Source organism: Homo sapiens, chromosome 15 (assembly GCF_000001405.40).
Source record: "Homo sapiens chromosome 15, GRCh38.p14 Primary Assembly".
Taxonomy (NCBI): Eukaryota; Metazoa; Chordata; class Mammalia; order Primates; family Hominidae; genus Homo; species Homo sapiens.
Window position 1 is genome coordinate 67,533,506 of NC_000015.10, and position 450,611 is coordinate 67,984,116.

General features: G+C 41.9%; 3 protein-coding genes, 4 long non-coding RNA genes, 1 other non-coding gene and 2 pseudogenes across 16 annotated transcripts, besides 42 other annotated features; 5 read left to right on the forward strand and 5 right to left on the reverse strand.

Moving 5' to 3' along the window:
- Positions 6,015–6,104: an enhancer, noted in NCBI's record as "active region_9631". NCBI's record gives its function as "activates an Ori minimal core promoter by ATAC-STARR-seq in GM12878 lymphoblastoid cells {active_cell/tissue: GM12878}" and the evidence as "EXISTENCE:reporter gene assay evidence [ECO:0000049][PMID:35858748]".
- On the reverse strand, positions 7,563–9,125 carry MAP2K5-DT (MAP2K5 divergent transcript). Its single transcript, NR_186334.1, has one exon. It is a non-coding gene; the product is annotated as an MAP2K5 divergent transcript (long non-coding RNA).
- Positions 8,138–8,638: an enhancer, noted in NCBI's record as "H3K4me1 hESC enhancer chr15:67833981-67834481 (GRCh37/hg19 assembly coordinates)". NCBI's record gives its function as "activates a minimal SCP1, AML or CMV promoter by ChIP-STARR-seq in naive H9 embryonic stem cells {active_cell/tissue: H9 hESC(naive)}" and the evidence as "EXISTENCE:reporter gene assay evidence [ECO:0000049][PMID:30033119]".
- Positions 8,291–8,340: an enhancer, noted in NCBI's record as "active region_9632". NCBI's record gives its function as "activates an Ori minimal core promoter by ATAC-STARR-seq in GM12878 lymphoblastoid cells {active_cell/tissue: GM12878}" and the evidence as "EXISTENCE:reporter gene assay evidence [ECO:0000049][PMID:35858748]".
- Positions 9,198–273,609, forward strand: MAP2K5 (mitogen-activated protein kinase kinase 5). Of its 8 annotated transcripts, none has more exons than NM_145160.3 (22): positions 9,198–9,965; positions 16,529–16,577; positions 29,778–29,845; positions 47,249–47,318; positions 52,385–52,425; positions 53,341–53,408; positions 59,421–59,469; positions 67,180–67,244; positions 97,383–97,422; positions 112,726–112,794; positions 112,883–112,964; positions 125,048–125,109; positions 131,092–131,140; positions 158,974–159,047; positions 160,013–160,063; positions 169,832–169,903; positions 194,411–194,440; positions 214,726–214,752; positions 215,064–215,096; positions 236,097–236,158; positions 239,202–239,247; positions 273,141–273,609. In NM_145160.3, the coding sequence occupies exons 1-22, from the start codon at positions 9,831–9,833 to the stop codon at positions 273,243–273,245; spliced, it is 1,347 nt and encodes a 448-aa protein (NP_660143.1). In that variant the 5' UTR covers positions 9,198–9,830; the 3' UTR covers positions 273,246–273,609. The 8 variants fall into 8 exon arrangements, 7 of the variants coding, with proteins under 7 accessions (NP_660143.1, NP_002748.1, XP_011520090.1 ...); NM_001206804.2 differs by lacking the exon at positions 9,198–9,965 and adding an exon at positions 15,589–15,702; NM_002757.4 differs by lacking the exon at positions 194,411–194,440.
- Positions 9,214–9,333: a silencer, noted in NCBI's record as "silent region_6579". NCBI's record gives its function as "represses an Ori minimal core promoter by ATAC-STARR-seq in GM12878 lymphoblastoid cells {active_cell/tissue: GM12878}" and the evidence as "EXISTENCE:reporter gene assay evidence [ECO:0000049][PMID:35858748]".
- Positions 14,302–14,803: an enhancer, noted in NCBI's record as "NANOG hESC enhancer chr15:67840145-67840646 (GRCh37/hg19 assembly coordinates)". NCBI's record gives its function as "activates a minimal SCP1, AML or CMV promoter by ChIP-STARR-seq in naive H9 embryonic stem cells {active_cell/tissue: H9 hESC(naive)}" and the evidence as "EXISTENCE:reporter gene assay evidence [ECO:0000049][PMID:30033119]".
- Positions 23,783–23,862: a silencer, noted in NCBI's record as "silent region_6580". NCBI's record gives its function as "represses an Ori minimal core promoter by ATAC-STARR-seq in GM12878 lymphoblastoid cells {active_cell/tissue: GM12878}" and the evidence as "EXISTENCE:reporter gene assay evidence [ECO:0000049][PMID:35858748]".
- On the forward strand, positions 75,529–87,924 carry LOC124903512 (uncharacterized). Of its 2 annotated transcripts, none has more exons than XR_007064687.1 (2): positions 75,529–76,135; positions 76,166–87,924. It is a non-coding gene; the product is annotated as an uncharacterized LOC124903512 (long non-coding RNA). The 2 variants fall into 2 exon arrangements; XR_007064688.1 differs by having other exon boundaries at positions 75,529–76,015.
- Positions 94,276–95,964, forward strand: HNRNPA1P5 (heterogeneous nuclear ribonucleoprotein A1 pseudogene 5; annotated as a pseudogene).
- Positions 155,922–156,091: an enhancer, noted in NCBI's record as "experimental_40692 CRE fragment used in MPRA reporter constructs". NCBI's record gives its function as "activates a minimal promoter by MPRAs in K562 erythroleukemia cells, with activity observed for both the introgressed and non-introgressed 15:67981850 variant alleles {active_cell/tissue: K562}" and the evidence as "EXISTENCE:reporter gene assay evidence [ECO:0000049][PMID:34662402]".
- Positions 157,952–158,511: an enhancer, noted in NCBI's record as "OCT4-NANOG hESC enhancer chr15:67983795-67984354 (GRCh37/hg19 assembly coordinates)". NCBI's record gives its function as "activates a minimal SCP1, AML or CMV promoter by ChIP-STARR-seq in naive H9 embryonic stem cells {active_cell/tissue: H9 hESC(naive)}" and the evidence as "EXISTENCE:reporter gene assay evidence [ECO:0000049][PMID:30033119]".
- Positions 217,176–217,677: an enhancer, noted in NCBI's record as "H3K27ac hESC enhancer chr15:68043019-68043520 (GRCh37/hg19 assembly coordinates)". NCBI's record gives its function as "activates a minimal SCP1, AML or CMV promoter by ChIP-STARR-seq in primed H9 embryonic stem cells {active_cell/tissue: H9 hESC(primed)}" and the evidence as "EXISTENCE:reporter gene assay evidence [ECO:0000049][PMID:30033119]".
- Positions 229,352–229,431: a silencer, noted in NCBI's record as "silent region_6581". NCBI's record gives its function as "represses an Ori minimal core promoter by ATAC-STARR-seq in GM12878 lymphoblastoid cells {active_cell/tissue: GM12878}" and the evidence as "EXISTENCE:reporter gene assay evidence [ECO:0000049][PMID:35858748]".
- Positions 229,582–229,641: an enhancer, noted in NCBI's record as "active region_9633". NCBI's record gives its function as "activates an Ori minimal core promoter by ATAC-STARR-seq in GM12878 lymphoblastoid cells {active_cell/tissue: GM12878}" and the evidence as "EXISTENCE:reporter gene assay evidence [ECO:0000049][PMID:35858748]".
- Positions 229,712–229,761: an enhancer, noted in NCBI's record as "active region_9634". NCBI's record gives its function as "activates an Ori minimal core promoter by ATAC-STARR-seq in GM12878 lymphoblastoid cells {active_cell/tissue: GM12878}" and the evidence as "EXISTENCE:reporter gene assay evidence [ECO:0000049][PMID:35858748]".
- Positions 238,002–238,277: an enhancer, noted in NCBI's record as "heart enhancer 7". NCBI's record gives its function as "activates a minimal c-fos promoter by transgenic reporter assays in zebrafish embryonic heart {active_cell/tissue: heart(embryonic)}" and the evidence as "EXISTENCE:transgenic organism evidence [ECO:0001131][PMID:20075146]".
- Positions 248,412–249,247: an enhancer, noted in NCBI's record as "NANOG-H3K4me1 hESC enhancer chr15:68074255-68075090 (GRCh37/hg19 assembly coordinates)". NCBI's record gives its function as "activates a minimal SCP1, AML or CMV promoter by ChIP-STARR-seq in naive H9 embryonic stem cells {active_cell/tissue: H9 hESC(naive)}" and the evidence as "EXISTENCE:reporter gene assay evidence [ECO:0000049][PMID:30033119]".
- Positions 257,349–258,218: an enhancer, noted in NCBI's record as "OCT4-NANOG hESC enhancer chr15:68083192-68084061 (GRCh37/hg19 assembly coordinates)". NCBI's record gives its function as "activates a minimal SCP1, AML or CMV promoter by ChIP-STARR-seq in naive H9 embryonic stem cells {active_cell/tissue: H9 hESC(naive)}" and the evidence as "EXISTENCE:reporter gene assay evidence [ECO:0000049][PMID:30033119]".
- Positions 270,279–271,141: an enhancer, noted in NCBI's record as "OCT4-NANOG-H3K4me1 hESC enhancer chr15:68096122-68096984 (GRCh37/hg19 assembly coordinates)". NCBI's record gives its function as "activates a minimal SCP1, AML or CMV promoter by ChIP-STARR-seq in naive and primed H9 embryonic stem cells {active_cell/tissue: H9 hESC(naive and primed)}" and the evidence as "EXISTENCE:reporter gene assay evidence [ECO:0000049][PMID:30033119]".
- Positions 271,142–272,002: an enhancer, noted in NCBI's record as "OCT4-NANOG-H3K27ac-H3K4me1 hESC enhancer chr15:68096985-68097845 (GRCh37/hg19 assembly coordinates)". NCBI's record gives its function as "activates a minimal SCP1, AML or CMV promoter by ChIP-STARR-seq in naive H9 embryonic stem cells {active_cell/tissue: H9 hESC(naive)}" and the evidence as "EXISTENCE:reporter gene assay evidence [ECO:0000049][PMID:30033119]".
- Positions 286,353–286,951: an enhancer, noted in NCBI's record as "H3K4me1 hESC enhancer chr15:68112196-68112794 (GRCh37/hg19 assembly coordinates)". NCBI's record gives its function as "activates a minimal SCP1, AML or CMV promoter by ChIP-STARR-seq in naive H9 embryonic stem cells {active_cell/tissue: H9 hESC(naive)}" and the evidence as "EXISTENCE:reporter gene assay evidence [ECO:0000049][PMID:30033119]".
- Positions 289,872–292,079, forward strand: LOC124903570 (uncharacterized). Its single transcript, XM_047433429.1, has 4 exons — positions 289,872–289,934; positions 290,454–290,538; positions 291,134–291,897; positions 292,008–292,079. The coding sequence occupies exons 1-4, from the start codon at positions 289,872–289,874 to the stop codon at positions 292,077–292,079; spliced, it is 984 nt and encodes a 327-aa protein (XP_047289385.1).
- On the forward strand, positions 292,004–301,077 carry SKOR1 (SKI family transcriptional corepressor 1). Its single transcript, NM_001365915.1, has 9 exons — positions 292,004–292,204; positions 292,431–294,639; positions 295,674–295,764; positions 296,686–296,793; positions 297,313–297,384; positions 298,769–298,843; positions 299,102–299,176; positions 299,687–299,752; positions 300,237–301,077. The coding sequence occupies exons 1-9, from the start codon at positions 292,098–292,100 to the stop codon at positions 300,329–300,331; spliced, it is 2,898 nt and encodes a 965-aa protein (NP_001352844.1). The 5' UTR covers positions 292,004–292,097; the 3' UTR covers positions 300,332–301,077.
- Positions 293,272–293,910: an enhancer, noted in NCBI's record as "H3K27ac-H3K4me1 hESC enhancer chr15:68119115-68119753 (GRCh37/hg19 assembly coordinates)". NCBI's record gives its function as "activates a minimal SCP1, AML or CMV promoter by ChIP-STARR-seq in naive H9 embryonic stem cells {active_cell/tissue: H9 hESC(naive)}" and the evidence as "EXISTENCE:reporter gene assay evidence [ECO:0000049][PMID:30033119]".
- Positions 293,911–294,548: an enhancer, noted in NCBI's record as "H3K27ac-H3K4me1 hESC enhancer chr15:68119754-68120391 (GRCh37/hg19 assembly coordinates)". NCBI's record gives its function as "activates a minimal SCP1, AML or CMV promoter by ChIP-STARR-seq in naive H9 embryonic stem cells {active_cell/tissue: H9 hESC(naive)}" and the evidence as "EXISTENCE:reporter gene assay evidence [ECO:0000049][PMID:30033119]".
- On the reverse strand, positions 296,693–299,092 carry LOC105370870 (uncharacterized). The gene is made up of 4 exons (XR_932395.3): positions 298,911–299,092; positions 298,235–298,298; positions 297,329–297,374; positions 296,693–296,775 (listed from the first exon to the last, which is right to left on the reverse strand). It is a non-coding gene; the product is annotated as an uncharacterized LOC105370870 (long non-coding RNA).
- Positions 299,990–300,826: an enhancer, noted in NCBI's record as "H3K4me1 hESC enhancer chr15:68125833-68126669 (GRCh37/hg19 assembly coordinates)". NCBI's record gives its function as "activates a minimal SCP1, AML or CMV promoter by ChIP-STARR-seq in naive H9 embryonic stem cells {active_cell/tissue: H9 hESC(naive)}" and the evidence as "EXISTENCE:reporter gene assay evidence [ECO:0000049][PMID:30033119]".
- Positions 300,403–300,552: a silencer, noted in NCBI's record as "silent region_6582". NCBI's record gives its function as "represses an Ori minimal core promoter by ATAC-STARR-seq in GM12878 lymphoblastoid cells {active_cell/tissue: GM12878}" and the evidence as "EXISTENCE:reporter gene assay evidence [ECO:0000049][PMID:35858748]".
- SKOR1-AS1 (SKOR1 antisense RNA 1) lies at positions 300,803–305,374 on the reverse strand. The gene is made up of 3 exons (NR_120345.1): positions 305,205–305,374; positions 303,585–303,928; positions 300,803–302,276 (listed from the first exon to the last, which is right to left on the reverse strand). It is a non-coding gene; the product is annotated as an SKOR1 antisense RNA 1 (long non-coding RNA).
- Positions 303,324–303,854: an enhancer, noted in NCBI's record as "NANOG hESC enhancer chr15:68129167-68129697 (GRCh37/hg19 assembly coordinates)". NCBI's record gives its function as "activates a minimal SCP1, AML or CMV promoter by ChIP-STARR-seq in naive H9 embryonic stem cells {active_cell/tissue: H9 hESC(naive)}" and the evidence as "EXISTENCE:reporter gene assay evidence [ECO:0000049][PMID:30033119]".
- Positions 306,434–306,540, reverse strand: RNU6-1 (RNA, U6 small nuclear 1). The gene has a single exon (NR_004394.2). It is a non-coding gene; the product is annotated as an RNA, U6 small nuclear 1 (small nuclear RNA).
- Positions 306,478–307,430: an enhancer, noted in NCBI's record as "H3K27ac-H3K4me1 hESC enhancer chr15:68132321-68133273 (GRCh37/hg19 assembly coordinates)". NCBI's record gives its function as "activates a minimal SCP1, AML or CMV promoter by ChIP-STARR-seq in naive H9 embryonic stem cells {active_cell/tissue: H9 hESC(naive)}" and the evidence as "EXISTENCE:reporter gene assay evidence [ECO:0000049][PMID:30033119]".
- Positions 306,886–306,935: an enhancer, noted in NCBI's record as "active region_9635". NCBI's record gives its function as "activates an Ori minimal core promoter by ATAC-STARR-seq in GM12878 lymphoblastoid cells {active_cell/tissue: GM12878}" and the evidence as "EXISTENCE:reporter gene assay evidence [ECO:0000049][PMID:35858748]".
- Positions 307,431–308,382: an enhancer, noted in NCBI's record as "H3K27ac-H3K4me1 hESC enhancer chr15:68133274-68134225 (GRCh37/hg19 assembly coordinates)". NCBI's record gives its function as "activates a minimal SCP1, AML or CMV promoter by ChIP-STARR-seq in naive H9 embryonic stem cells {active_cell/tissue: H9 hESC(naive)}" and the evidence as "EXISTENCE:reporter gene assay evidence [ECO:0000049][PMID:30033119]".
- Positions 312,181–312,681: an enhancer, noted in NCBI's record as "H3K4me1 hESC enhancer chr15:68138024-68138524 (GRCh37/hg19 assembly coordinates)". NCBI's record gives its function as "activates a minimal SCP1, AML or CMV promoter by ChIP-STARR-seq in primed H9 embryonic stem cells {active_cell/tissue: H9 hESC(primed)}" and the evidence as "EXISTENCE:reporter gene assay evidence [ECO:0000049][PMID:30033119]".
- Positions 312,682–313,182: an enhancer, noted in NCBI's record as "H3K4me1 hESC enhancer chr15:68138525-68139025 (GRCh37/hg19 assembly coordinates)". NCBI's record gives its function as "activates a minimal SCP1, AML or CMV promoter by ChIP-STARR-seq in primed H9 embryonic stem cells {active_cell/tissue: H9 hESC(primed)}" and the evidence as "EXISTENCE:reporter gene assay evidence [ECO:0000049][PMID:30033119]".
- Positions 319,334–319,891: an enhancer, noted in NCBI's record as "H3K27ac hESC enhancer chr15:68145177-68145734 (GRCh37/hg19 assembly coordinates)". NCBI's record gives its function as "activates a minimal SCP1, AML or CMV promoter by ChIP-STARR-seq in primed H9 embryonic stem cells {active_cell/tissue: H9 hESC(primed)}" and the evidence as "EXISTENCE:reporter gene assay evidence [ECO:0000049][PMID:30033119]".
- Positions 319,892–320,447: an enhancer, noted in NCBI's record as "OCT4-H3K27ac hESC enhancer chr15:68145735-68146290 (GRCh37/hg19 assembly coordinates)". NCBI's record gives its function as "activates a minimal SCP1, AML or CMV promoter by ChIP-STARR-seq in primed H9 embryonic stem cells {active_cell/tissue: H9 hESC(primed)}" and the evidence as "EXISTENCE:reporter gene assay evidence [ECO:0000049][PMID:30033119]".
- Positions 322,545–322,624: an enhancer, noted in NCBI's record as "active region_9636". NCBI's record gives its function as "activates an Ori minimal core promoter by ATAC-STARR-seq in GM12878 lymphoblastoid cells {active_cell/tissue: GM12878}" and the evidence as "EXISTENCE:reporter gene assay evidence [ECO:0000049][PMID:35858748]".
- Positions 326,217–326,717: an enhancer, noted in NCBI's record as "H3K4me1 hESC enhancer chr15:68152060-68152560 (GRCh37/hg19 assembly coordinates)". NCBI's record gives its function as "activates a minimal SCP1, AML or CMV promoter by ChIP-STARR-seq in naive H9 embryonic stem cells {active_cell/tissue: H9 hESC(naive)}" and the evidence as "EXISTENCE:reporter gene assay evidence [ECO:0000049][PMID:30033119]".
- Positions 326,773–326,862: an enhancer, noted in NCBI's record as "active region_9637". NCBI's record gives its function as "activates an Ori minimal core promoter by ATAC-STARR-seq in GM12878 lymphoblastoid cells {active_cell/tissue: GM12878}" and the evidence as "EXISTENCE:reporter gene assay evidence [ECO:0000049][PMID:35858748]".
- Positions 329,212–329,301: an enhancer, noted in NCBI's record as "active region_9638". NCBI's record gives its function as "activates an Ori minimal core promoter by ATAC-STARR-seq in GM12878 lymphoblastoid cells {active_cell/tissue: GM12878}" and the evidence as "EXISTENCE:reporter gene assay evidence [ECO:0000049][PMID:35858748]".
- Positions 348,816–349,316: a transcriptional cis regulatory region, noted in NCBI's record as "candidate enhancer chr15.1880 targeted for multiplex CRISPR interference". NCBI's record gives its function as "positively regulates FEM1B gene expression in K562 cells {active_cell/tissue: K562}" and the evidence as "EXISTENCE:mutant phenotype evidence [ECO:0000015][PMID:30612741]".
- Positions 384,923–385,509: an enhancer, noted in NCBI's record as "H3K27ac-H3K4me1 hESC enhancer chr15:68210766-68211352 (GRCh37/hg19 assembly coordinates)". NCBI's record gives its function as "activates a minimal SCP1, AML or CMV promoter by ChIP-STARR-seq in naive H9 embryonic stem cells {active_cell/tissue: H9 hESC(naive)}" and the evidence as "EXISTENCE:reporter gene assay evidence [ECO:0000049][PMID:30033119]".
- Positions 403,787–403,956: an enhancer, noted in NCBI's record as "experimental_40776 CRE fragment used in MPRA reporter constructs". NCBI's record gives its function as "activates a minimal promoter by MPRAs in K562 erythroleukemia cells, with activity observed for both the introgressed and non-introgressed 15:68229715 variant alleles {active_cell/tissue: K562}" and the evidence as "EXISTENCE:reporter gene assay evidence [ECO:0000049][PMID:34662402]".
- Positions 412,715–413,914: an enhancer, noted in NCBI's record as "BRD4-independent group 4 enhancer chr15:68238558-68239757 (GRCh37/hg19 assembly coordinates)". NCBI's record gives its function as "activates an origin of replication core promoter dependent on BRD2, P300/CBP, MED14 and CDK7 cofactors, and independent of BRD4, by STARR-seq in HCT116 cells {active_cell/tissue: HCT116}" and the evidence as "EXISTENCE:reporter gene assay evidence [ECO:0000049][PMID:35650434]".
- Positions 421,544–421,623: an enhancer, noted in NCBI's record as "active region_9639". NCBI's record gives its function as "activates an Ori minimal core promoter by ATAC-STARR-seq in GM12878 lymphoblastoid cells {active_cell/tissue: GM12878}" and the evidence as "EXISTENCE:reporter gene assay evidence [ECO:0000049][PMID:35858748]".
- Positions 428,221–428,270: an enhancer, noted in NCBI's record as "active region_9640". NCBI's record gives its function as "activates an Ori minimal core promoter by ATAC-STARR-seq in GM12878 lymphoblastoid cells {active_cell/tissue: GM12878}" and the evidence as "EXISTENCE:reporter gene assay evidence [ECO:0000049][PMID:35858748]".
- Positions 429,472–429,641: an enhancer, noted in NCBI's record as "experimental_40781 CRE fragment used in MPRA reporter constructs". NCBI's record gives its function as "activates a minimal promoter by MPRAs in K562 erythroleukemia cells, with activity observed for both the introgressed and non-introgressed 15:68255400 variant alleles {active_cell/tissue: K562}" and the evidence as "EXISTENCE:reporter gene assay evidence [ECO:0000049][PMID:34662402]".
- Positions 434,988–435,904: an enhancer, noted in NCBI's record as "H3K4me1 hESC enhancer chr15:68260831-68261747 (GRCh37/hg19 assembly coordinates)". NCBI's record gives its function as "activates a minimal SCP1, AML or CMV promoter by ChIP-STARR-seq in primed H9 embryonic stem cells {active_cell/tissue: H9 hESC(primed)}" and the evidence as "EXISTENCE:reporter gene assay evidence [ECO:0000049][PMID:30033119]".
- On the reverse strand, positions 440,253–441,131 carry LOC100286942 (ribosomal protein S15a pseudogene; annotated as a pseudogene).

A 450,611-nucleotide genomic window follows, 5' to 3' on the forward strand; every position in this document is an offset into this window, starting at 1 on the left:
ACTTATTTGACATAACCTTTACTGCTTCTGCAAGAATATATCAGTAATTTTATAACAATCTGTCTGTAAACAGAACATTGAATTTATTAACCACAAAGTGATTCATTTTACTCTATTTTCATATTAGTTCATAATTTAAAATCAGACTTAAAAAGTTGTCTACTCAAACCCTAACGGAAGAATAAAAATATACAAAATAAAAAATTAATACTCTAGCAAATAGATATAAATGTAAAACTCCACTTAAAGTGGATATTTTTATTTCAGAAGATATAGATGTGTAAGAACGAGATGAAAATAGATACCTTTGTTACCTTTTTACACATTGTATCAAGACCCTTGCTATGAGATGACCACCAAAATTTTAGTTTCTTATGTTTTCAAATCTCTAAATTTACAAAATGAAGGAAGCAAGAATTTGAAAGTTTGAATAAAAATCTAGTGTCACTTAATTTTAGATCACATTTCAAAATCAACAGTCATTTATTCATCCAAGAAATACTTTTGCCTTGACGGTGTTGAAGGCACTTGTCAATGTTCCCTTGACAGTGTGGAAATCCTAGTAACTTTCCCTGCCAACAAAATCTAGCAGTTCTAAATCTATTTACAGAGTCCATTCAAGCCATACTGAAAAGACTGCTGTCCACAACTGGGTGAGAAACATGTGTTATGAAGTTTTCTTTCCAGCACTTGTCATATAATAAAGGCTCAATGTTTAATAAATATGTGATGATTCAAAATTAAAAGGAAAACTTGCCTTTGTTTTTAATAGCTTTTTAGAAAACAGGATACTTTAATTGGAGATCATATGGATTCTTTACAAGAACAGCAATAAGTTTTGAAATATTATCTCAGATGTAATGAATTAACTATGTATGCTGAAAGATAAGAGATTGTAATCTTGTTGAATTTCCTTTTGAGGTATTTCAAATGGTGCCACCTGTTTTCTCATACAATAATTTTGCTATTTTAAAATCAAATTTAGAATGATGTGTAGAAGTAAATGAAGTGAAACATGAAACAGAAAGTCCTAGAATCAGTTAGACTTACTCTTTTAAAACAGAACTAGAAGTAATGTGTTAGTAACTAGAAGACAAAAAGAGTGTTTTAATCCTCAGAAAATGGAATGGGTTACCTCCTGAGACAGTGAGTCTTCTGTTGTTGGAGCTGTTCAGAAGCTACATGTCAATTCCTTAGTGAGATGGGTAGGGGGCGGGTAAAATTCTTGAATGGGAAGGGGATTAGATTGGTGATTTTTTAAGTCCACTTTAACTCAGAAATTTTATAATCATTGCTGCATGTCTATGTCTGGTTCCCAACCATGCTATTTAGTTTGGTACTTACCGCTTTTCCAGTATATGTGGAATACAAAGAACCCTGCTTTGAAGAGAAAAGATATGGTTTCAGTTCTTGCTCTACCACTGCTGGTAGAGTAACTTTGAGAAAACTTAGAGCTTTCTAAGTCTTAATGTCTTCATATATACAATAAGAAATGTATCTAACACTTACACAGCATTTACTTGTGCCAGGTCCTCATCTAAGGACCTGGCACATATGAACTCACTTAATCCTCTCATAACGACCCCATGAATTAGGTACGGTTTTTATGTTTATTTTTCAGTTGTGGAAACCAAAGGGTCTTGCCCAAGGCCACGCATGGTAAGTGTTCTTCCCATCTGTCTACAGAGTCCACATTCTCAGCCTCTCCTCTACACTTGTCGTAAGATGCACAAGATAATTTTGTCAGACAATGGATGCGGAAGTGCTTTGTTATTATGATTAGGACTACATATAAAGAAAGTAATATAGATAAGTTTAAACAACAAGAAGAGAGAAAAAATAAAGTTTAAGTGATTTGTAGGAACACCAGTCTACTCTACTGAAAGAAAAACGTGCGGCCGGGCGCAGTGGCTCACGCCTGTAATCCCAACACTTTGGGAGGCCGAGGTGGGCGGATTACGAGGTTAGGAGATCGAGACCATCCTGGCTAACACGGTGAAACCCCGTCTCTACTAAAAAATACAAAAAAATTAGCTGGGCATGGTGGTGACGGGCGCCTGTAGTCCCAGCTACTTGGGAGGCTGAGGCAGGAGAATGGCGTGAACCCGGGAGGCAGAGCTTGCAGTGAGCCTAGATCCCGCCACTGCACGCCAGCCTGGGCGACAGAGCAAGACTCCATCTCAAAAAAAAAAAAAAAGAAGAAGAAGAAAGAAAAATGTGTTATGTAGAAATTATGTCTAATAAAATTTTAAATTAATAAATTAATTCATTTTCGAGTATTTAAAATCCACAGGCTTAGCATATAGTGGTGGTCCATGAATGACCTGTGGAACTGTAATTTCTGCCTCTGTGTGAGTGTACTTTCATTTCCATTCCTGCCGAAACAGAACAGGGCAACTCTCCTGTTACACTTTTGGGAGTTTGTGTTCATTTTTTGTCTGTCTCTTCATAGCCTTTAAAAAAAATTAAAAGGGCTGGGGGCAGTGGCTGACTCCTGTAATCCCAGCACTTTGGGAGGCCGAGGCAGGCAGATCACTTGAAGTCAGGAGTTCCAGACCAGCCTGGCCAATATGGTAAAAACCCATCTCTACTAAAAATACAAAAATTAGCCAGACGTGATGGTGTATGCCTGTAATCCCAGCTACTCAGGAGGCTGAGGCACAAGAATCACTTGAACCTGTGAGCCGGAGGTTGCAGTGAGCGGAGATTGTGCCACTGCATTCCATCTTGGATGACAGAGTGAGACTCCATCTCAAAATTAATAGATATCACGCAACATGAGAATAATTATGTTTATTGTTTTGTTATTGCTATTATACATTATTTTTTCAATCAAAATTTCAAAGACATTGCTGGTGTGTAGAAGGGCAACTTTTTTTTTTTTTGAGACAGGGTGTCACTCTGTCACCCAGGCTGGAGTGCAGTAGTGCAATCATAGCTCACCGTAACCTTGACCTCCCAGGCTCAGGCAGTCCTCCCACCTCACCCTCCTGAGTAGCTGAGACTACAGGCATGTGCCACCATGCCTGGGTAATTTTTGTTTTTTTTGTAGAGACAGGGTTTCACCATGTTGCCCAGGCTGGTCTCGAACCTCTAGGCTTAAGCGATTGGTCTGCCTCGGCCTCCCAAAGTGCTGGGATTACAGGTGTGAGTCACTGCACCTGGCCTATATTCTTTTAAATCAAGATTAATCGACATATATTGGAGTGTCATCTGCAAGGGCCCATACTGGGTGCTGAAGGAGACAGGTGAATTTCCTCTTTTTTTTTTTTTTTTTTTTGAGATGTAGTCTCGCTCTGTTGCCCAGGCTGGAGTGCAGTGGCATGATTTCGGCTTACTGCAATGTCCGCCTCCCGGGTTCAAGTGATTCTCATGCCTCAGCCTCCCGAGTAGCTGGGACTACAGTTGCATGCCACCACGCCTGGCAAATTTTTTGTATTTTTAGTAGAGATGGGGTTTTACCATGTTAGCCAGGATGGTTTCGATCTCCTGACCTTGTGATCCACCTGCCTTGCCCTCCCAAAGTGCTGGGATTACAGGCGTGAGCCACCATGACCGGCCAGGTGAATTTCTTAAACATAGGAGGCAATCAATATTTTAAATAAAATGTACTGTTTAATGGGAGTCTATAATTGTTACTGTGGCAGTCTTGGTAGTGGTGGTGGTGGAAAGGCAAGGGGGCAAGTGATTGATGTTCAAGGCAGGCAGGGGATGCAACATGCAATGGAAGTTGCATTCCTATTACTCAACCTACTCTGCGTTCAAAACTCCCTGTTCAGTCAGCAAATATTATTAAAGTGCCCACTACGTTCCAGATACTCTCTTAGGTACTAGGGATATGGAAGTGAATAAAACACACAATTTCATCCCTTCATGAGTAAAACATGTGGTATGTTAAATAGTGATAAATGGGCAGGGTGTAGTGGTTCACGCCTGTAATCCCAGCACTTTGAGAGACATGCAGATCACTTGAGCCCAGGAATTCAAGACCAACTTGGCCAACATGGTGAAACCCCGTCTCTACTAAGAATACAAAAAAAACAAAAATAGCTGGGCATGGTGGTGCACGCCTGTGGTCCTAGCTACTCAGGGAGTTGAGGTAGGAGGATCGCTTGAGCCCAGGTGGTGGAGGTTGCATTGAGCTGAGATCACACCACTGCACTCCAGCCTGGGTGACAGAGCCAGACCCTGTCTCAAAAACAGAAAGAAAAAAAAAATAGCAATAAGTGCCAGGAGAAAAACACTAGGGAAGAGGATTAGGAATTGTGCATGCCTTCATGCTTGTATCTATGGGTTTGAGGATGGCCTGCAATCTCAATAATGTGCCAAGGGAGAGCCTCAGCAAGAAGGTGACCTTTGAGTCAAGACCTACAGAATGTGAGGTAATGACCCATGCAGATATCTAGGTTAAGAGCAATCCAAGCAGAGGAAATGGCAAATGCAAAGGCCCTGAGGTGGGATGCGGGACATGTTCAAGGCACAGTGAGGAGGAGGCTGGTAGGAGTGAGGGAGATTAGTAGGAAATGAAGTTTGAGAGTTTAGATGGGATGAGGGGCAGAATGTGTAGAGTTTTGTAGGCCAAGAAAAGGATTTTGGCCTTTTTCCTGCACAAGATAAGAAGCTGTTTGGAGAGTTTTAGTCAAACAAGTGACTTGATCTAACTGTGGCAACTGGGTAGATAATACTGTTGGTAGTAGGGGCAAGGGCGAAAACAGAAGATGAAAGAATAGTTTGGACTGGGGTAGTAGCAGTGAAGGTGGTGAGAAAGGCTCAGATTCTGGATTAAGGATTCGATACTGGGATCAGGGTAATAAGAGATGAAAGAAAACCTCTCTGAATTTATAACAGCAAAATGTAATTTTTCTCCTTAAAAAAATAAATCACAACAACAAAATAACCCTATTAAAATGGGCAAAAAAAAAAAAAAAAAAAGCCAGGTGCGGTGGCTTATGCCTGTAATCCCAGCACTTTGGGAGGCCGAGGTGGGCAGATCGCCTGAGGTCAGGAGTTCGAGACCAGCTTGGCCAACATGGTGAAACCCCATCTTTACTAAAAATACAAAAATTAGCTGGGTGTGGTAGTGCACGTCTGTAGTCCCAGCTACTCGAGAGGCTGAGGGAGGAGAATCCCTTGAACCTGGGAGGCGGACGTTGCAGTGAGCTGAGATTGTGCCTCTGTACTCCAGTTTGGGAGATAGAGCAAGACTCTGTCTCAAAAATAAATAAATAAATACACAAAATGGGCAAAAAACTTCAATAGGTATTTCTCCAAAGAAGATATACAAATGAGCAACAAGAATAGGTAAAGATGTTCAACATCACTAATCATTAGAGAAATACAAATTAAAACTACAGTAAGATATCACATTATACCCAACAGGATAGCTACTATAAACAAATATAGAAAATAACCAGTGGTGGTGAAAACATGGAGAAATTGGAACTCTTATGCACTTTTGGTGAGAATGTAAAATGGTACAGCCACTCTGGAAAACAGTATGGTGATTCCTCAAAAAATTAAACATAGAAAATATGATCCAGCAATTCCACTTTTGAGTATACATCCCAAAAAGTCGAAAGGAGAGACAGGAACAGATATTTGTACCCCCATGTTCATATCAGCATTATTCACAATAGCCAAAAGGTGGAAACAACTTAAATGTTCATTGATAGATGAATGGATACACACAATGTGTTATATACACACAACAGAATTTTGTTCAGCTTTGAAAAGGAAGGAAATGGCCAGGGGTGGTGGCTCATGCCTGTAACCCCAGCACTTTGGGAGGCCAAGGTGGGTGGATCACCTGAGGTCAGGAGTTCGAGACCAATCTGGCCAACATGGTGAAACCCTGTCTCTACTAAAAATACAAAAATTAGCCTTGTGTGGTGGTGGGCACCTGTAATCCCAGCTACTTGGGAGGCTGAAGTGGGAGAATTGCTTGAACCCAGGAGGTGGAGCCTAGATCATGCCACTACACTCCAGTGTTGATGACACAGCAAGAGTACATCTTAAAAAAAAAAAAAAAAGTAAGGAAATGCTGACACATGTTACAACATGATGGACCCTGAAGGCATTATACCAAGTGAAATAAGCCAGTCACAAAAAGGCAGATACTGGATGATTCTATTTATATGAGGTATCTAGAGTAGTCAAATTCATAGAAATAGAAAGTTGATTGGTGGTTGCCAGGGGCTGGAGGGAAGGGGAAGTGGGCAGTTGTTTAATGAATATAGAGTTTCAGTTTTGCAAGATGAAAATCTGGAGATTGGCTGTACAACAGGATGAATGAATGTATGTAACACTACTGATCTGCACACTTCAAAATGAGTACAATGGTAAATTTTATGTGTATTTTATCACAAGGAAAAAAATCACTAGACATCTAACTTTTCAGTAATGTGTCTATTTTCAGTTAAATTTGCCAGTTAACTGAAGCCAATATAGGCCAGTTTTCATATTCCTTAGTGTTATCACACTGGTGCACTTACTGTTTTACCATTTTCCCTTCTGATTTCATTTTTCTGTTAGCATTTACTACTATCTAACATATATTTTACTCATTTGTCTGTGTTCCCCATCAGAATATAACTTCATGAGGGGAGGGATTTTCTATTACACTTAGTGAAAAGTAAATCCCTCAAGTAGGAACACTACAAGTAAGCACAGTTTTTTTTTTACAGTAAGTTTGCTTAATGGCTAGTAAACTATCTCAGCCAGTACCTGAGTGACTATTCTGACTTGTATCATTTAACAAGAAAAAAGGCCTGGCGCGCTGTCTCACGCCTGTATTCCTAGCACTTTGGGAGGCCGAGACGGGTGGATCACTTGAGGTCAGGAGTTCCAGACCAGCCTGGCCAACATGGTGAAACCTCGTCTCTACTAAAAGTACAACAATTAGCTGGGCGTGGTGGCACATACCTATAGTCCTAGTTACTTGGGAGGCTGAGGCAGGAGAATCGCTTGAACCTGGGAGGTGGAGGTTGCAATGAGCCGAGACTGCGCCAGTGCACTACAGTCTGGGTGACAGAGTAAGACTCCGTCTCAAAATAAATAAATAAAATAAAATAAAATGAAAAAAAGTACTAAATGCAAACTTCTTAAGATCACATGCAACTTCGATGTTAAATACTAAATATTCCTTAAATTTAGACAGTATTCAATTTGGTAAAGATCAGAAAGTTATATTTTGTCATTTATGATATCAAGTGGAATGTATTATCAGTGATTATGATGCTTCTCGCAATGAGAGTTATAACTTTCTGGAAAAATCCTTGCTCAAATCATCAAAGTTAAGATTTCTTACTACATAAAGGCTATGAAGAGCTGACGTGTAATTATATTGGCTCTGCAAATATTGGAACAGAAATATGAGTTTGCCATTAGTGTAAGAAAAGCTTCAGAATATGTATGCAAATTTGGCAAATTGAGTTGGTTTTCCCCACGGTACTTCGAATAAAAGAGACATTTTAACAAATCACAGGTTCATAGAAAATCTCTAGTTTCGTGGTCTATTTTCTAAAATAATAGGAAATGAACTTTTAATAAAAGTACATGAGGACTTTTGATGAACGGTTTATTTTTCACAGAAGTGAAGTGCAGGTGAAAAGGGGAAATTCCTAGAATATCTGAAGGATCTGACTAAATGAATTTCTACCTAAGCTATTGATTTACAGTAACTTAAAATGTGATAATTTATCTCCTACAATGGCCTTTCAAATTAAATATAAAAGTAACTCAGAGTAAAGTATGCAGAAAAAATTTTGGTATTGTAACTGAAAATGACCAACATTAATTTTTTTCTCTCACATTAATCAAGCACCTTACTGTTAGAAGGGAAACTGACAAGCCTCCTCAACCGAGTTTATACAAAATTCAACCCCAGAAAGTAAAGCCAATTCGTGCACCTTCATAAGAAAGAAATAAAGGACGAACCTACACATTACAATTTGTAAAGAAACTTCTGTAGAGGCACCATCGTTCTACAACCTTATGCACTTTAAAATCTGAGGTAACAAGGCATTTGAAGATAACCAAGGTTGGCCGGGCGCGGTGGCTCACACCTGTAATCCCCCCAGCACTTTGGGAGGCTGAGGTGGGCGGATCACGAGGTCAGGAGTTTGAGACCAGCCTGGCCAACATAGTGAAACCCAGTCTCTACTGAAAATACAAAAATGAGCGGGCACGGATGGCGCACGCCTGTAGTCCCAGTTACTCGGCAGGGGTTGGGGGCTGGTGGGGGTGGTAGTGCTGAGGCAGGAGAATCGCTTGAATCCGGGAGGCTGAGGTTGTGGTGAGTAGAGGTCGCGCCGTTGCACTCCAGCCTGGGCGACGGAGCGAGACTCCGTCTCAAAAAAAAAAAAAAAAAAGATAACCAAGGTTTATTGCTACTTCCGTGATATCACCATATCACCAACTGCGTAAGCAGTGCTATTTAGTTGAAAATACATGGACTAGACCGAATATTTCTGCAACAGTTTAATAAGAGACGATGATGCGACTACTGCAGCTGTCCCCAGGCAATTAAACTCTTCGGCGAATTTCTTTACTATTGCTTTTGAACAGGGAACTGTTTGCTATTTTAGGGCACTCGTGCGGTAAAGAACTTCACTGAAAAATGCAAATATGTTTTGCTAATGTGGGAGAAAGATGATGATCCTCTGAACCTGTGACTTGGAAGGGGGGATAAAAAAGAACTATTTCTTGAATTCTTGCCTTGCTCTTGCTGATTCGATGCACACAACCCCACGAACATTCAGATTCATGGCTTGACAAAGTGGGGATAACCGGGAGCTGCAGCCCCGTCTTTGAAGCTTTTGTAAAGACAAACGGTCTGCAATGTTAAGCCTTAAATTGGCTTTTGGCGGACTCCAGCCTTTTACCCTTCGTTTGGTAGATGTTTTCACCTCGCTGTCATTAAGCAGGGTCAGGAAATGGAAGGGCCGTGACCGGGTCGCCGCGGGCGCTCTGTGGGCGATGAGGGTCTCCTGAGCGAGCAAGACCAGTCTCTCCCCGACTCGCCACGCGCCACGCGCCGCGCGCCGCGCGCCGGTTCCTCGGCTTCCCACGCCGGGGGCGCATCCTCCCGGGAGCTGCTGCCCTTTTCCAACATGGCGCCGCGGGAGGCGGGTCCCGCTCGTCGGCTCCCGGGGTTCCGGCGCCGCGCGTTTTGGTTCCGGAGTAACAGTGTCGCCGCCGCCTTCCTCCTCCTCCTCTCGCCGCTACCGCCGTCGCCGCCGCCGCAGCCGCCGCCAGTCCGCGCGGCCTCGGGTGGCCGGAGCTCAGCCTGCGCGCGCCGCGCCCTGTGTCTCCGGGTGGGGCAGAAGACTCGCCCCTTGAACCTCCCGCGGGGACTCTCCGTGGTGTGGCGGCCCTGGGGCTCTTTCTTAATAGCCCCGGACTGAGTCCCCTCCAGTCGAGGACCCTCTCCTAGTCCACTGACGAGCGGTGGACACCTGCCGCTGTATCTCCCCCAAACCGAGTCCTTGCCCTGCTGCCTCCTCATACCCACACGGCGGCAGAGACCTTCACCATAGCGTTCGCTCAACTCCAGAACCTTCCGACCTCCGCTAGTTCCTGCGGGCCTTTGCCCGCTTCCCGGTGCACCCTCCCCGGGAGACACCTCAGACCCCCGACAGCCTGGGCAGGCTCGGTGCCTGCGGGTGCGTTCCTGATCACCCCTCCCCTCTTCCCTCCCCCTCATCCTCCATTCCCTTGTTTTCACCCTCTGTCCTCTGCCCGTCACTCCCCTTGTCACCTCTTGGAGCCCCCTCCTAACCAGCGGCCAGTGGGTTTCCCATACCCCAGGATGTGAGCCTCTTTAACCTGTAATGCTGTGGCTAGCCCTTGGCCCCTTTCCTGCCATGGAGAACCAGGTGCTGGTAATTCGCATCAAGATCCCAAATAGTGGCGCGGTGGACTGGACAGTGCACTCCGGGCCGCAGTTACTCTTCAGGGATGTGCTGGTGAGTGGTAATCTCAGTGTCCGGATGCCAGCAAGGGGGACTCAGGGACTTGAGTAGTCAGCACCTTGACCACTGGTGACCTGAGCCAGTGGCAATGGCTACTGCTGGCTTCCTGTGGAGGCAGTTTTATTGCTTCAGGCACAGCATTGATAAATTGCAACCACTAAAACCTGGCAAATGTCTAGGACCCTGGGGAGATAGATCAATCTGACTGAACCCCTGCCCTCAGAGAGCTCATGGCCCGGGCTGGGACACACATATAGACACAACCACGCAAATGCAAACTGCTGAATCTAGAAGAGAGGTTTTTTCCCCCCAAGTGTTTCGGGGAATGTCCTTGGACAGATTCCAGCCTTGTTTTTCTACTGAGTTCTCTGAACTTGGTGACCAGCTGAGAAAGGGAAAAAGGACAACTTTAACTTACCATGTTTGAGCACACTGTTTCATTAATTTATTTTGAGACAGGGCCTCACTCTGTCGCTCAGGCTGCAGTGCTGTGGCACGATCTCGGCTCACTGCAGCCTCTGCCTCCTGGGCTCAAGCGATTCTCCTACCTCAGCCTCCCAAGTAGCTGGCACATGCCATCACACCTGGATAATTTTTGTATCTTGTAGAGACGAGGTATTGCCATGTTGCCCAGGCTGGTCTTGAACTCCTGCGATTTGCTTGCCTCGGCCTTCCCAAAGTGCTGAGATTACAGGTGTGAGTTACTGTGCCCAGCCTGAGCAAACTTAAAGCATCATTGAATGTAAGACATTTTACTTAGAAAAAAATGCTAACCATGACAGTATGACACATCATCCGTTATTAAAATGAGTCCAGTTTCAGAGACGGTAAAAGTAAGGGAAAATGTGCATCTTAGAATTGGTGATATTTTACATTCAGATTTTTCAGAATATATTTCAAATAAAATGATGGAATTTTAGAGCAGAGTGTAACACTGTAGGTGGCCTGTTCAGCTGATGTTTCTTTTTTGCAGATAGTTACTGAGGAGCAGTGAGGTGAAATGGCTTTTCCAAAGCTGTGAGCTCCTGAGTGGGAGAGTCAGTACCAGAACTAAAATTTTGTTTCATTGACTTAGTAGGTTTCTTTCCCTACATGTTGCAGCCGCTTCTAATCTTTCTGGTATTCATTTGAGATAGACAGGGTGCCTTGTGCCCATTCTACATGCAGAATAACTGAGGCATGGAAGACAGAAGCGGACATTCCGAAAAGCACATCACTACCTGCAAGTTAAGAGTGGGCAAGGTGGCAGGATCTTGGGAAGAGGAAGATTTGTGATGTGATTTTTCATTGTCTTGGGTAACTTAATCAAAATTTGATTTCTATAACTTCATTTTGAGTTCTAGATGTTACTGACTGCCCAGGCCATGCAGATTTTTGGGTGCCTTGACCAGGAGCTTTCCATATTGTGCATCAAATGCCATCCTTCTCTTTGTATCCGGAGTTCTCCACACAGTCATGCACATACAGATTTCCCCTCATGATAAGGCCCAGGCTCCTTCATGTGGTCCTCTGGGCACATCTGGATTGGCCCCTGTCTGCCTGGCACCTGTGTCATCTCTCTTCACGGCCCCATAAACTTCTGTGCCTCACTTACATAGGTTGATTTTCATTTCTCCCAGGTGTCCAGGCTGTCTGCACTCTGCTCTTCACCGGTCAATTCCCACCTGTCCTTCCAAGCCAAGTTGTGCTTTTTCTCTGTGTCATTCTTGGTTATGTGCCCCACCTCTGTGTCGTCACAGCTTTGTGTGGGTCCCCCAGCAAAGCACATGTTTGATCATGATTCTTTGTCTCCTCCACTAGATGGTAAACTTCTGGAGGAGATAGATATGTTTGTTTTTGTTTCTTCATAGGACCCCAAAATACTTGTTTAAGAAGGGAGCTTAAAAGAGGATGCATGCAATTATGGTTCTGTGGACAGAACACTAGGTTTAGAGTCAAGGAATTTGGGTTTAATTGCAAGCTGTCCCACTGACTAGGCAAGTCAGTCTACCTCTCTGAGCCTTAGTTTCCTTATTTGTAAAACAGGGAAACTTGTACCTTCCTCAAAGACTTGGAAAGATTATGTGAGATTGTGACTGTGATGAGAAAGATGGGTTTTCTCTTACTCATTTAAAACAATGGAAGGTTGATTATTATGTGATTATATTATTTGGTTATGTGATTATTTCAAGAATAGCCCAGTGTTTAAGACCACAAACTCTGGAGCCAGGTTGTTTAACTTGCAAGTTGTACTACTGGGGCAAGTATCTTCTGTATCTCAGTTTCTTTATTTGTGAAAAAAAAGTTGGGGAGGGGTGAAAGTAATGCCTACCTCCTAGAGTTCTGAGGACTCCTTGAGTTGATACATGTAAAGCACTCAGAACAACTTAGCACATAGTAAGCGCTCCATTAGTGTTGTTATTATTGATGGGATTGTTATTATAAGGGATTGGACTTGGGTCTTCTGTTTCTTGAGCATCTCTAAGTTGTACCTGGCTCAAGGCTGACTGGCTTAACAGGAAACACGAGTGGCCCCACCACTAGAGCTCAGCATGCCAGGTGTCTGCACACTTTTGGCTAGGTAAGCCCAGGTGGAGCATGTTTTGTCAGAAAGGCCTGACGAAGGACCTGTGGCAGTGGGTGTTCAGTGCTATCTCCTAGTGCTCCATTTTAGCAAATGTTCAAGCCCAGATCATGGCAGACTCCTGTGATCTGTTCTCCAGGTTTACTTCATCTCTTCATCAAGAAAAGGCAAGAACCAAGAGACACGTCAGCATCTCTGGCTTGGAACCTTAAACTTTAAAGTCACGTGGAACCTGGAAGAATCCCCTCATCTAATTCAGACTCATTTCGAATGAAGAGGCATGAACCCCACAGGGGGAAAATACCTTGCTAAAGCCACCCAGCTAATTTTTGGCAGAACCTGACACAGATGCCAGAAGCAGGTTGTAGTCACCGAGTCAGCCATAACTGAGTGTCTCGGACCTGAAGTCAGCAGTTGAGGGCTCCAGTCACTGTGCATCAAATAGCTGGGAGACCCTGGGCAAGTCAGTCGGTCTCTCTGGGCCTTGTCTTTTGTCTGAATCATCAGGGACTGGCTGAACTATGGAGGCTGACCTGACCCTCAAAGGTAGAGACATTTGGGTCTTCTGTTTTGCAGCTTTCTGTGTTTCTCTTTTTCCCTGGAGACTGAGTTCCTAGTTTTGGGAAAACTATACAAGAGGTCTGGTTAGTGTGTGATGAGAGAGAATGCCCAACCCTCTCCCCTCTTCTTTTTGTATTCTGTGGTCTCCAAGCTCAGATTTCCCCTCATCTATAAGACTTCTGGGCCAGGAGTGGTGGCTTAGGCCTGTAATGCCAACACTTTGGGAGGCCGAGGTGGGTAGATCGCTTAAACTCAGGAGTTCGAGACCAGCCTGGGCAACATGGCAAAACCCCATCTCTACAAAAAATGCAAAAATTAGTGGGGGCTTGGTGACACTCACCTGTGGTCCCAGCTATTAGGGAGGCTGAGGTGGGAGAATCTCTTGAACCTAGAGGTCGAGGCTATAGGGAGCTGTGATTGCACCACTGCACTCTAGCTTGGGTCACAGAGCGAGACCCTATCTCAAAAAAGAAGAAAACACACACACACACACACACACACACACACAGATTTCTGTCTAAACTGAGTCTGTGATTTTTTCCTTTCTCCTGAGTTACCAAATACTATTGGCTGTTTATGTCTTTTGTTTGGTGCTTATACTCTTAAGTGTTTTATATTACTAGTCTTTCAGGTTTGTCTTTATCTCTGTAACCAGTTTATAATCTTCCTAAAGTCAAGGATCAAGTTTTATTGTCCTGTAGCCTACAGCTTTGTGATCTTTATGCTCGTGGCATGTTGTAGATGCTCAATGATGTTTTGGATCTGTCAGATATTTGTCTGATTTATTGAAAGGAAGAAGAAAAGTATCAAAAAATGGTCATCATCAAAATATGTAAACTTCGGTTTTCTTTTTTCTTTTTTTTTTTTTTTTTTGAGACAGAGTCTCGCTTTGTTGCCCAGGCTGGAATGCAGTGGCGTGATCTCGGCTCACTGCAACCTCTGCCTCCCAGGTTCAGGTGATTCTCCTGCTTTAGCCTCCTGAGCAGCTGGGATTACAGATACACACCACACATCCAGCTAATTTTGTTGTATTTTTAGTAGAGACAGGGTTTCACCATGTTGGCCAGGCTGGTCTTGAACTCCTGACCTCAAGTGATCCACCCACTTCGGCCCCCCAAAGTGCTGGGATTATAGGTGTGAGCCACTGCGCCCATCCCGGTTTTCTTTTGAAACCTTCTTTAGGTTAGTTAGGTACATGTTATATTGTCAAGAGCAGAAGAAGGCCGCTTGGAAATAAGTCACTTTAGCTGGAAAATGTATATAAAATCATCAAATGTACCCTGCTTTAAAATGACTAGTAGATATTACTGATGTTTAAACTTCTTACCTCTTTGTCATTATGATTGCCCCACTTTATTTGCTTTAAAGAACAAAATGGTTGGTTGTGTTCACATGATTCTCTCACTCAAGTTTGCTTTGTTCTTTCTCCCTTTTCCTCGTATCAGGTGAGGAGCATGTGCAGTGCCTTGTTTATGTCGATGGGCTAAGGCATGCCATTGCCACTGAGCAGGTTTTCAGTTGGTTGTTAGAACTCTGCACTTTGATGGGGTCTGCTATTCCTAAGTAGGAAGGAGCCTAAATTAATTTGCTAACACTATAGAGGTACAGTTCACATCTCAAGATCGGAGTTTCCTGGAAATAACTGGTGATAACCTAGACTTAGAGAGTTGGGGATGAAGCAGTTGTTTTCCCCTCGTTTTTTTAAACCTACACTGGCTAGAATGAGTGTTCAATAAGTACTGCTGAAGGATGAAGTCAGTGAGTGAATCACCATCCTCCACTGATTGTAGGGTGCTGGAATTTCAAAGTTTATTACGAAGTAAGCTTTGTAATATTCCAGTTATTGGTGTTTTGTTTTATTTATTTGACACTAATATGGCACTTGCCATGTGCTAGACACTCTTCTGAGTACTTTACAAATACTAACTCATTTGTTAGGTACAGCTAAGATCTGATATTACACATGAGGAAAGTGAGGCACAGAGAGATTTTGTGCACTCAGCTGTGCCAGAGAGCTAGCATCCAGCTGTAGCTGTTTGGCTGCAATTTCATGTTTTCAGGCTTTCCACTGGATTGCCTGTGTGCTTTATTCTGTACTCCCTTTACAGTTTCCTGTCAATAAATACTTTCTAACTATGAGAGTGTAGAAATAATTTTTTAACACTAAAATCTTTTATAGATGCTTCCTCAAAAAGTTGATGTTTCATTTGTGAGGACTAGACTCAGAAAAAAAAATCTCTTTTGGCTGTAATGAGCAAGGACTGCCTAAGATAGTCCTCTTTGATCAGTTTTATATGCACAGATTTATTTTTGAAAAAAAAAAAAAGCACTATAGAGGCAAGACTATTATGCAAATTGCCACTGCAGCAAAAGCTTCTAAAGAATTGCCTTTAGAAGGAAGTTGCAGCCACTCTGCTAAGTGCCCTGCTTGGAAAGGCTGTGGGCTCCCTGCTGAGAAATACTGCGAGCGGCTTTGTCAGCCGGCTGCCTGGTGCCAGTTCTGCTGCAGCCTGGGAGGGACACTGTGGCAGAGCTCCTGGAGAGAAATGAGGTTTGCAGGCCATTGGAGTTGGACTGGACATGATGGAGGGTCACTTTCCCCAGAGCGTAGGTGTTCTATGCTTATTCAATTAAGCTGTCTCAGTATACTAATTTTCATGTGTTTTCAACTTTATAGATTTATTTAAGCATTGATGTCAGATTATATACCCTTTTTAGATTTTTGTTGTAGGCTAGATTAACTTTATTTCGGTGTCATTAAGTATGTTTTCTGTTGCTTAAGAGTAAAGGTTGATAAGAACTGTTTGTGTTAAATGTGGCATAATGGGTTTATATCGTCATGGAAACTTGGGTGTCGAACTCCTACCATGATGAGTGCGAGGCACAGTGTTGCTTGTTGTATATCAGGAACTACATTTGTTGAATGTCTTCAATGTGCTAGGTCTAAGTTTATGTTTATTAGATTAATTTTTAAGCTACATCTATAAGTATTACCAGACCCATTTTGGAGGGTAATCAAATTGAAGCTCAGAGAGGTTAGGTGATTTTTTTCCCAGAGATTCAGACCTACGTCAGTCTGACTCTCAAAACCCCTCTCTCTTTCAACTGTAGTATATTCCACAGCCTCCCATAGAAGAAACCAAGTTTTTGTAAATACATGACGGTTTATTTGTATATAGACTGTTGAACTGAGAATAAAATATGTTATTAATAAAATGTGGAAAAGTTTCCTTAAATATTTTTCTTCCTGGAATAGAGCTTTAAACTCTGGGTTTACGTTGCTGGGCTAAGTGTGATTATGAGCTAATGTTTTTATAGTTTATGCTAACGTTTCAAAAATCTTTCCCAGGTTCTCATATTTCCTGTAGGATTTGCCACATGTTAGCAATAAAGAAGATGGCTAATTGTGTTTCTTTATTCTTTCTTTGTTTAGGATGTGATAGGCCAGGTTCTGCCTGAAGCAACAACTACAGCATTTGAATGTAAGTCTGGCTTGTATACTTTCTTGACTATTCCTTTCTGCAGTCATTTTTTAAAGGGTTTATGGGTGGCATTACTTTAGAAACTGACAAAAACAGATTATTTATGACCATCATATGGTACATTTAAATATTTATAAATTGATATAAGTTTAATGATGATACTGAACTGAGTAATATTTTCTTATTTAATCATATCTTGGGTGAGCATATTTCTACAATATAGCTTTAATTACCAGCATGACCTTTATCTGCTCTTGCTCCTGATTGTGATAATATTGCAGGACAAAATGAAACGTGTAAACTACCTGTAGGCCAGTGATTATTGATTAAGAGATTTTAATCCATTGCTGCTTTAAAACATAGCAACAAAGTAGAGCTTTTACCATGAGCATTACATGGAATAATTCTGTTTTAGTGGGGCTTAGCAGGGATGCTAGATGGTGACAGGAACACTTCAGGTCTTTAGTCCTTCCTTTTTCCCCACAGTTGGCCTGGGGACAGGGCCAGGGTGACCTGGGGACTAGAAAACTGTTTTGTCATGAACCAGGTCATTGCAGAGGACATCATGGAATGAGTCATGCTACGATGAGATAGTCAGTAGCATAAGGGCCCGGATGCTGAGAGGGATGAAGTAAGAACTGTAGTTTTTTTTTTTTAAGATGAGGGCTACTTTTTTCTTTTCTTTTTCTTTTTTCTTTTTTTTTTTTGCCGCAGACTCTCACTGTGTTGCCCAGGCTGGAGGGCAGTGGTGCGATCTTAGCTCACTGCAACCTCTGCCTCCTGGGTTCAAGCAGTTCTCATGCCTCAGCCTCCTGAGTAGTTGAGATTACAGGTGTGCACCACCATGCCCAAGTAATCTTTGTATTTTTAGTAGAGACAGGGTTTTGCCATGTTGGCCAGGCTGGTCTTGAACTCCTGACCTCAAGTGATCCACCCACCTCAGCCTCCCAAAGTGCTGGGATTATAAGTGTGAGCCACTGCACCTGGCCAGAGGGTCACTTCTTAATGTAGAAAAATTTCAGTTTTTCCACAATAGGATACTTTTTTGTTTCTGTTTTTTATGAAGATGGTTACTTACAGAGAATACAATGAGTACTTCCTTTTTGGAGGATAATTAGGCATTTCTTATCAACATATAAAATGTGCAAAACCTTTGACTTAGCAGATCCACTGTCAGGAAGCAGTTCAACAGAAATAGCTACACATTTGTTGAATGCCCATCAAACAAAGTGTTCATTGTGAGATCATGATGATAATTATTGTTATTTTTAGAGACAGGATCTTGCCTTGGTGCCTAGACTGGAATGCTGTGGCATGATAGCTCACTGTAACCTTGAACTCCTGGGCTTACACAATCCTCCCACCTCAGCCTCCCAAGTAACTGGGACTACACGCATGCACCACTATGCTTGGCTAATTTTTAAATTTTATGTGGAGATGGGGTCTTGCTATGTTGTCCAGGCTAGTCTTGAACTCCTTGCCTCAAGTGAGCCTCCTGCCTTGACCTCCCTAAGTGTTGGGATTATAGATGTCAGCCACTGTGCCTGGCCCACTGTGGGATTATTTATTTATTTTGGAGATAGGGTCTCACTCTTTTGCCCAAGCTGGAGTGCAGTAGTGAGATCACAGCTTGCTGTAGCCTTGACCTCCTGGCTCAGGCTTGTGGGATTATTTTCAATAGCAAAAAATTAGAGGTAAACTAAATGCCTATTATAATGGATTAATAAATTACTATTTGTCTATAATTCAAAGCATTCAACAGTGACTAAAAAGAATGAGTTAGGATTTTTTACATTTGTACGGAAAGATATCTGTGAAATATTGTTGAATAAACAAATAATGCATATAGTATGATCCCATTTTGTAAAATATCCAACCACGCTTCCCCAACTTTATGTGTGTATTGAAAGATAGGATCTGAAGAGTGCCTACTACAGTACTTTCCAGTGACTTACCCTGTAAAGTGGACTTGGGGCCTGAGGCTTGGGTTGGTGGGGGCGGGAGGGGGTGGATGAATGATCACACTTTTTACTTTGTATGTTTCTCTATTGTTTGAACATTTTTCAACAATCATTGCCTGTTTTTAAAAGCTATAATGAGTAGAACTCAATGTAATTAGTATTTTATTAGTCACATTGAACTCTGTACTATAGAAAAATAGTACATCTGTCTGAAATACATACTAGTGTTGCAAGCTTTATTCAGACTCTTTGCAGTAACTCCTTGCAGGTTCCACGGGTTTCATGGACAGTCTGATAGTTAACATTCGGAGTACTTACTGTTGACAGATGCTTTGCTAAGAGCATTCCATGGGTTATCTTATTTCTTTTAACCATCACAAGATCCCCACGAAGTACTCGTTATTTTTTTGAGACAGAGTATTGCTCTGTTGCCCAGGCTGGAGTGCAGTGACATGATGATAGCTCACTGCAGCCTTAAACTCCTGGGCTCAAGTGATCTTCCTGCCTCAGCCTCCCGAGTAGCTGGGACTACAGGCACCCACCTCCACACCTAGCTAATTAAAAAAATTTTTTTGTAGAAACGGGGTCTTGCTGTGTTGCTCAGGCTGGTCTTGAACTCCTGGCCTCAAGTGATAGTCCCATCTTGGCCTTTCAAAGTGCTGGGATTACAGGTGTGAGCCACTGTACCCACGAAGTACTTAAAAGGACATTATTAGCTCTGTTTTTTGGTTGAGGAAAGGAAATCTTTAAGCAACTTGCTGAAAGTCTCTCAGCTGTTAAGTGGTAAAGTGGAATTTCTGGAGTAGTTTCCAGAGTGTATATTCTCAACCACTGTACTGGACTTGTTTTGAGAGTTGTCATAATTATTGAAATCATATATTCTGGTTGTTCTTAAGCATGGTAAAAAGAAGTTTACTTTGTACTTTTTACTTGCTTTTCGGATCCCCAAAGTGGCTTGATGTGCCTGTGCCTGCCTCATTGGCTTCCAGTTAGGGTTCATAATAATAATAATACTGATTATTTTAACTATCATTCATTGATAGCTTGCTCTGTGCCAGGCAGTGTACTAGATGACTTGCCTAAGTTGTTAGTAATCTTTATACTGAGTCTGTGAAATAGGAAAATTATACCTGTGAGGAAACGAAGCTTAGAGGCCTGAAATGATTGCTGAATGTGATTGCTTGGAACGGTGAAGCCCAGGTTCAAACACACATCTTTTTGACTATAAAACTTGCACTCTTTATCCCCAAGTGTGTCAAAAGCCTGTTAAGTGTAAATATAGATAAACCTCTACTACTCCAGGTTTACGTTCTGTGATATCATGCTCTTTCTTTTGCCCCATCAATGGCAGCAGCTCTGTGCCCATCTTCATGTGGGCCAGTTTTAAATGAAAAACAATAAATACAAAACATACCCACAGACAAAATAATGACAGTTCTTAGTTGTTTTGTGTTTGGATTATCATGTACTTTCCACTATAGACTTGAAATCCTAGGCTGGCTTTTTTCATGATTATTTTGTGGTGACTTTTTTTTCTGAACCAGAAATCCGAACCAATAAATGGAATCTATGTTTAAGAAATAGTTGAGGCCGGGCGTGGTGGCTCACGCCTGTAATCCCAGCACTTTGGGAGGCCGAGGCAGGTGGATCATGAGGTCAGGAGATCGAGACCATCCTGGCTAACAAGGTGAAACCCCGTCTCTACTAAAAATACAAAAAATTAGCCGGGCGCGGTGGCGGGCGCCTGTAGTCCCAGCTACTCGGGAGGCTGAGGCAGGAGAATGGCGTGAACCCGGGAAGCGGAGCTTGCAGTGAGCCGAGATTGCGCCACTGCAGTCCGCAGTCCGGCCTGGGCGACAGAGCGAGACTCCATCTCAAAAAAAAAAAAAAAAAAAAAAAGAAATAGTTGAGAAGATATAGCTTATAAGGAATTTTGGAAATATTTCAGTGGCTTATGGGTATAATGGAACAACCCTTGAATAAATACAACTTTAATAAAAGAAATACTTATAGTAATACATTTTTGGTTTTTTTGAAATGGTCTGGCTCTGTCACCCAGGCTGGAGAGTGCAGTGGTGCGATCTCAGCTCACTGCAACCTCTGCCTCCCAGACTCAAGCAATCCTCCCACCTCAGCCTCCTGAGTAGCTGGGACTACAGGTGCATGCCACTACACTGGCTAACTTTTGTATATTTTGTAGAGATGGGCTTTGGCCATGTTGCCCAACCTGGTCTTGAACTCCTGGGCTCAAGCAATCCATGCTCCTCAGCCTCTCAAAGTGTTGGGATTACAGGTGTGAGCCACCGCACCTGGCCTTATAGTAATACATTTAATACTGAAAATATACCTAACACTAATTGATATCTTATATAAAAGAAATGGTGTTATAGTTAGTGATATGAATTAAGCAACAAGAGATAGGGTAGCTGTCAAATGTACCTGTTTTGTATAAATGTAGAGAAAAAGAGTTGAGTGAGTGGAAAAGAGGGGAAAGGTCAGGTAATGTTACAGATTCTCCAGTTCTGAGAAATGGCGTCTCTTCAATGAAACCTCCGGTGATTCCAGATGGCATTAATCTCTCTGCACCTTTACTAGAGCAGGGAACCCCTTCAACCTGCCTTCTGGTGTGTGTGTGCATGTTAACTTCCCTCATTACATTTTGAGTCACTTAGTGATAGGTACGATGTTTTATTCCACTCTTTCTCTCTTCTTAGTAATGAGCTTGCTGCCTTAGAGGAACACACTTGTTGAATGAGTGGAACGTTATGTGTGTCCATATTCAAATGAAAATTATAAAATGTATATGGTCTAAATCTAAATGAGTAATTTGCGTTTTTGGATTATTTGTGTTATAGCCTGAGCATGGGATATAATTGGTTGGTGGTGGACAGTTCAGGCCTCCAAATCAAATTCCCACATTTGACTGACCCAAGGGGGTCAAACCTGAGGAGCTGTATTCTTTCTGATTTCTTTTTCTGGGTGTGGTGTTTCCAAGGGGAGTTAGGGCTGGATGAGGAGAGGGACATCTGTCTGCAGAACTCACCTTTTGGGCTGATGGTCCTAAACCTTGTTTTCTTATTAAAAGGACCTCTTTTAGGTCCTTATTCTCCATTACATCTAGAGCTCACAGTTCTACAGGCTGTACAAGCATGGCACTAGCATCTGCTTGCATTCTGCTGAGGAAGCTTTTACTTATGGCAGAAAGTGAAGGGGCAGCAGGCGTGTCACATGGCGAGAGAGAGTGGAGGAGGTGCCAGGCTCCTTCAACCAACCAGTTTCTCACATGAACCAACAGAGTGAGAACCCACTACCATAGAGAGGGCACTGAGTCATTCATGGGGGATCCACCCCCACGACAAAAACACCTCCTTCCAGGCCCCGCCTGCAACATTGGGGATCACTTTGGAGGGGACAAATATTCAAACCATATCATTGTGGAAATAAATTTGTAAGATAAATTCTTAGAGTTGGAACTACTGAGACAAAGAATACCCATATTTAAATTTCAATATCTATTACTGTGTTTGCTCACCAAAAGGTAGAACCAATCTACACTCACACCAACAAGGTATGAGAAGGCCCATTTCCCTCCAACCCCATCAACTCTGGATATTAGCAAACCTTTTAGTCAATGTCAGTTTGATAGGTGAAAATATTACTGTGTTACTGTTTTATTTTATATTTTTTAAATTGTAAATGAGCTTGAATATCTTCTCATTTGTATTTGGCTATTTGTATTTAATTTCCTTTTTTTTTTTGAGACGCAGTCTCACTCTGTCGCCCAGGCTGGAGTGCAGTGGTGTGATCTCGGCTCACTGCAACCTCCACCTCAGGGGTTCAAGCGATTCTCCTGCCTCAGCCTCCCAAGTAGCTAGGACTACAGGCATGCGCCACCACACCCGGCTAATTTTTTTGTATTTTTAGTAGATACGGGGTTTCACCATGTTGACCAGACTGGTCTCAAACTCCTGACCTCAGGTGATCTGCCTGTCTCAGCCTCCCAAAATGCTAGGATTACAGGCATGAGCCACCGTACCTGGCCAGCTATTTGTATTTCATTTCTATAAACTATTTGTCGTCTTTGCCTGTTTTTCTATTTGGTTATTTATCTTTTTCTAATTGATTTAAGGGTTTTCCAATATTAAGGTTGGCCCTTTGTCTTGTGTGTTACAAATGTTTTTGTTCAGCTTATTGCTCTTTTCGGTTTGTTCTGGTCTTCTTATTCTCTCTTCTTTTTTCCGTGGAGAAGTTTAAAATTTTTACATGGTCAAACTTACTTATTTTCCTTTGTAACTTCTGGGTTTATGTCATGCTTAGAAAGGTCTTCTACAGTCCAGGATATTGAAGAAACATTCATTGATATTCTTTTTTCCTTCTACTTTAATGAGGTTAGACACACACACACAGTTATTTATATAAATTTGTATGTGTCGTATTGTGGGTTTTTATAAAAAGCATGTATTTTTATTACAAAGTTCAGAATTTGTTTATTTTTCTTTTTCTTTTCTTTCTTTTTTTTTTTTTTTGAGATGGAGTCTTGCTCTGTCGCCTAGGCTGGAGTGCAATGGCATGATCTCAGCTCACTGCAACCTCCGCCCCCTGGATTCAAGTGATTCTTCTGCCTCAGCCTCCCTAGTAGCTGGGATTACAGGTGCCCACCACCATGCCCAGCTAATTTTTCTATTTTTTAGTAGAGACAGGGTTTCACCATGTTGGTCAGGCTGGTCTCGAACTCCTGACCTCAGGTAATCCACCTGCCTCGGCCTCCCAAAGTGCTGGCATTACAGGTATGAGCCACTGCTCCCAGCCCTTGTTTTTCTTAATTCTTGCACCATCTTCAGTTTATTTTGGTGAAATAAATCAGGTGGGGATCCAACTTTATTTTTCAAGCAGATAGTTGATTCCACACCAGTTATGGAATAGTTTTTCTTTTCCCAGATGTGAGAACCTTTCTGAGATGAAGGTAAATTCCATAACCATAAAAAATCCTGTGTGTTTGCATTTCTGGGTCCTACATATGCTGTAAGAGCTTGACATTCATATAGGCCCAGAGACCCCTGCTGATTTTCACAGTTTCATTAGCAGATTAATGAGTACACCAACACATGAGGTGATAAAAATCAACCGTGCCCACTAATGCATTTCCTGTGCATATCTGTTACTTGTGTTCCTCTGCCAGCATTTTCTCTAGAGAAGTAACTGCTATAAAATGACTGTTGGATTGGTGTTCGTGGACAGTAAAATCTCACTGGTGACTTGAAACATGCATTTTAAGTCCATGTAGACAAATGCTGTCTTAAACCTATAAAAACCATGTGGTTTCACTTTTCTATTACACTCATGTATTCTAATCTGTAGCTCTCAGAAGTATCTTCACACTTGTCAAACCGTGTGTCTGAGTTTGGTTCAGAAAACATGGTTATAGAATAAATATTTATTGAATTTGTGCCTTTCTTCAACCCCATTTTATACTCTCTCCTTATTGCACAGAATCATTTTCAGCTGTTTTATGAACTGCTGGAAGATTATTTTGTATTTAGGGTGGAAATCTTTAAACCAACACATTATGTCTCATTTTAAATTTGGCATAGTATGACCATTTAAAGCTAAATTGCAATTCTGGAAGTTGTAAATTCTCAGAGTATAGGAAACAACTATAGCTGATAACTGGAGTGACACCTGTAGGAGATACTCTTGTGTTCAGCTAGCCATGACAATCTTGTTAAGAATAGTTGGGTGGGAGCCTCTTTTTGCTTCAGAGAAGAGTCTAAATCATAAAATATTTGGAAGAAATGAAGTTTCATTTCCTTAAACTATTGTATATGTAAAAATATAAAGGGTCATTTTTAAGTAAAACTAGGTAAGTTAGTGAAAAATGGTCACAACAAACCTACACTGAGCCTGAAAATTATTTAACATGTAAGAGTTAATTATGCATCCTAGAATTTGGGGCAAAATAAGAGAGCTTTAATTTGTTGAAATTTTGGCTGGAAATATTACTGATGCAAAAAGTCCAAATCCCTTTTAGTCTTATGAGAGTAGTCATTTCTTATTAATAGTCTTGCTAATTTGTATGAAAATTAAGAAGTTTGAGTCCTTTACTCAAGCACCAGACTAGTTGTTCCTTAAGGTCAGTGGACAGTGCAGCTTATTTTTGAATCCCTACCATAATGGTACCTGGCACGTAATAGGCACTCTATGTGTGTTTCTGGAATGCATGGATGGTTGAAGAGTGAAGTAATAAGGATAAGCTTTCTATATCCCATTCATCAGCAAGTCCTGTTGGCTCTATCTTCAAATTTATCCAGCATGTGATGACTTCTTAAAACCTCAGCTTGGTTTAGGCCACCATCATCTCTCACCGGGATTAGGACAGTGGCCTCCAAACTGGTCTCCCTGTTCTACTTTTGCCTCTATACAGCCTCTTTTCCACATGGCAGCCAGAGTGATTCTTTTAGAAGTCAGGTGACACCACCACGCTCACAACCCTCCAGTGATTTCCATCTCACTCCAAAGTAAAAGACCAAGTCCTTAAAATGCCCTCCAAGGCTCTGCATTTTCGCATCTGGCCTCAACCTGTCCCACCATTGTTTCTCTGAACCCGTGTGTTTCTCCCCAAACCTCTCATTCTGTTCTAGCCACTCTGGCTTCCTTTCGGTCTGTCAAACATGCCAGGCATTCCTCTGACCCAGGGCCTTTGTATTAGCTGCTGCCTCTGCCTGGAACAGTCTTTCCCCAGATATCAGCAAGGCCCACTCCCTCACCTCCTTCAGTCTCTTTCCACTAGAGTGTATGTTCCATGAAGGCAGGATTTTGTTTGTTTTTTCTTTTTTCACTGTTACTGTCCCAGTGCCCAGAACAGTGCCCACCACATAGTGGGTACTTTTATTTGCTGGAAGGAGGAAGAAAGCAAAGAAGTAAGGAAGGAATCAGGAAGAGGGAAGCAAGAAGCTAAATTAAAACTCATGGATATGAAGATGTGGCCATGGAAAGTACGGCCTCTGGTCCTGCCCACGTCATTAACTCCGTGCCTGAGAAGGGCTTTAAACATGACATCTTTTCCGGTAGTTTCCTGTTGATGTCTTTCTAACTTCTATAATTATGTTTTCATTTCTTTTCTCTTACCTGGGAAAAGTGCCTTTGCAGTAGTTCTAATTGCCACCTGGCACAGAAGGAGTGTGACAAATGACATATAATATATTGCCTTAACTTTCTGTAGCTCTTTGTAGAAGCTAGATTGTTTCTCTTGAAAGCCTTCTTGAGCCCCTGTCACTGCAGTGGGTGCTGTTTGGCTGAGAGCTCCCTGGAGTCTGCTGTTTATCTGCTGTTTACTCAGTAGGCCATTGTGACCGCCCCTTACCTGAGGCTGCTTCTCCTCTCTATTGGGCCTTTATGTTTCTCTTCTTGGTTTTTCTTTTGGATTGCATGTTGCCTCAAATAAAATTGCTAACAACATATGGCCTGTTATGATTCTCTTTTCCCAAACTCTGCCATTTTGTATATTTGTGACACACTGCAGATTTTGTGAAGATTGCTTCATAATATTGGTTTACCATCTGCTGCACTCTATTTGGTATCTTGCTAGGATTTTTTCCTCCATTTTAAGTGACATTAACAAAATCTAGCCAGTACATAGGCTTTCTGGTTCTACTTTTGCTTCCCTAATGTGCTGGAAAATCATATTACTATGCTCCAGGCAACTAGAGAAGCCTGGAATTCTCATTGTGAACCAATGTATCAGATCTGTCTGCTCCCCTACCCCCACCCCTTTTGTTGGTCATATCCGGTAACGTTTTTTTGGTCAGATGGCAAAGAACCTCCATGTATAAGATAGAAAAAGCTCAAATTATTTTCTTGCTTCTTAGTACCACTACTTTCTAGTGTTGTTCTCTAACATATTTGTACCTCTGAAACTTTGTGGCAGTTTAGTAAGTTTTTATGATTTATGGTTCCAGCTAGTGTAATTTTTACAGCTTATCCAGCTTGATAGGCAGCTAGCCTGAATCTTGGCTAGATGGGCTGTATATATCCAAGTTTTTGTTCAGAAAAGTATTTTAGGCTACTGTCATAGTAATTTGCTTAGTATGTATTTCTGCTTTCTTACCCTTCACTAACTTTTCGTAGCTGTCAATTCACTGTCTTTAGAGAGAAGTGCATTTTTGCTTTACAGGTTAAGGTGAGTGGTTTGCTCTTGGGCTGCCATCAAGGGGTCAGAGACAGCTCAGCTTTTGCCTTTTGGCTGGAGCCACCAGTCTTCTCATGGGTATGGTTACTTTTCTAACTCAGTTTCCTCTTGGACAAAAACAAGGAGTCTTTAATAAAACGACTAAGCATAGATATTAAAGAGCAAATCAGACAGTCTCCCAAAGAGCAGTTTGTAAAGAAAACCAATACCTATATAAAGCTAGGTATCCTATTAACCCACAACAACTATTCATCAGTATGCCATATAAGCCTGATTTTATCCCCAGCCTTTATTAGAATGCCTCTTTCAACTTATCTGAAATCTTCTTTTGGAGTCAGACCCCCTAAGGGGAGAGTTCCAACATTTTATCACTGGGTTGATGTCAAAAGCTATTCTAACCTTTTGGCTTCAGTTTTCTGTCCACTTAAGCAAATGCTCTTGTAATGTTTCATAGCTACTTTTTATGCAACTTCTCTTCAAGAAATTATTCTGGTAGCTGACTTCTTTCACAGATCTTTTTCTTCTGAAATAATCCCTCAAGAGATTTCTTAGAAATTTAGAATTCCAAAATATTTTGGTTTAAGTAGCCTTAAAGGTTCAAGCTCTAGCTTTGAGAAGTTGAAGAACTCTCCTTTTGTTCTTGATTGTGATTTAAATGATTTTTATGTAATCGGTGCCCCCCCCTTTTTTTAAATAAATTATAAGAAGGGTTTTCACTCGTTTTACCAAAATATAAGCACTTGCCCATCCTATGTGAACAATACCTTATTCAGGTCTTGGGTATATTGAAATTCAAATATAAGCAGTCTCTTTTTAACCATAATCTCTATAGCTAGCTTAGTTGCAGAAATGAGATTTATTTTAAAAAAACTACTTTATTCAGGCTGGAATTTGTTTTTATGCCAAGTTCAGAACTTCATAAAGAACAAATCAGTTTAGCCTACATTTAAAGAGAATTTGACCTGGTTTTAAAGCAAAAATGTAAAGTGCTTTCATGTGTGGTGATATGTAACATTACATCATTTGTACTTTGTTTTTTCCTGTCTCCTGCATTTTTAAGAAAACTTTCGCCTTAACCTTGAAAATATTAGTTTCTAGAACTTATATATAGACAGACTCCTTTCTTCTCTCTCTACAGCTGGAATGGCATTTCTCCCCCAATTTGGCTCTAGAGATTCTATATCTAAAGCGAATGAAAGAATCTTTATGTGTGTAACATCTCTCAGGACTGTGCCTTCTTCATTACTGCAAGTGACCAGTGTATGCCTTTTACTCTGAAAACAGGCAACTCTTGATAGCAGAATACTGGTAGTGACTCTCCTAGATTTAGACAGTGTGATCTTGATGATACCGATTCACACTGAGTTGGGGAACTCTGCAGCAGTGAACCAGGATCCAGAAACAAGTGCTTGGAAAGAAAACAAGTGCTTGGAAAGAGTGAGAGCTATGGGTCACTGAACAGGACTGGTCCAAGTGCTGGTTTCGATCATGCTATCAGATTGCTGTTGGCCACTGAAGAGATAAAGGGAGAAAGTATTTTGCTTGAAATTAGGCTAATTGTGAAAGAACACAAGCTTCCTCCTAGGGTCCCCATAGCCTAGTCACCAAGCAGGGGGATATCCTTGGAACTACAGCCAGACAGGAGGGAAGACCCACTGACTTGTGGTAGGGGAAGATCCCTGTGTTGAACTGAACTCCCTCTGTACTTTCAGTAAGCATCCCCTGACCATGTTGGGCAAGCTTATTCTCTTCATGATGAGAGATTTGTCTGAGGTTCTCCAGGCTTGGGATCAGAACAGTCTTTCTATATGATCAAATCAGCAATTATATGCCCAAGAGTGAACAAAAATAATAATTCCGATTGTTAACACCAGAACTGAGGCATCCTGCTGAGAGCCTGCCCCTTCCAAGTTGTCCCCTTGGGAGGCTCTGTACGTTGCTCCAGACGTTTTTGGCATTTCTTTCAACTGTGCATTTACAGTCTACTACATAGGCTGTCCTCACTGTTGACAAATCTTTATAGAAGGATGAAGAGTTAACTATATATTTGGAAATAGCCATAAGTCATTCTTAGACATGCTTGGCAGATGATGTGGGTAAGTGATCAGGCCAACAATTTCATTTTGGGTTAAAAATGAGATTTAATATTCTCACATAGTCTATCTTCAGGTTTTTAAAGCAGTTTTGAAGAGATATTTCAAAAACTACTTTGAATAAGAGAAGTATCATGAAATAAATACATTATTTCTAGATGTGGCCTCTGATGATACTTACTCAAATTTACACATTCTGGTTATGTAGTTTGTGAAGTCTTGTCCTCCAGCCTTAAGACTTAAATTATTTCAAAATAGCATGAATAGCATTTGAAGCTTTCTATGGCTGGAGAGTATGCAAAACAAGTGAAACTGTTCGGAAAAAGAGCTGCTAAATAGAATGGGGGAGACCTGTATTAGAGCTGCTTTACAAGTTAACCTTGCACTAGGCCTAGGTTCTCCTGTGGAAAGAGAATAATAATAATGATGTTCATGTCGCAGGTTTGTTATGAGGTTTTCAAGGAGGTATTGCATATGAAGCATAGATCACAGTGCCTCATGTATTGTAGTGTTCAGTAAGTGTTAGCCATTTTTATCATGCTGTTGTGAGATGATAGATTGCCTGGGAGAGAGGAAGAATGGAGAAATCGGGGTATGGTGCTGTTTGGGAGATTTAAAAAGTGTGGATAGTAGAACAAGACTGGCCTCTCGTTGGTTTTTAGTTCCGCTAACCAAACCTGTTTTGTCATACTCCAGTTATATTTACTTTAACCTAGAGATATGTTGTGAATGACATGAGCAATATTTTAATTTTCTGCTATCCCTAAAAGAAAGTTTTATATTGAGATTCTGATCATATTCCAAATGGAAAACAAAACAACAAACTAATAATGTCAACATACCCCCAAAATGTGGTGTTGAGGGTTAGAATATCACATTGTAATAAACCGTTTATATTATGTTCCCTTTGTGCATTAAACAAATGCACACCTTATCATTTGCATTATGTGCTTTTAAACAGATGAAGATGAAGATGGTGATCGAATTACAGTGAGAAGTGATGAGGAAATGAAGGCAATGCTGTCATATGTAAGTATACGACAAATGAAGACTATTTTTTAAAATCTTAACGTGATTGAGGATGCTGTTTCTTGGGCATAGTGAAGACGAGTAAATAAATCACAGTTGTCATACATTTTTCTATATAATAGGTAAAGGTTTCAAGGATTTCCGTATGTGAAAGTTAAGGGCATTATTTTCAAAAGACACTTACTGATCATATCATAAACATTAAGAATAATGCATCTTAATGACTTTTGCATTAGGTATGATGCAGACTAAATGGACTATCAATTTCCTGTATTTTTTATGCAGTACTTAAAGTAACGGCTCATTAAAAATGAACCCCTGGGCTCTAAAAAATTTTTCAAAATCTACTTTCAACTGGAGATCTCTCTCACCCTTCCAGACTATAGTTTACAATGTAGCTGCAGGCTTAATATGGATACACGATTTAAAGATGTACTGTTGGTTATTTATGCACTACCCATAATACTCCCACCGAAAATGAACTACAGGGCTACTTACTGAATCAAAGTGATCTGAATATATTCTGAAACGACTTTTCTTTTGTGTTTAAAATTTTACTGAAAATCTGCGTTAACAGTTATCTGATACTGAAGTAAACAAGAGAAAAGGGCATATTTCTAAAGCTTCAATACTAAGCTTGAAAAATTCAGCTATCATGAGGAGACATAGGTTACCTGAGTCTTGATTTGTGCCTTCCTCTCAAGTTTTGTTTTGTTATATCTGAGTCTGTAATCTGTTTACAAAACCTTTTCCCGTGGCCTGGTAGAAAGAGCATTGGACTGGAAGTCAGGAGACCTTAGCTCTACTGTGGTTTCTTGGCCCTAGGCAAATCACTTAACCTTTCAGTGCTGTAGTTGCCTCATCTGTCAATTGTGGATAATAATACTTGTCCTTTATACTGCACAGGGCCATTGTAATGATCAAATAGAAGAATAGATGTGAAAGCCCTTTGAAAAGTTAAAAGTTCTATACAAATGCAAATGATGGAATCATTTGGAATCATGTGGAAATGATGGAATCAGGGCTCTTGCTTTTCACTGAGACCCTAATCTTAGTCAACAGTTAGGTTGTAGGTTTTTGATAGACTTCAGCTTCAGCCAGGATATTGTTTCATTGTAATGAAAACTGTAAACTGTCTGTATGGGTTTCTGCCAATAGTTTTAATTTAGGGTAGGAGAATAGAGAACAAGAAGGATAGGATGATTAACAGAGCATTGCATTCCAACCAGCACAGAATAGGAAAAGTCAATTTCCCATTGACTTCGCATTAACTTATGTGAGAGTCTTTGTGTACTGAGAATTTAGAGCTGGGCTCATCAGTACCTTGAAAGGCAGAGTAGGATTGTCTGCTGAAAAGGTCTACCACTGGTATTGATAGATTGGCTAACTCTCCTGAGAATGTGACATGCTTATTTTTAGAAAACCCACACACACAGATGGGTTCTAATTTTCTCACATATGTCCATTGCAGAGAACTGACATCAATATACTTTCATTATGTATTCAACTTAACCACATGCAAAAGATATGTACTTTTGGGTATGATCTTACAAATTGTGCTTTTTGAAAATGTTAGTGGGTGTGGTCACAGTGATAATGATGATTTCCATTTCTAAGTTACTGCTATATACAAAATGCTTGAGGTATTTAATTTTTTTAGTTTTAATAATCACTCTGTAAGACAGATATTATCATCCTTATTTTTTAGATGAGGAAGCTGTGGTTAAGAGATAAGCCCAAGGTCTTAGAGCTAGTATGAATGTGAATATGGAATTTAAGTTCAGTTTCTTTTCATGCCCAAGCTGTTGCTCATTTACTGTTTTACACTGTCTCTCCCCCACCTTCCTCTTTGCAGGATTTTTTTTATGTCATCACTGTTATTTATTTTTTTTTCTCCGAGATGGAGTCTTGCTCTGTCACCGAGGCTGGAGTGCAGTGGTGCCATCTTGGCTCACTGCAACCTCTGTCTCCCGGGTTTAAGCAATTCTCCTGCCTCAGCCTCCTGAGTAGCTGGGATTACAGGCACCCACCACCATGCCTGGCTAATTTTTGTATTTTTAGTAGAGACGGGGTTTCATCATGTTGGCCAGGCTGGTCTCAAACTCCTGACCCCGTGATCCACCCGCCTCGGCCTCCCAAAGTGCTGGGATTACAGGCATGAGCCACTGTGCCCGGCCTGTCATCATCATTATTAAATTCTGAATAATTTGGGTTTATATAATACCTTAGTTGTGATTTCTGCACCATGTATTCCTTACAGCATATGCTTATTTTCTCAAATTCAGTGTTTAATTATTTTTGTGTTGTAGGAAAATATGATTACATAATCTTACATTACATGTCCTTAGTTTAAAAGTTTCTGAGATTACTTGGGTCCACTTTTTTTTATCTGAATAGAAGTCATCTATCTCATTGATGAGATAATTTAAAAAAATTTTTTGTAGAGATAGGGTCTTGCTTTGTTGCCCAGGTTGGCCTCAAACTCCTGGCCTCAAGTGGTCCTCCTGCCTCAGCCTCCCAAGGTGCTGGAATTACAGGCGTGAGCCAAGGTGCCTGGCCAGGTTGGCTGTCATTTTGATCTGTCTTGGTTCTTATGATTGAAATTTAAGGAGAACCATTTGGACGTAACCTTACAGTAGGTTTTGATTGGTAGTCCTCATGATTACCAGCATGTTCCTACAAATTTGCATTGGTCTTTATTTTGTAGGTTCAATTTGGCTCTGAAGTTTGAGTCCAGGATTTCGTATAAAGGCATAGGGAAGATACTGACAGATTACCACATTTTTATTGTTTTTTGCAAAAAGCTGTTTTTTTCTTTTGTTTTTGGTCTTGTTTTGTTTTTGAGATGAAGTCTCATTCTGTTGCCTAGGGTGGAGTGCAGTAGCCTGATCTCGGCTCACTGCAACCTCCGCCTCCTGGGTTCAAGTGATTCTCATGCCTCAGCCTCCCGGGTAGCTGGGATTACAGGTGCCCGCCACCACGCACGGCTAATTTTTGTACTTTTTGGTAGAGATGGGATTTCTCGATATTGGCCAGGCTGGTCTCGAACTCCTGATCTCAAGTGATCCGCACACCTTGGCCTCCCAAAATGCTGGGATTACAGGCATGAGCCACCATACCCGGCCAAAAGAGCTTAGTTTTTCATATAGAATTCAGTACACCTGTGGTCATCTTAGTATTTCTTTAAAAGCCATATGTGGGAAAGCAAAAATAGAGGCACTTTTACCATTAGTCCTTTAATCATTCTTTTTCATTGATTACAAAGGTTAAGTAAATAAACAGCCTATATCTCTGCATAAGAATAAAAACAAATTTGCAACCTCTGAGTTGAAACTTGAAGAATTACTTTTTCCCCCTCTTGGATGCAGGCATTTTCTGGCTTTGGGCCAGTACAAGTGTACATTTTTATTAGTAATTTAAATAGATTTTTGTATTAGACCTGAAAATGTTGCCTTTTTAATTGAAAACTTATCAATTATTTAAATCACTAGCAGCCTGAGGCTGTTAATTTTATGAGTGCCATAATAATGGCATACAGTGGTTTTTGATACATGTGACACGTGGAATATTGTATTATGGTAAGGATTTGTCATGACAATAGGTTGTTGTGTGCTGTTAAATAATAACCAACATATTAAACCAAAGTCTGTTGTCACACATTAGTACCATTTTATGTAAGTTATTTAGAAGTTGTATTCTTTTCTTCATTAGAGATATTTTTAAGAGATAAAGAGAAGAAAACAAAGCTATAATAAATTGTCTTTTAAGAAAATGTAAAGTAATTTGGTCTCCAAGGAGATATTTAATGTATTGAAAGAATTCAGCAGCCAAGTGTTATTACAGCACCATTGTGATAGCTGCTCTGCATTTTGTTATGAGTTTGTGTTAATCAACAATCTGTTTTTATAGCATAGTTTCTTGTAAGTTATGTTGTTAGAATATTCCACTTCTGGGATCACGGCTTTTCCTCTGACACTATTGCATCTTTTTAATTCCTCCATAAAGTTTTTTTTTTTTTTTTTTTTGAGACAGAGTCTCGCTCTGTCGCCCAGGCCGGACTGCGGACTGCAGTGGCGCAATCTCGGCTCACTGCAAGCTCCGCTTCCCGGGTTCACGCCATTCTCCTGCCTCAGCCTCCCGAGTAGCTGGGACTACAGGCGCCCGCCACCGCGCCCGGCTAATTTTTTGTATTTTTAGTAGAGATGGGGTTTCACCTTGTTAGCCGGGATGGTCTCGATCTCCTGACCTCATGATCCACCCGCCTCGGCCTCCCAAAGTGCTGAGATTACAGGCGTGAGCCACCGCGCCCGGCCTAAAGTATTTTTTTAATTAGAATTTGAAATGCTTTATTAGAAAAAAAATACACACAACCTACATATTCTGAAAACTAAATACCTGATCATTGCTAATTAAATATTCCCTTAATGTAGTTTAAATTTTGTTGTTGTTGTTCTCATTTCCTCCTCTCATTTTCTAGAAAGATTGAAAATAGCGTGCTGCTTTTTTCCTTCCATTTTTTTGTGTTTGTTGTCTGGTAGTTCTATGGAGGCCCAGTTCTAGGAGGGGATTATTTTACTGTTAACCTCTTCTTTTGGGTGACCTTTCATTAAGAAATTCAGCCAATACATCTTGCTTTTGTAAGTAGATTTATATTTGTTTCTGCTAAATCCTGTGTCTAGGGATTTATTACACCTGGTTCTCTTAATATTGAGAGGCTTGTGTGAGTAGAACACAGTATTAACAAAAATAATTTTCATCATTTTGTCTATTCTCACTCTTTATATCATTTTTTCCCACATTGCCAGGAGAGTATGGCATACATTTTACTGTAGTGCCTCCCATTATGAGACCTTGTATTATATTTAGTACAAGAGTCCTTATATTTAAGTGAAGTGTAAGTATTCCCTTTGGTGTATTTGACCACAGTGTACCCTGTCAGACGTTGAGTACTATGAGGGAAAAATACTTTTTGACCTGTGGAGCACCTTATAAATTGGGATATGATTGGCTTTATCCTAATATACATAACTTGGACATTGCCTCTAAAATCATGCAGTTACTCAAGTAGAGTTGGAAGGTAACCACAGAGGTTTTGTTCAACTCTTTCATTTTACAAATAAGGACATTGAGGCCCACAGAGAATAGAAGATTCAGATATCAGTTGGAAGTCACATGGCTAATTAAAGGCAAGGCCTGGATACAGACTCTCAGTCTCTTTGCTCCTGGTTGTTTTAAATAAGGTTTTTGTTTTGCTCTCTATTATAGTCCTGCTCAGCTTTGCAAATACTGCTTTTTCCTGAGTGTAAAAAATAATACTTATTACCAAAATGTCACTGTACTTGAGTTTGTAGAGAAATGTAAAAAATACTCTGTTGGCTGGGCGCGGTGGCTCACTCCTGTAATCCCAGCACTTTGGGAGGCTGAGGCGGGCGGATCATGAGGTCAAGAGATCGTGACCATCCTGACTAACACTGTGAAACCCCATTTCTACTAAAAATACTAAAAATTAGCCGGGCGTGGTGGCATGCGCCTGTAGTCCCAGCTACTCGGGAGGCTGAGGCAGGAGAATTGCTTGAACCCGGGAGGCAGAGGTTGCAGTCAGCCGAGATCACACCACTGCACTCCAGCCTGGGCGACAGAGCAAGACTCCATCTCAAAAAAAAAAAAAACAAAAAAAAAAAACAAAACTCTGTGGGCGTCTGAAGGTTTAAAAGTTTTGTCCTTACCTACAAGGCTGTGTTTTACCTTGTTTACCAAATTCATTGTCCATTTAGAAGTTGAATATTTAATAGCATCAGGGCCTTAGCTATTAGGAAGTTTTCTTTAAAGAACAAAGAGGTTAGAAGCTCATTTTCCACATGGTGCTTTCAAATATGCCACATATTAAATAGGTTCTACTTTGAACTTAACTTTGCAGGTGGCAAAATCAGTTCAGCTTTCAATGAGTTGTTAGTCCCCTAATTCAATGCAATTTATCCAAACAACTGATTACACAGTATATTCTTCAGAGAAGGTGGAGAAACGGTGAAAAGAATGAGAAAGGGAAACTGAAGGAAATAAATTGTTTTGGGGATTTGTTTATTTACTCAAATAATGACATGCTGCAAGCTGTAAGTAAGGTTTTTGTTTTGTTTTCTTATCCTAGTCAAAAAAGAAAACTTTTTTCCAGAGACAGATTATTTTAATTCTCTTCTCTGTTTGGAACACTTGGATGCCTTTGAAATAGTGATAAAAGTGTAGTGACCCCTTTTAGCCCCTGTTGTGATCTATGTTGGAGCCTGTTTGGTAGCAAGGAGCAGAAGCATATTCAAGTTTGCATCAGAACGAGGGATTTATTATGTGGCTCTTGGAAGCAAAGGAAAAGATAAGCACGAGTAGGCCTCAGTCTTGGTGGCACCAGGGCACTCTGGGGACCACTGGAATAGGAGGTTTGGACCACCAACATTTTGTCATTTATATGGCTCTGCTCCCAGTTCAGTTCCATCTCTGTGGAGGGTTCCGCTTAGCCTATTTATAACAAAATGTCTCATTTGGCTTGCTGTCTGCATGGCCTGATAGTCCTGTTTTATTTAAGTGGCAGGTTCCCTGAAGCTGCTATTAAAACTTCTACTTTAAGAGGAATAGCAGAATTGCTACAGCCTAAAAATCAGGTGAAAGGTCAGTGTGGACACTACCCCAAGCTAACCAAGGTAATAACTCTGAAAGTTTCAGCTGAGAGGATCCCATAAATTTTGGGCCTGTTGCTGAATACAAATTTAAACTCCTTCTGCCAACACATATTACCTTAAACATAGCCAATTTGAATTTCATCTGCTATTGGCTGCCCAAACTTCTATGAAGGCCATCTGGGGCTCCTTAAAGTCCTTTATGGTTTTAACCAAATGGTGTTATCATTAAACTTGGCCAACTTGCTGTCATTTTCACTTTCAAGTCATTAATAAATACATCTGTCCAATAACATGAGCCTATAAATAGGGCCCAGAGTTGGTCCCTGTTGACCTTCACATTGTGATTTTCTTTCTCATCATCTAATCAATCTGTGACCATATGTGGACCCTCGGTCAAGTCTTTTAAGGAAAAGCTTGTACACATTGTAGTCTCCTCATGACAGGAGCAATGAGTTATTGAGGAGTCAGAGCCTGAAGCCAGGTAAGTAAATGTAGCTATTAATTTGATATTCAAAATAGATTGGCTTCATATGTTATTTTTGACCACTGGGGCAGTTGTGTGCTCTGTGAGAGGTCAGCATCATAAAGGAAAAGCCTCTTAATGTAAAGTATGAGAAATAATTGAAAGAAGGTGTAACTAATGACACATCTGAGTAGCGTTATAATTGAATTTGTAGCCATTTGATAGAGTTAAGATTGTTGAGTTCTTCACTGGGAAAACTAACAAATTAACTATGGACTGCAAATAGTTGGTTAGTTTATTGATTATTGCTGTAATTACTGACTGAGCTACATATAATAGGGTATGCTTGCAGTATTGACAACAGGAATTTGAAAATTTTATCATTAGTATGAAAAAAACAGCATGAGTATTCCTTATAAGTGAAATACTGTACCAATTATGTTGTCTGTTAGGCATGCTAAGGAGAGATTTGAGAAACTCTCCTGTTACAGATGTATGGAAGAATAATAAGTAGGCCTGGTATCTCCTCTGTACGTGAGACTTGCTGCTGAATAAGTTGGAAGGTATGACCAATGAGAGTCGTTACTATGTCTATATCAGTTCCTCTCTGGATTCTTCCTGTAAACATTTGTGCCCTGTCTGTAATGTGCTAGGCACTATATGGCAGTGATTTCTCAGGTTTTTGAAGGCATAGTCCTTTTTGAAAATCTGTAGGAAGTTGTTTATTTTTTTCCCCCAGAAAATTCACATAATGCAGCATTTCACCAGCTTCAAGGATCTCCTAAAGCCCATATAGATCCCAGGTTAATACCTCTGGCATAAGAGGAAATAAAATATACAAGGCATGGTTCCTGCCCTTGTTGAGCTTCCAAAAGAGAAACAGTGTTCCCCACAATACCTGTTTACTTTATTATTTATAGTACTGTAGTAATTGAGGGGAAGGGAGGGGATACTGACTCAACCTCAATAAACCAGTTAAATTCTACCACTGTACTTTGTCCAGATATCTCAGTCGCCTTGTTTTATGGTTTCTGTGTCACCCTATTGTTGCGAACATGTTTCTTCTATGTACTCTTACTTGGAAATGAGAGATTCAAGGCACCATTTCCTATTTCAAGATTTTTTTTTTCAAGTACTTTTTAAGAAGGTTTCCCATATACCAGCTCCTTTAATTTTGATCTTCTTAACATCTTTATAAGATCAGCAAGGCAGGTTTTTTCCCCATTTTTACAGCAGAGGATACAGAGGCATAAACAATTGTGTGCCTTTCTTGAGGTCACACAGCTAGTCAATAGAGAGCTGGGGCCTGAGGTCACTCACTCGCTGGTTTGTTTCCTCATTCATCCAATCAGTTTTTCATGCAGCAAATGTTTATTGGATAGCAGTTCTCTGGCCAAGCACTATGCAAGGTGGTGGGGGTGCAGTGAGCGTACAGTTCATGCCCTCCAGGAGCTCATGGTCCAGTCAGGGAGATTAACAAAAAAGGAAACAGAGTTCAGTGTGGGAAGACAAGAAAAACTCATAATTACCAAGCGGAGTGATAAATGATATAATACACCTAAGCATTAGGTGCTCCATGAGCACAAGAAGTGTCTAATCTAGCTTTGGGGACCAAAAAGGCTTCCTGAAGAGGGCAGTGTCCAGGTGGAGTAAGTTAGGACAAGGGGACTAGGAAGGATGTTTGGGGCAGAAAGAACAGTGTGTTTAAAGAATGCCTGGTGAGTCAGTAGGAGCTGCCTGTGATTCAGTCTGTATGGACAGTGACGGGGGAGAGGGTGGGAGATGGGGCTTGGAGGAAGGTGGGTTAGACCATGGAGGGCCTTAGCCCAGGGAAGTGACATGATCATATCTCATATTGTCAGAGGCATTTGAGCCATAGCAACTCTGTTAGTCTGTTTTCATACTGTTATCGGAAAGGGGTCCCAATCCAGACCCTAAGAGAGAGTTCTTGGATCTTGTGCAAGAAAGAATTCAGAGTGAGTCCACAGTGCAAAGTGAAAGTAAGTTTATTAAGAAAGTAAAGTGGTGAAAGAATAGCTACTCACTCCATAGAGTAGGACGTTCCCGAAAGTAGGAGGATGAATGTGCCCACCCTACGTATGATGTTTGTTTATGTATAGGATAAAAAAGGATCATGGGGAGATGTGCTCTGCTACAAGGGTTTGTGATAAAGGATTCATTTTCTTAATTACTATATTTTGCAAGAATTGATATTATTATTATTATTTTTTTTTTTGAGATGGAGTCTTGCTCTGTTGCCCAGGCTGGAGTGCAGTGGTTCGATCTTGGCTCACTGCAAACTCACCTCTCGGGTTCAAGTGATTCTCCTGCCTCAACCTCCTGAGTAGCTGGGACTACAGGCACCTGCTACCACGCCCAGCTAAGTTTTGTATTTTTAGTAGAGACGGGTTTTCACGTATTGGCCAGGCTGGTCTCAAACTCCTGACCTTGTGATCTGCCTGCCTCGGCCTGCCAAAGTGCTGGGATTACAGGCGTGAGCCACCGTGCCTGGCCTGATATTATTTTGTTTAAAGCAAAATTAGGAATGCTTCTGTTTTCAAGATATTAGGGTATCAGGACATTCCTGAACCTGGGTATGTTTAGTAAACGTTATCAATCTGTTCCCTTAATCATAAATAGCTAGAGCCTAGGAATACCTAACTTCCTGGGAATGTAGCCCGGGAAGTCCCAGCCTCATTTTTCCTAGCCCTCACTCAAGATGGAGTTGCTCTGGTTCAAATGCCTCTAACAACATTGCTATAAAGAGCTATTTGAGACTGGGTAATTTATAAAGAAAAGAGGTTTAATTGACACAGTTCTGCATGGCTGGGGAGGCCTCAGGAAACTTATAATCATGGCAGAAGACAAAGGGGAAGCAAGTACTTTCTTCACAGGGTGGCAGGAGAGACAGTTGGGTAGAGGGTGGGGCGGGAGTTGCCACACACTTTTAAACCATCAGATCTCGTGAGAATCCACTCACTATCATGAGAACAGCAAGGGGGAAATCCACCCCCATGATCCAGTCATCTCTCACAGGACCCCTCCTCCAATTAAACATGAGATTTGTGGGCGGGTACACAAATCCAAACCATATCAGACTCCATCTTGAATAGAAGCTGGGTAAAATGAGGCTGCGACCTGCTGGGCCGCAGCCCCAGGAAGTCAGGCATTCTTAGTTACAGGATGTTTAGAGTTAAGGGAACAGGTTAATAGCATTTACCAAACAGATTCAGGACTTAACAGACCAAGGAAATGTCCTGATGTCCTGATATCTTAAGAACAAAAGCATTCTGAGTTTTGCTTTAAAGATAATATCTTTAAATAATAATATCTTCTTGTGGAAGACAGTAGTTACACAAAGATGAATAATCCTGTGTCACCAGCCTTGTAGTGCAGCGCATCTCCTCCATATGGTTTTTTGCTTTGTTATTTTACATATAAACAAACATTGTACATAAGGTAGATGTGTTCCTCCTCTTGCTTTTGGGAACACCCAGCTCTGACTGGGTTTATTGGTGGAGCCATTCTTTTATTCCTTTACTTTCTTAATAAACTTGCTTTCACTTTACTCTGTAGAATTACCCCAAATTCTTTCTGGCACGACATCCAAGAACCATCTCTTGGGGTATGGATAAGGATCCCTTTCTGATAACAGTATTTCTCAAGAGTGGCTTGGGGTAGAGAATTTATGAAGCGTGGAAGCCACTTAGGGGGCTGTTCCTTGTGAAAGACAATGGTGGTCACTGGACTGGTGAGAAGTTAACAGATTTGAGAAGTGGGGAGGATGTCAAGTTAATAAAATTTAGTAGGCTGGGCATAGTGGTTCATGCCTGTAATCCCAGCACTTTGGGAGGCCAAGGTGGGTGGATCACGTGAGGTCAGGAGTTTGAGACCAGCTTGGCCAACATGGTGAAACCCCATCTCTACTAAAAATACAAAAATTAGCTGGGCATGGTGGTGGGCGCCTGTAGTATCAGCTACTCGGGAGGCTGAGGCAGGAGAATCACTTGAACCCAGGAGGCGGAAGTTGTATTGAGCCAGGATCGCACCATTGCACTCCAGCCTGGGTGACAGAGCAAGACTCCATCTCAAAAAAACAAAATAAGGCCAGGTGCTGTGGCTCACATCTGTAATCCCAGCACTTTGGGAGGCCGAGGTGGGCGAATCACGAAGTAAAGAGATCGAGACCATTCTGGCCAACATGGGGAAACCCCGTCTCTACTAAAAATACAAAAATTAGCTGGGCGTGGTGTCGGGCGCCTGTAGTCCCAGCTACTCAGGAGGCTGAGACAGGAGAATCATTTGAACCTGGGAGGCGGATGTTGCACTGAGCCGAGATCGTACCGCTGCACTCCAGCCTGGGCGACAGAGTGAGACTCCATCTCAAAAAATAATAATAAAAATAAAACAAAATAAAATAAAATTTAGTGGTTAAATACGGGGGAGAAGAGAAGAGAGATGGTTTGGATTACTTCCAGATTTCTGGTTTGGGAAACAGGGTCATAGTGATGGTATTTCCTGAGACCATAAACCCAGGCAGCAGAAGACAGGTCTAGGGTCTGATAGGGGATAGGAGAGGAAATCAGTTTTGGACCTGTTGAATTGGAGGAGGCTCTGCACAATCAACTGGTTATGTTTCAGAACTTAGGAGAGAAATCTGGGCTGGAAATAAAGATTTGTGATTCATCAGCTCCTAATTAGTCTCAGTGATTCCTCTGGTAGTTGAAACTTTGAAGTGGCTAAAGTAACTCAAGGAGAGTGTAAAATGAGAAGGCTAATGAAAAACAGTGGGGGAAATCCTGCATTTAAAGGAGAGATGGGGTAATAACCACTTACAGGAAACCGAATGGAGTGGTTGGAGAAGTAGGAAAACCCATGGAGGTGGCGGGGCGGGGGAGGGCAGTGGGGGAGTGGTTGTTGCCAAAGAAAGAGCCAGAGGTCACCTAGGTCACCCATCAGCACAGATGTCTTCACACTGCTTCGCCAGCCTCTGAAAGATCAGAGGATATAACCTAACCTGCACAGGGTGTGAGCGAAGCCACAGCTCTCCACCAGCTCAGCAGTCTACCAGGTAACCCTACCTATTTAGGTAAATGTTTTGAGGTATGAGAAATATGAGATAACCTACTTCTTAACTTGTAAGCAATAAATATACGTTTTATGCCCTGAGTGCATGGCATGGCCTAGAATGAAAGGAGTAATTTTTTTGTTTGTTTGTTTACTGATAAACCATTTGCTTCATCTGTTAAATAGAGGTGATGATACTTATAGAATAGGATAGGATTGTAAAAAACTAAGTGAATAAATGTAGATATGTAGTGCTGAGCCTAACACACATAGGTATCCAATGAGTGAGGGTTAGTTCTCTCCCTCTATCTCTATCTCTCTATCTCTGTCTCTGTTTTCTCTTCTTTTTTTCTTTCTTTCTTTCTTTCTTTTTTTTTTTTTTTTTTTTTAAGATGGAGTCTTGCTGTGTCGCCCAGGCTGGAGTGCAATGGCACGATCTCGGCTCACTGCAACCTCTGCCTCCTGGGTTCAAGCAATTCTGTCTCAGCCTCCTGAGTAGCTGGGATTACAGGTGCACACCACCACGCCTGGCTAATTTTTATATTTTTAGTAGAGACAGGATTTAACCATGTTGGCCAGGCTGGTCTTGAACTCCTGATCTCAGGTGATCTGCCTGCCTTGGCCTTCCAAAGTGCTGGGATTACAGGCATGAGCCACTGCTTCCATCCTTCTCTCTTTCTTAATAGAAAATTTGTGCCTCATAAACTTAAACTGTGCTGTTTTGGAACTCAAGTTTTTTAAAAAATATGGCAGATTTCCATGAAGAAAAAAATGTAATTATTGATTGAATTGTGCCATTAGCATTAGAATTAGATTTATAACAAATATGAACACTGTAGTAAACTTGCAAACAAAACAAAGCAAAAAATTGTACTTGTTATCCCCTTGTTGAATCTGGCCCTCTGTTTCAAATTAATTAGATTTTTGGTAACTATGCTAAACTTTGTCACATCCTTATTAAAATGACTGAAGAATTTTGAAGAACAGCTCAGAGGGACTCTGAAACTAATCTGAGTCTAGTACTGGAGATTCCATTAGCAATTGCAAAGCTGATTGATCTTTTACCCAGTTAGCTTATTGATTATCGCTGCAGTTACTGCATGTAACGGATTATGCAAGGGGTAACAGGAGAAAACATATTTTATAATTGCTGCTGATGTATTCAGTTTGGACACAATATTTCATACTCTATATAATTATTTCTGCATTTTTAAATGCTGCAACACTTCTAAGATAGAAAGTTTGCTTAATATTGTTTCAATATGAGGAGGTGTACTTTTAAATTTCTTAACTAATAATGCATTACAGTTTACCAAGTGCCTTCACTAATTTTATTGCTGCAGTTTAATTTTTGAGCCTCACAGTAACCCTATATATATATTTTTTTTTTTTTTTTTTGAGACGGAGTCTCGCTCTGTCGCCCAGGCCGGACTGCGGACTGCAGTGGCGCAATCTCGGCTCACTGCAAGCTCCGCTTCCCGGGTTCACGCCATTCTCCTGCCTCAGCCTCCCGAGTAGCTGGGACTACAGGCGCCCGCCACCGTGCCCGGCTAATTTTTTGTATTTTTAGTAGAGACGGGGTTTCACCTTGTTAGCCGGGATGGTCTCGATCTCCTGACCTCATGATCCACCCGCCTCGGCCTCCCAAAGTGCTGGGATTACAGGCGTGAGCCACCGTGCCCGGCCAGTAACCCTATATATTAGGGTAAATATTTTTATGCTCATTTGGAGGAAACTGATGTTTAATAAAGTTAAATGTCTTCCTGAAGGCTACACAAGTTAATGAGTGGCAGACTTAGAATTCAACCCCATTTCAATCAGTAAATGTTTATTAAACACCTACTATGTGCAGAGCTTTGTGTTAGGGCTAATAAATGCCAGGATAAGATTATAGACCTGAAGATGAAGTTATTTGGATAACTTGAAGTAATATTATGAAGGTTACTTTGTTACATTTCTGTCCAAGCTATTATGTTCAGTATCTTAGTGTACAAAGTTTAGGGGTGTTTTTTTGGTCGTTGCTGTTTGTTTCTTTGTTTTTTTCTTTTCTTTTGGTTTTGGTCATTTCTGCTTATTTTATCACTATTTAGAACAAAATTGGAGAGAATCCCTTTAAAGGAAGAGTATATAGAAATGACACTAATAGATCCAGATCTAAAAACAATTTGCTGGCCGTGTGCAGTGGCTCACGCCTGTAATCCCAGCACTTTGGGAGGCCAAGGCAGGTGGATCACCTGAGGTCAGGAGTTTGAGACCAGCCTGGCCAACATGGTGAAACCCCATCTCTACTAAAAATACAAAAATTAGCCGGGCCAGTGGTGGGTGCCTGTAATCCCAGCTACTTGGGAGGCTGAGGCAGGAGAATTGCTTGAACCTGGGAGGTGTAGGTTGCAGTGGGCCAAGATTGTGCCACTGTACTCTAGCCTGGGTGACAGAGCAAGACTCTGTCTCAAAAAAAAAGAAAACCCCAATTTGTTTTGCAGTTTATTACTTGCTGTCTTCTCTGTTTTCCCATGTGAGCCTCACAGCTATCCTCTGGGTAGAGCCCGTCTTGATTTTACAAATGAGTAACATGAGGCACAGTGAGCATTTTGTCATGGAGGTCACATGCTTGGAGACAACAGTTAGTGATGGAGCTCCTGGGTTTGAGCCCTCTGATTCATTCATGTGCCTTGCTCATCTCACTGAGCAGCATGGACCTGGTGGCCGGTCAGGACTGCTCTGTGCTAAGAGGTACCATGCATGGCCCTGCATTTTATCCTTATCCCATGGGGAATGCTCCGTAGGCAGTAGCCTGAGTTTCTAGGCCTAGTGCCTTGTTGGTGGCTGTTCCTCAGGGGCCAGTTGTGTAGGGCCCACACTGTGGTTTTGATTACCTCCCTTTACAGCATGTCCTTGATGGTGAATTACTTTGCTATGTGGAACATAAGCTTCTCTATTAATACAGACACAGATCAAATGCAGTAGTCCAGCAGGAGAAAATATACTTGGATTTAGAGGAAATATAAAAAACAAAAAACACAACCTAACTACTCGCTTTAGAGAAACTGTTAAGTGGCATACTTGATATCATTACTGTGACTGTGTTAGTCGTAGTACAGAGAGATGTTTATAGATGGCTTAAAAATTCTCACAATGATTATAAAAGTGTATATAGTTTGCCAGTTGATTTGGCACAGACCTAAAATGAAAGGAAAACCATTTTTATTTATTTATTCTGTGAGGTAAATAAATAAAGCTGGAAAACAGGTCAATTTCATGCATGCGAGGTTTTATAGTAGGAAAAAAAAGCATTGCACCTGTTCTGACCCTTTACATTTGAGGTTATTTGTTTTCAAACTTGACCCCAAGCACCAGTTTTAGACATCTCTATAATTAACTTGTTAGATAAAGCATAAGGATATTTTATTTGTCTTTATTTCTAGGATAATGGCAAAGTAGTAACTGAAATTACTAGCCTATTGTACATAGCAGTTAATTAAAGAAAAGCATTAACTATAGGAGAACACCACCACTGCTGTTGTCTTGTATCAGTACAAAAAGGCAGTAATTTTTTTGACAGCCACTGATTGGAAAGTTGCTTGCAGCCTTCCAGAAGCAAGGGGGTACATGCTGTGGATCAATAACCGGCAAATTTCCCATTAAAAAGAATACCTGAGCAATGTTCCAAATAGCCACTGGCATCTTAATTTTCCATGGAAACCTCAAATACTTGTGTGCCGAGGACAAGTCATTTTCGGACAATTTTTCCAGACTACTTGTTAACAGTTATTGCTGTCCCAAAAGGTTGACAGCCTACATGATTGATATTTCATTTACTTGTCATCACTGTTTGAGTAATGGCGAGTGCTGTATTTCTGTGGTTTTAAGGAACAGAATCTCCTGAAAGACATTTGCCTTAGTATGTATTCCAGAGAGTGTTTCACATGTTTATGCCGTATGTATATAAGTTTTTATGTCTGTAGAAGGAGAGAATCACTTTCTTTACAGTTTGAAACCCTTTGGAGAGCTGGGTACACTTTTATCAGTGTGTAGCTATCCAACATCCACCTTCACTTTATTTGTTATTAGTGCGAACAGCCTTAGATGTATTAACTTGTGATTCCCAAAATGATGTGGCATTTTATAGCTCCCCTTTATTTTCAAGAGGAAAAAAAAAACCCTTGCTCTTGTAATAATTTTAATGTACATAAAAGCAATAGGAAGATATATGTGATATCTTCTAAAAAAAAACTTTTAAAGAATGTCAGCAAACAATAGTAATCAAGGAGGGATTTCCTAAACATATCGTATTTAAATAATATGCACATGTTTTTAATATAGAAACAGTGAGGATGAAAAGGATGTTCTGCTCTTTGACAGCCCCTCAAAACATAAAATCAGCAGTTTTCATTGTGGATATTTTTCCACTAGGAGCATCACTTTGTTATTTGTCGAGCATTATAAGATGTGAGAGCACAGAAGCCATCTCCAAGTTAGGTGGACATATGCTTACAAATTAGCGGAGTGGTAATCAAACCACAGTACCACCTACTGAATAATTTGTGTTTACTAAGGAGTGTGAAAGCTTTTTCACTTAGAACTTTATTTTTTGTGTGCAGAATTTTACAGTGCAATTTGATCCGTACTAAAGTGTTTATAAGGCTAAAGCATAAAAGGTATGTTTGTTTGAAACTAGGCTACCTTTTTATCATGTTAATCCTGTCATCTTTGGATGGGTCATATTTTGTTTGCTATTTCCACAGTCTCTGTGATTTCGATTTCCATTATCTGTGCATTTTATACACAAATTGAATAATGTTTGATTAACTGGCATGTAGGTCCAAGCCCAATGTGAAGCTTCTTCATTTTGCTTTGCAAAATCCAGGGAAAAAGAGCAAGAGGCAATTTGGGAAATTCCACTAAAATGCTTTATGTGTCGTCTAAATATATATCATTTTCAAATATTTCTTAAATACTAATATAAAGTCTTAATCAACACTTTTACTCTTAAAGATAAATGCCAGGGTGAAGGCTAACACACTGGACTTTCAATCCTAAATATTCACTATAGTCATTTTGATGTGCCAGTAGGGGAAAAGTATTCTCAAGGCTGATATGTATATACCAGCAATTTACAAAAGTACTGTGAATTAAACAACCCATAAGTGTCTGTTCCAGTATTCATACATTACTGAGTGATCTCTTTCTATAATCTCTTTGCAGTATTATTCCACAGTAATGGAACAGCAAGTAAATGGACAGTTAATAGAGCCTCTGCAGATATTTCCAAGAGGTAATGTTGAGCAAATTCTAATCAACAATGATTATTTCAGTAAACTGTTTCATCAACAGTTATGTTTCCAAAGGTTTAAATGCACATAACATGATGTTTAGCTCTTAATTCGAAAAACAAAAGAAGTATTCATTATCGTGGGGATTGCAGGCTATATTATAGTTATGGCAGATAAAATATCTAATTTACTAGAGTAAATTAAACTAACTAGATTGTTTTTTGTTTTTGAAGTACATACTTACATTAGCTTAAAGAACTCTTTTGGGGGTCCACATGGTTTCTAAAGCAAGGCAAATGAATGACTTTAATTCTGGATATTTATAAATTGTGGCTCATGATGGTGGCCAAAGCTGCTATTGAGGAGAAAGCTTTCAGTTAGCACAGAAGCGAAGATTTACTGAGGTGTTAGGAGAGAAATTTTGGTGGAATGTTTGGTATCTGGTTTTTTGAGGAGGTATTTTCTAAATAATTGAAATTCTTCATAAATGGAAATTTGATTATCTCCAAAAATATGAGCTGATGAGAGTAAGTTTCAGTGAATCACTTGGTCAGATAATTTTCTTTTTCCCTTTTAGGTTTGGCAGTACTATCCTTGTATCAGATATGATTGTTCAACCGTGTATAAATGTTCCCTCAAAATTTGAATAATGGTGAACAAGAACAGTTTAATTATATAAACCATTAAGTCTTTCACCCGTTATACATTGCCCCACTTGGAATCCATGTTTTCTAACTAATGGAACAGATAAGGAAATTCTCTAAGTAACCCTTCTAGAAATAACTTAATTGAAATAATTAAAAGTTAAACTTACCTTCGTTAACTGATACTGTACAAATAATCATGGTATGAGTTTTCCAATTAAACATTCTAGACTTTCATTACCTGTAACTCTCTGAAGTTTGAATGGCTCAATTAACCAGTAGGCTCCTATTTGCACTGATAAAGTCTCCAAAGGCAGCTGTCTTGGCCAACCCACAAGAAGATCTGGGTTCAAGAATAATACTGCTCTTCCAGCATATGTGTGGGCAGCAGAATCAGGAGTGCTTAGTATATTACTAGTAACTTATTGAAGTGCTAAGTAAGTACAGTTGGGCTATTTAAGGCCAGTGATAGTCCAAAACAAGGATTGTGATTAATCCACTTCTGTTGTACTTGAAGATTAAGCACCAAAACAGAAAAAAAGAAATGTTGCTATTTCTGTTTATTAGTCCAATGATTAGGATGTAGATGATTTCTTTTTTTTTTTTTTTTTTTTCGAGACAGAGTCTCGCTCTGCCACCAGGCTGGAGTGCAGTGGTGCAATCTCAGCTCACCGCAACCTCTGACTCCCTGGTTCAAGTGATTCTCCTGCCTCAGCCTCCTGAGTAGCTGGGATTACAGGCTCGTGTCACCACACCCAGCTAATTTTTGTATTTTTAGCAGAGACAGGGTTTTACCATGTTGGCCAGGATGGTCTTGATCTCCTGACCTCATGATCCACTCCCCTCGGCCTCCCAAAGTGCTGGGATTACAGGCGTGAGCCACCACGCCCAGCCAGGAGGCAGATTATTTCTTAATGTTTGCAGTGACTGGAGAATTTGGGCAAGTTTCAAAATTCTTTCTTCACAAGGAGTAGTATTTTACAAACTGAAAATTTCCATTAATTTCTCTATTGACATTATAGCTCTGCCATAGAAAACCCTAATTGCAGTATCCTGGAGAAATATACTTCCAGGCAGGGCACAGTGGTTCATGCCTGTAATCTCAGCACTTTGGGAAGCTGAGGCAGGTGGATTGCTTGAGCTCAAGAGTTTGAGACCAGCTTGGGCAACATGTCAAAACCCTGTCTCTACCAAAAAAATACAAAAATTAGCCGGGCGTGGTGCACACTCCTGTTGTCCCAGCTACTTGGTGGGCTGAGGTGGGAGGATGGCTTGAGCCCAAGAGGTTGAGGCTACAGTGAGCCATGTTTGTGCCACTGTACTCCAGCCTGAGTGACAGAGCAATACATTGTCTCAAAACACACACACACACACACACACACACACACACTTCCAATGTTGTGGGTCTTCATTTGTCTCTAAAAAATTTTTTTTAGTTATCTTCATCCAAATTCTTTCAAGTTTTGTTTGTTTTCTTTCCTTTTGTGAGCAGTCCTGTCATTCTCACTGTTCATCGCATTATGCTTCTTCCCATGATAATCACAACCATTTTTAGATGTCTGCTCTGTTAAGGCATTAATATTGCTTTACGCATCATCATCTGTAATCCTCCTGATAGTTCTGCCTATTAGGTATTACTGTTTCCAATTTATAGATGAGAATATTGAGATTCAGAGAGGTTAAGTAACTTCAGAGTCACACAGCTTATAAGTGCTTACTATGCCCTTTGAGTAAGAATTTCATTTAAATTATAATATGATTAAAATGGAAAGGCATATATATTAAAATATAATTAGAGTGTGCATGGGAGTAGTTTGGAGGGCTTGTTTTGGAGTGGAGAGGAGTATGTTATGGGGAGAGGATACTTAAAGGAGGAAATTATATGAGATGTCATTGTCATATGTAGTCTTAGCATAAAACCCACTAGGCTGCAATAAATTGTTAAACATAGTCTTTCTAAGCCAAATTTAAATATTTCAGAATATGAGACTGTCTTTTTATTTCTGTGTTTTTTTAATATGCTATGGTGTAATTGTTTCTAGTTTTTGGTAGTCTTTTGCTTTTTGCTACCTGTCTACATCGAATGTACATTTTATCATATGTAGATAAGTGAAATTATGCAAATTTACATAATCGACATGTAGACATACTGGGTATATTTCCTGTGTCTACCTAGTTGGTTAGAGGCCCTCAGATCTTAAATTTTATGGTTAGGCCCCATGTTAAAAAGAATCTTTAGACTGAACAAGTAGGAAGGATAGGAGAAAATGATTGTTTCCTTATTTATTTATTTATTTATTTATTTTGGAGACAGAGTCTCACTCTATCACCCAGGCTGGAGTGCAGTGTGTGCTCACTGCAGCCTTTATGTCCCCAGGCTGGAGCAGTTCTCTCGCCTCAGCTCCTGAGTAGCTGGGGCTACAGGCATGTGCCACCACGCTGGGCATTTTTTTTTAATTTTTTAATAGCGACAAGGTATCACAGTGTTGCCCAGGCTGGTGTCAAACTCCTGAGCTCAAGCAATCCTCCCACCACCACTTCTCCAAGTGCTGGGATGAAAGGCATGAGCCACCATGCCTGGCCATAATTCTGATGTAATAACATGTTCTCCTCATTCCAAGTAGCACAGTTGCCTTGGATAGTAACTCCCAGGTCATGGCTAAGTCCTCTACATTGTTAAAAGATATGTTAAATATTAATAAGTGTGAACATTGACTAGCTTTATAGTAATTCCTGACCCGATAACTTTAGGAAATATGAGGTTACTGGGTTTTTTGACTGCTGTTTACATCTCCAGTTATAAAAGTTTGAGAAGTCAATTGAGGAGTGAGGCAGATGTTAAGGTTAGAGATAAGAGTTGATGTTTGTCTCTGATTCCTTGGCTAGCCACTTTGTTTAAATGAAATTTATGAATGCACTGCTTACTTCAGTGGAAATATTTTGAAGTGTTGTCTTAGGAAGTATTGATGGTCCCTCAAGGACCAGACGTCAAATGCATGTGACTGTAGTTCAAAAGGTTAATTTCCATTTTAAGGAAAGAAGATTTTGAGTCTTAATTTTAATGCATTTTAGAAAGGCAAGTAAAAACATTTTGTTATGGTTTAGATATATTTTCTAGGAAAAATAACATAATAAATTTGAGTATATTTGGAATATACAAAATGAAAGCAACTGCAGTGTTTTGTAATTATTACCCATATCTTCTCCTTTTTTTTTTTTTTTTTTTTTTTTGACACAGAGTCTCGCTCTGTCGCCCAGGCTGGAGTGCAGTGGCGTGATCTCAGCTCACTGCAAGCTCTGCCTCCTGGGTTCACAACATTCTCCTGCCTCACGACATTCTCCTGCCTCAGCCTCCCGAGTAGCTGGGACTACAGGCGCCCGCCACCATGCCCAGCTAATTTTTTGTATTTTAGGTAGAGACAGCGTTTCACCATATTGGCCAGGTTGGTCTTGATCTCTTGACCTCATGATCAGCCCACCTCAGCCTCCCAAAGTGCTGGGATTACAGGCTTGAGCCACTGCACCCAGTCATTACCCACATCTTATTATTAAACAGCTCTATTTCTTGTTGTCAGAAACAGGAAAACGACATGTACATCTGAGAGAGGAGCAAAAAAAAAAAAAAAAAAATCAAATTAATTCGTCCCCAAACAATCAATCAAAATTGATGGCCCCTTAACATACAATTTGTAGGGCACTATAGTTTTCAAATAGAAGCAGTCTATAACATGGGCAGGAGGCTTTTGTATTTTTAACATTTGTTGAAGAAGCATTTGCTGAATTGGAAAAGTACTAACCTGTAACTCAAGATGGTGTCAGGAAATTAATATTCTTTTTTCCTGGCACTGCCTTATCTCTAGGACTAAATCTTAGCATATGTCAAGATTTGCAAGAAATGTAATAAAATTAGTTATATATCTGTATTTTAATACATTTGACTGCTTATGGCTGTGCAAAGTAGTATTCAAACTAGAATGTTCCATCGTAGAATCCCTAGCAATCTTTTTGGCATTAAAACATCCTTTTCTCACCCCGCTTGCTCACAAAAAAATCCCTTAGCTCTTTTCAAAGTAGTTTAAGTGATAGCAGATATACAATGTAATAGAATGAGGACAGATTGCAGAAATTTGAATTATGAAAGGAATCTAATCATTTTAGCTCAGTTAACTTGATTTTTATATGTTTTAAGCAGAAATTGGAATTTATATGAGGTGGTGTCAGAAAGCTCTTTGCATTTATAAATGCTCACTCCTGCAAGTTAAAACCCTGGTTCATAATTCCCACTTTGGGTCTTGGGAGCCACTTTTCAATCATTTCTCTCTGCTAATTTTGGTGTCACCCTCATTTCTTTTTAAACGATTCATTTTGAGCAAATTTGTAAATGGCCCTGATGTGTTCTACAATTTAGTCAATTACTGTTTCAGCCTGCAAGCCTCCTGGGGAACGGAACATACATGGCCTGAAGGTACGAATTTCAATAATTGTTTCAGTAAAGTTAGATGGATTTGTAATGCTGTGTTCCACTTATTGAAATGTCAAATAAAACTGCACTTTCTCAAGCTCTGACAAGCGATCCTTTTATTTTTTTTAAATGGGAGGTGGAGGGGGATTCATCTGTAGTATTTGCTCAGTATGTGTATATATTTGCATACTGGGGGTTTGGTACTGTATTTTCAATTATTTGGAATTGTTTTGTTGGTCAGTGTCTTCAGGATAATCCTAGGTGCTGGTATCTACAAAGATTTTAGTAAGAATATAGACTTCATTTCAGTGATTAATTAAGCACATAAGCATATTGCACATGGAATACCCTCTCTTGACATATTTATGCTAGAAACATATATCTAGTTAATGTCTTTTCATTCTGTGTATTTTGAATTCTGGATTTCTGTTTAGGGCTTCACATCTGAAAGAAAAGCTGGCTTTTGTATTAGGCTCAAATATTTCATAATTAATTATTTGGACCTCATTTTTTAGTGAATAAGAAACATTCTACATACAGTGTTCTGCTTGGTTGCAGAGCTGGAAGGATATAACTTGAGGTTCACTACTAACCCCTGGGTATATTCTTAATGTACTTTTTGAACATACTGTTTTTATATGTATTCTAGACAGTGAGTTGGATTTTCACACTGTTTATGTCTCCTTTTTCATCACTGTTTAAGTATTTAATGGAATAATGACAGGAATAGAATATTATGTAATGTATGGGTTATACGGTTTTGTAACCTATATACTGAATAGACTCCAACTGTGGGTTTGTCTAGCAACAAGCTAATTAACCTTCATAGTGAAATGAGAAATTTGTGGCAAATTATAGGTTAATTAGAACTGTGTCCTCAGAACACAAGACTGATCAAGATTCTTTCTTTACTTATAGGTGAATACTCGGGCCGGACCCTCTCAACACAGCAGCCCAGCAGTCTCAGATTCACTTCCAAGCAATAGGTGCGAGCGAGCAAGTAAAGTGTGCCCTTGATGTGATTTATCTACAGAGTTGGGGTGGGGTGGGGAAGAAGCTAGAAAGAAATTTGACCAGTTAGATAACCTAGCTACGTATTGACCAAAGAGAAAGGACCTCATATGGAAAGATGAATGTTTAGATTTAGACTGGGTGCTGAGAAGGCTCTCTGGGGAGAGTGACGTTTCTGTTTTGACCTGAAGAAGCAGAGAAGGGCGTTTCAGACGGAGGGAAGAGGGTAGGTGAAGGCCCTGAGGTGGAGAAGGAGCTCAGCATGTTTGTGAGTAGGCCAGTTTGGCACAGGGAGGGGTGCTGGGTTGGGGAAGGGATTTGGAGAGAGGAGATGAGAGAGCAATAGGAGTGATAGGAGCTAAGGAGGTAGACAGGACTTATCATGCGGGGCCTCGTAGGCCCTGTAATGTTTGAATTTTCCTTTTGGTGCACTGGCTAGCAGTTAGAGGGCTTTTAGTAGGAGAGGGACATGGCCAGCCCTGTGTTTTTAAAAGATCCTCTGCCTGTGGTGTGGCGAATGAGCAGAAGCTCCCATCTAATCCTGCCCTCCTTTAATGTTTGACTTCCTACTCCTTGCCAAATGGTCATCAAATCTCTTACTGAACATCCCTGTCGGAGGAATGCACTTTATCAGCCAACGCAGCTCCTTCCCTTTTTTACTTGGCTACATCTCAGAAGGCTCTTTTTTGTGAGCTGAGATTTGTCTTTCTATAGCGCCCACTCATAACGTTTTAGTTAAGCCCTCAGAACGTGGTTGTTCCCTCTTCCAGGTCAACAGCTCTTCCAGTTGTCTTCCCTCCAAACACAGTTCTAGATTTTCTGTCTCAGTAAATTCTCCCACATCCAGTCCATTGCTAACTCCAGATAACTTGTCAGTCCTCCTTCACTGCTTCCTAGGCCTCCCTCAGTGCCACACCCTGTCAGTCCCCACACTTGTGGGTTCTACCTTCTGAGTAGCTCTGCGTCTTTCTACTCGCCAGCATCCCTGCTGCTGTGTGGGTGGTTCCAGCTCTCCAGATCACTGCCACAGCCTCCTGAGAGTCTACTCCCTCCGTTCTTGGCCCATTCAGCCCCTCCTCCACCCTGCAGCTGGAGCCATCTTGCCAGTGTACAGTCCTGAGCTGCAGTCATTCCCTGCTTTAAAACCTTCACTGCTCTTCATGCTTTCAAGATGAAGTGTAACCTCCATAGCAGGTGAGCAGTGAAGAGCCCTTCACATATGGGTGCTCTGTGTACTCCAGCTTGCTGGCCCACCTCTGTACCCCATCCCACCTGACATTCCAGCTTTGCTGATGAACACATAGTGCCCTGAATGGATCACTTTCTTCTCTCTACTGGGCCTGCACATTTTCCCGTTTTCCTGTTTCTTTTCATCCCCACCTTGACCTTCAGTCTGGCTAACCTTGGTTATCTTTGAGGACTAAATTATCTTCTGAGAACTGTCCCTGATTACTACCCATCCCCAGTGCACACCAGGGACCTCTCTAGGAATTCCTATGATACTCCCTTCTTCCTTGTATTGTAGTAGTGAGCACATTGTATTATAATCACCCCTGTCCTCCAGTAGATTCTATACTATTTGAGGGCAGTGACTGTAGCATATTCATTGACAAAGTTCCAATTCCCAGCATGATGCTTGCCACATAGATTATAGTCAATCATGTTTGAATGAATGAATGCATGAATGTATGTATGAATTACTTGTATTTCTTTTACATCTTACCTCTGGACTAAATTCTCCCAGCTCTTTCATCTTTTCTGATATGACATTATTTCTAGTCCCCTCATCCTTTTCTCTTCTTTGGATATCTCAGTGTCTCTCTTCAGGTGTTGTACTCAAGTTACAGTTGTAACACATTTAAATTTTAAAATGTTTTTATTTTATTACTTTTTTAGAGATGGGATCTCCCTCTGTTGTCCAAGTTAGAGTGCAGTGGCACAATCACAGCTCGCTGCAGCCTTGACCTCCTGGGCTCAAGTGGTCCTTCCACCTCAGCCTCCCAAGTAGCTGGGACTACAGGCTTGCACCACAATCCCTGATTAAGTGTTTTTTTTTTATTTTTTTAAATTTTTTTAATTTTTAGTTTGTAGAGACGGGGTCTCACTGTGCTGCCTAGGCTAGTCTCAAACTCCTGGCTCAAGCAATTTTCTCACTTTGGCCTCCCAAAGGGTTGTGATTACAGTCATGAACCACCACAGCTGGCCTTTAAATGTTTTTAAAAGTGATTTTTGGATAGCTTAGGTCACCGTGAACATGCAGATGAATGAAATATTGAGTAAAGTGAGTCACAGAGAAATTGCCAGGATACAATTTTTTCTTTTTTTTTTCTTTTTAACCAGACAAAGTTGATAGCCAGATACTAGCATAATGAATGAAACAGTATTTTCCTCTATTACTCTCAAAGCATGGGTTGTTTTTTCTTTTGCCTTAGGTGAATAACTGTTTATTAAACTGGGTTTACTAATGCACATGGTGTTCCTAGGCCATAATTACTGAATTCAAGTCCCATTGCCAAGGCAAGGCCTTTCCTAAACTACTTAGCTTTCTCCTTCTGTAAATTAGGATGATTAAACTTTCCATCTATCTACTGCTGGTGTTAGAAAGATTGATGAAGCTGTATTAGGAATCACGTTTTATTTCTTGGATGAAAGGCATTCTATAAATGCAATGAATCAAAATGTTATTAATTCAAGTTTATAACATAATGGAATATCTATGTAGAAACCTTGCCTGGGCTTTGTTTGGTTATTTGCATCTTTACAATAATTGGAACTATCAACTGGGAGTCATTTGTGGGAAAACTAGGATCTGAATGTTTCCCAGAAAAAAATGTGTGTGTGTGTATGTGTGTGTGTGTGTGTGTGTGTGTGTGTGTGTATAAGAGATAGATGGACTTCGAGCAAGATCTGTACCTTAGAGGTCTGTATTTTAGTATCCTTTATAAATTAGGGATAATAACTATACCTAAAGTATAGTTATTATAAGGATTAAATTAGGATAATAAGCATTTAGCACAATGCCTAGCACATGGTCATCACTTGATAAATAGCAGCTGCTATTATTATGTTAACTGGACTGATTTTAGGCAGCTGTGTATTTTTTCCATATATGTTTCAGCTTTCATCCTATTCTACAAAATTGTTAATTGCCACTTTAGTGCATCGATTCTTAGATGTGGTGGGACATTAAAGTCAAGAACCCTTGGATGAAGACATGCTTTATAAAATCTAGGAAAATAGGGACTCAGTCTCCATAGTTTACATTTGACCATAGCAAAAGTTTAAGATGTATTTAGAAAGAAGAGTAATTATAACTTGAAGTGGTAAAATGTGATCAAACTTGAAGTCTGAGATTCTCTCAAATGTAACCTATTAAAGGTGCCAAATGGAATATGTGTATTTCATATTAGGTCTTGAGTCCTTTCTCTTTTTTTCCTTTTCATTTCTTCCTTTCTTGCTCCTTCCTTCCTCCCTCTCTCCCTCCCTCCCTCTCTCTCTCCCTCCCTCCCTCTCTCTCTCTCTCTCTCTCTCTCTCTCTTTGTTTCTTTTTGAGACAGGGTCTCATTGCTGTCACCCCCCCATTCTGGAGTGCACAATTACGGGTCACCACAGCTTCGACCTCCTGGCCTCAAGTGACCCGAGTAGCTAGGATTACAGGCACATGCCGCCATGCCTGGCTAAGTTTTTAATTTTTTTTAGAGATGGGGCCCTACTATGTTGCCCAGGCTTGTTCTTGAACTCCTGGGCTCAAGCGATCCTCCTTCCTTGGCATCCCAAAGTGCTGGGATTACAGGCTTGAGACGCTGTGCTTGGCCCCTTTTGTTTTCTGATGTATTTATGATCTTAATGTCTTACTGCATTACTACTACTGCCACCACAGTATAATAATAACCAGAGCAGCGACCACCATTTATGGAACCCTTAGCATATGCCAAGTCATTGGGCTATATTTAAGGGTGAGAAGAGAGTGGAGTATATAGAATACGTAAGATGTGTCTGTGTTCTCAGGGAGCTCCCAGACTCTCCCCTGTTGGGGGAGGGTATGGTAGGAAGAAAGACATCTATACTGACAACTAGCATGGGTAGGTAGGTAAAGGGCTAAAGTGGATAGGTTAAGAATAGAGTTGGCTGGGTGTGGTGGCTCATGCCTGTAATCCCAGCACTTTGGGAGGCCAAGGTGGGCAGATCACGAGGTCAGGAGTTTGAGACCAGCCTGGCCAACATGGTGAAACCCTGTCTTCGCTAAAAATACAAAAATTAGCCAGGCGTGATGGCATGCACCTGTAGTCCCAGCTACTTGGGAGACTGAGGCAGAAGAATCGCTTGAACCCAGGAGGCGGAGGTTGCAGTGAGCTGAGCTCACACCACTGCACTCCAGCCTGGGTGACAAAGCGAGACTCTGTCTCAAAAAAAAAAAAGTAGAGTTAACAGGCTTTATTATTATTATTATTATTGAGATGGAGTCTCGCTCTGTAGCCCAGGCTGGTGTGCAGTGGTGCGATCTTGGCTCACTGCAAGCTCTGCCTCCTGGGTTCACACCATTCTCCTGCCCCAGCCTCCAGCTGGGACTACAGGCGCCGGCCACCACACCCGGCTAATTTTTTGTATTTTTAGTAGAGACAGGGTTTCACCGTGTTAGCCAGGATGGTCTCAATCTCCTGACCTCGTGATCCACCTGCACCAGCCTCCCAAAGTGCTGGGATTACAGGCATGAGCCACCGCGCCGGCCCCTTAACAGGCTTTAAATCTCAAATAGAACATTGCTGGGGGAAGGTGCTATTTTAAATGCTACTCTACTAGTCAGGTAGATATTCACGGGTATAACTCATTATAAAGCTAGATGACTTAAGAGCTCCCCTTGACTACCATTTTTCTTCAATAAGGACTTTCACGCCAGGGGTGGTGGCTCCCGCCTGTAATCCCAGCACTTTGGGAGGCCGAGGCGGGCAGATCACCTGAGGTCGGGAGTTTGAGACCAGCCTGACCAACATGGAGAAACCCCCAGCTTACTAAAAATACAAAATTAGCCAGGCATGGTGGCACATGCCTATAATCCCAGGTACTCTGGAGACTGAGGCAGGAGAATCGCTTGAACCTGGGAGGTGGAGGTTGTGGTGAGCCGAGATCGCACCATTGTACTTTGCACTCCAGTCTGGGCAACAAGAGTGAAACTATGTCTCAAAAAAAAAAAAAAAAAGGACTTTCACTAAATTCATCCATATGAGTGTTAACATAGTCATATATGTTCAGAAAACACTTTAATACTTCCTAAATAACTCTGGGAGCTGAGTCTCATACCCATAGGAAAGGAAAACCAGCTAAAATTTATTAATTTTATTTGTAAAAACACACCTGCTATGGACAAGACACAGTGCTAGATTTTTTGTAATATTTAATTTTTCTGGTTACCCTATAAAATTGGTATTTTCCCCATTTTACAGAAAGAGGAAATTGAGGTTCAGAGAGGATAAGTAACTTGTCCCAGATCACACAGCTAGTGAATACCAGGATTTATTTGTACTACATATTTGCTTCCCAGGAAGCTGAATTATAACTTTTAACTGTGTAAGAGACCAGGACTTAAATTATCTATTTTGTCTTTTGAAGTTCTATAATCTTTATTTGCTGTGAATATTAGTGCTTAGCAGATGACATTGTCCACATGAAATTGCCTCTGAAAGGCTATCTAAAGGCAGTAGAACTAATGACCATAAAAATGTCACTGAAGTAGTTCATAAGATATTGTAGCTTCATCTTGACTGTAGGCTTCTTTATTGCTTTTGATTACTAACAGGGTTTTAGTCTCTTTATTTGATACCTTTTGCATTTGGCCAGTTACTTTTGAAAAAAATTTACATTGGGAGAAGGATGTGAAGAATATGCTCAATCCCTATATGTAAAAGCAAAGGTGTATTTCAGTCTGGAATTTTCAGTGGTGTTCAGAGGTGTTGATGATCTTGCCACTAAAAATTATCTTTCCTTTTCAGCTTAAAGAAGTCTTCTGCTGAACTGAAAAAAATACTAGCCAATGGCCAGGTAGGTATTATTATATATTAAGATTTTCACATAATAATAACATATTACCGTCCAGTTTTTGTATCCATAAGCTTATTAAACAGATAAAGAGTCTGTGAGTTTCCTGTCATAAATGAATAACATGGCTTAATTTGATTGGCAGAACAATTTGCAGCCCGTTTTTCAAACTGTGCTAATGGGTTTCACTCCCAGCAGATTGAAGTACCATGCACACACCCTGCTGCCATCTCAGTTTTTAAAAAGTTAATCAGTTCTGAACAAGTGTGTCAACTCGTGGGCTGTTGAAATGGCCCTGCATTCTGAGGTGACTGTTTCTTTCATTATCTTTGGGGAGAAAAGGAAAAACCATTACTTTCTCACCTTAGCTCCTTCTTTTGTCCTGAAACTAACACTGGCTTTTTAGGGAGGCAGAGTGACAGCAGACCTTTGGCATATAAAATTCCTGGCCTTCAGGAGACCTTAGTTTGCCTAGTAGACTGGCCATCTAAAGCTGAATGACCTAACCCAGCCAGTGAGGGACAAACAAGCCTTCAGGCCAGTTATTTCTTACTAATTTTGATTCAAGTAAATGGACACATCTGAAATAGTAGAGTGCTTTTAAACATACACTGGTAAATTAAGCTACCTACAGGGTCCTCGATTCTTCAGTAGCAACATAAATGCGTTTTAATGTTTGTTATAGTGGAAGCCCTTTGATAGCCTTGGAGGCAGGCGCCTGTCCATTGCGATCAAGCCTGCCTATTAGGCTGTATTGACTGAGACATCTGTGTCACTGCAAATAAAAGACTCTTATTGATTTTCTTAACTGCTGTTCACTTCCCGTCCATGTTTCGAAGGCTGAAATCTTAATTATCTCAGATGCTTATTCAGTGCCTTCACACACTGACCTCTCCAAGCCTCACTGGCATTTCATGAATCAAGTACTTGTAGTGGAGCATGTCAAGAAGACAAAGCCAGGTCCTCATGCCTGTCCTTTAATATCACCTGTAACATTGTGGCCTAATAGATGTGCATGCCTTAAAACAGTGCTGTATGGTAGTGCTTCTGGAGGCCTTGCTTATTTAGCACACAATTCCTTGAATACAGTTAGAAGAAATGAAGTTGATCTGCTTCTGACATCTGATTGCCATCCAGAGTATGTGAATTCTAGTCCTTAAATATCCTATATACAGCTAAGGAGAATCTAGTGTGGTGTATGTATAATCTTTGTAGTCTCAACATTTTAGATAGTATTTATCGAATACCTTTAACTTTCAGCAGCCAAAGGTTTGTTTAGATTGAGGTCCACATCTGTATCACCTCAGTGCCTTATATTTTGTTAGAACCAGCATATATAAACAAAATCTGACTAAAAGCAAAAATATTGAGCCTAGGATATTTATGTATCTTCAACATGCTTGCATTCTAGTTACTAATTGTAATTTATGTATGAGTCACTGTGTTCTTCAGCTGGAAAATATATTTCAAAATTGACATAAATTAAGAAGCTTTAACTACATTTGTCCAGCCCAGACAATGGAAAATAACCTGTCATAGACTCTTCTTTCAAAAATGAAAAACAGTTTTTTCCACTGCAAAAAATAAGCATTTTCATAATGTTTTGACAAAAATAAGCAGTCTCATAATGTTTTGACAGTAAGCCTAGTACCATAGATATCTTAGTGGCTTCAGTTATGAGGTTCTCTATATGGTGGGAGGTTGTCCTGGCAAGGATTTTTGACACTTAAATGTTTATTGCTTTCCCTTGGGAATGTGATAACCTCATATTAAATAATATGGCTTTTTTTTTCTTTATAAGGATTAGCCTTTCTTACATTTACTTGCACTCAAAAAATTCCCTCAAAAACCAAAAAAACCCACCTTTGGAAGCTTTCAAAATGTCTCCTTCTAATTCCTTAATTCCTCAGTGCTATAGGATAACTAAACAGTGAGTGAAATTGCATTGCAGTGAGGTACTGTGCACAGTTGTAGGCATCAATAAATTTCTGGGCTGAACACTGACACCACTTGATAGGGAAGATAAAAGTCACATTTAATGATACTTTAACACTTGAGCATAGTTTTTTATTTTAGTGGTTTATGCTCTCAAGCATTAATAATGATTTGCCTTTCCACTAGCCTCCACTTAGATTTAATAAGGAATTCATATTAATCATTAAAAGAAAGGGACATGATTCTTCAAGATAATCAAATATTGACAAGTTAGAAATAGCTTTCTGCCTGGGTTCATTGATATAGGTTATGTGATATAAATATTTATTTCTTTTCTGTCACTCAGAGTAAATGCCACCAATTGATTCAGCATTGATATAGTGTCAACAGTTCATAAGAAACATTTGACTGGCCTGTGTTTTCCGATTAGTCTCTGCTCTATAAAGTGGGATTTACTAAATCTCTCCAATTGTCTGCTCATAGAGTGTGACTGCTTTCTGAAACCATTATTGCTTCGATTTGTGAAGCAAAGGTCTAGTGATGGGACTAGTTTCTGTCAGACCTTTACATATAAAATAAGGATTAATTGAGCATTTTTATTTTAATGATTTATAAGCGATAGGTACTGATTCTTCTTAACACAGACAATAAACAAAGAATATTTTCTGTGTTGATCCATAATTGAATTCCATTTCATTTTTTCCATTAATTTCATTAATATATTAAATCAAGCACTTTAAAAAAAGTTTAACACTTAGTCTTTGGAATGGAGACATTGTTTTCCTGTTATCACTTTATGTTGGAGTAATTCCATTTTTCCAGCTTAAAAAAATAAATCAGAAGATATTTTTGGCAAGTTTTATTGAGAGCTATAAATCAGTCTCACTGATGTGTTTTCTGGATTTGTTTTTCCTACTTCAGTTATAGTGTGGCATCATCTGTTTAACATTGGCCCTTGATTTGAAACTCATTAGAAATAGCCCAAAGTGTCAATTTGAAGAATTTAAAAAGTGCACAGTTACTCCAAAGATATGTGAGTTTGGCCTTTGCATCTCTAAAGTTATTTTTTCTTTTTTTTTTTTTGTTTTTTAGATTTTATAGGAGAGGGTGGCAGTATTTTCCTATTCCTGATAAATCAAGTATAAATCTACTCAGATCAGATCTAGAACTAATTCTGGTCCAGCTGCATCTTTTGGCTGTTATTTTGATAACTTCAAAAAGCCTCTAGAAAAACTTTTTGTATTTGGCTGGGCGTGGTGGCTCATGCCTGTAATCCCAGCACTTTAGGAGGCCCACTTGAGGCCAGGAGTTTGAGACCAGCCTGGCCAACATGGTGAAACCTCTTCTCTACTAAAAATACAAAAAATTTGCTGGGTGTGGCGGCCCATGCCCAGCTACTTAGGTGGCTGAGGCATAAGAATAGCTTGAACCCAGGAGGCAGAGGTTGCGGTGAGCCAAGACTGCACCACTGCACTCCAGCCTGGGCAACAGAGCAAGACTCTGTCTCAAAAAAAACTCAACAACAACAGGAAAACCTTTTTGTATATAGAAAAAAAAGGGAGGGGGAATATATATCTACTGTAAAATTTAAAAAGTTTAAAAACTGTATCATTACTAGTATATGTAACTCTTAGATTCTTACAGTTCATCTTGGATTGCATATGAAGAGTGAAACATAAATGAGGCTGTGTATGTAAGTCCAAACTACACAACAGCCCTCCTTTACCCACACAAACCCAACCTGACTCTGCCCATGGGTTGTTGCTGTCTCTGTTTCTTTTATGGCCCCTGCCTCTCTTTCAGCAGGAGCAGAGCTCAGTGCCAGTCATTTCTCTAAGGTCATTTGCTATCTTGGCAGTTGACATGTAATTGTAACTCCTGTGGCTTTTTCTTCCTCCTCCTTCACATCTATTATTCTGCCTTTTATTTACTTTTTTAGTCAAAACAAGGAACCTGGACTGTATTTAAAAACTACTTGGAATTGGCCGGGCATGGTGGCTCACGCCTGTAATCCCAGCACTTTGGGAGGCCGAGTCGGGCGGATCACGAGGTCAGGAGATCAAGACCATCCTGGCTAACATGGTGAAACCCCATCTCTATTAAAAAAATACAATTAGCTGGGCATGGTGGTGGGCGCCTGTAGTCCCAGCTACTCAGGAGGCTAAGGCAGGAGAATGGCGTGAACCCGGGAGGCGGAGCTTGCAGTGAGCCGAGATCACGTCACTGCACTCCAGCCTGGGCCACAGTGTGAGATCTGTCTCAAAAAAAGAAAAAAAAAAGAAAAAAAAAAACTACTTGGTATTGTTGTTGAATAAAAAGCTCTCCTTCACCTCTTTTCAATTTAAAGAGCTGTGTGATTTTAAAAACATTTTTCTTCTTAAAAACTAACATCGTAGCTAATGAAATTTCTTTTAACTTGTGTCTTTCAGTTGATTGTTTACCATCCTGTGGGCCAGTGGCCATTGATAGGAATGTCCCTCCATACTTAATACCGGAGACAAACTGCTGAGCTATGATGTTGAACTGGAGTATACTGAAAGACTGAGTTTTTGACTAGCTATGTAACTTAAGTAAAGTGGACTAAATGGTCTTAGAATGCTGTAAATTTCTGTGATTTTTTAAATGATACTTGATCCCAACTATAATATTTAAATACAATATTCCATAAGCTTCTAAATAGCACTTTCTTATATAATGAACACTCTTCCTATGCTTCATTTTGAAAAGTCGAATTAATATCCTTATCTAAATGAAAAAAGCAGAAATACTACTGGTTGATTGTAGATCCCTTTAATGATTTTTTCATAGTTAAGATCAATTAAATTAGCCCATTTGATAAGAGATATGAAGTTCTAAAAATATTTTTTGTAATCAATTCTTGGGCTCTGCTTTGTTTTTCCCATCCCCCCCAAATTTTTTTACATGAGGAGTATTTGTACAGCATATAAAAATTAGAAAATACAAATAAGCAAAAAGAAAAAGAATCTGATATTTTTTAATATTAAAACACAGTCAGGCCGGGCGTGGTCGCTCATGCTTGTAATCCTAGCACTTTTGGGAGGCTGAGGCAGGCTGATCACCTGAGGTCAGGAGTTCGAGACCAGCCCGGATATCATGGTGAAACCCCATCTCTACTAAAAGTACAAAAATTAGCCGGGCATGGTGGCGTGTGCCTGTAATCCCAGCTGCTCGGGAGGCTGAGGCAGGAGAATCATTTGAACTTGAGATGTGGAGTTTGCAGTGAGCCAAGTTCACACCACTATACTTCAGCCTGGGTGACAGAGTGAGACTTCATCTCCAAAAAAAAAAAACTAAAACTAAAACTAAAAAACTGTCAATCAGTTCACAGGCCAAAGGTTTGCATAACTTTAAAACATTGTAGAAAGACATTATAGGAACACGTTGCTCACTTTTTATAGATACTAAGTGACATGGTTCCAGAACTTGCTCTTCAAAACCATTTTTATCTTTATGAGACTCTTGCAATCCTCCTGGTTATCTGAAGGATTCCATATTTGTCTTGATTTTTTCCATTCTTGAATTTGTTTAGACAGTGTTAATTAATGCACATGCACATACACTTGAAATAAACATTCTCCCTCTCCCCTCCTCCTCCCTGCACTCCTTCCCCGCCTGTGCCCTGACAGTGTTGGATGCTTACTACTCCTTGTTAGGTTGGAGTGCTGGGAATGTGGATTGGGTAGCTTCTTCCCTTCTCTTTTCCCTGTAGTGGATGTAAGTGGTAAAAAGACTATGATGTCAGAATTATACCATTTGAACATGCTCAGAGACATGCCATACCTACCCCTTTGCCTATGAAGTGGTGGAGGGGATATGACTGCAGACTGTGGCCCCTCCAGAGTGTAGACTCTATCTACTACATAGCAACTTCCTGCTTACTCTTAAACCTTAGTGCCACAAATGCAGAATTTGTGTACTTGAGTGAGTGAAATGTCTCTCGTAGAAATTTATGTCAAGCCATGATGAGAGTGTAGCTTGTTAGTTAATAGTACAAATCAGGTTGTTACGGACATGTTTAGATTACTTAGAGAAATGTTCTAAGGGAATTAGCCCCAGTGGCCTATTTGTGCCCACCAATGGATACTGCTATTTACGTTTCCTTCATTGATCAAAGTAAACCAAACAGCAACTCTGCTAGTTTAGCATCTCGTCACTTTATGTGCTACTTTTCTTCATGCTGCTTTAAAATTTATCATTCGGTCCAGAATAATGAGATTTTATTTTGTTTATGCCACACCTTTTATACAGCTTAAAATATTTTTTTTCTGTATTAGTAGTATAAAGGTAGTGATGAACAGAATTCCCCTCAAATAGGAAAATAGTTGCCAATTGTTCTGGCATGTCTTTCATTACTTCACTGACCCTAAATATAATAATTAGCTGATTGTAAAGGGCATCAGTCTGGTTGTACTACAATTAAATTGGGTGCTGGATTGGCCTTTACACATTAATCTGTCAATATTCTTTTAAGGATTGGTAAAATGGCTTGGAAAAGAAGCTGTTTCTGTTACCTGCATTGTACTCCTAATTATCACAGCTCTCTGAAGCTTCAACTTCAGAAATGTGTAGAAGGAAAATATTTCCCTTGGTAAATGAACCCTTGCTTTATTCAATTGGTGGAAGTTTAGAGTAGAGCAAAATATTTAAAGCTTTGCTATACTGGTCTGAGAGCAAACTATTTTTTTTCCAAGTGATATTGAATTAAAAACTCCATCCATTTTCTGCCCATGCAAGGCAGTGCAATTCCCTGGAAATTGATTTTTTTTTTTTTCAGGGCTTGCAGTGGCTTTCCCCAAGCTTTAGCTATATGGAAAAGAACACCTTTATTAAATCCACTTAGTGAATAAAGTTGGCAGTTAATTTTTAAGCATCTGGACCAGTGTGTAGAAAATTACTGAATGCATCAAATAAAGTCTGACTAGTCTTAAAGTCATTTGATAAATAATTGTATAGGGAGCTCTCTAAACTCTAAAACATTATTTTATGGGCACCTACTATTCATAATACAAATGAGAGTAGTTATTTGTGGTATAATAGGTTTTATAGAACCTTGAAAAACATGCAAACTTATATATAAAGTTACGAAAATGACTTTAATAAAAATTACATGCCTATGTATTTTTCCTTTATGTATTATAATATTCGACTATATGTGCATCTTAAGTGCATTGATTTCGTGCTTTTCCATCTTCATAATATGATTTCTGCCTAATTATTGCTGTATACTAGTTTGTTATTTGCAAAGAAAAGCTATATCTACTCTAGGAAAATCATAAACATTATTTAGTTTGTTAAATGTTAATTATGGGGGTCATCTGAGGAGTTTTCTAGGGCTGATTTATTTACAGATCATGCATTAGATTACTGAGTGTGTGTGTGTATTGTCTTCCTAAGTTTGACTTTGGTTATGTGCAGTGCTCTTTGGCATTGGTTATATGCAGTACTGGAGACTGTTTTCTTATCAGTATCTCTGACCTGACCCTTTTGAGCTATGTTGTATCATTCCATTTTGACACCTTTTATCAAACTTTAATGAAATGACCCAGGCAAACAAATTGTCATTAAACTTTCCATCACTTCGTCCCTTGGTATCGTCTTTTATAAATTGGACAGCAAACGTTGTATTGATCTTCTCGTTTTTGCAGCTGAACTTGAAATGACCCAGACTGCTTGTTGTTTATGGCCCAGAGTTGCTTTTCCTTGACATTTCCATCCACAGCATGACACCCTTTTTGTTTTTCTTTCTTTCTTGTGGAGATGAATGAACAAGACATACGATATCGGGACACTCTTGGTCATGGCAACGGAGGCACAGTCTACAAGTGAGTAGTCAATTTTGTTTAAACTTTCTATCCGCTTTTCCAAATACTGAGTATCCAAGTTCTCTGTGGCAAAGATTTTTAAATGACCACTAACACTTAGATTTTATTTCCATATTTGACTCCAAAATTCTGCAAGACATCTATTTTCTCAAGAATTGCCTGGAAAGTGCATTTATATTGCCTTTTTAATATTTCCGAGTCTGCAACTCTCCTGGGTGTGTAGTTAATAGTCCACCATTAGTAAGTGTACCTTTAACTGGCCTGAAGTTTAATGCATTTTTTTCCTTTGCTTTTTAACACTATTATTATTATTTTTTAACTTGCTAGTACCCTACGCTAGTCCCCTGCCTGTTTACAGTTATGCCCAGTGGAAGCCAGACCTTATAAATACCATTGCTTTGCCCTGTGTCAACACTATAAGTTATTAAAAAGCCTTCTTCCTGTTGTATTTTCTTCTCTCCTCACCCTACTCCCCTGAGATAATTTCTACACATTGATGAATATGTTAAGTTATAAAGTTCTCCCAAATTCCAGTTGCAGTGATCTTACCCCAAAGGAATGTTCATTTTCATCTTAAAAAATGCTAGCCATAAAAAATAGTTCTCCGACAGGGAGGTCTTCTCATGCAGTAGTGCAAAGTTTAAACTACATAATGTAATATCTGGTACTTAATAGTCTGCAATGGTGTATGAAAAATATTCCACTAGGAATTAAAAAATCCATACTCTGTAAGAAAGCCCTGAGGGAATAATAAAACTTTCCTCCAGAGAGCTGGTTTTCCATGTATACACTAATCCTGCATCACATTATGGTTGTGATATTAGATCACAACCACAGATACTTTAACATTGATATTAATATGTATTTCCAGAGTTGTAAAATAATTAACTTATTTTCTAATTGGTTACCCATGTTCTTAGAATTTTAAGTTCTGACTAACCACATGAATACACATAAAAATTGCCCTATTCTATGACCATGAAGGTTCACATCCTAAAAATCCCAGAACATCCCCTACTCATTGATGCAGCCTTGGTATAGAATTTGATTTCTCAGGCTTAGAAGCTCTTTTGAAGTAATCTGATCCAGTCACCCATTCAGGGCTTCAGTGCCCTTTGCAGATACAGCCAAGATGTGAGTCCTTTCTCCTGAATATAGTCCTTTAAGAACTTATGTTCACATGTTTGGATTGTTTTTTCCTGCAGATGACTGAGTATTGTGAACAGTTGGTCTGAAAATGAAGTTCTTCCACTATGATAATTCAGAGAAATAAATAATAACATGTTTCTTACATGTTCCTTGGGCCTTGGGCCTGGCCCTTAAAATTGAGGTCCAATGTGTCTAATGATTTTTGCGGCTACTATTCTCTTTCCCTGGATCATACTAGCGTTCCTTCCCACGCAACCTCCACTATAAACGGTATCTTTTCATCTTAGTCTTCTCTTCCTTACGATCTGACTTAGATTTTTCCTGTGTTCTGAAGGTACTTAAGTTCAGGTACCCATAGAAAGGAAAGAGGAAGAAGGAACATGTATACTCTGATTTGCTTCTATTGAGTTCCCTGGAGGGAGCACTTTTCAAAGCTTGAACCTTTCTTCTTAATGCCTTTATGCTGATAGCCAAATATAATAAAACAGGAAAGATTTCTGGCAACTCTTTGTATTCCTTTTATTTGCTTCAAATGGAATTTAAAAATGTTTATTTAGACTCCTAACCTACTTATCTGTGTTATTTCACCAAACCTTTAGTTTTATATTAATTGAAGGTCTATTGTGAATTTATTTTCCTAGCTTATTTCTAGAAGGGAAGAAGCATAAGACCATGAAACCCCAGCAGAATTTTTACGAGACATAATATTCTAGATGTTGACATTTTAATCCTTTATTTTAAAACATAGGCTTGTTTGTTTGTTGGTTGGTTTGTTTATTTTGAGATGGAGTCTCGCTCTGTTGCCCAGGCTGGAGTGCAGTGGCACGATCTCAGCTCAGTGCAACCTCTGCCTCCCAGGATTCTCCTGCCTCAGCCTCCCAAGCAGTTGGGATTACAGGCGTACGCCACCATGCCCAGCTAATTTTTGTATTTTTAGTAGAGATGGGGTTTCACTATATTGGCCAGACTGGTCTCGAGCTCCTGACCTCGTGATTCACCTGCCTTGGCCTCCCAAAGTGCTGGGATTACAGGAGTGAGCCACCAGACCTGGCCAGGTTTATTTTTTAAAAGAGGGAGTATACAGAGAAGTGGAAAAAACATGCCCATCCCCCAAGGGAAAATTACAACATGAAATTATGTTAATGTTGTTTTTAAAATTGTTATTTTAAATTGTGGTGAAATACACATAACTCAAGTTAACATTTTAACCATATTTAAGTGTATAGTTAGTGGCATTAAGTACATTCACATTGTTGGCAACTGTTAACACCATTCATCCACAGAACTCTTCGTCTTGTGTAATCGAAACTCTGCACCCATTAAACAGTAACTCCCCCATCACTCTGTTAATGTTGTTTTTAGCTAAGAAGCATGGCTAGAACTTCTCCTTTAATTAGGGCTACTATGTCAAAGGGACCATTCTTCTATATGTCCTTGCCACAAGTTTTTTAATTTGCTAGAATGCTGTGTGTAACGTTAGGAATTTATCCTAAGAGCTCATTTAGCTACCGTTGCTAATGCTCACTGTGAGTGTTGTAAGATGTAATGTTTTTGACAGGATTGCTTATAGATGGTGAATGACAGTATCCTGATAATTTTCATTCTTATATAGTAGATTTCTTATAAAAAGAAATTTCATTTACCTTATTGCCTGTGTGATTCTTGAGAGGGGCGGTGAAGATACCAAATTGCATAACCGCTTGTCATTGATCATTGGGCATCATTTTTGCTCAGGCTTCAGCTTGTATTATTGTTCTTATATCCCTGGCTTTTAGTACAGTGCAAAGAAATGATATAATCATTGATAAATGAGGATCCACTTTACTAAAGTCTCTATAAAACTAAGTGTTTGATGTGTTATGATTGAGTTTCTTCTACACTAAGTTCACCTTAATGGTGTTGATGATAAAAAATATGGTTTTTCAAACAGCATGATTACATTATAGGCTATGCTACATAAACTAGATGAAGAAAATATTGGAAAATCCACTCATTGGTAACAAAACTGCCTAATAGGCTTATTCCATTTTTTTCTTTAAAGTGTAATAAAGCTAATAAGTGCAAAGCAAAAGTTTAATAATGCAGTCTTATTCACTTCACTTGATGGAATTTTGGGAATTTCAAGGGATATTATAATCGTGTAATTACAATGTATATGATTTAACAGTTGATACATTTTCCTCCTTTAAGTGTAGATATCCTTCACAGTTGTACAATATGAAATTCTGGCCCCAGACATTTAAACCAAATGGTAATGTGAATTCTGTGTGCTGTCTCCTGACGAGCTGTGCTCTATATTATGAGAGTGACTTAGGCAGGTAATTTTAAGTTGGTATTTCTTGGATTACTAATTTGGGCTACATGGAACATAAAGGAAATACCTTAAAGTATGGCCCAAGCCTAGGAAGAAGAAAAGTTTAGGAAAAGATAATGAATGTATTTTCCTTGTTGCCTCATTTCCTAAAGTGCTGCAAGTTGCTCCAAAAAAATAAATTCAGGAAAGACACATGTTCTATTTCCCTCTGAGAGATTCATAATGAATTTCAAAAACTTTGAGAAAGTAGAGAATAGTATGTGTTGTGGTTAAGTGTGAGGGCTCTAAGTTTGAATCCTGCCTCTGTCACTAATTAGCTACGTAACCTTTGGCAAGTTATATAATGTCTTATGCCTCAGTTTTCCCATCTGCAAGATGGGGATAATAATAGTATCTAGGTTGGGCGGGGTGCGGTGGCTCACGTCTGTAATCCCAGCACTTTGGGAGGCCGAGGCAGGTGGATCACGAGGTCAAGAGATTGAGACCATCCTGGCCAACATAGTGAAACCCCGACTCTACTAAAAATATAAAAATTAGCTGGGCATGGTGGTGGGCGCCTGTAGTCCCAGCTACTCGGGAGGCTGGGGCAGGAGAATAGCTTGAACCCGGGAGGTGGAGGTTGCAGTGAGCCGAGATTGTGGCACTGTACTCTAGCCTGGCAACAGAACAAGAAAAAAAAATTAATAGTATCTAGGTTGTTGTGAGGTTAAATGAGAAGATCCGTAAAAGGCTTAGCGCTATGACTGACACTTATTAAATGTTAACTACTGGTAATGGTAGTACTAATAATAGAAAAATTATTTACATTTTGTACTTCCTACCTTGACTTGGCCATGGGACTCTTTTCTTTTTTTTTTTTGAGACAGAGTCTCGCTCTGTCGCCAGGCTGGAGTGCAGTGGAAAGATCTCGTCTCACTGCAACCTCTGCCTCCCGGGTTCAAGTGATTCTCCTGCCTCAGCCTCCCTAGAGTAGCTGGGATTACAGGCATGTACCACCATGCCCAGCTAATTTTCTGTATTTTAGTAGGGATGGGGTTTCACCATGTTGGCCAGGATGGTCTGGATCTCCTGACGTCATGATCCACCTGCCTTGGCCTCCCAAAGTGCTGGGATTATAGGCGTGAATCACCACCCCCAGCCAGCCATGGGACTCTTTTTGATAAACATCTCACAGAATTATAGTTGTGTTGAACTAACTTTGAGAAATTCTGCCTTTATATTATACACATTATACTTCTGTATTTTCTTCTATTCTGTAGTTGCTTAATGAATCATGATATCTTATGTATTATCTTAAATACAATGATTTTTTAAAGTTTCAAAGTATTTTTAATCCTAATTTATTTTCAGATTGCTATAGGACAGCTGGGTTAAGCCCATTTTACCACTGAAAAAACTGGGGCTTATCATGTGGCCATTCAGCAGCAAAGCCAGATTTCTATACAGCATTTCTTTTCTTTTTGCTTGGTGTTCTTCCCCCAGGCAGTGTTGTCTCAAGGTCAAGCAGAGTCCATTTTGTTTTCTTGTGTTTTCTCATGTACCCAGCACAGTTTTAAGGATAAAATAGACCCTTGGTACGTCTTGGCTAAAATGAGAATGAGGCAAGTGGAGGTTTTAGTGGGGCTCTTTCATTGGATCTTCCTCATATCTAGCTACTTTGCGAGGCTGTACAATTGTTGTAGAACATTCACCTAGAAGAAAAAGAATATCCACACTGAGGAGATTGATATTCGAATGATTAACTTTCTTTAAAATGTTAAAACCTTCAGTGCTTAGTATCTGTTGACTCACTAGTTACTGTCTCTTTTTCTTGGGTAGTATGTCATATGGAAATAAAAGTAATTAACAGGCATAGTTACTTTGGAAACATTGTTTGATTCCAAAGCCAGTCTCTCAGACTCTGCTTCCTTGGCATATCATTTGATGGAGTCACTCAAACTTTGGATCTAGAAATGAAGTAATATTTAACTTTTAGGATTAAATCATAGTAAGTCAGTTAGCCAGCAATCACTGAAAGATTATCTTTTATATTATTTTTTCCTTAATGCCAGTTATTCAAGCCAAGACTCATATTTTCAGCTTTGGGGCCAGATAATCTAGTCTCAAGATGTTTGAAAACTGAATTTTCTATCTCCAGCTCCTTCCCACAGGATAGAGTAAGAGTCTGATCTGGACTTGAGGTAGAATTTTCTCAGTGATACAATGGGTAGTATATATACTGCCTTCATGGTGTTTTGAAGGTTGAATGTATACCATTACTTAGGAATTAATTTGAACCTATCTAGAGACAATAAGAGGAGGGAAGGAATTGTCATTCTCAAAGATGCTGGTCTCTCCTCCTTTCTGTTGCCTTATCTAAAAAGAGGTATTTGCTGGGCAGTGGGCTGGGGATGGTCCTTGGAGGTGGTAACTGAGATCCTGTGGCCTATTAGGTTGTGTTTTGCACTTGTGATTTGACTGTAGAGGCCAACTAAAACATTAAATTACTGTTTGGGAGCTGGAATCATATTAGCTCATTATAGTAATATGATTTATTTAATGAAAATTAGAAGGACTGATGGTCATTTGTATAAAATGAGAAAATACATAAATTGTCTAGTTAAATGCTATTTAGTAAACAGAATATTTCAAAACATGGAATTCCTTAGGGGAAACAGAATGAAAAGAGTCCTTGGTGGTGAAAATATTGGGAACCACATAGTACCCAGAAAACCTTGACTTCCTCTTTCACCAACCAACCTGAAGGTGTGAAACTTAAAGAGGGAGCAAGAGGTCTGGACCCAGCTTCGCTTGTGGCTGTGTTAGTGGCCCTACTCCTTTATATATTTTTGCATGATGTGTATCTTGTAAATTAAGAGTAGTTTTTAAATGGTTTTAAAATTGACCTGAGAGCTAGAATGATGGTTTGATTTATTTTGACTTTAAATTTCTAATCACTTAAGGAGTCTTTTCCTTGCAGCCAAGATCATATTTTAAAGAAGCAAACAAGACATCATCCTAATGCAAAATTAAATATTTGTATATGACTGGATTGCATTATAGTATCGTGACAAGCAAGGATATTAATGTTTTCAGAAAATCAATGAATATTTGTCAAATAAAATTAATTATGTATGTTTCCTTCTCTCCTTCTCTCAGCATTCATTGTTACAGGTTTGTTTCATACGATAATGTATATTTTATTGATTCGAATCTAAGGAATGAACCTGAGCTCATGGTTCTCTGTACCTTTCCCACCTTTGCTTTTCCCCACCTCTCCATGTTCCTGTAACTTCATACATGCTCATATCCATTATGGCAATGATGTATTATTGGCATCCAGCCAACATGACAGGATGTCACAGGTCGCTGAGCAGAGATTTTCAGACTCAGTTTCCACCCGAATTAACTATTATTGAAATAGTTTATTGAGATTGAAGTATTGATCATTTTCTGCTAACCTTGGCTTAAGGGAAGGAAGAAGAGGCAGTAGTGTTTTTGAAAGACACTAAATTTCATTTTTAAAAATCTCATTTATTTAGCCTTTTTTTCTTTCTGTTTTATAGCCTTTATTGTTTTATTGCTTGGAAAAGGGTATCTTGGTTTTATTTTTTATGATAGTATAATTATACTTCAGAAATGCACTTGATTACTATGGGTAACAAAATTGTTCTAGTATATTGGTTTGGCCAATATTGCTATACAAACAACTTTTCAGTCAATTGAGTCTGGTAAAAATCAATACGTTATGGTAATATTTCAAGTAAGAATTTGCTGAATCTAAGTGTTTCAACTTCATCTCCTCTCAGAGAAAAAAATAGTTTTGAAGTGGCAAGACTTCTTTCTAATATTTTAGTAACAATTTTTTATTTATAAAGACGTTTAAAGTCCCCAGCAAAAGTGGTTGTGATCAGGTAAACATTACATTAGCGCACTTCTGTGTTGTAGGGTGTAAGAGATCTAATTTCCATTTGAATCTATTCCCTGCCACACCAAGAAGGCATAACATCAGGGACTGACATAGTGTCTGTCACTTTTGGATTCTGGATTCCTGTATGTAGTTCTGGGTGCTGAGTTTACAGACATATGGACAGTTCAGAGAGCACCCAGAGGAGCAATGGAGAGAATAATGAGGGATTGGGGAATTGTGTCTGTTCAGTCCTCCTTCATTCATCTGTCCAGCAGCCAAGTTCTGAGCATGTGCTGTGTGGAGGGCGTGTCAGATGTTGGGGACAGCCTAGCCTCATAAAACTTGTGTCTGGATAGATGAGGAAGTTCTGTTCTCAGGTATGCACAGGACCCCACAGTCTGGGGCCACCTGTCTGTGTGTATGGTGCACAGATCTGGGGGGCTGAGGAAGAACTGATGGCTTTTAGCTTTTTCCTCAGGAAGGATCAGGAAAGGCCTCATGGAGGAACTGGCATTTGAGCTGAGAAGTGTTTGAAAGGAATTGGCTAACTTTTCTCTGAGAAAGAGAAGATTAAAGGGCTCCATGACAGCTGACTTAAAGTCTGAAGGGCATTTCTGTAGATGAGGAGCAGGTTTGCTTTGTGTTCTTCTGAATACTAGACACAAAGGGCCTGTCTTGAATGTCTCTGTGACAGTCGGCCTTTGGTTAGAGTGATTAATGTACTCTTTCTACTCTTGTTCCCACTGGGTTGTGTTCCCTGGAGGAGAGTCATGTCTAGGTTACCTTGGTGGGAGTCCTCACAGGGCCAGCACGGTGCCTTACCTACTGTAGGCACTTAGTGAGTGTTTCAGGAATTTACCTGCAGAGGCAGATTCTTCACAGCCTAAGGATGGACACAATGTGTTGTTCATTGCTGGGTGACTCTGGGAAGTGGTGAACTCCTCTACCTTAAGCAGAATGATGTGGCTGTTGTTCAGAACTGCTGAGAAAAGAATTCCCACTTTGACCTGGACATGAGATGACTGCACAGGTGTCTCCCAAGCCTAAAGTCCCAGAACTAAATTCAGCATTCAGTTACCATAAAAACCTTATGTCAGGTGTTGCTTGGTTTTGTTTAGTCTATATTCATTTTTCACTGAACATCCTGTCACTGTGCCAAGGACTATTCCAAGCATGTACAGTCCAGTTGTGAACAAGATAGGCAAGGTCCCTATCCAGAACTCACACTAGTGGGGCAAACAATAATCAAGACAATAAACACTGAAGTAAGATTATAGAATCTATAGGTCTATAGATTCTATAGACCTATTCTATAGACCTATTCTATAGGTCTATAGATTCTGTAGACCTATTCTATAGGTCTATAGATTCTGTAGACCTATTCTATAGGTCTATAGATTCTGTAGACCTATTCTATAGGTCTGTAGATTCTGTAGACCTATTCTATAGGTCTGTAGATTCTGTAGACCTATTCTATAGGTCTGTAGATTCTGTAGACCTATTCTATAGGTCTGTAGATTCTGTAGACCTATTCTATAGGTCTGTAGATTCTGTAGACCTATTCTATAGGTCTGTAGATTCTGTAGACCTATTCTATAGGTCTATAGAATAGACTTTGCATATTCTATAAAAAATGTAGAAGAGGTGCTCAGGAAGACCTATCTGAGGAGGTGCTGTTTGAGCTGAGACCTAAAGACAGGATGGAATCAGTATGGGAAAATCTGGGAGAAGAACCTTATAGGCAGAAGTAACCACTCAGGCGGAAGCCCTAAGATTAAGATAGGCATGAACTTGTGTAATTGGAGTAGAATAAGCTCTGGGGAAGGTGTAGAGATGGACAGGGCTTGATCATGCTGGGTCTTTTAGTCCTTAGTAAATCCTTGCTAAGAAGGTATGTTACCCTCTTTTTACTTATGAGAAAGATAACGTTTGGAAGGGCTAAGTGGCATGCCCAAGATCAAGTCAAGAATAAAACTTAGGTCTTCTGACACCTGCTTCCCAAGCCAAGGTTTTTCTGTTTGCCATTCACTCTCTGAATTTCCTAACTATTAACCCAAGTTATTTTTGGATGTAAGATATAAAATTAGTGTATAAATTTGAAAGTCAATGATGTATCATCTCTAGGTGTTAATTTTAGAGGCTTTTTAGTAGATGTTAAAACGTCCACTTCTTGGCTGACAGTTATGACAACATAACTTGTTATTTGGTCTACCCTTTGGGTGTCCTTATTTACCAAAAACTTATAATTTAATAATTGAATCCCTGGATTAAATGTATGGTTGTGCTAGCAGGGGTGGTCTATTTCTTGATTTATAAGACACGTTTCTTTTTTATAGCTATTTTACAGTATTTGATGTGTTCGAAAATCGTAGTCTCTTGGTTGGCATATTGCACAAGCAAATATTTGTGTACCATAGCATCTAGGGTATTTACTTAAATTGCTTTTTTGGAAAATAATTCACTGGAAAGTCCAAAAGGCATTTACCGCGTATAACTTTCTGCCACAGTTTTTTTTTCTTTGCTCTGTCATTGGTTACTTTGATGTAGGGGACCATGTTTCTGTTAAATTGCTGTCTTACTAGAGTGAAATATGTTTAGGTTCTGATTTGTACACTAACGTTGAATTGGAGGAGCAGTTTGCAAAATTTGAGGGGGAATAGCAGTAGAGATTTAGGTTGTGGGTATTAAGCATTAAATTTTTTTAAAAAAACATTAATTTGCTTTTTAAATGTGACTTTATATCATGTTGTCTTCTTGACCCTAAAATTTCCTTACTTTTCCTTGTCAGTATGGCAAAAAGAAAGAGAGAGTACAGTGGTATTGCTGAAAGCAGTTAATGGTTTTTGTCTTGTGAATTTAAATAATAAAATGAAAAATGTTCACACAAAATTAGAACTTGCTTTAGGGCACAATCAATATAGCATTTTAACAAGCTTAATGTATTTGGAAGATATGTATTGTGTGAGGTTCTCAAACATACTGATTCTATTACGACGGTTAACTGTAGCAGCAAAATGTATCAATATACTTAGCCAATAAACATAAAACTTATTAAATCATAATTAAATTTTCAGAAAAGTTATCTAAAAATTATGAATAAAATATATTTTACATGGCCTCAGCAACAAAATATATAGCCAATGAAACTTTATAAGTGGTGGGGTAAAATACATGGGATAAAATTATAGAATGAATTTTTACCATAGACACATGTACCGAGTTAAGTTTGTGTACACCATTTGTTTCTCCTCTCTTTTAACTTCTTTTGGAGGTAATTCTTAGTGAGTATTTGCAGAGCACAACAGCTGGGGTAACTGACCGAAGGGGCAAATGAGAAGTTTCCCTGCTCCTTTGGAGTCTCAAGTGAAATGTTTCAAAGCCCTACCTGCCCTTATACGTGGAAGATGCCAAGAGGTACTCAGAGTCACTGTGGTTGCATTTACATTTCTACAGTGGGCGCCAATCACAAGCTTCATGTTATGGCCCCAGCTGTGTGGGAATGTAGCTGAGCACACTAGGTATCGTCATCCTCATTTGATTTATGAAGAAATGGAAACACAGATAAATGAATGGATTTCCCTGAGGATTCAGACCAAGTCAAGGATAAGATCACCACTGAAACCCAGGCTTTTTTAATTCTTAGTCCTTTCCCAATGCCATTCCTGGTAAATAATTACATTTTGGCTCTAAGAGGAGCTAGAATAAACAGAATATATGCAAACCTAAGAATTTCTGCCAGCAATCTCTAGCAGATATACTTCAGCTGTACTTTGAATTTTTATTTTGTGCACCAGGCACATGTATCTTGTAGATGACCAATATGAACAAACAGCTGTCTCCCTTCCTCCCTCCTTCCTTGGAACGTGTAATCTCTGAATAACTGATTAGCTCAATGTCAGAAATGTTTGTGCTGATCTCTGAACCTCAGTCAGTTCAACACATGACTCCCTGGAAATTTTATCTTTGGTTTTCTTTTTTTTTTTTTTTTTTCACTGCCATGATTTTGTGAGTTAGTTTATGAGTGTATTTAAATCATTTCTGGAATCTAAATATTTTGGACTTGCTGGTCTTTATAAGGAAGTTAGTTTCCCTCCTCTCACATAGACCTCTTTCTGCTTTCTCCTATCTATCATATTTTAAGAGTATATGTGACACCGTTAAGTTTTAATCTTCTAAATGGATTGGAGAATAACACCTTCCCTTGACTAACCTCAAAGGATTTTTAAAAACAGAATGTTGCCTAATTTTTGAGGGAGAATGTTCTAACACAGTTTATATATTTTTGTAACTCAACAAAGGTATCTCATAAAGAACATTGGTGGAATTGGGTTTTAAAGTCCAAATACTTTCCTTCTGTTGTCCAGAACATAGCTCCTCAACCTAGAGGCATAGTGTCATGTGCAGTGAAGTCACTCAAATTCCTTCTTATTATTGGTTTGAAGATGACTGTCCCTGGATGGTATAAGATATGATGGTAGTTTGTGTCGTTCAGTTTTTACGTTAAAGGAAAAAGTCTCTCCTGGTTTCTTTTGACCCTAGTCATGATATGCCCATTTCATGAAGTCTTTTATGCACAAAAGTGCACAAAATGAAGATAAAGTGCCTCTCTCCAGCCTGACAAAAGCCATTTCTTTGCAGAATGGTAGCTGCAGCGAAAGTAAATAAATGAATGGACAGCAATCACAGCCTAGTTGATGAAACTGTTCAATTAAAGCACAGGCATTTACATGGTGTAATTTCCCTAAATTGCCAATGAGCCCCTTTAGACACAACCAGTGTTCAAATTGATTTCAGCATTGATTTTGGCTGAAGCTGATAAATTTCTGCTTGTTAGTTAAAGTAATTTTGCAGAAGACTTTGTACTGCAGTATTGAAGTGTTCATTTAGCTGATAGTTAAAAGAGGAGTTATTTACAGAGGCCTCTACTGTTGTTCTGAGATGGGACAATTCCCCAATCATCTTTTACTTTTAATTTTTCAGGCTTCAGTATACCAATCAATAGGTGATTGAAACTGATTAAAACTTATCCAACCAGCTGCCTATGGCAGTTTAATTAGAAGCTGGATGATTCTTAAATTAAAGTTGTCTTATTTTCATTGCAAAGCCATCTTCCAGAAGAGTAAGGCAAGAACAGTGCAGAAAACTTAAAAGACTGGCTTTGCTAAGGTATCTTGCAAATGTTAAATCACTCAATAGCTATTCCTAAGACAATTCAAAAATGTATCAGAGAGTTTGCTTTTATGGAGATTAGAAGTAATAACATGCTTACTTGCCAGCCAAGGAATGTTTGTTTCATTCGGTCAGAGAGATTACCTATTGTATAATGATACATGTGAAAGACCAGCTGTTTGGGATATATCTATTATCTCATAAGCAAGATGAATGCTTGAGCTTAGTTTTAAACACTGTAATGCAGGATGAAACTAGCCATGATGATATCCTCTGCATCTGCCCCCTGGAAACCATCAGCTTTGAATTTATATTTTTATTCTGTTTTGAGGTCTTGATTAAAATAAATCTCCATTGAATGAAAAACAAATATTTTTATATAAGTTCATGTTGACTTGTCAACAGTATTGTGGGCAGGATTATAGAAGAGAGATTTTTGCTCCTCTTCAGCTCCCTAGGGAAGCTTCTCCATACTCATTTTATCTAGTGTGGACAATTTCTTGAGTTTTTAATGGAAACGGGTTAATATTTTTGTCATAGGGGACATATTACATCTGATATTACGGGGAAGAAGGGAAGAAATGGCTCACTTTTCAGAGGTGCATTTACTCTTTGACCCACTAGGGTACTATTTAGTGTTCTAGAAGAGGTAATTTAGTAAATTGTACCCCAGTGGCCTGAAAAAGTTAATGCAACTCTGAAAAGTGAGCCATTCAATCGATTTTCCCTATTGCTTTTAAAAAATCAACACTGACCATATCCAGAGAATGTTGAAGACAACTGAAATTAGAGGATCTAGAAGCAACCAGTTTATTTTCACACAAAGCTTGTTGGGACATGCACTGGATTTGGCTTCAGAGGACCCAGATCTACTTCCCACTCCAGTACTTACAGATAGGAATCGTGAAGCATTCAGTAACCTCACCAAGCCTTGGTTTCCTTGTCTATAAAGTGGTGATAATAATAATATTTACCTCACAAATTTTTGTGGAAATCAAATAGCTTTACTATATGTAAAATGTTTTATAAACTATAAAGCACAATAGAATATTAATTATTAGAATAAGGAGGTTTTCTGAAGTAGCCATTTATGTATCTGATTTTGGAAAGTAATTTATTGTTAGTTTTCCCAGAAACTGTGAGCAAAGATTAGATGGTTATCACGTTGTTTCAAGAGAGAGTTTCCTAGCTAGTCAATCCTCAGGGTATTTCTATTTTCCCCCACATATATTGCCTAACAATTCCAGTTCTTTCATTCCTTCTCATCATTAGGCTTTATATCTCTTGCTTCTCTGTTTGCCCACTACATTATTTCAGAATCCTTGATCAAGAGATCAGAATGACTGTAGTTTCCTTGATCTCAGAGGTATTTAGACCATATATTAAAAGACATTACTCTAGTTGATGTGGAGAGTGTTAAAAGCTTGAATCAGGCCACATCAACTTGTGGAAGAAATATGGAGGTAGTGATGACCACATTAACTCTGAGGCAGGTATGGGAGTAAAAAGGGGTATATAGCCGGAGTAAACAGAAAGAAGAAATGGCAAATGTAGAGTTACAGTAGCTTTCTCTTATTGAAAATCTTTCTAATCTAGCCAAGTTCCCTATATCATTCATTAGGTTGATTTATGAGCCCTATGTACAATCAGTTATCTTGAAATTAATATCTGTGACCTCATAACATATTTGACTTGAGACCTAAACAGTATGAGGGGCTCTGTTTTTTTTTCTTTCTTTCTTTCTGAGACAGAGTTTTGCTCTTGTTGCCCAGGCTGGAGTGCAATGGTGTGATCTTGGCTCACTGTAACCTCTGCCTGCCTGGTTCAAGTGATTCTCCTGCCTCAGCCTCCTGAGTACCTGGGATTACAGGCACGTGCCACCACGCCCTGCTAATTTTTGTATTTTTAGTAGAAACAGGGTTTCACCATGTTGGCCAGGCTAATCTCGAACTCCTGACCTCAGGTAATCTGCCCGCATCGGCCTCCCAAAGTGCTGGAATTATAGGTGTGAGCCACTGTGCCCGGCCTGTTTCTTAACCACAAATTATTTTGTAATCAGTAGTCAAGCATCTGTAATAGGTTTTTAGGCAGAAAGAAGGTTGGCAAAGACTGCTATTTGAACTAGTATAGTTTACATAAAAGCTTCTTTTTACAACTGCTGTTTACTTTGGATTTCCTGTTTTAACAGCTAGAGCCTGGCTAATGTGTTTATCTATTATGGAAGGCAACAACTGTCAGTGTTGATTTCCCTGAAACTATTTGAAGTATTTCTGTGGATGGCTACTTTAGTATGTGACAGAATACTAAAATTTCGAAGCTTGGCCATTAGTCCTAAACGTGTTAATAAAATCTACCTTCAAATAAACCTAAAAAGACCAAGAAATTAGAGGATTAAATTTTAATTTAAAAATTTAAATTTATTTAATTTAAAATTTAAAAATTATATTTTTCATTAGCTGAACCACAGCTGGTTTACATTTAGTTACTGAAACCATATCATTGCATTAAAAGGTGACATCTAGAGGGTTTTAAAATTAATCTCGCAAGGTACTAAAAGATTTTTGTTTGTGTCAGTATTTGTGTACTCATGAGCTTTATACAGCAGAGAAGCGTTCTGCATGTTTTGTATTGGCTTCAGAGTTGTTCAGCCTTATAATCTTTTGGGAAAATGTAATACAATCAACTCTCAGATTCCTTGTTTTAAGTAGGAGACTTATAGTCTCATGTGGGTATCTCCTAATAGTTTAACCCCCTCGATTTCTACCATCTTCTTTCTTTTTGTTTTAGTTTTCCTTTGTGCCAATGCTATAAAGTCTTTGAAATGGAAACTTCTAAGTTGAGGAAAGACTTGTATCTTGTTATTCTAAATTTACATAAAAGCAGGGGCTTTTTTGGTTAATAAATAAAATGTCACACAGAGCAAAGAAGCATCATCTGTAAGAATAGAAGCATCATCTGTAAGTATAGAAACTGATGATCCTACAGTATATTAGCTTTAACCAATGCCATGTTTTAATAAGGAAGTAGATTTAATAATTGAACCTGAGTGAGACCAACTCTTAACTTTCTGTGCCAATGAGGAGAATTAAGAATTGCGTTTTAGACAATGATTTATTTGTCTTGTCTCGATCAAACTTTTTCATAATGAATCAGATCTCAGAGAGCTTTCTTTTCCTTTGTCTTTTTACCTCTGCCATGTCTCTGATGGACGTCCTATAAATCCCTAGGGCATTCAGAGAATAGAGAATCAGGGAATACAGGATATCTCACAAGCTGTGAAATCTTTGCATGGAAAACAAAGAACTGATGTTATTATTTGAGAGAGTGAACTATCTCTGCAATGAGCTAATAACAAATACATTTGTAACTTTTATTTATTTTAAAATAGCCTTTGTTCACCGTTTTTCTTGTCTTCTACCTGTTCTCTGAGAGACATAGGGAGCAAAATAACCATCACTTTCTTTCTTGCTTACCTAGAATAAGACCATCTCTTTTTAATTACTGGTTATTTCTTGAGCCAAATCCTAACCATTGCTTTCACTATTTTAGTGACTGGATTATTTTCTTAGGTTTCCTATCCATTTGGAGAACCTTTCAACAATTGATAACACTCTATAAATAATTCACAGAGTAATTGTGTCCCTCTTTTCACTAACCTTCTTTGAAGTACGTTATGTGAGAAGTAGAATTTAAGTCAGTAGCATTTAGTTCATGTGGTTAATGAAGGAAGTGCCCTGTGTCCTTCATAGAACAGTGGCAATACTATCATTTCAGTGTCCCTGTGTTGCCATTATGAATAAAAGTCATTATACATGCAATTACGCTCCAGGTCTTTTCTCCAAGAGGCAAAAAAGGGGTATTTCCGTGCTCATTTTGATAACTATTTTGCTAATAAATTGACATTTATGACATAGGATATTGTCAGTTATGCTGAAATCTGAAATATTTATAGTAAGATTATAGGCCAGCCTCCCCCATTCTTTCTTTAATTATATCCTACCTCACAATCACTAGGAAAGCACATATGCTCCCTATTATAAATTCTTTCTGCTCATAATTTAAAATAATTTGATTGGAATATGTTTAGAACTTAATATGCAGAATAGTACCATAGAAAATAGATGCCTACTTTAATTGTATGAGATTGTACCAGCTTTATCAGAAAATGTATGATCAGCTCTAGGTTATTTATTTTGTGAACAAGAGTCAGCTGGGATGATTCATATTTTTTGGTTCTCCTAGAATTTGAAATTCTAGGCATAAATAATTTTAGTAAACATGGTAAAATCCAGATGCAGTTGATCTTATGCATGGCATAAATTTGTGTGGGAGTCCAGATGTTGGAATGTGAACACAGGTTGTTTCTCCCTTCTGTCTTGTGTGGACTTTTTAACATGTTATTTTCACATATTTATTTTCCTTACTTTTATTTATTTTTTGATACAGGGCCTCACTCTGTCACCTAGGCTGGAGTGCAGTGATACGATCATGGCTTACTGTAGCATCAACCTCCCAGGCTCAAGTGATCCTCTCACCTCACGTCCCAAGTAGCTGGGACCACAGGCATGTGCCACCATGCCCAGCTAATTTTTTTAAATTTTTTGTTGAGATGAGGTATCATCTATGTTGCCCAGGCTGGTCTTGAACTCTTGGACTCAAGCAATCCTCCCACCTCAGCCTCCCAAAGTGTTGGGATTACAGGTGTGAGCCACTGTGCCCTGCCTATTTTCCTTACCTTTAAAGATTATTCTAGAAATTCAGTTTATTCTTTGTAATGATGTATCTTTTAATAAATTCGCATTAACAGTTTAGATGAAGGTGAGCACACCTCTAACCTTTTATGTATTGTACTAGACTCATCTTTAACATTTCAAGGAGTAAATAATATAATCAGTTGGATTTATCCCTAAGTATTGCTTTTGAAATCAGTCACATGTTTTCTGAACACTTTGTGCAAAGTACTTCGCTTGGCAGTGGGGGAGATATAACATCAACTTTCATGGCCTCAGGGACCCCATTCTTTGGGGTCTGTTGTTAGCTTACTGTTTGTACCTTCTCGTCTCCTTTACTGTTTTCTTCTCATCTTTCTGACCTCTGAATTTAGAGAGCCTCAGTTCCAGTCCTTACACCTCTTCTCTGTTTAATTCACTTCCTAAGTGAGCGTGTGTAGTTCCATGGCTTTACATATCATCTGTATGCTGAGGAAGTCCAGATGTATGTCTGTAGCCCTGGCCTGTGTCCTGAACTTCAGACTCATATCTGATTACCAGTTGGATGTCCTCTAGGCATTTCAAAATTATCTAAAACCGAGCTCTTTATTTCTTTGGAAACCTGCTTCATTTACAGCTTCTCCCATCTCCGTAATTGGAAACTCTATTCTATAGGATGCTAAGGACAAAAACTTTGCAGTCTTTCTTCCTCCTTCTTTTTCTCTCAGATTATGTATACCTTTACCCACAAATCTTGTGGGTTCTTCCTCAAAAATATTTCAAGAAGCTGACCACCTTTCATCACTGTTTTCTTGCTACCCTATTCAAAACCACTATTACTGCTTGCTAGGATTTTACTGCAAAAGCCTCCCAACTAGCCTCCCAGTTTCTATCCTTGCTTTCCTGTAATGTGTTCTCTTCACTCAGCAGCCAAAGTGATCTTTCTGAAATATTAGGTCTCCCCCTCTGCTCATGACCTCTTATATCACTTGGAATAAAAGTCAGAGTCCTCACCATGGCCTAAATGGTGCTACACAGTCTGTTTTCCTTACCTCTCTGACCTCATCTCCCCCAGCTAGCCCTCTTGCTTATTCTACTTCTGCATACATGTCAAGCACACATTTCCACCTTGGGCTTTTGAACTTGCTGTTTCCTCTACCTGGAATCCCCTTCCCCTAGATGTCCGAATGGTGTGCCCCCATACTGCTCACATGTAACCTGAAAAGAGAGGCATTTCCTGACTTCCTCCCCAACCCTAATATCAAATAGCATGTCCCTAATGTTGATCAGTCTCTATATCCTTACCTTTATTTTTTTCAATGCACTTACCCCCACCTCACATATTGTATATTTATTTGATTATTGTCAGTCAGCCCCTATTAGAAGGTAAACTTCACAAGGGCAGGGACTTGGTCTCATTTGTTCTCTGCTGTATCCACACTGCCTAGCTTATTGCCTGGCAATCAGAGACATGCATTAAGTATTAAATATAAAAAGAGGATCTAGGAGGAGAATATATCATATACTGTGGAAGAGGTCAAGCATATAGTAATGAACAAAATGGACCCTGACCTTCCCCTTGAAACTTACAATAAAGTAGAACATAACATAGACCCTATATTAAGAATTTACAGCATAGTTAGGTAATTAGAGTCTACAATATAGTTAAATAAAGTGAACACCATTTCTGTAATCCCAGCACTTTGGGAGGCCAAGGCAGGAGGATCACTTGAGGCCAGGAGTTCAAGACCAGCCTGGGCAACATAGTGAGAACCTTGTTCTACAAAAAATAAAAATAAAAATTAGCCAGCCATGGCGGTACTCTCCTGTAGTCTCAACTACTCAGGAGGCTGAGGCAGGAGGATCATTTGAGGCCAGGAGTTCAAGACCAGCCTGGGCAACATAGTGAGACCTCCGTTCTGCAAAAAATAAAAGTAAAATTTAGCTAGGCATGGTGGTTCGCTCCTGTAGACTCAACTACTCAGGAAGCTGAAGCAGGAGGATCACTTGAGCCCAAGAGTTCAAGTCTGCATCGAGCTATGATTGTCACACTGTACTCCAGCCTGAGTGATAGAGTAAGACCCTGTTGCTTAAAAAAAATATACTAGTAGGCCATGTGCAGCGGCTAACGCCTGTAATCCCGCACTTTGGGAGGTTGAGGCGGGTAGATCACCTGAGGTCAGGAGTTCGAGACCAGCTTGACCAACATGGTCAAATGCCATCTCTACTAAAAATACAAAAATTAGCCAGGTGTGATGGTGGGCACCTGTAGACCCAGCTATTCGGGAGGCTGAGGCAGGAGAATCGCTTGAACCTGGGAGGCAGAGGTTTCATTGAGCCGAGACTGCACCACTGCACTCTAGCCTGGGTGACAGAGCGAGACTCTGTCTCAGAACAGAAACAAAAACAAAAAACCACTACTGATAAAGTATATACCTGTGAATTTAAATAACTGTTGAAGAGAAATAGTAATTTATAACACGAACATATAAGGCAATAGAGTAGTTGATGCCAATAGATAAATGAAACCACAGGGTAGGAAATCTAGTAGGTAGGGAAGTAAGTAGAAATAAAAGAATGGAATCCAATTGAATTCAGGAAGGAATAACATGAAAGAAGAAATGGTGACCATTTAAGTAAATCTGACTGTATAAGACAACGATAGTAATAATTCAAAATGAAGTTAAAAAGACTGGAGAAAATAATATGTTAAGATGAGAAGGGCTTGATTGAAGTTAAAACATTCTAAGATTTTTATATTGTTTAGGAGAAGGATATAGATAACAATTAACTTTATGTTTTGTTAAGTCAGGTATGATTGTTAAAAATTATACGGGTAACTAAAACAGTGAATAGAATGTGTAACTTCAAAACAAATAGATGGAATAAAGGGAGAATAATTCAGTATAATAGAGGAAGAGAAGTCGATAGGTGTAAAGTAAATGAATTAGGTGGTAGAAATAAATCCAAATATATCAATAATTACAAAAAATATAAGTAGAGTAATATTAGCAGCTAATAGGTTAGGTTGCATTTTTTAAAATACAGTTATGTGCTATTTTAGACTGTATTGGGAGAAAATTTAAAATACCAAGACACAGCAAAATTGAAAGGAAAAGGGTAGGGGAAGATACCTGGCAAAAACTAATCAAAAGAATGCTGCTACTGTGGTTATATTAACATAAGACAAAATAGACTTTAAGGCAAAAAGTATTACTAGAGAAATGTTATGAAAATACAAATATTTACAACTGAACCACAAATACCATGTATTAATATGAAAACTCCTGAGATGCACCAAAGTAATTCTTAAAGGATAGGTTTATATACACACCTTAGTAAAGAATAACTGGGTATGATATGCTTAGAATCTAACTCAAGAAAATCAAGAAGGTGGGACAGGGAATAAACCCAAAGAAAGTGGAAGGAAAGAAATACTAATGAACAAAAGTTTGAAAAAAAAAAAAAAAGAACAAAAGTTAATTAAGTGAAAATTCAAGAAACAATTCAACAAAACCAAAAGCTGGTTCTTTGGAAAAACTTAATAAAATATAGCAGTGAGAAGCAGAAATAACAAAATTAGGAATAAAAAGGGAACATAATTCTATACATAACAGTGATTTTAAAAATAATAGGATCCAGTGAATAACTTTATGACAATAAATTTGAAAACACAAAATGGCCAGTTTCTTAGAAAAACTTAATGAAATTGTCTTAAAAATAAAAACCAAAATAGACCTAGAGCAATCAAATGATTATTTGTAAAATGTGCCTGATGTAGTTTTAGGCACTGGAAATAATAGCAGTGAACAAAAAAAACGAAAGTGTGTGTTTTCATGGAGCTTCCTTTGTTGTGGAGGGAGACATAATAAATTAATAAATTTTATCAGGTGTTGCTAACTCTGTGAAGAATAAAGAAAGTGGCCGGGTGCGGTGGCTTACGCCTGTAATCCCAGCATTTTGGGAGGCCAAGGTGGGTGGATCACCTGAGATCAGGAGTTCGAGATCAGCCTGGACAACATGGTGAAACACCGCCTCTACTAAAAATACAAAAATTAGCCGGGCATGGTGGCACACACCTGTAATCCCTGCTACCCAGAGGTGGCAGTGAGCCGAGATCACGCCACTGCACTCCAGCCTGGGCAACAGAGTGAGGCTCCATCTCAAAAAAAAAAAAAAAAAAAAGAAGATGAAGGGAGAATGTGCTGAAGGGAGAATGTGCTGTTTTATGTAGGAAAGTCAAAGAAACAATATAGGACCTGAAGGAAGCAATGGAGCAAACCAGGTATATATTGGAGAAAGTGGCCCAGCCCTCAGGAGTAGGTGCAAAGGCCCCGAGGCAGGAGCACGTTTGATGGAACAGAGTTGAGTATTGTGCATAAGGGAGACTGGAAGAAGCAGAGATCAGTGAGGTAACTAACCAGGGCCCAGATGTTGAAATCCTTATAAAGACTTTTAATTCAGCAGTTAGAAATCTACCCATGAAATGGAGATGAGTATAATAACTTCTACTCATAAGATTATGAAGTTAATGAATTAAATGCATGTGGATTTTTTTTTTTGTAAAACACTATCCAGGTGATTATTTTTTTCATCCAGAAGTAGTAATTTGTCAAACATTTATGAAGTGAGGAGCACCTACCATGGGCCAGGACATGTGCTAAGCATAAAGAATAGAAAGATGATTAAAACATGGCAGCGCTCACTGCCCAGTACTGGGGACAGACACATAAATACTTTTCTGTAGTGTGCCAAGGGCAATAATAGAGCATGTAACATTTGAAGAGTAGGAGAAGCATCAAAGTTTAACTTTATAGCGTTTATAAGAAAGTGTATGGGCTGGGCGTGGTGGCTTACGCCTGTAATCCCAGCACTTTGGGAGGTCGAGGCAGGTGGATCATGAGGTCAGGAGATTGAGACCATCCTGGCTAACACAGTGAAAGCCCATCTCTACTAAAAATACAAAAACAAAATTAGCCGGGCATGGTGGTGGGCGCCTGTAGTCCCAGCTACTCGGGAGGCTGAGGTGGGAGTATGGCGTGAACCCGGGATTTGGAGCTTGCAGTGAGCCAAGATCATGCCACTGCACTCCAGCCTGGGCGACAGAGCGAGACTCCGTCTCAAAAAAAAAGAAAGCATATTAAAGGGAGGTATATAGGTATTTTTAGGGTAGCTTATGCCTCATATTTTCCTGTTAACCCAAGGAGAATGAAAACTTGGCCTTCTCATGATTGTTTAGTGACGTTTCTGCTGAGATTAACACCTGAATGGCGTACTTACCACACCTATCTGTAGTGTGAATAAACTTATAGTAGTGGGCAAGAGATAAACATGGTAAGAAATCTAGAAGTTGGAACATGGTATATCCATACCAGATGGCTCTTTTAATTGTCTCCAAAGTTGGTTCAACATGAAGTAATACTACGTGTTTAAGTTTTTCTTAACAATAAATGATATATTGCAAACTTTTGCCAGTTCTTTGTTGTTAAAGCTTTATTAGAGGGTCATTTGTAGAGCATATAGTCTAACTAGCACGTAGAGACACTACTGCTCTTTAAGTCTGTTTTGGCAGCTTTCATTCTGAAATCACTCAGCCAGTTTGAAAACTTACTATCTTCCTTTTTTTTTTTTTTAGACGGAGTTTTGCTCTTGTTGTCCAGGAGGCTAGAGTGCAATGGTGTGATCTCGGCTCATCGTAACCTCCACCTCCTGGGTTCAAATGATTCTCCTGTCTCAGCCTCCTGAGTAGCTGGGATTACAGGCACCCACCACCACACTGGGCTAATTTTGTATTTTTAATAGAGACGGGGTTTCTCCATGTTGGTCAGGCTGGTCTCGAACTCCCAACCTCAGGTGATACGCCCACCTGGGCCTCCCAAAGTGCTGGGATTACAGGTGTGAGCCACCGCCCCCGGCTACTTCCTACCTTCCTAACATTTAATTCATTAGTCTTATCTCATTGGATCCTCACAACTCTATAAGGGAGAGACTGCTTTCCCTATTCCAGACTAGAGATAACTGAGACTTGGTGGGGCTTACTGACAGTCAGGTTCACATGTTTAAGACGTGGGAGAGCTAGGCCGGGCGCAGTGGCTCACACCTGTAATCCCAGCACTTTGGGAGGCCAAGGAGGGCTGATCACAAGGTCAGGAGATCGAGACCATCCTGGCTAACACAGTGAAACCCCGTCTCTACTAAAAATACAAAATATTAGCCAGGCGTGCTGGCGGGTACCTGTAGTCTTAGCTACTCGGGAGGCTGAGGCAGGAGAATGGTGTGAACCCGGGAAGCGGAGCTGGCAGTGAGCCGAGATCGCGCTGCTGCACTCCAGCCTGGGCGACAGAGCAAGACTCCGTCTCAAAAAAAAAAAAAAAAAAAAAGAAGTGGCACAGCTGGGATTTGAGCTGGCAGTGACTTCAGAGCCTGTCCCATTTGCTCTTCTGCCTCCCAGGATAGATTGGCACTGATTGCAGAATGCTTCCTTGCCTGGAGCAATTTGGATATAATGGTCTTTGGCCTGATTGAAATAGGTCAGTACCTTTGTAAGTTTTGAATTATATGTTTCCCTGCCCTAGAATACAGGTAAAAAAATTAAACATCACGATCTCTTTGTGTGTGTGTGTGTGTGTGTGTGTGTGTGTGTGTGTGTGTGTGTGTGTGAGTGTGTTTGACGGAGTTTCGCTCTTGTTTCCCAGGCTGGAGTGCAGTGGTGCAATCTCAGCTCATTGCACCGTCTGCCTCCTGGGTTCAAGCAATTCTCCTGCCTCAGCCTCCCGAGTAGCTGGGATTACAGGCATCCGCCACCAGGCCTGGTTAATTTTTTGTATTTTTAGTAGAGATGGGGTTTCACTATGTTGGCCAGGCTGGTCTTGAACTCCTGACCTCAGGTGATCCACCTGGCTTGGCCTCCCAAAGTGCTGGGATTACAGGCACGAGCCACTGTGCCCAGCCAAACATCACCATCTATTTCCTTTAGGTCCTAAAATATGCATATTCTGTCGCGGCTCGTCTTGGCTTTGCCACTGACTGTGTGAGCTTGGATAAGTTATTTAACCTGGCTTTTGGGTGCTTCTGCTGTGAAAGAAGGGGATTAGGTTAAATAATTTTCTCTGTTTTCTACTAGCTCAATAAATTATCTGATTCTGTACCAAGATTACAAGTTAAGACCAACTTCTTTGTCTGGTCATCTATAACCTATTGTTACAAATGAAATAAGAAAGTATGGATAGAAAGTATTCGCTTGCACTGGGCTCTTTGTTATTTTAAATATTTGAAAAACTTACACCAGGCGACTAACTTTTGCCATGGTAAAGTGTATGTGTGTGTGCTCAATTTTAAGGGCTGAGACTGTTCCCAGAAGGCCTGTGCTGGTCACAAACAAAATGGAACACTCAAGGACCAAGCACTAAAAATATCTCATAAAAATGCTTCCTCCATGCAGTCATTGAATCAGGTAATTACTGTGGCAACAACAAACTAATTTGAAGTGTTAGCTGTTAATTAAAACATTGCAGAGGTGTATAGTTGTCTTTTGGTGTAAGCAGAGCCTCCATTCAAACTTCATTAATCACTTTACAATTAATGTGTTGAGGAAGGTCAAGACAATTGAGATGTAGTATCTGTTGAAAGTAAACAAATTCCTTTTCTCTAAGTAAATACCATTTGGAAAGTTAAGGGACACACTCGACTCATGCCTGGCATTGCCTTTGTCATCCAGTTCTCCTTGATGATTAAATGTTAAATTGGTACTGTCATTGCACTGTAAACCAAACCACATAGCATCTTTATTCCTCGAAATCGAACCCAAACTTCCACGGATGAATTAGCGTGCATCATAATTAAATTATCAAGCCTCTCCTTTTAATTCACTTGGAAATAGGACACCTTTCTTTTAGAAAAGAGATCAGCTTTCTTGACAAGCTAATTAAGTTGCCAAACTGTCCAGTATGGTATGTATATTAGACTATCTGCTAATCATTTTCTTATCGCTGCTGCTGGTCTCAAACGTCCAGGTGTTGCTTATTCGAAGTAACAACACTGATCTTTTTACAACTTTTGAATCCTGTGTATATATTTAATTATTTGTCTTTATATTTCAGTTCTTGATTAGTGATTCGAATATATAATATTTTTAAAAGTTGGAATTGGAAGAATCTGTGATGTGGAGGGGGAAAAATAATATATCACAAAGTCTTACGTATTATGTTACTTGGATTTACGTGGAATAAACTTACTAATTTCCTTTAAATCACATTTCAGGCCAAGTGTGGTGGCTCACACCTGTAGTAGTCTCAGCAGTTTGGGAGGCCGAGGCTGGTAGATCACTTGAGGTCAGAAGTTTGAGACCAGCCTGGCCAACATGGTGAAACCTTGTCTCTATGAAAAATACAAAAAAAAATTAGCCAGGTGTGGTGGTGGGCTCCTGTAATCCCAGCTCCTTGGGAGGCTGAGGCAGGAGAATTGCTTGAACCTGGGTTTCGGAGGATGCAGTGAGCCGAGATTGTGCCACTGCACTCTAGTCTGGGCGACAGAGCAAGGCTCCATCTTAAACAAGCAAACAAACAAAAAACATAATATAGGGGATAGGGTTCCACTTATAAAATGTGTATCACTTTGTACAAAGTATAAAAAATTATTTTGCTGGCACAGTGGCTCATACCTGTAATCCCAGTGCTTTGGGAGGTCAAGGTGGGAGGATCGCTTGAGGCTTGGAGTTTGAGACCAACTTGGGCAACATGGCAAGACTTCATCTCTTAAAAACTTAAAAAAAATTAGCCAGGCATGGTGGTATACTCCTGTAGTACCAGCGGTTTGGGAGGCTGAGGTGGGAGGATCGCTTGAGCCCGGGAGTTCAAGGTCACAATGAACTAATAAGATCACAGCAGTGCACTCCAGCCTGGGAGACAGAATGAGACCTGTCTCTGAAGAAAATAATAATTGATTAAGTTTTATTATTATTTTCTATATCTTTGAGACAGAGTCTCGCTCTGTCACCCGGGCTGTAGTGGAGTGGTGAGATCATAGCTCACTGCAGCCTGACCTCCTGGACTCAAGCGACCCTCTTGCCTCAGCCTCCCTGTAGTCCCTACAGGGGGACTATAGAGGACTACAGGCACGCACCACGATGCCAGGTAATTATTTTATTTTTTTTAAAAGACAGTGTCTCCCTATGTTGCCCAGGCTGGTCTTGATCTCCTGGGTTCAAGTGATCCTCCTGCGTTGGCTTCCCAAAGTGCTGAGATTACAGGAATGAGCCACTGTGCCCAACCTGATTAAAGTTTTATAAGTAGTATTTAGAAATAACCAATGAGGTTGTTATTTGAGAATATCTTTAGACACTTTCAAAGGTTAAATAATTCTTTGGTAAAGTAAACAGTTGTCACCCGGTTTTTGTAATCTTGCTTTTTCTTTAAATGAAATATACTTGAATTTCTGTATAATTAATTGATATAATAAAAGTTAAGTTTACCTTCCATGACTGGCTTGACCTTTGTCCACTCAAGTAGGAAAAGCAAAATGAGTAAGTTCTTATAACACTCATATATTTGGATAAGTATATACATATGCTTTATATATGTAGTTTCCTAGTCTTGCCTGAATTTGTAACATTTTACTTGTAAACGATATTACAAATACCTATATGCTCTTAATAACTAAATCATTTCTATAAGTCAGTCACCTTCAAAAAACTCTTGTCAGTGATTGTTCAACTCTGTAAATTTACTAAAAAGTAGAATGTACCCTTAAAACAAGTGAATGTTATCATATGTAAATTATATCTCAATAAAGCTGTTAAAAAATTTTGTCAGTCCTTTCTGCTCGTGGACGCCACAGAGGAAACATCATTAAAGTCTCTGTTCTCCCTGCTGTCATGTCTAAGTCAGAGTCTCCTAAAGAGCCTGAACAGCTGAGGAAGCTCTTCATTGGAGGGCTGAACTTTGAAACAACCGATGAGAGCCTGAGGAGCCATTTTAAGCAATGGGGAACACTCACAGACTGTGGTAATGAGAGATCCAAGCACCAAGTGCTCCTGGGGCTTTGGGTTTGTCACATATGCCCCTGTGGAGGCAGTGGATGCAGCCATGAATGCAAGGCCACGCAAGGTGGACGGAAGAGCTGTGGGAACAAAGAGAGCTGTCTCAAGAGGAGATTCTCAAAGACCCGGTGCCCACTTAACTGTGAAAAAGATATTTGTTGGTGGCATTAAAGAAGATACTGAAGGCTGGGTGCAGTGGCCCATGCCTGTAATCCCAACACTTTGGGAGGCTGAGGTGGGCAGATCACGAGGTCAGGGATTTGAGACCAGCCTGGCCAACATGGTGAAACCCCGTCTCTACTAAAAATACAAAAATTAGCTGGTCGTGGTGGCAGGCACCTGTAATCCCAGCTACTCGGGAGGCTGAGGCAGGAGCATTGCTTGAACCCAGGAGGCAGTGGCTGTGGTGAGCCAAGATCGTGCCACTGCTCTCCAGCCTGGGCGACAGAGCGAGACTCCATCTAAAAAAAAATAAAAATAAAAAATAAAAAAAAGACACTGAGGAATATCACCTAAGAGATTATTTTGAATAATATGGAAAAATTGAAGTGATTGAAATCATGACTGACCAAGGCAGTGGCAAGAAAAGGGGCTTTGCCTTTATAACCTTTGACGACCATGACTCTGTGGATAAGACTGTCATTCAGAAATAACCATACTGTGAATGGCCACAACGGTGAAGTTAGGAAAGCCCTGTTAAAGCAAGAGATGGCTAATGCTTCAGCCAGCCAAAGAGGTCGAAGTGGCTCTGGAAACTTTGGTGGTGGTTGTGGAGGTGTTTTTAGTGGGAATGACAATTTTGGTCATGGACGAAACTTCAGTGGTCATGGTGGCTTTGATGGCAGCCGTGGTGATGGTGGATATGGCGGCAGTGGGGATGGATGGCTATAATGGATTTAGTAATAATGGAAGCAATTTTGGAGGTGGTGGAAGCTACAATGATTTTGGCAATTTCAACAATCAGTCTTCAAATTTCAGACCCGTGAAGGGAGGAAACTTTGGAGGCAGAAGCTCTGGCCCCTATGGTGGTGGAGGCCAATACTTTGCCAAACCATGAAACCAAGGTGGCCATGGCGGTTCCAGTAGCAGCAGTAGCTACGGCAGTGGCAGAAGATTTTAATTATTGCCAGGAAACAAAGCGTAGCAAAAGAGGAGAGCTAGAGAAGTGACGGGGAAGCTACAGGTTACAACAGATTTGTGAACTCAGCCAAGCACGGTGGTGGCAGGGCCTAGCTGCTACAAAGAAGACATGTTTTAGACAAATACTCATGTGAATGGGCAAAAACTTGAGGACTGTATTTGTCTAATTGTATAACAGGTTATTTTAGTTCCTGTTCCATGGAAAGTTTAAAGCATTCCAACAAAGTGATCTAATGTAGATTTTTTTTTTTGCACCATGCTGTTGATTGCTAAATGCAATAGTCTGATCATGATGCTGAATAAATGTCTTTTTTAAAAAAATATTTGTCAGAGCAACCAAATTTTCTGCTAAACAGCAGAAAATGATGTTTCCATGTTGGCAGTAGTGGATTATGTAAATTTTGGTTTTATTTTTGTTTTAAGAAAGGGGAAGTTTAGGGGCTCATTAAATATGTTTTACAACTGGGCAGGTGAAGATGAGGAATTCCTGAGGCACTGACTTCTGTTCCCCATTTTCCCTATGCCATTCCTATCCTAACACTTACCAGATGAGAGGAAGAGCCGTCTGATCTTAGCTAGTGTATAAAATCCTCTATAGGGCAAGATTTTTAGTTCTTCGAAACTTACTTACTTCCTTATATTAATATTTTTATGGGCTTGCAATAACAATGCTTGTTTATGTTATGTGGTTTATTTTGAAATTTTTATTGTATAAAAATGTGTTGCAGATTGCTTCTAAATAATGTTCAGAATATCTAGTCCCCACAGTATATGTGTAAAGGCCACATTTCATTTAAACATAAAAGGTACGGTGGCTCACTCCTGTAATCCTAGCACTTTCGTAGACTGAGGTGGGAGCATCACTTGAGGCCAGCAGTTCCAGGCCAGCCTGAGCAACATCCAGAGACCCTGTCTCTACAAAAAAAAGTAAAAAGTAGCATGGTGGCATGTGCCTATAGTCCTAGCTACTCAGGAGGCTGAAGTGAGAGGATCGCTTGAGCTGAGGAGTTTGAGGCTGCAGTGATCTGTGATTATGCCACTGTGTTCCAGCCTAGGTGTCAGAGAGAGCCCCTGTCTGAATCAGTCAGTCACTCAATCAGATAAACACAAAAGGTCTTGATGGATAGTAATGGTATTTCATTTCTGTAAACCCTATTCTCATTCTTTTTCATAAATGGATACATTTATATTTATTGATTTAAGTTGTAGTTATTTCACTATATCTGTTACTTTGAGCTTGTTTTGATGAACTGTTATGATATAGTTTATCTGCATGTGTAATTAAAAAAATAAGCAAAAAAAATGGGAAAAAAAAAGCAAAATGGCTCTGTACACTGCTTAACATAGAGCTATAGAGAACCCACATGCACAGTGACAGTCATAAGGGATCTGGAGCCAAAAGACCTAGGTTTGAGGTCTCATTCTGCTGCTAGTTACTTTGTGCCATTGGGCAAACTGTTTAACTTCTCTGTGCTTCAGAATTCTCATCTATAAAAGGAGGATAATAATGTATCAGTATTACCTCAGATAGTTATTTTAAGGTAATGTATAGTAAATCACTTTGTAAACCATTAAGCTCCATATAAATGTAAATTACTAATGTTGTTAGTGTTCTTTGAAAGTACCATGTATCCCACTGCTGCAGAAATGTTTGGATTTACATTTATGTCCTTAACCATTTTGTAGGTTGTTTAGTGATCCCAAATGATTTTGTTTTTTTTTCTTCCCATAGAGCATATCATGTCCCGAGTGGGAAAATATTAGCTGTAAAGGTAAGTACTGGATACATTTTATGAAATTCTTGATGTTCACCTCTTTCCTTTCCTCTGTTAGCTTGAGTCACAGATATTGTCAAAGAGGAGATGAAATGGCTTAAGGTTTAGATGGTAGGTAGGGGAAGCTGTGGCTCTCTGGTGACATTCAGACACCTGAAGATCTTTTAAGTATGCCTTAAAATAGTCAGTTGTAAGCTCCGTGTATTGTGATTCTTCTTGCCAAGAAGAGAAAATTTCTTTCTGTGTCCCCTGCTAAGTGGCATCACCATCTTCCTTGTCATGCAGCTCAAAACCTTACTGGTAATGTATTCCTTTTCCTTCTTTAAATATGCCACATCCTGTGAATTGCTGTATCCCGTTAGAATTTTTCCCTGAAATATATCCATTTGCTACTTTCTTTCTATTCCCATCCCCATTGCCATGGTCTTGGATCGGGCTCACATTACCTCCTACCTGGACTTTTGAAATAACTTCCTCACTGTACTTTCGGTCTTTTCTTTTCCTATGCACCTTTTACTCTGCCACAGATTTGAGAAGTCAAATCACAGATCTGACCGTGTCTTGCTGACTGCCTTCCTCAATCATGTACAACGTAAAGCCTAAGATGTCTGCTTTGCTTCTGACTCCCTCGGCATACTGAAATACCCAAGCACAACACCTGCCAATAGAGTCAGGCTACACACAACTCAGGGATGTTCCAGGCAGTTACCTAGGATGCTCCTCACTTGTTCCCATGCAATTCATAATTCATACTTCATCTCTGCCAAACTCCAGCATCCCAGTCCTGCCATGCCACTTTGGATTTAATCTCTGCCACTGCTGGCGCTTGATCTTCCCATCATCTTAAATCTCAGATTTCCTTAATGGACTCTGTCTTGAATTGCGCTTCTGACTGAACCCTTTGCTAATTAAGTCCTAACCCCACAGAACCCCATTTCCAATTTTGGGCTCTTAGCTAACAAACTGGTCAGGCTTGCCTTGCCCCCAACCTTCCCCACAAATTGTTCAGACCCTCTACATATTGGCCCCCACCTACCTTTATAAACATGCACTCTGCTTTACCAATCTGTTACTTCCCGTCATGCCCTTTATCTCCAGTCTCCTGGCCTTTAGTAATGAAAGTTCTTATTTTTTGAGTGACTACTATATGCCAAGTATTATGCTAGATTTTTTTTTTTTTTTTGATTGAGACAGGGTCTTGCTCTGTCATCCAGGCTGGAGTGCAGTGGCGTGATCTAGGCTCACTACAGCCTCCACCTCACAGGTCCAAGAGATCCTCCTACTTCAGCCCCTTGAGTGGTTGGACCAGAGGTGTGCATCACCATGCCTTGCTAATTTTCTTTATTTTTTGTAGAGACAGGGTTTCACTATGTTTCCCAAGCTGGTCATGAACTCCTGGGCTTAAGCGATCCTCCTGTCTCAGCCACCCGAAGTCCTGGGATTATAGGCATGAGCCACCACGCCCAGCTATGCTAGATGTTTTATAACTATTATATTTAATCCTTAAAATTACATAGTAAGCCTGTCTACTTTAGATTAGGAGACTGAAACTCAGAAAGCTGAATTGTCAAAGATCACAGAGTTGGAAGGGGTAAGGCCAGGATGTGAAATGTTCATCTGCCTCCAAAGCTCATCTCCTCTGTTACACCATGCAGCTTTTATACAACTTACTAACATTGCTCATCCCTCTGATCTTCATCTATCTTTTCATGGTTCATCTCCAATATGCCTTTTTAGCTATCCACAGTGAGAAATTGATCTCTTTCTCTAACAGTTGCATAGTATATATTTCTGCATCTTTTTTCTCATCTAGAAAACTAAGAATCAGAGCAATTACATTAGAATTGCTTATACCTTTTAGTAAGTTGAAACCAAAACTAAGGCTCAGATCCTCTGACTGCTAATGAAATCCAGAGTTCTTCTTCCATATCACATCTAGTACAGCACCTAGAATGTGTTACGTGGCATTATCAAGTTTAGTTTTAATAAGTTAAATAGCTTGTGAGGGGGTACAACAGAGCTTCCTTTGAGATATTTTCTTTGACAGTTCAGCCATTTAGGGTCCATAGAATTGTAGAACTGGAAGAGACCTTGGAGATCACCTGTTACAGCCCCCACATTTTACAGAGGCACTGAGCTCACTGAATGCAGCTGTGTCATACCACCTTGGTGCTCACCGAGCGCGGCCCAGTCGTACCACCTTGGTTCTCACTGAGTGTGGCTCTGTTGTACACCTTGGCATTGGTTTAACCTTTCTGTACCTCCTGAGCTCCCTTTTCACTAAGAGAAAACTTCCACTAAAACTTGAGCACTATTTTCCCATCCATTGAGTTACTTTTTTGTTCCTTTTATGTCAGAAGTCTTAGATTGTTGCTGATGATATATTTAAAGATAGCCAACTCTAGGTTATTTACTCCAGGAGAGGGGAACACTGTTATAAATCGTCTAGAAATCTATGATTATTTGGCCTTGCAAAGTACATTATACATTTTTCGTAATTTCATACATTTTGAATTATGTTTATATAGACTAATATTAAAAGTATTGTGCATTAGTTGGGTGTGGCAAGGGGCCAACAGCTTTTTCTGGAAAAGAGTAAAAGCAATTTTAAAGAAAGGACATATTTACAGAATAGCTGTTAGGAAAGTAGAGACTGTCAGTAAATGAAAATAGTTGGGATTTACAAATATACTGTTCACTAGACCTGATCATTAAACTGGGCTTTACAACAAGAACTGTACTGTATTCACTTTGTATCTCTAGATTCTATAAAATATAGTAGATACTCACACTGAATTGAATGAATGGATGATTTAAGAGCAGATATGATTATTGTGATTAAACATTTGTGTAGCCCTGAGCTTGTTGGTAGTTTAGGCAAAAACCATGTAACTTGTATAATAGTCATAATCTAAGAAAAATTTACCATTTCTTCAAAACAGGCAGAATTTTTAATTCTTAGAAGTGTGTTATTTAGTTTCCAAATATTTGGAGATTTTCCATCTTTCTATTACTGATTTCTGATTTAATTCCATTGTGGTTCCAGAACACCCTTCCTATAACTTAAATTGTTTTAAATTTGTTGAGACTTATATTATGGCTCAGAATATGACCTATTTTGGTAAACAGTCCTTGTACACATGAAAAGAATGTATAGCCTGCTTGTGCCTGTAATCCCAGCACTTTGGGAGGCTGAGGTAGGTGGATGACTTGAGCTCAGGAGTACGAGACCAGCCTGGGAAACGTGGCAAAACCCTGTCTCTACAAAAAATAAAAAATAAAAAATAAATTAGCTGGGCATGGTGGTGTGTGCCTGTAGTCCCAGCTACTTGGGAGGCTAAGGTGGGAGGATCGCTGAGCTGAGGAAGTTGAGACTTCAGTGAGCCATGATTGCACCACTGCATTCTAGTCTGGGTGACAGAGTAAGACCTCATCTCAAAAAAAAAAAAAAAAAAAAAAAAAAAAAAAAAAAAAAAAAAGAATGTATAATCCACTGTATAGGGTATTGTATAATGTCAATTAGATCAAGTTGGCTGATAGTGTTATTCAGATATTTGTTATTAGATATTTGATTTTTATCTAGTACTATCAATTACTGAAAGAGGGGTGTTGAAATACTCAACAATAATTGTGGCCTACAGTTCTGTTATTTTTTACTTAATGTTTTTTGAAGATATATTCTTAGGTGCATTTATGTTTGTTATGTCCTCTTGATAAATCGGCCTCATTGACATTATGAAGTAACCTTCTTTGTCTGTGATCATATTCTTTGCTCTGAAATTTATAGTCTGATATTAAATTCTAGGCTTCATTTTGACAAGTGTTAGCATGATATTTTTTTTTTTACTTTTAACCTATTGTGTCATTATTTTTGAAATGTATTTCATGTAGGCAGCATACAGTTGGGTCTTATTTTTTAATCCAGTTGGATGATCTCTGCTTTTTAAGTGAGAGTATTGAGACTATTTACATTTCATATGATTATTGATATGTTTGGATTCAAATCTGTCATTTTGCTCTTTGTTTTCTATTTGTTCTGCCTGTATGCCCCCTTTTTTAAGTGATTGCTTTAGAATTCATAACTTAACATAGTCTTCCTATGTAAATAGTATTGTACCACTTTATAGTCTACAAATCTTACAGTGGTGTATTTTCATTTCCCTCATCCCAGCCTTTGTTTTATTATCATCCATTTTACATCATCATATGCGATAAACCCCAAAATGCATTGTCACTACTTTTGCTTTAGATATTTATCTTTTTTTTTTTTTTTGAGACAGAGTCTCGCTCTGTCGCCTAGGCTGGAGTGCAGTGGTGCGATCTCGGCTCCGCCTCCTGGGTTCACACCATTCTTCTGCCTCAGCCTCCCGAGTAGCTGGGACTACAGGCGCCTGCCACCACGCCCGGCTAATTTTTTTCTACTTTTAGTAGAGATGGGGTTTCACCATGTTAGGCAGGATGGTCTCGAACTCCTGACCTTGTGATCTGCCCACCTCGGCCTCCCAAAGTGCAGGGATTACAGGTGTGAGTCACCGTGCCCGGCCTGGAAATATTTATCTTTTAAAGACATTTAAAAAGTAAGAAAAATAGTATTCTATTTTTATTCCTGTATTTACCAATGCCAGTGCTCTTCATTCCTTTGTGTGGTTCAGATTTCCATCTAGTAGTATTTTCCTTCTGTCTGAATGACTTCTTCCTTTACATTTCATATAGTGTGGGTCTTTTGGTATTCTTTCAGCTTTTGTATGTCTAAAAATGTATATTTCACTTTCATTTTTGGGAGGCATTTTAATTTTTGCTAAATGTAGAATTCTAGGTTGGCTGCTGTTTTCTTTCAGTTTTTTAAAGATTTTGTTTCACTGTTTTCTTTCTTTCCAGTGAGAAGTTTACTGTCATTTTAAATCTTTGTTCCTCTGTATATTAGAATTGGCTTCATTCTGGCTGCTTTCAAGACTTTTTCTTTATCACTGGTATTGAGCTGGTGTTTACATCTTTAATGTCTCTACTTAACATGTTTAAAACTTCCTCTGCTTTCTTTTTTTTTGTTTTTATAAATAAAGATGGGGTTTTGCCACATTGTCCAGGCTTGTCTTGAATTCATGGGCTCAAGCAATCCACCCGCCTCCACCTATCAAAGTGCTGGGATTACAGGTGTGAGCCAGGGCACCTGGCCTCCTCTGCTTTCTTGAAAGTATGAAATGACCGGGCGCCGTGGCTCATGCCTGTAATCCCAGCACTTTGAAAGGCTGAGGTGGGCGGATCATGAGGTCAGGAGATCGAGACCATCCTAACACGGTGAAACCCCATTTCTACTAAAAATACAAAAAATTAGCTGGCCGTGGTGTCGGGCGCTTGTAGTCCCAGCTACTCAGGAGGCTGAAGCAGGAGAATGGCGTGAACCTGGGAAGTGGAGCTTGCAGTGAGCCAAGATTGCGCCACTGCACTCCAGCCTGGGCAACAGAATAAGACTCCGTCTCAAAAAAAAAAAAAAAGTATGAAATATAGTTATAATAACTGAATTAGTGGCCTTATCTATTTATTCCATCATATGTGTCATATCTGGATCAGTTTTGACTGATTCCTCTTCTCCTCACTTTGGGTTGTATTTTTCACTTTTTTTTCATATCTTATAATTTTTTTTAAGTGAAAAGCAAGTTTATTAAGAAAGTAAAGGAATAAGAGAATAGCTACTCTGCTTGAGCAGAGCAGCTATGCCTTATAATTTTTTATTGGATACCAGACATGTGGCATGGGTGCTATTTTTGCTCTGCTATAAATATTTTTGAACTTTATTCTGAGATTGTGGTGGGTAATATTGAGTGTTAACTCGATTGGGTTGAAGGATGCAAAGTATTGTTTCGGGGTGTGTCTGTGAAGGTGTTAATATTCAGAGAGATTAACATTTGAGTTAATGTTAACGTAAGAGATTAACATTTGAGTCAGTGGGCTGGGAGAGGCAGACCCACCTGCAATCTGGGTGGGCACCATCTAATCAGCTGCCAGTGTGGCTAGGATAAAAGCAGGCAGAAGTTGGAAGGACTTGACTTGCTGAGTCTTCCCGCCTTCATCTTTCTTCCATGCTGGATGCTTCCTGACCTTGAACATCAGACTCCAAGTTCTTCAGCTTTTGGACTCTTGGACCTACACCAGTGATTTGCCGGGGGCTTTCAGGCCTTCAGCTACAGACTGAAGGCTGCACTGTTGGCTTCCCTACTTTTGAGGTTTTCAGACTTGGACTGGCTTCCTTGCTCCTCAGCTTGCAGATGGCCTATTGTGGGACTTCACCTTGTCATCCTGTGAGTCAATACTCCTTAATAAATTCCCCTTCATATATACATCTATCCTATTAGTTCTGTCCCTCTAGAGAACCCTGACTAATACAGAGATGGTATTTAGTTACTTTTGAATAATTTGATTCTTTCAAGGCTTGCTTTTAAGTTTTATTAGACAGTACCAGCCCAGTGGTTAGTCTAGAACTAATTTTCCCCGTGCAGCAGAGGTAGTACTCTTCTGAGTACTCTACCTGGTGCCTTGCAAATTGCAAGGTTTTTCCACACTGACTGGTGGGAATACAAACTTTTCTTGCCCAGTATTAATCTGGAGATCGTTTCTTCTGAGCCTTTCTAGTGGTTCTCTCCCTGGCCTCAGGTGATCTCCTGACATCTATGTACAGATCATTCATTACTCAGCTGAAGACTCCAGGACCCCCTCGGCAGACCTCTGGAGCTCTCTCCCTCAGGTCCTCTGCCAGCTCTCTGCCCTCTGCTTCTCTAGCTTCCTTGGCCTCCTCAGACTCTCAGTTTTGTCTTCTCATCTTAGGGAGATGGCTTATCTCTGCCTGGTTTCCCCTCCCTGCACTGAGGCCTGGGAACTCTCTGGTCAGCAAGCTGGGCAATCATAGGGCTCATCTCATTTGTTTTCCATCTTTCAGGGATCACTGCCCCATTCTGGCTAATGTCCAATGTCTGGAAGCCTGTTGATGTGTGTGTGAGTGTGTGTGTATGTGTGTTTTAGTACCTCTTCCTTTCTTTTTTTTAATTTAACTTTTAACTTTTTTAACTTTTAATTTAACTTTTTTTAACTTTTTTTTACTTTTAATTTTTTAAAAATTAAAAAAGTTAATTTTTTTAACTTTTAATTTAACTTTTTTAATTTAACTTTTAAGGGGTACATGTGCAGGTTTGTTATATAAGTATACTTGTGCCATGGGGGTTTGTTGTACAGATTATTTTGTCACCCAGGTATTAAGCCTAGTACCTATTAGTTATTTTTCCTGATCATCTCCCCACTTCACCCTCCACCTTCTGATAGGCCACAGTGTGTGGTGTTTCCCTCTATGTGTCCATGTGTTCTCATAAGTTAGCTCCCACTTATAAGTGAGAACATGTGGTATTCGGTTTCCTGTTCTTGTGTTAGTTTGCTAAAGATGATGACCTCCAGCTCCATCCATGTTCCTGCAGAGGACATGATCTCATTGTTTTTTATGACTGCATAGTATTCCATGGTGTGTATGTACCACATTTTCTTTATCCAGTCTACCAGTGATGGGCATTTAGGTTGATTCCATGTCTTTGCTATTGCGAATAGTGCTGCAATGACCATTTGCATGCGTGTGTCTTTATAATAGAATGCTTTATATTCATTTGGGTATATACCCAGTAATGGGATTGCTGGGTCAAATGGTATTTCTGTTTTTAGGACTTTGAGGAATCACTGCACTGTCTTCCACAATGGTTGAACTAATTTACACTCCTTCCAACAGTATATAAGCATTCCTTTTTCTCCACAACCTTGCCAGCATCTGTTATTTTTTGACTTTTTAGTAATAGCCATTCTGACTGATGTGAGATGGTATCTCATTGTGGTTTTGATTTACGTTTCTCAAATGATCAGTGATGTTGAGCGTTTTTCCATAGGATTGTTGGCCTCGTGTATATCTTCTTTTGAGAAGTGTCTGTTCGTGTCCTTTGCCCACTTTTTAATGGGGTTGTCTTTTTCTTACAAATTTGTATAGACCCCTTCCTTATACCCCTTTACTGCAAAAATTAACTCAAAATTAAAGACTTAAATGTAAAACCCAAAGTACAAAAACCCTGGAAGGCAACCTAGGAAATACCATTCTGGACATAGGAGTGGGATAAAGATTTCATGATGAAGACACCAAAAGCGATTGCAACAAAAGCAAAAATTGACAAATGGGATCTAATTAAACTAAAGAGCTGCACAGCAAAGGAAATTATCAACAGGGTGAACAGACAGCCTACAGAATGGGAGAAAAATTTTGCGAACTATGCATCTGACAGAGTTCTAATATCCCTTTCTTTTCCTTACACCACTCTAATCCAGATGCTTGGCTTCTTTCTTGTCAGACATGTATACCAGCTTTTGAATTGTTCTCAGTAAATAGAAGCTACCATTTATTGATGATTTATACAATGCTAAGCATTTTGCATGCATTTTTTAAATTAATGCTCACAACATTTTGTAACTCTTACTGATTCCTGTTTTACAAAAGCTGAGGCACAGAGAAGTTAAATAACTTGCCCAAGGTCCCACAACTGATAAGTAGTGGAGCCAGGATTTAAACATAGGTAGTCTTGTTCTAAGTGCCGGTGACCCCCCTGCCGGCGCTGCTCACTGCTCTCAGATTTGGCTTGCCAAGGGTCATCCTGGTCACATTTATTTCCCTCTCAAAAGTCTTCAGAGGCTTCACGTCACTTCCCAGATAAACTAAAGACTTTAGAGGATGGAATTCAAGATCCTCCACGACATGTCGTCAGTCTGCTTTTATAGCATTATCTTACATGTTTGAATCCTGTGTGTCTTTTAAGTTGAACTCGTTGCCTTATCTGAACTCAGGCACTTTCTCACTTCAACACTTTGATTCACGTATTCCTCTCTAATTAGAATGCTTTCACCCGTTATCTCTACCTATCAAAATCTTTAACACCTTTCAAGGATCAGCTGAAAAGCCTGCTCCTTCATTGAACTTTTCTGGATAAGCCCTGTCACATATGGTCTATCTCTCACTCACTCATTTTCTTCTTTGAACCTCTCTAGAATTCCCTGTATATGTCTTTTAAGGGTGTTATCACCAACTGCCTTGTATTTTGCTGTTAGTATACCTGTACATTTCCCATATTATATTGAAAACTCTGTAAGTGGGGAACAGATCTTATTTATCTTCTTGCCTTACTCCGTGATTCCTGCAGATCCTTGCATATAGGGTATAGTACAAAGCATTACACATAACGAGTAAGTGTTCAATACATAATTTGTTGAGTGACTGAGTGAATAAATTTTTGTTCTTCTGTTTGTTCTTTAGTTCATTCATCTTTTAAAGTAACATCTTGAAAGCAGGTTCAGCTCACATACAAAATATCTCATAGCGTTCTTTATATGGACCATTGCTCTCACCCAGAATATTTCTTAGCTTTTTTTATATTAAAGGGTGAAATGGAAGGTTAAGAGTTAGAAGCGTATTTGATCTTTTCCTGACCCTCTCCTGACTTTTGTGTGACTTCAAGCATGTCACTTGAACCTCCCAGTGACCTCAGCTGTGAAACGGGGCTGCCTGATGTCACAGAGGATTGTGAAGAGCAGCAAATCACAGTCCTTGTCCAAACTGAATCACCTGCAGGGTCTGACGCCTGCATGGAATGATGAGGGAAATTTAATTTTCCAAGCAAAGTGGTCAGTTGGACCCACACTTTGAATGTCTATGGGCACAATTAGATGAGTCCTTGAAAATCTGTTGCTTTTCCTACTCAAAATGTTTCTCATGTTATGCTTCTAAATGTTCTTATTTTTTAGACAAAAAAGCATATTGTAAATGTTTCCCTTTTTAGACTTCTGAGGTAGGAATATATTACAAGATATTTTTAAAAGAAGTTGAATTTTGGAAAGAATAATGTACCATGAATTTCTATTTTATACTATTGAATTTAGAAAATGTTCTGCCTCAAAGAGAACATTTTGAAAATGATGCTAATCACATTTTAAAGATAACTATTTCATAATGACCATGTGTAATTCATGAAACGTGTTTCTACCTTTTTGTCTGTTTGTTTGGTGCAGGTAGTCAAGACAATTGCAGATAAGTAGAGCAGAAAACAAATAAAAATACTGTTAGCCATCTTGTAAACAGAACCTTTTTATACCATTAATGTATTCTATAAAATCTTTCAAGTAGTAATGCTTGGAGGATTTAATAGATTTCCCACTATTGTTTGTTTTCTAAGTGGGAAAAATCCATCTAACAGGAAATTTCTTAGCATTGTATATTGCATGTGCCAATTATCATTCTTTGACTGCTTTGGGTTTCTGCTGCTTTTAAACTAGCATTTAAATGGACCATTTGATTAATCATTTGTATACTGACTATAATCCTCCCAAATTTCCTTTCTGAGTTGTACATACTGTAAAAGACAATTATGTCGCCATAGATTAAATAAGTGAATTAAAACAGAATAGCAGCTTAATTTGACCTGTGATTTTGCTCTCTTTCCCTTTAGTGAAGTGTGTGCCACTCCAGCAAATAAACGAAGTCATCCATGACAGCTTGTGATGAATTGCCGTATTTATACTGTATATTTTAATAGCCTCACACTAATTTAAATTGAGCACAGAGTAAATTATAATTCAGTCACTTGACTGCTTATATTTAACTTGACAACTCATCCTTATTTGTCCTGGAGGTGTAGTGGAGAGCAGTGGAAATGCACCAAGGTATTTCAGTTTCTCACTTAACCCTTTCTCCATGGAATGCTTCATATTCAAATTCTTTCCAGTTTGAAACATTTAGCACTTCCTAAGGAGAAAAAAATAATGAAGAATCAGGGAGTCCGTACTTTCCTTGGACTCCAAAAAGAAAATTAGTCTTTGCCATGCTTTTTGCCATTGCCTTCAAATAAGGAATTGGATTTGTTTATTTTTAGCAGTTTTAAAGCTCACTCACAAGAATACACAGGGGAAGGAGAATTAACCTTCCACCCAGAGTGCCAAGTCTCCCAGAAAATAGAGAGCATTTGAATAGAGTTATTTTAAGGTGGGTTCTACTTTCCCTCTCAAGTTCTCAGAAATTACTTTATTTGTTTTTTCCATCATTTTGGAATCTCCTCTATTCTAGACTAAAGCAAATACCAACAATGATCAAAACGAATTAGAGTACAGCAGATTAGCTCCACAAATACAGTATTCCTTACTACATTTTAGGTCAGTGTGGCATTTTTATTTGTTTGGTGGTGTACATTTTTAGTTTTAAATTCAGTTTAAAATCAAGCAATCTATTTCTTCTGTCTAGAAACAGTTTCTTATAAAGAGGATTATAGTTGTAAAGACTTGAGTTAAATCCTACATCACTTACTAGGCACTACTGTGAGTTAGACCCTGTGTGGAGTGCTGGGGGGGATAGAAAAATGTACAAGACTCAGCCCTTGCCCTTGAGAGGCGCATAGCCACTCTAATCTTGAGGCTTCTGTTTTTAGGAGATGAGGGATGCATGCTCAAGGCAGAATGTACATATTGAGGGCCAGAGCTAGAGATGAATTTTGATGGAGGACTTTGAGGTGAGCTTCATGGAGACAATGGTGGCATTCAAGCTGGGTCTAAAAGATAGAACAGGTTTTTTCAATCAGTGCCTGGAGAAGAGAGAGGAAGCACACCCCAAGTACAGGAAACAGCAGGAGCAAAGGCTGTAAGTAGGGAAAGCACAGGATATGTGTGTACACCAGGAAATGTCATCTGATTTCACATGAAGGGTGGGTTTGTGGTGGGAGTAGTGGGAAGAGGAGTTAGAATAAGTTGTCTATATTGTGGAAGAATTCCTTGAATGTCATGCTAGAGTTTTAACTTTATTGTAGGCGATGGGAACACATTAAGGTTCTTGATCAAGGGAATGATATATTCACAGCCAGTAGTTTGGGGTTAATTCCAGGAGGGTGGCTAGCAATGTGGAATCATGTCATTTCTGGGTTGTTGGTGGCCTGGAGATGCAATATATCTTAATAGTCATATATCTTAGCACTGAATAAATGGCTTTTGAAACCTTAAATAAGTGATTCTCAACCTTACTTTGGGTTAGGAATTACCTGGGGAGCTTTACAAAATAACAAAGATGTGGGCCCAACCCAAGGGATTCTCATTCCATTGTTTTGGGGTAAAGCCTGCACCTTGGGATTTTTTTCAAGTGCCCTAGGTATTACGATATGAGGCCAGGGTTGAGAACCATTGATTTAAGGTTAATAATAACTTCATTCCTTTTATCAGACTTTTTTAGAGTGAGAGATTCCTGGTACTTGTCATCATAGTAGGAATAGCTGTAGTATTTTATGCTATAGGATTGAACTGATGCTAGATGAATTAATTTTGTTGGTAAGTTTTACACAAAAACAAAAATGTAAGTGAATATTGTTGGCAAGTGACTATTGATCAGGAGAAGTGTTTAAATGTTTCTTGGCAGTTTTGTATTACACTTACAGTCTAGTTTACTGAGATCTTATAAATAACCCCAAAGCAAACTCTTTTATTTTTTTTGAGACAGAGTCTCGCTCTGTTGCCCAGACTGGTGTGCAGTGGCGTGATCTCAGCTCACTGGAAGCTCCGCCTCCTGGGTTCACGCCATTCTTCTGCCTTAGCCTCCCAAGTAGCTGGGACTACAGGTGCCCGCCACCACACCTGGCTAATTTTTTGTATTTTTAGTAGAGATGGGGTTTCACCGTGTTAGCCAGGATGGTCTCGATCTCCTGACCTCGTGATCTGCCCGCCTCAGCCTCCTCCCAAAGTGCTGGGATTACAGGCGTGAGCCACCGCGCCCAGCTGCAAACTCTTGATAGAAACCACCTATGCCTTTTTTTTCCCCACCTTCCGCTTCCCCAAATCAACGCCTGGCCAATGTCAGGACTATAAAATGTACTTTAGAATTGTCCTTTTCTTTCCTTGCTCTATTAGCAGTTTATAATGCATAACTTATGCTTTTTTCTTCAGTATGATTGTATATATATTCTTCAGTTGTAATACAAAATGTAATTCAAAGTTGAATGCTACATAACTACACTATCATAGTAATTCTGAATGTTAAGTTTTTATCTAGAAATGTCTAGAGCCAGAAACTCTGCCACAAATCATAAAAATTGTTTTCCACCTATTCTATTCTCATCACTGCCTTTTAAAAGTAAAAAACAAGCTGGGCACGGTGGCTCACGCCTGTAATCCCAGCACTTTGGGAGGCTGAGGCAGGTGGATCACCTGAGGTCAGGAATTCGAGACCAGCCTGGCCAACATGGTGAAACCCTGTCTGCGCTAAAAATAGAAAAATCAACCGGGTGTGGTGGCAGGTGCCTGTAATCCCAGCTACTTGGGAGGCTGAGGCAGGAGAATGGCTTGAACCCGGGAGGCGGAGGTTGCAGTGAGCCAAGATCGCGCCACTACACTCCAGCCTGGGTGACAGGGCAGGACTCCATCTCTAAATAAATAAATAAATAAATAAAACAATTACTCTTGAATTAGTTTCACTGACATGCTTAGTAGAATTTGAACAGTATGGTCTTCTTTCTTAAAAAAATATGTGTTTGAAATAAACTAGAATTTATTCTAGATAAGTTTATAAATATTTTATATTTATGGGTTATAAATCACTGTGGGTAATATCACTCAGTGATTGATATTTTAAATAAACCATAAAGTACTGAAAAGCCCATGAGACTGAGTCCAGAGGAGGGGGTCCTACCATTCCCAGGCTCTGTGGCTCCCAGGAGGGAAACGTGGTTTCCTCCTCACTCAAAAGAAGGGAGTTAATGAAATAAGATTTCTTCAAGCTTTAACTTTCTGTAACAGGATTAGCAAAGAACATTACCTGACTGGAAAAAAAAAAGATGATATATTTTTAAAATTCCTTATTTCTCTCATAACTAAAAACCCCACTTAAAATGTTATTTTTGGCTGGGCATGGTGGCTTACGCTTGTAATCCCAGAACTTTGGGAGGCTGAGGTGAGCGGATCATTGAGGTCAGGAGTTCAAGACCAGCCTGGCCAACATGGTGAAACCCCATCTCTACTAAAAATACAAAAATTAGCCAGGTGTGGTGGCAGACACCTGTAATCCCAGCTACTCAGGAGGCTGAGACACGAGAATCGCTTGAGCCCATGAGACAGAGGTTGCTTGAACCCAGGAGACAGAGGTTGCAGTAAGCCGAGATCATGCCACTGCACTCCAGCCTGGGTAACAGAGCAAGACTCTGTCTCAAGAAAAGAAAAAAGTTATTTTTTGGCCAGTTGTGATGGCTCATGCCTGTAATCCCAGTGCTTTGGGAGGCTGAGGTGGGCAGATTGCTTGAGCTCAGGAGTTCGAGACCAGCCTGAGCAACATAGTGAAACCCCCATCTCTACCAAAAATGCAAAAAATTAGCTGGGTATGGTGGCACACCTGTGGTCCCAGCTACTTGGGTGGCTGAGGTGGGAGGTTTGTTTAAGTCTGGGAGGCAGAGATTGCAGTGAACCAAGATCGCCCCACTGCACTCCAGCCTGGGTGACAGCATGAGACTGTGTCTCTAAATAAATAAATAAAATGTCATTTTTATTCATCATCCTCTCTGCTTATTGCCTAGTGTCTGATCACAAACCACAAGATAGTTCTTTTTTTTAAGAGACAGGATTTCTCTCTTTCACCCAGGTGGGAGTGCAGAGGTGCAGTCATGGCTCACTTCAGCCTCAAATTCCTGAGCTCAAGTGATCCTCCCACCTCAGCCTCCCAAGTAGATTGGGACCACCCGATCATACTACACACAGGTAATTTTTTTTTTTTTTTGTAGAGATGGGTTCTCGCTATGGTGCTTAGACTGGCCATATACCCCTGGCCTTCAGGTACCCTTCCACCTCAGCCTCCCTTCCAGAGTGCTGGGATTACAGGTGTGTGCCACTGCACGTAGCCAACATAATTCTTTTATATTGGTTTGAGGGTCATTCCTATGCTCCTCTTTTGAAAATAGCCAATGTGGCTAAAATAGAGTGCATAAATTAAGAGTGTTATAACTTAACTGACTTTTAAAGCCATTACTATTGACCTTTGAGACCTGGCTTTTTTCTTTGGTCCCATCAATCACTTCTGTACCACCTCCCCCAGTATAGAAGGACAAAAGGTTAGACAGATGCAGATACAGCTTGTATTACTGGGAATTATAGTGGTAAGAAGAAGGAGGTGGGGAAGAATAAAGGAACTACCATGTTTTTAGTTCTTATATTTCATAGTGATTATAACTAATATAATTAGAAGATTAAAAAATATTAATACCTTTCTATATTTAGGTCATACTACTAGATATTACACTGGAACTTCAGAAGCAAATTATGTCTGAATTGGAAATTCTTTATAAGGTAATTTTTTCATAATTTTTATTTGTAAAGCATGCCTATGGTATTGACTTGCAGGTTTATAACTACTTTTGTCTTATTTTTGTTACAGTGCGATTCATCATATATCATTGGATTTTATGGAGCATTTTTTGTAGAAAACAGGATTTCAATATGTACAGAATTCATGGATGGTGAGTTTTCCCTTTTATAATACTTTTAAAATGATTTTTAGAGTATATAGTGCTTTAAAACCTGGTTTTGATATAGATATCAAATAGAATTAAAGATAATAAAATATGCTAATAATTACCTCATTTATACTCTAAGATTATTTCAGTGTTAGGGGTTCCTGGGGTTAAATATTTATAGCCGAACTGTAATTTTAAGAATTGAACTTCACTTTTATTGAAAATTTAAATAGAACAGATTAAATGCTAGTCTAATTGGTGGTTTGATATTTGATTCTTTTGCACAATCTGTCTTTACTTGCAAAACAGATGTTCTGTTCTTTTAATGTTTCAATAGCCAAAACAGATTTTCTTTTAAAGAAATCTATTAACCCAATGTCCTGTGTCTTTCAGAAAGAAATCGGTTCTTAATTGCAAGATAAGAAATTGTTTTTCAACACAGCTGTTTAGCCAAGATGTGTTTAATTTTCTTTGGACTTTAGCCCTTTCCTTCCCTCTCTATTTTTTTATTCATTTCTATTTTGGTAGTTCTTTCTTGACCTGAATATTACGGCAAAATACAGATTTCTAGGGACATATCAGTGAAATGATGTCATCATTATTATTATTTACCAATTTTAAATCTAAGCAGTCTTTAAATTTTACATATTCAGTTTTCCATAGTCTAGTCCATTAAAACACAACTTAAGAAAATATTGTTAGTTCCTTGTGGAGATTCTCAGTACATTACTAAAGCAATTAGTTTGTGCCCTGCAAAACTTTAATGAGCCAACATTGGTACCTTGATACTGTCATAAGGTGTACAACATGCTCTAAATTAGTTATAGTAGAATGTCAAAAATTAAAAATCTTACAGCCATATAGGTAAGTATGGTAACTGTGGAGACTGACCAGAAAAAGTGGATTCATTGAGCCAGTACATGTTACTGTGTTGTAACTTTTATCATTCTTTCTTTGAAGTCTTCAATTTTTCAGTTCTACTCAAACATTTTTGTTGAAACAGGGCACGGTGGTTCACGCATGTAATCCCAGCACTTTGGGAGACTAAGGTGGGAAGATTGCTTGAGCCCAGGAGTTTGAGACCAGCATAAGCAATATAGTGAGATCTCATCTTTACAAAAAAATTTTTAAAAATATGGCCGGGCACGGTGGCTTACTCCTGTAATCCTAGCACTTTGGGAGGCCGAGGCAAGCGGAGTTTGAGACCAGCCTAACCAACATGGCGAAAACCCGTCTCTATAGAAAATACAAAAATTAGCCAGGTGTGGTAGCGCATACCTGTAGTCTCAGCTACTTGGGAGGCTGAGACTGAGAATTGCTTGAACCTGGGAGGTGGAGGTTGCAGTGAACCAAGATCGCGCCACTGCACTCCACCCTGGGTGACAAAGTGAGACTCTGTCTTAAAAAAAATAAAAAAAGGAAAATTAGCTAAGCATGGTGGTACGGGCCTGTAGTCTCAGTTACTCTGGGGGCTGAGGTGGGAGGATTGCTTGAGCCCAGGAGATTAAGCCTGTAGTGAGCTGTGATCGTGCCACTGCACTCCAGTCTAGGCAACAGAGTGAGACCCTGTATCAAAAAACAAATAAATTAAAATTTTTTATTGAAATATAACTCAGATACCATAAAATTCACCCTTTAAAAGTGTACAATTCCATGGTTTTTGATATACTCACAAGGTTGTGTAGTCATCACCACTGTATAATTCCAAAACACTTTTTACCACCCCCAGAAAGAGACTTCCTACCTATTAGTACTCACTCTCTACTTTCTCTTTCCTCAAGTCCTTGGCAACCACTGATTTATCTTCTGTCTCTATGGATTTACCTATTCTGGACATTCCATATAAATGGAATCTGATAATATATGGCCTTTGTGTCTGGCTTCCTTTACTTAGTATAATGTTTTCAGTGTTCATCCATACTATTGCATATATGAGAACTTCATTCCTTTTTATTGCTGAATAACATTTCGTTGTATGGCTATACTACATTTTGTTTATTCTTTCATTAGTTGATGGACATTTGGGATAGTTCTACTTTATGCATAATTATGAATAATGCTACTCTATATATTTGTGTACAAGTTTTTGTGTGGACATACGTTTTCAGTTCTTTTTTTTTTTTTGAAACAGAGTCTCGCTCTGTCGCCTAGGCTGGAGTGCAGTGGGGTGATCTCGGCTCACTGCAACCTCCACTGCAACCTCCACCTCCTGGGTTCAAGCGATTCTCCTGCCTCAGCCTCCCGAGTAGCTGGGACTACAGGCGCGTGCCACCATGCCCAGCTAAGTTTTGTATTTTCAGTAGAGACAGAGTTTCACTGTGTTAGGATGGTCTCGATCTCCTGACCTCGTGATCTCCCCGCCTTGGCCTCCCGAGGTGCTGGGATTACAGGTGTGAGCCACTGCACCCGGTCAGTGTTTTCAGTTCTTTTGGGTATATACCTAGGAGTAAAGTTGCTAGGTCATATGGTAGCTTTATGTTTAACTTTTTAATAAACTACCAAACTTTTCCAATCTGTTTTACACCACTTTGCATTCATACCAGCACTGTATAAGGTTCCATTTTCTTCATATTTTTGCCAATACTTGTCATTTTGTGTCTTTTTAAAATTGTGGGCTTGTAGTGTGACATGGTATCCCATTTTGGTTTTGATTTAGGTTTCTCTAATGACTAATGATGTTGAGCATCTTTTCATGTGCTTATTGGCCATTTGTATACCTTCTTTTGAGAAATATGTTTTCAAATCCTTTGTCTATTTTTTAAATGAGTTATTGGGCTTTTATTGTTGAGTTGTGAGAATTCTTTATGTATTCTAATACTTGGCTCTTATCAGATATGGGATTTCCAAATATTTTCACTTATTGTTTATCTTTTCACTTTCTTTTTTCTTTTCTTTTCCTTTTTTTGAGCTGCGGTCTCATTATGTTGCCCAGGCTAGTTTTGAACTCCTGGGCTCAAGTGATCCTCCCACCTCAGCCTCAAGTTTTATTGTTTTAGCTTTTATATTTAAGCCTTTGATTTATTTTTGAGTTAATTTTTATATATGGTATGAGATAGGGGTCCAAATTTATTCGTTTGCATGTAGATATACATTTGTTCCAGTACCGTTTGTTAAAGACTGTTTTTCCCATTGAATTTTCTTGTTATACTTGTTGAAAATTGACCATAACATATATTTCTGTACTTTCAGATCAATGCGTATACATCTCGCATTGATCTAGTTGTCTATCTTTGTACCAGTACCACACCATATTTGATTACTTGTACTTGAAAACTCTGGATTATTATAGTTTTTAAGTTTCAAATCGAGAAGTGTAAGTGCTCCAACTTTGTTCTTTTCAAGATTGTTTTGGCCATTTTGAATACCTAGCATTTTCATTTGAATTTTAGAATCAGCTTGGCAATTTCTCCAAAAAAATCCAGCTGGGATTTTGATAAGAATTGAATTGAATTTTTAGATCAACTTGGGGAATATTGCTGTCTTAACATTATTTAATCTTCCACTCCGTGAACACAGATGTCTTTCAACTTACTTAGGTCTTCTTTAATTGTTTTTCAATGATTTAAAAATAATTTTTAGGGTATAAGTGGTAACTATTTGTTAAATTTGCTTCTAAGTTTTTTTAATGCTGTTTTTCTTAATTTCATTTTTGGATTGTTCATTGCCAGTGTATAGAACTGTAATTGATTTTTGTATATTGATCTTGTATTCTGCAACCTTGCTGAACTTGTTTACTAATGTTAATAGCTTTTTGTGGATTCCTTAGGGTTCTCTATATACAAGATAATGCCATCTGCAAATAGAGGTAGTTTTAGTGCTTTCTTTTCAATTCTGAATGTCTTTTATTTCCTTTTCTTGCTTAATTACCCTGGCTAGAACCTTCAGTACAATGTTGAATAGACTGATGAGAGCAGACATCCTTCTCTTGTTCCTGACCTTAGAGGGAGAGCTTTCAGTCTTTCACCATTAAATATGATGTTAGCCATGGGTTTGGAATAGTTGTCCTTTGTCAGGTTGAGGAAATTCCTTTCTATTTCTAGTTTGTTGAGTTTTTTTTTTTTTTAATTATGAAAGGGTATTAAATTTTGTCAAATGCCTGTTTTATATCTATTGAAATAATCGTGCATATTTGGTCCTTTATTCTATTAATATATGGTATACTATATTAATTGATTTTTGCAAAATGAACCAGTCTTGCAGTGTTGGAATTATTCCACTTAGTCATGATGTGTAATTCTTTTTATATGTTCCTGGGTTCAGTTTGCTAGTATTTTCTTGATGATTTTTGTATTCATATTTATGAGGGACATTGGTCTAGTTTTCTTTTTTTGTGATGTCAGTGTCTGATTTTGGTATCAGGATAATTCTGGCCTTATAGAATGAGTTTGGAAGTGTTGCCACCTCTTCCATTTTTTGAAAGAGTTTATGAAGGATTCATGTTAATTCTTTTTTTAAAACATTTTAGGGGCTGGACAGGGTGGCTCACGCCTGTAATCCCAGCATTTTGGAAGGCCAAGGCAGGTGGATCACTGGAGGTCAGGAGTTCAAGACCAGCCTGGCCAACATGGTGAAACCCCATCTCTACTAAAAGTACCAAAAAAATTAGCTGGGCATGGTGGCACATGCCTGTAATCCCAGCTACTTGAGAGGCTGAGGCAGGAGAATCACTTGAACCTGGAAGCTGGAGGTTGCAGTGAGCCAAGATCATGCCACTGCACTCCAGCCTGGGTGACAGAGACTCTGTCTCAAAATAAATAAATCAATCAAAATTTTTATGGATCCATAATATTGTACATATTTATGGAGTACATGCATAATAATATTTTGACACAAGCATACAATGTGTAGTAATCAACTCAAAGTAATGGAGATATGTATGACCACAAACATTTATCATTTCTTTGTGTTAGGAGCATTGCAATTCCACTTGTGTAGTTATTTTGAAATATACAATAAATTATTAATTGTGATCACTCTGTTGTGGTGCCAAACACTGGATCTTATTCTTTCTATCTGACTGTACTTTTTTACCCATTAACCAACCCCTCTTTGTCCTTCCTTTCTCACTACCCTTCTCAGTCTCTGGTAATCATCACTCTACTATGTCTCCATAATCATTTGTTTTTGGCTCCCACATGTGAGTGAGAACATATATGTCTTTCTGTGTCCAGATTATTTCATTTAAAATAATATCCACCCATATTCTTGCAAATAATAGGATTTCATTCTTTTTATGGCTGAATAATATTTCATTGTGTTTATGTACCACATTTTCTTTATCTTTATTTTTTCTTCGATGGACACTCAGATTGATTTCATATCTTGGCTATTGTGAATAGTGCTGCAGTAAACATTAGAGTGCACATATCTCTTCAATTTACTGATTTCCTTTCTTTTGGATATATACCCAATGGTGAAATTACTGGATCATAATAAGGTAGTTCTATTTTTAGTTTTTTTGAGGAATTTCCATACTGTTTTCCATGGTAGCTGTACTAGTTTACATTCCCATCAATAGTGTATGAAGGTTCCCCTTTCTCCACATCCTTGCCAGCATCTATTATTCCCTGTCTTTTTGATAAAAGCCATTTCAGCTGGAGTGAGAGGATATCTCACTGTGGTTTTGATTTGCATTTCCCTGGTGATTAGTGATGTCAAACATTTTTTCAAATGCCTTACGTTGATTCTTCTTTAAACATTTGATAGAATTCACCAGTGAAATCATCTGGTTCTGAGGTTTTCGGGGTGTGTCATTAGTGCGTGTTTTTTTTAAATTATGATATAATACTCATACAAAAATTTTAACCTTATTAGCCATGATATTAGTCCATCTTGTGTTGCTATAAAGGAATACCTGAGACTGGGTAATTTATAAAGAAAAGTGGTTTATTTGGCTTATTATTTTGCAGGCTGTATAAGAAACATGGTGCCCAGCACCTGTTTCTGGTCTGGGTCTCAGGAAGCTTCCATTCGTGGAGCAAGAGAGAGAGGAGGGAGGTCCCAGACACTTTTTAACAACCAAATCTTGCAGGAACTTAGAGTGAGAGTTCACTTAATTTTGTGAGAATGACACCAAGTCTTTCATGAGGGATCCACTCCTTTGACCCAAACACCTCTCACGAGGCCCCATCTTCAACATTGGGAGTGAGATTTCAACATGAGTTTTGAAGGGGACAAATATTCAAACTGTATCAGCCATTTTAAGTATATAATTCAGCAGCATGAAGTACATTAACATGGTTGTGCAACTGTCACCACCATCCATCTGCAGAACTCTTTTTGTCTTGCAAAACTGAAACTCTATACCTATTAAATAAGAACTCCTCATTCACCCCCGCTCCCAGCCCCTGGCAAACAGCATTATACTCTGTCTCTATGTGACTACTCTAGGTACCTCATATAATTGGAATCACACAGTATTTGTCTTATTGTGTCTGGCTTATTTCATTTTGCATTATGTCCTTAAGAGTCATCCATGTTGTAGCATGTGTCAGAATTTTCTTCCTTTTAAAAGCTGAATAATATTTGTGATTAGTTTTTTTATTACCAACTCAATCTCTTTATATACTGGTTTAGTCAGATTTTTTATTTTTTCTTGAGTCAGTTTTGGTAGTTTGTGTTTTTCTCAGAATTAATCTGTTTCATCTAGGTTATCTAATTTATTGATACACAGTTCTGAAAAATCTCTTATAATCCTTTTTATTTCTGCAAAGTTGGTAGTAATGTTCCCTCTTCCATTCCAGATTTTAGTTACTTGAGTCTCCTCACTTATTTTCTTGGTCAGTGTAGCTAAAAGTTTGTCAGTTTCTCTGTTTAAAATATTTTTTTTTTTTTTTGAGACGGAGTTCTGCTCTTGTTGCCCAGGCTAGAGTACAATGGCACAATGTCAGCTCACAGCAACCTCTGCCTCCTGGGTTCAAGCCGTTCTCCTGCCTCAGCCTCCAGAGTAGCTGGGATTACAAGCACCCAGCTACTCTGTGCCACCATGCCCTGCTAATTTTGTATTTTTAGTAGAGACAGGGTTTCTCCATGTTGGTCAGGCTGGTCTCGAACTCCTGACCTCAGGTGATCCACCCACCTTGGCCTCCCAAAGTGCTGGGATTACAGGTGTGAGCCACCACACCCAGCTAAAAAAAATTTTTTCATTTAAAATGAAACCGACTTTTGGTTTCTTTGATTTTCTCTATTTTTTTTTCTATTCTCTGTTTTGTTTATTTCTGCTTAAATTTTATTATTTTCTTTTTTTCTGCTTTCTTTGAGTTTAGTTTTAGCTTGATGTTCTCCTTCTGTTTAAGGTAGCAAGTTAGGATATTGATTTGAGATCTTTCTTCTTATTTAATGTAGGTTATAAATTTTCCTCTAAGCACGGCTTTAGTTGCATCCTAGAAGTTTTGGTATGTTGTGTTTTTATTTTCATTAATCTCAAAGTATTTTCCATTTTTCTATGATAGAAATCTCTTGCGATTTCTTTTTGACCCATTTTTATTTAGGTATGTGCTGTTTAATTTCCACATATGCGTACTTGAGAAGAATATATTCTACTGTGGTTAAGTGAAGTATCCTTTACATGTCAGTTAATTCTGATTGGTTTATAATACTGTTCAGTATTTTCTTATTAATCTTCTGTATAGTTTTGTCCATTTTTGAAAGTGAGATATTGAAGTCTCAAAAACTAATATTTTTGAGTTGTCTATTTCTCCTTTCAGTTCTTTCAGTTTATGTTTCATATATTTTGGCACTCCGTTGTTAGGTCCATGCATGTTTATAATTGTTATATCTTCTTGGTTGATTGATCCTTTTATCATTAGAAAATGTCTTTGTCTCTAGTAACAATATTTAACAATAGTTATCTAAAAGTCTATTTTTTCCACTAGTATAGTCACTGCAGCTCCCTTTTGATTACTATTTGAATAGTATATCTTTTTTCACCATTTTTCAACCTGTTGGTGTCTTTAAATATAAAATACCTTTGTTGTAGACAGCATATAGTTGGATCATTTTTTTAAAAATCAATTCTGCCAATCTCTTATTTAATTAGAGTGCTTAAACCTTTTACATTAATTACTAACAAGGTGAGATGTATCTATCCCATTCTATTTGTTTTCTATAAGTCATGTCTTTCATGTTCTGTTGTTGCTTTCTTTTATATCAAGTAGATATTTTCAAAGGTACCATTTAAATTCCCCATGGTTGCTTTTACTCTGTGTTTTTGAGTTATATTCTTAATGTTGCTCTAGGGATTACAATTAACTTCTTAACTTATAACAATTTAGTTCAGATTAACACTGACTTTATTTTAATAGTATACAAAAGGCCAGGCATGGTGGCTCACACCTGTAATCCCAGCACTTTGGGAGGCCGAGGTGCGCGGATCACCTGAGGTCAGGAGTTCAAGATTAGCCTGGCCGAGTTGGTGAAACCTCGTCTCTCCTAAAAAAAAATACAAAAATTAGCTGGACTCAGTGGTGCATGCCTGTAATCCCAGCTACTCGGGAGGCTGAGGCTGGAGAATAGCTTGAATCCAGGAGGCAGAGGTTGCAGTGAGCCGAGATTGTGCCACTGCACTCCAGACTGGGTGACAGAGTGAGACTCCATCTCAAAAAAAAAAAAAAATAGTATACAAAAACTTTGCTTCTGTATAGCTCAATTTCTTCTCATCTTTTTTATGCTATTATTGTCATATAAGTTACATTCCTATACATTGTGTGTCCAACACAAATTTAAAATTATGCCATTGTCTCTTAAGTCATAGAACAAAAGAGATACAAACAAAACATACATTTATCCTGTCTTTTATATTTGCCTATGCAGTTACCTTTACCAGTGTTCCTTATTTCTTCATGTGGATCTGAGTTACTGTCTTTTAACTTCAATCTAAAGTTCTTTCAGTCTGAAAGACTGTATTTTATTTCTTGTAGGGTAGGTTAACTAATGATTAATTCTCAGTATTCTGAGATAAATTTCCCAGTTTATTTGAGAGTATCTTAATTTCTCCTTCAGTTTCGTAGAATAGTTTTTGCTGGATATAGAATTTTTGGTTTATAATCTTTTTCTTTCATGTTCAAATGTCATTCCCCTGCCTCTGACCTCTGGTTTCTGATGAGTAATCAGCTCTTGTTCTTTTGAGGATTATTTGTAATTGAAATGTCACTTCTCTTGCTGCTTTCAAGATTTTCTTTTTGTCTTTGGCTATGGATAGTTTGATAATAATGTGTATAGATGTAGATCTCTTTGAGTTTATCCTATATGAAGTATACTGAACTTCTTGGATGTGTAGATTCACTTTTTAAAATCAAATTTAGGAAGTTTGGGGTCATTGTTTTCTGAAATATTCTTTCCACTCCTTACCTTTTCTCCTCTCTTTCTGATCTCCCATTAAGCATATGTCCGTATGCTGGATGGTATTTTACAGGTCTCCGAGAATGTGTTCATTTTTCTTCATTTTCTTTTCTTTTCATCATTACACTGGATAATTTCCATTGACCTATCTTTACCTCCCTTGATTCTTTCTTCTGCTGTCTCAAATATGCTGTTGATCCTCTCCAAAAATTTTCATTTCAGTTATTATACTTTTCAACTTCAGAATTTCTATTTGGTTACATATGACTTCAGGGAACAAAGAAAAGTGACAGATCACAGAGAACAAACCAGTAACTTTGGAATCACGAGCAAAAAGTTCAAACCTACCGAGCCACAGATGAATGAGTTTCTAAATGCCTTGGATACCACCATCTCAGCTAAAATTAAATTCTGTCAATTTGCATCATAGTAGTATCACATTGCATGAGACTTTTTAAACTGCAAAAAGTTCACATGTGATTCTCAAGCCATATATGTCACGTCATGGGGAAACCTTTTAATTTTTTTTTTTTTTTTGAGACAGGGTCTTACTCTGTCACCCAGGATGTAGTGCAGTGGCGCAGTCTCTGCTCACTGCAACCTTCACCTCCCGGGTTCAAGCAATTCTCCTGCCTCAGCCTCCTGAGTAGCCGGGACTACAGAGTAGTGTACACCACTTTGCCCATCTAATTTTTATATTTTTGGTAGAGATGGGGTTTTGCCGTGTCTCCTAGGCTGGTCTCAAACTCCTGACCTCAAGTGATCCTCCCTCCTTGGCCTCCCAAAGTGCTGGGATTACAGGTGTGAGCCATCGTGCCTGGCCACCTTTTAAATCTTTAACTTCTGAAACTTCAAAGGTTCAGGTCCTCTCTGAGCTCTGCCATCAGCTGACTCATGGCTTTAGCTAGAACATTCACATCACTGGGACTGTTTTTCCCACCTGTCAAGTAAAGTTGCTGGACTGATCTTTAATGTCCTTTCCTGCCCTAATGTTTGATAGGTCTAACAGTTGCCATTTTTGATAGATCTGTAGAATAGAAATGATAATAAAAGAGAAAAATTAAACCAACCCCTTCTGCCATTTTTAACCTGATAAGAATTACTGAATTGCAGAAAAAGAACTCATCAAACTTAACAGGAACTCTTAATCCTGAGTGGATCTGCTACATCATTTTTTCACCTATGACGTTTATCTCTAACGGACATGAAAAGGACAAAATGAATCAGTGATGGCACAGAGCCAGCTGTGTAAAGATTTAGCCATATGGATAGTTAAGGAAAGCGGGTCTAACTGAGGTTAAAAACCAGTGAACCACCTCAAAATTAGATTCCTTTTTGGCTTCTTCTACTGATAATGGTGGTAAGGTAATCTTTGTTTTTTAGGTTTAGCTTGTTGAAACCATTGTCCATTTAGTTAATTAGGCCCTGATTTATATCCTTGGTAAAAGTAAATCTCCTCTTAGAAGTTGTTACTGGTACATGTGGATGGGTTTTCACCTCCTAGTTTTGAGTCATTCAGGTCATTCACTTCATAAGGGATTGGTCCAGTAAGCTGCATTTGTCAGTCTTCCAAATACCAGCATGTAAAGCTTGATCTTTTTTATTCTGTTTATCCTTGGTACTGCCAATTTATCTGAAAGATCAATGAGAACATAAAACGTTTTTCTGCTGTATTCTCACTTTTATTACATCTATAATAAAAATGTAATTTTGGTAAATAAGGGTGGTTCAGTTCATATCAGAAGTGTCTTTTTTTCATTATCTTCCCAGTAGCACCGAGAGCCAAAGTGTAATGTTTAGTTACACAGTGGTTTCCCAGTTTCTTGTTCCAATCTGCAAACTACAAGCAAAGTTTAACTAAGAGTGATCATTTTTCTCTATCTGCTTTAAATGGGATAAATATAAAGCCAGTAGCCATATATATATATATATGCATGTGTCTATATGCATATATATGTATACTTGCATACATATGTTTGTATATGAATACACGATTTTTTTACAGATAAAAATATTTTCTCTGATGTTTAGCTTTATGAAAATTTGACATATGAAAATATTCACATTTGCATTTCGGAAGAATGACATACTTCATGTTTAGTACCTTATGAGGCATACTTATGAATCATCCAGTAATAAAGCATTAAATAAGAATTTTTAGCCTCTGATAGGAAAAAATATTTGTCAAATACTCTGGAATACAATTTTTTTATAGAACTGAAAGACTATATACCTCAATTTGACTCTTAAAGAAAGGTTATTACATATTGTTAAAATAGATCTCATAATCATATCATTAATGAGCAACGTAGTGGTTCTCTGCATATATTCCAGCTTTTGTTGGATTAATGTGAAAATTCTAAGATATTACCCTGGTTTACATTTGAGAAAAGCTGTTACAAAAGACAGGCAACTAAATGTTTAATAGTCATATTGATCTTTATAATTTTGTGTATGTATTTAAGTTTACATAAAGTATAGTTTCTTAGCTTGCCCTTGACTAGTTTCTTTCAGTTTTTCATGTATGTGACTATACACTTCAGAATAAAATGGAAATATCTAGTTATACTTCATCAGGAAGTATGATTATGTTTTAGATAACATTGGACTAAAAAGTTTTATACTACACATCCAATGCATGCTGTAGGAAGTGTAAAAATGTATTCTCACAGTGAACACACAGGAGAAGCCCAGTGCATTGTTCTGGTAATTTCATTTGTAGTAACATGGCATGTTTATCTCTACAGGGGGATCTTTGGATGTATATAGGAAAATGCCAGAACATGTCCTTGGAAGAATTGCAGTAGCAGTAAGTATATGGCTTCAGTGTTAGGAAATTTGAGTGATTTAATCCTTCTAATCAAGCTCATTCTTCTTATATTCTCAATGTTTTTTCTTGTTCTTCAATCCCAGTTGGCTCCTAAGACCTTCTTGATTTTCTCCTGTTTTGTTCTTCTTTTCATAGACCAGCCCACCCAACATCACAACATAGTCACACGCTTATGTGCTCCAACCTGTTCTAGTTTCATGTGTTTGCAGGGACCTTGGTATTCTTGTTGACTCGTAAAATTTCCAACTTCTTCTGAAAAAAAAATGCTGTTTTTTGTTTTGTTTTTACATTTTGTAGTTATGATTAGCATATGATTAGCAAATACTTAAAAAGTCTGAGTTGTTAAAGCAGTCTATGAGAAAATATTAATTTATTAAGAACAAAGTAGTATTAGTAAAGATTTTTTGCAGTCTTTTTATGTTCTTGGTTTTTAATTTTTTCATCAACTACATCTAGAAATTTATTCCCTTTGTGATTTAAAGCAGTTTTCCCATATTCTTGTATTTTCTATATGCACTAATATACTGATGAAATATATAAACTAAACTAACATTACTATAATGTTCTCATAAGTTCCATATTTCACATTTATAATAATGTAGGTTAAACAGTGTCTAAGAGAAGTCATGGGGTGGTGTGATAGTAAACAATTGCTAAACTAAAGGCACGATGATAACTTCAGTGGTTTAATGCAGAACAAAGTGATTGTACCATGTACCATTTAATTAAATGGCTGATTTTCACATTCATTATACATCAAACTGACAACTCAAATTCTTTAATCGAACATGGACACTTATTTAGTCTTAGTTCATTGTAATTCACAGCTTTCCTTTTTTCTTTCTAATTATTAGTGTGAAGTGCCCTGGGTGATGAGAACTTTCTTTTCTGATGCTATTGCTCCTAAGTAGCTTCTCATCTACATGTGCAGGTAGATTAGTATGAAATTTGAGTACTTAAATCACTATTTTAGATGAAAATAAAAATGTTTCATTTCCTGTTCTAATCCCAGGAGAGAATGAATGCTTTGTGGCTTTTGGCAGTTCTTGGCTGTAAAGTTTAATAACATGTATAATAAAGGGCAAAAAAAGGCAAGGATACCAATTGAAAAAGAAAAAAGTATACAACTTCTATATATTCAGTTATCTATGGAACTTGGCAAAAATAGAAATCTGCCATCTTCAGTAGAGAAGCATGTTCTTCCTGAACTTCATAAATCTTACTTCCCTCTTGTTTAGGGCATCCACACAAGGCCACCTATCTTTTCAGTTCTACTGGAGTAGGAAGACTGTTGAAGTGAATAGAGTCAGCAGAAAAAATAATTCAGCATCAAATACAGGGCTTGCCTATTAAGTGAATGAAAATGTGACACAAATTATTTTAGTGAAAGGCATTAAAGTAAGAGCTACTCTGAAGGATTGTTTATATTTGCCTTTACATTTTTTTTAATTAGGGGTTTTCCCCCCTAAATATGTGTCCAATTTTTCCAGCTTTTATGGCTCATCAGGTCATAGTAATGAAAACTACTTACAGCTGGAGTAGAAGAAATGTTTTTTAATAATTTTGCTCTTTGTCTGCCACGGAAATGATCACCTCCATGCTAAATTCTGCAGGAGCCTGGGTTTGTATAATGCCTCCAAAATGTAGTGTTTTTTTTGTATGTTTCCTGAGTAGGCTACAAATTTGGATTATCATTTGTTGCAGCTGACAAACACCAGATTGGCCCATGGCTAATACCTGGCACCAGGAGGGTTGTACTAGTCAAAATAAGACTAGCAAATTGATGGGCTGTGGGCTGTGGTGTGTAAACTAAATATTCCCATAGTCTGATTGTGATCCCAGTATCCTTGGTCATTTCTCTGAAAGTGTACTGAAGATGGCATCAACATCTTTCCCTTGAGTTCCCTCATGGAGGCCAAGAAAACACAAGGGTGCCATTGCCAAGTCAAAAGCAACAGAATCAGAAACAGAGAGTAGGGAAATAGGTGTATATTGAATACTTCCTGTGCCAATCACTGTTGCATGCTTTCTATACAAATATTATGTCATTTAGCCTTTACAGCCACCTTGTAAAGTGTGGATTATTGAACATACTCTGTGCACATGCAAGATGAGGTTTGGAAAAGTTAACCAGCTTGCCCAGAGTTATCATCTAATTAGTCAGTACAAATTTGAACACAGGGCTGTCTGACACCAGACCTCTTGCTTTCTCAGTGTGTTTTCCTAACAGAATGAGAAAAAAAAAAAATAGAGGCAGGAGTGGAAGAAAGAGCTAGGCTAAAAAATAAAAAGAGAGACTTATGAATGAGAGAATAGTGGAGCAACACAATTGCTTCAGATTCTTTTCATGTCTTTAGGTATCTCTCTTTTCCCAAATTAACTTTATTTTCCAGGGTCTAATAATCTGGCCATGCAAGGCAGGTTCATAGGTCCAAGGTTCATTACAGCATGGACCTCTGTTGACCTCTGTGATATGTTATTCAAATTTTTTCTTGTAAAATGTATGGCAAGAGAGTTTTTTTTTTCCCCCAAAGGAATTTATATATACCTGATTTCAGCCTTCCAGCTTACTCAGTGGCTCAGTGGTTTTTCTCTACTATCCATTTGAATCTGGTCTTCTATAAAGAGGAATGCCTTTCTGCCTTTCCCTGCCACCTAACACATTCTATTTTTCTTCTCATTTCTGAAGCAGTGACATTGTGTACTGTATTTTGAGTGCTAATGTTGATTGAAGTTGTCCCTGAAAGGAGGTGCACTTGACATGTCAAGGAGCGAGTGATTGACAACAGATATAAGTACTTTTAGTGTCAAGGCTTTGTCAAGTCATCGTTGTGAAACCCAGCCTACTGAATACCAATAATATCCTTTAGATTTTCAGTTCACAGATTTCTAGCTCCTTTTTCACCAGAATTTACATGTTTCTAAAGGAAAATGTAGTGTATTTTGACAAAGAATAAGAATATTTTCTTTTTAAATCTCTAACAAAATGAATAATTTTAGCAAATATTATAAAATCAGTATTTGTTTTACTTTTTTCTACCTAACTATCAGAATATATTGGATTGCCTTCCCCTACATGTTTTCTGAAAATTCATTTTGTATGGAACCAATTTTTAGTGGTGAGCTATCTTTAATGGATAGTTTTTATAACATGCAGCTAAGCTTCTAAGTTGAAAATTTTAACCCTTCTTCCTCAGAATGGAGATGATCACCTCCATGCTAAATAAGATGACCTCCTCCTATTACTCAAAGAGAAAATTGTTATCGTTATGGATGTTAATTTTTATAAACATTTAAAGAAATATTTTTGTTATATTTCCTTCTGTGATAAACTTATCATTATTAATATTTTGATATTTTCTTTCTGTATTGTCTTCCTGTCCAGAATACATGTGTTTTATTGTAATGCCAGTTATTTCCAAACTGTGGAACAAGTCATTTGCTATAAAAATGTATGCTGTTCTCTTAGAATAGACAAACATATACTAGAATTGATGAATCTATGTTAGCAAATCTTTCAGGAGCACATTGCACCCTTTGAGAACAATTAAAATATGTTAACTTCTGCTCAGTATTAATTGATATAGATTTTGTCTTCTAGATCTTTAGTATTTGGGAATTGGCTTTCTCCCATTGCATTTCTTATTTCACAGTTGCTCTTAGGCTTCCTTGATCAACTAGAATTCTTGCATATTTAGCCCCTAACCTTTTCTTACCATTTTCAAGATATGTAAACGACTCATTTACTTCTCATGGGTAATGATAGGTTTTCTTGTTCTTATAGTCCTGACTTACCCAGAATTCTCTATAGTGATGAATACTTGTAAATCTTACAGTAAATTTTGACCAATAGTGATTTGTTCAGTGTATCTGGTGTCTAATTATGAATAGTCAACCTTGAAATTGGTAAGTTCACGCTCATGTGCATATAGGATCAGTGGTTATGAATAAAACATGTACATTTCCTTTTATAGCAATTTATACATAAAGATTTTTTAAGTTTTTAATGGTGACCACTGATTAAATTTTCCACATAGAAGGTAGTACTTGTCACCCATATACTTAGGGTCATGGAAACATCTTTTTTTCAGTATCTCATTCAACTAATTACTCTTAACTCAGGCTATGAGAGTGAAAAATGCAAATCTAATTCAGATGTTTGTATTTTCTCATTTTATTTCCTTGACCTGCCCTTTTAATACCTTGCCTTGTCAACATATATGCTTTGCACCAGCCAGACTGGCTTATGAGGACCATCTTGATATACTTCATTCTTTCCTGCCCCAATATACTTTATAAATTTGGGGGGAGCTTTTTATTTTGAGATTATTTTAAACTTACAGAAAAGTTGTGAGACTAATGCAAAAAATTCCCACAGATGCTTCACCCATATTCCCCAGTTGTTAAAAGTTTACCATATTGGGTTAAAAATCTATAAACATGTTTTTTCCTGAAACATTTGAGAATAAGTTACAGATATCACAGCCTTTATCCCCAAATATGTTAGGTATCTATTTCCTAAGAACAAACACATTATCTTACATAATCACTGATTAAAATCAGGAAACTAGTATCGATACAATACTGTTATCTACTCAACAGCCCTTATTCAAATTTCACCAATTGTCCAATAATACCCTGTATAGACAAAAGAAAAAAAATTCTGGTCCTACTCCAGTCTAGGATTATTCATTGCATTTGGTTGTCATGTCTCTCTAATGCCTCAGTGTTTGTCTTTCCTTACTTTGATATTTTGGAAGAGTACATTGCCCAGTACTTTGATTATATATTTTTACCTTGACCTAAACACTTCCTTTTCTTTTTTTCATTCAAGTTAAATCCGTTACTCAAGATGTAACACCTTAGTAAGCCTTTCTGACTCCTGATGGGAAAAGCAGTTTCTATTCTACCCACTGCCTTATTTCATTAGTTAACTTTTTAAAAATGTCTCTCCAGGCCAGGCATGGTGACTCCCACCTGTAGTCCCAGGGATTTGGGAGGCCGAGGCAGGAGGATCCCTTGAGGTCAGGAGTTCAAGACCAGCCTTGACAACAAAACAAGATCACATCTCTACAAAAAATATTTTAAAATTAGCAGGGTATGGTGGTGTGCACCTGTAGTCCCACCTACTCAGGAGGCTGAGGTGGGAGGATTGTTTGATCCCAGGAATTTGAGGTTACAGTGTGCTATGATTGCACCACTGCACTCCAGCCTGGGCAACAGAGTGAGATCCTGTCTCAGAAGAAAAGTTTCTCCTTGGTCATAAGTGTCATGACTTCAAAAAAAGTTTTACACACAGAAGTATAGAAAATTAAGAAAGCCATTTTCCCTTTTTCCTGTGTCTCTCCTTCCCTGGCTTAGCATCATTATGAATTCAGCATAGGTACTTCCAGATTATTTTATATACACATGCACTTATTTCTTTCATTTGGAGTACCTTATCTTCAGAAGATTATAAGCTCATTAAAGGTAGGAACCTGTGGCTTTTGCATTTGGTTTTCCCACAAAGCCTCACACAGAAATGGGAGGTGTTCAGTAAATGCTTATTGATTGACAGAGTTTTAAGGGAAGAGTTAGGCCAGGTGTGGTGGCTTACGCCTGTAATCCTAGCACTTTGGGAGGCTGAGGCAGGAGGATCACTTAAGCCCAGGACTTCAAGACCAGCTTAGGCAACATTAGTGAGATCCCTGTTTCTACCAAAAAAAAAAAAAAAAAAAAAGCTAGGCATGATGGTGCACACCTGTGGTCCCAGCTACTCAGGCAGCTGAGGTGGAAGGATTGCTTGAGCCCAGGAGGTCAAGGCTACAGTGAGCAGTGATTGTACCCCACAGCACTTCAGCCTAGGTGACAGGGTGACACCCTGTCTCAAAAAAAAAAAAATGTTGAATGTATTTAAATATGGAAAGTTCCTTTTAAAAACCATAATTGATAATTGTACTGTTTTCTTTTTCCTAAATTTAGGTTGTTAAAGGCCTTACTTATTTGTGGAGTTTAAAGATTTTACATAGAGGTATGTGCTGGGCTTATAAGCTTGGATTTAATTTGGGGTGGGGTTGGGTCTCTCCAGATACCTTGATTTTTAAAGTAAGTGTTCTGACATTTAAGCCAGCTGATACATCTGGTACTCAAAAAGATGGCTGCTCTATAAATGTTATTTTTCTTGTTTTCTCCATCAACTTCTCTCATTTAGATTATAAACTTGGTAGTGTGTTTTTGTGAATCACCTTTGTCAAACTTGTAAAAAGATATTTCATAGTATTTGAAAATAACAGGATCTTGTTTGTCTTACTTAACTATTGTTAATGCAAAACCTTTGCTTTCTGTACAATTACATCCTTCCTTCTATTAACATTTCAGATAGCATCACACACTGTTCCTTAAGAGATTGCTTCACATACTGGAAAGAAAAACTTTATTTTTAATTTTTTTAAAGATGGGGTCTTGCTCTGTTGGCCAGGTTGTTGTTAAACCCCTAGCCTCAAGCAGTCCTCCTACCTTGGCCTCCCAGAGTGCTAGGATTCAGGCGGGAGCCACCGCGCCTGGCCAAAAGTAAAACTTTAAATAAGTTATTGGTGAAAGCATCAGGAATAGTCCCCTTGTCTAGTAACAGAACACATGAGAGAATAATCAGATGAGTGTTGAATATTGCAAAAGGAATCTCCTTTTGTTTTTTTAATGTTCCCAAAATATCTGAATTCATTTGGAGCAAATTATTAAGTGAGAAAGAGACTATAACAAAGCAACTTCAAGGCCTAGTGTTACTAACAGTGCTGTTTAATTTTACACATCTGCTCATCTTAGCTGTATGTACATTTGGGGAATGGAACAGCATACACATTAGATGTGACTAAAGGAAAGTTTTTTCTTTTAAGGATATAAACTGTGAGATGGAGAAAACAACTGATATTTTCAACTGTGATGTCATATCTGTCACTAAGGGTTGTTTTCTTTTGTGGTGGTTTTAATATCCTAGTGATTCCACATTTCTTCTGAAATCCTCCTTTTTAATGAGGGTATCTAGATTTTGACAAATCAAATAGTCAGGTTTTTGAAGGTATTTAACTGACTAAATGGAATCATAAACTAGATTTATTTTTAAAGCCAGTCCACTCCATTTCTAGAGTATAGTTGGTGCGAAAGGTAGGTGTAGGGAGAGTGAGTTTTGTTAGTGTTACTTTCTCTGAGTATAAATAAGTGTGTAAACAAATTTGGTGGATGAAAAAAAATTGAACATTTTTGACTACCAAGAGTAAGAGATAACAGTATTCAACATGATATAACTTATATTGTTTCTATTCCCTGTACTCCTACCTCCGCACACCCAGCTACCGGTAAAGTGGTGATAGCCATTTTAATAAGAATTAACCCAATGGTCAGTTCTCAAAATTTTATTGATTCTTTAAAAAATGGACATCTATCCATTTGACAAAAGAACTAAAGGAAAAACATCCATTCTTAATAGTAAAGCTTTCTTTAAAAGGGCAGTGCCATGGAAATTCGAGTGTTGTTAGAAAGTGAGTGTTAGGATCATCCTGTCTCTGGGCATACAGGTTAATTCTGGCTTGTAATGAAATCCCTCTCTAGCTATAACTTTGTGCAAGGAATCTTAGTAGCACAAAGAACTATAGTGGATAGGGAAATATGTTTTAGTTATTCTGCCATTATCTTGATTTTTCTTCTTTAAAATTAGAAATCATGCTGATAAGTTGATGTACCTTTTGTATTCCTGTATCTAAATTTTTTTATTTTAATTTTTACTCTGGGTTTGGGAGAAATAACTAAATTTTTCATTTGAAATGGGATCTTGATAGACATGTTTCAGATGGATTTGTCTGGATCTAAAAATAATGTCTAGGGTCAGATTCTCACTATAAACCACTTCATGATCACTGTGGCCAAGCTTGGTTGACCAGAGACTCTCAGAAGCCAGTAGGTCCTTCTTTTCATCCCTGGTTGCAACTTGGGCTAAGAAAGGGCTTTTTCGTTAGTGACGGACAAGGGCTGCAGTGGTTTGACTGATGGAGAGCATAGAGGTTTCAAGAGGGAATCCTGGGCCTGTACTTACTTTTTCAGTTGGTGCTGGCCAGCCCAATTCCTACAGAGAGTAGCCTGCTATAAAATGCCACCTGTTGTGAGAAGAAGATATCTGTTGGGGACACAGTAGGAACAGTGGTAGAGGGCTGACAAGTCCTTTCAAGGAATTTCAGTGAATGAGTGTGCACCTACATCTGTCTCAATGGAAAGACTAACGAATTGCAGTGCAGATGAACAGTTATGTCCCAGTAGTTATGGCCACTCAACTACAGAAATAAATATCCTGTGGTAATACACCTCATTAAATATATTCATATTTAGCTTTTGAGTTTCCCAGCTATTCATGGAAACTTTTACCTTCTGGACTTAAAAGCATGTGTTTTTACTGAAGCGTCAAAGAAGCCAGGTGTCCCTGAAGACTTTTGTAAAGCATTGTAATGAGAAATTTACCTTAGATTGAGTAGTTGTTAACTTAATATTTTAGAGGTTTTGTCCATATTTAATAACTTGGATTCCATAAAAATAAGATTAAAGATGCCTTTTTATTTACCAAAAAGCTATTTAATTTTCTTCTTGATTAAAAAATTGTAGCTTTTTAGATCAGTTCAATCAGGCAATTAAAGATCAGAGCTTTTAAGTTCAGCTAAGGCAATTAAATAGGTAATATACTTGTTTATGCACTTTTGCTATATAAGCTCATTGCTGTTCCTTCTTAAAAGCACATGTACTCATTTTTGCTTTCTCTAAATGAATGATGATGGGAATTCTAGCTGAACATGTGTCACATTGTCAAATCAAAAACAGGGGTCCTTCTGCAGGGGCTGGGGGAGCCTGGTTTAGGCATTGTGAGAGGACAGTGAAAAGAAGATGGTGAAAGAGAAATACTAATGAGTGATCTATACCTCTTCCTCCTTTGTCTTGGTCTAAGTACCTGTGTTGTCCTCTGATCATCATTTTCTAATGCCGTTCTTAAAAACCAGAGTAAAAAAAAAAAGAAATTGCTTTGTACTTATGGGCACAAATTTCAAAAGATTAAGAAATGGAGATGTGTTCAGTATCTAATGAGAAAAGAGAACAAACTATTTCTCGCATTTATATGGCTTCCTTGGAATACGGTGGTCCAGATTTTAGCTATAGAAAGTGTATAAATAAGTAGTATATTACAGAATTTATTAAACGTAGTTAATGGCTTCCAAACAAACTCTTGAAAACCTGGAGTCTCTCCCGTAGTTTATATCCAGTGAGGACTGTAGAGTAGAATGAAATCTGAGCAATAAGCAGCGGCAAACCACTCATCCCATGAGGCTTGTTAGTCTGGTAAAAGTTAGTTTATTTGATAGTATATTATGTTAACTGGAAATTGTTTTGGAAATTGAAGCACAGCAGTTGCTATTCATAATGGATCATCAAATGTTATATTCAGTCAGGTGTTACTATTGTTTATTTTGCTCTTTTTAAGATTTGGTTGAGATATATGTGCAGGGACTTTATAAACTATTGAATGCTAAGAATGTGGCATGTTTTTATTATAACCATGAATTAATCACTTTATTCAGTTAATAAGAATACACCACTCCAAAACCAAGCCAGGGAGAGAGTTTATTATACTTTATATTACTGAGTCAAAAATTATGAAAATCTTTTCTCTAAAATAAACCAAACGTGTGATAATTCCACATGAGGACATAATCATTAAAAATGTTTGAAATGCCCACCAAATTAACTACTGTGGAAAAGTTGTCTTTATTAAAAGGCATATGTGAGAGCACTATAAGCATAGCATGTGCTGACTATGGGTAAAAACAAAGAAAATGAACAGTGAGAAAATCTGTTAGGCCAGATCCGACATTACAGGAAACATCGCAGCTTCACTTCAAAACATACATCGCCACTAATGAGGTGAGAGCCCTGCATATTAATAAACCTACAGCTCCAGTCATAGCCATCATTACCCACATCAAACATAAATACAAGATTAACACCTATGCCATTTCTTGGGAAGATGTGAGAATGCCCTGGTAGTAACTGCTGTCTCTTTCCCTGAGGATAAAAAATAGAAATGCAAGGGTAATGAGAATAGAATTTAGATTAAGAAAATAAAATTGGCAATCATTCTGGGGCCATCTTACACAGATGCAGAAGTTTATAGAAGAAAAAAAAAACCTATATAGTTGGTGTGCCAGGAGTTTTTTTGTATATATGAACCTGGTTAGTTTCATTTACTTTCTCCAATAGGAGAACTTTTTAAAAATACGTTTTTGCAGAAATTCTGTAGGAAAATGCTGGCCAGATAGATTTGTGTTTAAAGAAACTAAGCCTTGTAGTTTCAGTATACATGTTACAAATTTTATTTTCTACCCTTGGCTTTTCTCTTTTATAAATCTGGCCTCACACAGACTTTCCAATTAGTGCTACCTTAGATACCAAAGCCAGTGTTAGTTTGATCATTGAGCAACTATTTATTTTATACCTACTACGTTCTAGGCGCTTTCACAGTACTTGAAACACATCAATATGTGAAACAAAAGATTTCTATGATCATAGAACTCATATTCTAGCAGTGATAGAGTGGGTTAGGAAACATTTCTTAAACAATAACATACATAATAAGTAAGTAAAATACGGAGTGTGTTAGAGGGTTGTTAATAATAGAAAAGAAAAAGTAGATTGAGGTTAGGGGAAGCAAAGGGTAGGTTGCGTATTAATCAAAGAAACCTCATAGGGAAGATGAGTTTGGGAGGAAGGCTTGAAAGGGGAGAGTTACTAGTCAAGTAGATATATGAGAAACAGTTAGAGTAGACACCACAGGATGTGCCCGGAGTGTTAGTGGAACAGCAAAGAGGCCAGTGTGTCTGTATCTGAGTGTGGGAGACAAGAGTAGAATCAGCTGTTAGGAAAATGTTTTGGTAATTCAGGTAAGTTTCAGGGGCCCAGATCAGGGAGATAGTTATAAAGATGGGGAGAAGTGGTGATTCTGGATATATTTTAAATGTATAGTTGATAGAATTTGCTGATGGATTGCTTGTGACTTTTAAGAGAAAGGCGTCAAGGTTGCTTAAATTGTTAACAGTTTAGTATGCTAAAAATACTTCTTGCTACTTTCTTTCCCTGAAAAGAGATAACAACAAAAAACCTGATAATATGAAGTGCTGACTAGAATACAGAGCAATTAGAATTCTCATACATTGCTGGTAGAAATATAAAATGGTACAGCTGCTTTGAAAAATAGTTTGACAATTTCTTGCAACATGATTCAGCAATCCCCTTCCTAGATATTTACCTAAGAGAAAGGAAAACATATGTCCACACAAAAACTTTAGGCAACTCTTTATAGTGGCTTTATTCATAATAGCTCCAAACTGGAAACAACCCAAGTGTCTTTCAGCTGGTAAATGGAAAAACAGACTGTAATACATCCACAGAGTGGAATATTACTCAGCAATAAAACAAGCTACTGTTACATGTAACAACATGGGTGAATATCAGATACTTCATGTTAAATGAAGGAGGTGACTCAAAGGGTTACCAGCTGTGTGATTCCACTTATATGACATTCTGGAAAAGGCAGAATACATACATGGAAAAAGCAAAATACAATTTTCCATCCTATGGGATGGAACATCAGCATCACTGGTTGACAAACAGTGGAGGAGGAGTTGACTGTAAAGGCATGAAGGAACATTTTGGTATGTTGGAAATGTTCTGTAGCTTGATTTTTGTGGTAGTTACATGGTTATATGTGTTTTTTAGCAAACAAAGACCTGTGCACCTGAAAAGGGTGAGTGAATTTTACTGTGTATAAATTATGCCTCAGTAAACCAAATTTTAAAATTAAAAAGTAAACCAGATTTACAGAGAAAAGCTCTTCTTACATCTTAGCAGTGCAGTAGACACTCTAGAAAGAAGTTTTCCCTGCCAAAAGGACAAACCATTCTTTCAAAGGGTCTTGGTGATTCTGTTATTGTTTCTGTATCTTCATGGTTCCTGACAAATCCTACCTAGGTTTGATCTAGTAACTCAGTAGCTTAAAAAACAGCCAGCCAACCCCCCCACCCCAAGAAAAAAAACCAACCCTTGTGATTTAAAGGATATCTACAATGCCAGAAAGAGAGAGACAGGGTCAGGGAAGGAAGGATAGTGGGAAGAGAAACAGAAACTTAGAAGTTGCTGTTATCATTGGCACAATTTGAAACATCTGGAAATTGGACAGTTCTTTCTGTAGTTAAGCCGATTTTTTTCCCCAGAGATATTACCAAGAACTGCGTATCTGCAGAGCTGACTTAACCTGTTGGACAATTTTAAAAGCTCAGTTTCTAAGAAGGAATAAGGCTTTATCTGACATTCCCAATTCAGTCCTACTGACTGACTGCCTCACTGGGTGACCCCAGAAAGGCAGATCACTCCTGTTCTCTTTGCCTCTGTTCCCTCATGTATACTATGAAAGAGTAGCTGGATGATCACTCAGATTTCTTCAAGAGCTAAGGTTCTGGGTTCTGTGATTTCCTGACTGAAGGAAGTGTGACCTGTTGATAAGGTGGGGAACAAAGAAAATCAGAGAGACATAAAAGAAAAGAAAGAGAAAAGGGAGGGGAGAATTTCCAAGAGTAGATTTTGTGATGAAAATAATAACAATAATGACTATTAAGCATGTACTCTGTACCAGGCACTGTTCTAGGTGCTTAATGTATATAAATTATTTAAGGTATTCCTTCAAAGTGGGAAATTCTAGGAAATATGAAATGTTTTAAAACTGAAGATAAGAGACTAAAGTATAAAACAAATAATTGAAAATTAAAGCTGTGTGCCTTAGCTAAGAAAATGTTGCTTTCTAAACCAGACTCATGTTATCAAATCAAAAGGCATCTTTAAGGGAAACTGTTTTTAAAGTATCAGGGACACTGAAAATGAAGTATTATAATTAATAAGGAATTATAATAAGGACATGTAAAGTCACAACTTGGATGGAAAGCAAGAACACGTTTTTTTTTCTTTTATTTTTATTATCATTATACTTTAAGTTTTAGGGTACGTGTGCACAATGTGCAGGTTAGTTGCATATGTATACATGTGCCATGCTGGTGTGCTGCACCCATTAACTCGTCATTTAGCATTAGGTATATCTCCTAATGCTATCCCTCCCCCCTCCCCCCACCCCACAACAGTCCCCAGAGTGTGATGTTCCCCTTCCTGTGTCCATGTGTTCTCATTGTTCAGTTCCCACCTATGAGTGAAAACATGTGGTGTTTGGTTTTTTGTCCTCATGATAGTTTACTGAGAATGATGATTTCCAGTTTCATCCATGTCCCTACAAAGGACATGAACTCATCATTTTGTATGGCTGCATAGTATTCCATGGTATATATGTGCCACATTTTCTTAATCCAGTCTGTCATTGTTGGACATTTGGGTTGGTTCCAAGTCTTTGCTATTGTGAATAGTGCTGCAATAAACATATGTGTGCATGTGTCTTTATAGCAGCATGATTTATAGTCCTTTGGGTATATACCCAGTAATGGGATGGCTGGGTCAAATGGTATTTCTAGTTCTAGATCCCTGAGGAATCGCCACACTGACTTCCACAATGGTTGAACTAGTTTACAGTCCCACCAACAGTGTAAAAGTGTTCCTATTTCTCTACATCCTCTCCAGCACCTGTTGTTTCCTGACTTTTTAATGATCGCCATTCTAACTGGTGTGAGATGGTATCTCATTGTGGTTTTGATTTGCATTTCTCTGATGGCCAGTGATGATGAGCATTTTTTCATGTTTTTTGGCTGCATAAATGTCTTCTTTTGAGAAGTGTCTGTTCATGTCCTTCGCCCACTTTTTGATGGGGTTGTTTGTTTTTTTCTTGTAAATTTGTTTGAGTTCATTGTAGATTCTGGATATTAGCCCTTTGTCAGATGAGTAGGTTGTGAAAATTTTCTCACATTTTGTAGGTTGCCTGTTCACTCTGATGGTAGTTTCTTTTGCTGTGCAGAAGCTCTTTAGTTTAATTAGATCCCATTTGTCAATTTTGGCTTTTGTTGCCATTGCTTTTGGTGTTTTAGACATGAAGTCCTTGCCCATGCCTATGTCCTGAATGGTAATGCCTAGGTTTTCTTCTAGGGTTTTTATGGTTTTAAGTCTAACGTTTAAGTCTTTAATCCATCTTGAATTAATTTTTGTATAAGGTGTAAGGAAGGGATCCAGTTTCAGTTTTCTACATATGGCTAGCCAGTTTTCCCAGCACCATTTATTAAATAGGGAATCCTTTCCCTATTGCTTGTTTTTGTCAGGTTTGTCAAAGATCAGATAGTTGTAGATATGCGGTGTTATTTCTGAGGGCTCTGTTCTGTTCCATTGATCTATATCTCTGTTTTGGTACCAGTACCATGCTGTTTTGTTTACTGTAGCCTTGTAGTATAGTTTGAAGTCAGGTAGCATGATTCCTCCAGCTTTGTTCTTTTGGCTTAGGATTGACTTGGCAATGCGGTCTCTTTTTTGGTTCCATATGAACTTTAAAGTAGTTTTTTCCAATTCTGGAACACTTTTTTTTTTAATCTTTTTGTTGTGAAACAATGGTAGATCCACCGGAAGTTGCAAAAAAATGCACAAGACAGTCCCATCTAAGGGCATCCTTTTTAAGGAAGGAATTTTGAAGAAAATGGGAAGGTGAGAGGGTAACAGTTCAAAATAGTGTAGGCAGGTAAATGTTATATATTTGATATTGTCCTTTAAGTGAAATCAGTATAAATTTTAAGATTAAAAATGTTATAAGAATATTTGTATTATATTCCAAAATTATTTTGTTATATTTATTAAATGGGAAAAGAGAAATGGTTTGGTAGAGGTAAAACGTTTGAATTCCTTAGGAAAGAAATTTTGATGTCAAGGTGGTAGTTAAAATAGTATGTTAGTGTGTGTAAAAGTTGGGATTTGGGGCAAAAATAAATTAGGGAATGATTATTTTCTGGATAAAGTGATTCTTAAACAAAAGAATTCTTGGAAAGTATTGCTATCAATAGAAAACTAACCTGATTAATTTTTAATGATTTATTAAAAGATAATTTGCATAAAGCTTTGTAACAATCTGTTTTTTTGCAGAGATCTACATAGTTTGTGATTAACTATATACATTATAGTGAATTTTTAAATAACCTATGACATATTTTTGCTTTCTGGAGGATCAGTTTTTGTTTGTTTGTTTATTTTTTTGAAACAGAGTCTCACTCTGCCGCCCAGGCTGGAGTGCAGTGGCACAATCTCGGCTCACTGCAACCTCCACCTCCCAGGTTCAAACGATTCTCCTGCCCCAGCCTTCCAAGTAGCTGGGAGTACACACACGTGCCTCCATGCCCGGCTAATTTTTGTATTTTTAGTAGAGACAGGGTTTCACCATGTTAGCCAGGCTGGTCTCGATCTCCTGACCTTGTGATCCACCCGTCTCGGCCTCCCAAAGTGCTGAGATTACAGGCATGAGCCACCGTGCCCGGCCCCAAACACTTTTTTAAAAGAACTGGTTAGTGCTTGAGTAACCCAAGTAAATTTAAAAGGAGTCATTCCCAGTAGGTTTTATGTTGCCATGTGTAATGATGAGAGAGCTAGTATGTGCGTTCTTCCTTCCCTGAGCTCTCAGGCTGTTTAATCAGATGGGTCTGGAAGGAGGCATTTATGTTATACAAGTGCTAGTGTTGAGAGCACAGTTAACATCCTATCTCCTGTGTAAAAATCATTTCCATATTGTCCTTTAAATATAATAAATATTAATCACATCCAGCGCTATAGTAGATTATAACTTGTGAATGTGTATGTTTTTGAAAAGAAAAAAAAAGACTTAGCCCATTAACAGGGTAAACAAACTCTGACTCTAGGTTGTTGGTTTTTCTCCAGCTCTGACACTATCCACACAAATGAACATCTCGAGAAATTAAGCCTCTTTCCCCATATTGGTCATTCATTCTATTTACCTTGGGTGATCACAGGGTATTTCTGTATTTGCAGTATGTTGTGATTTTCAAGAGATCAGAAACGCTACATGTCTTAAAAGTATTCTTTTAAAAGAATATGTGCCTAGAATATATAAAGAACTCTCAAAACTCAATGGTAGAAAAACAAACAATCCAATTAGAAAATGGGCAAAGACATGAAGAGACATTCCACTGAAGAGTATACACAGATGGCAAATAAGCACATGAAAAAGATGTTCAATATCATTAGGCTTTAGGGAAATGCAAATTAAAACCACCATGAGATATTACTATATACCTATCAGAATGGCTAAAATAAAAAATAGTAACAATAGCAAATGAGGATGCAGAAAATTGGATCACTAATACATTGCTGGTAGGAATGTAAAATGATACAGCCCCACTGCTGACATTTAAAAAAAAGAGAAAGAAAGCTAGACATGCCACTACCGTATGACCCAGCAATTGCATTCCTGGGCATTTATCCCAGAGAAATGAAGACTTCTGTTCACACAAAAACCTGTACGCAAGTGTTTATTGCAGCTCTATTCATCATAGCCAAAAACTGGAAACAACTCAGATGTCCTTCAACAGGTGAATGGTTAAGCAAGCTGTGGGCATTCATACCATGGATTACTGCTCAGCAATAGAAAGGAGCGAACTGTTGATGCCCACAACCTAGATGAACCTCCAGATCATTATACTGAGTGAAAAAGCCAGTCACAAAGGTTACATAGTGTATGATTCCATTTGTATAATATTCTTGAGATGACAAAATTATAGAAATGGAGAGAGCACATTAGTGGTTACCAGGGGCTGAGAGGATGGGAGACAGAGGGAATGTTTACAATGGAGCAAGATGAGGAATCCTCATGGTGATGGAAATGTTCTCCATCTTGACTATCAGTGTCAATACCCTGGTTGTGATACTATACTACAGTTTTATAAGATGTTACCATTAGGGGAAACTGGGTGGAGTGTACACAGGATGTCTCTGTATTATTTCTTACCATTGTAAATGTAAACTTTGAGATAACTGTGTAAATCTATAGTTATCTCAAAATTAAAAGCTTAATGTAAACAACAAAAAAAGAATATATCATCTTTCTGTAGTTACCTGTATTCAGAAGGTCAGCTTAATCAGAGAAGGTTGTCCTGGACTTAGTTTTTCTCTCTCCCATGCTTCTGTGGTAGGATTTGATCATAGGCAGAGTCATCCCTTTTAGGAAATCAGTAAGAGGGAAATTACCCTCTTCCATTCTGAAAATGAGTATCAATGGAAGCCTTAGAGGAGAAATAAGGAAAGACGTCGTGTGTCATTCAAGGAACAAATGCAAATGGAAGAGGATAGTTATTTCCCCAGTCCCCACCTCTAAAAGCCTTCTGACTTGCAGGGGATTGGGATTTGAAGCAGACTGTGTGATCGTTGTGTGTTTTGGCTCACCAGTCTCTATAGTATCCATTAGGGTAAGCTTCTATCCAACCACCCAGCAAGATGCCCCCAGTGTGTGGATGAGTGTTTGATTCACCAAGCCCCGCAGTTAGCTCTGATCATTGCTTTGTCTCTGACACAAACCTGAAGTTTAGGAGCTTATCAGAGGGAGAGAGAGAGCACCTGTATGATGAATGACAGGGTCATTTCTGTTGGTAGAGGAGTTTATGGCATTGATTGTATGCCAGTGGATATTTGTTGGATGAATACATTGAATCATAATTTTCTGAGGGCAGTGTTTTTCTCCTGGAACTTTTTATAATGTGGCTAAATTGGAAGTCATCTTTTGTTCCCCTTTCTCGTATTAAAGTAAGAGATTTATCCTTGGGACATTTTGCCAAGCAGAATGGACAGACAGCTTTAGCAGTTGGAAGAGCTCTCCATGTCTCTTCCTTTCTCTAAAGGCATGGTTGAAGGTGATCAGCACCATGGAAATCAAATCTACTCTTTTGCTGGTGGAAGATTAAGTTCCTTCTGGATTGGGTACAATCATAATGATAACAATATTAATCATTTTCCTAATATCATTTATTGAGTACCTTGTATGTGCTACAGTGTTAGCTCTCTTGTATGTATAATTTTATTTAATTGTTATAATAACCTTGTGAGGAGGTATCATTGTATCTCCATTCTTAGGTGAAGCAATCAAGGCTCAAGCAGCCTAAAAAACTTGCTTAGTTATAGGAAAAGTCATAGGAAAAAGTCATAGGAAAGTGGTTGGTGGCCTAATGGAAAAGCTCTAGTATGAGGGTCAGACCCAGGTTTAAGTTCTGGTTCTTCCTCTTAATTCATCTTAGCTATGTGACCTTGGGTCAGCTTCTTAACTTCTTTGAGGTCATAGCATTGTACCTGGCATATAACAGCTATTATTATGTCAAATAATTATTTCTCAAGAAAAGAAGCAAGAGGTTAAATGAGAGGGAATAGTTAGAACGTTCCTCACACTTTCCTGTTAACATCTCCTTTTCTTAGAAAATTAGCCTGTGAGTATAAAGAACTTAAAACATCTGGGCTATTTTCTTTGTGAACTTCCCAAGATCACCCAACTATTCACTGCCAAAGCTGGGATAATCCATCCTATTAGTTCCAATAAGATTTAGCTCATAAATATAATGCAGTTTGTTAAGGCTTAAGAGCTTTACTAGTCGAAGCCTCTAGTTTTGTGTCCTTGGGCAAGTAATTTCATTAATTTGAACCTCAATTTCCTCCTCTGTAAAATGGGGTTAATAATAGTACCTATCTCAAGGGTTACAATGAGAATTAAATGAGGTAATGCATATGATAATAATGCACTTAGCCCAGTTCCTGGTATATATTAAGTGCCAAGTAAGTGTTATCTACCATAATTTTTTGTTATTTCTTTAAAACAAATTACCAGGATTAGTCTTCGGGACACACCGCTCCAAGTCAAGTCTGCTGTCTTACATCTTATTTATGCATATAATGTGGTATTCCTTTGTTTTCTTTCCTTTTTCCCCAAAAATGTTTTATAGTCAAGAGGAGTCTTAACAGTCAGTGGTATCTTAGACTTGGGGAAGTAGGTTGTGCAGGAACACATTCCTCCAGACCTGGCTTTTCCTAAACACTGACCAGAATATGTACACATCACAGGTAGGAATCTAAGATTCACCACTTTAGAAGGAAATCTCTTTTACTTACTATGAAAGGATTAAGAGAGGGAGAATTGAGAAGCTCAGGCCTTTTTGCCCTTGTTATTAATCTTGTAAGTGTCCCAGGTACCCTGCCTTTATTGAAGAAGGAAAGGGCACGTTTGTTGCCTCCATTCTGAACCGAATCATGAGACTCCAGGCAATAACTGCCATTGAGGATGGCTAATTATGCTGTTTAATTTTATTTAAGGCCTTTGCAAGAATATTTGGATGACCTACCCTTTCTTATGTGATGGAGTCATTAGAATAACTTTTATATTGCAATGTGGTTTTCTCTTAAGTATGTTCCCGTTGTGCACAGATGAATTTGTAATGCAGAACGTCAGCATAGTCTATACTTAATTGTACCTGCTGTTCTCATTCATTAGAATGCAGTCCCCAATAAATAACTAGATAGATATATTGTTTTTTTTCTTTTCATAAGACAATTAAACATAATGAAAGAGCATTGCTGAAGATCCCAGGCACAGTGCTAGGAGAGGTTGCTAGGAGTGGAGACCGGCTAATGTGCCCTCTGGCTCCTGGTAAACTGAGAGTGGCTTCCTGGTATTCACACAGTGTAATTGCTTTATAGGGGGAAAAAGTTGAAGAGAAGTTTATTTCTGCCTCCATTGTCATCCCACAACAGCCACATGCCACATTTAAAAATGTTTCTGTAACAATTGTACCATGCCTGTTTCTAAGAGCATTCAGTGAGACATGTAAAAGTTCAGAGCAAATTAAATGTTTAAATATGAAACAAAGACCAAAAGGAAGTAGAAGTTGGAGATACCAACAGCACCTGATGTGAATAGGTCACAACAAAAAGGGAATCCTCAATTGGTATGGTTTTTCTTTTCTGGCAAAAGAAAGCATATAGCTGATACAAAAATCACAATTTTCTTTAGAACTGATCTTACCAGACACCGGGCACAGTGGCTCACGCCTGTAATCCCAACACTTTGGGAAGCCGAGGCGGTAGGATCATGAGGTCAGTAGTTTGAGACCAGCCTGGCCAATATGGAGAAACCCCATCTCTACTAAAAATACAAAAATTAGCGGGGCATGGTGGTGAGCACCTGTAGTCCCAGCTACTCAGGAGGCTGAGGCAGGAGAATTGCTTGCACCTGAGAGTCGGAGGTTGCAGTGAGGTGAGATCGTGCCACTGCACTCCAGCCTGGCAACCGAGTGACACTGCATCTCAAAAAAAAAAAAAAAAAAGAACTAATCTTACAAGGAAATTACCGTTTGGGTCCCTATACAAAGCACATTAAGTAACTCCAACTGTAGTTTTGTGAAGGAGCTTTTATTTGTTTTGAACAGCCCCCTCGGCACCCAGCCAGATCCTAGCCAAGGGTAACCTCCCACCCTGACCCCTGATTGTGCTGGGGGCAGGGGCTGGGCAGTGGGCGGAGGAGCCCTTTTGTGAAGATGTTGGGAAAGCACATGCTCTTGAGGCTCTGGCCTTTATTAGCAAGCTTCTGCTTGATGCTGTTTATGTGGATTGTTTAATGGCTAATTGATGCAGAATGTGTAAAGATACAGTTTCCTGCGTGAGGCAGTTATGGGTGGCAACATGGGTTGTCTCAACACGATACCAATTTCCACAGTCAATTTGGCCAATTCAGTGGGGGGAAAAAATCAGTCCAGCCTGAAAATCAGAGCAGCTACTTGCGGTTATTGAGGCAACTATGGTTGGTGGACCAAATTTTTCATGTTTGAATCAGTTGTTTTTACATTTTATAGACATAGCCTTACTCATTTCTTGAAATAATCTTAAATACACAAAAGTAACATTTTAAAATTAATATCTTTCTTTAAATATTTGTAATTGCGGTTTATCAGGCCTAGAGCATATCAGTTCTAAGAGGAAATAACCATTTTACCATTGATATATAGTATATGTAATTAACTGATCTTTCATACTTTGTTATAGGGTAAGAGAGTGACCACAGTGACCACAAAAGCACCTGCAGAAACTATGGATTATCAATTTATTTATTAGTAATTAGTCATGGTAATGAGAAATCAAGTTGTGTTTTGAGGTTGATTTTTTAAAACAGCTTTATTGATATATAATTTGCATGCCATAAAATTCATCTACTCAATTCAGTGATTTTTAGTAAGTTTATAAAGTTGTGCAACCATAACCATAATCCAGTTTTAGAACATTTTCATCACCCCAAAAAAGTGTCCTCATGTTCATTGGCAATCACTCCCTGCTCCTGTCCTCAGCCCCAGGGAACCACTGATTTACTTTCTGACTTTTACAGATTTGCCTTTTCTGGACATTTTATATAAGCAGAAACATACCACATGAAATCTTTGTGCCTGACTTCTTTCACTTAGCATGATGTTTTTGAGATGTGTCTGTATTATAGCATGTGTCTATAGTTCATTCCTTTTTATTGTTGAATAGTATTCCATTGTATGGATATATCACATTTTGTCTGCTTATTTACTAGTAGAGGGATATTTGGCATTGTATCCACTTTGGGACGATTATGAATAATACTACTTTTCATACACAAGTCTTTATGTGGTTCTGTATTTTCATTTCTCTTGAGTAAATACCTAGGAGTGGAATTGGTATATTTCTTTAGATATTTGTAAATCATAGTTTATCAGGCCATCTAGCACATATCAGATTTGAGAAGAAATAATTATTTTACCATTGGTATATATTATATGATTAGTATAATGAACCAATGTTTCATACTTTGTTAAAGAGTGACCACATAGTGACTACAAAGGTCATATGATAGCTTTATGTTTAAGTTTTAAAGACACTTTGAGGCTGATTTTTATTTACCTAAAACCACCTACTATTATCCTTAGCATGACAGAAGGCTCTTTTAGTAAACTCTTCCATTCTTTCTGCTCACTGATATTTTTCTAATAATCTTCTAAGCATTTCAAGTTATTGGATGGAACTGCATCATAACCACCTATTATCTACTTGGGCTGTCACTGCTGCAACTCAAAGATTTATTGCATCATCGTTAAAAAGCCCAGCTTACTGTGAAATCTCACTGAAGGAGTGAGACAGTATTGTGACAGGAGACACATGTTGTGATTGGATAATGTTAACTCGTCTGTGATCCCAGCTGAACACACTTGCTACCCTAGAAGAAGCCTGCCTTCAGGTGGAGCTGGTATAATGAAAGTTAACCTCATTTAGCATTTGGATATGAGCCAATGTATTAAATGATCCACATCCTGATTTCCTAGAGTGGAAGTCATCATTACTGATTCTACAAAGCAGTAGCTTTATAGTATATTTGGTACATTCAAGTTTACAAAATGTTTTTCCCATTCATCTGATTCATTCAACATTTCACTGACCTCTAGCTCTGTGCCAGCAGTGCTAAGCACACAGGCCCACTTCATTCTCTTAACAGCCTTGTCAATGTAGGAAGATCAGATATCAAGATATCAGATATCAGGATATCATATACAGGATATGATGTACAAGATCAGGGATGATATCTGATCTTCCAACACTGGCAAGGTTGTCAGTGAGAATTCAGGATTGTTATGAGAATTAAGTGAAATTGTGTGCTCAACACTGAGCATGTGAGTGTTGTGAGTACACACACCCACACGTACATGTATGCTCAGAGAGGTTTAAATGATTCGTCCAGTCTCACAGTCAGTATGCAGCGGCACCTTCCAGGGCATCACTCTGCTTCCTTTAAGGGAATCTGACCCACAGGAATCTATTTTGATGCCTATAAAAGCCTACTGCATAAAATGACTAAATCTTTTAAAATGAAAAAAGGAGTATTGGATATTAAAAATGAGCCACTTTACATTGTGCCTTTATCTTACTATTTCCAAAATGATAGTCATCTCTTGGCCAAGATAGCTTAAACCCAAACCTTAAATTAGGAAACACCTAAACTTGATATTTTTAATGCAAAAGGAGAATAAGTTAGTTTGCTTTTTCACTAAAGGTTTATGTGTTGCGGTAGAAGAAACTTATTTCTCTTTAGTGGTATGAAAAGGACCCATAATTCCAGGCTTCAACACACCTCATTTGTATTTTCTTTGAGAAAATGTCTCAGTTAAAATCAATGCCCTAGTATTCATTTGAGCTCCCTTGCCTTCAATAAAACTAATTGATAAACCCTAATAATTAATGCCCTGATTAAACCAAAATGACTTACATCTGCCCTGATGATTGCCATTTATAATCAATCACTTTAATGACTCATCTTTTCTGTGCTTTGCTTACAGAAGAAAGGCTGTGATGTTTTTAAGTGAACTGAATGAAAAGCTGTATGCCTTCAATTGCTGTTTGTTTTCCATAACTTGATATTGCATTAAAATAAGCATAAATATAACTACCTCCTTAAAAGTAATCTTTCTGCCTAATCTGTTGTGCTGTTGTCTATGGCTTCGAGTGAAGCTGAAAACAAACAAGAAAAAAAAATCAAATCATTTCAGTGTTTCTAGAGCTATTTTTTTTTTTTTAAGATAGAGTCTTGTTCTATTGCCACAATGGAGTGCAGTGGTGTGATCTCAGCTCACTGCAACCTCCGCCTCCTGGGTTCAAGCGATTCTCCTGCCTCAGCCCTCAGCCTCCCAAGTAGCTGGGACTACAGGCACACGCCACCACACCCAGCTAATTTTTTGTATTTTTAGTAAAGACAGGGTTTTGCCACGTTGGCCAGGCTCATTTCGATCTCCTGATCTCATGTTTCACCCGCCTTGGCCTCCCAAAGTGCTGGGATTACAGGTGTGAGCCACTGCGCCTGGCCCCTGGAGCTATTCTTAAGAGCTGTAGGTTGGCTGGATGTGGTGGCTTACACCTGTAATCCCAGCACTTTGGGAGGCCAAGGCAGGCAGATCATGAGGTCAGGAGATCAAGACCATCCTGGCTAATATGGTGAAACCCCATCTCTACTAAAAATACAAAAAATTAGCCGGGCATGGTGGCAGGTGCCTGTAGTCCCAGCTACTTGGGAGGCTGAGGTAGGAGAATGGTGTGAACCCAGGAGGCAGAGCTTGCAGTGAGGTGAGATCCCACCACTGCACTCCAGCCTGGGTGACAGAGCAAGACTCCATCTCAAAAAATAAAAAAAAAAGAGTTGTAGGCTGGGTGCAGTGGCTCATGCTTATAATCCCAGCACTTTGGGAGGCTGAGGCAGGTGGATCACCTGAGGTCAGGAGTTCGAGACCAGCCTGGCCAACACAGCAAAACCCCATCTCTACTAAAAATAACAAAAACTAGCTGGGCATGGTGGCAGTCTCCTGTAATCTCAGAGACTCGGGAGGCTGAGGAAGGAGAATCGCTTGAACCCGGGAGGCGGAGGTTGCAGTGCGCTGAGATTGGGCCATTGCACTCCAGCCTGGGCAACAAGAGCAAAAACTCTGTCTCAAAAAAAAAAAGTTGTAGAACTTGCATGTTTTAAATGAAACCTTGAAGTAATAAGTTCAGTGGCTATATACTAGGATTGTTGATACTTTGGATATAAGGTAGAATATTTTATGCAAGAGATAACAAAATTTAAATTAGGGGAGCTGTCCTTAACCCAAGATTTAAAGGGATTCTATTTGCTTCAAATTCTGCCACATGAATTCAGATTTAACCTAGTTTAATAAAGTCCTAAGATTATTTATATCTACATTACCTTAAAAAAGGATTCAAGGTGGTTTATGATATAAGGTCAATACAATGAACAAAAGACAAAAGCAAACATTTTAAAAGAAAGGGAGGCGGGGTGTGGTGGCTCATGCCTGTAGTCCCAGCACTTTGGGAGGCTGAGGCAGGTAGATCACTTGAGGTCAGGAGTTCGAGACCAGCTTGGCCAACATGGCGAAACCCCATCACTACTAAAAGTACAAAAATTAACTGGGCTTGTTGGTGGGCGCCTGTAATCCTAGCTACTCAGGAGGCTGAGGCAGGAGAAGCTTGAACCTGGGCATTGGAGGTGGCAGTGAGCCGAGATCGCGCCATTGCACTTTAGCCTGGGTGACATGAGCAAGACTCTGTCTCAAAAACAAAACAAAACAAACAAACAAACAGATACTTCTACTTCTGCCCATGGAGTCACTGCTGTGGGATTTGCCCTCCACCAAAAATAATTAGGAAACTGGACAAAATAGTGAAACAGTTATCTTCAAACTTTAGACAACAGGCAATGTGAGACAGTGATCCCTGAGAGAACAGAAACAAATGAAGTAAGTCCTACTATCACCCAAGCTGTCTGCACAGAAACCCAAACAAAGCTCAAAGGTCTTACTGAGCTGAAAAGACAGAATTTGGAGTTCAAGGAGACCAAAATGGCTAGAATTCACAGAACAGAGTCCTAGAAAGGCAAGAACATGCAGAGAAAGAGCTCTAGAAATTGCATAGGAGTTCCCTTGCGTCTGGCCTAACATCAGCCTCTGCATTTATAGAGTGAAATCCTACAAAGCTAGACAACCAACTACTGTTTAGAAAAGAAAATTTCTGGGGAACTATAAGCCAAACAATTCCCAAAACTTATACAAAGTTGGGAATATTTTAAATTCCAATAATCCAGTGTAGAGAGGCCTCATTAAACACATTGGAGAATTCAAGAAAGAGATTAGAAGGATTATGCTTTAGCAGTGGGGCTAAACTAGCCCTGTAGTAGTGGTTACTCTCAACTCTCCTAAAATAAAAGGTCTAAAATCAGCCTCAAAATGATTCAGCTATCAGTGTTCAGCAGATATATTACTTGCCAGTATCAAGTCCAACACTCTGGATTACAATAAAATCCAGCATTCAACGACACAAGATTCACAATGTTGACAATCCAAATAAAAAGTTGACAAGCAAAGAATTTTTCTTCTGATTATGGATGAAAGACTATAACCGGGAAAAAATCAATCTGTAGAAATAGATGCCCCCCTCCCACACACACACCAGAAATAATGTACTTTGCAGACAGGACTTTAGAATAGTTATTATAAAAACTATATATGTCCAAGGAATTCATAGGAAACATGAGCATAATGAGAGAAATGGAAGACAAACAAGTTGAACATTTATTTTTCAATTATGAAAAATATCTGAAATAAAAATTTCATTGATGGAATTAACTGAATTAGACACTACAGAAGAAATTGTGATATTGAGGTTAAAGATCTGGAAATTATCCAAAATTACTCATTTCTACTACTAGAAAAAATATTTTTTTAAATGAGCACAACCTTAATGATCTTTGAGACACTATCAAGAAGTCTAAGATATATGTGTTAAGTGGAGTCTCAAAAGAAGAGGAAAGAGAAAAGGAAACAAAAAATAATTTGAAGAAATAATGGCTGAAAACTTTCCAAATTTGGTGAAGCCTGTAAGTCCACAGATCTAAGAACTCAATGAACCCTAACCAGGATGAACACAGAGCCACACCAAAGCACATCAAAATAAAAATTTTGATAACCAGTGAGTAAAAAGAAAATCTTAAAAATATTCACAGAAAACAGAGCACATTAAGTAGAGAAACAAAGATAAGATTGACAGCCGACTTCATGTCACAAGCTATGCAAGCCAGAAGATAATGGAAAGACGTCTTTAAAATGTTGAAAGAAAGAAATTATTCCAGAATTCTGTGCCCAGCAAATACATTTTCCAAAAATAAACAGCTAAATAAAGACTTTTTCAGATGAATATGAGAGAATTCATTGCCAGTAGACCAGCATTACAAAAAAATGTTAAGCTATTTAGGATGAAGGAAACTGATGATGGATGGTTAGATCTACACAAAGGAATAAATAGTTTCACAAATCGTGGATAAATAAAAAGATGTTTTCTCACTTCTAAATGTCTTTAAAATATAATTATTTAAAGGAAAAATAAAGACATTATATTATGGAGCTTATAGTGTACATAGAAGAAAGATGTATGAAAATAAAAGATGAGAAGAAGAAAATGGAAATATATTATTGTAAGGTTTGTACATTATAAATGAAATACCCTAATATTACTTGAAGGTAGACTGTAAGAAATTAAAGCAGCATATTGTAAATTCTAGAACAGCCATAAATAAATAAAGCTTCAAACAGACTGGCAAAATTCAACCCATGGGCAAAAATTGGGCCTTCGCCTGTTTTTACAAACACAATGGAATTGGAACACAGTCATGGCCGTTCATTTACATGTGGCCTATCATTGCATTTGCACTACATCAGCAGAATTTGAGTAGTTACAACAAAAAGCTTATAGCTCTCAAAGCCTGAGATATCCACTTATGACTCTTTACAGGAAAAGTTTGCCAACCTCTGGCTTAGAAGCAAATAGTAGAGATTAGTGGAATGCTAAGAACTAGCCCAGCTAACCCAAAAGAAAGCAGGAAAAGAAGAGAAAAAGGAACAAAGGACAGATGGGGCAAATAGATGGTAGAGTTGAACCCAGCCATATCAATAATTACGTTAAGTGTGAATGGTCTAAACAGTCCAATTAAAAGCACAAATGTCAAACTGTATAAAAGAACAAGACACAACTGTACAGTGTTTGCAGGACACCTATTTCAATTATAATGACAGATATATCATCCAACAATAATCAGCAGATTGTTTAAAGAAAAATAATTACATGGCCAGGCGCGATGGCTCACACCTGTAATCCCAGCACTTTGGGAGGCCAAGGCAAGCAGATCACGTGAGTTCAGGAGTTCGAGACCAGCCTGGGCAACATGGTGAAACCCCCGTCTCACTAAAAATACAAAAACTAGCTGGGGGTGGTGGCAGGCGCCTGTAATCCTGGCTACTCAGGAGGCTGAAGAGAATCACTTGAACCCAGGAGGCAGAGGTTGCAGTGAGCCAAGATCACATCACTGCACTCCAGCCTGGGCAACAGAGTGAGACTGTGTCTCAAATAATAATAATAATAATAATAATAATAATAATAATAATAACATGTTGTAGGGTTTATAATTTATGAGAAGAAGCAAAACTAATGTATAATGACAAAACCACTCAGTGATTTACCAAAGGCTGGGGGTCAGGGTAGAACTGACTGTAAAGTTTTTAAACTTTTACACAGCAAACTTTTTGGATGAGTTTAAAAACTTTGAGGTGAGCTTAAAAACTTTAAAGTTTAAAGGTTTCTAAACCTGGGGGTAGGAGGGAGATGGTGAAAACAGAATGAACAAAGGTTTAATGATTTTTTTTTGAGACAGTGGTTAAAACAGTCCAGGTGGAATGCAAAGATTGGTTTGAGGATGACTGGATGTCTAGTACTTTAAAGTTTTTAAACTTTAAACACAGCAAACTTTTGAGGTGATGGAAATGTTCTGTATCTTGATCATGGTGTGGTTGCATGGATGTAGACATTCATCAGACTCATCAAACTACATTCAAAATGGCTGCAGTAAAATTGATTTTTTTAATGAGATTTATTTCAAAAAGTAAAGTGAAATGAGAAGAAATTTCTCTTCAGATATTCTGAACTTTTTAGAAGTTAAATCAGAGGGAAATGCAGTAAGTTATGTTGGTCTTTTAAATGCTGGCCTGAAAACCAGGCTGTATTGGATTGGTTTCTGGTTCAATAAGTCTGGAGTAGAACACAAAAAGCTGTATTTTTTAAATATGCACAGCCAAGCTTAGGAGCTATTTATTTGCATAACTTTCATTGTCTTTATTAAAAGAAACATCCCTATTGTTCAGAAAGAAACCCCCACTTAGAATATACATAAACAACATTGTTATCCTAAAATCGCATGAACAGTATTTTTGTTCAGAGAATATACCAAACTGCTTCTTGGTCTACATGCTCCTGGAGGCCAGAGACAGGGTCTTACTCATGTTTCTCTCCACAGCACCTAGTACCATATCTGGCACATGGTAAGGTGTCAGTAAATATTTGTGAGTGAGTACTTTTAAATGACTATGGATTCTTCTCAGAATGAAGTGTCATTTTGAAATGTATTCATTCTGAACTGTAGTCCATTAAATGGGAAAAGATGGAGCTCCTTCTCAGGCCAAATTCATGCTCTTCTGGATCGGCATGTTAGTTCACCTGTTTAGTAGAGACACCATTTATTCACCATTTGCTCAACAAATATTGTTTCCTGTATGTACCAGACACCATTCTAGATGTGGTAGTGAACAAAACAGACCAAGTATGCATTCATGGAGCTTCCCTTGAAGAGGGGAGTACTGAGAATTAACAGATCTATGTGTAGAAATGGAGCGTGTTGATGGAGGTAAATGTTAAGAAGAACACTGAAGCAGAAGAAAAGGGAAAGGAAGTATCTGAGCTGGGGGGTATTGCTACTGCATACTACGTGGTTAGGAAAGGCTTCCCCTAAAAAGGTAAGAATCTAAAGCAAAGGAGAAAAATTCAGGCAAAAATCTAAAGCAAAGGAGCAAGCCAGGGACAATTTGTGGAAGCATAGTAGTATTCCAGGGACACAGAGCCACAGCGCAAGAGCATACCTGGCAGGTAGGCCAGTGAGCTGAAGCAGAGTGGGCATGGAAAAGAGTGGCAAGGTGAGAGTATGGGGCAGCTCACAAGGGCCTTGGGGACCTCTGGGAGGACTTTCCATTTTTGCACTGAGTTGGAAAGGCTTTGGAGGTTTTAGGCAAAGAAGTGACGTGGTCTGACTTAGGTTTTAAAGGGATCATTTTAGCTGCTGTGTTGAACACAAACTATAATAGAGCAAGTGTAAAACTAGGGAAACCAGCTTAGTAGCATTGTTGAGGAAGGGGTGCATATAGTCTGGCAAAAATGTTTCCTTGTAAACATCACATTGGTTTTACAGTCCTACTTACTGAGCTTTGGAAATTATTTTCTTTGAGCTAGTATTTTACCCAAATACAGCTTTAATTGCCACAGTAGCAATAGAAATTATTTTCTAAATATAATGAAATATACAACTTTTTCTAGCTTGGTTGATTACCAATTGATAATGATAATACACTTAAAGAATGTTGGACAGTTTAAAAAGCAATTTTACATTCATTATCTCATCTAATCCTCACAGTTCTCTAATATTGACAAGGTAACTGTTATCTCCCTACAGAGTTGGAAACTAAAACATCACATGCCAAGGCCAAAGTCATGTGCCAAATTTGTGACAGGATCAAAAAGACTAAAACCCAGGTCATATGTCTCCTAGCCCAGATTCATTGACTTTGTTAAAGGGGGTTGTTAGGTTCAAATTATGTCTCAAGGTTGCTGGTAAAGGGGACATTTATATTAGCAAATTTAATGTATCATTTAAAAAGCTATCAACCAGTGAGCAAGATACTGTGCTCGGAAGGGATACATTTAAAGATGTATAAAGTATACTCCTACCCTATGAACTTATTTCTTTTGGTGATGATACTGATAACAGCAAAAACATTAAGTAACTCTTAGTATAAAATGTCGTTAAAGCTGAGTGCAGTGGCAAACATCTGTAGTCCCTTTGACTCGGGAGGCTGAGGCAGAAGGATCACTTGAGCCCAAAAGTTTGAGGTCAGCCTGGGCAACATAGCAAGACCCTGTCTCTGAAATACATACATGCATACATACATTACATACATAAATCATATGCTTTGTCCCATATGTTACATACATAAATCATATGCTTTGTCCCAAACAAATGGTACAGACAGATGCTACAGAAATTCAAAGAAGATAGTGACTTTGATGGCCTGAGATTAAGGATGGGCAGGATTCAGATAGTTGGAAAATATGGAGGAAAGGTTTCTAAACCTGGGGGTGGGAAGGAGATAATGAAAACAGAATGAACAAAGCCTTAATGATGAGGTTTTTTTTTCTTTTGAGACAGTGATTAAAACAGTCTTGTTGGAATGCAAAGATTGATTTGAGGATGACTGGATGTCTACTACTTTCACACATAAAGTACTTCTGAAAACCAGATTGAGGGGAGAATATGGAAAAGTCATACAGTAGGCTTACATATATGTTAAAAAGATGTTGGAAAGCTGGAAAAATGCAGTCAGGTTCTTATTTACACCTTGTCTTTTGGAATATAGTTTAGCAGTTTTGTTGTTTTATTATTTTGTCTTTCCATTGATCCACTTAAGTCAGATGTATCTGATTGAAACTAAAGATTTGCTGCTTTTAGCATACCTCTTAATTTCCAGGCAGCACCTTCTTCCAGGAGTTCAAAATATTTGTTCATTAACTGTCTCCATCTGATATGGTAGCTTAAGAATGGTTTAGGGCAAACTTGTCCAACCCATGCTCCACGGGCCACATGAGCCACAGGACGGCTTTGAGTAGTGCAGCCCAGCGCAAATTTGTAAACTTTGTTAAAACATTATGGGATTTTTGTGTGTGTGCCATTTTTTTTAAATCTCTTCAGCTATTGTTAGTGTATTTTATATGTGGTCCAAGACAGTTCTTCTTCCAATGTGGCCCAGGGAAGCCAAAAGATTGTACACCCCTAGTTTAGGACATCAATATGTAAAAGAACAAATTGTCCAAAAGAAAAATATTTAAAACTGAGGGCCCATGATAAGAACTAGATTTGAAAAATAAGACCAAACTATGTAGAATCTAACATTTGTTTCAGTTCAGCAAACATTTAAGTGTCTACTGTGGCTATGATGTGTTGTGCTAACTACTGGGGCACACTTGAAAGCACAACCCTGTTCTTAAGGAATTCATGTTCTGGTTGGTGGGGGGCATGTCAGAGAATACTTAACCTCCTCCTTAAGGAGACAAGTGATGTAGTGAAAGTGGTATATTTAAGGTTTAATATGATGATGGTATAAGAATTATGTTGAAAAATTAGAGAAAACTAGACGCCAAGAGACCAGGGACTTGCTGGTAAAGGGGACATTTGTCTTAGCAATTTTTTTTTTTTTTGAGACAAGTCTCGCTCTGATACCCAGGCTACAGTGCAGTGGCACCATCTCAGCTCACTGCAACCTCTGTTTCCCAGGTTGAAGCAATTCTCCTCCCTCAGCCTCCCGAGTAGCTGAGATTACAGGTGTCCGCCACCACGCCCGGCTAATTTTTGTATTTTTAGTAGAGATGAGGTTTTGCCATGTTGGCCAGGCTGGTCTTGAACTCCTGACCCCCAGTGATCTGCCTGCCTCAGCCTCCCAAAGTGTTGGGATTACATGCGTGAGCCACTGCTCCCGGCCATGTATTAGTAAATTTAATGTATCATATAAAAAGCCATTAATCAGTGAGCAAGATACTGTGCTTGGAAGGGATACATTTAAAGATGTTTTAAGTATGCTCCTACCCTGTGAACTTATTTATTTCTTGGGGCGATGATACCGATAAAAAGAGCTTACACCTGCCTGTGCATACCAACTTGAATTCATAGAGCCTCCCAATAGAGGTTATAGTGTGTGGTATCTGAAGGGCTTGCTACAGAGACAGGCTCTACAGTTCACCCCTCATCACTGAAACAGAATCATCAACCACAATGTGTACTTGTGGTTTCCATTCTTTATTCACTCATCCATTCAACAAATGTTTATCGAGCACTTGAAATATATCTGGCACTCTTTCAGGGGCTGGGAGTACAGTAGTCAAGAAAAGAGACAAAGTCCTTGCCTTCATGGAATTTACATTCAAATGTCAGTTATCAGGCTAACTGAGGCTGATAATATTTAGCAGGCTAAATGAGCTAATGTATAAGAAAATGCCAAGCACATTGCCTGTCACATAAGTATGATTCAGTAATAGTTACTGTGTGTGAACTTGAAATTTGAATTAAGTATCTACTCTTGGCAAGATACTTTGTTGTGGTACCCTTTTGCCGGATGGAAGGTCAGGAGAAGATTAACCCATTTACAGTTTTTAAAAAAATGTTACACCAAAAAATTGAGTCTCCTGTTCAGTGTCAGTGTAGTTGAGATTATATGCTGTTTTAAATATAACCAGTTGTCTCTGCTGGACTACACTTTTGCCATAAAAGACGCATTGAAGCAGATGCTGCTCTATACCATCAAAAGTGGTATGCTCTTGTCCTCCTTGGGTGGCTTTTTTGGGCTCCCTGAATTCCTGAAAAGGCTCATTGTTGTCACTGACGATGCTTCACAGAAATCCTTTGTGTCATTACTTAGCGACTGACTGCTTTGGTGAAATCTATGTCAATTCTTTTGTTAACTATAACAGCAGCCAAAAATAATGTAAGGGAAGAGAAGGATAAATGAAACAAAGACTAATAAGCACATGCATGTACACATATATACACATCTTTTAGATAAATTTCTAAGTATTATCTGAAGTAGCATTTGCCTTGTAAAACATGTGAAATAGCAGTACTACATTAATTTCCTCATCGGTTTCATTCAAATATGACCTGTTACCCGTAGCATATGAATGCTTTTTCCTTGTTGCCTCCCTTTGGCATTACTATTACTTAGATAGGAGGACTAGCTTGATAATTACACATATAGAGCAAAACTCATCCTTTTTGTGCAAATTCTTTGCAAGAAGATTACATTTTCTTATCTACCTACTTTTCCTGAAAAACTAGGGATAGGATGATGGGTGTATTTACTGTTGTTGTAAGCCAAGGTTTGATTTCACTGTCACTTAAAATAAACTCTTTCTTCTGTAGAAACCAGAAATCGTTGAACGTGGAGGAGTTAAGACCTTACATTTTACCTTCGGTTAAAAAAAAATGCTTTTCATTAAATTTGTGATTTGAATTTCGGATTGAGCAGATGATGTCATTTCTGCAACTTGGTGTGGTGTGCATGTGTGCTTTTAAAGAACAAACGCTGTAGATACATGGAATTAGTTACATGGCCTTTTCTGGTCCCTTTTTAGACGTGAAGCCCTCCAATATGCTAGTAAACACAAGAGGACAGGTTAAGCTGTGTGATTTTGGAGTTAGCACTCAGGTATGTCTCTTTTCCTCCCAGTGTACTGTTTTCTCTGCAACAACCCCTTTATATTTTCATTCTGTTCTCTGGATTGAAAAATCACCTAGCTGCCAGACAAACAGAAACTCTGCATCTTTTCCTCATCTGGGAGTGTGTTATTCATTTTTAATCTCTGAGCGAGTTTCCTTCATCAGAATATGATTGTTCATTGTTTAATGACAGTAAAAACTGCTGATATTGTAATTACTACTTACGAATAGCAAACTTCATTGATATGCAGCTTTGATATGAAAGCGTTTTGGCCAGACAAAAGGGAGGGCAGAGTGGGAGCTGTGCCTGGGGAGCCCAACTGGCCCACAATAAAAATTAATATTGGGAGCAACAATGGTGGAGGGCCATTACAATGTGCAGCACAAATTTTAATTAATTTCCATTTTGGACCTCCCCTGAGAAACCCAGTGATAGTGACCCATGAGCATGCTGTGATGTTGATTTGAATTGCAGCCACCTTTACTCCCAGCCAAACACGAAGACCAAAGCGAAGGTCATCGTTGTATTATGAGTTGTCAAAGTCTGTTATCCCTCCAGCGTATTTAGTGTTCATTTCATTCTAGTAATGCATGGGGCTTCATTCACATCTTGAGCCATCTGACTAAAAATTGAGTGTGTTCAAATTCTGCTTTAAATTGACTTTTTATATCAGGCGGGTTTGGGATACTAAAGCGATAAGTATCCTGCTTAAGTGAATTGTTTAAGGTTATCTGCTATAAACTGTAATGCTGTGCTTGTTTAAACTGGAAATCACATTCAAAAGAAAAGAGAGATTTAATCATTTTTATTGCCTTTGTAGATAAATTTGTTCCCTTTTACATAATTTTTAGTTGATTTATATGAATGATGATTGTAGGTTAAATGAGGAATAATTGCCCATTTTATTTCCACATTATCTTTATATTGTTCTAACAGACTGTTTTGTCTCATAGCTGGTGAATTCTATAGCCAAGACGTATGTTGGAACAAATGCTTATATGGCGGTAAGTAAACTTATGCAAAAATAATGTTTAAAACCAACATCTTTATCTTTATGTACTTGGTAATGTATAATTCTTGAATTAATTCCACAGCTTTAGCCTAGCAGATCATAAATTGCAAAGTCAATCTAGTCATGATCTGATTTTTAAATCTTTCTAAAAGACATTAGAGTTTTTACAGGAGCTATCAACTTATCTGACTTTGTTGACTTAACTGGTTGGTTCAAGTGTGAAATCGCTGAGTTTCGAAGTTTAATCCTACAGAGAGATTTCACCTTGTAGCATACTGGCCACTTTTCCACATTTCTTATTTAATTAACCCTCAAGTATCCCCAAATGTCAGTCAATAAAATTGTTTTTTTTTTTTCTTGGAATATGAACATGCTTTGTCACCAGATCAAAATTAAATTACTGTGTAGCCAAATTTTATTTATGGATCTCTGAATGTAAAGGTTTAGGGGGCAGTTTTCTATAGAACTTGTACCTCTATATTTTGTTTAGTTGTTATTCATGCCTATTGTAAGATTATTTAGTTGCACTGAAATAAACTTACCAACAATAACAAGTAGAATCATAAGGCTGTTTCAAAGACCAGTGCAGACTTGGCTTTTGAGTAAGGGAAGTTATTTGTTTTCATAAAAATACTTTAGTTTATGGGTTTTCATAATCACCTTGAGAGTCAAAGGGAAAAAAAATTAAACAGGAAACTTATCTAGTATTAATTTTGGAGCAAAGTTTTGTCTTCCTCTAACAAAGATAATTTTTTATAATGAAAGCTCTAAATTTATTTAGGTAGTCCCTTTCATCTCTAATAGCCTTTGTTAATATGTCATGAAATTAAATGATGTTAGTATGGATAAAACCGTGGGTCTTAGTCTCAGTATTCTTTCTGTATATATTATCTTGATTAAAGATTTAGGGATGGAAAAAACACATGAAAAAATGCTCATCATCACTGGCCACCAGAGAAATACAAATCAAAACCACAATGAGATACCATCTCACACCAGTTAGAATGGCGATCATTAAAAAGTCAGGAAACAACAGGTGCTGGAGAGGATGTAGAGAAATAGGAACACTTTTACACTGTTGGTGGGACTGTAAACTAGTTCAACCATTGTGGAAGTCAGTGTGGCGATTCCTCAGGGATCTACAACTAGAAATACCATTTGACCCAGCCATCCCATTACCAGGTATATACCCAAAGGATTATAAATCATGCTGCTATAAAGACACATGCACACGTATGTTTATTGTGGCATTATTCACAATAGCAAAGACTTGGAACCAACCCAAATGTCCAACAATGATAGACAGGATTAAAAAAATGTGGCACATATACACCATGGAATACTATGCAGCCATACAAAATGATGAGTTCATGTCCTTTGTAGGGACATGGATGAAATTGGAAATCATCATTCTCAGTAAACTATTGCAAGAACAAAAAACCAAACACCACATATTCTCACTCATAGGTGGGAATTGAACAATGAGAACACATGGACACAGGAATGGGAACATCACACTCTGGGGACTGTTGTGGGTTGGGGGGAGGGGGGAGGGATGGCATTGGGAGATATACCTAATGCTAGATGACGAGTTAGTGGGTGCAGTGCACCAGCATGGCACATGTATACATATGCAACTAACCTGTACATTGTGCACATGTACCCTAAAACTTAAAGTATAATGATAATAAATTTAAAAAAAAAAGATTTAGGGATGGAACCTTATTCTAAACCTAATTCTAAACCTAAACCTTCTTCTCAGAACAATACAAAACATTTTGTTTTCATTCAGATACCAGAATAGCTCATTTTTGTCTTGCATGGTTTTTAAAGAAAGTTTATACTTTCTTGTATAATAATAGGAAAAATAATAAATTAACCTCTGAAGTCTTCATATCTGTTTTTATAAAATGTAATTACCTTCCTTCCTCTACCAAGTTAGGTGAGATTGGTGAGCCACCTTTATAGCCTTGCTGAATGCTAAGGTTTAAGTCTTTGAAAGAATATGAAACACTGTAATTTTTTAAAAGTTGGGGGGACATGACTATAAATGAAACAATTGCTCAACTACCCAGCATGTTCTTAGTAGCTTTAAATTCCTCTGATAATTAAATTGCATTATATTTGAATGTACAAATCCAGATTACAGTTGTCTTTCCCAGGTGTACATTAAAGAAATTAGTTTTTTATTTTTGTTTATGGATGAATGTGATGCATCCATCTGTTAATTGAAAATGTGAGGATTAAAATTATGAAATGTTAGCTTGGATTGACAAAACTAAAATTGCTTTGCTTCTTAGGTGAGTGAATTCTAGTCGTCAGCTTTGTAGTTCAAGCTATAAAAAGCATAAGATACCTAGAAAAGGAGCAATGATAGCTTGAGAGTGAGTGCTTTGCTCAGGTCAGTAGGAGGCTCTTATTGGCCAAGTGCTCACCTACATGGTGTAAGGTTGGGGGTGGGGGGAGGTGGAAATAACCTATATTATTATAGTACAGGTATGAATCCCTGACTTTTATCTGCTGACAGTCTCTTGAGAGAAAAGAGCTGAGCTTTTTTTTTTTTTTTTTTAACCACAACTAGTTCTCATTTTAGCTGTTATATTTTATAATTTTGAGTTCTACATGAGCCCTATGCCAAATATCCATGAACTACAGTTCTCAGGCCAAATTCAATTTACTGGAACAATGTACTGATCACTCTTCCAAGCTCTTACTGCCTATTTTTGTAAATAAAGTTTTATTGGAACATGACCACACCCATTTGCTTATATATTATGCATGGCCCCTTTAGCACTACAGTGGCAGAGTTGAGTAGTTGTGACATTTGCAGCAGAAAGTATATGGCTCATAACATGAAAAATATTTACTAGCTGACCCTTTACCGAAAAAGTTTGCCAGCCCCTGATCTATGCCAGTGAAAGTTGTATCTGAAACTGAGCACCTTCAATAATCAACCAGCATTTACTGAGCATCTTCTATGCTGTTAGGTACAGTGGAACCACTCTATAATGTAGATAAGACTTGGGTGAAACAGGGAACACGACATTATATGTAGCAGCATTATGTGTGACATAATAAAGACTTAAGTTGTACCAAACATACATTTAGAAAATAAGACAGGCCAGGCACAGTGGCTCATGCCTGTAATCCCAGCACTTTGGGAGGCCAAGGCAGGCAGATCACCTGAGGTCAGGAGTTTGAGACCAGGCTGACCAACATGGAGAAACCCCATCTCTACTAAAAATACAAAAAATCAGCTGGGCGTGGTGGTGCATGCCTGTAATCCCAGCTACTCAGGAGGCTGAGGCAGGAGAATCACTTGAACCCGGGAGGCGGAGGTTGCGGTGAGCTGAGATCGCACCATTGCACTCCAGCCTGGGCAACAAGAGTGAAACTCAGTCTCAAAAAGAAAAAAGAAAAGAAAATGAGACTTACAGTGTACAAACTTGATGATTCAAACAGTATGTGAAAAGGATGCTTGCATAAGAGAAAGATCACTGTGAATGGATGAGCAAATACTCAGAAATAGAAGGCATGGGTGAGGGTGAAGAAGTGGGGAAGAGGACAAATAAAAAATTGCAGGAATACATAATTAGAAGTCATTTGATACCCTCATTTTATGTATTTCCCTCACTTTATATTCATGCATACTTCTGTATAGTGATAATAACATCAGTAATAATAATAGCTTACACTTAGGTAGCTTTATGTGCCAATCACTCTTCTTACATATATTAACTTTTAAATCCTCACAACACTATGACATAGGTAATATTATTATTCTCATTTTAGAGATAAAGAAACTGAAGCAAGAGAAGCTAAGTGACTTACCCAAGTTCACAAAGCTCATAAGTGTCAATCAGAACTCAAAATTAAGTGATCTGCCTTCAGAGACTAAATTCTTAATTGCTGTGCCTCTCATTATACCCATATTATTTATGCATCTCCCCCAATCTAGATTATGACTTTCACAGTGGCAAGATTTATTCTGCTCACTCTATATATCCAGTACCTCACACAGTGCCAGATGAATGAATTAGTTCACGAAAGCTGCATTCCAAAAGTGTCTTGTTCTCTAATTATAAGCACAGCATTTAACTTTTCGTATTAAGAATCTTGCTTGTGTTTCAAGGTATAGACAGCCCAAAATTACCCAAATACAGCCAGCTAAGCTACTCAAATATGAAAAAGAAAATATATCAGAATGAAATAGCCCTGTATATGTGAATAATCTCACTTAATCTGTAATCGAAAGCGTAAAATATAGAAAAGATAATTAGGAAAAAGACAGGGAGGTTTTTGTAACATCATTAGTCATTTAGAAAAACCAAGTATGGGCACATTAAGCAGCAATGTGCTTGTAGGAGACTTGAAAAGTCATCTTGATCCAACCTCCCCATTGACCAGTGAGGAGACTGAGACCTGGAAAAGTGAAGTGTCATGCTCAAGGAAATACTGTTTTTTAGGGGCAGATAATTAATAGGTTCAATAGATACCTTCATCCAAACCATGAAAGATTTTCAACCACATTTTGATAGGATTTTATCCATAAGAATTATAAAAGGGGTCTGGAAACTTGGAGCTTATATTAAATTAACCATTTTTCAGAAATTCTTTATTTTTTTTTTCTTGAGATGAAGTCTCACCCTGTCCCCCAGGCTGGAGTGCAGTGGCGATTGCAGCTCACCGCAACCTCTGTCCCCTGGGTTCAAGCGATTCTCCTGCCTCAGCCTCCAGAGTAGCTGGGATTACAGGCGTGCACCACCACGCCCGGCTAATTTTTGTATTTTTAGTAGAGATGGGGGGTTGCGCCATGTTGGCCATGCTGGTCTCGAACTCCTGGCCTCAAGTGATCCACCCTCCTTGGCCTCCCAAAGTGCTGGGATTACAGGTGTGAGCCACCACGCTCAGCCCAGAAATTCTAATTACTAAAAATTTTATTATGTTTTTAAGATAGAAGTTCCTAAAACTTTAACCAACTATTCAGTCTTCCTGGCTTACTATCATTTTAAAAATCAAATATAAAAATTGACACTATTGCTATGATTAACTGAAGTTTTAAAATGAAAAAATCTTACTCAAATACTTGGGATCAGAAAGTCAATCTAAATAACCATTCTTATCTCTAGAACATTTTTTTCTGCCCAAGCTATTCCAGTTCTTGGTAATTGTCTTTACTCGGAATAAAACACATACACATTGCATGATCCAACTCAATTGGCTATGCTCATGCGATGGTAGTAATGGTAGTGGTGGTGACTGGAAGGAGGCTAACATTAACTGAGCATTCCCATGTGGCACGTACTGAAGCACATTACGGGATTCATTTAATCTTCACACAACCCCAGGAGGTATACGTATTACTACTATTATTTATTATTACTCTCTTCATTTTACAGATGAGGAAACCAAAGGTAAAAATATCTTTAACCCAAGGTCTCAGAGTTGGCACATAGTAAAAGGCAATTTAATGAGGACATCAGCTTCTAGTTTCTGCTAATAGCAGACTAAGTTATTTAGATCAACTCTTCTGTTTAAATATGCTAGCTAAGTTTTTTTTTTTTTTTAAACCATCTCAAATGCACCGAAGAGCTAAAAAGACAGTGGGCTACTCCCAGGACAATTTTTGAATGAAATCCTACCACAGAGAGGAAAGTAGAATGGGAGCCCCATCACTGCTTATTCCTGAGGGCATTTGCCTGAATCACAGTCAGGCAAGAGGGGCAGCAGCCAAGCTTCAGGGCCCACCTAAGTCAGAAGGTCTCAGAGGAGATTTTCTGTTCCCTGCTAGAAGCCTAAATGGCTAACCTCAGTGTAAGAGTAAACTAGATCTAAAACTGCTCCTCTTCCCCCAGTCCCGGGAAACTGAAGAGGAGGCATCTGGAACTAAGCAGAGAAGCAGAAGAAATAGGAAAAGTGGAACAAACTATGACCATAGCCTAGCCCTAGTATAGATTTACACCCTGGGTATATGCATACGTGTCCTAGGTTGGACAAGGCACATCATGCTGAGAAGTGGTTTGAGGTGGTCTCCACCTTAGGCCTCAGAGAACCTCTCCAAAATTTTTCTTTCAAGGGGAAAAACTAGCAAGCAAAGAGAACCAGGCACACAAGAAAACAAAGCCACCTGAACAAGATCAGCAGGAACAGCAGGCAGCAGAATCAGATGCATACAGACTTAAGATCACACATTTTTTAAGTGACATAGTAGATTTTTAAAGTCCTAAACAAAACTTCTAGATTAAAATTTAAAACTCACTGTATTTGACAGCATATTGGACACAGCAGAAGAGAGAATTGGTGAACTGGAAGACAGATCTGAATTCAAGCAGTCTAACTCCAGAGCCCTGTTTAACCAGTGTTCTGTCTGCCTACACAGGGATCTTGCCAATGTAAAAAAAAAAAAAAAAAATCCTCATCACTTGTGATACATATTTTGACTATACACTAGCCTGAAGTTTTCTTGCCTACTTTGTTAATTTTCTAGGTAGCCTGAGTCTGAACAGAAATTCCTTTTTTGGAAGAGATAAGGGATATACCTTGGTATCTTCCTGCTTTTGACAAATATCGTTGTAAACAGACGGTTCTGGAGTTAGTTAACTAAATGTGGATTCTTGTCAAGGCTGAGTCACAGAGGGCATCTGGAGGGAGTATAGTGTGGGTGCCAGAAGGACTGCCCTTTAAGATCTTCCATAAATTCTACTTATTAGATCATCACTACTCTTTACTGTTCTTATTAAGAACAGGTCAGGGTTTTTTGTTTCATTTTGTTTGCTTGTCATTTAACCTCACTACAAAGATGTTTTAGACAAGAGTCATGTTTTTCCTATTATTTAGCTTTTCACACTGATGACAGCTGTCATGTGAGAGAGTAACCTCAGTTTTAGCTTTTTAACTGCTAAATATCCATCATAGATATTCTGTCAACAACATGGTACCTGGTAGTTGGTTTTGTTTTGTTTTGTTTTTCAGGGGAGAGGACAGGGCAGGCCACCTTGGCTTCAAGTGTGAGAACAGCTTTGAATTGTGCAGCCTTGGGCCATCAAATCCTGGCTCCATAAATTCAGAATGTTTTGCTGCTCATCTTGTGTCTAAATCACTTCCAGGGGCCTGAGCACATTTCCCAATCCCTATCCACCTTAAGAGTTGTTTAGGATAGACACGTGGAGCTTGCTGTTGGCTTTTGCTGAAAATTTTTGCTCAAACACTGCATCACAGCAGTAATCTTGTTTCATTAGCTTATTGCAAGAATAATTTCCCCAACAAGAGGTCATCAGAATCTGACCCTTAAAAGAGTTCTCTTATTTGCCATCTAGTATCTGTGAACATTATCACTTTTTCTATTTTTTCTTCTTAAATTTAATTTAATTTTTCTATGCTTTATTATCAGCTTACAGTTTGCATTTGTTTTGATATTTCAGTGGGCAAATGTAATAAGTGTGTTTAACCTCCTTTTTGATCCTGCCCAAATATTTTGTATGTGGGTTCCACTTTTGTGTGTGTGCGTGTTTTTTCTGTATTCTGGGTGAAATACTTGGTACCTGTTAATCAGTAGAATGAAGAAATGGAGAGAGGAAGGAAAAAAGGACAGGGGTTAGGGCAGCATTTAGTTATTTCTTTAATAATTCTAGAGGATTTTAGGATTTTCATGTTTGTTAGAAGTTCTTGACAGACATGAATAGCAATGTATGAGGAAGTTATATAAGAACTCTCTAAGGAACTTATTTGTTCATGCAGTAAACATGTATTACATTCCTTCAGTCAGCATGCATTGACTGCATACCTGTTATGTGTCAGGTAAGGTATTAGGTATGTCTGCCTAGTACTCTCTTTGCCTCTTAGGAAAAATAGACTAGAAAACAGATGATTTTACAACACAGTGTGATAAATAATAAGATATGAACAGCATTTTAATGAAGTACAGAAGCAGGAATTTATAATTCTGCTGTAGGAGTAGAGAAAGGTTTCACCCTCAAACAGGATCTGTGTGAGACATGGTCATTAAGCAGAGAAGAGGAAGGCAGGGAGATGTAAAAGGTCATTGTCTCTCCAGGGAACATGGAAATATTTAGTGACTGGAGCTAAGTGTACCAAAGAATCACCCAGAGAAATTATTTTTTAAGTGAGGATCTCTAGCCCCACCCCTAGAGATTCTTATTCTGGAGGTTCATTTGTATTAACAGTGAGCACCTCAGGCAGTTCTGCGATGGCTGCTCCAAAAACTGCACATTGAGAAATACTGACCAGCTCAAGGCTGTGCTTGGCTCTTCTGACTTCTAGTTGTGGGGTCAGTTTGACTCACTGGAAAGAACTCTAATTTTGCAGTCAGACATAACTGGCTTTGAATCCTGGCTCCGCTCCTGGACAGTGCATTTAATGCTAACCCATAGCTCTAGACTTTGAACAAGTCACTTACTAAGCCTCAGTTTTTACATTTGTAAACTGAGGGCAATAATACCTACTTTTGCAAAATCATTATGAAGTAGAAGACCCAAAGTACCTAGCCCAGTGTCTGACACTAGTAAGTGGTCATTAAATGATAGCTATTACTATCCTTCTTTTATAGTGGATACAGCACTCATAATGGTTAGTAATGTAAACTACTCTGTGCCTCATTTTCCTCATCTGTTAAATGGTGATGATAAAATAGTACCAATATTACATGGATGTTTATGAATCTGAAATGAGATATGCATGAAAAACACTAAAACAAGGCCTGGTGTATAGAAATTCTTTAATAAATGCACACATAATTGTGTTGTTGATGATAGTAATGATGGTGACAATAATGTTATTCCTGTAGCCGGCTAGCCAGTTCCATATGAATACATCCTGGTATCTATTGAATTGGATATTGGGGTGTAAGTTATGATCTCAGCCTTGCCATGATTAGCCTGTAACCTTTAGCAATCATTCCACCTTTGTGAGACCTCCGTTTCTCTTATTCATTTGTTCACGTGTTCATTCCAAAGCCATCTATGAAGTACTGTACTGAATGCTAAATCCTAGAGGGATAGATAGATCAGGAAGCATCCACTCAGTATGAAATTATTCCTTTTGAAGTTGAGAGTGTTTATGTAGCCTCTTTTAGACCGGGTATTTGCTATACATCTTGAGTGGAGGACCAAGAGTCCCAAATGGACCTTTCAGACTGTTCCTTGGTTCATATACAAAGAAACTCTGATCAATGGAATGAAATGTTGAACAGCAGATGAATCTGGGTAAAGGAAATAGGAATGTGTATTGCTCTGATCTCATTTTTTCAAATTTCCTATAAGTTTGAAATTATTTTCAAATAAAAAATTAAAAGAAACCCTCCTGTTCCAGACCAATCTATCAAAATGCAAATAAGTGATAATATCATATAATGTTGTGTAATTTGTTACTCCACAACAAAGACCACTGGATTTGGAGGGAGAGGATCTGGGTTCAAGTCTCAGCTCATTCACTACTTAGGACCTGGCCTAAATTACCTCACTACTCTGAGCCTCCATTTTCTTCATCTGTGAAATGACTTCCAAAGTCTTCCTCACAGGGACTTGGTGAGGATTCAGTAAGAATATATCTATATATAATTTCTATAGATCATCTATATACTGTATGCACAAATACATATATACACACATGTAAAATTGTTTTGTCATCCGTAAAATACTATGCAGATGTTGGTGGCTCCTCACCTTAGCTGAGCTTATTTTGGTGTATGTGTTTTCCTGAGTAGCATCCGTCCACTCACAGGCTCCCTTCTGATTTCTTGCAGCCTGAAAGGATTTCAGGGGAGCAGTATGGAATTCATTCTGATGTCTGGAGCTTAGGAATCTCTTTTATGGAGGTACGTTGTTTGCACATAGACGCTTCTGTGCATATCTGTACTAATATATTCAATCAGGAAAAGTGAAGATTTTGAAAGAATAAGCTAAAATAAACCTTCAGCATGTTATATAGATGTATACAGAGTTTGACCATAAAGTCTTTGATTCCTTGTGTGGCTTGTGAACTGACTCTGGAGGTTATTTTAAAGCACTGTTTATTACAGATCACCTGTGTAAGACCTGCCTGGAGCGCTTGTTAAAAATACAGATTCTTCAACCCCGTTCAAGACCAATTAAATCCACACCTCTAAGAATCTGCATTGTTAACCTGTTCCCTGGGTGATTCTTATACATACTAAATCTGGAGAACCCGTGATGTAAAATAGGGACTCCAGAAAAATTCTGTGCCCTGTTGGAATGCATATGTAACTTCCAACGGTGATTAGTTTAAAAGATACAGCACTACTCATTTAGATATATAAGTTATATATGTTTGTTTTAAAAGAAAAAAAAATCACCTCATTCCAGTATAGTCTTATCACATGTGTATGTGGGTTAAGGGGTGGTGTGATATGATGGAGAGGGAAGGGGGAAGAGGATGTATGTATTTAGCACAATTGCAATATCAACTCTTTATAGCTGTATTTAGAATGGACTTTATGTTAGTGTTCTAGATGTAGCTCCATTAGAACTCTATGCTATGTTTTTTTTAATAAAATGATGATTGATCTACAAAAAAATGCATGTAACTTATATTAGAAGGACATATGGCTCAGTTTGAATTATGGTAGTATAGAACCTGTATACTGACCAGTGCTTCAAAAATTCTCATTTAAATTGATTCAGATAAAGAAGGACTTGTATTTTCTTTATTTTTTCTTAATAGAGATAGGGTCTTGCCATATTGCCTGGGCTGGTCTTGAACTCTTGGGCTCAAGCAGTCCTCCTGCCTGGACTTCCCAAAGTGCTGGGATTGTAGGCAGGAGCCACTGTGCCTGGCCAGGACTTTTTATAATAGAAAAGTAGAAAGGACTCTTTAAATAATATCATAGATAGAGTTGCAATCATGATTTTGTAACCTTTTTTTTTAGTCAAATACTTTTTCTGTGAGTTTTGTAATGCATGAATGCAATTGTATTTGTAAGGAAATAATCTTCAAACTCAATTCACCTGCACAGTAGAAAGAAAGCAAAAATAAAGTGTTGAACGTTTATTAAATCATATTCTTCTGCTTCTTCTTAAAAGGGAATCTAAGAGGAAATACAATATGTATGCATCAGCTGAGAGGTTAGCGATAATGGTGGTCAGATCTCAGAACTGAGTCTCCCAACAGAATCCACAAGGGCTTATTCTATTAGCCTGTTTCAGGGGAAACTAGTGTTTTTGATTTGTGGGACTCAGTATTGCTGTTATACAATTTCCTTTTGCATATTTTAAATTGTTATCATTTATTTTATAAATGACTGGATATAGTGTAAGACAATTGAGAAGTTACATGGTGTAGAGATAAGAATCCTAGATTGGGAATGGAAGACCTGGATTACAGTTCCAGGTTTGCTACTAGTTTTTTAGGTGACCCTGTGGAAGCCACTGTTCTTCACTGGGCCTCAGTTTCTTCATTTGTAAAATATTGATCTCTAAGCCCCTTTCCAGACTAACATTCTATGACTGTGCTACTGCTCATGGTGTTGTTTTCTTTCCTTAGCTTTCACACAGCAACTCTAGAGTTGTGTGACTGAGACAGTGATAAAATGACATAAAATGCAGAGGCATGGCACTACTATAAGAGAGCATAACTATTAGATTTAAGATTTAGAGCACATATAAATGTTCACTATTCATCCTTTCTACATTCATTTATGCATTCATGTGTTGAACTCCTGCTATGCCTGCTGTATAGGCAATGGGGATAGAGTAAGGAAAAGACACTCAAGTCTTGGCTGTCATGGAGTTCCATTTGGCAAGGGCTGGGGCATGAGGGGAAGGACAGAGAACAAAGGGATAACTAAATATGTAATTTGTCAGGTGGGGATAAGTCCCATGGAGGAAAAAAAAAGCAGACTAGGCTGGGCTCAGTGGCTCATGCCCATAATCCCAACACTTTGGGAGGCTGAGGTGGGCAGATCACCTGAAGTCAGGAGTTCGAGACAAGCCTGACCAACATGGAGAAACCCTGTCTCAACTAAAAATACAAACAATTAGCTGGGTGTGGTGGTGTACACCTGTAATCCCAGCTACTCGGGAGGCTGAGGCAGGAGAATCACTTGAACCCAGGAGGCGGAGGTTGTGGTGAGCCAAGATCGTGCCATTGTGCTCCAGCCTGTGTAACAAGAGCGAAACTCCATCTCAAAAAAAAAAAGAAAGAAAGCAGACTAGACTAGTCCTCTCTGGTAAAGTACCACTTGAGCAGATACTTGAATGCTGTGAGAGAAGGAAGCCACCTGATAACAAGCTCAAAGGCACCAAGATAGAGTACACTCTCAGCGTATTTAAGGAAGAGAGAGACCAGTGTGACTTGACTGGAGTTAACAAGGGGAAAAGTGGGAAAAAATAAATTTAGAGAGGTAGCCAGGGGCCAGGGCAAATATAGCCTTGTAGGCCATGCTAAGGACTTTAGGTATTACTCTTAGAAGAAATGATCTGACTTAAATTTTCACAGTATCACTGAGTGCTCTGTGGAGCATGACTATAGACAGGCAGGTGTGGAAACAGGGAGATCCGTTTAAGTAGGTAGGAGGACAGGTGCTCAATAAATATATTTATGTTGCATATTGAAATATGTGTCTGTCTGCCAGTATTTTGCTGGGTGCTAGGGGTACAAAGATTAATAAAAAGAGACTCTTTGTAGTGTAAGGAAGGAGATTGCCATTGATATATTTGGGTTCTGTTGATGATATTCATTTATCCTGGAGATAAACTATTGAATATTCTGTGGAGGACTGAAGAAAACAGACTCATTGAATTTTCAGGATCGAAGAGGATTAGGTATAGAGAACTCTGTGAAAAAGTGTCAGCATTGAGTGTGGGACACCTGAATGCTGTAAGGACTGTGTTGGCTCGTGTGGTAGAGAGCAGATAACCAGATGGTCAGGAGTGAGGGCCAGGAAGAGCTAGGCCTTTTGATGCTCCTTGTATTTTAAAATGGATGGTAAGGAGCCGGGTGTTACAGCAGGAGGAAGAGATGTTGTTAGAGGTTGTAAAGAGGAATCAGATTATGATCATCAGAGAGGGTTGTTGAGCACCTCTGTACATGATGCTTAACTAAATGCCTTCAGAAGGAACTATAGGATTGTAGCCCCTGACCTCTAGGGGCTTATTACCCCCACACAACATGTTACCAACACAAGTAATAGACCAGTAAGTCATTAGAGAATAGTGTAAGGCCCCTGGCATGTTTTATATACCTAATCTATTTGGGGTCCAGGGTAAAGAAAAATATGTGATAGGGAAGAGAAGTAGGAGGTTATGAGTCCATACATGAGAAATTGTGGGGATTCAGTAGTGAAGGTTACAAGAGAAACCCAAGGTTCTTGTGTTTTCTTTTTGAGACGGAGTCTTGCTCTGTCGCCCAGGCTGCAGTGCAGTGGCACAATCTCGGCTCACTGCAACCTCCGCCTCCCAGGTTCAAGTGATTCTCCTGCCTCAGCCTCCCGAGTAGCTGGGACTACAAGCGCGTGCCACCATGCCCGGATAATTTTTTGTATTTTTAGTAGAGACAGGGTTTCACCATGTTAGCCAGGATGGCCTCGATCTCCTGACCTTGTGATCTGCCCGTCTTGGCCTCCCAAAGTGCTGGGATTACAGGCGTGAGCCACCATGACCAGCTGGTTCTTGTTTTTTCTTAAGGGTCAATATAATGAGAACATTACCTGAAGGGATTAGGAAGTTAGTCCAAAAGAAGTACTTGAAGACCAAGATTCTTATTTGTTTTTACCGTAGTATGTTAGGAATAGATGTAGCAAATCCAATTTAAAATCACTATAGACAGAAGTGTGAATCTCAATAGCATTTTAGAATCTGAGGAACAAAGTGCATTCTGTAACATAGTCAACACTTTCTAAGAATTACTCCTCTTCTGTTTATTCTCACTTGTAAAAACAAAATTCTCTTTCTAGTAGAAACTTTCCTTTCTTCAATAATTCTTACTTAAGCACTTGCCCTGTGCCAGGCCCTGGAGAGTGGGGCACACAGAGCTGAGGAGAGCCCACCTCTGGTAGAAAAGAAAGATACCCAAAGCCCAGAATGGTGTGATGAGTCTTCAGTAGAGATGTTTACAAAGGACTCTGAGCCACAAGGGGAAGGGGGTGGGGTTTCACACAAAGGAATTGACATTTAAGGGAGATTGGTCTTGAACAGACTTTGCCACTAGGAGAAAGAGGGAAAAGATAGAGGATCTCTTCCCCATTTCCCAGCACACTCTAAGGTATGGATCCCTGTAAACACTTAAGGAGAGATCAAATGTCAAAGTATGCAAGGTCTCCCCTGGTGTAGTTTCACTACTTTTTTGTGTGCATGCCTTCTTCAAAGTATTTTAAGTTAACCAGTTTATTCTCCTAGGGTACCTGTGGTAAAGAAAAAAAAACTGATAAAAATGTAGGAAACCGAGCAAAGGAATTTCCCTGAAATTACACAGGAATCAAATACAGGCTAGGCCTGGCGGCTCATTCCTGTAATACCAGCACTTTGAGAGGCTGAGGCAGGAGGATTGCTTGAGGCCAGGAGTTCAACACTAGTCTGGGCAACATAGCAAGACTCCATCTCTAAAAAAACAATTTTTTTTTTCATTTAGCCAGGAATGGTGGTGTGTGCCTATAGTCCTTGCTATGTGGCAGGCTGAGGCAGGAAAATTGCTAGAGCCTAGGAGTTTGAGGCTGCAGTGAGCTATGATTGCACCACCACACTCCAGCCTAGTCAACAGAGCAAGATGCTGTCTTAAAAAAAAAAAAAATCAGATAGAGACAAAATGGGCATGAGAGTTTTCTGTCTCCTTTACATCTCCCTAGCACCCTTTCCTCCAGTTCCATAAACTGTCATCTCTGAGGTTTGGTGATGCCAGAAGCAGAAAGTTCAATTTACAGCTGTCAGACTTGAAGCCTGCCCCCTGCCTCCCACTTTTTTTTTCTAGAGACGTGGTCTTGATATGTTGCCCAGTGTTGCCTCGAATTCCTGGGGTCAAGTGATCCTCCTGCCTCAGCCTCTTGAGTAGCTAGGACTACAGGTGTACCACTGCACCTGGCTGAACGCCTTCATTGTTTTAAACCCCTGAAGTGACAGGGTTCCTCCTTGCCTGCCTTCTTCCTCCTGCCCATTGCCTTGTTAATATGCTGTCACAGCCCCCATGGGGAGTCATAAAAAGGCCTCTTGCCACACTCTTTCATAAAAGATGATGCTACATGCTGCTAAAATGTGCCATTAAAAAAAAAAACTCACTGACAGGTACATTTATGCCTTAAGCAAAGAAACTTTAATATCAGACTATCTTTTATCCAGGGACAGAATCGCTTCTCTCTCCTTTCAGTACAGTATCCCTCTGTTGGTGGGGTAAAGGACATCTCTTCCAGGTTTTTGTCAACTGAATGTAGTATTTGGAGTTGGCAGATGTAACAAAAAGATGGAAGTTATCCTTAGGAAGGGAAAAAAAGATTATTCACCTTGACTGATGTATGGCAGTTTGACTTGATGGGAAGAATTTGGCCTGTTTCTCCATTGTTTGTTTGTGGTTTTTAACTCACATCTTTAAATGTGTTGTAGTTCCCCTCCTGTGGATTAGTTATGGAATCATTAAAGGTCATTGCCACATATGGGATTTGTGTGGGCTCACTCTGTATTGGGGAAGAGAACCCGTGTGGAACTGTAGTTCTTTCTCCTTGAAACTTTGTTAGCAAGAATCAATGTGGAAATGCAAAAAGAAAATAAAAAAGAAGTGAGACCCACTAACAAGGTTGTAAAATTCCTGAACTAGGACAAACTAGGAGGGTAATCCTTCCCTGGAATATTTGTTTACCTCTTCTAGAAAGCTCATACTGATTCAGTTGCCTAGGAGATTTTTAGGATTATTAACCTTGTAGTCTCTGTTCAAGACTTCAGGGCAAAAAAAAAAAAAAAACTACAGGGCTAAACTTTAAAATGAAAATGAGTTTGTTATATAATAAGGGCTTTACCAAGTTTGATAGTTTTATTAGGGGTGGCTAAAACATTTTAGAGCATAATTTCTGAATTTCACAGGCAGTTCAGTGCTTATCTCTTCTAAAGAATGGCTTAAGGAGAAAGTCCCACTCTCATTTTTTACTAAGTAATTATTCCATTTATATTCTTGTGTCATTTGAGTTCACAACATAAATCTGTAGTTGGGAAGTAAACAGTCATATCTGCAAAAGTGAATTTTAAGTGGGTCCTTCTTGAGTCAAAAAATAAGTCAACATACATTCTCCGCTAGCCTTGCAATTTGCAGTATTTAGGATGATGCATCTACATTAAAAAGGCACCAAGCCAGTCCTGTAATATTCTTATTTTCACTGAGTATGCTGTACAAATACATGTTCTGGTTTGGGATTCTATGTGGTGGGTTATTATAAACTTTATTAAGGTTGATGGTGAATAATCTGACAGACTTTTCTATAGGAGTCAGACTGAAAGCCTGCCCCCCACCCTTTTTTAGAGGCAGAGTCTTGCTAGGTTGCCCAGGCTTGCCTTGAATTCCTGGGTTCAAGCGATCCTCCCTCCTCAGCCTCCTGAGTAGCTAGGACTACAGGTGCACCACCGCACCCATCTGAAAGCCCCATCTTTAGCATATGCATAGCATACGCATTTTGCTCTTTTCACTTGGATCTTCATTCTTTCTGCCTGTTTGCCACCCCTCTAACCAGTCTCCTGAGTCTGAGGCATAGAACAGTCTGGCTCAATGTGCTTGGTTAATTGGTGCGTCATCTAGTCCTCGGAGACCCCTCTTCATCATGACCAGTGTTTTATTGAAGTGGTTTGAATGATGTGCTGAATGATGAAAGCAAGGACCATGGCTTAGAAAAATGTCTCAACATAGGTAAAGAACATAGTCAGAGAACAACACAAGGTCATTGTCACTGTCATCCAAGTAACATCATCTTCTGAAGTTTTTTTTTTTTTTTTTTTTTTTTGAGATAGAGTCTCGCTCTGTCACCCAGGCTGGAGTGCAGTGGCACAGTCTTAACTCATTGCAACCTCCGCCTCCCAGGTTCAAGCAATTCTCCTGTCTTAGCCTCCTGAGTAGCTGGGATCACAGGCATGCGCCACCACGCCCGGCTGATTTTTGTATTTTTAGTAGAGATGGGGTTTCGCCATGTTGGCCAGGCTGGTCTTGAACTCCTGACCTCAGGTGATCCACCCGCCTTGGCCTCCCAAAGTGCTGGGATTACAGGCATGAGCCACGGCACCTGGCCATCTTCTGAAGATTTTTTGGGCTCTATTATTTTGACAAAAAGAATTGTGAGTTTTAGAATTACCTTTACCAAGTTAAAAATAAACCCATGGAATAATAAATACGCTGTTCTCTGTACATGTAATATCATTTTTCTTCATCTCCCCAAGATACAGTTTAAATAACCATCCTTCATGATACCAACTCTGATATCTCCAGCTGAAGGTAATATCTTCTTCTTCTGACCTTCACCTGCATCTTCCTTGTGGCATGTAAATTGTCCACTTTGTATTACAGTAATTTATAGGCATGTCATAGTTCCTTATGACAGGATTCAAATATGATTCTCTCATAATCTTCTATGCTGTTTAGTACAATTCCATTGCCCTAGTGGGCACTCAGTAAATCTTTTTGACTCAAATTTTTCCTACTTTTGTAATGGTTTTTTTAAAGCAGTTTCAGAAAATAAAGATCAGAGTTTAAAGTGTGATGGAGTCTTTAATATAAATGCCCGTAAGTGTTTGGAGAATAGATCACAGTGTTGTGCTTGTGAAGAAGAGCTTTCAGTTTACCAAGGTATCAGATCCAGATTTGAATTCCACTTCAGCCAGCCTAAGCTATAGAACCTTCGGTAAATTACTTAACTTCTCTGAGCCTCAGTTTCCTCCTCTTTAGATGGGAGATCTATTTCAGAGCTTTTGGACAAAGTTCACAAGGGAAAAAAGCCATTATCCCCTCTCTTTAAAAGGAATTACCGTTTGAAATGTTTACATTTGAATCAGACTGCTAATTTGGTTAAAGATGGTGCAAGCTTTAGCTTACAGTTTCACCTCAACCTCCACTAAAAATAGCCATAACGTGATTTACACACGCACACACAGGCGTGCACGCACACACACACACACACACACAAAAGGATAATACCATAAAGAGAAAGGGAAAAGAGACAACAGCACTCAAGTTTTGAATATGAGACAACAGTAAACAACTGAGCAGGGCTGAGAATACAAGCAAGCAGGCAATCTGATATATTGTAAACACCCAAAGGGTCAGGAATTGGTGGGACGAGATATGTGGAGCCAGGAGTCAAGGTGGGACCAAGAGAGGAGAATTGCTTTAAAGTCAGTTTGACAATTATGATAAGACTAGTTAATCTTTCATTTATTACAAACTAATATGAATTGCTCATGAAAACCCAATAGAAAACAATTGTTAATGTACTGGAGTAAACACCATGGGTGGACACTCAATCTAACAAAACTGAGTGGAGCGTTTTCTGGAGCAAATAAAATAAGTGATACCTGGCACCATAGAAGTCTGGGTCCCATTACTACGTTCAGAGGCATTAAGTGAAGGTTTAGATTCTGAATGTTGAGACCTCCCACCCTGTTCCTAGGACACTCGTGATTACTTTACACTCAAAGATTACTTTTCAGGCAGGAGATAGCAGAGACTTTCTCTAGGGAAATCTGACTAGGAAGACTTAAAGATCCAGACGTTTGGAGTTCCCCCAAGGAAACAGCCTAGCTAAATCATGCTCCCAGGAGAGCCCTTAGTCTACAAGCCCCATCCATGAGCACAGTTTCCAGTGAGATTTTCAGTGCCTTACTCTTACAGAGACATTTGAGAAAGGCCTTTAGGGTCAGAACAGAGGCCTACAACAACTAAAAAGAAAAGCAATTTGGATGGCCAGAAAACTGTGCAGAGGGTAAAAAGTTCAAATAAACTACCAGTTGTATCCTCAGAGGACTAAAGAGAAAATAGTGCACTCAGAATATAAGAACAGGCTGCTGTAACAAAAGGAACTTTCAGAGAACAGCAAGAAATAGGAGAGAAATGAAAAAAGAACCAAGTCGGCCAGGTGCAGTGGCTCAAGCCTGTAATCCCAACACTTTAGGAGGCCGAGGCAGGCGGATCACGAGGTCAGGAGATCAAGACCATCCTGGTTAACATGGTGAAACTCCATCTCTACTAAAAATACAAAAAATTAGCTGGGTGTGGTGGCAGGTGTCTGTAGTCCCAGCTACTCAGGAGGCTGAGGCAGGAGAATGGTGTGAATCTGGGAGGCAGAGCTTGCAGTGAGCTGAGATCATGCCATTGCACTCCGCCTGGGCGACAGAGCAGGCTGTCTCAAAAAAAAAAAAAGAACCAAGTCATGAAGTTCATGACAACTTCTCATTAAAGAACCAAGTCAAGAAGTAACATGAAAAATAGAAGTTCCAGGAAGAAAGAACAGAGGAAACAAAGGGGAAGAAATCATCAAAGAAAAATTTTAAATTTTAATGTTATAACATGGGAAAAATATATGTTTGTACAAGATTGCCCTTCTCTTAGTATTCCTATAGAAAAAAAATCATTTTTTTTCCCCAAATGACATATGGCAGTGTTTTTTCTCAGAAAAAGTGAGTTTTTGTTGAGGATTAGTAATAGAAATTTTCCCAAGGAAAATTTACTATAAAAAATACAAATAATTGGATATAACTACCTTTTGTCTCATTGGAATGTACAAGCTTAACACATCTAATTTTTACATACACATATTGTTTAATGGATGCCAGATAAGACTCATTAGATATCAAGAAAATGAATTGTGATCTTCTATACGTATAAGTAAACACATAAACCATGTAGAGCTGTGTAAATGTAAATAAAAGTATTTAAAAGGTGGCATGGGCCATGTGTGGTAGCTCACACCTGTAATCCCAGCACTTTGGAAGGCCGAGGCGGGTTGATCACCTGAGGTCGGGAGTTTGAGACCAGCCTGGCCAACATGGCAAAACCCCGTCTCTACTAAAAATACAAAAATTAGCTGGGCATGGTGGCAGGCGCCTGTAATCCCAGTTACTTGGGAGGCTGAGGCAGGACAATTGCTTGAACCCAGGAGGCAGAGGTTGCAGTGAGCCGAGATCACGCCACTGCACTCCAGCCTGGGTGACAGAGTGAGACTCCGTCTCAAAAAAAAAAAAAAGTGGCATGGATCACCCAGCCCAGTACCCTTGACAGAAGCTTCTGGAGAAATTTGATGGCGAGTTTGTCATTTTGTCATTTTCTTTCCAATATCATTTTTAGATTCAAGGGCTGTTATCCTAATTTTTGAACTGTTAAAGAGCTTAGACTGGATTAACCAGAATTCAGTTCACATATTGGCACCAACACTTATAATCAGTGTGATCTTAGCCAGTTCAGTTTGTCACTCCAAGTGTCAGTTTCTTATGTATAAGTTGAAGGTAACATTAGAATTCATTCATTCCTTAAATATTTATTGAACACCTTTTACATGTCAAACACGTTATTAAGTGCTGGGATACATTGGCAAACAAAATAGGCATATTCCCTTTCCTTGTTGAGCCTACAATGTATTAAGGGAGGCAGAAGATAAACAATAATAAACACTTATGTTTTTTGAAAGGAAGATTAGAAATATATTCAATATTCTAGGCTTTTTCATGAACACTTTTATTTAACATTAGCAACCACATAAAGTTACTTGAAGAAGTAAGCCTTTTGAAATAGCATCTTATATGTATTGAGTGCTTACCAAGTAATAAGAATTATGAAACATTATCTAGCCTTGGCTCTTGCCTCTAAATATACAGAACTCATTTTCCCCCCACCCCTACCCAGCTGCCAGGGAAAAAAAAAAAAAAAAAAAAAAAAAAAAAAAAAAAAAAAAACCACCACCCTGACACAGCTGTTTCTAATGGGTGTGTGGTTGTGGCTTTGTTTGCTTTTCTAGCCCTTGGTGATTGTGAACTGGTCCGAGGGGTGACGGATGGCTCTGTATGCTCTGTAAGCAGCTGCCGTCAACTTTTCCACACCATAAAAATTTGCCATTTGGTGTGTTTCACTCAAATACTGATATTTTCTCTTCTTCTTTTTAAATATTTAGTTTCAAGAATGTGAGTGAAATCTTACTACATGTTGAATATTCCTAACCTGAAAGCCCAAAATTTGAAGTACTCCCAAATTCGAAATTTTTTGAGCACTAACTTGAACCTCAAAGGTCACACTAATGGGAGCATTTAGGATTTCAGGTTTTTGGATTGGGGATGCTGGTAAGTATAATGCAAACATTTCAAAATCCGAAAAAGGCCAATATCTGAAATATTTCTGGTCCCAGGTAGTTCAGATAAAGTATACACTCAACGTGGATCATGTTCAGTCTCCTGATCCAACTAGTGAAACATTTTACCTGTTGACCAAAGTTTTTGCTGAGGACCATCAAAAGGTGAAAGGATCTGAAGGGCCCAAAGACAAAGGAAATTTCCATGGAAGATTTTATAGGAAAGTGGGGAGGATGTAATTCTGGAATCCTTGTCATGGGTCCTCCCCTCCCACTGAAGGATGCTGAGGAAAAGAACATGTAACAGTTTCTGTCACTCATTCCCCTGCTCTTACTCCCTTTTCTGTAATTCTGTCTTGATTTTTTTCCACTGTCTTTTTTTTGGGCGGGGAGGGGGGGGGTCTAAAATTGTGTGTAACTTAATGCAAAAGGAGCTGTTAAAATGACCTTTGGCAGATGATGGATTGACTAGTTCAGTCCTTTGCAAGGTCTGTGAAGGGATCCAGCTGTCTCATATTACCATGCCTAAATGTGCATTTTCCAAGGTTGTCAGTGATTGTAGTGAATGTGAAACTGGCAGACAAAGTGAAGTGTTTCCCACTGAATAAAGCATTGTTGAGTTTGCTTTGTGTTCAGAGCTGTCGGGAACAACCATGAGATTGACAAAACAAGATGGAACAGGTGCTAGCAGTCCCAGCTAAGCATTTTGTTATTTTGATGGATTTCAGACTGATTTTAAAGTTTTTCCAACAGCACATACTCATATCATGTATACACACAAATACACAGAATTTGAAATTTAAAAAAAAGCAAAGTCTTGATATGAAGAATAAAGAAAGACAAAGCAGGCATTTGACAACCCATTTTCAGATGTTTGAAGGATTGTCAGTGGAGAAGCAGCAAGCTGATCTTTTATGACAAGAAGGCTGAACCTCCTGAAGCTAAAACAAAAGCCAAAAAAATAATAAACTCCCATGACTTTCTATTCAGTATAAAGAAGGATTTTCTGATGGATAGAACTCTACACTTTCCTCCTCAACAGTGAAATCATTTGCCTTTAGAGGTAAAAATGTCCCATCCCTGGGGACACATAAGTAGGGACTGAAGGACTGTTTGTCTCAGATTTTTTTCTGTAGAAGACACAGATATAAGGTTAGACAAGATGCAGTCATATATTCATTTGGTCACTCAGCAAATATTTTTTTGAGTGCCTAGTATGTGGCAGGCCCTGTGCTAGTCACTGGGGACACTGCTGAGAACAAAACTGACAAAATCCCTGCTTTAATGGAGCCTACATTTTAAAAAAGAATACTTGATCATTGTACCTTTTTAGACAAATAAGCGAGTTAAGCTGCACATGGTGACGCACACCAGTAGTCCCAGCTACTCGGGAGGCTGAGGCAGGAGGATCCCTTGAGCCCAGGAGTTTGAGGCTGCAGTAAGCTATGATCATGCCATTGCACTCCAGCAACCGAGCAAGACTCTGACTCTAAAAATAAAAAAGAAAATAAATAAACAAACAGGATGATATGCTAGGAGTAACTGAGTGGTATTGGATTACTTTTGAGTTGAGATCTGAAAGATAAGAAGGAACCAGTCTTCTGGTGACATGTCTCAACACTAAAATTCTGAGTCTATGATAATTTTGGGAACCATGTCTGCCAACTTTGAGATATCCAGTGGTAAAAACCACTGCTCCTAGAAAATTCTCTTATATGCCTTATGTTGTATTTAGAAACTAGAATTTTTTTTAACCTAAAGGGAGACTTTAACTTAAAGAGAGACTTCAGAGCTTGTTAAATCAGACCACTTCTCTTAGCAGTGAGGAAGCTGGTCTCCAGGGAACTGTGCAGAAGAGGACTGGAATCTGGGTCTTCTGATGTGAAATGTAGTGCTCTTTCCTCTCTTCCAAGCTCTTGACATCCTCTTGCTCAGTGTCATTCTAACAAGAAGGGTGACAACATCACACTTTTTTTTAATGTAACACTTAACAAAGCTATTTGGTATTCATTATCTCTTTCAAGCTTCTCCCCACTCTGAAAAATCAGCAACTTGAGGCACCAAATATTGTTTCACTTTATAAGCATCAAAGTTCCCATTTTGCAAATGAGGAAACTTAGATCCAGATAAGTTAAAGGACTTTTCTAGAAAGGTTAAGTGAATAGCTCAGGCAGCAGCAGTCAAGTATTCTGACTCATGGATTCAAGTCTGCTTCTTCCATTATGCTTTAGGAAAGTAGATCAAGTAGTTTGAAAAAAGAAGAGATGAATGGTAAATGGAACTGAGCAGGAAATCAGATAAAGGAAAAGACAGGTTAACTGTGACTCTGCTGGTCAGTTAAGACTGCTTTTCATAGGATTATACCTTACACTATCCCTGTAGCTGGTTTAGTTTCACCATATTTCAAAATGTGCTAGTTACCTTTCAGAAACTAAGGCCTAGTTTATTTATTAAAAAGAAACACAAATATTAACCTAATCTCCAGTATGTCTACTGTAATAGGAAGTAGGTAGGTAAGGATCTCATCTAATTAGTAAATATTTATCAAGTACTACCCAGTGTTGGCAGTAAGGGTACATACTTTGCCCTCAGTGACTCCTTGACTAATAGGTAGAAAGAAAAGTAAAAGTGCAATGGAAACATGTAGAACTGGGCACATGAGAGTGTGGGCTGACATGAGTGTCAGAGAAAGCATTTCAGTTATTGATTACTGCTTAATAACCTACCCAAAATTAGTGGCTTAAAATAACCATTTATTTACTCAGGATTCTGTGGGTCAGGAATCCTAGCAAGGCCCAGCCATTCTATGTAGCATCAAAAGCCTCTCATGAGGTTGCAGTTGGGTAGTGGTTAAGGATGGAAGATCCAAGATGACTTCATATGCGTGTATGATGCTTTGGTGGGGATGGCCAGGAGTGGCTGGGACCCTCCTCTCCCATCTCCCCTTCATGGCTAGCTTAGACTTCCTTTGTGGTGCCTGGTGTTCTAAGCTGTGATTGCAAAAGCTACAGATCTGTTAAGGCCCAACCTCAGAAATTACACAGGATTGTTCCTGCCACATTCTGTTGATCACAGTGTAGGTTCTTGATGATGAAACAACAGGGTCACATTCCAAAAGAGCATCTTGGGCTGTAGATTCTTTTAAGGCCATCACTGGAAGCACGGCACATTTCAGAAAGCTTCCTAGAAGTGCTGGTATCTAAGTTAAGTTTTGATGAATGGGTTAGATTTGGAGGGCAGTGTTCCAACAGGAGCAGCAGCATGTACAGAGGCCAGAAGTATGAGAATATCAGCTGTTTATGACTCCCTTGACTTTGAAATGTCTAGAAATAGAAATGTGAGTGAAGTTGAGCTCAATAGACTAGACCCCAGCCCTGATGTTTTCTCAAATACCCACAGCTGCATGATTTCAGAGAATGGTTTAGAACTGGAAGCCCCCAAAGCTAGGTCTCTAAGAGACCATTGTCATGATTAGGGGTGCCTGCTGTCAGAGGACACAGGTCAGCGTTACACAAACTTTTTAAAAGGGTGTTATTTCTTAATTCTTATTATGAGGATTCAAATGGCTGTTGAAGTAAACACGTGAGATGGGGTTTGGGGCAGTTAACTCTAATCATTTTTAAAAAATTTTTATGGGGGCTGGGTGCAGTGTCTCATGCCTGTAATCCCAGCACTTTGGGAGGCTGAGGTGGGTGGATCACTTGAAGTCAGGAGTTTGAGACCAGCCTGGCCAACATGATGAATCCCCGTCTCTACTAAAAATACAAAAATTAGCCAGGCGTGGTGGTATGCACCTGTAATCCAAGCTACTTGGGAGGCTGAGGCAGGAGAATCGCTTGAACCTGAGAGGTGGAGGTTGCAGTGAGCCGAGATCATGCTACTGCACTCCAGCTTGGGTGACAGAGCGAGACTCCATCTCAAAAAATATTTTTTATGGGTACATAGTAAGTGTACATGTGTATGGGGTACATGAGATATTTTGATACAGGCATACAATGTGTAATAATCACATCAGGGTAAATGGGGTATTCACCTCAAGCATTTATCATTTCTTTTTGTTACAAACATTCCAATTATACTTTTAGTTATTTTTAAATGTACAGTAAATTTTTGTTGACTGTAATCACCTGTTGTGCCATGAATTACTAGAATTTTATTCATTCTAACTTTATTTTTGTACCCATTAATCATCCCCACTCTTCTCCTTGCCAACTACCCTTCCCAGCCTCTGGTAACCATCATTCTACTGTCTATCTCCATGAGTTCAATTCATTTAATTCTAATCTTTTTCTTCCTTGGCAACCTTTTAATCTTTAATAAGAAATAAGTCATCTAAATTCATCATAATGGTTAAATATGTGAAAATGGTAGCTACTGATCAGTCTAAGCAGTGATACGTAAGAGGGCCTTGTCGGTTAAGACCATCAGATCCTAATACTAAAGAGTTTGTGTACCATGTTCATTAAGGTACTGTGGCATAGAAACAAGCAAACCAGGCACCTCCAGGTTGACCAGTCTCCAGGAGAGATCAGCATCAGGGGATATATCATAATCAACAAATGCTTATTGTCAACCTACTGCAAAATGCTATTTCTGATGTCATGGAGAACATAAAAGTTTATGATTTATACTTTGCCCTTAAACAAGTTAAAATTTATAAGGCACTAGAAACACAGGAAGATGTAGAACACTGGGAACTGTCACCAGGAAGGATGTGATACACACTGCCCAGTGAAGGGTATGGGCAGAGAGTGGTATGAAGTTTGTCTACAAAATTGTGGGTAGAGTCTTCTAGGATTAACTCCTGACAGAAGAGGAGAAAAGGAGGAACAATTTGAATCAAGTCCTGAAAGAATAGGTAGGCTGGAAATCTATCTACTCATCTGTTGCAACATCTCAGATTCCAGATAGGAAAACTGCCCTCAGTGTTGCATTTTGAGCTATGCAAACATTTGAAGAACATTCATTTTTCAATTAGAAAAGTAAAATGGTTGCTCTCATTAATCATGACTAAACTTTATGTCTCTTTAACTCAGAGTCTCTCACGAATTTCCTCTCAGTGCACAGAATACCATGGAAAAAGACCTTTGCCATTGTTTTTAACTGACTTTTAGAGATTTAGTTATATACCCAGATATTTTCATTAGTATTCTGTGAGTAGAGCTGTTGATGGAAATCAACATGGAACGGTTAAAGTGTCTGTAAAGCTACAAAAGTGGGCATTTTTAAATTGAGGGTTTTTTCCCCTTTTTTATTTATCAATTAGCTGCCTTATACTTACTATGGCCTAGTTAAAATTGTATATTCCATTTAAACACAGTATCTAACCAAAAAGTTACTCAGCTAGGGTTTTTGGTTTAATGTAGTATAGACAGATTAATATACACATACACAAACATAAACACACGCATATATATACACACACATATGCTTATATATACATAAGTATACACATACATACACACACATATGCTTATACATACATAAGTATATACATATATATCTATATATATACACACTTACACACACACAAGGAAAAAAAGAAAATGATGTAAGTGAAATAGCGTATGGGAGAGGAAGGAGAATTATGTGTTTTGGGACAGCAGGGTTAGAAAGACCAAGAAACATTTAAAGATTCAAAACAATAGCATTTAGCCTGAAATCTACTTTTTATCATCTTTACCCAGCCATCAGAATGAAGAAAGACAGTGTCCAGCTGTAGCAGTAGTTTGGTAGCAGGAGAATTAGACGTAAAGGTACTAATGCCTGAGGGGTGGGTCATGAATTAATAATTGCTATGTGGCGGATGAGCCCCGTCAGAAGAGCTGAAAATGAGGAAGTTGCCTTGCAGAGCGCTATCAATCACTCAGTGACCATAACTTCCAGTAATTAGTGTATTTTATGGGCCTTTGCTTCAGTGGCTCGAAAGCACATATGCTCCAGTCACAGCTAAACTTTGCTGGAGTAATATTCCAGGATGATTTATCCTCCTGCTGCACTGGGATATAACCCTATATTAGGTGAAGATTGTGAACTAAGCTGCAATAAAGTGTAAGTTTAGGTACAGTTTGCCCAGGTTGAGACCTCAATGTATCACGCTTTTCAGCATTCATGGTTAGGCTATAGCAGGCAATCATTTTTAACAGTGAAACAAATAAAGCAATTAAAGGAACAGCATTAGGATATTGTACTTGTGAATTACTGTTGCCCTCTTCCTGTTTAAGTGTCTACTGTAATAAGCCCATTTCTTTTTATTTTTTTAAAAACGTACTCTGTTAGAAACATTTGTTCGTTTTTTGTTTTTTTTAAGTTCCAGGGTACATGTGCAGGATGTGCAGGTTTGTTAAGAAGTATTTATCTGTAATGCTGTCTTTTCTCCCTTATTATTAATAATCTGGGACAGAATGCAGAACCTTCTGAATGGTAGATAAGTGCTTGATTTATTTATTTGTGCTACTGTTTGGGCTCCTTAAGTAAGTTTATATCAGTGGACTTTGGTGAGGACAAGTAGTTGTTGTTTTTTGTTTTGGTTTTAATATTGGCACCCGTTAAGGCGCACTCCTGATGGGACCCTCACATTTAGGCTCTTTCTACACAAAGAAAAAACATTAGTTACAAGCTCTCAGACTACTTGGCACTTTTCGTATAGGCATAATGAGTTATTTGCTGTGGCTCACCCACTGCACTAGAAGTCTATGAGGTCTTTGCAGACAGGGTCCTTTGCCATTGCCAAAACATTTGTAGAGCCCAGTGTTCCTAGGCTCTTAACAAGCTTTGCCACCAACTTACAGTATGACCTTGAGCAAATTAATTAAGCTGCTGGTGCCTCCATTGGGCCATAATTCTGTTTGCGCTGAAGAAATCCTTAGAGTTTGTAGGAAAGAGTTTGTGAAAATAAGCATAAATTGAAATAGGAAAAAATACGTGTGGGTTCACTATATTCTCTTGAGAGTAAAGTATTTCTTCATCACTTTTAATGATGGTGTCTTTGAATTTCCTTAAATAGACACCAGTGATAAGCTAATTTCACAAATGTAGATGGAAGGGTGTACACAGTTTGATGCTTTCGTTACATTTATTATCCCATCTTTAATTTGCAGTGTATTATGATATCATACAAGTTAATAATAATAAAACAAACTAATTGTCTTTAATTAAAGTGAATTAGATTTTGATTTTAATATATTTGCTGTAGTGAGTACTGATAATGTGGAGGGTCCCAAAGGTTATTAGGGCATGTTTCTGTTAGGCCTGATGGTGTTAGTAATAATCCTCTTCCTCATAGTTCTAGACATGAACAAATATGTCACTTCATCAGTCTCTGTTACTCGCACTTATGCCCCTCCACAGGGGTTGCAGATTCCACAAGTTATCAGCTAATGGCGTTATACATTAAAAATTGAAGCTTTCCTCACTCTGAGGCCTTTCAAGGCTTTGTTCTTAAGCCCCAGACACTTTGGAGTGCAGCTGCAAACTATAGGCAGAAGATTAAATTAATTTGTAACTCTTTTTTTTTTTTTTTGGTCCTGCATTACTAAATCCTCCACATTTAATTGAAACCCTACTTCAAGACGCTTTGTGTTTCTGTGTTCTTTGTTGTCAGTTTAACCTCCAAAGCACTTTAACACCGGTAAATTGCTGTTATATCCTTTGGATTGTTTTTAAACCATTCAGTAAGAGAACAGTGAAATTGATACATGGGGAAAAAAGTAAAATCTTAGAGTAGATTTTGAGGTATTTAATATTTATTATGGTTCTTCACCAGCATAGTTTCAGATGATTTAAACTCTTTCTCTAGGACTGTGTAAATTGGTCTTGGGATGAAATCTCACCTAGGGAATTTTATGTAATCCAGTAGTTAAGTCTGATTTTTTAAAGTTTCCCTGTGTCTGAGTGTTCCAAAGTGGCTGCTGCATTTCTATAAAATGAAGATTTAACTGCAGCGCACAATCTAAATGCAAAATCCTTAGATGGAAATTTAATTGTGTAAAATGTACACAAGGTAATTAAGAACAAATTTTAGAACATTTCAGACTATAAAGTTGTCATTCAGCTAGATCACTGGCTATATTGAAAATGCTTATTTTCAATTTGTAGTTATGCCGAGAAACATAGAATATGTCTAAATTAAGAATAAAAAAATCCAGTGCTCTTCAGTAGAACTGTAAATTTAAAACTACTCCCACAACATAGTTGATATTCTGAGTAGGAGACTTGATTACTAAAAACATGTCTTGAATTTGTGTCCTGCACTTGTTTTCTGGCTACAATGTTTGTTTTCTCTTTATCATTTATGATTCTATGACAATAATTATTTTTATTATCAACAAAAGCCATTCTGTTGCTTTGTCAATAAATAACTTCTTTTTGTTAAAATACAAAGATTTTTATCGTGTTATATATTTGGCAATTGTTATGATCTCTCTTTCACGCACAGGCACACATACAAATATATTTGTTATTTAAATTATAAAATCCAACATATTCAAATGCTGCTAACTGAAGAGCATTTTATAGATTGTGGTTGGCCAAGTCAAAGGTCAATAAGATGACACTAAGGAACGTCCTGTTTTTAGAGTGAGATGTTAGTTGTTTACTGCTATTTAAGTGTATCCCCAACTGGTAACACTTCAGACCATTCTTTTTCAGCCTTTTACATAATAAACGTCCCGCAAGAGAGTCTTCAGCAGTTTGCTAAATCTTAAGTATTTGGAATTAAAGTGTACTTTTTAATTTAACATTAAATAGAATCCCTTATCTCTACCTCCACCCCCTGGCCCCAAATAAATAAAGCTTTTCCAAATCTTTTACGATGTGAGCTGCTCCCCTCCTGGGAATGAAAAGGATATGAGACCCATTTGATGAATTGCTGGCACTTATATGTGTCTACATTTTTCAGTACACTTTTTAAAAAAAAAAACTAGACTTAAGCTGCCTATATTACATGCTTCTTTTGTAAAGATGATAAAGAGAGCAAAGATTTCTATTGGCATAGGCCTAATCTATTTGCTTTGTTGTGATTCTTTTTTTTTCTTTCCTTTAACTGTTAACCTATTTATAAATCTAAATCTACATACAAAGGTCATTGGTTGGCTGAACTTAAACCATTTTACTCAGTAAATTTAATTAAGAAAATACAGTGCAACTCATAAGCAAATGAGTTTTTTCCTAGTTTTAAACCAAACCACCCTCTTGAGTGCTGATTGCCTTGCCCGACCCCTAGTGATACAGAAACAGGCAAAATTAAAAAGGACATTAAAGCTTCATTAAATCTGAAACACATTTAGTACAGTGACATATCTGCAGGCCATTTCAGAGAAGATTACATACTCTCTTTTGTAAGTTTCCTAATTTATAATACCTTGACAATAAAAACTAGGGAAATGCAAGTAGATTAATAGACCAGTAGGGGTAAAAGATACAGAATGGCCCCAGGTCTGCCTGTGTGTGAAATATTCACTTGGAGCATATGTGCTCCTTCTTCCCCATAAGGGTCCCATGTTTATTTTGACTTTTGACAGCCTCGTGGAGAACTCGTTCTTTTTTATTTATTTATTTATTTATTTTTTGAGTTAGGGTCTCACTCTTGCTCAGTCTGGAATGCAATGGCATGGTCAAGGCTCACTGCAGTCTCTACCTCCCCGGGCTCAGGTGATCCTCCCACACTAGCCTCCCAAGCAGCTGTGACTACAGACACGTGCCACCACACGCCTCTCATTTTTGTAGAGAACTCGTTCTTCATGCAGCCATATCTACTAAGAAACCATTTTCTTTTTTACCTCCTCCCAATAGAACTTGATAAAAAGAGTTCTAGAGCCTGGCTATATGTTTCCTTCTACTTTTCTATAAGACAAATAGTGTGGAACATAAACACTGTAGCTGCATTAGACCTAGAGGGATAGAGGCATACATAGAAGGCAGCGGTCCTCTCCTGGGGCCTTAAAATGACTGCTTTCAGTGCCAGCCTAATAGTGCACTTGCCAGTTTTCACTGGCATAGATTCCCAAGTCTTTCAACAGCCCAGTGGTGACACTCTGTAAGAGAGGAAGTGATTGTCATCATGCTGCAATTGCAGCGGTACCTACTAGTTAAGATCAAAGAACCATTCTCTGTCTTCTAACTCTAAAGAGGTCAGACCTGCAAGATGTCTTACAAGCAGTCCTCCCAGGAACATAGTTAAAAGGTAGGACTGAGGTTCCACAAGATGTCAGGAAATAACACTGAAAGCAAAGCCAGACCCATGAATGATGAGTTCACCAGTTCAAGCACTGGCACCTGTTCCCAAGCAGACTGGTACAGAGAGGCTCCCAGCTGACCAAACTGCACTAAATTTTCTCTCTGTTGTCTTGCATGGCATTGTCTTACAGAGCAAACAAATAACATCAGCCATCCTTTTTTACCTTGTACAGTCATGACAGAGAGGGCCAAGTAGATGAATGCACATTCCCAAGTTGGCTGGAGCCTGGCCTCTCTGTAGAACCATGACCACTTGCAACCGGAAGCTTTGTGTTGAATCGGGAAGAATTCACATTTTTTGCTGTATCTCACTCCGTTTTAAGCCGTCCATTTACCATTGCTTAATTCTTTAAATTGCAAGAACCAATGGTCAGTGTTGGCACCTGCCAGCTAGTTTAGATCTTGACTATATGTGTGGTGGGCAAGTTTCCTCTGTCTTTAAGCCATGTGAACAGAATTATTCCATGGTCCCTGATGACATGCTGAGCATATACCCAAGTGAATGGCGCAATGCCTGTGGAAGGTCTTGAGCTAGAATGTTCTAAGTGCTTTGTAGTAGTTATTAAGCTATTAGCTTTTTTAGGTGTGAGACTCTCCTCTTGCTGGTTTTCTAACTCCAAATGGAAGTATATGCAAAAGTCATAATCCACAGATCACTGTGATACCTGTTAAGACACTGCAGACTGTTGCAAATGCCTAGTTCACCCACCACAGTAGACCATAGTAATTCCTCCTGAATCAGTGTGCACACTCTGATTGGCCAGAAACAAACTATTTTCAAAATGTAGGGCAAACCTACGAACCTGTATTGAAAGGAGGTGGGGTGGGGACAGAGGATGGGAGAACTGAGTCTCTCCCTTTTCCCTCCCCGTACATAGACAACAAACATAATCACACAAAACTTCGAAAGGGAGTTTGGCAAACATCTACACTCTCTTTCTTTCACCCCATCTTGTGATGTTTTTGTTATGTACAGTGGAAGAGATTAATGATATCCATCAAATGAAATGATGATAGTATACCTATATCTTGAAAATCCATACACATATCAGTGTATATTTTGTGTACAAGATATGAGTACAAGGTAATGAAACTAGGTATTCTAAGACATACATATATACACATACACACAAGCATATGTGCAAATGAGTGTGGGCCTTTTCAAAGTAGTCACTTTACGAGGTCATAATGTTTATTCCTGTTACATGGCTATTGTTCATATTGGTTTTAGAACTTTGATAACTTCAGCATATTCATGTCTAAGCAACAAAATATTTAGTTTTTGTATGTGGCTTTGGGTTTTGGTAATATCCATAGGCTATTCAAACCTTAGTCTACAAATAATTTACATGATGAACAAGCTGAGGGGTATAATTTTAAATCCAAGATAAGGTGCATACTAATAAAATGAAATAGGTATTCTGTTAATTGAAATAATTCTAAAACAATTACAAAAGGAGAATTCAGAAATGTTTGAGCAGTGTCAGTGTCTTTGAAATAAGCGCAGAACTTCTCAAGATCTAGAAAGGCAGTTTCATATGCAGGAAGGAACACTGGATTAAGTTGCAAATCTTAGGGTCAGTTCCTAGGCTTCCACTTATTAACTGTTTGGGAGCTACTTCAGTGGGACTCTGGGTTTTAATCTTTGAAGTGGGTTGATGCTCTCTTAGATCCATTAGCGTTAAAGTCCCTGATGTTGCGATTCTGCTTTGAAAGTAATTACAAATACATGTAAATGATGTCAGGACTGAGGATTGGCCACATTATAAAATTGCAAAGTTTTGCCACTATTTTCTTTAAATAGGTTTTTGTATGTTTGTTAAATTTTATCTTTTTGGCCAGGTTCAATGGCTTAGCCCTGTAATCCCAGCACTTTGGGAGGCCAAGCCAGGCAGATCACTTGAGGTCAGGAGCTCAAGACCAGCCTGGCCAACATGGTGAAACCCCATCTCTACTAAAAATACAAAAATTAGCTGGGCATGATGGTGTGCGCCTGTAATCCCAGCTACCTTGGGAGGCTGAGACAAGAGAATCACTTGAACCCAGGAGGCAGAGGTTGCAGTGAGCCGAGATCACGCCACTGCACTCCAGTCTGGGTGACAGAGCAAGACTCTGGCTCAAAAAACAGTTTATATCTTTTTGCTTTATATCAAGCCTATTCCTGGTTGGATCATTTTGTTTTTACAGGTGAGGATTCAAGGATCAAAATTAAGTGACTGGCTCAGAAACAGAGCAGTTTACAAATCAAGTTAGATTGGAAGCTTTCAGACTTAGACCTACAGTTCTGACTTCACAACCTTGAAATGGCCATTTTTCCCACTAGTGGGTAGAAAATGGATGAAAAAACTTTAACAAATGGATGAAAATAATGGCGCAGTTTTCAATTTCATAATAATGTCCATTCCCCACTTCCTACTACCCTCCATTTATACTTGTAACTGAAAATTTTGTGGGTTAGTAACAATTAGATGTTCCCATTTTACAAGACTAAAAGCAAAGAGTTTTTACATCTCTGTCTAGAAGAAACTGTCACACACACGTAAATGTGAATAATGCCCATATAGCTGAGAATATTACTAAGGGAAACCACATAAGGATAATGTTTTGTTATTAAAATTAAAATATTTTATCAGGGGTGCAACATCGTCCATTGAAAATGTCCATTCTAAATACAGCTCTTAATGTAATTACAGCAATAATTTAGTTTGTACATTCAAGGTTGTGAACTTTTTTATATTTGCTGGATGCAGTTCTGAAATTTAGTACTTGTCTGTCTTAAGGAGATCTGCCCTGCATGCAAATCTATAACTAGACAAATATTATTTCCTTTCCCAGCTTGCTCTTGGGAGGTTTCCATATCCTCAGGTAAGATTGTTCATTACTGCTGTTTGCCACTGTGACATTCATTCCTATGTATGAAGGTGCAGGGAGCAATTGTGAACATTTGAGCCACATACAAATAAATCTGTCCTGTTAAATTGAAAAGTGGTATCTTAAAGGGTTCATTTAGAAATCTCTATTGATTTTTGATTTTTTTAAACTCCTGATTTTTTCTTCTTGTTAAAGGTTGAGAGTGATCATTGTGCTTTTCCTTTGTGTGACATTCGGGATTGTTTTTTTTCCTGGTCCAATACCATGTACTCATTTTGAGGTTGGAGGAGAGAGCCAGCTTTTTCTTGATACACTTTTTAAGCTCTTAAATTCACTTAAAATTTTTTGAGTTAAAAGATTAAGACAAAGGGTGAAAGCATCTAATCTAGGTCATTATTTTTGCTAGGCAAATATATAGGCCCCCAATTTTATGAGTGTAATTTTGAACATATTATTTAAAAATATTTTGCTCCCTCCTGTCTACATTTGTAAGGAAACAAAACAGTCCATTATAGTAGCATTGCTGACTCTAATCTTTATTAAAATTTCTTTAAGATTTTTATTATAGAAGGGTACCAGCACTAAAATAGAAAGCTATTTTGTGGTTTGAAAATGATTCCCCAGTTTGTGGGGGAAATAAGTGAAATGTCTAGAGGGATGAAAAATGAATGGTTTGACTGTTTTCCTCTGGTTGATGTTCACTGTTTTTCTGGCATCTTGGTCTGTACAGGCCAAAGTGCCTAGAGGCATGTCTGATTTAAAGGTGGTGTTGGTCTCTGCTCTTTAAGCATCTATTAACTTGCTATTATTATGCAAATAAGTGTTGTATTACACATACTAATTTATGCATGGTTAGATTATGCAGATGCATCACAAACATGGTTATTGAATAATAGGATGGGGCTCATTCTCTCTACCATCTTTATAAGCAGTTTTAAGCAAATTCTCCTGGTACCAATGTGGACATTTAAAGACCCTTTACTCAATGAAATGTCTCTTTCGTATTCTTTTGCTTTCATAGTTAAAGCCATCAGATAAGTGGAAGAGAAATCGTCCAAGTTGTTAGGTTCAAGAGTGTTAGTCTCACTTTTCAAATTCATAGACTTTTTTGTTTAAATGTAATCTTTTCCTTATAGAGAAAATCTAAAATGCAGTTGCTTGGCATGAATGCTGGCATTTAGTGAGATTTTAGTGTATATAGCCTTGCTGCTTAGCTCTAGGTAACCCATCAAATTAAAATTACATTTTCAGGATTTATAGCTCATTAGAATATTTATCTTGGTAAGCTTCTTATTCTGTCAGTAATTTCTAAACAATTCAGCTTGGCCAATTTGTGAAATCCCCTAAAATTTTGAAAGTGAACTCACAAGCCCTATGCAGTATATTTCTCAAACAAATCTTAGTAGAAAACTTATAAGCCATCCAGTAAAAATTCCAAAGGTTGAGAATGTAGCAATATTCTTGAGATTCCTAATGTCTAGAGTAGTTAATCAGTGAGATTTGATGGGTGATGAGTCTAAGAAATGGATTTTGCCATGGCCAGGTGCAGTGGCTTACGCCTGTAATCCCAGCACTTTGGGAGGCCGAGGTGGGCGGATCACGAGGTCAGGAGATTGAGACCATCCTGGCTAACATGGTGAAACCCCGTCTCTACTAAAAATACAAAAAAAAAAAATTAGCCGGGCGTGGTGGCGGGCACCTGTAGTCCCTGCTGAGGCAGGAGAATGGCTTGAACCCGGGAGGTGGAGCTTGCAGTGAGCCGAGATCACGCCACTGCACTCCAGCCTGGGCAACAGAGCAAGATTCCGTCTCAAAAACAAAAAAAAGAAATGGATTACTGCCACATTTGACAAGTGAAGCACATGAAAGCTGTGGTCAAATTTGAGAAGAGGCTATTTACCTTTGCAGTATGGTTTTCCTGAATGTCTAAATATATCTTTACTTGATCAGTCAAGTGGAAGTTGGAAAATTCTAATACTATGCTGAACTCCCTAGTTAGCAACAACCTTTATACCAGAGTTGGGGCGGGAAACAACTGTATTCCTTGAATCATGATAGAATGTTGTCACCAAATTGTTACTTCTATCTGAAATAATAGAAGCAGCTTTGATGCCGTTAGGCCTATTTCCTAAGTTTTTCAACAGAAGTTGGGGTGCGTCGTTGCTAGAACCACTAATGACTTTTGGTGGAGTTGGCATTTATTTTACAGGCTTTGTACTATAAGCTGAAGATTGGGAAAGGATACTTTATAAATGCCTTTCCTACCCCTCCCTTATGCCCTCAAAAAAAGCACATGAAGAAAAATGTGTATTTTTATAGTGTCACTGAGGCTGAGTTATGGAATAACACCTTCTCTTTGGCCCACGTTATGTCATTTGAACTCCTACCACTCTGTGAAATAGCCTCCCCTCATAAATTGGACAAACAGAATGGCTGATTTGCTCACTGTTAAAACTGTGACTGGTTTGGTTTCTTTGAATCCCAAGTGCAGTAGGCAGGAGTGAATCATAGACTCTTAGAGTTGGAAGGGATCTTAGACATCATCAAATCAAACTTCTCTACAATGTCTCTGAAAAGCAAACATCCACACTGCTTGAACACTTCCAGTGACAAGAAACTCACTATCTTACAAAGCATCCACAGGGTCAAAGCAGTGTTCTATTTATCAAGCTGAGAACTATCTCATCCTAAGTGTCACTCACTAGTCTGATCCTAGAACACATGAGAGCCTTTCATATATCCTTAAGATCACATTGGTTTGATTGTTCCTAGGACTAGGGACAGTGCCAGGGAATTGCTGCTGTGAACCTAAAGTCTAATCAGGGCACCAGACCTGAGTTGTCTTCACTAGTGGCAAATTGAGAGGAGTGGCCTATTGGAAGGAGCCCTGGACCATGAGCCAGAGTATTAGAATTAGAATTAGGTGCTACCACAGTCTCACTGCAGGTCTTAATTGTTGCTTTGTAACTCTGAGGTGTCAGTTTCCTCATCTCTAAAATGAGGATTCTAATGCCTACCTCTTCTATCTGATTAAAGGAGGTATGCTGATCAAATGAGACTATGGATATGAAACCACTCTGAAAAGTACAAAGGGCCACCCATCTGGATCAGATGTTGGGCTGCAGCACAAAACAGAATTTCCCAGCTATCAATCATAGGTTGTAAAAGGATGTTCTTAGCAACATGCCAGCCACAATTGGAGCAGAGTATAAAATGAGCAGAGGGTAAAGTGGGGAGGAGGGGCCGGCTTCAAGACTTGTCTTTCCCCCAGCTCAGTGTCAGTGCTGCTGACAGCATCATTAGCAGCCCCTCTTCCTGCTGGTGACACAGTGTGTACCCAGTGAGGTCGCAGAGAGGGAGGAGTGTTGGGAAGATACTAGGGACAGTCAGTGCCCTGGGAGCAACATAAAGGTTAAAGGGCTGGGTTTTTGTTGAGATAGCCATTCTGTATGAGTTTCATTGTTTTGTGGGTTGGGTCTTTGTTATTTGAAAGCACTGTTTTAGTTTCCTTTAGGCCTTTGGGTTGCATAACTTCCTTGGCATGCAGTTTAGGGTTCTAAAGAAAAAAAACATGAGGAGCACAGTCTTATTACTACTGCCTATAACAGGAAAAACAATAGTGTCTTGGCTTCACCTGGCACCTTTCCCACATAGGGTTCCAGTCTCAGGCTGTTACCTGACTCAGGCTGTGCATTCTACCTGCAGGGACTTATTTCCAGCCTCTAGGTGAGCCAACTCAGGCTCAGAGAGGCAAAGTACCTTGCTTTAGGCAGGAATGGGTACAGTTAGGTCTAGGACTTGCAGACAAATAAGCCAACTCCCTGGCTCTTTAACTTCTTAATTCGTTTGGCTATTCATACCCCTGTTCTCCTTTCCACTCTGCCCCACAACCCTTCTTCTAGTTTGCCCTCTCTGCCCTAGGGAGGCCTCTTGTATAGATGAGAAATGCTGAGCATTGGAGGGTTGTGCCATTGTGGATGGTGACAAGACCATTCCCCAGATCCCACTTGCTTTTCTTACCATGTATTTAGCAGAGTAACGGGAGATCCAGAGGGACCCAGAGCCCTCACTGACCCCAGTGCCATTAAATTCTGGGTGCTTGTGAAGCATATTCTGCAATAGGATAATGAAAAATTGCATTTTTAAATATCTTGCGAACAGTTTCTCAATTTCTGGAACAATTTAGCTTTAATAGTAATCTGGAAAGATGTGAAGGTCTAGACAAGGACTGGAGCTGCCTATAGTTAATCATGTAGATCCAAATTCAGTTGACTTAAAAAACATAATGGTGGGCAATGGTTTGTTTAATGACACCATAATTTAGGAGAAATGAAAAGGATTGCCTGCTAAAAATTGTCATCCTTCATTCAAACTTTACAACAGTGCCCTGCATTAGGATGATAGCAAATCCATTAAGGAGACTTCTCAGGGGATGCATCAGCTCTGGCATTGGGAAATTTGGCAAGCAAGATGCCACAGGAAAGTGAAGATAATACAGACACAAATGTATTTAAAGTACTTTTGCATGTATAAAAATACTGTTCTTCTTTTGGCTGCAGTTCCTGATCTTGGTTAATAAATTACATCAAAATGACCTGAAGTTAAAAAAAGGAAAAAAATCTGAGCAAATAGTGCCCCTGGTATTGTAAAGCTTTGAATGTTTTCACACCCCATTAATTTATTACTTCTCTTTCTTCATCTTTAAATTTCATTTTTTTTTTCAAAAATTCCGACTCCCCGCTGCTGCAGTGATTTTCATCTTGTTGTTAATTTTCCCTGCTCCATATGGAGCTCCAGACATTTCACCTGGAGGCTGTACTAGATTTTGCTGTAGTGATCGTACTTCCGGAGGCCAAAACTGTCATTTAGGGTTCCTGGTGCATCTGTCTGCGCCAGGCTTTTCACTGGCATGGGAGAGTGTGAATAACAAATTGGATGCACCTGAGATTCGGATGATTAGTGTGTTTTGTGAATCTCCACGACTTGTAAGCAGATAGCTCTGTGGGGAGGGGGGGCTTAACAGCGACTGTGGGCGAATCTGTACTCACACCTTACATTTGGGGCTTTGCAAGGGAAGTGCAAACATCCTAGGCAGTCTGAGTGCAGAGAGAGTAACAAATATTTCATCCTGCCTTGTCATTGATTAGAAAAGAGCCTTTAATTTCATTTCACCCCATGTTGTGATTAATTTGCATTCTTTGTCAGAAGTTAATGGAGTTTTTTATGGTTCACTCTGAAATCCTTGAAGACATCAGACTTGATCTGATGTTTATACAACCGCCAGCGGAATTTTTTCGTTTGATTGATGGCAAGCTTGATGTTATTCCAAACGGCTTTTTAAGCTGTTTTTAAGAATTATTTGAATAAAATGCAAGCAAGATATTCTTGTAACGATCCAGTTTATCTGTTAAAAATCTGTTTCAAATAAGATGATAAGTAGTAAAAAAGGATCAAAAAGATAAGAGAAATAGTGAATAGTGATGTTATTTGTTAAAAACACATAAGAATGGCATTCAAATAAATTATTGCAGTATATGGAGAAGATCACTTTTATTGGGAAAAAAAAATACCATCATCTGGCCAAATAGAATAATTTGGACTAGGGTAAAAGGAAGGTCTGAATCTTTGGGATCAGAAACTTTTACTACCAATTGGCTAATTCTCATTTATTCTGCCAGCTTTTGCCACCAGTGTACAAAATAGAGATCTACTTTACTTAACTCAAGGAGACAGGGCTGTCAGGCCTGTTAGCTGAACAAAATGATGACATATTGCTTGTCTCAAAGAGGCATTCTTAAATCCCAATACAAGTTAAACATAGGTAGATAATAAGTGAAAAATATGCATTCTTAATGATATAACGACTGGCACCTTCCATAGATAGTTCAGAAATGAAAATATCCTGTTGTTAAAACCAAGATACTTCTGTCATCCTTGGGTAAGAGAAATGTGTGTTCAACCCCTATATACTACATATCAAAGTATGAGAGGAGCTGTAGGTGGCATTTGCTTCAGAACCTCCTGCTATTAACCAAGGAAATACGTTTTGCAAATGCTTTTTGATTACCAATAACATTTGTTTGATTTGGGAGCTTTGCCTTGCTTCAGCAGATTCTTGCTGTGCTGTGACTGCTGCTAGTGAGACTTACTCATAGGTCAAAAAGCTACTTATCTGAGCACTTTCATTTAAAACCGATTAATTTATTTGCTGCATCTGAAAGTTTGCTAAATAATTGGGTAGTTTTAATTGAAATTACTGCTTTCTGATCCTTGTATTAACATGATCTAAGGTCCTTTTTATTATATGCAATCCATATTATTGACCAGATTTGCCCTGTTTTCATTTAAATGTAAGCAGCTTGTCAAGGAGAAAATATTTTGTTTAACTTGGCTTGGAAACGTGCTATTTTAATGTGTTTTGTTTTTTTCAATTGACAGACTGTCTTTTAAACATTCATTTATTTTGTAGTAATAAATTGTGCTCTGGATAGAGTATGTGTTTCAGAATAGAGTAGAAAGCATATGTTCTTAAAACTATTTAAAAACATTGAGCACTTTTCAAATGCTAATGTTGAAGTACTAGAGTTTTTACACTTAATTTTATTTGTGTTTTAAAAGCCTTTGACTAGTATATTGTTACTAATTCTAATGTTGATTGTTTACTGATGTCTTATATTCTATGTTAAATTTAGACCACAGATATCATTATCTTATTTATGTTTACTGATCACTCCTGGAATTGCAAAATACCTAAAAAGTTTGCACTCTTTGAAAAGAGGTATTAGAATCTATCCTTTGTTGCATAAACTTTTTGAAGTTTGGAACATGAAGGATTTAAGTAAATTTTTAAATATACAGTTTTTTGTATGTGAGGTCTTTAATCAAGGAAAAAATAGCAATGAGTAATCACCCCAAACTTCAAGTACTCACCTTTAATTTGCAAGAGTTTAAAGGGGCACTATGCATGCAATTTTTTTTCTAAACAGATGTCTAGCCTATATGTTTTAATTCATTTTACTTTTGTCCTCACTATTTAGGATATAGACATTTAAAATATCCTGATATTTCAAGCATAAAATCAGATTTATATTCCATAAAATGCAGAGACGAAATTTAAGTGACATGAAGATGTTCACTTATACACATTTGCTTCTTCCTAGGAATTTTTAAATTGCCAGTGTCAAATTCTTCTCCATATCTATTGTGTACTTATCAAGAAGTCTCATTATTTTATTTGCTTAGCCTATGCCAGAAACAGGAGGTGGGTTCCTAGTATGTCCTTAAAATAGAGCAGAAATGGAAGAGACATCATCCCCAATGTGTGGGTAGCTTAGAAATGTGAAATTCTTCATTAAAGATAAATTATTTGTTAATACTTCAATTGAGATATCTGTATTTGGCCAGTTAGGTTCGTGATTCCTGTGTTGTTTGAAAGCACTAACCTCATGTTGGTTTGATTCTGTAGTACCTTCTACACTATTGTATGACATACATCTCAATTCAACATTATTTGTCACTGAGCACCTACTCTGTGCCTGACTAAGCACTAGGAGCACAAAAATGAAACAGATGTGGTCTCTGCTCTCAAAAGAGTGCAGTCCAGTTGGAAGAAAAACATAAAACCAATGGCAGTTGATATAAAAGGAATCCTCCAGGAGATGGGATGCTCTGACCTCAAGAGGAAAAGGGAGTGGTCAGCTCACTTCAGGAAACCAAGAGGGTTTCACAGAGTAGATAGCTGACGCTTGAGCCGAGGCTCTGAGGCAAGAAGGATGGGACCATGATTCCTTTGTAATTTTTAAATAATCAGTTTAGCCCAGAAATAGAATAGAAGGTTAAAGTAATGAACTTGGACACCAAGTCATAATAATAAACTTGGTGTCCAGTCTGGCTTTCACGTGGCAGCTTTGCTATTATCTCTCCCTCCTAGGCTCTGTGGTCCAGGAGGCCTTCTACTTCTCTCCCTTTGCAAGAAGCATGGGAAAGGATGTGCTAGGTACTCAAGTCCAAAGGAGGTTCATCTGGTAAAAGATAAAGGTCTAAAACAGCATATTATATTTGGTGTTGTTCCGGTACTTTAACAGTACTACCATTGTTACTTTCATTTCCCTAACAGCTTAGCAATTCTCCTAGGTAACTTTTAAAGTCACCGTGGGAAGGAAGTAAGAAAAGGGAGGGGAGCATGGTAGAGGAGGGAGGTAATGTGTCAGGATGGAGATGGCAAGTGTAGCAGGGACCAGATAAAGAAATTGGGTTTGAGAATTTTGTACATCCCCTTGACATGACTGGGGCTGATCTGAGGTTGGAAGTCATTGCATTTTAAGGTCTCTGCCCTTGAGGACAGTTGGCACATGCCCCTGAGGGGTTCCCTGCCACCCTTTATGAATTTGGCTTGGTATATCACGGCATTTTCTAGACTGCTGGGGAGGAATTGTCATGATCAAATGGACTAATGCCTAAGAGAGCACTTTGAAAAATATAAGGTGGTAAACAAGAGCTAGGTAATATTAGTATTATTTATATTTCCAGAAAGTTCTTCAGGGATTTACCTATGTAACTCTGAAAATATATGACCATGTCTCACACCAGGTAGGACTAAAATGAATTATTTTTCTGATCCCACAAGAGCCTTCCTTTACAGACTTTCTTTTTTGAGTTATAATTTATCATTCACAATCACCATATAATATATAGAATTATATACAGAATCTCGTCATTTTTAGTTCAGTTACTGGGGACCATGATTCCCTTACAATTTTTAAATAATCAATTTAGCCCCCAGAAATAGAATTGAAAGTTAATGAACTTGGTGTTCAGTCTGGCTTTCATGTGGCAGCTTTGCTATTATCTCTCCCTCTTAAGCTCTGCGGTCCACTAGGCCTTCCACTTCTCTCCCTTTGCTTTTATTGATGCAGTCTGCTACTTTATGGAATCATAGGATTTCAGCATGTGAAGAGATCTTACAATGATCTAGTCCAACTCTTAGATTACAGATGAGGAAATAGGAGTCCACAGCCATTAAATGACTCACTCATGATTACCAGGTATTCAGCAACAGGGCCAGACTGTCTCCCACTCACAGTGCAGTGGTCTTTTTACTTTAGAGGGATGGTGGGGGAGAAAGTGAGATAAGGCATCCAGAGACTGTGAGTCTAAATGGCCGTCCTTATTTTACACACATATCCACTCAAGTACTGCCTCCAACTGGTGTGTCTGCAGAGATGAAAATTACTGTCCCAGGATGCTCTGTGCCTGCCAGGTAATTGCTGACTGGCTATGGATCCCTGGGGGGAGAATGGTCCTCAACAGCAGTAGTAGCAGCAGCAACAGACAAAGACATCAACTTTTATTATACTCCAGTGTTTTACTTATCACCATTCAGTATGGAAAACTTGGGTAGATTTGGGGATAGGGGCTCATTGGCTTCCAAGTTAAAAAGGGGACAGACCTGGCCGAGCTTTGTTTGAGCATAGATTACTTTTTAGATGTTTAACAGTTATGGATTAATGCGTGGGAGGTTTGGGAATTCTTCCTCAACTAAAATGTTAATGATGCTAAGAACCCAACCCTCTTCAGTGCCAATAAAACAGACGAGCTAAGTTCATTGAAAAAATCAATGAGTTGCCTAAAAGGAGCAAAGAGCTGATTCGATTTAGGGCTGGAGATTGCCAGGACACACCAGGTGGAAAGAGGGTCCCAGAGACCACGAGGAGCTAGGAAAGGAGGCAGTTGTCTGTTTATGCACAGAGCCAAGGTGTCATCTCCAAGGAATTTTGGGAAACCAAGGCAGCCAATTGGAACCAAGTGTGGACTGTTAGGCTGCACCCATCAATGTCTGCAGATGGTGACCACCACGGGGAGAAGGAAAGAACAGCTTGGGGAATAGAATAGTCTTTTTTTTTTTTTTTTTTTTTTTTTGAGACAGAGTGTCACTCTGTCACCCAGGCTGGAGTGGAGTGGCATGATCTTGGCTCACTGCAACCTCCACCTCCCAGGTTCAAGTGATTCTCCTGCCTCAGCCTCCCGAGTAGCTGGGATTATAGGAGTGCATCACCATACCCGGCTAATTTTTGTATTTTTAATAGAGATGAGATTTCGCCATGTTGGCCAGGCTGGTCTCGAACTCCCGACCTCAGGTGACCTGCCTGCCTCAGCCTCCCAGAGTACTGGGATTACAGGCGTGAGCCACTGCACTTGGCCTAGAATAGTCTTATGAGAGAAGAAGCTATTGGCCTACAGGTTCAGAGGAGGAGAGACCAAAGGGGTAATGAAGCTTGTCTTGTTTTGTTTTCTGTTCAGAAACAAGTTGCAGAGAGCACTCTTCTGGGCATAAGGCATGAGGCGACCTGGACTCCAGGCCTAGTTGGTAAAATCCTTTAATCAAAAGAAAGTTCCTGGCCAAAGGCCTCCTTCCAGGCCCTGCTCTTTGGATAGCCCTATGCCTTCTTGGTAGCCAGGCAGCTGGAAACACTCAGTGATTCAGGGTAGAGGGCATAGGAGGCAGCAAATGACACACCCGACAAGTGACAAATTAAGTCACTGACAGTATATGATTTCTACCCAAACATACGCACAGAGCTAACCTGAGTTCTGGTCTTGGCTTTTCTTATTAGTTGCTTGACCTTCTTTCTTTTTGGACTTCAGCCTCCTCACCTGGAAAATGATGGAAATGCCCTAGGTTAGTAATTTACAGAATTGTGGGTAGACAGTGTATAGAGGAGATGGGGATCCACCCACATACACATGTACACACAACCACACGAGCAGCTCTGCTTCTATCTGGTAATTTTTAAATGCATCTAAGTAATACCTTATTTGAACTAGAGTTATTTCGTAAACAGAGTCTGAAAAATGCTGGACAGGATATTTCTATGGTCTGCTTTCACCTTAGATGAGCAGCTTCCTCCTCCTGTCCACACCTTCAGCCCTCTTGCTCATCACCATCTCCCTCCGATTACTTCCTTGAAGTTTACTGAAACCTGATTGTACCTATATCAAAATATGGGAGGTGTGAAGTAAAACTCTGAATCAAATATCAAACATTGGAGCCAGGTGTGCTAGCTCAAACCTGTAATCCTAGCACTTTGGGAGCCCAAGGCAGGAGACTCACGTGAGCCCAGGAGTTTGAGACCAGCCTGGGCAACACAGGGAGACCCCGTCTCTACAAAAAATTTAAAAACCAGCTAGGTGTGGTGGCATATGCCTATAGTCCCAGCTATTCAGGAGGCTGAGGAGGGAGGATCACTTGTGCCCAGGAGGTCCAGTCTGTAATGAGCCATGATCGTGCCACTGCATTCCAGCCTGGGCAACAGAGTGAGACCCTGTCTCAAAAAAAAAAAAAAAAAGATAAAGTAAGTCAAACTTTATCCAGTTCATTCTTGATCCATGACTTATTTTGTTTAAATCTATTTTGAATTTCATTTACAGTCAAGCCAGTAAGACACATGTTAATTCACAAGATTGTGTGTGACTATATATATATATATATATATATATATATATATATATATATTTTTTTTTTTTTTTTTTTTTTTTTTTTTTTTTTTTGAGATGGAGTCTCACTCTGTTGCCCAGGCTGGAGTGCAGTGGTGCAATCTCAGCTCACTGCAACCTCCTCCTCCCGGGTTGAAGCAATTCTCCTGCCTCAGCCGCCCTAGTAGCTGGGATTGCAGGCATGTGCCACCACACCTGGCTAATTTTTGTATTTTTAGTAGAGATGGGGTTTCGCCATGTTGGGCAGGCTGATCTCAAACTCCTGACCTCAGGTGATCCACCCACCTCGGCCACCCAAAGTGCTAGGATTACAGGCATGAGCCACTGCACCTGGCCAATTTTAAGATTATTTCCCTCCTTATCCCATATGAACCATGTATTGGCTGCAATACAACTGATCTCAAAATCTCAGTAGGCCACATCCAAATATATCATGGTAAAAAAATGTTCAGTGATATGTGGAACCAAAACTAATGCAGCAACCTTTCTTACAATGCCTAGAAACATTACCATGTGGTAGGGAGCTTTAGGGGTTGGAAGGATGGGGGGAAGCTGTCTTAGAAATCTATAGAACCCTGAGGGAAGAAAGCAAAACTCCAGAGACTTGTATTTTGTCCAAATACTGAGTGACTTTTAGAGGAGAGTCCAAGCCCTGTGCTTAATTAAATCTTAGCCCTGCTACTAGGTTTCAGGAACCTTTAATAAGTCACTCATTTCTGTGGGCCAGCAATTGTATTCTATCCATCTTTTGGGTCCTAGAGTCTAGTATAGCGCCTGGCATAGCATAAGGACTTAATAAACATATATGAAATCGATAAAGTAATTATGTAGCCCAAGTTTACTTTTTACATGTTTGCAATCAGAGGGAACCAAGAACAGAAATCCTGAGGCTCTAAATCAATTGTTTTGGCCCCTTTCTTTTCTTCCATGTCCCATCCTCCCACTCTATCCAGCCAGCATGAATACCTGAGCATAACACCTTCTGAGGATATGTGACAACTTGTCTTCACATGGGCACACACCTGTAGTCCCAGCTACTCAGGAGGCGGAGGTGGGAGGATCACTTGAGTCCAGGGAGGTCAAGGCTGCAGTGAGCTATGATTGCACCACTGCACCCCATCTTGAGCAATAGAGTGAGACCCTGTCTCAACAAAAAAAAAAGTGTTTCCTTTTCAGTCTCAGATTTCTTTTTCAGTATATAAAAAAGATTTATATACTTCTTTCAGTAAGATTTATATACTTCTCGGTCTTCTCTCATTTGAGCCAACTGTGTGATAAGGCTATCAGAAATGTGAATGCATGGCCTGGCGTGGTGGCTCATGCCTATAATCCCAGCACTTTGGGAGGCTGAGACAGGCAGATCGCTTGAGGCCAAGAGTTCAAGACCAGCCTGGCCAACATGGCGAAACCCCGTCTCTACTAAAAATACAAAAATTAGCCAGACATGGTGGCATGCATCTGTAATCTCAGGTACTCAGGAGGCTGAGGTAGGAGAATTGCTTGAACTGGGGAGGTGGAGGTTGCAGTGAGCTGAGATCGTGCCACTGCCCTCCAGTGTGGGTGACAAAGTGAGACTCCGTCTCAAAAAAAAAAAAAAAAAAAAAGTGAATGCACTTTTAGCCTCCTTGAGTCTCGGCTGTCTGGTGTATCAGGTCCAAAACATAGTGATCTAAGCCCGTCAATCCGAGGTCTGTGTTCAGGTGTGGGTGTCATACTTTATGAGGAACATACACATATGGAAACAAATTCAGAGAAAGGTGACTGTGGTGGTGGAGAATAGGAAATCATGCCTGGGTTCTTCAGGCAGCTTTCATGTCCAGGTAACAGAAAACTCAACTCAAAGGAGCCCTAATCACAAGGGGAAATAACTGGACTGCATGACTGTAAAGCCTAGTCTTCCTTGCTGGTTTTAGCTGGGACTTGACTCAGCAATTCATATTCGGTTCTCTCCTTAGTAGGCTTCTTCCTTCACAGACCAAGAATGGTTATTGGGGTTCCTGGAGCAACCCACTTCCTGTCTGAGAGGGGAACAGCAGGTCTCTTTTCCTCAGAAGCAACCAAAGGCCTTAGGCTGCAGTTTCATTGGACCAGTTCAACTCCCTGTGCCCAGGGGATTTAGATGTTGCTGACTAATGTAGGTCTGAACCACCTACCATACCCTAGAGCTGGGGGTGAAGTCATCTTCCCATGGAACACACGGGCTTCTTGGGGGTGGGGGAGTGTTGTTGGAGTATCCTTAGTAATAAAGGGGAGAAGGATAGAGGGCAACCAAAATACCAACTGATCATAAGGAAGAAAACAGGGATGTTCATTCAAGAAAGACAACATTGTGGAGACATGACTGCTATCTTCAAATATATGAAGAGCTGTCATTAAACTTATATGCCATAGCTCCAGATCATGGGCACATCTTACAGAAAGACATACTTCTTGGATTCAAAATAAGAAAGAACTTTTTTTTTTTTTTTGAGAGGGAGTCTTGCTCTGTCGCTCAGGCTGGAGTGCAGTGGCACGATCTCAGCTCACTGCAAACTCTGCCTCCCAGGTTCATGCCATTCTCCTGCCTCAGCCTCCCGAGTAGCTGGGACTACAGGTGTCTGCCACCACACCCGGCTAATTTTTTGTATCTTTAGTAGAGATGGGGTTTTACCATGTTAGCCAGGATGGTCATGATCTGCCCTCGTGATCCGCCCGCCTCAGCCTCCCAAAGTGCTGGGATTGCAGGCGTGAGCCACTGCGCCCGGCCAAGAAAGAACTTTGTTAACAGTTTAATCTGCCCAAAAGAGAATCATTGGAATCTCATCATTAGAAGTCTTGTAGCAAAGACAGAATACCTATATGTTTGGAATATTATAAAGTGAATTTCTACATTAGGCAAAGAATTGTACTAGGTGACTTCCAACATCATGTAGAGGATTTAAGCTAAGAGAGGTGCAAACTAAATGAAAGCTCCGGAAAAACCCTCTCAGACATTTTGAAACATTAAAATGTTGCTGTAGCAGATTTATTTCACCATAAAGAGTAGAGTAGTCTAAAGGACCGTTCTCAGAAAAAGCAACACCTCCTTCCCCCAGCTGCCCCTTTCCCATGTCTCCACACACAATTAATATTCTTAAACTGGATTCTAAAATAAGGCCACCCTTCTTTTGGGACAAAGAAAGGAGAAAAGACTGATATGGCAAATGTCTAAAATCTTCAAAACTTAGGTACTTAATGGACTCTGTGGACAGACCTCATACCATCAGGAAAAAGATTTTATAATTCACATTAATCATTTTAAATTACAATTCTAAGCCCCTGCTTTCCTTGCAAAATTCAAGTCTAAACATTAAAATGTGCAATTACCAACAGGAAGATTTACTTTGGCTCTTATACACCTATGTGGTGTGGGACATGAGCTATGTCAATTTTAAATACACAAAGGATAAAACAGTATGAACTGGCAGCCAGGTCCTTTTTTTTCCTCCTCACTGACTGGCAGACCCAGCAAATGAATAATGTTTTGCTGTACCTCAATGCTCCAGCTGTTGTATTTTGTGTGAAAATGCATTGTCCTTGATACTCAGGAAGCAGTGAGGCCAAGTAAACTAATTTATGGCTGTGATGATTTTCTGTCTGGTCCCATCAGAGCTGTGCCCTCCTGTAGGCATCTTAAAGCCTTTCTGTCCTACCTAGCTGCTTGCTAAATTCAGGGATATGTAGTTTTTGCTTTTCAAAACTGGTCACTCCTGAATACAGCACCCCAGCTGGAGTCTGAGATTTGCGCCAGAGAGAAGGTGCCAGTGAGTAGATCTTAGAATGCGAGAATCGTTGGTTCCTTCTTATAACCTACTGAGTAGCTGCCTGCTAAATCTTCCTGTGACTTTTTTAGGTCCTGTGAAAATATACTAATAGACCCACAGACATGATAAGAACTTGAGCAAGGACAGAGGCTGATGAACAGGGGAGATAGGATTGCACAAGTGAATTATACGTGTTCACCTGAAATTATTGGAAGTAGTATATATTATCCATTTATTTTGTTTCTGAATGCATTTAGTATCTTCACATATCAGTTTGCTAAAAGTCCCATTTGTAGTTAGCCAGAGTAAATTTTGTTCTCTTCCTTTATTTAAAAGTGATTTGTTTGGGAACTCTTTAAGTTAGTGGTACTAGGCAATGTATATAAAGCTTATCATGGAGCAGTGGTTTTGTTTTTCTCATTGAAGGCTTTCTGAGATATGGACACTTTGTTTTTGCAAGTTATAATGGATTGGAGGTTGTATGTCCCTAAGTTTTAATATCCAGCACAGTGCCAGATAAAATTAGATTGATTGCTGGTACCTACCCTTGGGTAGGAAAAATAAACATGGCTCCTGAATGGGAAGCTCTGGCTTCAAGGAATCTTTGGACTTCTCTAGCTCATTCCTTCACTTTGTAGATGACAGCTCTAAGCCCCACTGAAGGGAGGGGGCTTCTGGGGACCATGGGCATCTGACTAGAATCCCAGGGGTCTTTCTTACTCCAAAGTTCATGCGTTTTCCTCACAGTGGACAGTCTCCTAACCCAGCCGTCAGGGTCAGGCCAGGCACTATCTATGACTTTGAGCGCTGCTCCCCTCTGAGCCTCAGCTTCCCTAAAGCAAAGTGAGTAGATTGAACTAGATCATCTCTGGGGTTCCTTCCTTTCATAAATACTTTGGATCATAATTCTTCATTTAGAATATGAATGTCTCAGTTTCCCATAATCCCTGTTTATATTTAGCCAGGGTTATAGCTTAATGCATCTGATTTGAAAAGAGAGTCCTTGCAAAATAGCCACAGCTCCTAAAATTTGAAGTTTTAAAAAAAAGAATAAAGAGCTCAACATTGAAAGCTAGAATGTGATGCCAGTAGCACAACAAATGAAAATGCTATTCTTTAAAAATTCCAACCATATGATTTAATTTTATATTTCTTCTTTCTATTTAAGAGAAAATAATACAAGCTTGAAAAGCAGTAAATATGTAAAGAGAAAATTTGTCAACTGATATTGGAAGATCTGACCTAGGTCACACATAAATCTTCCAGACAAGAGCTGCAGGGCAAGCCATAATTTCAGAGAGTAAAAGAGAAAATGAAAGCTATAGCTGGTGTCTTCTCTAAGTTACATAGGTAGATTCATTTTAGTTTTCTGATTGTGCCTCTGAATATAATGTAAAAGGGGCTGGTAGCAAGATCTGTTTTACCACTTATGTAAAAAGCTCCTCTACAGAGAGCAAAGCATAAAGTGAGACTTCCAAAATTGCTTTTTATCACCAGAGCCATTGGCTAAATAGTTGAGGACCCACAAGCAAACTTCTACATTGGCAATTTCCTTTCTAGCATCATTTTTCACAGTCATAAGTCATGTTATAAGAATTTTCTAATTGCTAATGATGGTCCTTGTAAGGAAATATATGATAAATGTTACTATAATAATACCAAGACCTAACTGGTACTTGTGGCTGCCTTCTATGAAGTCATTCTTCCCCATTTAAACACATAAGAGTCTGCCTTACATCAGAATGAGACGTAACTATCCCCTGTTAGTGTGGTTTTAAATCTTGAATCTAACAGCTAATGAAAGAAAAAAAAAAATCTATGCCCAGAAAAGGGAAGAGGTTCATCTATCAAAATGCAACTAGTTCTAGAGACTGATTAACAAAGTGTGTGACTGGAACAATTACTGTTCTCTCATTGTCCCAAAGTACTAGTTAGACATAGAAAACACTCAACACACGCAAAATGTATAAGCAGGAATGAGGGCTTGGACAAGTTAGTTATAAACAGCATTTCATATGTTGTGAGGTGCAGGCAGTACATCAGCCCTAACAATATTATTGCGTTCCTCTGAACTCTGCTCTCACAGCTAAGCATTTGGAAGGCAGACCCAGAATAAAGATAGGCATTCACAAAGCCAACATTTTATATTGAGGACCCTTGGTTCCACTTTTAATGTGCTATAAACTAGGGGCTTCACTTTTTCATGAACTGTGTGCAAAAGCAGAGGCAATGACTGGAGGTTGACTGTTTGGATCTGTTTTATGGTTGCTGTGCCTATACAGTAATGTGATCTTGAAAAAGGTAAACAACAAAGAGTTTAGCAGTGAAAAATATGCCTAATATAAATACAGCCGAGTACATGGCAGTTCAGAATTTTAAAAATATGACTGTGGCATTAAATTTTCTGGTGGAATTAACAGAGGAACATAATACAGCCTTTATGGCAATATATCTGAGACAGAAAAAGGAGATAATACATCTAACTCTATGGTCTATGTGGCATTCATATAAAGAAAAGCACAGTAGCTTTATTTAATTGAGAAAATGAATCAATTACAATGATGTTGCATCATCAAATTCTTGTGAAATAGAAGATATAAGTCACTGCATTGTGTAACTGTTAAAAAGTAATTGAGTATCTTAAGCATTTTGAATCAATTTCAGGTACTGGCACTGTTACCTTAATACAAAATTTATGAAGATGATTTCATATAATATGTTGCTATCAAAACTGTATAATAAAACCTGATAACGTCTCTCTTTAAAAACCTGGGCAAAACAGTATAGTTATAAGATTATAAAAAAAGACTTTGATATTGCTGTTTTTCTCTTTCTTTTAATGAAGAGCAAGCATAAATAGTACAGTTTTAAGTTGACTTAGACTAAGCTTTTAACCTGCAAAATAGGGCAAACTAGAGACTTTAAGACCTCAGTTCATGAGGAAGTTTCCTCCCCTCAGTTAATCTGATTCACACAACTCATATGTTTCTGGGGACAGTGTTTCATAATCCATTTCTGAATTCATTTCAAAACCTCTCACTTAGAATGTTTGCTGCATGTTCTCCTCAGAGAATGTTGTCATCCCCCTGACTCTTGGAAATTTGTGAAACACATTCTCTTTGATGTCAGAAATGGATTTCTGATTCTTTATTCATTACAAATAACTCCGTTGTTGAAGCAGATATATCTTACTAGGAATGTAGGGGTGGGGGGAGTATCAGTGTGTGCTTGAAAAAAAAATAAAAGCAAACTCCATAGATATCTCATGTCATAGGAGAGGTTATCCAGGCTTTTCAGTATTTTTTTAAAGGTAGTTTGGCTTGTTACTGAAATTCTTAACCACTTCCGGGTGGTGGTTACAGCTCCGCCTTCCCTTGTAATGTAAATCTTTACCTGCAGAATCTTGTCTGGAAATACTCATGGACTGGAGAAACCAGAAGAAGCAGTAATTCAGGACAACATCAAGCAGGGACTATCAACATAGACTAAGCCAGTCAACCTGGGACAGAGGTTTCTGAAAGTAGTGATTGGGGAGGAAGTGATGAAAAGCCAATAAGAGCAATGAGTGGGCGCCGTGTTCATTTGACAAATATATGGGAAAACACTTTTTAAAACACTCAGGCAGTAGGAAGAAGGGTGTGCTGATCAGCCACATGGATGCAAAAGAAATGCATAAACATAGCTGCAGCTCTTGAGAAACTCACAGTCTAGGTGAGAGGAACCAACATGTCAAAATGGATAATTTATCAACAATACCATACCAAGTATAAATGTATACAAATACAGTTGTTTTCAAATAACTCTATGATCATAGGCAAGTGTAATACAGATGCTGGAAGGAAAGGAGCTCTGGAGGAGCCCCAGCACCACCACACCCTGGCGCTGAGGCCTCAGGCCCGGACACTGTCCTCTGATAGGCCCAGCTTTCCCATCATAGAATAAAGATGATCATCCCTGCCAAACTCAGGGTGGTTGTACAGATCAAATGAGTTTGTATATGGGAAAGAATTTTTTAAAACACCTTTAAAAACATATAAGGGATTATTACTAGTTTCCCTGTATTTTACCGGCTGGTTGGAGCCCAGTTATCTCAGAAAACAGTTGACCCATCAGTATTTGGTTCCTGAAAAGTTCTCTGTTAGAAAATGTAGTACCTGGAGTTTCATTTTCATTGAGTTTATAATAACTGTAAGCTTTATTTTTCCTGGATGGGGAGGCACTGAAGTGTTTAGTACTTTAATGACTAAGTGGATGTTTTATTAATTTTTATGTCACGTTTTAGTAGCTTTGTAAGAAATGCAGTTTATCAGTGTTAAATGTGTGAGCAGCCTGCCTTCAGAATGTTGATCAGAAATGCGCTCTTACTGGACTCTGCATTTATTCCCTAAAAATCAGTGTGAAACTTCCATGAATTTGATTTTCCCAGAGAGCATTGCTGCCCTGGAAACAGGCAGAAGGAACTTTGGAAAAGGTGGAGTTGTTACCCCACTCCTAAGTTAGGTGCAAATACTTCAACTACATAATTAAAGTTTTCCTCACAAAATAGGGGATTGTGAGCAGACACTGGCAGGAATCCAAAATTCTAATTTCTGACTATGATTTAATTTCAATTTTAAATAAATCGGTTTTTAATTTAAAAAGAGTGAGCTTCGTAACATTAGCAATGATTGCAACATTAAGCCCAGTGTTCACAATCTAGCAATATAAAACATTATTTATATCTGAATCGTAAACAGCCTTTTGAAATGGATTATGGTTTTTCTCCCTATTCTAATACAACCTGGAGGGTACTAAAAAGTGTTGTGTGAAATTAACATTCTGCTGACTTTCGCCTATAAATGAGAAGCGAGCTATTAACATTTGTGTATTTTCATTATGTAAATTGTGTTAACACATGCCCACAAATTGCCACCAGCAATGCAATAATTTTCTCTCAGTGATCATAATGTGTCCAAGTGAGTCATTTTGATTATGACATGCTAATTACATATTGCCTTTTTTCAGATTCAGAAAAACCAGGGATCTTTAATGGTAAGCTTTATGAGTTCAGAAAAAAATTCACTTTTCTTTTTCCTGATGGCTGCTTCCTTTGCATGCTTGAATGCCTTGTTTTAAACTTAGCAAATTGCATTTTGAAGAAAATGCAAACCTTTAACTGCCTGTATTAGATTAGGTACCATTAGAAATAATAGAACCTCCTGAGCATCAATGTTTTTATAAGAGTTTGCTGTTGTTGATTAATCTTGCTATATTTTATTGCATTAATGATTTTTTCTTTCCACTCCACTGTAAAGATATTGCATAGAGGCTAATACTTTTTCCTCTCTTCTTTTCCATTGCAGCCTCTCCAGCTTCTGCAGTGCATTGTTGATGAGGTGAGGCATCGTCTTATGTGCTTTCACTCCTAAAGTCATTCCTAATGGTGTGGAAAGCTTATATTTTGTTTCCTAATGAAGCACAATGCCCAACATCCTTGGAGCAAGTTGTGTTGTATGGCTCTGAGCTATGTTACGTGAACTGGCCTTGTCCTGAATCCCACTCTTCTGATTCTGGCCAAGAAACCCTGCAAAAACAGACTATCCCGCAGGCTGGTCCTCAGGGGCATCAGATGCCCTAAAGACAAAACACAATAATATTAATTGACCCTCTCCCTGGCCAGATGGGGATGGAACTGGAAATTAAAATGATATCATTTTTTTCTGCAACAGTTATTTAAAGTCATTCAGTAGGCAAGGGTCAGAGTTGAAGAGCAAGCATAAGCTGGATGAAATTTGCCTGCCTTGAGTTATTTACCCAAAGCATATCAGAGTGATAAAAGGGCTCAAAAACTCTAGGTCAACAGTTCAGCGTTAATTTCCTAATTAGGCATTTTTCTCAGAATATGTCCCTAACATCTTGTGTATTCTAGTAGCTGGAAACCTGTATTCTCACATTTTAATTGAGCTTACTTCTGATCATCCTTATCCATTGAATTCCACTGTTCCTTTGCCTTCATGGTGCTAATCTACCTGCCTTTCTCTCTCAATCGACTTTGTCTACTTCTTATTCTGACTTTAAATTCCTTTTCTGTAAACCATCAATCTTATAATACACAAGGCTTTCAAGAAACATTAACATTTTCTTTAAAAACTGAGATTTTTGGGGCTTGGGTTTGCCTACTAGCAATGTTTATTTTTTAAACTTTAATTTTATAATATTTAAAACAGTTGTAATTAGAGAGGGAAGGCAGTAAATGATTCAGATAGGAAAGTTTGAAAGAAAAAAATTGTAATTCATAATTATTCCTCTCAATTAAACATCTGCATAACCAGTTATGAAATTTGGGAGAAAAAATAAAGATCCTCCTAGGAAAAAAATAAACACACACACACATATCACAATAATAGTAAGAGTGGGGCTCTAACATCCTTAATGGTTGCATCAGTCAGTCCATATATCCCCTGCAAGCCATAATCCATGTTGATGTAAAAATGAAGGCATCGTCCTGAAACAAATGGAGGCTCCATTATCTCAAATATCAGACAGACCTCCTGGATCTAATAGCTCATCAATATCCTCTATTATCTTAGATTCCAAAAGCCTACTATCCCCATCAGAATCCTCCCAATTTAACTGGTTTTCCTGAGGTCCCCCTCCAGTTTTGCTTGAGGAAGTGTCTGGGGAAACTTGCCTACCCAGTTTCGTGCACAGCCTTCTGTGTTTCCTGGGCTCTACCGTTGGTCTGCCAGGCTCCTAGGCATCAGAACATCCAGGTAAAGGCATTCCTCACCAATACTATGTGTGTTTCTCATTTGAATGTTTTCTGCATCAAATAGATATTTTCATTCCTTATTTAAAGTAACAGTTATTGCTGTTCAATTTAAAATATCTTACTTGTTTAATTTGGGCAAAATCATGAGACTTTTGAAATTACCATGGGGAGATGTTCTATTTAAGGGATGAAGATTGATGAAGAACAATAATGTGTAACTTAAATGATATATTTTTCTTCATAGCATTTCTTTCTTAGTCAAGAGAAAAATGTAACTTAGACATATATTCCTGTTTACTCTAAAACCATCTTCCTTGTGGAAACTTGGGAAATGAACATTGCCTTTGCTAAAACCAGGTTGATCTTGGAACTGAGCTGATATTCTGCAATAAAAGTATTAGGAAAGGATTGGCCAGATGACCTGCCTTAGACAAGATGAATCATAGCATCTCGGAAAGGAAGGATTGGTGGGGTCCTGTACTTACTGCACTTGTCCTATGTGTCTGTCAGAGTTCTCATTGCTGTGATGCAGTGTTCCTCATAGGGTGGACCAAGGACTGATTGCATCAGAATTACCTAAGGCTCTTGTTGTAATGCAAATTCCTGAGCCCAGATCGCTGAATTAGACTTTCTAGGGATCGTGCCTAGAATCTACTAGTTTCTCGGGTAACTCTCTGCACATTATAAGTTTGAAAACCACTTCTCAAACTTCCCTAACTGCTTGCCAGGGCTAAGTCTTCCCCTTTAGTTCCCACAGGGCAATTAGCTAGCTATCTTCATTTGCATCTGACTTTTAGACCTTTTATTTGTGAATGAATATGCCCAGTTGGGATTTGAGCCGTTTTACTGCTTGGGAGTGGGATTTACCCCGTTGTGAAGTGGGTATCTGTTGCTAGTATATACTATTTCCTGTTAGAGAAAAGTCAGATCAAAAATTACTTCCCCTGAGGGAAGTTCAGACAAGATGGGTATATTTGGCGTCACATACAAAATAGCTATCGCAAAGCCCAGTGTAACATATTTTCTTATTATGTGGATTCAGCTTAACCTGTTATGGCCTGGCAAAGAGTGAAGATGTAGTAAAACACCACTAAGGTGGGCAAGAGCCAGTCCTGGAATGGCCAAAGATGAATGTTAGAGCCACTCTGGGAGTCAGGAGGTGGAATCATGGAACAAAGCCAGAGTTAGCTACCAGATGTCCAAACAGAAGACACCAAAAACTAAATAGGAATAAGAACCATGACCATGAAACTCAGACCACAGATCAGGACCTGGGAGGGTGGCCAAAGTAACAGGAGAATTGAGCTCCAATCAGAAATCTTGGTGGTCCAAGTAAATTTTGGTGGGTGGCATTTCTCTGAATTGTCGCTGGCTAGCTCAGGTATAAGTGACAGCTTGAAGACATCATCTGGTGCCTCAGAGTTGCTTCTCAACAGAACTTCTTACCTTAAGGTCCTTATGTAATCAGGTCCTCCCTAAGTCCCTGAATACCTGCGTTGTAAAGTGCTTTGGTTCTTTATAAGTGATGTGTGTCTATGTGTACCTGAAGCCTTAGCCATCTGATATCTTTGGGGAATAAGTCGGCCCCTATTGTCTAGATAACTGAAATTTATGACTGTAAGCTCTGACAGCTATGAGAAATTTGCATTTTTAGAAAGAAATGTTTCTAACATCTATTTGTTCTTGGCAGCCTGTTGACGGAGTGTGGTGAATATCATTTAACCTTTTCTCAATGACTTAGTCCCTTGTTCTGAACATGGTACTGAACGTAAACTTTGATGTATTGATGCCCTCCAGGGCTGTAAAATTGTGTGGGGTTTACCTTATTCTTTCACTGAATTTTACCAACCATTTTGCCAGAGTGTTTGGCGCTGACATTGATATTCTCGGGCCTCTTGAAGTGTATAGAGCCCTTTGCCCCCAGGCTAACATGCCTTACATGGCTGTACTGCTCTGCATAGTGCTTTTCCTGTGCCCTCTTGTGATTGCCTCTGTTCTCTATGGGCACTCCTCATTCTTGTTGGTGGCTACCTTTTGTCCCAACAACCTGACCGTCTGTCTTCGGTGTTTTTTGTTTGTTTGTTTGTTTGTTTTGTTTTGTTTTTGAGATGGAGTTTTGCTCTTGTTGCCCAGGCTGGAGTGGAGTGGCACAACCTCCGCTCACGGCAACCTCTGCCTTCTGGGTTCAAGCGATTCTCCTGTCCCAGCCTCCCGAGTAGCTGGGACTACAGGCACACGCCACCACACCTGGCCAATTTTTTGTATTATTAGTAGAGACAGGGTTTCACCATGTTGGCCAGGCTGTTCTCGAACTCCTGACCTCAAGTGATCCGCCTACCTTGGCCTCCCAAAGTGCTGATTTCATATGGTACTTTTTAGTTTTGCTAAGGTCACTATCAGGAGTACAAAGACTGAAGACAGGCTGGGCACGGTGGCTCACGCCTGTAATTCCAGCACTTTGGGAGGCCAAAGCGGGTGGATCACAAGGTCAGGGGTTCGAGGCCAGCCTAACCAACATGGTGAAACCCCATCTCTACTAAAAATACAAAAATGAGCCGAGCCGGCTGGCAGGCACCTGTAATCCCCACTATTCGGGAGGCTGAGGCAGGAGAATCACTTGAACCCAGGAGGTGGAGGTTGCAGTGAGCCAAGATAAGAGCACTGCACTCCAGCCTGGGTGACAGAGCAAGACACCCTCTCAAAAAAAAAAAAAGAAAAAGAAAGAAAGAAATGGAAAGACATTTTGTGTTCATGAAGTGGGAGGCTTAATATTGTTACGATGGAAATACTCTCAAAATTGATCTACAGATTCAATGTAATCATGTTAAAATCCCAGTAGGCTTTTTTGCAGAAATGGATAAACTAATCCTAAAATTCCCATGGAAATACAAGGGACTCAGAATAGCCAAAACAATCATTGAAAAAAAAAAAAAGAAAACAATGTTGCAAGATTTATACTTTCTGATTTCAAAACTTACTACAAAATTACACTGATCAAGATAGTATGGTAGTGGTATAGGATAGACATACGGAATAGAATTCAAAGTCCAGAAATAAACTTATATATGCATAGTCAGTTGTTTTCTGATGAGGATGCCAAGACCATTCTGTGGCGAAAGAATAGTCTTTTCAACAAATGGTGCTGGGACCACTGGATATCCATATGTATGTGAATAAATTTGGACCCCTACCTTTCATCATACACAAAAATTAACTCAAAAAATGGATCAAAGACTTAAATGTAAGAGTAAAAACTACAAAATTCTCAAAAGGAAACATAGATGTAAATCTCCATGACCTTAGGTTAGCAATGGTTTCTTAGCTATGACACCAAGAGCACAAGCAAACAAAAACAAAAGAAGGGCTTTATCAAAATCAAAAACTTTTGTGTGTCAAAGGACACTATCAAGACAGTGAAAAGACAACCCACAGAATGGGAGAAAATATTTGCAAATCATATATCTGATAAAGTCCTGGTATTCAGAATATATAAAGAGCTCTTACAACTCAATGATAAATAAAAAGACAAATAGCCAATTTAAAAATGGGGAGAGGATTTAAATAGACATTTCTCTGAAGAAGATAAACAAATGGTCAATAAGCACATGAAAATATGCTCAACAATTAATTAAGGAAATGCAAATCAAAACCACAATGAGAGACTACTTCATGCCCACTAGGATGGCTGTAATTAAAAAAAAAAGAAAAGAAAAACAGAAAATAACAATTGGTGACAAGAATGTGGGGAAATTGGAACCCACATAAATTGCTAGTGGGAATGTAAAATGGTTCCACAGTTGCTGTGGAATACAGCTTGGCCATTCATCAAAAAGCTAAAATAGAACAATTAAATGACCCAGCAGTTCCACCTCTAGGTATATATCCAAGAGAATAGAAAACATATGTCCGCATAAAAACTTATACATGAACATTCATAGCGGCATTATTCATAATAGCCCAAACGTAGAAAGAATCCAGAAGTTCACATTGGACTATAAATAGGAATGAAGTACTGATAAATGCTGCAGTACGGATGTACCTTGAAAACATGCTAAATGAAAGAAACCAGACACAAAAAGCCACATATTCTATGAAATGTCCACAATAGGGAAGTCTATAGAGACAGGAAGTCAATGACTTAGTGATTGCCAGGGACTGGAGGGGAGAAGGGAATTGAGAATGACTGTCACAGGTACAAGGTTTCTTTTTAGGGTGGTAGAAATATTTTGGAACTGGTTTGTTACTTTAAAAGGGTGAATTTTATTTTTTGTGAATTTTATCTAAATTTTAAATGTCAAAGAGAAAAATAGAAAGCAAAGAGTTTCTCTGTGATGGCCTGTGTTTAGTTGCTTGGCTGGATAGGATGGGCTTCAGCAGAAGAAAAGAGAAGACACACTTAAACCACATTCCATTTCGTAGAAGACTACCACAGCTAGAAAAATTTGTATTTTTATTTACTTCAAGGGACATTTATTGAGCTCCTCCTTGGGCTGTGATCTCTGCCAGGTGCCGAGATAAATCCCTGTGCTGGATGACTTCATGATCTAGTGGAAGACAAACTCATGAATTAGATTTGATTCATTATGTTAAAAACTATAATAAAGCTATGTAAACAGTGCTGTGCAAGGTTGGATGATGTGGGAAGCTAACAAACCATCAGAGAGGAGATGATATTTGAGCTGGGCTTTGGAAATACCTTGATATTCACAAAATGAAAGTGGGGAGAAGATTGTCCCAGCAGAGGGAGGGACACCACCATAGGTATCTAAGTGTGAGGCAGCTTTGAAGACTAATGGTTGGCCCAAAGTGAAGCTAGAAAAAAATACAGGGAGCATCTCAAATGCATGCCAAAAAGCGTAGGTGTTACCCTGTAGCCAAGGGATATGCTTGGAAGGTTTGACATGTTGAAATCTGTATTTTTTTCTAAGACAGTTCTGTTGAGGTGGGTAGTAGGAGAAATGAGACTGAGGGAGAAGCTTAGAAGCTAGCTATTAAGTATTGATTGATTGATTGAGATGGAGTCTTGCTCTGTTTGCCCAGGCTAGAGTGTGCAGTGGCACAATCTTGGCTCACTGCAACCTCCGCCTCCTGGGTTCATGCAATCCTCCCACCTCAGCCTCCCAAGTAACTAGGATTACAGGTGTGCACCACCACGCCCAGCTAATTTTTTTGTGTGTTTTTAGTAGAGATGGGGTTTCACCATGTTGGCCAGGCTGGTCTCAAACTCCTGACCTCAAGTGATCGCCCGCCTCAGCCTCCCAAAGTGCTAAGATTACAGGTGTGAGCCACCACTCCTGGCTTTTAGAAGCTTTTTAGTAACATTGTTATAAAGTAGGCTCTTCCCTTATTTTTCTCCTCCCTTTCCCAGTCCTCCATTTTCTCATCCCCCTTTGTTCAGTGTCACCCTCTTCTAGAACAGAAATATTAGCTGCCCCTTAGTCTGCCTGACTCACATAGGTAGAAGTGTCTAGCTATGTGGTTAACCTCCATCCTCTTCACTGAGCATCCGGCCTGGGCTGGCATCAAACAGTGCCTCCTTCCACCACTGGTCATCTTCACTAGCATTTCTAGAAAGCATCAGGGGAGCCATGTCCAAGTGAAGAGTCCATGTGAGGCCTCTTGTGAGTCCAGATGTTTGGTGGGGTAGATGATTGTCCCTATTCATAATGATTCTTTTTAGTACCACCATAATGATGTGCATATGCCAGCCAGACAGATAAGTAAACAGTAGAGGCTGTCTTATGTCTTCATTAAGTTTTATGGTTAAATAGAGTCATAAGAACTTGCAGAAGACATAGACTTTTATAAGTGGGATTTTGTAATGATGAGCTGTTGAATTCAGGGCTTTTTGCCAAGAAAGTCTGTTTCCATCTTAAGCAAATCCACTTTAGTCCTTCTTATCATCAGGGACCCCAGGCCAGGCCCCACAGCAAGGATGCCCCTTCCTTGTCTTCTTGCTCATGACTCAATTGTCCACCCTCTTTCCATTGTCCTCCCCACATCCTCACTGTGGCATTCCCGTTGATCCCCATTTTTCAGCTACAAACCTAATGGAGAAAGCCAGCATCTCTCCCCCACACTAGGGCACAAAGGCCCTTTTCCTAGAGCTGTGGCTTGCCACAGTCCTATCTCTCTATTGGCCCAGAACCCTGGCATTGTTACAGTGCTCCTACAAGGGACACTGTGTTTTAAGTATCATATGCATTCCAAATGAACTCTAGGATAAACCACCTGTTCCTGATTGAAGGAGACTGCCCCTATATGGCAACATTTTCTCTCTCTCACCATCTTCTTATGCTGCTTTCTTTGATCAAGAACAGGAAGAAAGAAATAAGAGACAAAGTAAAGATACACATAAGTTTTGAATACAGTTGTGCCTTGTAGAATGTGAAAGTTATATTTTTCCCCAGCTTTACTGAGGTACAATTAACAAATAGAAAGTATATATAAGGTGTACAATGTGATGTTTTGATAAACATATACATTGTGAAAGGATTACCACAATCAAGCTAATATATCTAACCCCACACACAGTTACTGTGTGTGTGTGTGTGTGTGTGTGTGTGTGTGTGTGTGTGTGTGTGTTGATAACACTTACGATCTACTCCCTTGGCAAATTTTAAATACATAATACAGGATTATTAATTATACTCACCATGCTATATTTATCTTATAAAAGTAAGTTTGTCCCCTTTGACGAACACCTCCTCATTTCCCCCACCCTCCAAGCCCCTGGTAACTACTCTTCTACTTTGCTACTATGAGTTCAGCTATTTTAGATTCTACATATTAAGTGAGATCATGCAGTTTTTGTGTTTCTGTGTCTGACTTACTTCACTTAGCATATTCATCTGTCTGAACCTTCAGGTTCATATGCTGTTGCAAATGACAGGATTTCCTTTTTTAAGGCTGAATAAGATTCCATTTTGGTGTGTGTATCGATACCACATTTTCTTTATTCATCTATTGACTGATCCTTGGGTTGTCTTCCTATCTTGGCTATTGTGAATAATGCTGCAGTGAACATGGCAGTGCAGATATCTCTTCAGGATAGTGATTTATTTCCTTTAGATATACACCGAGAAGTTGGATTACTGAATCATAGCGTAGTTCTTTTTTTAGTTTTTTGAGGAACCTCCTCCATGCTGTTTTCCATAATGGCTATACCAATTTACATTCCCATGAACAGTGTATAAGGGTTCCCTTTTCTCCACATCCTCACCATCCCTAGTTACCTTTTGACTTTTTTGTAATAGCCATCCTAACAAAATGTGAGGTGACATTTCATTGTGGTTTTTATTTGCATAAAAATAGTATTTCTAGAAGACATTTGCAAATCAGATTATGTCTTCCCATTGATTCAATAGTTGATGTTCACACATTTCTAAAAGCCCTTGACCCCTTTATGTTGCTCAAAAACCCAACCTATAAAATAGATGAACATGAAGCTATTTTGGTTTGGTCAGAGTATGGGAGATTCAGATCTCCACCCCCTTTCCCACACACCTGCATAAAAGAACTGAGAGTTCCATAGATTATAGTTTGAAAACTACTGATGATAGCCCAAACAGTCATTCTGTAAACCTGTGTTAATCCCAGAGCTCGGTACCGGGGATAGAGAATGAATAAGATGCTCTTTCCACCATTAAAGAGCAGCTACCCTAGTCAGGGAGGCAGACAAGTAAACAGTCATATATGCAGATCACTAAACTGCAGGTAATGTAAGTGATACGAGACTTGATGGCCTGGGCTCTCGGAGGACCACAGTGACTATCATTTTAACCACTCACATAAATGGGTATTTACGATATGGTATTTAATGATGTTTGTAGCCATATAAATTCTATAATTAAAGTGTGGCCAAGGTGCTGGGGAAACACAGAGGAGAGAACTCAGTGGAGGAGATGGGGGCTACCAGGGAAGCTCTGCAGAGGAGAGGAGACTGAAGGATAGCCAATAAGAGTTAGCCTTGGAGAGATCTGAGGCCCCTGCAGGGAGTTCAGTATGGCTGGGGTGTTTGGGCAAGTATTATGAGATATAAACCAAGGGCCACATTTTGAAGGATCTTTATACCCCATGCTTAGAGGTATTTGTAGGGGAGGGAGGATGGGGAGACTGAAAGAGTTTTAAGCAAGAGGTCAACGTAGCCAGATTTGTGTTTTACACTGTGGCAGTGCTGTGGAAGATGGATTAGAAAGGACATTGAAGCTGTAGTTCTGATCAGAAATTGGAGGGGTTTAATCAGGACAGCCTTAGCATGTTTGAAGGGTATTTAGGAGATGGAGCTAACTGCATTTGGTAAATAACTAGATATAAGGGAGGGTAGGGAGGTAGGGTCAGGGATGAATCTCAGGGCTTGGGCAGTCAGGTGCATGGTGGTACTCTCCTGAGATGGGGCACACGGAAAGAGAGGCATTTTCAAGGGATGAGATGATTAGCATTCTGTTCTTGGGAGATCACCAAGCACCTCATTCAAAACTATATTCATTCCTGCTCCAGATTCAATTATGAGTTTAACAACTAGACTCTAAGTTCCTAGACATTTTATTTCTGTCTTCCTAGTACTGCACCTAACATCCTATAGGCTCTTGTAAATATTCATCAAATGACATTTATGCATAAATCTCAACACTTTTTTTTTCAAGACCTCAGAAATACAAATCCAAAAAGTGACAGAGAATATATGATGAGGAGATACTTAGCTAATAGATATGGTTCTCTACCAGAATTCAGAAGTCTAAGCCTTAACCTTTGTGGTTTACACAGTGTTTCCTGTCACATTCTTTCCCCACAACACTCTATTTTACAGACAAGGAAACTGAGTGACAATCAAAGGGTAAGGTTCCTTACATTATACTATCACTGATTTGAAGAAAGTACAAAGTGACCACTGAACATTTTGGCATCAAAGGAAGAGGTTTTTTATACAGCTGTGAAAGAAGACAACTTAGCATTGCAGACATGCTCAAAGGGCATACGTGTTTTGCAACTCAGTTCAGTTTTGCTGTCTATATGAATGACCGCACATCTTTCAGTTAATTGAATTCTATTCTGTGTACTCTGTTTAATTTGGCATGGAGGAGCGCGAATCCTTTTAGAAAGATTTCTATTGAAATACAATAAGTTTGGCTCTTAAATGTGTTATCTTAAAAAATTCATTCATGTAGAATCACTCACTCCTAGGCAGGGTGCCTGAGAAGCCACTGGGGTATGAAAATAGCCGGTGCTGGGGGGTGGGGGATGCTGATGGCAAGAATGATTGCCTAATAATACCTCCCAGAAATTCAAAAGCGGGGTTAGGCCAGGCACGGTGGCTCATGCCTGTAATCCTAGCATTTTGGGAGACCAAGGAAGGCAGATCACTTGAGCTCAGGAGTTCGAGACCAGACCTGGCAACATGGTGAGACCCGATCTCTACAAAAAAAAACAAAAATTAGCCAAGCATGGTGGCACGTGCCTGTAGTCCCAGCTACTCAGGAGGCTGAGGTGGGAGGATCTCTTGAACCTGGGAGGTGGAGGTTCCGGTGAGCCAAGATCACGCTACTGCACTCTAGCCTGGATGACAGAGCGAGACTGTGTCTCAAAAAAAAAAAAGAAAAGAAAAGAAAAAATGGGATTAACCAACTTCAGAGGAAATAATATCCACTCATCTTTTACCTTAGAGACTTTACCATGACTCTGGCTTCTGAAGTTAGCAAGAAGTAAAAGGAACACCATCCCACTCCTATTCCCAGCATCCCAAGGATGGCCTGTTCCTGTCACAGCACATAACTGCGGGTGGTTAAAGGGAGACAGGACCTGCAGACCCACAGTGTCTGACTATAGTGATTAACTCCAACCACTCCCACAAACAGGTTTTTGTGATGTGGGATTTCATGGTGCATGCAGCTTGTATTAGTTAATGACTGAGGCATTAGAAACTCAGTAAGTTAATACAAGCATATGCACACAATGGTCCTGTCCTTTCGGCGATATTGTCAACTAGACCTGTGTTTCAAAGTGTTGGGAATATATAGTTGAGATCCTGAAAACTGATATTCCTCTTTTATGTAAGGCAATCTTTAGAAATCTAATACCTTCTTTGAAAAGTCCAGTGTGTTTAAATTAATTCAGTTTGGCTGGTTTGAAAATTGAAAATAGGTTAGCATTAAGGCCAGGATTCCTTTAGTAATTACTTTTTCTATTGGTAATAACTGTTTCTTTAGAAATGACATTAACATTCTACCAAAACACAGCAGTAATCCAAAAGTTAATGTTCTGTTCACTTATAATTATATTTAATTCATATTTATGAGTTGTCAGAAGGGAGGAGTAAGAAAGAAGTGAATACAAAATGTTACAGAAGAAACAAGTTATAAGAAAATTTTTTCCTCATAGTCTGAAGGATGTACAAAGTCACTTGAAGTAAAAAAAAGTTTTTTTAAACACACAATTATATAAAATTAGATTTTATTAACTATTGCTGAAAAAAATCTATATTTTTATTATTTCCAAGTGGCACTGAGTGAATTCAGCCAATAGACCTTATCCATTTCTTCTTTTTTACTAACCAAAATATTAACATAAACATCCCCATAATTTTGATTTAGTAAGTCAATTAGATTTGTGGGGATTTTTTAACCAGGAAAAATTCTGCATCTTTAGGCAGTCATTGAACAAGTAGCTTTGTGTTATTTCCTTTGAATTGTCCATGAAGCCTGATGTATTATTAATGAATTAATTTCTTGGTGGTGGAGGCCTGTGAATAGCGGTCTGTGAATGGGCAGTTGCCTGGTGGGGCCAGTTTTGGCTGCTGTCATTTAACATGTGTTGCTGTATTGTGAAGTCTTACCCAGCCATAGGACAATGCTCATTTAATCCACCATGATGGGACCTACACACCCTGAGCCCAAGTTGGATGCCAGGGTCAGTTACCCAGCAGCTTGGGCTGGGGGCACTGCTCTGCTTCACTGCCGAGTTGCTGTAATCGTTTTGCCGGCTGTTAATTTTCTCTAAACCAGGGAAAATGTGTATGTGAGCAGTACAAATGTTCTCAAAAGAGATTCCAAACTGGTCGGCTGGGGTGTTGCCTCCATTCCAGAATGGAGGCAGCATTCCAGGGAGTGTAAGTTCCTTCCTTCCTCCTGGAAATGGAAGCGTCTGGGCCCACGAGATCCCTGATGTTTTGAGGTCCAGAGTAGCAGATGGCATTATGATTTTCCAAATCCTGATGAACATTCTAACTGAACTTGTTCATTTCACAGTATGTGGTTCTATTTTTTCATTTCCTCTTCTTCCCTCCCTCCCTCTTTCCCTTTGTTCCCCTCATAGTAACTAGTTTTAAACTGGTGTAGTGTCTCCTTAAACCAGCTTTAAATTCCCTTCTGTCTGTCTATTTTATGAAACCAACTATAGCACAGTTTCACGTATAATTCTCAGCCTTTGAATTGCAGCTGAAGCAGCCTTTGAATTTGTTTAAAAATGTGTAAGCAAATAAAGCCAACACTCATACACGCAGCCACTGGTAGTTCTGTTTCCCCCCTTATCTGTAGCTGGCAGTGCAGGTGGCAAATGGCAGTAATTATTTTAACTAACAGTCGAGTGAACATTCAGGAGGACATACAGTGTGGTGATGTGGACTTTGGATTTACAGTGAGTTCTCAGAGTCTGACTTGATAGTGTTATGGCTTGTTGGTTTTTCAGGACACGGACCTGCCAGGTTCCTGTACTTCAACAGTGTGTGGATGTGGTTCAGATGTTTCAATCTTAACTCTTTATCTATGAAAAGATCAATTTTTTTTCATTTAGGCACCTATTAAGGGTTTTTTTCTCTCCTAGATTTTTCTGTTTTGTTTTTAATATAATTTATGATCTACCTTTAAGAGTGCTTTTAATCAGCACTTCTGTAGAACCAGCTGAAATGCCAGTGTGTATATTAACATTATAATTTAGGTACTGGATCAAACATGTATAGCTGGACTTTTCCTGAGGAAAAAAGTTGACCTGACCAGTGTATGAAATTCAAACACTGTATAGGAACAAGGTAAAAGCACAGGTAGGAATTGCTGAATAATTACCTTTAGACCAGCCTGAGCAGGAGACTTCCCACGAGGGTGAGCTCATTTAATGGTTCCTAAAACTCAATCTTGTGGATGTCAGTGGTCATGCTTGATTATTTGCAGCAGTGTTTTATGAAAAGCAGTAGAAATGCATTGGGAGGCTGCAGAGAAAGAGGACAATAACGGGTTTTACTTTTGTAAATGAAATCCCTTCGGTATGAGACAAGTATGTTTTTTGCTGCTCTGCCTAAGCCACTGAAAAGGGAGATGTATGTGGATGTTAGTGTGTGAGTATGTGTGTACTGTTCATGTAGGCACATCTAAAAACTGCTGTGCACTATGGCTGATGACCAACAAGAGACCTAAAATAAAAAGAGAAAAAAGATGCTCATTGGCTTTGGAAAGGAAGCAATTATAAATACAGTTTAAAAGATTAACCTATTTTCCATTTCTCCACTCACCTATTTTCAAGAAATGTAATAAAACACCAAGCTCTTTACCATATGTTTACAACATTTCTAAGTAAATATAAGTCTTTTAAATGACAGACAAAAAAAAAAAAAAAAACAAGCAGACTAAATGAAGAATCCATTTTGACATTAATGACAAAGATCATTTCTATTCTCTTTTATCCCAATACTGAAGAACTTCCAAAACACTTTTAGGAGAAAAAGAAAATAGGAAAAAAAATCTCTATAATCTCAAACTTCAGTTACCCAGAGACAGATTCCTTTAGACCTGTTTGTTTATATTTTGTTTTTTATAAGCCATCTGGTAGTGATGTTCACTTGGCTAACAGCTGGTTCTCCTTGATTAAAGGGTTTATGGGTAGGATGGGCCTTTCAGTGGCAAAAATTCAGGCCTTTACCCCGTGGTTCCAGGCCCATCTGAGACAAGTTAAATGAGCTGCTACTGTCAGCCCAGACCCAGTGGACAGAACGTCACACCAAAATGCCCACACATGTAATTTGTCACGCCTGGCAGCCCAGAGCATGGGGTGAGCCAGTGTGGAAATTGAATCATCTTTCACTTTCTCTGCTCAAGACTTGATGTGGAGTAGGATGAGTAAAAGGCGGGCTTTCTGTTCTGCAGCTGAGCGGAGTTAGAGGCTTTCTTCTCTGGTATGTCATCTGCCAGCCTTCCTAAGTTCAAAGCCTCGCTTTCACCCTGATGTTTTCCCTTGTAACACACCGAGAAGTAGGTCAGTTCTATCTGCATCATGAAATCAAAAATAAACTTAGAGTCCAAATGCTGATTGTTCCTTCATGGAGTGGCCACATTTTAAAATAAACTCAATGTTTTAACAAGCATTGATTGAATTTGTACAAATCTGCTATGTAGTTATGGCTACTCACACTCTAAACGAGACTCATTCTCGGACCAGGAGCACCTATTCATCTCTTTCCCACCTTTCTCCTTCTGATAACATGTGACTGCTTTTTTCTCCCCTGTCTACATTCTGTTACAGCAGATATGTACATTGAGGACCTTTAAAATATTAAAATATAGCTGATTTCCCAGAATCTCACATTAGTTTGCACCTTGGACAGGTTGTTTTTGGTTTGAAGATTAGCTTCTATGGAGATCCTTGGAGGTGAGGGTCCAGTTTTTTTTCATTTTTTTGTTTTTTAGATTTTTTTTTTTAAACAAACTCGATTTTCTCCCCAAGCAAGTACAGATTTGCCCTATGGGTTCTGCCAGTTGTGTCATAAAGATGCTACTCTAAGGCAGTGAACAGTGGAGGATCAGAAACCAATTTAGGGTCTGACAGGCAACACGCTATCCTGCTGGGCATGAAGCCCCTAGAATTACAAATGACCTTTGATCCCAGCACTGAGGATAGAATGCAGTGATCCAATAGAGCTTTGCCAATTAGTATGAATCCCAGTGCCTAAGAGTAGACATTGTTGGGCCAGGGCAAAGGAACGTCAGACATGAATTAAAAGATTTACTTTTAAATTATAGAGTGTGACTCTCAATATTGGTCAGACTACAGGTGATTTTCTGGTGTTGAACACCTGTTGGCTTGGTGGCTTGACACCGTAAGTCTAGAAGTGGGCTATTAAAAAACAGTTAGAGGGCTGGCCATATTTCATTTAACTTGCCATGCTGGTTTAATCCAACCACAGTACAGCTGACCTCAGAATTCACCAGTGCAGCCAACACCTTGAGATATTTGAGAGGTTGTCCCATCTTCCTTTGCTTTACTGCCAGTATGCATAAGGTTTGAAGGAATGTCTGTTTTGTATAAGGAGAAGGGAACAGGACCCAGACTACAACATTCAAGGTCCCTCCCACCCTCAGGTGCTGTCTGGGAGAGAGGAAAGAAGAAAGTAGGAGAGCAAAGAAGGTATCTCACACGCTGCAGACTCTTTTACTTTATGCCCCATGACCCTCGTTTGTGAACTCGCGTCTGCCAGCCAAACTGAACCAAAACCTCAGTGCCCTCCTGTTCATCCTGAGTGCCCAGCTTTGGCAGTCTCACGTGGCCACTTCCTCCATCCTGCAGGGCTGGTTATTAGGGATGTACATCTTATCCCTCTGAACAATACACAAATTCTTTGAGGATATGGATTAAGTATCAGCCATTCCACAATGCCAGGCTCATTGCGTTCCACATGGTAGATGCCCACAAAAGCTGTTGAATGAATGAATGAATAATGAATGATTGTATCATTTTTACACAGTATTTTATGTTATGCCTTATCAGTGTCTGAATTAACCACCACATTATTGTCAGGTCCCCCTGTCACCTTTAATTATGAATTATAGGCAAAAATGTAGTCCTAAGGAATATTTTTTTAAGCAAAAGGCCCTTAACTTTTTTCCAGTTGAGTATTTATGCCAGCCTTCTCCCTTATACAAGCAGAGTTCTGCTAAGAATCTAGGCCTCATCTAATTGTTTAAAAATAGTCCCTATCCCTTACCTTTTCTTTTTAAACTTTCTATTTTGACGTAATTTTTAGATTTACATACAGTTGTAAGAAATAATACTGAGAGATCCTGTGTACCTTTCACCCAGTTTCCCTCAACAGTAATATCTCGTAAGTATAGTACAGTATTGGCTGGGTGCAGTGGCTCATGCCTGTAATCCCAGCACTTTGGGAGGCTGAAGCCAGTGGATCACGAGGTCAAGAGATGGGGATCATTCTGGCCAACATGGTGAAACCCCGTTTCTATTAAAAATTCAAAAATTAGCTGGGTGTGGTGGCGCACGCCTGTAGTCCCAGCTACTCGGGAGGCTAAGGCAGGAGAATCACTTGAACCCAGAAGGCAGAGGTTGCAGTGAGCCAAGATCGTGCCACTGCACTCCAGCCTGGTGACAGAGCGAGACTCCATCTAATAAAATTTTTTTAAAAAGTATAGTACAATATCTATACTGTAGATAGAAAATTGTCATAGATACAAGACACAAACCACTGATCTTATTCAGATTTTACCAGTTTTACATGCACTTGTATGGGGGCGGGGAGTTGCAGGGTGGAGGGTAGATTAATGACACAGATTATTCTAAAGCCAAGATACATTATAGTTTCAAAAAAAGAATATTCCTTGAATATTAAAAGCATTTTTCTCATTGATGCTTTCTGTCTTTGGAGTGTCCAGCTTACCTGCCTGCTCTCAAGGTCACTAAACGTATTTATTGGCACACTTACTCTGTAAGTGAACTAGTAGCAGCTGTGGTTGGAATTGGACCTCTTCCTGCCTTGTCTCCTCCACCAGCTCTTTGAGTGTGCAGGTACAGACACACACACACATTTTCTGCTACTTGCCTTTTTTTATGCCTGAGTACCTTGCTGACAAGTGCTAATAACAAAATACCCAGAGAGAGTCCAGTTGAAGTTAACATACATTAAGCATTCTGAACTTGTCCTTTTGCTCATAGATTGTGCATAATTAATAATTAAACAGTTTCAGTTGTAATGGGTTGACCTTCTTGAACCGTTCATTATTCACAAGGCAAAGGCATCACTCAAACTTTTTCCTATTGTCCTTCACTGTTCTCTAGCATGCTGCGTGCTTGTGTTCCAGTTGTTTAGCAAAAGGGGCTGACCAGGTAGTTACTGAAACCTCTGAGGCTTGGAAACTGTCCTCCTCGATGACCAGAATTGCCTACTAAAATGGTTTATGGCAGCTGTTTTTACATAACAGTTGCCTGCTTGATAACAAGACCCAGCTTGTGTCCCTTCAGCAGAACTCTAAAGTTGATTTGAGACTAGACTCTCCGATTGAGGCTTTTGGTTAAGGTTGTGTCCACTGCTTCGTTCTTTACCTCCGTGCTTAGAAGTTCAACGGAAAAGCATCTGGAAGAAAAGCCCTTAAGGTGAGGTATGGCACCCAAGGTCTTAAAGAGAGTGACTTTCATTAACAATTTAGAGTCAGTGTCAGCCAGTACTGAGAATTCAGTGTAACTGCTTCTTCAGCCCACATTTATATTTTTGAAATATATTTCTCCATCTTGCCAGAACCCATATTTCATAGAGGGCATTTTTGGGAAGTAGCAGCAACTGCTTTACTAGAGTCTCTGAACTCCTCGGGATGACTAGATACTTTCCCTTCCTGTGAGCTACAGTGAAACTGGAGCGCAAATTTACTGTATGCCTCCCTCCTCACAGATTTGAATTAGATAACAAAATAGGCAGGTTCTTGGAGATCTTTCACATCCTGATCAAAACTAACTTTGTAATTTTATTTGCTTTAAAAAGAGAAAAGTGTACTGTCAAGTCCTGCAGTGCAGAGAACACTCTCAGGTATATTCCTTTGCTTTCCTTTGGAGTGTTAACAGCTTGCATACTTCTGTGGAGTTGGAGGCTCTCAGAAAACGCCTTTGCCCAGTGTTTATGTGTGGCATTCTCACCATCCCCCTACCACTCAGTCTTCTGCATCTCAGAAAATTCTCCCTTGAGCGATGCAGGAGACATGGATTTTAAAACAAAAATAAATATCTGGCATTGTGCATGTGAGATTAGAATTTCCCCCATATCTTTAATGAGTGATTCTTTCCAGGGACCACTGAGATGAGAATCTGCTGGCTGTGGTTCTGCAAAGTCGACTTGGGCTGGCATTTTCAGAAGGGAAATAAATTATTCATGGGTACCACCCAGTGTTCCTTAGTCTTATAATATGAGGAACTTAACAGGCTACAATATCAGGTCTTAAATAAAATTAACTACCCATGCAAGATGTCACATTTCCTCATTTTGTTTCTCATCCGTTTTTAAATGGCCTCTTCATCAAGTTGCTAGTCTGTAATTCATTAATTTACTTTTGATATCATACTTTGAGAAGAGGCCCACATTAGCATCATGTTTTATACCAGATCTTTATAGAAAGCCAGTCCAGAATTTTAACCATCTTGGTAAATATTGAACGACATTAAGATAGCAGGCTTTTATTTTCCTAAATATTGCATTTTACAGCAACTACTACTCAGATACTTTCAGTACTACACCCTCAAAAAAAATCCATGAAGCGATGACTTAGAGAAGCTTCCTCACTGATCAGAGTCCATCATTTTTACACCTCAGACTTTGAACTATCTTTTTACTAATGGTTTTTGAGACAGTAAAATGTCATTTCTTGAACTGGGCCTTGTAGAATCTTACAGGCTTGGTGATATATATGGCTTTCCTAAAACAGGCTGCAGCTGAAATTGATATCATGTTTTATTTTTGCTCTTCAAACCGATGGGACTTCTGTGGCCATTTTATATACCTTTATTGAGGACTTGTCATGCTATTTTGTGTCTTGTTTCTTTTGAGTGGACTGTTTGATCAGCCACCCATCCACCTCCGTTTTTCATGTCGTCTCTGTGTAATGCCTGCGTGTAATCCTTTGAACTTGGCAAGATTTTATTTCACTCCCATTTTTCCTTTGTTTTCTTTTCCTCTTAACCCTTCTCTACTGATGAGAATTTTAATTTTAGAATTGCTAACCATCCCTTCTTCTGGATGAATAGATTAAATTTAAAGAGGACAGATATGCAAAAACCAAGAAACATTTTGTTCATGTTTCTTTTCTTGTAGCCTCTTCGGTGTTTTTTGTTGTCTGTTTTTTGTTGTTTTTGTTTGTTTTTTGGCTGCCTTGACCCCCTTAGTTCCTTTTGATTTAATTGTATTTTCCAGCACTTTCCAATTGTTTGAATTGGAAACAAAGCCTTAATAAGAGTTCTAGTTAATTTTCTGTCTTGTAATTACCGATCTCATTTTTCTGATAATTGGCCACAGCAATTATATGTATATTTACTAATCACATAGGAGGCTGTGCAATTGTATCTATCTGCCACCATTGATAATGACACGCATATTGCAGAGGTGCTTTTATCATCTTCTTTTTTCCACTACATCAAAGCTATTTCCTCTCGTTCTCAATAATGAATACATGCATGCATTTGACACAGTTGTGTGCTAGAGAAATTGTTTGGCTCCCACCAAATGCTGCATGCTCTGAGTTTCTTGCCTGCAGCGCTGGAAGGTTGTATGTAATGATATATTGCTCATCCAAATGGCCAAAGCACTCCAAAGCACAGTGAGATTAAAATAAGTCATTCCTTTGTTAATTTAAATAGGTGCATGTATCATACTTTGCAGGGCACTTTGTGTAGGGATGTCAGGGAGGAAAAAAGCCGCCGAAAGGTATTTTTAATAGCAAATGAGAATAGATGAGAATGGAGTCATTTGCAGCTGCCTACTTTATGTGGCTCTCTTGTTCCAACTGTAGGTCTAATGAGATGACTGTTAAAGTACTCTGCAGTGTAATTTTATTACATCCTGAGCTGTTACACTATAAACACAGTGGCGCTCTCTGTCATTCTTGGAAAAACTCCTAAATTCTTAAAGCCTTCCTTTGCAAACGGTAATGGGGTTTGCTCTTTGTATTATGTGGTGGTGGTTGTTTGTTGCTGTGTAGTTTTCTGCTTTTTTGACTGACTCCCACCTCCATCCTAGTTTTGGTTGGTGGTCAAGTTGGGAGTTTTTCATTGTATCCTTAATTCACTGGCTTTCTCATATGAGGAGTCTGCCTAGACTGGCAAATAGGCTGAAATTCCTTTTCAGGAAACAACTTCCCCTATAAAAGCCTTTCTATTAAAGTAAAAAAAAAAAATTGATCCAAATTATTCTGTTAGGGGCAAACAGTAAAGAGCAGTTGAATATACAAATAAATGTAAATAAAAAGGAAAGTGTAAATAAATAGCAAATCCAGTAAAAGAAACAAAGGTCAACACAAGAATAATTTCACAGCTCTTTGTTAATTACAAGACCATTTGTGTGTTACTTAAATAATCATTAATTTCTCATTTACACTTTCCCTACCTTCTCTCCTACCCTGTGGCTATCATTGTCCTTTTTTCACCTCCCCCTCTCTCAGCTCTCATGTTTCTCACCATTGTAAAATATGTGTGGCTTTAAATTTGGCATCTTTACCTAAATGTGTGGAATAAGGTAAAGACAGTCTTTTTAATTGGGTGAGGCCTTATTCTCATTGTATTCATCTTTATACTCATCCTTCACATGGGTGGGTGGGGAATATAAAGAAAGAGAAGGAACTGTTGTGACTTTTGGTGACATGTTTTTCCTCCATCACAGGATTCGCCCGTCCTTCCAGTTGGAGAGTTCTCGGAGCCATTTGTACATTTCATCACTCAGTGGTGAGCCCGTTTACAAACATGCCATGCCCTCAATGTAAATGATACATGCCATTAACTCGGCAGCTCCGTGAGACCTTATGGCTCTCCCTGCATCCTTTTGGAGACAGGAGGGACTTCGGGGCCTTGGGCAGATGGGGCAGCAAAGCTGAAGAAATTGTTTAAATTATGTAAACGTTATTTACACAAAGGGTCATAAGCATACTTCAGAGCCTTTTTCCTGATTTAATAAACTGCTGAAAGTCATGATACTTCTTTAAGCACAAATACTGTTGCCATCCTTTTTTAAAAAAAGAAATACACAATTTTATAGCCCCTACTGAACGGACGTACGAAGCTTATTTTTATTAATGTAACCTCAAGTTACCCATAAAACTGTCTTGTCACTTAGTGGAAGCAGCATAGTTTATTAATTCATCGGATTTTCAGTAAATAACTTTTATCTTTGGTTGTATTTTAAATACAATACTGGGGTACCATTTCAATGAATTTTGACATTTGGAAGACTATGAAAACAGTTCAGCCCACTTTAACCCTTAAAGAACTGAGAGGAGCCACAGGGGCCCTCAGAGCCTCTAGGCAATTCCTTGTCATTTTATATCTGAAGAAACAAGCATTTTACTGCCAAGGGTTCTTTGCCAGCCTTCTGCCTTTTTCCTCCTAGCAGAACGCAGATGTCTTTTATTACCCCTTTCACCATCATTCCCCTCTTCCCTCGTCCTGCAGGACTCATGTGGCCTTGGGAGGCCCAGGTATTCCTCTGCCCTCTCCCTCACTCCAGCACAGAGAATTACCTAGGAGAGAGGAGGAATTCAGGAACATAGGAATCATTGTCCTCAAAGCAGGAGACAAAACCAACCGCAACTCCTTCTTAACTACGTTGGTCTTCTTTCCCTCCTTCACCAAAGTCCAGAGTCATGTCCACTGGTGGAAAATGAATGGGCAGACCCTACCAGAAGAAACCCTTGGTTCTGTGGTGTGGCAAAGTAATGTTATCAGGATTCTTGCTAACCAAAATCGTTGTGTGCCATCCCCTTCCCCTCCCACTATGATCTGTCCGATGATTATGCTAAAGGGAAACCAAGAAATATTCCTTAATATAAATGTCAAGCTTTATCACCTTTTTGACTAAGTGTAACATGTTACCTCTTAATAAAAATGTCTCATGCAGTTTATATTCCATAGAAAATATATGTGAGGAAGAAATTTTTCTCCCCAATTAAAAAAATTTTATTAACACTGTTTCTATTTATTTAAAATACTTATATAATATTGTGTAGCTTTTAAAAACTATTTTTACTCTGAAAACATTTTATTTCCAAAGCATGCCATGTCGGAAAAAAGCATACATGTTGATTAAACACTGGAATCCTGAGCTGTTTTGAAGCTCCTTAATGATGTTAGAACCATTACCCAGAAATGTATATCCCTCTTAATTTCCTTTACATGGAATTCTTAAAACACATGGTAATGTGTACCATGTGTTTTACACATGGTAATGTGTACCATGTGTTTTACACATGGTAATGTGTACCATGTGTTTTACACATGGTAATGCCTCATTTTGAAATGCAAAAATTGAAACACAAACCATGCGATTCCTCTACTGCCTGGAGCGCCTGGTTTGGGCATCACCCTCTCTGCTCCGGAGGAGATGTTGGATTTGTGACAGGATCCCAGTGCTAATCTTATCTCGCTGTGTGGTCTGAGACCAACCTGGGGGTGGGGCTGGTCTGAGCAGCAGGGAGAAAAGTGGATAAGGCTTCACCTCCCTCCTGTCCAAAAAATTAATCAGCTGTTATTTAAAAGTTTTATGGAGACAGAGGGAGGGATAACCTGCATTCAAATTTCCACAGATGTCAAGCCAAAACAGAAATGATAGTGGGTAATAGCCTTGTTTTCCCAAGAGATACAGCTACTTTGGAATGTCAGATTAGGACTGTTACCAACTCCACTGGCGAGACAGCTTGAATTAGTTGCTAATGGATGCAGTGTTTGAGAGGTGCATATGGTTATTTATAGGGAAGGCAAATGTCCTCGATGTCATTAATGGTTCATAACTCCGATTCTTGTTTACCAAATGATCATTAAATCTATTTTTAAAAAAGTATTGTCAGCAAATGCAGAGATTATAAGAAGAGTTTTCTTCTTGCTTGTTAGAAGAGTGCCTTATAAAGAAAAAAGCATCCGTGTGATTTTTCCAAGTGATAGAAGCAGCAATCTCTTTTCATGACTATCCCATGGACACTCTGAGTTTAGAACAAATACAGCCATCAAGTAGGCAGCTGCCCACAGTCACCTCCATCCCATGTGTGAGTGCTTCATCACATAGCTAAGTACATGTTACAGCTACTAATTATATCTATTGCATGGAAGACAAGAAATATTTTGCATGAAGAATGTGATTCTTTAAGCAGCTTAAACAAATTTAGCTGTCCCACAGCGGTTTAATGAATTATCAACTTGCCTTGTTGCCAAAACAAATGCAAGTCAAGATAATCTATAGCAACACACTTCTAATTTTGTAGCATTATCTAGATTCCTGACCTGTTTTATATACTTCTTGTCATTCGGAGTAACAGTGAAAGAATGAGATGTATTCTCATTTGACTCTACAGTCATGTTTCTTTCCTTACTGTCTTATCCCAATTACCAAAAAAAAAGGTATATTCTCTAAATATAAGTTTGAAATAAATTGATAATTGAGTCAATAAGAGAATATTGCTGCTTTTTTCACATTCGCTTCAAAAGTAGAATTAGGATACATTTAATTTAAATTCATTCTTTATTTGTGTTGCAAAATATTTTTTAAGTGAAAAAGTAAGAAAAAGCTTTTTGTTTCTTACTCATAATGTCCCCCAGAAATCTGACTAAGTAAAGACCAAAATAAAAGAAAGGGAATATATGCTAATACTTTGGCCAAGAATTGAACATGATGTATTTTGAAAACATTCAAATTCCAGTACAAATAGCCATTGGTAGAAATTATAGCAAAAATATACAAATGACACAGATAACATAAGGGGTTTTTTTCTCTCCACTATAGTATGCGAAAACAGCCAAAAGAAAGGCCAGCACCTGAAGAATTGATGGTAAGTGAATGTTTTTAGTTACATTAGAATTCTCAGTTATATATTTATGTTTAACATTCTGTTTAAAAGTCCAGAATGGAATTTGAAACAGCCATAGGCTCTGAAAAGGCAACATTATTTACTTCATTTGGGTAGATGTTTTTGAAGCTCATATCCTCAGATAATAGTGTTTACTTTTTAAAAACCCACCACCTTTTTGAAAGTTAATGCAGAGCTCTTTTCATTTGCCTCATCAAGGGTCACAAACTTAATGTAGGTTACTCTTTATCCTCATTTGCTATTAAACCTTTTAGAATTCAGAGGATTGGTAACAGAAGATCATCAGTGCAATAAGTTTTTAGTGCAATTCTGCAGAAAATTTCTGAATATGGCATGGAGTCCTCTTAGATTCATGTAGAATGAAATTAAACTGGCTGCAAAAGATCAAGTTAATGTGAATCTTTGGTCTTTCCTCAGAAAGAGACAGCTACAAGGCTGCGAGTGCTGTGTTCTCAGCTCCAAGGCAGCTTTCTTTGATTGCAAATGACAGTTTTTAGTCAAGCAGGGAGAGGAACAGAGATGCTCCCTAACAATTCCCAAATGGTCATTTGTTTAGTGCAGATTGTTGATTTGACAATGCACAAGCTGTTAGAATAACGTTAGGATCGAGCATTAGTAAATAATAATTATAGTCTATTCTTTCTAATGTTTTGCATACCATTCCCTGCCTTTAGATTACTACAGTCAGAGCAAATTCCTACCAATTTTCTTTCACCTTCTTTAAACAATATGCATTTTACAGATACCAGTTTAGAGGTTTTCGTCCTTTGTATTCCAACCTAATAAACAGTTTCAGTGCCCCAACTTCTTTATAATATGGATTTCATCCTTGAATATAAAATAACAGTACGTTTCCTTTTTGCATCATGAATGCTTTCCAGGAAGGTACTTTCCTCCTTCATGTTCCCTGGAGCAAAATCTCAGTTTTCAGGGTAGTTTCAAGTTAAAGATCACCCCTAAAAACCTCTGCAATTTATAACTCTGCAGGTTTCATGTCTAGAATAAACTGGTCTCTTTTTTTGGTCTCTGTGATGGTTGGGAAATTCTTGCAGTTAGTCACATTTGAGAAAACTTGGAACAGGTTCTAGAGATGGAGACCCATTTACCTTGTGCATTATTATGCTATGGCTGGATAGCTCAGCTGTTAAAACAAAGGAATAGGGTTTCATAAAACAGATATTTGTTTGTAAATGCATGTTTCAATGCTGCAATGAGTTGGCCACTTATAAATAAAACATCTGCAGATCACACATACGCCCATAAATGTATATGGATGTATATGTTGGTAAGGAACACCACTCCAGGGTGGCACATCATAAAGACAAGGCTAAAGGGTGAGTACTTTCAGTGCCTTGAAAGCAAGTGATGTGTGTGTATGTGTGTGTGTGTGTGTGTGTGTGTGTGTGTGTGTGAGAGAACATAGGTATTTAGATATATCTCTTTACAACTCTATACCCTGTTGTGTGCTGTCCCACATTTTAAATTAATAAATATCAATAAATCAATAAAATACAATGAAAAATGTTGTCACAGGAAGCACCATTCCATACTTAATTTAACATTATTTCTAGTACTGCTCACTGTTTGATTTTAAATGAATGCATTCCCAGAGGTATAGCAGTGGTGAGGCACCACTGCTTTGGCAGGGCTCAGTGAGGAGGCAGGGAACAATAGACTATATGTGAAGCTGCTGTGGTCAGAGAGTGAGCCCTGCCTGGACTTTGGGCAAAAGATTGGGCCCAATAGGGGATGGGAAAGAAAGTGGGTTTTCCTTTATCTTAAGGAACTTAAGCCACATCCTAGGGGCCCAATCTAAAGGAACCAGCCTCTTTATTCCTTCCAGCATATTAATGGCTTTAATTTTTCCTTTTCTCTTCCCACCTACAACCTATTTGATGGTGCTCCCATCTGGAAGCCGAGAGACTCCTCTGGAATGCATGAACTATAGAGCCCATTTGTCACCTGGGTGGGGGCCTGTGCCTTTCACAAAAAGAGCAGTTTATCTCCCAAGCATGGTAACTCCAGCCAGCAGGGTACCAGCATGGGCTGCATGGGCCGCTTCAAATGTGAGGCCTGCAGGATTGTCAAGGTTTCCCTGTAGGCCTCCATTTCCAAATCAAAGAAAGAAAATTAGAGATGGGCAGCTGGAAATACTGGAAGTTATAGATTCACTATTTGGGAACTCTTATATGAACTCCAGGTGTGACCTTGACCAGCGAACACAGCAAGTCTCAGCCTAAGTAAATCAGAATGTAGGACTGGTGGGCTAGATCACCCTTACTCCTGGGTCTGGGCCATGCAGAGTGGGCACTTAGGTGGTGAGGTCACTGTTTATACCAGAATACCCCTTATCGAATCATAAAATCATCATCTTGGCAGTTTTTGACCATGTCAGTCTTAAAGATTAATGTAAAACTCAATGTTAGACTTTGGAGACCATTAAAATATCAGTGTTAGAACTCATTTAGTTGTTTAGATATTTTATCCCCTCTACTTTGTATGGTTGTTCTTATGATGGTTTTCGGTCTTTATATCCTAAGTGGAAGTATTTTAAAGTTGGACCAAGAAATTCCTTTACTGCTTACATTTTGGGGAGGCCAGGATACGTTTCAGCTGCTGTGGTTTTCTGGCATGTAGCCATGAAGCTACATCAGAAGTGCTCTCAAAAGTTTTATCAGCATCTGCATCATCCTAAGAGATTTCAGACCCCATTAAATAATTGAATTTGTTAGTTGATATACCATTGTGCACAGTCTTGTTCTAGACTCAGCAGAAGATATAAAGTAGAGGAAGCCACACAGATAATCTTTTGGAGCTATAGCAAGTATACAAATAACTAGAATGAAGTAACTAGTATAAAAGAACTGCAGGGTTCTGTGGAGATCCATCTGGGGAAATGAGGAAAAACTGGGTAGAGAAGGTAGCATTTGAAAAGGGCCTTTGGAGGATGAAGTGAATTTTAATAGAGAGCTTTGAAGGGGCCATTCCAGGCAAAGGAAACAGGATGGGCAAAGCATGAGTGTATCTCGGTTTCAGACATTTTCAGAGCAATGTGAAGCCTCTAGTGCCTGCTGGAACAGAAACCTCTTCAACATTGACCTGGTGGAGTTCAAACAGGCAACATATTCACCACCAGCTGGGCAATCTCTTAAGACATTCCACTTCTATACAAGGAACCCTGGGAACACCACACTTATCCACATGGATCTTTTTTCTTGAGTGAATTCTCTTGAATGGTCTCCTGTTCATGTATAGGGAGGTCCCTCATCCTTGGGAAAGGTGTGACTTTCAATTCTTTAAGAGCCTATTGCAGAAATCAGGAGTCAGCTTTAAACCCTGCTTTAAAGGTAAACTAAGCGTGCAGGCAGCCAAGAACATTCAGCATACCGACAGAAGACAGGTAGAACCCCACCCCCACCCCCACCTCCACTTCTGCCTCCAATTCTTTTCCTGGATAATGATTCCATTATTAAATAATCTGCTTTTAAATCACGCTGCTGCAACTCCCAGGAAAGACCTGTGTCAGTGCTGCCCCAGCTCTGTGAACTGGGACCAACAAACTTAGGGACAAATTTTCAGACAGTAGAGACCCTGAGGAGGTAGCAGACAGAATGTCCAGCAGGCCTTCAGAAAAATGCAGGGATTCCATGGCTTATGTGGGAAAAAGCCAGCCCCTTGCCAGTCAGAAAGGATTGGTGGGACTGCAGCAAGAGGGGAGACAGCGATAATGCAAAGATGGTAGAGAAATTTCCCTTAAATGTCAATAATCAAATGGAAGGATGCAAAAACATAAAAATCAGACCCTTAAATTCAGGGACAAAGACAACCTAAGATGAGAGCATTAAGATGGGGGTTCAGGTTGGTTTTGCTATTCAATTTCTGTGTTTAAATATTTTTAAATAAAAGGGGTATGTGAGATATTACTGTATAGACCATTTGCTTCTCTAAACCACAAGGAATTCCTTCTGAGGAATTAATCATCCTTCAGAGTTATTTGGTAGCTAAGGTCAGGATGTGACTTAGCCGGGAGAACCTCCATCACATCCCTTCACTGTGTAACCTCAGCCAACTCCCCATCCCCTCTCCACTTCAGTGTCTTTTCATCTGCAAAACCGAGGGGGCAGCCCTTGACCAATGGTCTGTGACTTTAGGAAGTCAGAACCCCAGAAATTACATCCGAAGTTATCTATGCATGTGGAGATGTTTCTTTTCATCCAAAAACAGGAATTCATGACTGCTACATTTTTCAAAGGGGACCCTGACCCTCAATGATTGTTAAGCTCCCTTGCTTCTGTCCTTTAGAGTTACTTGGCCAGGAGCTGACTGTAGGGAGGGAAGTGTTCACTCAGCGGGAGAGTGCTTGCTTGAGGGTGGGGTGGGGTGCTTTCTATGGGGTTCAGCAGGGCTTTGCACCAGCTGTCAGGCAGCCCTTTAACTTCCCTGCCTAGCCTGATTGTGGGCCTTAACTTGAACGGGGAAGGTGTGGGCTGTGGGCACCCACACAGTTACAATTTGGGCTCAGAGTACGGTAGATCTTTCTATGCATTTAGAGTGTTTCCAGAAGCTTTCAGTGTCTAAGCTCTATTTAATGGAATCTATGCATAGTAAGTAATCAGGTCAGAAGAAGCAGCATCCCGGTTTGAGATCAATCGCTGGCTAATACTTTATCTAGGCCACTTTATTATCTCATGCTGATCTGATTCCCATTCTCCCCCTCCTTTGTAGCATGCACTTCGGCTGTGGTAAAAGTACGTATCACATACATATTAAAAACATATACCCATTCTATCTGTATGTAAATGCGTGAGGCACAGCTGGATATTGCAGAGGAGTTTGATTTACTAATAGTTATTATCTGTTCTAGCTGTTCAGTGGCAGCGAGAATTTCAGAGAAACAAGCTGGCGAAGAAATTTTCTTTATGCTGTTACTATACTGCTTTAGTAATTGTTTAAAAACATGGGTTTTCTCCTTAGGTTCTAGTAATGCCTGTTATTTTGTGCATCTCCTTGTACATTCCAGAGTAGGACATCCTTTAAAGGCATTTAGCATTTCCTCAGGTTTGGTTTTCAATTTAGGCACCTAAAAAGAAACACAGGATGCAGTTTGCAATTGAAATTTGACATTTTGCTTAGACAGCAAGTAAATAGTGGCATTAGAAATACAACAAGTTGGCATGGGTCCTAGAAGGCGGGGTATCAGTTAAAATCAGAATAGCGCTCTTGGATTTTTTTCCTTCATGTCATCCCAGCAGCTGCAAACTTGAAGGCATCTCATTTCTCAGCTAAGGCTTTATGTATAAGAGGTGGTAATGTTTGGGGGCTAATAAACACCAAACTGCTCTAGAAAAATCTGTTTAAACATTTAATTACTTACTAAGAGATGTTAACTTGTTTAACTCCTCTAAATTAAATTGTCACTGGTAGCTTTTCTGCTTTTCCAAACCTGATTGTAATTACATTTTCAGATAGTATGGTTGGTTGTTCTCTCAATTAATCAAGGTATATGATAAATTGCACATCTGCGTGGTCCCTTTAAAAATCAGGGTAACCATGATGTTAGATTTTTGTCTCTCCAACACTCAAATTCCAGTGTGACTTTGGGCTTCACACCAAATGGCTTTGTTTCATTGTTAGACCCAAATCTTCTGATCACTGTGAAAGACAAAATGCACTGGACAATTAAGAAGATGATTTTATTTAGGGCTATTGCAGTAGGGAGAGTGTTTATTAATGAGGAATGGCTCAAAGAAAAGGGAGGGTTCTGAGGTCTTATGAAGGCAGGTAAACAAGGGGGTCACCAGCAAGTCTTAGAGAAGTCACGAGGAAAGATGGAAAAGGATCTTACCTCTGTGAGAGCAGGGTGATCCTTTGCGGTTAGCAGAAGGGTAGGGGGATTTCTTACCTGTTACTGTTTACTAGAAGCACGGGGCTCAGATCAATTCAAAATGATCACCACATTCTACTAAACATGCCAAAGATAAGTTTCGGTTTACTTTGATCCGGGGCTTACCTGTGCCCTGAGCGCAAATATGAAGAAAGGTGCATTTCCATAGCCCCCTTAGAGAGTGCTCATCCACCCTGTGCTTGCAAAAATCTAAGCTTTTTAAAATACTAATGATGGTTAATAAATTGTGAACTTGGATGTAGTTCACTACAGTTAGGTATTGCCTGTGTCATATAAAGTGTGTTTTAAAATGAACCTTTAGGGCCAGACTCCTAATGTGTCTGGCCACTCATTCTTGTAAACATCATTTTGTTTTCAGTTGTTCATTTGGAAGTAGCTCATTAGCTATGCCGCCCAGAATTTGCAGTGAGAAATACTGGCTGGGATTGTAACTTCAGCTGAGTATTTCCATCATGCACAAAAGTCATCACAACAGCAAGGGGGCCCCACGTAGGGTCCAGCTGACAACCATGGAATTTTTTTTTAAGTTCTGAAGGCCATTAAAATCATCTGTTTGTGTCTGCTTATAAAGAGGAACCCACTAGTAAAGAAGTTGATTTTAGCTTTTTAATTGCATATAATTACATCGGCAGAATCACTGTCTGGATACTTGAGATCGCACTAAATCAGACAGCTTTAATTTGAATTTTTGATGACACATTAGCACTTCAGCAAGAACAGAGAGATTATAACCCTAAGAAAACAGGCTTTGTTTTTCCATAGATGTGACCACTTAATCTTTTCACAAGACTTTAGCAGATAAATATGTGTGTGTATGTATATGTCTTTATATGCATGCGCATAGCAAGAGAGATATAGATAAAGTCTGTCATTCCTTGATCATGGTGATCTGACAGTTTTAATCTCCCAGTTAAGCATAGCTTTTTTCCTCCATCAGTCAAGTCAGATCTCTTAGTATGATGATGACTTGCCTGTTTAAGATTGTAGTTATTTGAACTCATGTCTCTAATGCCTCTTTCGTGTTTTATTGGACTGTCATCTTCCTAGTATCTTGTTTCAAGGCACAGTGAAGCTGTGTAGCATTCATTGAGCACAGGAAGAGTTTGGTTATCTTGGATGCAGTAAAGTGGATCAGTTGGGCTGCTCTTCAGTGCCGTGCCAGATTTGCGGCAGCGGGAGGCTAAGGTGGGTCTTTAAAGTATGTTACACTTTAGTTCCTCATTGGCCATGACTCAGCTCACTAGAACTTTCTGTTATTTGGGTGGTGCCCTCAGCCTAAAAGAGCCTCCTCTCCCCTCCCCTGGAAGGTCTTGGTCCTCCTCCCTGCGGCTTTTCCCTACTCTTCGACTTTACAGTTGCTTGCTTCCTTCTCTGAAGCCCTTCAGCATGTATTGTGTCTAGGTTGGAACAGCATTTAATTATATATTCATCTTATGGCCACAAGTTAGTCCATGTAGTACAGCGGCTCTCAACACTAGCAGCTCATCAGAGTTACCTCAGAGGTTTAAAAGGCTAAAGAAAAAAATGCCTGGATCCTAACCTAGATCAAAGAAGCTCTGGCCAGGGAGCAGATACTTTTTTTTTTTTTTAACCTTTAAAGTTCTCTAGGTGATTACAAGGACAGCCAGAGGGGAAACTCACTGGTTTAATACCTTTTTTCTTCCACTAGATTGTAAGTTCCTTGAAGGAGGATCATGATCTTATAATTCAGTGCCTATCCTAGTCTGCTGTCATTTAGGCAAAACAGTGTTGGTTGCACATGCTATTCTCTCTAATCCAATCCAGTAAAACACTGTGCAGATAAAGTAGACACTAAACAGATAGACAAACAAGACATGTATCTGGTTCTCCAGGAACTCAGAGTAAAGCTGAAGAAACTAATCCAAGAACAAGCAATCCCTGGACATTACAATATACAGTATAAATTAGGGTGGCCACGCTAGAATACATGGCCAGATAAAAAAGGTTTTTGTTTGACCTCCTGCTAGGAGAGGTCATCTAGGTTAGAAAATTTGGTGCCAAAATAATAAAATTTCTAGGATGTTCCAATATTTGCAGGGATAATATTCAAAACATTTAACAACCAGTATAGCATGAGGATTACCGTTCAGAACCAACACCAGGGTTTAGCCATCCCACCCTGGATGTATGGACAGAGCTAGGAGGTGCTGACCAGGTGGTGATCAGCAGCACATATGATCTTTGGTATGCATTCTGACCACTTGAGAATTTACCTCAAGCAAGTAACTCCACATCCAGAGGTTATTAGAGAGCCAAAACCTAGAGGAGACCTCCTGGCTAGCACCATCTTTGCCTGTTAGATTGATGACAGGGGACCCGAAGGTTTTTATCTGTCAGCACATCAGATGCATGCCACCCACTCCCCAGCTCTTGGGAATAATGGATTCAGTTGAAAAAGATCAGAGACATTCAGCCGTTTGTGGGAGAAATATAAAAGGATCCTAAAGCTAGTCCCTGGGATTTGGGAATTGCTGTTGAAGGTAGCAAAGTTGTTTTCCTGTGAGTACACACCGATAAATAGATGCAGTTCTTATCAATTATTAACCAGTCTAACCAGGAATTTTAAGAGCTGGGGAAAATATTAGAAAGCTCCTATTTACAGTTGTGCCAGCTGGATTTGTTTAATGGGTTGTTTGCTTTTTAATTTGTAGCAGTTTTGAGAGAGACCTTTGGGGATTGTGAGTCTTGTGGTTTCGGATACAGAGTTATTTGGGGGGCCAAATCTGCCTGCAGATAATTTGAGGTTCACTTGGCCATTTAGAGACTGCAGAAAGGCAGTAGAGACATTTGGGCCTACCGTCCTCTATTTAATTTTCAAGATTAGAATTAAACGTTAGGCCTTGGTCTACCGAGAGACATTTGCTGGAGTGTGGACTAGTTTCTTTCCAGTATCGTGGTTTACCGTTTCTCTGGTCTCTTCATATAAATGGTCACTGATTCTGAAGTAGGAGAATAGGTACCATTCATTTATTTGTGCAAAAGTTCCCTTGACACAAATGAAAATGGAATTTTCAAATGTAACCCGATTGACTCTTAATTGTTAGCCTGTGTGTGTCTTAGCTTCCTCAGAAGGCTTCTGAATGGCCTGCATCTCTTTCTAAATTTGAGGGGGAGGGGGATTCAATTAATAGCAGGACTTTCTAATTGTGGGATTGGTGTGGCATTGACAAAAATTTGTATAAATAGGGTACATTTTTTCCACTTAAGAGGGCTGTGCTGAAACATTTTTAATTGGATTTTCATGGTGATTGACAGCATTTGATTATGACAGTAACTTTATTTGGCTGGACTGCTTTAGCCTCTTGTTCAGATTTTTCCATCAAAGCTCTTTTTTAATCCTCTGAATCCCCAGTGGAGCAGCAGTCATTGTGGAAGAGCCTTTTAGCACCTTTGTTGTAGCCATCCCTGGTGATGATTGGGCCCAGCTGGTAGTAGATAAGAAAATGTTCCTTTCACAAAGAGGCAGTGTCTCCCGCCTCTGCGGTTTCAATAATTTTAAGAGCCCCCAAAACCTGTTGAGGATTAGAAGTAGCTTTAGATGTGAAATGAGTGTTAAGTATTAGTAATCGGGAGATTAGGGCCCCAGGGACAATGAGAGATAAACAACTGCAATTAAGGCAAATCTGCCGATGTAAACAAAATTTAGCAGAAACAGATGCCCTAACCATTTTGGGGGATTGATTTGAGGGCACCGAGGAATCGATTTTTGTCTTGTTTACACTTTCAAACCCCTGTGATATACTGGAAGGCTAAATATTTCATACAGCCTGATTTTAGTTAATTTTTTTTTCAGCGCCTCACAGTAGGCGCCTCTCTTCTCACAGTGACCAGGCCTGAGTTTATTCAGCATTCACAGGGAGCAGCTAATTGTCTATGAAGGGCCCCCGTGTTTAAACGGGCTTGACAGGAATTTAAATTTTGTTTCAATCAACCCCTGTGCTCACAGCCTGCTCCAGTTTCTAATTTTTAAATTAAACATGACTTTTTTTTTAAGCCACAGCTTTGCCTCTGGAATACTCTCGCTCTAACTCTGGGGAAGGCAGATCGGCAACCCTGGAATGCTGGTTTATGCAGGGCCTGTGGCACCAGCTCTGGACTGGAAAGTCCCTTCTCCAAAACAAGCTTTCCTCCCGTCAGGGAGGTCAGCAGAGCTTCGGCTGGGCGCTGTCTCCTTCCTGCCTTCAGAAACGGCCCCCTTTTCAGCTCTCCTGTGCAGGCAGCAGTGCTGCATCATCTGGAAAGTGGGTTAAGCACCGAAGGAAGGTGTAAGGATGGCTTTTAGGGGACTGGCTGAATTATAACCCACTGCACGTCTGGTGCAGATTTGTATTGCAGAAGCCTTTTCTACTGTTGTGAGACATGGAGAGAAGCCGATGTGGGAATCACAGATGTGCATTTCAGTCTGCACTCGCCATTTTTATGTCTTAGCATCTGCTCTGTGCCCAGCATCCTGCCTGACACCGAGGAGGCAGCATGTCAGCCCCAAGTCCTGACCCCCCAGCCAGCTCACAGTCCAGTGAGGAAGGTGAGGGTAGACACAGCCAAGCACAGGATAGAATGTGAGAATTGCCAGAGACCCCCGCTCACCTTCTCCTCCCACCCTCACCTACCCCTTCACCTCAGGCCACTCCTGTGGAGTCCTGTGCTCCAAACTTCTGGCAGTCCCCAGATGCGTGAGGCATCCTCACACAGTCATGTCTTTGCTTGTGCTGTTTTCTCACCGCCAGATGGTGAACTTCTCCACCTCCGAAACCCAACTGGCACAACCTCTGTGAAGCTTTGCTAAGCGTGCTTCAGTTGGGTTGAGGACTTCCTTTTGCCTGTCACCCTTCACCCTGGCTAATACTTCTGTTAGTGCACTCGTCACGCTTTGTGGCAGTAACTTGTGGTAACAGTCAATAAAAGAGACCACAACCCCTCGAGGAAGAGATCATGTCTTATCTTTGTATCCTTAGCATCTAGCCCAGTCTCCAGCCTGAGTAGAATGCTCAAATATATGGTCATTGAATTTAAATGATATGAATTTAACAAGTGAAATGAATTTCTGCTAGGGGTATCTGGGGAGGCTTTGAGAATGGAGTGACAGGTGAGCTGGGACCCACGGACATTTGGGTATTTATGTGAGTATATTACTTTTCTGCACACAGATGTGAAAGGCAGCTTATATCATAAGTAAAAGTACCAGAGCCTCTAATAGCCACACTAGCCAGTATTCATACTACAATTTATTTTCTCTAAACAAACTTGAAGAGATTGAAGTAACAATTGCACCTAACTTGGGGCTGAAGATGAATCCAGAAAGGATCCTGTTTTATAATCTTTAAAAAATTGATTTATTATATAGAGAGAAATGGATCTAAACATAAAACATTTTAAACACTTAAGTTAGAGCATTCTTTCATCTAAGTTATCTCATTTGACCTTCACATGAACACTATAAGGATTATTCTTATTCCCATTTTACTGATGCATAAACTGGGTCTCAGAGAGGTTAATTTCCTTGCCTAGAGTCACACAGCCAGGAAAAACACAGGACTGTCCTACTGCACAACATCAAAGCTACACCCGTTGTTGCATAGTAGGCAGAGGATTGTTATTGTGGTTTAGAGAATTTCCGCTAAGTCAAACTATTTCTTGCAGTTAGAAAAATAAAGCTAAATACAAATACAGGACCACACAAACAAACTTGTAGGATTTCAGCAGAGTGTGCTTGTGAAGCCAATGCCCCTGTAGGATGCTTTGCTCAACTCCCTCCCTATGGTCCCTTCCACCTTGATGCCACAGGCTGCATCTGCAGGGCCGTGGTCGAGGCAGAGAGCAGATGGCTGCACACACTCTCCACCCATCCCCAGGTGGCAGGGTGGCCTGGTTGAAGCCTGAGCCTCAGTAGAGACAAAACACAAAAGAGGAAGTAATTACCAACAGTTTGCACCTGGTCTGTTAGTTGGTTATCTGAGGGGAAGCTGTGAGAATTTATGTAATCATTGTTTCTTTGGTTTTGGCAAAAACTGAGGGCAGAGTGTGTCCTGACAGCTGTCTGGTCACAAACCTTTCTGCCTTTCCACTTCTGCCATCATGGGTATAGAAATGGGCAACTTCCAAGAGATGATGTTCCTCAAGTTTGGGAGAAATTACCTTTAACTCAACAAACTTTTTACTGAGCACATTCGTGTTTAGCTGAACTCGGAGTATGGGCTGTGCACCAGTGGTAGTATCTGAACTGTTTGTTGTTTTTTCCCTGAGACAGGGTCTTACTGTGTCACCTAGGCTGGAGTGCAGTGACACGATCTTGGCTCAGTGCAGCCTCAATCTCCCAGGCTCAGGTGATCCTCCTACCTCAGCACCCGCCCTTCCTTGAGTAGCTGAGACTACACATGAACAACACTATGGCTAATTTTTGTATTTTCAGTAGAGACGGGGTTTCCCCATGTTGCCCAGGCTGGTCTCAAACTCCTGACCTCAAGTGATCCGCCTGCCTGGGCCTCTCAGAGTGCTGGGATTACAGGTGTGAGCCACCGTGCCCGGCCCCGAACTGTTTCTTAAACACAGGAAGATAAGGAATTTGTGCCAGGATATAAATCAAGCCTGTCTGAAAGCATTCTGTTTAGTTCAGTTCAGCTTTTTGGAGCAAAACGTTGTGAGCGAAGAAAGCTGTTTGCGGTTCACATTGCAGCATGGCTACTTGTATCATTGCAGGCCAGCAGCAAGCAGTTCACAGGACGACTACTTGAGTGGCACAGCTGTAGGGAATACAGAGGGCTATCAGACACTAATCCAGCAAACACAAATCCATCATACATGCAAACAAAGTAGTCAGGTCACACAAACAGGAAGCCAAACAATCGGGGTCCATCTTGAAGGGAGAGGGGAAACAGCAAGGAGAAGACAACCCACAGATGTCCACACCAACACAGGTGCTGGAGGTGTGGAGGCAGCAGGGGACCTGGCATGGAGCCATGACCTCGCTCATCCTATGACCTTGATGGAAGGAGGGGAAAGGTAGAAGGGTTTGTGATCTGACAACTGGCAGGATGTGTTGTGCGTAAAGCCTGGAGAGGCTAAGGATGGTCTTTCAAAGCTTGCAAATCAGTCTATCGTGTGAATGTGAGCCAAGAAGCAACCTGGGAAACTGGAAAGAGATTGAATTGGATGTCAGAAAATATAGCTTCAAGTACAGGCACTACCTCTAGGAAACTGGGCAGGCAACAGCTGTTTACTTAGCCCATCTGAGCCTGAGCTGCTTCATCTGTAAAATGGGGTAATGATACCAACTTCACAGGGGGCTTTTAGCTGTTAGGTTGTTTTTTTTTTTTTAACTTACAGAAGATGGAGGTTATGAAAGTGTTTGTAAACTATGAAGTGCGAGACATACATGGGGCACGAGGTCATTCAGCCTCTTTGGGTCATGATTTTCTCATCTGTCTGATGTTCCTGGGTATTTCCAGCTTGTTGCCTCTTGGAAGATACATGTGTTTAGGGAAGTTTAATGTGACTTAGAATAAATTATATGTATGTCGGATGTTTGCAATTGGTGTACACTGAATTGGTAGTCTCTTGGGGTGGTCTCTGTGGTTGAAAATCCAAACAAGATGAAGCACATTCCTCCCCACTCACTGGAAGCCATAACTTTTCATGTCTGTCCTTTATTATTGGTAAAATGTAATGAGCATCTTGTTGGAGGGAATTATTGTAAACCAGTTAATCAACAAGTATTTGTTGTCCAGGTCTGTGAGGTGCCATGATGGGTTCAGAAAGAATATAAGAAAGACCTATGTCTCAGGAGCAGACTAGACATGCCCATTGGCAACATTTAGAGAAGGTAGATGAGTGCCAAGCTGCTGGCTTGGGTGGTGCGGGAGCTCGGAACAGTGGCCGAGGGGCCGTAGTAGTCAGTGAGGATGCCTGGCTCGGGCCTGAGTACAGAACTTGGAAAGTGGTGGTACAACAGAAAGCCAGCTTCTCCCCTCCCTCTCCCTTCCTCTCCTAGCTGTCCATCCTGCAACATGTTACTGAACGCTCTCCACCTCTAGTTGCTTATCTACAAAAATAGAGTATCGCAAAGCATGAAATTTAAGTGAGATAAAAATGTTAGACACTTAGCACAGTGTCTGGCATAAAATAAGTGTTCAATAAATGGTAACCATTTTTATCGTCATTGTCATCATCATCACTGCTAATAACAAGAGGGAAGACATTCCAGGGAGAGAAAATGGCACAGGCTGAGACCGGAGGGAACAAGGACAGTGAAGAACCCACCCTAGCCAAAGCAAAAAAGACCCTTGGAAATGATGGGGTAAAGTTAGCTGCATGGGGCCAGTGTGATCTGGAAGGGCTGTGCACACCAGAGAGTAGTGGGGCAGTTGGACGCACTTGTTGGTTCTTAAGCAGGGAAGTGGCTGTTCAATGATAGATAGGCAGGCAGGGCGGACAACAGGACTGATTCCGCCTGCCCCTGGTGGGCCAGACCCTCTGGCTGAAGCTGATTCGTGCATAGGAATGTCCTAACCCTTTGGCTGTTTCTCAAATTTTGCGAAGGTCTCTAGCCAAAAGGATGGGAAACCGAGTTCAGCGCTTGTAGCTGTTTGGCAGCATGTCACTTGTCTCTCTTTCTGCATCTTCTTTTCTGTGTCCTTTCTGTCACTATCAGGGAAAATCATTAGTATGCTAATCTAGCTAGCCGTCATTTTAACACTGACCTTTGCTAACCTGCCTTTGCAATTTCAGGAACTATGTTTGACTTCTCTAAAAGTAACCTTAAATTGTAGTCTTGTAAGAATTCCAGAGCTGTATCCTTCACTCCTTCTTCTAATGAGGTTATGACCAAATGCTCATTATAATTGCTTTAGACTCCTTTTAATTTTCAAGCTTATTAATCATAAGAAGAGTTATTTAAAATTGCATAAATTAATCTTAGATTAAAAGCCCATCAAAGCCTCGAAACAATTAAGAATAAGTAGGATTTCCCTGGGGCAGCAAGTTTTATTTTAATATTGTAGTCAGGTGGATATCAGAACCTTGAAGTATGGTAGTGATTAATGTATGCAAAATTTAAATGAGATTTTTTAAATGGCAAATCTAAATCACATGTTGACCTAACTGTAGGCTTTAACTGCATTGTCTGTCATATATTTAAACTGTTTACTAATCAACATTTTAATTACAGCATGTGCTGGCAGACCCTAGGACAAATAAAATCTAGCATTTAAAAATGTTACTGCAGTCTATTACCCAAAAATAATAAGGCTCTTAATAAAATTGGGAAAAAATGGAGGAATGAGAAAACAGTAAACTTTGTTGGCACAGCACCGTCCTAAGGTGTGGAGACTGTTCTGGATACTTCTCAGCCCCTGATCTCACCTTGAAATTCTGCTGGTCTGAGGCAGCTTCCTCTTCATGGACCTGCAAGTGTGTTGCCTTTGATGTTGATTTATATGTAATTAGGGAACTACTTTGCTTTATATATTTGAGTCCCTGGTTGCAAGCATTATTTACTTAAACAATGTATAGCTCTGGGGCCCCCAGGCCTTCTCCCCTTTTTTTTATATGGAGATAAGATGTTTCCAGAAATTTGATTTGGCCTCAGCCAGTCAGCAGCCTTTTGTCCTGCCTTCCACTCACCTCCTTGTATCACTGCTGGGTTATACAGGCTGTCCCCAGGAAGGTAGCCTCAGGCTGTCTTAAGTTTGGAAAGTATTTCTCTATTTTATAAATACTCTGCTTCATTATTGAAGGTAGATGGGTAAGAGAGTCACCTTGAGCAAGTTACTTCACCCCTGGAAACTTTAGTACCCACTGCATGGAAAGGGGATAATAGTGACCAATTTACTGTTACTGTTTTTGTAAAAAGGCAAATAAGGTGAAGCACATAAGCACTTAATATAGTAGTTGGAAAATAATAGGTTCATAAGCAATGTTTATTCCTGCCATCATCCATATTTATTTGCTAAAACTAGTTTTTAAATTATGATTAAAAATTTGGCCAGACATGGTGGATCATGCTTAATTCTAGCTCTTGGGGGGCTGAGGCAGGAGGATCACTTTCGCCCAGGAGTTCGAGACCCGCCTGGGCAACATAGTGAGACCCTGTCTCTACAAAAACTTAAAAACTAGTTGGACATGGTGGCACTGCCTGTAGTCCCAGCTTCTCAGGATGCTGAGGTGAGAGGATCACTTGAGCCCATGAGGTAGAGGATGCAGTGAGCCATGATTGTACCATTGCACTCCAGCATGGGTGACAGAGAGAGACCCTGTCTCAAAAAAAAAAAAAAAAAATTACACAGTACAGAAGGATATACAGTAAGAAGTTAGTCTCCTTCCAATCCTCCATATCTTCCAGCCCTAATCTCTAGAGATAAGCATTGTTAATAGTAGCTTGGGTATCCTTCTAGAATTTTTAATTCTTTTTATTCTGCACCTTGCTTTTTTACTTAGTGAGTCATTGAGGTCTTTCCATATAATATAAAGATCAACCTTATTCTTAATGGCTGTATAGTATTCCATACTATGGATGTATCATATTTATTTATCCAGGACCCTGTCATAGGATATTTTGACCATTTCCATATTTTTTTGTTATTAAGACAGTGACTGTGTCTCTATGTATACATCTTTGTATACTGGATATGAGAATGTTAGCTCTTCTTCTTCATCTCTTCTGATACTAAATTATCAGATTTTAATCTTTGCCAACCTAATCAGTGGCAAAATGGTATCTAGTTGGCCAGGCGTGGCGGCTTAACGCCTGTAATCCCAGCACTTTGGGAGGCCAGGTGGATCACCTGAGGTCAGGAGTTCGAGACCAGCCTGGCCAACATGGTGAAACACTGTCTCTACTAAAAATACAAAAATTAGCTGGGTGTGGTGGGGGGACCCTGTAATTCCAGCTACTCTGGAGACTGAGGCAGGAGAATTGCTTGAACCCGGGGAGGTGGAGGTTGCAGTGAGCCGAGATCGCACCATTGCACTCCAGCCTGAGCAACAAGAGCAAAACTCTGTTTCAAAAAAAAAAAAGGATCTAATCATTTTAATTTATGTTTATTTTATTAAGTATGAGGATTAACACTTCTTTCATATGTTTGTTGGTCACATTTTTTTTTTCACATTCTTTGCCTGTTTTTCTGTTGAATGTGTTGTCTCTTCCTTCATCTTGTTGAAGATTGATTTTTCCATCTAGACAGTGAAGGGGGTGGACACAATTTCCAAGGCCCCATCCCACTTCTGCAGTCTGTGGTCCAGGCCCGAGTGTCCTTTGGGCAGCTTTTACACTACCAAGGTGCTATTTGCTCATGACCTTGTCAAGCAACATTGAGGTTGAATAGCCAATAGCTGGGGGTAAACTACAAGAGAGTCGTTTTCTTTTCCCTTTGTTTGGTTGTGTATCTTTCTTCCACTCTTAAAAAAGCAGGCTTGGAAATTGCAAGGCAGAGCTGGATTGAACTTCCTTTAAAGCAGCCTGTAGACATCAGGAATATTTATTTTTTCTATTTGTTTTAAGCCTGGGAAGACTGTGTGGTTTTCTCAACACTGTCCTGATGGAGCCCTGACCAGCAAGCGTGCAATGCCCCTAGCCCTAATGTGCCATTAATGATAGGTTAATGTACAGTATAATGTTTTTGGGACTACGGGTTCATTACACTTCTGAGTGTGAGGTCTTTCCACAGAGCGCCCAAGGTCCCATTGCATTATATCATGCAATAAAAATACCCTTTTCATATCACACACTAATAAACTGTATTTGAAATGCTGTCTGAGGGCACTGCCGTCTTGTCTGTAGGCTGTGCACAAGTGCAACAGTTGGGATTCCTTTTTTCTATTTTGTGGTTTAGTTACATGGAATTCTAAACCCAGAAGTCTGCTCATTCTTGTTTTAAATGGGGAGCAAGTTGGGTCTTTAGGGCTGAGGCTCAGAGGAGGGGCTGCTTACTGAGTGGTGAGGGTCTTTAAGATGTGGAGAGCAGCCTTTAATTCTCTACTGCAGCTGTCAGGAGAGCCAGTCACATAAAAACAAACAAACAAAAAAAAAAAAACCTGTGTCCTAATGTCTGCCACACTTAGTGCTGAACATGTGTTAGGTGTTATAAAAGTTTCCTTAGAAAAGGAGTATGATAAGTACTGCAAAATTTAGGCCACTGATAGTTATGACTATGGAACTGCCTCTGGGCTGGGAATTTCACACACACTGTCCTGTGAGGTTGATGCTGTTCTCCATATTTTACAGAAGACGAGTCAGAGCTAGGGGGAATAAGCTGTGTTGTAGAGAATGAAATCCATAGGACTCCTGGAAACCACAGGTAAATTATTACCTGTCTACCCAGAGAGAGCTCCTCACGCCATGAATAGTCCACCTGTGAGACATCCGAGCTGCAGCTGGGCAGGAGCCAAGCATCTTCTTTTCAAATGCACATGGCCCTAGTGCCCTTCTTAAGTTATTCATACTTTCCTGTGAATTGGCTTAATGTCAGCAGTTAGCTGGCATAAGATGACTTTGAAGCTTTGGAAGAGGAGACTCTTCTGCATTAAACAGGAAAAGGGGCATTGGAGTTGAGGGATGAGGCAAAGACTGAAGGATCAAAGGGCTTCAAATCACCTGTTTCATATTTTCTCTAAGGCAGACTCTGACTTTGTTATGCAGGGGCTTGTTTTGACCACTTGTGGAGTGTGGGGAAAGACTGACCTGTGAAGGCCAAGAACCTCAAGAAACTTGGGCTCAGGCATCATTACCATCTTAGAGTGCAGTGTCCTTGTTTATAAAATAGGTTATCATTTACTTTCTGATAGGGCTTTTGGAGATCACATGAACTAATGTAAATGAAAGCACCTAGTGAGCACCTGGCACAGGGTAAGTGCTCACAACTGGCTGCTATTATATTGCACATCATCACAAAAGGCACAGGTTTGGGAGCTGACATCCAGTGCAAATCCCAGCTCTACCTTGGCCAAATCCACAAATTGAGGGAAGTAACAGTAATGCCATCCAGCTGCTTTATGGGGTTGTTGTGACACTGAAATAAGATAATGAGCTTGAAAGCCGGTTGTAGAATGAAAACCACTACTCAAATGCTGGTATCAGTAAATATAAGCATTTCTCTCTCCAAATCAACATATTCAAACTGGGTTGTCTTTAAATAAATATCCTTACAGCAAAGGCAGTAGGAGCAGCTATTAGGAAGATTCACTGATCTGTTCCCCTCACCACCAGGGAGAATGTCATGGCTGCAACAAAGACTTAAAATAGCACAAAGCATATAAAAGTCAGGGCAATTCTTACCTCCTACCTCTTCATAACGACAGAGCACCAGGCAGAGGAGGGGCAGGGCCAGGTCTCTGCTCACCTGCATTGGTGAGAAGAGAGCCAATACCTGCTCAATGTGGACAGTATTGCTTAGAACAGTGGTGGGAGGTCAGGTTTGCAAAAGGAGGTTAAGATCAAAGGAACTGTGTTGAAGGGTTGAGTTGGTCTGGTGGAAAGAAAAAAACTAGGACGTTGCTAAGACCCTCCTGCAAAAGACTGGACCTTCTGGCTCTAGGCAAAGTCCCCTTAATTGTTATGAGAAGAGTATTTAAATTTCAAGGATAATTAGTTTTTCTCTTAAGGGGTATAGGGTTAGACTAAACCTTTTATTTTTAGATGTGAGGTCTTTGAAACACTTGGATACACCTCTCAGGGGTTAAATCTGTCTTTGGGGCTACCAGGACTTGAAAAATGTTGCTCTGTATCAAGAAAACCAGAAGTGACAAGTTCATTTAAAAAGCCTGGTTTGTCATTGTTTATCTAATTTTCGGGGTTGACACAGAAAATTAAACCAGCTGACACTCACTCTCTGACCGTCTCTCTGGCTCATTTCCCTGGTCCTTTCCTACCTGACCTTGCAACTACAAAATGCTCCAGACCCTAAAATATAAAACTTCCCACTGAGTTTCTGAGTCACCCTGCAGTCATTCCAAGATTATGTCATTGGATGTCATCCCTAATGGTATTAAAAATCAAGATGAAGTTGTAAATCTGCTCTGTGAGATATTTCTTTTCCGCCCCCCGCTTTGACCATAAATCTTAAAAGTAATCAAACTCTCTGCAAAGAAGCCAAGGTAAACTTGGGCCCAAAGCGGCCCCGTATGTCTTTAATGAATTCAGAGGATCGGCAAGCTTGTCTGTCCCCGTGAGATCACATGGTGCTTCATGGCAAACTTTACAGAAAAGTGGGCAAAGTGAGAGCCTTCATTGTGTTTAATATGGATTTTCTAAAACTCACATGGCAACATCATAGGTGGATGAGCTGCTCCATGTAAGAAAATTATTCAGATAACTGTAGTGTATTCTTTATAAAATCAAACTTTAAAAAATTACAAGCAAGAGGTCTTAAATGTGTTATAACACTGCTCTATCCTCTTAAACAGATTACATGCATCAGGATTTAATTTTTTACAAAGTTAAATTTACTTCCAGCTACTCGGGAAACTGAAACAGGATCATCTGAGCCCAGGAGTTCAAAGGTGTAGTGCGGAATGATTGTGCTTGTGAATAGCCACTGTGCTCCAGTCAGGGCAACACTGTGAGACCTCATCTCTAAAAAAAAACAAAAAATTCTTTAGCTCATTATTATGGACATTGTCTATTTGCCATGTTCTATACCAGTATCTCCTGATATTGACACGAGTAGGGCCATTTGTCCCTAGGCTGGTTGACCCCAAGCTGGTTTTTTGTTTTTGTTGTATAGTTTTGCTAGTAGATGTCATTTCTTGCTGCTGTTCTTGTTCCTCCCTTTAACACACCTTCGTCTTCTCCTTCTATTTGGCTGTTTCTCTTGTGCTTTTAATTGGGAAATCAGATACTAAGCTTGTTAGAATCAAGTCTAAAATACAAGAAAGCTGGCTTAAGGAAAAGCTTGAGGCACTACCTAAAATTAAAATGTTCAAGTTCTAGTTTAACTTCCATATTCTTAGTCTGAGATAAGGGTGTCAAAGTATAGTGGTCTATAGATTGTAAAGTGCCCCTAGATTTGGAAACTGGCCATTTCACTGTATAGAAAATATACTCTTTGATCACGTTGTATATAAATGTCCAAGTTTGAAGCAATATGATTATTTTGATCTTGAATCAGTAATTAAGGTGGACTTCAAACTGTTGAGGTTTTATTTTCTGAGAGGACCAAAGAGTCATGAATGTGCCAGGGAAAGTCCTTAGGTTCTAAAACCAGACTTAGATCTAGGCACATAGAAACCGCTCCACACATCCATAGTGAATCTTATTGAATTAAAGACCCTTGGTAAAATAGACACAGCTACCATTAGAAGGAAGCTTGCAACTGAATAACTTGTCTTTCTTAACAGTGGAAATAGACTTTGGTTTCATGAGGCTCTGCAGTGAAGGTGGCCAGCTTATTTGTAACCAAAGTGTGCTCCCTCAGTCATTCATTCTGCCCATGACCAGTGACACCACCTTGGAAAATGCAGGTCACACCAGTCACCACCATCAAAAACGCATTTCAGGCTTCTGTACATTTAATTTTCTTCAACATTACCTTGGAAACCACAGTAAATCAATAACAGAATAGTTAAATACCACAGGTTCTTTGTGTTTTGTTTTAGAAAATATTGCTCAAGGCTAAGAGTGAGTTCTATTGATGATTTTTATTTGCTGCTGGGATGCAAAACAATCAGAATTTTCGAAGAGTTTGCTTCCTTTTTGTGCATTTCCTTTTTTAAAAAAGGAGGGGTCTGTTTCAGATGGAAAACATTGGTCGCTAATAGCAGAAACTTGAGAATAATTGGTAATTTTCAATCCTGTAGAAAACTAGACTAGGTCTGATGACTTTGACCTTTGTTACGCTCTTCTTCCAAATTTTCCCCAGCCAGCTCCCTGCACTCCTGACCCTCAGCAGCCCATTCCACTGAGGGTCGGGTAACTCTGGAACATCACAGCTGAAAAAAAAAAAAAAAAAAAGACGGTACTTCATTTAGCGTTATTTACATTTACCCAAAGTTTTGATGTTTTGATGTCCAGTGTCTAGCAATTTTTTCCTCTGTATTTTTTGTTGATTTGATAGCAGCAAAAATTTTCCACTTTGGCTCAGTCTTTGTGTAAATGGTTTGTTTCTCCCTGTTAAGGAACTAGAAAAACTGTTACTAAGATTTTAAAGGGGTAGCAGCCTTTACTTAATTGGCTGCTTCTTGAAATAAGATGAGACAATAGATATGAAATGCTTTGAAAAGTTAAAACTATGATGATAGGACTCTGAAACCTCTGACGCCCCCGCGGTGGGTGATGTTTTGTCAGTGCTCATTGGCACCTTGCCAGCCACCACCATTATCACTTCTCCACTTCTCATCATCTCACACTCCCTTTCTGCTGTTGTGAGTCGTCACTCTCAGCATTTTTCAAATGTTGGCTTCATATCATTCATATGGTAGGCCCTTATTTTTCAATTTTGACTGGATTTGTGGTTATGTATCTTTTTTCCCTTCTTGATATTTACTTGTTTTCTGTTTACCAATTTTGATCATCTTCATGACATCTTTCTATTTAATTCCTTCATGTTCTTTATTATTTGCCATCTTATGATTTCTTTAGCTATGCTTTTTGTTCTTTTTATAATGTATTAAACACTTAGCTCATAAATTTTCAATATTTTTTCCTAATATATGCCTATAAAGCTATGAACTTGCCTGCTAATATTGCTTTAGCTGCATCCAACAAGTATTTACATGCAGTGTTTTCATTGTCCTTCAATTCTAAGTAATTTTCAATTTCAATTAGGACTTTTTTACACCAAATTATTTAGAAGTATTTTTTATCTCCAAGTAGTGAAAGATGTTTTGTTATCTTGTGGTTATTACCTAATTTTAATCCACTGTGGTCAGAGAGCATGCTATGTATAACATCAGATCTTTGTTACTTGTTTAGACTCCCTTAGAACATGGTCATTTGGTTTTTCCCCCCAGTGTTCTCTCTTTGCTTGAAAAAAGTATATATTCTCTAATTGTTGAATGCAATGTCCTATAGACATCCTTTAGATCAACTTTATTGTGTTTCTCAAATATTTCGTGGCTGTACTAATTTCCTACCTGCATTATCTATCAATTTCTAAGAGAGGTATGCTAAAATCTCCCACTACTATTGTGTCTGTGTCTGTTTCTCCTTGCATTCCTGTCCATTTTTGCTTTATATGTTTTAAGGCAGTAATGTTAAGTTGCATATGTCAAAATATTGTGTCTTCATTTCAAAGTATTTCTTTTGTCTTTATGAGGTGATTCTATCTCTAATATATTTTCCTTTAAATTTTATTTTTTGTTGATATTAATATAGCTATGCCATCTTCTTTTGGTTAGTATTTGCTATGTTTGATTATCCTTTACTTCTGTGCTCTTTTACATGAATCTCTGCATTTTGTTGTTGATGTTTTAAATTTTAACTAAGGCTCTATTAATTGATTAATCATTTATATTTATTGTTTGTTGATATACTTGAGTTTTTTGTACAGTCCTATTTTGTACTTTCTCTCTACTTTTTTGATTTCTTTTTTCTTCTTTGTCCATTGTATTGCAGTAAGGTTTCTTTAGGCCATTCTTGCATTGCTACAAAGAAACACCTGAGACTGAGTAACCTGAAAAGTGATTTAGTTGGCTCACAGTTCTGCAGGCTGTACAGGAAGCATGGCTCAGGGCATCTGCTCAGCTTCTGATAAGGCCTCAGGAAGTTTAAAATCATGGCAGAAGGCAAGAGGGGAGCTGGCACATCACATGGCAAAAATATAGGCAAGAGAGACAGTGGGTAGTGGGGAGGTGCCACACACTTTTAAAGGATCAGATCTTGTGAGAACTCACTCCTTTCTTGAGAACTCCACCTCCTGTTCCAGTCACCTCCTACCAGGCCCCATCCCCAACATTGGTGATTACATTTCAACATGTGATTTGAGTGAGGTCAAATATCCAAACTATTTAACATATCCGGTTTTTTCCTTCACATTTAGTTTTACATTGGTTTGGAATCATATTCTGTTTCTGGCCTCTAATTGCTTATCCCTAAGTTAGCTTCAATTATATATAATAAAAAACAAATAGTAGCTTAAACAAGACAGGAGGGTGTTTCTCACTCATGTTAAAGCAGACAGGAAGTAGGGTGTCCAGACTGATCTGGCAGCTGCTTAAGGGACATTCAAGCTCCAGCCAGCAGGAAAGGAGGAAAGGGTGTGGAAATGCTTGCCTCTTCTTTTAAGGACAGAATTTCTAGGAACCGGCACACATTGTGTCTGTTCACATGGCGCTGGCCAAAACTGACCCCCAGGGAGGCTGGGAGTGCTGTTGCTCTGCTAGGTGACAGTGTTTCCTGCTAAAATCAGAACTCTTACCACAATGAAGAAAGGGAGAATGGATACCAGGGGGCAACTAGCAGTCCTTACCGCAGCCCCTTTTCCCCCAGACTTCAGGGTTTTAGAGTTTCTGATCACTCCCTTCTTACATGTTATCACAGTCCAGAATTTCATTGTCCCCTTGTTTTTAGATCTTAAAAATCATTACTGCAGTTGTGGCTTTATATATAGTTACTGCTTGTTCAGATTTATCCACATGCTTGCCAGTTACTCCTCATTGTGATTGTATTCCTTCGGAGGTTTCTTTTCCTTTCTGAAGTACATCAAGAGTTGTGTCAGTATGGTCTGTGAATGGTAAAACAGTCTGAGTTTTTGTTCTAGGATTGGCTTCCCTTTGCCCTAACTCTTGATTGTGAGTTTAATTGGATTTAGAAGCTTAAGTGGATAATTTCTCCTGAGTACCTTGGAGATATTCTGTTGCCCTCTAACTTCTACTGTTGGTGGTAAGAATCTCCTGACTGCCAAATTGCTACCCTTTCTAGGCAACATGTGTTTCTCTTTGGTGCTTGCATTTTCACTATAGTTTTTCTAGGTATAGATTTTATATTTATTTTACTTGGAAATCACTGGTTTTTTTTAAATTTGAGAATTCACATCTTTCATTGGTTCTTTTTTTTTGAGACAGAGTCTCACCCTGTGGCCCAGGCTGGAGTGCAGTGGCGTGATCTCGGCTCACTGCAACCTCTGCCTCCTGGGTTCAAGCAGTTCTCCAGCCTCAGCCTCTGGAGTAGCTAGGATTACAGGCATGCGCCACCACACCTGGATAATTTTTGTATTTTTAGTAGAGACAGGGTTTCACCGTATTGGTCAGGCTGGTCTCGAACTCCTGAGCTCAGGTGATCCACCCGCTTCAGCCTCCCAAAGTGCTGGGATTACAGGCATGAGCCACCATGCCCGGCCTAAAATGTTTTCTTACTCAAGAGGTAAGGAAAGCAGAGGACAAGGGAGAATCCATCCTTCTGAGCATTGTGTCTTTAAACCTCCATCACCACACAGCCATCAATCACCCCCAGAGACAAACCTTGAATATCTAGACACTTGTCACTGGCCCCATATTCACAGTGTGGACATGCTGCAGACTCCACCTTTCAGGGGTGAGTCCTCAGTATCATCTGGAGCAGATGTCCATTCTCCTCTGGCATCCTCCCTCCTGATCCCTCTGGGCATCTGCGTGGCCCAAAACTGCCGGAGGCAGCCAGCATATCCCCCACTGTACAGCCTGCCCAGTCCTATCCAAGGCCCCTGCCAGAGCAGCCACCACAGCCCCCTTTAAACAGGCCAGTGGCACAATTCTGCCATTCACAAGGATCAGCTTCCTCCGACAAACTCATGAGTGTCGGCACCCCAAGTGTCTAGCCACCTCACCATGGCCCACTGGAGTCATCCTGTGCCCCATCCAACACCGTACAACACTGGTCCTGCGGCTGCTCTGTAAGTACAGGCCCTAGAATGACTCACAGACACCTCTGGAAACATTTTTTTTCTCCCAGTGGTCCATTTCTGGCCTATTACTCTGTGTAGAAACACATAGATCTGCTCAGATGAAAAGTGGAGAGCTGCTTGACCCCCTTAGGTGCCTGCGTACTGTCTAGGATGGCTAGAGGTAAGCAATTTGCTGCTAATAATTGAATATTTGGGGAAAAACATCTATTTCTATAGCAATTATGAAGAATAAACTCAGGAAGGTTGATTGAAATGACATGTCACAGCTGCATACCACTTCCCAGGTCTTAAAAGGAAATGAAGGGCTGGCAAGGAACCCCCACCCCCAAATATGGAAAAGCTTTAGAAATCAGAGGCCAAGACAGCCGGGCACGGTGGCTCACGCCTGTAATCCCAGCACTTTGGGAGGCCAAAGCAGGTGCATCACGAGGTCAGGGGTTCAAGACCAGCCTGACCAACACGGTGAAACCCCATCTCTACTAAAAATACAAAAATTAGCTGGGCATGGTGGCGGACACCTGTAATCCCAGCTACTCAGGAGGCTGAGGCAGGAGAATTGCTTGAACCTGGGAGGCGGAGGTTGCAGTGAGCCGAGATCGCGCCACTGCCCTCCAGCCTGGGCGACAGAGCGAGACTCCGTCTCAAAATAAAAAAATAATAAAAATAATAAATCAGAGGCCAAGAAAGCATGTTCTCAGAACAAATGCCTTGTGTGGAAAACTCTGCATTCGTGGCATTTGCCCAGGTATGCTCGCTATGTGGACAGGAAGACTCCACATCTTTGGTGCAAGCACCTCCTCTCACCCCTGTGCCCTCAAGTGCAGGACCTGTGCTCTGTGTGGAGGAATAACCCTCACCTGCCCAGAGTATATCTGTGAAGCACCACCCCAGGGTCAGGTGACTTCATTTGGTCCTTACAACCCACTCCGGGAGGAAGAGAGAGCAGGTGGTATTTGGTGTGGGTGAGGAAGCTGCAGACAGCTGCCCTGTGTTCAAAACCAGCTGACAGATGAGACCCAGAAATGATGGAGAGAAAGTATCAGCTTTACTTCTATACAAATCTGGATTGGAGGATGTATTTACAAGTGTGGCCCCAGTGGCCTTGCTACGCAGAGGTGAACAACTGCAGGCCTCCTGCAGGCTTAGAGCCTGCCTGGAGGCTCAGCATGAGATGGCAGGCCAGACAGATCTGCCCAGTGGGCCCACCCACCCAATGTTGCCACTCCCTCCCTGGGGACAAGGCTCAGGAGTGTTACAACAGCAGCAGTACTTCCATATAGAATGAAGCCAGGAGAAGGGAGGCCCCCTCCACTCTTTGGTATTATCTCTTTTATAGGCGAGGCCCTAGTGGGATGGCCAGGGGAGGGCTGACCGACTCTTAGCCAGGGGCCCTTGCTGTCACTCCACGCAGAGTGGGGGGCGGTGGGGGGGATTGTTATTGTGATGCTTTGGCTTCCTCTTGCTGAGTCACTTATCAGGTCCTCTCCTTCCCTGGCCATTCCTGTTGATTAGCCTGGCCACGCCCAGCCTGGAAGGAAGAGTTGGCCCCAGGGATAGTTATGATTTATTATCTCATGTAATTAATATTATCAGGCTGCCCACTATCCTGCCACTTGTCAGCAATTCAGCAGACAGTGGAAATCTGTGCATCCTCCCATAAATTATTTAACGTCTCTAATCTGAAGTTTTCTCCGGGGATTAGATTGGTAGCTTTAAAACTTTAACAGTGGAACATGTTTTATTATGTAAAATTAATGCAAGACTTCAATATTAATGTAGAAGTGGGGTTTTTTTTTAGCATGAATGTATTAGTATCCATTGTAGACACTTCTTTTTAAAGTCATCCATGAGACTTAAAGGACAAAAAATTCTGAGAGCCAGGGTCACAAGGGCCAGTGGCAATCTCATACCTACACACAGCTTATTTCTGTATATTGTCTCAGCACAGTGTCAAGGAAATCCTCACTCACCTAAGTTGCCTTCCCAACTTAGGCATCCATCAAACCAATGTAGATGCTTAACAAAGGAATAGCAGAAATGTTTTATTTTACAGTTAGCCACTGACAGCAATGACCAATTGTTCATATGAATCGTTTATGGTAAATATATTGGTCAGACAAATGGTACTCAAACCTTATGGGAACTGACACCATCAGAAACTCAGAGCCATGGACCACACTGTATCCCCCACCCCGATGTACGTGATGGGGCTCAGTGTACCTGGGCTTTGGTGCACTCACACAGCTTTACACATGCATGTGTACGTCCTAAGTGGACGTCTTTTTTCAAATGACCAGTGCACCACAGCAGCCCTCCTAGCCCATGCTTGCCATGTAAGAAGTTGAATAATATGCACAGATCTAATAAGCGGACTCTAAAAGCTGCAAAAAGTAACACCACAGTACAAGGTAACAGATCACCAGTATTCAGTGTAACCCTTTGACCATAGTTGAGTGTATGTTATTTTTTTAAATCCGTTTTTAAAACTGTAGCTAAAAATTTTCTTAACAGAATTTGAAACCGCTGCAGAGCCCCCAAAGCACCTCACACCCTATGGCTCCGCTGGACTGTGAGATCCCATCTAGTCCTAACACTCCATTAGTGTGAGAAGGGACAGAAGTGTTATCACAGCCAAGCGGGCTGGAATCCTAAAGGGAGATGCATAGAGCCTTCAAGCAAGGCTCACAGGTCCAGCAATGAAAGGCAAAGGGATGGGCAGTGGGTTGGCATGTGGAGGTCCCTTCGGCCTCTCAAATCACCATTTACAGGGCAGTCACCTGATCACAGGGCTGCCCTGTCCCAACAGCAGCTTGTTGGAGTCTTTACTAGGCCAGGCTTACTGCTTCAACAGGTTCATGAGTCCTTGGCCTCCTATCCCATGCAGCATCCTTGGTGGGAGAGGATGTGCTTGGTGCTCACCCTGAGGCAGAGCAGTCCTGTGGTCCAGAGAGCCACCAAATGTCTAGAGCAGCCACAGCTTATGGAGCCATCTCCCCAGAGAGACACCACCAGTAGGCAGGCAGTGTGGTGTCTTCCATGGTAGAAGAGTGTCCTGGGTTTAAACTCTAACTCTGCCACTTTCTCCATGACCTTGCCACATAATATCAAGCTTCCTAGAGCTTTAGTTTCCTTTATAAAATGGGGGTGCCGGGAGGGTTCAGGAGAGCTGTGGTCAGATGTAAGGCATTCAGCCAATGCCTGTACACAGCAAGTGCTCAGTAAGTAGATGTATACATACAGAATATAGAAGTCACCTTTTCATGAGGGCCTACCACATGCAGGCATTGCACCAGGCCCTGCAGCCACACCAGCAAGTTATTAAATTATTCAAATGCATTATATTCTCTAGAAAGTTATAGAAAGAGATGAAAGTATGGGGACCCCAAATAGGTACATTCCTATTTCAGAAGAAGCTCAAAGCCCAACTAAGGGCAGACAGCGAGGTGTCATTAAATGAGCACTGGACTGGAAGTCCAGCCCCACAGGCCTCAGGCAGCACCCACACACTGCGGCAGGCTCGGAGCCTCCATTCTTGCCCACAAGATGAGCACACCAAGCCCTGCCCCCTGCCTCCACGTGGGAGGGGCCCGGGAGTGTCCTGCTGTCAGTCCATCAGGAAGGCATCTCAGCACAGTGGAACATGTGGCCAGGAATTAGGGACGTTAGTACAGAGGCAAAGAGTCAAACTAGTGACACACTGACTAAAGCCCAGGTGGAGGAGGGAGCGGTGAGCAACCACAATTCATCTTCATGAGAGGGAGCGGTGAGCAACCACAATTCATCTTCATGACTATGATATTTTCACCAATGTCCCTCATTGTGCTTCTCAGCCCTGTTGGTGAGGGTGTCTGCCCAGGTGATGCCGGCACCTCCCGACTCTCCCCTGTGTCCCACTTTTGGAGTCATCCTGCCTCTGGCAGCCCTGTTCTTTTCCCTTCATTGTGTCTCCAACTTCTGTGGCAAAGTCTGTGGACTATAATAACTTCAACCCTCGTCAGTTTAATTGTTGCAATTGGCCCTCAGAGAATCCAGGGAATGAGAGTGGCTCTCACTGCCTGGTGATGAGGCCAGCAAGATCTTTCAGCAGCTCCAGCCTGGCACTGCCAGGTTCCACAGACATGGCTGTGCAGAAATGGTGCTAACATGCTTTCCGCGTGAAGGACGGAGGCCTAGATGCCTGGGGCGGTCACCGTGGGTGGAAGATGCTCTTGACAAGCATCTGTATTGGTGCCTGGGTTCCAGGGAGCTGCACCATGCCGCGCTTCCATTGTTCCTTATAGCCTGATGGGGCTGCAAGAGCTTGCCTGCATCTGGATTCCTCTGCCTGGGAGGGATGTACATTTCACCCAAGCCCAGGGGAGGGACCAGCCGCAGGGGCTGGAGACTGCAAGGAGCCTCGAGGTTGGCTGTCTGATTGCAGGCACAGGAGAGCAAGGCGTTTGGAGTCGGAGACCCATGTTCTGGTTCTAGCCCAACTGCCTGGTTGGTTGCCCTTGGGCAAGTTCTGCACACTGAGTGTCAGTTTCCTCTTCAGCACAATGGAGATGCATAGCTGTGTGTGGGCCACAGTGAGCATGGGAGCCAGTGGGCACATCAGGACAAACCTTTGGCAAATGCCTAGCACACAGCACTCCTTGTCCAAGTCAGTCCCTTGCAGAGTGGTGTAAAGCATCACGGATACAATGTGCCTCATCAGTAATACGAAGGAGATGGGGTCACCTCCCAGCTGGACTTGGTATTATTCAGTGTGCTATCTCCATCCATCTTTAAGAGTCTGGCCTTGCCAAGATGCCTAGGGCATCTGGCTGTGTGGAACTCGGGCACCTCTGGGTGGCCAAGTGAGTTTTGTGCTTCCTCCCAAATTCTCCATCAGATTTTGTTTGCTTGCTAAACTCATGAGGAATGCCTGCATTGTGCATGTCACAGGGTTAAGGGCGTCAGTTACAGTCTAGGAGGAAGGAGAGAGCCACACCTGCCAGGGTCCCAGGGGAGCCAGGCCAGCCCCGAGAATACTCCAGAATAGAAACCAGGAGACATGAGCTCAGTGCCAGCTCCTAACCCCTGTCTTCCCTCCCTGGGCCTCAGTGTCCTCTCCTCTAACATGGGGGTCATGGTGTATTTTCCCTGAATCCCATGCAGGGCTGATGGGAGGAGGGGGAGTCAGTGACTCTCCCAGTGTGTCCAGGGGACAGTGCTGATAGAGGTCAAGACCTGGGATGGTCTAGGCTTACAGCCTGCAGCCCTGGTTGCACCTCTGGCTAGGCAGGCCTGAGTCGCCAAGGTAGAAACAAGATGAGGGGGAATTGCAATCTGAATATTGATTCTCCCTCCTCTATCCAGGAAGAGCCCAGGGCAGTGGGTTTGGGTTACAGACTTGTGGTTCAGTCCCATGTCTGGGAGCTCAGGCAGGTCAGCTGTGACCCTGCAGCCTCCATCAGTAAAGTGGAGGTGATTGTGCCCACCTGTGTGAGTTAACACTTCTTTGGCTGCAAATAACAGAAACCAGCCCCAGCCTGTGAGGTGCCTCACAGGATCCTGTGACCGTGTGGACCCTGCAGGCAGAGACGCTGCCAGGCTCTGGGTGTAATGGCCCCAGGGTCTCCAGTGCCGTCACGACCCCCCGCCTGCCTGCCTCTGGACAGCACCTCCTGCTCTCGGGTCCTACACACTGGCTTTCTCTGTTGTGTCCAGTCAAATGGTGGTGAACAGCTGCCAGCAGCTACCAAGTCCACAGTGCACAGCCTAGGACGCTGGGTCCCCTCCATGTCTGTCCCCTGTGATTCTCCCTGTCAGGCAACCACCCTAAACCAATCAACAGTGGCTTGGGACAAAGGCAGTGGGTCCAGGTCGCTTCCCTTGCAGGTGGGGTAAAGTATCGGGGATACAACATGCCTCAGCAGCAGCAGGAGACGAGGTCACCTCCCAGCTGAGGAGGGCAGGAGAGGCCGGCATCTCCACCGGAGCTGAGTATGGCTGCAGCTGAGCAGCCCTCTCCCCTCGCCTACCGGGGCACTTGGGCAAACTGCCTCCCTGCAGTGCGGCCATCCGCCCTTCTGGAATGTGGAGGAACGCCTCTACGCTCCCTCCTGCAGTTCCGCTCTGCTTGTTCCAGAACAGATGATAACAGAGATGGAGCATATGGGCCCCAAAGTCACCCGGCATTCTGGGAAAGTGACACTGTGTTACCCCGGGCGTGGGGGGAGGGGCCCGTCACTCGTGAGCACAGCTTCTCCCTTTGTTCTTTAGAAGGGCACGAGGTCGCCCCTCCTGAGCCTCCTGAGAGGAAGTGTGCACGCTTGGACTTTGGGAAGGATTTCCTCTGTCTAGGCAGCGATTTGGGAAAGCAGCCGTGGGGTGGGCATATATATGGGGAGGAGAACACTTGGAAGCCAAAATCCAGTCCTTCCTGGGCCTCTCCTGCTCAGGCCCCAGACCAAACCTCTGCCATCCACAGGGCCACACCCAGCCTGGCCTCCATGGCCCCTGTGCCCTTAGGGGTCCTGCAGGTGTGTCAGGAGCCTCCCAGAGTGCTATGAGCAGATTATGGGAAGTACCCAGCTGGGCTCCAGGCCTAGCTCCACCCCAGTCTCAGCGGGTCCCTGCCCGGGGTTGAGTGCCTTGGCATCTTCGAAGCCGAGTTTCCTCCTCCTCCTCGCAGCTCTGACAGTGCTCTGTGTGCCTCTGAGATAGACCCACGCAGGGTGTCCCCAGGGCAGGTTTCCCAACCTCGAATGAGAAGGTTGGGGGCGGGCACTGCATCAGCCTAGGATGAGGCGGCCTGAGCATTCTCCTGTCCCCCACAGTTCTGACCTGTGGTCCAGAGGGGCCATGCCGTCCCCTGCTCTACCCAGGCCTGGTCCTTGACAGCCCCTGCAGGCGCTGAGGTTGGGACAGCCAGGGTCCACATCCCTCCTGGCTTTGTGATGAGCTCGTGGCGAGGCCATGCGGCTCTTTAAGCAGCCTCTCTAGGGCTGCAGTCAAGGCTGGGGTGTGCTGGGAAAGCAACCCTGAAAGCCCAGCCTGTGCAGGTGGAGGACAGGCCCAAGAGGGGCTGAGGAAGCTGGAGGGAGGAGAGAGCTGGGGGGAGCGAGGAAGCGGCCGCTGGACAGGGAGGGAGAAGAGCTGGGGGCAGGCACATGGCGCCCTCATCTCCCCCATTCTCTGTCCTCGCTATGGCTCCCCGAGTCTCACCATGCAAGCTGCACAGTTTTGGGTAGGAGAGGAAGCCACTTGGTGTAAGTTCCTGGGCAAGAAGCCACTTGGTGAAGAGGAAGAAAAAGAAGGCTTTTCACTTTTCCTTTCACCTCTGACTGTGGCCTGGTAACCCTGGGGTTGTCCCTGCTTTTTTCTGACCTTCCCTGGGAATTCCCAGGAGGCCCTAAGATTGTGGATGTAAATCTTGGTGCTTCAGGACAGCAGAGAAGAGAACTGGCTAAATAGAATCTGGTCTGCCTGTGTGATAAGTGGGTTAGAACCAGAGGCAGGCCACAGGGCAACAGGGCCGGCCCCTCCAGAGTCCAGCCCCCAATGGAACTTCTCACCAGGAACCCAGAGATCCTGTGCACAGCCCAGCACATTCCTCCCCCTCCCCACTTCCCCTGACATGTTTGCCTTCCCTCCAATTGCAGGTGGTGACTTCTTTTTATAGGAGAGCTGTAGACAAAGGAGAAAGCTAAAAGGGATTGACATAGCCTCTGACGAGATGATTCTTTGGTCTCTGGGCACCAACTGAACCGGAAAGCTGGCAACACAGTGCCAGGCCTCGGCTGACTGGCCGTGCGAGTGATGCCGGGCAGAGGAAGGGCCAGGCAGAGTGTGCAGCGAAGACAGGCCCTCGCCCTTAAGCACCTTCCAGGCTAGTGCGAGCCTCAGGAAGAGGTGGCAGAGTCTGAGATGTGCCAGCCAGCACTCCACACGCTTGGTGCTGACTACCAGTATGTCACTGCTCGTCCCTGGGCCTCAATTATCTAGGCCGTGAAATGGAGCTGATAGCCTCCCTCGTTACCTCACAGGGTTACTGGGGAAAGAGATCAGATCCAGGCTGAGGGCAGGCCCTGGAAAGTACAATGAGCGCGGGAGTCCGAGGACTGCCTGTCACAGCCTCCTCCTCTTCCCCGCAGGGCCACCCGTTCATCGTGCAGTTCAATGATGGAAATGCCGCCGTGGTGTCCATGTGGGTGTGCCGGGCGCTGGAGGAGAGGCGGAGCCAGCAGGGGCCCCCGTGAGGCTGCCGCAGGGCACTGAAAGCCCAGGACCAGTAACCAAGGAGAACAACCCACCCGTCGCCCTTCTCCGTATGCTGCCTGCGCCAGAAGAGCTTTGCTGGGCCCTGGCTTCCCTGCCCTCGCCTTCACCTCTGTCAGCAGGTGGCCTTGCCTGGGGAGCCCCATGTGTGGCCCACCCCACCAGGCCATCCCCATACCTTCTGGTTTGAAGGCGCTGACACTGGCAGAGAGGTAAAGGGTGGGGCATTGAGAATGGAGGCTCCCAGGGTCCCTGCCCACTTCTGTTTTCCTAATGTTTTTCTCTATAAAGGGTCAGGCCCGTCAGCATCACTGATGGGAATAAAAGTATTAATGCTTTGTGACAGCCTCTGCCATAAGAGTTGTGTGGTCCAGGGGGTCTGTGACCCCCCCCAGGGCTGGGGGCAGGTGGGATCTCCACTTCAGCAGGGATGTGTGTGACAGTGCCTGCTGCCTGCCCAGGCACCTGCAAGCCTCCTGCTAGCTCCTCGCAGTTGTGCTGAGGCCCACAGCCCAGCTCCACTGTCAGATGAGAAACAGAAGCACGGAGGCATTGGGATGGGTCCCATGGCAAGGAGTAGGCCCGGATCTCAGGCCCCCGCCATGAGCTCCTTACTGGACTGCCAGACACATCCACCTGACCTGCGTGGCTGAGGAGGGAGTGGGCTGTTCTGAGAGGCCCTTCTCCACCCCAGCCCCACCCCTGCTCCTCACTGCCCTTGACCCCACACCTGCCACCTCTCACCTCTCAGGAAATCCCCTCAGCCACATGCCAGGTAAGCCTGGCTACCCCCATTTTGCAGGTGAGGAGCTGAGGCTCCAAGGGGCTCAGGATTCCACTTGAAGGTCTGAATAGCATCTCAACACGTCCAGAAGCAAATTCCTAATCCCCCACCCCACCCAGACCTCCTCCTACTGCTTTCCTGTGTCAGTAAATGGCATCTCCATCCTCCCAGTGCCCAAGCCATTTGGCACTCCCTAAAATGCCAGGACATGGCTTTGACTCCCTTTTCACACCCACATCCAGTCCTGCTGTCTTTGCCTTCAAAGAATATTGGTTCCATCACCCAAAATTCTCTCTTGACTCCAGCCAGTTGGTCTTCTTGCTGCTCCTTGAACATCCGGGCACATAACCACCCAGGGTCACAGCAGAGACGTCTAGCCATGGAAGGTTCACACTCCCTCCACAGGGTACCGCGTTGCTAGGGAGCCACTGCCCAGCTGGGCTTCCATCTCATGGGTGGGATTGGTGCTATTATAAAGGGTGAGTTTGGAGCCAGGCACAATGGCTCTCGCCTGTAACCCCAACACTTTGGGAGGTCGAGGGGGGAGGATTGCTTCAGCCCGAGTTCAAGACCAGCCTTAGCCAACATAGTGAGACCCTGTCTCTAACAAAACTTAAAAAATTAGCAGGGTGTGGTGGTGCATGCCTGTGGTCCCAGCTACTTGAGAGGCTGAGGTGGGAGGATCTCTTGAGCTCGGGAGGTTGAGGCTAAATGAGCCGTGATGGCACCACCGCACTCCAGCCTGAATGACAGTGAGACCCTGTCTCAAAAATAAATAAAAATAGTGAGCTAGGGATCAATTATTTTGATGGGGTTTTATATGTTACTAGCAGCTAGTATTATGCCAGCTAATGTAGGCCTTTGCATTTGGTACCTGGAGCATGCTTCCCTCATGCATCCACATGGCTCACCTCTATACCCTTCAGGTCTCAGCTCAAATGGCATCTCAGTGAAACCTACTTAACCACTCTAAAATCGCACCCCTCCCGCACCTGCCCTGGGGCCGCCTGTGCCCATTGCTTGCACCATTTTCCTCTACTGCATTCAGAACTGTGTGATACATCACTAATTTTACTTATTTTCTCTTCTGTCTCCTTCCTCTTCTGCCCTTCATTAGAATGGGGTCTCCACAAGGGCAGAAATTCTAGTCTTTTTCACACTGTATCCCCAGTACAAAGAACAAGGCCTCAGCTCTGCACAATAAATGTGTGTGGGTCAAATGGCCAAAATTGTGGAGCTGTGACTCCCAGCCCATGTGCAGTCCAGTGCCCCATGGAAGGGCACCCTATGTGAGGCATCATGTGCTTCCCAGGGCAGAGTCGGCTCATCATCTTTTTAGTAATGCTTTTCAAGGCACAGGCTCCCAGCTTTCTCTGAGCACCTGCCATTTCCCTGGGGTTAGATGGTCACAGAATTGGATGGGACCCCGGCCAGGAAGACCCTGGCCCAGTGCTCAGGGCAGGGAGAACTGCGGGCAGTGCACATGATGGACTTTCTCAGGAAGAGGCGCTCAGAGAGTGGGGAAAGCTTAGGGGCTCCCACACGGGGCTGACTACCTTGGAATGTGAATCAGCCACCACCCAGACTAAAGCGTATCCTTATTTTGAGAAGATTCATCCAGCAAACCTGTCAGCCCCAAATCCCAAGTCAAGGGCGGTAGGAAAAGTGAGCAGGTACCTTGCTGGGCAGTGTGCTTAGGGCTCACTGTATCAATTCGTTTAATCCCCACCATGATCCCAGGAGGTAGATGGTGATACGATTATTCTGCCCGTTTTACAGATGAAGAAACTGAAACACAGAGAGGCCAGATGACTTACCCAAGGTCACCCAACAAGTAGCAAAGCACTGTTTGGGACCCAGAGCCCTGCTCTTAGCCACAGCTCTGATAGTCAACTCCACACACACAGCACACATGTGCACATATGTACACACAGACACATGCCCTGTCCTCTAGCACAGAGGCTCCCAAACTCTGGTTTGCCAAGATAATGTTAGTACCTTTGGGAACGGGCCAAGGATCTCTTTGACCAGCTCCCCAGGGATACAGGTGCAGAGCGCCCCACAACAGCACTGAGAAACACTGCTCCAGACGCATGCTTTGGCCTGGAGACCAACTTTCAGGGTGATCTTGAACAAAGCACGTCTCCTGTCTGAGTCTGTTTCCTCATCTGTCAATGTAGGGGTTGACCTCACGGTGTCCTGGAGCTGCTCCCAGTCCTGATGTCCCAGAGCAGAGTTCTCACCATTTGGGTTCATCCTGTGAGCATCCTTGCCCCCAAATTACATCACCCACATGCATGCACGCACAGAATTTTGTTCACAACTCTAGGGTTTGTGGAGACCCTGGAGCTCACTCACTCATGACCCCCTGTCAAGGGCCCCTACTTTGGGGCAGCCCCCAACTATAAATTCCCCTCTGCCTTGAAGTCGAGAAGATGGGGAGCTGAGTGACCCCTGAGGGGTTCTCCTGCTAACACCCCTCTGGCCGGAGGCAGGTCCCTCTTTGGCCTGTTGAAGTGATTCCTCTAGTCACCGTTGGGGGCCAGAGGCCAAGCTGCCCCTGCCCTCAGAGGTCGCGGGAAGGCTAAGACCTAGAACACTGCAGTGCCTGAGACTGGCCTAGGCAGCATGAGCTCTTTCCCTGCTGGAAAGCCACCCCCGCCCACCCTCACCCCATCCATGTGGCTAATTCCTATTCTTCCTTTCAGGCCCCTCTCAAACAGCACCTCCTCTTTGCTGCCTTTTTTTTTTTTTTTTTTTTTTTTTGAGACAGAGTTTCGCTCTTGTTGTCCAGGCTGGAGTGCAATGGTGCACTCTCAGCTCACAACCTCTGCCTCCCAGGTTCAAGCGATTCTTCTCCCTCAGCCTCCCGAGTAGCTGGGATTACAGGCATGCACCACCATGCCCGGCTAATTTGTGTATTTTTAGTAGAGATGGGGTTTCACCATGTTGGTCAGGCTGGTCTTGAACACCTGACCTCAAGTGATCTGCCTGCCTCAGCCTCCCAAAGTGCTGGGATTACAGTCGTGAGCCACCACGCCTAGCTGGCAGCTTCTTTATTTCCTTCTCTGGATATAGACTGTGAGCCCTTTGAGGGCAGGGATGAGGCTAACTCACCTCTATCCCAGCACCTGGCCCAGGGCCTGCATAGGGAGGGTGCCTGTGGTGTGGGACGGTAGGAGGGAGGGAAGGTAGGGTGCAGAGATGGGGCCCTCAGACCTGAGGCCCTTGGGGCCTGTCACTGTCCTGCTCGAATCTCTTGCTCCAATCCTCAATATCGCCCACTCACTTTCTAACTGGAGCTTCTGAGAGACGAAACCCTCACTGGAGGCAGCCTCAGGCCTCTCAGACCTTCAGGGGAGCCTAGAAGGAAGTGTTTCCAGGACAGGAGGATCCTCACGGGGCCCCAGTTCACAATGACAGGCAGGTGCCTCCTCTGCTTCTAGGTCTCTGGCTTGAAGGCCAGGAGGCCCTCTCACACTCAGCCCATCGTCCTTGCTTCTGTCTTTGGTTTTCACATGTGGGGAATGCAGGATACAGAATCCCAGGGCTTTGGAGATGTTCCAACAGGTCCACTGGGGCAGAGGAAGGAGAGGTGGAACCCTCTTCTCCAGATGTGGCGGGGACCTTGTGGTCCAAAGTAGTGTGACCCAGAGCCCCTACCCAAGGCCCAGCCCAGTTAGGGGGTTGGTCAGGCCAGTGAGGTGAAATGGATGGTACAGCCTCACTGAGGGAAGCTGCGGGTGCCCTGCCTGAACAGACCTGCATCTTTGGGGAGGCATATGCTTCCAGGTGTCTGCACACTCAGGCCAGTGGAACCTCCAGGTGAAGCCTCGGGATGATGCTGGGTCTGCAGGCTGGCAGCCCCTGGGGCCCCACAGGGTGGTTCAGAAGGGACTGGACAGCGGCTTCCACATGGGATGGAGCCCAGAGAGGGCCATGATGCCACCTCAAAGATACCTTCTGTCCCCCTGACTGCTGCCCAAACTCCCCCTTGGAGCTTCAGCCTTTAGCTAAGTCTGGCCCCTATTAGAATGGGAGCCTGGCCGGGCACTGTGGCTCTCATCTGTAATCCCAGCACTTCGGGAGGCTGGGGCAGGCAGATCACTTGAGCTCAGGAGTTTGAGGCCAGCCTGGGCAACATGGCAAAACCCTGTCTCTACAAAAATTAGCCAGGCGTGGTGGCACATGCCTGTAGTCCCAGCTACTCAGGAGGCTGGGGTGGGAGGATCACCTGAGCCTGGGAGGGGGAGGGTGCAGTGAGCTGTGATCGCGCCACTGCAATGCAGCATGGGCGACAGAGTGAGACCCTGTCTCAAAAAAAAAAAAAAGGAAAACCAGAATGGGAACCGTGTTCTCAGTCACAGAAATGTCCATGAGAAAGAGGGGCATAGAGGGAGGATGGGGGGAGGGAAAGACGGCCCCAAGTCCCAGGGTGAGGGAGGGAGGTAGTGCCCAGCAGGTGGGCAGAAGGGCGTGGAGAGGGGAGCTGCACCAATGGCTCACAGCAGCCCAACTCCATTCCTGGGGCCAGGTGGACCCCCAGGACTGCACCTGGACCGGGTCCCAGCTCCTACTTTGGGGGATCGGGTGTTTTCACTTCATGAGGCCGGAGGAAGCAGTTCAATCAAAGCGCAGGTGAGAGGCCAAAGGAGGAGGCTGAGGCTGGCATCAGCTCCAAGGTGCTGTGGCAAAGGCAATAGGCGTGGTGATGTGGGGTCAGGAATAGGGAGGAGGAGCAAAGAGGTCTGCAGGGGGAGCCAGGCCAGGGGAAGCAGTAAACCGCTCAGGATGTCTGCCCTGAGCCTGGTCCTTGGTGGGTGCTGGCTGCTCATATAGGAAGTGGGACGAGGTCAGTGGCTTCCATGGCAGAGCAAGGCTGCCGTGGCGCTTGCCGGCTTTGTCATGACTCCTTTCCGCCTTGGCAGAAATCACATCCTCGACCCACCAGAGATGCTCTTCAACTAGTGGGCAGGCAGGGCGGGCTGTAGCTGGCAGTGGGTGGAGCCCCTGAGACAGCCTGGGCTGGCACGAGCCACAGGAGTGGATTATTATGCGGGGCAGGGAGGCAGCAGAGCCCAGACCTCATAATGACAAATTTTCTGCTGAACAACCACAAATATTCGCTGTGACTTTGGACAGAGTCTGAAAAAGACTTTGTTTCCTCCCTTGGCGGTATCATTTGTCTTGTTTTGAAGCCACGAGATTGCAGGCGCGAACTTATAGACTCAAGTTTGTCTTAATTGCTGTGGTGTCACCACCTCTCTGGCAGATAACAGCACAATGAACGAGTCGATGGGGCTGAGCCCTCCAGGTCCTTCTTCTAAAGTGAGACAAATGTCCCTCCTATAAGCCCAACAGTCCGTCGGCAGCTCTGTCATTTATTTATCTCCCTAACAGTTTGCATTAACTTGCAAGGGATAAAAAGTCTCTCCTGCCTGCAGACTTAGTTAAAAGCATCCAGTCAAACTGTGCTGCTGGTCCTTCCCAGGAATTTGCTCTTTTTATCTTTTCGTCCCGCTTTGGGGAAGAGGGGTTGTAGGGAGAGCAACAGGGCAAACACTGGGAGCAATAATGAGGGCAGAAGTATGGGAATAAAGTTTTGAGATAGAAAAGAAATCCTATTTGTCTTGTAATATGAGTTGCACGTGGCAAACTGCCTTCACACTGGTCTCATTGGTCTCCCAGCTCCCCTGCAAGGGCAGCAGGCAGCAGGGTCATCCCCACCTCTCTGTCTTCCAGTCCCTGTTCCCATCACAGGGGGTGACGCTCTGCTGCCTGAATGTCCAGAGCCCTCTCTGCCTCTGAGCCTCTGAGCCATAGCATAGGCTGTTCCCTCAGCCTGGGACACCTTCCTCCTGTCCTCTGCCTCCTGCCTAATTTCTGTTCATCCTCCAAGATTCAGCTGAAATGCAATTCCTATGGGGAGGCCTTTTCCAATACCCAACCTGATCTGGCCCACCCACAGGAGCCCAGCCCACAGGCTACTGTCTCCCTGGAGCTCCTCTGTCGCTGCCTGACTTCTCTATATTGTCCTTCTGTGTTTTCTTACATCATCTATCTGCCTCACCTCAGTGAGAGCCCCAGGAAGGCAGGAGCTGGCTCAGGGCCTGGCATTCAGGAGACGCTCGAGAAACAGTGGTTAAATAAATGAAGGGGAAGGCAGGGTGGGAGGGGCTTCAGGAAACTTCAGGGACCTGCCCCTGCCTGCCTCCAGCCATCTAGGTACAAGTTATTTACTTACTTATTTGTTTGAGATGGGGCCTCACTCTGTCACACATGCTGAGTGCAGTGGCGCGATCTCGGCTCACTGCAGCCTCAGCCTCCTGAGCTCAAGTGATCTTTCCCCTTCAGCCTCCCAAGTAGCTGGGACTACAGGCATGCACCACCATGCATGGCTTATTTTTAAAGTTTTTGTAGAGATGAGGGCTCACTGTGTTGTCCAGGTTGGTCTCAAACCCCTGGCCTCAAGCAATCCTCTCACTTGAGCCTCTCAAAGTGCTGGAATTACAGGCGTGAGCCATTGCACCCAGCTGGGAAGAAGATGTTTATAAAAACATCTGATGAGATTGTGGCTGCTCTTTCACTTTCTATTACTCTGTATTTTTCAAATGTAACTCAGTAAACATATATTATTTTGTAATAATAATAATTTGTTTTAGAAAATGTTAAATCTCTTGGTAAGAGTCCCAGCAAGGCAGTGGGAGAGGCGGGATTCAATGCAAGTCTCCTAATACCCAAATGGAACCCCTCTTTTCTACCCCACGGCCTCCTCGGTCCTTTTTGGCAATCCTGTGGGGGAGGCAGAAGAGTGTAGCTATGAAGGCTGGGTGCGGTGGCTCACGCTTGTAATGCCAGCACTTTGGGAGGCCAAGGCAGGCGGATCACCTGAGGTCGGGAGTTCGAGACCAGCCTGACCAACATGGAGAAACCCTGTCTCTACTAAAAATACAAAATTAGCCAGGCGTGGTGGTTTATGCCTGTAATCCCAGCTGCTCGGGAGGCTGAGGCAGGAGAATCACTCAAACCTGGGAGGCAGAGGTTGTGGTGAGCCAAGATCATGCCATTGCATTCCAGCCTGGGCAACAAGAGTGAAACTCTGTCTCAAAAAAAAAAAAAAAAGAGGAAAAAAAAAAAAAAAGAATGTAGCTATGAAGGGCATGGGCTTGGAGTTACACAGACCTGGGTTCAAGTCTTGGGTCCTCCATTGACTCACTGTGTGACCCTAGGCAAGATGCCTAACCTCTCTGAGCCTCAGTTTCCTCAGTGGCAGAGTGGGGTAATTATAGTAGTGGATGTTGTCGATGTCATTATTAAATCATCCCTGCTACTGACCGTGCTAAGCACAAAACACTTCTAAAGGGCTGGTTTCTGGCCCCTTCCTCCCACCAGGCACTGCTGCCCCACATACACACAGACCCGCATACAACCACTGAAGTCCTAGTGACTCCCCACTTCTTAAATATTCCTTCCTCAGGAGAAATGGGGCCTCCTTCGTCTGTGATGCAGTGGCAGCTCACGGTGATGCTCGGGGACCAACATTCTCCAGCAAATATTGTTGAGGCTTCTACCCTTCCTCCTCCCCCACCCAGTGGTGATTCACTTCGCCCTCTGCATTTTGATGCATGAGATTCATGGGGCATGTGCCACTGCTGCACACCAGCCTGGGTGGAGTGACTGCGAGGAGGTGTTCTGTCCCCCTTACTGGAGTGAGAGTCCTAGGAGAACACAGCCTGCATCTTACAGGGAGGCAGCTGTTGCTGAAGAAACAACTTGCACTTCAGGCAGGTCTGGATTTGAGTCTTAGGGCTACTACTTCCTGGCTGTGTGGCTTTGGGCAAATCACTTCACCTCTCTGAACCTCAGCTTTCTCAGCTGTGAAATGGGTATGTTGGCATCATAAGATTCTTAGGAAAACAAAATGAGATGAGAGATGCCAAGAGTGCAGCACAGTGTCTGGTGCACAGTGGGGACCCAAGTTCCTTAGCTGGTGTCAATAGAAATAGAAAAGTGGCCTCCTCCTACACCACTGCCACCCCCAGCCCTAATCCTGTCCCTCTCCAACCCTATACCCTGCTTTATTTCTTTTTCACAGCAATTGTCACCATTTGGAATTATAGTAATCTTTCTTGTCCATCTCCCTGCTGGAGTGTAAACTCTAGAGAGCAGGAACTAGCTTGCCTTAATCCCCTACTGTGTCCTCAGCTCCTGACACACAAGAGGTACTGAGTAAGTATTTGATGAATTCATGGTGTCTCTAGCACCTATGCTGGGCCTTGCTGAGGTTTCAGAGAAGTCCTGGGGAGTCTCCCTGCCCCAGTGGGGGCCGTCTGCTTGTTCACTAAAAATCCCAGCAAAGCTGGTACCATCACTCCTGGGGGAGGGAGGATACTCATTTCTCCAGACCAGAAAAACCAGCAAGGGGTCAAGACAATTTAAAGGAGAGAGAATAATCTTTCAGCAAATAGTGCTAAGGCAACTGGATGTCCACATGCAAAAGAATGAATTTGGATCCCTACCTCACATCATACACAAATGTTAGCTCCAAATAGATGTGTTAATCATAGACTAAAAGTAAAGAGCTAAAACTATAAAAATTCTTAGAGGAAAATATAGAAGTAACTCTCACAGCACAGCCTTCTTAGATATGAAGCCAAAGCACAAGCAGCCAAAAAAGAAACACAATAAATTGGATGCCATGAAACTTAAAAATGTGTGTGCTTCAAAGGACATCACTAAGAAAATACTATGAGTAAAAAGACAACTCCTAGAATGGGAGAAGTTACTTTCAAATCATGCATCTGATAAGGGACTTATACTAGAATATATAAAGAACGCTTACAACTCAATAATAAAATTACAAATAACCCAGTTGAAAAAATAGGGAAATGATATTAATAGACATTTCTCAGCGAATGACTAATAAGCACATAAAAGATGTTTAACATCATTTTATCAGGGAAATACAAATCAAAACCACAATAAAGTACTATTTCATACCCACCAGGATGGCTATAATAAGAAAGACAAATAATAACAAGTGTTTTTGAGAATGTGGAAAGATCAGAACCCTCATCCATTGCTGATGTGAATGTAAAATGGTGCTATTCTTTAGAAAAGTAATCTGGCATTTCTTTACAAGGTTAACTATAGAGTTGTGGTATCACCCAGCAATTCCACACTTCAGTATATACCCAAGAGAAATTAAAATATGCGACCACACAAAAATTTGTGCATGAATGCTTATAGCAGCATCATTCATAATCGCCAAAAAGAGGGAAGAACCCAAATATCTATTGATGGATGAATGGATAAACAACGTGGTATATCCATATGATGGAATAGTATTTGGCAATAAAAAGGAATGAAGTACCAATACATGCTACAACATGGGTGAACCCTGAAAACATTACACCAAGTGAAAGAAGCCAGTCACAAAAGACCAATATTATATTATTCCATTTATAAGAAATGTCCACAGGAAGCAAATCTGTAGAACAGAAAGTAGACTGGTAGCTGCCTAGGGCTGGAGGGAAGTAGGGAAATGAGGGGTGATAACTAATAAGTACAGAGTTTCTCTTTGGAGTGCTGGAAATATTCGAGCATTGATGGGGTGATGGTTGCACAACTCTGTGAATTACAAAAGAAAATCATTGAGTTGTAGACCATAAGTGGATGGAGTATATGGTATGTGCATGATATCTCAACTCAGGTTCCCTTGGGGTCGGTGGAGTCGGGGAGACTGTGGGGAATTGTGTGACATGCCCAGAATTCAAGTCCTTCCTCTGACTGATGTGGCATCCTATGGTTTTCCCACACCCCAGAACCTGGCCTCAGAAATGCCTCAAACTGTCCCAGCAAGAAGACCAGACTCCACCAATGTTTAGGCAGCCATCTTGAAGTGATTGGAGGCTGTCAGGGAAGGAGCAGCTCACATGTGCTGAGTGCCTACTCTGCCATGTGATTTGTGCAGGGCTGGGACTAGAGGGAGGACTTACGGGACCCCCGAGACTGAATGACTTCTTAAGTTTTTCACCCAAGATACCTTACTCTAGTTCCAGCCCTGGCTGTGTTCCATATTCCCAGCACCTTAGTTCATCATTGTGACATGAGGCCAGGCGCCATGGCTCATGCCTGTAATCCCAGCACTTTGAGAGGCCAAGTTGGGCGGATTGCTTGAGGCCAGGAGTTCGAGAACAGCCTGGCCAACATAGTGAAACTCCATCTCTACTAAAAATACAAAAATCAGCTCAGCATGGTGGAGGGCTCCTGTAATCCCAGCTACTTGGAAGGCTTGAGACAGGAAAATTGCTTGAACACAGGAGACAGAGGTTGCAGTGAGCCAGGATCATACCACTGCACTCCAGCCTGGGTGACAGAGTGAGTGAGATTCCATTTCAAAAAATAAAAATAAAAATTATGACATCCCCGTGTCCCTGTGAAGCCCATATGAATACGTTACAGTTGTGGGTTTGGAGACTCAAACAGTGCAAGTCTTGCTGGCTCCACAGCCTATTTTCTTTCCAGCCCTTTCTCCATGATGCTGATGGAGGAACCCCTGGGGAATCCCCTTGCAACCAGGGAAAGCTTGGCAAGCCTGCCAGCAGCTCCCCACCTCCCAAGAACAAGTGTTTTGGAGGTCTCTGCCTGGATGACTTTGAGTCTGTGTGGAGAGTGGGAATCCCAAGACCTAAACATCACTGGGGAGCAGAGAACCTTCTCTTGAAGAACCACATTGGCCACTAGACCCCAACAGGACCAATAACTGTGGCCAGCAAGTCAAGTGGGACCTGGTCTGGGGCTCACAACCCTCATTCTCAAATGCTCATTTCATTTGCCAAACATGCTGAGTACCTACTAAGTGCCAGGCCCTGGGTATGCAACTGCAGACACAACATTCCCGTGGGAGAGACAGAAACACAAAAAAGTGACCGGGAAATATTAACCCATGAACAATCCAGTGATGAAAATAAAACAGCCATGGACAGAGGGGGATGAGGGCTGGCATGAAGGCAAGCTTAGAGGAGGCTCAGGAGGGGTGTATGCAGGGAGGGAGGTAAGGCAGCCTGCTCTGTGGGGTGGAAGCCTCCGGTGACACTGAGTTTTCTCACTGTGTTTCCATGGGTTCATTGGAAACTTCTAAGTGTCCACACAGTCTCCCCCATGCTGAGAGAACCTTGGAAAGAGGCTGTGGCTAAGCTGAAGCTGATAGGAGGGGAGCCCCTCACCCCTGGGACCAGCCAGGATGCAGGCAGGGACCCAAGCTTGAGATTCGGGAGAGAAGGATACTCATGGGAAAACCTGGGGCCAGCTGGAGATGCTCAGCCACCCTCTTTTACTTTAAAAGATTTTTTTTCTACAGGCAGGCAGGGTCTCCTTCTCTTGCCTAGGCTGGAGTGCAGTGGTGCAATCATAGCTCACTGCAGCCTCCCTCTCCTGGGCTCAAGTGATCCTCCTGCCTCAGTCTCCCAAGTAGCTGGGGCCACAGCTGAGCACCACCATGCCCCAGCTCACTCTCTCTTTCTCTCTCTCTCTCTCTCTCTCTCTCTCTCTCTCTCTCTCTATATATATATATATATATATATATATATATATATATATATAATTTTTTTTTTTTGGTAGAGATGGGATCTATGTTGCCCCAGCTCTTCTTTTCCTAATACCTCTGCTCAGGCCTGGGAGGCTTCTCTGTCTGGTTGGAGCAAAGAAGGCTGGTCCAGGGTTCCCTCCTTAGTGTCTGCCAGCCTAACTTGCATCCCCAGGTGCAAGAGAGCCTCAGGAGGGCAGAGCCCGGCCCCAAGACCTTCAAACCATTCCCAAGGCCTCCTGGCTCTCCCTCTCCCCAGAAGCTTAAGCGTCCTAACCTAAGTAGGGCCACCAAGCTCTACCCATCTTCAGGACTCTAGAAGAGAGGTGTTCATGAGCCCCTGGACTCTGGATCAATCCTTCACTCGCCTTCACTCCTGCAAAGTGGGGGTCCATGTGCCCATCCTACAGATGCAGATATGCAGGCCCAGGCAAAGTCCATGGCCCTTCCTGGAGTCAGCAGCGGAACCGGGTCTGGGCCCACCAGGACCGCAATTGTTCTCCCTCCTTTTGATGTTCCCGAGAACAGGGAGTCCCCTGCCGTGAGGAGCGCTGGTCTCACCTATGATCCCAAAGAGCCTGGTCCAGGCAGCGGAAACCCAGAGGGTACGGCCTCCCACCAAATCCGGACCCTCTCCAGCCTCAGTCTCTGGTCCGCAACAGGAGTGAGGTGGGCCCGGAGCTCTGAGCACCTTCTCACCGGCTCCAAGGCCCCCGCCTTCTCCTCACTTTTGGTCTCGGGTTGGGGCCCGGCAGGCCCCGCCCAGCCTCCTTCACTTCCTTGGGCCAGGGCCGCCGCCGCGCCGGGCTCTGCCCTATGTGGCCGTTGGATTAATATCCAGATATTAAGTAAACACTAAATTAGCAAAACTACAAGAAAATTTTACAGCCCTTTGCATTTGGCAATCATTGAGTGTTAATTAGAAATTCATTACAATTAAAACCCTGCCTAAACAGGGCCTGCGCGCCTTAATTACATCTGATTTTTAATTCAGAATACGTGTTTACACAGTAAGCGCTACGTACCCCGTGATTATCCCCAATCCTCTTTATACTGTACTAATTATGTAAATTAAACCTAATTAACTGACGAAAACTGCCGTTAATTCAACTAGTAAAAGATATGTGCTTGCGGAGGAGGCGCGTCCGCGCAGCCTCAGCCCAAGCCGGAGCCCAAATGGACGCCAAACCCGGGGCACGGAGGCAGCGCGGGCTCGGCCAGTGGGAGGAGAAGCGCGCAAGGCGCAGCTCGCATCCAGAGTCCGGCTTTCCGACCCCTGGTGCCACCGGGAAGCGGATAAAAGAGAGAGAATCTTCAATAATGGGGGTCAGGAAGGCCAAGGGCAGCGACGCCTGCCCGCTCTGGACAGGGCCTCAGGACCCAGAGCCCCCACTGAGGAAGAGGAGTCCCGCCCATCCCTTCGGAGCCTGGGTTGCGGTCCCAGCTCTGCCACTCACTGCCTGCCTGAACCTGAGCAAGTGCCCTGGCTGTGCCAGGCCTTCCTCCTCTACATCGTCTAATGAGGGCGATACTGAAACGCAGCACTGCGCCCTCCTTACCGTCCCTTCTTCAAGCTAGGCTCTCTCTGCAGCGTGCCAAGCACCACTTTTTGAGTCTAGGAGATCAGCTTGCGTCCCTTGTGGGCTGAGGGCCTTGGCTAGGGAGAAGGGCAGGGGTTGGCTTCCACTGCCGGATCCTCAGTTTCCTGCCTGTAAAATGGGAATAAGTGGTTCCTATCTATTCCCAGGGCCCTTGTTGAGAATCGGCTCTGCAATCGGTAAAGTGCGGTCCGCGGTGATATTAACCCGCCGGACGCCGGCCCATAGTAGAGCCCCAGCTCCTACCCCCACGACCTGCTCCCCGGTGCCCAGCCCTGAGCAGCGGGGCTTCCCCAGCCTCTGTCCACGCGCCTTTCTCCAGCTCAGACCAGGGACAGGAGCTGGGTGGGTCTCCTGGCACTGGCCAGAGCGCGGGGAGCTGTCCGTAGCTTGGTGCTGAACGGGGACGCAGAGTCGACGCTGCACACCCCCTGGTGCGGGGCGGTACCCTTTGTCTAAGAGGTCCTGGGGGCCCCCCGCGGCCGGGCTGCTGGAAACGGAGGCGTCTTTGGCCCTCGCTGTACAACAGAGGCAGGACAGGCAGGTCCTGCTCAGGGGGACCCAGCCCATCCTCTCTTTCCTCCCACCCCCCGGCACCCTGGGGGCGTCCTGGCTCCAGGATCGTTGTCACCACCAGGCCGAATTCTGAGATGCCTTTTAAAAAATCATTAGGAGGCTAAGAATAATTACCGAACGAGATTGTAATTATGGGGTGGGGGAGCCTGGGCCGAGGGAGAGGGAATGAGCTGGCGGGGACTTGGGGGCAGCTCTCGGACTGGGAAGGAAAATAGGTTCCTGTGTTCTCCCCGGGGAAGGTGTGGGAGGAAAGACAGCGGGATAGTTGGAGCGGGACAGAGGCACAGCCTGGGAAAGACACCCGAATGGAGGGGCCAGAGGCAGAAAGAAAGGGGCCGAGCGGGTTCCAGGACTCCCCTGGGAGAAAAGGGAAAGGCAGGGAGATCCGAGACAGAAAGACCGGAACCGAGGAGGGGGAAGAGGGCAAGAACGCGATCTAAAAGAGACCCTCAGAGGAGACAGAGCCCACAAACTTGGGAGAGGTTTTCGGGGCCTAGGAGAACGGTAACCTACGTCAGCCAGGGTAGCCGGGAAGAAGGCAAAGGAGTCTGTGGGCTGGGCCTGCCCTCTCCTCAGTCCCTTCACCAGGCCTGAGCTATCGGTTCGCGCTTCCAGAGTCCCTTCCCAGGGTCTCTGCGAGCCAGGAGGGAAAGGAAGAGAGGGGAGAAGTGGAGGAAAAGGGGAGACACGCCCCAGAGGAGTTGGAACGCAGGAGGGAAAGGGGACCATACCCGGTAGCCCGAGGGAAAAACGAGGCGAGAGGGGAGAAGGCGACCCCGCGCTGCTACCCGCGGAAGATTTATGGCGCCTCCCGGGTTCCAAGGACAGGCTGCGTTCGTCGCTGCTGCCACCGCCGGTAGTCGCCGTGGCCGCTGCGCCCCCTGCCCAGGCGGCCCGTCGCGCCCCAGGCCATCCCTGCCATTATTAACTTCTGTTTGATTAGGGTAATTGTTCAAACTTGGGCCGGACAGTATGATTAATTACAGTTTAATTAACGTGTCCATTAAGGACACTTAATGCCAGGGGGGCAGGGAGGGAGGTGGTGGAAGCGGCCAACGGGGCGCCTGGGTGCGGGCTAAGAGGGGCGGGGTGCGACTAGTAACTCAAACGAAGAAGTAGAGACAGATTGAGAGAGGAAGAGAAGGGGACCCAGTGGGGCGTTAGGGGAAAGAATGGTGAAGACGGAGAGACCGACTGAGACAGGAAAGGGATGGAGAGAAACGGAGCTTTGAGGAGAGAGAGGAGGTACCCAGGGGCGTCTGTAGCATCAGAGGACTGGACCTCCCCCTTGGGGAAACTGGCTTAGCAGCGTTGAGAGCGTAGTTAACCTCAGATCACTCCCAACGATGACTTGGCTCCTGCCCTGGGCCTGTTGGTGATGGCGAAGGGAGGCATTCAAGGCCGAGGGCTCCCCAAACCTAGTTCCCAAGTCCCCTGCCCAGGGACGGAAACAGGAGAACGCCCCTCCTCAGGTTAGAGCTCTCTCTTGATACCTCCCACCGAAGTCAGGAGCATGGGAGAGGCAGATCTGCTCCTTCCCGGGTGCCATCCTCGCTGCCCTGCACCCAGGTCCCTGTCCCGGTCTCTGGTGACCCTACTGGTTCCCGAGGGCCACTCTAGGCTCCACCACCCTGGCCCTCGCCTGCGGCCGGAAAGTGAAGTACTCCTCCCTGCGCCCGTTCCTCTTGAGTCCCCCTTAGCCCCATCACCCGGTTTTGGCCCAGACCAAAACTGGCTCCTTGGCCGGGAGCACTGGGCCCTCCCCACTTCGTTCTTGGGGACAAACTTTATGGCCCCAGGGCCTTTCCTCCCTCCTGGCCTCTCCAGCTAGAGCGGGACGCAGGTGCAGGGTGCTGGACGCAGGTGTGCGGCCGCTTACCTGGGGCGTGCAGGCCTTGGGCTGCGGGGAGGCGGCGGGCGCCGCGCGTGGCCCGCGGGCGGGCGGACCCGGGGAGGGCGCTAGCGACTGCGCGGGCGGTGGGTGTGGCGCCCCGGCTCTCAGCTGTCAGGCGCGCCTGCCCCGCCACTCGGGCTGTGACCGCGCCGTCCCCGCCGCCGCGCCATGCGCTCCAGGCTTCGGCCTCTTCTTCCGGCCAGTCCCCGGCCTCGGGGTCAACGGCTCAGGGTTCGCATCTCCGCGCCCGGGGTCCCGGCGCCCCGTGCCCGCTGAGAGCGGGAGGGGCCGCGGGTGGGAGCGCGGAGAACCAGGGAGCACGGCTGTGCGCGCGCGCGGGGAGGGGCCGCGCCGTCACCCGGAGAGCCCGGCGGATCCCGGACTCCCGCCCGCCGCTCCTCCCGCCGCGCACCTCCGCTCACCGCTCGCCCGGCTCCAGCCGCCGCCGCACTGTGAGTACCCACGTCCGGTAGCCCGCCGCCCCCGCGCTCTGCTCCTGCAGCTTTTTTTTCGTTTAGTTCTGATTTGGGCTCCTGTGGCTGTTGTTTTTATGATTATACCTAAAGACACCACCGCCTCGCTCCCACCACTGCCAGTCTCCCGCTTCGCTGCCCTCCCCAAGCTCGTCCATCTAGCTCCGGGAGCCGACGGGGGTTCCTCAAGCTGCTCTGGCTGCTGCTCCTTGTCGCTGCATATGGCTCTTCGCCTGTGCTTTCCGCTTTGGCCCCCGAAATTCCGTTCCTTTCCTAGGGACCCCCTTCTTCTGACTCCGGGCCCGGACCCCCCTCCTCTCACTCAGGGAAAACCGCGCAGGGACCCAGGACCCTCAACTGGGGTACGCTCTCGGCTCGGGCGCTGTCTTCACTGTATGCGGGCCAGGCATAGTTGCCGATTTCGAGAAACCGAGAAGCTGTCATTTCCCAGCGCTGCGCGCCCTCCAGCCACCTCCAGGAGGGCGCGAGGCTTGTCAGCCGGGGAGTTAGGACAGTGTTTTTGCCTCCTACAATGATATAAAGGACTTCAACGCGAAATAAGGGTCAACTTATTTTAGTTCGATCCTCGGAGATAAAGATGAAACAGACAGATAATACATAAATAGCTTGATACTTGAAGAAGGTACAAAACAGATGAGAGAAAGAGGAACGAGCCGGCAGAGACAGCTCAGGGACAGATAAGATCGACAAATGAGGGTCTCCTAGACAAATAGAGAAGAAGGGAGAGAGACAGATAAACAGAAGATTCCAGTCTCCTTGCTGAAGGCTTTTGAACTGGGATCCCCTGTCTGGAGCTGCCCCTCTGAAAACGGAGTTACATTCAGGGCCGACTGCAGGGGAGGAGCCCTCAGGGTTGGGCTGCCCTGGCCGCAGGAGCGCCTGCAGCCTTGGGCCGGATGGGAGCCTGGCTTGTCTGAGGACATGTGGCTGGGTCAGGCGACCTAGAGGGCCCCAAACATCAGTCCCCAAGTACCCCCGCTGCTGAGGTCTGCCTGCACAGCTCCCTCCCTGCCTCAGCCAGAAAGCAAAGTGCAAGGACCAGCAGCAACTTGTGTGCCTGGAGCCTTGCAATGGCTACGAAGATGGCTGAGATTCCTTCTAGCCCATATGAGCCGGGACAGCGAGGCATGAAGGATACTCAGAGAGGTGATGCCCCTCAAAGAGGAAGCCCAGAGCCCCGAATCCTGCAGTTGGCCCGAGTGGGAAACGTATATCTGAAGGAGGAAAGCTCAAGGAGTGGGCGACTGGAAGCTAAGAAGTGGATCCCAACAAAGTTCCTTGAGAACCTCTCTGTCCCACACGTTGACCTCGGTGGAAACCAGCTTTGGTCTGGAATACAGCTAAAAATGCAGAAAATGTGGTTAGAACTGCAGGATCCTGGTCTCACTAATAGCTGGAAAGAAAACGGTTTATATATCCAGCCGAAATCTTTCTGCTCAACGAACGCGGGCGCCAGCCGTGAGAGGAGAAGCTCGGGTTTGTGGAAACTGGCAATGTTGTCCCCTGAAGCCGGCTCGGGCACCAAGCTGGGTGCGGTGGGGGCCGCGCTAGGTCCGGGTGCGCACCGAGCGCTTTGGAGAGGGTCAGGTTCAGCACCGCGAACAGCGGTAGCCTCCGCCTCTCTCCTTCCCTGGCAGACACGGTTCCCTCCTCCTTCTCCTCACCCCCCTCCTTCTCTTCACCCCCCTCTACCCCCTGCTGTCTGGAGATGGGCAGTGACCGCCCCTCCCCCCTCCCCACCCCTCCTTGCACTGCCCCCGCCCGCCCGCGTGCATGCGCGACTGAGCAGAGGGGCGGCCGATCCCCGAAGTCCGGGCTTCAGGACCCGGGCCGGCAGCACCGGCTGCGAGGGTTGCCGAAGGCGCACGGATCTGGGCGCTGAAAAAGCCAGGATTTGGCAATGGCTTTGCTGTGTGGCCTTGGGCAAGTCACTCTGCGTATCTGGGTTTCACTTCCTTCCCAATCCGAAAACGGGATTGGGTTCCTTGCAGCCCGGGCATTCCTGAGGTCTCCTTTACCCCTTCTCCTCCCCCAAGCCCCGGGGGCTGTTGTTAACGGCGCCAACATGGGTCTGAGTAACAAAAGACGCCTGTCCAGGGGGTGAATGAGTTTGGACTCCCCACTGCCAAGTATCCCCCGCGCGCCCAACTCGGAGCGCCCTGCTGGGCGGGCCCGAGCCTCGGCGGCGGCGCTGAAAATGGCTCATCTGCTCTCTGCTTTCTCTATTTCGCAGGAGCGGCGGCATGGAGGCTCTCACCACTCAGCTGGGGCCGGGGCGCGAGGGCAGTTCCTCGCCCAACTCCAAGCAGGAGCTGCAGCCGTACTCGGGCTCCAGCGCTCTCAAACCCAACCAGGTGGGCGAGACGTCGCTGTACGGGGTGCCCATTGTGTCGCTGGTCATCGACGGCCAGGAGCGCCTATGCCTGGCGCAGATCTCCAACACCCTCCTCAAGAACTACAGCTATAATGAGATCCACAACCGCCGCGTGGCCCTGGGCATCACGTGCGTGCAGTGCACGCCGGTACAGCTGGAGATTCTGCGTCGGGCCGGGGCCATGCCCATCTCGTCGCGCCGCTGCGGCATGATCACTAAGCGAGAGGCCGAACGCCTGTGCAAGTCGTTCCTGGGCGAGCACAAACCACCCAAGCTGCCCGAGAACTTCGCCTTCGATGTGGTGCACGAGTGCGCGTGGGGCTCGCGTGGTAGCTTCATCCCTGCGCGTTACAACAGCTCTCGTGCCAAGTGCATCAAGTGCGGCTACTGCAGCATGTACTTCTCGCCCAACAAGTTCATCTTCCACTCGCACCGAACACCCGACGCCAAGTACACGCAGCCCGATGCCGCCAACTTCAACTCCTGGCGTCGTCACCTCAAACTCAGTGACAAGTCGGCCACAGACGAACTGAGCCATGCTTGGGAGGACGTCAAGGCCATGTTTAATGGCGGCACGCGCAAGCGGACCTTCTCCCTACAAGGAGGCGGCGGAGGCGGTGCCAATGGCGGGTCGGGTGGGCAGGGGAAGGGTGGTGCTGGCGGCGGTGGCGGCGGTGGCCCAGGGTGCGGTGCAGAGATGGCCCCAGGCCCGCCGCCCCACAAAAGCCTGCGCTGTGGCGAAGATGAGGCTGCCGGGCCTCCGGGGCCACCTCCACCCCACCCGCAGCGCGGACTTGGCCTGGCGACTGGAGCTAGTGGCCCGGCGGGCCCAGGAGGGCCCGGTGGCGGCGCCGGCGTACGAAGCTACCCGGTGATCCCGGTGCCCAGCAAAGGCTTTGGGCTCCTGCAAAAGCTGCCCCCACCACTTTTCCCCCATCCTTACGGCTTCCCTACGGCCTTCGGCCTATGCCCCAAAAAGGACGACCCGGTTTTAGGCGCGGGCGAGCCAAAGGGCGGTCCTGGCACTGGGAGCGGCGGCGGCGGCGCGGGGACAGGCGGGGGTGCGGGGGGCCCGGGAGCCAGCCACTTGCCCCCGGGGGCAGGGGCGGGCCCGGGCGGCGGCGCCATGTTCTGGGGGCATCAACCCTCCGGGGCAGCCAAGGACGCAGCGGCAGTGGCTGCAGCGGCCGCCGCCGCCACTGTGTACCCGACGTTTCCCATGTTCTGGCCAGCAGCAGGCAGCCTCCCGGTACCGTCCTACCCCGCTGCTCAGAGCCAAGCCAAGGCCGTGGCGGCAGCCGTGGCGGCGGCAGCGGCGGCGGCAGCGGCAGCTGCTGGCAGCGGTGCCCCAGAGCCCCTGGACGGTGCCGAGCCAGCCAAAGAGAGTGGCCTCGGCGCGGAGGAGCGCTGCCCGAGCGCTCTGTCCCGCGGGCCCCTGGACGAAGACGGCACGGACGAGGCGCTGCCACCGCCCCTGGCCCCGTTGCCCCCGCCGCCCCCGCCGCCCGCACGCAAAGGCTCCTACGTGTCGGCCTTCCGGCCGGTGGTCAAGGACACCGAGAGCATCGCTAAGCTCTACGGGAGCGCCCGGGAGGCGTACGGCGCGGGGCCTGCTCGGGGGCCGGGACCCGGCGCTGGGAGCGGCGGCTACGTGAGCCCGGACTTTCTGAGCGAGGGCAGCTCCAGCTACAATTCCGCCTCGCCCGACGTGGACACCGCGGACGAGCCCGAGGTGGACGTGGAATCCAACCGCTTCCCCGACGACGAGGACGCCCAAGAGGAGACCGAGCCCAGCGCACCCAGCGCAGGGGGCGGCCCAGACGGTGAACAGCCCACTGGACCCCCTTCCGCCACCTCCTCTGGCGCGGACGGTCCCGCAAACTCTCCCGACGGCGGCAGCCCCCGCCCCCGGCGCCGCCTCGGGCCACCCCCAGCTGGCCGGCCCGCATTTGGGGACTTGGCAGCCGAAGACTTGGTGCGGAGACCTGAGAGGAGCCCGCCAAGCGGCGGCGGCGGCTACGAGCTGCGAGAGCCTTGCGGGCCCCTAGGAGGCCCCGCGCCGGCCAAGGTGAGCCCCGCGCCCGCCCCGCCAGTGGCGCCTTCCCACCTACCCTGTGCGCGGCAGGGCTGCGGGGCCGGGCGGAGAACGGGAATTTTGTTCCGCGCAGGCGTGGGAGCAGCAGGCCTCGGCCACTCTCCGCAGGCCCAGCCTTGGGCGCGCTGCGAAACTGGGCCCACCCGCACCCTCCAGTGAGGGTTTCGAAGGGAAGGGAAGCTGGGGGCGGCGGGAGGACTGGGGAACTTGTGTGCTTTGTTTTTGTTGATGGGAATGGGGAGGAGACCGGCTGAGACTGCCAGACACAGAGACAGAAAAGGGGTGTGGAGAAAGAAAGAGGAGGTAAGAAAGGAACCCAGAGCCAGAGAAAAGCGCTCGCCCGGGTGGGCATCAGAGCCCCAAGGAAGAGGAGAAGAGAGGACAGTGTGGCCTCTCCCTGAGTCGGGCCCCAGCAGTACCGGGTCCCCGGAATCTCCCACCACCCCAACTCGCAGTTTTCCGAGTCTCTTCGCACTCCCGCCTTGGGAACCACAGGGTTCGTTGCTGGGAAGCTGTCTCGGGACCGCGTGCGGAGCGGGAGGGGGGCTCTCAAGCTGGCAGGGCCGGGGCTTGAGGGGCAGGATGCAGCCAGGCTGGAGTCGTTGGCCATTTTGAAAGTGAGTGCGCATACCTGTACATTCGGTTCATTAAAACACGAATCATTAACCGGATGCGAAAGGCGTCATTTATGCCGCGGACGGGGCACTGGCGGGAGGGAAAATGCCTAAAAGGAGGCGGGTGCAGAGGGTGGAGGACACTTTGAACGCCCCTCGGCTTGGGAGCCGCTTTGTGTTTAGAGTAATTTTCCCGAGGGCGCTAACAATTACCCTGAATCTACAAGGGGGCAAGGGTGCGCCGCGTGCGTCACTGTGCCCGCTCAAGTCCAGCGGGCGCACCAACCTTTGCCACTCCGTCGGCTTTCCCTCTTGGCCGCGGGGTAGGGCTGGGCGTCTTTGGGCCGCCGCAGGGCGCCACCCTAATCGCCTGTCATTTCTCGGCCGTCGCAGGTGTTCGCGCCCGAGAGGGATGAGCACGTGAAGAGCGCGGCGGTGGCGCTGGGGCCCGCGGCCTCCTACGTCTGCACCCCCGAGGCCCACGGTAACGCCTGTCGCGGCCGCTGGCCACTGTAATGGGGGAACCGCAGACAGAGGGCCGGGGTCAAGGAAGGCCTGCGAAGGAAGACAAGGAGAGAGACGCAGAGAAAGAGGGAGAGGGAAAGAAAAATAATGAAAACAAGGAAGCTAAGCTAGTACTCCCAACAACTTCCAATCTTTAGTTACTTAAAAACAACAGTGACAACGCCCTCTCCACCACACGCACACACATGCTGCAGTACACCCAGACACGGCGTTAAACCCTTAACAAAATCACGCCCGACACGGCCTTCAAATCCTCTCATTTATTCAGCAAGTGTGTTTGGCCGCGGGGTCCCCTTTGGCTAGGCCGGATCGGGGCGGAGGATGGGGGCACATGGCCGCGCGCTTGGGTACCCCAGAAGCGCCAGGGTAGCTGAGGCCCATCGCGGGGTGGTGGGGGCCGCCCTGCACTTGCGCGCCTTACCAGGTTCCTCACAGAGGAGGGGTTGGGGGCAGCGGAAAATCGGGCAGGTCGAGGCAGCCGAACCCCGGACGATGTCCCCCCACCCACCCCGAAGGTCGCAGCCTGGGCCGCGTTCTCAGCAGGAGTCGGGCGGACAGACCCGGCGGCCACGCGCGCTCGCGGTGCCCCAGTATCTGCGCGCGATGTAGGTCGCTCGTCCCTGGTGGGCTCGGCTGCTCGCCTAGCTCTTTTCCAAGGGGCTGGGGCGGGGGCCTGAAGCCCGGAGATGAGCAGACCAGGCGCGGGGGTGGGGGGTGCCCGGCCCAAAGCCTCAGGGCGCGCTCCTGGGCGCACAGCCGGGAACCAGAGGCGGCCACGACGCTTTTAATTAGGGCTGGGGCGCCCCGACCGCGGCAGCTCCGGCAGTATCCGGGTCACGGTTTCTTTGCCTCTCTTGAAATTCGGTTTGTTGCCTTCAAGAGCCAGATAAGGAAGACAATCACTCGCCCGCCGATGATTTGGAAACGAGGAAATCCTATCCAGACCAAAGGAGTATCTCCCAGCCAAGTCCTGCAAATACAGACAGAGGTGAGCCAGCCCTTGAACCCATCGCTCTCCACCGCACCCAGGAGCTGGGACCCAGGTCGCCCAGGTTCCCAGAGGCTTGCGAGAAAGGCTTTTAATCAAGTGTAAGCGGCTGCCAGTCTTCTTCCTCGGCGAGCAGATAAATATTTAACGCGAGCAGGGTGCAGGCCAGGTTTTCTGAATTGCTGCCTCCTTGGTGGGTTTGAGGTTCTTTCAGGTAAGGGCAGAGGATGTACTAAAAGGAAATGGAGGGACGTCCTCACCCACATAAAATAGGTCAAAGGGCATTTCCTGCCCTTAGATGGCCCATCTTCCCTGGGCCGTCTCCTCCAGGGGTCACTCTCCTACTCTCTACTGTAATGTCCTAGAAGGTGGATAGTACTGGATTCCTGTAACTGTCTCCTCTAAAGGCAGAAGGTCTAGGGTAGGTCCCTGATTCGATGTGGTTCCTGGGAAGCTCACCCCTCCCCTCTCAAGGGCTTTCCTAGGACAGAACCCCTCTTACCTGCCCCTGTATCCCAGGCGAAGATGGGCTTACCTTGGATGTCACAGGAACTCATTTGGTGGAGAAAGATATCGAGAACCTGGCCAGAGGTGAGGATAAATTTGTGAAAAAGGTGTACGCTGTGCTTGAGAGTGATGGGTCATTCCTGTAGAGGGGTGTTATCCCTGTAGGGGGTGAGTGTGGAAAAGACACTCACCAAGGCCTTGGGGGCATGAGTTTTCCTTTCTTTGGGTGGAAAGTAAGATCCTCTGGACACATTACCCTGGCACAGAGGTATGTATGTGTGGGTAGAGCATGGGAGTAAAACAAACCCCCAGAAGTTTATTGGAAGTTTGGGTTCCCAAGGCCCGGGTCTGTCTGAATAGCCTTGCCAGAAAGAGAAATGAGTAACAATGATCAGAATTTTTGATGCCTGTGGACAATCAGACAGGACAGTCTGGGTCCGCTGAATTCAATGGAAAACAGGATTTCAATGCAGGATTGCAGGAAAGCATTTATTTTAGGAATGTGAGAGGTGTTTTCCTTTCTCCTGGCATTGAGGTATAACCACCTCCACCTTACCCTAAATGGAGTGTGGATGGAGCTTGTTTGCAGAATGGGGATCCCTGTGTTACTGCTCAGCCTGTAAGGAGGAGACTATGGCTTGGGGTGCAGAGTAGGGGAGTCCCTAGCCCCACTTTGCCCTTCTACCTTCCATTCTTGCATTTCAGAGGAGCCTCTCCTGGAGGAGGGCCCAGATACCAATGACCTCATGGTCAGGGCAGTTGCCACATCTATCCCTCTGGAGTTGGTTCTGAGGGCACTAACAGAGGCCTCTACACCTAGCTCCCTGCCCCTCAACTAGCCCATAGATGGTCTTGGGAATTTGTGGCAGGAGGAAGACAAGCATTGGTGGTCTTCCATTCTTCCTAGTTACAGATTTACAGAAAATGCCATTACCTTCAAAATCACTGGTGCTTTATAGTGAGGGTTCTTAGCATGGATTTGGCAGTCTTCAGACCTCCTGAAATTGCAGGCAAACTGTTGTATGTGTATTTTTCTGGGAAAGGTGTCCAAGGCTCTGACCAAAGCCTCCCTGATTTATATTGAAAGGGCGGCGGTGCGGGGGGGGGAGGTCGGGGCCGGGGCGGGGGCGGGGTCTGTCACTTGAAGTGGGAAATCAAGTTTCCGTGGGCCAGCCTCTTAGGTTAGGGAGTGAGGAACAACTTAAAGCAGTTGCCCAGCTGCATAGTTCCTGGAGCCAGGGCCTAGATTCCACCGTCCTGAATTTATTCTCCTGGGCATCCTACCCACAGCCCAGTTTCTTCACCCAAATCCTTTGAATGCAGTTGGTAAAGCCAGAGAGCGGAGGGCCTCCACCTACTGGTCATCCTTCTCAACTCTCCTTTCAGGGTTGTTGGCCAAGGCAGAACCTGAGCTCCAAATAACCCTGCTTTACCTCCCACTTTACCTCCCACTTTTCCCCTTTCACAGAGGAATTGCAAAAACTGCTCCTGGAACAAATGGAGCTCCGCAAGAAGCTGGAACGGGAATTTCAGAGTCTCAAAGGTACCCACTGCCATCCTGCCTCACCCCACCTCATCACCGAGCCTTCCACCAGGGTGCCCCGACCTACTCCGAAAGCCGGGTGCCAGGCAACTGGTACTAGGTGCCCTGCAGGAGACAAGAAACTGTCCTTTTCCAGGGCTGCAGGCGAATGGCTGGGTGGGAGTTGGGGGTAGGGGTGAAAGGGGGGGCCAGGAGTGAGAAAGTGGAGCCGGGAGAGGGGGCTGTGCGTAACAGCTCTCACTTAATCAATTTGCACAGATAATTTTCAGGATCAAATGAAGAGGGAATTGGCTTATCGAGAAGAAATGGTGCAACAGCTGCAAATTGTCAGAGGTAAGACGGGAGTCAGGTGAGCTCGTGCACGGGCCGTAACTGCCTCTCGTCTGGCAGGAGCCGCAATGTTGGCTCAGTCATTTGGATTTAAATTGAAGGTAATTTAACAATTATTTTTTTATTTAATATGCTTTGTATACTCTGATTAGCCTCAGAATGGCAAGCGAGCCCAGCAAACGGCTTGCAGGCATCATTACATGGAGTGATTGAACTTCTTATCGCGGCAATTTCCATGGTTTCTAAATTAAAAATCGAGGCGTAAAATTACCTGGGAAGTAATGCCTAAGTTTGCTTTAATTTTGGTTAGATCCATCTGCCTTTAAGCGCCATCCCAGGCCATTTCCTTCCTCCGCCAGTCTGCAGTTAGGAGCTCCGGTACCCCCTCCCCCATCCCTGGAGTTGTTTCTGCGCGGAGCTTAGCCCTGGGGAGAGGAGGAAGCCCGGGCTGTGACCCCGGCCTTTCGGAGGGTGGTCTGCGTTTCCTCACTGGCCCCTCCCCTTGTCTTCCAGATACCCTGTGTAACGAACTCGACCAGGAGCGGAAGGCGCGCTATGCCATCCAGCAGAAATTGAAAGGTGCGGAAGCCGGGAAACAAAGATAGGAGGGGTGCTGGGTGCCGGCCGTGCTGTCGACTGAATGAATGAATAGTGGGACTAGTGAGGAAGGCCACGATCCACGTGGATCAGGATCTGTGAGGGAGAAAAGTGGGAACTGATTTTAACGGGAAGATTATTCTAGGATGGTGGGGGTAAAAAGAAAGAGCCCCTTGGGCTTTGGACGTCAGAAAAATCTGCCTTCTATTACCAATTCTGGCTTTGAGCAGGTTGACTCCTCTCTTACTGTGCCTCAGTTTCCTTTTCTGTAAAATGGGGCTACTGAACCAGAGCAGTGGTTCTGAATCACCAGCTTTTGTCCTACCCTCCTGCCTCCTCCTGATCCGCTCGGTTGAGATTCCCTGACCCCAAAGGGTTGGTAAGGCCGGGGAGGGGAAAGGGTGGACTGCGCGGTGAGGTGAGCCTGGAGAGGCGCCCAGAGTGACCCTCGCGACTGTCTCCCCAGAAGCCCACGACGCCCTGCACCATTTCTCCTGCAAGATGCTGACGCCCCGCCACTGCACTGGCAACTGCTCCTTCAAGCCACCGCTGTTGCCCTAGGGCCGGCCTGGCCGCACCCCTGCGCCCTCAAGCCATGCTGCTCCTTGTAAATACCCGCTGCTGCGGTGGCCCTGAGCGAGGAACAAGCCATTCGGACCCGACCGATGTAAATACAGCCGCCCGTCCGCCCGCCTTCCTCCCGGGCTCCCCGGCCTTGCCCGCCCCCTCCCGGGCGTCCCTGTCCAGGGCCCCGGCTTGGTTTCCAAGTGTAAATACCGCCTCGCGCCTCAAATCCCCCTACCCCGTGTGAACTCTAGGGCATCGGACCTCAAGGGGTTAACTGGACAGACGGGGGGCGGGAGGGGAGAGCGCCCCCTCCCATTGTATAGCCTTGAACCCGATTGTGAATACAATGTAGCAACTTCGCTGGCGCCTGCCCCGCACTCCCCGTCCCGTCCACTTCTGAAACTCCTGTTCCTAATGACAAAGTGGCTATGTGCAATGGATATAAATGTACTGTGAGTCTCTCGGTTCAGTATTAGGTTCACTTTAATTTATTTATGCTGTAAGTTATTTTTGCTTCCTTCTCCTGGACCCACTTCCAGTCCCGTTTTGCATTCCCCTTTGGATTTTGCTTTGGCTATTTTTTGTTGTAACCTCTTGATGTAACAGCACTTTAAAAGGGCGACAACTGACTCACGAGATGGCAACCACCTGGAGCCTGTTTGGGGAGACCACCCTGTACCCGTGACTTTCGTTTTTAATAATAATAATAATAATAATAAAAGATGTCACTTCTGGGGCTACGGAGGTGGGAGTGCACCGGCGGAGCGGGGCGGCGGAACACCGTGCAACAGGTGGGGGTGGGAGCCGCCCCGCGGGTTCTGGGGCTCCCAGGGTCAGAATCGGGCCTGCTCAAGTGGGCAGCAGCGAGCACTCAACCTCTCCACTGTGCCCTCCAGACACACTCAGTTTTCCCCCACAGGGCACTCCCTCTCCGCGTTTAGGACCCTCCCTTGGGCCCGGAATGGAGGAGGGGCATTACGTCACGGTCCTTAGCGCAGCGGTCCCGGGCTCTTTCCTCAAGAGCTCGAAGGCGCCGAGGGTTCATCCATGCCCATTTCCACGCCTGCCACACCGGGGAAGTTACCTCCGGGGCGCTCACAGACAGGGCGCCCTGCCGGGAATCCCAGGTTCAACCAGAATTGTCCCTTTAGATGGCGCGGGCACCGCCGGCCTGGCCTGGCCTGGGAGCGCTGCGGCAGGGCGGAGGTCTCAGGGAGTAAGGTGGTCTCCGCCGGGCAGGCTTGGAAAGGAAGGCGGGACTTGGAGAGCTCGGTCACAGACGGCCTCCCGTCTGCCCCGCCGCTACCCGAAAGGAGGGAGCCCCGTCCGCATTTTCTGTTCGGTCCATTTTAGTTCGAGAGGGGCTAAGGACTCGCCGGGCCTCGGCTGGGGCGTCCGACGTCCGGGTCACGGTTGGCAAGGCCTCCCAGCGGCCTCAGTTTCCACAGCGCACCTCCTGCTTGGGCTACAGACGACGCTGCAAATTGCAGAACACTCTTTGCAGGGAGGAGAGTGTGGATGGAGTGGGAGAGAGCTCACGGCACAGGGAATCATTCAGCCTTGGCTTTCATTTCTCGCCCTCGGCTGGCTAGTGGGGGTCCCGGGTTGAGCCCTTCTTTTATCTTTCCTGGGTCTCCGTTTCGGCCTCTATGAAATAACACGCAGGCCTCCGTCCATGCGGCTCGTAGAAGGCGGGCGGCAGGCCCCGCGCCACCGGCCAGCAGCTCGGGACCGGGAGCCCTGGGCTGAGGGGGCCGGGAAGTTTCGTGGCGGGTTGTCTTGGTGGGCCTTGGACGGAGCCGGCTAGTAGGGGCGTGCTCTGGGCCTCCCCGAAGCTGTGCAGACGAGGAGTCCCGCTGCGCGGTACAGCCAGGAAGCCAGTCCCTAGAGTCCTTTGCGCTGGGGGTCGGAGCCTTGGAGTCCCAGGATGTTCCGACGGCTAAGACCAGAGCGGACACAAAGGAGATAACAATGAAGAGGGCGCCGGCAAATGGCGAAGCATCGCCTCCGGACAGGCCATCTCCGGGCAGGGCCCCTCTAGGGAGCGGGAACGTTTCATATGCATGGGACCCACCAGATCCGCTTTCCGCTGGACCGGTGGCGAAACTGAGGTCCAGAGAGGAAGAGACTGGAGTCTCCAGGCCGCGCCAGGGCCCGCGGAACTGCGACGGGGCGGGACAGCGCGGGTGTGGGAGTTTGCCGGCCCCTTTCCCCACCGCGGATTGCACCTTTGGAAGCTGCACTTTTCTTCTCTGTAAAATGGGCATCACCATTACCACCCAGGCAGGAAGTTCCGTGGCTGCGGCTCGACAGAGGAGCCAGGCAAATGCTCCTTCCCACCCTTCCTTCCCAACTCCCCCCAAAGTGGAAAAGCTCCTAGGCAGCTGGGGCCCTCCGGAAGGGACGCCCCATCTGGGCAGGAATCTCTGCGGACTGGAGTCGTAGGCGGATCCGACCCAGAAAGCTCAGTCGCAAAAACCCTCCCGGGCTTCGCGTCCCTTCAGAAGTGGTTTGTTCCCCCCAAAAATGTTAATAACCAAACGATTGGTATGGATGTAATTATCAATAATTATACTAATTATTGCTGATTGCGGGGCTCGTAGCTACTTTAATTAGTTTACCAGATTCTAATTAAGTTAAATGAAACATTAATAGGGAAAATATGCTTTGAAAAAAAAAACCCAGGATTTAAAAAAAGTCTATTTCTCGCCACAATGTTGCCACCTTGCGACAGATTTTAAGCATTACAGCCAACGCCCGAAGGCCCAGACCAGGGTGCCTGGGGTCCCAGGGAGAAAAAGTGGGGCCTGGAAGTTGGAGGAGGCAGTTGAACACAGAATATCCTGTGGGCTGTTCTCCTGGAGTGTTTGGTTTGGCCTGGTCCCCAGCGGTGCCTACAGGAGGTCTGGCTCTGGAGTCCCAGGTCTGGGGTAAGGGACAAGAGTGAACGGAAGCCGGGGCCCCTCTTGGGATCCGCAGTGGGAAGATGATCTCTATCCCCACCTGTTCTGGCAAATCCAGAGTGAGAGACTGAGCAAAGTTGGAGCCGCCGTTGGAGACAGCATCAAGTGGGTTTATTTTTCACCCCCACGGGAGAAAGCAGTAAGTCCCTTCCCATCTCCATTTCCTCTGCAAATCAGGGTAACCTGTGTGCAAAAGCACCACTTAGAAGACCCCTTAACTCCTGGAGCACAGGTGACTCTGTGTTCTAGTGGCACTCGGTTCATGAGGCTAGCAGGGCACTCACCTCCCTTTGTTATTCTTGGTTGTAAGTGTCTGTTGCCCTAAGACTGAAAGTAAGTCCACAGCAGGGGTCACACCTTGCTTTTCCTTGCAATCTTCAACACAGGGCCCAGGGCTCCACAGGCACACAACACATGTGTAGATGAAAGGCTTCCAACTTTGCGGTTCATCTAGGTGCTGAAAATGTCTGAGGGAAGGAATCCCTAGGTGCTTCTGGACAACAGCCACTGATAAGCAATTAAGCTCATTTGCATAAGGTTAATTAAACACAGGTTTACTGCTCAGAAAGAAGATCCTTCATCAATAGGATTCGTTTTGGGAGCAGGTATCAGGTAAGTGATTGTTAACCTAGAAAAGGAAAACTTTGTTCCTGTTCCAACTGTGTCCTAAAGGGGGTATTCCTTCACTCCGTCATACTTTTCCAGGTCACTGGCACACAGGTCCACCCATTCGTAGCTACCCTGCTCTAAAGCCTTGATCCGTTGCAAACATGTGACTCCTGCCTTGAATTCAGAACACCAACAAAAGCAGAACTGGATCTGCATGCTCTTCCCATGAATTCTAAACAGCCTCATCTCCTCTCTCCATCCTCAGATGCTTGGCTAAGAGCACAAACTCTGGAGCCAGATTTACTGAGGTCTCAATGCTGCCCTGTCATTGATGAGTGACATTGGGCAAGTTGTTGAATCTCTCTGTGCCTTAGCTTCCTCATCTATAACATAGGGAGATTAACAGTACCTACTTCATAGAACTGTTTTCTGTTAATATATGTAAAGCACTGAGAACAGCTCCTGGCATACAAGAAGTGCTATTGTATTGGTGTTTGCAAAGATTACAACTCCCTCTGAATTCACTTTCCTGAGACTCAAGCCAGGAATGCTTTTAGAGTCCCAAAATGTACCCCAGTCCATCACCCTCCTCTCCTCCAGGGGCCCAGAAAGGGGGCCCAGAAAGGAGGACAAACCGGTGCTTTTTCAAGCCTGGACTATTGAGCTTTCTGAAGACACATTCATAAGAATCTACAAGCACAGAGGTTGGAAGGGCATCCTGCAACGCCAATGCATGGACTATTGAGTTTCTGGAGACACATTCATAAGAATCTAGAAGCACAGAGGTTGGAAGGGCATCCTGCAACGCCAATGCATTGACTCTATGTGTCCAAAGAGGCGAAGACTTGCCCAAGTTCCCTCAGCAGGTTAGTGCAGAGGAAAGGAAGTCAGCCAGGTCTCTGGATTTTCTGGGGCTAGGAACTGCCTGTCTTTTTCCTAATTTCTGTTCTAATCTTTTCTTTTCTTTTAAGTAGCGACAGGGCTTCACCTTGTTGGCCAGACTGGTCTCGAACCCCTGACCTCGGTATCCTCCCAGCTCAGCCTCCCAAAGTACTAGGATTACAGGCGTGAGCCACTGCGCCCGACCAGTTTCTTTAGAACAATCTCAACAGTCCTTTTTGGGCCAAGTCCTTCACTCTTGGATTCTATTTTACTCCCCATAACACCCCCTTCCACATACGTAGACTAATAATATTCCAGTCTGATGGGTTGTCTGTGCTGAAAGAGAGGGAGCCACATCGACATTGGTCGTTTTCTTATTTGGCATCCCAAGGGAGACATTTAAAACTACTCACCCAATTGCCCAAGTGGCCTCCAAAGAACCAGATATCTCTAGGGGAAGAACAGAAATCCAGCCAACAAAGATTGTCCTCTAACGCCTTACATCGAAGGCCCAGAGCCAAGGAAGAGGCGGAGATGTCCCGCAGTCCCCTATGCTCGGCTGTTACCTGGAAAGGATCATTTCACTTCCACTGAAGAGAAAAGGAATGAGTCCTGAATGGAATGCTGCCCGGCAGCTCCCAGCGCCCGCTGGTAGAGTACCCGCCGCTGTCCCTGGGTGGCTCCGGGGCTTCGAGCCTAACAGTCCTCCTGCGGCGCGCCTGGAGGCTGGGAGCTGTGCGGCCGCTCCCGGCAGATCGACTGAGGTCCCAGTGGCCGCAGGGCCCACGTGCATGCTGAAGCACTAGCAAAGCAGTTGCACCATTTTTCTGTTGGAAAGATATTTCAGAAAACATTGCCTAAGTCATCGCAGGAAATCTGAACGTGGTTGGACTTTGTTTCCTCTTTGTCTTACCACTCGGGACTGTGTTTTTGTAACTCAATTACCTGAGACCTGGGTCCCGATCTTTTCAGGGTCTGTGCCTCTGTAAGTCTTATCAGGCTTTACCTCTCAGTGATTGGTGTAAAATGATGACAGTAAAACAGTAAAACCCACAGGGTGGGGCTGTCAGGAATTTTTTAAACATTATTTTATTTTTCTGCCCCCTCCCCCTTTTCTTTTTTTCTTTTATTATTTATTTATTTGGTCTGGAATATTTCAATGAAATATTGGTGAAGCCCTTGACATATGGTAGATACTCATTAAGTGGTGGCTTTTTTTTTTTTTTTGATTCAAAGGATTCTGTCACTCTTATTGCAAGTTCCTCATACGTTTATCGTTGCACTAGTTCCTGTTATGTTTCGGAGCTGAAATGGATCAACTTTGGCAAGACGAAATTTCCTTAAGTGTAAGGTACTGCAATACTCAGGATTGTGCAGAGGGAAGCAGAGGCAAGATGGGAAAGATCGCAAACTAGGGCCCGAGGGCCAGAGGCAAAATGCACCGCAGAGATGAATCTGCCTAGGCCCCACCTCCTTCTATTCCGTCTCCTAGGACTACTACATTTTATTTGTGTTAAAAGATATCACCTGTAGATGAAAGGTGTTTTCAGTGGTAAACCGTGCACCGGCGTATAAACGTGGTGTAAAAAAAAAACCAAACAGAAAAACAACCTGATGTAAAAACAGAAAAACAACCTGATGTAAAAATATGGAACGCTTCACGAATTTGCGTGTCATCCTTGCGCAGGGGCCATGCTAATCTTCTCTGTATCGTTCCAATTTTAGTATATGTGCTGCCGAAGCGAGCACGGTGTTTCGTCCTTTCCACAAGATATATAAAGCCAAGAAATCGAAATACTTTCAAGTTACGGTAAGCATATGATAGTCCATTTTAAAACATAATTTTAAAACTGCAAACTACCCAAGAAATTATTACTTTCTACGTCACGTATTTTGTACTAATATCTTTGTGTTTACAGTCAAATTAATTCTAATTATCTCTCTAACAGCCTTGTATCGTATATGCAAATATGAAGGAATCATGGGAAATAGGCCCTCTTCCTGCCCGACCTTGGCGCGCGCTCGGCGCGCGGTCACGCTCCGTCACGTGGTGCGTTTTGCCTGCGCGTCTTTCCACTGGGGCCGGGGCGGCGCGGAGGGTTCAGACGCGGGCTCTTACTCAAACGCTGATCCCCGAAACTACCGAGCAGTGTCTGCGCGACGCGAAAGCATTTTTGGAGCGAGGGGCCATGGTGCCCATGGGATTCCCACGGGTGTTGGACTCGGGACCCCGAAAAGGTTGCGAGTCGCTGGTTGGACCCTTCCCTGCGCGGGGACCCGAGAGACGTGACCCTAGCGAGGCCTGGGGCCACCCACTGTGGGCTGGAAGGGGCCGACAGGGGTTGCGGCGGGGGATCGTGGGGAGGGTTGGCCAGGGCGCGCCTTCAGCTTCCCCTCGGCTTCTCGGAACTAGCTCTCTGCATTCGGAGCCAAGGCGATGAGGGTGTCTGCTTTGGGACGCAAACTTCCAGTAGTGGTGGAAGTCTGGGAAGGGTCACCACCGTTTGAGCCAACATTTAGAAAGAGCCAGGCGCTTAACCTAAATGGTATCATTTCCCCCATTTTGCAGTTTAGCAAACAGGCTCTGGGAGGTTAAACCATCTGCTCCAGTGATCCTGCCACTGGTTAAAGTAGTTGGGATTTGGATGCGAGTCTGGTTTCAAAGACTTTTTTTTTTTTTTTTTTTTTTTTTTTTTACGCAGTGGAGTTTGGAAAAGATTTGAGACCACAAGTGCAGCCTCCGCTTTCCTTGTTAGAGTTACTCCAGAAGCCCTGACCAGCTCAGACTTTCCTTCCTACTTCCATTCCTTCAACAAATATTGAACATCTGTGGTGTCAGCACCCGGGCTTCAGGGATGCGTGAGTGGGCAGGGTTGCTATGGTCATGGAGCTCGGTTCCAGCAGGGGAGCCAGGCAGACATGAAAGAGCCCTCTGGATGCCGAGACGTGTGCTGTGAAAGTGTGGCATAGAAAGTGCCTGGGGGATGATGGCCACTTCAGTGGGGCAAGAGAGAAGGTGACATTGGAGCTGTCATTGATGATAACGGCGGCAGCGCTGAGGGGACGGGGACCGAGATCCAGGCAGAGGACCTTGCAACCACCTGACTCAGTGTCACCCATCTGGGCCAGCCCTTCCCGGGAGACCACTGTGGTGGTAGTTGCTGCTCCCAGCAGTGCTGTGGCTCAGTACTGAGAGAGGGGAGGGACCTGGGGAGCCACTGCCAGGGAGTTCGGGCTTTGGAGGCTTGAGTTCTCCCCACTCGGTACGCCTCTTAAGTGAAATGGAAGTCATTTGACTAGCTTCTCATCTGACCTTACTAAATAAGCAGTAGGCAAACGCAAACCTCAGAATGCTAATATGGCCTTTACTGAGTGAAAAGAGCTAATTTGGACAATGATGTTTACCTCAGATTTACAAAAGAGAATTGCAAATAACCAAAAAGCACATTAACATGGATGGGAGATGATGCTAATCTTCAATTAGCATCCACATTTTTATTCATTTATTTAGAACAGGTAGGGCTGGTGGTTTCATAAATGCCTTATTGTGGAAACTAGCATGAGATACACCTAGTTATTGGTTCAACATTTCTGGCTACATGAGCATGTGTTACTTTGAGCCAGAGGTAGATTTTTTGTTGTTGTTTGTTTTTTTGAGATGGAGTCTCGATCTGTCACCCAGGCTGGAGTGCAGTGGTGCAATCTCAGCTCACTGCAACCTCTGCCTCCTGGGTTCAAGCAATTCTCCTGCCTCAGCCACCATGCCAGGCTAATTTTTGTATTTTCAGTAGAGACGGGGTTTCACCATGTTAGCCAGGCTGGTCTGGAACTCCTGACCTCAGGTGATCCACCCACCTTGGCTTCCCAAAGTGCTGGGATTACAGGCGTGAGCCACCATGTCTGGACTCTTTTTTTTTGAGATGGAGTCTCACTTTGTCACCCAGGCTGGAGTGCGGTGGTGTGATCTTGGCTCACTGCAATCTCTGCTTCCTGGGTTCAAGAGATTCTCCTGCCTCCACCTCCCAAGTAGCTGGGACTACAGGCTCACTATCATGCTGGGCTAATTTTTTTTTTTTTTTTTTTTTTTGAGTCAGAGTCTCGCTCTCTTCAGCAGGCTGGAGTGCAGTGGCATCATCTTGGCTCACTGCAACCCCTCCTCCCAGGTTCAAGCGATTCCCCTGCCTCAGACTCCTGAGTAGCTGGAACTACAGGTGTGTGCCATCACCCCCGGCTAATATCTGTGTTTTCAGTAGAGACAGGGTTTCGCCATGTTGGCTAGGCTGGTCTCAAACTCCTGACCTCAAGTGATCTGCCTGCCTCAGCCTTCCAAAGTGCTGGGATTAAAGGCGTGAGCCACCGCGCCCCGCCAATTTTTTGTCTGTTTTTTCTTGTCGAGCAATTTTGCAGAGGAGAAAGATCTGAGTTCTAGTTCTCATTCCACCTGGAACTGTTTGTGACCTTGGCCTGCTCCCTGTACCTCTCTGTCTCTGGTTCTGTTTTAGCTTCTGCAAAGTGAGGAAACTACCCTAGAGATGATCCTTGACATTTTTCAGCATTGAAATGCTGGCATTCTTGCAGCTGGATAACTGAAGGACGTTTTTGGATAATTGTAATTTTCTGATATTCTGCATTCTCCCAGTACCATGAAAAAAAATAATAATTAGCAAGATGTAAAAATTCAAGAGGGTTTTTGTTTTCTCTTTGAGAAGGGCGAAGCAAACTGGTCATCCTGGAGCCATGGAGGGCCCCAGGATCAGCCCCCAGGGGCGGCTGTGGATCTAGGGCCTGGGACCTGCTGAACCGTATCACAACATGCCTCTGAGCTCCAAAGGCCAGTACAGACGAAGCGGGAGGCTGGTGAAGGGGAGGGGATACATTGAATGTAGCATGGAGGTGGAGGAGAGGAGGAAGCATGGAGGGGCTCAGGGAGGGGAGAGCCGAGTGGACCATGACTTCATGGGAAGTCCCAAGCCCCCACAGGCCTTGAGGGAATAGGCATTGCAGGCGAGGAGAGTGTGGGTGCCAGAGAGGACTGGACTGGTGGGCAGGCTTGGAGTTGCAGTGGGAGCCGGCTCCTGCCGCCTTCAGAGTTGTTGGCTTCTCTTCACTCTGCAGTCCTGAAAAGAACTGAGTCCTGGCAGTCTTCCCTGAATGTTCTGGACTACAGAACCCCAAGAGATGAGGAGTGGTCCCCCTATCCTGTTTGAGGTGGTACTTCCCACTACCTGAGTAGGAGAGAGCAGAGCCAACTTTATTTCGAACAATTAAGAAATGGGCTGTTTCATATGGAAAAAATGTCAGTGAAGACATGAACTCTTAGCATTCTCTAAAATTATGTAGTGTTTCTCTTACAGCCAGAGAGCATTGCATGTTTTCGTGTATCATTTTATTTGAAGCAGGAAGGGCTGGGGACTCCCAGCAGCCCCACCGGAGGGAAGGAGGGAGGAAGGAGCGGGGATGTGGAGAGAGGCCCCTGTGACCTTGTTTATGTGCAGGCCTGGGAGGAATGGCATTAGTGGTTTCAGGAGGTGTTGCCCTGGGACTGTAGCACAGGGACAATGCGCTGAGTTCACATGCCTGACCCTGAAGCTCCAAAGGCCTCAGACACAGAGCATGGCCAGAGCAGGGTTGGAGGAGGCCTGAGTGTGGGGGAGGACCCACTCCCCCAGGCTGCCAGAAATTCCTGTGAGCTGCTTATGCTCTGAGTTAAGCCTTGTTCTTATAACATCTCTTTTGAAGTGCACTCTGTCACCTAATTCACCTCAATGTGAATGAGTTTTTCCAAAGTTAAGCTGAAGGGGGGTGGAGTAGGCAAATCGGTCTGTGTGCCCACAGCTCAGAGGGTGGCCTGGGGGAAGAGACAGGGTCAGCTGTGGCCAGCTGACCTCTCAGAGGGAGTTTCTTTCAAGACTTGTAAGCCTGGTGTGCCCAGAGCCCTTGCTCTGCTGGGGTGGCCCCTGGTGTGTTGAGATCAGTTCTAATCCATCCCAGATGCCGGGCCTCAGTGGAGCCCTCTGGTCCCGCCCCTCCCCCTGCATAGCCCAGGCTGCCCCTTTTACTCTCCCCCAGATCTCATATTTGTGCCCAGAATGTCTTAAAAGATCTGTTTCCTCACCTGTGGGATGGTGATTGTGCTGCCTGCTTTGCAGGGTCATTTGAAGGTTAAATGCAGGATTGGGTGTGAAAGGCCCTAGCACATTGGATGAGCTGATTGATGCCAAGTGTTTACAATAGTCCTGGGCTATTCTAATGCTCAATACATAACCACTTACTTATTCTTCTTTTCCTTCGTCTTGCAACTATCTGCATGAAATAAACTTTCTTTAAGGTAAAAATAGCAGGGTAGGGAGGAGTCCCTAAGTTTTGCTCCTTTTAGCCACGACGGGGAGTATTTTTGCCCAGATGTCTTTAATCCTTTGGATTTGAGTTTCCAAAGGCCCTGGTTAAGATGCAGTTATGTTTTGAGACGGGACACTACATAGACTCAGTAATACCTGTTTACGTAGCTTAGTACGATTCCTTGCCCTTTAAGACCAACACAGGGTCTTCTGGCATCCTATTTCATGTGAGTATCTCTGAGACATAAGCATGGGGGTGCAGGGGTAGTGCTGGTTATTATTCCTCTTTTACTGATAGGGAAAGGCGAGGCCTACAGAGGTTAGGTGACCTATCTAAGGACACAGCTAGTTAGTGACGGTCCTGGAATTTGCTCTCGGATCTCTCTGACTCCGAGGGCTCACTTTACACCTACATGTAATATGGGAGTACAGTTTGAGGGGTTCTGGAGTGCTTTCTCCAAATAATCTCTTACTGCTCTTACTCTTGCCTTAAATCCTGCCACTGATGCGTCATTATTTTGAGCTGTTGCTGTATCGAGGGTTCACTGTAATTTATTTCATCAAGACCTTTTTTTCTGGCAGTCCCAGGATGGCCTAAGGGCATAAGGCGCTTAGGTTTAGGGTGTGGAGGACTTGCTCAGAAAGAAGGTGCAAAAAGAGGAATTGCCAAGTCTGAGCATGGGGTCTGCCAGCTTCTCTCTAGCTCTCAGTTTCCCTGTATGGGATTGCAAGGATGGGAGGAAAAGTGTCACACCTCCTCCAAATCCTGGCTGCCCTGGAGTCCAGACATCGCTCCCTGCCAAGGCTACAGTGACTGCAGCAGTGGTACAGGGGAAGACTGCAATGGCTTTCAGCCAAGAAGGTCCATATTTATGTCTCATCAACTGTGACTAGGTGGGTCACCAGTCTCTTCCAGTTGCTGACCCTGTTTTCTCGTCTCTAAAATGGAAGTGATGATTTTTCTACTTACCACACAGGGTTGTGAGGCTCCATTGAAATGCCACTGTAAATTGCTATACAACAAAAGACAGGAATATCAGTATTGTCAGACACCCATTGGAGCCTCAGGCAGCTCAGCATTCCCCTTACCTGGTGAGTGAGGCATTTGTGCATTAGGAACAGACCTACAAAATCAGAGCACCAAAATGAAACATCACACTGTATTAATATTTTCACACCACTTAGCTCTCATTAAAATGTACTTTGCTGAATTTAATATGTGATTTCAAATGACACAACATATTAAGTGCTTAATATACTAGAAATTATGAAACTATTATAGTTGATGCCATATGAAATAATTACACTGAATTAAACTTTAGCAGCCAAGTGAAGGAAAGACTTCAACTTAAAACGTCTTAAAGAAGCTTAAGCCACCACTGTAATCCCCAAAATAAATGTCCAGAAATTAGGATCTTTAAATAAAAACTGGAACTTAATCTGTACTTACACCGGGAAGCTCTTCTGGGCTTTGGTGATGTGCAGCATTGTTCCCTTGGGGAGGTGAGGGGCCCTGGGACCCACTGCAGGCCAGGGTGTTGGGATCAGGGCTTCAGTGGGCTCGCTCCATGGGCCTGGCTGGGGGTTGGCTCAAATGGCCTGGAGTAAAGCCTTCTACCGAAGTGACAGATTAGTCTTTGCTCGAGATTAGCCTATTGACAAGTTAAAAATAAAAACAAACCCACCTTATGGAACATCTATTCAGTGCTTCCTTTGTGCCAGCCATTTTATATGCATTTCCTCATTTAATCCTCACAATACATCTGTTTTAAGAGCCACTGTTTTTCAGATGAGGAAACAGGCTCAGAAAGATTAAATGAATAATCCAGGGCCTTAAATCAGAATCCATAGTGTTCACCCCTGCATCAGATTGCCTTTCTCTAAACTCTTCAACCTCCTCATTAGTGTATGTGTATGCATGCATGTATGTACTACCTCCTATTTTAATAATGATTCAGTGACTGATATGGTTTGGCTGTGTCTCCACCCAAAATCTCATCTTGAATTGTAGTCCCCATAATCCTCACGTGTCAAGAGAGAGACCAGGTGGAGGTAATTGAATCATGGGGGCAGTTTTCTCCATGCTGTTCTTGTGATAGTGAGTGAGTTCTCACGGGATCTGATGGCTTTATAAGTGTTTGGTAGTTTCTCCTGCATTCATTCTCCTTACTGCCGCCTTGTGAAGAAGGCGCTTGCTTCCCCTTTGCCTTCCACCATGATTGTAAGTTTCCTGAGGCCTCCCCAGCCATGCAGAACTGTGAGTCAATTAAACCTCTTTATAAATTACCTAATCTCGGGCAGTTCTTTATAGCAATGTGAAAATGGACTAACACAGTGACCAAACACATTAGCCTGCTATATGACAGTGACATTACCTATATCTTTATCTCATTCCAGTCATGGAGACTAGGGACCATGGCTTGAGAGTTTCACCTTAAACTGTCTCGATACACTCAGTCTGGCTAACTTAGACAGGAAGAGCTCTGTGGATACTTGCTGTTAATTCAATTAAAGAAAAATGAATTCATTACCTCCTCAGTATCCTGACATATTACCTTTGTGTGCTTGCTTAAATAAGATATCCTCTTATAAAGAGCAAGGATACTTTCTATCATAGGGAATACCAGTGTCTTAGCTACTTAAGGCCCTATGTCTCAATTACTTATATCACATGAAAATACCCAATGGGCTGTTTGAAAAATATAAATTTTAGTGTGGACATTTAAATGTATTATCATTTACTGACCAGCAAAAATGATTTTCATAGAGACAGGAAAATTTGGCTCAACCAAACACATGTTTGTAATGAACTGAAAACATGTATTTCTCGTTAAGAGTCAAGATTAGGCTCTGTTTTGTATCATAGAAAAGCAAATAACAGTGGCTTTAAGATGATAGAGGTTTATTTCTCTTTCACATGAAACAAGTTGTCTTTTAAGGACTTGTCTGGTAGCTCCATTGTGGCAGACAGCCAGGCTCGTTTATCCTTTAGGGCCACAATTCATGGTCCAAGATGCTTGCTAGAGCTCCAAGTTCCAAGCAGGAAAGGCAAGGGGGAGGCCATTACTGCCCCGAGTAAAATCCATAACTCAGCATACCACCTAACACTCAGGAGCACTCAGTACATGGTACTCTTGGCTGTTGCTCATCTTCCGTTCTGCACAACAACAAGAAGGAGGAAGGGAAGTCGTATTTACTAATACCATACAGGGTTCTCAGGACCATGCTGGACATTTACACATGATTGCATTCAACTTTCATAATCCAGTGAGGGTGGTGTAGCAGCAGGTTAAGTAGGAAGTGAGGCTGTATCCACATGTGGAGGTAGGAAATTGGAGGGGAAGGGTGGAATGTTTCCATAAGAAGCCGAAGGGCTTTCAAGAAGGAAGGGATGAAGCCTCCAACACTTGCTCTCTGAGATTCAAGTTAATACACATTTTCAGTGTGGATCAAATGGTCCTGACGAAGGTGCAGTGGCAGGAAAGTGTTAATTATGCTCTTAGAATAAAATTGCCATGAGCATAGAAAGTGAAGAGATTAACAAATTTTAAAAAGACATTAGAAAAGCTAGCAAAAGACTTGAACAGGTGCATCGCAAATTAGGAGCTCCAAATGGTGAATGTGAAAATGTCCTCAACATCTTTAATCATCAGGGGAATACAAAACCACCTCACAATTAACACTGAGAAGTCTGATAATGCTGTTAACTAAAAACTCAATCAATATATAAATTTGGAAAGGAGAGCTTTGTTTCTTATAAAGGGTTATAGCCAGCAAGGTGGCCATTCTGACAGGCTGGGAAGTGTTAGCCTTGGTCGAAGCCCAGAAACACACTTCAAGGGAGAGAGGGAAGGGTAAGACAGGAATTTAAGCTGAATGGTTGGCCAAGTATAGGTATTCAACAGGATACAGGAGGAGCTATGAATATTCATGGAGGTGGTCCTAATACATGCATACTTGAATAAACATGCATATTACATATGACCCATGTTCTCTTTGCAGTGGAGACTTTTAAATGTAACATTTAAATGTAGTACAGTTAGGTTCTATATGTCAAAAGGTCTTTTCAGGACACAAAGGCACTCAAGTGTGCAGTCTCTGTAAACCAGCCAGACCAGTCCATGGTTGGTGGTCTTCTCATCAGGAGAAAGTTAACTGAAATAACTCTTGTCCAATCAAAGCTGTAGTTATGTCTTGTGGAACAGGGGGTCAGTTAGGTAGCATCTGGCGATGGATTGAGTTGCAGATTATTTAATATGGCTTATTTCAAGGCCAGTGCTTGTTTAGCTGCTGGAGAAAAAGAAAAACATTGTGGCAGTTGGAACAGAGTTAATTTTTTAAGTGTAGGGGAGCGTAGTGACTTAACCCTTGCATTGCATGGCCTTAGGTGTTGTTTATAGTTTGATATAGTCATAAAGAGTCCATTCTATCAGTCTTATTATCTCTATTTTAACATTAAAGCTGATCAGTTGGGCTGGATGCAGTGGCTCACACTTGTAATCCCAGCACTTTGGGAGGCTGAGGTGAGAGGATCACTTGAGCCCAGGACTTGGAGGCTGCAAGGGAATTATGGTCATGCAACTTCACTCCAGACTGGGTGACAGAGTAAGACCCTGTCTCTAAAAAATAAATAAATAAATACAATGCTGCTCAGTTATTGTGTCCAGATTGCAATATGACCTCTTGTCTCGTCATGACCAGGAACTCAGTTTTTAAGTCCTGTTGGCCAAGAGTGGGGGCTCCATTCAGTCAGTTGGGGGGCTTAGAATTTTATTTTTAGTTTACAATGCCAAGTGCTGATGAGGAAGTAGAGCAACCAAGATATGAGAATATATGTCTGGGGAGTGGGGAGATTGGTGCAACCACTTTGGAAAATGGCATACTCCTAAAATTGAAGATAAGTATACCTTATGACTCAGTTGTTCCTTTCTAGTTACATGCCCTAGAGAAACTCATGCATATGAGCACCAAGTTACAGGTAAAAGAATGTTCAAGGTAGCATTGTCTGTAATGGTCCCAAACTGGAAACAACTCAAGTGCCCATCAACAGAAGAATGGATATCCACACTGTGGTATATTCATGCAATAGAATACTATGCAGTCATGAAAATGAATCAACTACAGTTATTAGGTTGGCGCAGAAGAAATTGTGTTTTTTTGCCATTGAAAGTAATGGCAAGAACCACAATTACTTTTGCACCAACCAATACCTCCAGTGTTAGGGGCTGAATTATATCCCCCACTTCTACCTCCAAATTTGTATGTTGAAATCCCAACCCCTAGTACTGTAAAGTGTGACCATATTTGGAGATTGGGTCTTTAAAGGGGTAATTAAATTAAAATGAGGTTATTGGATGGACCCTAATCCAATATGGCTGATGTCCTTATTAGAAGAGGAAATCTGGACACAGACATGCACAGAGAAAAGGCCATGTAAAAACAGAGAAAATGTAGCTGTTGACAAGCCAAGGAGAGGACCTTAGGGGAAACCAACCCTGCCAACACCTTGATCTTGGGCTTCTAGCTTCCAGAACTGTGAGAGAATTAATTTCTGCTGTTTAAGCCACCCAGTCTGTGGAACTTTGTTAGGCACCCCTAACCCCCCAGCAGACTAACACACCAGCAATGTGGACAGATCTTGTAAACATGATACTGAGTGGAAGAAGGCACTAATAACATATACAGAACTATACCATTTATATAAAGTTCAAAATTAGGCAAGACCAAACTATTGTTTAAGGTCGTATATACAAATGGTAAAATGATGAAAGCAAGGAAGTTACCAAAAATAAGAAAATGGGAGGCGACACATAAAGGCTTCTGGGAGTGGGGGGTTGGGGTCGCCTAACAGTTCCACAGACTGGGTGGCTTAAACAGCAGAAATTAATTTGCCTGTTTCTTCACTTGGGTGCTGGTTACTCAGGTGTTCTCCCTAGAGTTGTGCACTGAACTGAACATTTATGTGTTGTGCACGTTGCAGTATTTATAATAAAATGCTGTAAAAGGAAGACAGAAGCAGGTGGGGGAAGAGGAGAAGCAGAGAGAGAAGGAACGAGGAGGGGGAAAAGGAGGGAAAGGAGGAAGGACGAGAAGCGGGAGGGGAAGAAATAAATCAGTGGGCTGGCCTCTTACCAAGTGGTGTGGTCTAAGAGCTGTGAGACCACAGCTGTCAGTTAAAGGTGGGTCCCAAGCTCAGGTGCTGCCTCTGAGTGTGAACCTGAGCCCAGAATCTCTCCCCTAGAGAAGGGCTTAGAAACTTTGTAACCTTGGGAAAGCCAGAGTATTTTTCTGAGATTTGTTTCTACATCTTTAGACCGGGGAAGATAAACACCTCTCAATAAATGTAAGGCTCTTCCTTTTACTAATTCAGGTCTCTGCTCTCATGTCACCTCCTCCAGGAAGCCTTCCCTAATGATCTTTTGAAAATAGCACCTCTTGGCTGGGTGAGGTGGGTATGCACCTGTGGTCCCAGCTATTTGGGAGCCTGAGGCAGGAGAATCGCCTGAGCCCAGGAGGCTGGGGTTGCTATGAGTCATGATTGCACCACTGCACTCCAGCCTTGGCAGCAGAGCGAAATCCTGACAAAAAAAAAAAAAAAAAAAAAAAAAAAAGGAAAAATAGCACCTTGATGTGGCTTGGCTCTGTGTCCTCACCCAAATCTCATCTCAAATTGTAATCCCCACATGTTGTGAGAGGGGCCTGATTGGAGGTGATTGGATCATGGGCAGACATCCCCCTTGTTATTCTCCTAATAGTGAGTCAGTTCTCATGAGATCTGGTTGTTTGAAAGTGTGTGGCACTTCCCCCTTTGCTCTCGCTCTCTCTCCTGCTCTACCATGGTCAGATGTGCTTGCTTCCCCTTCGCCTTCCACCATGATTGTAAGTTTCCTGAGGCCTTCCAGTCTTGCTTCCTGTTAAGCCTGCAGAACTGTGAGTCAGTAAAACTTCTTTTCTTCATAAATTATCCAGTTTCAGATAGTTTTGTTTTGTTTTGAGACAGAGTTTCCCTCTGTCGCCCAAGCTGGGAGTGCAGTGGTGCAATCTTGGCTCACTGCAACCTCCACCTCCTGGGTTCAAGTGATTCTTCTGCCTCAGCCTCCTGAGTAGCTGGGATTACAGGCACCCACCACCATGCCTGGCTAATTTTTGTATTTTTAGTAGAGATGGGGTTTCACCATGTTGGCCAGACTGGTCTTGATCTCCTGACCTCAAGTGATCCACCCACCTTAGCCTCCCAAAGTGCTAAGATTACAGGCATGAGCCACTGTGTCTGGCCTCAGGTAGTTCTTTATAGCACTGTGAAATGGACTAAGTACCTCCTTTCATTCTTTTTCCATTTATTTTTCTTTACAGTACTTAATACTGTTGATAAGTATTTATCACTGAAATTATGTCAAGTATTTGTGCATGAGGAGGAGCAGGATTTTTGTTTTGCTCCCCATTGTATTCCTAGTGCCTGAAACAGTATCTGACACATAGTAGATGCTCAATACATATTTGCAGTTAGTTTGGGTGTGTTGGCTCACATCTGTAATCCTAGCACTTTGGGAGGCCAAAGCAGGAGAATCACTTGAGGTCAGAAGTTCGAGACCAGCCTGGCCAACATGGCAAAACCCTGTCTCTACTAAAATACAAAAATTAGCCAGTGTAGTGGCACACGCCTGTAATCCCAGCTACTCCAGAAGCTGAGGCATGAGAATTACCTGAACCTAGGAGGCAGAGGCTGCAGTGAGCCAAGATTGTGCCACTGCACTCCAGCCTGGAGGACAAGAGCAAGACTTCGTCTCAAAAAAAAAAAAAAAAAAGAAAAGAAAAGAAAAGAAAAAATTTGCTGTTACAAACATTAGATAATAATTTTGTGATGCCAGGCACCTGAGGCACTCAATAAATGCTCGTTCTCTCCTCCCCTTTTAGCTGAGAACCTCACCCTCATTTCCTGGAGCTGGCAGCCCCTTATCTTTTTCCTTCCCCCCTCCAACCTGGGACTGAGAAAGTGCCTACAACTGACGCCTCTGATCAGTAGCAACATTTCACCCCCTGGGGCCAATCTGGCCCATCATCTGTCCCCTCCCCACACCCTTGCCAAGGGTCACAGTCTCCCTGCCCCAGGGGAGGGTCCCTTTCCCTCAGAGGGGCCGAGCTGCCCCTGGGTGACCCAGGCTCCAAGTGCTTACAGCACTTTGGGTGCATGGACTGTTGCCTCCATTGATAATTTACTGTTGTGGGCTTAGAGTGAGGCCCTGAAAACCCGCCATAAAGGTTTCTCTCACTCCTTCACCCTCATTAATTGCTCCCGCCTCCCTGTTCTTCCCACTCAGATGCCTATATTTAGTGCTGATTTTCTTCTGCCTTGTTTAGAGTTAGTTGTTTACTTGTTTGCTTCCCCTGCCACCTCCCAGACCATGAACCCAGCTGTGAGGGGCCAGACTTTATTCATTGCTGTACTCCCAGTGAAGTGGCACCATTCGCCTGGGGGGATACCTGAGGTTCATTGTCTCATGCCAGGGAAATCAAGGACATGGACACACAAGGAGTGAGGTTGAGAGCGGAGGTTTAATAGAAGGAGGCCAGGCATGGTGGCTCACACTTGTAATCCTAGCACTTTGGGAAGCCAAGGTGGGTGGATCACGAAGTCAAAAAGATCGAAACCATCCTGGCCAACATGATGAAATCCCGTCTCTACTAAAAATACAAAAATTAGCTGGGTGTGGTGGTGCACGACTGTAGTGCCAGCTACAGGCTGAGGCAGGAGAATCACTTGAACACGGGAGGTGGAGGTTGTAGTGAGCTGAGATCACACGACTGCACTTCAGTCTGGTGACAAAGTGAGACTCCATCTCAAAAAAAAAAAAAAAAAAAGGCGAAAGAAAGAGAAAACCTTTCTCCTACAAGGAGAGGGGTCCTGAGCAGGTTTCCAGTCCACAGTGAAATGCAGGGTTTTATAGATGAGCTTGAGAAGGTAGCGTCTGATTTACATAGAGCACGAAAGAGTGCTTGGACCAGGTGTGCCATTTGCATAAGGCATGAAAAAGTGGTTAGGACTAGGTATGCTATTTGCATAGTGTGTAAAAGTCTGGCCACCCCCACCCTAATCTTTTATTATGCAGATGAGCTTTCTACCTGGCTGGCACCATGTTGCCTGTTCCTTTACTGTACACATGGTGACAAAAGGGAAGTTGAAGCCTCCATATTGAACATACCTGGCCCTCAGGTAACCCTTTTCTATTGGCACAGGTGCTGGCATTCGCCCGTGCAAGCTTCCAGCTTGCTTATCTGTTTGCAGCTCGATTTTTCAGGCTGCTCTTTGTTAGAAAAGCAATGATTTTGGGCTGCTTTTTGTTGAAAGGGAATTTCTGCCGAGGACTCTTACCCTCACGATCTGCCTGAATAATTTCTTTCTGTCTCCTGTATCACCAGCACCTGGCACAGCACCTGAATTTTAAATCTTATTTATTTATTTATTTATTTATAGAGACAAGTTCTTGCTCTGTCGCCTAGGCGACACTATAACATCAACCTCCTGGCCTCAAGTGATCCTCCCACTTTGGCCTCCCAAAGTGTTGGGATTATAGGTGTGAGCCACCACACCTGGCCTTAATAGACACATTTTTTTCTTTAAAGCTTCTGTTACAAAGGACAGATAAGAGGATTTCAAGAGTTAAGATGACCACAGATCAAACTTCCTTGATGTGCCATCTTCCAACTTAAATTCGAAAGCTACTTGAGACACAGAAAAAGACAAAAACTGAGAACCATTCAGAAAACTTAGTGGTCAGTTGTTGGCCAGAGTCCAAGATGGAAATTTCCCTAATAACCTGCCACTGGGGCTGGGGGAAGTCACATGGTAGGTGGCCTGTGCATACTTTGCCCTCTAAAGTGGCCCAGAACCTGCAGACAGGAAGCTTGCAGGGAGAAGCTTAGGCCCTCATTCACTGTACAGGGCTGCACTCACCAGCAAATGGGCAGCACACTCCTAACACTCAAGTATGGTTTTCTGAGGCAGTCACTTCTGTCCACCCTCACCCCTTCCGTTAGACTGTCTCTGCCTGTGTCTGTGGGGACACTGTGGCACTCAGTACCTCTGAGCAGGGAGCAGGGCAGGACTGATGAGGAGGTGGCCTAAAAGGCACGCTCGCCTAATGCAGGGACCCTACAGATGGAAAGAGTGCGGTTTTATTTCAAAATATCTGATACACAGTAATATAGATACCTTGTAGTACTTAAATCGTATTAACCCAGTTTGAAGGTCTTTGGCTTTTAGTATCATGCGTTTATTTTTATGTTGGCATGTTTGGTTTTATTTCTTTTATTTTGGTTTATGCCTTCTCTTTTTCATGTTTGTTTTTGTTTTTGCCTTCTATGATAAGCAAAATTGCATGATGATGTATTTTTTATTTATTTATTTTTTTTTTGAGATGGAGTCTAGCTCTGTTGCTCAGGCTGGAGTGCAGTAGCACAATCTCGGCTCACTGCAACCTCCACCTCCCGGGTTCAAGCGATTCTCCTGCCTTAGCCTCCCAAGTAGCTGGGATTACAGGCGCCCACCACCATGCCCAGCTAATTTTTGTATTTTTAGTAGAGACAGGGTTTCACTGTGTTGGCCAGGGTGGTCTCGAACTCCTGACCTGATGATCCGCCCACCTCGGCCTCCCAAAGTGCTGGGATTACAAGCGTGAGCCACCGCGCCTGGCCCTTTTTTTTTTTTTTTTTTAAGACAGAATCTCGCTATGTTGCCCAGGCTGGAGTGCAGTGGCGCGATCTCAGCTCACTGCAACCTCCGCCTCCTGGATTCAAGTGATTCTCCTGCCTCAGCCTCCTAAGTAGCTGGGATTACAGGCGCCTGCCACCGCGCCCTGCAATTTTTGTATTTTTAGTAGAGACAGGGTTTCACCATCTTGGCCAGGCTGGTCTTGAACTCCTGACCTTGTGATCCACCTGCCTCAGCCTCCCAAAGTGCTGGGATTACAGGCATGAGCCACCGTGCCCAGCCGATGATGTATTTTTTTAGAGTCATGGTCTCGCTATGTTGCCAGGCTGGACTTGAACTCCTGGTCTCAAATGATTCTCCAGTCTCAGCTTCCTGAGTAGCTAGGAGTACAGGTGCACCATTGTACCTGGCTGATGATTTGTTTTTATCTTCTGTAATTTGAAAAGTATATAGCTATATAGCCTATTGTTTTAATTCTGCCAACACCTTGAAGATTTTTAAAAACTTTTTTGAACCCATGTAGTATAGTTTGGACTTCCCCTCCAAATCTCATGTTGAGATGTAATCCCCAATGTTGGAGGTGGGGTCTGGTGGGAGGTGTTTGAGTCATGGGGGTAAATCCCTTGATGCTTTCCCGGAGATAGTGAGTTCTCATGAGATCTGGTTGTTGTAAAGTGTGGCACCTCCCCCACGCTCTCTCTTGCTCGTGCTCTGCCATGTGAAACAGCAGCTCTCCCTTTGCCATCTCCCAGGAGTAAAAGTTTCCTGAGACCTTCCCAGAAGCCAAACAGATGCCTAGCACCAGGCTTCCTGTACACTCTGTAGAACCATGAGCCATTTAAACCTCTTTTCTTTATAAATTACCCAGTCTCAGGTGTTTCTTTACACAATGCAAGAACATCCTAACACACCATGTTTCTCTATCAGATTGAAAATAAATCTACCATGTTTGCCTCCCTTCCAATATAAAGTGAGAAGTTTTTCAGGCCCTCCTTCCATATCTCTTCATTAGAGGCCTAGGTTATCACACCTCTCTTTTTTAAAATGATATAGGTCTTCTTTTTACAAAAAATTGGTTTTAAATTTGGGATCCAAATTTTAGCCATGTTTATCATTATTTATTTGATACTCTGTGTTTAAATGGTTTCCACATTTCCTGCAGGCTCCACTTACTATGGCTGTAAAACAAATTAGCCCCAAACAGTGGCCAGGTGCAATGGCTCGTGCCTGTAATCCCAGCACTTTAGAAGAGGCCGAGGAAGGCCAATCACTTGAGGCCAGGAGTTGGAGACCAGCCTGGCCAATATGGCGAAACCTCGTCTCTACTAAAAACACAAAAATTAGCCAGGCAAGGTGGTGTGTGCCTGTAGTCCCAGCTACTTGGGAGGCTGAGGCAGGAGAATTGCTTGAACCTGGAAAGCAGAGGTTGCAATGAGCCAAGATTGCGCCACTGCACTCCAGCCTGGGTGACAGAGAGAGACTGTTTCAAAAAATAAAATAGGCCAGGTGCAGCAGCTCATGCCTGTAATCTTAGCACCTTGGCAGCCCGAGGCAAGTGGATCACCTGAGATCAGGAGTTCAAGACCAGCCTGGCCAACATGGTGAAACCCTGTCTCTACTAAAAATACAAAAATTAGCTGGGTGTGGTGGCACATGCCTGTAATCCCAGCTACTTGGGAGGCTGAAACAGGAGAATTGCTTGAACCTGGGAGGCAGAGGTTGTAGTGAGCCGAGACCACACCACTGCACTCTAGCCTGGGTCACAGAGTGAGACTGTCTCAAAAAACATAAAATAAAAATTAAAATTAATTATCCTAAAGCTTAATGCTTAAAACAATAATCATTTATTACCTCTTGCTCTTTCTGTGCATTACAGTTTAGACAAGGTATAACAGGGATGGCTTATCTCTCCTCCAAAGGAGATGTGAAATGTCTGAGGCCTCGCAGTAAAACTCCAAAGTTGAGCCTCTAGCTTGTCTAGAATCATCTGAAGGCTTGCTTACCTGAAGTTGGTGCTGGCTGTCACTCAGCTGGAGGCCTCGCTGGGGCTATTGACCAGAACACCCACACATGGCCTCTGGTGTGCCTGGTCTCCCTCACAACATAGTGGCTGAGTTCCAAAGGCAAGCATCTAGAGAGAGCGAGCCAGGTGGAAGCCATTGCCTTTTATGACCTAGCCTCAGAAATCATTCAGTGTCACTTCTGCTGCATCCTGGTGGTTGGGACAGGTACAAAGTTCTGCCCAACTTCCATGGAAGTGTGTCAAGATCACTTTGTAAGATGAACATGTGCGGGTGCCCACATATGTACACACGTGTGTGCATGTATACACATGTACATGCATATGTATATGCTGATATGGTCATCTTTGAAAAAAGACCATCAGCCATACTGTATTTCCTTAAATTCTTGATTTTCAACTTATGTTTCAGGCAGTTGCAGAGTGTCTTTGAGTAACTTTCAGGAAGATTGCATGCTATGAGTCTCAATGTGCAGTATGTAAAACGGCCATCTTCTTTCTTATTTTAAAATTCATAGCCAGGTGCGGTAGCTCACCCCTGGAATCCCAGCACTTGGGAGGCCGAGGCAAGTAGATCACCTGAGGTCAGTCTCTACTAAAAATATAAAAATTAGCTAGGGGGTGGGGCGGGAGGAGTGTAGGAATGGCACATGCCTGTAGTCCTAGCTACTGGGAAGGTTGAGGCAGGAGAACTGCTTGAACCCAGCAGGTGGAGGTTGCAGTGAGCCGAGATCACATCACTGCACTTCAGCCTAGGCAACAGAGTGAGACTCTGTCTCAAAAAAAAAAAAAATCACAAGGCCAGCCATGGTGGTTCAAGCCTGTAATCCCAGCACTTTGGGAGGGCAAGGTGAGAGGATCCCTTGAAGCCAGTGGATGCTCAATGCACTTGCCTCCTGCACTGTGGAAGAAGCCAGTTTTGTCTCCATTTGCATATGCATTTCAATCTTCCTGATCTATATGTGTGTCTGTTCTTTGCATTCTCTTTTGAACTGGTTGTAGGCTCCTACTGGGTCCCTCATTAATAATGAGTTAAATAAAATCCAGAACACATGTATATTTTAAATCTGCATGAGAATCATAATCTTTTTTGAAATTATCCTTTAACATTCCTTTCCTGAAAAGTTGAGAAACGATGTATTCGACACTATCTATGACAATGTAACAGCCATGATTTAATGATACTGATGGACAGTAGAATGTACATATGCAGATATAGTGTAGTTAGAACTACATTTAATATTAAGAAAAAAACACTCGAAAAGATAAAATGTGTTGAATTGTTTAACATTTTTCTTTATTATATTTTCCAAAAATTTAAAAACAGGCTGATGCTACCTTGGTAGAGAAATCCAGTGAAGCTAAACTCTAAGCCTCTGTTTTATTGAGGGATTAGTAATTTTTTTTTTTTTTTTTTTGAGACAGAGTCTCACTCTGTCACCCAGGCTGGAGTGCAGTGGCGTGACCTTGGCTCACTGCAACCTCTGCCTCCTGGGTTCACACCATTCTCCTGACTCAGCCTCCCAGGTAGCTGGGACCACAGGCACCTGCCACCACGCCCGGCTAATTTTTTTTGTATTTTTAGTAGAGATGGGGAGTAATTGTTTTATGGTTCTTGAAGGGCTGGGAGGGGCTTCCTGGTCTCTGCATGTCACTGGGGTCAGTGGGAGTGCTGCTGGAAAGTGAGGGAACATATGATGATTAATAGTAATAATAATAATAAATCAGTACTTGTAATGTCCCAGGAATTGTGTCAAGCAGTATCTCATTTAACCCTTACAACAGCCCTTTGAAGTAGATACTGGTAGATGGTATTTCCATTGGCTAGGTGCGGTGGCTCACGCCTATAATCCCAGGACTTTGGGAGGCTGGGATGGGAGGATTGCTTGAGACCAGCCTGGCAACCTGGTCAGACCTTGTCTCTACAAAAAATAAAAAAAATTAACTGGGCATGGTGGCATGCACTCGTGTAATTGCAGCTGCTGGGGAGCCTGAGGCAGGAGGATCCTTTGAGCCCAGGAGGTCAAGATTGATGTGAGCTGTGATCCCACCACTGCACTCCAGCCTGGGTGACAGAGTGAGACCCTGTCTCAAAAAAAAAAAAAAAAAATGGTATGCCCATTTTACAGATGAGGAAACTAAGGTTAGGAAACTTAAGTGACTTGCCCAACTAGTATGTGGTGGAACCCAGACTGAGACATGGGCTCTTAACCCCCCTGCTACTGTGTGTCATGTGAGAAATGTTGGAGAGGAAGTCCTGGGATCTCCTCCTGAAGAAATTGTCCCCACTACTGGATCCAAGCCCTCAGAATCAATTCATCCGTGAAACATTCACTGAGCCTCCTCTGTGTTCCAGGCCCTGAGGATAAAACGTGATCTGAGTCTTCAAGTAACTCAGGAGCCAGGGTGAACAGCCAGGGACGGGAGTCGGCCAAAGGAGGGGCCTTGGCAGGGGTAGGGAGGGTGAGGAGGTGCTTCCAGGAGGTGGCGGCAACCTGCTTGAGTCTTAAAGGACAGGAAGAGCCAGGCTGGTAAAGGGGTGAGGGTTGGGAAAAGGGCATTGAGGGCAGAAGGGCTTGAGCACAGAGGGGAAAGAAACCCCTGAGAGACACCATCAGCACACTCATTTCAGCTCTGCGGCTCACCTGCCTCCACTGTCCCCGCTTCTGCCGCTGCCCTGGTTACCAGAAGTCGTTTTGTTCAGTGGGAAGGTGGGCACAGGTCACTGCTAGGGGTGGGTACCTGAACATGCCAACCAGAGCCTCCTTTTTCCAAGATGTTTGAACATGGGTCAGATGGTCTCTCTCCAGGGCCTGACGGTGAGAGGTGCAGCCTGCAGAAGGCCTTAGCAGTGGGTGTGCAGGGGGCACCGTGAGAGTGGGCAGACCAGGCTGTCTGAGCAAGGACTCAACACACCTCTGAGGTCCCGCTGCATGCTCAGCATGGGTCCCGGGACACATGCCAGGGCCTTCTTAACACATTTCTTGTTTCCTTTAGATTGTCCAAATTGGGTTTCTGTCACCTGTAACCAAAGATCCTTGCTGACACAGCCCCTGAGTTGGTCAGACTCAGGAGAGGGACATTTAAACTAAGAGAGGCTCACCTATAGATCAGGAAGCCAACTGACTCATTTCCCGTGAGAAGTGTCACGGCTCAGTGGGTCAGCCTTTCACATCATTACTGCCGGTGTCTCCTTTCCCTGGAGAAAAGCCATCTGGATTGACAACTGGCCTCTTGGAGCAGGCCCCAGGCCCAGCAAGGATCTATAGCTAGAGGCATCAAGCAAGGACTGCCCAAGGGTCCAAAAACTGTTTCTGTTAAGGTCCAGACAGTGAATATTGTAGACTTTGCAGTCTCTGTTGAAACCATTCAACTCTACCACTGCAGTGTGAAAACAGCCACAGACAGCACATAAATACATGAGCATAGCTGTGTTCCAATAAAACTTTACTTATAAACATTGAAATTTGAATTTCATACAGTTTTCATGTGTCCTGATGTATTACTCTCTCTTTTTTCTTTTTTGAGACGGAGTCTTGCTCTGTTGCCCAGGCTGGAGTGCAGTGGCGCAATCTCAGCTTACTGCAACCTCTGCCTCCTGAGTTCAAGTGATTCTCCTGCCTCAGCCTCCTGAATAGCTGGAATGACAGGCACACACCACCACACCTAGCTAATTTTTGTATTTTTAGTAGAGACAGGGTTTTGCCATGTTGGCCAGGCTGGTCTGGAACTACTGACCTCAGGTGATCCACCCGCCTCGGCCTCCCAAAGTGCTAGGATTACAGGCGTGGGCCACAATGCCTGGCCAATATATTACTCTTCTTTCAACTTTTTTAAGAACATTAAAGCCATTCTTAGCTCTCAGACCAAGCAGAAACCAGTGGTGAGGGACCAGATTTAGCTTTGCAGCCTGTAGTCTGCCTGCTGTTGGCCTAGGGCATGAACACGTATGCTGAGAAAGAAGATGGTTGACAAGGAGGCTGGACAACTGGGTCCATGGGCCAGGCCAGGGACACTTCTGGGGCTGCTATGCAGGCTTGTCACTCTAGCTGCTTCTTCTCTAGCCATTCAGATCACCCTCTTCAGTCTACACCCTCCTGAAGAAGAAGCTCAGGACCCATGAGTGGGCTTAAGTGCTTGGAAATGATGACATGTCTAGTCTTGCCTTCCAAAATTTAGCCTTGGACTGCCTTGATGCAGCCGCTCCTGACGCTTCTAGGGGCAGCTGTCCTGCCCCTATCCCCTGTGAAAAGCAGATTATGAAAGCCCACTCATCCCACCCCACACAACCCAGGACCCAGAGGCCAGGGAGAGAATAGGCTGGCTGCAGCCGCTGACTCATGCCCTGGCATGAAGGCATGAACTTGTTCGAGAGGGATCTTAAAAGATACAGTAGGAAGCTGCAGTTACAAGTGGGCTCTGTGGCTGGGTGTGGTAGCTCACACCTGTAATCTCAGCACTTTGGGAGGCCGAGGCAGGTGGATCACTTGAGGTCAGGAGTTCAAGACCAGCCTGGCCAATATGGTGAAAACCTATCTTTACTAAAAATACAAAAACCAGCAAGGTGTGGAGGCATGTGCCTGTAGTCCCAGCTACTCGGGAGACTGAGGCAGGAGAATTGCTTGAACCCGGGAGGTGGAGGTTGCAGTGAGCCGAGATTGTGCCACTGCACTCCAGCCTGGGGAACAGAGTGAGACTCTATCTCAAAAAAAAAAAAAAAAAAAAGTGAACTCTGTGACTGGAAGGTTGAGTAGATTCAGGGACCAGGGTAGTTGTAGGAGGCCAGATGTCAGTTGAAGTTGGGGGAATGGAGATTGGTGGAAGAGATAACAGTGGGTATCCTGGAGACAGAGATTGACCGACTGACTGGCTGAAAGAGAGACAGACACAGCAGGTGAATCCCAGACCTGCCTTGTTTCTGGCCCTTCCTGAGGCTTGACTAGGGGGTCTTCACTGTAACTTCATAGCCCCCTTCCCCTATACCTGGGGTAATCTGGGTAATCCCAATGCTTCTCCAATACGTTCTATCAAACCAGAAGCTGTGGAGCAGGTAATTTCTTTCTATTTATTTATTTTTGGATTGGTATAAATTTATGGGATACAAGTATAATTTTGTTACATGCACAGAATTCGTAGTGGTGATGTCAGGCTTTCAGGGTATCCATCACCCAAATAACATACATTGTACCCATTAAGTGAATTCTCATCATCCATCCCCACATCCCCTTCTCTGCGTCCACTATCATTCATACTCACACCCATATGTATACATTATTTAGTTCCCACTTATGAGTGAGAACATGAGTATTTGTCTTTCTGTGTCTGACTTTTTTCACCTAACAACCTCCAGTTCCATCCATGCTGCTGCAGAAGACACAATTTCATTCATTTTTGTGTCTGAACACGATTCCATTGGGTATACAGATCATATTTTATTTATCCAATCATCTGTTGATGGAGACGTAGGTTGATTCCATGTCTTGGAGGACGTCATTTCCGCTGTTGGCGGAACTCATCCTGAGCTTCTGATCTTACTCTCCAAGGGAACTCTGCACTTCATGTTGGGGACTTTTTGCTGTCTTGGTGTCTGCAGGTTGGAATCTTGCTTCAGCCACAAAATTTCAGTTGGGTGGTCTGGGTCTCACTTCCCTCACCTCTTAAATGGCTGTCCTGCATCATGCACCATTTACTATGACAATGTTGACCTTTATCTGAGCCCTGTGCCTCCAGAAGGCAGCGACGATAAAGTTCTCCAACCTCTTTAAGTTCCAAGGAAAGAGCTAAGCCACAAAGGACCACCTTAAGCTCGCATCCCAAGGAAATACGGATCTCCATCCTTTCTTACTATTCCCTAAGATTCGCTGATGACTCCATTGTTTACCTGCCTCTCTAAAACCCCAGTCCCCTTTGAGATGCTCCTCATTAATGAACGTTCTCCCTATTGCAATGGCCTGAATGAAATCTTAACTGTCTGGGGCTTTTGGCGTTCACAATGACCATAATTGTGCTATTGTAAGCGTCAATCGGGGGCGCAGCCGGAGTCCCAGGTCCCAGTCCTGGCTTCCCCATGTCAGGCTTCCCCTTCGGGCCGGTTTCAGGTCTCAATTGGGAGCTCCCTAAGGGCCCCTGGCTTAGAATATGTGTGAGTGGCAACCCAGTCCCTCAACCCCTGCGCGGGGAGCCGGGGCAGAGCGAACTGCTGTAACTTTCGCACGCCGCCACCAGAGGGCGGCGGCTCCGCGGAGGAGGGCCCCAGCCTCTGCGCCGGCTCGCGCCCGCAGTGCCTTTAAAACGTGCGTTGGAAGTAGACGCCACGCAGCCTGCTTTCCAGAGTCCCGGCGTTTCCCCTCTTCCACCGCTGCACTCCAGGGGCCTCCCTTACGCGTCCGCACGCGGCGAGTCCTTCCACTATGCAGGGCGCGCCGCAGGACTCTTGAGTGGGCGGGAAGGCTGGAAAGCCAGCCTGGAGCTTCTGGTCTCTAGTGCTGTGCAGGGCACAAGGTCCCTGCCCCTCCCGCGGCCGCTGGCCTCTCTTCTCCTTAAGCCAGGTCGAAGGATTCCTGAGGCAGCGGGAAATGGGGAGGAGGGACAGGAGTCCCAAGACCACTGTCTTGGGTGCGGGATTTAACCAGTCACACCCGTCAGCCCCTTGGAACGTCACAGTGTTCCCTTAAAGTGGGCAAGACAAGAACTGTTGCCCCGTCTGAAAGTGGGCAAACGGGCTCCCAAAGAAAAAAGTTGATTAGGAGAGCTAGTAAATGGCAGAATTAGGACAGGAACTCAGTTCTCCTAGGCCCAGACTTGGAGCTCTTGGGGTGGGGCAGCACAGAGATGGCTGTCTGCCTGGCGTAAGTAAACTGGTCCCTTCAGCAGAAACGGGCGCTGCACATCCTCTTCCCGCAGGACGGCGACCCCTGGACATCAAAATGCAGCCACTTTTGGACTCAAATTGTAGAGTTCTTTTTTGTTGTTGTTGTTATTTATGTATGTATTTATTTATTGACACGGAGTCTCGCTCTGTCACCCAGGCTGGAGTGCAGTGGCGCGATCTTGTGTCACTGCAACCTCCACCTCCCGGGTTCAAGCAATTCTCTTGCCTCAGCCTCCCGAGTAGCTGGGACTACAGGCGCCCGCCACCACGCCTGGCTAACTTTTGTATTTTTAGTCGAGACGGGGTTTCACCATGTTGATCAGGCTGGTCTCGGACTCCTGACCTCGTGATCCACCCGCTTCGGCCTCCCAAAGTGCTGGGATTACAGGCGTGAGCCACCGCACCCGGCCCAAATTGTAGAGTTCTATGTACAGCCACGTTTCCATGATCTTTTTTTGTTGTTTTTGTTTTGTTTTTGTTTGAGACACAGTCTCACTCTGTTGCTCAGGCTGGAGTGCAGTGATGCGATCTTGGCTCACCGCAACGTCCGCCTCCCAGGTTCAAGTGATTCTCTTGCCTCAGCCTCCTGAGTAGCTGGGATTACAGGCGCACACCACCACGCCTGGCTAATTTTTGTATTTTTAGTAGAGAGGAGGTTTCACCATGTTGGCCAGGCTGCTCTCGAACTCCCAGCCTCAAGCGATCCACCACCTCGGCCTTCCAAAGTGCTGGGATTACAGGTGTGAGCCACTGCGCCCGGCGTGTTTGCTTTTTAAAGTGCATATGTCTACATACACATTTTAGAGGCAAATAGAAATACAAAAGCCAAACTGTCCACAGTGGCTGTCTGTGGCAGTTGGAGTAGCAGTAATGGAAATTGCATTTTCTCTGTATTGTCCAAAATATTCACTACTAGCATATATAAATCAGAAAGAGGAGCAATGATTCAGGACTTCTGTTTGACAAAATGATAATAATAATAATTCCTCTTTAAATAATTGGAAAATACAGGCTGGATGCAGTGGCTCATGCCTGTAATCCTAGCACTTTCGGAGGCCGAGGTGGGAGGATCCCTTGAGCCCGGGAGTTTGAAACCAGCCTGGGCAACATGTCAAAACTCCATCTCTACAAAATAAAAAATAAAAATAAATAAAAATGGGAAAATAAAGAGAATGAAGAAAATAAAATTCATCAGTACCCCCTGCCAAATATTGGTATTTTTCTTTCTGGTTGGTTTCTTTCTCTACAAAATGTGAATAACGGTATTAACTGTACAGGAATGTTGTGAGGATTGAGTGAGAGAACGTATATAATAGTTAACATTCCAGAAGTGTTAGCTATTTTTATATGTAACAAAATCAGCACCAGACTGTATCTACTGTTTCTGTGCTGCCGTCTTCACAGCCAACATTGCTTCATGAACAGTTTCCCATTCAATTATGCTTTTTAAAATTGTATTTTTAGTGATAGTACAGTATTTTATTACATTTAAGTACAATTTATTTAAGTTATCCCCTATTGTTAAGCCTTTAGATTGTTTCCAATTTTTGCTGTTAAAATAACAGAGAGATTAACATCTTTAAACATCTACCTTTGTCAGCATTTCTGATTATTTCCTTAGATGAATTTTTTAGAGGTAGGATTACTGGGACAAAGGGTGCAAATATTTTTCAGGCTTTTGACTCAGGTTACCAAATTGCTTCCCAGAAAGATCTTGCCAATTTACATTCCCACCTGCAGTGCGTGAGAATGTCTGCCCCACAGCACACAAAGGAGGGATTTTATTTTGGGATGGGTGAGATTTGAGTCTGTTGCTGAACCGAGGAAAATGAGCCCCCCAAGCCCCATAGCGAGGTAGAGTTTAAACTTCGGGACAGAGAGGGGATGTCAAAACAGGCAAAGTCCATGGGAGAAAGGGAGGGGATTTGGAGCAGGTTTACAGAGATTGTCTTGGATTTAAGAAGGGACACCTTGTGTTTGGAGACTGATGGAAAGAGGTATGATTGGGTGTAGACAGAATCATTGTAAGGAGGTAGGTGGATTCAAGAGGCTAGTCCCTAGTGGCTACCTTTTCTCAGTCAAGTAGGAGGTTGGGTCATCTATCCAAAGGTAATAGGTGAGCCTGAGAAGGGGACTTGAGGAGAGAGGTGCGACCCTTTAACTTGAGGACAATAAAAGAGTTGACTGTCCAGTTGAGGGTGATGACTTTGAGTTTGTCATGGCACCATTCTGCAGAGCTGTGGGTACTTTCTCTACAGCACGCAGTCACCTGGGGAAAGAAAAAGTCATACATATTAATTTAAACCAAATCTTTCAAAATGTGGTCAACAGTAGAAAACTATTTTTGGGGAGCTGGAGGGATTCATGGTAATGAAAAACTTGTGGGTTTCTGGAGTTGTACCGAACTTTCAAGGATCAGTTAATTTCTATCTTATATAAGTTGTTCCAGAAAGTTAGAAAAGACCAAAGTTGCCCAGATCATTTTATGAAACCAATATAATCTTGATTCCAAAATCAGTAAGGACAAAGCAATAAATAAATGTATTAAGTTCATTTCACCTATGAATGCATGTATAAAAATCCTGGCCAGACACGGTGGCTTACACCTATAATCCCAGCACTCTGGGAGGCCAAGGCAGGCAGATCACTTGAGGTCGGGAGTTCAAGACCAGCCTGGCCAACATGGTGAAACCCCGTCTCTACTAAAAATACAAAAAATTAGCTGGGCATGGTGGCATGCACCTGTAATATTAGCTACTTAGGAGGCTGAGGCAGGAGAAACGCTTGAGCCTGGGAGGCAGAGGTTGTAGTGAGCCGAGATTGCTCCATTGCACTCCAGCCTGGGCAACAGAGCGAGACTCTGTTAAAAAAAAAAAAAGAATCTTAAATAAAATAGCAACTAATCTAGTTATATGTTTTTTGAAAGTAGGTTTATCCCAGGAATTCCAGCTCAACATTGAAAATCACCCCACTTTAATAAAGGACAAAAATCACATGAAAAAAATCACATGAGTATCTCAAATGGTGAAGAAAAAGCAGCATATTGATAAAGTTTTTCACCTATTTTTTATTTATGAATAACTCAGCATATGACTTCCTTGAACTTATGAAAATGAAAAAAAAAAAAAACTTAGCAAACTGGAAATAGGAAAGGTGTGTTTAATTTGATAAAGGTTATATAGGGCCAGGTGCAGTGGCTAACACTTGTAGTCCCAGCACTGTGGGAGGCCAAGGCAGGAGGATTGCTTGAGCCCAGGAGTTCGAGACTAGCTTGGACAACATAGTGAGACCCCATTTCTACCAAAAATACAATAATTAGCCAGGGGTGGTGGCACATGCCTATAGTCCTAACTACTTGGGAGGCTGAGGTGGGAGGATGGCTTGAGCCTCAGAGGTCGAGGCTGCAGTGAGCCATGATTACACCACTTCACTCCAGCCTGGGAGACACAGCACGACCCTGTCTCAGAAAAAACTGGTTATATAGCAAAAACTTAAAGCAAACACTACACTTAATGAAGAAACTAGGAGCATTCACTTTAACATCTGGAACAAAATAAGGCATCCAACTGTACTGCTATCATTTACTATATAATAATAGAAGTTCCAGACAAAGCTATGAATGAAGAAAAATGTAAGACATACAGGATGAGAAGAAATAAAATTGTCACTATGTGAAGATATTTTCATTTGTCTTGAAAAGCAAAGAGAATCAGCATAGACTTTTAAAATTAAGATAATTCAGTCATTTAGTAGATAGAAGATTGACCAAAAATAAATCCTTAACATTTGTCTTCACCACAAACAACATCTATTCACAACAGCAACGACAAAGTATAAAAAAATCTAGTAATGTACTTAATTAAAAATATCTATGGAGAAAACATGAAAATGCTAATTAAGGATGTAGAAAATAACCTGACTAAATGGAGAGAAATTTTATGTTCTTGGATGAAATGATTGAATATTATATAGGAATCAGATCTTTATGAGTTAATCTATAAGTTCAATGGAATCCCAATAAAAATTCTAGCTCTATTTTCCAGGAACTTGATAAACTCACTCTCAAATTTGTGTGGACAAACAGGACTAAGTCAACCTTAAAAAAATAAAGAGCTAGAATTTGTCCTACCAGATATTAAGCACACTACAAAGCTATGTCAAACCAAACCAAATCAAACAACATTGTTTTGGCACCAAAACAGACCAATAGACCATGGAATGGAATAGAAAACTGAAAGTCAGACCATTAGCATACAGGTGGGAGACATCACAAATCAATGAAGAAAGCAGATTAAACCCGTTCGCTATGTGGGGGGAAAATCTAGAATCCCTGCCTTACACCAAAGGGAAAGGTATATGCTGTGTGGTGTTCTGATATATATATTGGTTTTCGTCCATATATTGGCTCCTAACTCCCATAGCCCTTGTTACAGTCTTGTTAGAATGTTCAGTGTGTGAGGCCTCAGGAAACACAATCTCTCTTCTGCCCTCCTTTCACCTGCCCCAAGGCAGACATCTAATCTATCCCCACTTTTCTGATTGTGGGTCTTAAGACCCTCCCTGAGCGGATTCCACCTCATACCCTGAGGGGCAAGAATGTTTCCATAAAAATCCAAGAGGACTGGGTTCAGAGAGATCCAGATAGCTGAACACATGCAGGCTGACAGGAAGAACGCATTCATGGGCCTGGAGGGTGGTGTATCCCAACTCCATGGGGACAGAAGCTCCTGTGCTGGAGACCCTTCCAGAACTCGCTAGAGGTCTCTTCATCTGGCTGTTTATTTGTATCCTTTAAAATATCCTCCTTAGTAAACTGGTAAATGTGTTTCCCTGAGTTCCGTGAGCTGCTCTAGCAAATTAATCAAGCCTAAAGAGACGGGCGTGGGAACCCCAACTTGAAGTCAGTTGGTCCGAAGTTCTGAGGCCTAGAGTTGTGGCTGCGGGGAAGGAGGGAGAAGTCTTGGGAACTGAGCCCTCAACCTGTGGGATCTGACACTATCTCCAGGTAGATAGTATCAGATATGAATTGGAAGACACCAGCCAGGTGTCTGCTGCTTGGTGGTGGGGGAAACCCACACACATCTGGTCACAGGAGGTTCTGTGTTGATGATTGTTGCTGTGTGATGTAAAACACTAAGTGATGTAAAACTTTAAGGTGAGAAATAAAACCAAAGTTAATAGAAGAAAATATAAGGGACTATCTTTGAAACTTGGGCTGGGAGAGGGACTCATTAAACAGAACTTCAAAGGCACAAACCCAAAGGCAAAAAATGCATTAATTTGATGACATCCAAATTAACTATTTCCATACAAAAGAGGATACTATGGACAATAGGTGACAGAATAGGTGAAGATATCTGTAAATCTAAAAATGATAAGGGATTAATACACAGAATATGCAAGTACCATTGACACAGGCTTTTATTCTCAGTCACTTTGCAAGCCAGGAACCTCTGGCTGGCAATGCCCCACCCAGGCCTCCCTTGACCACACTACCTGTTGCAGGAGATGGCCTGCCCACTTGGCCCACCCATGCTGAGTATGGCTTGCACACCTGTTCCTGAGTTCTTGTCCTGTGCCCAAGAAGAATGAGGATGCACTGACAGTCAAAGAATGAGCAAGGCAGGGAATTTTATTGAGTGATGAAACAGCTTTCAGCAGAGAGGGGATGCAGGGGTGGTCCGCCTACCCGAAGGCTGGAAAGTCCCCATAATATGACTAAGTCCGGGGCTTTTTACAAGCTCAGAATGGGGGAGGGGCAGGCCACAGGTAGTATTGGAAAAAGCAACATTCTATTGGTTAAAAGGCATTCAGAAAGAATCAGTTGGGAAAGGGAGGCAAAAAGAACAGAAGTTCTCATTCTGGGTTGCAGTTTCATCCAGGACCAGCAGTCCAATCTTTCAGCCTTCAGGCTGTTTTTGGCTTTAGGTGGGGTTTCACCGGGGACCTGCCCCTGTCTGCCTAGGCTGCCCCCTGTTGCTGTCACTGTCATCCCTCCATATCCATTGGGGATGGGTTCTACGCTCCCCCTCAGGTACCAAAATCCAGGACTGCTCAAGTTCCTTATTAAAAATGGCGTAGTATTTGCACAAAACTTGTGCGCAACGTCCTGGATACTTTAAATCATCTCTAGATTGCTTATAGTATCTAATATAACGTAAATGCTATGTAAATAGTTGTTATACTGTGTGTTTTTTAAGTCATTGTATTGTTGTTGTTGAGACAAGGTCTCACTCTGTCCCTACAAGAAATTTAAAAATTAGCTGGGGCTGGGTGCAGTGGCTCACGCCTGTAATCCCAGCACTTTGGTAGGCTGAGGTGAGTGAATCATTTGAGATCAGGAGTTTGAGACCAGCCTGACCAACATGGTGAAACCCAAATTAGCCAGGTGTAGTGGTGGGCGCCTGTAATCCCAGGGACTCGGGAGGGTGAGGTATGAGAATTGCTTGAGCCTGGGAGGTGGAGGTTACAGTGATCTGAGATCATGCCAGTGCACTCCAGCCTGGTTGACAGAATGAGACTCCATCTCAAAGTAAATAAAAATTAGATGGGCATGGTGGTGTGTGCCTGTAGATCTAACTATTTGAGTGGCTGAGGTAGGAGGATTTCTTGAGCCCAGGAGATCAAGGCTGCAGTGAGCTGTGATTGAGCCACTGCACTCTAGCCTGGGTGACAGAGCAAGACCCTATCTCAGAAAAAAAAAAGACTCAATTATATTGTTGTGTAAAATATACCCACTTTAAATATAAAGATCCATATAGACTAAAAGTAAAGAGATGGAGAAGGATAAGAAAGATATACCATGCTAACACTAATCAAAGAAAGCTGGAGTAGGTATATTCAGACAGAGCAGACTTCAGAGCAAGCAAATTAAACAGGGATAGGAGGGGCATTACATAATGACAAAGGGGTTGATTCTCCAGGAAGACATAATCTTTAATGGGTATGCCCCTAACAACAGAGCATCAAAATACATGAGGCAAAAACTGATAGAACTGCAAGGAGAAATAGATGAATTCATTATTTTAGTTGGAGACTTCAATACCCCTTTGTTGAAAATGGACTGATCCAGCAGTCAGAAAATCAGTAAGGACATAGTTGAACTCAACAGCACCATCAATCAACAGGATATAATTGACATCTATAGACTACTTCATCCAAAACAGCATAATACACATTCCTCACATGTACCGTTCACCAAAGTAGACCACATTCTGGGCCACAACCTGCACCCTACCTAATTTAAAGGAACAGAAATATTACAATGTATGCTCTCAGACTACAATGGGATTAAACAGAAAGATAGCTGGAAAATCCCCCAAATACTTGGAGACTAAACAACATACTTCTAAATGACATATGGCTGAAAAAGAAATCTCAAGAGAAACCAAAAACTATTTGCAACTAAATGAAAATGAAAACTCAAATTATCAAAATTTGAGGGATGCAGTAAAAGTGCTTAGAGGGATATTTATGACATTGAATGCATATATTAGAAAAAAGTTCTAAAATTATAATTCAAGCTTTCATCTTAGAAAAAGAACAACAAATTAAATGCAAGGCAAGGAAAAGGTAGCAGATCCCATAGAAGAATGGACAGTTTATCAAGAGAAAACTTATAAAAGTGGTAACCCAAACAGGCAAGTTAAGGGAATTATTAAAAATTAAAATCATTAGTAATCAAAGAAATTCAATTTTAAACAACAATGAAATATCAGCCTTACACCTAGAAGACTGGCAAAAATTGGAAAGTTGGAAAATGTCAAGTGTTAGCAGGTAAGTGGAGATATAGTTTCCTTCACATGCTGCTGGTGGGAATGCAGATTGTCAACCATTCTGGAGAGCAGTCTGATACATTAGATATACTAGATAAATTAAATATATGCACAGCCTGGGACCCAGCAGATCTACTCCTGGGTGTATATACACTCAGGATAAGTAATCATACAGGTCCATCAGGGAATACAGATTAGAACATTGGCTGCTGTGTCAGTTCTGCTAGCAGGCAATTGGAGACAAGCAGTTGTCCATCTGGAGAGGAATAAATGGGTGAAATGTGAATGATGCATGTAGTAGAGTGCTTTAGTCTGTTTTATGCTGCTGTAACAGATACCACAGATTGGATGATTTGCAATGAGCCAAGATTTATTTCTTACATTTCTGGAGATGGGAAGTTCAAGATCATGGTGCCGGCATCTGGCAAGAGCCTTCTTGCTGCTGTATCATAAGATGGCAGAAAGCATCAGATGGCAGTAGAGCAAAGAGAGGGTTAGAGAGGGCCAAATTCACTCTTTATCTTTCATTTTTATTTTTTTGAGACAAGGTTTTGTTCTGTCACCCAGGCTAGAGTGCAGTGGCATGATAATAGCTGACTGCAGTCTTGAACTCCTAGGCTCAAGGGATCCTCCCACCTCAGCCTCCCGAGTAGCTGGGACCACAGGTGTACACCACCACACCCAGCTAATTTTTTTTTTTTTTTTTTTTTTTTGTAGAGATGGGGTCTCACAATGTTCCTCAGGCTGGTTTCGAACTCTTGGGCTCAAGCAATTCTCCCACCTCAGCCTCCCAGAGTGTTGAGATTATAGGCATGAGCCACTGTGCCTAGCCCCTAAACTTGAACTCTTGGGCTCAAGCAATTCTCCTGCCACAGCCTCCCAGAGTGTTGAGACTTTGGATTGTCTGTAATGCTCATGCATTACAGGCATGAGCCACTGTGCCTAGCCCCTAAACTCACTCTTTTATAATAGCACCAATCCCACTCATGAGATGGAAGCTGTCAAGTTCTTAAAAGTCCCACCTCTTAATACTGCTACAATAGCAATTAAATTTCAAAATAAGTTTTGGAGGGGACAAACTTTCAAACCATAGCAGATGTATACATAGCAACATGAATGAATCTTAAAAACAGCCCTCAGTGACAAAGGTAGGAAGCATAATGAGATAACTTGATACCATTTATAAATTAAAGTAGATGCACATATTTTTGTAATTTATTGTATATGTTACCAATTTTAAAAATGCATACACACAAAACTTGAAATGGATCATAAGCCTAAATCTGGAAGCTGAAACTGTAAAACTTCAAGGAGAAAACATGGGAAAATCTTATGATTTGAGGTTAGGCAAAGATTTTAGGATTAAAAAAGCATGAATGAAAAAAGAAAAATGAATGAATTGGCATCATCAAAATTAAAAGCATCTGCTTTTCAAAAGGCACCATCAAGAAAATGAAAAGACAAACTGTAGCTTGAGAAAAAATATTTGCAAAACACACAAATGATAAAGGGTTTTGTGACAGTCATCAACTTATTGCTTCTTGGCTCCAAATTCACCCTTCTTTACCTGCTCTGTGATAATGGAGGTGGGTTAAATAAATATTTTTCTTTGATACATGATGTTAAGCCAGTAGTAGGCATGGGAGGAGGAAGAAATTGTCTCTTACTCTTTCCCTTTTCCTGAAAAGGGCAGCTTCTCCAGCTCCCAGTTCTGGCAGTGCATGGTAACCTTCAGTGCCCAGCTGACAGAAGCTTCCCTCAGCATCTTCTCTAAGTGGTGTGCCACTGGCAAGGCACCTGACCATGAACGGCTTCCCCCAGCACCCCATCACCTGAAGAATTTGCAGCAAGTTTCAAGGTATGGCACTTCTCTGTGGACAACACCCCCTAGTACCCTAAAGGGAAGATTCCACTATTACACTGTGAGCCACTTCAGTGTCTTCTCCACCACCCAGGATGCCATGCTGTGCTCTCCCCAGCAGGGTCTGGAGTTCTTCCTTGGACACTCTATCCTGCTGGCAGCGGCTGTTCCCTGTATTTGCCATTCTTGCATTCATCAGAGTTCTCTATAACTCTTATGAGTCGATTTCCCATTACTCAAATCTCCTGTTATTTCTTTATGTTAAACTTTACCTGTTTTCCATTTCTTGATTGGACAGTGATACCAAATTCTATCCAGAATATATACAGAAACCTCCCAACTCAATAATAAATAAAAACACTGACTTAAAATTGAACAAAAGATTTAGAGCTGTTTACCAAATAAGATATAAAACAAACACTAACTTAAAAATAAGATATAAAACAAAAGATTTAAAGCTACTTCGCCAAATAAGATATAAGCACATAAAAAGATTCTCAACATAATTAGTCAATAGAGAATTGCATATTAAAACCACAATGAGATACCATTAACATCACAAAATGCTCAAATTTTAAAATCTTGACAATACAAGCTGAGGATGTAGAGCAACTGAAGCTCTTATTTCTTTTTCTTTTTACCTTTCCTTTTTTCTTCCCTGGGATGGATCCTGAGCAACTAGAACACTTATATATTGCTGATGGAAATGCAAAATGGGACATTGGTTTGGCAATTTCCGATAAAGTTAAATATATACTGATGTATATATCTCATTGTTTTAATATGCAATTCCTTAATGACAAATAATGTTGAGCATTTTGTTGTTGTTGTTGTTGTTGCTGTTTGACAGAGTCTTGCTCTGTTGCCCAGGTTAGTGCACTGGTGCAATCACAGCTCACTGCAGCCTCGATCTCCCAGGCTCAAGTGATCCTCCTGCCTCAGCCTCTCAAGTAACTGGGACTACAAGAGTTTGCTACCACACCAGCTAATTCTTAACTTTTTTGTAGAGACGGGGACTCGCTCTGTTGCCCAGGTGGGTCTCAAACTCCTGGGCTCAAGTGATCCTCCTCGGCCTCCCAAAGTGCTGAGATTACAGACGTGAGCCAACCCCACCCAGACATTTTTAAATGCTTATTTGCCATCTGTTTATCTTATTTGTTGAGATATCTGTTCAGATGATCCATTTTAAAATTGGTTTCTTTGTTTTTGTTGAGTTTTAAGAGTTCATTGTATGTTTTGGATACAAGTACTTTATCAGATACATGTTTTATAAATAATTTCTCTGGTCTGTGACTTTTTCATTCTCTTAACAGTGTCTTGTGCAGAGCAGAAGTTATTAATTTTAATAAAGTTTGACATCAATTTTTCTTTCATGAATCATGCTTTTGGTGTTGTATCTGAAAATTCATAGCCAAATCCAAAGTCATCTAGTCTTTCTCCTTTCTTCTTCTAGAAGTTTTATAGCTCTGCATTTTATATTAAGGCCTATGACCCATTTTGAATTAATTTTTGTGAAAGGTCTAAAGTTTGTTTCTGGATCCTTTTTTTTTTTTTTTTTTTTTTTTGCATATGGTGATTCCAGAGCAATTTGTTGAAAAGATTAACCTTTTCCTATTGAATTGCCTTTGCTCCTTTGTCAAAGATTGGTTGGCTATTACTGAATGTAAATTATACCTTAATAAATTAACATAAGAAATACATATTTTCCAAAAATACAAAAACATTTACTGTAAACATAGTAAAGTGGTTGCCAAGGTATATGAGAGAGTGTGTAATATGAATATAAAAGAGAATGGGCTGGGCTCACGCCTGTAATCTCAGTACTTTGGGAGGCCGAGGCGTCGAATCACCTGAGGTCAGGAGTTCGAGACTATCCTGGCCAACATGGTGAAATCCTGTCTCTACTAAAAATACAAAAATTAGCTGGGCATGGTGGCACATGCCTGTAGTCCCAGCTACTCGGGAGGCTGAGGCAGGAGAATCGCTTGAACCCAGGAGGCAGAGTTTGCAGAGAGCTGAGATCACACCACTTCACTCCAGCCTGGGTGACAGAATGAGACTCCATCTCAAAAAAAAAAAAAAAAAAGAATGAATACATGGATGGAAACAAGTGAGGGGCCTTGCACGCAATTATAATTTTTTTTTTTTTTTTTTTTTTTGAGACGGAGTCTCGCTCGTCACCCAGGCTGGAGTGCAGTGGCGCAATCTCGGTTCACTGCAAGCTCTGCCTCCCAGATTCACGCCATTCTCCTGCCTCAGCCTTCCAAGTAGCTGGGACTACAGGCGCCCGCCACCACGCGTGGCTAATTTTTTGTATTTTTAGTAGAGACGGGGTTTCACTGTGTTAGCCAGGATGATCTCGATCTCCTGACCTCACCTCATGATCTGCCCGCCTCGGCCTCCCAAAGTGCTGGGATTACAGGCGTGAGCCACTGCGCCCGGCCGTCTTTATTCTTAATCTAATCGGGCAACATGTAACCTAACGAAAATATCAGTGTTCCTCTAGGATACATATTTCTTTGTAGCTGTACCTTAGCAATCCATCTCCATGTGGGATAGTATAATTTTTTGTTTCTTTGCTTGTTTTGCTTGGGAGCAGTATGGTAAACATCTTGGACTTAGAGCAGAATAAATATGTAATTTATCACACATACTGTTACTCAGAAGTCCAGATTTGGTCTTCTTTAGTGTCCATTTTGAATTGCAGCTGATTCTATTACTAGTTTTATTAGAATTTGTTGATGATGTGCTGATTTTCTTTTGTTTATCGGCCCTTTTCACCCCAGCAACTTACATGGTGAATGACATTCATACACAAGGCACATTCTCCTGGCCATAACCATTTTTTTGTGGAATATTAAACATTTTATGGAGAAGTAAGGTGAATAGCCCCTCAGATTTTTTTTGGCATGAGATTTATCAAAGCATTTTATAAACATATTAGTGGTGTAAAATCAGCCCTTTAAAGAACTTTTAAAAGCTCTGTCATTTTATAAGAAAAAGTACACAAATATAACCAATCTAATTTTTTAAAACATAAAGCTTTATTTAAATTAAAATTTTTTAAACAAGTTTAACATTTTTCCATGTCTTTCTAATACAATAGATAACATCAGGAAAGGAACAAGTATGCACTGTTGCAGAATAAACATGAATTAATCTTATTTTACTATTTAAAACGATAACAGAATTTATGTATATATATCAATATGACTATGATTATGAGAAATAGCACTTAACCATCAGTTTCTCTCCTTTTGATTTGGTAATCATTGCTGTTGTGTGGTTTATAACAGAAATTATCCCTGGGTCATGCTCTCTCCTGTGTCTCCTAGACGTGGATGTAGTCTTTGTGTCTGAGTTGTCTCCCCTGCCTCTTTCCATATTAAGAATTCATCTATGGGTACGATTAACAAGAAAATTAAAGTAAGTATAAAAATCATGCTGGGCACAGTGCCTCACACCTGTAATCCCAGCACTTTGGGAGACCAAGCTGAGAGGATCAGGATTGCTTGAGTTCAGGAGTTTGAGACTAGCCTGGGCAACATAGTGAGACCTGGTCTCTACAAAAAAAAAAAAAAAAAAAAAAAAAATCAAAAAATTTGCTGGGCATGGTGGCATATGTATTTTTTAGTCCCAGCTAATCAGGAGGCTGAAGTGGGAGGATGGCTTGAACCCAGGAGATCGAGGCTGCAGAGAGCTGTGATTGTGCCACTGCACTCCAGCCTGGGTGACAGAGCAAAATATTGTCTCAAAAAATAAATACATAAATTTAAAAAAATAAAAATCATGACTCCCAGGCAGCAAGTTTTTAAATTTATTTGTGGTGCAACTGTCAGGGGTACTAGCCACTAGCTGAAGCAGAGATAAGTTGTGGGTCAGGTGAAAGTCTGGGTACCTCATTGTACCAGCCATATCTCTGCTTCTCCAGAAAGCAGATGGTAATTCAAGGGAGTGAGAGTGCCTTATTATATTTGAATGCACTCTAATTTTTCACAGTTAGTGATATGGTTTAGGTCTGTGTCCCTGCCCAAATCTCAAGTCCAATTGTAATCCCCAAAGTTGGAGATGGGGCATGGTAGGAGGTGATTGGATCATGGGGGTGGATTTCTTCTTTGGCGCTGTTCTCATGATAGTGAGTAAGTTAATGTGAGATCTGATTTTTTTTTTTTTTTTGAGACGGAGTCTTGCTCTGTCACCCAGGCTGGAGTGCAGTGGTGCAATCTCAGCTCACTGCAACCTCTGCCCCCTGGGTTCAAGTGATTCTCCTGCCTCAGCCTCCTGAGTAGCTGGCGTGCACCACTATGCCTGGCTAATTTTTTTGCATTTTTAGTAGAGACATGGTTTCACTATGTTGGTCAGGCTGGTTTTGAACTTTTGACTTCGTGATCTGCCCGCCTCAGCCTCCCAAAGTGCATCTACACTCCCAAAGTGCAAATTAGCCGGCCGTAGTGGAGCATGTCTGTGGTCCCAGCTACTTGGGAGGCTGAGGCAGGAGGATCCCCTGAGCTGGAGAAGTCAAGGCTGCAGTAAGCTGAGATCATACCACTGCACTCCAGCCTGAGTGACAGTGTGAGACCCCAACTCAAAAAAAAAAAACAGAAAAACCCATTACAGACACAGTGAAAATTTCCTTAAAACACATCCCCCCTCCATTATTGAGGTATAGCATAGATGGTTAATTTATTTTTAACAAATACTGTTCAAAATTCAGTTACTGAAGCACAATTTATGATTTATTTCTTGAGACAACTTTGCCTTTGATGATGACATAACAAGGTGTTGTTATGTCATCCAACAGCAGGACTGTTGGAAAATGTATTTCTCAAACCATCAAATTCATGAAGGAAACAGTCTCTTTTGATTTTCCCTATTGAAATATAACTTCACCAGACCAATCTGGTTCAATTGTAACAAAGGTTAAGTAACCTGAGCATACCCAGTGTGCATGAACCAAGCGTGCAATCACCAGAGGAACCTAAGTGCTCAAACCCAAGGAGCGGGGAGTGAATTAAGAAGTGGACACCACATGGCAGGATCCAGGATCCAATCAGATCAATCCCTGCTGTCACCTCATGGCAGGATCCAGTCAGATCATGCCTCCCAGCATCACTTCATTGCAAGATCCAATCAGATAACACCTTATTACCCTATACTTATAAAACCCAGCCCAGGCCCCCAGCTTGGGGGAGACAGATGAGCATTTTCCCATCTCCTTGCCAGTTGACTCAATAAACCTTTCTTGCTGCAAAAACTCAGTCCTTCAGTGTTTGCCTTTCCATTGCATGAGGGCAAATGGACCTGGTTTGGTGATGTAATATGTCATTTCCACACTTTTTTTGTTGAATATATAAATGTAAATTCAGCATTCAAAAATATAAAAGACTACAAATGAAAAGCAAGTTTCTTGTCCAGTGTTGTCCTGAAATCACTCATAATTTGTCCTCCCAGGAGGCAGCTAAGACTACAGTTTCTTGTGTGTACTTCCAGAGATATTTTATGTATTCAATGAATTTTCACAATATAAGTATCTCTCATAAAACAGAAACGCAACTATCCTGGCTTAACCAAGCAGGAGTTTGGATTTCTCTAATGAGAGGTCTGGGGTGGGTGTAGCGTCTCCACTGTATCATCAATGTCCCGGCTTCTATCCATGTTTCTACTCAGTTACGCTTAATGTAACTGAGTAGTTACGTTATCTTGCTTATTAAGTCTTACGGTCACGGTCACGAGTTGACTGCTCCACCTTCACTCTCACATCTGCGTCTCAGAAATGAAGAAGTAGCAGGGAAGAGGGAAAGGTGGTTCCTGTATTAAAGCAGAAATGTCCTCAGATCTCCAGCTGTCTCCCATTTATATCTCTGTGGCCACAGTGGTGTCACATAGCCACTTGGAGGGAGCCTGGGGAGTGAACTATTTTATCTAGGCCCATTCCACTCTCAACAAAATTTCTCTTAGTAAAGAATGACAGCAAATAATTGCATACTATATATTAATCCTACCTTGCTTTTTTCACTTACCTACTGTATGTGACTCAGCATACGTGTCCTTCTCAGATAACAATCAATGTCATTTATTTATTTATTTCAATTTGTCATTTATTTATTTATTTCAATGCCATTTATTTATTTATTTGAGATGTGGTCTCACTCTATCACCCAGGCTGGAGTGCAGTGACACGATCATGGCTCACTGCAGCCTCGACCTCCTGGGCTGAAGCAATCCTCCCACCTCATCCCCCCAAGTAGCTGAGATGACAGGCACATGCCACTAAGCCCAGCTAATTTTTGTATTTTTTGTGCAGACAGGGTTGTGTCATGTTGCCCAGGCTGGTCTCAAACTCCTGGGCTCAAGTGATCCACCTGCCTTGGCCTCCCAAAGTGTTGGGATTATAGGTGTGAGCCATAGTGTCTGGCCCCATTTATTTCTTCATTCATTTAACATAAGAATCTGTTGCTAATTTATGTAGTGGAGAGTAACTGCCTTATATCTGTTTCTGCTGGGTTTTTTTTTTTGTTTTAAGACAGGGTCTCGCTCTGTTGTCCAGGCTAGAGTGCAGTCACACAATCATGGCTCACTACAACCTTAACCTCCCAGGCTCAAGTGATCCTCCTGCCTCAGCCTCATGAGTAGCTGGGACTACAGGCATGCATCACCATTCTGGGCTATTTTTTTTTTTTTTTAAATCAAGACAGGGTCTCATTATGTTGCCCAGGCTGGTTTCAAACTCTGGAGCTCGAGTGATCCTCCCACCTTGGCCTCCCAAAGTATTGAGATTACAGGCAGGAGCTATCATGCCCAGCCTGTTTCTGCTGTTTTTAGAACACAGATTATTAACTGGACACAGGCACCCAGAATAAGACTAAATTTCCAAGCATGCTTCTGACTAGGTGTGGCCATGTGTCTAAGTTCTCGCCTATGGGATGAGAACAGAAGTAAAATGTGCCTTTGAAGAGGATGTGTGCCTTCTCCTTCCTCTTTTTTCCCTTCCTGCTGGCTGCATTGTGCACTTGGCATTGCTCCATCATGCAGATGAGAGGTTGTATGTAACAGCAGCCAAAACTACATCCTGACTAATACCTGTGTTAATGGGCCAGACACTGCACTAGGGGCTCAGGACACAAAAACCAATACAATTAAATTTCTACATTCCAGGAGCTCAAAATCTTGGGTAGAAGACCAAAGGGTAAGCAAACACTTTTGAAGTCAGCACTGTGGTAGCCCCAGGGCCTCTGGAGCACGGCATAGCCAATCACCTACCATGTCTATCTATCCATTTGTGCATCTCTTTAGCCATCCGTGCATTTCTTAATTTACCCACCTACCCATAGATCAGTTCCTCTCTCATCTATCTGTTCATGCTTGCATTTATTCATCCATCTCTCCCACATATCTCATGAGGATCCTGCAGGGTTTTTGTTGTTGTTGTTTTATGAGACAAGGTCTCACTCTGTCACCTAGGCTGGAGTGCAGTGGTGTGATCATGGCTCACTGCAGCCTTGACCTTCTGGGTTCAAGTGATCCTCCCATCTCAGCCCCCTGACTAGCTGGGACCACAGGTGCATGCCACTGCACGGGCCTAATTTTTAAAATGTTTTGTAGAGATCAGGACTCACCATGTTGCTCAGGCTGATCTTGAACTCCTGGCCTCAAGTAATCCTTCTGCCTCAGCCTCCCAAAGTGCTGGGATTACAGGCATGAGCCACCATACCAGGCCTCTGCAGTTATTTTTGTTGAGAATTATATAGGGCCCGTTCAATTGTATTTTTCTCAAATTCAAGCCAATCAGAATGGCACCTTTCACCTCAATTTTAACAGATACCAGGAACCAAGATCACCACACACACGCAATATAATGATGAAATTTCATGTTCAAATCACATAACTAAATGCTGATTTGTGAACATTTTTAGATTTTCCTAGGTGATAAAAATGATACAGTCATTAGTTTTTTTCAAGGACAGTCTCCCACTTCTCCTGAGTTGGATGTGCCACCAGCCCACCTTAGAGCCAGCCCTGGGGAAATGCAGAGGGAGACAGAGGGCAAATTCGGTGTTTGTTATAATCATGTGTGATGCTATGTAAGAGCTATCTTTAGCTGTGTACCTCCCTTATTCTTGAGGGGTAGAGTAAGGTGGGGTGACCACCAAAGGAAGCCAGCAGGCTTCGTTCGCCTCCAGGGAATGAGATTCCTTGTCTCCCTCTCTTTCTTACTTTGGCCACTGAAATTTCTCCAAAACTCTTCTTAGGAATAAAGAAAAAATCAAGGGTGCAGATTATGGCAAGAACATAGTTAAGGTATGCAGTTTTGTTTCATTTAATGAGAAAATATAGTGGTTGTGTTAAGAAATTAAATGGCTCACACATTGATCCTCATTGATATATATTGAATGTTGTTTATCAAAAACATTGTGAATTTATTTGGTTTAAAACAAATATCAAACTTCAAATCAAACTTAAGTAGTAAGTCTAATATTAATGGAGATGAACTAGGATTCGAACTGAGCAAGGAGGGGGAAGGGATGGAGGAAGGAGGACTTTTTCTGTTTAAAATCTAAGGAGCCCTGGAACTTACAGAAATTCAGCCCTGTTTTTGGTACTAGGGAGATACAAAGATCAGATCTCTTCTGCCCCTGCTTGTAAGGCAGGAAATTTTCTGTCTACTTAAGTAGATGAGACACAAATCTGCAAAGTCATATAGCAGAACAGGAAGCTACTGTCAAGAGATGTTACAAAGGGGCGGGGGAGAGTAGGGAGTTGAGGTGGCGGGTAAGGATATGCCAAGTGTCAAGTAGATAGTGCAGGAAAGAAATGCACATTTCTCCAAGGGGGTGGTATCCACAATGGGTTGGAATGGCCAGGGAAGCTATTCTCTCCCCTTCCCTTCCTTCCTTCCAGTTCTAGGCATTGGGGGATACAGTGGTGAAGAAAACAGAAAGAAATCCTGCCCTTCTGGAATTTACATTCTAATGGGGGCAAGACAGACAACAAATGAAATAAATACAAATAACAGTGTGTAAGACAGTGATACGTGCTATGGAAAAAATAAAACAGGGAAAAGGAATCAGGACTATTGGGAGAGTGTAATTTAAATATTATGGTCAGGGAAGGCCCCACAGAAAAGGCGACGTGAGTAAAAACTGAAGGAGATGAGGGAGGGAACCATGTCAGTATTCAGAGGAAGAACATTCGGAACAGAGGGAGCAAATATGCAAAGCACTTATTCGGCACCTACTGCATGCCCACATGACAGCAATAGCAATATGTGGCTATTTGCCAAACTGTCTTCATTCGTGAAACATTTAAGCTTACTACAGAAGATAAGAGTTTTTTTCTTTCCCATGAGGTTGAGAATATATGGAGGATGGGTTGCCCAGAAGCAGTGGCAACATTTGCATTAAAAGAAGGCAGCCTTTTAACCCGAGGAGGAGGCTGAGAATCCAATGACTTTTCTGTCATACGATTGAGGGGACAGGAGCCTAGTGATAATGGGACACGGAGCTTCGGCTGCAGAGCTCTCTTTTGTCCACAATTTAGGGCAACTGTCTTGCACTCTGCCTCCATCCTCTGGGTAGACTCAGTGGAGGAAACGTTTCCACAGGCACCAGGCAACCGGGCTCCTGGAAGCAGCAGACCCGGGAGAGGAGAGCAACTCCCCAGCTTGGTGTTAGATATCATCTGAGACTCCTTACACCCTCGCAGCTTAGAAGCTCCTCAGATTACCAGGCAAGGCAAAGTTGATTTTGACAATGTCTGGGGAAGGAAGGGCTGCTCTTCCTGGCTGGCTGGCATAATCAGACTCTGGAGGAGTCGGCCTGCCTATCAAAGGAGGTGAGAGCTAAGTTGTTGCTGCCTTTCCGCTTCAGGATGAATGGATTCCACCCCATTGAACTGGAGTGACCTGGCGCCTGGATTCTTTCATCTCTAAAATGGGAAAAATAATTGTTGCACATATATGGTGTTGAAATTATGGCCCTCAATTGGTGATAATTATCATTACTTAGTATTAATAATTATTATTTGTGAAACTTCTCCCAGAATTGCTGCATGGATTGCAATGTCCAAATAAGCTTATAATGGGGCTTCCAGACACTAGCAGTGAGGCAGTTTCTGTAGAGGTTGAGTGGCGGCTCTTCACCGACTAACTGGGTTTGCGTCCCCCGCCTTTTTGTTTTCCTTTTTTAAAATATATTTTTTAAATATCATGGAGTGTCACTATGTTGCCCAGGTTAGTGTCGAACTCCTGAGCTCAAGGGATCCTCCCACTTTGGCTTCCCAAAGTGCTGGGTTTGCATCCTGGATGGCCTCTTAGGAGCTGTGTGCCCTTGGGCAAGTTGTTTAACCTTCCTGAGCTCCTGCGTCCCTATCTTTAAAGTGAAAATAATAATAGCACGTTTTACTACTTGGAAGGAGGCTGGACCAGGTTTTCTACAGCCAGACCATCTACGCTTTCCAAAGGGCCTGGGCAGCAAGTGAGTATTAGTCTACTAAGAGTGTAATTATGTTATATTAACAGCACCTACCTCCAAAGGTTGCTGCGAGCAGAGAGCACCTCACAGTGCTTTACAGCAGTGCCCGGCTATAACCATCACAGCATTATTATTAATGTGATTAGCCTCATTTTGCAGATGAGGAAATATAGGCCCAGAGAGGTTAAGATACCCCACGCAGGGACCTGCAGCTAGTCGGTGGCAGGGATGGCGCTGGAATCCAGGGGTTCCCTCCAGAACCCCACAGCGGCCCATGCTGAAAACCAGACAACGCCCGCCCCCGCCAGAAGGCACCCTGGGAACGGAAAGCTGGCAGCCTTCCAAGTCCCAGGACGCGCTGGGGCCCAGCCCCCGCTCCGCCCTCCCCCATCCCTGGAACAAAGTACACTTCTGCCGCAGGAACATTCCAGCAAACTGAAGGCATCGCGGGCGCGGCCGCCGCCCCCGCCTCCCCACAGCTGCACGGAGCGTCCACGGCCCCAGGCCGAGCCCCACTGTGCCCCGCTTCCGACCCCGCCCGCCCTGCCGGCTCCCCGTCGCCCGCCGCGTGTGCAGACGCAATCGCACCGGAGGAATTCTCTGGTCTCTTTGCTAACCTCGGGACCCGCAGTTGCAAAGGCTGAGGGACGGGGTGGGCGGAGCAGACGCTGAGGACTGCGGTGCCCTTAGGGGCACGGAGTCGCTTGGCAGCAACCGCTCCTGGGCCCGCTGGTCCCCGGTCCTGGGCAGCCCCCACTGCCCCACTTTACTCCTTTACAGGATAAAGGCATGCTGTTGTTAATAACAAGTAGAACTAGGAGAAAGATCTCTATTAATCCCACCAGGCTGAGACAACTGCTATTAATTCTGGTTATGTCCTTCCTGACTTTTTGTGTACACAAAAAACACAGATGTACATTAACACGAAATATCCTGCGATGATACTGTTTGTTTCTAAATTAACGAACTTTAGTTGTTAGAGCAGTTTTCAGTTAACAGAAATTTGGGAAGCTAGTGCAGCGTTCCCATATAACCTCCCACCGCTCCCTCAGTTTCCCCTGTTATTAATATCTTGCATTTGTCACAATTGATAAACCAGTATTGATATATTAGTATTCACTACATTTCATGGCTTATATTAAGGCTCACTCTTTGTGGCGTGAAGTTCTTTGCGTTTTGACAAATGCATAATGTCGCATATCCACCATTACAGTATCATACAGAACAATTGGCCCAAAAAATCCCCTGTGATCCCCTTGTTCACCTCTCACCCTCTAATCCCATGCAGTCACTGATCTTTTTACTGTTTCTATGGTTTGGCCTTTTCCAGAATGTCATATAGTCGGAATCGTATAGTCTGTTGCCTTTTCAGGCTGGCTTCCTTCACAAAACAATATGCCTCTTAAGATTCCTTCATGTCTTTTTGTGGCTTGATGGCTCATTTCTTATTTATAGCTGAATAATATTCCATAGTACTGACGTACCACAATTTGTTTATCCATTCACCTTTTCAATTGCCTCCAGTTTTTGGCAATTATGCAAAAGATGCTATAAACATTTGTGTGCAGGTTTATTTTACTGCTTTCTGGCTTGCTTTTAAAAATTATTTCAGTCCAGGTGAGGTATGGAGTAAAGAAACAAACAAACAAGTCATGAATGTCATTCAATATAAATGTAGATCTATATCATCATTTTAATGGCTACATAAGATACTATCAGAGTTTATTTAACCAGCCCCAGTTGTACAACATAGATTGCTGTCTTCTTTGATTCTGACCTCATAAACCTGTAACAACTTGGTCTACACTTGATAGTATCTTGTAGTTGTTAAGGCTTAGTTGCTTGTGTCCTGTGTTCAAATCCCAGCCACTCCACTTAATTACTTGGTGTCCCTGGATAAAGTATTTAATTCCTTATGAGTCAGTTTCCTCTTTGTGAAGTGGGAATAATAATGGCACTTATTGTGAGGATTACATGAGCTGATACATGTAAGATGTTTAGAACAGTTTAGAACCTAGAGCAATACAAACTCATAATAAAATTTAGCTCTTTTTATTATTTATTTATTTTTTTAGAGACAGGATCTCACTCTTTTGCCCAGGCTGGAGTGCAGTGGGGCAATCATGGTTCCCTGCAACCTCAACCTCAAGCAATCGTCCTGCCTCAGCATCCTGCATACAGGTGCACACCACCACGCCTGGGGGTTTCGCCGTGTTCCCCAGGCTGGTCTTTAACTCCTGAGCTTAACAAAATGATCCACCCACCTCAGCCTCCCAAAGTGCTGGGATTATAGGCATGAGCCCCTGTGCCCAGCTAAATTTTTATTTTTATTTATTTATTTATTTATTTGAGACGGAGTTTTGCTCTTGTCGCTCAAGCTGGAGTGCAGTGGCGCGATCTTGGCTCACTGCAACCTCTGCCTCCTAGGTTCAAATGATTCTCCTGCCTCAGCCTCCTGAGTAGCTGGGACTACAGGGGCGTGCCATCACGCCTGGCTAATTTTTGTATTTTTCGTAGAGGTGGGGTTTAGCCAAGATGTTAGCCAAGATGTTCTGGATCTCCTGACCTTGTGATCCACCCGCCTCAGCCTCCCAAAGTGCTAGGATTGCAGGTGTGAGTCACTGTCCTCAGCCTATTTATTTTATTTTATTTATTGTTTTTGGAGACAGAGTTTCACTCTGTTGCCCAGGCTATAGTGCAGTGGTGCAATCTTGGCTCACTGCAACCTCCACCTCCTGGGCTCAAGTGGTTCTCATGCCTCAGCCTCCTGGAGTAGCTGGGATTACAGGTGTGTGCCACCACACCCAGCTAATTTTTTGTATTTTTAGTAGAGATGGGGTTTTGCCACGTTGCCCAAGCTGGTCTCGAACTGCTGAGCTCAGGCAATCTGCTGGCCTCGGCCTCCCAAAGTGCTAGGATTACAGGTGTGAGCCACAATGCCCGGCCTTTTTATTTTTTATTAGAGACAAGTCCTCACTGTATTGCCTAGGCTGATCTTGAACTCCTGGGCTCAAGGGATCCTCCCACCTTGGCCTCCCAAAGTGCTGGAATTACAGGCATGAGCCACTGCACTTAGCGCTCTTATTTATTGTCTATTGAGCATCTACTTTGTGTCCTGAGCTAGGCTTGGGGAAGTTATCAAATACTAAATCCTATGTATAGTTTTTTTAATTAAAAAAATATTAATTTATAGAGACAAGGTCTCACTATGTTGCCCAGATTGGTCTTGAACTCCCGAGCTCAAGCAATCCTCTTGCCTTGGCCTCCTAAAGTGCTAGGGTTACAAGCGTGAGCCACTGTGCCTGGTCATATGTGTAATGTTACCCTCAAAACACTTTAGTTTGGCTCCTGCTGGGGGATAATGCAAAGCACAGTAGTACTAACTCTTTATGTTGTTTTCTCTGTGCCAGGCACTGTTCTGGACCCTGGGAGTAGCAGGGTTGGAATTTGAATGCAGGGGTCTGGTTCTAACCACCCTGCCTCTCTGTACAAGTAATCCCAGTGCAAAAGACAAAGCAAGATGTGTTCTAATAAAGGGGAGATGAAGAACTATGAGAATTCAGAGGACCCAGTGATGGCTTCCAGCTGGGCATACCAGGGAAGGCTCTTTGTTAAACTTCACTTAGTGAACACCTATGGAGCTTTTATAGACAATACACATCCCTAAGCACTGGGGGAGTAAAGAAGCACATAAAACCAATGGGAAACATATAATTTGGTGGGAGAGAAAGAAAACAGACTCAACAAGCAAATGTCAAATGGCAGGTTGTGACACAAGCTACAAAGGAAACACAGGCTTCCTTGACGATAATACTCGGGGTGTGGTGGGGATTGGCACCTTGGTCAGGACAGCCTTGGAGGAGGCAGCTCTGAAACACTGAGCACTGTGAGACGAGGAGCCAGCCATGGGAGGAACTGTGGGGGATATTCTAGGTGCCAGAATGAGCAAAAGCCTGGAGGCAGAAGGGTGTCTTGGTATTATATGTTTTAAATACCATCGGAAGCTAATATGGAAGGGACACAGGGAGCAAGGAGCAAGTGGCTAAAGATGAAGTTGCAGAGTAGATACGGGCCAGTTTCTAAGAACTTTCTAACCTAAAAGAACTTCCTGAAAGTGGCTGAATAGCCTGGAGGTAAGGACAAGAACATCCACTCCACGTGCAGCTGTGATGGACCAGGCTCTATACATGCTCTTCACACAGTGTTGTATTCAAACTTGCCTACGACTCACTTGGCAAGATAGGGAGCTGAGGATTGGGTTTTATTCCCAGTGTGTAGGGAAGCCACTGAAGGGTTTTAAGCAAGGAAGTAGCATGGCTGGATTGATATTGTAGAAAGATCCTGTGGGCTGCTGTGGGAATGGAGTGAATGTTTGCAAGGGAGGAATGGGGGGACCAATTACCTGACTACTGCAGTCACCTGGGCAAGAGAGAGAATGGAGATTTGGCTAGAATGATGGCAGTGGACAGGAAGAGAGATGGATTTGAATTATATTTCAGAGGTGAGGCTGAGAGAAGATGTTGATGGATTAGATTAGGGTGGGGTAGGGAGAGGAAGGAAACGGATATATGCTCATTTTAAGTGACTCAAACAATTCAGAAAAGTATAATGAAGAAACCATTTAAAATCCTCTAAAATCCACTTGCCCAGAGAGTACTATTAACTTGATGGAGACACCCTGCTAGACAGCTTTCTATCCCCAAACATAGGGAATAAATGGGCTCCTTCAGTTGAAAACCACAGAGATCCACTGAAGCTGACTTATGTACCAGATACTTTGTTTCGAGGACTTAGGGGTGTCTCCTGGAACTGCACACCAGTCAGCTTCATGAAGAACTGGAAGCAGTGCAGAAAGCCGGGAATACAGGGGCCTCTTTTTTCTCTCTGGGGCTTACCATCTACTTCTCCCTGCCTCCTCTAGTCTTCTCTTCTTTGGCTGACTGACCTTGGTGTGCACACTCCATGTGGCTGCCCTCCCTTGCTTTGTATTACTCCCCAACTCCAGCATCTAACAAGATGTGCTGATGGCCTTGAGTCACAGATCCCATTTTCTGGGAGAGAAAATGGGATCCAGCACACTGACGATGAAGTGGTCCATTCTTTGTGTATTGGTCTGTTTTCACATTGCTATAAAAAACTATCTAAAACTAAGTAATTTATAAAGGAAAGAGGTTTAATTGACTCACAGTTCTGCATGGCAGGGGAGGCCTCAGGAAACTTACAGTCATGGTGGAAGGCAAAAGAGAAGCAAGGTATGTCTTACATGGTGGCAGGAGAGAGAAAACGAGCAGGGAACTGCCACACACTTTTAAACCATCAGATCCAGATCTCTTGAGAACTCAATCACTATCATGAGAACAGCATGGGGGAAACCACCCTCATGATGCAATCACCTCCCACCAGCTTCCTCCCCTGATTACAATTTGACATGAGATTTGGGTGGGGACACAGAGTCAAACCATATGACTTTGCAGGATGGAGAAAGGTCACTGGTACAGATGCAGGTAGGCTGTTTCCTTTGGTGGTGGGAAGATGAGGTGGCTCTCCTGGATGCTGCTTTTATTTCAAAGGAATGGGTGAGGTTGTCAGGTGTGAAGCTGAGAGTGGATTGGGGATGGGATGGGATGTTTTCTAAAAAACAAGAAGATATGAAATAATTTGTGTTTGAGAGTAGAGACATGAATGAGTGCTGATGGCCCACTTGAGGTTTGTGGTCATAAATGTAAAGAGAGATTAGTGGACAGAGTTGTTTTCTTCCAGTCACATCTAGCTGCTCAGGTGAAGGGAATTTGCTCTGGCCATTTTTCAGGACAATATAATGAGGAAGAGAGGGGCCAGGAGTGGTTATTGTGTTAGAATCTAAAGGGATAATTAAGAAAGTGAGAAGATAAGTGAAGGGATAGGTAGTGAAAACATTAGGAACTCTGGCTGGGGTTGAAGAGTTATTGAGTCAGGATACTAGAGTGAGAGAGCTGGAAATATTGGAAGGGTTGGCCAAAGAGTGAGGTGGGGTGCTAAAAATGATGATTTTAAGGTGGTGAAGCAGTCATTGCTGACAGTCCAGGGCCTGACCATGGCAGCAGGAGACTGAGGCCATAATGAGTACAAGACAGCTGGAGAGGAAGAGATCAGGAGTCTGGGCAGCCAGCCTCCTACCTGGCCCTAGTGGTTCTCATGAGGTGTATTCACTCCCCTTGACTAGTCCCTCCTGTGCTCATTGGGGCTGGCATGTGTAATAATAACTGTATGTCTTCTGAGGCTGTGTTCTAAAAGACATTGCAGCTTCTGTCTTTGTTCTCTTGGATTGTCTCAGGGAAGCCAGCCACCACGCCATGAGGACACTCAAGCAGCCCTGTGGAGAGACCTACCTAGTTAACCAACCAGCACGAATTTGTCAGGCATGTGAGGGAGCCACGTTGGAAGCTAATCCTCCAGCCCCAGTCAAGCCTTCGGATGATTGTGGCAGCCCCAGGAGATAGGCTACAGCAGCATCGGAGACTCTCAGCCAGAGTCATCTGTCTCTGGCTCCCCAAAGCCTGCCCATAGAAACTGTATGAGATCATAAGTGCTTATTGAGTTGTTTTGTTAATTTGGTTTTTGTTTGTTGTTGTCATTGTTGAAACAGAGTCTTGCTGTCATCCAGGCTGGAGTGCAGTGGTGCGACCTTAGCTTACTGCAACCTCCACTTCCTGGGTTCAAGCGATTCCCCTGCCTAAGCCTCCCTGCTTCAGCTGGGATTACAGGCATGCACCACCACACCCAGCTAATTTTTTTTGTTTTGTTTTGTATGTTTGTTTGTTTAGTACAGACAGGGTTTCATCATGTTGGCCAGGCTGGTCTCGTACTCCTAACCTCAAGTGATCAACCTGTCTTGGCCTCCCAAAGTGCTGGGATTACAGGCGTGAGCCACTGTTCCCAGCCTATTTTGTTAATTTGTGATTTGTTACACAATAGATAAGTAATACAGAACCTGAAAATCTAGGATGTTGGATGGGTTTTTGATACCGGAGTTGGTTGAAATCACAAAATGGTGAGTACTGCTGATGGTGAGAGAGGCTAAGAGCCAGCATCTAAAATCTTCAGGGAGTAAGGGAGATTATCCAGGAGGCTTCAATGAGAACAGTGAGTGGTATAGCCTAAGGACACGAACTTCAAGGGAACAGAATTTTGTAGAGAAAAGGAAGGATAATTAGTCTAGAAAAGGCAGTGTACAGCCAGGAGGGTACCTACCCCTCCTCCAGGTCTGTAGTATATGGGGTGTAGGAGAAAAACCAGCCCCTGCTTTAAAGGGCCACAAAAAAGCAACGTCCTCAGGCACAACCAGATTTTAGTGAAAGCAGGAAGGGGAAATGAATGTTTGGAGGAGAGGTTGAGGATTGAGGACATTTTCCTGAGGGTGGACCATGAATTTCAGGGTCACAGTGGAAGAATGGAGGAAGTAGGGAAGGGTGGGAAACTGGTTAGATTAAGGGATGTGATAAGAGTCTGGGTGATGATGGATTACCTCAGAGTCTTGGATATGGGGCGGCTATTGAGATAAATAGGGATGTGAGGCATGCGGGTGAGTCTGGAGGGTCTCAGAGAGGAAAATGGGTAATTAGTTTCTTCTCAGGGTTCATGCTTTATGCAGTTTCCAATGGTGAGACAAAAGAGAGCTGGTCTTCCCAGGAACACTAAAGACCTCTTTTCTTTTGACAGGGTCTTACTCTGTTGCCCAGGCTGGAGTCCAGTGGCATGATCTTGGCTCACTGCAGTCTCGACCTCCTGGGCTCAAGCGATCCTCCCATCTCAGCCTCCCAAGTAGCTGAGACTCCAGGCATATGCCATCATGCCAGGAGCCTTTAGCAGGCATGTCCTGCTAAAATTTTGGTTGTATTTTGTAGAGACGTGGTCCCACTATATTTCCCAGTGTGCGTCTTGAACTTCTGAGCTCAAGCAATCCTCCTGCCTTGGCCTCCCAAAGTACCGACCGGGATTAAAGGTGTGAGCCACCAAGCCCAGCCAAAGACCTCTTATAAATGCTGTTATAGGTAGTGTAGGGGCCATGAAAAGAGTTTTGCAAAAAGAAAAATTGTTCATATTTGAGAAGAAGTTCTTTGTCTTTTTTTTTTTTTTTTTTTTTTTTTTTTTTTTTTGAGACAGAGTCTTGCTCTGTTGCCCAGGCTGGAGTGCAGTGGCGTGATCTCGGCTCACTGCAACCTCCATCTCCCAGGTTCAAGCAATTCTCATGTCTCAGCCTCCTGAGTAGCTGGGATTACAGGCTGCACCACCACACCCAGCTAATTTTTGTATTTTTAGTAGAGAGAGGGTTTCACCATGTTGGCCAGGCTTGTCTCCAACTCCTGACCTCAAGTAATCTGCCTGCCTTGGCCTCCTAAAGTGCTGAGATTACAGGCCTGAGCCAATGCGCCTGGCCTGTTGGATCCTTTTATCTTTTTCTTATTGCTTTATAAATGATTTATATATTCTGGCTACAAGCCCTTTGTCAGTTCTATGTGTTGTAAATACCTTCTCCCATTTCATGACTTGCATTTTCACTATCTTAATGCTGTCTTGAAAAACAGAAGCTCCAATTTACCAATCTTTTCCTTTATAATTAGGGCTTTTGTATATCTTGACCAAGAAATCTTTCTTTACTCCAAAGTCTGAAAAACATTCTGGTATATTATATTCTAAAAGTTTTATTGGTTTGCCTTTCATATTTAGACTGTAATACATCTGGAATTTATTATTCTGTGTAGTGTGAAATAAAGGTAATTTTCATTTTTCCTATATAAATATCTAGTTGACCTAGTACCATGTACTGAAAAGACTTTCCTTTCCCTACTGCAGTACAGTGCCACCTTTGTGGTATATCATATGACAACAAGTTCATGTGTCTGATTCTGGGCTTTCAATCTGTTCTGTGGTCTATTTGTTTGTTCTTGTTCCAATACTACACTGTTTTAATTACCATGGCTTCATGAGTCTTGTTAATTGTTTGTAACTCCTCCCATTTTGTTCGTCTTCTTTAATAATGTCTTGATTATTTTAGGCTCTCTGAATTTTCAGATACATTTTAGAATCAGTTTGAAAATCTTGGCTTGGCGTGGAGGCTCATGCCTGTAATCCCAGCACGTTGGGAGGGTGAGGCGGGAAGATTGCTTGAACCCAGGAGATTGAGACCAGCCTGGGCAACATAGTGACACCCCATCTCTACAAAAAATATAACAATTAGCCAGGTGTGGTGGCACATGCCTGTGGTCCCAGCTACTCAGGAGGCTGAGGTGGGAGGATTACATGAGCCTGAAGGTCGAGGTTGCAATGAGCTGTGATTGGGCCACTGCACTCCAGCCTGGGTGACAGGGCAAGACCCTGTCTCAAAAAAGAAAAAAGAAAAAAAGAAAATCTCCACAATAACAGCCTATTAGGATTGGCACTGGGGTTGCATTGGCCCTGTAAATTGATTGGGGGAGAACTGACCTCTTTATGTTATTCAGTAGCCAATCCATGAATATCCAGTCCATAAACATCCTACATCTTTTTGTGTAGAAATGTAAGTGATGTTTGTAAATTGATTTTATACCTAGCGTCCTTGCTAAATTCACTTATTAATTCTAATAATGACAGTTTTGTTTCTTTCTATCCAGGCCTCATATCTCTCACATATATATATATATATATATATATATATATATATATATATATATATATATTTTTTTTTTTTTTTTTTTTTTTTTTTTTTGCCTTATTATACTAGCTATGACCTCTGGTACAATGTCTTAAGTAGCTTTATTCATGGTCGCAAAGGGAACACTTTCAACATTTCACTGGTAAGATTGATATTTGGAAGCCGAGGATAGCCTGTAGTCTCAGCTACTTGCAGCCACTTGGGAGGGTGAGATGGGAGAATTGCTTGAGCCCAGGAAGCAAAGGTTGCAGTGAGCCAAGATTGCCCTACTGTGCTCCAGCCTGGGGGACAGAGCGAGACAAAACAAAAAATTTATTGGCTGACATTTTTCTTACTTCCTGAGGTATATGCTTAGGTAATTGATTTTCAGCCTTTCTTGTTTTGGGATATATGTGTTTATAAGTCTATACATTTCTCTCTAAGCACAGGAAGTTCTGATATGTCATACTTTCATTATCATTCATCTCAAAATATTTTCTGATTTCCACCATAACTTGTTCTTTAACCATCCTGGTTCAATTAAGAAGCATTCTTAGGCCATGCGTAGTGGCTCATGCCTATAATCCCAGCACTTTGGGAGGCCAAGAATCACTTGAAGCCAGGAGTTTGAGACCAATCTGGTCAACATGGCGAAACCCTGTCTCCACCAAAAATACAAAAATTAGCTGGATGTGGTGGTGCAGCCTGTAATCCTAGCTACTCAGGAGGCTGAGGAATGAGGACTGTTTGAACCTGGAAGGCGGAGGTTGCAGTGAGCCGGGATTGCACCACTGCACTCCAGCCTGGGCCACAGAGCGAGACTCTGTCTCAAAAAAAAAAAAAAAGAAGAAGAAGCATTCTTAGTTTCCAGATACATGAGAGTATTCCAATTTCCTTTTTGTTATTAGTTTCTAGCTTAATTGAAGTGTAGTCAAATTTACTCCTTATGATTTCAATGTTTTAGAGGTTGTTAAGACTTATTTTATTGCGTAGCATGTAGTAAATTTTAATAAATGTTCTTTGTATTCAATTACATGATTCCATCTTGTTTATTGGGTGCAGTGTTCTACAGTTGTCAATAAGGTCAAGTTTGCTAATCATATGCAAATTTTCTATATCCTTCTAACTTTTGACAGCTTGTTCTATCACTTAAGGAGAGAAGTGTTTTAAAGTAAGCCTGTGTGAATATGTCTTTTCTCCTTTTTGTTTCTATTTTTGCTTTATGTACTTTGAGGCTAAATATTGAGTATAAATAAAGTTAGATGTACTTTATCTTTCTAGAATCAAATTTTTTTTCATTATGGAATGTTCCTCTTTATTTAGTAATGCTTTTTTGCTTTGAAGACAATTTTGTCAGTTTTAACTTTCAAACTTTCTGTATTCTTATATCTTACAGTTGTTTCTTGTAAACATACAGTAGGGCTTTGTTGTTTTTTATATAGCCTGACAATCTTTGTCATTTAATTGGAGCATTTAGTCCATTTACATTTAATATAATGTAAATGGTCATTGATTTTTCATCACTTTTTGTTAGTTATTATTTTTATTTAATTCTAACATTAATTATTTGCTTGCAACTTGTTCCTCTGTTTTATGTTCTTCCCCCCCATTCCTTCTTCTCTTCCTTTGAAATGGCTTTTAAAACTGTTAATAGAACTATAATGTATGTACAGAAAAAGGCCTAAATCTTAAGTGCATACCTTGATGAACTTCATCAAGTTAGCTTCATAAGCTGAGCAGACATAAAAGACCACATAAACTGAGCACATGTGTATAACTGAGGCAGGAGAATAGGGAATTAAGGTAGCCAAGGATTGGGTAATAAGCAAAGCAGTTAGGTTGGAGCATAAGCAAAGGAGTAGCAGGTGCAGCCAGTTCACAGAAGCAAGAAAACAGCAGGTGCAGCCAGTTCTAGGCAAGATTGGGCAGCATACAGGCCACCTCTTTACTCCTGTGATAAGACAGAAGTTTCCACTTCGGCCTCTGATTGACTGGTCCAAGCCTCCACTTTAGCCTCTGAATAGTCACAGGGCAATCCTTTATAGGTTGTAACCAATTGGAGGCCTCTAAAAGCACCTAGGGGTGTTGCCAAAGTCCTTTGGCTTCATAAAAACCCCGGGGAGCATTGCGGTGAAGAAGCGCTTGAGCTGCTTGTTTGAGCTTTCTCCCGCTCTGTGAGTTGTACTTTCGCTTCTTCGATAAATCTGTGCCTTTATTACTCTGTTCTTTTGTTGTTTTGTTTGTGCATTTGTTGCTTCTTTTGTTGCTTTGTGTGTTTTGTTTACTCTTTGCACAACACACCAAGAACCTGGACAACTCACAGTCAAGACCTTCTATCCAGTAACATACTTTGGTGGGCCAGCCAGAAGGTAAGCCCAAATTTTGGGATTTGTTTTTCCTTTTCTTTGTCAAAGCTGTCATTTGTGGGCATGAGTTGAACAGATAAAAGCCAGTAGGGTGCCCGTCGCTTGAAGTCTTCTGTGACAGGATAACTTGGTCATAGAACAGGACACTTAGGTCCTGCTGAGATCAAGACAAATTCGTGCAACAGACAGGTTTTTGTTTGTACGGCAAAATGTCTTTGAGGAGGTTAGACCCCTCAGGCCAGGCACGGTGGTTCATGCCTATAATCCCAGTACTTTGATAGGTCGAGGCGGGTGGATCACTTGAGGTCAGGAGTTCGAGACCAGCCTAGCTAACATGGTGAAACCTCATCTCTACTAAAAATTCAAAACTTAACCAGGTGTGGTGGCACATGTCTGTAGTCCCAGCTGCTTGGGAAGCTGAGGCAGAATAGCTTGAACCTGGGGGCAAAGGCTGCAGTGAGCTGAGATGGTGCCACTGCACTCCAAGCTGGGCGACAGAAAGAGACTCTGTCTCAAAAAAAAAAAAAAAAAAAAAAGGAGGTTAGACCCCTCATTTTCTGATTCCTATACTGGTCTTGTTGATGATTTGTCGGGAAGTAGTAGTGCAGAATTACTTTTCCACTTATTTATATTCCTCTTTAAGAGTGGGGAAAGAGACTGCTGTTTCATGAATTCTTTATATTTCTCTTAGAGTGGGGCAAAGGATTCCTGTTTTATGCAGAATTCTGCTTTCATGAGAACCCGGAATTTTTAATGGTTTGTAGGGATAAATCCGAGACTTTATTGTTAATGGTTTTAAGGTACATTGCAAGGTCTCTTGTTTCATGAGGGTTACAGGCTGAAGAAGGATCACATGAGTCCAGGAATTCAAGACCAGACTGGGCAACATGGTGAAACCCCATCTCTATTTTTTTTAAAAAAAGTAAATAATGTAATAAAATAATCATAGGCCAGGTGCGCTGGCTCACTCCTGTAATCCTAGCACTTTGGGAGGCTGAGGTGGGCAGATTACTTAAGGCCAGAAGTTTGAGACCAGCCTGGCTAATGTGGTGAAACCCCGTCTCTACTAAAAATGCAAAAATTAGGCAGGTGTGGTGGTGCATGCCTCTAGTCCCAGCTACTCAGGAGACTGAGGCAGGAGAATTGCTTGAACCTGGGAGGCAGAGGTTGCAGTGAGCCGAGATCATGCCACTGCACTCCATTCTGGGCAACAGAGCAAGACTCTGTCTCAAAAAACAACAAAATAAAATAATTAGAAACATGTTTGTGTCTGTCTCATTTTGCTCAAAATTATTTGTAAAATTAATCCATGTTTGTATTAGTCTGTAAATCTGCCATAGCAAAGTATTAGACTTGGGTGGCTTAAACAATAAAAATTAGTTGTTCTGTAGGCAAGAAGTCCAAAATCAAGGTCTATCAGGGTGGTTTCTGGTTAGGCTTCTCTTCCTGGCTTGCAGACAGCTGCCTTCTTGCTGTGTCCTCAAGTGACCTTTCCTTTGTGTGTGTGCAGAAAGAGATTTCTGGTCTCCTCCTCCTGTAAGGACACCCGTCCTATTGGATTAGGGCCCCATCCTTATGACTTCATTTAAACTTAATTACCTTATTCAGGGTCCTATCCCCAAATACAGTCACACTGGAGGTTAAGGCTTAAACACATACATTTTGGTGGTTGGGTAGTGGTGACATAATTCAGTCCAGTACAATATTATTGCATGTTTGTTACTTTTCATAGCTGTGTAGAAATTCTTCGTGTGCATATACTATACTATGTATATGTATACATGGTATGCATATACTATGTATATGTATGCATGGTATGCATATACTATGTATATGTATGCATGGTATGCATATACTATGTTTTATTTGTGCTACTATCAATGGGTATTTGATCGGTTTCCAGTTTGAGGTTATTATGAATAGTCTTCTGTGAACATTATATGTGTTTTGGGTGAATATTACAGATTTCTGTTTGGTATATACCTAAGAATTGCTAGGTTCATGGAATATTCTTGTTTTCGGCATTACTAGACACTAACAATTTTCCCATAAATCAATTTAGACTCCCACCAGCAGTTACGCAGAGTTCTTTTTCCTCTACATCTTTGTAAATATTTGTTATTACCTGACTTTATTTCTTCATTTTAATCAATTCTGGAGGTTGTGTGGAATATCTCATGATTTTAATTTATATTTCCTTCATAACTAATGAAGTTAATTACCTTTTCTGTGTTTATTGGCCATTTGGATATGATTTGTTGATTTATATTTAAATATAAATTATATTTTATGAGACAGGGTCTTGCTGTGTTGCCCAGGCTGGAGTGCAGTGGTGCAATCACAGCTCATTGCAGCCTTAACCTCTCTGGCACAAACAATTTTCCCACTTCAGCTTCCTGAGTAACTGGGACTACAGGCATGCACCACCATGCCTGGCTGATTTTTTTTCTTTTCTGTAAAGATGGGGATTCACTATATTGCCCAGGCTGATCTTGAACTCCTGGCCTCATGCAATCCTCCCACCTTGGCCTCCCAAAGTGCTGGGATTATAGGCTTCAGTCACCATGCCCGGCCTATTTAATAATTTATATGATTATTGTGAAGTGCTTGTTCAAATCTTTTGTCCAGTATTCCATTGTTTCGTCATTCTGTTATTGATTTGTGGGAGTTTTAAATGTATTCTTGCCACATGAATACAGACTTGTAACTGTAATAGATTTGTTGCCTGATGCATACAACAAGTCAATATGCCAAGACACTGGCTTGCAGCAGAGAAAGAGGTTTAATCATAAGGTCACCAAAGGGCTTGGCGCAGTGGCAGCAGCCTGTAATCCCAGCACTTTGCAAGGCCAAGGCAGGCTGATCACTTGAGGCCAGGAGTTTGATACCAGCCTGGTCTACATAGCGAAACCACCTTTCTACTAAAAATACAAAAATTACCCTGGTGCCATGGTACGTGCCTATCATCCCAGCTACTTGAGAGGCTGAGGCAGGAGAATTGCTTGAACTCAAGAGGCAGAGGTGGCACTGAAATCACACCACTGCGTGCAACTCCATCTCAAAAAAAAAAAAAGTTACCAAACGAGTTAACTTTGGGAGGAAACCTCAAATCCATCTCCCTGAAGGAGTTTGGGGGTAAAGTTTTTAAGGGTTTTGGAGTGGGCCAAAGTGTAGAGATTGTTGATTGGTCAAAGAGGCAGAGTGAAGACATACTGATCCCATTCCTCTGTGGGAGTCTTCTAACTGGTTGATATCAGCTGTTTTACTAGAACTTCAGGCAATCCTTAAACAAAAGCCTTATGATTCTAATGTCAGAGATCCTGTCATAGGAACAGTGGAGATGCAAATAAATTATTAAACAGTTTTATGACCCTACTGTCAGAAATCCTGTCTATAGGAAGAACGGGGATATAAATGGTCAGGAGCTAGTGCTACGTGACTTTTAGCAACAAGGAAGTGAACCAAAGGTCAGCCTGATTAATGCTTAATTAGAACTATATTTCTATCCAGAACCCAGCATTCAATTCTTGTCAACCCTGTGGGGCAGTTTCAGCCTCTGTTGTTGCAAATACCTTCTTATACTCGGTGGTTTTGTTATCGGAAAGGGGTCCTGATCCAGACCCCAAGAGAGGGTTCTTGGATCTTCTCCAAGAAAGAATTCAGGACGAGTCCATAGAGTAAAGTGAAAGCAAGTTAGAGAAGTAAGGAAACAAAAGAATGGGTACTCCATAGTCAGAGCAGCAGCATGGGCTGCTTGACTAAGTTATACTTACGGTTATTTCTTGATTTATTTACTTATTTATTGTTTTTTTTGAGACGTAGTCTTGCTCTTGTCCCCCAGGTTGGAGTGTGATGGCATGATCTCGGCTCACTGCAACCTCCACCTCCTGGGTTCAAGTGATTCTCCTGCCTCGGCCCCCCAAGTAGCTGGGATTACAGGTGCCTGCCACCATGCCCGGCTAATTTTTGTATATTTAGTAGAGATGGGGTTTCACCATGTTGGCCAGGCTGGTCTAGAACTCCTAACCTCAGGTGATCCACCTGCCTCAGCCTCCCAAAGTGCTGGGATTACAGGCGTGAGCCACCGCACCCGGCCTATTTCTTAATTCTTGTTTAGACAAGGGGTGGATTATTCATAAGTTTTCCAGAAAAAGGGCAGGGATTTCCTGGAACTGAGGGTTTCTCCTCTTTTAGATCGTATAGGGTAACTTCTGGACATTGCCATGGCATTTATAAACTGTCATGACGCTGGTGGGAGTGTCTTTTGGCATACTAATGTATTATCGTATAATGAGTAGTGAGGACAACCAGAGGTCACTTTTGCTACCATCTTGGTTTTGGTGGGTTTGGGCTGGCTTCTTTACCGCATTGTTTCATCAGCAGGTTCTTTATGACTTGTATCTTGTGATACCAGTCCTGACCTCCTACTCATCCTGTGACTAAGAATGCCTAACCTAGGAATGCAGCCCAATAGGCCTCATCCTCATTTTTATCTAGGCACTATTCAAGATGGAGTTGCTCTGGTTCCAGTGCTTCTAACAGTTTGGCATTTTACTGTCTTTCAATAAGCAGACATTGTAAATCTTAATAGAGTCCAATTTATTATTTTCCTTTATATAGTTGGCCCATTTTTGGGGTCTTGTTTAAGAAACTTTTGCATACTACAAAGTTGTGAAGATATTTTCTTATGTTTCCTTCAAAAAGCTCTATTGTTTTTTCATTCATATTTAGATCTACTGTCTGGTGGATTTATTTCTTATGTGTGGTGGGAGATAGGGACCAGAATTCTTTTTTTCATATGGACATTCATATAATCCAACACCATATATTTGTTTTTAAGAAACCCACAAAACCTTAGACAAATTTAATTTAACAGATTTTATTTATTTATTTTTTTGATAGAGTCTTGCTCTGCTGTCCAGGCTACAGTGCAGTGGTGCAGTCTCAGCTCACTGCAGCCTTGACCTCCCCAGACTCAGGTGATCCTCCCACCTCAGCCTCCAGAGTAACTGGAACTGCATGTGCTCTCCTCTACCACTAGCTAATTTTTGTATTTTTAGTAGAGATGGGGTTTCACTATGTCACCCAAGCTGCTCTCAAACTCCTGGGTTCAAGCGATCCACACACCTCAGCCTCCCAAAGTGCTGAGATTACAGGCGTGAGCCACCACACCTGGCTAATTTAACAGACTTTAATTGAGCAAAGAATGAGAACCTGGCAGCCTCTTAACAAGAATAACTCCAGAAAGGTTCCAGTGCGGCCTTGAGGTGGAAGATTTATGGACAGAGAAAGGAAAGTGACATATAGAAAACCGAAGTAGGGTACAGAAACAGCTGGATTGGTTACAGCTCAGTAAGTTTGCCTTAGTAGAGCATGGTTTGAACAGTTAGCCACCTTTGATTGGCCGAAACTTGGTTATTGGCACTGGAGTAGGTTACAGTTTATTTATTTATTTACACATCCAGTTAGGTTGCAGTTCACTATGTATGGAGAAGGCTTTAGGCAGAACTTAAAATATGAAAGGAGGCAGCTTTAGGTGAAACTTAATTGAACATATTAAAAGATCTTTTTTCCACATGGTATTAAAACATACCTATTTAGTCTTTGTCCCTAATTCCTGATACAGAGCTACTAAAACCCAAGGAATTTCCTGAGTGATAGGAATATCTTGTTATTCAGAACAAGCCCTTTCTATCACACCTAAGTTTACGCTACTAAGGTGACAGGGTGGAGCCTATAGATAGCATCAGAATGGGGCTGGTCACTAGAAAACCCAGTGATTAGAGTGTTGGAACTTTCAACCCCACCCATCAACCTCCAGGAATGAGGGGAGGTGGAGATTAAGCTATATAAAAACTTTGAGCAATGAGATTTGATAAGCTTCCAGGTTGGTGAATGAATCCACTTGCTGGAGAGTGGTGCACCCCAACTCTGAAACCACCATTGCAAAATTATAACTGAGACAGCAAAAGAGATCTGAGCTAACCAACTCTATCTTGCTTGTAACCTCCAAGCCATCCTTGTTTATTCCTGGGTATAGGTTGAACTAACTTTGGGAATAACTTAGTTTATAGTTTAAAACAAAGACAATAACAGCCCTTTCCCAAAACAAACCCTCTTCTTGCCTTGGGGATAGACTGCCTTTGTATGACTAACAAATTAGCTAAAAGATTAAAAATTACAGTTTAGGAGTCATGCAGCAGGAGGCTACAAGATTCTGACCTTCTCCTGGGGATAACATCTTTATTGTAAGACTAAGATCAGTGCTTGAGATATTTTGCAGACCTTGCACTTGATGGATCAGCTGGCACCACCCAGATCGATAAACTGGCTCATCCAATGTTGTGGCGGTCACACAGGAAGTGACTCAGCGAAAGTGGACAGCGTCTAATTTCTATAATTTCATCTCTGACCTGACCAATCAGCACTCCTGACTTACTGCCCCCACCACCCGACCCACCAAATGAACCTTAAAAACTCTGATCCCCCAGTGCTCGAGGAGACCGATTTGAGTAATAATAGGATTTGAGTAACAACAGCCGGCTGTGCATGAATTACTTTCTCTATTGCAAATCTCCTCTGTCTCTGCAGCAGGCAAGGTGAGCCAGCTGGGTGGTTACAAATCAAGGGTAAGCGCCTGAGGTCAGGACCCTTCCAGGCCTTGCCTGTGTGCTTCTTCATCTGTGATAATAAACCGGCAAACATAAGTAAAGTGTTTCCCTGAGTTCTGTGAGAAATACTAGCAAATTATCAAACCCAAGGAGGGGGCTCATGGAAACCCAAATTTATAGCCAGTCTGTCTGAAGCATGGGTCACAGCCTGGAATTTGTTCTTGGCATCTGAATTGGGGGCAGTCTTGTGGGAGTGAACCTTTCACCTGTGGGATCTGACGCTATCTCTAGGTAGATTATGTCAGAATTGAATTGAAATACAGGACACGAAGATGGTGTCTGCTGGAAAATTCCTTGGTGTGTGTGGGGAAAACCCTCACACATCTGGTACGAAAGTGTTCTGTGTTGTGAGAGTACAGCAAGAGAAAAAGTGTTTTTTTCACCCCAATGTATTGCAGTGTTAATTTTGTTATAAATTAGATGACTAAATATGGGTCTAACTTTATTGGTTTGTCTGTTAGGGTTGATATGTTTTGTTATTCTATTTCTACCCTATGACTTTTTTTTTTTTTTTTGAGATAGTGTCTTGCTCTGTCACCCAGCCTGGAGTGCAGTGGTGCCATTACAGTTCACCGCAGCCTCAGCCTCCCACACTCAAGCAATTCTCCCACCTCAGCCTCCTAAGTAGCTGGGACTACAGGCATGCACCAATGCACCCAGTTAGTTTTTTTGTTTTTTTTTGTAGAGACATTTCAAGAGCCATGTTTCCCAGGCTGGTCTTGAACTCCTGGGCTCAAGTGATCTACCTACCTTGGCCTCCCAAGGTGTTGGGATTGCAGATGTGAGCCACAGCATCAGGCCTGAATCTGTGACTTATTAAAGTCTAACATTATTTGGTAGTTTTACCTCCTTCCTAGGTGTAAGAGAGGAAAGAAACACAAACTGCAGCTCATCAGTAAAGACAGGTTTACTTTAGATAAAATATGAGAGGGGCTTCTAGCTGATTTTTTTTTTTTTTTTTAGTCAGGAGTGCTTTCTCTTACAGACTAAGAGTAGACATTGGTTTTAGGGTGAGGGGGCTTATCACAAGCTTGGAATGTTTCTATGTGAAGGAGAAGGGTTTTTTGTTTTGTTTTGTTTGAGACGGAGTCTAGCTCTGTCACTTTGGGCTGCAGTGCAGTGGAGTAATCTTGGCTCACTGCAACCTCCACCTCCAAGGCCCAAGCGACTCTCCTGCCTCAGCCTCTCATGTAGCTGGGATCACAGGCACCCTCCACCATGCCCAGCCAATTTCTGCATTTCTACCAGAGATGGGGTTTCACCATGTCAGCCAGGGTGGTCTCAAACTCCTGACCTCGTGATCCACCCACCTAGGCCTCTCAAAGTGCCAGGATTACAAGCATGTGTCATCGCGCCCAGTGAAGGAGAAGTTTTATGGCAGGGTTGGAATGTCTCTGGGAAGAGGGGAGTTCATCTTGGGGCAGACATCTTTCTGGTCAGAGGGGGTTATCTCGAGGCTGGCATCTTCCTGGCTGGAAGGGGGTTATCTCAGGGCTAGCATGTCTCTGGTTGGGGAGGAGTTTGGAACGTTTCTGGTTGGAGATGTTATTTGTGGTTTATGGTCATGTTGACCTTAGCCATTAGGCTGATGCCCTTTGGATTTAGGTGGTTTTTTATTAAGGTGAACTTTAGAATGAGGGGCTTGTCCAAGATGGCAATGCTCCTGCTCTGTCACCAGGAATGCAAGGAACTTGCATTCAACTAACTTCATTTATTAGCCTCCTCAACTTAGATGCAATTTTTAAAAATGTATTTTAGTTTTGTATATACTTTAAACCTCATGAGATATTGTTGTGGTGGTGGTTGTTTTAGCGGTTAAGAGTCAATTTGACTATTTGATTCATCCCTATATTTGCTTATATTGTTGCTCTTTAATCTTTCCTGTATCTCTGTGCTTTCATCTGGTATCTTTCCCCATTTGCCTGAAGAATACAAAATTTCCTTTGAATCAAATCTGCTATTAATTGATTCTTTTAAATTTATTCTTCTCTCTTTCTTTTTCTTTCTTTCTCTCTCCCTCTTTCTCTCTCCCTCTTTCTCTCTCTCCCTCTTTCTCTCTCTCCCTCTTTCTCTCTCTCCCTCTTTCTCTCTCTCCCTCTTTCTCTCTCTCCCTCTTTCTCTCTCTCCCTCTTTCTCTCTCTCCCTCTTTCTCTCTCTCCCTCTTTCTCTCTCTCCCTCTTTCTCTCTCTCCCTCTTTCTCTCTCTCCCTCTTTCTCTCTCTCCCTCTTTCTCTCTCTCCCTCTTTCTCTCTCTCCCTCTTTCTCTCTCTCCCTCTTTCTCTCTCTCCCTCTTTCTCTCTCTCCCTCTTTCTCTCTCTCCCTCTTTCTCTCTCTCCCTCTTTCTCTCTCTCCCTCTTTAAATAGAGACAGGGATCTTACTATGTTGCCCAGGATGGTCTTGAATTCCTGGTCCCAAGAAATCCTCCTGCCTCAGCCTCCCAAAGTGTTGGGGTTGCAGGTGTGAGCCATCACACCTGGCCAATTCTCTTAATTTTCATTTGTCTTTTTTTTTTTTAAGAGATGGGGTCTCACTATGTTGCCCAGACTCAATTTTGAAAATGTTTTTATTTTAAAAAAAGCTTTTTATTTCATCTTCCATCTTGAAGTGTATCTCTGCTGGGTGTAGGATTTCAGTGTTCTAATATTGTATTTTGAGCTCCATTGTTTTGTTCAGACTTTACATGTCATTCTAATTATTGCTCCTTTGAAGGAAATCTGCTTTCCTAAGATATTCATTGTGTTTGAGTTTATGATTTGTCTGGAAGTGGTTTTCTTTTTTTTTTTTTTTCATTCTGTTGGGCATTTGTAAGAATTATTGCATATGTGGCTTGATGTCTTTAATCAGTTTTGGAAAATTCTCAGGCATTATCTCTTCAAATATTGTTTCTGCACCAATTCTCTCTCCTCTCTGTGTGGGACTCCATTTACATATATGCCAGGCCTTCGCATTGTATTGCCTGCCTTCTATATTTTACTTATTTTTGACTCTCCATGCTTTATTCTGATTTTTTTTCAGATCTGTTTTTTAATGCATTTCTTCTCTCCTCAGCTTTGTCTAATCTGCTGTTAATTCCACACACTGAGTTCTTATTTGTTGGTTGTGGTGTTTTTTTATATCTAGAATTTCCATTTGGTTATTTTTTATGGTTTCCAGTTATTTGCTGAAGTTCTGGGGGAATACAAATACTTGCTCAGTGTATTCATGAGCAGGTAGACTCTTTTGCTCTGGGACTGGCTTTGGAACCACTTAAGGAGCTGCCGGAACCTATTGTAACATGGACGGTGCCCTATGAATGCTCTCTATTGATCAACAAAGAACTTCTTAGTTTATGGATGGCAGTTCGAAAGTGAACGGACAGCATTCTGCTCAAAAGGCTGCCACTCTGATTTAAAAAGTAAAAAGAAATTAACTCATCAAACTGAATTGCATACTGTTTGCCCCAGTGTTTTACTGACTCATGAGCAGTGGTCAATGTCCTGGCCTTATGGTCAGGCAGAAGAGCAATGGAAAAGTGGCCTCTTAAAGAGATGCCCATATGGGGCCCACCTCTATGGAAACCACTAGGGGGAACTTGAGGGATGCATTAAAGTAGAACATGTTGATGCCCATCTTAGTGTTTGGGTCATAATTTATAAAGGTGACTGAGTAACAGCACCTAGAGGCTAGTTTCACTGAAAGAAGATTTTTATTCACATTTCCTGAGAGGAGGGTCATGTTACACCATTCTGGACCACATAGGGAAGCACCAGTATTGATCAGGAGGCAGAAAGGAGTGAGGGGAAGGCATAGACCACAGGCAATATTGGGGTTTCCATGAGAAAGGCAAGACAGGGTAAAGTAAACAGCTTAGGATTGGCTAGTTTGAATAATTCCAGTGGGTTTTGGGGTATTTGGGATTTTCCTAGTTGTTTGGTACCTAGTTCAGTGTTGGTTTAGGATTGGGAAATATTGGCTTGGGGTGTGAGCATCAGATGAGGAGGATGATCAGCGTATGAATTCGTAAACAACTTGGCCATTAGTTTGGTCCTATAATTAATGAGTGCTAAATAGACAAATGTGGGATCTAAAAACACTCAGTGAGATGCGAAATATCAAAAGAAGTCCCTTCAGGATAAGAAGGTCATTGGTGTCAGTGAGTGGATATCTTGATATGTTCACTTGAGGTGATCACCTGGGTCATGAAACAAGTAGACATTGTGGGGTGGGGGCTGTAGCAATGCAAAGATGGGCTAAATTTAGGCATATTCCTTTTGCACCCTCTGAGGTGCAAAATGCCAGTAAGTACAGTTCTGTCTGCCAACAAGAGAGACAGACTCAGATGGCTATGGGACAGATTCCCTGGGGGGAAGGCCCAGCACATAGCTGGCAAGTGGGAGTGATGCTGGTAGCACTAGAGGCTATAAATGGGTCCTTAAAGTAATAGATGTACACGCTGGACTGGGTTTTGCATACCCAGTGGTAGATGCAAATGCTCAGATACTATAAAAGAACTGGAACAGAAGATACTACACCAATTTGGGTGGTTGAGTCACATTTATTCAGACCAAGGGACACAGTTTCAGCATGTAATGTCCAATAACGGACACAGAGATGTCCTCCTTAGAATAATAGTTTAATAGAGAATTGGAATGGGCATTTAAAACATTGGTTGGCCAAAATGGAGGGAGATATAGGCATGAAGGGCTGATTTACATGCCTTCATGAGTGTATGCTCACACCTAACATCAGAGTGCCAAGCCAGTGCCCCACTAGCTAGAATCCTCTGCTATTTTTGTGGATCTGAAGATGAGGGGGTGGGAGATATGCTGGTATAACTATGCAGTTCTTCCCACGAAAGGAATGTGCTGGTATGACTATACTTTTTTCTTTCTTCCCTATAGGATCTTAACTGCTTTTTTTATTTTTAATTTTTTAAAATAAAAATAGAGACAAGGTCTCACTATGTTGCCCAGGCTGGTCTTGAACTTCTGAGCTCAAGTGATCCGCCCACCTCAGTCTCCCAAACTGTTGGGATTATAGGCATGAGCCACCGTGCCCAGCCTCATCTCAACTTCTTTTTCCTACCTAATGCAGTGGTCCCAGGCACAGGGCTGTAACAAGTGCTGGAAGCAAAGATAATTCCTAAGCAAGAAACCATAACCATAATTTTAAACCTTTATGTCAGAATTCCTAAGGGCCTCAGGGAGCAGGTTGTATCTTGATCCCAGGTAGCAAAGCTGGGGTTAATAGTGGATGTAGCTACGTTGCTTAATGGTAGAAATAGCTGAGTTCTGTACCTTTTATAACCCTATCCTAGATGAGATGAGATGAATGACAGTGAACTGAGGAAGGCACTTGCTAGACTAGTATTGCTGCCTGCAATCTAAACCAGCACTGTAGCTAAAGCTAACCTCCCTTCCAAAGATGGAAAAGTTAGGGCATAAATAGAAGTAGGAATAGTAGCTGTGAGTAAAGGAATGGATAAATGTGTTATGCAATGAGGGAAGATTCAATATTTCATTAATACTTTGAAAGAAGCTCCAAGTAAGAGATGACGTTGTCTCTTAGCTCACTTATACAAGATGCCTGAAAGGGTGAAATCATATATTGCTGAGACCACCCCTCTTTATGGAACCATGCAAGATAAAATAGAAGCTTGCAAACCTGAGCAAACTTACCCTGGGAGACATTTGGTCATACAATATGATGACTGGACTAATCAGTAACTGAATGGGACTCTAGCAAAGTTCCAAATATCATTTTTTATTTTTCAGGTTGCATCTACCACAGTGTGATAATGATATAACACTGGTATTGTTCACAGGATTATAATACTGATGTTGATGGTCAAATGTATAAGGAAATTGAATTAAAAGCCTCCTATCCCTATCCTACACTGGTGCCTCCAAATGTTAGGCATATTCATGTTGGTACTGTGGCTGTGTAAGAGGCATTCAAACCAGAGTGACTCCATGTTGAATAGGGACTGGGTAAAATAAGGCTGAGACCGACTGGGCTGCATTCCCAGGAGGTTAGGCATTCTAAGTCACAGGATAAGATAGGAGGTTGGTACAAGGGACAGGTCACAAAGACCTTGCTGATAAAACAGGCTGTGGAAAAGAAGCCGGCTAAAACCCACCACAGACAAGGTGGCAATAAAAATGACCTCTGGTCGTTGTCACTGCTCATTTATGTGAATTATAATGCATTTGCATGCTAAAAGACACTCCCACGAGCACCATGACAGTTTACAAATGCCATGGTGACGTCAGGAACATACCTTATGTGGTTTAAAAAGGGGAGGAACCTTCGGTTCCGGAAATTGCCCACCCCTTTCCCAGTAAACTCATGAATAATCCACCCCTTTTTTAGCATATAATCAAGAAATCACCATAAAAATAGCCAATCAGCAGCCCTCAGGGCTACTATGCCTATAGAGTAGCCATTCTTTATTCTTCTACTTTAATAAACTTGCTTTCAATTTTCTCTGTGGACTGGCCTGAATTGTCTCTTGCACAAGATCCAAGAACCCTCTCTTGGGGTCTGGATCAGGACCCTTTTCTGGTAACAGTGGTATATGTTATATTAATGCTACACCAAATGTAGGTGCTCAGATAGGTTTGATGGTTTTGCTATAAGATAGCCATAACCAATGACCAGAGGGTAGCCTGTTGTATGATAAAGAATTTGTCTTTGTCCCAGGTTTCTGGCTTCTAAAACCCTGGGCATTTCCCAAGTGATCAGAGTGTCTTTGTTATTCATGGACCCCTTGGAGCACACCTGAGTTTATGCTAATGAGGTGACACGTGGTGGGCCTCTAGTTAGCTTCAGGACAGGGCCTGTCATGGTTTAAGCCATGTCATATGAGCCTGACCTCCCAACCTCCAGGAATGGAATAGAGCCTGGAGATTGAATTCGATCATGTGGCTAATGATTCAATCAATCATACCTATGTAATGAAACCCCAATAAAAACTCTGCTCACTGAGCTCTGAGGAACTTCCTGGTCAGTGAACACGTTGATGTGCCAGGAGGATGACACACTCTGACTCTGTGGGGAGAGGGCACAGAAGCTCTGTTTGGGACCCTCCCAGACCTCACTCTGTAAGTCTCTTCGTTTGGCTGATCGTGACTTGTATTCTTTATCATAAAATTGCAGCTATGACTATAGGGCTTTCCTGAGTTCTGTGAGTTGTTCTAGTGAATTGTCCAACATGAGGGGGTCATAGGAACCCCCAACTTTGTAGCCAGTTAATCAGAAGTGCAGGTGGCCCTTGAAGTGTGGCTGGCATCTGAGGTAAGGAAGGTCTTGTTGGGGAGCAACTGTGCCTTTAACCTGTAGAGTTTAAGGCTAATTCCATATTGTTAGCATCAGCATTGTACAGGTGCTTCTCAACTTACAATGGGGTTGTGTCCCAATAAACCCATTGTAAATTGAAAATATTATAAGTCAAAAATGCATTTTAAAAAATTAGCTGGGCATGGTGGTACATGCCTGTAGTCCCAGCTACTTGGGAGGCTGAGGTAGGAGAATTACTTGAGCTCAGGAGTTTAGGACTGCAGTGAGCCCTGATGGAGCCACTGGACTCTAGCCTGGGTGACAGAATGAGACCACCTCTTAAAAAAAAAAAAAAAGAGAATACATTTGACACACCTAACCTACCAAACATCATAGCTTAGTCTAGCCTACCTTAAACATGCTTGGAGCACTTACATTAGCCTACAGTTGGGCAAAATCATCCAACACAAAGCCTATTTTATAATGAGGTGTTGAATATCTCATGATATAATTTATTGAATCCTGTACTCAAAGTGAAAAATAAAATGGTTGTATGTACTCAAAGTGGGATTTCTACTGAATGTGTATTATCTTTGCACCATTGTGAAGTTGAAAAATTGTTAAGTTGAACCATAGAAGGTCAGGGACCATCTGTATTTTGGAACAATAACTGGTGTCAGAAAAGACTCCAATTATTTATCCTTAGCCCCAAAAGGCTGTCAAATACTCTGCTTAGCTTCTCAGTCTTTCTAATGCCTCTTCTAGACTCATCTGATGCCCGCTGGGGAAAGGTAACACTAAATACTGAGATTCATTCCCTAGGTTTTCTTCTGAATTTTGGTCCTATAATTTTTCACTGGCTTGTTAGCTCTTGAGTCCTTCAATCAGATGTTCTTCATATTCTGCCCAGATTTTCAAATTGTCCTTAGTAGAAAGTTTGGTCTGAGTTATCCAGTCTACTATTAATAGAAACACAAATCCCTCTTCTCAGTGACTTATTTTTCATTGTGGTTATATATACATAAAACATAAATTTTGTCATTTAAATCATTTTAAAGGCCAACATGGTGGCTCACACCTGTAATCTCAGCACTTTGGGAGGCCTAGGCAGGTAGAATGTTTGAGCCCAGAAATTCAAGGCCAGCCTAGGCAACATGATACCCTGTATCTACAAAAAATATAAAAATTAGCCAGGTATGGAGGTGTGCACCTGTAGTCCCAGCTACTCCCAACTACCTGGGAGGCTGAGGTGTGCTGTAGTGAGCTGTGATTACACTACTGCACTTCAGCCTGGGTGACAGAGTGAGCACCTGTCTCAAAAAAAAAATCATTTTAAAGTATACAGTTCGGTGGCATTTAATACATCCTCAGTGCTGTGCAACAACCACCACTCTCTATTTCCAGAACATTTTCATCACCCCAAAAGGAAACTCCATACTCATTAAGCAGTGACTTCCCATTCCCTCTCTCCTCAGCCCCTGGCAACCACTAATCTGTTTTCTGTCTTTATGGATTTGCCTATTCTGGGTATTCATATAAATGGAATCATATAGTGTATGGCCTTTTGTGTCTGGCTTCTTTCACTTAGCGTGTTTTCAAGGTCATTGATTTTTTTTTTTTTATATGTGCTGTTTTCTTTGTCTAAATATTCTACAGTTACTGTTTTGATTTCTTCTTTGACTCAAAGCATTTAGGAGATTGTTTTTACATGTTCTATTTTTATTACTTTCAGTTTTGGTGCACTGTAGTCAGAATATGACTGCTTCTGTTTCAATTTTTTGTAAATTTTCTTTGTGGCCTGTTGTACTATCAAATTTTGAAATATCTCATGGGAACTTGAGAATAAGATATAGTTTCTATATTCAGAATATAGACTTAAATACTCTTTACCTGTCCGGCAAGCTAGTTAACTAGCTATCATCTATTATCAATCTTATTAAAAATATCATTCAAAATCTCAATTATGTTTCCTCTATTTGATTCGCCATCGTCTGAGAGGTGAGTTAAAGCACCTTGTTGCAGTTGATTTCTGTGCTTAGTTGAGTATTGCATCCTGTAAATAAACCCTTATAATTTTTATATTTTTACTTTATGTATTTCAGTGCTATTAACTTATTGTAATATATATTTGCTTGCATGCAGCCTGTCATTGACAAAACTCTTGCCTACTTTTTGTTTGGATTTGCCTGGAATATGTTTACTCCTTCATTAATTTCAACCTTTGTGGGTTCTGTTGTTTTAGGTATATCTCTCATTGATAACATATCAATGCCTCCCATTTTACATTCAAAAGTGAGTTTATATCAGTTTTATTCAAGCCTATAACAGACAGGTTTAGTCTACTTCTGTCATATTTTTGTATTCTCAGCTTTGGTTTCTATGTGATCTGTTTTTGTTTGTTGCTTTCAAATATGGAACGTATTCAAGCTGTTTTTTAGTTCTACTGGTAGATATCTTTGTGATTGTAAATAATATGTTTAGGCCAGGCACAGTGGCTTATGCCTATAATTCCAGCACTTTGGGAGACCAAGGCAGGTGGATCACTTGAGTCCAGGAGTTCAAGACCAACCTGGGCAACCTAATAAGAATCCATTTCTACAAAAATTTAAAAATTATCTGGTTGTGATGGCATGTGCCTGTGGTGCCCAGCTACTCAGAAGGCTAAAGTAAGAGAACTGCTTGAGCCTGGGAGGTTGAGGCTGCAGTGAGCTATGATTGCATCACTGCACTCTAGCCTGTGTGACAGAGTTAGACCCTGTCTCCAGAAAACAAACAAATAAATAAAAATAATATATTCAATCAGTATTTCTCAATTTATAATCTTCAAAAAAGAAACAGTACCATTTATTCCCTCTTAAAAAAAAAAAAAAAAACGGAAATTGGCGATTTAAAAAAATCACCCTTGCAGCAGCCACTGTGGAAAACGGTGTGGTGATTCTTCAAGAAATTAAACATAGACCAGGCACAACAGTGCACGCCCGTAGTCCTAGCTACTCGGGAGGCTGTGGTGAGAGGATCACTTGAGCTCAGGAGTTCAAGGCTGCAGGGAGGTGTGATCGTAGCCAGGGCATTACACCTGGGTGACAGAGTGAGACCCCATCTCTAAATAAATAACTAAAATTTTAAAAAGGAGATTAAACATAGAATTATCATATGATTCAGCAATTCTACTCAAAAGAAGTGAAAGCAGGGACTTATGTATTTGCACACCCATGTTCATAGCAGCATTATTTACAACAGTCGAAAGATGGAAGCAACCCAAGTGCCCATTAACAGATGAGTGGATTAACAAATGCTGTGTGTGTGTGTGTGTGTGTGTGTATATATATATATATATATATATATATATATATATATATATGAAATGAAATACTCAGCCTTAAAAGAGGAGGAAATTCCCATAAATGCTACAACATGAATGAACCTTGAGGACGTTATGCTAAGTGAAATAAGACACACACACACACACACACACACATACACACACACACACACACTGTATGATTCCCCTTATTTGAGATATCTAGAATAGTCAAAAATCATAGAGACAAAAAGTAGAATGGTTGTTGCCAGGGGTTAAGGAAAGAGAATGGGGAGTTAGTGTTTAGTGGGTATAGAGTTTCAGTTTGGGAAGATAAAAGTTCTGGAGATAAATGGTGGTGATCATTGTGCAGCAGTGTGAATGTACTTAACACCACAGAACTGGTCAATTTGGCCAGGCATGTTGGCTCACACCTGTAACCCCAGCACTTTGGGAGGCCATAGTAGGAGGATTGCTTGAATCTAGGAGTTTGAGACCAGCCTGAGCAACATAGAAAGACCCAATCTCTACAAAAAATTTAAAAATTAGCTGGGCATAGTGGTGAACATCTGTAGTCCCAGCTACTTGGGAGGCTGAGGTGGGAGGATTGCTCAAGTCTGAGAGGTTGAGGCTGCAGTGAGCCGTGATTGCATCACTGCATTCCAGTCTAGGTGACAGAGCAAGACCCTATCTCCAAAAAAGAGTAAATCTGATGTTATATATATTTTGCTACCATAAAAACAAACAAGCAAACACCAATCTCCTTTTCCTTCCATTCCTTCTTTAATTATAGTTTTAGGAATTTCCCCCATATGTTCTATTATCAACAACAGCAATGATTAACAAAGAAACATTTTGTAGAGTGTTTTTTTTCCCACAATAACTATAACGATTATATTATTTTCCAGTAAATGTGATCATTACGGTTATATAGGCTTTCATGTTCAAACACATTTAATGCTTACCACCAGCCTGTTTATACCTCAGTTTTCTCCTATGTCAGTTCTAAATTTGGATTCATCATCTGTCTCTAACATGTCCTCAAGTAGAGTGATATATTTCCTGGTGAAATAATGATGAGAAGCTATGTCTTACGTAATGTCTTTAGAGGAAGACCTTCAGGTCTCAGTGGTAACAGCTCCTCCCCTGTGGCTGCAGGCTATGGGATTGTAGCACCATCCTCTTGGTTTCCCTTAACTCTTGCCTATACCTCGTCAATAATCCCTTTACTAAACTCTCTTCCATTACCAAGCTTGTGAGTGGCTTGTTTCCAGCTGGGACTATGACTGATACAGCCTCTGCCGCCTCTGCTCTCCAAGCACCCCTTCCTTCCTATCTCCTCTCCCTCTCTTTCTTTTCCTTTTTCCATCTTCCACTCTTATCCCTCCTTATTCTTTTCCTCCTCCTCCCTTTTGGAGTGAGGTGACATGTGGGCTATGTAGGTTAGCATATCACGCTCCGCATCTGGCCCCTGGCTGCCCTTGTCCCTGGGTGGTCAAGAACAGAGTATTCCTTCTTTCTGAGCTGCTCAGTGTTCTGGCTGCTTTTCAGAATGTGCAGCCCATCCCCCAGCCTCTCAGAAGCCCCACCCCAGCCAGCAGCCTGACAGAGCTCACAATTCTGTTTTAAGCTTACTCCCTTACAACTAGTTTTATTTCCTAGTCTGACATCTTGGGAGGATGGGTGAGACCAAATCTGTTACATCAGTGTCTAGATGGAGCATTCGCTAGTTCAGGCCAAGACATTATGAGTTTCATTTTTATGGCTCTCCCAATCCTTGTGTGTGCAGATTTTATTGTGTTAGGAGTTAAAAATGTAATAAGCAAGGAGAAAAAAAAAATTAAGTCACTTCAGCTAAAGACTACAGCCTAACAAAATCCTTAACAGACGCTTGTTAGTCCTGTTGCTGGGAAGTATTTGTCCAGCAGACCTGGAACAGTTTAAAAAAGGAGTGGGGGTTTGGTTAACATTAAAGAAACACAAAGATTTTTCATCTGGCTCTGGGGGAGACCAGAGCCACAGAGGGAACAAGAAAAGAAAGAGGGGATTGAACATTTTTGCAAACAAATGATAAAACTGCCTTTTAAAGAAGGAGGGGGGATCCCTTGTCCAAACAAGACTTCTGCCAGGGTAGGAAATCATTTCTGCAATTGTTTACAATGCTCAGGCAGCCGGTCCTAAGTCAACATGGCCTGGGAGCGTTGCCCTGGAGCCTCCTGCCTTTGCCAGCCGCCTGCCATCTCGAGCTCAGCTATTTCTGGGACTTAGCTCCCTCCCTTGAAAAACAAACCGTGGCCCTCACTGTCATACCCAATAAACCCCCCAGTTTGTGCAGCCTTAATCATGTTTTCCAGAAGAGTTCTCCAACTGACGGCCTGGATGCAATGTGTTGGGCTCAGGAGAGCCAGTATGTGTGGGGGAAGGGAAGCTCTCATTTGTGGATGCCAAGATGGAAATTTCCATTGCAGTACAAGATGGCTTCACCTGTGGCCAAGGAAACCTACTTCATCTCAAAGAGGAGAACTTGGCTAATGAACAGCCTGAAATTTATGTCCTTTCTTACAGTTTGTTCCATAAACCCAGAGCAAAGTTTGCTTTTACTAAAAAGCACCATAATTACTAGTCATAACCCTTCACATCTGGTTGTCACTTAGTGTAGAAGTCTTTTCACTTCTGTTATCTCATTTGTTCTCCACCATGAGAAAGGCATTATTAGTCCCATTTATTTACCTTTTTTGAAAAAAAAAAAAAAAAAAAAAAAAGATGAGATCTCACTATGTTTCTCAGGCTGGTCTTGAGCTCCTAAGCTCAAGTGATCCTCCTGTCTTGGCCTCTCAAAGTGCTAGGATTACAGGTGTGGACCACTGTACCCAGTCAATCCCATTTATTTAATTAATCCATCTATTTGTCTCCTTATTTGGTGTTAATAATACAGTCATGTGGCTTGAAAATTTTAAATTCCAGTGAAAAGATGTCTTCTCTTCTACTCTTCCACAATTCTTCTGGTCTCTATCTGCCCACAGGTAACCACTACTGTTCATTTTTCTGTGTATCTCTCCAGAGATGCTTTATGTATATCTAAGCAACTTGGGGTGGTACAAGGAGAAAGAGTATTGCAGAGAGACAGAAAAGTCCCAGGCACTAGGCCTAGCTCTGTCTCCAGTTGGCTGTTTGACATTGTGCATGCTACTTTCCCTCTCTGAACCTCACTTACCTCACTTACGTCATCTGTGAAAATGAGAATAAAAGCTAACATTCATTAGGCTTATATGTGCCTGCCACTGTGATAAGTGTTTTTATATGTGTTAGTTGAATTAAGCTCGCTACAGTCCTATAAGGAGGCACTGTAAGTCCCATTTATCCATGACAAACTGAGGCACAGAGAAATTAAATATCTTGCCCAGGTCCTAGTTAATTAGAGGGAGAGCCTGGGTTTTATGAAGCTAGGTAGTCTAACAGTAGAGCTCATTCACCACTTAAACCCCTGCGCTATATACGGCCACTCATTTATGATACTGGCACTACCAAATGATGGCTTGAAACAGGAGGCTGCCCCAGAGTGGTTCCTCCCAATTTAGGTATCTAAAATCCTATGTCCAGTTCCCATAAAACCCTGGCCAGGCAGCTCTGAGTCACTCAGCCCCATTCAGATGGGATGGTGACAGCTGGCAAAGAGCAGCAGACAGCAGGGCAAGGCTCAGGCATGAACCCTGATGTCAGACCAGTGCTTCCCCCTGTGTCCCTCCAGGGGAATCAGGACAACTCCTTAATAAGAATTTCTTATTTTTTATCAGAGGTAGTAACGCACGTAATTTAAAAAGCCAACTCATATTCAGAGACAAAAGACAGCAGCCCAGAACAAACACTTTTAACTCCTTTGGTTAGTTCTGTATATATTTATCTCCCTTATTCTTGTCAACCTTAAATAATATTCAGAAAGTATGATTAAATATAGAGTTCATTTGAGCCCAAAGCTTGAGGATGGCCACCCAGGAACATGGATTCAAGTTGCCCTGAATATACATTCTAATTAGCAGCACCTACAAATGGGTTTTTAAAGGGAAAAAAAGAAGAGGCAGTTCCTAAGTTGTTTAACAAGAATTTACATTAAAGTAACATAAGCTATTAATTGGTTATACATTGTTCTTTGTATCACAAATTCTAGGAACATGAAGATAATGGGTGAGGCCAGCTAGTCAGGAACAAAATGCCTTTAAACAATTGCCCCCAGGGCATGGGCGGGATGCAGAGGTGGGGGTGAGGGATGAGAGTAGGGGCCTGACTGAAGTCCCAGGTCTCTCTGAGCCAAGTAAATTTTGCATACCTCTCATAGCTTACAGCAGTCTGAGCTATTTTTCTTTTTTCATTCTAAACCTAGATAGTAAATATTTTCAGCTTTGTGAGCCATACAATCTTTGTTGCAATTTCTCAACTGCCTTATATCTAGAAAGCAGTCAGGCAATATATACATAAATGGACATGGCCATCTTCCAATACAACCTTATTTACAAAAACAGATTTTTAAAGCAAAAACAGATTTGACCTGTTGATGCGGGATTTTTCTCGGTCACTTTGCCAGCCAGAGACCTCCAGCCAGCAATACCCCTGGCCCAGGCCTTGCTCGGGCCTGGGTTCACCACAGGAGAGGCCCCATCTACTGCTGGGCTATGCCTGGCTTGCACTCCAGTGTGGGTGCTGTGTCTGCTGTGACTGTGCTGGCAGGAGGGGATGTGTGAGCCAGTGACAGCAGGGTCCAGCCAGCTGTTCTAAGAGCCGGCACAGGAGTGGGATCCATGCAGGGCTTGTGGCTGAACCAGGTGTGTCACAAGCGACTCCTGTGGTAGACTCTGGTGTCCAGACGAGGGGAATGTGGTGGCACCCAAGCAGCGGTGCCCTGGACCCTGAAGCCCAGAGGGTGTGTTACAGTGTGCTAATTAGCTCTTTTAGTCCCATTTTCCGTGGCCCAATGGATGGCAGTGTGTTAACAGCTCTGTCAGCCCCGTTGACCCGCTCCAGCCCGTGGCTCGGCCTTGCTGCTGCTTCCTATTGTTTAGGGCAGCTGCCTTCTGCTGGCAGAGGGCAGAAGGCCACAGTGTTACAGCCTTCTTTGTACCTGCATTCAGTGGGTCCTGAGTTCTTGTTTCACATCCAAGAATAATGAGGTTATGCTGACAAAGGGTGAGGAGGGCAGAGAAGAATTTTATTGAGCAATGAAAACAGCTCTCAGCAGAGCAGGGACACAAGGTTGGTCCCCCACTTGAAATCAGGTGGTCTTTCAATCAATGTGGCTGGGTCTGAGGCTTTTATGGGCCCAGAATGGGAGAGTGCATGCTGATTGGTTTGTGAGTACGCAAGAAAGCCTAAAACGAAGGTACCACTCAAAGGTGGGCATGACGGTGTAAAATCCCAATTGAGGAAGGGTAGATACATGTAAAATAGGTGAAGGGTAGGGATCAATCAGGGGAAAGCACACCAAATGGGAAGAGAGGTTCTCAATCTGGTCCAAGGATTTACCCAGGACTTGTAGCTAGGGTTCAAACAGTCTTTGGCTTGAAGGTCAGGTTTCACTGGGGACCCACCTCTGTCTGACTAGGATTTGTCTGCTTCCTGTTGCTAATCACTGTGGGATGTAGTTTACTGATATCTGTTGTAAATTCTTAAATTTCTGTTTCTTAATTTATAAATTTTAATTAATTTTCTATTGTGGTCAATAAAAATTTCTTTTTCTTCATTTCTATTTTTATTTTTTGAGACAGGGTCTCACTCTGTCACCCAGCTGGGTGACAATCATTACTGACTGCCTGGAGTGCAGTGGCACAATAATGGCTCACTGTGGCTTCAACATCCTGGGCTCAGGTGATCCTCCTACCTCAGCCTCCCGAGTAGCTGGGACTACAGGTGTGCACCACCACGCCTGGCTAATTTTTTGTATTTGTTTTTGTAGAGATAGGGTTTCACCATATTTCCCAGGCTGATCTCAAACTCTTGGGCTCAAGCAATTCTCCTGCCTCTATCTCCTGAAGTGCTAGAATTATAGGCATGAGCCATTGTGCCTGGCCCCCAAGAATTTACCTTTCTTAAACAGCTCTCCTCTCTGCAGTTGTTTACCCTCCCAACTCATCCTAATAGAGTTATATTGTAATTATCAGTTACATTAATATTCAATGTTTATATTATGACTAGGTAAATACTGTTCTCTGTTGAGCCAAACAATATACCATCTCCTTTCTCATACGGCCTTTGTTTTTACCTGGAGTTAACTATTTCATTCTTTTTTTTTTTTTTTCATTTGCATGGTGTATTTGACTTTCAACAGCCTCTCTCAGAATTTTCTACATGGTTTAACACCTCTTTTTTCCAGTGCTACTGTTTTGCTGGAGGAGGCCCTCCTACAGCCTTCCAGACTGCCACTCCAGTGTAGACTGGGATTCCCTGGGCCTGGGCTTATCTCTTATCCTAAAACTTTCTTTCTCCACTATCCTGGAAATCTACTGGATCTCTTCTCTATATTGGATCTCTTTTTCCTAGATCCCATGTCCTCCTCTGATTTACTTCCTCATTTTCCTTAATCCACTATCATTTTTTTTTTTTTTTTTATGGAGTCACACTCTGTCACCCAGGCTGGAGTGCAATGGCACGATCTCTGCTCATTGCAACCTCTGCCTCCTGGGTTCAAGTGATTCTCCTGCCTCAGCCTCCCAAGTAGCTGGGATTACAGGCATCTGCCACCACGCCCGGCTAACTTTTTGTATTTTTAGTAGAGATGGGGCTTCACCATGTTGGCCAGGCTGGTCTTAAACTCCTGACCTCAGGTGATCCACTTGCCTTGACCTCCCAAAGTGCTGGGATTAAAGGTGTGAACCACCGCACCCAGCCCACTATCACTCTTGAATGATAGTTTTGGAAGGGCTAGTATTCTAGACAGGAAATAATTTTTTCCCCAATATTTTGAAGCATATAAGTTGTTAGAAGTCTGATATGTTTTAAATTCTTAATCCTTTATATGCAATCTGTTTTTCTTCTCTAGAAGTTTTTATAATCTTCTCTTTATTCCTAATGTTCTGAAATTTCAGCATGATGTTGTCAGAGGCATTTGAACCAGAGCAACTCCATCTTGAATAGGGCTTGGGTAAAAGAAGTCTGAGACATATTGGGCTGCATTCCCAGGAGGTTAGGCATTCTAAGTCACAGGATGAGATAGGAGTTCGGCACAAGATACAGGTCATAAAGATCTTGCTGATAAAACAGGTTGTGTAAAGAAGTCGGCCAAAACCCACTGATACCAAGATGGCAATAAAAATGACCTCTTTTTTTTTAAGCCTCATATTCATTTTCTGTATTACCTTGTGCCTCTAGTTACTGAGCCTTTTTGAGTTTCTGCAGGGTAAGTTGACTTGCTTCACATGGTATCACCCATGCACAGTCTATTAAGAGTCAGCCGCTTCTAGTCTGATAAGACACCCTGGATGTCTATCGACTTTTCATCCTCCTAGCGCATGTTGACGACTCTTTCCCCCATTGTTTCCATTCTTGTCCTCTTTGTCCTTGTGAACTTAGTTTGTTCCTATTGCAGTGCCCCCAATTGGTCTTTGTTTCTATCCTTGTTCAATCTTTGTCCTTTTACAGTGTATTTTCCACAGAGAAGCAAAGGGGTCTTTAAAAATGTAAGTCACAAATTCAGAACATTTGTGGACATTCCATAGGACAACTGCACTAACCTCTTTAATAGTCAACAGCATGAAAACACAAGGCAAAGGGATAGGTAGGGACTCTCCTACTACATTAAAAAATATTTAGGAGGCAGGCCAGGTGTGGTGGCTTACACCTGCAATCCCAGCACTTTAGGGGGCCAAGGTGGGTGGATCACAAGGTCAGGAGATTGAGACCATCCTGTCTAACACTGTGAAACCCTGTCTCTACTAAAAATACAAAAATTAGCTCAGCCTGGTGGCATGCGCCCGTAGTCCTGAACCCGAGAGGCGGAGGTTGCAGTGAGCCGAGATCATGCCACTGCACTCCAGCCTGGGCAACAGAGTGAGACTGTCAAAAAAAAAAAAAAAAAAAAAACTAGGAGGCATATCAAAAGTTGTAATGTGTGGTCACGATATAAGCAAACCAATTGTAAAAAGACATTTGTGGACTATTGGGGAAATCTGAGTAAAGAAATTTAAAAATTATTAATTTTGTTAGGTGCAATAATAGCATTACGGTTATGTAGGAAATGTATTTTCTAGAGATTCATATTGAATTATAAAATATGATGTCTGAAAATTTGCTTTCAAAAGCTCAGCAAAAAGATGAAGCAAACATAACAAAATATTTATTTATTTATTTATTTTATTTTATTTTTTTGAGACAGAGTCTTGCTCTGTCACCCAGGCTGGAGTGCAGTGGCGTGGTCTCGGCTTACTGCAAGCTCCACCTGCCAGGTTCACGTAATTCTCCTGCCTCAGCCTCCTGTGTAGCTGGGACCTACAGGTGCCTGCCACCGTGCCCAGCTAATTTTTTTTGTATTTTTAGTGGAGACGGGGTTTTACCACGTTAGTCAGGATGGTCTCAATCTCCTGACATGGGGATCCGCCCACCTCGGCCTCCCAAAGTGCTGGGATTACAGGCGTAAGCCACTGCACCCGGCCTTTTTTTTTGTTTTTTAAAGACAGGACCTCATTCTCTTGCCCAGGTTGGAATGCAGTGGTGAGGTCATAGCTCACTGCAGCCTTAACCTCCCAGGCTTAGGAGATCCTCCCACCTCAGCCTCCCAAGTACCTGGGATTATAGGCATACACCACCATGGCTGGCTAATTCTTAAATTTTTTTGTAGATATGAGGTCTCCTTATGTTGCCCGGGCTGGTCTTTGTAGATATGAGGTCTCCTTATGTTGCCCAGGCTGGTCTTTGTAGATATGAGGTCTCCTTATGTTGCCCAGGCTGGTCCCCTGGGTTTCAGTGATCTGCCCATGTCAGTCTCCCAAAGTGCCTGGGTTACAGGCATGAGCCACCACACCTGGCCTCTTTATGGCACTTATTATCACTGGCTTTTACATTTTTGTGGTTAAATATATTTATCTTTTTAACCTTTTTTTTTTTTTTTCCTGAGATGGAGTCTCGCTCTGTCGCCCAGGCTGGAGTGCAGTGGTGCAATCTTGGCTCACTGTAACCTCTGCCTCCCAGGTTCAAGCAATTCTCCTGCCTCAGCCTCCTGAGTAGCTAGGATCACAGGTGTGTACCACCAGGCCCGGCTAATTTTTGTATTTTTTATAGAGACAGGGTTTCACCATGTTGGTCAGGCTGGTCTCAAACTCCTGACCTTGTGATCTGCCCACCTCGGCCTCCAAAAGTGCTGTTTAACCATTTTTAACTACACATTTAATTGGCACTAAGTGCATTTACATTGTTGTGCAACCACCACTATTATCTATTTCCAGAACTTTTTTGATCATCCCCTACTGAAACTCTGTACTCAATAAACAATAACAATATGTTCCTCTCCCCAGCCCCTGGCAACTATCATTCCACTTTTTGCTTCCATGTATTTGACTACTCTCAGTACCTCATATAAGTAGAATCATGTAATAGTTGTCCCTTTGTCTCTGGTTTATTTCACTTAGCATAATGAATGTCTTCAAGCTTCATCCATGTTGTAGCTGCATATCACCTGCCATTTTATACATTTGTTTGGTCATTCGCTTTTTATCGTCTGCTCTCCCGACTACCCAAAAGGTAAGGTCGTTGGGGGCAAGAGCTTTGTCTGTTTTGCTTGTTCATCTAGAACAGTGCCTGGGCACAGAATAAGTACTCAAATATTTGTTGAGTAATTTGCCTCCTGTTGGGACAATCTCCTTTTTTTGCATAGAGTTGGCCTTCTTTTCTGAACACGATGTGTCCATTTAGAAAGTAATTTTTAGCTCCCGCTGTGCAAAACACTTTGGGGGACAGGAAGATAAGGCAGCGAAGCGAGTTAGAGTGGTGCAGCTGACGGGGTTAGAGTGGTGGAGTAGACATCTGTTTTCATTGTTTTGTTTTGTTTTCCCTGCCCAACATTTACTCCCCTTCTTCTGATATTAGCAGTGGGATTTTCCTTTGGGATATCTCCCTTCCCCATTCTCAGTCTGTGTGGTTATAAAGGATCCATCTCATCCTCTGGCTTCAAGGCAAGATAAGTAACCCAGGCCTGCCAATAAGACCCAGGCATGAGACTTCTGTTGCAATCATTACACTGAGCCTACAAAACTGGGAGAATGTGAGCCTGGAGTTCTGATGCCTCACTACGTTGAAATCTTATATTTGAGAATGAAGACAACACAGAAGAAAATAGAGTTCAGAGATGGACAAAAGGGAATAAAGCCCTGATCACATTATTTGAGCTCCTGAAACCAGCCATGCCCGAAGTCAGAGATCCATTTCCTGGACTTTTCAGCTTTGTGAGCCAATAACTTCTCAACGTCTTCCCATTTATTTGTTTATTTCATCTTATTTTGATTTGAATTGGACTTCTGTCGCCTGCTGCCAAAATATTCCTAATATAAGGGAGACAGACAAAAAGGAAAGAAGGTAGAGAGACTCAACTTGTGGGGTTTGGAGGCTCAGCTGTTATCTAGGAAAAGCATAAAGGATTTAAGATGTTTACCTCAAAGAAGAGAAGCCTCTGGAAGACAGGGCTACATCTTTAGATATGTAAAGAGCTGTCATATGGGAGAAGAATTAAATTTGCTCTAGATAATGCAGCAGGAAATACCAGGACCAGCAGCTAAATATTTTTAGGAAAAAAAGTTAATTCAGGAGGGAGGAAAATGTAGAGGCCCCAGAAGCAGCCTAGAGGTACTGTAGTGAAGTGGAAGTGAATGAGCCCAAGGTGGGGAGACACAAATGGTATACACTGGTGAGAAAAAGGGTAGCCCTGCATGGGGCCTCATTGTAGATAACCCTTAAGGTCCCTGTCTTGGGAACTCCCCACTTGTGCTGACTGATGTAAGCAGAGATTGAGTTTGTCACCTGAAGGCATTAGACACATGGCCCCTCCTCCTCAACCCTGGGCCTCCTACTCATGCCAGAAGCTAACTACAAGGTTGCTCAAAAACACAGTTGATAGGGGCTGACCATTATGTTAACCCATGGAGTATAAGATATGTTAGTCTGTTCTTGTGCTGCTATAAAGGAATACCTGAGGCTCGGTAAATTATAAAGAAAAGAGGTTTATTTTGGCTCATGTTTCTGCAGGCTGTACAGGAAGTGTGGTGCCAGCATCTGCTTCTGGTGAGAGTTTCAGGAGGCTTACAATCATGGTGGAAGGTGAAGGGAGAGCAGGCTTGTCACAGGGTGAGAGAGAGAGAAGGAGGTGCCAGGTTCCTTTTAAACTATCAGAGATCAAGGTAACAGAGTGAGAACTCACTCATTACCATGGGGAGGGCACCAAGACATTCCTGAGGGGTCCACCCCCATGACCAAAGCAGCTCCCACTAGGCCCCCCTCCAACATTGGGGATTACATTTCAACTTGAGTTTTGGAGGGGACAAATATCCAAACTATATCATGGGAGAAGTGGGCTTTCTCAAGGAATTTGAAAAAAATTTTTCTTGTCAGCCTCTTCTGTAAAAGAATATCCAGCACCAAAGCATGTGCTGTGGTTTTGTTAAAAATTGTTTTGTAATTTGAAGAGTCTGGGTCACAGCCCCAGAGAGCTTCTGGATGGCAACTGCATCACAGTCCTGAAATAAAAGATGCTGTCAATATGCTGCCATCCAGTGCCCACGCCACCCTTTCCCGTGGCAATGTAGGAAGTCTACAAAGACTTCCTCGCCTGCCTCCCGTTCCGGGCCTTCCCTCTTCACCCACCGGATATCTTTTCCTTTCTTGCCTTTTCCTGTCCCCAGATCTTGCTCTTGGACCAGTGCCTAATTTTCAGAAGGTATTTCCAGATAAGAAAAGCTACAGTGACAAAGAAAACGCATCAGTCTAGGATCACTGTGGTGGCACAGGGAGAGTTTGGGCTTTGGGATCAGAAATGAGTTTTTTTACTTTTTAAAAATTATTTATTTTTTAAAAGCTTTTTTTTGGTTTGTTTTTAAATGAGATGTAGATATGCCTTAGAAGTCAACCAAGTTTAAGTTCTGACTCTACCTTACATGGAAAACTCAATTTTCCTGGGTTTCAATCCCCTCATGTATAAAGGAAGGATAATGATACTTTATTTTGGGGAGTCTCGCTCTGTCACCCAGGCTGGATTGCAGTGGTGCAATCTTGGCTCACTGCAACCCCTGCCTTCCAGGTTCAAGCGATTCTGGTGTCTCAGCCTCCTGAGTAGCTAGGATTACAGACGCGCATCACCATGTCTGGCTAAATTTTTTTTTTTTTTGTATTTTTAGTAGAGATGGGGTTTCACCATGTTGGCCAAGCTGGTCTCGAACTCCTGACCTCAAGTGATCTGCCTGCCTCAGCCTCCCAAAGTGCTGGTATTACAGGTGTGAGCCACCACGCCTGGTCCAATACTTTCTTAATAGGGTATTTTGAGAATTAAAGATGTTTCTGTTAGGTGCTTAGTACAGAGAATGGATAGTAATTGAAAAATGACAAATATTTAAATAATGATTGCTAAAAGACCAAAGGACCTTCAAAACAACCAAAGAATTTAAATGGTTGGTTTAAGTGGTTGGACCCTTAAATGGTTTTTAAGTACAAGGAGAGATTAGTGAGAGAGGTGTGTTTTTTTGTTGTTGTTTGTTTTTTGAGACGGAGTCTTGCTCTGTTGCCCAGGCTGGAGTACAGTGGCGTGATCTCAGCTCACTGCAACCTCCGCCTCCCGGGTTCAAGCAATTCTCCTGCCTCAGCCTCCCGAGTAGCTGGGACTAGAGGTGTGTGCCACCATGGCCGGCTAATTTTTGTATGTTTAGTAGAGGTGGGGTTTCACCATGTTGGTCAGGCTGGTCTCAAACTCCTGACCTCGTGATCCGCCTGCCTCGGCCTCCCAAAGTGCTGGGATTATAGGCATGAGCCACCGTGCCCGGCGAGAGGTGTTTTCTTAAGAGGAGGTCAAAGAGAGTATGAGGAATGCTTGGAGATTGTCAAGGCTTTGTGCCGGAGGTTCCGCTACTACCTACAACAGTCCATCTCCCTTCTTTCCTGGGCTTATAGCCAAGATTATATTTTCCAGCTCCCCTTTCAGTTAAGGGTGGCCATATGACCACATTCTCTCCAGTGAAGTGTAAGTGATGTAATGACATGTGGCATTTAAGGGGCTAGGGCTTAACATTCTCCTCCTCTTTTTCCTTCCCATTAGCAGCAACCCAGATATGGCTGCTAACCCGGCGTCAACCATGCAGTTGAGAACTGGGCTCTTGGAATGGCAGAACAATAACTTGGAAAGAGCCTGGGTCTTGAGGGACTATGGGCTGCAGAGCTGCCAGCCTTCAAGGACTATACTGTGTAGGAAAAATAAATTCCTTTGCTCCCTAAGCCATGGTTTAGTTGGATCTCTTTGTTATAGCAGATGAGCCTTATCCTAAATGATATGTCAGATATGGACCATCTTGGTATAGGGCATCCATTTCTCAAACTTGGGTTCCTTTTAATAAACAATAGGCAGTTGAGGTAGACTAGGAAAAGCCCTGGACTCAAAGTGAAGAAATTTGGCTGCTCAGTGAAAATAATTAACATTTTGTGCTTTGCATCATAGTTGACCAAGATTTCCTCTGAGAGACCTAGCTTCTTTTTTTTTTTTTTTTTTTTGAGATAGAGTCTCTCTGTCACCCAGGCTGGAATGCAGTGGTGTGATCTTGGCCCACTGCAACCTCCACTTTCCGGGCTCAAGCCATTCTCCTGCCTCAGCCTCCTGAGAAGCTGGGACTACATGTGTATGCCACCATGCCTGGCTAATTTTTGTATTTTTAGTAGAGACAGGGTTTTGCCGTGTTGACCGGGCTGGTCTCAAACTCCTAACCTCAAGTAAACCACCTACCTCAGCCTCCCAAAATGCTGGGATTACAGTTGTAATTTCTTTATAAAATAGCAACCACAGAGGTATGAGGAGTGTAAGTGAAACTTTTAAGTTGTCAAGTGTCATGCAAACATGCGGGCCTCTCAGCATCTGGGGCATTGGAGGGCACTAGACGTGTTCTGTCTCAGCTGAGAGGCAAGGTGGGGTCCTCTGAAGGAGGGGCCAGAGAGCAAAAGTGGGCACAGTCTGCTGCCTCGTCTCCTGGACAGATTGACATGCAAGAGGCCCACGGTGGAATATACTCCTAGCCAACTAATTGTAAAAATATGCAGAATTATAGATACAGAGAGAGCCTATATAATACCCCACATGACTAAGAGCAATCTCTGCAGAGGAGCACTGCATTAAAATAACAGCCGCGGCAGGCATGAGGCCGCCTTCAGAGATAAGTGCTGGAGTTTGGCTCTAAATGCCAACATCCTTAGCTAATCTAAGTAATGCATGAGCAGGAAGAATTCCGTGGCTGGGAGCCCAAGTGGAGTTGTTTAAAGAACTCTTAAGAACAGCTAGTAACCTCCAAGCAGTAGGCCCAAGTGCATGATGGGGAATTTAACATTTAATAGAATCTGAGGGGTGAGGGGCTGCCGAGAGGGCTGGGGGTGGGGACTTGGATCTCAATGAGAGGCACGCTGTTAAGGGGCTTCTGGCAGCGCCTCCACCATGCCATAGTTGGTTTCTGTCTCTGGTTCATTTGTTTTGTGCAAGATCAACTCGAATCAGGAATCCCAGGTTAGAAAGTCCACCATCCTCTCATTAAAGAGGCCAGGAAGGGCTTGACCAGAAAGTTAGGGGAAAAGATGTCACTCCTGTTGAGAAGGGAGGCAGCCTCCTACCTCTGACATTATGGCTCTATGATTTTTGGAACTGGAATATTCACCTAGAGATTGTCTCATATATTCTCCACCTCCCCACCCCCATCGCCAACTCTCATGTTATAGTTGGGGAAACTGAGGCCCAGCACAGGGGAGCAAAGCTCCCAAAAACACGCAGTGAGTCGGGGGCTGTGGAGATCACCTCCTCCAATCAGAACCACTGCCTACTTCCCACCCACCCCATTATTTCACAAATGCAGATAAGGAGGTGCAGAGGGAGAAAGTGACAATGTCAAGGTTTCATTCATTTCAGGGCAGAAGGGTGAGTGGCAGCTAGGCTACCTGGTTCAAAACCGTAAGATTTTGACCACCACGTTTCAGCATCTTATCAGCTGAGAGTGATGACTAGCAAAGGCCTCTCTCCTGGTCTGGCTCACCAGGACTTTCTGCAGCTGTTGCACTGGGATGGGCTTCCAAGCTCACCCCCGAGGTTGCTGGCAGAATTCAGGTCCTGGGGAGCTGTTGGACTGAGCAGGCTCCTCTCAGGTCCTTGCCTCATGGGCGTCTCCTACACGCTGATGGGGAAACAGAGCATGCAAGCCAAGTTGGATGTCCCTGGCTTTTATAATCTCTTCTCAGAAGAGACAGCCTATCACTTTTTTATTCTTTTTTGAGGCGAGGTCTCACTCTGTCACTCAGGTTGGAGTGCAGAGGTGCTATCACAGCTCACTGCAAACTCCACCTCTTGGGTTCAAGTGATCCTCCTGCCTCAGACCCCAAGTAGCTGGGTAGGTGAGACCACAGGTACATACCACTACACCTGGCTAATTGTTGTATTTTTTGTAGAGATGGTGTTTCTCCATGTTGCCCAGGCTGGTCTTGAACTCCTGGGATCAAGCGATCTGCCCTCCTCAGCCTCCCAAAGTGCTGTGATTACAGGCATGAGCCATTGCTCCCCACCCACTTTTGTTGTATTCTAGTTCTCAAAAGTCATTAGGTCCAGGTCCCCTACGCCATACACCTAACCATCACACAGATGTGCACGCACACATACACACACACATGGAGAGGTCTACACAGGGCATGAATACTAGGAGGTGGAGGTCACCAGGTGCTTTTCAGAAGCTGTTGACCGTAATTCTCTAGCAGTACATAAAAAGCATCCTGGTCTTGGCCGGGTGTGGTGGCACAGCCTGTAATCCCAGCACTTTGGGAGGCCGAGGCGGGTGGATCACAAGGACAGGAGATCAAGACCATCCCGGCTAACACGGTGAAACCCCGTCTCTACTAAAAATACAAAAATTAGCCAGGCCTGGTGGCGGGTGCCTGTAGTCCCAGCTACTTGGGAGGCTGAGGCAGGAGAATGGTGTGAACCCGGGAGGCGGAGTTTGCAGTGAGCCGAGATTGCGCCACTGCACTCCAGCCTGGGCGACAGAGCGAGACTCCGTCTCAAAAAAAAAAAAGCATCCTGGTCTTGTAGCAAACTCCCATCATATGGAGGACCCTTGTCCCTTCAACCAGGGCTCTCCTGGTAGGTTCATGACTTCATGTCTTTGACCTCCACTGGCTGGGAGGCTCATGGGGGCAGGGGAGTCATTGCCTATGGTGCATGCAGTAGATGCTCTGCTAATACTGTACTCTTTAGGGTAAGTGGAGGGTAGAGAAAGGTTTCTCAGTTCTGCCTTAATTCAAGAGTGCCCCAGGCAATAAACTGTTGCTTGTTCTTATAGAATGGCAGTTGCTTTGGACAAATGTTTTGGAAGATTTTTGGAACTCCAGAGTACTGCAGAGAGTACTTTCAGACAAGGTTGTCGATTGGAAAAGAAACTGAAAAGGGCCTGGACCAGGCTGGGCTGGACACATAATATATCCACAATATCCTGGACTGAACTTGAGCCATTGTGTATTTATGTAATTGTCCTGCTGTTGGCAAAGGGCAAGTCCAAGCCTGAGGAGTGGGGTAGATTCCACTGAAGAAATGTTCCCATGCCAGTCATCTTGGGAGGAAGTTTGTCCTGGGGTAGAAATTGAGAACTCAAGATGTGGACCTTTGGGGTGAGAAAGAAGTGTGTTCTCTCTCTCTCTCTCTCTCTCTCTCTCAACAAAGTTGGGTCTGCCCTACAAGGGAAGACATGTTCCAGGCAACCTGAGAGAAGGAGCTGGGCTGGACCCTGCTGATGGGGAACAAGCTGGGGCTGAACAGCTAGGTGGTCCTATGAGATTATCTGGGTACCAACCTGGGCTCTGATAAAATCCACATTGGTCACTGTGTTGAGTATGTATTTCTTTGTATTTTATTCTTCTTCCATGGTGCCCAAATTTAATCAGCTCCTGCTAGACACTGCATCTGGTTTCTGTTGAGTATGATGCACTGAGGGGAAGGCTCTGGCCATGCTTGGGGCTGAGTGGCCACCATACCTGGCCTGAACATTTTAATAGAACTTTTCACTTTACAAAACAATATCCCACTCAGAATGCTGGGCTCGGTGCAGGGACAGACAAGCTCAGCAGTGTGGGAAATCGCAGCAGGTGTGCAGACTAAGGAAGCTGGAGGGGGAGAACATAAGGGCAAGTTCTGGGGCAGTGGTAACTTAGCACCTGGGGCCTCTCCAAAATAGCTAGGGATGGTCCTGCAGGGACTGAGTTCCTATGTGGGCCAGTAGGGTTCAAAGGAAATTGTAGCTTGAGCATTAAATGGAGATAAGGCAGTTTATTTTCATTGGCTGGGGAGGCCTGAACATAGTTGTTCTATTAGATGTTGTGGTAGTAAAAATAGATAACAGCAATAATCTAGTATGTCAACATGTGAGGTTTTTTTGTTTTTTTGAGACAGGATCTTGCTCTGTTGCCCAGGCTTGAGTGCAGTGGTGCATTACAGCTCACATAATGCTTGAACTCCAAGGCTAAAAGCAATCCTCTCACCTCAGCCTCCTGAGTAGCTGGGACTACAAGTGTGCCCCATCATGCCCGGCTAATTTTTGTGTTTTTTGTACAGATGGGATCTCATAATGTTGCCTAAACTGGTCTTGAACTCCTGGGCTCAAGTGATCCTCCTACCTCTGCCTCCCAAAGTGCTGTGATTACAAGTGTGAGCCACCATGTCTGGCCTCAACATTTTAATAGAACGTTTCACTTTTACAAAACAGTTTCCTATATATCCATTTCTAGTTGATCCTCAAAATAATCTTATATGTAGAACAGGCATTAGATTGCTAATTGTTCTTATTAGTTACAAGGTTAAACTATATGAAATTGCCATATTAATAAGTCAAACACTGTTAAATGTAAGCAACTTTGTATGGTTTATCCTCATTACATAAATCATAACTATTATAAATAACAATAATAGTGTCTTAGTCCATTTTGTGTTGCTGTAACAGAATACCATAGACTGGGTAATTTATTTTAAAAAGAGATTTATTTCTTACAGTTCTAGAGGCTGGGAAGTCTAAGATCAAGGGACTTGCATCTGGCAAGGGCCTTCATGCTGTGTCATCCTGTGGCAGAAGATGGAAGGGCAAGAGAGCCTGAGAGAGCAAGAGGGGACGAAGGCCAAACTCATTCCTTTTATCAAAAAACAAACTCCTGAGATCATGAACCCACTCCTTCAATAGTGGCATTAATCCATTCATGAGGGCAGAGCCCACATGACATATCACCTCTTTTTCTTTTTTTCCTGGAGACATGACTCACTGTGTTGCCCAGACTGAAGTGCGGCGGTGCAATCATAGCTCACTGCAGGCTTGACCTCCCAGGCTCAAGTGATCCTCCCACCTCCTTAGTAGCTGGGACTTCAGGCATGCACCAGCACACCCAGCTGTTTTTTTTTAAATTATTTTTTGTAGATACAGGGTCTCCATATGTTGCCTAGGCTGGTCTTGAACTCCCAGGCTCTCAAGCAGTCCTCCCACCTTGGCCTCCCAAAGTGCTGGAATTACAGGCATGAGCTATCATGCCTGGCCACTAATCACCTCTTAAAGGTCTAACCTCTCAAAACTGCTGCATTGGGGATTGAGTTTTCAACACATGAACTTTGAGGGACACATTCAAGCCATATCATGTAGGAACTTAAAAAATATGTACCTGGCATATTGCTAAGCTCTCTTCACACATTTTATCTCATTCAGAGATGCATATTCTAGTGGATATAGCAATGTTCCTTTCAGATTCCTCTTCAGAGCCCACACACTCATTCCCAGCTGCTGGGAATATTGGCTACTTCCCTCACTGGGAATTGCCCTTGGCCACAAGTCACTGCTTCCACCAAGGTGATGCCCAGACCCCAAGGGTAGTCATTAGGCTGTGACTGGCTGACGTGAGGATATAAAGCCTGGGCCCCTTGCCTCAATTTGGGACCCTCTGAAGGGCCATGTGGCTCAGAGCTCCCTGTAGGATTGGCTCTTCCTGGTTGCAACCACATTGGGGGTCATCTTCTCCCTCTTCTCAATCCTGCCCTCTCACTTACGTACAGGTGTATCTCCCAAAATTACTGCCTAAGAAACCTTCTGCAGACAGAAACCACCTCCATCTCAGAGTCTGCTTCCAGGGAACCCAAACTTAGGACAGTTGGTGTCAGAGGGGTTCAAGGTGGCAGACTCTAAAGTGGGAGTTTGGAGAGGGATCACTTGCTAGTCAGCTCTCCATGAACTGGTATAGGAGTGGTAAGGATAGTCCCTGCCATGCTGTAACTGCATGATGGCTAAAACTTGCATTTCTGGTGAACTGGGGCGTGATGGGATGCAGAAAATGCTGCTTCAAATAATAACACCTTGGAAATTGAGAAAATAGTAGAAACAGGAAGGCTACTCTCACCTTCCCCTCTACCTTCTTCCCTGAAGCAAGGCCATAAAACTTAGGAAGGTGACAATCTGACCTTCTCCCACCCTTCTCTCCTGAAAACCCTCAGGTGACAGGTGTCCTGCCCTATACCTTGAGGGAATGTCACACAAGAACGGACAAGAGTCTAAACAAAGAGGCCTTGTGAAGATCCCCCTCTGCAGTTTATCACTATTAGATCATCTCCCCTTTGTCCCATTAGACTTCTGCAGGACTGTTCATTCTTCATCAAAGCCAAGCATAAGGATACACAGGTTTCCCTGTTTCTTTGAGTCTTCATTTCTGAAGGCTCCTGTGTCATGTAAAACTAATATTAAATACATATGTATGCTTTTCTCTTGTTAACCTGTCTTTTGCTACAGAGTCTCAGCCAAGAACCTAGCAATGAGTAGGAAGATAAATCTTTTCTCCCCTACATATGGTATATGGGTGGAAGGGGTCACACTCATTGGTGTAGTATCTCTGGCAACTGGGGGCCGTAGTGACTATAAGGACTATGGAAATGAATGACCATTGCTGAGTCCATTTACTTGCTAAAGAGACTTAATGATAGCCTCAGAGTGAATAATCACCAAGGTAAAATGTTAAAGCCAGATGGCCTCCTGGGCAACTGTTAAGGAAATCCCTCCTGCAAAGGGAGGATCAGGCATAGGATTTAATGTTAAAAATAGCAGAGCTTTGGAGAAGGTTTGATTTTTCAGCCCTGACAGGCCTCCAATGCCAGGGTCAGAGCCATAATAGGTGAGGACTGGGAACCTGAGACTTGGGTTGGGGATATATGAGTAGATGCAGTCAAGCACCTTGAATTCTCAGGTCCTTCTGAACCCACTGGGTTTGCAGAAGTGACACACTTCTTGTTGGCAAACAGTGGTGCCCCTTATTTGAAGATTGCACTAGTCTGTTCTCACATTGCTATAAAGAACTACCCAAGACTGGGTAATTTACGAAGAAAAGAGGTTTAATTGGCTCACAGTTCCACAGGCTGTACAGGTCTGGGAGGCCTCAGGAAACTTACAATCATGGCAGAAGGTGAAGGGGAAGCTGGCATGTCCTACATGACTGGAGCAGGAAGAAGAAAAAGACGGGGGAGGTGCTACACACTGTCAACCAGAACTCGTGAGAACTCACTCACTATCATGAGAACAGTAAGGGGAAATCTGCCCCCATGATCAAATCACCTCCCATTAGGCTCCTTCCCTAACACTGGGGATTACAATTCAACATGAGATTTGGGTGGGGATGCAGAGCCAAACTATATCAAAGATCATACAAGGTTTCCAGTGAGGCAGGTGCCCTACATGAGAATGCTTGTCCTCCTCAGAACCCAACTTTACTTCCTTCCTGGCGATCTAATAAAAGTTAAATCCCAGCTGTGCTGAGCATGCTAAGGGAGGAGAGGCACTATATGCTGCAGGAGCCACAGGATCTAGCTAATACATTTAAGCAAGCACTGTGCACAGAACAGGGTCCTGAGTAGGCTGGATCAAGAGGGGAGGAAGGTAAAGGTGGATAAGAGCAGGTGTTAATATGGGAGTACTCTCCATGATACAGAACTTAACACTCTGGCAAGGAACCCAGGGTAAGGGGGTGAACACACTTCAGAGATGGATTTTAGAAGCTTAGGAAAAGCAATGGTTCACACTAAGTAAAGTAGAAATATTAGAACTGCTGTGGCAGATAGGAGTTCAAGTCTTGGAGAAGTAGTCCAGGTATGGTGGCTCATGTCTGTAATCTCAGCACTTTGGGAGGCTGAGGTGGGCGGATCACTTGAGGACAGGAGTTGGAGACCAGCCTGGACAACATGGCAAAACCCGTCTCTACTAAAAAATACAAAAAAAAATTAGCCAGGTGGGGTGGCCTGTACCTGTAACCCCAACTACTCAGGAGTTTGAGGCAAGAGAATCACTTGAACCTGGGCCAGATTGTGCCACTGCACTCCAGTCTGGGCAACAGAGTGAGACTCTATCTCAAAAAAAAAAAAAAAAAAAAGAAAAAGTAAAAGTCTCAGACAAGTGGGCCTGCTAGAGTGTTTGCAGCACATAAAGCCAGAAAACCCATCAGCCAACTCTGTTCTGTGGGAGGCCCTGGAGAACACTCTATTTACTGAAGCAATAAGGAATGAGTCTGTGGGAGCTAGAGGTGGCACCAGCTTCACTGACAGTAGGAGGTGCTATTACAGAACTGGGCTCCCTGATGCCCATAGGTATGATAGAATCCCAAAATAACAGAGTTCAGGTGGTGGTGCTTGACCTTTAAACCAAGGTGACTGCAATTGCAATGAACAGCAAAATTGGATCCTGACCCACAGAGCACTATGGAGATGGCTAATAGAACACAGTGTTCCTAGAAGCAAGATAGATGGGTGGCCAACAGTGCATTGCTTAATTTAGACAGTCAAAAGAAATCAAGGATGGATGATCAGGGGGTTGAAAGCAGCCACCCCCAGTAATACATCATGATTTCTTATCCTGTTTCTGACCTGAGCCGTTGACTAAAGGAGAGGTTAGGTCTCTGTGAGGAAGGATCTGTAACATCATGGCAAATGTGTTCAGTAGTAATGCCCCAGTCCTTTCCTAAAACAATCTATGGCCATTTACTGTGTATCACCATGAGAAAGGGGGAATTCTGAGGGCTTTGAAGGACTATTAGCCATGGGGTCTAACTCAACACTGATATCTGGTGACCCAAAGTGCTTTTATATCCCTCCCTCCCATCAGAATGAGGGAGTATGGGTTCCAGGTGACAACGAAGCCGTGATCCTGCTCTAATTCACAGTGAGTCCAGTTGGGTGCGTCCACCAACCCACTGTGGTCCTATCCCTGATTCCTGAACGCTTCGGAATGGACATACATGGTAGTTGGTAGAACCCTAGCATTGATTCCTTGAGTCTCTAAAAGTGCCGACTCTCCTTTGCCATGATAGTAAATCAAATACAAGATTGTTTTTTATTCCAGGAGGAATGGCAGGAATTAGTTCCACCTTCAAAGATTAAGGAAATACAGGGATGGTGGTTTTTGTTGTATCCCCATTTAATTCACCAATCTGGTCCCTACAAAAATTGCATAATCATGGCGACTGAGAGTACACTCCCACAAACTTAACCAAGTAGTATCCCTACTTGTGGTTGTTGTGCTACACACGGCATCTTCCTGGAGCGGATGAATACACCCTCCAGATGCGGTACATGACCAATCATCTCCTTATTGCCTTCTTTTCTATCCCTATCAGAAAGGAGGATCAGAAGTAGCTCACATTCACACGGAGCAGACAATTAGATATATTTACATGTTGCCTCAGGGCCATGTTAATTTTGCTGCCTTTATCATAATGTCCAAAAGGACCTGGCCCATCTGGATTTTCCATGGAATATCTAATTAGTGCAGCATATCAATAACATCATGTTAATGAGACCAAATGAGCAAGAAATGACAAGTATATTAAAGACTGTGGCATGACACATTCACTCCAGAAGGTGGGAAATAACTCCTACCCAAATTTAGGGCCCAGACACATCACTGAAATGCATAAAGGTCTAGTGGTCTGGGCATAAAGGTAAAGGAGTGCTGGAGCTCTGAGGTAAAGAATGTAAAGAACAGGGCAACCCCCTCGGGTCCCCTTCCACGCTGTGGAAGCTTTGTTCTTTCACTCTCCACAATAAATCTTGCTGTTGCAAAACAAACAAACAAACAAAATGTAAAGAACAAATGGTGAGCCATCACATTTGTACATCAGTACAAGGATGGCATGAAATTTTCCTCCACAGCTGCAGCTGATACCACAGGGAGGCTGAGGGGATGTGATACAGGGCACTTGAAGTGTCTACTCTACCCCATTTTACAGATGAGAAACTAAGTCTCTGAGAGGTTAAATTGCTCAAAAACACAGTGCTGGCAAGTGGTCGATCTAAGGTTAAAATCCGGATCTGTCTGACTTGAAAGCCCATGTTCTTTAATACCTATATTGTACAGATAAGGAGGCTGGGAACAGAGAGATTAAGTGGCCTCTTGTTGCATCTTGGACTTTCTGGGAGGTAGATTCTGAGACAGATTGTCATGCAGGAAGTGTATTGGGAAGTGTTCCCAGGATCAACACCCTGAGGGGGAGTGGAGAAGGCAGGACTGGGCAGAGGGAGAGGCTGGGCTGTGATGCTATCACTATACCTCTGGAGTGCTCTGCAGAGGTGTCCCCTGTTGGCAGCAGGGGGCGGAGCCTTGATATTCCTGCACAGAGGCAGTCCTTGGGCTGCCCCAGGAAGAGGACATCACCTTGAGAGAGAAGCTCCTCTTCAGCCAAGGGCAGTTCCCCTGGGAGACTCTGCCTACCACTGTCAGCCTTTGATACTTCCGGCTGCTGGGGGGAATGACTGCTTCAGGCCTGGTAGAGGGGATCTGGGGTGATGTACCCCAGCATCCACTATCCCTCTTTAGGGTCCTTCAGCTAGTGGGCAACACAAAAGTAGGTCCTCTGACTCTAAAACTAACATAGTCCTGCTTTTCCAGCTCCATAATAGGTCCACTATCTCCGAGTGAACAACCAAGACTATGGGATCATTGATTGGAAAAGAACTGTAATCCACTCAAACTTGATCAAATTAGGAGAGAGTGTTGGTAATAGGAATCTTAGCTGAGGAGAGGGAAAAGATTTCATTCATTCAAAAATATGTATTGAGTGATTACCATACACCAAGCTCCATTCTCAGTGTTGGGGAGACAACAAGAATAATCAAAGCTCCTGCTCATGCAGAACCCTTTCTAATGGAGAAGGTGTCGGGGAAGGCCCAGTCCTCCTGGAGACCAGGAACAACCTGCCTCCTTAAGAGATGGAGGAGCCAAATCTGTGTCTCATCTTTTCGTAAATGTCTGTAGGAGAATAATACTGAGTTAATTTCTCATCTGTTTATCTGCCATATACAAGTAAATGCATAGGGAAAGGTTGGTAACAGTTGTTACCTCTGGGGTGGGAGTAAAATGGATGGAACACGGGAGTAAAGGAGAGCTTGACTTTTCTCTCTCTCTTTGCTGCCCCTCCTTTCTTTTCGCTAGTTCCTCATTTTGCTAGTGTACCCAGGTTCTAACTACTGCGTATAAAGGCAGTGTCAGAGACGGCCCCTGCTTTCTTCCCAGCTCTAGTTTCAGGCCTGAAACGGCAGCTGGAATTTCCCTGCCCTGTCTCCTCTTTTCTTCCTCTCTAGAGACTCCTCTTGCTGTCAGCTGAGAAGGGGGAAGCAGTCACCTGGAGATTCTGTAAAATAGGCCACACATTTGGGAGATTTGGGAAAATAGAAGAGAGTCATTTTGCAGGCTTTAGTCCTTTATATATTTCTGCATTACTTGAATGTTTCATAGCAAGTGTGATTTGTGCATTATACATTTAGCTGTTGCTGTTGTGGAGGTTTTTAGTTTTTTGGGGTTTTTTTTTTTTTTGAGACAGAGTCTCACTCTGTCACCCAGGCTGGAGTGTAGTGGCATGATCTCGGCTCACTGCAACCGCTGCCCCCTGGGTTCAAGCGATTTGCCTGCCTCAGCCTCCTGAGTAGTGGGAGGGATTACAGTGTGCACCACCACGGCTGGGTAACTTTTGTATTTTTAGTAGAGGGGTTTCACCATGTTGGCCAGGCTGGTCTCAAACTCCTGACCTCAGGTGATCCACGCGCCTCAGCCTCCCAAAGTGCTGGGATTACAGGCATGAGCCACCATGCCCAGCCAGTTGTAGAGGTTTTGTCTGTTTGCTTCTGCGTTTTGACGTTGCAGATGGAAGACTCTGGCTGACAAACCAGGCCTGGCTCGAGACTTTCTTTTTTTTTATTTATGTATTTTTTAATTATACTTTAAGTTCTAGGGTACATGTGCACAACGTGCAGGTTTGTTACATATGTATACATGTGCCATGTTGGTGTGCTGCACCCATTAACTCGTCATTTACATTAGGTATATCTCCTTACGCTATCCCTCCCCTTTCCCCCCACCCCACGACAGGCCCCGGGGTGTGATGTTCCCTACCCCGTATCCAAGTGTTCTCATTGTTCAATTCCCACCTATGAGTGAGAACATGGAGTGTTTGGTTTTCTGTCCTTGTGATAGTTTGCTGAGAATGATGGTTTCCAGCTTCATCCATGTCCCTACAAAGGACATGAACTCATCCTTTTTTATGGCTGTATAGTATTCCATGGTGTATATGTGTTACTTTTTCTTAATCCAGTCTATCATTGCTGGACATTTGGGTTGGTTCCAAGTCTTTGCTATTGTGAATAGTGCCGCAATAAACATACGTGTACATGTGTCTTTATAACAGCATGATTTATAATCCTTTGGGTATGTACCCAGTAATGGGATGGCTGGGTCAAATGGTATTTCTAGTTCTAGATCCTTGAGGAATCGCCACACTGTCTTCCACAATGGTTGAACTAGTTTACAGTCCCACCAACAGTGTAAAAGTGTTCCTATTTCTCCACATCCTCTCCAGCACCTGTTGTTTCCTGACTTTAATGATCACCATTCTAACTGGTATGAGACAGTATCTCATTGTGGTTTTGATTTGCATTTCTCTGATGGCCAATGATGATGAACATTTTTTCATGTGTCTGTTGGCTGTATAAATGTCTTCTTTTGAGAAGTGTCTGTTCATATCCTTCGCCCACTTTTTGATGGGGTTGTTTGATTTTTTTTCTTGTAAATTTGTTGAAGTTCTTTGTAGATTCTGGATATTAGCCCTTTGTCAGATGGGTAGATTGTAAAAATCTTCTCCCATTCTGTAGGTTGCCTGTTCACTGTGATGGTAGTTTCTTTTGCTGTACAGAAGCCCTTTAGTTTAATTAGATCCCATTTGTCAGTTTTGGCTTTCGGGACTTTCTATGGTAAAGACCTCTAGGCCTAGCACCTGCTTGTGGCGAAATTGTGAAAGTGGTCAGGCTACCTCTGGGAACCTTTTGTGGCCATACCCCCTCCTGTTCTCCTGAATGGTTCTAATTCTGATTGTGGGTTATCCCGCAGAGGTGAGGACTAAGCTCTGATTTTTTGATCTTGCCCAAATTCTTATCTAAGGGGTCTGGGGAATCATGCCCTACAAACCATACATTCTTATCAGATGAGTTTTATTTAACCCTGTATATCATGACTTACTTTCCAATCTGACTCTCATATAACAAGAAAGAAAATCAAAATATTTAACCCTAAATATGTTTCCTAGCCATTTCTTGAAATTGCCCTGCAAAGTCTCTTGTGGGAAAAATCCACATTCTATAAAGAATCTCTTTTCCCCTTTGTTTTCCTTCCTTCCTTTCCAGATCCAGGAGATAATCAGCTAGAACCAGACACCCTTTTAGGTCTGATAAGAAACATTTTACAACTTGCTCTCTCTGAAGTCTGCTATCTGAGAGCTTCCTCTATACAATAAAACTTGGTTTCCGCAATCCTTTATTTTAACCTGAACATTTCCTTTCTATTGATCCCAGATCTTCAGATAAACTCAACCAGTTGTCAACCAGAAAATGTTTATATTTACCTATAGCCTGGAAGCCCCCACCTTGACTTGTCCCTCCTTTCTGAACCAAACCAATGTATTTCTTAAATGTATTTGATTGATGTTTCATATCTCCCTAAAATATATAAAACCAAGCTCTACCCTGACCACCTTGGGCACATGTTCTCAGGACCTCTTGAGGGTTGTGTGACGGGCCATGGTCACACATATTTGGCTCAGAATAAATCTCTAAAAATGCTTTACAGAGTTTGACTCTTTTTGTCAACAGAGGACAAGTGTGTCTCCAGGTAGGCTTTCTTCCCTTGGGCTTTTGAACTTCACAGTGGACCTTCTTGCTTGGGGTGAGAGGCCTGTGTCCTGAGGAAGGAACATGCAGCAGCAGCTGGTGACGCTGGTGATTTGGTGATGGCACATTCTCCCTAGAGATGACCCGTGAGTCCCCTGGGGAGAGCGAGGCTGGCTTTGGAGAAAAGTCATGGGATCCATAGTGGATAGGCATGAACTGCTCTTGCTCAGCACTCAATGGCCACTTTTCTGGTGACAGCACTACAATTTTGCTTTAGTGATTGACCTGTCTTGCATTTAATACAGCCTTGGTAAGATTGCCATTCAAGGGACCCCACTACCCTGGGCCAGGAAATGGGCCATGTGACCTAAATTAGGTCAATCAGATGCTGTCTTCTAGGAACTTGAATTTTGAGGGACTGATACAAAAACAGAAAATGTTTGGGGCCAATTCATCCTAATTCTGGCAGTCCAAGGCAACAGACCACTGGTTGCTGCTTTCCAGATTCCTCAAACTGCCCTCCTGCCTGTCCTTCTGGAGCATGGAGCTTCAGCTTTTCCTTCATCTTTCTGTTGCCTCACTCTTCCAATAAAGAACTTTCAAAGTAAGTTACCCAGAATCGATTTCTGTTGCTTACTACCTAAGACCCCTGACTAATACAGCATCCATACCATCTAGGCCTTTGAAGACCTATCACCTCCCCAAAAAGCTCAGGCTTTTCAGGTGTGCTGTGTATGTTTCATGGTGTTTTATGTATGCTGTGGATATGGAGTGGTCAGGGGATGAGCAGGGCAGGTTGGGTGTTAGGGACTAAGAGAGATGTCAGTGTCAGCCAGGTTCATATCCCACATTCCTGAGCCATGCTGTCAGACTGGGAGGTGCAACACCCACGGGAGGGGTCCAGGGCTGAGTATAGGCAGAGCATGAAACCACAGGCTGAACACACTACGTTTTCTGGAGGTGCCAATTTGAAGATTTTATGGCAGGTGGGGAGACACAGGTTTTTTTTTTTTAATTTAAAATTGAATATGTATATATTTTGGCATAGAATACAAGAATCTGTGGGAATTTTTATGAGAACACAAGCATGCACTAAGAAATTTCCATCTGGCAGAAAGTCAATTCCATATACGTATCTAGACCTCTTGGCAGTACACATTTGCTCTGCAACTATAAAGGGTTCTTTGGTGGAAATTTAGAGAAACACAGACCTATGGTATTGAGAGCTTCAACTAAACCACAGACTGTTCTAATGTAGGTGCCTCCTCTGTCTGCCCTCAGATTCCTTTTAGGGTTGGACTAGAAGTGGGCCTCTCAGTCCTGTTAGCTTTGATATCTTTTCACAGACCCTAGTTACTGCTACTCTCATGTACAACCTTGTTAAAAATCATTCACCAAGGAAAGACATCCCCTATCTCTGTGGGTAAATGCAAGAAACTTAAAATCAGGGAAGTGGTTCTCATGATGGAGGAGAAGGAAGTCAGTAAAGAAAACTTGATCTCGCCAGGCGCGGTGGCTCACGCCTGTAATCCCAGCACTTTGGGAGGCCGAGGCAGGTGGATCACGAGGTCAGGAGATCGAGACCATCCTGGCTAACACGGTGAAGCCCTGTCTCTACTAAAAATACAAAAAATGAGATGGATGTATTGGCGGGCGCCTTGTAGTCCCAGCTACTCGGGAGGCTGAGGCAGGAGAATGGCGTGAACCTGGGAGGCAGAGCTTGCAGTGAGCTGAGATTGTGCCACTGCACTCCAGCCTGGGCGACAGAGCGAGACTCCATCTCAAAAAAAAAAAAAAAAAAGAAAAGAAAAGATAAAAGAAAACCTGATCTCTCTTTTGGCATGTGTGAGATTCCAAATATATGGATTTCTATTATGTGCTAGGTATTTGTAATGTTTCATCATTATAACCCCAAGCCAAAGATGGTATTATAATATCATGGTATGGATGATGATTGTTATGAGCTGAACACTTTTCATCTCCCCAAATTTTATGTGTAGAAATCTTAACCCCCAATGTGATGATATTAGGAAGTGGGGACTTTGGGAGATGATTAGGTCATGAGGGTAAAGCCCTCATGAATGGGATTAGTTCCCTTATAAAAGGGATCCCCAAAGAGCTCTCTGGATCTCTTTCTGCCACGTATGGATATAAGAGGTTGGCAGTCTGCAACCCTGAAGAGAGCCCTCACCAGAACCCAACAATGCTGGTACCCTGATTTCAGACTTCTGTTCTCCAGAACTGTGAGAAATAAATCTCTGTTGTTGATAAGCCACGCAGCTTATTGTGCTTTGTGATAGCAGCCTGAATTGACTAACACAACGATCCCAGGGCCCAGTGAGGTTGAATAACTCACCCAAAGTCACACAGGTATTTAGGCCACTTATTGTAGACATCATTCTTGTTCCAGGTCCCCTTTTGAGATTGCTCTCCTGACCTGAATACAGAATAAATCAGATCCACAAGACTCTAGTCCGAATAGGTTTATTGTCTGTGTCCCTTGTCCTAATGGGGAGGCCTCTGCTCACCAAGAGTGTCCTGACCACCTGGGGCTAGGGGTGCTGGAGAGGAGCACAGAGAGGAGGAAGGGCCTGAAGATGATTTCCCCAACAACTCTGTACTGTGGGGGTTAAGAGTGTGGGCTCTGAGGGTAAACAGAGCTGGATTTGAAGCCCACTCTCCTCCTACTCATGGTATAGATAAGAGGGAAGGAGGGGGTAGAGTGGGAGGGAAACCACCAACCTCAGCAAGCCACAGACTCCAGGAGGCCACCACTGGGTCCCGAACCATGCTCCTATTGTCTTTACAAAGGGGAATGGCAGCTGCTCCACCTCCCACAACATCCAATCAGGCATCCTGCAGACGGTGGCAAATCACAGAGAAGCAATGGCAAAGGGGCTGTGGATGGGCCTGACTGTCTGGACATGGCCAAATCTGCTGCCCAGCCACTTGCTCTTGTGACCTCATCCTGACCTGAAGCGTCTGCCTACAGGTGCTCCTGCCTCTCCCCTGGCCCAGCAAGGACCGCAGGATGCCCTTCCTTAACTCCTGGGTAGGAGCCCACAGTGGTGACTGATCCACGTGAGGTCCCTTAGGTGGTAAAAGCGTCTCCACCCCCAGCCTTCCCGGGACGTCCTGTGCAGCAGGAGTTGATAACGCTGTGTACAGGCTGATGGGGGTAGACACGCTCTTGTTGCCAGGCCCTGGACACTCTGAACCCCAGCCTGGGCTCCTGGCCTTAATGGGGCAGGGAGGGGACCATCGGGGCACAGAGCCAGGGATCCTGTTACTCTCTACATAGAGGTGCCAAGTAGGCTACTTTATTGCCAAGTTTTCTTTTTTAAAAAAACTTTCTTTCCATTCTATGACTCTTTAAGGGAAGAAATTCCATTGTGCACTGTAACACTGAGGACTTTTACACCAGAGAGTCTCACGGGGAATATTCAGGCCTTGGAGAAACCACTAGAGTTTCTGTTGCTGGAGGACAGGGGCCCTGTCTTAGATTCTCTTGCTCAGGCCTGGAAAGATACTTAGGGATGGTCTAGTTCAGTCTGAGTCAGTGTGAGCCTGGCCTCATCCCAGACAGACAACCATCTCCCTACAAACAGCACCAGGATGCCTTGTTGAGTTCATGGTCCCGCCTGCTCCAAGGCACTGCTGGATGATCAAAATAAAGGTCCTTCCTCTTACGTGCTGTGAGTCTTTAAGGGGGTGAAGAAGTCAGGCACTGAGTGGGAAGTACACCTGGAGGCGCAGTGTCCACTGGGCTGCATGTCAAAGTCTGTCATGTGTCTCCTGGGTGACGCTTAACAAATTGCTTAGCCTCTCTGGGCCTCTGATGGCTCATCTAGTGTTAATAAGAAAATAAGCCAGGCGTGGTGGCTCACACCTGTAATCCCAGCAATTTGGGAGGCTGAGGCAGAATGATTGCTTAAAGCCAGCAGTTCAAGACCAGCCTGGGCAACATAGGGAGACCCCATTTCTTTTTTTTTTTTTTTTGGGAGACCCCATTTCTACAAAACTTTTTTAAAAAAATTAGCCAGATGTAGGGGCGCATGCCTGTAGTCCTAGGTACTCAGGAGGCTGAGGTGGGAGGATGGATTGAGCCCAGGAGATCGAGGCTGCAGTGAGTTGTGATTGTACCACTACTACACTCTGGCCTGGGTGACAGAGTGAGACCCTGTCTCTAAAATAATAACAATAATGTTATAATACTACTAATAATACAGTAGTGTTAGGTCCTTGTGGCTGCAATACACTTTGTAGTTTACAAATCATGTTTGCATACCTGGAGTCTTAGAGCTTCCCTACAGACTACTCAAAGCAGATATTTTTAGCCCTATTTTTGAGTTGAAACTGAGCTCTAGAGAGGACTAGTGACTTTGTCAAGATCACAAGTGACCTTGTGCTGTTGCTGTTTCGAGAGAGTGTGTAATCCTGTTGCTGTTTAGAGAGAGTGTGTTTTAGATTTATGTGACCTAGAAGCACCAGCACGGGATCTTTATCCTGATGTTCTTGAGCCACCACCAGCTCTCCTCCAGGCCCAGGCTTTTGTGAATTACAGTGAAGAAAATGCAGACCAGGCGACTTGCTGAGTGACATGGTCACGTATGGTGGGGAATCATCCAATACCTTTAAAATATTTTTTTGAACCTTGGTGGAAAAGTGTGTTTCTTCATTCATTCATTTCTTCATTCATCTGTTCATCAAAGTTTTGCGAGGCTCTAAATGTGTGCTAGGCATGATGCAAGGAGTGGGGACAAAATGGAACCAGCCATGACTACTGCCCTTGAGGAAGTCACAGTAGGTAGGAAGATGGACATCGAGACATAAGTACAGCAGAAAGTCATTTATTTATTCCTGTCATTTGTGAATCCTCTTCCATCTTCCAGTAGTCCTTACGGAAAAAGCAAATACCCATAAAAAGATCTCTTAAGGCGACTGGGGGCACACACGGGGTGGGGGTGGGAGTTTGGGGACAAACTTCAGCACCTCACAGTCTTGTGGTGGGGCCTGCATGCATATGTGGGTGGGGCATGAGGAGGAGCACGTGTTCTTAGAGCTCAGTGTCCCTCCCACCACATTCCCCTGTGCGTTGCCCCAGGCACAGGAACTTTGTAATCACATCCAGCCTGGGATTATAACCAAACACAGCATTCCACCACCCTCTGCAACCTCTTTGTTTGATCTTCCCCCTGGAGACACAGGTCAAGAGGAAGAGAAGGGGAAGGGGGGCAAACTGCAGGGAGAGTGTGTGGGGAGCTTCCTTTGAATTGTCTTTTAATTCAGAAACAGAAAACAAAGATGCCATTTCCCAAGGCCTGAGATACCGCCGCTCTGCATTAAAGGGGTTCAGTCTCAGAATCCTGGAGCAGGGTCCACCTGGGAGGTCACTAGTCTGACCCACCTGGTTTACAGAGCCCAGGAAGGGACCATAACTTCTTTGATGTCACACGGCAGAGAGGGGCAGCATTGCAGTGTGATGTCACAGCAAAGAGGGGTAGCTACTCATGGAGAATGACTCAAGAAGCCTGGGGGAAAGCCTTCCCCACCAGTTGCTCAGTAACACCTAAACTGCCTTGCCTGTGGGACCCAGCCTTGTACTGCATCATCAGAGATTAGCCTGACAAGCAAATGCACCAGGGAGGAAGCCTGGTAATGGGGGCTCATTTATGCTAGGGCGTGGATGACTGATATCAGGGTCTTTCACACCAAGAGGCTTAGCCGGAGGCAGAGGAGAGGAGATCAGAAGGGCACTGGAGACTGCAAGGGCAAGAGGTGACTGGGGCTAAGCCTAGAGGGAAGAGGGCATGGAGCTGAGAGCTTCAGGCACAAAAGAGAAACTTAATACCTGCTTTGTAGGCCCCAGGTCCTGTGCCTGATTTTCTCTTTCCTCTGAGAAAGAAGCTGTGAGGTTTCTGAAGTGTCAAGTCACTCTTCATGTCTAATCCTGTTGCTGTTTAGAGAGAGTGTGTTTCAGATTTATGTCTGAACTGCATCTAAAGGTATCAGCAAAGTCGTTAATTTCAGCCACCTGAATCTGGTGGCTGCCTCTGCTTACGCACAGCAACACTTCCTTCCTCCAGTCCTGTGGGAAATAAGGTATTTCTTCGGGTGAGGTTTTTGTTTTGTCTTGTTTTTTAATAATTTAAGCTTCCTGTTTTATGTATCTAATCTCTTCATATTTTCAGTATGAGGGTACTACTAAGGGGCATTTTACATTCTCGAAGTATGCTGTAATTGTTGTTTATAATTTAAATTTAATCTTTTTCTTTAGTGTTTTTAATTACTTAAGAAATACATACTCATTGTAAAGGATTCAAAAGATAGAAAAGTACATGAAATAAAAAGCATCACTTTATCGCTTTCTACTGCTAAAGGTAGACACTTAACATTTTGGTTTTCTTTCTTTCTTTCTTTACTTTTTTCTTTTTTTTTCAGCAAAAAAGGTATTATATGCCACGTCAGCAGGTCTGTGAATTCATGAAGATCCCTGAGACCATTTCAGGGGTCCACAAGGCCAAAGCTATTTTTATAATAACACTAAGACAAAATTTGCTTTTTTTCCCACAGTGTTGACATTTGTACTGATGTTGCAAAAAGTAAAAGTGGGTAAAAACTGCTAGTGTCTTAGATCAAGGAGGTGGCTCCTTGAACTGTCCTGGTGGGTATTCTGTCCTTCACTACTACACTCTCAGAGGAGCCGAAATGCCAGTTTCTTAAAGAATGTCCTTAATGAAGTAGTAAAGATGATAAATTGTATTAAATTTCAACCCTGGCGTACCTGCCTTTTTAAGATTCTGCATGAAGAGATGAGAAGTATGCTTAAGCCCTGCTGCATTCCAAAGTCCACTGACCATCCGAGGAGACACTCGTGCAGCTGTTTGTGTTGCAAGCTGAATTCACTGTCCCCCAGTCGCCCTGTCCCCCACCAGGGAACATCATTTTTACTCGAAATAATGACTGACAAACTATGGTTGTTCAGATTTGGGAATTTTCAGACATTTTCTCAAAAAATGAATGAAATGAACCTGTCATTTCAAGGAAACTGACAGTATTTGTTACTAATGATGAAGTTTCAGCTTTCTTTTATTTTCTTTTTAACTTTTAAGTTCAGGGGTACCTGTGTAGGTTTGTTACATAGGTAAACTTGTATCATAGGGGTTTGTTGTACAGATTATTTTGTCACCCAGATATTAAGCAAAGGACCTACTAGGTATTTTTCCTGATCCTCTCCCTCCTGCCACCCTCCATCCTCCTACAGGCCCCAGTGTGTGGTATTCCCCTCTATGTGTCCATGTGTTCCCATCATTTAGCTCCCACTTATGAGTGAGAACACGTAGTATTTGGTTTTCTGTTCCTGTGTTAGTTTTCTAAAGATAATGACCTCCAGCTCCATCCATGTCCCTGCAAAGACATAATCCTGTGCTTTTTTATGGCTGCATAGTACTCCATGGTGTATATGTAACATGTTTTCTTTATCCAGACTATCGCTGATGGGAAAGTTTAAGCTTTCAAGCAAACATTAGAATTTCCAAAGACTTATATTTTCCACTGTGAGTTGGACAGCTTCCCAACACTTAAAGACTTTAGTGATGAAAGGGGTGGTGATAATAAATGTGATTTTTGATGCTGTTAATAAAATGTGTTAATATTAGAGCTACATAACTTAGTGAACCAATATTTTTCAAAGACTCATGCATAATGTTATAAAATCATTTGTGGAAGATAAACCAATGGATTTTAATGTAACGGTATAGATTGTTCATTGATATGATTTATTTTTTATTTTTATTTTATTTATTTATTTATTTTTGAGATGGAATCTCACTCTGCTGCCCAGGCTGGGGTACACTGGTGTGATCTTGGCCCGCTGCAACCCCTGCCTCCTGGGTTCGGGCAATTCTCCTGCCTCAGACTCCTGAGTAGCTGGGATTACAGGCACCTGCCACCACACCTGGCTAATTTTTGTATTTTTAGTGGAGACGGGGTTTTACCATGTTGGCTGGGCTGGTCACGAACTCCCGACCTCAAGTGATCTCCCCACGTTGGCTTCCCAAAGTGCTGAGATTACAGGCTTGAGCCACCGCACCCGGCCTCATTGATATGATTTAGAATCCACGTTGCCACTAACCTTTCAGAAACTACCACTTGTCAAATTTTGGTAAACAATCAAAGAACAATAGCCATAATAATCTGGAAAGACTATTAAAATAATCCTCCTTTTTCAACTACGTGTGTTTGTGAGACCAGATTTTCTTCATGTACTTCAACCAAAACAACATATCACAACAGATTTAATGCCAAAGCAGATATGAGAATGCAACTGTCTTATATTAAGCCAGATATTAAAACACATTTGAAAAAATGTGAGACAATGCCAGTCTTCTCACTAAATGTTTTGATATAGTTAACTTTCATAAAAAGGATATGATTTATAGTAACATGCAATGAGTTTATTACCATTATTTAAAATTAAGAAACTCATTTTTTGAAATTATCTTAATGTTTAATACAATAACTATTGATAGACATAGCCTACATAAGAAAATCTCCAGCCAGGCGTGGTGGCTCACACCTGTAATCCCAGCACTTTGGGAGGCCGAGACAGGCAGATCACGAGGTCAAGAGATCAAGACCATCCTGGCCAACATGGTGAAACCCCATCTCTACTAAAAATACAAAAATTAGCTGGGTGTGGTGGTGCGTGCCTGTAATCCCAACTACTCAGGAGGCTGAGGCAGGGGAATCACTTGAATCTGGGAGGCAGAGGTTGCAGTGAGCTGAGATTGTGCCACTGCACTCCACCCTGGTGACAGAGTGAGACTCCGTCTCAAAAAAAAAAAAAAGTCCCTTGGGATCCTCAATAATTTATAAGAGCATTAAGAGGGTACTGAGACCAAAAAGCTTGAGAACAGCAGCTCTACACATTATTCCATACTTAATCATTATTACAGCGCTACAGATTATTCTATACTTGATCACTCAAGTATGTAGGCCCCAGGTCCTCTGCATGCTTTTTTGAAAACTTAACCTTTCCCCTATTGATGGATATTTAGATTAGTTATAATTTTTCATTATTGTTTATAATGCACAACAAATATCTTTTGTACTTCTTACACAATTTTGCAAGTCTTTATGTCAGACAAATGACTAGAAGAACTATTGAATCAAAGACTATTCATATTTAAAAACTTAATACTTTCAAATTACATCCTAAAAAGGTGATATCATTTTAAACTTCTGCCAAAAATGTGTAAGAGGTTGGGCATGGCGGCTTGTGCCCATAATCCCAACGCTTTGGGAAGTCAAGGCGGGAGGATCCCTTGAGGCCAGGAGGAGTTTGAGACCAGCCTGGGCAACAGAGCAAGACCCTGTCTCTACAAAAAAATTTTTAAAAAATTAGCTGGGCATGATGGTGCATGCCTGCAGTCCTAGCTACTCAAGAGGCTGAGGAGGGAGGATCTCCTCAGCCCAGGAGGTTGAGCCTGCAGTGATCCATGATTTCACCACCTCACTCAAGCCTGGGCAACAGAGTAAGACCCTGTCTCTTAAAAAAGAAAAAAAGTGTAAGTGTCTATTTTCTCATCATCTTTTTTTCCTGTCTTCTTAAATTAAGTATTTTATGACTATTTTTTCTCTTCTTTTTTTTGACTCTTTTGCCTCAAAAAGCATTAGAGTGAGCTTAAAATGAAATTCGGGAACATAGACAAATTAACAAAAGCAGGTAAGGAGGGTTATACTAAAAATCTAGATGAATGGAAGACATGTAGCTAAGCACTACGTTTAACTCTGTGCTTTCAGGCAACTGAGGTGAAAAAGAAAAACAGTGATTTACATATCTATGACTATCTACTAGCAGGAAGTCAATGAGTACCCAAAAAGAGAGCAAAATCTATGATCTATCCCTTTTCTTTTTTTTAAGAGATGGGCTCTCACCATCTTGCCCAGGCTGGTGTCAAACTCCTGGATTCAAGCAATCCTCTCATCTTGGCCTCCCGAAGTACAGCGATTACAGGTGTGCACCACCACTTCCAGCTAATTTTTAAAATTTTTGTAGAGATGGAATCTTGCTAGGTTGCTCAGGCTTGTCTCAAAGTCCTGGCCTCAAGTGATTCCTCCCACCTTGGCCTCCCAAAGTGCTGGGATTACAGGCATGAGCCACCATGCCTGGCCTATATGAGATACTTAGTCAAATTTATAGAAATAACAAGTAGAATGGTGGTTACCAAGGACTTAGGGGAGGGGGAAAAGGGGAGGGGTTGTTTAATGGTGATATGGTTTGGCTGTGTCCCTACCCAAATCTCATCTTGGATTGTAGCTCCCACAATTCCCACGTCTCATGGGAGGGACCCTGTGGGAGGTAATTGAATCATGAGGAGTGTGGGTCTTTCCCGTGCTATTCCTGTGATAGTGAATAAGTCTCAGGAGATCTGATGGTTTTATAAAGGGGAGTTTCCCTGCACAAATTCTCTCTTGTCTGCAGTCATGTAAGACATGCCTTTCACTTTCTGCCATGATTGAGAGGCTTCCCCAGCCACGTGGATCTGTGAGTCCATTAAACCTCTTTTTCTTTATAAATTACCCAGTCTCAGGTATGTCTTTATCTGCAGTGTGAAAATGGACTAATAGAAATGGGTATAGAATTTCAGATTTGCAAGATGAAAAAGTTCAGAAGATCTGTTTCACAATAATGTGACTATACTTAACATTACTGAACTAGACACCTAAAAATGGCTAATTTTTTCAAAAAATGGTACTGGAACAACTGGACATCCACATGCAGAAAATGAATCTAGAAACAGACTTTACACTCTTCCCCAAAATTAATTCAAAATAGATCATAGACTGAAATGTAAAATGTGAAATGTAAAACTACACTACTCCTAGAAGATAACATAGGAGAAAACCTAGGTGGCCTGGGCTATGGTCATGACTTTTTAGATACAACACCAAAGGCACAATCCATGAAATAAATAATTGATTTGCTGGATTTCATTAAAGTTTAGAACTGCTCAGCAAAAGACAATGTCAAAAGAATGAGAATACAACCATAGACAGGGAGAAAATATATGCAAAAGATATAACTGATAAAGGACTGTTACCCAAAATATACAAAGAACTCTTAGAACTCAACAAGGAAACAAACAACTTGATTAAAAAATAGACAAAGACCTGAAAGATATCTCACCAAAGAAGATCTACAGATGGCAAGTAAAAGCACATGAAAATATATTAAGCATCATACATCATTAGGAAATTACAAATTAAAATAACAATGAGATACCATTACATACCTATTAGAATGTCCAAAATCCAAAATACTGACAACACCAAAAGCTGATGAGGGTCTGGAACAGCAGGAACTCTCATTCATTGCTGGTGGGAATACAAAATGGTACAGCCACTTTGGAAGACTTTTTGACAGTTTCTCACAAAACTATATATACTCTTACCGTATAATCAATCAATTACACTTCTTGTTATTTACCCAAATGATTTGAAAACTTACATCCACACAAAAACCTGCAACAGATGTTTATAGTAGTCGGCAGCTTTATTAATAATTGCTAAAACTTGGAAGCAATCAATATGTCCTTTCATAGGCAAATGGATAAATAAACTTTGGTATATGCAGACAATGTCAAGTGATTCAACACTAAAAAGAAATGAGCTATCATGCCATGAAAAGACATAGAGGAAATTTAAATGCATATTACTAATGCATTTTCCAATGTGAAAATGTTGCAGACTGTATAATACCAGCTATAGAGCATTCTGGAAAAGCCAAAACTATGGAGACAGTAAAAAGATTAGTGGCTGCCAGGGGTTAGAAGGGAGAGAGGTATGAATAGGCAGAGCATGAAGGATTTTTAGGTCAGTGAAACTATTCTGTGTGATGCATGTCATTATACATACGTCATTATACATGTATACAATGGTAGATACATGTCATTATATGTATGTCAAAATCCATAGAATGTATACCACCAAGAGTGAATCCTAATGTAAACTATGAACTTTGGGTAATAATGCTGTACCCATGAAGGTTCACTGCTTGTAACAAAGGTACCATTGTGGTATGGGATGTTGATAGTGGAAGGCTGTGCGTACGTGGGGACAGGAGTGGGGATGGGAACTCTCTGTACTTTCTACTCAGTTTTTTTGTGAACCCAAAACTGTCCTAAAAAGTAAAGTTTATTAATTTTATAAAATGGTTAAGATGGTAAATTTTATGTTATTTTTATTTATTTATTTATTTATTTATTTATTTTTAGCACAATTTAAAGAATCTAGAACTGGGCATGGTGGCTCACACCTGTAATTGCAGCATTTTGGGAGGCCAAGGCGGGAGAATCACTTGAGCCCAGGAGTTCAAGACCACCCTGGGCAACATGGTGAAAACTCCATCTCTACAAAAAAAAATACAAAACTTAGCCAGGCATGGTGGTGCATATGTCACCAGCTACTCAGGAGCTGAGGCCAGAGGAGCCTGGGAGGTTGAGGCTGCAGTGAGCTGTGACTGCACCACTGCACTCCAGCCTGAGTGACTAAGCAAGACCCTGTCTCAAAAAGAAAAAAAAAAAATGAAAAGGGAAATTAAAATAAAAAAAAAAACCACACACACTGCAAAGTCTCACTTTCATTCCATCCTGTTCTTGTCGAAGAGGCAACCATTTAAATTTATCCTTTCAGTGTTTTTATGCAACTTCCACAAATATAAGTAATGCATATGTTTTTCTCTTCCTTTCATTCACAGAAAGTAACATCCTATATACACTGGTCTACACTTCCTGTATATTGTGTTTTCACTTAACAATCTATCCTGGAGATCTGTATTAAGCAGTGCTGTCCAATAAAATAGTCACTACCCATATATGGCTATTAAGCAAAAATTAAATACAATTAAAATTTAGCTGGGTGCAGTGGCTCACGCCTGTAATCCCAGCACTGTGGGAGGCTGAGGCAGGTGGATCACTTGAGGCCAGGAGTTGGAGACCAGCCTGGCCAACATGGCAAAACCCCGTCTCTACTAAAAATACAAAAATTAGCCAAGTGTGGTGGCACGAACCTATAATCCCAGCGACTGGGGAGGCTGAGGCACAAGAATGGCTTGAACCCAGGAGGCAGCAGTTGCCGTGAGCCAAGATAGCACCACTGCACTCCAGCCTGGGTGACAGAGTGAGACTCTGTCTTAAAAAAAAACAAGATTAGTTCCTTAGCTGAACTATTCACATTTCAAGCAGTCAATAACCACATGCGGCTGATGGCTACCATTTGTCCAAGAATAGAATATGTCCATTATCACAGAAATTTCTTTCAGAAAGCACTGGTTATAAACATCTTCCTCCTCCTTTTTTACAGCCATATAATACTCCACTGTGTAACAGTTTATTCTACCAATCCCTTCCTGGAGACATTTGAGTTGTTTGCACTATTTTGCTGTCATAAACAGTGCCCTATCATCACATGAGTTTTTGTGGAATAGGTTCTGCACTAACAAAAGGCATGGTAAGATAAGGCTGTGACCTGAGGCAGTGATTGCTCTGCAGGCAGGCCATACCAGGGTGGGATTTCTACTTCCGTGGATCTACTCAGTCCTTAGCTATGCAAATCTGGAAATGTTCAGGCTGATGTCACATTAGCCACACTCATAAGACACTATTGGGCATCAAAAATGAGCAATTACTTGATATTAAATGGAGGTAGTTCTTTAGATTTAGTGAAATCCTCGTGTCTGCTGCCTAAGACATTGCCTTCCCAGAAGGTAAGCCTTGCCCAGGGGAAATGGATAATTCTGACACATATTTCATCCAGACATGACAGGTTCCTGTTCCTAAACCAAGTATGCCTCTCCTTTTATCGGAAAGCTTGTGTTCACTAGGATCACCATTTCCTGTGCAGCATTTTCCCCTGGGCCATCTTTGCACAGATGCCTGGGAAACTATTCCTCTTCTGCCAGCTCTTTCTTCAGGCAGTACACAGTGTGCTCGGGAGGTTTCACCTTGTTTGGTGATGGTCATGTTTCAGTGCAGTTTCAAGTCCTCCCCAAATTCTTCAGTTATATAACCACAATGTCTTCAATATTGCTATTGTGACATATGGTGGTTTTAAAATACGCCTAAAAATTCTTTACTACTCTGCTCTTCAAGTGATGAAATTAGCTGAGCATGGTGGCATGTACCTGTAGTCCTAGCTACTCAGGAGACTGAGGCAGGAGGATCACTTGAGTCCAGGAGTTCAAGTCTGCAGTAAGCTATGATCATGCCACTGCACTCCAGCCTGGGCCACAGAGCGAGACCTTGTCTCTTAAAAAGAAAAAAAGATGGAACTTAATTCCCTTCCTGTTGAGGGTGGACCGGACTTTGTGACGTACTTGTAATGAATAGCATGTGGCAGAAGTAACAGTGCGTGCAGCTTCTGTGATTAGGTCTTAAAAGGGAATGTGGCTTCCTCCCTGTCTGGCTTTCTTGAATTATTCATTCAGGGTAGGCCAACTGCCATTTCATGAAGACACTCAACTAGTCCTGTGGAGAGGTCCACGTGGTGGGAACTGAGGTTTCCTGCTAAAACCCAGCACTAACTTGCAGGGTGAGTGTCTTCATGCATTTTGTGCTGCTCTAACAGAATACCTGAGACCGGGTAATTTATAAAGAGCAGTAATTTATTTCTTCACAGTTCTACACACTAGGAAGTCCAAGATTAAGACAGCGGCATCTGGCAAGGGCCTTCTTGCTGTGTCATCACATGGCAGCAAGGCAAAGAGAGAGAAAAAGAGGGGATGAACTCATCCTTTTGTAACAGTATCAATCCCACCTCTGAGGGCAGAGCCATTACGACCTAATAACCTCTTAATGTTCCACCTCTTAATACTATGACAATGTCAGTTAAATTTAAAGACAGATATTCAAATCATGGTGCCAGGTGCAAGAGCCACCTAGGAAGTGGATTCTCCAGGCCTCATCCAGCATTCGGACGATTGCAGACCTGGTCAACTTCTTGAAAATCTCATGGGAGACCGAGTTAGAACCGCCCAGCCAAGCTGTTCCTGACCCACAGAGACTGTGTGAAATACTAAGTGTTTATTGTTTTATGCTACTAAATTTGGGGAAAATTCATTAGCAGCAACAGATAGCTAACATATCTAGATGGCTGAGATCATCCGTTTTTGTTTTGATCCTTATTAATTTCCCTCTTGCAGGGTTATCTTGACTTCTAATCTACAGGGACACTCGAGAACACTAACCTGTGAACCATCATTTTCTTATCTGTAAAATGCAAGATTGGTATGAAGGGCACAAAGCAGGGACTTAAATGGAAATGATTAATATTGTTGTCGATGCTCATTAATAATGGAAGCCTTGGGTATCTTCCATTTGCCCCTCCATATCCATGTCCATTTCCAATCTTTTCTCACCCTACTCTGTGCCCCAGGAGGGGCTGACTTCCATGGACTATGTCAGTGGCCTCTCTGGTTCTCAGCCTTCCGGTAGAGTTTGGCAAATGAGAAATACTGGCAGGAGATAGGAGGAGGGCCAGAGGAAAGGGATGTATTTCCTTGGTTTCTTCCTTTCCAAGTCACCATGCTTTATCTTCATTCCTCTACCTCAGGCCACCCTGTCTTGGTACTGGTAACTACTGTCTCCTCTCTCCCCTCCAGGCCTCTGAATGATAACTGCTCCCCTCTTTTGCTAGCCCCAGGGTGTGTCAGTGTCCTTTGGTGGGCTCCCTAAGCTCTGTCTGCACAACTTTGTAAATAGTCCCTGTATTAAACTCACCTCAAATTGTATAGATCCCCTGCAGGGATCCTAAATGAGAATGGCTAGTTTTAGTTGCTTTTAATAATGATCCTGGATTTTTTAAAAGAAACAAACATTCTATAACCAGAAAGATTTCTGAGAATCCAAATAGATACAAGATTGAGCTTAGAAAAATCTAAAGAAATGGTTGTTTAGAATATCCCAACTTGAATTATCTGGCAAATGTACGTATCACAGATATGAAAGGAACCTTGTTTCCCTCCTGAGAGCAAAACCCAGAACCTCCAAGCAAAACCCAGGACCTCCAAAGTCGTCTGTGGAAGGAGTATAGCTGGAGTAAGACAGCAGGGAGAGCCAGGCGCCATGGCTCACACCTGTAACCCCAGCACTTTGGGAGGCTGAGGTTGGCGGACCACTTGAGATCAGGAATTTGAGACCAGCCTGGCCAACATGGTGAAACCCCATCTCTACTAAAAACACAAAATTTGTTGGGTGTGATGGCGCATGCCTGTAATTCCAGCTACTCGGGAGGCTGAGGCAGGAGAATCACTTGAACCTCGGAGGCGGAGTTTGCAATGAGCCAAGATCTCGCCATTGCACTCCAGCCTGGGAGACAAGAGCAAGACTCCATCTCAAAAAGAGAGCAGTAAGACCAGTGGGAGAGGGCAGTTGGCCAGCCTTGACAGTGTTTCCTGAGAGGACACTTCTCACCCTGAATGCTACTGCCTCCTGCCCACAGGGTGTTGCTGCTTCTCTTTCATGCTTTCCCTAGAACTTCAACAACAGCAACAAAAGCTTTATAGATATTTAAGGAGACCAAAAAGGAGAAAGCCTGAGGAAGAGCCATCCACTTAGGCTGCTCCTCATCCTACTGGAATGAGGAAGTGTAGCTTGGATTCCCAGCCTGGCTGACTTCTCCAAGCGTTGACATCTGTCCCACCCCATGGGGCCAACACACCTTCCCAGGCACCTGCCTGAGTTTCTCATCTTCGAAGTGGGCATAATACTATATTGAGAGGGTTCATCTATGTAAAGTGCCTGGGACAGTGTTGACACCCTGTATGTGCTAATTTTAATAGCAGCAGCAGCAGCTGTAGTTATTAGTGAAGATAATGGGTGTGGAACATGAACATTTGTTTTGACATGTAGGGTTGAAATTTATGCCAAGAGCCTCTGCCTAAACCCAAGAGTCCCAAGAGTGTCTGGGATAGACTATGAAAAAGCATTAAAAGCCTGATGTCTGTACAGAGATCACACAAATTGGCCTGTAGATGATTTTTGTTGAAGGGGTGGTGACAGAGCAGTAATAAAAAACCTAAGTTGTTCTTATCCACTGAGTTGAGTCTTTAGAACCCAGCTTAATATTTTCATGGCTCAGATTTATTTTGAATCTTAGCTTTTATTTAGTGCTTTAAAATGGGAGCAGATTGGGCTTACGAAAGGATGCAAAACTTGCCCTGACATTAAATGGCCCCAATTGCTAGCCTCTTCAGTTCTTATATCTCAATTATAATTTTTTATATTATAATTGTTGGCCTGTTTCCTCACGCTATGCTTTTAGCAGCCAGATCTTATTGCTTAGAAAGTGATTAATAAATGTTGGTTCATTAGTAATGTTTGGTTAATGACTGTAAATGCTTTCTCATTTTCCATTTCCCCTCTTTATTGTTAATTGCTTCTAATCTATAAACTGGGAAGACAGATGTCAAATCTTGTAGTAGTGTATGCAGCTGGAACAAGTCAGTACTGGGAAACAGATTATTTTACTCTTGGAGCACCTGCCCATGTGGAGCTCCTTTTGAAGAAAGCCGATCATTTGACCCTGCCACCATGGAGCAGAGATGGACAGCAAACCCAACAACAGTTGGCTATAGACTGAAAGCCAAGGAGTCAGTCTCCAAAGAACATCAGAAACCAATGGAACCAATCAAATCCTCTCTTTTGGAGAGTTTGAATGTGAGTCTCAAGAGGACATCCCATGCTGAGGAGGTTGAGGCTAACCCATGCAGAGATAAGGCAGCAAGCAAGCCCTTAGGTAGAGCGAGGCTGTAGGAGGAGTAGCCGTGGAGGCAGAGTGGCTTTGTTGCCTGATGGTGAAACCTCAGAGTCAGGGGCCACTGGGCAATGCTGCCAGCATGGAGCTACAGTAATTCCAAATGACTCCTAACCATGTCCTGCTGACTTCCATGACTGTTAGAAGGAAAGTTGGTGCTGCCTAGTTGTTCCCTTGCATGTGGCTGTGTGGGCTGTTTTGGTTTATTTGTTTAAGAGGCAAACTGTGGAGAGGTAAAGAACTTTCACTTACTCTAACCAGAGTATCCTTATTTTCTAGAACACTTTTTAAAAATTTAAGCATTTGATATATGGAACCTGGTATAGATATTAAAATGCACTCAAGAGGAAACATGCTTTTGAGCTGAGGTCCTATTTTCCAGCTTCTTTTCCTTTTTTTTTTTTTTTTTGAGATGGAGTCTCACTCTGTCACCCAGGCTGGAGTGCAGTGGTGTGATCTCACCTCGCTGCAACCTCCGCCTCCCGGGTTCAAGTGATTCTCCTGCCTCAGCCTCCAGAGTAGCGGGGTTTACAGGCATGTGCCACCACATTCAGCTAACTTTTGTACTTTTAGTAGAGACGGGTTTTCACCATGTTGGTCAGGCTGGTCTCTAACTCCTGACCTCGTAATCTACCCGCCTCAGGTTCCCAAAGTGCTGGGATTACAGTCGTGAGCCACCATGCCTGGCCAGTTTCTTTTCCTTTTATTTTGGGTCTGGCAGGAGGCTTTTATATTGTCTCCCAGGTGTGAGGACTAGTCACTGTATCATGCTTGTAAAGAATGAAATGGGTTTGGAAAAAGAAAAAAAAAACAATTTCAAGTTGCTACTGGCTTTAAAAATCCTACTCAGAGTATCAGCTAGCACAGCTTTTAGATGCTCAGGTCAAGGTCATGGAATCTCTCTTTCCTCTTCTTTGCTTTCTCAACTCTTCAGGTACACACACCCCCATCCACTTCTTCCACTGACTTCTCAGACTGTCTTCCCTCCTTAACTCTTTCCATTCTCTGTGTTCTTCTGACACAATGTAATACTTCCCAGCACCAAACATTATTACACTGTGTTGATAGATAAAGAACCCAAGGTGCTGGCCTGAGAGACAGAGCCAGGCTCAGTGAGGACATTCATTGCCAGCTGTCATGGGAGAGTGGATGGAGATTGTAGCAGTGGGCTCAAGAAAGTCAGAAAACAAAGGCTTTCTAAACAAGTGGAGGAGAAATCTAGAAGTCATAAAGGAAAAATGAACACATCTGACTACATAAAATATCTTAAAACTATAAGTGGAAAAAGATACCATAAACAAAGTCAGAAGGCAAATGACAGAGTGGACAAAAATATTAGCAACACATGTAACAGATAAAAGGTAAATGTCCTTCCTATACAAAGAGTGCTCTACAGTTTAAAAAGGAAATATGAAAGGTCCAATAGAAAAATGGTTTGAGGTTTGAATAGACAATTCACAGAGGAGAAAATGCATACCTCCAGAAGACATAAAATTATGCTTAGCATTACTTTAGTCAAAGACGTATGACATAAAACAATCAGGTTTTTGTCTGTCAGATTGGATAAAACTAAAATGACAGATAAGAGTAAGAAAATGGCTGCATTGATATAGTTAGTGGAGGGTACATCACACAACCTTTTGGAATAGAGTTTGGCCATGTCAATTAACATTACCATGTGCCCTACTCAGTGATCCAGCAGATCTACTTCTAGAAATCTGGCATACAGAAAAACTCATGCACATGCATAAAGATACATGGATGAGATTTTCATTGTAGCTCTGGGATATAATAGCAAAAATGGAAAACTGAAATGTTAATAAGGGAATGTTTAAATAAACCATGCATGGTGCATGGTTAACCTAGGCAGTAGATAAAAAGAATGAGGTGGCTCTACAGACACTAACCTACAAAGATGTTCATCGTATATTAAGTGTAAAAAGCCTGTTGAAAAATTGGATAAACAGCATGAATCAATTTCTACACTTTTTTTAAAGTATGAAGAAATAGTGATTTATGGGTAGGTATGCAGGGATAAATACAGAGCAAATGGTTAACAGCAGTTTAATCTGAGAAGTGGAAAGTGGGGTCTTGTGAGACTTTGTATAGTTCTTTCTTTCTAAGCACAGTTGAGTTATGGGAGGTTTTGCTTTATGTGTTTTTCACTAACTTTCTAAAATATCTCAATGACAAAATATGGTACAATTGTAAGGACATTTGTGATAACTGATCGATCTGTTATATGCCTATTTTGCTTTAGGCACTGTACTAGAGTGATTCCACAAGCTAATTTTATCTTCATCACTCCCTATGCAATACATATTATTATTAGAACCATTTTGCAGGTGAAGAATATGAAACTTAAAGAGCTGAAGCTACTTGTACACAGACTCTGGCTGTGGTCATGGCTTATAGGCAATTTGAAGCAAAGATGTTGGCAATAATGTAACACCCAGGGTGCTATAAGGACTAGATTGAAAGTCTGCCATCTGAGGAACTCTCTTTAAAGCACATGAATAGTCCTTAAAAACTGGGTCTCAATACATCCTTCCCCAGCTGTGGTCAAGTCCCCCTTCTTTTGGCTTTTGATGTCCTGGCTTTGTAGGCTTGCTGTACTCTAGACAAGGAATGCAAATGAGTGTTGAATGAGAGTAGGGGTTTGAAGTCCCAAGCACTAGAAGGCAAATTTACCTTCCCCCACTTAATCCTGGGTAAGCAAAACTGAATGGTAGCCCAGGTATGTCAGCTGCCCTCATTCTCGGCAACACTTCCAACTCCTTTTCTGCCTCTTTCACAGGACAAATCTCCAGCTGCGAAGTCCCCAGAGACACCTTCCACAAAGCTGGCAGCCTTTGCCCAGGGCTGTGGCAATTACTCCAAATGTTGGGAGAGTCCAAACCTCCTCTTCTAACTTTGTGTATAGGGGATCTCTGTCTTCCATGCTGGGGGATGGGAGAAAGGGGTTGAGTCTGCATAGGGCTGAAGCTGCCAGCAAGAGCTGGGACCCAGGAGAGCAGGCGAGAAGGGAGGGGTCAGGGCAGCCAGAAAACTTGTGGTTCTGAAATGAATCTGCATGAGTCATTTGTTTAAAAAGGGCGGAGTTTCTGGAGCCCCCAGATAATCCTGGGGAATAGAGTAGACCAGAAAAGACAAAATACAATGAAAGGATCAAGGGACAGCTAAATGCCTGAGATAGGCCCTTGGCTTGTGCTTAAATGATCCGTGTAGGTGTGTGTGTGTGTGTGTGTGTGTGTGTGTGTGTGTGTGTGTGTTTAGTGAAGTCTGCCAAGCTCTCATGACTTGATTCAAGTATCAGGTCACCTGTCCCACCAATCAAATATCCTTATCTTTCGGTTGGAGAATCTTCCCTCCTCCCTGATTCCACTCCCCAGTGCAGGCTACCGTCCCAGCTTTGTTAGGGGATAGGCAAATTGCTCAAGATCATTCAGTCTCGCCTACCAAGTCAGGACTGCTTTCCTAGAGCAGTTAGCCCGCCTCAGCTCAGCTCAGGTGGCCTTTGGAAAATCCCTGGCTGTTACCAGATCACGGCCTTCAATTTTTTTTTTTTTAACTGCAACCCTTAGTAAGAAATACATGTTATATCATAACCCAGTTCATAGGTGTGCATGGCCACACATACACACAAACGGACACAGAAGTTTCAACAAACAGTACTTACTTAATACTTAGCCCAATTATCTGATTCTTTTCCATTCTATTCTTTAATTTTTCATTTAAAAAAAATGTTTGTAGGCCGGGTGAGGTGGCTCACGCCTGTAATCCCAGCACTTTGAGAGGCCAAGGTAGGTGGATCGCTTGAGCCCGGGAGTTTGAGATCAGCCTGGGCAACATGGTGAAACCCTGTTTCTACAAAAAAATACAAAAATTAGCCAGGTATGGCGGTGCGTGCTTGTAGTCCCAGCTCCCAGCTACTCAAGAAGCTGAGGTGGAAGGATTGCTTGAGCCCAGGAGGTTAAGGTTTTAGTGAGCCCTGATCACATCAGTGCACTCCAGCCTGGGCAACAGAGTGAGACTTTGTCTCAAACAAACAAACAAACAAACAAACAAAACGAACCAAACAAAAGTAACAACTTGCAATTCATTCAGTTAATTTCAATACCTATGGGTTAAGATGAGCGGATTGAAATACACATTCAAGCCTAATCTCTGAATTATGCAGAGATTTTGAGAATATTCCTTCATTAGCCACAGCCATGTGTGCCACACAGGAGAAACCAGGTTGACGGGCAAGTCGTGGTCCAAGGTCATCCATGGACCCTCATTGGTGAGAGATACTCCCTCACCAGAGAGTTGAGTGTATTGAGTCATATGATGAATGGGGCCACTGTAGTTTTAGAATAAAAATATGATTTATTTTCTTTCTTTCTTTCTTTTCTTTCTTTCTTTCTTTCTTTCTTTCTTTCTTTCTTTCTTTCTTTTTCTTTCTTTCTTCTTTCTTTCTTTCTTTCTTTTCTTTCTTTCTTTCTCTTTCTTTCTTCTTTCTTTCTTTCTTCCTTTTCTTTCTTTCTTCCTTTTCTTTCTTTCTTTCTTTCTTTCTTCTTTCTCTCTCTTTCTTTTTTTTCTTTTTATTTTTTTTGAGACAAAGTCTGGTTCTGTCACCTAGGCTGGAGTACAGTGGCACAATCACAGCTTAACTGCAGCCTCAACCCCTGGACTGAAGCGATCCTCCCATTTCAGCTTCCCGAATAGGTAGGACTGCAGACATGCACCAACACACCTGAATAATTTTTGTAATTTTTGTAGAGACGGGGGTCTCATCATTTGCCCAGGCTGGTCTGGAACTCTAAGGCTCAAGCGATCCACCCACCTCAGCCTCCCAAAGTTCTGGGATTACAGGCTTGAGCCACCCTGCCCAGCCAAGATTAGCTACTGAGAGCTTTCTATGTGCCAAGCATTGTTCTAAGCACTTTACACGAATTAACGTATTTAATCCTCACAATACCACCATGCCATATGTAGTATTATTAATCCCTGATGTATGGACAGTTCGGGAATTTAACATCCAGAAAATAGTTACTAAATATGGATCCAGGTATCAAAGCCAGGCAGACTGGCTCCAGAGCCCCCAGCTCTTCTGCATCACATGTACCTCCCCACTACAGCAGGCCTTCTCGGACCTTCCACGACTGGCTCACTTTGCCATCTTTTCCAAGGATAGTGTCCAGTGCTGAGCTCAGCAAGCTGTGGCCAGAATTCCACAGAGGACTTGGACTAGAGCTGGAGCTCCAGTGTGGTCACCAATCCAGGTGATCATTTCATTAGATCAGTCCAGCAGAGCATTCGTTCAACACCCACTTACTAAGCCTTCAAACCCAGAAGTTCAGGGCTGGAAGACACTCCAGAAATTTCCAACTACTTAGGGACTTTCATACAGGGTAAAAGGGACACAGGGATCTCTCTACTCCAAGACTTCCACTTTTATCTGTTTCAGAGATAGAGTTTCTGCATAAGCTTATACTTGAAAAAAAATAGTCTTGCTGTTAAAACAAGTTTATTTTGGGGGAGGTGAGAGAAAATTTTAAGGAATTAGCAGTCTTTTGGGAAATAATTGATGACACGTTTTTTAGAGTGGTAAAATACATATAATGTAAAATTTACCATGAATGACAGTGCAGTCACAGTATTGTACAATATTCACCACATTTTCATCTCCCCTACGGAAAATCCCATACCCGCTAGGCAGTGATTCCCCATTACCTTTTCTCCTCAGTTCCTGGAAACCACTAATTTACTTTCTGTGTCTGTAAAATTGCCTCTTCTGGACATTTCACATAAACAGAATCATATAAAATGTGGCCTTTTATGACTTGTTCTTTTACTTAGTATAATGTTTTTTATTTTCGAGACAGAGTCTCACTCTGTTACCCAGGAGGCTGCAGTATAGTGGCATGATCTTGGCTCACCACAACCTCCACCTCCCCAGTTCAAGCAATGCTCATGCCTCAGCTTCCCTAGTAGCTGGGATTACAGGTGCATGCCACCACACCCAGCCTCACTTAGAATAATGTTTTCAATGTTGTAGCATGTATCTGTACTTCATTCTTTGTTATGGCTGAATAATATTCCATTGTTTGAGTACATATTTGTTTATCTGTTTATCAGTTGATGGACGACTGAATTGTTTCCACCTTTTGGCTGTTGTGAATAATGCTGCTTGCTATGAGCATTTGTGGATGCATTTTTGCTCGAGCACCTGTTTCAATTCTTTCAGTTATATTATTTTTATTTATTTATTTCTTATTGAGACAGGGTCTCAATCCGTCACCCAGGCTGGAGTGCAATGGCATGATCTTGGCTCACTGCAACCTCAGCCTCCTGGGCTCAAGTAATCCTCCTGCCTCAGCCTCCTGAGTAGCTGGGACTACAGGCATAAACCACTATGCCTGGCTTATTTTTGTATTTTTTGCAGAAAGGGGTTTCACCATGTTGCCCAGGCTGGTCTTGTACTCCTGGGCTCAAGTGATCTGCCCTCCTCAGCTTCCCAAAGTGCTGGGATTAAAGGTGTGAGCCACCGGGTGTGGCTAATTCTTTCAGTTACATACCCAGGAGAGGAATGGCTGGATCACAGGGCAATTCTTGTTTAAGTTATTGAAGAAGTGCCAAATTGCTTTCTACAGTGGATGCACCATTTTACATTTCCACCAGCAACATATGAGGGTTCTAACTGCTCCACATCCTCAACAACACTTGTTATTTTCCTTTATAAAAAAAATTATAACCATTCTAGTGGGTGCAAAAATAGTGTCTTATTGTGTTTGTTTATTTGAATTTCCCTAATGACAATGATACTAAGCATCTTTTATGTGCTTCTTGGCCATTGTATAACTTCTTTACAGAAACGTCTATTCAAGTCCATTGCCCATTTAAAAATTGGTTGTCTTTTTGTTGTTGAGTTGTAGGAGATTTTCATATATTCTGGATACTACAAGTCCTTATCAGATATATGATTTGCAAATATTATCTTCCATTCTGTACATTGTCATTTCACTCTCTTAAAAGCATCTTTTGATGTTTTTGATTTTGATGAAATCCAATTTATCTAATTTTTTCTTTTTTTTTCCTTTTATTTATTTATTTATTTATTTATTTTTTGAGGCAGAGTCTTGCTCTGTTGCCCAGGCTGGAGTGCAATGGTGCAACTCTCGCTCACTGCAACCTCTGCCTTCTGGGTTCAAGTGATTTTCCCACCTCAGTCTCCTGAGTAGCTGGGTCTACAGGCACGCGCCACCACCCCCAGCTAATTTTTGTATTGTTAGTAGAGACAAGGTTTCACCATGTTGGCCAGGCTGGTCTTGAACTGCTGACCTCAAGTGATCTGCCCACCTCAGCCTCCCAAAGTGCTGGGATTACAGATCTGAGCCACCATGCCCAGCCTCTAATTTTTTCTTTTGTTGCTTGTGTTTTTTGTGTCATTTCTTAAGCCAATGCCAACTCTGAGGTCATGGACATTTACCTTTATATGTTCATGTAAGAGTTTTATGGTTTTAGCTCTTACATTTAGGTCTTTTGTCCATTTTGCATTAGTTTTTGTATATGGTGCAATGTAGGGTTCCAACTTCATTCTTTTGCGTGTAGATACCCAGTTTTCCCATCATAATTTGTTGAAGAGGCTCTTCTTTCCCTTTGAATGGTCATAGTAGTCTTTGAAAATCAGTTGACCATGGATGTATGAATTTATTTCTAGACTCTTAATTCTATTTCATTTATCTGTATGTCTGTCCTTATGCCAGTACATGTACCTGATGATTACTGTAGCTTTGTACGAAGTTTTGAAATCAGGAAGACTAAGTCCTCCAACTTAGTTCTTTTTCATGATTGTTTTGGCTATTCATGGTCCCTTACAATTCCGTATGAATTTTAGGATCATGTTGTCTATTTCTGCAAAAAGGCCTTTGGGATTTTGATAGAGATTGCATTGAATCTGTAGATTGCTTTGTGTAGTATTGCCATTTTAATATTAAGTCTTCAAATCCACAAACTCAGGATGTTTTTCCATTTATTTAGATCTTCTTTATTTTAACAATGTTTTCATTGTATTAGTCTCACATCTTCTTGATTAAATATATTGTTAAGTATTCTATTTTTTAAAATTGTTTAAAGTTTTTTTTGAGACAGGGTCTCATTTGCTTGAGACAGGGTCTCATTCTGTCACCCAGGCTAGAGTGCAATGGCACCATCTGGGATCACTGCAACCTCCACCTCCCAGGTTCAGGTGACCCTCCCACCTCAGCCTCCCGAGTAGCTGGGACCACTGGCATGCCCCAGCACGCCTGGCTAATTTTTGTATTTTTTTATAGAGACAGAGTTTCACCATGTTGGCCAGGTTGGTCTCAAATTCCTGGGTTCAAGCCATCCGCCTGCCTCAGCGTCCCAAAGTGCTGGGATTACAAGCATGTGCCAAGGTGCCTGGCATATTCTATTTTCCACCCCCCTACAAAGTAATAGACCTTATTTTGGGAGGGCAGTTTTAGGTTTACAGAAAAATTAAGCAGAAAGTTCCAGTATACATCTTTTAAAAAAATTTTTTTTTTGGTGATATTATACAACGAAATTGTTTTCTTAATTTTCTTTTTTGGATTGTTCATTGCCTTACATGTACAGAAATACAGCTGATTTTTGTGTGTTGATCTTGTACTCTGCAACTTTGCTGAATCCTTCTATTAGTTCTAATTGCTGTTAATATTTGACGCTTGCCCTAGTCCATATACCATCTCCCTGCCATTTAATTGTTGAAGAAACTAAGTGGCTAGGACTTGCCCAGGGTCCTGCTGCCTTTTATGGCTGAGCTTGGGACAGGCTTAGCACTTTTTCCCTTCAGAGCTCCAACTCACTCCTTAAATTGAACCCCAATTTTTCAGTGTAATTTGCAGGTACAAATTTCAGCCAGTTGCCTCTACAAAGCCCCTGTCCATTCCTTCCAAATCCCTGATCTCTTCCTATTCATTTGCCCCCATATGCCCATTATCATGAGCCCAGCGTGGACTCCCACGCGGACCCAGGCCCCCAGCCCTGGCCACAGGGTCACAGAGATAACTCCGTGGGAAATTATACCCCAGGGCCCTTTGCTCCTGACTCCCCACGTGGAGCAGAGAACCACTCAGATGCGTGCTTCCAGCCCCCACCTCGGACGACCCGCTGTCCCCCTCTCACGGCTGTTTGCCCGGGCGTTCTAGGATGCTCTGGTATTAGAGCACCCTGCCTGTTCCTGGCCCCCTGAGCACCAACAAGCCCGTCTCAGGCCTCCAAAGCTCTGCATACGTTGCCCTGGCAAGGTCAGACCCTTTGGCTGCAACACGTCCGTCAAGAAGCCAGGCAAATCTAGCATGCAAACTAGGATCATTTTCGGGCGTTGGGGCCCCCCCGCTTGAAATCTGGTTTCCATGTTCACAAAACGCAGCCCGACTGGTGGAACTCGCGACTCCAGACGCAGAGAAGCTGTGGGCAGAGGCGGAGGCAGAGGGTGGGAATGCAGCCTGGCGTTGGAGTGGGGAGAAAGGGGAGGGAGGAACCGCGCGCCCAGGCCCCGCCCGGTTGCCTAGGTGACGGGGAGCGAGAGGAAGAAGTGGGGGCTGAGCTGATCCGAGCATTTCAGATCTTAATACTGAACAGCTCAGCCCCCAAGAGGGAGTAGGATGGAAGCCCCAAGCCAAGGGAGTCATCTTCATTATTTTACCCTGGTACCTAGTGTTCTGCTGCTCATGGAGAAACAGAATGTCAGTCCTGGAAAAGAGCTTGCGAAGTCTCCTTGCCCAGTGGTTTTCAAGCAGGTTTGTAGCTAAAGATTCTCGTTTCAAAGAAAACCTTACCAAGAACCTCAGTTTGCGAAACAGACCTATAGGGAGCTAAGTCACCCCACTTCACCTTCCCAGATTGTGGAAAAACTCTGGTCTGGGCCCAAACCCTCCTTGTAGAGATGGGAAAACTGAGGTCCCCAGACAGGCACTGCATTGCCCAGGGACACCCAGGACATAAATTCGCTGCAGAACCAGGATTGGAAACGATCTCCCAGTGATCACCATAGAGCAAGCATGAAGAAGCGGATCCTTTGAAGTAGCTGGGAAGAGAAAAGGCACACAGGATGTTTTAGGAACCTGGAATTTCCAGACCTGCTGAGACAACACAATCCCCTTATTTTACAGACGAGGAAACTGAGGCCCAGAAAGGAGGCAGTGGCAAGTTAGTAGAGTGGTCCTAAGTGGAGTAATATTCCCTTAGAAAGAAGATGCATTTGAGCATTTGGCTTTTTGGCTAGCTCAAGCAATAAATCTTTGCTGAAATTCTGAGGTGCCAGATGGCGCAGGGGAGGAGCACTGGCCTGGGAGTTTCATCCCCCTCTGTTACTGACGAACCCCATGACCTTGGGAGATTTATTTTAAAGAGTCAAAGGGATCATCCCCAGGTTTGTAAGAGGTCCAGAAGAGTAATAGGATTAAATGGTGCTTCAGAGTGTTTTATATTGTTTCTAAATGTCAGGGCCTCTTTGGGGGAAGGGAAGTAAGCACACTGCTCTTTAAAGACTGAATTTGACAGTGGGTTTTTTAAACGCTCTTTATTTTTCTTTTTCATTTTTCATGGCTAATTATAAAGTAACACATGGCCATTTCAGAAAATGTGTAAAGTACAGAAAATGAAAGGAAAAAAAAGCAGAAAGGAAAATCACCCATAAACACATCACCCAGAGGCAACCATTGTTATACATTGTTGTACATTTCCTTTCAGTCTTTTTTCTCTAATTTTTTTCTTGTGCAGCGTAAATTGTATTTTTAATTATGTTGTAATTTTTAATAATTTCATTTAATTGTTTAATAATTAATATTAAACTTAGAATATTAAAGCTAAAGATCTGTCTGATCACCACCCACAGCCCTGGGTTCTTTGATGTATTAATTTTGCAGACCATTTAATTTTTTTCCCACTTATTTACACTCATTTTTCATTTATTTATACCTATTTCATTTATGTAGACCCACAGGAAATGTACAGTGTAATAATAAATGTATATATATATATTATATTGTATATGTGTTTTACACAATGGTATAATGTTTTCTCTGCAATTTGCTTTTTTCTTTTTTGCTCATTTGACACCTATATTATTCGATCTTATGTATAAGCCACTTTGTATCTACCCATTTTGTTCTTGATGAGCATATACATTGGTTCCAATTTTTTGCTACTGTGATAAATTCTACAATGAATAACCTTTGCATGTTCTTCTGCACAGGGGCTAGTGTTTCTCTGGTGGTAGATGCACGGAAGTAGAATTGCTGAATATGCATTTATTTACTTTTAATCCACACTGCCAAATTGCCCTCTAAAGCTACTGCGTATAATGAGCATCCTTGTTAGCTTATAACACTGCTTTGCTTGATTATAAGACTTCACTTTTTTAAAAAAACTTAAATTTTTTAGAATCTACTGAGTGAAAATAATTTATTTTTGTATGATTTTCCTGATTATTAGTATGATTAAGCATATTGTTTACTGGCTATTTAAAAAATTAGTTTATAGAGTTGCTTTATATATTTAGGCCACTATCTTTTTTTCTGTATCTATCACAAGCATTTTCCTCAGTCTGCTGATTATTTTTTAATCTTGTTTGCAATGTCTTTTGACATGCAGAATTTTAAATACTTAATATGGCAAAATTTATGTATTTTCCTTTATAGATTTTTGTTTTTTGTTCAAAAAGATTTGATCTACGTTTTTCACTAATAATTTTAAGTATCTATTTACTTATCTTTTTTTTAAACATTAAAACATTGACTCCATCTGGATTTATTTTGGTGTATGTATGTGATAGGAATCTAATTTTGTTGCTTTGCATATGGGTCGTTAATTGCTTTAATACCAATTATTGAATAGTCTTTTTTCCACTGATTTTGAATACCACCTCTATCATATACCAAATCCCCATATAAACGCAGATCTATTTCCTGACCCTTTACTCTTTTCCATTTATCCATTTATCTCCTTTTCTATTTTTATGCAAATACTACACTGTTTTGACTATTGATTTATAATGTATCTTAACAGCTGATGGGCAATTTACCCACTTTTTCTGTTTCATTGCCTTGGTTCTTCCTGTACATGTATTCTTCCATACGAATTCATTTATGAAGGTCTGTGAAAAGTCTTTTGAGTAATTTGATTGTTATTGCATCAAATTCATACCTAGATTTTGAGAAATGTATCTCGAATATAGCGTCTTTCTATCCAAGAATCTGACATGTTGATTTATTGGGTCTTTTAAAATGTGTTTTAGTCAAGTTTAAAATCACCTTCATAAAGATCTTTTACTAAAATTTTTCCTAAAGACTTTATAGTCTTTGTTACTATTGTTTTTTTCCAATTACATTTTCTCATAGCTTATACTTGTAAGTAGAAAGGCAATTAATTTTGGTACATTGGTACTATTAATTCTGACAGTTTGTTCATTGGTTCTTTTAGGTCTTCTAGAGAAGGCAACCAAATCTCATCTGTATATAATTAATGCTTTGCTTTGTCTTCTTCTCTTCTAATATTTATATGTCTATTTTGGAGGTAATCTTATTGCATGAAGTTGGGTATGATGAAGAAGGGGAATAGTGGGTATTCTAATCTTGCTCTTGACATTAATGAGAATACATCTAATGATGTACCTTGTTAGTAGGCTCAGTGCTGTAACAGAAAACTCCAATACCTCAATGGCCAAACACAACATACTGGATTAAGGTGGGCCCTAAATCCAATATGACTGGTGTTCTTATAAGAAAAGAGAAATTTGGACCCTGAGACAGACACACAGGGAGAATGCCATGTGATGACTGAAGCAGAGATTGGAGTGATGTGTCTATAAGCCAAGGATTGCTGGCAATCATCAGAAGACAGTAAGAGGCTAGGAAGCCACCTCCTTCAGTGAGAACATGGTGTCACCAACACTTTGATTTCAGTTCTAGCCTCCAAAACTATTAGACAATAAATGTCTATTGTGTTAAGCCACACAGTGTGTGGTAATTTGTTATGGCAGCCCTAGGGAACCAATGCAAAAGCTAAGTTAATTCATCATTAGTCTTTCTTGCTTTATAGTAAGTGCAAGTAAGTTTATATATTTCCCTGAAGACTACTTTAACGTCATCTTAAAGTAGTACTTCAGTTAATTCTAATTTTATTGTAGTTTTTTGTCAACTCATTAATTATTTAGACCTGTGTTTTAAAACTTCTCGGTGTATACAAATTTCTAGCCATCTTCCTGTTGTTGTTGACATAAAATTTTATCATTAAATGTTTTATATTATTTCACTTTACTTACTTACTTATTTTTTGAGATGGGGTCTTGCTATGTTGCTCAGGCTGGACTCAAACTCCTGGGCTCAAGCAATCATCCTACCTCCTCCTCCTAAGTAGCTGGGACTGTGCCCAGCTATATCACTTAAAAAATTTTTTTGGAACTTACTGTGCAGTTAAATACTTAGTCAATACTTAGTCAATTTTTATAAATGTTCCATTTGTATTTGTGAAGAATGTACATTTTCTATTCAAAGTTCTACATATATCCATTACATTGACAGGTCGTCTGTTCTTTGCTGTGTTAAAGACTAGCTAATTGATGAACAAACTTGTTCCCCTTCCTCCTGGGCACACAACTAGGCTACATTTCCTGGACTTTTTGCAATTAGATGTGGTCTTGTACTGAGTTTTGGCCAATGGAGCATGAGCAGAAATTATGTGTGCCACTTCCAGGCCCAGCTTACGTGTGTTTCTCCTTTCTGTCTGTCACTATGAATGCCAAGATCTCAACACACAGAGTGACCTTGGCAACTACATGTTGAAGGTGGCAGAGTTTCTATCAGCTTGAATTCCTGGCAGAGACCCTTCCTCCGTGCCCCACAACCAAACATTGAACTTTACGTGAAAAAGAAATTAACCTCGATTGTCTAAGTGTTCAGCTACTCTTAGTTAAAAGTTTATTTGCTACAGTTGCTAGTGTGACTTAAACTAATACTGTTTTGCTCTTTAGATACTCTATACTTTTTTGTCTTCTTGATTTGTCAGTGTCTGATGAATGTGTGTGAGTCTCTCAATATAAATATAGGTCTAGGCTGGGCACAGTGGCTCATGCCTGTAATCTCAGCATTTTGGGAGGCAGAGATGAGAGGATCACTTGAACCCAGGAGTTTGAGACCAGACTGGGTAACAAAGTGAGACCCCATCTTTACAAAAACTAAAAAATTAGCCAGGTGCAGTAGTCTGTGCTTGTAGTCCCATCTACTTGGGAGGCTAAGGCAGGAGGACCCCTTGAGCCCAGGAGTTCAAGGTTATAGTGAGGTATGATCATGCCACTGTACTCCAGCCTGGGTGACAGAGCAAGAATCTGTCTAAAAAAAAAAAAAAAAAAAAAAAGACCGGGCACGGTGGCTCACACCTGTAATCCCAGCACTTTGGGAGGCCGAGGTGGGTGGATCACCTCAGGTCAGGAGTTCAAGACCAGCCTGGCCAACATGGTGAAACCCCATCTCTACTAAAAATACAAAAATTATTCGGGCATGGTGGTGTGTGCCTGTAATCCCAGCTACTCAGGAGGCTGAGGCAGGATAATCGCTTGAACATGGGAGGCAGAGGTTGCAGTGAGCTGAGATTGCACCACTTTACTCCAGCCTGGGTGACAGAGTGAGACTCCATCTCAAAAAAAAAAAAAAATACACAGACACACACACACACACACACACACACACACACACACACACAGACACACACAGACACACACAGCTATATGATTCCAATTGTATACAAATTATAAATTATTTAGTAATTCATAAACTCTTGCTGTATATTTCAAAGCTATGTTGTTAGATATGTAAACTCGTGTTATAATTTTTTGGAAAAGTATTCCTTTTATCAGCATGAAAATTATTTTTGCTGATATTTGCCAGGTTTTAACCATTTTATTTATTCATGTTTTGGAAGCACCAGGGTCCACTAAGACATTTTATTTATAGGTATGTATTACACCCCTAGAAAAAGAATCCCAGGATTTTCCCTCAAATGTGTTATTGTCTTGCTTTTTCTTATGGTCCATGATGCCAGCTGAGGTTGTTAGTACAATGAATTGAAACTGGTGGGATGAAAGCAGGTTATTCTGCCGTTTTTCTAGATCTTTGAGTTGGACATTGATATGGTTTGGATGTGTGTCCCGCTCCAAATCTCATGTTGAAATGTGATCTGCAGTGTTGAAGGTGGGGCCCAGTGGGAGGTGTTTGAGTCATGGGGGCAGATGACTTAAGAATGGCTTGGTGCCCTCCTTGCCATAAGGAGTGAGTTCTGGCTCTGAGAGTTCATCGAGATGGGATTGTTTAAAGGAGTGTGGCCCCCTCCCTCCATCCCTTGCTTCCATTCTTGCCATGTGATGTGCCTGCTCCCACTTCACCTTGTGCCATGAGCGGAAGCTTCCTGAGGCCTTCACCAGAAGCAGATGCCGGTGCTATGCTTCTTGTACAGCTTGCAGAACTGTGAGCCAAAATAAATCTCTTTTCTTTATATATTACCCAGCCTCAAGTATTTCTTTATAGCAATATGAAACGGACCAACACACATCAAATCTGGGGCTGATCACTCCACACTTGTTTAACCTGCCTGTGAGGTTCACTATTTTCTCAGCTCTGTGATCATCAATGGTTTCAAATCACCAATGTAGCCATGCTTCATTATCACAGTTAGAAACTGGATGATGACTTTGGAGAACGGCCTAATAAGAACCTGGCATTTACTCCTCTTCTCAGCATTGTTGATGCTCTTGAGAGCATCAACCAGGACATTCATGTGCACCATTATGGCTGCTGGGTAGCCTCACCCTCCCAAGCTCCCAGTAAAGCCCCAGCAATGAGAAGCTGCACTGCCCACCTGGCCACAAATCCCCAGTGCTGCCTGCCCCAGGCCAAGGCACTGTCTTAGTTGCTAAGAGGAGCCAGGCACTGCAGTATAAGCCTGGGCTACCGCCTTTCTGGGCGGTTGAAAGTTCCAGCTCTCACCAGTGCTGCAGCCTGCACTTCATGGACCCGGGTCCCCAGAATGTGGAGCATGGGGTGTCTGGACATGGCTCTCCTCTATGCCTGTCTAGGGCCCTGCAAGGCCAGGATTCCTGCCCAGTGGGGCCCAGTGTCCTTGAAGAGCACTGAACCTGAGCCTTAGATTGCAGGATGGTGCCAATGACTGATGATCTTAACCATTTTGAAGTGTAAAGTTCAGTGGCATTAAATACATATGCATTGTTGCACAGCCATTACTACCATCCATTTCCAGAAAGTTTTCATCTTCCCCAACTGAAACTCTGTACCCATTGAACGCTAATTCCCCATTTTCCCCCTCCTGCCCTCCCAACTGCCATTTTACTTTTTGTCTCTATGAATTTCACTACCACATATAGATGGAATCATACAATATTTAGCCTTTGTGCCTGGCTTATTTCACTTCGCATAATGTCTTCAAGGTTCATTCATGTTGTAGCATGTGTCAGTTCTTCATTTTTTTTGCTGAATAATATTCTATTGTAACATTCTTTTCTTTAAAAAAACAACAGGTTGGGCTGGGCGCGGTGGCTCACACCTGTAATCCCAGCACTTTGGGAGGCCGAGGCAGGGGGATCACAAGGTCAGGAGTTTGAGACCAGCCTGACCAACATGGTGAAACCCCGTCTCTACTAAAAATACAAAAATTAGCCAGGCGTGGTGGTGCGTGCCTGTAATCTCAGCTACTCGGGAGGCTGAGGCAGGAGAATCACTTGACCCTGGGAGGTGGAGGTTGCAGTGAGTTGAGATCACACCACTGCACTCCAGCCTGGGCAACCGAGCGAGACTCCATCTCAAACAAAAAAAAGGTTTATTAAGATACAATTCACATACCATAAAATTCACCCTTTTAAAGTATCTAATGATGGCCAGGCACAATGGCTCACACCTGTAATCCCAGCACTTTAGGAGGCCGAGATGGGCAGATCACTTGAGCCCAGGAGTTTGAGACCCAGCAACATGGAGAAACCCCGTCTCTACCAAAAATACAAAAAAATTAGCTGGGTGTGGTGGTGTGCACCTGTAATCCCAGCTACTTGGGAGGCTGAGGTGGGAGGATTGCTTGAACCCATAAGGCAGAGGTTGCAATGAGCCTTGATTGAGCCACTGCACTCCAACCTGGATAACAGAGTGAAACCCTGTCTCAAAAAAATAAATAAAATTTAAAAATTAAGTATATATTGGGCATTTTTTCATACATTTACAGAGTTGTCCAACCATTACCACTATCTAATTTCAGGACATTTTCATCACCCCTGCAGCCATTAGCAGTCACTTCTCATTTTCCCCTCCCTCCAGGACCTGGCAATCATTAACGTATTTTCTGTCTCTGTGGATTTTCCCCTTCTGGACATTTCATGTAAATGGAATCATACACAGCTGGGCATGGTGGTGTGCACTGGTGGTCCCAGCTGAGGCAGGCAGATTCTTGGAGCCCCAGAATTTCCAGGCTGTAGAGCGTGATGATCATGCCTGTGAACAGCCACTGCACTCCAGCCTTGGCAACATGGTGAGACACTGTCTCTGAAATAAGTAAATAAATAGGGTCGTACAATATATGGCCTGTTGTGTTTAACTTGTTTTGCTTATAATATTCCCAAGGTTTACTTGTTATAGCATGTATCAGTACCTCATTCCTTTTTATTGTTGAATAATATTCCATTGTATGAGTATACCACATTTTGTATATCCATCTACCAGCCAACGGACATTTTAGTTGTTTCCAATTTTTAGCTATTATGAATAGTGCTGCTATGAACATTTGTATACAGATTTTTGTGTGAACATATGTTTTCACTTTTCTTGGGTATGTACCAGGAGTAGAATTGCTGGATTATATAGTAACTCTATGTTTAACATTTTGAGGAACCGCCAAATAGTTTTCCAAAGTGGCTGTACTATTTTACAATTCCATCAGCAATGTATGAGGGTTCCAATTTTTCCACATCCTTGCCAATACTTTTTATTGTCTATCTTTTTTATTATAGCAAGCCTGGTGGGTGTAGTGAGGTGCCTCATTGTGGTTTTTATTTGCATTTCCCTAATGACTAATGTTGAATTCTTTTCATGTGCTTATTAACATTCATTTTTAATGCACATATGCAAGTATATTTTAAAGAACTAATTGGTATCTATGTCTTCACTGTCAAAAGACAAAATTACAACAAATTTAGTTTAAACATCTTAATTGGCTTTATTCGCATTTCTAGAATCAGGCAACACTTTATTCCACAAAATAGAATAAGTATTCTGATGAGCTGAGCAGAAGAGGTTGGTTTTTATAGGCAGAGAAGAGCTGAAGAAACCAGAAACAAAGAATGAAAAGTGGACTGGTAATTTCACAAAGTTACTTTTTTTGTAAGGCAGGGACAGAGAGAAAGAATAGTGGAAAGGTAACTGATTGGTTAACTTCAGGTTACTTTTTTGGTAGGGATTAAAGTGGAGGGAACTTCATTATCAGCTGATTGTAACTGGCCTATTTGGGGAATTGGCTGTTATCTCTCTCCTCTTGTTACCAAAAGGTAACAGGTCTAGGTCCTTGGTCTAGGTCCTGCTGCTCACAGCACAGAAAGCCAATGACTGAGGCAAAAAGTGTTGCCAAGAAAGAAGGATTTAACTGAGAGCTTCAGCTGAGGAGAAAGGAGATCAGTCTCAAATCCATCTCCCTGATTGACTAAAATTAGGGGTTTATATAACAGGGAAGAAATGTAACCACAAGTGGGAAAACAGGAACTTGGGGTAAGGACACAATCATGATGAATGAGGGGCCTGTCATCTCATTGTCTGAATACTATGATCTCTTGAGTTTCATTTATTTGATACTTCTTGAGAAGCCAGGGGTTTCTTTCCTGAAGAAGGAACTAATAAAACAAATGTACGTTTCAAGCTTTAAGACCAGAAGTGTCCATTTCTATGTTTATCAAAAAAAATCTATGGGACTGTTGGGTCGGTTTCATCCTGATTTCTCAGAAGGTCCGATAACAACTTACTTTCTGTTTGGTGAGATGGAACTTTAGCATGGGTGACTCCATTTTGGTTTTTAGCCTGGCCTGTTGAGGCCTAGGGCAGGAGCTTTGTTCAAAACAATGGCCTCCCATCATTATGTTTTACCATCACCCAAACAAGGCAAAAATATTAACAGGAAGCTTAATTTCATTACCTCCACTTTTTGTGGAATGTTCCTATGCATACTCAGTATGCTAACCTCAAATTTTAGTTCCAGGTTGTTATAACTTTTCAGGAAGTTATTTAGATAAAAATAAGATTTATTCAATCATTTTAAGAAATTCACAGCTGAGTGTGGTGGCTCATGCCTATAATCTCAGCACTTTGGGAGGCTGAGGCAGGAGGATTGCTTGAGTCAGGGAGTTCAAGACCAGCCTGGACAACATGGTGAGACCCTGTTTCAACAAAAAATAAAAAATAGCTGGGCATGGTGGTGCACACCTGTGGTCCCAACTACTTGAAAGGCTCCCAGCTACACCCAGGATTGCTTGAGCCCAGGAGTTCAAGGTTGCAGTGAGCCATGTTTGTGCCACTATACTCTAGTCTGGGCCACAGAGAGAGACCTTGACTCAATAAAAGAAATTCACCTTTGGTTTTTGCATGCCACTGTTTCCTCTTGGGTTTTTTTCTTAACTAGAGTACAACATCTAATTGCTTTTCTTTTTCCCCAAAAAGGATCTGGAAGGGAAGGAGTGAGTAAATCTTCTGAGTATTTTTATGTTTGAAAATACCTGTATTTCATCCTCACATTTAAATATAATTTGGCTATAAAATAATAAACTGAAATATCCCTTACTTTAGCATTTTGAAGGTATTGAATTTATGTTGCTAAAAACATCTGATATTATTCTTTTCTAGTGGGTACATCTAATTTTTTTTTCTCTGAGCATTTAGAATTTTTTCTTTATCTTTGATGTTGTGCAGTTTCACTATGATGAGTCCAGATGTGGGTTAAAAAATTATTTTATTGGTACCTAGTGAAACCTTTCAATCTGAGAACCTACTTTTTAAAAAATACTGGAAAATCTCTAGTTATTATTTCTTTAAATGATACTTTCTCCCTGTTATCTCTGGCCTGTAATTCTAGAACTCTTATTAGATGAATATTGAATCTATTCGCTATATCTTTACCTTTTGTTTCTTTTTAAAATCCATCTCTCTTACTTCGTGTTGCATTCTGAAAGAATTCCCATACCACATCTTCCAGTTCCCTGATTCACCCTTTAACTGTGTTCATTCTGCTACTAGCCCATGTATTTTTTATTTCAATAATTATATATTTTATTACAAAATTTCTGTTTCTTGTTTACAACCAGCTATTCCTGTATCATGAATAAAATACTTTCTTATCTCTCTGATGATTTATAATCACATTTATTTTTAAGTCTAGTTCTGGTTTTCCCTATTAACTCTCTTTCTTCAGGTGTGCATTTGTCCATCTGCTGGATCTGTGATCTCTTTTTTATAGTATTGCACTCCTCATGCATTTGGTGATCCTTGACTGTGTGCATTTTTGAGTTGCAATGTCTTGTTAGGCTGACAGCTGCCTTTGGTTGAGCTGCCTGTGTATAGAGAAGAGCAAAACAGTTACTGAGCTTGTGCCTCCATACAATGTTGATAGGCAGGACCTGCTGCTAGGTGGGAAGCTCAGCAGCTGGTCTTTTAGGCTTGGATGTTTCTCATTCCTCCCAGATTTTGACAGCCACTCAATACATGACCCCTTCTCATTAATCCAAGTCCTTGCCCCCTAAACTCTTACATGCAGGGTAGGTGGAGAAATCCAAGGCTGATAGGCCTGGCTGCTCCTGCTACAGGTCCCCAGTTAATTCCCTTGTCAATTTCCCTGGAGTATCTTTTGTTCCAACTTTCTTCCATCACCTCTGGACATGGGACATCTTAGTGTTGCTCCTCCTTTTGAGGTGGTTCACTGCAGCTACTGTATCCTGGACTAGAAGAAAAAAATTTTCCTTTTGCTATAAAGCATATTATTAGGACAATAATGAGTTTATGTCTGTGGATTAAGTAATGGTGATATGGTGTCATATCATCATTAATTTCCTGATTTTGATTATTTTCAGGTTTAAAAAAATCTCTATTTTTAGAAAAAACACATTAAAATATTCAGGGATAAACAAACCAGAACACACACACACACACACATACATATTTTTATGCCATTAAAAACTCTTCCATAAACATCCATTGTAAGGCCTGCCTAAGACTCCACTGGCTGGGTACATTATAAATTGCTTAATTATGACCTTCATTTTGCCATTTCTATTATTTCTCATTTGTCTCTATGACAAGTAATCCTGAAATGAACACTCATATTTAATACTTTGTCTACATTTCAGATTTTCTTCCTTTGAATAAATCCATAGAAATGTTAACTACTGCCTAGGGGTATGAACATTTTAAGATTCTTGGGCCAGGTGTGGTGGCTCACACCTGTAATCCTAACACATTGGGAGGCCTAGGAGGGAGGATTGCTTAAGCCCAGGAATCCGAGACAGGCCTGGGCAACATGATGACACCTCACCTCCACAAAAAATACAAAAACTAGCCAGGTTTGGTGGTGTATGCCTGTGGTCCCAGCTACTCAGGAGGCTGAGGTAGTCGGACTGGTTGAGCCCAGGAGGTTGAGGCTGCAGTGAGCTGTCATCACACCACTGCATTCAAGCCTGGGTGACAGAGTGAGATTTGTCTCAAAAAAAAAAAAAAAAAAAAAATCCTTAATACATACTTGATTAATGTGAATTGGAATAACTCAATCATGTTCGTGCATATTCTCATTCATTTCATTTAAAAGTTTTGCTAATTTGAGGAGGAAAAGGGAAATTATATTTCATGTGGTTTTAATTGGCATTTCCTTTATCCCTAGAGGGGGTGATTTTTTTTCTCTTAAGGTAGTGGATTTTGTAAGTGTCTGCTCCTGGTTCCTGAGGGGATTTGTGACAGTCACATATTCCTCTCAGGGTTGGGAACAGCAAAGCTGTTTGTAACTTCTAAGAAGTAATACATGGTGATTATCATACTAGAACATGCAGTCAAATCACTTGTGACATATCCATATTACAGCACAAGATTAAATCGACAATTTATTTAGACTCCTAGAATGAGAAAACACAATGTCCCCAGGGAAGGATAAAGAGTGGGTGACAGAAGGAGGTAATTTCTTTGCCTGCTTGTTTACCTACTCCCCTCTTTTCTTCCTCCCATCTCTCTTCCTTATATTATATGCATATATAATATATTGTATATAGATATACATCTAATGTGTACATTCTCATATATATTATAATTATAATGGAATTATAAATAGTCCACGATAATATAATATATGCATGACGTTTCCAGGCATCAAGAAGATTTACAGCTATAAAGCCAGCTGTCTTTCCTCTGGGGCATATACTGTAGTGAAGGCAAGAAGACACATGCCTCAGGATTGCAATGCAAGGGGGCTAAGCTTGGCTTCAGCACCTTTACAAGCATTCTCACCTTACCTACCAACCTGAGCTCCACCTTTTCTCTGAAACCCTCCTTGCTTTTCTTGCTCAGCCCCTTGCTGTGCCTGGAATTCCCTTATCTTATTACCTCTCATCTAACCTAATCATCCTTCAAGGGCTGCTCAGATGCCACCTCCTCCAGGAAGCCTTCTCTGATCCCCCACTCTTAGATGCAAGGCTGTCTCTTTCTGCACGCTCCACCTCTCCAATGGGCTTGGCACTTTAAACTTGGCATTGTGGCTGTTGCTGTACTTGTCTTGTGTCCTCAATTAGTTCTAAACTCCTAGAGGGCAGGACCTGATCTGATGCAGCTCTGTATCCCCATGTTACATACCTCAGCTCCTAGCATAGAAAAGGCAAACTGTAAATCTTCTGATAAAGGAGAGAATGAACACATCTATACAGTGTCCTTCAATTTCACAGTTTTCCCACATTATCTGCAATGTGTGCCTTGTGTGTACCAAATGGGTAAATGTTAAATGAGCACCCCTCGGTGACTGCACAGAGGTTGGTCCATGGGCAAGTTCCCAAAATGAAAGCAGGAACTGGGCATGTGAGTGTAGAATGGGCACAGGACTGGGAATCAGGAAGGTGCCGGGTTTCTACCCCAGCTCGGCCTCTACCCAGCTGTGTGACCTTGGAAGTTCATTGCCTCCCCTCTAGGCTTTGGTCTACCCATCTGTAGAATGGGACTTGGGGGTGACCTCCAATGCAAGGGTCTTTCCTTCTTACACATTCACCCTTCTAGCACAGAGTGTGTGTCAACTGCCCTGGCAGCCCCTGAAGGCTCAGTATTCAGAAAAGAGAAAGTAGCTGGGAGATACCAGGGCTGACATGTGCTCTCTGTTTTCTAGAAGGCTATGGAGCTTCCATAAAGATATATTTCATGTGAAACCTTTCCCCTTTTAGATTTCATAAGTTATTTTATTTACATACACTTATATACATGTGGCCTGTCTTAAAAAGTTATCATGAATGAAAGGCAACCCTCAGGCACAGCCCAGAAGATTAACTGTCAAAATGTAAAGATGAGTTCATTTTCTATGGAAAAAAATGTAAATGCATAAGAAAGGACAGAGAAGTTTCCACACCTAACTAATAATAATGGTCTCCTTTGGGGAGGTGGGGAGGAAACTGAGGTTAGGGGCTCCAAAAAAACTTTAGTTTTATCAACATTCAATTTTTTAAGGAGGATATGCATATAATTTTATGATTAAAAATTAAATAATGAATAAGTTAAAAGGCCCAAGTGGTATTTAATGCTGCACTAATATAATTTTGAGTCTTGATACCTGTAAGGGTATTTATCTTTATTTTTATTTCCCCAGTTCCCTCTCTCTCTCTCTCCTGTCTAAATGTGAGGATTGGAAATCATTTCTAGCAAGAAGAGCTTGATTAAATAAAGGTGCTTGATATGGTTTGAGTCTGTGTCCCTACCTAAATCTCACGCCAAATTATAATCCCCAGTGTTGGAGGTGGGGCCTGGTAGGAGGTGTGACTGGACCATGGGGGTGGGTTTCCCATTTGGTGCTGTTCTTGTGATAGTGAGTTATAAGATCTGTTTTTTGTTGTTGTTGTTTGTTTGTTTATTTGACACAGGGTCTCACTCTGTCGCCCAGGCTGGAGTGCAGTGGCACGATCTTGGCTCACTGCAACATCCACCTCCCGGGTTCAAGTGATTCTCATGCCTCAGCTTCCCAAGTAGCTGGATTACAGGCGTGCGCCACCACACCCAGCTAATTTTTGTGTTTTCAGAAGAGATGGGGTCTTGCCATGTTGGCCAGGTTGGTCTCGAACTCCTGGCCTCAAGTGATCCCAAAGTGCTGCAATTAGAGGCATGAGTCATCATGCCCGGCCAAGATCTGGTTGTTTAAAAGTGTGTAGCATCTCTACCGTCTTTTTCTTTCTCCTGCTCCAGCCATGTAAGATGTGCCTGCTTCTCCTTCACCTTCCCTTATCATTGTAAGTTTCCTGAGGCCTCCCAAGCCATGCTTTCTGTACAGCCTGTGGAACCATGAGTCAATTAAACCTCTTTTCTTTATGAATTACCCAATTTCAGGTATCCCTTTATAGCAGCACGAGAATGGACTAATACACTGCTTTAATTTACAAGAACACTTTGCAAGAATTAGGACTCCTATCTCCTAAGATTATATATTTGCATGGAAAAGAAGCAGGTTGCTTGAAGAAAAGAATCAAGAATCAAAACTTTGCAATGAAGGATAAACTTGAAGTAAGAATAATAAAATAAAGAATGTGGCTGGGCACAGTGGCTCACACCTGTAATCCCAGCACTTTGGGAGGCCGAGGTGGGCGGATCACAAGGTCAGGAGATCGAGACCATCCTGGCTACCATGGTGAAACCCCGCCTCTACTAAAAATACAAAAACAAAATTAGCCAGGCGTGGTGGCAGGTGCCTGTGGTCCCAGCTACTTGGGAGTCTGAGGTGGGAGAATGGCGTAAACCTGGGAGGTGGAGCTTGCAGTGAGCCAAGATCGCACCACTGCACTCCAATTCCAGCCTGGGCAACAGAGCGAGGCTCCATCTCAAAAAAAAAAAAAAAAAAAAAAAAAAAAATGCAGTTCAGGAAGAGGAGGTTGCAGACATACTTACAGAAGAGGTACCATGTTTTCTGGGACTGGGCATCAAGCCTGCTTCTGAAAGTCCTGGCAGCCAGGGAGGGAGAAAGAAAAATGCGATTTCTTCCATAATGCTTCTCATCAGAAAGAAGAATGCATTA

What these genes read in the sequence shown, in the direction of transcription:
- SKOR1 (NM_001365915.1), top strand. Translation starts at nt 292,098, where the DNA reads ATGGCTTTGCTGTGTGGCCTTGGGCAAGTCACTCTGCGTATCTGGGTT. An exon ending in TCCTGCAAATACAGACAGAG is followed by an intron (nt 296,794 to 297,312) that starts GTGAGCCAGCCC and finishes CCTGTATCCCAG; the next exon opens with GCGAAGATGGGCTTACCTTG. An exon ending in TATCGAGAACCTGGCCAGAG is followed by an intron (nt 297,385 to 298,768) that starts GTGAGGATAAAT and finishes CCCCTTTCACAG; the next exon opens with AGGAATTGCAAAAACTGCTC.
- LOC124903570 (XM_047433429.1), top strand. Translation starts at nt 289,872, where the DNA reads ATGCGCTCCAGGCTTCGGCCTCTTCTTCCGGCCAGTCCCCGGCCTCGG. An exon ending in CTCGGGGTCAACGGCTCAGG is followed by an intron (nt 289,935 to 290,453) that starts GTTCGCATCTCC and finishes TTCCTTTCCTAG; the next exon opens with GGACCCCCTTCTTCTGACTC. An exon ending in ACCCCCCTCTACCCCCTGCT is followed by an intron (nt 291,898 to 292,007) that starts GTCTGGAGATGG and finishes CGATCCCCGAAG; the next exon opens with TCCGGGCTTCAGGACCCGGG.
- MAP2K5 (NM_145160.3), top strand. Translation starts at nt 9,831, where the DNA reads ATGCTGTGGCTAGCCCTTGGCCCCTTTCCTGCCATGGAGAACCAGGTG. An exon ending in TCTGCAGATATTTCCAAGAG is followed by an intron (nt 47,319 to 52,384) that starts GTAATGTTGAGC and finishes TTACTGTTTCAG; the next exon opens with CCTGCAAGCCTCCTGGGGAA. An exon ending in AACGGAGGCACAGTCTACAA is followed by an intron (nt 67,245 to 97,382) that starts GTGAGTAGTCAA and finishes TTCTTCCCATAG; the next exon opens with AGCATATCATGTCCCGAGTG.